Source organism: Apodemus sylvaticus, chromosome 6 (genome assembly GCF_947179515.1).
Source record: "Apodemus sylvaticus chromosome 6, mApoSyl1.1, whole genome shotgun sequence".
Taxonomy (NCBI): Eukaryota; Metazoa; Chordata; class Mammalia; order Rodentia; family Muridae; genus Apodemus; species Apodemus sylvaticus.
Window position 1 is genome coordinate 66,801,679 of NC_067477.1, and position 576,716 is coordinate 67,378,394.

At 40.6% G+C, this 576,716-nt stretch overlaps 4 protein-coding genes, 1 non-coding gene and 2 pseudogenes across 7 annotated transcripts; 2 read left to right on the forward strand and 5 right to left on the reverse strand.

Moving 5' to 3' along the window:
* Positions 1 to 184,644: 184,644 nt before the first annotated feature.
* On the reverse strand, positions 184,645 to 216,989 carry Brms1l (BRMS1 like transcriptional repressor). Its single transcript, XM_052185820.1, has 10 exons — positions 216,711 to 216,989; positions 212,349 to 212,439; positions 207,719 to 207,846; positions 206,699 to 206,778; positions 199,417 to 199,513; positions 198,417 to 198,500; positions 198,121 to 198,185; positions 197,062 to 197,101; positions 188,226 to 188,352; positions 184,645 to 186,246 (listed from the first exon to the last, which is right to left on the reverse strand). Exons 1-10 carry the CDS (start codon positions 216,850 to 216,852, stop codon positions 186,129 to 186,131), a joined length of 972 nt encoding a protein of 323 aa, XP_052041780.1. The 5' UTR covers positions 216,853 to 216,989; the 3' UTR covers positions 184,645 to 186,128.
* A 15,758-nt stretch (positions 216,990 to 232,747) lies between these two features.
* Positions 232,748 to 467,309, forward strand: Ralgapa1 (Ral GTPase activating protein catalytic subunit alpha 1). Of its 3 annotated transcripts, XM_052185823.1 has the most exons (41): positions 232,748 to 233,218; positions 257,645 to 257,755; positions 258,374 to 258,423; positions 260,999 to 261,056; positions 263,828 to 263,871; positions 264,906 to 265,083; positions 268,569 to 268,684; positions 274,912 to 275,050; positions 276,202 to 276,410; positions 281,488 to 281,727; positions 292,525 to 292,722; positions 304,060 to 304,194; positions 315,384 to 315,532; positions 321,856 to 321,985; positions 323,887 to 324,124; positions 325,063 to 325,224; positions 340,397 to 341,932; positions 343,642 to 343,766; positions 345,061 to 345,277; positions 346,237 to 346,413; positions 349,845 to 349,997; positions 353,047 to 353,240; positions 353,665 to 353,763; positions 354,425 to 354,580; positions 357,880 to 358,008; positions 362,006 to 362,131; positions 363,149 to 363,207; positions 370,327 to 370,435; positions 371,858 to 371,968; positions 374,845 to 374,913; positions 380,337 to 380,471; positions 380,853 to 381,036; positions 394,176 to 395,037; positions 397,959 to 398,030; positions 408,390 to 408,513; positions 413,602 to 413,757; positions 435,647 to 435,805; positions 437,103 to 437,230; positions 457,250 to 457,374; positions 457,906 to 457,936; positions 465,938 to 466,036. In XM_052185823.1, the coding sequence occupies exons 1-40, from the start codon at positions 233,113 to 233,115 to the stop codon at positions 457,911 to 457,913; spliced, it is 7,476 nt and encodes a 2,491-aa protein (XP_052041783.1). In that variant the 5' UTR covers positions 232,748 to 233,112; the 3' UTR covers positions 457,914 to 457,936; positions 465,938 to 466,036. The 3 variants fall into 3 exon arrangements, with proteins under 3 accessions (XP_052041783.1, XP_052041781.1, XP_052041784.1); XM_052185821.1 differs by lacking the exon at positions 457,906 to 457,936 and having other exon boundaries at positions 465,938 to 467,309; XM_052185824.1 differs by lacking the exon at positions 457,906 to 457,936 and having other exon boundaries at positions 340,397 to 340,564; positions 465,938 to 467,309.
* Positions 272,951 to 274,374, reverse strand: LOC127687735 (programmed cell death protein 5-like; annotated as a pseudogene).
* Positions 385,110 to 386,677, reverse strand: LOC127687318 (abl interactor 2-like; annotated as a pseudogene).
* Positions 467,310 to 469,218: 1,909 nt separating the features above from the next.
* Positions 469,219 to 470,700, reverse strand: Insm2 (INSM transcriptional repressor 2). The gene has a single exon (XM_052184729.1). It carries the CDS (start codon positions 470,698 to 470,700, stop codon positions 469,219 to 469,221), a length of 1,482 nt encoding a protein of 493 aa, XP_052040689.1.
* A 40,031-nt stretch (positions 470,701 to 510,731) lies between these two features.
* On the reverse strand, positions 510,732 to 511,844 carry LOC127686667 (fructose-bisphosphate aldolase A-like). Its single transcript, XM_052184714.1, has one exon. The coding sequence runs from the start codon at positions 511,824 to 511,826 to the stop codon at positions 510,732 to 510,734; it is 1,095 nt and encodes a 364-aa protein (XP_052040674.1). The 5' UTR covers positions 511,827 to 511,844.
* Positions 511,845 to 575,732: 63,888 nt separating this feature from the next.
* On the forward strand, positions 575,733 to 575,839 carry LOC127688074 (U6 spliceosomal RNA). The gene has a single exon (XR_007978539.1). It is a non-coding gene; the product is annotated as a U6 spliceosomal RNA (small nuclear RNA).
* The last annotated feature ends 877 nt before the right edge of the window (positions 575,840 to 576,716 follow it).

The window sequence follows — 576,716 nt, forward strand, 5'->3', positions numbered from 1 at the left end:
TCACGGGTGGGCAAAGGGATGTGGTGGGACTGTTGTCAGGTGAGCAAGAGGAACGTGGCAATCACAGGTTGGCAGGTAAAGCATTAAGACATTTTTCTTTTTTTTTTTATTGAATATCATCTTCATTTACATTGCCAATGGTAAAACCTTTCCCAATATCTTCCCTCCCCTAAGATCCCCTCCTCCTTCCCCTGCCTCTTCTACTTCCTCCCTGCCTCCACATATATACCTCTCCACCCAACACACTCCCTCCTCCCCCCTCAGTTTCCCTTTGTTGGGGCCTCTGTTGAGCCTTTACCTGACCGAGGACCACTCCTCCCACTGATGCTCAACAAGGCCTTCCTCTGCCACATTTTGGCTGGAACCATGTGTGCCCTTTGGTTGATGATTCAGTTCCTGGGAGTCCTGGGGCATCTGGGTGGCCAAAATTACTGTTCTTCCCATGGGACTGTAAGTCCCTCCAGCTCCTCCATTGGGGACCCCATGCCCAGTCCAACAGTTGGTTGCTAGCATCTGCCTCTGTATTTGTAAGGCTCTGGCAGGGCCCCTCCAGAGACAACCATGGCATGTTCCTTTTGGTATACACTTCTTGTCGTCCATAGTAGTGTCGGGGTTTGTTGACTGCTTATAGGATGAATCCCCAGGTAGGGCAGTCTCTGGGTGGCCTTTACTTCAGTCTCTGCTCCACACATTGCGTCTCTTATTGCTCCTGTGAGTATTTTGTTCCCTTTCTCAGAGGAACCGAAGCACACTCACTTAAGTCCTTCTTCTTGAGCTTCCTGTGCTTTTTCTTAAATGCATGCCATGGTTTTTAAGCACCAGAGTCTACATAAATTAAATCGTTAAGCTTTGAAATACTTAAAACAGCTAGCTGTCTATTTCAGCAAAGCTTTAGGGAATTAACTTTTTCATTTATTAATTTTTAATCAGCCTACAAACAGGTGGGGTTTGTCCACAATGCCCAGAGATCTCACCTAATAAAAAATGACAAAGGATTGCTCAATTTCTCGGCTTATAGTAGTTACTAAAAACAACTGAATTATTCACTCTTTAATTCAGTTATAGCACATAAAACATCCTCTGTGTTAGCAAACAGGAAAAAGATACCTGAAGAGATAGCAAAAGCAGAGGTGTCCCGAGGATGCTAGATAAAGATGTTTATATTTGAGTGAAGGTTTTTCTTGTCATAAAAACCATTTTAATATTTCTACATGAAATGTTTTGACTTTCTCTTCAGTGCCAAGCCATTTCCTCCTCAAATGACTTACCTAATAGACACGAGAAAGGGCTGAGGAGCGTTTTCTCTATGCAGTTACAGGAGCAAGAAAATTATTCTACATTGGCTCCTGACAACTAGTATTCCTCCCCGGGGTGCATAATGAGAGAACTGTCAGGCATGCTGAGTGTCCAGTGCAGAAGTATTTAATTAATGAGCTCTCGTCTTGCCTCGAGGTAATTCTTCACAGGCCTAAGGATACAGAAAGAGCACCCGCTGATCAATCTACGGAGTTTTTTTTTATAGAACCCAAACCACATTTGCTGCTGAATTTCAATTTTTATTCCTTTGAGTCTAAGTTACCTGAGTTAAGATAGATATTTAAATCTATCTTAATCTCTTTTTTTTAACATGTTTAATTTTTTTTAGGAGAATAACAGAATTTGTAGTACTTTATATTTTAGATATTATATCTATATTAAGAGCATGGGAGAAAGCTACCATGGGTTCATTTCACTCTAAAGAACTGTTATTTATTCATTAAAATAGCACATATATAGACTAGAACAGAGAAACACATATGTGTGGGCTAATTATTCACTTACAAGCCTTGAAATCCCTCAGAGACTCTTAGCATTATTTCCATAGTCCCAAAATTGAACCACCCAGTGTGTTCCTTTCTCACATCAAGATGATTTGCTCTTTCCTGAAGAATCTTTGTCTCAAAGGCTTTCTGGTGGTTTCTTTTAGAATGATAAACAGCGCCCTATCTAGGGAACTTAGCTGTGGTAAGTGCTACAAAATTCTATCCACACAAAATCTTAGGTCTTACGTGTTGGGGTTGAGGACGGAGTTCAGAGCTGAATGCAGGGAGGTGCTGAACTAAAGCCAGGTTCTCTGGACTTCCGGAGCAGTGCTTCTCTGTACGTTAGCTGAGTCACTGAAGGAAGCATGGAAACTGTACCTTTCCCACTGCCACTGTCCTCCTTTGCCTACCAATCCATAATCAATAGAAAATTCTCCAGTTCCTACAGAGGTTAACAGCGCATTTAAGTACAGGGTTCATGGTCATTCTAACTCCTAGAAACTGACTCTTCTTGGGCTTCCTTCAGATTCCTATGATATTTAACAAAACCAAATTGAAATGTTACTCTTGACTTCATCTACATTCTAAAGACTTTCATTTTTGAAATATCAATCAATTATCCACTTATACATTCAGAATAATGTGGGACAATTTTATTTAAATGAATTCTAGGTATAATAACATTAATATTAAAGGAGAAAGCTTTGATGGTTACTCTAAAATACATGAAGATTATCATCTGGCATGACAGTGTATATACCTTATATAAAAATATTGATGGAAAATAAGTCTGGACTTTATAAAACAATAAGAGACACTTTATATTTGTAAACATGAGTGTAAATGAATGCAACTGAGGATTATTGTGGTAAGTGAAAAGTTTAGATTCAAAAAGACAAATATCACAGTTCCTGTCATTTGTGGATCTTAGGCGATGTGTAAGTCCATAAACCCAGATGTATACAGAACCTAAGAGTAAAAGCAGGAGGTCACGGGGAAGGAATATAAGTAACAAAAGGGAGTAGGTTGACATGGTTAAAGTGTATGGAATACTTGTATGAAAATATCTTTATGAAGCCCATAACTACATACAATAAATATATACTAATAAAGTTTTATTTAAAAAGAACAAAGACATCAGTCCTCCTGATATCAGTTTCTTAGTGCCATCCCTTGCTCTTTTTCTCAAATTAAGTTCAATGCATTTAAATGAAAAAAATCTCTTTTGCAAACCTATAACTTAAAGAATTCCAGCTCCAGAATACACCATTCACCTCAGAAAGAGGGGCCAGAGGCCCACTCAGAGGCTTCTGGCCCAACTGCTTCCTCCATGGAATCTAGCTTTCATGAGACCAGAAGGCACCATGCAAGCTTCCAAGGGAGGGAAGCATCCAACAATCCTACCCAGTTATGAGACCTATTAACCATACCAGCTAGCAGCATGGCACAGTGACCATAAGGGTGCAGTAGTGGCACACACACCTTGGCAGTAACCAATGGCACTTAGTGAAGAAAGAAGAGATGAATTTGAAAGAAAGAAAGGGCTGTATGGGAAGGTTTGGAGAGAGAAAGGAGAAGGGAGAAATGCTACAAACATACTATTATAACATTATAAATGTTATAATAATTATTAAAACATTCAGCAGTAACATTTCAAATATTGCACATCTTACAATGACTGCAAAAGACATCCAAGTGATCAAAGCTTGTGTAGAACCACTGTCCAGACTGTCATGATGGCTGGTGTCTGTTGGAACTGGTCAGCAAGCAGTTCTTTGTTCTTGTAGATCTTCCCAGACATTATTCTGATAGCCTCAATCTCTCTTTCTAGTTTTGTTCTTCAAGGGTAGCAACCACCCTCTTGCTACACTCACCTTGAATCTAAATCACTCCTGTATCTGGTAGAGCCCTTTTGTATTAGTTAGTGACAAAAAGCACTGGGAACACAACCTAAAGAAGAAAAGATGTTTTGGGCTTCTGTCTTCAGAGGCCTTAATCCTCTTGTACTTGATCCTGTGCATCATGGTAATAGATTATTCACCTCATGGTAGACAGAAAGCAAAGAGGAAGAACCAGGGACCAGGCACAACCTTTGAAGGCCTACCCCAATCACCCAGGTCCTCCCAAAACACCACAGGCAGGGGTCATCTTTGTAACAAAATGAGCCTGTGGAGGACATCTCAGATTTGAACCAGAACCACTCCTGTTGTCCTAGGTATAAAAGGACCTCATTTGCTAAACTGAGATATTTTAGGAGACCCTTGCCTTCAGGACTCAATAAACACACCAACAGATTCTGTCTCTTCCTTCCTCCCACCCCACACCTGTGTGTGTGTGTGTGTGTGTGTGTGTGTGTGTGTGTGCGTGTGTATCTTTGTTCTTTCCTCTTCTTCTATGTATCTCAATAAAGTGTCTTCATTGCCTGTATGTAAATGTCAGGAAGTGGAAAAACTGATAATCTTGTCCAGCCAGGTCTGAGTCACACTGCCAACCACTGCTGTGCGGCGGCAGAATGGGGAAGGACGTGCAGAATGCAGGGGCCGCGGCAGCACTGGGTACTGGGAAGCACGGACTATTAAGCACCATTCCCAGACCTACGAAATCAGAATCCGGATTCCACAAGACCCAAGATGATTCACATACAAATTGAAATTGGAGTCTCTCTCCCAGGAACACGGCATGGACACACACAGTAGAATTATCAAAAGAGGAAGATAGTGTGTATTCACAAAAACATGGTGGCAATAGGCTGCAATTTCCATTTACTGTGGAAATGAAGTAATGATTTTTTTCCATATCTCTCCTCGGTGTCATTAACCTTAATGTGCATGTAAAGATGGGAGGGAATGTTGGGGAGAAGGCTCAGCTTGCAAAATGCTTGTAATCATGAAATCCTACTTTGATCCCAGGCAGAGACAGGCAGAGGCATAAGGCTTGCTGGCCCACCAGTTTAGTCTGCTTGGAGAGTTCTAGGCTAATGAGCGACCCTGTCGCAAAAGCCCAGCTGCACAATGCCTGAGGAATGACATGCAAGGTTGACCTCAGGCTTTTAGTGATCACACCTGCATGCACCCCTCACCCCCAGAGGCAAACATGCACACACGCATGCATCCAAAAAGTATTTTAGGAAAATTTACAACTAGCTGGGGCTCCTGGATACAACAGAGATGTCTGCATGCCTGTGATTACCCCAATGCTATTCCCAATCCAAAGATTCAGCCTAGGTACCAATGCATGGATAAAGAAAATATAAGATGGCTGAGAAGCACCTTAAAAAATGTTCAACTTCATTAGTCATTAGGGAAATGCAAATCAAAACAACCCTGAGATTTCACCTTACACCAGTTAGAATGGTTAAGATTAAAAACTCAGGAGACAGTAGGTGTTGGCGAGGATGCAGAGAAAGAGGAACACTCCTCCACTGCTGGTGGGAATGCAAGTTGGTACAACCACTCTGGAATCAGTCTGGTTGTTCCTCCAAACCCTGGGCATAACACTTCCGGACCCTTCTATACCACTCCTGGGCATATACCCAGAGGATTCCCCGGCATGCAATAAGGACACATGCTCCACTGTGTTCATAGCGTCCCTGTTTATAATAGCTAGAAGCTGGAAAGAACCCAGCTGTACCCTGAATGGATACAAAAAATTTGGTATATTTATACAATGGAATACTACTCAGCAATTAAAAACAATGAATTCCTGAAATTCTTAGGCAAATGGTTGGAATTGGAAGATATCATCCTAAGTGAGGTAACCCAATCACAAAAGAATACACGTGGAATACAGTCACTGATAAGTGGGTATTAGCCCAGAAGTTCTAAATACCCAAGACACAATTCACATATCAAAAGACTCCCAAGTGAAAAGGCTATCTTTTTTCCACTGGATGTTTTTGGCTCCTTTGTCGAAGATCAAGTGACCATAGGTGTGTGGATTCATTTCTGGATCTTCAATTCTATTCCATTGGTCCACTTGTCTGTCACTGTGCCAATACCATGCAGTTTTTAATCAAAGAATATAGAAAATAAAAATATTTTTAAAAAAGACTCCCAAGAAGAAGGAAGGAGAGATCTCTGATCCTGAAAAGGCTTGTTCCAGCATTGTAGGGGAGTACCAGGACAGAGAAATAGGAGGGGGTTGATAGGAGAATAGGCAGAGGGGAAAGGGCTTAGGAAACTTATGGGGAGGGGGAAACCGGGAAAGGGAAAATCACTTGGAATGTAAACATAGAATGTAGAAAATAAAAAATTATAATAAAAATTAAAAAATTATAAAAAAGAAAATATGAGATACATGTGGGATGTTATTTATTTATGCAGAAGAATAAGCTCATAAGAAATGGATGGAAGTAGGGGTCATCATGTTGAAGAGAAATACAAAATAAAGAAATAAACAGTAAAGAAATAAACAAACCAGACCCAAAATGGCAAAACTAGTACCACATCTTTTGTTTAGACAAAAGATGGAGAAGAGAAAAGCAAGGCGATAGGGTAGATGACTTTGATCAAGAAAAGAAAACATTTGAGGGTCACTGAAGTTTCTTGCTTTTTTTTAAAAAATAGTTTCTACCCTCCTTTATCAAGGTTAATATCTGATTTGAGCATTTTCTCTTTTTTAATTTTAGATATTATTTATATGTAAGCATTTCTGTTAGAAGTGAGTCAACATCTAATTTAGGTGTCTGAGTTGGTCTCTGACCTCGGTTAAGCGGCTTCTGCTCTGCCAGCATATCTACTGCCTAGGGTATGTGGAAAGCAGTGGTCAGGAGCATGGACCGGAAGTCAGACCGGAAGCCAGGCCAGAAGCCAGAGACTGGTCAAAAAGTCTGCCTGTTGCTTACTTTGCACTCATCTGTAAACAGTTCTCATCGCCATCTAAATAATGATGAAATGAACTTGCCATGCAGCATTCCCAATGTGTGCTTTTGAAATAAATATTTGTCAGAGCAAAACTCTCCATCACCCGCAACGTTCATTTATGGCTAACCTGCGCAGGAAGGTCTGAGAGGGTTTTGCATACATGAGTCTTGGATCTGACAACCTTCCTCCTTGCTGTCAAGGTGGTGGTGGTGCTGGTGGTGCTGATGCTGGTGCTGGTGGTGCTGGTTCTGGTGCTGGTGGTGCTGGTGCTGGTGGTGCTGGTGCTGGTGGTGGTGGTGAGGGGGGTGAGTGGGGGTGGTGATGGTGGTGGTGGTGGTGGTGGTGGTGGTGGTGCTGCTGCTGCTGCTGCTGCTGCTGCTGCTGCTACTGCTGCTGCTTTTGGTGGTAGTGGTGGTGGTGGCTGTCCCAATTTGTTTTCTCTTTTCCACCTCTGATGAACTTTTTCTTCAAAACATGAGATTTGTAGAAAGAATTCCTCAGAATTCCTCTAAGCCAACAAAAGTGACTCTGGCCAAGCTGACATGATAAAACAGAAGTTTCTAAGTTCCCACCATTTCAACGTTAAGACAAGACTTGGAATTCAAAGGAATGCTCAGTGGTTAAAGGCATTTGCTGCACTTTCAGAGGACCCAAGTTCCCTCCTCAATACTCACAAGTCACCATGGCTAAGACTGCCTGCATCTACAACTTCAGAAAATCTGACACCCACACAGGTGCACACGCGGGTGCACACACACACTCACACACACACACACACACACACACACGCAGAGGTCTCTAGTCAACACACCAATTAACGTACATTGTACACGTCACAGAGAGGTGGACGTTAGAAACTGGAAGAGCAAGGGGAGTAACAATGTTAAAAGACAATTGATACATCGGTCTAAATTATTTGATCTTTGCCAATTCACATTCTCTCTATTTCCTCCACCTGAAAACCTGATCTCATTTGTAAATAGCTTGTTGATGTCTAGTTGAAAGAGACAAGCACCAGAAAGTATTATAGATTCGTGATCGTTCTACTAATTTTATATATCAGTATATACCCAAGCTCACGGTGTGCCATAATTTCAGTAGCCTGGGAAATATTACAATTTGATCAAACCACCGTTGATGTTATTTCTGGATGGTAATAAATGCTGTTTGTCCTGGGAAGCCTGAAAAATATGTGGGCTGTGCAAGTGCGCCATCTGCTGGCCCCGGGACTCATGCGGCACGCTTAGCGTGCAGCTGAGACCTGAGCACCTCCAGGCACTAACCAACTAAAGGCTTGAATTAGTACACATTGCTTTCCAGGCTGAATGCTTCATTTCTCAGTGTGCCTGGACTTTACTACACTAGCATCTTTGATGAAAGGGCAACTTGAGTGTATTTTGGAAACCAAATCACTGTAAGATGTCATCTATTTTAAATGCTTCATTCATGCACAAGAGGAATACGATTCCCAGAGCCACACAGTTTTCCTGAACATTTAGCGACTCTGGAAAAAGTGAATAAAGGTGAGGTGTGTGCCACAACAAACAAAATGCCCCAGCCAGTTTGTTGGACCACCCTCGCGCATCCTATAGACCCAAGTCCACTAGTGAAGAACTTCGATTTCATACCTTATACCCATATAAAAACATCCTGCTTTTATTAAAAAGCAGAATTGCTGTGTGAGTTTTACATTTGTTTTGTTTTTCACTAAAGAAAAAGAAAACAAACTGGGACAGCCACCACCATGCCACCACCACCACCTTGGGGTTGTTTTTACTTCCCAAGAGGACAGCAATCTAGCGATTCAGTCACAGCTTGGTTCTGGCAGCCACTGGAAGAAGAGCAGGGACTTCTTAACCCAGAAATCATTTGTTCTACTTCTTTGACAAGTCTCTTTTAGTTTAATCCAGCCAACTAATCTTTTCAAAATTGGTATAAGTCCAATGCAGTCCTCTTCTTTTCTTTGGTCACATGACTGGCCCCCTAATGCTAGCACTCACTGACTTTGGGCAGTGGAAAGTGCTGTCCAACAGGGGGCGGGGATGGGCAGACACCTAACCACCTGGTTCTGTCCTGCTTTCTCCCTCAGACAATTGACTAAAGTTCATTCTAGCACTTCATAGCCATTCTGATACTCTCCGGAGAGGAGGGGCATCATTTTTAAATGCCAAAGTTAATCTGAAAAGTCAGTGATTTGTTAAGAACAAACACCATCCTTAATTCTTAATCCTAACTCAGGACTCCAGGATGTCTCCAAAGTAAAGTTCCTTCACCACATGAGAGACAAGTGTTGGATCTGTCTGTAAACAAGGCCGATACCTAGCAAAACAAAATGCACTAAACACAATTCAAAGAATCCCTAAGGGAAATAGCTTCAAGAATCTTGAAAAATCATACCTATTTTTGTTTGTAATGTGCGAAATTATTATAAGTATGTTCACCAAGAGGACTATTGATGGATGGCTCACGATTTAGCTAAATTCAATGAACCACACACTGAGCCTATCCCAGTAGGTGACTCATGCATTTTTTATTTCAAGTATCAAGTGTTTGCCAAAAACAGTATTTAAAAAAAAAAAAGTAATGGAAATTGTTCAGCAAGAGCTCGTGAATGCGGTAGGGCTACCCACCGCAGGTTCATTTGTGCTCTGACCACTTCGGTGGGATTTGGTGGGGCTGCTTTAGACAGTGCTACACAGACAATGCTCACCACAGCGACGCTGGCAGGGAGGGCACAGGCTCTGTCCCTCATCAAGTATGGCCATCTTGCTGGATACCCATATCTCAGCAAAGATCAGTGAACCCGCCTGGTGCCCCAGTAATGGGAGTCGGGGTGGGGCGGGTCATACAGGTCTTGCTTAAAACATGTTGGAAATAAATACATGCACTCAGTTCCTTGGGCTTAGCTTTTTTTTTCCCTTTTGCTCTTAAATTAATTTAAAAAAATTTTAAAAACCTGATAATCAGAGAAAATGGAGGGATGAAAACTTACCCAGAAGAAATAAGGAAAGTGATTGCTGGTATCTACAGCCATACCAGTCTGAAAATGTTGATCTCTGAATTCAGAAGCTAAGCAGGGTTGGGCCCATGTTAGCATTTGGATGGGAAAATGGCTGCTGGTAAGGAACAGTTAAAAGTAATGGAAATTGTTCTGAAAGAGCTCATGAATGGGGTAGGACTATCCACCGTAGGCTCGAGATGGCATCTCTTATTCTGACCAACCATTCGTGTTTACATACATTGGCTATTTACAGGGTGAGATTCCTGCTTCCTTGGGCCTTTTTATCAGTCAGCAAAGGTCCCCACTGCCCAGCTGAATTTCTCTTCAAGTAGAAAAAAAACAGATCCTGAATTCACTGATGACATAATATTCTTTTAAAGCTTAGATACTTGGCTCTTTTAATAAACACTTGTAGCTTTGAAATATTCCAAGGGGAATAATTTCAGCACTTACAAATGCCTTATTCAAAGGGCGTGGAGAATAAGAGAGACAAAGTCCTCAATATTTGAATTTATTTCTAATGATAACTATTCTTCTAAGTCACAAATAATGACTGTTTTTTATTATATTGACTGTTTCATCTATTTATTATTGCAGATGAGTGTGTGTTATCCCTTCATGATACACATACACACACCACACAAACACACACATACACCACACAAACATACACACACACACCACACAAACACACACCACACACACACACACACACACACACACACACATACCCTACCAACCATACTCACACTGTGGCTATTACTTCTTCAGATAGGTTTTTAAAGGGAATACAGCAGGAACTTAGTAGGACAACTTAACTCTCTGTATTCTATGGGCACTCCATATGGGTTTCTGATCTCTTGTTGCTTAGCAACATCACAAAGATATAATTTCCATCTAGTGGTGAAATCAAGTATTTCTGCCTTCTGTTTAATATCATGATAAGCTGATCTCTAGCTACCCCATACAGCAAAAGGTACTTGGTCACTATTTTTTCCTTAAAATGAGGACAGGCAGAGACCCGCAAGGCTTCCTCTTTCTCAGACACTTTCTCTGCTGTGCTTACCCATTGCGATATAGCACACTACTCTAAAACTCTAGTCTAAAACAGTTCCTTCCTCGGCCTCTGACAGGCCTGTTTGAGGCTCACCTGGACGGTTATGTCTTGTGAATGGAATGCTAGCCGAAGGCTGGAGGCAGGAGCAGTGACACCCTTCTGAAAGTCACCCCTAGTGAGGCTCACCTGGATGGTTATGTCTTGTGAATGTTAGCTGAAGGCTGGAGGCAGGAGCAGTGACACCCTTCTGAAAGCCACCCCTAGTGGCTTCCCTCATAAAGCTGCTCTTCGAGCTGGGAGTGTTGAGTCACTGGGGCTTGGACCGTCCATGGCAGCTGTCACTGTTTCCTTGTCACATGGTCAGCCGGGCATCATATCATTGACTTGTAGGAATGCTGGGGTCAACTGGGGTCAGAAAGGCAATGAGAGAGGCCTGTTCATGTTCTATCCCTGGCCCTCCTTTAGAGCTATTTGTACACGGCTTTAATGACTTTATAATTATCTGCAGGTTATACACTCCGCTCTTCTCTGTATTCTAAACTGACCTCCTTCCTTCACCTCCCTGACTGTGGCACACCATGCACAGGCCAGTCTCTGGAGAGCTAGGCTCAGAGTCGTGTTTGCCTTCCCCCAGATCTGGGCTTTCAGAGATGATGAGCTCTGAGGGTAAAAGCTCCCTAGATCGCACAGCATGTGTGGGTGAAAGAAAAGTTGGCTGGTCACGTTGGCATCACAAAAAGAAAGCAAATCAGACTGCACTGAGGCAGCTTTGATGACTAGGAACTCAGTGACTGTCACAGGGACCCTTCATGTCCTTTAGGACCACAGGACTTAGCCAAAGTTGGAACTTTTTCACATTTCAACTACTAAAATTTACTATAGTTTCAAGTGACTAAATTCAAGATTTTTTGGGAAACTTGGAATCTTCTGCTGAATTTCCTGCAGAAATAACAGAACTTCTAGTTAGTTCCAAATGTTGCCAAGACTGTTGACTCAATATGTCTACCCCTAAACCTTGAGCCAGAATCCTTCAAAGGGCTAGATTGATTATGGAACTCCGCTTCTCACACGTACTCGTCTGCCACTTGAGAACTTTCTAGAGTCGTATCTCTTGCAACATTCTATGATTCAAAATTTCTCACAGGGCTTTCAGGACAGGTATGAATGGAGTCTTCATGTTTTCTGAATCTGTTAGCCACAAACAGCCTGAATATCAAGATCTTAGAGGTTTAACTGCTTCTTAAAACAGCAATGGTAAGCTTTTCCTATGCATCAGACACTGTACCCTTTACTTTACACATAATAGCTTATTTAAAGGCTATAGGATGTAGTAACCATTACTATTTATATAGAAAGAATAAAGGCCAAAGAGGTTAGTGAATGTATTTCATCTACCAAAGCAAGCGAGTGGAAGGAACAATGTAGTCTGCTTGCAGAATCTAACCTCTGATGACCATTCTATGATGCTCCATAATCTGTACAATGGGTGTTACTGAGGAGAAAGGGCATTCCTGTGATTATGCACCCTGAATGGTTCCTTCAGTCTACAGTTAAATCACCAATTTGTTAGACATTGTCTTAGTCCACTTGGGATTATAAAGCACCACAAGCCAGGCAATTTATAAATGACACAAATAGTTAGTTTCTTATCATTCTAGAGGCTCAGCAAGTTAAAAAACAACAACAACAACAACAACAAAGGTTCCAGAAGATTTGGCAAACTGGTTCTTAAACAGCACCTTCTCTATGGACCTTCACACAGAGAAATAGATGAGTGAGTTCCCTTGAGCAATTGTATAGTGGCATCTGTGAAAGCACTACTCTCATGACATAACCTTGCTACAAAATGTCAGGGAGAAAGATCTAAACCTTGTAGGGGACTTCTGCAGGAACACCCACACTCAAGCTAGAGCAGATTTGTTGGGGATGCTAACAGTATCTTGCTGTCTTACTCATGGGTCGTTTAATACCTACCGAGGGAGACAATAACAGATGAACAGTGTCCAGTGGTATTAGATCAGATTGGATACAGTTCTGGGATGTGTGGTGAGTTCGTCTGTGTGTTTCCTATGATGCCAGAGAAGATGTTGTGATTCTGGATGGAAAGGTTTCCCAAAGGCAATGCCTTCTGTGTCTCATCCTACGTATAACTGCATGATTGGTAGAGTTCAGGGAACCCCAAAGAAGAGTCCCAACTGGACAGCCTTCAACGCAGCATGGTCCTAAAACTAAGGCTCAGAGAACACCACAGAAGGGAAACAGAAGGATTATAAGAGCCAGAAGGAGGACCTGGACATCTGCTGTGATATAGTGGCTTTAGATAGATAGATAGATAGATAGATAGATAGATAGATAGATAGATAGATAGATAGATATCATGGAAACCGTGTCCATAAATTCTCAGTAATATGGGTGCCTAAACAATGAAGGACACAACAATGAAAAATGGCAATGCCAACATGTAAACACAGATGGGGAATCTCATAAGATTTAAAGATCTATCAATGGATAAAGAGGCTTAGACAAGTAATGGCTGCTTAGAAGTGTCCCCAGGGAAAAGGCCCCTCACAGGTCAACCAATCAGAAATAGTCAACCCTAAACACATATACAAATGAATTATCACTAAATGAACTCAGAAGGCTGCATTTATATATAACAAATGTATGTGAATATATATGTGTATATGAATATGTATATGTGTGTAGATAAATATTAACCATAATTAAAGATGTCATTAATTTGAAAAGAAATTGGGTAAGACACAGGAGGAGTTGGAAGTAGGAGAGAAATGGATAGACATGAAGTAAATGCAGTACTCATGAAATTCTCAAAGATGTTTTAATTAAATTAAAAAACCTGGTTAACTTTACTGTTGTTAACATCACTATCTATTACTCTACAAAGTGTATACTCTGCAATTGAGTAATGTCTTTTTACACTAAAAATATCCAAATATCAAATTAATAATTAGCTAACTTTAAAATTAATCAGTTGTATTTAGTGGGACTCCCTTAGCAGCAGCAAATGTCATTGTTTTTCAATGACTTCATCAATATGGACATGTATAATCAAATTGTAAACTTCATCAACAGCATTTGATTCCATAGCTATCCTAAGAACTAATTTCATAATATAACTTTTAACCACCCTCATGGGATGGCTCAATAATAGGATTTCTCTTATTGAAAAATGGAGGCTAGTCTTCATTAGCAAATTAATTGAACTTAACACACTAAGAATTATCTCACAGAGAAGGACTCAGAGAAAAGTTACTACAAAAACGTCTTTAAAATGTTATTATACCATCCTAGGAAACATAATTATATGTTCTTCATTCATTATGCTGCCCCTGCTAATTAACAGTAGATGCAATAAAAGAGAAATAACTCACCCTAAACAAATCTTTTTTTGTGGCTGCAGTGAACTTTATTGCTGCTATTCAAGACAGTAGGTGTTCCTAGGCCCCTTCTATTATTATGGAGGTTTGGGCTGGAAACTGTGAGGGAGATACTTAGTGCTGGGGGCAGAGTTGGGATAGGGACTCTTCAACAACTGAGGGACCTCTCTCTTGCTCTCAGTGTCCTTGCTAGGGTGGGTGGTCCAGGCTTTCTTACTCCTTGGAGGCCATGTAGGCCCTGAGGTCCACCACTCTGTTGCTGCACAGTATTCGTTGTCATACCAGGAAATGAGCTTTACAAAGTTGTCATTGAGAGCAATGCTGGTGGAGTAGTGGGAAATACTGTGAAAGTCACAGGAGACAACCTGGTCCTCACTGTATCCCAGCATGCCCTTTAGTAGGCCCTCAGCTGTCTGCTTCACTACCTTGATGCCATCATTCTTAGCAGGTTTCTCCTGGAGGCATGTCAGATCCACGACAGATACACTGGGTTGTGGGGGCAGAAGGAGGGGGTAGAAACACAGAAGAGCGTGCCAGTAAGCTGCCCACTCAGCTCTGGGATGATGTTTCCTCAGAACAAGTTATTTTAAAAGGACTGGGTACTATCCACAGAATGTACACACACACACACACACACACAGACACACACACACAAAGAGAAAGAGACAGAGACAGAGACACAGAGACAGAGTCTTTCACTCCTCCTGTGGCCAATCTAATTCAGAAGCCTACAAAAAGAGGATTACAACAAACATAGTTCTAGCTTTACACAGGTGACTTAATAAAAGCTGTCATGATAATATTTCTTTGAAAAACTACTACAATTTGTCTGCTCCCATATTGATGAACATCCTGGGATTACTAAGCTTTTGAAATCACAATCATGCAATGGACAGCTCTGTCAAGCCCCCATGCACACAAGTACATGTGTGGACTAGAGACCGTGTGGCCATGAAGGTGACACTCCAAACTTGAACTCCAATCTGGGCCTTCAGGTGCTTGTCATTACAACAGGAGAGTAAGGACTGTGGCGTGCCATGTGTGCACTATAAATACTATGCAGCCTTGGATTCCTCCATCCCATGTTGTCCAGATAAAAGAAGATAGTTTCCAATAGAAGAGTTGAATATTTTCTTCAGCCCTGGCACTTCTGAAATATGGGGTTGATATTTATCTGTTTCTACAACAAAAATGTCCTTTGGAGAACAAAATTACTGCCCCTGCCCCCACAAGGAGGGGCACTGGGGAAACAACAGATTTCCAGCATAAAATGTGGAAAACTTGACTTGATCAGTTTAGAAACTGGAGCTGATTAGTCCTTCACAATAAGGGAAAGGAAGTCAGACACTCCATGAAGACATAAAGGTCTAAAGTGTGTCACACAGAGGATATGTCGTCCAGAGAATAGTCCAAATGAAAACAATCCACAGGAATCATAGCATCAGCGGTCGGATGTGCCCTAAGAGATTTACTTTAAACTTTCCGCATGTTTCCCTCCTGCTAGAAGAACCATCATTTTAAACATTGCACCAGAGCTGTAGAGCTGCCTCAGCGGCTAAGAGCACCTGATGACTTAGCACCCACATGGTGGCTCACAACGACTTGTAACTCTGATTCCGGAGGATCTGATGCCCTCTTCTGATCTCTGAGAACAACAGGCACACATGTGGTGCACATACAGACAAAACACTCATATATAATAAATAAAGTACAATATATGTACATGCATATATACATACATATATACATATAAATACATGCTATATATATATGCATGTATGTCAAATATTGGGGGCTGGTGAGGTGGCTCAGAGATTAGAAGCACTGGTTACTGTTCCAGAGGACCTGGGTTCGAGTGCAGAACCTAGCTCACAACCATCTGTAACTCCAGTTCCAGGAAAACCATTGGCCTCTTCTGACCTCTGTGGGCACCAGACAAGTTGGCAGTATACAGACATACATGCAAACACCCATACAATAAATATTGTCTTAAAAGCAAGCATTACACGCATTTATTTTCTAATTTATGATTCACACATCCCCAAATATTTTTTTTAAAAATTCTCCATACATGAGCACTTTATGTTAGTGATACTCAGGAGGAAAGGGAATAATGTCTCCAGAGGTAAGAATGCAGATAATGGGGCTGGAGAGATGGCTCAGAGGTTAAGAGCACTGACTGCTCTTCCAGAGGTCCTGAATTCAATTCCCAGCAACCACATGGTGGCTCACAACCATCTGTAACGGGATCCAATGTCCTCTTCGGTGTGTCTGAAGACAGCAACTGTGTACTCATATAGATTAAATGAATAAATAAAATCTAAGAAAAAACTTTAAAAGAAAAAGAATGCAGATAGCAGGTGCATGGACTAGTTACTGCAAAGGACAGATTTTCCAAAGAAGAGTGTCCCGAAAGACAACACCACTAGGAAAGTTCTAAATATCACGAGGCATCCAGGACTTCCCAACAGACCTGTGAGCCCAAGCTGAAGACAGAAGCAAGCCAGCTTGGAAGCATGCTGTATAAAGAGAAAGCTGAAAGAGTGCCTGGGTGCTGGAGCAATTAACAGCAAGGTGTCCGAAGTCAGACGGCCTATGTTTGAACCTCACCATTGCCACTAGAAATGTGAGTCTCTGCGCAACTGATGGACATTTTTGAGCGCTCCCCGCTCTGTGAATAGAGGAATAATAACACCTTCTCACACGGAGGTCATGAGTGCTGAATGAAGCACAATTGTTAAGTGTCTGGGGAAATGCTTAGTATATAGAACTGCTGTGCAAGTGCTTGTTAGATAAAATAAGCAAATCTGTGTCAAATAGTGAGCAGTATTCCTGAAGAATAGGATTGTGGGAATCTAGCCTTATTATTGAAATTTAACATTCACCTCTGGATTGTTTAAATGTTTTCCAGTGGGAATGTTACTATAAAACAGGAAAAGCTAATTAAAAGTTACCTACATATGAAAAATGAAAAGTGGTCCATGAGGATCTTCATGGTATCCACAAGAAGTAAAATCCTTTCTACAGCAAGTGATAGCATAATCTACATGTGATAAAGTTTTCTGGTACATTAATGTCTCTGTTTTAAAGAAGTTTGGATCTGGACATGTGTCCAGCCGAAGATTCAACTTATCTATCATCGGAAGACAAGTAAGACTAATGAATACATTTGTTCCAAATCTGCTTCTATTCCTAGCGCCCATTGCCTTCATAGGACTCATTAGTATCTGCTTGTAAAAGACAATGCGCTGGAATCATAAAAGCAGCATCTTAAGTGAGGGACAGGCTCATTTGTTGGTGGCATTTAATTAAAATTGCTGTAGATGTATAATAGTCTTCTCAAAGATACATTCTGTAGTGACAAATAGGACTCTTGGCTCTATTATTCTCACTTAGAAACAATAGCAACATGTGTAGTAGATGTAAAATGCTCTGATTTGAGGACATTTAAAATCGCAATTAGTCACAGTTACATCTCTGACATTTGTAATACACAGGTTAAACTTAGATCAAGTCTACAAGTATTTGCTATTCACTCTGTGTAAGAACTGTGTTCAGAAATTCCCCAGATGTAAGACACGCACGCTATTGTTCCCACCTCCTATGTGGTTTATGGTCTAGTTGTGTGTACCATACACGTTCCTTGGCTTCTGGGGGGACAGAGAGGAGAGAGAAGTGGGGTAGAGACATGTCTGAGGACACTCTCAGATCTTCTGCACATAGTCCTCACAGTATCTCTCAGCCTGTGCCTTCCCTTTCCTTCTGCAACTGGCTGGCCAATCAATTACAGAAGCAGACAGGCCACCTCTCAGGATGGGACAGCGTGGAGTCCAGGAGATACTGGCAAATTTATTGTCTAAGGAGCAGAGGGAGATAACTGGGACTAAAATACCCTGTACAGAGTTGTAACCAGTACTGGGAGTCAGGGAATATCAAAGCAAGGAGTCTACTCCAAACTCTCTGACCAACACATCAGTAGTTCTTGCCCAGCCATTCACCTTAACAAGCACACCTCACCCTTATTTGAGGATTCACTGCCCTCCTCTCAACTCCAAGCCCATTGGGAGCTGACATTTCTTTTATAATCAATCTTTTCTACCCATAGTTCACGGGCCTAAGGACAGCAACTACCTGTCACAGACAATCAGAATTCTTTCTCACTCGTTTTAGGAATGGTTCTGGAGTAGTCTATCTCTCTGGTTGAAGAAGTTAAAAGATGGGCAATCTCAACACATGACATCCACTGCCCTGTTGACTTCCAAAGGGAGTGGGTTGATCTGCAGTCAGAGAAGAGTCAGTGCCAGGAGAGTTAAAAACTCAAAAGAGAAACAAAACTCTGCCAAGCTAGAGTGTCTCACACACCCCTAGGTATGGGGCATGCCACGAAACAGAAGAACTGGTAAGGTGGCTCAAACCCCCAGGAATGTCAGAATCAAGAATAGCCACGGGGACAACTCCCTGTCAAACTACTTTATCTGGAACACTTAACCATGATACCCCATGGGGAGGACCATGACAATTAGGCATGTAGCAAAACAAAGACAAAAACAAAACAACAACAACAGAGTTCTCCATGCTAATGAGATATCTAGATAGTCCCTGAGTGCTTAGCCAATGAGCTTTCCTTCCTGGGCATTCCTTCCTGAAAAAGCAAAGGATACTTAATATCTAGTTCACCTGAGTAAGGTGTCTGCATTCGTATCCACCATCAAATAAAACAGTTTAGAAAAGCAAGGACATTGTCTTTCATCAAGGATGGTCCTAGGGGAGGAGGTTGGGGGAGTGTGTTTGACTTAAAGAGCTGTGCCTAAATCTCCAGGAGGAAGCCACCTTCTCTTTCCCTCCTCCATACCCGCTGCACTCACTGGGAACCAAGCCAGGTTCTGCCCCATTCAAGGCCATCCCATTCCAGCCTGGTGTGTGACTTGAAACCTGATCCCAGCTTCCAGCGGTACCCCAGCAGTGTCTTGGTACACAGAAGACTGGAAACCAAATGACCAGACTTCTATTTCAGACTGTGTTATGCCTCCCCTGAGCAGCTTGGGTGGCGGGAAGCGCTTGGGCACCCCAGCTGAGAAGCAGACAAGCAGCCAGACACCCACGGCTATACCTTATGTCCCTCCCTGTCTTTCTGAAGCCTCCTCCCAATCACTGCTGGCTACCCAAAGATCTACCAGAGACTCCTTTTGTCTAAACAAGTTAAATAAGGATTTACGGTAAGTCCATGAACTCTATTGCCGCCACTTTCCTAAACTAGTATAATCTTTAATTGCATTCTAAATATGTGTCCTTACACCCACAGACAAATGTAGCTATCCCTCCTCACCAAAGACACTTCTCTTTCAGCAGGCAGAAGCCATAGCTGATCAAGACGCAGAAAGCATAACCATGTCATTCCCACCCCCATTTGGAACATCAACAGCACACTATTTATACCCAAGGCTCAGGGAACTTCATGGAAGAGATGTCAGAAAGATTTTTAAGAGCAGGACTTCAGCTGTGTGGTAAAGTCTTTTATATACGGCAAGGAAACCACAATAAATCTTAGTAATATGGTTGCAGAAGAGAGACTGGGTCCTGGAGTTTGGGTCCTGGGCTTGGGATCTGAAGAGGACCACAAGGAGAGAGCGGGGATAGAAAAGGTGAAGACATCATGGGATCTTCCCCACAGAATCTTGAGAACATGGCTATGGAAGTTGGTCAAGTGGAGTTAAAGATGCCCAGATGTGGCAAGTTGTAACTCGGGGTTACTGATGGGGAAGTAGACTTAATAGCTTAAAATGCAGATACCTGCCCAACTCAGGTGCTGATTAAAACTTTCTTAATTGCATCACTAGGCCATTGATTTGTGCTTTATGATATTTAATGTAGACACAGTCCTCACCGTACTGCTTTCAATGTCCTGCAGGTTTTGTGTTATGTTTGCATTTCCATATTAGTTTCAGGAAAATTTTTTCTTTCTTTCTTGATTTCTTCTTTGACCCATTCATTCATTTAGTAATGGGTTGTTCAGTCTCGGTGAGTTTGCATATTTACTTGCATTTTTTGCTGTCAGTTTTAAGTTTTATTACATTATGATTAGATAGGATACAAGAAGGAATTTCAATCTCTTTGATTTTGTAAAGATTTCTATTGTGTTGTGGGATGTGGTCTATTTTTTTTTTATTCGATATATTTTTTATTTACATTTCAAATGATTTCCCCTTTTCTGCCCCCCCCACTCCATGAAAAGTCCCATAAGCCACCTTCCCTCCCCCTGTCCTCCCACCCACCCCTTCCCACTTCCCTGTTCTGGTTTTGTCTTATACTGCTGCACTGAGTCTTTCCAGAACCGGGGGCCACTCCTCCGTTCTTCTTGTACCTCATTTGATGTGTGGATTATGTTTTGGGTATTCCAGTTTTCCAGGCTAATATCCACTTATTAGTGAGTGCATACCATGATTGATCTTTTGAGACTGGGTTACCTTACTTAGTGTGATGTTCTCCAGCTCCATCCATTTGCCTAAGAATTTCATGAATTCATTGTTTCTAATGGCTGAATAGTACTCCATTGTGTAGAGATACCACATTTTTTTGCATCCATTCTTCTGTTGAGGGATACCTGGGTTCTTTCCAGTTTCTGGCTATTATAAATAGGGCTGCTATGAACATAGTGGAGCATATATCTTTAGCACATGGTGGGGAATCCTCTGGGTATATGCCCAGGAGTGGTATAGCAGGGTCTTTCGGGATGTGGTCTATTTTTTGAAAGCTCCCATAGGCTGCTGAGTAGAATGTGTATTCTTTGGCTTTTGGATAAAATAGTCTACAGCTATCTGTCAAGTCCATTTGATGGATGGTGTCAACTAATTCTAATGCTTTTACATTTTTTATCCATATGACCTGTCTATTGGAGAACATGGGGGACTGAAATTACCTGTAATTAATGGATTGATGTTAATCTGTGTCTTTAATTCCAATAGTAGATTTTCTTAATGATATTAGGTACCCCTGAGTTTGATGAATATTTGTTTAGGAAGGTAATGTCTTCTTGGTTAACTATTCCTTTGATTCAAATGAAGCACCTCTATTTACTTCTTTTAGTTTTAGTTAAAAGTCTGTTTTGTCAGATATTAGGATAGTGATGCCTGCCTGGTTCCTGGTCCCGTCTGATTGGATTTTTGTGTCCTTTACCCTAACGTGCTTGCCTGTCACTAAAATTAAGATGTGTTACTAGGCAGTAGGTAGATGGATTTTTGTTTCTTGTTCTATTCTGTCAGCATGTGTCATTTGATTAGAGAATTGATGTATTTAAAGTATTTAAAGCTATTCTTGAAATGTGCGTGTTAGTTGTGGTCATCCTGTTTTTGAGTTTTGGTAGTGGTGTGTTCTTAGTGGTATTTTATCTTAATGACTGTAGCTTTGTGTTTGAGTTCAACAGTCTCTCTGGTATGTTCATTTTTCTCTTCAATCTGAAATAATGTTTCCTGCATTTTTCCTTAGGTTTGTTTTTTTTTTTTTTTGGATATAATTTTAGATTGTTCATGTCATGGAAAAAAATTCTTTCTCCTTCAATCATAGCACATAGTTTTGGTGGCATATTATTTTAGGTAGCTTGGAATAATACATTGCTCCAGGCTCTTAGAGCTTTTCACATTTCTACCAAGAAATCAGCTGTTATTCTGGTGGGTTTCCATTTATATGTGGCTTGCATATTTTTCTCTTGTAGCATAGAATGAATCAAGCAGAAGACAGAATATCAGAGCTCAGTGATAAAATAGAGTGTCTACACCAAAAATACCTTCAGCATGCTTTGTTATATATACTTATGTTTTAACTATAATATACCATTGGAACTTTCTTTTCTGGTCCTGTCTATCTGGTGTTCCATGTGCTTCTTATATTTGGGGTTATTTAAAAAGATTTATTCATTTATTATATGTAAGTACACTGTAGTTGTCTTCAGACACTCAAGAAGAGGGAGTCAGATTTTATTACAAATGGTTTTGAGCCACCATGTCGTTGCTGGGAATTGAACTCAGGACCTTTGGAAGAGCAGTCAGTTCTCTTAACCACTGAGCCATCTCTCCAGCTGATGCTTCTTATATTTGTATGTGTGGTCTTTCCTTGGTTTGGAGACTTTTTCTTCTATGATCTTATTGAAGATCTGGGCTATGCCACTGATCACTAACTTGAGATTCTTCTTCCCTATGTATGACTATAATTCAAAGATTTGGTTTTTTTCATGGTGTCCTACATTTTCTGTGTTCCTTTACTGTGCGGTTGCTGTTGTTGTTTGGTGTTCCTCAAATTTTTGGTGTAGACACTCTATTTTATCACTGAGCTCTGATATTCTGACTTCTGCTTGACTCATTCTGTGTGTAAGGCTTTCCTTTTGAGTTTCCAGATGAGCTATTGGAGTTTTCAATTCCATCTTTACATCAGCTTGAATCTTCTTCAGTGTTTCTGTCTCTTTATTCAGTTTTTCCTAAGTCCTGGGTTGTCTTTGTCTATCAGCCATATGTTTGTATTTATTCTCCTTAAACTTTCTTCCTGAGATGATTTCAACGAGTTGTTTCTTTGTGTCTTCTCTAAACTCCTTGAGTTCTTTGAGAAGGTTCACGGTTTTTTGTTTGTTTGCTTTGTTTTGTTTTAGAGAGGAGATACTGGCTTGGCCTTTCATATCGTTGATATTCCTGTGCTGAGATCTGGACATGTGGACCATCTTTGTTAGTTTTAACTTTGTTATAGATGGAGCTGCTTTGGGGAGAAGAGAAAACATGGGGAAGTGTGTGGTCTAAAGGTTAGAATTTTGGGGGTGAAATGCAGTCATGTGGGCAGAAGGTATAGGGGTGGTATTTGTTTTTTTGTGCTAAGATTGGTAGGGGTAGACCAATCAGAGCAGAAGAGATGGATATGACATGAGAGAGTACTATAGTATAGTAGATTAGTAGGAAAGATACTCACCCAAACCTAGATCTCCTCTGTAGTGAAGTCAGGGAAGGCAAAACTAGTCCAGTTCACTTGCTATGGGACCCAGGCTAAATCTGGTAGACTATGGGAAAGGCATGGATGGAGAACTCAGGCGGACTCACGAGGCTAGACTCTAGAGGAGGAGGTGGGAAGTCTGGGTATAAAGTAGTACGGTGGAGGGAGCATAAAGGTTCCTGTGCATGTCAGATAGGTCTGGGCAGAAAATCTAGATGTTGTCACAGGATGAAGTGGTGACACTAGGCTGGGGCATAGGATTTACAACTCTGTAGAAGCCTAGAGGTCAACTACTGCAAGACAAAGGTGGCCTGCTAGGCTGTGGTACCAGCTATGGGGCCCAGGCTAGATGCAGCAAGAGATGAAAAGCAAGTATGGGGGTACTCACCAGGCTGTACCCTATAAACATGGGAAGTATAGGTGTGGGGTGGGGTGGTATAGGCAGCACCTCCCCTTAATCTTATAAACTAGAAAGAGAATAACTACAAGCAACTATGAAAAAGCACAAGTAAATAATTTATATAGTACTGCAAGGGAAGAGTTTATACCATCCAGCTATAGATATGTATGTAATCTAGCCCACCATATATATATATATATATATATATATATAAAACAATAAAAATAAAATATAAGAGGCAATGAATTTTAAGAGAAATGCAGGAAGAGTTGAATGGAAGAGAGTTTGGAAAGGGAGAGGGGGAATTATATAAATCCAGTATTCATATTAAAATTCACAAAAAATTAAAATGTATACTATATATATTAAAATATGTATGGATTTCAGACTTGGTTATGAACTTAGAAGATGGCTCAGTAGATAAGAATATTCACTGCATAACTGTTAAGATTTGAGTTTGAATTGCTGTATAATAAGAGGGCCTGGGTTCGAATTCCTAACATCTAGGTTAGTTCTTGCAGAACAGAGACAGCTGGATCCCAGCGAGCTAGCTAGGCAGCTAGCTCTCTCATATAGGCATTCCTTCAACACCAGAACACAATATGAGAGATCTAACAAAGTATGGTAAGGTTTGTCCTTGAGTCCTATTAGACTTGCTGAACCCGCATTACTAGTCCAGCCAAGTGAGAAATTTTGTCAAATACACTTGTTTAACGTCTAGTGACTCGAATAAGATTTTTACAATCTGAGTAAATTATTAAGTATTCCCTTAAATATAGCTTGGGCATGTCCTGCTCCTGTTTCGGGACAAAGCTGACATCGTTGTGATTCTTTATTCAAGCAATTGCTGGGATGAATCTCTCTAATTAGTAGATTTTTATACCAAATTTGTGAAAAGATTTTTTTATTCCTGGCCTGTTAAGATTATATTGATGGAAAGAACTTGGTACCTCTTTCCTCTTCTTTGTTCTAAACAAGTTCATCTTAAGTTAGCTGCAGATCACAAACCTCAAGTGCCATGTTTTCCAGTATAAATCATCTTGGATGCACATGGCGCTTGATCAGATCCTTGGGCATCACAGTGTTTTAGAGAGCATAAAATAAGTTGCATTCACATACAGTTTGGAGACCTCAAAATCTTCATCTGTGCTTTATCAGAAAATAAATGCTAACATTAAAGTACATTGGTAACAGGAGCAGTAAGCTCTCATCAGGCTCCGACAAGCAATGACTGTATTACTAGTTGCCTGCAGAGGTGAGTGCTGGCCTCACGGGGTTCCTCAGTATATTTTAAGACTTTAGAAAAACCTCCCTCCATCCACTAAGCACCTGGCAAGGAAGTCTAATTGTTTCCCCCTAAAGCAACACCATCACCATTTGAGCAGCCTTCAAAGCTGGAACATAAGATGAGAGGTCTAACAAAGTATGGTAAAGTTTGTCCTCGAGTCTTATGAGGCTTGCTGAACCTGAATTACATGCTTGAGACGTAAGAATGCACAATCAAACTGAGTATGTCTTTAGATGAAGCACACTAGTACCCAAAGGTGGAGGTTTGTGTAATGTCTTGATTCCCAATATAGGCTAAGCCCAGGGTCTGCCTCTCCTTAATCGTATAAACTAAAAAGCAAATGACTACAAACAACATAGAAAGGCATGAGTCAACTGTCCCTTTGTGTAGGGGTCGTGCTGTGGAAGGACCTACGCCATCAAACCACTTAAAACTCAAAGTAAGGTTTGCTGATAGCAACGCCAGGGCTGCTGGAAACTTCTCAGCAATCCAGAACCTCAAGCCCTGCCGCAGACACTGGGATTCAAAGCTGCATCTCAACGCTGCCCCATTTGCACATTGAAATTTAAGAAGCATGTTTTAACCAAACTCCCTTGGATTATAGTTGAGGAAAATAAGCCTTGGGAGATTAAGTGGGGCATCAGGAACAAACAGCTAGTTAGAAAACCAGCTAGGACTCCCAGGTCTCTTAGCTCACAAGCCAATAGTGCTCAGAATACTGCAGAATTTCAGAGAAGAGGGATTTAAGTGAGTGTGCCGTCCCTGAAATGGCCATTGATTGTTCCCATCATCTCTGTGAAAAGCGCACACCGAGATCCTGAGTGAGTCCAATCAGGGTGCCTCCACCAAACACCCGCCACAGACCAGCTTCCCAGCAGCCTCCCCTGCCAGGACCGACACTCCTGCTGCCTCACTGAAAGGACTTCCCCTTCGCCTGCCTGCCTCAGTCTGACCAATCTTTGAGGGCCTGTTAAAGAGCCAGCTACTGAATGGAACCGTTCAATCCTCTCCTATTTCTCTCTTCCTCAAATGTGTTCCTGCTGCCCGCTACGATATAAATGAAAGCAGCCTGAAATATTTTTTTGGCATCTTAAACAAAATATGAACATAAAGATATATTAATATTTTGATATTAACAAATTAGTATGCTTATTATGTTTAATTATCATGTTAATTATTGTGTTAATATTAATATGTTTAATGTCAATATGTTAATACTAAAATATTAACATGTCTTATTTGGTCAATAAATATATAAAATATGATTTATTTATATAATTATATTATGCAATCTATTGTGTTAAAATTAATATTTAAATAATTTATTTATATAAATACATTAAATATAGACAAATATATACAAATATTAACAAAATCATACATGGGAATCTTCTTTTTTTTTTTTTTTTTCCCCTTGGTAGGGTTTTCTTTTTTTTTTTTTTTTTTTTTTTTTTTTTTGTCTTTTTTTTTTATTTGATATAATTTATTTACATTTCAAATGATTTCCCCTTTTCTAGCCCCCCCCCACTCCCCGAAAGTCCCGTAAGCCCCCTTCTCTTCCCCTGTCCTCCCTCCCACCCCTTCCCAGTTCCCCGTTCTGGTTTTGCCAAATACTGTTTCACTGAGTCTTTCCAGAACCAGGGACCACTCCTGCTTTCTTCTTGTATCTCATTTGATGTGTGGATTATGTTTTGGGTATTCCAGTTTTCTAGGTTAATAACCACTTATTAGTGAGTGCATACCATGATTCACCTTTTGAGTCTGGGTTACCTCACTTAGTATGATGTTCTCTAGCTCCATCCATTTGCCTAAGAATTTCATGAATTCATTGTTTCTAATGGCTGAATAGTACTCCATTGTGTAGATATACCACATTTTTTGCATCCACTCTTCTGTTGAGGGATACCTGGGTTCTTTCCAGCATCTGGCAATTATAAATAGGGCTGCTATGAACATAGTAGAGCATGTATCCTTATTACATGGTGGGGAATCCTCTGGGTATATGCCCAGGAGTGGTATAGCAGGATCTTCTGGAAGTGAGGTGCCCAGTTTTCGGAGGAACCGCCAGACTGCTTTCCAGAGTGGTTGTACCAATTTGCAACCCCACCAGCAGTGGAGGAGTGTTCCTCTTTCTCCGCACCCTCTCCAACACCTGCTGTCTCCTGAATTTTTAATCTTAAATATTAAAATTAATATTTAAATAATTTATTTATATAAATACATTAAATATAGACAAATATATACAAATATTAACAAAATCATACATGGGAATCTTCTTATCTATTGTCCTCAATATTGTATCTATGTCTTCTTTCCTGGCTTGCTTGGGTTATGTTGCCTGTATTTTAAATTTTCCCTTGGAACAACACCGGAGATAATACTAAGCTCTGTAGTAGAAGGGACCAAACTCTTTCTCAATGGAAAATCCTTATGTAAGCATCCATGAGCTGTGGTTATTCCATTTTTATTCACATAATTCCCATATTATGAATCATATCTCTGTTTAAAAATACATATATATACATACATATATATTTGCCACTGAACAACTTTAGTCATCATAAAATTCTAAGCAAAATCAATTTTCCCTTAATCTCTACAGTGTGTCCTCAGTTCTGCCCTTTGGAATAATTATAACAAGTTGAATCCATCATCCATATGGAGAAAATCACTATGATGATTTGAACTAATCTGACAAAAAGGCTTTGGTAACCTGCAGCAGACCTAGCAATTAGAAGCAATGAACACACAGCCCCATCTCCCATGTTTCCTGCCCCTGTGCCTCCTACTGAATCCACACTATCAATAAATCCGTATTGAACACCGCTATGGAAGCCATGCCTTTCTAGGTGATTAGGAAAGAATAAGCTGACAAGTCCACACATCCCTGACTCAGGAGAATGGAAATCATTTCACCGAGAAAGCTTAAGGCCAATTTACACATTACATACAGATCTTCCCAAGTTGGTAAAACATAGCTCTCCTCTCTCATTCATTCCAATACAGCATCGTGCTTCTTCCTGGGATGTCATTTTCCATGACGGCTCTCCCAGAGAACGCTTCTTGAGTACTGCTAGAATTCTACCTCCAAAGTTAATAAACTCCCCCCCAAAGTCCCGGCTTTTTTTTTCATTAGTTCTCCATCTACATACTATGATCTCCCCCTGAGAGACCCTGTCCTCTCTTCCCACTTAATTGATGACAAATTATTTCCCCATTGCCAATACATGACAAAGCCAGAGAAGGAGGAATTTCTATTCTCTGAGCCTCTGAGTAGCCTTCCAGATTTCTCAATACACATTCATTTAACAAACATTGAGAATCTTCTATTTTCTAGTATATACTAGGGCAGTTCACCTAGTAGACAAATATCCCCTTTAAGAAAATATAACCCATTTACAAGAATAATCAGAAAGTCTTATGACGGCCCTCATAGCTATGAAGACAACTTGTATCAAAGATCTTAGAATATCAACTTTCTACTTAATAACTAGCCTCCCGGCAAAGCTGGCATCTCTGTATTTCCTCTTCATTAATGTGTGGCATGTGACACAAGACTAAGGGACAATATAGAGGAAAAGGACAATTTCTGTGGATTTTTCAGAGCTATAAGGATCAACAGCTATAGGACCTCCATGGCTGACACCCACAGTGTGTCAGTCACTGTCTCTAAGGAGTTCCACCACCACAAGGAGCTTCTAACCTAACTTCATGGACCACCTTGGCCTTCAAAGCCCTCAGTACATGAGCTCTGTTCAGTGAATCCTATTTCATAATCGGTTTCATCCACACCGTAGCTGCCGAAGAACAGGGTCTATTCTTCCTACATTTTTTGTTTATAAAAATCAATATGTATTGACTTGAGACCTCTTCTACAACCCTTACCAGAATATACAGTGTTTTAAGTGAAGCCTGCAAATTTATTAGTAAAGTGCTACATGTTGAGTAGGCTCCCTTTGGCTTACCTAAGATAAGGCAGCATAGAAACAAGCACCTGGGGACTGCCTTTTAGTGAGAATACACTAAAAGTCATTAGAGCACTTAATAGCAGCTTGCTACATATACAAACATATTATTTTAAAGGAGGAAGTACAAAGCAGAAAGGCTCTAAATTTTTACTTGGTTGATAACTAGCTTTTAAATAGCTGCAGCATGCCAGTTGGCCTGATATAAGTGCATTTTCACTTCAAAATAGGCAGTTCACAATTCTGAATATGTGAATAAATGAGTTGTTGCAAGGTATTCAACATACACACACACACTTGCACACACACTGATTCGTTCTCTCTCTCTCTCTCTCTCTCTCTCTCTCTCTCTCTCTCTCTCTCTCTCTCTCTCTCTCTCTCCCCCCCCCACCTCTTTGACCATTGGCAACTTTCTCTTGGCTTACTCTGGCTTGAGTCAAGTGGTTAGCCCACTTCGCCTTTCACCAGTGCCATCTCCTCATATACCCGTAACTATCTGGCACGGGGTGGAATCATGATTTAGCAAAAGGGCAAGTAGGAGGCAGGATGGAGTGCTATCTTCCCTAATTGCTATTTAAAGGAGACAATAAAAAGGATGAAACAAATTAAATTAGCAAAGAAGCAAGAGCCTCCCAATGAACTGGCCAAGATAATCAACTTGGAAAATTAGCTATTAAACCTCCACACATGCTCATTTTCATAATTCTGTGTGTGTGCTTATGAGATGCAACCCACCCCTATTGAAATGGCTGGGATGAAGGTGTTCTTCATTTCTGAGAGAGACGTCATTAGCAATTGGCCTTGATGAAGTTGGAACTGAGGGTTTGGTTTTTTTTTTTTATGTTCTTGTTCATTATTGCTCATTTCAGTCTTGGAGCATTTTGACTGGAGCTGGGGACTACGGGGAAAGTGGAGAAAATCACTCAGATCTGTCACTCCTCGCTTTATTCTCATTTCCTACCATGGACACCGGAGTACAGGTCTTTATCATTATGATCATCTTTATGAAAACTCATTTCAAATGCCTGAATTTTCCTAACATGCAGACTACGCTACACACACACAAAATGCATTCATTTATTGTGGATTGGTGCACATGCCATAGGCCATACACTGAGGTCAAAGATTAACTTTTGTAAGTCAGTTTTCTCCTCCTGTCGTGTGAGTTTGAGGGGAATCAAAGTCAGATCATGAGGAAGTGTCTTCACCCAGCCTGGGCCTCTCATTCTTCCAATCTTCTACCTCTTCTACAATGATTGTACCTGACCCTCGGGTACACGGTCACTTTATGTTGGCATACTGTGGGGGTTATTTTGTTGGGTTCTATTACCTACAACCCTTCCAACCTTTATTCCACCCCAATCCTTTCCAACCCCCTAGCACTAGGTAGGAGAGAAGGAAGGTTAGAGAGAAAGGGGAAATACCCTTCTTTGGGATACTTCCTGCTGATTAGGGGTGTCCAGTTCTTTTAGGGGCAAGTCTAATCTTTGTCATCAGAATATACAGGAATCCAGCAAATGCAAAAGCAGCAGCAGGGACAGCAGTAGGAAGAGCAGCAGTCACCACAGCCCTCTCAGGGCTCTCCCATTTATAACCTCTCCAGAGTCCCCCGAATTAAACTCTCTGCAGCTGGCAAGAATCACGCCCCTCCTAAAGCATGAAACAATCACAGTTAATGGCTGTGGACAAACGGAAGCAGCACCATATCCCACACCTGGGCTTAAAACAAAAACATAATCACATAACTGAGTTTTAAAGAAACCCATATTCTCACTACAGCTTTGCATATGTATCGGTTGGGTTTGCCACCCTCCAGGCCCTATTCTCTGCATTTTGACGAGTTATGGATCTCTGTAATAGTCTCCATATGTTACAAATATAAGCCTCTTTGATGGGGGAGCGAGGTGAGAGCTACCCTTATGTGGGTGTAAGAACAGGCATTTAGAAACAGTTACAACTTCATTTATTTTCTTTCTGTAAGCTCTCAGGTGTTTATTCCTCTTTTCAGTCTAGGGTATTTCTTCCAGTACTTTCCATAGGACTGTTTGGCTGGACATGAATCCTTTTAGCCTGTTTATATCATGGAAAGTCTTTCCTTCTATTTCTTTCTTTTCTTTTTTTTAAAAAATATTTTTATTTTCTATATTTTTTGATTACATTCCAAATGATTTCCCCTTACCCAGATCCGCCCTCCCCATATGTCCCATAAACCTTCTTCTCTCCATCCATTCAGTCAGTTATTACGGGGTAAAGAAATTTGGATCAGCATCCATGGTCTTTGAGAGCTGGGAAAACATGGCTCCGTGCTCTTCCGGCCGTTAAAGCTTCCGTTGAGAGGTCGTCTGTGACTGACGACTTCCTTTACATGGGACTCATGATTCTTCTCTTGCAGTTTTCAACATCCTCATTTGGCCCTGTGTCTTTAGTGATTTAGCTATAACTTGTCATGGGGAGTTTCTTTTCTCACCAGAATGTTGGGAGCTCTGTGTGCTTTTGTGTCTTTGTAGGTAGGTCCCCACGTTGTTTGGGGAAGTTTTCTATGGTCCTGTTGAAGATCTGGTCTACACCATTGCCCTGGGATTCTTCTCCTTCATCTGTACCATAGTTCATAGGTCTGGTCTTTTCATGGTGTCCCAAATTTCCTACATACACCTTTCAATGTGTTTTCTAGTTCATTTTATATTCTTTGCTTGAGTGGTTCAAGTCCTGATATTCTGTCTTCTCCTTGACCCACTCTACTTGTGAGGCTTTCTTTGGGTTTTCAATTTGAGTAATTGGTTTCTCCATCATCACTTCAGCTTTCTTACTTTCAGTATTCTATCTCTTTATTAAATACTATTTCAGATTCTAATTTTTGTCATTTCATTCTCTTGTATATTTGGTTGGTTTGTTTGTTTGTTTTCTTGGATTTGACTCAAGGGATTAATCCTAGCCTCTCTAAGTTCGGTGAGATATTTGCTGGTGTCTTCTCTAAACTTCTCAAAATCTTTGATCATTTTTGTGAGCATTCTTTTGAATTCTGTGTCCTGGGGGGGTGTTCATTTAGGAAATTCTCATTGGAGAACATTTCTATAAGACAGGTAGATTTTGTAAAGAAATATTGTCAAGATCGTTTATATTGTTTGTGGTTATTATGTGACCTGGGCTTGTAAACTTCTTTTGTTGGTAGTGTTTCTGATGTGAGACGCTAGGCCACCTCTCTCAAGTTCAAGTTTTGTTTTGCTTTGTTGTTTCCAAAGTTTGGTTGATCTCAGATTAGGTCTGAGGAATTGGTAGATAAATCTTTTAGATACTCAATGTTGGTTTTGGATTGGAGGAATGCAGGAGATTGCAGTTCTGTGGTGATCGTGAAAGCATGCAAGTGGGGCAAACAGCTGAGTCTGATTAGGCTGGTGTGGAAGCGATGCTCCCTGGTTTGGCACTCACCATACTAGGCTGGTGCACATACTGTACAGCCAAGGCTAGGTCTGAAAGTCGGCAACAGCATGAGTGGGTAAGGGTTCTAGAGTCTCACTAGGCTGCAGCATGTATAATCTGCAGCAGATTGTCCTGGTGATGGGGGACAGCAATGGATAGGCAGGTTTCCAGGATCTTCCTGGATTAACATCATGGAACGACTCTGTAAATCAAATATTTATATGGAAACTGCTAGATGTAAGCCCATAACACTCCCTTCTGTATGTCAAGCTATATTTCTGTATTTAGAGTCATATCAAATTATCTTAGAACTCTCAGACAAAAATTTCTGGCAAGCCAGACTTGTTACAGCTCAAATTAGGCAGCCACAGATCCCAGGCGGCAGTCACGGATCCCAGGCGGAAGCCCAGGCTTTTGCCTTGCTCTGAGAAGGTCAGTGTTGGAGTTAAATGGCTCTCTTTTGGTTTGTTTTCATTCACTTGTTTTTATCATTTCTAAGGAAGAAAAAAATAATGAGAGAAACCTCGGGTCAAATGAGTAGATAGTGCTTTAGGCCTAGTGTCTGGTATTAATATTAGTTTTAACTAGAGAACACCTAACAGCAGGAATTAAATTAAAACACATTCTCACCAGAAAAATAAAACAGTCTTTATTTTTTGAAATAGAAACAAATTGCCTTTGATACATATATCCTCACTATACTGTACATTAATGTCACATACTTTTAATTTCTTTGTAAGAATATAATGATACATGCTCCTGGTTTAGAAATGTTCTTAAGCATTTAAAATAGGAAACACGTATCAAAATGCTTACCCCAGTACTGATTTCTGCTTCATTAGGCACTGATACCTTTAGATTCTCAAGAGGCAAGCATCTACCAGTTAATTAGATTGCTTATATTATTTCAGATATGTTCACATCATTTTCTTATGTTTCACTCCCCCAAATATATCTGGAGTATGTCCTGGGGATGCATTTGAGGGTGTGCTGTAGACACAGCCTATGCTCCTTGAGCCCACAGACACAGAACTTAATAACAGACAAGCAAACACTGCTGTGTAACTGGGAGGTGAAGTGTTTATGCGTAAAAATAGAGTATTTGTACTGTCAAATCACTTACCTGCCCTATTCTTCTGTAGTCAATTCTTTATTGTTTGAGGGAATTTATGGTTGCCTTAGAACAAAAGTTAAAATGGAAATTGGCAAATGCTTAATGAATACTTACTCTGTTCTAGGTTTTCAGATTTAAAAATAGTAGATCCTCTCCGAGAGACTCCTAAACCAAGCTGGGCATGTAGACATACATCTTTAATCCCAGCACTTGGGGTCAGATCACTGAGTTCAAGGCCAGCCTTGTCCAAGGAAAAGCAGTTAAAGATCAGTCTAGGAAATGGAGGTCACGTATTAATCGGCTTGCCTGACTTATTCAGGAGGCGTGGGGTAGACTAAAGATGGCTGCGAGTTCCCGGCCACCCTTCCCACTGACTAGACCCCTTCTTCAGTCCAGGCAACCTCTACCATTCTGTTGGCAAATACAGTACATCAAGAATTAACTGTGCTACTTTTCTAAGCCCACACCCTAAGACTTCCTGTCACTTGGAACATTCATCCTTAAAACCAGCCATCGACCTTAATAATCCTGATGACACAGATCCTATGGAGAGCAACCACTACCCTGACCAATATTCCCAGATGAACGCTCAGATGACATCCCATTCCAATCTGCTAGCTATCTGAGCCAGGCAAGACATGAATCCTTCAACCCCATGTCCATCACTGTTGACAGCAAGTGCAACACCTCCAGACGAGCTATTCTTGAATTCCTGACACATAAGATGACGCCTAATTGTGAACTGTTTCCCAGGAGGAATAGATTGTAGCGCACTAGTAAATCTTCTAAACAGAACCCAATATTGGTTAATGCTAGCACCTCTCCTACAGGAATGGAGGGCACAAGTCCTGGAGCCACACTGCATGGGGCCCAGCTGAGAGCTTGGGAACATTTCTTTGCACCTCTGATTCTTCAAAATGGTGTTAATTATTTTCTCGTTGTTATTGAAAATATATTTTATATGATATATTCTAATTATGGTTTCCCTTACCCCCAGCTCCTCCAAATATCCACCTATCTCCCCTGCCATCCAATTCCACACCTTCTGTTTCTAGTTAGAAAATAAATAGGCATTTGAAGAATAATACTGCTGGGCCGTGGTGGCACACGCCTTTAATCCCTGTACTTGGGAGGCAGAGGCAGGTGGATTTCTGAGTCTGAGGCCAGCCTGGTCCACAGAGTGAGTTCCAGGACAGCCAGGGCTATACAGAGAAACGGGGAAAAGAGAGAGAGAGAGAGAGAGAGAGAGAGAGAGAGAGAGAGAGAGAGAGAGAGAGAGAGATGGTATGCTTATCAAACTCATGTACCTTAATTGTGTTAAGTATAATGGCTTGTCATATCAACAAAATAAAGACAAGGTTAGTTTAATATGAGATTTGAACTTTATTTTCTCTTTTTCTGGCTCTATTAATTTAAATGTTTCTCCCTCTTTGATTTTTTTCTTTTCAACAAGTTTATTTATAAGATGAATTTGCAGATCCCAGGTTCTAAACAGAAGCTATTCAACATGAGACAAAGTCCCAGCTCCCTGGGGATCCTGAACCCTGCTTATCCTGCTGGTAAATGTTAGCTGCTTCCACTAAAAGTCGCTCAGATAACCTGTGCTTTTGCTTTCAGTCTAAAATTAATTTTGAGCTGTGGTGCCAGACACAGTCTATGAGAGCTTGTACAGAGAAAATCAAAGGAAAGATAAAAGCAAAACAAAAACAGCACTCATGGGCTTCCCAGGCAAGGTCTCGATAATTAAACAGACCCATTAAATTAGTGTTTTAATCCAAAAACAATTAAGTTTCCTGTGATTGAGACATGAACAGATGAGCATATTCTGAGCATAGCAGATTATTGTCAGGAACCTAGATAGTATCACACATCATCCTATTAACAATCTCTCAGTAGATCATGAATATTGTTACTTGAAATAGCTTTATTAGCATACAAAGTTTTTCAGAATGGAAAATATCCTGAGTATTTGTGGGAAATGAAGGCAAAGAACACTGCAGATTGAAATGAAATAAAAGGAGCTTATTTCTAAGTCAAACTTAGAATCATCTATTTTGAATGTTGCTAGCAAAGAGTGTGTTCTTGATTAAGTTTTGTTAACAGGCAAAATGGGGAGAGGTATATTTCCAGTCCTCAAGACTCTAGAAGTCTAAAGGCCAAAATTTGAGTTATATAAAATAGATTAGCCGAATTTCCCTCCACATTACTCAAAAACTAACAACATACAGGAGAATTCATCATTTTTTAAGATGGTCTCAACACACACATACACGCACATGATGGGGAAGAGAGAGGGAAAGAGAGACAGAGACACAGAAAGACACAGTGGGACACAGAGGGACACAGAGAGAAAGACAGAACAGATCGTCTTGAGAATAGATGTGTAATAGTAAGTCATGTACAGGAGCAGAATCCTAAGACCATTATAAGGAAATCACCAAAGCCACTGATGTGGGAGAAAGAAGGAAATATAACCAGATGGAATGTGAACAGACCAAAACCAGCACAACTGAAGAGAGGAGCAGGAGGAACTCCAGGATAGAACTGAGTTCTGTGTGCACAGAATTGCTTCGAGAGACAGCAGTGCCCAAAGGCCCAGCCACCAAACTTGCAGATCATCTTATGTAAGTTACCAAACTTGCAGATCATCTTATGTAAGTTACCAAACTTGCAGATTATCTTATGTAAGTTAAAGCCAGAATGCCAAGAATCTGCCCCCTATTCTGCCACTGGACAATTGCGTGGCCTCGGCTATGAAATATTCTATATTTGTTTCCCTGGCTGTGGAGTAAGAGGTGCTTGTCATACCAAAACCAAGAACTAGAAATCTGTCACAGTCCTGCAACTCGTAACAGTGGTGCAGTTTAAGGGGCTCTCAAGGAAGACCCTCGCATCACTGAGACAATGCCCCCTTTAAGTGGCTGCAGCCCCTGCTTCTGCTCAGCTGTTCTGTACACTACTGGCAGGTGCCACACCTCCACACAGAGAGAGGGTCTTGCCCTCCTCATCTTATGGTTGGCCCTTACAGGTTTCAGCCCTGGGAAACCTCTGTCTCTGTGGCTCCCCATGTCTTAGAACTGTTTCTGTTATCAGATTACCTCCAAATGCTCGGTCCCCCAGCAAACATTATGTCTAATGAAAACATTACCAAAGGGTATTAAAAGCTAAGCCTGCATGTGTCACATTCCCTCCAGAGTCTTATTCTGGGTAATTTACATAACTGCTTCAGAATATTCAACATGCATTTTTAAATGTCACCGTTTGCAGGGATTATTTGTATATGCTCTTAATTAACTTTCACTTCAAAACCTGGTTGGCCAGAATACAGTTTTTTCTTTTCTTTATTTCTTTATTTTCTCTTTTCCTTTTTATTTTTTTTTTTTAGTACATCGCATCTTCTGGTCTCATTAGGCTCCCAGCTTGCTTTCCCCTAGATCAAAAGCAGGAAGAGGGGACTTGAAGAGGATTATCATACTAAATAAAATACACTTCTTCTTCGCCTCCTCATTCTGTGTGTGTGTGGAGGGGGAGGTTCTAGCTTGTGTTGTAGAAATAATGAATACAGAAAATGTCTATTCTACAAATGATAATACACTCAGAGTACTATAGTCGCTTAAATGTTAAACCAAAAACTGTGTTATTTTAAAAAAATGAACCCAGTGTTTACTAGTTTACTTATTTTTGTACCCAAAGAATACAAGCCAAGTAACTACATTTTTACTCTTTTGAAAACTCCATAACAAACAAGAAATGCTTTTCAAATATCTCCGCATAATTCATCTTGCTAATTTTAAAAATGACAGGGAATGTACAGGATACCATTTGTAGTACTGGGTAAAAGAGTTGTGAAATCTTACAGCCTCGGGAAAACAGAACATAGCTAGAATGTACTAACTAGAGGAAAACTCACTGAGTTTCTCTCTTATATTTTATTCTATATATGCTTGTTTTGCCTGTATGTATGTCTACGTAGTACATGTGTGCAGTGCCCAAGGAGGCCAGAGGAGGGCACTGCATCTCCTGAGACTGTAGTTACAGATAGTGGTAAGTCACGATGTAGGTGGTACTGGGAATCAAACGCAGGTCCTCTGGAAAAGCAACTAGTGCCCTTAACCACTGAGCCACCCCTCCAGTCCCTGGTAGCTCATATATATTTAAATGTATTTGAAAGTTTTTCAAACAAGACTAAAATATACAGCATAAAAAAATTGCCTTATTTCCTTCAACTAAGTCCCACTCCTTGCTTGGGGTTAGCTATTGCTCAAGGTGTGATATGCAAGCATTCTCAAAACACTTAACATCAGACAGGTACATCAATATGTATATAAGTGAACCCAACCAAATTATATCTGTGTGGGTACACACATTCATGGTTTCATTTCATGTTTTTCCTTTAAATTGATATATTTTTTAATTTCCCCTATACATCATTAGACACATAGTTAAATATTTCTAGAGTACATATACCAAGGAAAGAAAGCACTATTTCCAAGGATGGGCACATTCTTATTTTAGAATCTATGACCACATTTGCTTCTGAAAATTACTAAGAATGTTGAACTCTCACTGTACATTAAAACTGGGCAGTTCCATAAATATCCACACTGAACATCGTGTCACCTCTTACCATTATCCACCACAATTATGACTGTGGCCTTCAGTGTATTGCATTGATGGGACCCAGCACAGGGTAAATGCACGCTCCGCCCTCCGCCACTAATGCAAATACCTATTAAGTTAAATATCTACAACCAGGAACAACATTTTTATCAAAATAACATACACATGTGTGTTGCAAATATTTTTAAAGTGAATTTTAATTAAAATAACACTTAATTTTACAAGATCTTCATTTTGATAAAATGAGAGAGTATACAGAGATTTCTAGGCTTAACTATTGGCATACATAAATACCCTACAGTACGCATTACCATTTTTTATTCAATCTATTTTTATTTACATTTCAAATGATTTCCCCTTTTTCTGGCCCCCCACTCCCCGAAAGTCACATAAGCCCCCTTCCCTCCCCCTCTTCTCCCATCCACCCCTTCCCATTTCCCTGTTCTGGTTTTGCCCTATACTGCTACACAATGGAGTACTATTCAGCCATTAGAAACAATGAATTCATTAAATTCTTAGACAAATGGATGGAGCTGAAGAACATCATACTAAGTGAAGTAACCCAGTCTCAAATGATCAATCATGGTATGCACTCACTAATAAGTGGATATTAGCCTAGAAAATTGGAATACCGAAAACCTAATCCACGCAGCAAATGAGGTACAAAAAGAATGGAGGAGTGGCCCCTGGTTCTAGAAAGACTCAGTGTAGCAGTATAGGGCAAATATTCTTAAGTAGGCGGTAGAGAGATTAGTCTGTAATTCTTAGAAAATGCAAATGTGCCATTAATCTACAAGCACTGGCAAGCCACAGTTACTTGTGAAATTTTCTGTAATTTAAATTGTAGGCTATAGGCAAAGTTAGGAAGGTGAGTTAGGAGGCATTTAAGCATTTAAAAGAATCCAGCAGCACATACCTGCCATCATAGAATTTGAAACAGTATGCATCATAACAAGTTTAATTAATGGATCTGGTTCCAAATAAGAGTATGAATAATTGCATTATAATATGAATTTACCATAGTAGTCATTAGTGTAGCAAGTTCTATATCTTGATTTTCAGGCAGTAGGGAGGGAGAGAAAGACACTGGGCCTGGTTTGGGCCTTTGAAACCTCATAGCTGGGGCATCTGGGTGGCAGATTTCATTGTTCTTCCCATGGGGCTGTAAACCCCTTTACTCCTCCATTCTGCCCTTCAACTCCTCCATTGGGGACTGCACGCTTAGCCCAATGGTTGGCTGCTAGCATCTGCCTCTGTATGTGTAAGGCTCTGGCAGTGCCCTTCTGGAGGCAACCATAACAGGCTCCTTTTGGTATGCACTTCTTGTGTTACACAATAGTGTCAGGGTTTGGTGACTGTTTATAGGATGAATCCCCAAGTAAGGCAGTCTCTGGGTGGCCCTACCTTCAGTCTCTGCTCCACACTGTCTCCATAGTTGTTCCTGTGAGTATTTTGTTCCCTTCTCAGAGGCACCAAAGCATCCCCACTTCAGTCCTTCTTGAGCTTCCTGTGGTCTGTGAATTGTAACTTGTTTATTTTGAGCTTTTGAGCTAACATTCATATATTAATGAGTACATACCATGTGTGTTCTTTTGTGATTGTGTTACCTCTCTCAGGATGACACTTTCTAGTTCCATTTGCCTAAGAATTTCATGAATTCATTGTTTTTAATAGCTGAATGGTACTCCATTGTGTATATATACCACAATTTCTATATCGATTCCTCTGTTGAAGGACATCTGGGTTCTTTCCAGCTTCTAGCTATTATCAATCAAGGGGTACACATGGTTCTAGCCAAAAATGTGGCAGAGGAATGCCTTGTTGGGCATCAGTGGGAGAAGAGGTCCTTGGTCCTGTGAAGACTCAATAGATGCCCCAACAAAGGGAAATTGAAGGGGGGAGGTGGGAGTGGGTCGGGTGGAGGGGCATATACTTGGAGGCAGGGGGTGGGAGGAGGGGTTGAGGGTTTTCAGGGAGGGGGGGAACCGGGAAAGATTTTAGCATTTGAAATGTAAATGAAGAGTATATCCAATTTTAAAAAAGTAAAAAAAAAGAAAAGAAAAGAAACCTCATAGCTCACCTCCACCATGACACACTTTCTTTAACAAGGCCACACCTCCTGATCTTTCTTATCCTATCAGAGTCCCACTCCCTTGTGACTAAGCACTCAAATACAGGCGCCTGTAGGGGTGGGAGGGGCATTCCTACCCCAGTAATCAACAAGATTCAGCTTCTTTTCATGAGAAATCATTCTCACTAATTTGATTTTTTATATCCATCTCCCTAAACTACTGGAATTTATTTCTTTAAATGGAATAAACTAAAAAGTCCAGTTTTCAACTAATCATGGATTTGGCATGGTCATGTATGACCCCTTTCTTATATAAGCCCCTCTCACTTTTATGCAATGTTAGTTTTATATATTCATGTTTAACTGAGGGTTGGATATATATGTATGACTATATATGTTATAAGTATCTATCAGCTGCATGTGGGATATAGAAAGAAAGTGTTCATCCACGCACTTGACCAAGGGAAAAGATGACATAAGGGCCTACAGAGAGACTTTCTGATGATGGCTGTCGTCCCATCAGATTCTCCTGGGCTAATGCTGATTCTCTAAACATGCATACAGTGTCAATGTCCCTGACCTGATTGCTGAGCCATCAGGACACTCTCTGACTCTAAACCATTTGAAGTACTTCTACATAGGCAGTACTTATTTTGCCTTGTCTACCTCAGCAGTTCTCAAGAGCTCAGTTAACATGACTTTGTCCTCAAGAAACTAAACCATAGTCAGTATACTAACCAAGTCCCAGAATGAGTGAGACTCTAATACACATGCATACAATATTTGATTTTTATTGGGAATGAATTTGAACCTTCTTTTTTTTTTAACCATGAGAGTGTTTCTACGACTTATTAAGAATATAGTTAGTATTCTCTGAAGAGAGCATTCTAATCACTTTTCATTTTCCTGACTGTTTTGAACCTAATTACTTGCTTTGTTGAAGTTTTAGACACTGTCTTTTAGGGTTCTTAAAGGGAACATTTAAAAAAAATAGAAAATCATTCTTGTTTCAAAGAAGATTTAAAAGAGCATAGAGTCACTTATCTGGGATACAAACCAAAAATTGTAAGAAATAGGTAGTTGAAAAGATGCAAAACAAAAACAATTTTCAGAGTCTTCCAATGGAGGTCTCTTTAAAATGTCTTGAAGAGAATGTTAGAAAAGTATAATTACAAACACTTATTTCAAAGATAGTGTTTAATAATTTTCAAAACTTATGCCTATATTTCTACAATAGCAAGTAGGAAAGGCTGATTATAGCCAAAGCAATTATAAGCAAAAACAATCCAGAATTGATTTCACAAACCGCAGACCAGATGTTTCAGTTCAAACCATAGGACACATTTCTACATGTAGACAAATGCTGCCCAACTGCGGGGAACAGAGCTACATATTTAACAGCCAGGTACAGTGGCACATACTTTTGGTTCCAGCAGTGGGGAGGCAGAAGCAAGCAGATCTCTGTGAGTTCAAGACCAGCCTTGTCTAGAGTCATCTCCAGGACAGCTACGGAGTGAGACCTCATCTCAAAACAAACCAAGCAACCAACAAATAGATTGACATCAAGAAAGTAACCCCAGAAATTGTCAAATGAAAACGTACAAAATTAAAGAGCCTCTGAGTGGCAAAGAGAATCAGAGGAGTAGCGCAAGACAGAGGAAAGCTTTGTCGACTCTGCATCTGACAGGAAACCGATGGCCAGAATCTGTAAAGAACTAAAATATCTAAACACCAACAATCCAGCCAATCAATCAATATACAAATGAACTGAATATACAGTTTTCAAAAAAAGAAGTACAAATGACTAATAAAGTCTCAAAAAAAAATCCCTGTTAATTCTTAGCAAGGGAAGTCTAAATTAAAACTACATTAAAATTCCATGTAACCACAGTTAGAATATTTATCCTCGAGAAAAACCCCTGTCAACAAATGCTGCCAAGGATAAGCAAGAAATAGTCACTGCTGTTTAGAATATAAACTTGTGCAGTTGCTATGGAAATCAATATGGGACATCTTTATGAAAAATAAAACTAGAAGTACCATATAACACAACTACACCACTTCTCAATATGCACCAGAGTTCAGTCAGTATACCACAGAGATATTTGCACCCCCATGTTTATTGTCCACTGTTTGCAATGTCAAACTGCAGAACAAGTCTAGACATGAACAGATAAGTAGGTAAAGAAACCGTGGTACATATATACACTAGAATTTCATTCAGCAGTAAAGAAAAGGGAAATTATGCCATTCACAGGAACAAGAATGAAACTAGAAATCACTCTGTTGGCAAAAATAAGTTAGACTCTGAAAGACAAATGCTACGTGTTCAATCAAAGTGAAGGAAGGGTTCTGAAAGCAGGGAGGAGACCAGAGAAGGGAAGGTGTCACAAATGCAGAAGCGGAGCTATTTGGAAACAGGAAGGTGAACGTGAAAAAGAAGGGGGAAAAGCTGAGGAGGAAAAGAATGAACAAGAACAAAGTGTGTGTGTGTGTGTGTGTGTGTGTGTCTGTGTGTGTGTGTGTGTCTGTGTGTCTCTGTGTGTCTGTGTGTCTGTGTGTGTATGTCTGTGCATGTGTATTTGTATCTGTGTCTGTGTGTCTGTGTGTGTATATGTGTATGTGTGTGTGTGTGTGTCTGTGTGTGTCTGTGTGTGTGTCTGTGTCTGTGTGTGTGTCTGTGTATGTGTGTTTGCATATGTGTCTATTTGTTGTGTGTGTGTGTGTGTATGTGTGTCTGTGTCTGTGTGAAATATCCCTTTGCTTTCTATGCTAACTGGAAACTTAATAGTAACAAAAAGAAAGAAAAAACAAGGTTTAGCAAAGCCAATGCATTGTAATCACAATAAAACTGGAAGGATATCTTAGCAGCATTTTAGCCTAAATAATTTCTAGAAGATTCTCTCAAGAGAGTAACAGAACGAGGGTGTTGCTGAGGATGGCACAGAATGAGATGAGTGCAGAAGAGGAGGGAGACAGCCAGGACATCCCACTCTAGAGACAGCCGTCAAAACTGTCCACTCAGTTCTGTTCACGATTCTCATGAGGTTTAGCATGATAAAAATGCAATGAGAACAATGAAATATTTTTAAAGGATTAAGTTAAGGATGACAAGTAGAAAAAAAACAACCAAGAATACAGACAGTTAAGAAAGGCAAAAGGATAATTAAGTAAGAATAGAAAACGTTAAAAACAATTTAAAATATTTATAAACATTGACACTATAAATCAAGAATCCAAGAAAAGTGAAAAGATAAGGTTTGGTATCTGTAAATATATTTAATAACAATATTTTTTAAAGAAGGTAGGGACGACAAGATGGCTCAGTGGACGAAAGCGTTCAAAAAACTAACAAGCCAGAACCCACAGAAAACAGAAAGAAAGAACAAACGTCCAAAAGCGTGTCCTTTGCCCTCCACGTGCACACCCTGGCACATATGCGTCCACACACATGCAGCATACATACATACATCACACACAACACACCACCAACAACAATAATAGATAAATAAGAGGAGGTAGACATAAGAATGTCAAATGAGAAAAATTGTGACTCCTTAAAAATTAAACACAAAAATAAAACAGGAGTCAAATATACGTAAATGACAAAATACCATAAAGTTGTTTGAAAGACCTTTAATACTGACATTTGTAAATGTTTAGTCCGAGAGCTCACCAACACATACAGGGAGAGAGAACAGCCAGGGAGGCTCACACGCACCCCCAGCTCATCCGCCTAGAACAGCCTTCCTTTCCTGCTGTTTCTCTTCCCTCTTTTTTTTCCCCTCTTTCCTTCTGCTTTCCCACAACTGTGGGTTCCCTTATGAAACACTTTGTCAAGCACCTCCCTTCTTCGACTTGTTTAACATTTGCGCCCAATTCCCCGTGGTTTTCCTACTGGGTTATTAAAAGTTCTCAAGACCTTTAGTCATTATAAGGCTTCACTTTCTTGTTCTGACTTTCTTTCAGCTCTTCACCTCACTACCAACCCCCAACTTCTTCCCCAGTGTGAAACTTGGCTCTTAAGGCCTGGGTGGGGGAAATGGGGAGTTGTGGTCTACTACTCTTAGCTAATTTCCCAGACACTTATCCAGCTGTGTGGAAACAAAGAAAAAGGAGATTGCCAACCCCGCCTCATCTTTGTGTCAGAGGTGCACTTCTCTGCTTACTCCGTGGAGTCATGACTTGGTCCATGTGCTTAAAATCAAATACTAGCTCCCTGAGCAGAGGCGAGGGATAGTCCAGGTTCTTCAGAGTACTCTGCATATGTGCCTGGACACAGAAGGTCTGCCTCAGAGCCCACTGTCAGCAAGAAGAGGCGTGGCCTAAAATGCCACAGCCTTACCATTGACACACGTCCTGGAGAGAGAGCAGGAAAGCCCTGAGTGACAGGAAGCCAGCAAGATAGCTGCATCCCAGCGGTCCCCTGCAGCCATCTTCTGATCAAAAGATGCTCTTACATCCTGTTGCTACCTGGGTTGGAATGCATGCTGCTCCACTTCCAAGCCTTGGCATTCGCCATCTTAGCATAGACTTCCTTTCTTCTCATTTGTCCCAGGTGACTTGACAACGATGAAACAAAAACTGGCCCACCGCTCAATGTAGTGAGGCAGAGAACTACACTGCCAGCTATGTTGGGATAAAGAATAAATAGCTTAACCTATAGACCAAAGAAGCTGGCTTCGGTCCTGCCTCGTGGGGCACATTAGGCCGTTAGCAGAGCTACAGCATAGAGTCAGGTAAATGACACCATCAGGAAAGAGGGAAACGGGGAGGAACTCGGACTATAATTCTTCACCTTAGTGTTCTAACCCCTCAAGCTAAGCATTCCACATGAGGAACCTACCCTCTCACCTTAGTTCTCTTGGGAGAGACGTGGCTTGCTCTATCTATTGAATAGACGTTTCTCACCAGGTTTTAGGAGAAAAAAATCTACTTTTATTTCTCAACTGGACAAATTACCATCTTTTATGTTCAACTATGAGCAAAGCTAGTCATATAATTTGTAGATCCCAGTGAAAAACGAAAATGTAGGACCGTTTGTTCTCATTCAGAATGTCAAGGTAAAGTATATCAAAAAAAAAAAAAATGGCTGGATAAGAGGTTAAGAGGTTAGCCTCACGAAATTACCAACTAGAAACTATCCAGACAGAAAAGTGAGTTTGTGAAAAGGCCAGAAGCCAAAGACAAAACCAAGGCCAAAGCATACGTTTGTGTCACAGGGAAGAGAGCAGCCAGCTGCCTTGATTCCACCATTGCCACCATTGACACAGGTGTGCGGTGTCACAGTGACACAGGGAGGATTCCTCCAGGCCTAAAACTTCTTCACTGGGATGCAGAACCTGAAAAAAACATTCAGACAACTTTTGAGGTGCTTCCAAAGAAGCTGGCTTCGGTCCTGCCTCGTGGGGCACATTAGGCCGTTAGCAGAGCTACAGCATAGAGTCAGGTAAATGAGAAAAAGAACAGAGCTGCTGATGGCAAAGACTTTGGAATTATTCTCTGAGGTTCAGTGAACTATGAGAAAGCACAGACAGCAAAATAAAATCATAAAAATGTAAAAGTTAACAAAAATAGAACTATTTTTTAAAATACTTAAAATTGAATACCACCACAACTAAACAAAAATTTTATTATTGAACTTTAATAGCAAGAACCAGAGTGGCTATCCAGGTGATTCCAAATTTCAATGGCCTTACTCAAACAAAGTCTATCCAGCGACCACACTCAACTATGACTCAACCTAGAAACCCTAAGACACCACCCCATCCAACAGATAGCAATGCTAGCTGACAACACTGCAAAGATGGCAGCTCTGTCTAACCAAAGAGCCCACCAAACTGCAGGGCACAGCCTGAAGCCCTGCTCAGACTAGTAGTAACCTTGCCAACATGGAAACACAATCACATGGCCAAGGCATCTAATCAGCAACAATATGTGTATGTGTGTGTGTGTGTGTGTGTGTGTGTGTATGTATGTATGTATGTATTGTATGTTTAAATTAATATGTATACATATATTAATAATATAGTATATTATATACTAATTATATATATATGTATATATATATATACATATATATATAAAGCATTGTAGACTTTAGGTTTTTCAAAACCTACTTTATTTAGGGTTCTTCAATGCTTCAACCTCCCTTCTAGCCCACCGACCAGAAGTAGGGGGAAAAAGTTTAATGGCAAAAAGGTGTTGTGGACCAGGTTAGAAGTAGCTCCTTGGGGTGATACATTGTCAGTATACCAGCATTCCAGTTCAAAGCAAATACCAAACACAAATAAGCAGTTGGCAGCATGATCCAGCAAATACAGCAAGGCTCCACTGAACTGGCCAGAGCCAGCAGAAATAGCTAGAATCAGCCAGCATACCCAGCGAGGACCAGTGAAAACCAGCAAAGACCAGCAAAGACCAGCATGTCACAGGCATAGCAATGCAAAGGCGTCCTCTCACTGTGTGGGGTCCATTTATATTCTTTCTAAACATCAATGTCCTCTCAATTGTCTGTTTTCAACAAAAACATCATATACCCTCTCACAAGACAGCTTCCAGAAAAACATCACATGGCACAACTGAGTTGTTAAAGAAGCTAAAATTTTCTGCTTCACATCCCCCTTTCTGTTTAAAAGAGTCCTTTTCTCTGACATTAACAATATACACACAATAGAAATAGTTATGAGAACCATAAAACTAAAACTTTATATCACACTTTAAATAAACCACTAATGTATATACTATACATACTATATATACTATATATATTATATATACTATACATACTATATTTACTATATATGTTAGATATACTATATCTACTATACATACTGTATTTTATATATATAAACAAGAGAGGGCTTTAAAGTGGTATCCAAATAGCACCAGAGATGCTGAGTCCTAGAAGCTGGGTGTTGACTCAGTCAGATGAGTCCTACAACAGCTGTCACGGGGAGGAGTGACAACTGGTTATTACTCAACTCACAAAGCAGAATGCCTCAATGGTTCCAGTCTGGTGCTGGGAGCCCAGAAGCTTCCTGGAAAGCCCACAGCATCTCTTCCACAACAAAAACTTAGAAATGCTGGTTCTGTGATCAGTGAAGCAATCAGCAACAGCACCAACAGGGGGGGATCAGCTCTCTTGGCAAGGGGAAGCCAGGCAGGCAAAAGGTGAGGTAAACTTACCTGTGGAGCACACTTTTTTTCTGGATTGTTCCCTGAAGGTGTGTGCACAACTGAAGTGGGTCTTTCTATATCAATCCAGGTGATCAGGACATTCTTCAGGTGAGGATCCCTAGTCAGGTGATCCTAACTTGTGGTGCATTGTTGTTTAAACCAAGCATAATAAGAAATAGATGCAGGATTCGGTGGCTACCAAAATTCTTCCATCAAAGACTATGCCACTGGAATCTATCAACTCTGGAGTAAAGGGCTGAGATGGCTTGCTGAGCAAGTGTGAGGACAAGAGTTCAGATCCCCAAGTCCCACATGAATGCTGACTGGGCATGGTGGTCTGTCTGTAAATCCACACATGGAGAACAGAGGCAGGAGATTTCCCATAGTAAGTTGGCTAGCTAGAATAACCATATCCAACGACTCTGGGTTTGTTTAGGAGACCCTGCCTCAATGAATACAGAGTAAATAGTATCTGGGATGATTTCTGAATTCTCCTCCTTCTTCTTGCATCTGCACCACACACACACACACACACACACACACACACATACATACACACACTTCTCAGGAGGAAAACTAAAGGTGAAACTAAGCCCAGCAATTCCTCACCAGTACTCAAAAAGACAAAACAAAATAAAATAAAAAAAGCAATCATCTAAACATGACATGCTAACATTCGAAAGTATATAATTTAACTGAAAATTTACTTTAATAAATCTGTATTTTATTTAAAAGGCTATGTACATACACATACACACACACACCATTAACTTCCACAGGATTTTCTACAAATCCTGTAGTTGATGATACTCCATATATATTTACTTATATGACAAGATAAGGGGAGCTTTCATTAGATTCCCTAGTGTTTAGAGTAGTGATAAACTTGAACCAGTATAAACATGGAGGGGGAGAATAATCGAGGCCCGGAGAGGTTAAGGACATATGCTGACAAGGTATGGAAGCGTTTGAACAAGCAAAGCAATGTGATTTGTTGGGATAGCATGGCTACAAGTGACTGGAAGATTGACTTACTGGTTTATTTGTTCATTCTTCCATTGTGAAATAATACTCGTAGGTAAGTAAATATGGGGCAGTGGGTGAAGAGGGTATGTGGTGTTCAAGACTGTTAGCAGATACGACGTCCTTCCTTCTGGTTAAGTGGTAGACATCTGCTGCATGAACACAGGTTTCCTTGCTTTAATGCAGATGTCACCTGGAACAGTGAGACTTCAGAGGCAGTGTTGTTTAAAAGGCGGTGTGTCCTTTCTCTGGTTTTCTTTTCCCTCTTGGGTGGCATTGGAAACTTGGTTCTAGCCTTAGGATGTAGCTGCTTCCAACTGGTCTTGGTGAATATAAACTAGTGAGAAGTGATTGGTTTCCTCCTGAAGCACATATTTTACATGTCAAAGCAGACCTGGACCTAGGGTCTCCCAGCATTCCTCAGTCCCTACCTGGCACATCCTGCCTCCAACCCTGAACTTCCCCCAGAGGCTCTTCCCTATATAATCCAGACTATCTCCTCTCTCTTCCTCTCCTCTTCCTCTCCCTCCCTTCCCCTCTCTCCCTCTCCCTTTTTCCTTCCTTCCTTCCCTCCTCTCTCTCCCTCCATTCTTCCTCCTCTGCCTCTTTTCTTCCTTCTTCCCTCCCACACCTCCACACTGGCCACACCCCACTATACCCCCATGCACTTTCCCCATGGCTACTTCTTTCCCACCCAAGAGCAGTTTACCAATAAACCTTCTTTTAATATACTCTAATCCAGCTTGAATGGACTTATTTCAGTACAGGGGTGGGTGGGTTGAGGTGGGAAATAACCTATCAGAAAGCACATCTGCATTGTTTTATATACTAAGATTTGGGTTTGTCTGATACTACAGCATATCCTAGCATACTCTGATCAACCAGCATAACACAAGATAAAAACAAACCACCCGGATTGCAAGATGGTGCAACCACTTTGGAAATCAGTCTGGTGGTTCCTCAGAAAACTGGGCATGACACTTCCTGAGGACGCTGTTATACCACTCCTGGGCATATATCCAGAGGATTCTTCAGCATGCAATAAGGACACATGCTCCACTATGTTCATAGCAGTCCTATTTGTAGTAGCCAGAAGCTGGAAAGAACCTAGGTGTCCTTCAACAGAGGAATGGATACAAAAAATGTGGTATATTTACACAATGGAGTACTATTCAGCCATTAGAAACAATGAATTCATGAAATTCTTAGGCAAATGGATGGAGCTGGAGAACATCATACTAAGTGAGGTAACCCAGTCTCAAAAGATCAATCATGGTATGCACTCACTGATAAGTGGATATTAGCCTAGAAACTTTGAATACCCAGGACATAATCCACAAATTAAATGATGTCCAAAAAGAATGGAGGAATGGCCCCTGGTTCTGGAAAGACTCAATGCAACAGTATAGGGGAATACCAGAACAGGGAAGTGGGAAGGAGTTGATGGAGGAACAGGGGGAGGGAAGAGGGTTTATGGGACTTGCAAGGAGTGGGAACCCAGAAAATGGGAAATCATTTGAAATGTAAATAAAGAATATATCGAATAATAAAATAAATAAATAAATAAATAAATAGTAAAAATACTAAGGAAAAATACATTTTCTGTATCCATTCCTCCATTGAGGGACATCTGGGTTCTTTCCAGCTTCTGGATATTATAAATAAGGCTGCTATGAACATAGTGGAACATGTGTCCTTATTGCATGCCGGGGAATCCTCTGGGTATATGTCCAGGAGTGGTATAAAACAGGGTCCTCCGGAAGTGTCATGCCCAGTTTTCTGAGGAACCACCATACTGATTTCCAGAGTGGTTGTACCAGCTTGCAACCCCACCAGCAGTGGAGGAGTGTTCCTCTTTCTCCACATCCTCGCCAACACCTGCTGTCTCCTGAGTTTTTAATCTTAGCCATTCTGACTGGTGTCAGGTGAAATCTCAGGATTGTTTTGGCATTTCCCTAATGATTAATGATGTTGACCATTTCTTAAGGTGCTTCTCAGCCATTCAAAATTCTTCAGGTGAAAATTCTTTGTTGAGCTCTGTACCCCATTTTTAATAGGGTTATTTGGTTCCCTGGGGTCTAACTTCTTGAGCTCTTTGTATATAGTGGATATTAGCACTCTGTTGGATGTAGGGTTGGTGACAATCTTTTCCCAATTTATTGGTTGCCATTTTGTCCTTTTGATAGTGTCCTTTGCCTTACAGAAACTTTGTAATTTTATGAGGTCCCATTTGTCAATTCTTGATCTTAGAGCATAAGCTATTGATGATCTGTTCAGGAACTTTTCCCCTGTGCCCATGTCCTCAAGGGTTTCCCCCAGTTTCTTTTCTATTAGTTTCAATGTCTGGCTTTATGTGGAGGCCCTTGATCCACTTCATCCCACTTACTGCCCCCCGCTCCTGATTACCACCTCTCACACTCCATCCCCCATCCCTCCTAACCAAAGTAGATAGCAACCTTCCCTCCCACCAAATAAGTTTCTTGAGTATGCTTAGGAATAATGGTCATAATGTTTACTCTTCGGAGGGAAATTCCAGTCTGTCATATGATTGTTAATTCAGGCACAATTTCCTGAGGCTATTTAACAATAATAATAGAAAATGCTTCATATTTTGAAATGAAAATCCTTTCTGGGGAAAAATACTTCAATATCCTTTTAAATTTAAGAGAAAGAGCAATCTCTGTGTTTAAAAAAATGAAAATAAAAAAATGTATAGATTCTAGTTTACCGAAGAGTAATACCAAATCCATATTACAAGCCTGAGTTACAGCACAAAATATCAGTATTTAGAATAATTTGGGGCTAAGCATAGGTCTATAGAACACACTTCAATCTAAGAACAAGAGTACTTATTTATAAAAGTTAAAAATCCTTTATCCACTATACCATACCAGTTCAAATGAGGGAACATGCTTTGAGATTTCCTTAGTGATCAGAAGACATTTTCTCAAATTACACCTGGAATTGGCAGGGGAAAAGCATGCCAATGTGTCACACCAGTGTGCCAGATCAAGGGCTGGCGAGCAGAAAAGTGAACAGGATGGAAGAGGCTAATAGGTCTCCCATGCTGCAAGATTATCCATATTTAGGTCAAGAACAACCAAGCCCAATCACCAAAAGAAAAGTAAAGGCAGGAAGTTTAACAGGAATATAAAGTGTGGAGAAATTCTCGCTGGTTGCCTATGTTATCTCCTATATCATGTGTTAATCTCTATATTATTTGAATTAATTTTACAGCATATTATTTGAATTAATTTTACATTCTGTAATCTAACAAGGTTCTGGGACGACAAGTGTGAATACAACTGTTTATTATTCACAAAAGGTTTTAAGAGATAAAATTAGATTCAAGTCTAAGAGCCTTAGAGATAGGCAATATCATCTTAAATATCCACGGAAACACGCTGCATCAAGATGAGTCTCTGGAAAATATTTTCCAACTTGGTGCCCATGAACACTGAGGATACATAATTGGCCACCTTATGCATACACGCCATATATATATATGCTCTTTACACTGAATGCAGTTTGGGAGAGCAAGCATCCTGGGCAGATGTTTGTGCCATGGTTTATAAGAGCATGCGATAACATTCACGTTTGTCATAGCTAAACCATTAAAAGCAGAGTCAAAGAGACCCAAATTTGAAGAGTGTTCATTAAAGGATGTAAATAGCCAAGTTTTTGCTATCTTGTTTCAATCATCTTTGTAATTTTGAAAACAAGCAAGCCTCCTGTCACTCAAACTCCAGGATCCTTCCAGTCCAGAAAAGGTTCATGACATTTTTAAATTCAGGACTGTTTTCATTCCTCTAAACATGAACCCTGTGTTGGCCTCAGAAGCCAGCTGCGTATAATCCATAACCTCTTACAGGTAAAGCGTTGAAGTGCAGCTCATCCTGATATCTGTTTAATGAAACACAAAAGCAGAAGCACCCATAATCGGAAGAATGAAAACGAGGCAGGCAAATGAGAAAGTTGAGGTGCAACTTCTATTCTAATGGCCCAGGTGTCATCCATAAACACTAATAACCGTGGCCCAGATCGAGGGCAAATAAAGCAACCAAACTACTGTCCAAATAATCAAGAAGAAATTACCAAAATCTTCAACTAATACTCGTGGTACATTAAAACAAGCATGTACAACAGAAAACACTTATTATTGCACTTATATAAAACACTTATAAAACACATATTAGATTATCAATAATATAATTAATAATTAATATAATTGGTAAATAATTAAATATATTAATAAATTAATATAATTAATAAACAGTTATTATATTATTATTAAGTTGTATAAATGTCTCACTCCACCAGGTGATGGTGGTGGCACTCACTTTTAATCCCAGCATTCAGGAAGCAGAGGCAGATGGATCTATCTCTGTGACTTCAAGGCCAGCCTGGTCTACAGAGTGAGTTCCAAGACAGCCAGGGTTACACAGGATTATCTCAAACAACAACAATGTCTCACTCCTTGGGAGACTGAGCTGAGTGGGTAGATTTCTATACACACAGTTGTCGTAACTTCCATGATATACACACAGCTGCTCAGCCACACAACTAGCTTTCAGACTCAGATCTAATACTGCTCTTTTTTTTTTTTTTTTTGGATTTGCTTTTTTCAAGACAGGGTTTCTCTGTGTAGTCCTGGCTGTCCTGGAACTCACTCTGTAGACCAGGCTGGCCTCGAACTCAGAAATCCGCCTGCCTCTGCCTCCCAGAGTGCTGGGATTACAGGCGTGCGCCACCACTGCCCGGCTCCTAATACTGCTCTTAATTGTTTCATTGATGTCAATAATTTGCCATGCCAAAACTAGATCTTGGCACCATCTCCTGGGGAGTAGATTCCTGACCATATATCTAAAAGTGTTGCCATCCTGACTGTGACTCTTTGTATCAGAGTATTGAGTGTCATGAACATCCAAAGACTTAAAAACCACAAGGAAGTAACTAATGTGGAAAATCTGGTTAGGTTTTGCAAGAGAGGAACGTTCTCTAAGCACTCAATTATCCATGATAACAAGAAGACAGGAATCAATGTATACACCAAAGAGTGTTCATTTTCTACCTGAATGAAGGAAAAAAAAATAGCGTGCATTCTATGGGACAAGATGTGGTTTACTTATTAGAGAGAATGGTGTGATTACAAAGAGATGCAGCAGAGCCCGAGGGACCACTTAGAGTTGTGAGATCAAGAAGCTGCAGAGACCTGGAGTTCTTATTTCTGTGTTTCCCAGCACATGGTGAAAAGGTTCCAGTGGACACAGTTCAAAGTTTGGAGGACTTGGTAGACAGGCAGAGAGGGGCTGGGGGCCCTGTCTTTGTTAACATTTATTTCATTAGTGCTAATTGCCTCATTATTATAAACATTATTATATTCATATTTGTTTCATCTCAAACTAATTTAATTGATAGAATTCTGTGTCCTTGCTATTATATGGTACAATTAGCTCTCATTACTTCACATTTCACTCATTTTCCCCTGACTGATTGCACTCCACACTGATGCTCACTAATAGCAATACGTAATGTAATCAGTCAGAAGGAAAATGTTGCTCTGGTGACTCTAAACTATCATATTCATCATTCTGATTGTCTTCAAAGTACCAATATTCTTTCTATGATTTCTGTAAATTTCAATACTGTAAAATCTAGCATTAATAATAAAAATTTTACTACATTTATTGACACATTGATTAACCATCATTTAAGTCATTAGTAGAACAGATTATTAATATATTTTGAAAGACAAACTGTCATGTGCTCCTGTAGCCATTAAATCAGAAAGAAGAAAAACTCTGATTATTTATTCCTTTGGTCTTTATTTTCCTTTTCTCTCCCTGGGATTTTTTTCTGTGTTTTTCATTGTTAGGATCCTTCTATAACCGTGCAGAGAGATTCATGGAAGCAAGGACCCGCAGCTGATGCTTTCCCTGGGAGGTCAAGAGGTCCCTCGAATCATGCTACTGTTAATTTGCCGTTTGAGCATCTACAGCGGGGAGTCTCTAACGACAGAAGCGCAGCACAGAGCTCTGTCTGATTATTACGTCAGAAATGCTAAAGGCTGAAAGGGAAGAAAGGGGCAAAGGGGATTTTTTTGTAATCAATTTTATAAAATCCACTGGGCTTTCAGTGGGGCTCATCTGAGTATGCCCTGCTAGTTTACCAAGACAAAATACACACAGATTACCCACCATTCTCCGCCTGGACAGTTCAGTGCTGCTACTCAAAAGGTGAATTTGTCCATACGTTTCTAAATGAAACACTTGCTGTCTTTTTTCCCCTAAGAATTTTACCCTGTGGGTCCCACTAAACTGCAGATCATTCTGTGAACAATAATGGCACAACAAACTCCACTATATTATTCCCGTGAGCAGAGCTTCCCAACAATACATGTATTTAACAGTCTTTCAACTGGTCTTGAACAAGATCATAGGTATAAAACATACACAGACACAAAAACTGAATGCCAGGAAATTTAAAGCAGAAAATGGCTTAATGGGCTTGATTTTTGAAAAGTCCAAAACAAAAATCATTTTAAGTAAATAGAAAAGAGAAGACAAATTTCCATTACTTTTGCCAAGCTGAATCCTGCCTCAGATAATGGTAAAAGACATTTAAAAACCAGAGTTGCTATAATAATCCCTGTTTGAATCATGGTTTCCCTGAACTAGGTTAAGCCTTTAGACAGAAGCTAATTGCTACAAACACTAATTTCTAAGTCCCTTTTGTTTCCCTTTGCAGGCACCTCTGGACGCAGAAGGTACCCAATTAGCAGAATTCATGGTCCTGATTGTGTATTGTGGGGCTAGTGTGTGAGCTGTATAAACACTCTTGATTACCGTCCCTCTGTAACGGCTGATTTTTTGATTGCTTAATAAGGCCATCTATTCTGCATCAGGGCCTGGCAAAGCAGTTGGTGAAATCAGTTAGGGTCACTTTTTTTCTGGTCCGAGTAGCAGGAGGAGTCTGCGATGGTAGCAGTTGACTCAAAACATAATTACAGGCTATTTAATCGCATCTGTTTCCCCACTTAACATTGTTTGTTCAAGTTAGACATAGTTAAGTAAATCAAAAGGACAATAACGGCAAAAATGCTAAAAAATTACTGTTACATGGTTACAACTCTAGGGCTTGGTGTAATTACAGAAAACATAGCGTGCAGTGATTTTTTAAGGTACTAATTTTTATTAGCTTCTATACACACTTTTGCTTATTTGGTCGTTGCTAGGTTTCTTGTTTTTTTTTTTTTAAAGATTCCATGTTATGTAAATAACCATTTGTCTGACAGGACTGATTTCATGTGAAGGGTCCTACAGGGACAATATTGTTTATCATGATGATTTTTATGTCCTCATCCAGTGTTATAATTAGCGGTCAAGTAACGCCTATCCTGTTTTGTGATTAATGACTAATCCTCTAAAACACACCTTCCACTACATAGGATTGTCTCAATAGAGGAGTCCAAGGGAGCTGCATACCCAAGGGCACTGCCATTCACGCTGAGCTGCCCCTTCCTCCCTCTGAGTACCATACCTGTAATTTATCAATAACGCAAAACAGCTCAACAATCAAAGGGATAAAACTGAGTGGCACCCAGACAGCCATGGCTGCCAACAGGCACGGAGCCCACGTTCCGAGGCCACTAGGCGGGCCATTCAATCCTGCAAGGATGACAAATCGATACTGGGTCAGATGAAAAGAGAGGCAACTGCTCTTTCAGAAGCACACACTGCTCAGAATACCACACTCAGCATGTCTGTAAGATGAGTCACACCCACAGCAAGCAGGCATTTTATTAAATAGCCCAGTGCACATGTTTTAGGATAATTATCTGTTGTTGGTTGATGCTACAGAGAAAGTTGCCTTTCCCAACCACCCAACAAGACTGAGAAGGCACTGCCTAAGAGAAAAGAGTTTACAGGTGTCCAGTGTCCAGCTGTCTATGAGGGACCTGTCAGGATGGCTCTAAGTCTGGGGGCCCTTAGAATAGGAAGGTCATCGGATACAGGTGTCTTCCTCACAGTGTCTACGGGTGCTTGTAAGGATGAGCATGAAATCCCAATGTTCTTTCAACTGAGGCAAGTATGATCAATGTTATGAATATGATTTCATGAAACAGACCACCTGTTCTAAATATAGATAAGCCCAATACGGCAGAGACTCCACTAAGCACAATTTGAAAGCACCATATAGTTTTCAATTCTGTGAAAGCAACTTGAGGGCAACTGGCACACAACGGCCACTATCAATGAAAATCTTCCACACATTCGCCAGCTTCTGAGGCCATATAGCCCTTCCTAAGGCCTGGGAGCTTCAGCCGCCAGCCATTACTTGTTTAGTAGTAAAATAATTACAGTGGGCTCATCAGTGACAGTCAGTGTACAAGGATAGTCATCCATTGAGATTGTGAGAGTAGAAAATAAATCCTGAAGATTCAGTCCCTGATATCGGGGCGCTCACAGTTCAGTGAAAGACAAACAAACCATTGCCAACCAAAAATAGGTTTATAAAGGCAAGCAGAGCGCTTCATTCTGGAATGAAATGACCAGGAACACAATTCGGCTAACACCTCCAAGAAAAGCTGTTGTTTATTTTAGTTTTTCAAGACAGGGATTCTCTATGTAGTTTTGGAAGTCCTGCAACTCACTTTGTAGACCAGGCTGGCCTCGAACTCACAGATTCACCTGCTTCTGTCTCACAAGTGCTAGGATTAAAGGTGTGTGCCACCATGCCCAGCTGTTTGTATTAATCTGCACACACATGTTCATTACAGTTACATACTCAATAGTGAAGTAATAGAAGGATCCTTTGTACCCATCAGTGGACAAATGGATAAAAAGTTGTGTGTGTGTGTGTGTGAGAGAGAGAGAGAGAGAGAGAGAGAGAGAGAGAGAGAGACTCCTTTTTACCTGACTTCTGGAATGAGAAGATGAAGGCCTAGGAGACCACAGAAAACAGAATTTCTGGCAAGCCAGTGGCATGTGTATTGGTCAGGATGGAAAGAAATCATAGCTAGCATTTAGTGGGAAGAACATCAAGGGCTGAAAAGACCATAAGTCTTTTGTAACTGTACGATTGCTAATACAAGAAAAAGAAGAAAGGAAGAAAGGATCATAGATGCAGAAGGAAAGGAAGACATGGAAGACTCCAGGAAGCTACAGGGAAGGACTCAGCTGAACTCACCTCCCTCCATTGGGCAGCTGAACTCACCTCCCTCCATTGCCTCCATTGGGCAGCTGAACTCACCTCCCTCCATTGGGCAGCTGAACTCACCTACCTCCATTGGGCAGCTGAACTCACCTCCCTCCATTGGGCAGCTGAACTCACCTCCCTCCATTGGGCAGCTGAACTCACCTCCCTCCATTGGGCAGCTTCAGGCAGGAGAGCGCTGAGATCCAAGACTTTGAGAAGTCACTCTTCTGTAAAAGAATGGATGAGGATGGGCAAGGCTGGCAATAGGGAAGATGGGGGTGGGGTACAGCCACCAAGAGAGCTAGCATACAGACAAGGAGCAGTCAGGAGATGCTTGGGTGACAGGGGAAATCTGTACCTTTCCCCAAATCTGGTTTCTGAAAGCAAGATGGTCACCAGCAGCACATGACAGTATGACCAGTCTCACCCTTCAGTTTCCATTCAAACCACTATAGACTTATTCCCAAATACAAACAGAACATACACCAGCAGGGTTTCTGTCAGGTCCCAAAGGACATTGGTTCATGATGTTGGACAATGACTTATCTAAAGTAGATTATTGAAGATTGCCTGACAGGAAAAAAAGAGATCATATTGGCTTTATATATATGTATGTATGTATGTATGTGTGTATATATATATATATATATATATATATATATATATATATATATTAATCATATAAATATATGTATATATAGTAATCATATATATATATGATTATATATATATAATTAAGTCTTATATTGCTCATAAATTCCACATTCCAATCAAACTAAATGATCCTGGTCTGGCTTTGTTTTGTTCTCACAATATATTTTCTTTTTTGATCTGTTATTTACTTGGTTTAGTTTTCATTTCTTTTCCTCCCTAGACGATAGCTTCTTGGAAGCAGAGACTTTTTAGAAAGTATATATACTATGTGTGTGTGTGTGTGTATATATACATATATATAATCAAAATATATATATAGTAATCATATAAACCTTTAACAGTGGCAAGTTTCATGAATGTGTGTCTTGTCTTCCAGCTATATAGTCATCTCAAAGATAGCAGAAATCATTTATAGACTCTTAATGGAAATATCTGCCTCCTGTTCAATTTCTCTGTGGAACTAAAACTGTCTAAAGGGTAAATTCAGTTTTTTAAGAGAAGTATTTTCTGAAGGGACTTGTTTTATGACCCTTGATGTCAAAGATGCAGTTGGACCTAGAATCCTCACTTTCTGTTTCCCACCTCTTAGCTTTTCCACGCTAGGCCAGCTGAACTAACCTAAGGAGAACTAAACATTGTTGGGGTTGAGAGAGAGATAGGAACTAATGTGAGCAGCTTAATGAGGAAAAGGGAGAATGTTCTTTAGTGGAACACAAGCCCCAATCAAATGGTCAGCAGGCAAATCCCTGTTGTACACAGACACCCATGTCAAAGACAGTACCTTGTAGGCAAGGTTACTGACAAGACCAGATTCCAAGAAGATGAAAGCCTTATTCTAAAATGAAACACTTCCAATTTATCTCTTTATTTCCAATCTACTTCCTATCTCAGTTACACTGTCAGAAAATGGGATGACCCTAAAAGTATGTATATGGTTAGTAAGGCAAAGAATATGCTCAACAAAAGTTAATTGTGCATCCCCTATAGCCAAGCACTAGTCTAGAAACATGATACAGGAATGAACAGAATCCTCTGCCTTCACACAAGCAAGATAGCTCAACCACATAAGGTACTCACCAGGAAGTCTGACAGGCTGAGTTCAGTCCCTGGCACAAACATGTCGGAAGGAGAAAACTGACTAGCACAAGGTTGTACTCTGACCTCTGTGAACACACACACACACACAAACACATACACACACTCATACAAACATACACACCATGCATACATACACACACACATAGAAATTTAATTTTTCTAAAAGGTCTCTGCTTCCAAGAAGCTATAGTCTAGGGAGGAAAAGAAATGAAAACTAAACCAAGCAAATAACAGATCAAAAAAGAAAATATATTGTGAGAACAAAACAAAGCCAGACCAGGATCATTCAGTTTGATTGGAATGTGAAGTTTATGAGCAAATAAGACTTAAGAAATGGCTGATAGGAGGCCACACTGCAAAAGAAAAATAGTGAGCTGTGAACACGGGTGTGGTGGTTTGAATATACTTGGTCCTGGAAGTGGCACTATTAGGGGGTGTGGCCTTTTTGGAGGAAGTGTGTCACTGTCTGAGTAAGCTTAGAAGTCCTATGCTCAAGCTCCACCCAGTACAGAAAAGAACCTCCTTCTGGCTCCCTGAGGAATCCAGTTTCTTCCTGGCTGCCTACAGAAGACAGCCTTCCCCTGGCTGCCTTTAGATCAAGACACAGAACTCTTCAGTTCCTCTTGCTTGCAAGCTGCCCTGCTTCCCACCACGGTGATAATGGACTGAACCTCTGAACCTGTAAGCCAGTCCCAATTAAATGTTCTCCTTTATAAGAGTTGCCTCAGTCATGTGTCTCTTTTCAGCAATAAAACTCTTAAGACAATGGGCTAACTAAAAGTCATGATGACATCAATAAAGAGACTCAGAAGGAGCTAAAAAAATAACAACACAATTGAATACTGGATAACTGGGGCCTGCGAGCCTTAGATTACCTAAGCTAACTGTCTATTTTTACAATAGAACAACTAGCTCTCAGTGACTTAAGAACCCTTCCATTCTCTTCTCTCCCCAATTGCTCTGATTCTAGCATCCTCTTACCATCTTGGCATCCCGTTATATGTAGTAGCACTAGAGAAGAATTGGAGATTGCAGATTTTAATACCAAAGCAAATCTGAGTGATGAAAAATTCCTACCTCATGAGTGGCTGAAGTACTGGAAGGTTATTAAACACTACTATTCAATAATATTATGCTACATGATATGTGCCTTACATACATTCACTGAACCATATCCACAATCCTGCAATTGATTGGAAGTAACTTAAAACATGTATACCTCAACATAGTATCCTTTCTACTATTGTCACACAACCTCTATGCATAGGCTCATTTAAAAAAAGAAAAGTTGAGATACTAGGAGTGGGGAGGTCCTCAGACACAAGATTAGGGGCAGCCATATGAATGAAGTGCTGAGATGAAGAGGCTGGCAGAGTGAAATGTAATTTAGAGGTTGAAGTTCTAGAGACATTATAATAAGGTGATGATATCAGCCTAAATCCCTATGAAGTGTGTGTGTGTGTGTGTGTGTGTGTGTGTGTGTGTGTGTGTGTATAAATGAATGTGCACACATGTTTCCATGTATGTATTTATGTACATGTGTGCATTCAAATGATGGAGAAGAGAGCTAGACAGATCAGCATAACAAGGTATAAAAAGAAGCCTATACGTTCCTTGTGGTTGAAGAAGGAAAGATGAACATTAGAGGTTTACTGTTCCTTGAAAGTTATTCAAGAAACTCCACATGCCAAAGAGTCCAGTTAAATAATAAATGTTATAGATGAGAAAAGCAAGAATAGAACCTATTCGTTACCAAAGATTACAATGAACATTTGGGTTTTTAGGACTCCCAAATCAAAGGATACCTTCATAACAGGAAAATTAACTCTGTTCTTCAGTGTGAGAAGCTACTGGCCACAGACCCACACTGCAGGCCCTGGGAGTACAGGGCATCTCTGGGCAAAGTACTCTGGCAACAGAAGTCATCCCCTCTTGGTTCATTCTTTCAGTAACTATGGGGAAGGAAAAATTTCTCAGATAAAGTTCAGCCCTAAGTCCAGCACTAGCTGCCTTCCCTCTAACCCCTTAAAAGTGCAGCTCCTCAGGCCCCACTCCAGTCCTACTAAATCTGTAACTTCACAAGGCTCCAGGCAAATCATTGACATTTAAGAACCATTGACTAACTTCAAGACTTGTAGCGACAAGAGACAGTCGGGAGACAGGAGCTACAGAGGAAGGAACCAGGAGTGGTTGAGGTAACCCAGAGACCCTTATATGTGCCTCTTGATTTAAACAATTAAATCTTTCCACAGATTTCTATGGTGCAAATGCCAAGTTAATTTGTTTAAACTCATCAGGTAACATCTTCAAAGGATCCCCAAGATTATCATTTATCAATAATGTGTCATTTTATTGAACTTGGTTTTCAAGCAAACACAAAGGTAAAGTCCTTATCTGAATAATGGCTACAAAACTTTGTATTTTATTTGTAGGCAAAACTTCTAGTCACTTCAGCAAAATGGGCACCAGCAGCCTTGATGTCAACAGTGGTAAAAAGAAGGTGGTGAAATGACCCTAAGAATCACAGAAACAAGGAAAAAACTGGAATGGCTACTGAGTTGCACTAGTCTTCACCTCAATTACTCTAGAAGGCAACTGTGGATTTGATACAATCAGAATCAAATCACTAATCCCTATAATAACAACATCACTTCTCAAGGAAAAACAAAATTATATTCCACATACAGTGAACAACCACCAATTCCATTAAAAACCTTCAAAGGATGAGAAAAGTAAGCATCTATTAGCCGGAAAGACAACACCACAAAATTGTTTCTGAACATGTAAAATAAATTGTTTTGTGATTTTTCTTTTTTAATTCCTAGAGAAAGAAATGACAATGTTAAAAATGCTGGGTCAGAGGACTGGAGGTTAAGACACTGACTGCTCTTCCAGAGGTCCTGAGTTCAAACCCCAGCAACCATATGGTGGCTCACAACCATCTGTAATGGGATATGATGCCCTTTTCTGGTGTGTCTGAAGACAGCTACAGTGTACTCATATAAATATTTAAAAAGAAAAAAGAAATGGGATTTTAAACAAAAAGTACTGGGGCAGAACTTGACACCTGGCAACTGTGCCTCTATTAGCAAGAATCACCAAGTCAGATTTAACAGGGTAAGTTATCCATTTACCAAGGAGCAGGACTAAGTACTCTCTCACATCACTAATAGGCAACAGAATTCTAATCTACTTGAGGAATCTACATTTTGACGTAAACCTTAAATCAGAAATGTCTTCCTTAAAACCATCTCCCCCTTCAAAACTACAGACTCCCTTAGTAAGCCACCCCTCCCATATCTGCCCTCAAAAATTAAGGCATTTAACAATCCACCTTAAGTGGTTACAATTCTAAACTTTGCTATTCTTGGAAAAGAAACACCATTGCTACGTTGTATTTTTTTTTCCAAGAAACTGTTTGATCTATATAGTTATTTGACTCCCTCATTAACAATCTTTGTGCCAAGATGGCTCCTAATCAAATTCTGGCAGAATATAAGTACCATTGAAAAGAAAGCATACAGATCTTTCTTCTGAGAAGTACGTATTTTTCTTTCTGGTTGAGCAATGTTATGCAACAAATGTTTCCAACTGGCTTTCTATCAAGGAAAATCATTAAAGATGAAATGCTCTAAGGGACATGATCATGGGAGCCTAGTGCTTGTGAGTAATTACATTCATGCTGATAATTAGAAGAAATGTCTGTGCAGTGGAGACGGTACAATCACCTTTCACCATTGGTCTTGGATTTGATTTCTCCAAAGAATGCCCCAAAAAAGCCCCCCAAGAAAACCAAACAAACAAAAAAGGCCTTTATTTAGCTGCAGTTTAGGCTTTCCACAAATCCACTTCTTTTGTAATGTTAAAAAGAAAGGAGAAAGAAGGAGAGAGAGAGAGAGAGAGAGAGAGAATAGGCACCTTACATTTTAACTGCTTTACTTTTCATGACAATGTTCTTTGAAATGCTTGCGAAGCAGGCATGGGCAACAAGCCAGTAGGCACTTATTTATCACCAAATAGCATCACATGTCCTCGAATGCCTCGCTCTAGCCTTTAGATCGCCCCTTGCACTGCTCTGCTAGTGAGTATGCATGCACACACGACCGAAAGCCTCTCTTTCCAGCCTAAACAGCAGCGTTTATGTGCACAGAGGAGCAGCATGTGTTCACAACCTTGGGACCAGGTCCCAGTGCTCAGGACTGAAGAGCAAAATTTGCCTCCAAATGCATAATTGCTAGGTCAACCTACATAGACGGATGGTGCAACATATCACAATCAATGTTTCTCCCCAACAGCACATTGACTGTGGTGAGCTCAGAATAAAATTGACAGTAATTCACTTTTTTATTTTACAGTGAATCTGTTGCCTGTAATCACTTTGGATAAAAAAAAAAACTTGTTCTAATTTCACTTCTTAATCAAATGTACGTTCAAAGAGCAGAACAGGCACTGAACCAAAGAGACACTTCTAGGTCCTTAGCCATCTAAGATAATTAATACGGCGCTCTCCCTGCTTGTTTTAGCTTTTTTCCTACCTCTCCCTTCTCTCTTCTTTTCTGGCCATTTCATGGCTTCTTCCTGCCAGCTTCCGACCCATTCCAGTCCCTCTAAGGTTTTCTGCTCAACCTGTTCACGTTCCAGGTTCTCCCAAGGGGGAGGCTGCATCTTTAGTAAAATCAAATAAGCCTTTTAATACACACAGACTATAGACCATCTGTGTAATATGTGACCTTTGCATTCTGTCTCACTCTCAATTTCTCTTTTTAGGTCCCTGTGAGGATAAGTGAGAAATCAGTCATCTAAATACTAAGCAGAAACATAGAGATGGTTTAGGGTATCAGAGCACTGTTGGCTCTTCCAGAGGACCCAGGTTCAATTCCCATCACTCATGTGGCAGCCAGAGCAGCTCAAGCTACATAGCGTAAGACCCTGTCTACAAACAAACACTGAACTGAACAGCTTTCATAGCATCATGCAGGCTGCTAAGGAGAAGAAATATCAACGGTCTTACCTACTGTGAATTCTGAATGCCACAACTCCAACTTGCCAGGCAAGATATGACCCCTGGTACAATAGGGGCATGAACGTTGTAGGGATAACCAACCATGCAGCCTGATTGAATCCCAGCCTGCTTCACTGGAAAGAATGTACACCTGCACTGTCAACCTGGTCAAAAGCCCATCACTCTGGAGGTCACAGGCCCTAGAGGGTGAGGGACTGCTGTTCTACTAGATTGATATGTTGTCAAACTGCTTCATGAATATTTGCCTTTATACCCACAGAGTTGTGTTATCCTCAGCCTGGACCAGAAAAGCCTCTTTCTGCAGGGGCAGCAATGCAGAGACTCAGAACTGGGCAGAGTGCTGAGAAGTGACTGCTGAGTACTCAGACCTAAACGGGACATGGATATCCACCCCTGCAGGGCTCAGGGAATATCTCAGAAGTAGGAGCAGAATGAATACAAGAGTTGGCAGCTGGAGAGGGTGCTCAGTGGTTAGTTAGCATTAACTGTTCTATCAGAGAATCAGAGTTTAGATCCCAACACCCACATCAGATGGCTCACAAAATTGCCTGTAACTGTCTCCAAGGGACCTAGTGCCCCTCCTGGCATTCATGAGCAGACACACATGCACAAACACACACACACACACACACACATACACACTAACACATATACACACATAAACTGATATACACACATTAATACAGATACACTAATACATACATGCACATACTAATATGCACACATACACACACATTAATATGTGGATACACACAGACACATATACACACTAATACACACACATGTACCCACACATACACACATTAATACGTACACACTAATGCACACACACAGTAAATAAGTAACTAAGATGAATTCAATCTTGTTTTAAAGAATATGGGGCAGAAAATGGGAAGGAGTGCTGTGAAGTATGAAATACTGTTTACTGGACATGGCGTAGTCATTGTTCTGACAGAGTCAATGCAGCTGCAGTTACCTGTACAAGATCAATCCAACATCAGCAGCCAAAACCCCAGGAGAGAGCACCAGCTAGACTCAGTGAGTTACAAGTGGGTAAATGAGGACATGTCGAGGAATGCCCAGGGAGAGAGGGGAAGCTGAGAGGTATTATCAAAAAGTATGATATACCTATAGAGAACTGTCAAAACTAAGTTAACAGATAAACACAACAGAAAGCTTTACACATAAAGAGATTGTAGGGGAAATAAGAAATTTCCTTCCCATCTTAGGTTTGTGGCCAAGGTCTTGATGGTACCAGAAACTCTGACAAGAGAAAAGCATGCAAATGTATGTATTTATGGGTGTGTCCGTCAGTTTGTCTGTATATCACAGGAACCTTAAGAAAAGAGTAAACACATAAACAATTTGGCCAGGTTGGAGGAGGAGGTGAACACCTGTGGAGAGACTGCCCAGAGGAGGAGGATATGAACTCACAGAAAAAATGGAGCAAGACTTCTCAGATTCCACTTGCTGCTCTTTCAGGGGATCAGGGCTTGGTTCCCAGAACCCACACAATCTAGGCTCACAACTGCTTTTAATTTCAGTTCCAGGGGAACCTGAGATCCTTTTCTGTCCTATGAAGGAATCTTCATGCATGTATTTGTGTGTGTGTGTGTGTGTGTGTGTGTGTGTGTGTGTCTTTGACTCTTTTCTCCTCGGTGCATTTCTTCTTGATTTTTTTAAATCTTATTTTTATTATGAGTTTGTGTGCACACAAGTGCCCTTAACCACTGAGTCACCTCTCCAGCCCTAGTTGGTGCGTTTCTTTTTTTTTTTCTTTTTTTTTTTTTTGCAAGCATAAGCATTTAATCATATGCATAATATTCTTTTTTTAATTTTTTTATTCAGTATATTTTTTATTTACATTTCAAATGATTTCCCCTTTCCTAGCCCCCCCACTCCCAAAAAGTCCCGTAAGTCCCCTTCTCTCCCCCTGTCCTCCCACCCACCCCTTCCCACTTCCCCGTTCTGGTTTTGCCAAATACTGCTTCATTGAGTCTTTCCAGAACAAGGGGCCACTCTTCCTTTCTTCTTGTACCTCATTTGATGTGTAGATTATGTTTTGGGTAACCCAGGTTTCTAGGTTAATATCCACTTATTAGTGAGTGCATACCATGATTCATCTTTTGAGTCTGGGTTACCTCACTTAGTATGATGTTCTCTAGGTCCATCCATTTGCCTAAGAATTTCATGAATTCATTGTTTCTAATGGCTGAATAGTACTCCATTGTGTAGATATACCACATTTTTTGCATCCACTCTTCTGTTGAGGGATACCTGGGTTCTTTCCAGCATCTGGCAATTATAAATAGGGCTGCTATGAACATAGTAGAGCATGTATCCTTATTACATGGTGAGGAGTCCTCTGGGTGTATGCCCAGGAGTGGTATAGCAGGATCTTCTGGTGCGTTTCTTGAATGAGGCTCTTCATTCAACTTTCTTCAGGAAGAGACCAGAGGAAGATAAGAGGAACCTGTTTATTTGTGCTATCTGCTCACACCCCAAGACATCATATCTCAGGGTAGCATAGCATAGCCTGTACTGTATCAAAGTACTTGAGGACTGTATGTTCTTCCTCTTCCCCAGACCTCTACTCCTAAACTCAGAAGATAACATGTGGAAATTTCCTTAATACATAGGTGTCCCCATATGTTGACGGTCAGATTCCTGGGGTAAAAATACTCCTTCTGTTTGCATAGTTAGCATTAATAGCAAGCTACATGCTAATATTTCATTAACATGAGAACATAAATCCCCTCTTAAATTTCTTTCATTTCCCAAAAAACTCATTACATTTTTTAGATTTAATATTAATTCACATTTTGTCATTGTTACTAAATATCTGAGGCTGTGTACCCTAGAAATAAAACAGACTTGTGTAGCTCACTGTTTGGGAGGCTGAAAATCTACGCAGCATAGCTCTGACTCCTGTCAAGAGGACCTGCCTGGATGAGGCATGTCAAATGACATCTTATGGACAGAGGAGTCACTCAGTAGGCAGGAAGCCCAGGCATTTGAAGGCTTTGGGTTGGGTTGGGTTGGGTTGGGTTGGGTTGGGTTGGGTTTTGTGTGTTTTGTTTTGTTTTGTTTTGTTTTGTTTTGTTTTGTTTTGTTTTGTTTCCTTTGAGACAGGGTTTCTCTGTATAACCATGGCTGTCCTGGAATTCACTCTATAGACCAGGCTGGCCTCAAACTCAGAGATCAACATACCTCTGCCTCCAAAGTGCTAGGATTAAAGGTGTGTGCCACTACTGTTCTTTCATAATAACTTGCTATCAGAAGAATTAACTCAGGCTCTCATAAAAGCTGCCTTAAACCCCATCTGAGCACAGCAACCCAACAAACTAATCAACTCCCCACTTTTAGAGGCTCTACGAACTCCAAATGTCATCTCACCAGGGACCAACCGTCTAACATGTGAATCCTTCCAATCGACCAAAGTAGCTGTAATCTTCCTATTCATGATTTTTCCTTAAATGTTGTCAATTACAGGCTTTTAGCACATCCTTCTTGCCATTTCCCAAGCCACTTTCATTTCTTCTGTCAGGTCCTTCATCTCTCTCTTGAACTTAACAAAAAATATATAAACTAAATCTAAACTCTAGAGTAGGGCTAGAGAGATGTCTCGGTAGTTAAGATCACTAGCTACTCTTCCAGGGAACTTAAATTTCATTCCAGTACCCACATGGCTGATCACAACCATCTGGAACTCCAGTTCCTGAAGATACAATAACTTCATCTGGCCTCCATGGTACTGCACTCAAATGGTGCACAGACACACATGCAAACTAAATTCGCATACAAGTAAAATAATAACAAAATTTTAAAAATTAAATCTAGATTATACTACTAGTTTAAATCCAAATTAGTGCCAACACACACATTTGGACTTCTTCCTAAAGGTTTGACTAATACTTCACCATGGGATGGCTTGTGTCATTAGAGAAAAACTAATTGTAGGTGTGTAGACATGCAAATGTGTTCGTGTGTGAGTTACATAAACACCCCCAAAACATAGCTTGTGATCTACACTCCAAAAACATCTTGGCTGACCCCAGATTCAACCCTAAACCCTCCAAACAGAAACCACATCACCTTCTTACCTACAGAAATGAAACCATAATATACCCGTGCACACACACTTGGCTAACCGGCCCCTCCCCCAGCACGGGCACAGTGTGTGGCCTACACCGAGCCACTTCTGCATCCTCTTGCTTCCCACAGCACCCAGCACCAGTAATTTCCCTTAGCTACTCTGATGAGAAATGATAAGGTCTGAAAAACTATTTTCAAAAGTAATTTTTCAAAGTGGCGCAGCCCGAGTGGCAAAAGGTAACTATTTGTAATAATTATGGTAATAAAAAGCATTAGTACACTGTTGACCTTTGGGAAGCTTTCAGCCTCCAAACATGAACTAATGAACAATGAATTTTAAAACCATGTGCTCTGCTCACACCCGGCTCCTGGACCCCATGCCAACACTCGTTTTCCTCTTATTTGTTAAAGTTCAAGTGGGGGTAGCTCCGAAGGCTTAAATTTGGTGCAAAATAAAACATCCTATTAATTGCAAAATCAAAAACCCTTCATTGAAGAGCGATCCACTGTCTTCACAGCCTCCACCTTCCTTATTCTTCATAGTGTAGAGCCTGCTAACATGGCCCCATGCAGCCTTCCCCTGCCTGCCCCCTCTTACTGTATAATCACATAGTGACAGTCAGGAGGAGGGTCATGAATTCAATAGGTTTCCATCATTTCACTTCTTAACTCAAGCATCTTTACTTTTTACAAACTATACTCCCACTGATAGTTTCTAATACATCATCTTGGGATTTTCCCTAAGCATTGTATATAGCTTCTCTCAGACGTTTTAAACAAACAAGGTTTGCTAAATTATATGATCTCAGCTGATTTGCACACAGGCAATCACAGAGCCCCAAAGGTAAGCGTTTCCCTTCCTGTGAGGCAGTCCCAAGCACATCCCACCCATATGCCACACACATCTTACCAGCTTGTTTAGATGCCTCTGAATTTTTAAGACGTTATGCAACACTCCATAGGGTCCTAGTCTCTATGCCCAACGCTCGATTTTCTAGTGTTGAAGATAGAAATGCAAATATGAAAATATTTAAATTGCTAGAGTTTAAACATAAGCTTACGTCAGACCTCTTATTACCTCAATGGGCCTCTGTTGGTCTGTAAAGTTATTTCTCTTTCTCCATTTCTCTTCCTACCTGCTGATGGGTGGAAATTAAACACAAGTGCTCTGCTTAAAAAGACAACTATGCCATTGTGTTTGAAGTACCCAGAAATGGTTTATTCCTTTTACTTCAATATTTCTTTCAAATTTACTTTCTCTAGTGGGGCATGGCTCTTTATTTTCCTCTGCTCTAGACTGCGGGGACCTAAATTGCAAGAATTAGTTATAAGAGGGCGTTTAACAGTCCTGAAGTTTGCTTTCATACCACACTTTACATGAAAGCACCAGTCTTCAAGGGGTAACTGTATTCCTATGATATAAGTTGATGAATTGTTCTGCCTTTTGTTGTATCTTCAGTTTTAAATGCAATGATTTCCTCATATAAAACACCGAGTGTTCTGTGGAAACTGTGGAAACATTCAGAGATGGTGCTTCACTGCTAAGCACGAGGCTGGTGTGCGCTTAGAACCTGTCACTCTGCTGCAGGACATTCGTTTCCTTTCTATAAAATAAGTGCACTGGCCCCACATAAGCAGCAGGCAATAGTATGACCAAAACATGACTGAAAATGAGACAAACGGAAAAGGATAGAATTATTTACTATAAAACTTAAGCACTAAAAAATGATGCTACTGAAAAATAGCAGGATATATATTGTGACCTCCATTCCCTTGCACAAACTGAGTCTTGTATGACTAAGTGATTATTTTGTAGGGCCCTGTGGATAAGGAGCACACAGGGCCTCTCATAGTGAGAGTATAATTTCAACACCATGATAGCAGGGTACCAGGACCTGTGGCCATGGGAGAAACACATGACTAAGGAGATTTCTACCAGGAGGAGCTAAGGGATTCATATTCAAGCAACTAGAATCTGAATACATCACAGGCTGGCCTCAAACTTGAGATCCCTCTGCCTAATTTTTGGAGGTTGCAAATGTACATTACCACTTCCAGACAAAGTTCAGAACCCTCACTCTTAGCCATCAATAATAGCCACCACTTAATGAGTGTCTTCTGTGAACTAACCCTTTAATTCTCATCATAATCAGCCACATCTCCATTTTTCAGACAAGGCGACTGAGACTCCAGCGACAGTCTGAGGAACCCGCCTCCTGAAGTAGACAGCGGCTGTTTTATGTTGCATGAGTCCTCCCAACACCTCCATTCTAGCTTGAAGAAGTAACTTTTACATTCTGTAAACACCTAAGAGCAAAGGTGTTTTCTTAGCCTTCACGTCCCCAATGTCCAGAGCAAAGGCTGATGTTAAACATTAGTGTTTATGAGGTATGTGCCTACTTTCCCCACCACTGCATGAGGCTCCTCACCCTGGCTCTCAAATCCTTCCTGCTGCCCCAAGCACCTCACAGCAGTGTGCTTGCCCTAAACTCACTCTCCGGGAGCTTTGAATCTTAAGATTCCACAAACCCAGGAATAATCAAGCCTGATCAGTTCAATGGGCCTCACCTGACCAAAACTGTGGTTGGCCAATGTCCTGGTTTCATTCTCTTGCTGTGATAAAACTGACCAAAAGCAACTTAGAGAAGAAAGAATTTGACAGGGTCATCATCTAATAAAGACCCAGCTTGTTTTCAGGTTCATGTTCAGTAACATTTTTTAGAAAATTCTAGACCACCTGCCCAGGGTTGGCACTTCCCACCTTGGGCTAGTCCTTCACTCATCATTAAACTATAAAAAAAAAAAAGAATGCCCCTATGGACATGCCCACAGACCAATCTGCTGGGAACAATTCCCCAGTGGAGGGTCTCTTTTCTTGGGTGTGTCAAACTGATAGCCATCACATGAGTAGCCATCACAGCCCCAAGTCTGCAGCAGATTTTATCATGACTCAATGTTTCCTTTCTACCTGGCCTTCTGTCTTAGTTACCTTTCCTTCACTGTGAAGAAATACCATCACCAAGGCAACTATTAGTAGATAGGAAGAGTTTATTGGGACTTATAGTTCTAGATGGTTTGAGTCCATGACCATCACGGCAGGGAGAAAGGCAGGAGGCAGGCAGGTATGGCACTGGCACAGTAGCTGAGAACGTCCATCCTTATCCCCAAGGAGGAGGCAGAGAGAACATGCACAGGGTGTGGCATCGGCTTTTGAAAGCTCTATATTTAACCCCAGTGGCATACCTCCCCCAAAAGGCCACACCTACTAACGCCTCCCAAAACAGTTCCACCAACTAAGGACCAAGAATTCAATTGTATAAACCTATGGGCTCTAGTCTCACTCCAACCATCACAAAACTTTTCTTCTTCTTCTTCTTCTTCTTCTTCTTCTTCTTCTTCTTCTTCTTCTTCTTCTTCTCTCTCTCTCTCTCTCTCTCTCTCTCTCTCTTTCTCTCTCCCTCCCTCCCTTCCTTCCCCCTCCTATCCTCCCTCCTTCCCTCTCTCTCTCTCCCTTTCTTTTGATCTTGCTATCTCTATCCTACCTCTTCCCACCCTGTCTCTTCTTCCCTCCCTCCCTTCTTCCTTTGTTCTCCCATATGTAAGGAAAGACTGACAGGGATCCTTAGGACCATATAGCATTTTCTAGAACTCATAGAATTCAGATAAACTTTTACACTTACGGTGATAGTTTATTACAACATAAGGATGCAGATTAAAATCAGAGAGGGGAGAAGACACACAGGGTAGTGTAGACGAACTGGGTAACAGTTTTTGGCTCCCAGCAGACTTTCATGTATCTCACTTAATTCTCCTGTCAGCGATGTGTGGATGTATTTGTGCGACTGACAGACCTTAGCTAGTCTAGTTTCTAGACCCTAGAAGTCACAGTGATACACGATACACGTAGCCCAAAGTTTCTGGAATAGAATCCATCCCTATAAACAGGACAGGAGACAGTAGCTGAATATACCGGAAGAGTTTACAGCATATTTATTGCAGTATTATTGTGTGTGTGTGTGTGTGTACATGGATGTGCCACAGTATGTCAGAGGACAACTTTGGAGAGTTAATTTTTTCCTCCCGCAATTTAGGTTCCAGGGCTCAAACTCATTAGGCTTGGAGACAAGAGCATTAACCCACTGAGCCGTCTCACTGACCCTGCAGTATCGTTTCTACAGTATAAAAATTGGAGATAATCTTCACACCCAGCAAAATGATGGGTTAAGTCAAAAGTCAACCAACTTTTCTGTAAAGGGCAATATACCTTCATCTTTGCAAACAATACAAGTTGTTGCAGCTACTAAACTCCACCATTGTTGTGGTAAAACAGACAGACACAGTTGTATCCTAGGAAAACTTGGTTTACACAAGCAGGTGAGGGGAAGGGGCAGGGTTTGCACAATAGACCAGAGTTTTCCAATCTTTAAATTAAGCTGTAATAAATACTGTCCTTTCCCCCCTACCATACTGAGATCAAACTCTGACCTTCATTAGAATGATGCCCATATTTCTGTAAACAACTCGTTGAGCCACCAAAAAAAAAAAAAAAAAAAAAAAAAAAAAAAACAGACATGTGCAACAGCCCACAGTTACATCGAACAAGTTACCTGGAAAGAAAACTGGGGGTGAAATAGAACAGGCCTGCCTGCGAGAAGAAAACAAGACCAAGACAATAGCTGCTGTTCAAAGTCTCAAGGTTTAATGGAGGATTCAGAATTTAAAGTTTCAGGCCAGACGCCTACCCCACATTCCAGGACGTGTTCCAGGGAACTGGTCTGACTGTTCACTGGGCATTGGCGCCACTGCTCCGGCAGCTGGTGGGTCACCTGCTTAATTCAGGAAATTGTAGATCTGGAAGAGCAATGGACTTCACCTTGGTCTAAGCACTCCCTGCCCCCAGGTGGAGGGGATTATGGCTAACACAGGAGTTCCCACTCAAAGGCTGGGAGAGGAACTTCACCTTGGTGTCAATGTCAAGTTCCTGCCAGGTGGCATGGCACCCCAATAAGGCTCTCTACAGATGTGATTGTAGGAGAACTAGGTGGGAAAGGGTAAGATTCAGGGGGAGTGGAGGAAGACAAGACAGGGTAATGGGTGGATTAATTTGTCCAAAATACATTATATATGTATGTATGTCATAATGAAGCCTATTATTATGTATTGAAGCACATTAAATAATTAAGATTGATAATTTTAAAAAGATTTTCACATGTTAGATACATATGCCCCAATGTGCAATAAAGTGGTTATAAAAAAACAGGAATGTATGAGAACACTCACATGTATAAACCAAAAGATATTAAAGTGAAATTAATAAACCTATCAGTAGTATTTCTGGAAAGCTGGGATTATGGAGGGGTTACTTGCTATTTAAATGTTATATTACTTGAGCATTTGATATAAACACAGATCTTTAAATCCTGAGTGCAGGGTGGCATCTGAATTGCTCTCCCCATGTAGAAATTCATGACTCCTCAACTTTTCTTCCAAGTCAGGGTTCTAGAGAATTCTTTTAAAATCTTAAGTCCAATCATCTTTGTCTGCAACACTATAAGTATCCCTAAGTCTTCTTTCAAGTGAATAGATAGTTTTTGTTTGTTTAAGGTATTAATTTTTTTTTAGATAGGGTCTCATGTAGCCCAGGCTGGCCTCAAATTCACTATGTAGCTGAGGCTAGCCCTGAACCCACAATTCTTATACATTAATTCCCCCAGTCATGTTTCCAAGGAATAGATTTTAATAACCAAAAAAAAATTATAGGAGAGAGTTTTTGTGATCAGGGGAAGAAAATCGCTTCAGTCACAGCGCCAATTCTAGGGATTCCCATTAAGCATTCATAGGGTACTGCATTTCTAATATGTCACGCAAGGACCTGAAACCGACTTGTCAGAAAGAATTTACTGACGAGCAACTCATAAACACTCAAAGCTCTTGGAAGCTACAAATACAATACCTTCTTGAATTGAATTTATATACTTCATAAATGTAATTCTATACCACAATACACAAAAAACCCTCAACGCTACATCCCTTGGTATATACAAAACCAGATATAAACAGACTTCCCATTTGATCTCTTTATCACTTTTACTACCACTCATGTGCATGTGCGTGTGCGTGCGTGTGCGTGTATGTGTGTGTGTGTGTGTGTGGTGTGAGTCAACTTCTTCAATAGCAGCTTACAGAGAATAAAGTTTAACACACCACAAGCAGAGACTTTTGTGGGTCTTCTTTACTTCCCAAGAGCTATTTTCTCCCAGCAGTGGTTATGATTCCTAAGAGTGCCGTGCTGGCTACTGGTCACAAAAACCTGTGCCTGTTCCCCAAATATGGTGATAATATAACTTCATACTAATGAAGCATGTTCTAGAAGTACCTGAGTTTTATATTATATCAGAAAAGTTCTTATATTTAATTGCTTTAAATTTTTTTTCCTAATTTTATTATATGTCAAAAGATGACAGTGTAGTATCTCGAGCTATTAACATGAGAAAGCTTACTTGTGGACAGGTTGCTCAGACCTAATCAAAGAAAAACTGTCTTTCTGTTAATTGAACAATTAATGGCATTTTTAGAACTAGAGCTGATCCAAGTACCTTTTATGCTCACTGCAGACTGATTATCAAGGAGAAAGTTCTGCTATCTTTATTATCCTTTTGGATGGGAAGGAAAGCCTTGGGAAAGGACAAAAGGATTAGCTTTGCTTACTCTCCAGCCTGCTCCTTCACATTCAGCCCCCTTTGTGAGTTGGCTGTGATTTGAGTCTTAGGGAGACGGGATGAATCTTGACAAAAATCTTTAATAGAATTAAAATCTATTTCAGACATCAGAAAATAGAATTTTGATTATGCCTGCGCATTCACGGCTCATTCGGGGGTTGAAGGAAAGGAGGGCAAAAACCCCTTGCCTACTTGCCTGTATTTATCTGCCAAGTCTTTTTTCTGTACCTCTGTCTCCCTGCCTCCACCTCCGGAGCTCTCATATTTCCAGGACTAAAAGACAAAACCATGGGCCGGTCCCTGCAACAGTATCATTTATTTGTGTTCTTCAAGCAGCCTGCAACACTGCCAGAATATAATGGACACCTCATTTATTCAAGCTCTGAATGATCATATTTAATTCCCTGTGACAGCTGTCTTCCCCACATTAGCATTGCAAATGAGTTCGGTTTTGTAATGGCCTCCTATTGAACATGATTCAATTATGTGTGGTCCGTCCCGAGGCAGGCTTTGGTCTTAGTGTCTATAGCAATATTTCTGGAAGCGGCTGCTCTTTACACGGCTTTCGTTTAATCTGGCTGTCTCTACCACAATGCTTTCCTTGAACTCGACTGAACTCCCTATACTTGCAAATAGAATAAAGAGGAAGGAATGTCATTTGGAAAAGCAGTTACTGGGTATATAGATCTTACACAGCCCCTCCTCCTTGCATATGTAATCAACCTGGAAACACTTCGGGGGAGGGGGGACTGCCAATTGTCCCATTTTAATACCTAGATAATAAAATTATTACGGCCAATTAAGCGGTAGACAATGCCAGACACACTAGGGTTCGGTGCCTAGTTTTGCGTATCACTAACAACTCACTGTCAGGCATTAAGGCAAACCAGTATAAAATCGCAGTGGTTCTATGGAGGTGAGGAACCTATGACTGGAAGAAAAGCAACCTCTCCATTGATGGTTGATTCCTAGTAACTTGATCATTGCCAGGGGCAAAAGGCAACACTCTCCTCAGAAATGTCCAACTCACCAATTGGCTCCTTTTTCCATGGAGATGATGTTACCAACTGGGTTTCCCAAACTCAGCAGCTGTGGAATCTGCATGTTCTGAAAGGATGAAGCCGTCAGGTAGGGAGGACAGAGGGTCTGCCCTTGCTGAGTCCACAAGACCTCATCTGAGACCTTGAGTCCACCTGAGCTAGCGGTGGATAGTTTCATTCAGTGTAATTTAAAGATAAAAGTTCTGAGACTTAGGGCGTTTACTACTAGGGAGAAGCACAACTCTGAAACCTAAATGTCCAGGTGGAGCTGCCTGGGTAAACAACCTACAAGGGGTAGAAGGCAGGCACACAGTGGGACTAGAAGCAGAAATCTAGCAGCATAGCTCTGCCTTCTGCTCCTTTCAGTCTTCCTGCCTGCAGAAATGTCTAATATCCTGGCTGGAAGGCAGGCTAGCAGGGCAGACCTGCGAGGAAGCCCAGCACATCCGAGGTCCTAGTTTGTTCAGAGAAGGGTCAGTTCTTGACTCTACCTGCCATGGCCTCCAATTTTCCTCATTCAAAAATCAAACAAACAACAGACCTTGGTACACTGTTCTGTGTCCTGGTCTCAGTGACAAGTTTGGGGAGGAGAAGGAAATGTCGTGAAGTCCCTGTACCCCTGGCAGGTAATCCATTTGATGTTGGCTTAATTGCAGAAAGGTGTTCATAAGGCTCAGTGTGCAAACACATCTCATCCGTAGGTACCCTCGGTGGTCCTGGAACAGCACCTGAGAAGTGAGACCATTGTTGCTGGACCTTTGACTACACCCCAACCCCAGCCCTGGGATAGCTAACACTGGTCATCAACTTGATGGGCTTGAGAACGTCTCTAGGAGTGTCCATAATCTAGGAAAGCATATCTAGGTGTGTCTGAGAGAATATTTCTAGAAACAATCAGATCTTTTGGGCTCCGGCTTAATGGAATGTTTAAAGCATTCATTTCCTTCCAAATCCACAATGCATTTAGAATTTGGATAGGTTTGGAGGGGGTGGAAGGAATGGAAGGAGGGACCTGGTTGGAGGAAGTGGCTCATGGTGGTGCTCTGGCCCTGTCCTGACGTCATGATGCTTCCTGACCAGCAGGCCATTAGCCATCTCCTCTTCCATATGCTCCCTAGCGGTCTCCCTCACTACGAATCCAGAAACTTGAGATCACATGACAGTGAAACCACGGCTAACATAGAACCTTCTTCCATTGGGTTGTATCAGATATTCTGCCTCTGCAACACTGCAACCCTGTTCCTGCTGGCAGCAAGGACTGTGGATATGCTCTCCAGAACTGAGCGCACAAAGGAGATCCAGGGGTAGAGGGAGGAGCAGGTAGATGTGGCTATGTCTTCTCTTCCAAAGACAGAAACCTTGAGTTTTAACATGGATTAAATCGCCTGGGACTGAAGTGACTGTGTTTCTTTTCCAGATTGTTTTTCCACCATAGGTCAGAATGGAGACTGGGCATCTGTATTTTTAATTCTAATTTTTGGGACAGGGGCAGCAGGGATCGAACCTAGAATGGCATGTTTGAGAAGCAAGTGTTCCACCACGAAGCTTCAGCCTCCTCTAAGGGATCTGACTTTCAGCCATTCGTGCTCATACAAATCTGTAGTTCCAGTACTTGGGAGATGGAAGCAGGAGGTTTCGGCGTATAGTATATAATTTACCAGATTATGTTCATGCTGACGATCCTGGATTCATACTCTTATGCTGGCTAAGGAATCAGAGGATTTCTGTAGACCATTCATCATGTTGTTACCTTGCTTTTGGACGGCTCTTTATGTTGAATATTGCAGAATGTTTTCATATCAGCTATCTGACTGGATTTCTACAAGAACAAGGGTGTGTCTGATATACATAGGAGATGTGAAACATGTTTAAGGCCACATGCTAGGGTCAGTCAGCCCAACAGAAGGAGTGTCCAGCTTTGTCACTGTAGAGTCGCTTATCTTAGCCACCCCTTCCTCCCTCACAAATCAGGTCTGGTAGTAACGATATTATTATCCACAGATCTTGAAAGAAAAGATCTCAATCCAATACAGTAAACCAACCAATCATAAAACATCATAAGACACTCTCTGGCTTATTTGAAGAGAAATGGAATTTACTAGAACGTACTGGATAGTTCACAAAGCCATAGGGAAGAGGGATAGAGCCAGGGTCCAAAAATGAGCAGAAACGAGAGAGTCCAAGAAGCCAGTACTGCCACCACACAAAAATTATACCATGGGGGCTGGAGAGATGGCTCTGTAGTTAATAGAACTGGCTGCTATTGAAGAAGACTTGGGTTTAATTCCCAGTATCCCAGTGGTAGATTGCAACTATCTGTAACTCCACCTCCAAGAGATCCAATGTCCTCTTCTGACCTCCATAGGTACCAGTTGCTCTCATGGGGCGCGCGCTCGCGCGCGCGCGCGCACACACACACACACACACACATGCAGGCAAACATCCATACATGTTTTAATTCTCTACCTCACACATAACAGATGCACACACATGCATACACACATACATGCATGCATACACACACACACACACACACACACACACGAATTAACTGGAGCAACAGTGCTAAGCAGAAAATGCCTGGCTCACCCCACATGAGCAATGTTATCCCCACTGCTGTCATTGATCCTGATGGCCAAAGAACTCTTCCTTCTCTGATCTTCTTTGCTGCCATGTCCAGCTATAGAGACTAGTGCAGATACCCATGGCCAAACCTTTGGTGACATGTCTGTATTATAGCTACATAGACAACTGAGAAATTATCAACCATTTCCAACTTTGAGAAAACTCCTGTTAACACAGGAAATAATTAGCTAAATTAGTTAATGTAAGAAATAATTAGCTATATTAGTTAATATGGGAAAGTAGAAGCTAAAATAGACATAGAAGTGACATCAGCCCCAACAAAGCCTTTTCTCTTGTATTATGAAGTTTTCTATATAATAAGGGAAATAATACAACCTTTGGTTTTTCTCTTTAATAATGTGCACTTTATATAGCCAAAGGAACACATTACAGTATGTCAGAGGATATCTGTATTCTCACACCTACCACAGCATTGTTCCTAATAGCAAAGGTGTGAAGTCAACCTAAATGTCCATCAATAAAGGAAGAAGACGTTTTCAGAACACCTCACACAAAATGTTATTTATATTCCTCAAAGTTATTAGACAAAAATATAGCCCAAAGATTATTTTCTTTTTTACTGTGAGATGAGAAAGCTCATTAGTGAGGCAAGGAAACTAATATCTTAAATAAATATTTGTGAAGATAGATGATAGATAGATAGATAGATAGATAGATAGATAGATAGATAGAGAGAGAGAGAGAGAGAGATAAAACAGTCTATATTTCAACAGAATTGCAGAGAAAGATGTATCATAGAGAAGTAAGTGAGACTGTGGGGGCTTCTATCTAATCTATTTAATCACAGAGCTTAGTGGGTAAGAAAGTGAAAGATCATGAGCCCTCTGGCAAGGGATTGTGCCATGCTCAGGGATTTTCTATATAAAACACCAGATCTTTCATCATGGCTCTAAGCGTTCCCCTGGGGCCTCAGCAGACAGCTCCCTATTCTGTCACCTTGTAGTTCCCGTTACTGACTTCTCTCCAGCCACTTTCTGGAGAATATGAAGTCATTCTTGCTGCCTGCTTCCTCCAGGATGTGCTGGTAGATCCACCCAACTTCCTTGGGTTCTCAGAACCCCACCGCAGCCTCTAAAGGAATCTTTGAGTTTTTGTTTGTCCGTTTTTGTTTTTGTTTTTGTTTTGTTTTGTTTTCTGTGCTCTTAGGATTCCACCCCCCACTCTCCTCTCTGTTTCCACAGCATCCTGGTCTCAACCCAGCCTGTACCTTCATCTCTGGGTTCCTCATGTGCTAAGATGATCTCATTTGGATGCTAGTCCCTGTTTGAAGAGAAAAAGTTATTTAAAAGAATAATAAATGTAATTCCATGATGACCTGCTCTAGGATCAATCCAAAGTACTCTTTGGCTCTGCATGATTATACCATTGTAACAAAATAACTGACTCTGGATAATTTCTAAGCAGCAAAACTTTATTTTTAAATTTGGCAAAGAAAAAATATTCTAAGATCAAGAATTCAACAGATTCAGTATCTGGTAGAGGGAGGCCACCCTATATTTTTCTACTTTTGCTGTGTCTTCGAATGATGGAAGGAGGCAGGGCAAAAAGGCAAAAACATGGTTGGTCTCCTTCCCATGTGTCCTTTTTAATGGCCACTATCCTATCCATGATGGCTTAGCTCTCATGACCTAATCACTTACTGAAGGCTCCATCTCTTAGCCTTGGTGATACAGTTCAACCCAATGAATCTGGGGGAAAACACATTCAGACCACAGTACACAGGGACAGTGTGCTGTATGACACTATTTTCAGGAAACTTGACCAATGTCTGCTTGCTCCAAATAGGGTACTGACAACAGATCAAAGTACAGACAACACCAAAGTCAGATTTGGTGAACCATGAATTTTATTGGGTTACTTACTGGAATATGAATGAGTGGTTACTTATGGGTGCAGAAAGCATCTGTATCATGAAAAGCCACCTTAGCCTGGGTGACAGCTCACAACAGCTGGCAACCAGCAGCACACTGAACAGACTGCAGGAGCTCAGCAGGCGGGAAAGCATTCTTTCCACGTGGCCCAGTTGCTCTTAGCTGCTTCCAGGCAGCTCATCTGTCTTGTTTCTTCTAGACTGGAAGCACTAAACTTCTTTTAGGGGGCTGGGCTTGTCTGAAAGTCTTCTCTCAGTAGTCTTTAAAGCTTATATACTCTTAGGAAGGGAGGGATCTATTGAATCTTGTCAGTTTTAGGGACTTCCTGGAACTAGTTTGAGTGATTTACTTCCTGAGAGGAAGAGCTTCTCTGTAGTATTTCACCTTCCCTTAGAGCATTCTTTTGTTTCACCTCTTTGTAAATATCCTGTACTAAAAAGTTTGCCTCAAAAATGGAAGGTTTTAGTCTAGGAAGAAACAACACATCTGGATGAGATCGACACATCTTTATGGCTACCATATTCCCCAGTCTGACTGATATTCATTCAATCTCCCATAGCCCCTACCCTCTACCTCCTCTCACTGCATTTTTAGACAATCTAGAGATAAAATATATCATCCATTCATTGAGTGCCATTTAATAAAAAACATCCCTTTCATCCTTTGCATTAGCAAACAGCACAAGAGCAAGTGGGGATTTTTCTGTCGAGCATAAATGCACAAGTCATCACATACAATGTCATAGGGTCAGTGATGAGGGGACAGAGGCGCACCTCCATACTGTCACTCTCAGCAGCCTGAAGAATACCTTTAATCTTTTAAAGACCTTAATTCAAGCCAAACTTACTCTTTGTAACTTTGGAATAGAGAAGTTTTAGGCACTGAGTAGTTGCTTGGGTGGTTAAGATCTCTTTTGCTCTTGCAGAAGACTTGAGTGTGGTTACCAGCACCCGTGTCAGGAAGCTCACAGTTCAACTACAGTTCCAGGAGGTACTGGAACTGGACCCTTTGGCTCCCTGGGCATTTGCATACATGCACACCCATACATGCCTATGTCTACGCTCATGAATTAACATAAAATAAAAAAATTCAAAGATGTCAAGACTAGCCAGTATAAGGAAGGATTGGTGGGTTTATTAAAGATATATTAATATAAACCTCAAGCACAAAAGTTAGAAGAAAAAGAACCACTCTAAAAGAAAGTAAGACATACCCAAGTGTGTGTATGGGCTCCTCAAAGGCAGGCTAATTAGCATTAGCTACGCACATCCTCTCCATGGCTCTCAAGATACATCTCAAAAGGTTGCTAGGAAACCTTTTCTTTCCTTCTCTTTATCTTTTCTGATAAGTGAGATTATAGGGTAGTTCCAGGGGGTGCCTTGGACAGGATTATAATCTGATACAGTAAAACCAGGAGCCACTGGGGTTGCTCAGGTGACAGGGACGTGTCTTTCCTTGTAAAGGAGGTTGCCTTGAGATGCTCAGAAAGCTGCAGCTTTATAGCTGGAAGGGAGAAGGGCTCTCTGCAGTTGTTACTTGCGCTGCAATTCACACCACTCTGCAGATGAGAGGCTAAAAGCAGACCCCAGGGTGAAGGGCTGCTTCGTTCTTTATGCCCCATAGTTCTCTATATTTCTAGCCTGCCTCAATAAGGGCAAACTCACACTGTAAATCTGCCACACCCTACCCCAACTTTGCTGCAGCAAACCACGTGGAGCTACTTTTTCTCTGCATAGCCCCCACCCCTGTCCAGTGTTGTCTTACTTTCTCCCAGGAACCAACCCTCCGAGAAAGCTGTACTCTACCATGCAGTTATCTTTGACTGTATCTTCTGTCCTGAAAGCAGTCTGCTTCCAGAATCATCTCCCATTTTCACAATACTAATACATTACTACCTCTTGTTCCTCTGCCTCTCCTTGCCCGTTCTTTCCCAGCCCTGAGGGGGTTGGTCTGCAGAGCTGAACCCCTTCTTCCCCAACACAAAAGCTGTCAGCAGCAATAGGGCCTGGCCAGAGCACCAAGTCTCACCACAGAACCCTCAGACTCTTCCATTGAGGATAAAGGTGACTCTGACCATGACCCTTCATCCTTAGGGACCCCCAAGCCACTTCAGAGTGTTCCTCCAATCTAGTTCAACCAAGCCTCCTGCACTGGAAGACAGATTTTCCGTTTGTAACTAACTCGGGGTAATGAGGATGCTCAGCGCACTGGCAGTACAGAAATCAAGCAGAATTTAATCCTGCCAATGAGCTTTATAGTGGGCTTGACCATGCAGCATGTAGCTGTGGGCCTGCTTCAGATGGCAGGTGTGGTTTTTAAGTTTTGGAAATCAGACTGCACCAGCACTTGGGCTTTGATAAAACATCTTTATTATAATAAAACTGAATGTGTTCAGCACCTGGTATCTCTTCCTTAGCAATTTAACACACCCCAAAGCGTGCACATTATTGATGTTTGAAAGGTGAGCCCAGAAGCACACCATAGAAGTGCATGTTGCATGTTCATTTCTTTCTTGTTCAATCCATTTTTATTTCCCAAACCACCATCCCAGAGGGTCCCGATGAAGCAGTGGACAGGATTCAGTGTTTTGTTTGGCTTTGTTTTCTGAGATTTGGTTTTATCACTATTGTTACTGTTTATTCAATTGGCTGGGTTATCTGTTGTAATTGGTTGATTGATTGATTGAATATTGGTTGAGATGGAGTCTCCTTATATAGTCCAAACTGGCCTAGAACTCTTGCAATATAGCCCAGGATGGCCTCAAATTTACAATCTTCCTGCTTTTGTGTCTAGCACTGAGATTACAAGAACGTGCCAGCATGGCTGGCAATAGATATGGTCTGTTAGTCTTACAGGCTGTTTGTATTTATTACCTGGGAATTTCCTCCTGGTGTGTTGTTTGGTTGTGTAGGTTTTTTTTTTATAGTAGAATTTGTTCTTTCACAACTCCACACATGTACCCCCCCCATATTCTGCTCCTTCTTCCCCTGACCCTCTCCTACTTCACTCCCTCCTCTAGCAGACTTCATTCTTTACTACAAATCTGTTTCCCCTATTACTGATTTCAATTTTGTAGAGTGTCCTACAGAGTTTAACCAGGGCCAGCTGTGTGGTCTTGAATTCAGTGGGCTCCCTAGCAGGTAAATAGGTAGGTATTAAGCTTTACTGTCTCCCGGGGTCTGTTGGCTACCAGTAGATCAGCAGTAAGTGGTAAAATTCCCTTTGTAGCTGGTTGCTAGGAGAATATAACACCTGTGAACCCAGTGAGAGTATGCACAGTTTCTGCCAGTTCCCGCTTGCCATACTACTTCATGCCCAGAAGACGGTATTTCAAAACTCCTCTCCCTACCTCTCGTACATTCGTTATGCCTGCTCTTCCCTGAGCCTTAAGAGAATTGTATAAGGGCCTGTATAGGGCTGGACCCACAACTGTCTTTTCTTCTCAGCATCTTGAACAGCCATGGGATTTTTTCATTTATCTCTGTGCCCTGCGTGGCGTAGTTTTTCCATTTACAGAAAAGAATAGCCTTTGTCTATGTATGTAAACATAAATATTTAGGAAATAGTTTGATGCTGTGTCAACTCATCTAAGCAGCCACCTTAGGTCCCTACCCCTCATGGCCTAAAACCTTTTTAGTCATGGATTTTTTTTTTTTTTTTTTGCCAGATTGTATTAGTTAGGGTTTAACTGGTGTGAATAGATACCATGATCAAGGTCTTATAAGAACAACATTTAATTGGGGCTGGCTTACAGATTCAGAGGTTCATTCCATTATCGTCAACGTGGGAGCATGGCAGTGCCCAGGCAGGCATGGCTTGGGAGGAGCTGAGAGTTCTATATCTTGTTCTGAAGGCAAACAGAAGAAAAGTGACTTCTAGGTAGCTAGGAGGAGGGTCTTAAAGCCCGTGCCTATAGTGACACACTTCTTGTCCACTCCCTGGGCCAAGTATATTCAAACACCACACAGATTAACATTAGGCAGGAATTCCTTCTTTTAATCAAAGCCCTAAGTCCAAGCAAAGGGCAGGTGGTTTCTCCCACAACAGTTGCACCACCACTGCACTAATGGGCACAGTTCACCTGGCAGGCAGGTACCATATTAAACGCTGGATTCTTGTATCCCTTAAGAGTCTGAATTGCACCATACAACACCTTGAGAGCCAACCTACAGTGGGAATCTTTCAACCCAGGTCTAGCTTGACTTCCCTATACTTTGCATCCAAAGTGCAAAATGTGCATTGCCTATAGCAGTAGCGTCTCTTATCAGCTAGTTCTAGTAGGTAATCAACAGGCAAGAGCCGTGCTGTTTTGAGGGTCTCCCTGACAAACAGCTCTTACAGAGGTGTCTCATACTTTGCCCTGGGGCTTCTGTTTACTAACCACTGCTTCTGGGGCCTGCATTATCTAGTCTCACAGGGCCTATGCCTTCAAACTGGTTGTCATGCTTTTTATTGGGTCTACCAAGTGATTTTTCTCCAACCTCCTTTGATTTATACCCTTCCCCTTGTGTCTCCCCACGTGAACCTTTCTACCCTTCACTACCTCTCTCCCCATTTATTTAACCTATATGTCACTCCCTGTGTCTTCTGCCTTAAGGCAACCACCCACCTCTCTTCCCTTTTAGTATCCTGGGTTCCCAAAATCCTCGAAGGTAAACACAGAACTGAAGAGTCAAGACCGGCACCCACAATAAGAGAAAACACGTGGGCCTTTGACTTTCTAGGCTTGGGTTACTTGGCTCAGTAGAATCTTTTCCAGATGCACCCATTTTCCTGCAAATTTCAAATTTTTATTTTTCTCTATGGCTGCATAAAATTCCACTGTGTACATGCACCGCAGTCTCAGTACCCACTCACCAGCCATGCACATCATCAGGTTGTTCTATTTCATCACTCTTAGGAATAGAGCAGAAAGGACTGGCGTGGGACTCTGTGACAGAGTTCTGCCTAGTGAGTGCAAGGATGTAGATTTTATTCCCAGCACTACAGCAGGAGAGAAGGAGAGATAGAGAAGGAAGGGGGAGGGTGACATTAAAAGGGAAAGACAAACATTCAGAGCAAGGCAATTAATTATCCCAAGGAGGGCCAATTATTTTACTCCTGGAATTAAGAAGGGAACAACAGAGCAAGAACTTACATTGAATTATTTGATTAATTCATATCCAAAACCCCACACGCCAAATGTATTAAAATGAAATTTATGCTGATAGAAATATTATTGAAACTGGTAAACAATGTTTCCCAAATCATCTTCTGCTCATATATTCTAACAAAAAACAAAAAATAAAAAACAAAAACAAAAACAAAGCCAAGGACTAGAAAGATGGGACCGCAGTTAAGAACCTTCTCGGCTCTTGCAGAAAGCCTGGCTTTGGTTCCCAGAATCAGGCAGCTCACAAATGCCTGCAAATCCAGCTCCAAGAAAAAGGGTGCCATCTTCTGGACTCCACCTGCACCTGCACTCACCTCTGCACAGATATAACAGGCAGATGTACACATGAAATTTTTTATCTTTTTTAAAACATCTGAAATGTATATAATACAGCATATATGAACTGCAGCTAATTTATCTTACAGAGCTGCATAAAAAACAAGAAATTTACATCCTGGTTTCATTTTTTTTCATAATTCAGCACTGGACAAGAGATTCCAATTCAAATACGGATAGAGAAAACCATTGTCTCTATAAAAGTAATCTTGTTGTTAAAACAGCTGTCGAAGAGAAGCCAGCATGGCCCAATGGTTTGGCCAGCAAAAGCGTGGAGATGATATGATGTGGCAGCATCTCAGGGATCCGAGCAGGCAGCCAGCCCCATGTTCCCAGACTGAGTGGCAACACAGTACACAGGATGTGTTGGCGCCAGCTCTGCTCACAGCACTTTTCCACATAGGTGAGTTCCCAGCAGTTTCAATGAGTGAGCTGGCCAAGAGAATCCCCACGATACCTGTGCTTATAAGATGTTCCGTCTCTAAGACCATGGGTTGATATGTGCGGCAGCATCTGCTTCACACAGCAGGTGAGTGACTTAAAAAGAAAGCCACAGGGAGTCAGGAGTCAGAGCTGGAATCACTCTACACAAATATGAAGAGCTAAGTTCGGAACCCCGGGACAGGTGCAGCTGAGCATGCCTGTATCCCAGTGCTGAGGAAACAGAGACTCGAAGATCCCCAGGGTTTGCTGGTCAGCCTGTTCTACATGAATCAGTAAGAGACCGACCCTGTCTTAAAACAAAAGGCAGCAAACTACTGAGGAAGTTGATATTGATCTCTGGCTTGCACACGCACACGCACATGCACACGCACGCACGCGCGCGCGCGCGCGCGCGCGCACACACACACACACACACACACGCATGCACGCACACAGACAGACAGACAGACAGACTGCTTCTGACATCACAAAAGCTTTGGCACAGAGAAGTCAAAAATTCCAGTTATTATTCTGCCCTACGGTTGTTATTATTCTGCCCAATGGTTGTGATTGGTCCTTATATTTTGTGAACCCTCCCTGACAGACAGACAGACAGACAAAAATACTGCAAGCCAATTTTTAAAGAATTTAGGCGAAGAGAAAGGGTAAAGTAGGAGGAAAGGAGGTAAGGTAAATGCCATCAGGATGTAAATTTTAAAATTATTAATCTGAAAAAAGATGTATGCATATGTATGAGATACACATGTTTATGTATAAACTATATAATGTATATATGTACATGGGTATATATGTTATACACAGATATAGTATGACTTTAGATAAATATAAAATAATGATTCTTTAAGGGTTTTCAAAATAAAAGGAATTGAGCTGGATCTTCTTTCTCCGGGGAGCAGTTAAGCACGTGAGCAGCTAGCAGAAGCAGGAGGGCCATCTGCAACGCTCCGTGCCAGGGTTTGTCTACACCTGTGCGCTGTCTACACCATCCCGTTGAAGCTTCACTCTCCCTCTGAGAGGGCAATTACTATTATCTTCATATGATGAAGAAACAGAAATGGAAAGACGCTGAACAAAGCCCCGTGTCCAAGACCTCCCAGCTAGTGAGTGGTGGATCCGGGCTTAAACTCGGCATTGCCCAACAATTCAGACTGCTCTCCACAGCCCTCCTGCACTGCAGCTTAGTGAAAATAAACGGATTGTGTGCTGCTTCTGACATCACAAAAGCTTTGGCACAGAGAAGTCAAAAATTCCAGTTATTATTCTGCCCTACGGTTGTTATTATTCTGCCCAATGGTTGTGATTGGTCCTTATATTTTGTGAACCCTCCCTGGTCATGGCCACTGGATGGCTTTTTCTGGGGTGATTTGCAAAATAAGAGACAAAGGTGACAAGGGTTTTAATCGAACAGGATCTGTTGATTATGCTGTGCCTGTATTGTCATGTGACTCTGAAGAGGGCCCCACTAATTCACAGCCACCTCACACACCAGCTTTTCTGTAAAATGTAGGAACCATGTCTGAATCATGTTAGGCATGGCAGCATAATAGAAAACCCTACCACAGGGGGATTTCCTGTGTGTCTATAATGTTCCACTAATTAAGTCTTGGAAGCATTTAAAACCATCTTCAATATGTATACCCGCCGTGCAGCCTTAAAGAAAAACTCCACTTCAAGTCATGCACCAACAACAGGGAGCAAATAGATTTTAATTGTTAGAGATGATAATGATGTAAAATACAATGTTCTCCCCAAGAAAAAGATTACTTGTTCAGACATGCAGCTTATAGAAAGAAGCCAACTTTGATTGTTTTTTTAAGGTAAAATCCCCCCTTGTAGTGCATCAGATAATTGTGTATAGATAACCAATTAGTTATGGGGCGTGTTGGGAGTGTGGAGGGTGGTATAATATATTTGTGTGCACACGTGTATATCGGTATGCAAATGCATGTTGGGGGCAGTGGTATGTGTGTGTGTGTGTATGTGTGTGTGTGTGTGTGTGTGTGTGTGTGTAAAGTCCATAAAAAGGGGTCAAAGTTCTTGGCAATAAAATAAAGAGAGACTAGAAACTATTTATATTCCAGTAGTAAAATGATAAAATTTAATTTAATACAAAAAGCACATTGTAATTTTTGTCTTTTCATATCGGATTTACCTTCAAGCAAATCTAACTAACAAATGGTCTGTAAGAAATTAAAGCAAGTCACTAACTTATAACCACTCAATTCCAATCAAAGATGCATAAAGCACTTTTAAAACATAGACCTACCTATGTATGCCTTAATGCATAAAACTAACTGCATATTTACTTAATGTATATGTAGTAAATCCAATACAGGCCCAATTTTATACTTATTCATTAAATAAAGACCTAATTCTGTAATCAAAACAATCCTATAACATAACATGAAAAACTAGGATGTGATTTAAGAAAAATTAAAGAATCACAGAGTCTGATATTCTGTTTAATTTCCAAATAATAATAATAGTTTGTTCATTAGTGTAAATAATAGTTTGTTCGTTAGATAAACAAGATTATGGAATTCCACATACAAGAGGCTTGTAAAGCAAATAAATGAAATGTTGAAAAAATACTTTTAATTGCGGGGTGAAACCATCCTATTTAACACGGTTCCACCACCAAGGTACCCAAGCCTCGGGGCATCATCCCTAGAACGTGGTCTACTGGAGGCTGTTAGAATGGCTGGGCAGGCGAAGGCACCTTGTGCAGGATGGCTCAGCAGCACACACAGCGTCTGACTGTCAGTCTGGTCCCTGGGATCCACAAGGTGGCAAGAGATTCCACAAGTTGGCCGCTCCATTGCACAGATACTTCAACCTACAGCTTTCTCACCTCTTCCTTGATTCTACAGTGTTCAATATTGAGCCAACTCCCTGTCATCCCAGTGACAAAGTGATGACCACAAAGATGAGGAACTAAGACCAGAACTAGAACCCAAAAAAGACCAGGACTAGGCCCTCATGGGATAGAAACAGCAATGGCAGAATTTCCAGAGGTTCCCCGAGTCTTGGAGAGGGGCATGGGAATCTTGCTCCCTTGTCTTGCCCAGCTATGAGAACATTCTGTTCCCCAGCATCCCACCCTTCAGCCTGTGACTTCCTTCTCGCCCATTCCATTTGGTTTGAGTTTCTTGACTCCTGTGTTGTGTTTTAGTGACTACATTGCTTTTTCTTCATTGAGTGAGATAGAAATGTCTTCTGCCTCCCTGCCTACTTTCAAGTCCACCAACCTGATACCTTACATTTGATTACATAATCAGACATAAATGGGAGTCTATTTCAAAGGCCCTGCTACTATGAAACAGAATTAACACCACCCAAAACATGCATCTTCTTTTTTTATTTTTGAAAAAGGTTTTATTACATTTATTTATTTAATGGTGTGTGTGTGAGTGTGTGTGTGTGTGTGTGTGTGTATGAGTGTGTGTGTGTGTGTGTGTGTGTGTGTGTATGTGTGTACTTGCCACAGTGTGTATGTAGACGTTAGGGAACAATGTATGTGGATCTTAAAGATTGAGTTCACATCATTAGTCTCGGCAGCAAACACCATTACCTGTTGAGTCATCTCACTGGTCCAAAATCTAAGACACATTAAAAGCAAGTTAATAACCATCTAAAGAGCCAAGACACGAAAAGACATACACACATGAATGAATACACAGCCAAAGTAATACATCAGCATGACGAATATTGTGATTAAAAGATGCTTGTGAGCTTGTGAGTAGAAAATAGTTACTACTTTCTGGAGATAGTGGTGTCAACGCAAAACATGCATCTTAAATGGGCTAAATAAACCACAGTTTCATAAATAATTGTCTTTTGAGTGTGATCATTTTTTTCTCCTTGGGAAGTAGACCTTTATCCCTTAGTGGCATCCTAAGAGGTGAATCCTTTGCTTAGGCTGCTTAGTGTCTGGGGACCTTGTCCACAGAGCCATGGGTCTCTCCATGTGTGCTCTTTGGCCATTTTCTCTACCTCAGCTGCATATCTCACCATCCCTCCATCCCAGCTAGACTAGAACTTTCATTTCTACAGGTGTACAAAGTTTCTCTCTGTCTTCTTTGAGTGCTCTGTCCACTGGCTTCCATCTGGTCTTCCTTCACCTCCTTCCCTTCTGTTCCTAAGGTCTACTTAGTTTTCAGACCCCAGCTGAAGGATCCCCACTTTCCAAAATCCCTTTGCCTCCCTAGTCTCTCCCAACATCACGTTAGGAGTTCCCCTGCACCATACCTCTACTCTGTTATAGACCTACCAGACTAAGTGACCACCAACACCTATGCATGTCCACACACCTAAATACTGGCTGCTCTGTCAACATAGTTGAATGAATCTGTGCATTTATGTTAGGTGTGACAGAGGTGACAGACTAGTCCTTTTCCCCTAAGAGTTTGTATTTTATTTCAAGGTCACCCACATGAATCAGAAAAACCACTTGCCATGATATCAGATTCCACGAAAATAAAGCCTCAAGTGTTGTCTCCATTTGAAGAGCCTTTGTACCAACTTTCCATAACAAAGCTAGGAAGATTCTAGAAAGATTTCCTCCACAATCATAGTCAGCATCCAATAACTGTTGCTTTGCAAAGCTAAATTTTAGTATATTTCTACTGATATTTCACCACATACAGCCATGTCACATGATTAAGGGAAACTGTATAAGAAGCCTTTAATTCCACAGTTATAATGTAAAGTTAGTGTCTTTTTTAAACTCTTGAATCTTTTATAGTCAGTAAATGGTTAATGATGACATTGACAGTTGTGATAGTAACAGTGATAGACATAAATAACATAAAAGAATAACACGCAGCTGAGAGTTCCCCAGCGGCCCTCAAACCTCTTTCAACATGTTTTATGTGAGGCTTGTTTTTATAGCTGGACGGCATCATGAAAGAAATTCCCAGTTTAAAAAGAAAACCAATTCTGAAAGATGCTGTTGACATCTGCGACCCTATGGAAATTATTTCAATCTGTGGGCAATTTGTTTTCAGTCTCTGTATCCTCCACAGAAAATTCAGCCGGCTCGCTGTCATGCACCACCTATTCCTGAAGTCACCCTCGTTTCTTGGCTCATGAAAATAAAAATAATCTAAACAAGATGGTCACACCAGCATCTTCTTCAAATGCCATAATCATTACTAAGCTGTCCTGACCAGAGATGAAAGAAAATTTTATTTTCTGTTGATCACGGGCATTTTTCATACATGAAAACCCAGACCACGCTGCTTCTCCCAACAACTGTGACTGATTGGAATTCATGGAAATCCCTCAGCCTTGGGTGAACACAAGAGTCAAATTAGGAGGCTGGGAACAAAGGAGCAGTAGAAATAGGAGAGTCTCATCGTCAGCATTTGGACAGAGCTCCTTCCTGCCAAGGTACAGGCTGCCTCATTAGATGATGTAAAGAGGTCAGAGGTTAATCAATTTCAATTTGGCATGCCCACTGAGTACTTTCTAGTCATTTCTATATTTCCAAATGAAAAGAAACAAGAAACACTTCAAACTAGTGGAGCATTTCCTAATGACAACTTTAACTCTCCAGAGATACAATTTCTCATTTAACCTTGGGTTTGTTTGGTCTTTTTCCTTAAAACCACTAACCTATATTTAATATATAAATGTCTAAGTTAGCTGGTTTTCTCTTTTAATTTCACTGATGTTTAGCTGACATTGAATGAATTTCATTTTCTTAAAGTGGTAAGTGCTAATGCGTGGAAACTCATGGATAAAAATAACATGCCTGTACTTAAAATAATGACCACAACCATCATTCCCACCAGCCTTCCCACCACCATTATAACCCCTTCTTATTCTGGATCCAGTTCTTCCCTAGGACACCACTAGTGTGCTTTTATTCACTATAGATTAGTTTATATTTTCTGGAGTTTTATATGAATGGGCTTATACAGTCTATATTCTTTTTAGTCGGATTCTTCCCTTGGCATAATTATTTTCCAAAAATAATTATTTTGGAAAAAATTTATTCCTTTTTATTGGTTATTTTACTTATGTACATTTCAAATGTTATCTCCATTCCCAGTTTCCCCTCCACATACCCCTATCCCACCCCACCTTGTACTGATTCTATGACGATGCTCACCCACCCACTCCCACCTCACTGCCCTAGAATTCCCATACTCTGGGGGCACTGAGCCTTCACAGGTCCAAAGGCCTCCCCTCCCATCGATACCACATAAGGCCATCCTCTGCTGCATATGCAGCTGGAGCCATGGGTCTCTCCATGTGTGCTCTTTGGTTGCTGCTGGTTTAGTCCTTGGGAGCTCTGGGGGATCTGGTTGGTTGGTATCGTTGTTCTTCCTATTATTCTTGTTGCTCAGTTATTCATAGTTTATATCTGCTGGTTGCTTATTACTACCCCATTGTTCAGTCAAACAACAATTGGATTGCTCATCAAATGCTGATGGGCATTTGAATTATAAATGCTTCATGCTATCATCACCAAAAAAGCTGCTAAGAGGCTAAAGAGATGGTACAGTAGCTCAGAGCACTTATTGCAAAGGACTTGGGTTCAGTTTTCAACACTCACATAGTGGCTCACAACCATCCATAACTGCAGTTCCAAGGGGACTGACACCCTCTGCTGACCAGCCGAAAGCACCAGGCTCACACATGATGCACCTACACACATGAAAGCAGAACACTCATACACATACTATAAAATGAGTTTAAAAGTCTTTAATTAAATGAATTTGTGATTAATATGTGTATATAAATCTTTGTATGGAGCATGTTTTATAAGTAAACACCTAGGAGTATGATGCTTATTTCATAGGCTAAATATATCTGTTTTCTAGTGTTTGTGCCATTTCACCCATCTGCTAGCATACAGGACAGCTCCAGTTGCTTTACCTCCTTACCATTAGTTGATATGGTCAGGTTGTTTTAATGTACCTGATCACAGCATCTTTGGAAGAATAGAAGTTTGTAATTTTGATTAAGATCAATATTAAATTTTGAAACAGTGCTATATCTAAATTTTTTGTCATTTTTGTTTTGATCATTCACTTTATAGTTTTAGGCTTTGTATTTAAATACATGATCCATTTTGAGTTTATCTCATAATTTCAAGTAGAATGAGTTTTTAATGGAAGGTTTTTGTTGGTTCTAAAATTTAGTTAATTGTTATGTTCAGAAAACTCAAAGTTTACATAAGGTCAAGAAGAAAACAAAATTATAGAATACATTCTAGAAAGGAAAAGCTGCCTAACTTTTCAGATAACTGTAGTGAGGGCAGGATCTATCTCTGTCCTGTTCCTAACACAATTGAACAGAATACAAGGAATAAAAAGACAAATGAAAGATCAACACCATCTAGATGTGGTGGCACATGCCTATAATTCCAGAATTTAGAGGACAGGGACAAAAAGATAGCTGGAAGTTGGAGGCCACTCTAGTCTGCTTAGCAAATTATAAGCCAACAAGGACAATATAGCTATACAGCTAAACCCTATGTCAAAAGAAGATAGATAGATATATTCTTCACAATGGCTGGGTGTGAACATAGCCAAAAGCATGAGCTCCAGGTTCGAGGAGACCACCTGCCTCAGTGGAATAAGGCAGAGTGTGATAAAAAAAAAGAATGCTCAGTGCCCCACTCTGGCTTCTGCATTTGTACCAACACACATACTCGTGTACATACAGCACACACATATACCACAAATGCACACAAAGAAGTTGTATGGCGGTGCACACCATTCTGTAACCCCAGTACTTGGAAAGTGGAGAAAAGAGGAACAGGAGTTCAAGGCCACCTTCCAGACATGAAGAGTTTGAGACCAGCCTTGACCCTATCGGAAAGAGCGAGCATGAGAGCAAGAACCTGTAATAGCAACGTTTTCTGTCTCTGTGATAAGTGACCTGAAAAGAGCAATCTAAGGAATGCTGGGTTTGTTTTGCTTCTGCTCAGTATTGTAGCCCCGACCGTCACACTGGGAACCACAGTGCAGGCTAGTCATATTGCATCCACAGCCAAGAAGCAAAGAATGGCAACCTCTTGTTCTCAGCTACCATGCTTTCTCTTTTCATACAAAACAGGCCCAACCCAGAAAAATGATGCCACCCAGTGGGCCAGTCTTCCCATGTTGAGTAACATCGTCAAAATAATCTTCCCCAAGGCAAGACCAGAGGTCCCTCTCCAAGTGATTCTAGATCTAATCAAGTTGATAATTGATATCAATTTCAGAGAGAGAGAGAGAGACAGAGACAGAGAGACAGAGAGACTCAACCAGAGCATGAGGGAAGAAATGAAAGCTACATAAGAGTGAACAAATGTGCAGAACACATCGACGTGTGTACGGCCAGGGTTTCAGAACAGAAGTGCTGACAAGGACGGGGCAGACCTGGATGAGAGTCTTTACAAGCTGGCAGAAGGTCTCACACTACATGTTTCAGAAGCTCCTTGAACTCAAGCAAATTAAATACCAAAAAAAAAAAAAAAACACACACACACTTAACTGCATTGTGTAAGACCGCTTAAAACTAACAAAGGCAGCTCAAAAGCACAGAGAAAAGACACATCGGCTTTAAAGAAACAACACTAAGGCAGCTATTGGCTTATCAATAGAAAACAATAAAACCAAACAAAATGGATTGATTTCTGTAATGCACAGAAAGAAAATCACTGCCAACTTGACACACACTTAGCAAAAATAGCTTGCAAATGGGAAAGAAAACAAGGCGCATTCAGGAAAACAGAATCCTGGAGACTGTACTACCAAAGACCCTGTCTAAGATAAGATTCCGCTAGGTACAGTGATGTGTTCTACAGTCCTGCCACTGGGGAGCAGAGTCGGACCCAGGAGCTCAGGGGCCAACCTGGAAAACACAGCAAGACACCATCTCTTCATACAAATTTTTAAACTTTTTAAAAGTTTTTGGTCAAAATGAAATGATTCCAGACGCATGTAGAGAAATCCATGACAGAGTGAAAGGCGCATGGTTAGTTATGTGAAGTAACTGTATAGTCACGATAGGATCAAATGGCTGGTGACATCATAAAGCAATGATAATAAAATACTATAGGTTTTGAATATATTTGGAAATGAAATGAATAACACTCTGTCAGCTCTGTTTAACTCTTCCTAGCCCAGGAAAGCTCTTCTTACACATTTTTGCAATACTGCAAATGACCAAACTTTTAAAGCACTGATCAATTCAATAACCTGGAAGGAGTGCCTTGAATAATCTCACTCTTTCTAGCTATTTCTGAATTCTGAATGACTGGTTCAACTCAGCTGTTCTGGCTCCAACTCTTCTCCAAGCTGACAGATTCAAACTGGCGTCTCTCGGCTTCTCGCTGAATTGTTCTGCTTAGCCGTGAACTGACTCTAGCAATCTGTTCTAATCTTCTGGCCCCTTCTCATTCTCTGGCTCATTCTGTCTTCGCCTACAACCTGTCTCTGTAAAACTGTCCTAGTGAAACTGCCTCTGAACTCTACAAACTGAACTGTCACCAACTCACCAACTCAACTCCCCTGCACACCTCTCAACTGACTCCAGAGTGCTGAGACTGGGATTAAAGGTGTGCACCACCACGCCTGGGCCAAAGCTCTTCTATACCTGGAACTTGTTCTGTACCAGGTTGGCCTTGAGATCTGCTGGCCTCTGTATCCTGGGATTAAAGGCATGCCTGAATTCCAGCCAGAGTAGCCATGTCACTGGATTAAAATTCCTCTACACCTCACAAAAACTATTCTTTGATTATTTGGCTTTTCCTGGTGCTTTATTATTTCACGTGGATTTGAATTTCAGCTTGTCAAGTTTCAAGAGAAAAGCTATTAGAATAAATCAAGTTTATGAATTAGTTTTGGTAGAGTGACATCAACAGTTATTTGTACACTTCATGTCTATAAATTTACTCTACACCTTCCATAAAACCTTACAATTAACTATTTTAACATCTTAAGTTGTATTATGTATAAACAGTAGGCACATGCTCTAGCCATAAGTTCTACTTTCCAAAATATGATTAGAAACTCTTTTAAAAGAATTGCACAACAACTTTTAGACATCCCCAGCAATGCTTCTGTTTCTGAGTGGCCCCTGGACTGGCGCTGGACCTGAGGGAAGCTCATCTATCAGGAAGTGCAGAAATTGTTAGCAAGACAACAGAGTGTTCTGTAAGGCAGAAATAAGACAGTTGCCATTTCAGACGAAGACTATTTCCCACATCTACAACTGTCCAACAAAACAGTTAAATGAGTCCAGAACGGGCGCTCGTGCTAAATACGGCACAGTGCTCTCCTCTGATAAGCTAACAAATGAAACTAGAAAACACTGAAAGCAGACGATGCTGAAGTCGCCATTCAAACTGTTAGCTCAAGTGCTGTCTCTTCAAACCACTGGTAGGAAAACATTTTACTACAAAAGAACTACATTTTGATATTATTAACTATGAATTTTAGTGTCATCCACTTTGTAAGTAATGGCTATTGTCTAGATTCGTGACCATTTTGTGTCCAGAATTTACAAAATGGAATCTTGTTTGTTTCCTTGTTTGTTTTGGGGACAGGGTCTTACTCTCTTGCCTTGCTATGCAGCTCATCATGTAGACCAGGCTCTCCTCAAACTCACAGAAGTCCACTTGTCTCTACTTCCTTACTTCAGGGACTAAAGGCATACACAACCATACCAAATCCACAACCAGAATTCCCATGGTTTACATAAGCACATGGATCAACAGAACACAAGATTCTGTTTAGCTTCCACAAGCTATGATGAGAAGGGATTTCTAGTCATCTTCCTTTTCTGTTACCTTCTATAAGAAATCAGTAACTCTATGTCTTCAAAAGATATGTTCAAATGTAAATACAAAAATGATTCCAGTGCACGTGCCCCTTTGTGTGTGTGTGTGTGTGTGTGTGTGTGTGTGTGTGTGTTTAGGCCAGAGAACAACCTTTGGTGTCACTCCTTAGGCAGTATTCATCTATGGGGTGTCTCTCTGTCCTGAAGTTCACTGGATAAACTATGCTACCTGGCCAGTGAATCCAAGGAAACCACCTGACTTCACCTCTCCAGCACTAGGGTTACAAGCACATGCCACCGCACCCAGCTTCTTACGTGGGTCCTAGGGATCAAAACCACATCACCACTTTACCAGCTAAGCTGTCTCCCAAGCTCCAAAGGTGAGATTTTTAAGGAAACAAAAGGGTCTGTGGCGAAGAAGGTGTTCTGTTTGACATCAGGGCATCTTTCCTTTAGCTCTCTGTCTACCACCAATTAGACTTGGCATTTCTGTTTGGTCCTGTGTACTATCCCACTGTATCAATAACATTCTTCATAGCTTTCATTGGTAATTCACAGATTCCGTTCTGGTTTTCAAATGTAAATAAGCTGTCCATTGCAAGTTCTTTCCTGGCTGCTCTCATGCGTGCTTTAGCCCACCTGAACTTGCAGATTGTACTTATTTAAAAAATTTGTAACATTAGAACATTCTACCGAAACCAAATACCTTGCCATCCTTGTGGACAGACATCACACTGCGGCTGAGACAGATGGGACCTGAACAGAAATGGCACTTCTCCATCCACACAATGAACCTAGGTGGGGCCCACTTACCAACTGCCGAGTTTGAAAGAGAGTGGCCACCTTAAGTGCCACATCATTTGTCAAATACATTCTCAATATCTTAACATTGCTTCTATTGTAAATGAGATTGTTTCTCATGTTCTCTAACCTTTTTCATAATATATTGAATTTATATCCAGTAATACTGTGTGGTGGTTTTAATATGCTTGGTCCAGGGAGTGGTGCTATTAGGTGGTGTGGCCTTGTTGGAGGAAGTGTGTCACTGTGGGGCTGGGCAATGAAACTCTCCTCTACCCATGTGGGAGCCAGTCTTCTAGCAGCCTTCACATGAAGATGTAGATCTCTCAGCACCTCCTGCATCATGCCTGCCTGGATGCTGCCATGTTCCTGCCTTGATGAAAATGGACTGAACCTCTGAAACTGTAAGCCAGCTCAATTATGTGTTGTCCTTATAAGAGTTGCCTTGGTCATGGTATCTGTTTAGAGCAGTAAAACCCTAACTAAGGCACACTGCTAAGTCTCTGTAAGTCTCCACACATCACAGCAACCTAAATACCCAACAGGAACAACTTAGGACAGAAAAGAGTTATTTTGGCTCAGTGTTCCAGAGGGTCTCAGTCAGTCCATCGTTGTGGAGGCAGTGTGGGAGAGCAGTTCAGTCCTTAGCAGCAGGAGTGTGTGGTATGGATTTCACCTGGCTTCAGTAGAGGACTAGGATTGGGCATAACCTTAAAGGGCTGCTTCTAGAAAGGTTCCACACCTTCCCAAACAGCCCAGAAACAAGCGCTCAAGATGGGCCTATGGAGGCCACTGCAGACTCCCACCATAAGAAGCCTGTTCATTTAATTTTCTCTTACTTTTCAAAAGGCATTTTACAAAAGATCACAATTCCAAAACAAGTAACAGAATTCCCTATTTTCTGAGCCAGGGAACAAATTGTAAAAACTTGAAACAGAACACAGAGAAAGTTTTTTCATATCCTTTTATGCAGACTATCAAGTGAATTTACCTGTGAGATCTGTCATCAGTGAGACTCCATCTCAGTGGTAAATTTGGAGGCTAGTTCCCTCTTGTGCTAGTACAGAGGAAAATGAAGCTAATGCATGCAAAAACCCAATCATGAGTGTGAGGTCTGTGTTTTATCCCCAAAGCAATAATTTAAATCTAAGTTATATTTTGGATTTTCACTTTCAAAAAACCTTAGTAACTGAGAAAGAAGCAACAGAAGCAAATTTCATTTGAAACGCTATAATGAAACTCAATGTTTTATATGTCAATCGCAAAATACACATATGTATGTATATGGATAGATAGATAGATAGATAGATAGATAGATAGATAGATAGATAGATAGATAGATAGGCAGGCAGGCAGATATATATGCTGTAAAGTATTTATTGAGTTGTTGATTATTGTCAGAAAACTGACTCTTCCTCAACCAGCATCTACCAATTGCCAAGAGCTTCTCATTTAGGGGCTGGACTTCATGACCACCTCTCTCTCCATGTTAGGAGTTGGTCCAGCACAGGTGTGCATGTTTTCAAAACTGCTGTGAGTACATATATGTAGTTGAGCTGCCGTGTCCAAAGCCAGGCTGATCTCTTGTACTCACACAATGTGACCTCTGGCTCCTACATTCTTTCTTCCCCCTCTTCCACAATGATCCCTGCACATTGTGAAGAGGAGGTATAATATAGATGTCCTGTTTAGGGCTGAACATTCTGAAAGCCTTTATTCTCTGCACCTTGACCAGTTGTGAGTCTCTGTGTTAATCCTCGTCCACAATGGGTAAATAGAAGCTTCTCTGATGATGGTCAGAGGCTAATTTAAGGGAATAATGGATAAGTCACTGGGAGTTGATTGAATTTACTATGTGCAATAGCAGAATAATATTAGTAGGTTCTTACCTTGAGTCTATGATGTGTCTAGCTATAGGTCACACCACCAGGTATATGTTACATCTTGTGAATCAGGCCTTAAATTCAGAGACTGATTGGTTCCTTTCATGACATTTGGGCTACCGTTTTACCAGTGTACATTTTTTGCCAGATGGGTCATAATTCTAGGTCACAGGATTCACATCTGGGTAAGATCGGCATCTTCCAGCTCTATGAAAACTAGGGATGGAGCTTCCTGGTCAATTCCAGGTTGATATTTCCATGTTCTGTGACTTGGTTATTTTGAGTCATGGTCTATGACTTAGTTGAGTCTTCTGCAATAGGGTCTTACCATAATCTTCTGGAAAGTAACCAAGAACATTGGCAATAGCCTGCAATGTTTAGGGGTCTATGAGAACTCACTTGAAAATAACTCCAAAAGTAGTAATCCACTCCTGTCACCAGACTTTCTGTTTGTTAGCTGTGGTTTCTAGTAGGGGCATTGATAGCTCATTATAAGACAACTCCATTTCGAATCTCTTCGTGTTTGTGTGTGTGTGTGTGTGTGTGTGTGTGTGCGCGCGCGCGCGCGTGTGCATGTGCGTGTGTGTGTGTGTGTGTGTGTGTGTATGTGTGTGTGTGTGCACCTGCATATGTATCTATATATTTGTAGACATAATATGTATTTTTAGAGAGCTTTGACAGACAGTAGTAAGTTTCCATGTAACTTATTCAAAAAGCATTTAGTGTTATTTCTCCTAGTATCCCATCCTCATTCACATTCATCCATCCCCAACATCAACTTAACCCTTCCTATTCCTTTTATAGAGATACCTACTCATCTGTTCATTGCGACTCTATCCATGATAGCCAGGAAACAGCCTAGATGTCTATCAACCAATGAGCAGATATTAAAAGTGTGGTATATTCACACAATGGAATAGTATTCAGCCATTAATAAAAACAAAATGATGAAGTTCAGAGGTAAATTGATATAGCTAGACAAAAATCATTCTGAGTGAAGTAACTCAGACTCAGAAAGACAAACATCAAATGTTTTCTGTCATTTGTAGATGTCACCCTTGAATCTTTAGGTTTGTACATTTCATTTAGAATACCCATAGAAGTCAGGAAATTGGCCATGAGAGAGGGTAAGAGTTTCAAGGTTGGTATAGGGGCTTAAAGGAGAATAAATGAATTAAATTTTAAATACTAAGAAAGAACTCAAGTAGTGCCATAAACGGTGAACTACACACATGTTCTAGAAACAGCAAGATCAGCTAAAATACATGTCAGTACCTCTAGACTCTGAGCTTCCTGATAGCTGGCAAAGTTGATTCTTCTTATTACTGAGACCTCAGTGGCTAGTACAGTATTCGATATATAAGTCACTCAATAAATACTTGATAATTCATTAATTACATAATTTATGAGAAGTAACCAAGTGCAGATATTGTAGAGATGGAAAACACAAAGCACATAAGTGTGTAAACAAGGGGTGACTATAGTTTAGAAATAAAGGAAAGGGAAAAACCCAGGACGGCCCCTAGGGTCGTGGCCTGGGAGACTAGTTAGATAAATACAACCAGAGAGGAAATGAAGAGCTACAGACATGTTTCTGGGACTGCATAATGAATTCCATTTCAGACACATTGAGTTTGAGACTCTTCTAAAGAGACTTGTCTAAAAAGCAGCTGGTTCTGTGGATATATAACTCCCTGACAAGTCGTGGAGGTTACAGGTATCAGAACATCACACAGAAAAATGTAGAGTTCAAGTCTTTTTCTCCTATGATGTGCTGTATCCATTTTAAGCTACCCTAGGGTCTCAGAAAAATACTTTAAAAGACTTGAGCAGATCTGAAGAAGCCTCTTGAATAAAACTTGAGCCCCACTTGTGGGGAACTCAGTGACCCACCTCCATTACAAGCCAGACACTCCTTCATTCAGGAATAAGCACAATCAAGTATACCTACTCTCATAAAATAATATCATTTTGAAGTACAATGAAGTGTAATGATGCACGCGTGCGCGAGTGAGTGTGTGTGTGTGTGTGTGTGTGTGCGCGCGCGCGCACACACACATGCACACACACATACACACTCATACACACACACACACAATGAAACCCATACCGTGTATGCTAACTTAAACATTATTTTTATTTAATGTTTAATATCTGTCTATACACACCAAAACATACGTACCAACCCCTGCCATAACATAGCTTAATCTTGAAAAAATGCTAAGCGAATGAAGTCAAACACAAAAGCCACATATATTTATTGCATTCATATACAGATCCATACAGACAGATCATGGTTACCAAAGGATGGGGAAGCAAGAAGAGGGTTGTGACTGTTACCAGTGTGAGGTTCCAAGAAGTGAAAGGTTTTCGCTATAAAAATTTTATGTCATTGGAGAAATAAAAGAACACCAAAAGACAGAACGATCTCTCATGATCATTGGCAAATTAATATTAGAAAAAAATGACTACATTTTTAATCTCTGTAAATTTAATGCAATCGCCATCAAAATCCCATTGGCATTCTTCACAGAACTACAAAAATAATCTGAAATTCATATTGAAGCCCAAACTCATTAAAAAATAATATGCAAAGCAACTCTTAGCAGAATGAGTAATGCTGAGGCATTGTGATATCACAATACCAGATCTCAAACTATATGATAGAGCCATAGTAACAAATTGTGGTGCTGGCCCAAAAATAGACACATAGGCTCACGGACAAGGTCAAAGGTCCCCAAACAAACCAGGCAGTTACAGTCACCTAATTTTTAGCAAAAGGAAAAGCATACATTGAAAAAGAGACAGCTGTCTTCCTGCTCAGATGGAAAGGTGTCCTATGGCACGGGGGCCAAGACACCACACAGCTCAGAGGTAAGACAGTGTCCCAATGGAAGAGCATCCTGAAACATGGGAGACCAGGAACCTCAGAGCTCTGAAAGGAAGCCTCCTTAGCCGAGGGGAGGGGATCCCCAGCTGAGCTTAGACGCGCAGGAGCCTCAGCCCAGTTCATTCCTGCTTCCCTTCTTTGATTCATTGCTACTTGTCTTCTGATGAATCACACCAGGCAGCAAATCTGGAAGGGTCCAGGGTGTGGGAGGATGAATCCAGGAGTAGCTGTCTCTACTCTCAGGAGGTGACAACAGGGAAGTGAGCAGATACAGCCTCTGTATAGAGTGTCTTAGGGTAGAGGAGCTTCTAGGGTGAGTATTGGTGGTATTTCAAGTCCTGAGCTTGGGGATTGGTGAGTTGTCTTGTTCAGGGATTGGTGGTTTTTCCTATTCAAACGTTTTACCTAAAATTAGCATAATTTGAAAAGGGTCTTAATTGAGGGACTGCAAACACCTTTATGACAGTTAGGGAGGCCCGAGGGGAGGGGCCTGGCTGATGGAGCTCCTAAGGCTGGGCCTGGCCATTTTTCTGCCTTGAACTTTCACAAAATGTACAGAGTCTACAAAGTTTACAAAGAGATTCTGCAGCACAGAGTCTGTGTGACTAGCCAGCACCAGCCTCATTAATAGATGATGCTAAGAAAAACTGCATCTTCGCATGGAGAATAAATGTGGTCTATATCACTTCACCATGCGCAAAATTCTACTCGAACTGAACTGATGACTTTATATAAGGCTTGTGACTTTGAAACTGCCAAAGGGAAACATAGATAAACACCTCAAAATCTAGGTGCAGACAGGAATTTTCTGAAAAGGGAACCAGTAACATAGGAAAAATAAGTCAACATTTGATCAATGGGGTTACATGACATTAAAAAAAAAACCTGCAGAGCATTGGGATCATCAGCAGGGCTAAGAGGCAACTACAGGATGGGTTAAAAAACCTTTGCCAACTTTACATCAGACAGAGGATTAGTATCTGTGATATATATTATATGCATAAGATAGGATGTATGATTATCTGGTTATGTGCACATATTCACATTTTTAGGGCTGGGTAGATGGCTCAGTGCTTGCTTCACAGTCTGAGAATTCGCTCTCAGATCCCCAGCACTCAAGTACAAGCCGGACACACAATGACTCTCACCTGCAGCTCTGGCACTGAGAGGGCAGAAGCCGTCAGATCCCAGGAGGAGCCAGAGCTGGCATGTAATCTCCAAGGTCCGTGGGAGATGGCCTCAAAAATAAACTGGAGAGAAATAGAAGAAGATGCCCAACATCAGCCTGTGTTATTCTAGCTTGAATGCACACACACACACACACACACACACCACATAAAAGTATAACAACAACAACAACAATAAAAACCTGCAAAACTCCATAAAGCCAAATCATCTCATCAGCCATGAAATGAGTTCATGAAATGAGTAGACAGGTCTCAAAAGAAGAAATAGCCGGTAAGTACTTGGAGGAAGGCCTCCAAGGGTGGGCACACAGCTCAGTAAGAGTGCTCGATGCACAAGCTGAAGCTCCTGGGTTCAAATCTTCAGAGCCTTCATTAAAAAGCCAGTCATTGTTGTGTGTGTGCCGTTCACCCGGTGAGCTGCAGGTGAGTGTCATTGTGTGTGTGGCTTGTACTTGAGTGCTGGGGATCTGAGAGCGAATCCTCAGACTGTGAAGCAAGCACTGAGCCATCTACCCAGCAATAACACAGACTGATCGAAGAGGACACCAAGTGTCTTCCTTTGACATCTGCATGCATGTACAAGCACAAACCTACACACACACACACACACACACAATGTTCAGCATCCATAGACATCAGAGAAATGAAAATTAAAAGTGCTTTCTGACTCTAGCTCGCCCCAGTCAGAACAGCTATCATCAAGAAGACAAAAGACGACAGATGCTGGCAGATATGTAGGAAGAGAGGAACATGGAAAGTGTCCACAAAACTGAAACTAGATATACCATGTGATTTCACTGTACCACTCTTGGATACGTACCCGAAAAAGGCCAAGTGAACACACTGCAGAGATCCTTGTGCATTCAGGCTTCTTGCTGCCCTGGTCACAACTGCAAGGAAACAAAACCAACCTAGGTAAGTGGATAAAGAACGCGTGGTACACAGTGGAATTGAATTCAACTCTAAAGAACAATGAAAAAATCATGATATTTGCAAGGAAATGGATACAACTGGAAGTCAAGAAGCAAAATATACTAGACTCAGAAGGCAGGTGTGATGTGCATCCACTCATGTAAGCCTAGACTATATAAGATGTGTGTGTCCATTAAACTAGAAAAGGAGATCATGAAAGAAGGGGAAGAGATCTCAGGCAGTGGGAAGAGTCAGTAATGGAACACTGGTGACATTAGATTAGGAAGGAGTGCTATCCAGATGGCAGGGGACATAGGAGAGTAGGGAAAATAAATGAGAACAAAATCTAATAATACACACGTAAGACGCAGTCATAATAAAACTCTTGGTACACTAGTCTAAAAGATATTAAAAATTAAAATGTGGGCTGTCTTCTTTGAATTATGAAGCACGTTTTGGAGTTAGTGGTGGTGGCTGGGCACTATGAATATTCTAATGAAACACATATATTTACAGTTTGTGCTATGTGGATTATATGTTGCAAGAAATAAAACAAGTTTAAATTCTTTTTTACTGGTTATTTTATTTATTTACATTTCAAATGTTATCCCCTTTCCCAGTTTCCCCTCTGTAAACCCCTATCCCATCCCCATCCCCCTCCCCCTACGTCTAGGAGGGTGCTCCTCCACCTGCCCACCCACTCCCACTGCACCTCCTTAGCATTCCCCTATGCTTGAGCATCAAGCCTTCACAGGACCAAGGGCCTCCTCTCCCACTGATGCCAGACAAGGCCATCCTCTGCTACATGTGCAGCTGGAGCCATGGGTCCCTCTATGTGTACTCTTTGGTAGTTGGTTTAGACCCTGGGAGCTCTGAGGGGGGTCTGGCTGATTGATGTTGTTCTTCCTATGGGGTTGCAGTCCTCTTCAGCTCCTTCCGTTCTTCCTCTAACTCCTTCATTAGGGTCCCCATACTCAGTCCATTGGTTGGCTGTGAGCATCCGCATCTGTATTGGTCAGGTTCTGGCACAGCCTCTCAGGAGACAGTTATATCAGGTTCCTGTCTGCAAGCACTTTTTCACATCAGCAATAGTGTCTTGGGTTTGTTGTCTGCATGTGGAATGGGTCCCCGGGTGAGGCAGTCTCTGGGTGGCCTTTCCTTCAATCTCTGCTCCACTCTTTGTCCCTGTAATGCCTTTAGACAGGAGCAATTCCGGGAAAAAAATTTGGAGATGGGTGGGTGGTCCCATCTCCCAACTAGGGGGCCATGCCTAACCTCTGGATGTGCTCTCTACTGGTTCTCTTTATCTCTCTCCTTTGTTGGGTATTTCAGCTATTGTCATCCATGCCACTGGGTCCTGGGAGCCTTTTGCTTTCTTGGCATCTGGGACTTTCTGGTGGCTACCCCCAGTTCCCCATCCCCCATTGCTACACACACACCTCTGTTTAGTTTTTTTGACCCTCTGTAAATGTCACTTGTCTCCTCCCACACCTGATCCTGCCCCCTTTTCCCTCCCCCTCCTCTCTTCCCCCAAGTCCTCCCCACCCTCTATCTCCCATGGTTATTTTGTTCCCCCTTCTAAGAAAGACCAGAGCATCCACACTTTGGTCTTTCTTCTTCTTGAGCTTCATGTGGTTTGTGGATTGTATCTTGGCTATTCTGAGTTCCCGGGCTAATATGCACTTATCAGTGAGTACATACCATGTGTGTTCTTTTGTCTCTGGGTTACCTCACTCAGGATGATATTTTCTAGTTCCATCCATTTGCCTAAGAATTTCACGAAGTCATTGTTTTCAATAGTTGAGGAGTACTCCATTGTGTCAACACATGACATATGGGGGACCTCATAAAATCAAAAAGCTTCTGTAAGGCAAAGGACACTATCAATAAGACAAAACGGCAACAGATATGGGGAAAGATCTATTCAGCTGTTAAAGTTTAAATTCTTTAAAAATTGATAATAATGTCACTTTTGTTGTCATCCAACTACAGCCCAGAGCATGTGCCCATAGGATGTGTCTATCAGAAAAGCTCACGTGTGTTTGCCTGTCAACCGAAGGCCCTGAAGCCCAAAAGCTAATATCTGAGGTTAATTCTCCTGTCTACACTGGTACTCTGCCTCCTGAGCTCCCTGAGTTTCCTTCAGCAATCGTCTCAAACTTTAGCAACGCCCGAAACATAGACAGAGTGACACACAAATACCAGTCTGGCCTGGTTATGCTCATTCTTTCTGGTGATCTTGCCCTCTTGAAGAAAATTTTTTTCTTAGAGTAAATGCCAGCTGGCATTTTTGATGTGTAATTTTAGTTGTCAATGTGACACAATCTAGACTCACCTGGATACAGGATTGGCTAGATCATGTTGACCTGAGGCATGAGGGGAGGGCATGTCCCCTGCAGAAACCATGACAACAGTGACTCTCAACCTTCCTAATGCTGTTACCTTTTAGTATACTTCCTTGTGTTGTGGTGACCCCCAGCCATAAAATTATTGTCATTGCTACCTCATAACTGTAATTTTGCAGCTGCTATAAATCATAATGTGGTTTTCCATGGTCTTAGGCGACCCCTGTGAAAGGTCATTTGATCCCCAACAAGGTCACAACCCACAGGTTGAGAGCCACTGCCAGAGCAGTTCCCACTGACCCAAGAGGAATGAACACCTTGTCTAGTCACTATTTCTGCACGCGTGTTTAAGCTTCTCTCTTGTTTTTTTCGAGCCCTACAGAATGAGGGTTTCCATTGGCTGAGATAATAATGTTCTGATATTACCATTGTCCAATAGAAATATGGACTTTCCCCCTTGGAAAACCTCAGGTCTATCTTTTGATTGACTTGGCTTTAGTCAAAGATGCACTTGGCCCATAAATTCCGTACTAAATTAGAAGATAACCAATTCCATTAAGGAAGGTGGGTGGTTAACAAAGAGAAACAAGCTACGCAAGACAAGTGACCAATGGCCTGTGTCACTGTCAACAGTTTCTGAGACCCAGACATTTTCTCTGTAGCAGAAGCATATAAAATACTCTTTTATGTGTTACACAAGTGAGCTGTGACACATCACTCTAGGGCATCTGTGGAGGAAAACCATCCTCTCAGAAAGCGCTGCAGTCTGCTCTTTTGATCAGATAATGAGATCTCTAATCCACAATTCCTTTTCTTGACTGTCTGGAAGCTCAGCACTAAATTTACTGTTCAGTTACCTAACTACATTAGGTCTCATCAGTAGAGCATCTAATTCCTTCTTCTTTTGATACTTTCACAGTTCTAATTCCTGGCCTGCCTAGCTTTATGGTACAAATATATTGTATTCAAACCACCTCAAACTCTCCTTGAAAGATAGGATTTTTTTAAATAAGTTTCTCTAATACCTAGTATTTCTTAACTTTATTATTTTCCATTATTAAAGTGATGAGTGCTTATTATATAAAATTTAGAAGAGAAAAATTACCCATGTCCCTACTAGTGTTCTTACCAGTCATTATTAGCATAGTTTTAAAAGAAGACAGAGGCCTGCCATTTTGTCACAAAATGGCTCAACAGATATGTGCATTTGCTATGATAGTGAACTGAACTTAATCCCTGGGCCCCAGGTAAAGGCAGAAGGAGAGAACTAACCCAACAAAACTGTCCTCTGACCTGCACCGGCACTCAGACACCCAATAATAATAGTTATCTTCATCATCTTCATCATCATCACCATCATTATCACCACCAGGATCATGATCAATTAAGTTTTTTTAGAAAAAGGAGAGGAAAGTCATATTACAATCTAGATTAAATGTATTTCTCACAAGAAAAATCCCTGGGGCCCTTAAATTGTGGAAATAGTTCAACGAGAATAAAATTCTTTTTTTCCTTTTCGTTTTTGGTTTTTCTAGATGGGATTTCTCTGTATAGCCCCAGCTGCCTCTGTAGAACAGGATGACTAAAAACTCAACGAGACTCCCCTACCTCTGCCTTCCAAGTGCTGGGATTAAACGTGTGTGTGGGTCACTACCTCCTGGCAAGAATAAAGCTCTTAGCAAAAACAAAAAACATTCACTTCTAAGAGATGTAGTTCAGTGATTGAACACTTGACCTACATGCTTGAGGTCCTTAGTTTAATTCCCAAAAGCAAAACCAAAAAGAATTAAAATGATCATTTAAATATTGGCAATGATTATCCAAAATTTGTCCTTTAAAACATTTATTGGTCGTGGAGCTGAAGAGGTTTACAGCTCCATAGGAGGAACAACAAAATGAATCAACCAATACCCCCAGAGCTCCCAGGGACTAAACCACCAACCAAAAAGTACACATGGAGGGACCCATGGCTCCAGCTGCACATGTAGCAGAGAATGGCCTTGTGGGACATCAAAGAGAGGAGAGGCCCTTGGTCCTGAGAAGGCACGATGCTCCAGTGTAAGGGAATGCCAAGTCAGGGAAGTGGGAGTGGGTGGGTTAGTAAGCAGTGGGATGGAATGGGGGGGGGGGGTTGGAGGGGAAAAAAGAAAAGGGGGTAACATTTGAAATGTAAATAAAGAAAATATCTAATTAAAAAAAATTTATTGGGCCAGAGAGATGGTTCCGTGGTTAAGAGAGGTTGTTGCTCTTCCAGAGGACGTGAGTTTGATTGGCAGCAAGCATGCGATAGCACTCAACCACCTGTAACTCAAGTTCCAAGAGATCTGACACACTCCTCTGACCTCCACACATGGTACACAGACATACAGGCAGGAAAAACAACCAAGGTTTACACATAATGTGAAAAATATTTTAAATTAACTAATTAATTTTACATTTAAGTGAGTTTGCCTGCATGTCTGTATGTTCCCTATGTGTGTGCTCTCAGAAGCCAGATGTTTCCAGATTCCCTAGAACTGGAGTTACGAGTGGTTGTGAGTCACCATGTAGGTGCCGGGAATTGAACCCCAATCATCTGCCAGTGCAGCAAACACTCTGAAGTGCCAAACCATCCCTCTATCCTCAAAACGTATTCTTACATTACTACGAGACAGTCTATTAAGCTTTTATTCCCAAGAGATGTTTATTTGATTGAAGCTCAAAAACAAACTACTACATTTTAAGTTCTTTTATAGCAAATACCTTTAGTAAACACAACTTTCAGGAGCCTTTAGAGCCTCAATTCTGCCAAGTTGCTTAGGTGACAAAAGAAAAGGTCATGAAGGAGTTTGGAGGGTCATGAGTACCTGTCCACCTGAAAAGAGAACTATATTTGACTCCAAAAGAAAACCAAGAGAACAATTACACTAAATATTTCCAGTCATACCTGAGTCAGCTCAGGCCACGGTAAAAACAATGCAAATACATTTCCTCAGGAAGTCTAAGAAGAGGAACCATCTTGGTCAATCTCTTTCAAGGGTCCACTCTCTAGTGTGTGGGTGGTTGCCGCCTCCTCCATGCACTCTCAGACAGTGCAGGGGAGGGGCACTCACTGGTTCAGGGACAGTTCTTCCCAGAATTTTGGGATGCTTGTGATCTGATGGAAGGCTGACCACTCACACCACGCCTAAACTCTGCTGGTTTCCTGTTTCTATCCTTTACATGTGACCCTTACCCCTGGTGGCTGGGCATCTCCTCTCAGCTAACACACCAACGGAAACAAACACCCCTCTTCTAAGGATGTGAATCTTCTTGGATCATGATGTTTAACTACAGTATGTCGTGCGGACCTTATGTCCGAGTACAGTAACACTGGAGGTTAGAGCTCTGACACAAGAATTCTGAGCAAGCACTGCTCAGCCCATAACAGTCTACTTGCTCTGAGAGTTAAAGAATCTGGCAATAATTTAATTTAGCTCTAAATATTTAGAAAATAAACATTTTTTAAAAGGTGAGTGGTTTTTTTGGTTTGATTTGGTTTGGTTTTTGGTTTTTGGTTTTTGGTTTGGGGGGGTTATTTGTTTTCGGTTTTTTTTTTCTTTTTTGCTTCTTCCTAGAAAGGCAGTTTACCATGAAGCCAGCAGGATGAGAACTCAGAACCAAACTGGTTAATGCGTAATATAAATAGATTCGTGGAAGACAAAGCCAGCCAAAATCAGGATGCTTTGTTTAGTCTGACCTTTTATGTACATAGTAGGTACTTCTCTCTAAATATGGAATGAGAAATCTATTTTGGATAAGAATAAAAGTACCATCCTTTGTATTCCAGATTCACATATTTTTGTCTTTAGTCCTCTTATTTGAAAAATAACATTAAACAGAAAAACATATTTGAATCAAATACCGTGGCCCATCTCTGGACTTGCTCACATGTGCTAACTCTATTCAGAAAGTGTGTGATTTCCCCCTGCGACATGTGAAGTACAATACAGAAATTCATCTTCTTAGTGAACTGTGCCTTTCCCCCCAAGATTTTTATTTTGCATTTAACAAAATAACAGCAAATTTCAGGTATTAGAAGGATCGAAACAACCTCTTCTATTCTGTTGTCCGCAGAGCACCATCTTTTATTCATGGCTTCTCTTGTGGTGCTGGGAGGCAGATTCTGTTGCTATAGCAACGCCCTGCATATCCTTGGGGATAGCTTACAGTTTCACTTTTTTCAAAAAAAAAAAAAACAACAACAACAAAGAGCCATTGATACTACACATTGCCAAAGGTTATAAAAGTTGAATTCTAAAATGAAAATATTTCCTCTATAAAAGTGGCAGACCATATGCATCCCACAAATTCAAAGAGATCTGTAAGGATGCAACCTCTGTGTGAACACTGATGAATCTGCTGTGGTACTGCCTGGCTTCAGTGGGTTATTCACAGCAAAAGTAGTCAAAGTGTATACCTTGTTTTCTAAGACCACTGTGGCAGATAAAGGGTTGCTGCCAGTGTCCCTAAGAATCCAAAAGCAAGAATATAAAACAAAATTTTTTTTAAAAACCAGAGGTCCTATCACATACATTTTGTTTGTTACTTTGAAATCACTTTCCTATCCCCACCCCCAACCAAAATGAACTGCTATATAAAATCCAATTACACTCTGACAGTAAATAGATCCTCAGTGAGTGGCTGTGACTGAATCCTTGTTCCTCAGAATAGATATTAAGTGTACGACACTCTCGAGAGCTCTGAATCTGTATTCCTTGTTTCTCTTAAACTGGATTCTCCTCCCCTCTGTAAGGAAAAAGAATTCCTTAGCTGTAACCGTAGGAAAAGGAACATATTTTCGAGCATTCCCTTTGAAATCAGTTGTCTTAGCCCTCCAGAAGTCCGAAGGGCAGCACTGAGATAGGATGAGAAGTTGGGGAATTGCTTCCTAGAAATAATAGCCATAAGCACTTATAGTGGGGTCAGGAGTGGAAATCTGAATTTCTACAACAATAGGAGCTGCTAACTAAAAATATAGATAAAATGGAAAGGCTAATCCAAGTCACTCCACCAACTAGAGCCAGAGCAAACTCATTCGGGTTAAGGAGATGTTTTTAACGGACCAAGGAAACATCACAATTCAAGGCTTTCACTCATTCATCAATATTTACTAAGTATGTGTTATATTTCTAAGCCACTCAAATGCTTTCTAAACTCAAAATTGTACTCTCAAAGGGCTAGGCTCTAATTTTAAAAAGATTTCATGAGTTCCATAGCTGTAGCCCAAAGGATGCTCTTTAAAAACTAGGTCCAAAAGTTCTCACAGCTATTAACAAGTATTGTATTATAAATAAAACTGCTCACTAAGAAGCAAAATTTCTCAGCAAATATGTTTTCATCAACCACACCTTAGATAGCTTTGTTATTAAAATGAATAATAGCATAAGTAGGTTATAACACATATGCCATTATTCATTTACTTAAAGTAGGTTATAACACATTAAGTAAAAAACAAATATATGAAAGACCCACACTCCGGATTGCTGTGTGCTCATGGCTGACCTGAGCTATGTGATGATTGCCAGGCCAACCCTGGGCAACCATGTGAGATTTTGTATCAAAATGGGAGCAGGAGGTGGAGAAATGGCTCAGCCATTCGAAGCATTTGCTGTTCCTGCAGAGGACTCGAGTTTCTAATCCCAGCATCTACATGGTGGTTCACAACCATGTAGCACTCCAGTTCCAGGGGTCCAGCCCTCTTTTCTGACCTCCACAGACATCAAGAACACATGATGCAGAAACATGTGAAGGCAAAACATTCACAGATATAAAGCAAAGTAAGTTTTAAAAGTGTCAGGACTGCAGAGACGGCTCCGTAGTAAGAACATTTGCTGGGCAAATAGAAGGCCTGGTGTTCAGATCCCAGCATCCATATGACAAGCTAGCTGTGGTCCCCCACATGTCTGTGGAGTGGGGGCACTGATGTGAGTTCCAGGCTCTAGGAGACACCTTGCCTTGAATGGAATAAAGCAGAAATAACAGAGGACATCCAATACGTTCTTCAGCATCCATGCTCTGGCACACATATGTGCACATACATATATACTATACACACACACACACACACACAAAGAAATAATGGCATGAGTACACACTGATGTTCAAAAGGAGAAGTGAGGAAGGGAAGGAAAAGGAAAAGGGGAAATCAAGGCAGAAAACTCTTCTTTAATGAGACACCAACTGTTATGAACTGAATTCTGTGCCCACCAAAATTCACATACTGAGGCCCTTGCCCACAACCATGACTGCATTTGGAAATGAGGCCTTCAGGAAGGCAACTACAGATAAATGAAGTCACAGGGTTGGGATGTAACTAGATAGGCCGAATATTCTTATAAGAGGAAAAGACATCAGAACCTTCTCTTCTCGCCCTCTCCCCTCTCCCTTCCCTGTCCCTTTCCTTCCCTCTTCCCCTCCCCCTCACTTTCCTCACCCTTTCTTCACAGAGATAAGGCTGTGTAAGGACAAAATGAGTGACTTTATACAGATAGAATTCACCAGAAACCCTCTAGAACTGTAAGAACTCCAGTTTGTAGTTTAGCGCCCAGTCTGTTGTGTCTTGTGTCTTGTTGTGACAGCCCACATAGCCTATTGCACTCCGTCACTATTTTTCCACCTCCAATATAAAAATTGTTAGTGGGGAAAAAAAAGAATTGTCAGTGGTAACCTACACCCACACATACACTGACAGTACTAACTGGACCAAGTGTATTTTTTTTTGAAAAATAAATAAATAAATTTAATTTAAAAAGAGGACAGGAAGTTAGAATGGAGAGTCCAGAGAAGGAAGTTGGAGAAGGGATTTTGGTGGATATGGTCAAGATATATTATATACATGTATATAATTCTTTAAAAATAAAAGAAAACTACCTTTAACAAGAATCAGCAGTAAATTCAGCAATCACTAGGTAAAGGGTTGATTTTTTACATGTAATTTTTGTTTATTGAGAGCTTTTTTCCATTTCTCGTGGAGCTGGAGGTTGTGTCTAGTGCTCCACACACACTGTTAAGCATGCAATCAGCCACAGAACTACATCCTCAGCTCAAGAACAATGGTTTTAAAAACACTCCACACAGACCAGCTTTGCAGGGGCAGTGCTGGCCATGGACATCACCATCTTAACCAACTGACTAAACTCAATATTACCATCAGTGAGATAAGATGACATATACCCCCAAACAGATCTGCTTAGAAAGATCATCCCTGGGCTGGAGAGATGGCTTAGCGGTTAAGAGCACTGACTGCTCTTCCAAAGGTCCTAAGTTCAAATCCCAGCAACCACATGGTGTCTAACAACCATCTGTAATGAGATCAGATGCCCTCCTCTGGGGTGTCTGAAGAAAGCTACAGTGTACTTGCATATAATAAATAAATAAATCTTAAAAAAAAAAAAAAGAAAGAAAGAAAGAATGATCATCCCCTATCCCATACCCCAGCCTGAATGTTTAGCCTGAGACAAATCATGAGAAAACACAAATTTTTACAAGGAATATTTTTTTTGGCAAGGCAACTGATTTAGACCCTCAAGACAGAGTTAATGTTATAAAAAACAATAGGAGATACTTCTAGAATAAAAGCTCTAAAATAGCCCTAATTGCAGTTAGAAGTTTATTTATTTGTTTCAGTTACAGTTAGTTTGATTGGATCTTGGGTCAGCAAAGACAACTGAATAGATTAGGTATAACTTTGAAATTTTTCAAGCCGTTCTACATCTTGAATGACAGTATTAAATTAATACCAATTTTCTTACGTATGGATAGTATTGTGTTTCTACAGGAAAACGTATATACTTAGAAAAATGTATACACTAAAGTACTCATGGATAAGCTGTTGCCCTATCTGGAGCTTCCTTTCAAATGGTTCAGTAGCAGCAAGATCCATACATGTGCATATAAATAGAGGACAAGATGAAGAAGTGGAACATTGGTAATTGGTTGCTGTAGGCAAAAAAAGTGACTGGTGGTCAACGTCCGGTCCTAAAGTTTCTATGAGTTGAATTATTTTTAATTTGAAGTTTGAAAACATTTAAGAAGCATAAATATGCTAAAGGACTCAGAGGAGATGAGTGGTGAGGGTCCTCTTACAGAAGACCCAGGTTCAATTCCCAGCACTCACGATGGTGGCTCACAACCATCCCTAATTCCAGGAACCTATGCCCCTAGTCTGACCTTTGTGGACACCAGGCACACCACATACAAGGTATGGGACACTTCCCAGGACCCCGTATGTCTGAGTTTTCATGCTCTACAATTTGGATACATCACATATTTAAACACTAAGGAACCAGGGTGACTCACCAGCAAGAATGGTCTGCTGGGACGAGGCGACAAGGAGCACTTTGTGATTGGCTGTGATAGATCCATGGGATTCGGGGTGGTTCTCCAGTAATTCCTTCTCTTTTTCTTTTCCATAATGTTTTTATTGGAATTTTAGATCATGAACCCTCAGCACCCTCACTTGCCAGTCCTCCCAGGTGTACCCCCTTCCCTTAGGATCTCCCCCCAAAAAGAAGGGGGAAAAGCCAGTTTGTGTTGCCCATTTAATCACTGGAGCACAGTCAAGATCCAGGTGGCCAGCCCCTTAAAGAAGACAGAGTCCTTCCCCACCCACAAGCCCTGCCAGAAGCCATCTGTGGTGGAGAGCTACCACAATTGTTAAGAGTTCTCTTTGATGGTTTTCTCTCTAGGCTGTTACTTTAACATTTTAGGTAAACTTTCAGATATGTGTGTGTTTTAATCATATTCTTTCGAGTTCATTTTCAAAATTATGCTGATGTGTTAAAACTGTAGCCGTAAACACATAAAAGAAGTTCTTCTCAAAGCCCATTTTGCAGCAGCTCGGAGCTTGTAAACACCCAGAATACCTCCAGTGTGGGCACTGCTCCACGGCCCTCCCTAGCTGCTTCCTCAGCCTCTCTTGTCAGTCTAGTTAGCCAGGCCTTTCTCTAAGTACTGCCAAATAAGAAATCACCACGAAGACAAGTGGAAAGAGAAAACGTTTTTTAAAATAACTCCACACACCACCTGCGATTGTGGTAAATGCCTTCTCTCAGACCCGGCTTCTGAGCTTCCTGCAAATCAGTAGCGCTGCCCCCCACAGGGGTCAGTGTTCCCTTTTCAGCTCAGAAATCAAATACCGCTGACTGGGCCATGTCTGCTTTTGTCCACTTCTGACCTACATGGTCCTGTGAGGGACATCTTTGTCTCACTTTTCTTTGGTCACCGAGTTCACGTCCTTCAATAGGCTGGGTCTTGCAGTCCATTAACGAGAATTCTCAGCTTAGCTCTGGGCCACCCAGAAACCCCGGATACAGGTCTCTGCTGAAAGGCTACACTGGTGGCCCATTCAAATGTGCTAATGTCAGAAAAAAAGGATTGAATGGGGCGCCAATGTACACCATTGCTGAGGCAAAGTGACCACGGCTTCCGACAAAGCTTCCCCTGTGGTAATGTTAAGCAGTTATCAATGGTGCCGGGACTGAGCAGGAACTAATGTGCCAATCATGCCATCAACAGGTGGCACAGATGCAGCCACTTCAATATGAAATCACAGTGCAAAGTTCACTGCAGGTCAATCCTCTGTTCGGCTTTCAACCTCCAGATAAACGCGTAGATATGCCTGTTTCCGTGGGTCTCACCCCCCTGATGCTGCGACCCTTTAATACAGTTCCTCGTGTTGCCGTGCGCCCCATCCATAACATCATTTCGTTGCTACTTCATAACTGTAATCTTGCAAATATCTGATATGCAGGGTATCTGGTTTGCGACCCGTGTGAAAGGATCGTTCGACCCCGCCCCCCAAAGGGATCACTATCCACTGGCTGAGAACCACCTCCTTGTTTGGTTCTATAGCTCCCTGTGGGTCTCTTCACATCAGCCCGCTGAAGACATTCTAAGTGGAAGAAGTGGGTAGTATTTGTTTCCAAATTATCCTAGATTTATATCTTAGTCCTTTTATTTCTCAAGGATGCACAGAAGCAGACAGAACTAGGGACTCACCCTAAGGACCTAAAGGGGCTTTATAGCTCAGCAAAAACTACTTTGACCATGCAAAATAAATGTCATAGTATGGTCCCTGTAGCTAGTTCTTAGAAAAGAATGCCTTGTATTTTAACTAAATTATAAACGTATGTGACTAAATCCATTCCTCCCTTTCCTAAGCAGAGGAAACAAAGGAGAAAAGGAGACTGTCACAGCTGCCTTTTCCCCCTTCTGAATAGCTATTTCTAGAAAGATATAAAATGAGCCAACACGTCAAGATGTTCATGAGTATCTTTAGATTCACTGTAAGGCCTTGGACTTCCGAATAATTCATAAACACAGAGAGTTGTCACATATTAACCTAGAAGAATAGCCCAAGATGATAGTTTCAGTCATGGTCTGCTTTCTGTTATCACTGTTGAGTACTATAGACTGGATAAATTATAAAGTATTGAGGTCTAGCTGGGTGTGGTGACACAGGCGTGGTAGAGATGGGAAAACCAAGAATTCAAGGTCATCCTTGGCTACATAGCAAGTTCAAGGTCAGGCTGGGCTACATGAAACAACCATAAATAGACACATGACCATAATACATACGTACACATTCATAAAACAGATTTTATTCCATTTATTCAGTTCACAGTTCCAAGGCCTAGGATGTCTAAGAGCATTAGCACTGGCTTCTGCAAAAGTTATTACGTGGAGAAACAGCAAGCGTGCCAATACAAGCCTCTTTTGTTATTGCAAAGCCATTGATGCTGCTGAGGTCTAAGAAATGCCCAGCTATAAATTCCTAAAATGAAAAAATTGTTAATTTTTCTTTTAGGAGAAGCCCTCTAGAACCCACTCGGGGATTCTCTAGAACAGACTTTACAAGAGTGAAGATGAGCAGAAGTGGACAGCTCTTTTGATCAATGACTTTGAATTCACAAGATGAAGATTCCCAATAGGGAACATGGTCATTCTCCCTGAGAAGAAACATGCTGTCCAGGAACACAGGCCTGAAAGAACCAGCCTGCCATTCTATCAGCAAGCACCTTCTCCTTCTGTCTTTCTCTAAAGGGGCAAAACCAACTCGTTCCAGCTCCTGGGTTTCATGCCATAGAACACCGTAAGATTTCTACAAAATCCTAGTGCCAATACCTAGTGACCTCAGCACCAGTGGAAGTCCCCAATTTTATGACCACATTTAACCCTGATTACCTTCCAAAGCCTACTAATATGTGACTTTGAGAATTAAGCTATCATCTCATGACTTCTGAAAAAATGCACAAAATGTAACATGCACTGTTTCTTAAACTTGACAGCAAGAGGAACCAAGGCAATGGCACTGCCTCTTTAAATGAGGTGGCAGTCTACAGACCCGGGTCACGTTAGTAATAAACTTCTGCTTCACTGCTCCCTGCAAGTCAACGTATATGAAAACCTGTTCCTCCCATTTTCCCACACCTGAATGAAAAATTACAAAAGAAAGTAGAACACCTCTGTGTTTCAGCTGATTTTGAAAGCTGACATTTTATTGGGGGATAGAATCCAGAATTCACAGTGAGCATGCTCACACAGCAAAACTCTACCCACAAGGAATCATTTGTAAGTATTCCAGAATGCTGAAAGTGGAGAACTCTCAATTAAACTACAGACCCATAAACTTGTTTTGATCTGATTTTTTAAAAGGATGATTTGTAGGAGGGAATTTTCAAGGACTTGGGCTCTGGTCCCAGTAGAAGGGCCTGCTAGAGCCTTCTTGTATCTGGTCACCCAAACACTAGTGGCCCTGGGACGCTCTCCAAGGGCCTTCTTGAGACCTTCAGCTCCATGGTGACCCTACTTACATGTGTCAAAGGCTAACAGTGACTAGTATCTAAAACCAGCAGCTATCAGGCTGGGAGTGTGGGGGGCCGTGTCCCAGAAACTCTGACTTATGCTCATTCTGCTCTGAGGGTATTAAAAGGCTTCTCTTTCCCTGTCCCTCTCTGTCCGGTTTCAGTACGGCTTTTGCTGCTTTTTGTGTGAGGCCCCACTAATTGTAAAACAAATAAAGGAGGCCTGGTGCTCACAGAAGTCAGAAGAGGAGCTCAGATCTCCTGGCACTGGAGTTACAGACAGTTGTAGACAACCATGTGCAGGCTGAGAACCAAAGCCAGGTTCTCTAGAAGGTTGCCAAGTGCTCTTCACTGCCAAGTCAGCTCTCCAGCTCCTTTAAATGGCTTTTTAAAATAATGATTCTCCGGTCATTGTTTTCTTCAGTAGCCCCTGAAAATAAACAAGAACTCTACAAAATTCCCAAGAAGTGGCTACCCCACAGCTGCCCCTCTGTGTGCAGCTCTTCTCTCCTCCCTGTCACCTCCTCTGCAGTCCTTCCCCGGGCTGCCCAGACTCTGCTTTTGAAGACGTACTTGACTTCAGAAGAGTCAGACCAGGTCATCACAGATCTTTGCTTTCTCTGAAGCAGGCTAATAGAAGTAATGGGTCCTGTATGAGAAAAGAAACCAGAGAAAAAGTGAGATTCATTTAGATACTTGAAAGAACTATTAACAAAGCTGATCAAACTGTAGCTAGCAAGAAAGGACAGGACAGGACAGAACAGGAAGAGAGAGAGAGAGAGAGAGAGAGAGAGAGAGAGAGAGAGAGAGATTGCAAGCCACAGAGGTCATTTACCAGATGCTTTGTGCAATCAATGAGCTAAGGGAGCCTGGTTGCAGGACTTTGTGGGCAGGGGTCGGAGGAGGAGGTAATTTTAGAGTCTTCCTTAGAACACTTACTGAAGACTCTACATAAATTCCTCAGGTACTTGAAACTATTAATGGAGACTACACCCATGGAAAGCTGTTAGCATTTGCTCACAGGACAGAAATGGAACAATGAATGAATTACAGCTAAGTGAGGGAAAGTCGATATCAATCATTTCGTCTGGGTTAGAAAGCTAAGTCTGTAAATGCCACTATGTAAGAAATCAGAGAGGACTTAGCAGAAATCCCTTGTTCTCATCAGACTCTGTGCCTTATTACAAAAGACAAAAGACAAGTTGCTCTCGCCATTTCCCTAATTTCAGCAGACAATTCTGTACAGAGTGGTGGTGATGGTTTTCAGACCTTTCTGTGTGTAACTTATCATACGCAGGATTTTAGGATGGGAGGACATCCTAAAATATAGGCTAGGATATCAACCTATTGACTTAGAGCAAAATCTTCTCCATTGACCTTAAGACTAAGACTAAATGGTCGTTGTTTCAAAATTGATTCAAGAACAGTGGCACGTGCCTGCAGTCCCAATAGTCAGGAGCCTGAAGCAGGAGTTCAAGACCAGCCTAGGCCACACAGTGAAACTCCAGCATTTAAAAAAAAAAATCACCCGAACTAAAATCCACCTTCATTTTTTAAAAACTGTTATTTTGTGTGTGTGTGTGTGTGTGTGTGTGTGTGTGTGTGTGTGTACATACAGGTGTGTATGTACAGATATGTATGTACAGGTGTGTGTATAGGTATGTGTACAGGCGTGTGTACGGGTGTGTGTGTACACATGTGTATGTACAGGTATGTGTGTATAGGCGTGTGTATGGGTGTGTGTGTACAGGTGTGTGTGTACAGGTGTGTGTGTATGTATGTGTACAGTGTGTGTGTGCAGGTATGCTTGTCCATGTGGGTCCCTGTTAAAGCCAGAGGCCAGCATCCAGATGTCTTCCTCAATCGCTTCCCCACCTTACTCATTGATTTGCTAGACTGACCGGTCAGCAAACCACAGGGATCAGCCTGTCCATGCCTCCTCACACCCCCACATACTAGGATTACAAACACTTGGCCCCCTATTTTTACCCTGGATGGAAGGAAGAACTCTGGCCATCATGTTTGAACAAGTTCGCCCACTTAAACAGCTTCACTTCCACCTGTCCCCTAGACTCTCTTTTCTAAAGAGTAACCAGCCCGGATGGAAGGAAGGCAGACAAGCCCCACATAGGAGTTAACTGTGGCCTTGGCTCTAAGTCTTCCTCTGCCGCCTGGAGAAGGAGATGCTGCCGGTGCTGGTGGAGGCTCCTCTACTCTGCACCTGGCTGCCCAGTTCAGAAAGTGAATAATCATATTCATCCCAAAATACAAAACCAACACAGATCACACTTAAGGCATCAATACAAACACATAATGAACATTCTCCCATGTATTCTGACATTGTTATAGTTGTTGTTGTTGTTGTTGTTGTTACAAATAAGTGCTCTTTACATGGTAAGAATTATATATATATATATATTTTAACCTTTCTTCCTTTTGGCTCTAAACCCGAATTAGTTGGGCTTTGTGTAAATTCTAGTCTTAAGAGGCAAATCCTTTCATTGAAAGAAAATCTTGCTCTGAGTATCCCACGCTCAGCTGCTGGATAAAAAGAACTAGCTGGGAAATGTATGCAAAGACAGTATTTTAGTTCAATGCGACTGATTCCAGATACGCACGTGGGTGGATTGATCTCGCCAAGCTGTCGTAGTCTGTGGGTCTAGTGGGTAGATTGATCTTGCCGAGCAGCCATAGGTCGTGGGTCTATTCTGTCATGAGATAATTTCCCTCCTGCTTCCTAAGCTTCCAAATAAACATCTAGTTTTATTTTCTCCCCTCAACAAATGACATTTACATAGGGGAATCACTTTTTAGCAAGGTATTCAGACAGTATGATTTTTAAAAGCCAAATGTCAGGAGAAGCCTTTGTATACAGATCTTTGTCTTTAACAAAGAAAGAGCCAACTATGCCAAGATTCCTAGCAAAGCCACCACCTGGTGACACACTGAAGGTTTGCCTGTACCCCCAGAGCTTGCCACAAGCTGGAGTTGTCATCTTCCTGGAAGACTTTGAAGTTGTAATGTGTTTGCACTTCAAAGCGGCACCAAGACAATACTAGGAATATAGAGAGTGGTCCTGTTGCCCAACCCAGGAAAAGTTAGGCATATGTTATGAGTCTAAATGGTTTTCTGTTTCACCATCAAAATCTTCTATGACCAAAAGATTAAAACTAGGCAGAGTGCATCGTATTCATTAATGTGGTCAATAGTGAGTGTCCTGTAGCAAGTATCAGTGACATCTCTGTGCTTCCTGGAGAACACGGCAGAAGCCAACAGCAGCCCCTTAATGCAATGGCTTCAAGGCTGCTCTCCCCTCCCCACAGTGTGTCTTCCTTAGGACACTTTGCCATGTCAAATGAGCCTCCCGTCTCCCCAGGTTCCACAAACAGGAGTTGAATAGTCTTTGGGCAATGTGCTAAATCAACATTTCTAATTTAAATGTATAATGTCCCCAAGAAACAATAAATTGACTTCATACTTTAGTACAATTTTCTATATCAAAAGGTCTGATAAAGTCTTCAACTTAAAAAGTAATCTGTAACCAAGACCCAAATCTAGAAGAAAGCCTGAAATAGCACTTAAGGACACCGTGCAGAGCCCACCAGACATAAGTAAATACTTTGCTTCTGTTTTCCACTCCCTCTTTGTTTGGTTACCATGGCGACCTGATTGTGTGGGGTAACTTGGAATGTATAAGAATTTGCTGCAGTTGAATGCCTTGTCCTGTTGACCAATATGATAGGCAATAGTGAAACTAGATAGAAAAAAAAAGAGGGGGAGGGCACTGATGGTGTAGACAAAACCAACATGTTATTTGGGAACCATGAATTAATAACTAATAATAATAACAACAATGAAGTTCGTTATCTTTCCCAAGTATTTTCAGAGTTGCCGTGAAGAAGGCTTCCAAGTCTTCCAGGCAGTGAGTGATTATTGCCCATGTCCCATGGCCTGTGGTTTCTCACTTTCTTAACCTTCTGAACGACTCTTTAGCTCTGAAACATAGCTGGCACTTCATTTTGCTTTCCTTGTTCTGTTTCTGATGAGTCATGTGCCTTTATGAACCTGCCAGAATCCTCCACAGCAGAAACAGCATCCTGATACCAGGCAGTGTGCGGTAGAGCAGACAAATGTGGAAGGGGAGTTAGGTGCAGTTGATTGTAGTCTTGATTCAAGAACCAATCAGTTGTGCAGCATTCCAAGAAGTCTTGTTATCAACACACTAAGATTTGGTTGTCATATTATAAGATTAATGCCCTTTTAAAGGTTTTATAATTAAGCAGAAAATGATAGCACACAACTGTGATTCCAATATTCAAGAGTCTGAGACAGGAGGATTACAAATTTAAGGCTAGTCTGGACTATGTAGTGAGTCCCTGTCCCCAAACAAGTACACACACACACAGAGAGAGAGACAGACAGACAGACAGACAGACAGAGACAGAATATTATAATTAATGTGTGTTATCTATAGTATTTAACATACATGTGTTTATTATTAATCCTGAGCTCACCTGTTTATTTTAAATTCTGTCTCAGGCAATATTAATAAATGGATGGTTAAGATGACTCTGATACTCGGGGGACATTATCATTTTAATGTAGGCTATCAAACTGTACATTTTAAAACCCTGGTTGGACAGGCTGACAGTAGATGACTTCTAATATAAACAGAGGAGGCAAGGTAGCTGCTTGTACTTACACTGACAACGAGGAGAAATAAGAGCATCAGTATACGCTTAAGGCCCTGCTTTAGCCATGTCACATGAGAGTACGCAGGCGCAAACTCAGGAGTACATAGAAGCTGTTGGCTTGACATATCCTCGCTGCTTTTCTTTCAAGTGACATCTATTAAAGTTTAGTTCTATTGCTAGACATACCCAATGGGTTCAAATCTCTGTTTACAATTCAGAGATAATCTAACTTCTCCACTCACAGTAATCAAGTGTTTTAAGCCTGGCATCGGCCTGCTGGAGGTGCCTGGCCAAGGGGACTATTTCAACACCTCCAGGAATAGGAAGCACCACGCTCCAAGACCGCGCATCCATGACCATACATCTTTAATTGTTACGTGATTCTTCCATACACTAACACCAAATTCTTCTTGTGGGTGATAGCCCCAGGCTAGAGGTCTTCAAAATTCACCCAAACTAAACACTGTTCTTTTCTCTAACTGACTAATATAGTATTCTCTTCATAATTAATTCCACCAGCATGTTCACCTCCTGATTAAGTTATATGCTGGAGAGGCACTGATTAGACATTTGTGATTTTTTTTTAACTTTTTATTGATTATTTGTGAATGTCACATCCTGCACTATGATCCCACTCATCTCTCTGTCCCTCCATTTCTGCCCTCCACACTTGCAACCATCCCCAAAAGAAATACAAAAGCTAAAATAAAAACAACAAAAATGTGGGGGAAGTAACATTTAAAAACGACAACATCTATCTACCCCATCTGTGAACTGCTAGGACCCATGAAGGACCTGGTCCTACAGAACTAAAGTTACAGGATCTCCATGACACAGGACAAAAAAAAATATAGGCTATCTGAGAGTCGCTGTTGAGGATCCAGTATTGATAGTGTAGGCATTTGTGATTTTTTTTTAAGAAGCCAATGGTCTACAGAAGGAGCCAAGAACATCCACAAATATGTTCAAAACAAAGACAGGTAGTTTATTAGTCTCCAAACTGAGGTGTACAAATCACAGATAATTCACAATCCATTTGGACAAACTATTAGAACTGATACTTTGTGTTTTATTTAAAATATTGATTCCGGAAGACTATCGTGTTTCACTAACGTTTCATTTGCATTGTCACTGGCAACTTCAACAGATGTGAATGCCAAGCTGTTACATATGCAGTAACCAAAGCATCCTACCAGAAAAGCATAGGCCCAGTCAGTTCCCCATCCACCCCATCCTTCCTTATTACCATCACAACAGGCTGCTTTTATAGTGCCCAATTAAATGGGTTATATTACTTAAAACGTGTTTCTAAAATGGGCAAGCAACTGTGAATGATCTCTTCAGAGAAAGGCCAAGCTGATGATAATGCAGCGGTGAGTCTAACAGAAAAGAGGAGGAGAGCACGGGCCATCTTCTTACTTCACTGCACATCTCTACCTCGTGAGAGTGAGAACAACTGAGATCTGTCCCAAGTGACCACAATTAGAGCCATGAAGGGGACTGCTTCAAATATGTGTCTACATGTCAGCAATGAAGACCATACAGACCTTAACTGAATTTGACAAACATTCAGAAATTTCTTTCACAAGATTTTTTTTTTTCTTAAGAGTGAAAGAATACTATAGCTTTGACCAAAGGCGACTTGGAAAGGATGTTTTTGGCTTCTACTTCCAAGTCATAATTCGTCACTGAACAGCGTCCTCAGATAGACCCATACTGAGATGTGTAGCATAGGCTATGGGTAAGACGTGTATGAAAACACATGGTAAAGCGTGTGCATTCACAGGTGAATTGTGGGACTGGCTTTTAAAAAGAAATCTCCTTAGTGAAGTAGGAAGTTACCTTAAATCGTATAGTCACTCAAAGGTTGTGGTTGGAGCCCAGTGGAAAAGCACTTGCCTAGGGTGAGGCCCTGCATTTGATTTTCAACAATGACACAAGCAAAAAAAAAAATGTATGTATTACTCAAAATTTGCTGCTCCTCTCCCAACAAGGAACTTTAAAGGTATTTTTAAATTTTAAAAGGAGTTGTATTTTTTTACATATAAATGGTCAAAAATTGCTTACATATTTTAGGATTACAATAAGTTATCAGATATCTCTACCCCTCACCGTGTGTGCATGTACGTGTGTGCGTGTGTGTGTGTGTGTGTGTGTGTGTGGTGTGATGTACATGTAGGTAGATTAATGTGCACATGTACAGCATATATGAGAGTGTCTTTAGGTGTCCTCCTCAGTCTTTCTCCTTAGTTTTTGGGTCAGGGTTTCTCCCTGAACCAGAACTCATGGACTCAGCTAAGCTAACTGGCCAATAAGCACCAGGCTCCACCCCTCTTCACCTTTCCTGTGCTAGGATTACAGGTGCACACAAATATGTGTGTGCGCTGGGGATTCAAACTCAGGCTCTCAGGCTTATGTGGCAAACACTCTACTGACTGAGCCGTCTCCCCAGGGCATCCAGGAAAGAAAGCACAAACATATCTGATCTGTTTGGCTTTTTCTTTCTTTTCAGAATAAAGATACAGTGTGACAGAATGAGAAAGCAATTACTTTTGTTCATTTCAATTGACATACAAAATAATGAGCTGTATCATGACCTTTTCACACATACCTTGTTTGTGTTGGTTCTCCACTCCCACCCTGCCCCCGTCCCCCCATTCTTCTGCCCTTCCCTGCTGGTCCCAATCTCTCTCCAGTGGCCCTTATTCTGATTTCAAGTCACACACACAACATTTCCACTTAGACCCTTCTTTTCCTTCTCATAGTGCCCTTTCATGATCTATACCTCCATGAGAGAGAGAGAGAGAGAGAGAGAGAGAGAGAGATGACAGAGATAGGAATCAGAGAGGAGAGAACATATATTATGAAAAGTAAATATACTTATAAAAATTACAATCTAGAATCAACATAGAAGCAAGCATGTGGAATTTGTTCTCCCGGGTCTGGATTTCTTCATTTATAACACTTCCAACAGTTCTGTTGGAAGACAGTCTATGCATGGAGCCATGGGAGAATTCTAAGTGTTTGCAAAAGAACTACAAGAAAACAAGACAAGATTCTTGTGCCCTTGGTTTCCTCAAAAACACAGACTCTTTTGGACTGAGTCTCTGTGCTCCTCCCAGGAGAATGGAGAGGAGCGAGTTCACTTTATTCACAACAGATGACTATTAGTTGTTTATACACCTCTATGGAAAAAAATGTGTTTTCACCACATGTAGCTTGTCTTGTGATTGACACTTTCCTCAAGTGACTCTTCTTAACCCTCAGAGAATAAACTGATGCTCTGAATAAAGCTGACTGTTGCATGAGACTTTGGTCCATCTCATTTTTAGGGTCCCACTCTCCCAAGTTCAGGACTCTAACTAGAGCAGTAAACAAGTGGTACCAGGAAGCAGGGGCCCAAAGCCAACTGTGCCATAAGAGAGTGGGGGCTGGGCATCACGGGCCACAAACCAGGGAAGGCTGGTTTCCAGGCAATCTAGGGCACACTGGGGAAAGGGGAATTGTTTGCCTGTTCTTCCCCAGCCTCAAGAGCTGCACTTGGGATTTCCAGTGCAATTTCAGCAAAATCAAAATGTTTACCTAATTAGGTACTAACCAATCTATGTAAAACTCTAGAAGGAAAGACATTGGACAGTCCTTGTATATTATCTCAAGAGGCAAAGGAAGAACTATTTGAATCCAGACTAAAAGAAACATCTGTGTATCCCTGTGATCTGTCACAGCCTTTAAACTTATTTTCCCACTAAGTTGTCTCCCATAGACATTACAGAACAAGAAGGTAGAGCTTTATTTTATTATTATTTATCTTTATCTATTTACACCATAACCTTACTCTTCTTGCTCAACTAGTAAACCAGGGGAGGGCCTGAAGTCAACAGTTACATAGGTTTGGTCCTTGCTGTGTTATATTAACCCTAACTGACAATCCCTTTTTCAAGAGTGCTACAGAACTCTGGATTTTTGTTTTCAAGTGAAGGCTCCAGGTGCCAAGAAAGAAGTTCCTTCACTAGTGACTCTGTTATGGATGGTCCTTAGGACCATAATAGACTCACTCATTCATCTGAAGAAGGGTGTGCATTTAGTTTTTCCTTGAGATTTACATTACTTCCCGTTTGCATAGCATGTCATAACATTTGTATTCCTATTAAAGGCAAATATGGATTTATATCCTATAAGATACCAGAACTACTAATCATATGGACTTTTTTTTACAAACTATTCTCTAGATTTTTCTGATAGATACAATAATGAACGGAAGCAGACACTGTGGAAGAATTCCATTTCCTGACATGCTCTGCATATCTCATATTATTCTTCTATACCACCCAGAACTACGACCCGCAGTGGCTGGGTCCTCCTACATCAGTCATTCTAGAAAGTGTCCTACAGATGCTCAGATGAAAGCATTTTCTCAGTTGAGGTTCCCTCTTCTCAGATAACCTAAGTTGTATCAAATTCACAAAGAAATTAACCAGCACAGTTGGTGAAAGTCTTGATATTTTTGTTTTTGTCTTTATATTGGATTCAATTTAACAATGTATTTGATTCTATTTTTAATTTCATTAGCCTGATTGTTGTCTTAAGATTTCTGTAAAAATAAAATTCCTGATTGTCCTCAAACCTACAAAAATAAAAGGAGGAAAAGAGTAAGAAAAAAGGAGAGAAGAAAGGGAAGGAAGAAAGGAAGAAAAGAAGGCAGGAAAAGGAGGAAAGGAAGGAGGGAGGGAAGCAGTGAGGGAGGGAAGAAGGAAAGTAGTCAAGGAACAAAGGAAGGAGAAAGGAAAGGAAGGAGGGAGAGAAAGAAGGAAGGAACGGAGGAAGGAAAGAAGGAAGGAAGGAAGGAAGGAAGGAAGGATAGGGACTAGGAACGCATCTTACTGATCGAGGGTTTATCTAGCATGCACCTGCTCCTGGAGTCTATCCCTAGCTGTAGGCTTGGATTTTTTTGAACTTACTTTTAATAAGGGTTTCTAAATGCTTTAACATCCCTTCTAGCCCACCACCCACCAGACGGAGTGAAAAGGAAAGGTTAATAGAGCAAATCTAATCTGTGTTACCAGGATATCCACTTCACCTAGCACTGAAAAAAAGATAAAGAAGGCGGGGGGGGGGGGGGGGGAAGGAGGGAGGAAGGAAGGAAGGGAGGAAGGGAGGGAGGAAGGAAGGGAGGAAGGGAGGAAGGGAGGAAGGGAGGGAGGGAGGAAGGGAGGGAGGGAGGAAGGGAGGAAGGGAGGAAGGGAGGAAGGGAGGAAGGGAGGAAGGGAGAAAGGGAGGAAGGGAGGAAGGGAGGAAGGGAGGAAGGGAGGGAGGGAGGGAGGAAGGAAGGGAGGAAGGGAGGAAGGGAGGAAGGGAGGAAGGGAGGAAGGGAGGGAGGAAGGAAGGCAACAAGCAAGCTAGGCAAGCAGCTAGGTGGGAAGGAAGGAAGGACAGCAGAGAAAGGGTTTCTGAGAATAATGACAATGTTCTCTTCTCCCTCCCAGGCCATGTGAGTTCTGCGTTGCCTTACTGGATTCGCAAGCACAATACTTTTGCAAGGGTTCATGAGCCACCCCCTCACTAATTTGGCCTCTGTTGATAATGAGACCACAAGTTACAGCTGGCAAATCAGCATCTTTTCTCTTTTTAGAAAAGCATTTATTTAATTTTTCTAGAACCTCTCATTTTTCTCAATATCATTTTAAAAATTCTTTGCCCAAACATTTTCAGAATTTTCTTTTTTTCACTTTTTTTTATTAGATATATTCTTTGTTTACATTTCAGTGTTGTCTTCTTTCCTGGTTTCCCCCTCCCCCGAAAACCCCATAAGCCATCTCTCCTTCCCCAATCAACCCTCCTCTGCTTCCCTGTCCTGGTATTCCTCTACACTACAGCATCAAGCCTTTCCAGGACCAAGGGCCTCTCTTTCCTTTGGTGTCTAACAAAACTATCCTCTGCTGCCTATGTGTCTGTAGCCATGAGTAACTCCATGTGTACTCTCTGGTTGATGGTTTAGTCCCTGGGAGCTCTGGGAGTACTGGGTGGTTCATATCGTTGTTCCTCCTATGGTGCTGCAAACCTCTTCAGCTCCTTGAGTCCTTTCTCTAGCTCCTCCATTGGGGACCCTGTGCTCAGTTCAATGGCTGGCTGAGAGTGTCCCCCTCTGTATTTCTCATGCACTAGCAGAGCCTCCCAGGTGACCGCTATATCTGGCTCCAGTCAGCAAGTACCTGTGGGCATCATAATAGTGTCTGGTTTTTGTAACGGTATATGGGATGTATCCCTGGGTAGGGTAGTCTCTCAATGGTCTTTCCCTCAGACTCTGCTCCACCCTTTATCTCTATCTCCTTCTGTGGGTATTTTGTTCCCCCTTCTATGAAGTACCAGAGTTTCTGAATGAGATCATGCACATATCCCGAGGCAATGTTAAGTGGTAAGTGGCACACTTTGAATCGTGTTATAGGAAGATTCGGGTGAAGCCATTGATAATGCTGCAGAAAGGTAATCAATGAAGCCGTATTTGAATCTAATAGCTGTGTGTAAGCTAAATATATGTATTCCCATTCTAATATGGACTTGTTCCCACCAGCAATGACAATAATGCTTAGTTACCCCTCAGATACCGCAGGTGAGAAGAATGCAGAACTGCAGAGGAAACAATAGCTCTGGTAAGATGCCAAGTAACATGTGGGGAGGAAAAGCCCTGACACTCAAGTTCATCCAACATGGTTATGGTTTATTCAAAGTGAAATCAACAGATGGTGTCTGGTCTGTACCTGCCGCATGAAGAAAGGAGCACCCTAAAAAAGTTCCTGTGCGATCATCCTGTCACTTTTCAAAAGTATTCAATAACTGACCAATTAAAAATGCTTCCAGAACAAGCCTACTTGGCCATTCTGTGGACAGTACACATTTGTTTACTAGTCAATTATAGTAAATTACCTGTATGTACTCTTCTTCATTATGTTAATTGCATATATCATTACTTTTTTTTTTGCTTTGCTTGGCTGTATTTTAGTGTCTATCCAGTTAGAGACACTGACACCAAAACAAAAAAAAAAAAAATTGGCACATGGTTGGAATGGACTATTACTCAGAATCAAATTTAAATATTTTGTTGTGAAGACAAGTAAATTATATCCTGGCATGTTGTCACATGCCTGTAATTCCAACTCTCTGGAGTCTGAAACTAGAAGACTGTAAGTTCAGAGACAGTCTGGGACTCACAGTGAAACCCTTCCATAAGGACAAAAGAACAAGAGAAAGAAAGGAGAAAGGAAAATTGTAATTCTAAACACAAAAATTATAAGCTGGGCAGTGGTGGCGCATGCCTTTAATCCCAGCACTTGGGAGGCAGAAGCAGGCGTATTTCTGAGTTTGAGGCCAGCCTGATCTACAAAGTGAGTTCCAGGACAGCCAGGGCTACACAGAGAAACCCTGTCTCGAAAAATACCAAAAATAAATAAATAAATAAATAAATAAATAAATAAATAAATAAATTATATATATATATATATATATATTTGAACACATAATGTGTATTAAACTCACTGCTTAGATAAATGAATTTAATTATAAATTTACATGTTATATGTAAGCATGTTTGAATATATGATCATGAGATATTGGGCAGAGGTGAAGGCGATGATTATCGAAAGCTGCTGTGTTCTTAGGAATAATCAGCTTATCTCTGTCCACCTTTATGCAGAACACTCAAAGGAGTAAGGACAGGTGGAGAAAGGAAGGCATGGAAGACATGACGGAGGGGCCTCCGAGCTCCCACTCTGTTTTTAAGCTATAATGTCCACCTTTCCTCCTCCACAGCTTGCCTACCTACTCACTTCTTGCAATGACCCTTATCTGGCAACCTCAACTGCCACCTTCATAATTGCTTAAAAAATCATAATCACAACAAGAAAAGAGCAAACACTACTGATTATTTTACTCCATCCGTCCTGGAATGTGTAAACCATTAATCAGTTTAAGGATTTTTTCCCTGTTGGTTGAGGTTAATTAATAATTTGAGCCATTAAATAATTTTTCAGCAAAAAACCAAAGAAGGAAAAGAACTGCCACTGAGATGAAAATGGTAAAGTAAGCACGCAGTGGTGAGGTAAGCACGCAGAGATGACGTAAGCACGCAGTGGTGAGGTAAGCACGCAGTGGTGAGGTAAGCACGCAGTGGCAAGGTAAGCACGCAGAGATGACATAAGCACGCAGTGGTGAGGTAAGCACGCAGAGATGAGGTAGGCACGCAGAGGCGAGGTAAGCACACAGAGGTGAGGCTTGCTCAGGTTTAAAGAAGAAAGTTCAACACAAGGTGGTGAGGGTAACGGCAGCTTTAAAGCACAAACCGCTGAGATGTTCACAAGCCTCGTTTCCTGCCTTTTCTAGAACATGGATCCCAGCCATGCTACGTTGTTCTCTTTCATATTGCACGCACTGAAAACTTCCATTCTGAGTTTCTATTTCCTAGAAGAGGGGTGAGGGGCGAAGCTGGTTATTATTCCTAAACCCATTGAAATTGCATTTGTGGCATCAAAATGGATTTTTTTTTTTTTAAAGCAGGATGTTGGATTGATGGCAAAGCAGCTGCTCCACAACAAACGAAAGCAAAAATTAATAAGAGACCTTAGCAAAGAAAGACCATTGGTTCTGCACACCCAGAGCAAATCGGCTGGATTCAGAAGAGCACACTTTGATCTTTTCCAGACTAATTACCGCTCTGGGGCTTGGCTGTTTTGTGCATTAGTTGCCCTTCATACAGAACTGAAACTGCCCTGGTACACAGCTGTAATACGAATGAAAATTTGACGTTCAGTAAACAAAGCGTGGCAAGGGTCATTCTCTCAACACAATAACTGCATAATACAATTTTAGAATGCCTTTTGTATACCAAAAATATGACACATTTTAAGGCCGTTTTGAACTCAGAGTAGGCAGTCAAGGCTGTTTGTAAAGGAGAGAGAAATTGTTCCCAACTCTGATCTATAAATATAGATTGAAATAGTTTATCTCAGCATTGTAGAAATGCCGAGGAATTTACATATTTAGAGAAATAAATGTGTTCATTTTTAGAGGATGATTTTTCATTTGTCTATAAGGTTAATTGGGAGCAAATTCCCTAAGTAGCTGTTTGCAGTGGTGATAATGGTGTTTATTCATCTTTCTGGATCCTGGATTTTCTCCTACAAAGAATTCAGATTATTCTATGCATAGACTTTCTAAATAATTATTTAATTTTCTATTTGTTGAAAATACTGTTTAAGCAGTATATTTTCTGAAACAGTAACATAGCATTTTAATATAAAATAATGTATTTAGAACTGAGGTTGTAGCTTGCTGGCAGAAAACTCCTTGAATTATGCACAGTCCAGGGTTTCGTCTCCAGCATGGCAAACATGTATTTTAAATTTGTATATATTTAGAAAACATCATAACTGTCAACGCATAAACCCACTTCTCCACTAGGAATGTGTCTGGCCCATAACTGGTTTGCCATTTTCAAAGCATACTTGTAAATAGCTTATACCACGGTGCTTCCTGTCTGTGGCTTACACGTTCCTTGTTTCAAACAGCATGGTCAATTATGGTCCTAAATATTAAGTGGAAAAATCCAGAAGTAAACAGTAAGTTTTCAGTTGGAGAATACTCTGAATAGTGTGGTGAACTCTCACACTGTCCCTCTCTGTCCTCTTCCTGTGAGTTGACTTGGTAGCCATCTTGGTTTTAGATCATCAGTCATGATTGGCAATGTTTGTGTCCCAGTAACCTTTAGTTCACTTAGTAATGCAAGAGTAATTCAAAGGAGGCACTAGGGCATAAAACACAGGACAAATTTACACTGTGCTCCGCAGCAATGCTGTAGGACATATGGGGAACACTGTAATGGTATAGGATTCTGTTTCTGCATCCTTTGGTGGCCTGGAACATACTCCTGCTGTGTTTGTAACATAGTTCTGATTATGCCTTAACAAGTTGTCTAACAAGATGTCACCACATGACTAAGAACGGATCATGTAACCCAGTACATTGAGAGGGTTTTATATTATAACATTTGATTTGGGTTGTGTTTAACTTTAGATCTAGAGAACCTTTACTCTAGTATTTCCAACATATACATTTATGCAACTTCAAAAATATACTCTAAAAGCCAAAGTGATCACAATAAGTCTACCATTTAATGATGAAATATTTTGAATTAGAGAACCATTTGAACAGAGAAGGGGTTCTATGAAAAACATTCCCAGCAGGACTTAACAAAAAAAGAAAAAGCTACACTTTTGTGTTTTACTGTATCTCAAACTTTTGATAGGAAGTGGTTCATCTAATTTACCATTCACTAGAAATGGGGATGGGAGGTTAGTCAAGATTAATTGATGGCAAACAACTATAACCCAATCAATAAACCATTACTAGCCAGAAATATCAAGAGCTTCAGTCATTTAAGAAACCACACACATTAGCATGGCATATGTACGTGACTCCACAACATGATTTCTCAATTGCTATATGAATCATATACATTTTCTGTCCTTTTTGGTTTTAAAACTTAGCCAGATGCATTTGGCGGCTTTCTAAATGCCTCAATATCTCCAATTCATTTACCTACACCTACACCTGACAGAACCCGCTCTCCTGAGGAGGAAGTTCCCTCCTCAGAACAAGAGATGTAAGAGTTCCACACAATAGATTTTCAATGTGCTCAGGGGAGGCCGGAAGCCACAGTCTGAGCACCATGTGGAAAGACAGAGAAATGCACAGAGACAGAACCCAGCCAAGCAGATTGGAGTTTCAGGGGATCTGTAATGCTTTTTCTCTTGGACACTATCAAAGCCAACCTCTGTGAACAAATTAGCCCACAGACCAGCAAGAATGAAGAGAAGGGGACAGGGATTTCTCTGGAAGTCACCTAGGTTTATTTTCTTAGTAAAAGTAACCATAGAATGCTATTTGGGCATCTGAATGTTTACTCTCATGAAGTGTATAACAGACCAGTTCTTTTTTTCATTAATTCTTCTAAGAGTATCTTAGAATGACTCTCAGGAGTATGTTTGTTTAAATTTCCAGCTAATTCTAGCTGCTAGAGAGAGGTTGTTAAATAAGCCCTTAACGCATTATGTTCCAAGCAGGTTTTGTTGTTGTTGTTGTTGTTGCTGCTGCTGCTGCTGCTGCTGCTGCTGTTGCTGTTACTGTTATTGCCCCGAAGGTATCCATGATTTGGGGTTACAATTTACTGATGCCTTGGCTAAATTTGCCTTCTTTCTTGGGATCATTAATTAGTTTATTTCTTTTTCCATTTGGTTCTTGTCTCCAGATCTGCCTCCAGATTTACATAGGACATGTTCAGCAACAAAGCATTCCAAGATATTTTATATTTCCTTTTTAGAGTATGTGTTTTGCTTAAACACCCAAATTAAAGACTCTCTTTACCGTACCTTACTCAAAAGTTACAAAGAAATATGTTCCTTGAGATAGAAACATTTTTACAACAACAACAAAGCAATCACGATTTTGGAAATCAGACATTAGAATTTATTTGCAAAAGACACTCCATACTTTCTTAATGCTCCCATAAAATCCGTTCTGTACAATCAATTTCACCTTTTGATTATTGACCCCCAGGTCCCCTAAATGGTTAATGTTTTAAGCCTGTGCCTTGGGGTTATCGCAGTCACAGGTTCTGTTTTAAATTAAACACCTAATTATAAGGAAGCCATTCATAAAGAGCAATGTATATAAATCAGAATGGAATAACAGGGTCTCTACATATGTTCCCCTTTTACGCAGTTTTTGGAACACTGGGTCGGGGATAGGGTGCGGCCTAAGATCTGTCAATGACCTCAACCGTAGGCAGGTATTTTTGCTGAGTTTGAAAATCGGTCGCCACTCTGAGCTGCGTGGTTTGGTGCGAGAGAACATAGCAGTTGGCATCTGCTTCCCAGAAATGCCCCATGGAGCACCGCACCTTCATGGGCGGGTTGCAGCACTCACTAACATCACTTCCTTCTGGCAAGGACCTAACTCCGTCCAGACTAGAAGAAAAAAGTCTCAACCTGTGGGTGAAAAGTGAGTGCTTTCAGAAAATCCCATAAAAAAAAAAAAAAAAAAAAAAAAAAAGACTCAACCTATAATGGAGCTTTTAACTGCTCCCGAAGCCATTTTTCTTCTTCTTCAGGTTGGAGGTTACAGGGTACTTTTAAAAATGGTTTTAACACTTGCCGGTCACTGAGAAGATTAAAGGCATAAACTGCTGAGGCTGGGTGGCAAGGCTGCTACCAAAGGCTTCGCACCACCACCGCACCAATGCCTTCTTTGCATTTCGCTGCATTCAGAAGCATACAAACAAGATTTGAAATGGTCATGATTCATCCAGACCCAATGCAGAGCCTTCTGGGCTGCGTTCCTTCAGAGTGAGGGGGAGGGCTCAGTGCCCTCTGGTCTTACAAAAGTTATTGCACATTTCCCTTTCCCATCTGTAAAGTGGGGATAAAAGATAGCTTTGGAGAATAAGGCTTGTCAAGGGTGAATGAATAAAATTGTAGCTTCAAATGGTTTGAAGTTACACCAAATTTTAGTGAAGGAAAAAAAAAAAGTACCTTTAACCCACTGAGAGCTTCCCATAGATGCAGAAGAATGAAATCCTTCCAGTCTTTTGCTTTGAACAAATTGAGCAATGATCGTTTGTATTTAAAATATGTACACAATTCTATCATAAAAACTGCGGTGTGAGCCGGAGTTTAGTGCAAATGAAAGACTGTGCGTGGAAGTACTTGGTAACACAGAAAGCACTACCCTTGAAATGATGCTAGTCCTAGCACTAAGTACTTACCTAATACTCAACAGTGTAAAGCAAACCTTGGGCTATAGAAGCTTTTGCCTCCATTTTATAAATAATTAACTAGTGACGGAGGCACTAAGTCACTGGACCACACCACCCAGCAAGGGAGGGAAAGCACAGACAAGCACAGAGATCCTCTGACGTCCAAGCCCGTGCACATTGTCCACAGCAAGCAAGGGCTGACAATGATCTGCTTCGCCCCAGGGCCCGCTCTGTCTGGCAGTGTATACCTCCCAAAACATCATAACATTATCATGAATTAGAAAGCTGAAGAGTAGGCTTGTTTCATTCAAAAGGAGATTCTTTTTCTAAGTTGCTTTTCTTGTGCATTACTTTTTTAATTTTTTATTTACTTTTTTAATTTTATATTTACTTATTCATTATTAACATTATTTTGTTTTGTCTTATTTTTTAAGGGTTTTATGTAGCCCAGACTTCCCTTGAACTCACTACATAGCTAATACTAGTCTTGAACATCCAATCCTCCTGTCTCTGCCTTCCAGATGCTAAATTTACAGTTGCATGAAGTAAATATCATACCCTAAAAGAAAATTTTCATATTCATATTTTGTTGCTCATGTGAAGGTAATAAGTATTATACACTCCACATGAAAAAAACTCACTAATAGTTCTATCTTGAAGGTTTAGTAATTATCAGCTAACAATAATTACATGTAGGGGTAATGATGTCATAGGAAAAGTGAAGGTACTTGCTACTAAGTCCAAAGACCCAAGATCAACCCCAGTTCCCAGGAAAAAGAGAAACAACTCACACAAGTTTTCCTCTGTTCTCCATTTGTGTGACATGGCTTGAACACACACACACACACATACACACACACACACACACTTAATAAAAAAATAATTTAATTTAAATGAAAAGAGATTTGCGGGCTGGAGAGATGGCTCAACAGTTGGGAGCACTGACTGCTCTTCCAGAGGTCCTGAGTTCAATTCCCAGCAAACACATGGTGGGTTCACAACCATCTGTAATGAGATCTGACACCCTCTTCTGATATAAGACTCATATACATAACATAAATAAGCATTTAAAAAAAGAAAGAAAAGGGATTTGCACTTACATCTATGACACCAGAAAATATTAGTGCTGTCTGCGTTTTATATTAAAATCAATAGGTACTTGTCAGTTCTACACAAAATCTTTTTCTAATCCAAAGTGTTGCTGGTGTGAAAATGACAGGCATATGAGATATCAAATATTTTCCTGGATGATTCTAGTTAAGAACTTCCAGAACCCAGGGTTACAGGTGTGACTAAGTGCTCGAGTCCTTGACTTTAATCTCCAGATTTGAGCAAAGGAATGCAACTTATAAAACTCATATTTTCAAACATGCTTTTCTGTTCTGTTTGGTTTTGTTTATTCGAAATGGGGTCCTGCCTAGGTTATGCTGAGCTGGAACTCTGCGTAGTCCTGCCTCAGTGTCAGAAGTAGTGAATTACAGGTGTTGCTGACATACCCGGCTCCAAAGAAGCATCTCAAAATTCTTATGCTAGTGACTCAGTTCACTCCAGAACCTCCAAAATGATAACCAGAAAGGGGGTTAAAGCGATGTTGATTTCTTTTAAAATTTAAGTAGACAAATACACTCCTCTGGCAGCACATACTCTAAAACTGGAGCAGTGCAGAGATTAGCATGGACGGTGTGCAAGGATGACATGAAATTCATGAAGTGTCCCATATTTTTCTTTTAAATGGGGGGAGGGGGATTTAAACAGATGAAAGACCTCCCCAACCATTTAAGTCTACTCCTAAAACAATTTTTGAGAAAACCTAATGTGTAAATATCCACCACTACAGTCTATGCTTCAGAGGCTTGTAATTAATTTCATGGCAGAAGATTTTTAAGAAGGACTAAAACATCGCTACAGCAACCCGAGTCTTACTGGGATGATGAGCTGTGATCACCCGGCCTTGCATGACAGTGCCAGAGAAATACTGTCTGATATCAAAATATTTTCCTCATTCTGCCATTACACTTAGTCTGAAGTCATTTTTTAAAAGATTCAGAGCTGTGTTTTGAAGAAACTTGGTGTGAACTTTGCTAACAATGATCCAAATACGATTTTGGATTACTCTCCAGAGAAATTGCAGCATTTCACGCGCACGGTCCCCACTTTACTCTGGTGAAATGAAAATCTCTATTCTGCTCTTTGCATGTCTCTTTAAAACCGAAACCAGAAGACTGGGCCGGTGCGTGGGGACGTTTTCTTTTTTAATCTTCTTGGGTCTTCTACTCTGCTTCTAAAGCGATACTTAGTGTTAACTAGGTTGCAATTTCATTTGAAAGGAATTGAACAGGCTTTCCAGGATGAGGTAAAGATTGCTCACTGAGAGTATTTTGGCAGCTGCCTTTAAACATGCAAGGATCTGTGAAGGCAGCATACCTAGATTTAATACAGATAACGTTTGGTTTAAGCTAGAGATGATGTAATTCTGATATTGGCAAAAAAAATGCATAAGAAGAACTTTCCTCTCTTTGGAGGACAGTTTTCTCTATAGCATTTTATTATACTGAAAATATGGAAGACATTAGTGAATTTCTCACATGATGACAACAAAAACATCTGGTTCCATTTTAAATTCAGATGGTTAACTGTGCACAATAGCATTTTGTGCAGCCTATAATTGGAGTGTGAAAATCAAGGCATGTGGTAAAATTTATTAGCACATCATTTCTATGAAACAAGAAGAACATACTAGGCTCCTAGTTTTATAAATGGAAATTAAAATGTGGATCAATCAAGCTAAGAAATGTCGATATTTTAAAAAAATAAGAAATAAAATGAATGGTTTCCATGTGCCAAGCACTGTCCTATTTCACAAAGAGTGTTTCAGTAATTCTTTATAACACACAGATGAGGACACGCATATACAGAAAAAGAAGCTTTATAATGTACTCAATGTCGCAAACAGAAGTCTATAAATATGTACAATACTGACATCTAAGTGTTCCTTGTTCAACAGCTAAGGAAATAATGAAAAGCATGAGTTTCTATTACACTCTAACTACCAAAATTTAGGGGTTTCCATTATATGCTAAATATATATTTGTTTGTGTATATTTATCAAGTCTCGTCTATGAGCTAGACACTGGATCAAGGGTATTAGACAGTCTGTCCTCCAGCGATTACCCCTTAAAGACAAACACTAAATGCTCAACAAGGGAATGGCTACAGACTAACAATGTAGCTAGCTCTTTCTGAGCTCATACATAACTTGTAACCAAGCACTTAATGTATCTACTAAGTAACCTTCCTGCATCCTATAAGATAGATATTCTAAAGAAGTGGTTCTCAAACTTTTCTAATACTGAAACACTTTAATACAGTTTCTCCTGTTGTGATGACCCCCCAACCATAAAATTACTTTCCTTGCTACTTCAAAACTGTAATTTTGTTGCTGTCATGAATTGTAAGGTTTCATGAATCTGTTTACATGGTCTTAGGCTACCCTTGTGAAAGGATTGTTCAATACCTACCCCTCCCGAAGGAGTCATGGCCCACAGATGGAGAACTGCTGCTAAAGAGTCGTGTTGAACAGTCTAGAGGAAGGAAATGGTTCGCTTTGTTCAACAAGGTCCCTTGTTTGCGTGGAGTCAACTAACTGATAACTAACTCAATCTGCAGGAGAGGAGAAAACATATTCTTCCCAGCTAACTCTCAGTCTCTTGTAACCACAGAGGTTTATGTTTTGCTCAAAAACCTGGTTAGGTTGGCTCAGGAGACTGCGTCTTTGCATCTAAGGTCCAGGCTTGCAGAGCTTCCTCACGGTGGGGACAGCCCTAGGGTAAAAGAGAGGATTCTCCTTCAGCTGTGGGATTGAAAAGGTCAGTTTCTTGTTGAAAGCCTCCCTTAGCCCCTAAAACGTCACTCACAGTACTTTGCAATTTGAGGTGCTTCAATATGGTCACTTAATTCATGATAGATAATTTATTGAAAACCAGAAAGACAGAGTATCTCTCACCTTGTGGAGAACACAGTTCCTCTTTAAAGGCTTTTCACCTGTAAAATCATGCCCATCCTGATTTTCTTTGGATTGACTTAAAACCAATTGATTTGGGGTATCAGCTACATCTAAACAATATAGTCACAGGCCCACCCACATTTAAGGAAAAGAAATTACATGTCATGGCCACCAAGGGGTAGGAAACCAAGCCTCCCAACAGTCCCCTCAACAGAATTCATAAAAAGACTCAGATTAAGAGAAACTTGGACACGTTTTCATGGTAGCGCGCACACACACACACACATGCACACACACACACACAAATTAATTACAAAGTGGCTTTTATAAAACCAAAAAATTATCATTATGGTCCTACACTTTTGTATGTTTAGAACAAAATATTTGTAAATGGTTTGTTTGGCCCGGTTTGGTTTAAACTTGGTTTTTTGAGACAGGGTCTCACTCTATAAAACAGGCTGTCCTGGAACTCATGCTATAGCCGGACTGAACTCTAACACTTGAAAATCCTCTTGCCTCAGCTTTGGGTACAAGCATGAGCCAATACACCCAGCCATTTTGACTTTAAAATGAAAATTGCCACAAATATGGCAAGTGCCAGCCTCATTACATCCAAGATCATATTAAGATAAAAAAATATGAAAATCAAATTATCATGTAGTAAGTCCTATAACCAAATGAATTGCTTGATTTTAAAACCAATAAGATATACATAAGCACATGTTATGTCTTGAATAGTGGGATAGAGAATATTATTATTGATGAAATTTATGTTGTATTTTATAGCTTACTATCAAAATAAGTGTTTAACTGTATAATATACATATATGTAGGCTAGCTTGTTACGTGTACTTGTATTATTTTCAAGGACACAGACATTTAACAAATCTCATGCAAGATCTTTACATGGTCTGAATGCTAATTCTAGGGAAAAAACAAAAACCACATAAATACAGGGGTGTCAACAGAGCCCAGAACACTGCAGACCAGGTTGAAATACAGAAGCAACTCACCAGCCATTCTGAACAACTCTCTGCCTACAGTGGCTCTAACTAGAGGTAACAGTCGCTTGTCTCACCACATGCCACAAATGTGCCTAACCACAGGTAAGAGAGTGATGCCCACCGACTTCTTCGCATCTGCCTCCCTGCTGCACCTTGAGAAGCATCCTTTAATTCTCAAAATGTCACCAAAACAGCCAGTACTATTATTGCAGATTCTCTACCAGCCACCATGTGGTTTAGCTAAAATCAGAGGCTCCCACAATCGAGGGCGTTGGAAAGAGACCGGAGGCAGAGCACACTGCCAAAGAGGCAACTTCTCTCCTTTAGGATCAAAATGCACTCACATAAAAAGTCCCAGAGTAATTTTTGGAAAGGGAACTCAATCTCTGGAGTCAGTTTCTTTAATTCATGGGTAGAAACTTGGAGGAAAAAAAAAAAGAACATTCCCAAATTTCCAATATCCCTTAAAGACAAATTTCCTTGACAACCTCTGCAATCCAGAGCTCCCAGAGCACCAGTGGCTCCCCCAGAAACCCTGGGGTCCTGTGTAATGTTATTTGCAACAAGGGAAATCCAGCAGTGATTCCACAGGGAGAAAACTTGAGCTGCTTTCTTCCTTGTGCATGCACCTGGAGTTCATGGGGTCGAGAAATCCACACAGTGTAGGATCACCTACACGGGCTTTCTTTTCAGAACTCTGTGACATGCACGTTGCCTGCCAAGCATCTGAAAGGAGACGCATAATGAGTCAACGCATAATGAGCCAATTCGGGTGTCTACACCTTCTGTCGAAGTGAGCACTGCGAAGAGTTTGACTCTGTTATTTCTATAACACTGAAAGAAAAAAGATTTTGAAATCTGTGTTTGGTTTAGAACCCTTGACTGCGACTTTTTGCATAATAATCCAAGACCTTTGCATAGCAACACTGCCCTGTATCATTTGAAGGGAGTCATTGAAACATGGCTTAGGGACCTTGACCTTTTATGGCTTTGAAATTAATATTTTACATTAAAAAAAAAACTGTCTGAAGATCTCCACCTCAATCGCTAGCCATTACTAGCTGACGAATGAAGACTACACTGATAATGTGTGCAGTAGTTTGAATGAAAGTGGTTCCCTAGAGGAACATATATTTTCTTGCTTAGTCCAAAGCTGATAAACTGTTTGGAGAGGATTAGGAGGTGTGCCCTTGTTGGAGGAGTTGTGACACTGAGATTGGGCTTTGAGGTTTCAAAAGCCCATGTCAGGCCCAGTGTCACTGTCTGGAAGAAGACTCTTAATCAGTTCTCTTAGCCACTGGACGCCAGACTCTGTTACTTATTTTCTGTCTGGTTGCTTTCTTTATCATAGACAGGAGAGTGTTTGAATCTCTGCCTGAAACTGTAGATTTGTCTACACAGGCTCCTGTGTCAGTTTATATTCCATTTATTTTGAACCATGTAGGACATAGTTTTGATGACTACACCACCCTGTCACCCCACCACCTGCCACCCCACTGTCTCGCCAACCCATTGCCCCACTATCCCGCCTCCCTGCCGCCGCCCCACCACCCCACCACCTCTTAACTGAGCTGATTCCTTTTTATCACTAATCAAATATCATTCTTTAGCCCTAAATAAAATAATTGTTCTGAAGTCTACTTTGCTGTTGTCAGCACTCCAGCTTTTATTTATTAGCATGGAAAATATTTTGCATTCTGTACTTTTTACCTAAATGTGTATATAAAATGAGCTTCTTCAACTGACCGGATGCTATGGTTTAAATATGGACGAGTGCTCCTCAAAGCTGGTGTGTTGCCAGCTTACTCCACAGATGGCTGAAGGGCTCTAGTAGGCCCACGCATGGCAAACACAGCGGGTCTTGCCCTTTCTCCTTCCCTCTCCCCTGCTAAACCTTTAGATTACATTCCTAAAGCTAGCCACCAAAGTCTATTCCTCTCTTTGGCCATTTTGTCATGCCTAACTCGCTACTGAGGATGATCTTCAAGGTCCAACTATGAAAACATCAAGGTCCAGCCGTCAAACTTCATTATTTTGACTAACCTTATTGTAATAGCCAGTCAGAACTTGCCATTTCACCCTAGCTTGTTCTAACACAGACCTCCCCTTTGTCTTGCAAAGCTCTTTGCTGCTGTTTCTGCCCAATTCAGATTCAGCCACCTGGTCTTTTTGCCTTGTTTAAACAAGGATTTCTTTGTGCTTGGAAATTGGTGTTTGGGTGTAGTCTATGCCTAGTCTGGGGTCCAGAGAGGAGGAGCACCCACAATATGTGGGTCCCTTCAATAGTAGTGAGTCACAGAGATGTGGGGCTCATGGGAGGACCTTAGGTTATCGTGTGGGTGCCCAGAACCGTGTACTATGGGGGTGTAATGTCTTCCCCTTTCTCTCGCTCTCCACCTCTCCATCTCCTCCTATGCCCCTCCCCCTCCTTCCTGGATCTGATATGCACAATTAGCTTCTCTCACTTCTAGAATCCCAAAGTCATGAGGTCACCCCATCTAAGACTAGAGCCTCCAGCACCACAAGTTAAGCAACCCTTCTTTTTATGAGTTAACTGCCTTGGGCAAGTTGTTGTAGCAAAGGGAAGCTGAGTGATGAATTGTGCTTGCCCTGGTAGCTACAGAAAATAGCAGTTGTACTCCAGAAGAGTTTGAGAAAATACTGGGGGGGGGGAGGGGGGAGGAGGGCGGCTGCAGGCACCAAGAGTAGATCAAGGAAAAGCAAAGGGCTAACATGCTTAAAACAAAAAAAAGTTAAGATCACAGTGCAGCTCATGACTTAGACTAAAACCTCAAATGGGATGTCAGAGCCCTGTTACATGTTCACAGGAAGATAATGTCCTCCCTGCTCACCAACAATCTGTGGCCAAACTGTAATGTCTTCTTCACAGTGGTCCACAAGGGCAACAAGGTCAAAGCGCTTCAGGGACCCTGCAAGGCCATGGAATGAACAGGGAGTCCAGTTCCACAGAAACACATCATCTACATAGATGCATGAGAAAGCTACATCTCACGAATGGTCCATCACCTGAGAAAGGTGGGTTCAGGCTAACCTTGAACAAAGTTTGGGGAAAAAAAATCCCAAATGGAAAACCAACCATCCACAATGTGGAACTCACTCTGTAGACCAGGCTGGCCTAAAACTCAGAAATCTGCTTGCCTCTGCCTCCCAGAGTGCTGGGATTATAGGCGTGCGCCACCACCGCCAGGCGAAATTAGATATACTGATGGTGAAGATCAAACTTGCCCCAAGGAAATTGATGCCCCTAATCAACAGGAAGTAGTCTAACAATATCGATGCCCCCTCTCCCCCCCCCCCATCATTTTTTTTCTCTCCTACCTAGTGTTAGGGAGTTGAAAGACTAGAATAAAAATGGAAGAAAGTAGCCAAAAACTGTTTACAGTGTGTCACTAGGGGGTGGGATTTGGGGTATCAAATGCTTAGCTCCACCCAGTGTCTTTCTCTCTCTTTCTGCTGCCTGTAAATTCAAATGAAGAACACTCAACCTACTTCTCCAGCCCATTATTTGTCTGCAAGCCACCATGCTTCCTGCTGTACTGACAACGGACTAAACTTTCTAAACTGTTAGCAAGTTCCAATTAAATGTTTTCCTTTATATGAGTTGCCTGGAATAGAGAAGAGTTTGAAACTTTGGGTTGTAAAAACCTTTGAGTGCTGTAAACAGAGGGTAATGGACCGTTTTGGTAATATCTTGAGAGAGAAATTTGAGAAACCTGAACTGTGAAGCTCTAGCTGATGAAGTTTCATTGGAAACAAGAAGTCTATTAAGAACAGGACTTGGGGCCATTTATGTAGTGTTTTGCCCCATAATCTGGCTCAGAAAATGGGCTAACTTATTTGGCAGGGGAAAGGCGTGAGAGAAGGTTTAACATGTCAGCTGAGAAGCGTACTGACAACAAAGCCGATGTACCTGTGGCAAGATGGACTCTATCGAAGAGAAGCCTGGTGCTCTGCACTGGGACAATGCATCTTGAGGACAAGACTCCACCCACAAAAGGCCCTAATTTAATGAAGGTTCAAATTTAAGTGACAGGAGAAAGCTTGAACTGAGAATGCAGATGAGAGGGTTCCCTGGCTCCCAGAATCAACAGCATAGGAAAGTGTTTCCCCAGGGTCAATACTCAGAGACTCATATGACTACAGTCCAAGAGGGCGAGGCTCCATCCTGAACTGGCAGTGGAACTTGGCAGTGTTGCCCACATGGCAGTTCAGATGTTGCAGTTCAGTAAAGACGTTACAGATGCCAGGACCATGGGATGCCCACCAATGGGAGCTGCAGGCATGGAGGACCGAGCTGGCCCAAGGGGGGCTATCTATAATGAAAGTAGATAAGCTGAAGGGCCACCGGAGGCTACTTAAGCCTTAGCTACACCCTGATTCTGCCCTTGTAGAATAAGAATGTTTACTCTGACATTATATGGTGGAAGCAAATTACTTATTATTTTATCTTTTAGGAGCTCGAAGTTAAAAGACTGGATTTTTATTTATTTTGTGAGTGGATGGGCATGCATATACCTCGATGTACATGAAGAGATCAAAGGACAATTTGAAGTTGATTTTCTTCTTCTACCATGTGGGTCGCAGGGACCAAGTCCAGGTCATTGGGCTTGGCATCAGGTACCATTATGCACTGAGCCACTTTACTGGTCCAACTTTGGAGACTTTTAAATTTGGACTGAATGCATTTTCTTTTATAACATAGTCATGTATTTTGGAGACAAGATGAGGCCAGATTTTTGCTACTTTGTGAGTTCTTTCTCTCACCCTTCTCCACCCCTTTTCACCCACCCTTTCAACCTAACATTAGATAGGAGAGAAAAAAGGGTAGAGAGGAAAGGAGAGAGATCCCTGAATAAAGTCAGGGGTCAGAAAGGGGGTGATGTTATCATTAGACTGCATCCTGCTGATTCAGATTCTTTGGGGTCAGTTTGATCTTCATCCTCAGGATACCTAATTTGTTCTTCTCATTTCTTCTTTGCTCATAACCACTTAACAAAGCACGACCAACAGCAATCAACTCTCAGGACCCTAAGTTTTACATACCCTCTGGAAAGTCCCCAGAATTCCAAATATCATTCACTTGCAGGAACTATCTGCAGCTGGCAAACCACGCCCCTGCTGGAGCACGAGGCAAATCATAGTCAGCTGCTGTGGACAGTGTGAAGCAGCCCCACATCCACACCTGGTATTAAAATGAAAACCTATTCTTATAATATTTCTATGTTTTTTAAAGAACCCAAAGTTCCCACTACACAGGAGGTAAAAGGTTATGGTTTAAAGTGGTATGTTTAAGCATCAAGTTGACAAGGAGTAGAATTGTGATAGTGTTAATTGTGCACTTGACAGAATCTGAAATCACCTAAGAGCCAGGCTAGTGCAGAAGCTTGTGGAGGATTACTTTGCTTATATTAACTGAAGTGGGAAGATCTACCCTTTATGGACGGCACTGTCCCCTCAGTAGGATCCTGGGCAAGAAAGGAAACTGAGCATAGGTATAATTTGCTGTTGTTTCCTGACTATGAATACAATGTAGCTATCTCAAACTCCTGCTGCCATGACTTGTCCACCATGATGGAGTATACTCTTAAACTGTGTATGAGCTAAAAAAAAGTCCTTCCTACCTTAAAGATACATCTAACCTTTTCAATTTGTAACATGATGCTGCCATCTGCAAGTTCGTATTCTGAAAAACTGAATAACCAAATTACAAAAAAAAACTCAGTATTTTAAGAAAGTTTATGATTTTGTTTTGGACCATATTTATAACTATGTTTGACTTCTTATAACCATATGCAACCTCAGGTTATCTATCCACAGGTTAGATACACTTGGATGCAACAAATATACATGTGTGTGCATATACCTTTCCCTCTTGTCTATATTTTTGCATTGGTTAAATTCCTAGCGGCAGTATTTTTTTAAACAAAGGCACATATTTAAGACATTCATTGTTGCAGAAAGAAAATTAGCTTCTTCAGATCTGCTGTATTCACACTGCTCAACACTGTGAAATAAAACCATACCCAATGTCACCAAATTGCTATCTAGAAAACAACTAAACAATTATTTCTTAATTTCAATTTCAGAAATTATACAGTAGCTTGTTTTCTGATATCTCCTTTGTCTCAGTTTTTTTCTATTTCTGTGACAAACAACTTTGACAAAAGCAACTTAGCTGGCAAGATGGCTTAGCAGGTAGAGGTACTTGTTATACAGGCTTGGTTTATTAATTACTTTTCTGTTACTGTGATAAAAGTATCTTTTCTTCTTCTGAGGTAATTTTTGGCTCAGAGACTAAGTGCCTCATCTGGTAACCTAGGCCTAGTCCAAGAAGCTTCTAGCCTCTGTACAATCTACTGTAGGCCTGAAATAGTTTCAGCCTCTGAGATTTACTGCTGAATAAGCTCACTCCTCCCTAGTCTTTCTGATCTCTGCCCAGCTGATTCAATCTGGTTTCTCTCTCGGCCTCTTCTGAATTATTCTGCTTGACCTCAAACTAACATCTGGCTCCTTCTCTTTCTCTGACTCATTCTGTCTTCACCTGTGTGTAACTTGTTCTCTCTTCAACCTGTCTCTGTAAAACTCTCCCAGTGAAACTGTCTCCTTCTTTCTTAAACTGCCTCCTTCTTTCTTTCTTTTTCTCTGCTCTGCTCTCTCTTAAATGGTTTCCCTTTTCTCGCTCTTCTTGTGAGAGTTGGGCAGATCCCATTCTGTCAAGTCTTGCTCTGACTCATCATTTTGTCTGCCACTCAATTAGACAGCACTTTCAAACATGGGTGCTTCCTTCTACAAATTGACTTTACCTTCATTGGGATTAAAGGTGTGTGCTAAAGGGCTGAGCCACAACACAACTAGAAACAGGTTGGTTTTTTTCAGCAAATGACACAATCTTGGGGTTCACAATCAACCAAAATCCCTGTCTTTTGATTTTACCAAATGAAGACTCAGAAGCCAGATGCTGTGGCAGAAGCCTACTAGCTCAGAGAAGCAAAGAACACACCCAGCTGACCTTCCTCTTCCACGGATGCCCCAGATGGAAAAAGCTCCTTCTTCCTCACCATTAAATATCCTTCAACTCAAAGACTCTCCTTCCTCTTTCCTGGGTTTTCTTATGATCTCTCTTAAATGGTTTCCCTGACTCCCAGTCAACCGGTTGCTTGCTCCACCTCTTGACCTAGGGTTGACTTTATTTAGATCTTGTCTACAGAAAACTTTTGCATTAAGGGTGTTTGCTAGGCTGAGCCACACAACTACAAACAGATTTTTCCAGTTCACAATCTCGAAGTGTCACAATGTGATCAAATATTCTGCAACAAAACACCATAACCAAGGCAAGTTACAGAAGAAAAAGTTTATTTTGGCTTATGCTCTAACCTGAGGGTTAGAGAGTGTGTTGGCCCGGATAGCATGGCAGTGTTATGCCCACTCAGGAAACATTTGTGAACCCCAAAGAACCACCAAGGAGCCGATTCTGATGCAATCATAAGAGGGTCTTTATTCAAGCTCAAGCTTAGGCTCACCACTGTCACTGACGCAGCAGGACGGGAGGGTGAAGGCCCAGCCCAGTTTCAAGCAAGCATTTATAGAGGCAAGCAAACAAGCAAGGGGGTTTCCAGTTTGGCACACATCTGATTGGGGGGGCTACTATGGAATTTGTTGTCCTTTAAAATGATTGGCTGGTACTGGGAGCCAAACCATGAACTATTGTGGAGTGGGTCTGATCTCTCAGCAGCAGGCAGTAAGTAGAAAGGCAGGAACAGGAAGCTATGAGCTCACATCATAAGCTACAGGTACAAATCAGATAGAGCATCTGAAAATGGCACAAGTCTCAAAGCCTGCTTCCAGTGACATACTTCCTCCAACAAGGTTACACCTCCTAAATATGTCTCCAACAAGACCATAAACTGGGTACCAAGTGCTCAAATACATGAGCTTATGGGGCACATTCTCATTCAAACCACCACACTTGGCAAACTCGGTTCATTTTCTAGAACCCACATAAAGGTGAAAGTAAAGAACTATCTTCCCAAAGTTGTTCTCTGACCTCTATGTATACACCAAGGAATTGTGTGTGTGTGTGTGTGTGTGTGTGTGTGTGTGTGTGTGTGTGCGTGTGTGTGTGTGTGTGTGTGTGTGTGTGTGTGTGTCTGTGTGTGTGTGTGTGCATACATGTTCAGAAACACAATAAATAAATAAAAATTTACATTTATATGTTTTTGTGTGTACATATGTACATGGTGCATATAGAGGCCAGAGAACAACTTTTAGAAGTTGGCTCTTTTTTCCACTATGTTAGTTCCAGGGATCAAACTCCAATCATTAGTCTTAACCCAAGCTTTTGTTTTGGTTTTTGTTTTTAAAATAAAGCAACATAAGAGATAAATGGTTTATTTTAGCTCACACTTTGAGGTAAATTTCAACATGGTTCGGAATTCAAGGCAGCAGGAGGTTGAGGAAGCTGGATACACTGTGTCTATTGTCAATAGAAGAGCGGGATGGCTGCAAACTGCTCAAGTTCTTACTTTGGTCTATAGTCTACAGTCACCTACCCACAAATAATACAAGGCTTTCCATATCAACTAATGTAATAAGGATAACCCCCACCAGCCTGTCCACCAACCTGTGTCCCTGATGATTCCAGATCTGTCAACTTGAAAATTAACACTATCACACCCTTCCTATCCAACACATCCCCCAAAGCACAGCATTTTAACCAGTGAAATACAAAGTACAAACAGAGGAGATAGCTGCACAGTTACAGCACCTGCCTTGCAAACAAGAGTGCTAGAGTTTAGATCCCCAGAATCCATGTAAATGCAGGTAGTAATGCACGCTCTAAGGACAGATGATCCATGGAGCAAAACCTGTACACTGGCACAGGGCGATGATTTGATCAAGTGGGGTAAAAGGAACATGACCAAGGGAACAGCCACAAAGGATTGCCTTTGAAAGACAGTTGGTTCTTTGGGTTCTTTTATAATTACTTGGAGGGAAAGCAGCACACAAAGGACTGCATAAGAAGCAGTTGTCATTAGTGTTAAGTGTCCGATACAATCAATCTCATTAAGGCTAGGATGAGGGTCAGAAAACTAGATACATTAAGGTGTTCTTATTTTAAAAGATGAGAAGAATTAAAAGCATAAGAAGATCAAAGAACATTATTACAAGAAAAGATCGTTCACATTCTAAAAACTAAAGATTAAGCAGGGAGGAAATGCTGACAATCAAGTGAGTGCAGGCAAAAGACCAAGATGCAGGAAAACATTGATGGCGTCCTTTTGAAAAGGACAAAGACGATTCGGTTAAAACGCTGACTGAAGGGCTAGGTGTGTGGAGGTCTAAAGTGAACCACAGGGCCTTCTGATCCTGTAGTGATGCACAGCACACTTGAGGTACTGTTTTCCCACACCCTGTGTAAAGCATGAATGGCTGGGTTTTTTTTTGTTTTGTTTTGTTTTTTGTTTGTTTGTTTGGTTTTGGTTTTGTTTTTTTTTTTTTTTTTTTTTTGGCTCTGTGCTGAGTCAAACATCTCTTTTGTCTCTACACAACTCATGGAACTGAAAACTCCATTGAAATTTAAGAAAAAGCTGTCTTTACTATATTGCTGAGATCCCTTCCTATTACACACACACACACACACACACACACACACACTCATACACAGATATATGTGGGGTGGAGAATTAAGAAAACACATTTTATCGAACTTTGGGAGCTATGATTCTATGGTGGAAGACTTTGCTAGGTATAATGCTGGGAGCCAGACTAAGATGGGTCTATGGCCCTCATTCTCTTCCCTCTTCTCCTCTCAACCCTCCCAAATAATCTTTAAAACATAGAACAACAGACTTGCAGGAAGTTAGTTGGCCCTCGTCTTAGGAACAAGTGCTTATTGTTGTTGTAACTAGGCAGTACAAGGTGAACAAATGAAGTTCCAAGTGCTCTCTTGTGAAATTAAATATTCTAACTGAAGGACAAAGCAACTTAAAGATACATCATAAAACCTGGTTTTCCCTTTAGGTAGTCAAGAGGCAGCCTTCTAGACTCCCATTTCCAGGAAGACAAAATAGATGTCTAAACTGAAAACCTTAGACAGACAGGGAGGCCTGAGAACAAAAAAATAGATGAATAAAAATAAAAAACAAGTTCTAGTTTGCATCTCTGTAACCAAAGCTACTTAGGGGAAGGAAGGGATTATTCCATCCTACACTTGTAGGTCAGATGCTCTCAGCCAACCACTGGACTGAGCACAGGGTCCCCAATGAAGAAGCCAGAGAAAGCACCCAAGGAGCTGAAGGGGTTTGCAGCCCCATAAGAGGAACAACAATATGGACCAACCAGAACCCCCCACAGCTCCCAGGGACTAAACCACCAACCAAAGAGCACACATGGAGGGACCTATGGCTCCAGCTGCACATGTAGCAGAGGATGGCCTTGTCAGACATCAATGAGAGGAGAGGCCCTTCATCCTGTGAAGGCTCGATGTCCCAGGGTAGGGGAATGCCAGGACAGGGAAGCAGGAGTGGGTGGGTTGGTGAGAATGGAGAGAGGGGATAGATGGGGGTTTGGGGAGGGCAAATGAGGAAAGGGGATGTAAATAAAGAAAATTTCTAATAAAAATAAGTAAGGCGGGGAAGGACTGTGAGGCAGAAAGCATGGAAGAGTGCTGCCTGCTGGCCCATCCTCTGCCTCACTTTCAGGATCATGCTTACCTAGCTTTTTTTAGAGCCTGGGAAATGATGCCACCCACAGTGGCATCATTTCAGTTTAGAAAATCAAGACAATCCCTGCAGATAAGTCCACAGACCAACTACTCAATTAAGGCTTTTTCCCCCTAAGGTAATTCTAGACAATGTCAAATTAACACCTAGGACAGGACACCTTGACAGACAGGCTCTCTGAATGCAGTAAGGCAAGGCTGAAAGAAAAGATGACCTTGAGCACTGGTTCCCACAGTGATGTGGCCACTCCCACCTGGGGCTAATGCCAAGCAAGAAGTCAGAACTCCCACCCTGACCCTGTAATGACACAAGGGCCAACAGAGGCCAGATGGGGAACCTGGTAAAATCAAGTAGTGTCCTTCAATTGCCATTCCAGTGACACAAGAAAAACATACTGGGGTGGGGGGTGGTGTCAGCTAAAATAGAAGATTAAAATAAGATCCAGAGTGTCATAGCATAATATGAAAATACCTGGGATTCAGTAGAAAATCATACTTCATCCCAGTAAGCAGGAAGAGCTCAGACTGACAGAAGAGGACAGAAAGACACAAACTCGGAGACGACAAGGTTAAAGCTGCTGAGATCGAACAGACCAAGAGCGATGATGAGCACACTTGAAACAAGAAGAAAAATGTGGCTCAGCAGTTAAGAGCACTTGCTGCTCTTCCAGAGGACCCAGGTTCAATTCCCAGCTCCTACATGGCAGCTCCCAATGGTCTGTAACTCTAGTTCTAGGGCATCTAAACCTTCTTCTGGCCTCTACTGGCACCGTATGCACCTGGCACATATACATAATGCAGACAAACAGATAGAGATAGAATTAAAATAAGTACTTATGTCAATGATTTAGAGAACCAAATATAAATGGTAGGCTAATATTTGAAAAAATGACCAAAATAGGAAGCTAGTGGATGGATCCTGTTTTGTAATCACTCTGCTAAGTCTACTTTGTGAACAAATCTATATTTTAATTGGTATATTTTAATTCATTTAGTTAGCATACAAAATAATGGGGTGCATTATGACATGATTTGCAGTGAAGAACTTGCTGTTGTTCTAATTGGTGTCTTGCTGTCCCCATATGTGAAAGATATAAGGGATATTTTTATCTGGACATGCTCAAGATTTGATATTTTTCTTAGCTTTAAGAGTGTAATTATAATGGCTTAGCACTGATTTATATTGCAGTACATGGGATTGAACTTAGGACACTGAAATACTAGGTAACAGGCTATTACTGTGCTATATCCATACTATTTCCAGAAAAGAAAATTATATGAAGGCCACTGAGACAGCTCAGAGGGTAAGGTGCCTGCTACCAAGCCTGACGAGCTGAGTTTAATCCCTGGGACCTATGTAGCGGATAAAGAGATCCGACTCATGTGACTGATTTTCTGTCCTCCCTGGGCTCACAATATGCATGAATATATATGCAGAAAGATTGAAAGAGACAAATATATGCATGTGTGTGTGCGTGTGTGTGTGTGTGTGTGTGTGTGTGTGTGTGTGTGTGTGTGTAATTTTAAAATGTCAAGATAGGGGTTCTTGCTAAGTTACCCAAGTCAGTCTCAAACGACCTTCCTATCTTAGCCCCTCCCCCACTGGATGGGCTTGGGGGTGCTGATACCCTGAGTCCTTTGTTCCTCAAATTTCCAGTTCATGTAGAGTTGCATCTCTTGCTAGTTTGAAGAACTTTTCAGACATTACTTATCCTAGTCCTTGTTCAATCAAGCCTCTTTCTTCTCTCCTTCTAGGAGTCTATTTAAACTCTGTTAGGGTATGAAAGGCAAGCTACACAGCAAGAATAAATATTTGTATGTTTTGGCAGTAACTAACAATTGGGTTTAAGGCCTGCTCAACAGAGGAGAAATCACGCCTGATACTGGAAAACTAGCCACCTACCCACTGTTCTTTTCTAGGAAGGTGTTTTGGGGTTGGTAATGTAAGTTATGAAGGTTGGAAGATATGAAAAACCTTGGATGGTGAAAGAGGAGTGAGTCAAGGTATACAAGAGGAATTAAAAATGCTTCCAACACAATGTTCAGGGTTGGGGCAGGGTATGCCAGGGAGACCCTGGCAGCCAGGTCTGCTTCGGTATGTAAAATGTGTACCTCAGCCCCTTGTCCTGCAGTCTCAAACACCATCACTAGTAAGGTCATGGGCCCTAGAAAATATCTACATTGTGAAATGTCAAAATTCAAAAGAAAAAAGATTAGATGAGCAATAACTGAAAAAAAGAGAAACTTTACAAAACATAGGTAAATTAATGAAAATAATTTTCCAGCTTCATCACACACTAGGGAAATGCAAGCTAAAGTGATATGTGGGGATCTATCTGAGTAGTTCAAGTTAAAGCCAAATGGCACATGCTTGTTACCCAGCACTTGGAAGCTGAGGCAGGAGGATAATAAGTTTGAGACCAGCCTGAGCTACATAGTGAGACCCATGTGCCTCAAAGAAACACTGGCAAAAAAAAAAAAAAAAAAAAAGAGGAGGTGACATCAGGGAAATGTTCAGTGCCTGGGCCACACGTACATTAGAAGTGAGTGTGTAAAGTGGAGCCTCTATGAAGAACTGTTTGGCAATTACATAAGAAGCTAACCACTCCACTACTAAGTAGCCTACACACTGCAGTATTATTCCTTTGTACAGAGACAAAATGACTTATATTTATTAGAAAAAAACCTGGACATGAATATTTATAGCAGTTTCACTTAAAATGGCTAACAAAAGTTGGCTTTTAAAAAGACTGGGCTAAAAAAAGTTTTAATGGTGAATTATCTGTCTCAGCAGTAAAAATGAAGCCAACTGTCAGTACAGACAGCAATTGGGGTGGACATCCAGAGAGCTAGGCTGAGTGGGGAAAAAAAGCTAACTTCCAAAGGTTATACACTGAAAATTGTCATTTACAAAATAATCTTTAAATGAAAAAGTTATGGAAAACAGATCGGTATTTATAAAAGGAAGAGGTGGTAGTAAGATTGGGGTGTGGGGAGAGGAGAGCTGTTTAGAGGCAATCGAATGTGGGGAGGAAGAGGGGAGCGCACTGGCCTATAATCCCAGCATTTAGGAGGCAGAGGCAGCTGGAACTCTGAGTTCCAGGCCAGCTTGGTCTGAGTTCCAGGCCAGCCTGGGCTACACTGAGAAAGGTAGTGGGGGTGGGGTAGGCGCTCTGCAGGCTCCTGTGCTGATGGCAAATCAGTATCCTTCATGTGATCCCATAGTGATAGTGCCTGACTGACAAGAGCATGTTATCCCACTGAGCCTTCTCAAGACTGAAAACTGCATTCAGGACACTAGCGTACTGAGCACTGTGGCGTGGCCCGGTCGGCCTTAAACATGTAGAGAGCATATTCCCACTGTCCCCAGAAATCACTAACACGAGAGGGGTAAAGTGCTGAGTGTGACACCTACAGAGATGTAATAGAAAAACACAAGAAAGGACGCGCTGAACACACTGGCGGCTCAGCAGACTACAGGATACTGCCACCTGTCCTGGGGACTGCGTGGCTGACGAGAACTGAAGCGGTGGCTTGCTGCTGCTGCCCAACCTCAGAGAGAGGGGTTACCACCCCACATAGCCATCTCAGGAAACATAACACACGAAATTCAGCTTTTGGAAGAGCAGTTGCTAAGACCTGTGAGCTGGCTGAACTCTCCAGTAGCAATATTAACATTCTCCCTGTTTCGGCTACTTGTACTGTTGGCCTGTCAACGCCACTAAGACCATACGCTCTACTCTCTCTTCACCAATGGTGTGCAGGAACTGCCTCATGTCATCACAGCAGAGTAAAATTTCAGGAAGTTTGCAAGCTGCTTGTTAGATTACTTGTTATTAAAGTTGTAAAGACTTAGAATTAAATAAACTATATTAACAGCAAAAAAAAAAAACACAGCCTAACTTACCATTGTTTAATTATTTTTACTACATACTATTATCTACACTTCAAGTACATATTAAATATTTATATGTGTGTGGTTTTTATATATTATATACTGTACAAACACACACACAATGCTGTTTAGCAGAACACTACATTACTCCATAATAGTATAATAATGTGCATCTCTTCTTTTGCTGCTGTTGAGTTCAGGGTCTTGGTCTTGTTGTGTCGATCAGGTAGACCTTGAACCTAAACTCCTGAATGTTGGCTTTATGTGTATCCTAGCTTACATTTATTTCTCTTATCAACACCATATTCAGTGGTTTCCTGTCAGTAGCTTCAAATCATCCACAGTGGAACTGTCTACAGCAAGTAAGTCAGTGGAAGCTAGAAATCAAGATGAAGGTCTTTGTTTTCCATGACAGTCTTAGCTTAAAGAGTAGCCATTACAAGTAGCGCCCTTCCCCAATGAGGAAATATTTTAAAGCTATTACTTAAGTCATTGAAGTTCCTACATCATTGACAAATGAGTGAACTGCTCATCTTTTTAAGGCTTATTCTATTTTTGAAATTATGTGTAAACTTGGGGTAAAGGTGGCCGTGTGTGACTAACATGCCCAAAGAATCCAGGAGAGGTGTTGGATGCCCTAGAGCCAGAGTTACAGGAAATTAGGGGCTAACATCGTAGGTACAGGGAACTGAACTGGGGACCTCTGGAAGAGGAGAAAGCCTGTCTAAGCAGTAATGACTCATCCTACCGATGAGACAGACATCTCTCCAGCACCCACGGCCTGCTTATCTTGTTTCATCTTTCATTAACAACAACAAAAAATATCAATCAACATCTGTGTCAGAAAGCTCATTCGTCAATAACATGAGCAGTTCTTGACCCACCCTGATGATGTTAGAATAGACCACAGTGGGGTTTGCTTTACACTGTTGTTACAAAGATAAATCTAAAGAACCGCTGAACTTTAGCAAGAAATAGCACCTCACACTGAGGTTATACTTATAGCCTACAAAACAAAGTATTATAAATTAAAATTGCTCTTCTTTCTAAAATAGCACAGGGCAGCTACCATCTGTTGGTCTCAGACATACAATATGGTTAAAAAATTAGTTTTTACCTGTCCTGATCTGAAAGTCTTTCTTCATCATTTTAGTCACTCGAAGCATAGCCTCTTGTAGGGAGCAAAAATTAAAATACAATTCTTTTTTTAAAATATTATATAAGATTAATTATATAAGATTAAATATCTTTTTTTTTTTTTTGGATTTGGTTTTTTCGAGACAGGGTTTCTCTGTGTAGCCCTGGCTGTCCTGGAACTCACTCTGTAGACCAGGCTGGCCTCAAACTCAGAAATACACCTGCCTCTGCCTCCCAGAGTGCTGGGATTACAGGTGTGTGCCACCACCACCCGGCTAAGATTAAATATCTTATAACTTAAATATTTTATAATTAAATTAATTTTCTTTTTACCTTTTTATTCCTATTTGTTTGTTAGATGGGTTTTTATATTACAGCACAGGCTGGTCTTGAACTTTTGTTGCTCCTGCCTCAGCCTCCCAAGGGCCAGGATTATAGGTGTGAACCACTACATTCACCTGGACATGGAAGAAGGAAACTGCATTCTTGCCTGCAAAAGCAAAAATTCATTCTATAACTTCTGATCCTTTAGAGAACCAACAAATACGATAAGGGTAAATAGGCCATGTGAGGATTTGTTTAATATGTGTGTATGGTGCACGTATGCATGCATAAAGGTGTACTTACAAGGATATAGGAACCAATCCAAGGGATTGAAAAGCTCTGCCCTGGTCCACCCAAAAGGCTTCCTTAGCACTGACGCTCCAGCTTCATCTCGGGGTTTGCTCCCTAGTCACTAATTCAGACCTCCGTAAGAGCAAACGCTTTTATCCCTGGACCCCATTACCGATGCCTAGGGAGAGCATCTGGCACTGGGACGGATGGAAAGGTTGAGAAAAATCCAGCATCTTTCCAGCCCTCCCGTTCACTTGTCCAGGAACGTCTCTCATTCATTCTCAAGACTGAGCTGACAAGTGCTCCGGGTTTTTCAGGTGACCAATCCCTCCTCAGTCCCAGGGTTCATAAACCGATCCAGGAAACGACAGGAAATTTAGAGATATCAGGTCTGTCCTTTAACAGTCTGTCCTTTTACAGGCTGTTCAACTACCTGGCATTGTAACATAAGAGCCCAAAGTGCCCTCTGCTGGTGGCCACTGTTAGCCACTGCAGTTAAAACATAAAATAAAAATAAAAATAAATACAAATACTGCAGAATTCACTGCATACGGTTTATGTAGTTCACACATGGTAATACTACATTTACCACTATGTGCTCCAACTGGCAAAATGGAATTCAAGCCCCATAAGTTAAGGGAACTCTAACTTTTAAAAATCTAAAGTTTAAAAAGTTCTCTTTTAAGCTTGTGTTTAAATATTACAAACAAATCTACACAATGTGAAAGTGACCAGAGAAGTCATGTCTAACTACCGAGAAAGTTGTTGGAGGAGAATAGCTGTCTTCAAGTTTTGCATTACGTACAGTTGTAGTTCCAAAATAACATATAGGTGTCCACGTGAACAAGCACACAGCCCCGAGGTACACCTGCAGCCCATCAGCAGTTCTCCTCGGTCAGACTGAGCAGGCGCAGGGCCGCCCTCTTGGCTAGACTGAGCAGGCGCAGGACCGCCCTCTTTCAGGTGCTGTCTACTACCTACGAATCTTGAAATCTTGACTACAAGAGAACATAGAAATTATATCCTGAAATCTTTTACAAGATTTATTTGTACAGTTATGCAGGTGCTTTGCCTGCAAAGATATTTGTGCACCAAGAGTGCACAGTGATTCCAGAGACCAGAAGAGGGTACTGGATTCCCCAGTACGAGAGACAGAGAGACACTCATGAGCAGCAGTGTGAGGGTTGAGAACTGTACTTAGGTCTTCTAACAGAGCGGCAGGTACCCTTAACAGAGCCATCTCTACAGTGCCAATTCCTGAAATTATTAAAATTAAGTTTGTATATTGCTAAAAAAATGCCATTGACTGTTATTCTATGAACTTGGATTTAAAAGAGAAGTAAGGGGTTAGTGGACTACTTTTGTGAGTGAAGGTACGGTACTTGCTACCGGGCCTGACGCTCTAAGTTGGCTCTCTGGAACCACAGAGTGGAAGAAAATAACTGACTGCCATGAATTATCCTCTAACCTCCACACATAGATACATGAATACACTCTTACTATACACACACATAAAAAATAAGCAAATTATATGAAATCGAGTGGAGTAGTACAATGGGATCATAAAAAAATCAGACCATTTGAATGAATTATTGCTAAACTGTTTATTTCTATGTAAGCATAATCATAAAAAAGATAATCTTAAAATACCACCATCATATCTTTCTTTCAAAGCTACTTTGAGGGGCTGGCAAGATGGCTTAGCAAGTCAAAGCCCTTGCCACCACGCCCAGGGACTTGAGTTCAATCCTTGGGACCCATATGGCAGAAGGAGGGAACACACTCCCACAAGTTATCCTGTGACCTCCCTATGTGTGTATGCACACACATGAATAACGTAATGCAAAATGTAAAGCTACTTTGCCCACATAAATTTACAGTACATATTTAGCCTTATCTAGAAACTGTCTAGAAAACCTGTATTTCCTACATTTTAAAACTAATAATATTACGACTATATACTGAGATCATTAAAAGCTTTGCATAACTTTGGGCCTAACTAAATAGGTCGATGATAATGTTTCTTCCATAAGAATTTTAAGAAGAAATCTAGTGTGGATCTTTATGTAGAAGCTGAGTGGAGCTTGGGATGTAGCTCCGCGAGGGAGCGCTCCCCTAACATTCCAAGACCTGCATTGTATTCCAGCACTGAGAGATTTGTTTTAACCCATGAAAAAAAAAAATCCTTTTTGCAATATATATTAATACTTATTACTTTGCTATGTGTAAAATGTCTATATTGTCAGTTAGGACTGGGTGTGATAGCACACATTTTTAGGGCCCTCAGGAGGCTGAGGCAGGAGGATTGGTTGCTCAAGGCCAGATGGGGCAACAGGGTAAAATATTGTCTTAAAGAAGAAAGCAAAACTAATGATGCCCCTGCCTAACAATACCCTAGAGGATCTACCGGTGCTGAGCAGATGATTGGGTTTTACAAAGCAGATGTATTTTATTAAAAGGTTGTTTTTAAAAGCATTTCACAGATGGTAGTGTGGAGCAAAAGCCCTTAAGGTGGCTATTGAATCAATAGACAAATATGAACTGTATTCCTTCCACATCCCTCAGAGCACTTCCATCTGTATGAAAGTTCTACTGTTTCTTTGTTTAGCTGAATACTTTGTTTCTATAGTAACTCTAAAGCAATAATTGGCTGCAACTTCCCTAAGCCTTTAACATGGTGGATTCTTTTCAGTTAGTAAACAGTAATAAAATATAATCCTTGTTTAGAACTTCATCCTCTTCCTGAATATCCCTTAATTAGTATGCAATGGGATTAAATTCAACTGTAGCCTCATTACAAGATTTTGAATAATTAGGAGGAAAAGTCCAAGTTCTACGCCAAGCACATGTATCTTGTAGGAGTTGGCTGCCCCCTTCAGGTTTTAACCAAATGTGTGGAAATGAATGCTTTTATTAAATGTCCTGGAGACAGCCCTTAGGGAGTGTAGCTGAAATATTATTATTGTCTTTAAAAGTAAAATACTATTTAAGTTAACCTGTGGCACAAATGTCTTGGGAAGGGCTCTTCTGTCTTGTCTTTATGTCTAGTATGACTCATTTGATAACATGTAATTGGAAATGAAAACCAACGTTTATCTGATCAGTCCCTCTAACTGCAATTTTATAGTGGAAGTTCCCATAACACTGCCCCAAATACAAGTGTTTTTAAAGGCTGAATCTATGAAAATTTATTAGAATTAGTTTAAGGCCAAGAATCATGACACATCCTGTAATCTCAAAACTTTGGAAACAGACAGACGAGGATTGGGAGGTCTACATTATCCACTACATAAACAAACTCAAAGAAAAAAACCACATGGTCATTTCATTGGATGCTGAAAAAGCATTTGACAAAATTCAGCATCCTTTCATGCTTAAAGTCTTGGAGAGAACAGGAATTCAAGGCCCATACCTAAACATAGTAAAAGCAATATACAGCAAACCGGTAGCCAGCATCAAACTAAATGGAGAGAAACTTGAAGCAATTCCACTGAAATCAGGGACCGGACAAGGCTGCCCTCTTTCTCCTTATCTTTTCAATATTGTACTTGAGGTACTAGCTCGGGCAATTCGACAACATAAGGAGGTCAAAGGGATACAAATTGGAAAGGAGGAAGTCAAACTATCATTATTTGCAGACGACATGATAGTCTACCTAAGTGACCCAAAAAACTACATTATCCAACTACAGAAAATCACATCTCAGAAGAACCAAAACGGGCCAGTAGGATGACTCAGTGGGAACAGGCACTTGTCGCACAAGCCTGGTGACCTGAGTTCTATCCCCAGAACCCACAGAGCAGAAAGGGAGACGCAACTCCACAAATCTGTCCTCTGACCTCACATGGGTGCTAGAGCATGCAGGCACACCCACACAAGAATAGATATTTAAATTAAAATGTGCTAAAAGAACAAAAGGCAATCACTTAACAGTCTTAAATGTTTCATGTAGCAAGGGCTGGAGAGATGCCTCAGAGATTAAGAACACTTCTGGTTTGTTTCCCAGCACCCACATTGGGTGGATCATGGCCATTTTTAATTCCAGTTGCAGGAGTTTTTATGTTTTCTTCTAGTCTCCACAGACACTCATATACACCATCACACATGTACACATAAATAAAAACAAAACCTTTTTTTAAAAAATAGTCAGTGTTTTATAGACAGATGGTCCCCAAGCAAAGGTCAGAAGGAACTCACTTACATTGGCCAAGCTGAGCTTCTCATACACCACCAGCCATGAGCACACTACGAGTAACGGCAAGCTTCTGAGAAGGCAGCCTGTGAAAGACTCATGGGGCTTGTAGTAGGGTTATTAGTAATATTAGACTTAAGTAGGGTTCCAGGAGCGGGCTTTGCCCTGGATAACATGCTCACAGGAGAGCATGGAGCAGTGATTTGGAATGTTATTCCTCTTAGTAGGTCCAGACGAAAGGGATAAAGGCAAAACCCACTCAGCAAAGCAGCACTCACGCAGCTCCAAGGGGGTGCTTGCCCTTCCTACACTCTACACAAGACATTTATAACATAATGGTTCTTTAGGATGTCCACATCATGCGCCCCAATCACTCACTTCCCAGTCCTTCCATATCCACCTCCGCCCTTGTGAACTGCCCCCTGTGAAAAATGAATAAAAAATAATTTTTTAAAAGACAAGCCCAATTTGTGTTGTCTATATATTCACTGGAGCATGGTAATACTCAGTGGCCTGCACCTTACATAGAACTGAGTCCTTTCCCTCCTGCACCTCCACCAGAAGCCATCAGTTGTGGAGAGCTACACTTCAGCATCCTTATCCCACTTTTGAAGAGTTCTCTTCAATGGTTTCCTGTTTAGACTGTTACTTATTCTTGGGGTGAGTGCGGGAAGCTCACAGAAGCCTTCCATGCCCCTCTTTCTCAACTGTACAGCTGCAGTTATAGATATCTCTGAAAAAGTTTCCTTGCTCTTTAAAGTCACTGGGAGCACAGATTGTGGGCTTCTACATGGTGTCTGGCAACAGCACAGGCCATAATCACCGCCCAGCTCCAGTAGGACCATGGACCCAGACAAGGCCCGCAGAGACAGCCTGGACCATGGACAGCTACATGGTCTCAGGTGGCAATCACAGGCCATTCATATCAATATGGTTCCCAGCAACAGCACAACCCTCAGACATCAACATGACTTCAAGCTACAGCACAGACCATGGCAGTTCACAAGACCTTTGGCGGTAGTACAGGCTATGAACACTAACACAGAGCCTGGCTTCAGTAGGACCATGGATCCAGACATGATCCTTGGTGGCAGCACAGGTCACCCAGATGAGCATGTCCCCAGAAGCAGCACAGCCCAGGGACCTAGAAACAGCTTCAGGCAGCAGCAGCACAGACCACAGTCCTCTGCCTGGCCTTTGGTGGTAATTCAGACCACAGACATCAACACAGACCCCAGCTGCAGTAGGACCATAGACCCTGATATGGCGCCCTTTATAAAAGTTTTCCTTTCCTTTATAATGCTTTCCTTTATAAAAGTTGCTATTGTCATGGTATCTCTTCACTGCAATAGAACACTGACTAAGATAGTTTCCTCCAAAGGAGTCTCTGTGGGTATATAAACCACACTAATGTCAGGCCACATGTCCAGCAATAGATGGCCAACACAAAACAAACTCAGTGGGATTTTTGTAGATTTTTCTGTCTTATCTTTATTTGCTTGGGCTTTTTGTTTTTAAAAGTTTACTGGTCTTTTGTTTGCATGATATGGTTTTTAATTCTGTGTTTTGTTTGTATGTGTATGTGTGTTTGGTTTTGTTGGGTAAGGATATGGGAAGATATGGGAGAAAATGGGGAAGGGGAATCAAAATACTTTGTATGAAAAATATTATCGGGAAGCACACAGCTTGCTCTGGTGGGTCAGCACCACAGAGCTTAGGTTCCAGTCCTGAGTCCTCTGGTGGGAGCCTTCAGATCTCCGCTTCGGGATCCAGAACAACCTGGGCTACAACACCACATCTCCAGGCTCTGCAAGAGGCCAGAGGGGCACTGGGGAGGCCTGTTGGGAGAAGTCAGTGTGCTCTGGTGAGTCCAGCAGGCCCCAGGTGGGAGCCTTCAGGTGTCTGCTTTAGGATCTGAACAGCCTGGGCCACAGCACCCTGTCTCCAGACAGTGCAGGAGGTCAGCTGTGCACCAAAGGCCAGCTGGGAAGAGGCAGCTTGCACTGGTGAGTCCAGCATTGACAAGACCAACTAACACCAGTGAGAACTAGATGGCAAAAGGCAAACGCAGAAACGTCACTAACAGAAATCAAGGCAATATGGCAGCATCTGAACCCAATTCTTCTTTAACAGCATGTCCTGGATACCCCATCACACCAGAAAAACAAGATTTGGATTTAAAATCACTTCACCCTGGAAAAACCAAGATAGTAACCTTTCATCAAACCCAAAAGAAGTTAACCAATCAAATTTAAAAAATAACATCAAAAATGACAGGAAGTAACAATCACTATTCCTTAATATCTCTTAACATCGGGTTCCAGTCCTGAGGCCTCTAGCCCTAGTCCTCAGACCTCTCCGCTTCTGGTTCCAGATCAGCCTGGGCAGCAACACCACATCTCAAGGTCCTGCAAGAGGCAAGAGGGGCTTCCGGGTGGCCAGCAGGGAGAAGTCGGTGTGCTCTGGTGAATCCAGCAGGCCCCAGCGGGAGCCTTCAGGTGTCTGCTTCAGGATCTGAACAGCCTGGGCAACAGCACCCTGTCTCCAGGCAGTGCAGGAGGTAAGCTGTGCACCAGAGGCCACCTGGGAAGGGGCAGCTTGCACTGGTGAGTCCAGCATTAACAAGACCAACTAACACCAGTGAGAACTAGATGGCAAAAGGCAAATGCAGGAACATCACTAACAGAAATCAAGGCAATATGGCAACATCTGAACCCAATTCTCCATTACCAGCATGTCATGGATACCCCATCACACCAGTAAAACAAGATTTGGATTTAAAATCACTGGTCATGATGCTGGTACAGGAACACATGAAGGACATACTTAAAGAAATTCAGGAGAAAATGGATCAAAGTTAGAAGCCCTTGCAAGGGAAACACAAAAATCATTGAAAGAAATCCAGGAGAATACAAAAGCCAATAATGAGGAAACGCAAAAACACTTAAAGAAATACAGGAGAACTTTGGTCAACAGGCTGAGGTCATGAAAGAGGAAACACAAAAATCTCTTAAAGAATTACAGGAAAGCACAAACAAGCAAGTGAAGGAGCTAAGCAAAACCATCCAGGATCTAAAATCCTGGAAGTAGATTTTAGAAGTAGAAACAACTAAGAAAACTCAAAGGGAGACAACTTTGGAGACAGAAAGCCTTGGGAAGAAATCAGGGGACATAGATGCAAATATCAACAACAGAATACAAGAGATAGAAGAAAGAATCTCAGATACTGAAGACACCATAGAAACCATGCACTCAACAGTTAAAGAAAATGCAAAATGCAAAAAGCTTGTAACCCAAAATATCCAGGAAATCCAGGACACAATGAGAAGATGAAACCTAAGGATTACAGGCATAGATGAGAGTGAAGATTTACAACTTAAAGGGCCAGCAAATATCTTCAATAAAATTATGGAAGAAAACTTCCCTAACCTAAAGAGAGAGATGCCCATGAATATACAAGAAGCCTACAGAACTCCAAACAGACTGGACCAGAACAGAAATACTTCCCGTCACATAATAATCAAAACACCAAATGTACTAAACAAAGAAAGAATATTAAAGGCAGTAAGAGAAAAAGGCCAAGTAACATATAAAGGAAGACCTATCAGAATCACAGCAGACTTTTCACCTGAGACTATGAAGGCTAGAAGATCCTGGGCAGATCTCATGCAGACTCTAAGAGAACACAAATGCCAGCCAAAACTACTATATCCAACAAAACTCTCAATCACCGTAGATGGAGAAACTAAGATATTCCATGACAAAACCAAGTTTACCCAATATCTATCCACAAACCCAGCCCCACAAAGGATAATAGGAGGAAAACACCAATACAAGGAGGGAAACTTCACCCTGGAAAAACCAAGATAGTAACCTTTCATCAAACCCAAAAGAAGTTAACCAATCAAATTTTAAAAATAATCTCAAAAATGACAGGAAATAACAATCACTATTCCTTAATATCTCTTAACATCAATGGACTCAATGCCCCAACAAAAAGACATAGACTAACTGACTGGATATGTAAACAGGACCCTACATTTTGCTGCTTACAGGAAACACACCTAAGGGTCAAAGACAAACACTACCTTAGAGTAAAAGGCTAGAAGACAATTTTACAAGCAAATGGTCTCAGGAAACAAGCTGGAGTAGCCATTTTAATATCGGATAAAATTGACTTTCAACCCAAAGTCATCAAAAGAGACTCTGAGGGACACTTCTTGCTGGTCAAAGGAAAAATACAACAAGAAGAACTCTCAATCCTGAACATCTATGCTCCAAATGCAAGGGCACCCTCTTTCGTAAAAGACACTTTATTAAAGCTCAAAGCACACATTGCACCTAACACAATAATTGTGGGTGACTTCAACACTGCACTTTCCTCAATAGGCCGATCAGGAAAACAGAAACTAAACAGGGACACAATGAAACTAATTGAAGCGTTGGACCAATTAGATTTAACAGATATATATAGAACATTCTATCCTAAAGCAAAAGAATATACCTTTTTCTCAGCACCTCATGGTACCTTCTCCAAAATCGACCATATAATTGGTCACAAGACAGACCTCAAAAAATATAAGATGATCAAACTAATCCCATGCCTCCTATCAGATCACTATGGAGTAAAAGTGGTCTTCAATAGCAACAAAAACAACAGAAAACCCACATACACGGGGAAACTGAACAATATTCTACTCAATGATACCTTGGTCAAGGAAGAAATAAAGAAAGAAATTAAAGACTTTTTAGAACACAATGAAAATGAAGACACAACATACCCAAATCTATGGGACACAATGAAAGCAGTGCTAAGAGGAAAACTCATAGCCCTGAGTGCCTCCAAAAAGAAAATGGAGAGAGCATACATTACCAGCTTAATGATACACCTGAAAGCCCTGGAACAAAAAGAAGCTATTTCACCCAGGAGGAGTAGAAGGCAGGAAATCATCAAACTCAGGGCCGAAATCAATCAAGTAGAAACAAAGAGAACCATACAAAGAATCAACAAAACCAGGAGCTGGTTCTTTGAGAAAATCAACAAGATAGATAAACCCTTAGCCAGACTGACCAAAGGGCACAGAGAAAGTATCCAAATTAACAAACTTAGAAATGAAAAGGGAGATATAACAACAGAAACTGAGGAAATCCAAAAAATCATCAGATCCTACTACAAGAGCCTGTACTCAACACAACTGGAGAATCTGGAGGAAATGGACAATTTCCTTGACAGATACCAAATACCAAAATTAAATCAGGACCAAATAGATCATCTAAACAGTCCAATAATGCCTAAAGAAATAGAAGGAGTCATAGAAAGTCTTCCAACCAAAAAAAGCACAGGACCAGATAGTTTCAGTGCAGAATTCTATCAGACCTTCAAAGAAGAGTTAACACCAATACTCTTCAAACTATTACACAAAATAGAAACAGAAGGAACACTACCCAATTCCTTCTATGAAGCCACAATTATGCTGATACCAAAACCACATAAAGATCCAACAAAGAAAGAGAACTTCAGACCAATTTCCCTTATGAACATCGATGCAAAAATACTCGATAAAATTCTTGCCAACCGAATCCAAGAACACATCAAAACAATCATCCACCATGATCAAGTAGGCTTTATCCCGGGAATGCAGGGTTGGTTCAATATACGGAAATCCATCAATGCAATCCACTACATAAACAAACTCAAAGAAAAAACCACATGGTCATTTTATTGGATGCTGAAAAAGCATTTGACAAAATTCAGCATCCTTTCATGCTTAAAGTATTGGAAAGAACAGGAATTCAAGGCCCATACCTAAACATAGTAAAAGCAATATACAGCAAACCGGTAGCCAGCATCAAACTAAATGGAGAGAAACTTAAAGCAATACCACTAAAATCAGGGACTAGACAGGGCTGCCCCCTTTCTCCTTATCTTTTGAATATTGTACTTGAGGTACTAGCTCAGGCAATTCGAAAACATAAGGAAGTCAAAGGGATACAAATTGGAAAGGAAGAAGTCAAACTATCATTATTTGCAGATGACATGATAGTCTACCGAAGTAACCCAAAAAACTCCACTAGAGAACTCCTACAGCTCATAAACAACTTCAGCAAAGTGGCAGGTTATAAAATCAACTCAAGCAAATCAGTGGCCTTCCTATACTCAAAGGATAAGCAGACTGAGAAAGAAATTAGGGAAATGACCCCCTTCAAAATAGCCACAAACAGTGTAAAGTATCTTGGAGTGACTCTTACCAAACATGTGAAAGATCTGTATGACAAGAACTTCAAGACTCTGAAGAAGGAAATGGAAGAAGACCTCAAAAAATGGGAAAACCTCCCATGCTCATGGATCGGTAGAATCAATATAGTTAAAATGGCCATTTTACCAAAAGCAATATACAGATTCAATGCAATGTCCATCAAAATCCCAACTCAATTCTTCACAGAGTTAGAAAGAGCAATTATCATATTCATCTGGAATAACAAAAAACCCAGGATAGCTAAAACTATTCTCAGCAACAAAAGAAAGTCTCGGGGAATCAGTATCCCTGACCTCAAGCAATACTACAGAGCAATAGTGTTAAAAACTGCATGGTATTGGTACAGTGACAGGCAGGAGGATCAATGGAACAGGATTGAAGATCCAGAAATGAACTCACACACCTATGGCCACTTGATCCTTGACAAAGAGGCTGAAAACATCCAATGGAAAAAAGATAGCCTTTTCAACAAATGGTGCTGGTTCAACTGGAGGTCAGCATGCAGAAGAATGCGAATTGATCCATCCTTGTCTCCTTGCACTAAGCTCAAATCCAAATGGATCAAGGACCTCCACATAAAGCCAGATACTCTGAAGCTAATAGAAAAGAAACTGGGGAAGACCCTTGAGGACATCGGTACAGGGAGAAAGTTTCTGAACAGAACACCAATAGCATATGCTCTAAGATCAAGAACTGACAAATGGGACCTCATAAAATTACAAAGTTTCTGTAAGGCAAAGGACACCATCAAAAGGACAGATCGGCAACCAACAAATTGGGAAAAGATCTTCACCAACCCTACATCAGATAGAGGGCTAATATCCAATATATATAAAGAACTCAAGAAGTTAGACTCCAGAAAACCAAACAATCCTATTAAAAAATGGGGTACAGAGTTAAACAAAGAATTCTCACCTGAAGAACTTCAGATGGCGAAGAAGCATCTTAAAAAATGCTCAACTTTATTAGTCATTAGGGAAATGCAAATCAAAACAACCCTGAGATTTCACCTTACACCAGTCAGAATGGCTAAGATTAAAAATTCAGGAGACAGCAGGTGTTGGAGAGGGTGTGGAGAAAGAGGAACACTCCTCCACTGCTGGTGGGGTTGCAAATTGGTACAACCACTCTGGAAATCAGTCTGGCGGTTCCTCCGAAAACTGGGCACCTCACTTCCAGAGGATCCTGCTATACCCAGGGCATATACCCAGAGGATTCCCCACCATGTAATAAGGATACATGCTCTACTATGTTCATAGCAGCCCTATTTATAATTGCCAGATGCTGGAAAGAACCCAGGTATCCCTCAACAGAAGAGTGGATGCAAAAAATGTGGTATATCTACACAATGGAGTACTATTCAGCCATTAGAAACAATGAATTCATGAAATTCTCAGGCAAATGGATAGAGCTAGAGAACATCATACTAAGTGAGGTAACCCTGACTCAAAAGGTGAATCATGGTATGCACTCACTAATAAGTGGATATTAACCTAGAAAACTGGAATACCCAAAACATAATCCACACATCAAATGAGGTACAAGAAGAAAGGAAGAGTGGCCCCTTGTTCTGGAAAGACTCAGTGAAGCAGTATTTGGCAAAACCAGAACAGGGAAGTGGGAAGGGGTGGGTGGGAGGACAGGGGGAGAGAAGGGGGCTTACGGGACTTTCGGAGAGTGGGGGGCTAGAAAGGGGAAATCATTTGAAATGTAAATAAAAAATATATCGAATAAAAAAATGGGATACAGATCTAAACAAAGAATTTTTACCTGAAGAAATCTGGATGTCTGAGAGGCACCTTAAGAAGTGCTCAACATCATTAGTCATTAGGGAAATGCAAATCAAAACAACCCTGAGATTTCACTTTACACCAGTCAGAATGGCTAAAGTCAAAAACTCAGGAGACAGCAGGTGTTGGCGAGGATGTGAAAAAAGAGGAACACTCCTCCACTGCTGGTGGGTCTGTAAGATGGTACAACCACTTTGGAAATCAGTCTGGCGGTCCTCAGTAAACTGGTCATGACCCTGCTATACCTCTCCTGGGCATATACCCAAAGGATTCCCCGGCATGCAATAAAGACACATGCTCCATTATGTTCATAGCAGCCTTATTTATAATAGCCAGAAGCTGGAAAGAACCCAGATGTCCCTCAAAGGAGGAATGGATACAGAAAATGTGGTATATTTACACAATGGAATACTACTCAGCAATTAGAAACAATGAATTCACAAAATTTTTAGGCAAATAGTTTGATCTGGAAAATATCATCCTAAGTGAGGTAACCCAATCGCAAAAGAATACACATGGAATGCAATATCTGATAAGTGGATATTAATTAGCCCAGAAGCCCTGAATACCCAAGGCACAAATCGCATAACAAATAACTCCCATGAAGAAGTATGGAGGGGTCCTGATCCTGGAAAGGATTGATCTAGCATTGGAGGGAGATATAAGGACAGAGAAAAAGGAGGGAGGTGATTAGAGAATGGATGGAGAGAAGAATGTTTATGGGACATATGGGGAGGGGAGATCTGGAAAAGGGGAAATCATTTGGAATGTAAACAAAGAATATAGAAAATAAAAATATTAAAAAAAAGAAAATTGAGACTCACCGCCATCTTGATCCCGGGCTCCGGAGATCGGTCAGACTGAGGTACACAAACATAATCCTAGGCCCAACACCGCAGGGGTCTGAGCCAGACGGGCGTTGGCCTGCACCCAGGCCCTGGGCTGTTCGAGTGGCCATCGGGGCGCCAACCCAGCCAGGAGTTTTTTTTTTTGCCCCGGCCGGTGCACGCGCCGCCATTTTGCCTACAGGAGCCAGAGTGCTCGGGAGGGCAGAGACTGCTAACAAGCGTAGCCTGAGGCTAACAAAACGGGGGTCTAGGCCCCAAAAGGCACAGGACTGACCCCAAGAACTGGGCGGCTTGGTGGGCCATCTGTGTGTCAACCAGCCCAGGAGGTTATTAGCACAACAGACTCTCCCGGTGCTTTCGCGGAGCGCGGACGCGCACGCCCGCCATCCGGGTCACCTGGCGGACCCAAATAACAGACATAGCCCTAGGGGAACTTTGCTCGGACCTTGGCCTCCCAGGCGTTTGCCTGGACTCAGGGCCCAGGCGACAAGGCTAACCTAGTGTGCGCCAGCCCGGTTGGGGAAATCGGCTGCCCAGCGGAGTGAGCGGAGCACAGGGGAGGTCACAGCAACATTCACCTTCGGAGCTCCCTGGGGGTGCACACGGGTTCCACCTGGTCCACAGACACAATCTGGGGCAAGGCCTCAGGCAGAAGCCCCCAGCTCAAATCTCTCCGCTTCAGATCAGCCTGGGTGGCCGCCACATCTCCAGGTCCCTCAAGAGGCTAGTGGGGGCTTCCGGGCGGCCAGCTGGGAAAAGTCGGTGTGCTCCAATAAATCCTGCGGGCCCCAGCGGGAGCCTTCAGGTGCCTGCTTTGGGATCTGAACAGCCTGGACAACAGCACCCTGTCTATAGGCAGTGCAGAGTGTAAGCTGTGCACCAGAGGCCAACGGGGAAGGGGCAGCTTGCACTGGTGAGTCCAGCACTGACAAGACCAAGTAACACCAGTGAGAGCTAGATGGCAAAAGGCAAACGCAGAAACGTCACTAACAGAAATCAAGGCAATATGGCAACATCTGAACCAAATTCTCCTCTACCAGCAAGTCCTGGATACCCCATCACACCAGTAAAACAAGATTTGGATTTAAAATCACTGGTCATGATGCTGGTACAGGAACACATGAAGGTCATTGAGGAGAAAATGGATCAAAAGTTAGAAGCCCTTGCAAGGGAAACACAAAAATCATTGAAAGAAATCCAGGAGAATACAAAAGCCAACAAGGAGGAAATGCAAAAAACACTTAAAGAAATACAGGAGAACTTTGCTCAACAGGCTGAGGTCATGAAAGACGAAACACAAAAATCTCTTAAAGAAATACAGGAGAACTTTGGTCAACAGGCTGAGCTCATGAAAGAGGAAACACAAAAATCTCTTAAAGAATTACAGGAAAACACAAACATGCAAGGGAAGGAGCTAAGCAAAACCATCCAGGATCTAAAATCAGAAGTAGAAACAACTAAGAAAACTCAAAGGGAGACAACTTTGGAGATAGAAAGCCTTGGGAAGAAATCAGGGGACAGAGATGCAAATATCAACAACAGAATACAAGAGATAGAAGAAAGAATCTCAGATGCTGAAGATTCCATAGAAACCATGGACTCAACAGTTAAAGAAAATGCAAAGTGCAAAAAGCTTGTAACCCAAAATATCCAGGAAATCCAGGACACAATGAGAAGACCAAACCTAAGGATTATAGGCATAGATGAGAGTGAAGATTTACAACTTAAAGGGCCAGCAAATATCTTCAATAAAATTATGGAAGAAAACTTCCCTAACCTAAAGAGAGAGATGCCCATGAATATACAAGAAGCCTACAGAACTCCAAACAGACTGGACCAGAACAGAAATACTTCCCGTCACATAATAATCAAAACACCAAATGTTCTAAACAAAGAAAGAATACTAAAGGCAGTAAGAGAAAAAGGCCAAGTAACATATAAAGGAAGACCTATCAGAATCACAGCAGACTTTTCACCTGAGACTATGAAGGCTAGAAGGTCCTGGGCAGATCTCATGCAGACTCTAAGAGAACACAAATGCCAACCAAAACTACTATATCCAGCAAAACTCTCAATCACCATAGATGGAGAAACTAAGATATTTCACGACAAAACCAAGTTCACCCAATATCTATCCACAAACCCAGCCCTAAAAAGGATAATAGGAGGACAACACCAATACAAGGAGGGAAACTCCACCCTGAAAAAAGCAAGATAGTAACCTTTCATCAAACCCAAATAAGTTAAGCAATCAAATTTAAAAAATAACGTCAAAAATGATAGGAAGTAACAATCACTATTCCTTAATATCTCTTAACATCAATGGACTCAATGCCCCAATAAAAAGACACAGACTAACTGACTGGATACGTAAACAGGACCCTACATTTTGCTGCTTACAGGAAACACACCTAAGGGTCAAAGACAAACACTACCTTAGAGTAAAAGGCTGGAAGACAATTTTACAAGCAAATGGTCTCAGGAAACAAGCTGGAGTAGCCATTTTAATATCAGATAAAATTGACTTTCAACCCAAAGTCATCAAAAGAGACTCTGAGGGACACTTCTTGCTGGTCAAAGGAAAAATACAACAAGAAGAACTCTCAATCCTGAACATCTATGCTCCAAATGCAAGGGCACCCTCTTTCATAAAAGAAACTTTATTAAAACTCAAAGCACACATTGCACCTAACACAATAATTGTTGGTGACTTCAACACTGCACTTTCCTCAATGGACCGATCAGGAAAACAGAAACTAAACAAGGACACAATGAAACTAATTGAAGCTTTGGACCAATTAGATTTAACTGATATATATAGAACATTCTATCCTAAAACAAAAGAATATACCTTTTTTTCAGCACCTCATGGTACCTTCTCCAAAATCGACCATATAATTGGTCACAAGACAGACCTCAACAAATATAAAAAGATAGAACTAATCCCATGCCTCCTATCTGATCACTATGGAATAAAAGTGGTCTTCAATAGCAACAGAAACAACAGAAAACCCACAAACACGTGGAGATTGAACAATACTCTACTCAATGACACCTTGGTCAAGGAAGAAATAAAGAAAGAAATTAAAGACTTTTTAGAACACAATGAAAATGAAAACACAACATACCCAAATCTATGGGACACAATGAAAGCAGTGCTAAGAGGAAAACTCATAGCCCTGAGTGCCTCCAAAAAGAAAATGGAGAGAGCATACATTACCAACTTAATGACACACCTGAAAGCCCTAGAACAAAAAGAAGCTATTTCACCCAGGAGGAGTAGAAGGCAGGAAATCATCAAACTCAGGGCCGAAATCAATCAAGTAGAAACAAAGAGAACCATACAAAAAATCAACAAAACTAGGAGCTGGTTCTTTGAGAAAATCAACAAGATAGATAAACCCTTAGCCAGACTGACCAAAGGGCACAGAGAAAGTATCCAAATTAACAAACTTAGAAATGAAAAGGGAGACATAACAACGGAAACTGAGGAAATCCAAAAAATCATCAGATCCTACTACAAGAGCCTGTACTCAACACAACTGGAGAATCTGGAGGAAATGGACAATTTCCTTGACAGATACCAAATACCAAAATTAAATCAGGACCAACTAGACCATCTAAACAGTCCCATAAAGCCTAAAGAAATAGAAGGAGTCATAGAAAGTCTTCCAACCAAAAAAAGCACAGGACCAGATGGTTTCAGTGCAGAATTCTACCAGACCTTCAAAGAAGAGTTAACACCAATACTCTTCAAACTATTCCACAAAATAGAAACAGAAGGAACACTACCCAATTCCTTCTACGAAGCCACAATTACGCTGATACCAAAGCCACACAAAGATCCAACAAAGAAAGAGAACTTCAGACCAATTTCCCTTATGAACATCGATGCAAAAATACTCAACAAAATTCTTGCCAACCGAATCCAAGAACACATCAAAACGATCATCCACCATGATCAAGTAGGCTTTATCCCGGGAATGCAGGGTTGGTTCAATATACGGAAATCCATCAATACAATCCACTACATAAACAAACTCAAAGAACAAAATCATATGGTCATTTCATTGGATGCTGAAAAAGCATTTGACAAAATTCAGCATCCTTTCATGCTTAAAGTCTTGGAGAGAACAGGAATTCAAGGCCCATACCTAAACATAGTAAAAGCAATATACAGCAAACCGGTAGCCAGCATCAAACTAAACGGAGAGAAACTTGAAGCAATCCCACTGAAATCAGGGACCAGACAAGGCTGCCCCCTTTCTCCTTATCTTTTCAATATTGTACTTGAGGTACTAGCTCGGGCAATTCGACAACATAAGGAGGTCAAAGGGATACAAATTGGAAAGGAGGAAGTCAAACTATCATTATTTGCAGACGACATGATCGTCTACCTAAGTGACCCAAAGAACTCCACTAGAGAGCTCCTACAGCTGATAAACAACTTCAGCAAAGTGGCAGGTTACAAAATCAACTCAAGCAAATCAGTGGCCTTCCTATACTCAAAGGATAAGCAGGCTGAGAAAGAAATTAGGGAAATGACCCCCTTCACAATAGCCACAAACAGTATAAAGTATCTTGGGGTGACTCTTACCAAACATGCGAAAGATCTGTATGGCAAGAACTTCAAGACTCTGAAGAAGGAAATGGAAGAAGACCTCAAAAAATGGGAAAACCTCCCATGCTCATGGATCGGTAGAATCAATATAGTTAAAATGGCCATTTTGCCTAAAGCACTATACAGATTCAATGCAATACCCATCAAAATCCCAACTCAATTCTTCACAGAGTTAGAAAGAGCAATTATCAAATTCATCTGGAACAACAAAAAACCCAGGATAGCTAAAACTATTCTCAGCAACAAAAGAAAATCTGGGGGAATCAGTATCCCTGACCTCAAGCAATACTACAGAGCAATAGTGTTAAAAACTGCATGGTATTGGTACAGTGACAGGCAGGAGGATCAATGGAACAGGATTGAAGATCCAGAAATGAACCCACACACCTATGGCCACTTGATCCTCGACAAAGAGGCTGAAAACATCCAATGGAAAAAAGATAGCCTTTTCAACAAATGGTGCTGGTTCAACTGGAGGTCAGCATGCAGAAGAATGCGAATTGATCCATCCTTGTCTCCTTGTACTAAGCTCAAATCCAAATGGATCAAGGACCTCCACATAAAGCCAGACACTCTGAAGCTAATAGAAAAGAAACTGGGGAAGACCCTTGAGGACATCGGTACAGGGAGAAAGTTTCTGAACAGAACACCAATAGCGTATGCTCTAAGAGCAAGAATTGACAAATGGGACCTCATAAGGTTACAGAGTTTCTGTAAGGCAAAGGACACCGTCAAGAGGACAGATCGGCAACCAACAAATTGGGAAAAGATCTTCACCAATCCTACATCAGATAGAGGGCTAATATCCAATATATATAAAGAACTCAAGAAGTTAGACTCCAGAAAACCGAACAACCCTATTAAAAAATGGGGTACAGAGTTAAACAAAGAATTCTCACCTGAAGAACTTCGGATGGCGGAGAAGCATCTTAAAAAATGCTCCACTTCATTAGTCATTAGGGAAATGCAAATCAAAACAACCCTAAGATTTCATCTTACACCAGTCAGAATGGCTAAGATTAAAAATTCAGGAGACAGCAGGTGTTGGAGAGGGTGCGGAGAAAGAGGAACACTCCTCCACTGCTGGTGGGGTTGCAAATTGGTACAACCACTCTGGAAAGCAGTCTGGCGGTTCCTCCGAAAACTGGGCACCTCACTTCCAGAAGATCCTGCTATACCACTCCTGGGCATATACCCAGAGGATTCCCCACCATGTAATAAGGATACATGCTCTACTATGTTCATAGCAGCCCTATTTATAATTGCCAGATGCTGGAAAGAACCCAGGTATCCCTCAACAGAAGAGTGGATACAAAAAATGTGGTATATCTACACAATGGAGCACTATTCAGCCATTAGAAACAATGAATTCATGAAATTCTTAGGCAAATGGATGGAGCTAGAGAACATCATACTAAGTGAGGTAACCCAGACTCAAAAGGTGAATCATGGTATGCACTCACTAATAAGTGGTTATTAACCTAGAAAACTGGAATACCCAAAACATAATCCACACATCAAATGAGATACAAGAAGAAAGCAGGAGTGGTCCCTGGTTCTGGAAAGACTCAGTGAAACAGTATTTGGCAAAACCAGAACGGGGAACTGGGAAGGGGTGGGAGGGAGGACAGGGGAAGAGAAGGGGGCTTACGGGACTTTCGGGGAGTGGGGGGGGGCTAGAAAAGGGGAAATCATTTGAAATGTAAATAAATTATATCAAATAAAAAAAAAGACAAAAAAAAAAAAAAAAAAAAAAAAAAAAGAAAATTATTTTCAATAAAAATTAAAATAAACACATATGTAATAACATTTCCATGTTATGTCATGTTACAAGCATTTCCCTATTCCCTTGTTGTATATTAACTTATTAAATTCTCACTACAAGCTTACAGTCTTAAATTCTCAAATGGGGGAAACTAAGACCTGAGAGGTTAAGTTTCCAAGCATATAGTCAGTAAGGTTCAGAACTCACAACCAGAAATAGTGTAGTTCCAAAATCTAGGAGTCAAGTCACCTACCACAGCCTTCACAAGAGTGTAAATGTGGGTGGTAGATTGAATAGAGAATCAAAACAAAAAATGGAAGTTGGGGGGGAATCCTTGGTTTTCTGTATGTTCGCAGTTCCAAGAACATGAGCTATGGGGTCGCCCAGTTGGCAGTATAAAATGTGAAACCGTGGTGAAGACAGTGAGCAGCTGGAAATTTGTCAGGATACTACTACTGAAGCAGAGGCATGAGGGCCGTCGTCATTCAAGGAGAGCAGAAGGAAGGTCTAGCCGCTGACTGAAGCAAAGGAACTCAAGCCAACCCAGGAAAAGGTCAGAGATGGAAGACAATGAAAATCAACCCAGTGTTCCTGTGATAAGAAGAAATAGGCATCCCTATATATTGTAGGTAGAATTATAAACTGAGTACTGTTTATTTATAGAGAAGTTTGACAATATCTAGTAAAATATAAATCAAAATAAATATCCCCAACCATCCAATTCAGCAATCTCCAAGATAGGAAATATATCTATGTTATCTTTACAGACTGTCGTAAGGTTTTATTGCTGTGAAGAGACACCATGGCCAAGGCAACTCATAAAAGACAACATTTAATTGGGACTGGCTTACAGTTTTAGAGGTTCAGTCCATTATCATCATGGCAAAAAGCATAGCAACGTCCAGGCAGGCATGGTGCTGGAGAAGGCAATGAGAGTTCTGCATCTTGATCTAAAGGCAGCCAGAAGAAGACTGACTCTTCCACACTGGGCGGAGCTTGAGCACTATGAGCTCTCAAAGCCTGCCTAGAGAGTGACACACTTCCTCCAACAAGGCCAAACCTCCTAATAGTAGCACCTCCTGTGGGCCAAGCATATTCAAACCACCACACAAACTAAAAAGGTTGTGTACAAGAGTGTTCACTTCAGTCTTGTTTTAGTAAGAAAGGGGAGGGAAGGAGTAGTATAGATGAAATCCAAGCTGACCTCCATGTGCAGCCCTTCATTCAGAATAGACTTGGCAGACACACAAATACAAGCAATTACCAAGACATATTATGCTTGAAAAAGGATGCAGAAGAGTAAACTACAATCTTCCTTTAGTACAAAAAAAAAAAAAAAAAAAAAAAAAAAAGGCCTTCTGGATCCCTTCCTCATTAACTAGAAGACAAATGTAGAGCAGACTCTTAGAAAATCTTCTAAGCCTTGAGATGGAGGTAGAAAAGCTAGAGAGAATCAAAAGGACAAGAAGGTGGTGACCAGCAAAGCAACCTCCCTCCTCAGGAGTTCAAACATAGGCCATGACCTAAATTGAATGTTCCTTTGGATGGTGCATAGCAAAAGAAACAAAATAAAAGCTCTCAAGGATGGAAGGATGAGTGATGTAATCCTGGGCTCCCTCTCTCTAGAAGGCAAAGACTCAGCAGAAGCTTGGAACCAGAGCAAGCTTATAGTGCACTCTCTATATATACATATATAGTGTACATATATAGTGTACACTAATATATACATATATATTTACAAGATATCATTTAACCCCACAGAGTATATGATTCAAATGAAAAACTTGGGAGGCAGAAGCAGATGAGTCTCTGTGAGTTCAAGGCCAGATTGCTCTCCATAAATGTTGTAGTCCAGTCTAGGACTAGATGGTAGGACCCTGTCTCAAAACAAACAAAACTGCTAAGGTTCATGGCTAAAACAATTTCAAGTGCTCAATGTGGTTAAGTATAATGACCCGCTGACACACTACTGAAATCCAAACTGACCTCCACATGCAAGTACTTCACTCCCTCCACTGTAGAGATGCCAGTTGCAGAGCCTTTCAGTAGCAAGTGAAATAGAATAGTTTTTTCAATATCCCTGTAAAGAAGGTACGGTTGAGTCTCTGCCTAATGATCTTCTTCATCACCGTGGAACATAATTTATAATCTTAGAAGCAGTGGTGAAAGGGTACCATATGGCCTGCTTCTAAAACCAGATGACTACAGCAATCTCCCCTCAAGGTCACTCACCCCCACCCTCTTTAGCAACAAATAAATGGAAAAGCAGAGGACCCGAAAGGTGTGTTGTCTAACTGTTCTGCCTCTTTTTAATAAAATATGTCTTGAAAGAGAACACAAGCTTCAACTTTTGATTACAAATTTTGGCTTTCTATAGCAACACACATACTTTTTCCCCTGAAAGATAAGGTATTTGCTGGGTAGTGGTTGTGCATGCCTTTGGTACCAGCACTTGGGAGGCAGAGGCAGGTGGATTTCTGAGTCCGAGGCCGGCCTGGTCTACAGAGTGAGTTCCAGGTCAGCCAGGGCTACACAGAGAGAACCTGTCTCGGGAAAAAAAAAAAAAGATAAGGTATTTGATACTGTTTCAAATGTTCATGATATTTTACCTTTCATAGCTGGAGAAAAATATTAAGCTCCTCTCCCCCCCCCCCCAAAAAAAAAAACAGTGTAGGACAAATACAGTCAGGATTCTTACATCTTTATTCATTTTGTTTTGAACATGCAAAAACTAATGACTTTCAGCTTACATATTAAACACAAATGTGGGACATGACAGGCCACAAAAGTTGTAACTTTTTTTTTATACACAAGGCATTATGTCTGCCTGGACACGGCCATGCTCTCTGCCATGATGACAATAGACTGAGCCTCTGAAACTGTAAGACAGCCCCAATTAAATGCTGTCCTTTTTAAGAGTTGCTTTGATGAAACTAGAAAGTGTCATCCTGAGTGAAGTAACCCAATCAAAAAAGAACACACATGATATGCACTCACCGATAAGTGGACATTAGCCCAAAAGCTCAAAATAAACAAGTTACAATTCACAGACCACAGGAAGCTCAAGAAGGAAGACTGAAGTGGGGCTGCTTTGGTTCCTCTGAGAAAGGGAACAAAATATAGGAGCAATTATGGAAACAAAGTGTGGAGCAGAGACTGAAGGAAAGGCCACCCAGAGACTGTCCCACCTGGGGATTCATCCTGTAAACTGTCACCAAACCCCGACACTATTATGGATGACAAGAAGTGCATACCGAAAGGAGCCTGTTATGGTTGTCTCCAGAGGGGCCCTACCAGAGCCTTACAGATACTGAGGCAGATGCTAGCAGCCAATGATTGGATTGAGAGTGGGGTCTCCAGTGGAGGAGTTGGAGGGCAGACTGGAGGAACTGAAGGGGTTTACAGCCCCATGGGAAGAACAACGATGTCGGCCACCCAGATGCCCCAGGACTCCCAGGGACTAAACCATCAACCAAGGGGCACACATGGTTCCAGCCAAAAGTGTGGCAGAGGATTGCCTTGCAGGCATCAGTGGGAGGAGAGGTCCTTGGTCCTGTGAAGGCTCTATAGATGGCCCAGCATAGGGAAATTGAGCAGGGGTAGGTGGGAATGGGTTGGGTGGAGGGGCATATACTTGGAGGCAGGGAGTAGGAGGAGGGGTTGGGGGTTTTCAGAGAGGGAAACACAGGGAAAGGTTATAGCATTTGAAATGTAAATAAATATATTGAATAAAAAATTATTTTAAAAAAAGTCGCCTTGGCCATGGTGTCTCTTCACAGCAATAAAACCCTAATTATAACTTTTTTAAAAAAAACCATTGGCTACCCATCAGTCAGGGGCCACTCTGTCCTAATATGTTAGTCAGAGAGGCAGAACACATGGTCTAGAAAGAATTTAGAAGCAGGCTGGAAGAGAAGACTTGGTGTTTAAGAACATTTGCTACTTTTCCAAAGGACCCAAGTGGTTCCCAGCACTCTTATCTGATGACTTACAAATGCCTGTAACTCCAGCTCTAAAGGATCCAGTGTGCTCATGGCTAGCACCCACCCTACACACACACACACACACACACACACACACACACACACACACACACACACAAACATTAATGAGCATTAAAAAAAAAAAAACCTTAAAGCAAAAATGTGGGAGGCGTTGGGCAAGCAGGAGGCTGACCCACAGTGAGCAATGGGACACAAATGACACACAGTGCATAGCCTTGTCCCTGCGGCTCATCCGTACAGAGGACACGCCTCCTCTCCACCTGGAGTCTGAACCTTCCTGTGCTTTTTAGTATCTGACATCTCTTCATCTTCCAAAATGCAACAGCTTACATTCCAATTTAGTGATTCTACAGAGACCTTAGCTCATGTACACACGTCTACCCCTTCTCACTCACTCCCATTCCTTGTCAATCAATCTTACAGCAGATTTACTAAGTACAAAGGTAGACTCTTAGAAACATCAACCAGTTCCCCTAGTCTGTTAAAATAATTACCAAATAGGGATAAGGCACACGGGACAGCTCTGTAAATAAAATCCTAGGTAGCAATGTATACACCAGGACATAAGGTTCATTTCATTTCTTTTTTTCAGTTTGTTGGTTTAAAACAACCCTAGGCCAGCCTCAAACACTGTAGCCAATTCTGACCCTAAAGTTCCAATCTTCTGCTCTGCCCCCGCCCCCACCCATGCTAAGGTTACAGGCATGTACCTCCACTCCCAGCAAGAACAATTTTTATTAAAGACAGAATGAAATCCCTCAGTGCTCAGTCCTGAGATAGGAGCCAGGACAAAGGGGTCAAATCAAGTGCATTCCACTAGTGTCTGCTCGTGATGTGCACTAGATGACGGTTGGGACTGTCTTAACTGTGAGACGACAGGCAAAGTGAGCTGACTGTGAACAAGCAGCTGTGGTAGAAAAGGCCCAGCATCTGACAGGAGAAAGTAACCAGAAACACGGCAGTGGCAGCAGCAGTACAGCAGACCACTTTCCAATGAGTCTCTGGAATAAATGTCATGACTAAAAGACTAATGGGTATTAGCCCTCTACCAGATGTAGGGCTAGTGAAGAATTCCCCACCCCCCATCTGTAGGTTGCTGATTTGTCCTATCGACTGTCTTTTGCCTTATAGAAGCTTTTCAGTTTCATGAGGTCCCATTTATCAATTATTGATCTTAGGACCTGAGCCACTGGTGTTCTGTTCAGGAACTTTCCCCCTGTGCCAATGAGTTAGAGGCTCTTCCCCACTTTGTCTTCTATTAGATTCAGCATATCTGGTTGTACATTGAGGTCCTTAATCCACTTGGACTTGAGCTTTGTGCAAGGTGACAAATATGGATCTATTTTCATTCTTCTACATACAGACCACCAGTTAGACCAGCCAGCGCCGTTTACTGAAGATGCTTTCTTTTTAGCCACTGTATGTTTTTGCCTTCTTTGTCAAAGATTAATGTCCATAGGTGTGTGGATTTACTTCTGGGTCCTCAATTCTATTCCATTGATCAATTTGTCTGTCTCTGTACCAATACCATGCAATCTTTATCACAATTACTTTGTAGTACAGCTAGAAGCCAGGAATGGTGATTCCTCTGGAAGTTCTTTTATTGTTGAAAACTGTTTTGGCTATCTGGGTTTTTTGTTTTTTCATATGAGGTTGAGAATTGCTCTTTTCATGTCTGAAGAATTGTGTTGGAATTTTGATGGGGACTGCATTGAATCTGTAGATTGCTTTTGGTTAAGATAGACATTTTCACCATATTAATCCTACCTATCCATGAGCATGGGAAATCTTTCCATCTTCTGAGGTCTCCGCCAAAATGTCTAACAATGGGGAGAGGGAACTCAACAAATCCACCTCCAATAGATAGGGACAGGGTTACTAACCCAGTCAAAATTTCTAACCCAGAAATGTGCCTGTCTAAAAGAACTGCAGAGACAAAAATGGAGAAGAGACTGAAGGAAAAGTGGTCCAATGACCAGCCCAGCCTGATCTCCATCTCATGGGAGTGGTGGGGAAGCACCAAGGCCTGACACTATTACTGATGCTATGCTATGCTTACAGACAGGAGCCTGACATGGCTGTCCTCTGAGGGGCCCTACCTGCAGCTGACTGAAACAGATGCAGACATTTACAGCCAACTATTTGAACTGAAGTTGGAGACCCCTATGATTGAATTAGGGGAAGGATTAAAGAAGCTGAAGAGCGACCCCATAGAAGACCAGCAGTCTCAACTAAACCAGACTCCAGGGAGCTCCCACCAACCAGGGGCACACATAGGCCAGTTTAAGGACCCTGGCACACACAGAGCAGAGGTCTGCCTGGGCAGGCCTCAGAGGGAGAAGATGTGCTTATAATCCCTGAGAGACTTGAGGCACCAGGAATTAGGGAGGCCTGGTGGGTGTTGGGGAGAGAGAACCCTCCTGGAGACAAGGGGGAGGAGGAATGGGATGAGGAACTGTGGGATGGGGGACGGATGGGGGGCAATAACTGGAATGTAAATAAATAAAAAAAAAGACTAATGGGAAACTATCTGTAGTAAAATACTTCATGTCATTGGCAAGAGATATGAAATAGTATTCATATCGTTGACAAGTGTATGCTTACCTTGATCTTAACAAGAGAGTGGAATAGTAAGTCAGAATATAGAATTATTTTTCATGGTAAGTGTGAGAAGTAAATCACTAAATTTTTTTCTGGTTAAAATTTCAAAGCAGAGTACACTTATTAAACTATAACACAACTGCATGTGTATTTTTAATTAATACTTCTGGAACAGCTACATATTCTCATAGAGGAGTATAAGAAGCCCAGCAGAAGCATAGTGGGCCTGCTGATGTCAACGCAAGAGGACCGGGTATACATAAGAGGACCGGGAATACACAAGAGGACCGGGCATACACAAGAGGACCGGGCATTCGCAAGAGGACCGGGTATACACAAGAGGACCAGGCATACACAAGAGGACCGGGTATACATAAGAGGACCGGGTATACACAAGAGGACCAGGCATACGCAAGAGGACTGGGTATATGCATACACAAGAGGACTAGGCATACACAAGAGGACTGGGCATACACAAGAGGATCAGGTATACACAAGAGGACCGGGTATACACAAGAAGACCGGGCATACACAAGAGGACCGGGCATACACAAGAGGACTGGGCATAAACAACTGAACTTGAGTATGAATAAGTAACACACAACACTATAAATGACGTTCAAACACTTCTTTTTATTACATACTAAATTTAAAAATACAAATCTCATTAAAAATGCTTATCAAACATCATATATATATATATATCTATATATATAAGCACTGCCAAATGCTACTGGGTCGGGACAGTCTGCAGAGCCGCTAAGAGTCATCAGAAACAGGGCAGAGCAGCACAATGTTGCTGAGACTGAACTTCAAAAGTCAGACGGTTACAATTTGGCAACTGTGGAGCAGTAACCTGCATAGGAGATCTGCAGAGGTAAAATCATAAGGAACTAACGGAATCATGCAGAGACTCCTTTGAGGAGTGTTAAGTGAGTCGTCCTCATCCTCTTAAATACATTGTAACAGAAATTAAAGTGCATGAGACCAGCAGAGTGCTTTATTTGGTTGTACACTAGTACACACTGTAGCCAACTGCGCTGCCAGGCTGAGGGCTCCAGTTTTCTGCCCAGTTCCAGAGGCTTTCCAAGTTAATTTTGAATGTGGCTAAGGGAAGGGAGGCCAACGTTTTCTAAATTGCACCAATGGCCTTAAAGTGTTAAAAACAGCAGTTTGGTTTGGTTTGGTTTGGTTTTAAAAGCTAATCTGAGGGCTGGTAGAGTTAAGGGAAGTGTCTATTATGTACTTCACTCTAGCAGTAAAATTAGGATAAGGATCTCGTTTTGCCTCTGGAAAATGCTTACTAAATTCTTCAAAAGTTCAGATGTGCAGAAAGCATGACAATACTGCCAGCCACTTGTCACTCTGACACTGTGCATCATAAACACCAGGCAGGATACCTGCCCGTCTAAAAGCTCACAATAAACACAGGCAGCAACACGTTCACACTTGACACAATGCTACTAATAAACACCAAATATGATCTGCAAAAGAGGTCACCGCCATCAAGGAAGAAGAGAAGGAAAACCAGTCTAGAAAAGTGCTCCCTTTTCTTCTCAAACCCAACAATTTAATTTGGGGTAAAGCAAGATTGTACAGGCAGGCCACCAGTCCTAAGTATGCTGGGGACGCTGTATACACACACTCACACACTTATGTATAAATTTCAGTTCTGATTGAAACTAATGCACTAATACAAATCATTCCTAGGAAACATGTCATCAGTCTTAGGTACAACACAACAAGTGGCAATGTGGGGATTTAAAACTGTAGATGTCAGCACTGTGGTTCACTAAAGGTGAGACACACTCACATGAGTAAGACACAGAATGAAACAACACTGAAAAGGAAATACATACCAAACAGACCTGTTGGCACGGGACCTACGAGGCAAATAAACGTGATGGTCATGATTAGAGTTTATCACTATTTCTCTTAATGACGTACTAATACGGGGTCTACTTAGAGCACTACCTAGCAGTCACACTCTCTCATGACTGGATGGAGATATTAAGCTGCTGAATGCACTCTTGGCTCCCATGGCACATCACACTGGTAACACTAATAAGGTAGATGTGGGTAACACTTAAACCATGATTACGAATGTTTAATTGAATATTTTCCTTTCTGTAGCTGTGAAATGTAAAGCTTAGATTTGCTTCCATCAGGCCTCTTAAACCAAACTTCATCGTGGTTAATTGTTGTAATTACAGCACTGAAAAGAAAAGGAGAGAATGAATTACAATGTAGCTCATTTCATTTCGATTTATCTTATTATTACTTGGAGGTTATTTCTCTTTTCTTTTTCCTTGTATTTTTAAAGACATGCCTTTATAGCTCAGGTTAGCCCTGAGCTTGCATTCCCTCTGCCTCCACCTGATTTATACTAATCTCTACATTACTAACTTAAGAACAAGGTTTCATACCAGCTATAATAGGCTCAGCAGGCTCACTTACCAGACACTGTACTACCAACTCAAATGTTATCTAGAAAAAAAGGTGTTTCTTACTATAGAAAGCTAATACTCTGATAATTTACCATAAAGGATGAAGGCAATAATTCATCAATATTTCCAAAAGATCACACAGCAAGATACTTTTTAGGCTACATGAGGAATTATATAAACCCTAAGTCTAGATTACCACTTAAAAAGACAATTTCTAGTTTTATAGTTATATTTTAATTACAAAGTACTCCTTTTCTAAGATTTATTTTTGGCCTCTGGTTTATGTGTATGAATGCTTTATCTGCTTTATCTGCATAGTGTACAAACTGATGCAGTGTCCACAGAGACCAGGAGAGTCAGATCCCACGGAGCAGAAGCTAAGCGACAGCTGATGTGCTGAGAACCAACCCAGTCTTCTCAGAGAGCCGCTCTTAGCAGCTGAATCGTCTCTCCAGCTTCACTAAATACTCAAGTTTTTCCTTTCCTCTCCTGCCTTAATTATATACTTCCTGTCTTAAATACAGTCTCCTGTATCCCAGGTTGCCCTCCAACTCTACTTGTAGCTATTAGTGTTTGGAGCACAGAAGTCCTTGTGCTCACAGATAACCTACAGGGAAACCAGGAATGTTAAACACACAGGGTTCTCTACCCAGAAGTCTGGGATTAGGGGTTGCTAACTGCCTAGGTGACCCTTGTGCTACCTGAATGACCAGGAGCTCTCCCAGGCTCCCACACACAGGACTGGAGATGGCTAACAGTCTAGGTGATCTCTGCACTGTCTGTATGATTGGGACAACACCAGATTTTCCCCTAGCCCCTTAAGATAGCACAGGAGAGTCAGATCCCATGGAGCAGGAGCCAAGTGACAGCTGATGTGCTGGGAACCAACCCAGTCTTCTCGGAGAGCCACTCTTAGCAGCTGAACCATCTCTCCAGCTTCTAGATCCCATCTCTAGAGCCCATCTTCAAGGAAGAAGTGACATGTACTTTTTGGGAAGAGTTTGATGTAATTATGCCTCATTGTGCACACAGGATTTGTGTTACACTAGAAAAAAAATTTTCACAAATGGTACTAAAATACGCCTAAAATAACCAGCCTAGAATCAGATGCTAGAAGTCTGAAACAACATTGGTTACTAAGTCACATGGAACCGGACTCTGTCATTATTCTGGTGGCCTATGGCACTTGCAGAGATCTCCACAGCTAAGTCTGGCCTTGAACTCCTGATCTTCCTGTTTCCACTTCCCTAGTTCTGGGATTATAGGCTCTCCACCCTACCTAGTTCATGTGGTGTTGAGGACTGAAAATGGGGTTATGTATATGCTAAAAGAGCATTCGGACCACTGAGATGCACTGCCAGCTGATAGTTTTCTTTATCTAGAAAACTGAAATGGGACCAGAAGATTTAAGAATTAATAGGCCCACCAAAAATTCTTAATAGTCTGGTTTGAAAGTCATTATATTAGGATCATAATAATTAATTACACTATAAGAATTAATAAACAGGATCACTTATGGATAAATAATCCCAAGCATATCCACTATGTTAATGCTGTGATCAACTCTAATGTGACGTCTACTACATAAATACTAATGATTGTACACACGATTGGATCTTACTCAAGTGAAAAGGATCCAGAGAAACTAATGATATCTGACAAGCATCCCCCAGAGGCTGCAAATACTGACTGACAACGGGTGGAGCAGCAGGGCTCAGCAACAATGCAGTGCCAGGAGGCTTCTTACCTTGTGGGACACTCATCTTTTTTATCAATACATATCGTTTGTCCACGTATATACCATTCACCATCGTAATACAGTCTTCCCTCTTCAGATCTAGCACTGTGCAGATGTTTTTCCAGTTTCACAGGCGCTAAAGGGATCAGTTAAATAACTGTCATGTTAGTAAGACAGAACTGTAAAAGACAACAATAATACATGCACATATATGTGTGTAAAAACATTTGAAATATTCTCACGGAGAAACCTAAAATTTAATAAAAACAAGAGCATCTCTTACTTTTATAGTTCACTATCTAATGCGAACAAAGGTCAGCAATGCTCAGTGAAGCCTGGTGAGCAAGCGCAGGAATGATTGAGTACCACGCCATCTCACACAGCCCCGAAAAATAGGAACTGCCACACAGCCAGTGAAAATTACTCGTCAAATCTCCTCCTATAGAAGGCATCTCATTCTCAGAAAGAAGAGCATTTCGGATTCTCAGAACAGTTTGGCATTGGTGGATAAACTACTGCAGGGAAACCATGTTCCTCTTATGGAAACACACACATGACTGTTACAATCTCACCATGAACTAGAGGCACCTTCACATTCATACTGCCATTTCTCAGAAAAGCGCTAACACAACTTCCCACGGACTTCATAATCATCATCATCTGCTACTAACTTACTTAGTCACAAACATAGGACTCCACCTCCTGAAAGGAGGCTCCCAGCTTATCTCCTTCCCCACTGTCTCTCCAAGAACCTAAAATAGTCTCTGGTAAGTAGGAAGTAGTGATTAGTACATATGTACTTGTTTTATAGCCATTCATTCCTTCATTATGTATCTGAGTCCATCCTATGCACAAGGAGCTGTGCTGGGTGCTTAGGAAAGAATACATAGAGACAGAAGCCAGCCTCTCTAAAGCTTATAATCTAGTCAGGAGGCAGACAAAACAAGTAGAGAATTAGTTTAAAAGTACCGAGCTTCCGGTTTCTGTCTCCAGATTGGGACAATCCTCGGCCACAGCACACCACATCCAAGTGACACAGAGAGGTAACTGCCCACCCAGGAGTGTTGAAAGGCCAGTCAGGACGGGTCAGACCTCCCCTGCTGCTCAGAGGAAACAGCCTGAAACACTGAGGACACAAGAACCTAGGAGCAGCCTGGAACAGGAGTCTTCTGATTTTCACACGCACACAGAACTGATCGGGGCCACAGAGCTACATACCCAAATACAACCACAAGAGAGCTGGTCAGTCGGGAGTACCTACATACCAGTGTACACAGAGAGAACGGGTCTCACAGGAGCACAGATACAGAGGCTTGCATGACAGATATGCTACAGTCAGAGACAGCAACACTAGCTAACACCAGAGATAACCAGATGGCAAAAGACAAACGCAAGAACATTACCAACAGAAACCAAGGCAACATGGCTCCATCTGAACCAAGTTCTCCAAAAAGAGCAAGTCCTGGATACCCCAACACACCAGAAAAACAAGATCTGGATTTAAAATCATATCTCATGATGCCGATAGAGGATGTTAAGAAGGATATAAATAATTCCCTTAACGAAATACAGGAGAACATGGGTCAACAGGTAGAAGCCCTTAAAGAACAAACACAAAAATCCCTTAAAGAATTGCAGGAAAACATAAACAAGTGAAGGAACTGAACAAAACCATCCAGGATCTAAAAACAGAAGTAGAAACAACTAAGAAATCACAACGGGAGACAACTCTGGAGATAGAAAACCTTGGAAAGAAATCAGGAGTCACAGATGCAAACATCAACAACAGAATACAAGAGATAAAAGAAAGAATCTCAAGTGTTGAAGATACCATAGGAAGCATTGACTCAACAGTCAAAGAAAATGCAAAATGCAAAAAGCTTGTAGCCCAAAACATCCAGGAAATCCAGGACAAAATGAAAAGACCAAACCTAAGGTGATAGGTATAGAAGATAGCGAAGATTTATAACTTAAAGGGGGAATAAACATCTTCAACAAAATTATAGAAGAAAACTTCCCTAACCTAAAGAAAGAGATATCCATGAACATACAAGAAGCCTATAGACTGGACTAGAAAAGAAATTCCTCCTGTCACATAATAATTAAAACACCAAATGTACTAAACAAAGAAAGAATATTAAAAGCAATAAGGGGAAAAGGCCAAGTAACATATAAAGGAAAACCTATCAGAATTACACCAGACTTCTCACCAGAGAACATGAAAGCAAGAAGATCCTGGGCAGATCTCATATAGACACTAAGAGAACACAAATACCAGCCCAGACTACTATACCCGGCAAAACTCTCAATCACCAAAGAAGGAGAAACCAAGATATTCTATGATAAAACCAAATTTACACAATATCTTTCCACAAATCCAGCCCTACAAAGGATAATAGATGGATAACGCCAACATAAGGAGGGCAACTACATCCTAGAAAAAGCAAGATAGTAATAATCTTTCAACAGACACAAAAGAAGATAACCACGCAAACATAAAAATAACATCAAAAATAACAGGAAGCAACAATCACTATTCCTTAATATCTCTTAGCATCAATGGCCTCAATTCTACAATAAAAAGACAGACTAACAGAATGGATACATAAACAGGACCCAGCATTTTGCTGCTGAAACGCACCTAGGTGTCAAAGACAAACACTACCTCGGAGTAAAAGGCTGGAAAACAATTTTCCAGGCAAAGGGTTCCAAGAAACAAGCTGGGGTAGCCATTCCAATATCAGATAAAATTGACTTTCAATCAAAAAATCATCGAAAAAGACATGGAAGGACATTTCATACACATCAAAGGAAAAATCTACCAAGAAGAACTCTCAATTCTGAACATCTATGCTCCAAATACAAGGGCACTTACATTTGTAAAAGAAACTTTACTAAGCCTCAAAGCACACATTGTACCTCACACAATAATTATGGGTCACTTCAACCCCCCACTCTTATCAATGGACAGATCAGGTAAACACAAACTAAACAGAGACACAGTAAAACTAACAGAAGTTTTGGACCAAATGGATTTAAGAAGGTAAAAGAATATACCTTCTTAGTACTTCGTGGTACCTTCTCCAAAACTGACCATATAATTGGTCACAAAACAGACCTCAACAGATATAAGAAGATTGGCTGGGCAGTGGTGGTGCACGCCTTTAATCCCAGCACTTGGGAGGCAGAGGCAGGTGGATTTCTGGGTTCGAAGCCAGCCTGGTCTACAGAGTGAGCTCCAGGACAGCCAGGGCTATACAGAGAAACCCTGTCTCGAAAAAACCAAATCCAAAAAACAACAACAACAACAAAAACCATATATAAGAAGATTGAACTAATTCCATGCCTCCTATCAGATCACTATGGAGTCAGGGTGGTTTTCAATAGCAACAAAAACAACAGAAAGCCTACATACACATGGAACCTGAACAATGCTCTACTCAATGATACCTTGGTCGAGGAAGAAATAAGGAAAAAAAAAAATCAAAGACTTTTTATAATTTAATGAAAATGAAGGCACAACATACCCAAATTTATAGGACACAATGAAAGCGGTGCTAAGAGGAAAACTTAGCTCTGAGTGCCTCCAAAAAGAAGCTGGAGAGACCATACACTAGCAGCTTAACAGCACACTTGAAAGCACTAGAACAGAAAGAAGCTAATACACCCAAGAGGAGTAGACGGCAGGAAATCCTCAAACTCAGGGCTGAAATCAACCAAGTAAAAACAAAAAGAACTATACAAAGAATCAACAAAACCAGGAGCTGGTTCTTTGAGAAAAATCAACACGATAAACCCTTAGCCAGACTAACCATAGAACGCAGAGACAGTATCCAAATTAACAAGATCAGAAATGAAAGGAAAATATAACAATAGAAACTGAGGAAATTCAAAAAATCATCAGATCCTACATCAAAAGCCTATATTCAACACAACTGGAAAATCTGGATGAAATGGACAATTTCCTAGACAGATACCAAATACCAAAGTTAAATGAAGATCAGATAGATCATCTAAACAGCCCAATAATCCCTAAAGAAATAGAAGCAGTCACTGAAAGTCTCCCAACCAAAGAAAGCACAGGACCAGGTGGTTTTAGTGCAGAATTCTATCAGAACTTCAAAGAAGACCTAACACCAATACTTTTCAAACTATTCCACAAAATAGAAACAGAAGGAACACTACTCAATTCTTTCTACGAAGCCACAATTACACTGATACCAAAAGCACACAAAGATCCAACAAAGAAAGAGAACTTCAGACCATTTTCCCTAATGAATATCGATGCAAAAATACTCAATAAAATTCTTTCCAACCGAATCTAAGAACACATCAAAACGATCATTCACCACGATCAAGTAGGCTTCATCACAGGGATGCAGGGATGGTTCAATATACAGATATCCATCAATGTAACCCACTACATAAACAAACTCAAAGAAAAAAATCACATGGTCATTTCATTAGATGCTGAAAAAGCATTTGACAAAATTCAGCATCCTTTCTTGTTAAAAGTCTAGGAAAAATCACAAATTCAAGGCCCATACCTAAACATAATAAAAGCAACACACAGCAAACCAGTAGCCAACATCAAATTAAATGGAGAGAAACTTGAAGCAATCCCATTAAAATCGGGGACTAGACAAGGCTGCCCTCACTATATATATATATATATTCAACATAGTACTTGAAGTTTTAGCTAGAGCAATTAGACAACAAAAGGAAGTCAAAGGGGTACACATTGGAAAGGAAGAAGTCAAACTATCACTATTTCCAGATGATATGATATTACATTTAAGCGACCCAAAAAACTCTACCAGAGAACTCTTAGAGCTGATAAACAACTTTAGCAAAGTGGCCAGATATAAAATTAACTCAAGCAAATCTGTAGCCTTCCTATACTCAAAGGATAAATAGGCTGAGAAAAAAATTAGGGAAGTGACACCCTTCACAACAGTCACAAACAATATAAAGTATTTTATATTTTAAGGTGTGACTTAACCAAACAAGTGAAAGATCTGTATGACAAGGACTTCAAGTCTCTGTAGAAAGAAATCAAAGATCTCAGAAGATAGAAAGATCTCCCATGCTCATGGATAGGCAGAATTAATATAGTAAAAATGGCCATCTTGCAAAAAGCAATCTACAGATTCAATACAATTCCCATCAAGATTCCAACTCAGTTCTTCATAGAGTTTAGAAAGAACACTTCTCCAATTCATCTGGAATAACAAAAAACCAGGGATAGCTAAAACTATTCTCAACAGTAAAAGAACTTCTGGGGGAATTAGTACCCCGGACCTCAAGGAGTACTACAGAGCAACAGTGTTAAAAACTGCATGGTATTGGTCCAGTGACAGACAGGTGGATCAATGGAATAGAACTGAAGACTCAGAAATGAACCCACACACCTATGGTCAGGTGATCTTTGACAAAGGAACTAAAGCCATCCAGAGGAAAAAAGATAGCCTTTTCAACAAATGGTGCTAGTTTAACTGGAGGTCAGCATGGAGAAGAATGCAAATCGATCCTTTCTTATCCCCTTGTACTAAGCTCAAGTCTAATTGGATGAAGGACAGACACACTGAAACTAATAGAAAAGAAACTGGAGAAGAGCCTTGAGCACATTGGCACAAGGGAAAATTTCCTGAACAGAACACCAATAGCTTATGCTCTAAGATCAAGAATTGACAAATGGGATCTCATAAATTTGCAGAGCTTTTGTAAAGCAAAGGACACCGTCAACAGGATAAAACGGCAACCACAAATTTGGAAAAGATCTTTACCAACCCTACATCTGACAGAGGGCTCATATCCAATATACACAAAGAACTCAAGAAGTTAGATTCCAGAGATCCAAATAACCCTATTTAAAAATGGGGTACAAAGCTAAACAAAGAATTTTCAACTGAGGAATACTGAATGGCAGAGAAGCACCTAAAGAAATGTTCAACATCCTTAGTCATCAGGGAAATGCAAATCAAAACAACCCTGAGATTTCACCTCAGACCAGTCAGAATGGCTAAGATCAAAAACTCAGGAGACAGCAGGTGCTGGCGAGGATGTGGAGAAAGAGGAACACTCTTCCACTGCTGGTGGGATTGCAAGCTGGTTCAACCACTCTGGAAATCAGTTTGGCGGTTCTTCAGAAAATTGGGCATAATACTACCGGAGGACCCTGCTATATACCACTCCTGGGCATATACCCAGAGGATTCCCCAGCATGTAATAAGGACATGCTCCACTGTGTTCATATCAGCCCTATTTATAATAGCCAGAAGCTGGATAGAACCCAGATGTCCCTCAACAGAGGAAAGGATACAGAAAATGTGGTATATTTATACAATGGAATACTATTCAGCTTTTAAAAACAATGAATTCATAAAATCCTTAGGCAAATCCTTAGTTGGAACTGGAAAATATCATCCTGTATGAGGTAACCCAATCACAAAACACCCATGGTATGCACTCACTGATAAGTAGATATTAGCCCAGAAGCTTGGAATACCCAAGACACAATTCAGAAATCAAATGATGCCCAAGAAGGAGGAAGGACAAAGTATGGATGCTCTGGTCCTTCTTAGAAGGGGGAACAAAATACCTACAGAAGGAGATACAGAGACAAAGTGTGGAGCAGAGTCTGAGGAAAAGACCATCCAGAGACTGCCCCACCTAGGGATCCATCCCATATAAGTTACAAAACCCAGACACTATTTGTGGATGCCCACGGGTGCTTGCTGACTAGAATTGGATATAACTGTCACCCAGGAGGCTCTGTAGCGCATGACAAATACACAGTGGGGGGGAACGACACTCTAAGCCAGCCATTGAACTGAGCACAGGGTCCCCAATGGAGGAGCCAGAGAAAGGACCCAAGGAGCTGAAGGGGTTTGCAGCACCATAGGAGGAACAACAATATGAGTCACCCAGTACTTAGAGGTCCCAGAGACTAAACCATCAACCAAAGAGTACACATGGAGGGATCCATGGCTCCAAATGCATATGCAGCAGAGGATGGCCTTGCTGGACATCAAAGGGAGGAGAGGCCCCTGATCTTGGGAAGACTCAGTGCTGCAGTGTAGGGGAATACCAGGACAGGAAAGCAGGAGAGGGTTGATTGTAGAACAGGGGGAGACGAGATGGCTTATGGGATTTTCGTGGCGTGTGGGAACCAGGAAAGGGGACAACATTTGAAATGTAAATAAAGAATATGTCTAATAAAAAAAAGCGTTGAGAGCCAGTGAGATGGCTCAGCAGGTAGACACGCATGCCATAGAAGCCTCATAACCTGAGTTTGATGTTTGATTCCCAAAACCCCAAGTGAACAGAAAGAACCAACTCTCAAAAGTTGTCCTCTGCTCTTTACAAGTATGCCATGGCATGCATGTGATCATGCTCACACACACACACACACACACACACACACACTCACCTCCCAAAAAAATCCCACATGCACAGCACAATAATTTTCCTTTAAAAAGAATTGTGGAATTTATCATTCCTAAAAATAAAATATAAAACGTACAAACGGAGGTGAGTGTCATAAAGAAAAGCAGTAGAACATTAAGCTAAACACAGGCGAGAAACGAGAGCCATTCCCCTGGGAAGTGGGAATCTAGCCAATGGTGGCTAATCAACTGTGAGGACCAGATGCCACATAAAAGCCAGGCAGGCATAGCAGCAGCCTGTAATCCCAGCACAGGGGAGCAGAAACTAGGGCTCCCCGGAACATCCCCAGGAGCTAGACTTACCAGAATCAACACTCTATTCAATAAGGAACCTTACGTCAAATAAATAAGGTAGAGAGCCATCAAGAAAAAATCTCTAGTGCCACATGCACACTCATGTACCTACACATATGACTATATGTATAAACACACACATGCATGTTTCACACACACATACATATACACACCTCCCCCCAAATTAATAATCCAAATCCATTCTAGAGACTTAGGTATCTGACCCTCCTGTCAAGGGCAGTATATAGGTGCTATTTCTTGATAAGAAATAAAGTGTAAAGGAATCATTGAAAGAAAAAAAGTGGAACATTCTTAAGATAAATATCTCTTAAATATACTTTTGAAATGGAACAAGAAATTATTTTCCTTAATATTTAAAAGATTTTTTTTAATCTAACCCCATTACAACCCCATTATAATCCACTAAGGAATTACAAAAAAAAATCTATAAACAAAAACAACAAAATAAAACCCCACAGAGACCAATCTTCATCACAACTTGGGCAGTTGTCTTAGAGTTGTAAAAAAAATAAAAAGGTTAAAAAAACAGATATAATCTTAGCACTCAGGAGTCAAAGGCAAACAGGTCATAATTTTAGAAAGACCTATTTCAAAGCAAAGCATGTGGCAGATAAATCACTCAGTATTCCAGGGACAGAAATCTCATCTCTGTTCAGAAAAAAAAAGGTTAAAAAAAAATAGAAAAAGGAAAAGATAAGAAAGAAAAAATACTCCTAAGAAATGTATTATACAACTCCAGAGATTCTGACTCCTTATAACCAATTTGTGAGTTCCCAACCCCTAAAGACATAAGGAGCCAATTAAAAAAACAAAAACAAAAAAACCAAAACCTGGGTAAATGCATCTTGAATTACAGATCTAATATCAGTAAGAACTATAAAGCTTAACAATGAAAGAAGGAAGACATACACAGCACAAGAAACTTTCAAACTTTTACAGGAAGCAGGAGACTCCTGATTCCTCATGCCAGTTAGAGTTCTCTGGCTAATGGAACCACTATTGTGCTCCTCCTCGATATGCAGGTGGTTTAACCACCTTTATTCAACAGTTCTCCACAGAATATGTCACAACTCATAACTTACGTTCTGTTTTAACTCGGTGTGGGCCCAATGTAGCCATTGCCTAAAGGAAAAAGACAGGGAGAGGAGAGAAATCTGAATTCAGACTGAAAATATATTTTGCTATCTATAATACATACAGTGTTCTCTATTGGTTCAATAACAGAATAAGATATAAACATTAGCTGTTGTAGTTTTCTTCGGGTGCTGGGGGTTGAACCCAAGGCCTCACACCTGCTAGGCAAGCAGGTTAGGCAAGCAGGCCAGAACTGTCATCCTCAGTCTGCAGCTAAAGTCAGAGAACAACTTTCAAGGCCACTAATAACAGCTGAAATAAGTTCTCTGGGCAATTTATAAAAATGGGAATTTTTTTTTTATTTTAAAGATATTTAGTTTATGTATGTGAAAACACTGTCACTCTCTTCAGACACTCCAGAAGAGGGCATCGGATCCCATTACAGATGGTTGTGAGTTACCATATGGTTGCTGGGAATTGAACTCAGAACTTCTAGAAGAGCAATGAGTGCTCTTAACCAATGAGCCATCTCTCCAGCCCCAAAACTGGAATTTTTAACATGGAAAGCGAGCCTCAAAACTTGCACCCACCTCCCCAGAAGGCCTAGGAAGGAGGCTTTCAAGTTCACAGGCTATGAGGGCTACAAAGAGACTCCTAGGGCAGTCTGAGCAAAATAAAAAATAAAAATGGTAATAGAAATAAATAAAAAGTAACAAGATGACAAGATACATAGTTCCATTCTTAAACAAGCATCAAAGAGTCACACCTGGATAGTTATTAATAGAATATAAAACACATAGGCTCAATGTATTCATTCAAAAAATATTTACTGAGTGCCTTCTATACACCAGAAACAGACAAAGCTCTGAACCCTAACACTCTAGGCAAACTAAACATATGCTATTCCATACTCTTGTATAAATTATTACATTATTACAGGAAAAAATACAAATTACTGACATGTCTCTACAGCCCATGTTAAGCAAAGCATATTTTCATATACTGATGAACAAACTCTTACAAGGCAGAGTACAATGTACTTCTGCTGCACCATCCGATACTCATACCTTCCTAATTGTTGTCCAGTCCTCAAGAATATCGAGATCCTGCAGCATATAAACTATATAAGGACGTTGAGGCGTCAAGGTCAATTCAGCAGCGAGAACATCACACACCCGGTAAACAGATGCAGGAAGACTATGGGTTCAAGGCCAGCCTGGGCTACATGCAAGACCTTGTCTCAAAAGCACCTGTCCAAACTGACCACACTGCATTGTGAGCAGCTGCGTCCCCTCCGCCCTGTACACTGACACAGCAGTTTCAAAGCCGAGCAGTGTGAACCCAGACAGTGTGGAAAGGATATCTGAGACAACGACCGGCTTCTTTTTGTCGGGGCTGAAAGGATCCTTCCTCTTTTTCCTTGACTGAAGCTCGTCATTCCACAGTTCTGCAAGGGAATCAAGGCATGAGCTCATTTCCAGTGGCCACAGGAGGAAAGGGCAGCACAGAATTTCACTTTTACTTCTTATTTACATACAACTCTCCAGAGAAACTACACACAGAAGTAGTTTGTTTTCTTCTTTTTCATTTATTCATTTACACACAGTGTGTGTTGTGTGCATGCTTGCATACCACAACATACACATGGAGGTCAGAGGGCAACTCTGAGAGTGTGTCCTCTCCTTCTCACACAGGTGCTGGTGAGTCAGGTCACGGCCTTGGAGGCAAGCGCCTTTACTGCTGGGCCGTCTTGCCAGTGTCGCCCTGAGGTAGCTATTAGCTATGCTTTTCACTTCAGTTTTCCAGACAAGGCATCTCTTTGGAAAAACGAGTCAACTACCCACAGACACCTAACTCATGAGCAAAGCCCCACTGATCTCATCACACCTGCCCCTACTATAGCAAAGAAGCGAAATCAAAACACAAGAACTAGTGATACCTACTCAAGAACTGTGGGCCAATCTAGTAAACCAATGAGTCTATTGGTGCTCAAGAGAAAACGTCCTACAGTCATCCTGAAATGGCCACACTTCAAATGACCTGGTCTAAGCAGTGTTTCCTTTCTCCAAGGCAAAAACCTGCCACCCTGTAACATTTGCCCACTCGCCTGGGAACACAGGAGGCTGGCTTCCAGCACAGCCCCATGGCTAGCTCCTGTCACACTGTTGGTCTGTTTCCTATGCCGTCCCTTTTATTTACATCTTTCTACAGTGGGACTCTGAATCCAAGGAACAACCTGGCCTTGATCTCGTTCTCCAGAAGTCTCCTCCCTGTTCCCTCCAGGTAGGACGTTGCTGCATTTGCATAGCATCCATGGAGAAGACTGAGGCTTTGGGGACACCACATCCCATGGCAGCCCTGACCTGAGGTAATGTCGATGCTGTGCCTGTCCTCCTCAAGCCTTCTTATCTTCTCCTCAAGCTCACTCTGGACTGTATCATATAACAAAAGCTTTTCACTCTGGAAAGAAACATGATACTTACGTGAAAAGAAAGAAATACCAGTTTATCTTAACTAGCAATACCAAATGACTTAGAGTACTTTAATATAAGGTGGCTTTGGTTTGTTTTTGGTTTGGTTTGGTTGGGTTGGGTTGGGTTGGGTTGGGTTGGGTTGGGTTTAATAAATGGTGGTGATATTTGCTTTTTTTCATTTGCTGCTCCCTCCCCATGCTGAGGACGGAAGCAGGGTGTGCATGCCAGGGAAGGGCTTGCCCGCCCCTGAGCTACTGCATCTTAGCCCCCAACTTTAAAATTGTGAAGAAGTGTTCAGTACATAAAGAAATAAAACTAGGGTCAGTTACAAAACCAGATTTAACTAAGTAAAATAACATTCTGTTTAAGAATATCTAAATTGGCCCGGCGGTGGTGGCAGCACTCTGGGAGGTAGAGGCAGGTGGATTTCTGAGTTCGAGGCCAGCCTGGTCTACAGAGTGAGTTCCAGGACAGCCAGGACTATACAGAGAAACCCTGTCTCGAAAAAACCAAAATCCGAAAAGCCAAAATAATAAAAAAATAAAAAAAATAAAGTAACTCAATAAATATATTTCAGTTAGAATACACTAAAGCAATAGATTGACTTACAAAAAGGTAGTATGATAATTCAATTATAAAAGTATAGATTAATCACATCAGACTCACTTGCTAAAACAGACAGGAAAGGGGAGGATACAGCCTAACGGGAGAGCACTTACCTAGCATATTAAAGGCTCTCATTTAATCCTAAGACCACAAAAATATAAAACCATGAATAAAAGAGACATCGAGTAAATAACTAAGTAGATAGATAAACAAACAAACCAATGGGGGATACATACAGTATAACCTTCAAGTATGTGCAGATTAAATTTGAAATCTGTATCAGAATTCAGTCGACAGACCTGCTACCTATGAGTGTGACCTTCCCCAACTTTCCCCACAAGAAGTCTTGTCTATTCCAGTAGATTTCATAAGACTCGTATCTACAGTATTCCAGTATTGACTTGAAGTAATCTTGTGGTAGGTGGCTTGTCCCTCTCTAGGGCCTTGTACACGCTGGGCAAGAGCCTACCACAGACCTATACCAGCCAGCTGTTACTTTCGGTTTGTGACAGAATCTTACTAAGTTGTTCATGCTGCTCCTGAGTTCAGTCTGGAGTCTAGGTAGCCCATTAACTTGGGATCGTACTGCCTCAACCATCCATGAAACTGGAATTACGTACCTTCTCTACCATGCGTAGCCTTAAACACTTTTATGAAAGGCCCTCTGTGTTATAATTATATATATTTTATGGCTTTTTTGTAAAAAGAGCTACAGTGGTATATAATCAAAAACAACTAGACCTTGTAGCCCTGGGTTTTAATCTGATCTGGTAAGACAGTGATTTTATTTATTTTACTATCATTATTTAAAACTGCATATTTTTATGTATGAGTGTCTTGCCTGCATGTGCACCATCTGCATGTCTGGTGCCTGAGGAGGCCAGAAGAGGGTGATGGATCCCTTGAAAGGGAGTTACAAACAAATGGTTGTGAGCTGCAATATGGGCGCTAGGAGTAGAACTTGGGCCCCCTGAAAGAACAGTTAATGCTCTTAATTGCTGAGCCACCTCTCTGGGTTTTTATCTATCTATCTATCTATCTATCTATCTATCTATCTATCTATCTATCTATCCATCCATCCATCCATCCATCCATCTATCTATCTATCTATCTATCTACCTACCTACCTATTTATTTATTGTCTATTTTATTCATGGTTTTATATTTTTGTGGTGCTTAGGATTAAACAGGAGCCTTTAACATGCTAAGTGCATGCTCTCCCGTTAGGCTTTATCCTCAGCCCATCCTGTCTGTATGGTAGAGAAAAGACAGGAGTTAAAGAGACAGCAAAGTTTGTCTCTGTCAGACTATGCTGAACTTGCCATATCTAATCTGAACTCAGGCTCAGACGTGGTGAAAGCTTTAGGGGAACAAATGTCATGTGAAACGCTGCACCAGCAGATGCAGCACAGGCAACAAAGGGTAGTGGGATGGATGACGGAAAAGCGCACAATACAAACCTATGAAAATATCCTAACAAACCCTATTGTTTTGTACACTGAAATGTTTAATAAAACACTAAATATAAGGACTGGGGATATGGCATAGTCGGTTAAGTGCTTGTCAGCCAAGCACCAGGACTCCAAATAAATAGCATTCCCAGTACTCACTAAAAAGGCCATGTTTAGTAGAACACTCCTGTAATCCCAGTGCTCGGGATAGTGACAGGATGATTCCTAGAGCTTGGCAGTCAGGCAGTCTAGCCAGCTCAACAAACTCCAGGCTCCGTAAGAAACCCTATCTCTAAAACCAATGTGGAGGGTAACTGAGGAAGACTGCAGATGTCAACCTCTGGCTTCCACATCTGCATGAACACATATACACCATGTAGTCATAATGCACATAAACATGTACAAACATATGTATACAAAAATAAACATGTATGGAGTGAAAATAATTATCTTATTACATGCTGCTCTCAATACTCCCTTTTGCTTGTTCCTCTGACTTATGAAAAGTCTTTTGAAATATTCCTACTTTATAGGGGGCAGGTAAAATAAGATCAACAGGGGGAAGAGGTGGTCCTAGGGGCCCTACAAAATACCTAAGCCAGCTCCACTTAGCAGATCCCCAGCCTTAGGGCCCCTCCATCCAAAAAGAATGAAGCAGACGCTTTTTTATGCTCCTTGTGGCTTGGTCCTTCCCAGATGTCCAATTCTTTATCCAAGAGAATAAGCTCAGCGAACCCCTAGACAACTCTCAGCCCCCATTACAGGAGCATGGGGGAGGGGTGTCAATGAAACTGTAATGTTCGGTTTTATTTTTAAAAGCAACAACTTCAGAGACTCACAGATCTATGGGAAGCCCTGAGAAGAATAGAAAGCAAGCAGGTTAGGCCTGATAACACAACTTACTCAAAGTCAAGGCCGGCCTGGACCACCAGGTGAGTTCAAGGCCAGCCTGGCCAAATAAGTGTCCTAAAACCAGGAGGTAAGCAGCAGGTTAGGGACACAGCTCAGGGTGGAGCACCTGATGACCATGACAGAGGCCCGTGTTCAGTCTCAGTCTGGAAGCACAGCCAGCGTACAGGAGAGAAGGCATGATTAGTTCCCACAGTGGAAACTAATGTACAAGAGAAGCTGAAGTAGACTATAACTCTTTTTTTATATCAGATATAAAATTGTTTTGGTTTTTTTTTGGGGGGGTTGGGTTTTTTTGGGGGGGGGTTCGAGACAGGGTCTGTGTAACTCTGACTGTCCCAGATCTTGATCTGTAGACCAGGCTGACCTTGAACTCAGAGAGATCCACCTGCCTCTGCCACCACCAATGCCGCTGCCACCACCACCATCACCTGGCTGGTTAAATGTAAATTTTAATTGCAAAAACGGTTTTCTTTAAATATACTTATCACCCTCAGTACATATAGCCATGGTAGAGACAGGTATTATTTGTACCATAGAATCAATACGAGACTGTAACTCTGACTCAGGAAAAACATTTATAATTCAGGCAAAACCCCAAAACTGTGAAACAAGGATATAAGAAGACTGGAATGGGGGCTGGAGAGATAGCTCAGTGGTTAAGAGCACCGACTGCTCTTCTGAAGGGTCCTGAGTTCAAATCCCAGCAACCACATGGTGGCTGACAACCATCTGTAACAAGATCTGACACCCTCTTCTGGTGTATGTAAAGACAGCTACAGTGTACTTACATATAATAAATAAATAAAAAAAAAAAAAAAAAGAAGACTGGAATGAAGAAGCTCCTGGAATTCTTGGCTTCTGTTACCAAGCTAAGCATGTCTAAGATAGAGATGTGGGGCTAACTCCAGGGGCAACATCTAGCCATCACACAAAGTTGTCACTGAGAATCAGAGTTTAGAAATAGAACAGTACACCGCCTGTTTTCACTCTAAGCCTACGCCTTCAGAGGGGGTGTGTGTGTACACGGAAGCTGCTGGAAACACGTTCTAAGAGTACGTAGAGCCACAGCATGCACAGAAAGTACTCAGAGCATGCACAGGAAGCCTGAAGACCGGACACTGAGGAGCTGCTCGGAAGCATACCCGCCATGTTGTAAAATATGGTTATTAACGGTGATCATCTCTGCATGGTAAATTATGATTTCAGTTCCTTCTTTAGACTTACTTTTCAAATTTTATTAGTACACATTTACTACGCTTATAAATCAAAAACAAACTGTCTTTGGCTTATCTAAGTCTTTATGTGTTCCTGTGTGTACGTGAGAGTGTGCATATGGAGGCTAGAGGCCCAAGTCAGGGGTCTTCAATCTCCTTCCACCTTAGTTTTTGAGATTAGGTCTCTCACTGAACCTGGAGCTCACCAATGGGCTGTACTACCTGGTCAGCAAGTTCCAGGGATCTGTCTTTATCACCTTTGCCCAATACTGAGGCCACAGCTACCCACTGACAGCTACATGTGGCTTGTACATGGGTTCTAGGGATACACACCAAGGTTCTTGATGGCCAAAAAAGTCAGAACACTGAAGATGAACTCTCACAAATCTGAAGAACCAGAAGCCAGACTGACTGGCTCTAAAGGCCTCTGACTCCTGGTTCCCACCTGCTATGAAACCAATCTGTTTGTCTCTCTCTCTCACCCCCATTTCTCCTTCCCCTTCCCCCCATGTGTGTATGCACACGCATGCACACACATGTACTCACATGTTTTCAGGTTTTTAAGTGTGGATTGCAGGCAAATGCTACCCATGCCCACGTTTTGTGGGGTACACAGGGCTCTGTGCATACTAGGCAATGTTCCACTAACTGAGCCTCGTCCCCAGCCCTGCTGTCAGATCTTAATAGTCACTGCCGGCCCTGTAGTGAGACCCAAAGAGCTGGCCCGAGAAGCAGTGCGGCCTTTCCAGGTGTGGCATGAGTACTCTACACATGCATTGCCGTCTTTAACCAGCCCGGCCCATCTGCTGCCTCCATCCTCAGTAAGACGGTGTACTTTATCTGTGCGTACCCAGATGCACATGTCTAGCCTCAAATCTCTATCTGCTGCTACTCAAGCAGACAGAGACAAACAGTTGTTAAGAGAAATAAGATGCTTGCACAGTTTCAAAGTAATTCTCCTCAAATTATAAATCTATCAGGACAGGAAAAAATAAGTTTACTTAGCAAAAGCTACAATTCCAATCAAGTGATTCAAGTAACATCATCAGTAATGGGACTTATCAAAAGTGTACACTCCCCAGCAATAAAAATTAAAAATACAGCAGCAGTAATATTTCTTCTAAATTTACAAAACCTTACTTTTAAATATTGGCAAGCAAGGCCTCTGACTCAGTCTGCAGCATCACAAAAAATAAAAATCATGAAGTAAAGAAAAGCCCAAGGAAGCACTCCATCCACTAAAGAAAACTAACAGAGTGCACCCACCCAGCACCAACATGTAGTGAACACTAACCACCATCTGTAACTCCAGGACAAGAGATTCCAACGCCCTCTTCTGGCCTCCTCAGGCACTGCACATACTTGGTACATAACAAGCAAACACCCACACAAATAAAACAAAAATAAATAAACATTTTTTTAAATCATAAACACAAACATAATTGACATAACTGACAGATCAAGTCTTAAATATCTATTTCTATGGCACTGGAACTATCAATTATTCCTAATTTGTCTTAAACATTCTAAATTCAAATCAAAGATAGTCCTAAAATTTTAAAACAAATTTCACTTATAAAAAAGGAATGAAACATCTAAATAAAATAAACAAAAATTAGCAATGTGCTCGGCATGGTGGCACACCTTTGGAGAACAGAGGCAGGAGGATGGAGAGTTCAAGGCCAGCCTGCATTACATCATTGCCCTGCGTACGATGGTGTGAGGAATGGGGGTGATGGGGAGCAATCATTTTAACCCCATACTCCAGACAGAGGCAGAAGGCTCCGAGAGTTCTAGCCAGTCTACATATCAGTTCCAGACCAGGTATGGCTATATATTGAGATCTTGTCTTTAAAAAAAAATCCAGCCAGGCGGTGATGGCGCACGCCTGTAATCCCAGCACTCTGGGAGGCAGAGGCAGGTGGATTTCTGAGTTCGAGGCCAGCCTGGTCTACAGAGTGAGTTCCAGGACAGCCAAGGCTATACAGAGAAACAGTGTCTCGAAAAAAAACAAATAAAAAAAAATGCATTGCTTTTATATCTATTCAGATATGGGATATTAAAATAAGGAGGGTTTGAGGCTGGGTCGGTAGTTAAAATCACATGCTTGTCTTGCGGAAGACACAGGCTAGCTCCCCAGCACCCACATGGTAGATCATAACCATCTATAACATCAGTTCACAAGGATCCAATGCCCTCTACCAGCTTCTGAGGTTACCAGGCACACATACGTACACAAACACACATACATACATTCAGGCAAAACACACATACACATAAAACAATAAAATATTTTTTAATTAAAATAATGGGTGATTCTAGAATTTGTCCCCTTAGCCCTGTCTCAGCCTTTTAAGATATCTAAGCCTTACAAAAGGTTATTTGCACAATTAGAATGATGTTCTTAAACAATATTCAAGATAAACACAACTTAAAGAAAATGTACTTATATTTCCTTCACATAGAAAATACTGCCTTAAAATGTAGAAACCAGTCTAGACAGTAAGAACTTAACTCTACAGCCCAATGTTCTAGCTGCACCATGTCATATACATTTTTAGCCTAAAGTTCTACGCTATGTGACTGCACTATAATATCAGTTGTCTGATGGCATGATCACTATCTAGCTCTCTAAGGTAACAGTCACAGACTATGGCTGTAGCTCGGTGGGGTACGGCACTTGCCTGTTGCCAATTATACACAGGACTCCAGGATCAGTTCCTAGCACCATAAATGTAAATAAATTTTTTAAAAAGTAACAGTTGCAAATTTCACAAGAATGCGAAATTATCACATTCTTGTGTTCCTTTGAGTCCTGTTTCCTGTACAGCTTCCAGTAAAACTGCACTTTTTAAATTCACCCAAGTGATGAGCTAAAGTATTACTGAATTTTGTTTCACCTATTTTATTTACTTTTTAAGCCTAACTACATTCAGAAAGGACTTGAAGAGATCCAATTGGCTTGGACATTAAGCAGAATGACGGTACCTCACAATGCTGGCGAGAAGCCTGGATTTCACATTCGTACTTGTTCTTCACAGACTCTAAGCAGAGTTCTCTATAGATTCCTGAAACCAAGCACAGTAATTCTATGGTTATATTAGCAATAAAGAGTCAGTCATCACAACTTCCCTACAGTCTGCCTACACCACAATTTATAAGAAGGCTCAATAAGAAAGGCACAAGGGATTCTAACTTTACCCCCTCCAAAAGAATCAAAACACATATCAAAGGAGAAAAAAATTAAGAGTTCATAAGCTAAGAAGAAGCAGTACATGGCTACTTTTTGTTCAACCTCATACTCAAAAGAATACTCCAAATGTTCACTCAAGAACGAGCAATATAGCCGGGCAGTGGTGGCGCACGCCTTTGATCCCAGCACTTGGGTGGCAGAGGTAGGCGGGTTTCTGAGTTTGAGGCCAGCCTGGTCTACAGAGTGAGTTCCAGAACAGCCAGGACTACACTGAGAAACCCTGTCTTGAAAAACAAACAAACAAACAAACACCAAAAAAACAAACAAAAAGAACGAGCAAAATCAACAGCACAATCCTTTCTCGGATTTCTAACAGAAGGGAGACAGACAATAAACTCTTGGTTTCCTAACAGAAGGGAGTCAGACAATAAACTCTTGGTTTTGTCATTCACACATCATCAAAGCAAGGAATGGATACTTTCCTCAGTCAAAACCACTGGATCCAAACTATTCTTTTCAAGGAAGACTCAGTGTGTAAACTCCCAGAACCAGGTGGAGCACACTGAGTGCTCCCAACAGGCAGGTACCCAGCACATCTTACAGGGAACAAGGTAACATAAAAGAGGGAGCGTGACCATGCACATGCACCCCACAGTCACCTCAATGCCAAGCCACGGGCAGCCTAGGGATACAAGCCTTTGTTATGTCAAGGCAGGTGGCAGCTACCCAGACCTGTGCCATCTGCAACATATTCATCCACACAATGCCACAAAATCAAAGTGTCACAAAGTACACAAAATGTCATACATGCCTACCTGCTACCTTTGTGCGAATCTGCATGTTTTCTTGTAAAGTTGCCAATGGTTCCAAATACTCCGGTGCTTTTCCAGCTATGACTTCTTGGAGTTTTGCATCCACCTGACTCAACCGCTCTTTATAAAGTCTTAACAAAGCAATAAGAAAGACATTAATTAAAACTTTCCAACAAAGGCAAGCAACTTGTAGCTCCCATGCATTCTCGTGTCCTAACAGAGCTCATGTTCCAATAAGCTAGCAGATACATTCTTGCCCTGACTGCAATCAGAAAACTCACTTATATACATCATAATATTAAATGGTTACCAGTCCAGGGTTTGTTTGTTTGTTTTTTAATCAGTATCACTCTTTACAACAAAAAGTGCAATTAAAATTCAGGCCCAGTGGCCTTTGTCTCCTATCTAAAGCTACTTGGGCAGAGGAGAGTGAGGCAAGAAGATGGACTGGACACAGCAAGAACCATCTCCAAAAAATAAAAGTGAAAGAAAAAACCTTGAAATGACTACTTTGGCACTCCCAACTTTTGTTTAATTGAACAATAATAAATGAATTCTAAAAGAAAATGTTATTTAAATATTAGCTAAAAAGAAACAAGGAAATCACTTCTAGTACTTTGGTTGTTCTCCATCTTAACCTGAAAAGACACAGTACCATGTTTAACCTGTTTAATTTTTACTTGCTTCTTGCTTCCGGTATTTTGAGACAGGTCTCACTATATTATCCAATATAGTCTAAAACTCACTATGTAGCCCAGGTTAGTCTCCTGAGTGCTAAGATTACAAGTGAGAGTAACTATGCACAGATCCTGGTAGTGTCTACAAAACAAAGACGCACTGATGCTGGGGGAAATGATTACAGCCCATACATAACCTGGTACTTGCAACTCTACTAGAAATCAACACAATGAAATAAAATGAGTTATTGGATGGAGATGAAAACGGAAGCTAAGCACAGCAATGCACAAGCCTGCTGTAAACCCAGACTTGACCAAGAGAGGCAGACAAAGACTACGTTTGAGGCCAGCCTGGGCCATACAGGGAGCTCCTCACAGACCGGACTACCAGGTAATCAGAATACAGAAAAAGAAAAAAGAAGCCAGCTGTAGTGGCCCCTTCTGCTAAGATACTCTGAAAAGACAGAAGCAGGAAGATCATAAGTTGGAGAGCAGCCTGAGCTACACCTTAGGACCAGTAAGACAGCTCAGTGGGTAAAGGCATTTGCTACTAAAACTGATGACCTGCGCGTTTGATCCCCAAAACCAACAGGGTAGAAAGACAGAACTGACTCCTCACAGGTACCAGGGCACAAGTGCAATCACATATACATACACATTCACGCATATAAATAAACACACACATAAATACCAGAGGTCTCAGAGTCAAGTCCCAGCACCTACATGGTGGCTAACAGGCATCCATAACACTCGTCTAAGTGGATCTGATGCCCTTGAATGGCCATCACAGGCACTACACTGTGCACCATGGAACACAAACAAGCACAGACGTGGGTAAAACACACACACACACACACACACACACACACACACACACACCGTAGGTTATGTGTAAATAATTATATATATTTTAATTAAAATCTAAAAAAACAAATGCTTTTAAAGAGGATGAAATGAAAAGTGAGAAGAGGTCTTTACTGTCTCTATGTATTTGCTTACAGATGCTGTAGGAAAGACGGTGGGGGTTGGGGGAGGGGTGTACATCTTACTTTGGAGCCAGGAACGTAGCTCAGCAGTGTAACACCCAGAATGTACAAGGCATGATGTCACCAGCAATACCAGGTGGAAATAAACTTCTTACCAGATGATGTAACAGCTAGATTATCAAAAATACTGAGTATGTGAAACACTGGGGGGGGGGGGGGGGAAGGGTTTGTTTTGTTTTGGAGTTTTGGTTTTTTTTTTAAACAATCCTAAAGTACAGGGTATAGGGTATTCTTTAACAAGAAAACCAACTATTTGTTTTTAGAAAGAAACTGTTTACATAAACTGTTTATATATGTTGTATTTCAGAAAAAGTATTCTGGTTTTGTGGTACTTTAAGTCTGTTCTAAAAAAAAATTCAAAGTATATTGACAACTTATTATTTTGCAAGTTCTTTTTATTCCATTCATTACATTTATCATAGGCAATATATATACATACACATTTGTGTGAACGTGATGGCTGTATATATATGCTCAGCCCAGAGAGTGGCCCTATTAGAGGGTGTGGCTTTATTGGGGTTTGTGTGTCACTGTGGCTATAGGACCCTCATTCTAGCTGCCTGGAAGTCAGTATTCTGCTAGCAGCCTTCAGATGAAGATGCAGACCTCTCAGCTCCTCCTGAACAGTGTCTGCCTGACGCTGCCATGCTCCCACCTTGATGATGATGGACTGAACCTTTGAACCTGTAAGCCAGTCCCGATTAAATGTTGTTCTTATAAGATTTGCCTTGGTCATGGTGTCTGTTCATAGCAGAAAAACCCTAGCTAAGACAACATACATACGTATATACATATATACATATTCTACATACCCCATGCTATGTTGGAAGGATGGCTTGCTTATGCTGACTTCGGAACGGCTCATGATGGGTGGCACTGATCTTTTAGAGGTCCTGAGTTTGGTTCCCAGCATTCGTCAGGTAGCTCACAACCACCTTTAACTCCAGCTCCATGGAATCCAACTTCTGACCTCTATAAGCAACTGCACTCTCATGTGTGCATACCCATCCCAGAGTCAAACACCCGATCACATATATACATAATTAAAAATAATTATTTAAAAACATAAAAAACACAAATTTGCTACCTGTTTGACAGAATGATACTGGATAAACTCTATGTTGTCCAAATGAACTCAAACTAATTTTAATTTAAAATTGGCAATAGAAATCTTTTTTTCTTTTTCTTTTTTTTTTTTTAAGAGTGTTGCTGTGTAGTCTAGGTTGACCTGGAATAGCCAACTCTCCTGCTTCTGCCTCTCAAGGGGTGAAATTACAAACATGGCACCAAACATCCTACAATAATGTAAACCTCTAGAATTAAAAAAAAAAAATACGATGTGTTTCAAAGCCAAAATTTAAACTTTATATTTTTTTTAATTTGTTATACTAGCAGAAATAATACTTATCTCTAACACCAATGAAAGTTAAGAGAAGAAATAGCATAAACAGGATTAATATGGTAAACAAATCTGCCTCCTCTTGCCTGCTAATTCTACTAAATCTATCTCCTCTCAAACCTTGGAGGCCTTCAATGATCATGATGGTGGACACTCGCAATCCCAGAGCTCAGGAGGCGGAGGCAGCAGAATATCAACTTTGAGACATAGCAAGATCCAGCCTCGAGGGATTTTGGTCAGGAATTCTACTGTGATAAAACCATGACCAAAAGCAACTTGGGGAGGAAAAGGCCTAATTCATCTTACAGCTTGTAGTACACTATCCAGAGAGGTCAGGGCAGGAACTCAAAGACTCAACCTGGAGACAGAAACCAATGCAGAGACCAGAGAGATGGCTCATCCATTAAGAGCACTGGCTGCTCGTGATTCCCAGCACTCACACGGCAGCTGGCAAGATGTGCAGTTCCAGTCCCAGGGAATCCAGTGCTCTCTTTTGGCCTCCACATGTATGTGATGTAGATATATACATGCATACAACGCGCACACACACACACACACACACACACACACACACGCTTTTAAAAATATATTCAAAAGGAAAAGCTGATTGAGAGCCTGCCTCTCCCACATTCTAACAATCTCTCCAGAGAAAAGCGCCTTTAGTGGAGTGCACACATAACACCAGGGCACAGGCCTGACTTCATTCACCAGTTTTCAATAAAATATAGGAATGAATGAACTTCTCTGAGCATCGGTCTCTTCACACGTAAAATGGAAGTAAGACTACCTTCCAACCTAACAGGGCTGTTACAAGGAATCAATTAACACACAAGAAAGAGGCAACATATATACAATGTTAAAACATAAAACCAAATTACCAGATAGGAAATTGGAGGACAATACTTTTATTTTATTCTCAAATTTTAAAAAACAGTATCTGGGCAACTTAGCAAGATCCTGTCTCAAAATACAAAGTGCAAAGAGGGATCTGAGGACTGTTGAGTGTCAGGCACTTTCTTACCATGTACAATGCCCTAGAGGGATCTGAGGACTGTTGAGTGTCAGGCACTTTCTTACTGTGTACAATGCCCTAGAGGGATCTGAGGATTGTTGAGTGTCTGGCACTTTCTTACTGTGTACAATGCCCTAGGTTCCATCTCGTTTCCCCATCTAGTACCACAGGGGGAAATCTTCAGCCAATCACTTAACAAGGGAATGAATAACACAGACAGAAGCAAGGGCCTTGGAATGGACTGGAATGAAACACTTGACTCACCAGCATCCACATGCAGTCATCTCCTCCATCCACCCCCAAAACCTCACTTGCCTCAAAACCCTGTTGAGCTAATGAGGTCTCTAGCGGGTAAACAATAACTGAACCCTCCTTCAGACCAGATCAGCCAGTTCCCATAAAACACAAAAGGGAACACAGCAGAAACAATTACTCTTGTGCTAGTAAAACTGATGCCACTGAGAGCCAGTGACAAGGGCCTTTTGAAGTTAGTACTTACTGATCTTTGAGATCTGTAAACTGCTTCTCCAGGTTGGACATCTCATCTAAACATTCCATCCTTCTCCTTTCACAGTCTTCATCATCCATTTCTGGTAATACAAAAACACAAAAAGGGAAATATCAAAGATAAAACTTCAGGGCATGCCTGGAGGCGCACACTCGGGATCCCAGTGCTTGGGAAGTACAGGCAGGAGGATTTAGAGTTTAGCCTATAGTTTAGGCTATGACTATATGCCACTTGGCATGTTTGAGGCCAGTCTGGGATGTATGAGACCCTATCTCAAAAAATAAAACCAAACAAAGAAGATAAAACTGTTTCAAATAAACCTGAAGTTACTCCAAACAGGAAAAAAATGTTGTAATATGAAACTAGACTTCCAAGGTTTGTATTAAACCTTAAAGGAAAATAAACAATTTATCCAAAATAATTACCAATAATAAAATTAATGTCAGATTAGTTAAAATTGCCACAATCTTGGGCTGCAAAGATGGCTCAGTGGTTAAGAGCACTGACTGTTCTTCCAGAGGTCCTGAGTTCAATTCCCAGCAACCACATGGTGGCTTACAACTATCTGTAATGAGATCTGATGCCCTCTTCTGGTGTGTCTGAAGACAGCTACAGTATACTTATATATAATAAATAAAAATAAAAAACCTCCCACAGTCTCTAGAGCATCTAGCGTTTATCCATTTTCAATCTTCTTAAAAGCTATAAATGGCTGGGCAGTGGTGGCACACGCCTTTAATCCCAGCACTTGGGAGGCAGAGGCAGGCAGATTTCTGAGTTCAAGGCCAGCCTGGTCTACAGAGTGAGTTCCAGGACAGCCAGGGCTACACCGAGAAACCCTGTCTGGGGAGGGGGGTGGGGCACGGAGCAACTAATAGCTAGGCAGCATGGCGCACCTTTAGTTGCAGCACTGGAGAGACAGGGACAGGCAGATCTGAGTTGGAGGCCAGGTTTGTCTACACAGGGAGTTCCAGGTCAGCCAAGGCCACAGTGAAACCTTGTCTCAACAACACAATGCCAACCAGTCCCAACACGCTTATCTTAAGGAATGTTGGACTGCCACTCACCCTGCTACAGTCCGCTAACCAGATTACTGTCAATGAGAAAGAGCAAATGAGGAAGCGAATAAGCGAACTCTAAAGACAGCAAGTACTAATTACCAGGTCTGTCCTACCTTCACATCTTCCGTTTTTTATCACATACATGGAACACACCAAAATAACAGAGGCATGAACTGAGCTGCATCTTAGTCTTCAGTAAGGTCAAACAAGGGGGGGGGGGCCTCGGGGAGATGGGCAGGGGCAGAGGTAGCATATGCCTTTAATCCCAGCAGGCTCTCAAATTCAAGGCCATCCTGGTCTACAGATCAAGGCCAACCAGGACAGCCATGGCTACACAGAAACACAGTCTTAAGAAAGAAAAACAAACAACCAGCTAAACTATGAGAAAGAGTTGTAGCATGCATAGTTATTTTCAGATAGCAATAAAGTAGATGATGATAATTTTCTTAAAAAAGTAAAAAAAAAACTTAAAATATTTATGCCTCTTCACAGCTCACTCTGTAGCTCTTTAAAACTCAGTCCCTCAACTGGAGATACAACCCAGGGCTGGAGCACGAGCCCAAGCTGTTTATGGCCCAGGACTGGACAGGGAGTGGGAGAGACAAGACGGGAAAGGACATATTCACGGGTACACACACACACACACACACTCTTAGAAACACTGGGTTCTTCAAATGTTTTTATCTTCCCAAATCTGTATTAAGTTTCTGTGCCAAAGGATCTGTCAGTACCAAGGTTTGAGGAAAAAAAAATGGGTCATGCAATATGCAAGCTGTGATAGAATAAAAATAATCATAGGAAAAGTAAAACTGAGAAATGCATTTAAATGATTTACTTGCACTTTAAAAATTGACTTTTAGTTCAAATTACTATTATGATTTATGTAAATTATGTTATTTTCTAGGCTGAGTTTTTTTAACATGTTAAAAATCACAACATAAATACTAGAAAGGGAGACTCACAACACATGCAATTTGATGAGAACCTAGCTCCCAAGAACACAGGCTGGCCAGATAGCTCGGGGCTTCTGAGCAAGAACTGCTCCTGCAGAGGGAAAGCTGGGACACAGGCAGCTCACCACCACTTGCAACTCCAGCTCCAGGACATCCAGTACCCTCTTCTGTACTCCATGGGCACCCTCACCCACATATCCACACCCACACACAGACATATACATATACACAGAAGTAAAAAGAAAATCCTTAAAAAAAAAAAATAAAAACACAAAAGACGCCAAGAATGCTTGAATATAAAAAATGCTGGGCTACACAGGTAGACCCTGTTCTCTATATCCCACCAACAAAATAAAACAACTGAACACTTTTCAGATCTAAGAACTGTATATACAGTATACATGTGTTTCTTAATCCCTACTGCATGTTAAACTGGCTAATTTTGAAGTCCCACCCATGTCCCCGGCCAGGCAGATGACCTCAGAATTATTTTTCCCACCCCAGATGGGTTCTAACACTACATTTCCTTCTGTCAATTTGGACATTCTTGCATAAATAGAGCACTTACTCAACAGCAACATGCTCAAAATACTTTACCTTCTATCTTCATTTCCATATTTTATTTTTCCCATCAGCGTTAAAGCTCCCCACACCTCTCCCTATATCTGAGCTTCCTCTTACCTTACTCCTGAACTGGCTTCGATCGATCAATCGAATCTGGTTTCTACCTTCTTTGAAATCTCTCAGAGTTACAGCATTCTTTGCCTTTTCAAGCGTCTAGGTCTCCCAACCAGACTGGTTTTCTCATTCTTCAATAAGCCTTGAACTCTGGCCTTTGCACTTTTTCTTACATTCCTTCTCCTATATGAACTTTCCACCTTAGCTATCCCAACCCAAACACTTCAAAACAAGGCAGTGGCTCTTTCCTCCACTAAATGTGCTGACCACGAAGACCTGGAGTCTTTGCTCAGCTCCTAACTCCAACAGCATTATTTACTTTCAATTGTTTATTTGGCAACTTAATTAAATGGTAACTTACAACAGGTTTGGGGTTTTTTTTAGATATTTTTATTAGTTCTTTGACAATGTTATACAATGTATTTGAACATACTCACTTCCCCTCCCCCAACTCCTCCAGATCCACCCCCATGTCCCTGCCCCGGTGTGTGAGTGCCTACAGCGGTCACGACGCTAACAAAGCTCATAGTTCCTCTGCTAGTGGTGGAACTTCATGCCCACCTCTACCCCTCCATACTGGGATCTTTGTTTGGATTGAGTCTGCCCAGGTCTTGTGCACACTATCACAACTACCATGAATTCATGTGTTCAATGGTCCTGTTGAGTAAGCAGAATGCGGTTGGTCAACGAAGATAAGATAACTACATATCTATACCTCACCCTGAGTAAAAACTCTCCCTCATAAATATTTACTTTTGGATGGCTGACTTATTGACATAACATTCTTTCACGAAGAAGTATACTCTGACAGACAAACCTGGGGAAAAAAAGGTGTGAAGTGACACCACATTGTCATTAACCTGTTATCAATGCTTCCATTTACAGGGCCAAAACCAGGGCTAGACAAAGAAGCCATTCTCAGTCTGTCATACGGTTAGACAGAGAAAGATCCAGGAAATCAGTCCCATTCATTCTGGAATGACATGTACTAAAGACTTAACAATGGGTCAGAAACAGCCCAAAGTTACAAAATAACCAATACTCAAAGATTCTGGGAATGTCAACACTGCCCACATCATCCAGATTAAAAACAAAGATTCGGAATCATCTCTCAGGCTGGTCCCTTCTACTTGAAAACTTTTGGGACCTACTATGAAGTTGGAGCATTCCCAAGTCCCCTGATGACAGTACTGGTGAGAGGCTGACCTGCAAGCAAAGGTTAATGAGTTGCAAGCCCGCCAAGGACCAATGTAAATCTATCCTCAGCCCCCACATAACGCAGACAAGGGCTACGGAGACTACTAGTAAAGAGTCGGTGGTGTGAGTTAAGCGACACTTCCAGGCTTCCAGACCAGCCAGCCGGACATTCCACTCCTGAGTCGGTAGCCCCAGGGTACTGCCAGATGACCCTAGGGCAGGCCCTACGAAGGACAGAATCGCCTCGGGTCTTTAAAGCCTGCGGGCGCCCAGCCCACTCCAGCCAGAGCTAGAGCCCGCGGCGCCCCGCAGCTCTGGGTGCCAGAGGCCGAGCCAGTCCCCGCCCCTTCCCCATCTCCCCGCCCCGCGCTCGCAGCAGGACGCACCGCCCGGCGTGAGCACCGCGGCCTGTCGCGCGCGCGGCGCAAAGGGACCCGGTATCCCCGCCCAGCTGGGTAGCGCACCTGAGCTGTCCCCATCCTCCGACACCGACGAGCTCTCGGTGTCCTCGTCTTCGGAACTGCTCCCCTCGTTCTCCGCGTAGTCCACCTCCATCTCATCGTGATGATTCGTCTCCTTCTTATCCCCTCGGGAATGGACCGGCATTTTCCAGCCGCGCCGTCGTTTCCCACTCCCTGCTCCCAGCCCGGCCACTGCCGCTCCAGTGAAGGGCGCGCCGAATGCCCCGACCCACCCGGCCGCCGAGCTCGCACCGAAACCTTCGACTCCTCCCCACCCCCGGCCTGAGCCTCACAACCTAACCCCCAGGCTGTACGCTGCGAGCTCTACCATTGGTCAAGGCTGTCCCGGAGTTGGAGGCGTGGCTTGCCTTGCAAGCGAACGATTGGTTACCAGTGATTACGGCGCGGCCTTCCGCTGTGTGTCGGGAATTGTAGTCCTTAGGCCTCAGAGCTTCAGGGGTTGTGGGTTTCTAAGGTTCAGCTGCCTTAATCACGTCTCACGTCGGACTTCAAGTCCCACAAGGCAGGAAAGCTGACATACTGGGACGCAGTTTACAAACTAAACAGAAACAGATTGTGTCTGTACTTATCCTTTTCCCGCCAATTAGTTATCTGATCTGCCTAGCTACTCAAATGTGAAAAGAATGTGAAAAGGTCCTTTACCTGAAAGGGTCTGTGCATACTCAGTGAGCCTGGAGGGTTACAGAATCGTCTCTTCCACGCTAGTAGTACCTTTATTACGGCTAATAAACTATTAAATTAAACTGTATGTGTAAGAAATAATTTTCACAAAAATTTTAATTGTTCTTGAAATTTTTTCAACCAAAACTACAGAGGGGAAGTTTTATCTTAGTATTTCAATCTTGATTTCTTTTTTTTTTTTTTAATGGAAGAAGCTACCCTTTGATTTAATTTCAGGTTCCTATGAAAAATGAATGATTGACTAAAAAGATGTCATTTTTTTTCAAAGACAGGATTACACAGACAAGGACGATGCCGTAACTACCATAATAATCGTAACTTAAAACTTACCACTTTTCACTCTTTATCAAGTTATCTTGGTAAATTCACTGCATGGGCTAGATGAGTTGAATTTTTAGTTTAGTATCCCTGAGGTAGGAGTCAGTGTGTCCATTTTGTGAACAAAATATATGGTTTAAGTATTAAAGGGACACCAGGAAGTAGAATGAAGCTTAGCTGACCTGGAACTTGCTCTATAGATTGACCTGAGCTCAATCTGCAAGGCTCCGTCTCCGGGGATTAAAGGTGAGTTCCACCACACCTAGACTTAAATTTAACTGGGTAGGACCCATTATCTCCTAGAACAACAACAACAAACGGCTCCATTCTACTTCCCGGTACCCCTTTAAATATTTTTCCTTCCTCAGCTTGCTCCTTTTCTTACAGGTTCAGAGGTTATGTCCATAACCATCAAGGCGGGAGCATGGCAGCATCCACGAGGAGCTGAGGGTCCTACATCTTCATCTGAAGGCTGCTAGAAGACTGGCATTCAGGGAGCTAGGATGAGGATCTTAAAGACCACACCCACAATGACACTTCCAACAAGGCCACACCTCCTAAGAGGGCAGATCCCTGGACCAAGTATATTCAAACCACCACCATCACCAGCATCTCCCCCATTTCAGATGCTCTGATGTTCCACCAGACAATGGCTGTGCTCCGTCCTTTTTTTCTTCTTTTCCTACCAGGCTATATTCAGCCAGTGTGGGTTACCTATAGGGTTGTGAGTTCCTTGAGAACAAGGGTTGTTTTAATCAAGCATGAAAAATATAAGGCAAAGCAAAGTTTCTGTGGGGGCAGCTACTGTTGCAACCAGCCACTCTGAGAATTTTAGCCTAACGTTATCAGGCCTTCCAATTTGCAAGAGAAACTAAAACCAGGACTTCTGTTCAGAATGTCAAGAAACAAACACTGCCTCAGATAGTTTGTTGTTGTTGTTGTTGTTGTTGTTGCTGCTGCTGCTGCTGCTGCTGCTGCTGCTGTGAGCATATTTATTGAGACAGAGTCTTGCTGGCCTTTAGTTCATAGCATGGCCTCTTCTTCCTGAGAGCTGGGATACTGGTATGCGCTACCACTCCTGGCCTTGGGTTCTGCTTCTTAAATGCAGATCAAATCAAAACAGCTATTAGCAAAAGTCCTTGGCTCCAGCTAATCTTTGTTATAGCAGTAGCCAGAGAAAGTGTTCTAAATAGTACTGAGATTTCTGGTTGCTGCTTATGCCTTGTATTGTTAGGTACATTAAGTAAGTCAGTCCATTTAATCTGCACCACAAATCTGAGAGTTAATTGTACAGAGGAGGAAACTGAGGTGCAGATCAGTTAAACTAGCTCACCGAGGTCATACAGGCAGTAAATAACAGGTCTCAGATTCGAACGTTAGTGTGGCATCAAAGCTTGCATGCACTCTTGGCAGACAGTGGTCTTCAAGTGGTGCTTTCTGCTTCTGCTGTTCAAAGGTAAGCAGAAGGACCCAGGCGTGGTGGCTTATACCTATAATCGTAGCAACTCCAGAGGCCGAAGCAAGAGATTTGTCACAAATTCAAGGCCAGCCTCAGGAAATGAGAGCAGGAGGCACGGGTTCAAGCCACGCTTCTCTGGATAACCCAGCAGCAAAACATAGAATCTCTGCTCAGTCATAAAATAACAAGTTTCTATGATCTTAACTTTAAAATCCGTTCAGAGTCTCAGATTCTTGTCACAGGCTGGAAAGATAACTCAGTGGGTAAAGTGCTTGCTGCAAAAGTGTGAGTCCCCATACCAGAAGCCAAGTAAAGACCAGGCCATCACAGCAGCCTACATGGGATCACAATGCTAAGGAAACTGCGACAGACAATTCTGGGGTATCCAGCCAGCTGAACCAGTGAGTTCTGGGTACAATGTCCTTGTAGACATTGGTCTACAGAGGAGAGCAAGAGAGAAAAACATCCAACATCAACCTCTGTTCTCCATATATACCTACAGACTCATGTGAACACACACACCTATACTAGCTGGTCTTATGTCAAGTTGACACACAAACTAAAGGTATCTGAAAGGAGAGAACCTTAACTGAGAAACCACCTCCATGAGATCCAGTTGTAGGTTTTCTTAATTAGCTGTCAATGGGGGAGGGCCCAGCCCATCGTGAGTGGTTTCATCCCTGGGCTGGTGGTCCTGGTAGGTATAAGAAAGCAGGCTGCCAGACGGTGGTGGCGCATGCCTTTAATCCCAGGCAGATTTCTGAGTTTAAGGCCAGCCTGGTCTACAGAGTGAGTTCTAGGACAGCCAGGGCTACACAGAGAAACCTTGTCTCGAAAAACCAAAAAAAAAAAAAAAAGAAAAAAGAAAAAAAGAAAAGAAAAGAAAGAAAGAAAGAAAGAAAGAAAGAAAGAAAGAAAGAAAGAAAGAAAGAAAGAAAGAAAGAAAGAAAGAAAGAAAGAAAAGGAAGCCAGTGAGCTGCACCCCTCCATGGCCTTTGGATCAGTTCCTGTCTCCAGGTTCCTGCCCTGTTTGAGTCCCTGTCCTGAATTGATATAGAAGTGTAAACCAAATAAACCCTTTCCTCCTCAACTTGCTTTTTTGTCATGGTGTTTTGTTGTAGCCATAGAAAGTCTAAGACAATATCATGCATACTACCCCAAAAATGTTTTAAATTGTTCATATTTTTGAAGATTTTATTTTTAATTATGTCTTCAAGTTTATCCCTGATTTTACCTTTCTTGTGGTTTCCCTCCAGAACCTACAGTGGTTGGTTTTGTTGTTGTTGCTATTTGATCTATTAATTTATTTATTTTGTGAGGGTTGCTATTTATTTATTTATTCATTTATTTATTTTGTGAGTCTCAATGTATAACTGTGACTGGGTGGGAACTCATGGAACTCACGACGCAGACCAGGCTGGCCTCACACGCACAGAGATCGCCTGACATTATTTCCTGTACCCTGAGTGCTGAGATGAAAGGGCCAGCCACTGGGCTCCAGGTACAATGTCCTTTAACTAGTATATTATATATATAATAACTTACATATAAGTTATAATATATATATATATATATATAAGTTTATATATGTGTAAATTGGGTACATAAGTGATTCCCCATTTCCCTAAAGGAACACAATGAATGCAACATATAACTTTTATAATCCTCAAAAGACAAAAGTTAGTTACCTGAATGAACACTGTTTCCCGAATCTCCTAGCTCAGGGGTAATGTTAATGCAGAGACTGTCATAGGAAGGGGAAGGAAACATCAAAATTTTTATTTGCTAGCCAATAAAAAACTGTTCAACTTCCTTTGGGGGGTGTTGTTTTTTTTTTTTTTTTTTTTTTTTTCCCCCCGAGACAGGGTTTCTCTGTGTAGCCCTGGCTGTCCTGGAAACTGTTCAACTTCCTTAACATCAAGGAAACACAAATCAAAACCACACTGAAATTTTACCTCCTGCCAGCCAGAACGGCTATCATCAATAAAACAGACAACTGATGTCAGTGAAGATGTAGGGGCCGAGGAATTCTTCCGCAATGCTGGTGGGAATGCAAAGTGATGCAGCCACTGTGGAAGGTGCTTGGAGGCTTCAAAGACAAACAGGCAAAACCAAAGCAAAAGAGGAGTTATAGGATGAGCTGGGCGTGGCGGTACATGCCTATATCCCAGCACTCAGGAAGCAGCTCCTGTGTCTGACGGAAAGCAAACAATTCTCAAATCTGCCACGTGGTGGAGCTGAGACACTAGTCACACAATCTCCAAATTTGTCACTGCTGACGGACCAAAGTCGGGGTCTGAAACTAAACAGACGTTGTGACTAATAACTAGTACCAAAATTTTATCCTCTCAACTGTAAGACAGAGCTTCGGAGAACTACATTAAGACCAGATAAGACTAATTTTCCTGCCAGGCTACCACTGAATTTACTATGTAACCCAACCTGGCCTCAAACTTAAGATCTGCCAGCCTCGACTCCCATGCACTGGGTTTACAACTGTGAGCTATATGCTCAACATTGCATATATTTTTAAAATGGAAGTCGTGAAAGATACATTAAAATATCCCAAGATAACTTACTAATTTTGTTTAAAACTTTCTTCTCTGGGGACAGGTTGAGTCCATATATGGTTTAATGCTAGGTTGCTAAGACAGGAGGATCCTGGTGGCCTGATGTCCAATCAGTCTAGCCAATTGGTGAATTCCAGATTTCGTAAGAGACCCTGCCTAAACTAGTAAGGTGGAGAGCAACAGAGGCAGATGCTCAGCTCCGTCTCTGGCCTCCATACATGCATATATGGGTATCTACACACACACACACACACACACACACACACACACACACACACACACGCACACCCACACAAAGAATGGGGAGGGGAGAAGGAGAGTGTGAGGGAAAGGAAAGTGTGGTGGCTCATGCCTATAATCTCAGAATTTGGGAGGTTGAGGCAGGAGGATTACCTAGAGTTTAGGGTTATCCTGGGCTACACAGTGAATTCTAGGCCAGCCTGAGCTAGAGAAAGATCCTGTCCCCCGAAATTCCTTTTTGTGGTCATTAGCATATCTTTTACTGAATGCATATCACGTGGAAAGTGTGAGAATTTTAGGAGATGACCTAAACAAAATAGGCACTGCTTCTCTTTAGAGACCTTCAAGGATGGAGTGGAAAGAGGAATTAGAGAGCCCAGCAAGCCCAGCAAACCCAGGGGAGCTTTCCGACATGTTATAAGAACAGGTTTTTGTTTCCAATAATAAAACTCAGTCTTCGCAGGGCTGGGGATCTAGCTCAGCAGTAGGGCAATGGGCAGACAGTTTTACATGTCTCCCATGTGCAAAGTCATTAGGTTCAGTCCCTACCTTAGACAAAGAAATAAAACAATAACGATTCCCCGTGAAAACTAGAAATTCAGAAAACATTAAGGAACATGATACCATGATAGGCTTCTGGTACTTAAAAGATTTTTCTGTAATCTATGATTGTAATATGTATGTAATATGTAACATATGTATGTATGATATTGTAAGAAATCTAACATCAGATATCCTAATGTGTAGTTCTTTACCCAATGAAGAATGTGCAGTGTTAGAAAGCTTTACATACATACAAGATATATTTAAGGGTTTTTAAGGGATTTTTATTGGAAAGAGCAGAGAATGTTTGCCCATGTGCTTTTATACCCCTATTACAACTCATCTTTACAAAACTTCCACTTTTGGACTTTTAGTGAGATGGTCACAATTATGAACAGAAATTATCAAAATAGCTTCCCTTTCTGATTGCATAGAACATGGGACCAGGAGTTTTTCTCCTCACACGCTTTAAGCAATGGATGGTATCACATGATTAAGAATCTAGCTGACTTCTATTAGGACATAAAAGAATTTGGGGGTAAATCCAACAATAGTACTTTCCTAACTAATTACTTTTCTTTAGAAATGGTTTTCAGAGGGGCTGGGGCTGTAGGCCAGTTGTAGAGCGTTTGGCTAACATACATGTGGGGCTGGGGTCAATCCCAGCAGTACAGCAAAACAGTGTGGTGTGAGTGCTTGGAATTCTGTTTCCCTTGAGGTGAGAGCAGGAAGGTCAGATATTCGAGGCCATCCTTGACTACATATGCTTTTGAAGCTGGTCTGGGGTACAGAATATTCTGTCTCAAAAAAAAAAAAAAAAAGGTTTAGCATTCTGCCATCTCAGGTAAACAGCACAATTTGCATCTTAGTATTTAAAAGATATAGACTCCTTCTTGTCTTTTTCTTTTATCCTCTGAACTTAATTCTTCAACTAAATGTCATATTCTGATATTTTAAGACTTTAAAAGTAACTTAATTCCCACAGTTGTTACTATATCTGGTCTTAGTCAAAGGCATATAAGTGGTCTTACAGATGACACAGATGAAAATAAGACATCAAAAAAATATGAAGCGTGTAATTTAGTGTTAGAAGATCAGGGTCTGGGGTTGCTTTTCCCCATATACTTTAAGCAAAATGGTATTAGATGGTAAGAATCTAGCTTTTGTGTAATCAGTGCAACTTACATATTATAAGAATAGATCTTTGTTTCCAATGGTAAAATTCAGTCGGCATTTGTCAGGCTGTGGCCTTAGAGGGTACCTGAATTCATGTGCACACACCAACATATAGATACACAGTCATGCATATGATTAAAAATGATAAATGTAAGCTGGGCGGTGGTGGAGCACACCTGTAATCCCACTATGGGAGGCAGAGGCAGGTGGATTTTTGAGTTCCAGGCCAGCCAGGGCTACACAGAGAAACCCTGTCTCAAAAAAAAAAAAATCCAAAAAACCAAAAAAAAAAAAAAATTATAAAAGTAAATACAAAAAAAAAAAAAAAAAAAAAAAGCAGAAGCCAGGTGTAGTGATGAGTAACTTTTCATCCATCCCAGCAGTTGGAGACAGAGGCAGAGGCATCTCTGGGAGTTCAAGGCCAGCCAGGGCTAATAATGAGACCCTGCCTGAAGATGAATGAATGAATGAATGAATGAAAGAATGCAGAGAATAATTGAGGAAGGCACTCAAGGGTCCACCTTCTGTCTTCATAGTAGCGTGCGAACAGAGCGATACACACAAAAGACAGCTTTTGGTGATCAATATTTTTTTTTTTTTTGTAAAAGGAGAGTGTGCTTTTTGTAAAGAAAACAGAAACTAAGGAAATTTTACTTTGTAAATACAATCACTATTTGGGAGTAGTTTTTCTACCCTTTTTTCTAATTATTTTACAAATATAATTTCTCTCAAAATTGATAATGTACATATATTTTCACTTTGTATCCACTTTTTTTTTTCAGTGCTAGGAACTGAACTGTGTATTCATCATTTTCTGTCTAACATTGCCAAGTATCTTCCATGCCAGGAAACGTCTTAGGGGTCAACAAGCTGGCTCTGAAGGTAAGCCAGTCAGGGAGTCAAGCCCGAAGTTAATCCCTGGAATCCACACGGTGGAAGGAGAGTTCTGACTCCCATAAATTGTGCTTTGACCTCCACACATTCGTAAAAATGTGCATGCACATACACGTAACCATACACACAGAAATACATGTAAAATAAACAAAAGTTTTCATAGCTGAGTACAATGCTGTGCATCTACAGTTACAGCACTGGGGAGGCTGAGACAGGGTGATTGAGAGTTCAAGGCTAGCCTGGGCTACATTGTGAAACTTTGCCTCAAAAGCCAGACCCTAAAGCTATACAGGCAATTGCTGCTGCTATCCGCTGCTCATCAGGAGTAGGTGGGAAGGCCCAGTTGCTGAAGACAGCCACACGGATTCGATGCAGGTATCCAGCTGGCACTGGTTTGGAAGCCGGTCCCACTCTTAGGCTGGCCTAGCTCTTATAGTGCTGGGAGTTGTTATGCAGGCTTCTGGGGAAGAACTGCTTGGGGGCATTAATAATTATTTATTTACACCTCAAATGCTACCCTCCCAGTCCCCCCACCCTGCTACCCCACCCCCTTCTCCTCTGAGAGGTGAGGCCCCACTCGGTATCCCCCCACCCTGGTGTATCAAGTCTCCGCCAGATTAGGCACATCTTCTCCCACTGAGGACAAAGACAAAGCAGCCCCAGTAAGACTACAGCTTTAGGGAGAGCCTCCAGTCCTGTTGTTGGGGGACCTACATGGAGACTGAGCTGCATATCTGCTACATATGTCCCAGGGCCCTCGTTCAGCCTGTCTGTGTTCTTTAGTTGGTGCCTCAGTCTCTCAGAGCTTCCAGAGGTCCGGGTTAGTTGACCCTGCTGGTCCTCCTGTGGGGTTCCCATCCCCTTCGTGCCTTCAGTCAGTCCTTCCTCTGGGGGAGAACTGTAATCAAGAGCCTTATTCAGTTTTGGACACTGCAACAAAACCAACTGGACAGGCAAGCTAAGGCCACTGATGCCACAGTGGGAAGCTCATTATGAGAGTAACCACTAGCTTTCTGATTGTATTTGATGTCTTCTCCACAGGAATTCACATCAGAAACCCACCCAAAAGTCTGTGGCTCAGGAGGCAGTGGCCCTTATTGAGAAAAGGGTTGTTTTGCTAAAGGGATGTGGCTGCCACATTTCCTTCCCCTCACGCCCCCACACCCCCATTTTTTAAAGGATGGATTTGTTTGTTTATTTATTTATTTATTTTAAGCATATGAGTACACTATCGCTGTTTTCAGACACACCAGAAGAGGGCATCAGATCTCTTTACAGATGGTTGTGAGCCACCATGTAGTTGTTGGGAATTGAACTCAGGACCTCTGGAAGAGCAGTCATTGCTCTTAACCACTGAGCCATCTCTCCAGCCCTTCACATTTCCTTCTTAATAACTACATCTATGCACAGTGACCATGCTGCTGTCAACTTTAGTCAGAGAAGCTTCTTCTGCAGTAGCCAGCAGTTCTTGCAGAGATTCCTGATTTATCAAAGTACTGAGAATACGAAGTGACTGTTGAATACCCAACCGTTATGGGACACCTATATTGCTCCCTAAAGGGAGACAAGGAGCACTGCTGAAGAAGGGATGGAAAGACCATAAGAGACAAGGAGGGAGAGTTGTGGAATGCTGGCAAGGCTATGACATGCTCTTGAGCCCGTAGCACCCATGGTCACCTGCTTAAAATTGGCACATGACTGGGCCTGTCAACACACAGCCACAGTGGAGGAAGTAGCCTGTGGGGCCCCAACCCTCCCTGAGAAGTTATATGCAGCCATTGGTTGATAAGGGAGAGAGAGACATTTTCTTCACTTCACTTGTAAATTGCCCCATGCTCCTTCAAGCAAACTCTTAACCATACTCCTGTAGATAGCCCTAGTGGAACCCAGCAACTGGGTCATGGGCAAAATAAATGGCGTGGTCCATCTTCAGCATGTGCTGCTCCTGGAGGCCATCAGCCTCACAAGGAAGCAGCAGGGGCTATGTCCTCCCCCTCCCCGGCCCCTGCTAGCCGGAGGCTGGCACCTACTACTGTGGGAGACCAAACTGTGGAAAATCAGGTCTCCCATATACTACCTTGTGGGAGTCTAAGATGTGCAAAGTAACAGGAAGTTTTCTGAATCAATAAGGTGGTGACTTTGGGACGAGGGCTATGCCAGAGGAACATGAAGATTATATCTTTCTGGAGTACCAGCCGATGGAAAAAGAGAGCAAGACTTTCTTCCCTTCGAGGAGTTTTTAAATCCACTGTTTTGTGCCAAATCAGCATGCCTGGCACGTGACCTCCCTTCTGTGCCAGCTTCCTGTTCAGTAGAATCACACATTAAAGACTGCTTTGCTGGGACTGGAGAGATGGCTCAGAAATCAAGAGTACTTATAGGTTCAGTTCCCAGCACCCTATAACACCTTTTAGGTGGCTTACATGGTGGCTCACAATGGCTTACTACTCCAGTTCCAGGGACCTGATGTCCTCTTCTGGCCTCTAAGAGTACTACATGGACTAGGTATACTTAGATACATCCTGGAAAAATGCTCATGCTCATAATGTGAAAATAAATGCATGAATAAATAATACTAAATGGATTTGCTTTCACTAGTCTCTAGGCAAAAAGATTTATTTTCATAAAACTGCAAAGTTTCTGTAAGGCAAAGGACACTGTCAACAGGACATAATGGCAACCAACAAATTGGGAAAAGATCTTTACCAACCCTACATCCGATAGAGGACTAATATTCAATATGTACAAAGAACTCAAGAAGTTAGACTCCAGAGAGTCAAATAGCCCTATTAAAAAATGGGGTACAGAGCTAAGTAGGGAATTCTCAACTGAGGAAACTTGAATGTCTCTGAAGCACCTAAAGACATGTTCAGCATCCTTAATTATCAGGGAAATGCAAATCAAAACAACACTGAGATTCCACCTCACACCGGTCAGAATGGCTAAGATGAAACACTCAGCGGACAGCAGATGCTAGAGAGGATGTGGGGAAAGAGGAACACTTCTTCATTGTTGGTGGAATTGCAAGCTGGGAAAAAGCACTCTGGAAATCAGTTTGGAGGTTCCTCAGAAAATTAGACATAATACTACCTGAGGACCCAGCTATACCACTCTTGGGCATATAGCCACAAGATGCTCCTACATGTAATAAGGCCACATGCTCCACTATGTTCATAGCAGCCTCACTTATAATAGCCAGAAGCTAGAAAGAACCCAGATGTCCCTCAATGGAGGAATGGATACAGAAAATGTGGTATATATACAAAATGGAGTACTATTCAGCTTTTAAAAACAATGAATTAATGAAATTCTTAGGCAAATGGATAGAACTAGAAAGTGTCAACCTGAGTGAAGTAACCCAATCACAAAAGAACACACATGAATATACTGATAAATGGGTGTTAGCCCAAAATCTCAAAACAAACAAGTTAAAATTCTCAGACCTCTGGAGGCTCAAGAAGAAGGAGGACTGAAGTAGGGGTGCTGAGAAATGGAACAAAGGACTCACAGGAACAATAACGGAGACAAAGTGTGGAGCAGAGACTGAAGGAAAGGCCACCCAGAGACTGTCCTACCTGGGGATTCATCCTATAAACAGTCACTAAACCCCCGACACTATTATGGATGATAAGAAGTGCATACCAAAAGGAGCCTGTCATAGTTGTCTCTGGAGAGGCCCTGCCAGAGCCTTACAGAAGCAGATGTTAGCAGCCAACCATAGGACTGGGTGTGGGGTCCCCAATGGAGGAATTGGAGGGCAGACTGGAGGAGCTGAAGGGGTTTGCAGCCTCATGGGAAGAACAACAATGTCGGCCACCCGGATGCCCCAGGACTCCCAGGGACTAAACCATCAACCAAGGGGTATGTACACATGGTTCTAGCCAAAAATGTGGCAGAGGAATGCCTTGGGAGGGAATCAGTGGGAGGAATGGTTCTTGGTCAGGTAAAGGCTCAATAGATGCCCCCAACAAAGGGAAATCGAGAGGGGGAGGTAGGGGTGGGTCGGGTGGAGGGGCATATACTTGGAGGCAGGAGGTGGGAGGACGGGACGGGTTGGGGGCTTTGGGGGAGGGAACCGGGAAAGGTTTTAGCATTTGAAATGTAAATGAAGATTATATTTGATAAAAAAGAACAAAAAGATTTTTTTTACAGTGTAAGAGTCTTTCTTACAACCATACATATTAAAAAAGCCATGAAAGTCAAAGTGGGACTAGATGGTGAGAGGAAAGGGAGGAGAGGGAGGCAGGAAGGAGTGGAAGGTGAACTTGATGGAGATACCTGATGTCTATGTCTGGAATGTCATGATGCGATGCCGTTACATATCATGAATACATATTAATACAAAACATTCTAGAACGTGTTCACAGTAATCAATTTTCATAGTTGTATGGCTGTCTTAGTTAAGTTTCTAGTAATAAGCACCATGACCAAAAGCAACTAGGGTAGGAACGCAAGGCAGGGACTGAAGCAGGAACCCTGACAGACTGCAACTTTCTTGCTTGTTCCTCAACTTGCCTTTTTAAAACAACTCAGGCTCACTTACCGAGGAGTGGTACCAGCCACGGAGGACTAAGCCCTCTCTCATCAAACGTTAATCAAAAAAAAAAAAAAAAAAATGCCCCTAGAGCAGTGGTTCTCAACCTTACTGCTGGCACCCTTCAATACAGTTCCTCATGTTGTGGTGACACCCCAACTATAAAATTATTTTTGTTGCTACTTCATAACTAATTGTTCTACTGTTATGAATCATAATGTAAATGTCTGTTCTCCAATGGAGACCCCTGAGCGAAGGTCATTCAGGGCCCCAAGGCCCCATGGGGTGAGAACTGCTGCTATCAGGCTGTAGGTAAGCTTGCACAGCCTTTTCTAACTAGTGCTTGATGTAGCCTCCTCTACTGTGTGCATGGTGCCGTAGCCTCCTCTACTATGTGCATGGTGTCGTTCCCTCCTCTACTGTGCGTGGTGCCAGTCCTGGACTGGTTGTCCTGGGAGCTATATCAAAGCAGGCTGAGCAAAAGCAAGCAGCTCTCCATCACAGCCTCTGCGTCAGGTCCTGCCATCAGGTTCCTTCCCTAAATTCCTTTGATGAACAGTGATGTGGACCTGAAAGCAAAATAAAGCCTTATTTCTCCAGGTTGCTTTTGGTCACGGTGCTTCATCATTCCAAACCCTAAGACAGAGAGGCATTCCCTCAGCTGAGGTTCTCTCCTAGACAATGTCAAGGTGACACCAGCACATGTGACATTAAACCCCCTGGCCATTCTTCTTATTTATTTATTTGTTTATTTATTTATACTTATTTACTTTGGTTTCTCAAAACAAAGATTCTCAAGTGTATCCCTGGCCGTCCTAGAACTTACTCTGTAGACCAGGCTGGCCTTGAACTCAGGAGATGTCTGCCGCTGCCTCCTGAGTGCTGCTGGGATTAAAGGCGTGTACCACCACAGCCTGGCCATGTGGTAAGAATTTTTTGATGTTTTTGTCAGGGCATAGGAAATTCCATTTCTCTCATATTCCAAAAGGCAGAGGGAACAAATGGTTGTCTGTGGTGCCTGTGCTGGCATCCTGGTTCCCTCAGTACCACAAGTACTCAGTACACATCTCAAAGTCCGTGCTGGGCTCCTGGCTCTTCTCTCCCCCCTGCCCCCCAAACTGCCTCCAGCTCACAGGCTGCTCTCCCCCTCCTACTCATTCTCCTCAGAACCCCGCTCTTTCTCTGATCTTCCCTCTCTCTTTCTTTCTCTCTCCATGCTCCTTCCCATCTCTCTCTGCTCTGCCCCTGCTTCGCTCCTAGCCAGGTCCAGTCTGCCTTCCACGTACAGTCTGTTACTTTTTCTCTCTGCTCTGGCTGCCAGAATCCTCTGGCTACACTCTCAAATCTACAATAAAACCATACCATGGAGAGAGTGGTCATGTCAATTTGTACAGTTATGAACAATGCCTTAATATTTTACAAAACCTTTTTTTCTGACACACTTTCTTTAAAAAAAAAAAGAGTTCTAAAAGTGGAACTTTTGAATAAGATTTGTCTTAGGGGTTCATTGCTGTGAAGAGATACCATGACCAAAGCAACTCTTCTGAAGCCAAACATTTGATTGGGGCTGGCTTACAGGTTCATCAGAGGTTTAGTCCGTTATCATTGTGGTGGGAAGCATGACAGCATGGAGGAAGACACAGTGCTGGAGGGGCTGAGAGCTCTACATCTTGATACAAAGGCAGCAAGGAGACTGGATTCCTCACTGGGCAGAGCCTGAGCAGAAGAGTCCTCACAGCTACCTCCACAGCAACACAAGTCCTCCAACAAGGCCACACCTACTCCAACAAAGCCACACCTACTCCAACAAGGCCACACCTACTCCAACAAGGCCACACCTACTCCAACAAGGCCATATTTCCTAATAGAGCTGCTCCCTATGGGCCAAGCATCCAAGCACATGAATCTATGGGCGCCATACCTAATAAAACCTCCACGAGATTATGTAAACATTTTAAAGTACCTTGTTATTTTTCAGAAGCCTCCTACTAATCACTGCTATTCTTAATAGGTTGTGGGAGTTCCTATTATACTCACTGGAGAATTACTATTTGAAGACAAATGTTACTGATAAAAGAACTCATCACTGTTTTGAATGTATATTTTATATATTCTGTAGATTTTATGTGAACCTCTAAAAGAAGGGAGCTGGAGAGGTTGCTCAGTGGTTAGGGGCATATGCTCTAGCAGAGAATCCGAGTCTGATTTGCAGTATCGAGGCCGTGGCTCACAATTGCCTGTAAGTACAGCCTCAAAGGGCACCTACACTAATGTCTGGGTGGATGAACGCACTCTCTCACACACACACACACTTACACACATACACACCCAGATTTAAAATAAAAATAAATCAGTTCAGCAGTTAAGAGGACCTACCTAAGTTCAATTCCCAGCTCCCATATGGCAACTCACAGCTGTCTATAACCCGAGTTTCAGGGGACCGGATACCATCTCACAGACATACACGTAGGCGAATACCAAAACAAACAACAAGCATGCTGGACAGTGGTGGTACATGCTTTAACCTCAGCACTCTGGGAGCACAAGGAGGTGGATCTCTGTGAGTTCTAGGCCAGCTTGGTCTACAGAGTGACTTCACAGGCAGGGCTACACAGAGAAACCCTGTCTTGGAAAACCAAAACTAAACAAACAAATGAATAAATAAACAAATAAAATAAATCATTTAAAGTCTCTAAAGAAAAAATACAAACAAAACTGTCTAACAGATATTGAGAGTGACAGAGGGCAGATCAGCAGGGGACCGAACACTAGGGATAGGCAATGACAACAAAGACAGAGCCTGTGATTATTTCTTGTGTTTATCATTTTTGTCTTGTTTTGTGTATGAGACATGGTCTAATGTAACTGACCTTGACCTTGAATTATGTCATCCCAAATCCTGGTTCGACAGTAGAGCACTTAATTGTTTTACTTGGACCTCACACAGTTTTCTTTGAATTTGTGTGAATACTTCACATGCAAAGACAGCTATCCTTTGAAATCATCCAGATTTAAATTTTCTCTCTGATACATGATAGGACTCATTTACTTGTACAATATTTTATTTATTGATGTCTTTTTTTGGTGCTGGAGGTCACCAGCTGACTGCAGCTCTAGCCATGTGCATGTTAATTTAAAGGAAAAGGATGTAACACTCCTACACATCTCTAAAGTACAGTACATTTTTAATCATTATTTTCAAAACACAGGAAGAATCCAAATTAGAAAGTGAATGGTTTGCAAAACACAGGAAAAATTCAAATTAGAAAGTGAAATGACGTCATAGCCGAGGCTTCAGAGCTGGTATCAAGCTGGCCTTGCACCTCTGTTCTGATGTTTACGTTACTAGGAGCGATTTGAGGAGTAGAGATTTCTGAAAGACCTTTTAACAAAAACTCTAGAAACTGTTGTTTACAAGGAGCACACAGTAGACAACACCCTCCTTAACTTTCTTGCCCTTCTTCATTACTACATACACAGGAAACCAAGAGGTTATAGAGGCAGGAATGAGCTCACGCTAACATGACGTCACGAGCACTTGACGTCAGAAGGCGGTTGCCACGGGGACCGTTCGCCACCGACGGCAGAGTCGTGAAACTCCATCACCACACGGCTCGGTTTTGGCCTCCGCGGGGTTGAAGCTGCTAGAGAAGCTTCAACCTTAAGGGGGCCTCAGGGAGAGAGGAGTGGCGCCGCGGCGGAGCGCTCCATCTCCGCGGCTGTGGGGTCCTTGCCGCGGCCTGGGCGGCGGCGGCCGCTCCGCGTCTCCTCATCGCTGCAGCGCGCCGGGCGGATCCGCCATATTGGAGCCGGGGCTGCAGGTTCCGTGCAGCGGCGGCGCGAGGCGGGCCTGGCAGCGGGGCCCGCGCGGCGGGGGAACGCATGAGCCGCCGCGGCTAGCCTCTTCCCCGCCCACCGCCTGCGCGGGGTCGTCGCGACCCGGCCGGGAGGAGCCGCGGCGGCCGCAGGATGTTCTCTAAGAAGCCGCACGGGGACGTGAAGAAGTCCACCCAGAAGGTGCTGGACACCAAGAAGGACGCGCTGACCCGCCTCAAGCACCTGCGCATCGTCATCGGTGAGGAGGGCAGCGACCCGGGGCGCCGCCGCGGCCTTGCTGCCCCGGCCTGTCACCCCGCGAGCTCCGGGGTTCGCCCTCGCGACCTGGCGCGGTCGGGAGTGAGGGCCGGCGGCGCCTCTGCCCACGCGCGGGAGGGCGGACGGCGAGGGGAGGGGGCAGCTTGGCAGTTGGTACGGACCAGTCAGCACCAGCACCGGGAGACCCACGTAGGAGGTCGTGGTCTGATTCTTAAAAAAAAATGTCAGGCCACAAACTTAAGTCCTTGATGAGACTTCAGGGACACTTGGTGTTGTGGGTAATGGTGTTTGGAGGGTGTGTTTGCGTAGGACTGACTCCTGCCATCCCCACCCGAGTGGAAAGGAAAGCGCGAAGTGCTGGCTCGCCCAGTGTAAGCCGCAGTCTTTCAAGTTTTTTTGGCAGGTGAGGGCCTGGAGGAAGCAGTTACACCTCTTTGGGAAGTGGGTGGTTCCCGAATCTTGTGGAAAGAACCCCGCCCTACACCCTGTGCTTCATTTGCTGTCCCATAGCAAGAAAACTAATTATAGAGAACGAGATGCTCGAGAACTGTACAGAATTAAGTTTCCATTAAAAATTTCTTACTCTCTGCCGTCCTCAACTTCAGTTTCCCAGAAGACCGAAGCAAGCAAAATATAATATTTTTGGGATAAAGTATTAAATGAGGATTTTTGGATACTTGACCATAGACAACTTGGATTTTGTTTGTTTGTTTGTTTCTTTCTTTCTTTCTTTCCCTCTCTCCCTCTCTCCCTCTCTCCTTCTCTCCCTCTCTCCCTCTCTCCCTCTCTCTCTCCTTCTTATGTATGGAATAATAGGATAACTTGAGGTTAGAGCCCAGATGCCTGGATTCTAATTCAAAGTTTATCATCTCAAGCTGTTTTTCTAATTTATGCCTATTTTAGAAAGTGACTTATGTGTTTAGTGGTGTGCCCTCTGTTTCATGGATGGATTCTCTACTGTGTTGTGTCTAATACCACTAATGATACCCAACATTTGTGCGGGGGGTTTTGCTGTCTACAAAGGGTTTTACATGAATTAGTATGAGAGTCTGTTTAGAAATAGAGATATTATTGAAATTTAAAAAAAATATATAAATGAGGAAGTTGGAGGTAAGCCGTGGATGGAGCTGGTGAAGACTAAATCACAAACGAAGCCTAAATTTTGTGTGTCTAATTTTTCAGCCTTACTACAAGTCTGACAGCTAATCTTTATCACAAGTACTTATTCCTGTGATATAATGAGAAAGCAATTAAATCCATCTTATGTAAACCATTTAAATAGGGTAGAGGTTTTTAACATTTTCATTTTGGAGTTAAGTTATTGAAGATTTGTATGAAAAGATATGCTGAGACATCAGGCACATAGATGTATTACAAAATAATGGCAGTTTGAAACTGGACACTTGGTGCAATCAGATTCTCACTTGAGACAATCTATAGACTGCATAAATGCAGAACTATAAAGCTGAGTTACAACAGGATATTGAGATTTTCGAAATTAACTGCCATAGTTGATTGAGAATTGGTTTCTTTATATTTCTTTGGCATAGAGGTTTGTGTGTGTGTTTCTTAACTTGGGAAACATGAGATGTATTACTACCACACATGTTGGATATTTTATAGGACCAGACTTCCTCAGTTTGAAAATGGAATGCTTAAAAAAATTTTTGCTTTTATAATTTAAGGAGTCTTTTTAAAAAATGAAACCACCAAGGATGTCTTATCTTTCACAGCTTCCATATGCTGAACTTTCTTACATACCTGTACCCTGTGAAGTCCATGCTAAAGCAGTTGTAGAACCACGGTGCTTAACCAAACACATTGTGCCGAAAGCAGCTGTCATGTCTAGAAACACATTTTCTGTGGAGAGTTGCTACTACATATAGTATGGTCAATGCTGCTGAACAGAAACATCCCTCACAACAATATTCACGCCCTAAGTGTCAGAATAGCAGGTTCTGAGACCCTGTCATAATACATACTAAAAGGTGAACCCCCAAATGCTAGGGTCAGTTTTAGTTGTCTCCCTCTGCCTCAGGGCTAGGAACTGAACTGGAGACTCAAGTGTGCTAGTGTAGTTTGCCACTGAGCAGCATTTCACCTTCATATTTAATGGTTACAATGATTTCATTTAAAATAAGATTAGTATGGTCTCTAAGAAAATGAGTGGGAGAAACAGACAAAATTGAACCCTTAGAGGCTTACCGGCTGGTATCCTATTTTGTAGTTAGAAGAGCCATTTTAAATCCCTTTTGGAAATAAATAGGGTTTTAAGGAAATACAATGAAGAAACTACTTATTCTGCTAATAATACAGAACCATATTGGACCAAACAAAAGTGCTATTCACTAGGGGTATTTATAGAAGTCTGTACATGCAGATAATAAAATACCAGCTCCCTTATGTCCAGACGTGATGTGTATTCTGTTGTTGCTGATGCACAACTGCTTTAGTGCGGTCTTCTCAATAGGTCCTTACTCGTTGGGCAGAGGTCTATAGGAATATTCAACATTTGAAAGCCTTTAAAGATATCTTCCTCAGTGCTTTTCATTTAAAGAAATGTATATATTTTACTTTTCATGTTTGTATGTATGTATGTGCATTACCTATGTGCTTTGGTACCCATGGAAGCCAGAAGAGAGTGTTTGATCCCCTAGAACTGGAGTCATGTCAGCACCAAGGCAGGAGAATTACAAGTTAAGATACTCTGGGCTACAGCTATAGAGGGAGTATAGAGGGCTACATAATGACACTCCGTCTCAAAATCCATCTCCTCTGATGGATTTAGATTTCAAATCTGCTGGCTGCTTATTGATCATCAATTATGTATTTGGTTTGTAGGAACTAAAGGTTAAGCCCCCCCCCCCCCCAAAAAAAAGGCCTTGTCTGGTTTCTAGAGTTTTATGGTATCTTTTTACTTCCCACTTCTGTTTTATAACTAGCAGTTTTAAGATATAATAATAATAATGGTAGTAAAGTTAGCACATGTAAAGTGACTAAATTAGTTCTGGGCATTGCATGTTCTATAAATGTTAGTTTGTTTCTACTTGATTTAAAAACACAAGGACTTATTTAGCTAAGAATGGGTTATTGCTAGATCATTCTAACAGCTTTATTAATATATAGTTGTTATCCAGTAAAATTGCACGGATTTAAAGTTTTTTGTTTGTTTGTTTGTTTATTTGTTTGTTTTTCCAGATAGGGTTTCTCTGTCTAGTTGTGGCTATCCTGGAACTCACTCTGTAGTGCAGGCTGGCCTAGAACTCAGAAATCCACCTGCCTCTGCCTTCCAAGTGCTGGGATTACAGGCGTGAGCCACCACCGCCAGCGGATTTAAAGTTTTTAAAGTAATTTTAACAAAGGGGTTCCTTACGAAATCAACATTAGACTTACCCAAACAAGATAGCTAGGGCTTGGGCATGAAGCTCAGTAATAAAGTGTGCACTGTTTGTACAAGGCCCAGGAGCTATCTTTTCCACAACACAAGTAACACAAAAAGAAGAGCTGGGTTTGTAGCTCAGTGGTAGAGTGCTTGCCTAGCATGCTTAAGGGTCCTAGATTCAATCCCTAGTATTGCCAGCACAGCTAAGCAATGAAAACCTACAGCCAGATACATAAGACAATGGATGCTATGTCCCAAAGTTTCTTCATTCTCCCCTTTCTCCTTTCCTTTCTCCTCAGATTGTGCCTTCCTGTCCAACCCTACACAAATTCTAATCTGCTCTTTAAATTTGTATTTTGTAGAGTTTTATTTAAATGGGATTACATAGCACATAACTTTATAGTGTTTTTCATTTTCTTTTACTCACCCTCATTATTTTGAAACCCATTTTGTGTTGGCCTCTGGTGTCAGTGGTTTGTATTTTTATTCCTGACTAGCAGTCTGCTAGACCACAATTTTTCCACTGGTGTGTTGATTAACACATGGGTTGTTTGGGACTGTTACAAGTGAAACTGCTACAAAGTGAGCTCAAATACATTTCATTTTGAGTGGTTAGATACCTAGGAATGGAATGGCTAGATACATTGTAGTAGTATATTTAACATTTGAGACACTGCCAGGCCAGGTGCAGTAGCTGATGCCTATAATCTCAGCAATTGGAAGACTGAGTCAGGAGGATTGCCTCAAGTTTGAATCTACATAAATGAGTTAGTCCGACCTAGGCTATAGAATGAGAGAGACTTTGTCTCAACAACAAAACAACAAAGAAACTGCCAATCTCTTTTTTTATTGTTTAACATTTCACTAGTAACATGAGAGTCCCAGTTTCTCCATATATGCATTGGCACTGCTCTGTGTGACCAGAGCACTTTGTTTTCAGCCTCTGTAGTGAATGTGCTGGTCATGTCTGACAATCTACTTAATTCCATTATGTAACTTTTTGGGTAAACTTTCTCTTGAAATCTCATAGTTTTTTTTTTAGTATGCTCGTGTGTGTGTGTGTGTGTGTGTGTGTGTGTGTGTGTATACATGACATGTGGAGGATGGAATGTTGAGGTTATGAGTATATCTGGATTATTCTCATCTTATTTGTTGGGACAGGGTCTCTAAATTGAATCCAGAGCTTCTTGATACCAGTTAGTGGAGCAAGCCAGCTTGCTCCAGGAATCACCTGTCCCTACCTTCCAAGCTCTGGGCTTGGGATCTGAATGCTCAGGTTTGTATGACAAGTGCTTTATTTGCTGGGCCATCTCCTCAGCCATCGTCAGAATTTTTAAATTGTTTTGTTTTCTACCTTAGTTTTGAAAGTTCTTTATATATTTGGTATACACATTTTTGAGGGCTTGTTTTGTTATTGTTTTGTTTTCTCAGTGTTCAGGATCAAAATCAGGACTTCAAGCTTAGGCAGGTGCTCTGCTTCCAGCGGCCCCCTAACCACTCAAAACAAGTATTTTTACCAAATAAATGACTTGCCAAGAACTCTAAACCCCAGTTCTGGCCAATTGTGGGTCATTTGTCCATTCTCTTTAAAAAATTTTATTTAATGTTTATGGGTGTTTTGTCAGCATGTGTGTGTTTGTGTACCATGTGCATGCGGTGTTCACACTGGCCAGGAGAAGGTGGCAGGTCAATAGTCACTGCACTTACTGCAGAGCCAACTCTTTATCCCTTGGGAGTCTTTTTTTTTTTTTTTTTTTTTTTTTTTTTTTTAAGATTTACATAATGTATGTATGAGTACACTGTAGCTGTTTCCAGACACACCAGAAGAGGGCATCAGATCCCATTACAGATGGTTGTGAGCCACCACGTGGGTGCTGGGAATTGAACTCAGGGCCTCTGGAAGAGTAGCACATCCTCTAGGATTCTTAATTTTGATTAAATATTTATGTGTTGGGGGTGTGGCTCAGGAAAGAGTGTTTGCCTGCCTTGTGCAAATTCTTGGGTTTCATCCAGCAGGACCACCAAAACCAAAACTTTACCTTATTTAAAAGTTTCTATAAACTTTTTCTTTTATGCTAATCTTTTTTTAGACAGTGTCATCTAAAATCATTGCCTGTTTCATGGGTACAGTGTTCTAAAAGTGATACCAGTTTAGGTTTTATCTGGGGCTGTGATTCATCTTGAATTTATTTTGCTTTGTAATGTGTTAAAAGGTGTGCTGTGGAGTGCTTCTCTCCCCATCTTTATATGTAGATATCCAGTTTTCAGACTTCTGTTTAAGTCCTGCTTTATTGAACTGCCTGCCCTTGTGCTTTTGTTAAAACCTGGCTGTCTAAATATATGTGGGCCTATTTCTAGACTCTGTTTTGTTTCAGTGATCTGTTTTATCTGTGCTGGTGCCAGTACCACAATGTTTTGATAATTGTAACTAAAATAAGTCCTGAAACTTAGTTGGTGTTTCTTCCAATTTTCTCATTTTCAGAGAGGTGTTCTTCGTTGTTGCTTTTGCTTTTGAAGTGCCAGACCATTTCTGTTTCCATGTGAGTTTAAGATTAACTTGTTAAGCCAACCAAGTGCATCATGGTTGCTTATGCCTGTTGTCCCATCTATCTTATTGTCCAGCAATTTAGGAGGCTGAAGCCAAAGGATCATTTCAGGCAACTACTTCAAGCCTTGCCTGGGCAACATAGTGTTGAGACACTCTAAAAAGCAAAAAGTGCTGGAGAGATGGCTCAGTGGTTAAGAGCACTGACGGTTCTTCCAGAGAACCTGGATTCAGTTCTCAGTACACACATGGTAACTGCTGATAATCATCTGTAAATCTGCTTCCAGGAATCTAATTTGCTGTTATAAGACACCAGGCATACAAATGGTACACAGAATTATGCAGGCAAAACATCTATATAAAATAACACTTAAAATAACATATAAAATAACATTTAAAAGAATAAAAAGTTTCTCAATTTCTAAACAAAACAGCAACCCCTTGGGATTTTGACTGGGACAGTTTTGAGTCTGGAGAGCAGTGTGGGAAAGTCTGAAGATAATTTGATATTTAGCATCAGGAGCCAGGATGTCTCTGCTTACTAACATAGGGCTTCTTTATGTTTCTCAGCAGTGTTGTGCTGTGAAACTGATCAGAGTTAACCCCAAAATATTTTCTACTTTTGCAGCTCTTATAAAATGATTTCTTAGGCAGGCATGATAGCATACACCTTTGATCTTAATACTCAGTAGACAGAAGCAGGCAGATTTCTGAGTTGCAAGCCAGCCAGGACTAGATGATAAGACTCCATCTCAAAAACCAAACACACAAACAAACTACCAAAAATAAAACTCCAAACAAACAGAAATACATACCCCAACACACACACACACACACTCTCTCTCTCTCTCTCTCTCTCTCCCCCTCTCTCTCTCTCTCTCTCTCTCTCTTTCCTAAATGTCTTGGTATTTATTTCTGGTTGTAGTTTTTATTTTGTGTGTATGAATGTTTGCCTGCATGTGTGTTTGTGTACCATTTGTGTTCCTGGTGCCTGAGAGGTCAGAAAAGCTCTTTGGAGCCCCTAGAACTGAATTTATAGATGGTGTAAGCCACCACATGGGGGCTGGGAATCAAACTCTGGTCCTCTGGGAAAACAGCCAGTTTTGAGTCTGGAGAGCCACTTTTATTCACTGAGCTGTCTCTCCATCTCATGCCCTTCTTGTCCCTTGGGTGAATGCCACTGGTTTTCTTTATTTTTTTCCCCACTTTCCAATGTGGGTGCTTTATCAAACCAAAGCTTTATGCATTCTCAACTACACAGGAAATTTGAGACCAGGATTCATGAGACCATATCCTGCCATGTCTTTGCACAGCATGAGTCCTGAAACTCTGACGAGGAGTAACAAGTGAGTAAAGAAATGACAGACACTGGGCTGGAGAGACGGCTCAGCGGTTAAGAGCACCGACTGCTCTTCTGAAGGTCCTGAGTTCAAATACTAGCACTTGCCTGCAAATAGCATCATTACCTGAATGCAAAGCTTTTTAAATGTAAAAGATTCAAACCATAACTCTGATTAATGCACTTACTAGAACAAGCTGTTTTAAATACAGAACGCCATCTTTGCACTCCTCTGTCATTTATTGAGGATTGTATTGTAGTCAAGTAAGCAGTGACTAAAGTGTAGAGTGAATAATTAGAGAAGGAAACAGTATCAGGTTAGAGATGAGCCCATTGCAGTGCTAAGTTGATGAATTTGGTTCTTAAATTTCCTTGTAGCTCAGGTAAACAGAGAAAGGTCATGTTACAGGTTTTTGGTGTCTTTAGAAAAGAAAGAATTCTTTGTTTTTGGTTAAAAGATTTTTTTTTTCCATTTCTCTGTCTCTGTCCCTTTCACTCACTTAAGTTTAAATGTTCTTGCCTTGTCTTCCCAGGTCCTAGCATTGCACCATGCCTGGCTTTGAAACTTTTTTATTTAATTTGAAATTTATGTATGTCATGTGGATTCACTCATATTTATTATATAGTACCTTTTGTTGAAGTATTCATACTATAGAAATAGATCTTGGAGAAATGAAACAAGGTCTCTATGTATTCCTGGCTGTCTTGGAACTCGCTGTGTAGACCATGGTGGTCTTAAACTCGCAGAGATCCTTTTGCCTCTGCTTCTGAAATTAAAGGAATGTTTAACCATGCCCAGTCTATGTGGGACACCTTTATTCTGTCTTCTGCTAAGTACTGCTCTTTTTGTTTGTGTGTGTGAGGGTGGGGGTGTACATGTATGCATGTGGAGGTCAGAGGCCAATGAGAGATTGCTCAAATGCTCTCTTTTTTTCTTTTCTTTCTTTCTGTTTTTCCTTTTTGAGTCGGGTTTTCCTTTGGCTTGAAGCTCTCTGATCGACTGGACTGGCTGACTGAAAAGCCCTAGGGATGCTTCTGTCTCTGTCTTTTCAGCTTTTGCCTATAAAACCTGTACATAGGTTTTGGGGATCCATACTCAATCCTCTCTCATTCTGTGTGACAAGCACTTTACCAACTAAACCATCTCCCCAGCCCTGTCCTGTTCATTCTTGTCTGTTCTTACTGTCATTTTTTTTTAAAAAATTAAACTGTTTATTCATTGTTGCTTCATAATTTGTATGAGTTTACTGGTTGGTTTCCTTATGAGGGTCTTTCTCCCTTTCTGAATTTTCACAAGGTGCTGTCAACAGTCTTTCTATAGCATATTTCTCTGAGCATGTCACAACTGTTTTCTGGTCTTGTATGGATTCCCATTGTCAGGAAGATGAACTTCAAAAAAGGTTTTTGTTTTTGTTTTTTTAGCATAGAATAGAGTTTATTTAGGGCATGGGGATGGGGTTAAGAGGGTAGTAGAGACAGAGGAAAGCACAGAGAAGGAGAGAGTAGAGAAGTAGAGGCCGGCCATGGCCACGTGGAGAGACGGGAGTGGGGTGGGGTGGGGGAAGAAGGGGGACAGAGAGGAGCCCAGGAGGGCAAGAGAGAGAGAAGCAAGTGGGAAGCAGGAGTAGCAGAGGCAAGAGTAGAGAGTAAGGGAAAAGTCCTTCAGACTTCCTCAGTGCTCCAACTTCTCCACTTTCTGGTTGTGTGTGTGTGTATGTGTGTGTGTGTATTTGAGACAGGGTTCCTCTGTTACCCTTTGTTTGTCCTGGAACTCTCTATGTAGACCAAGCTGGCCTCAAACTCACAGGATCCCCTTGCCTCTGCCTCCTTGGTACTAGGGAGACACAACCAGGACCAGTCCAGTCCATTCCATTGATTATACTTTTACAGACTTTTCTTTTGTAGCCAGATCCTCCCCTCAGTGTTAGTGTTTTTCAGTGTTCTGTTTGTAAGTCTCTTTTCTTCTACCTATATATAATCCTTGAATAAGTTGTCCTTGGCTTCAAATGCCAATATATTTACTGTCAATGATCCCATTCAGATTCCAGGTTTTAACTCTGACTAGTTTTCTAATCACAAAAGCTGTATCTTCACTTAAAAGACTTGCCACCATACCTTAAAGTCCTTCAAGTATCCTAAGATCTTTTTTTTTTTTACCACATTGCCTTCCTATTTTACCCCTAGTTAAAATTCTGTTGCATGTCACACTGTAGTATCCAACCACAATCACTGTGCTGTCCCTTGCTAATACATGCTGTACCAGTCTGACTTCCTATCACTCTTACTACCTGAAAGCTTCAACTTTTGCAACTTTGAGGGGAAATGTACACACAGATTCTGTCAAGCCTCTCTGGGTCAGTCAGTATAGGAACTGACATGACACTTGCATGTGTAGGAGCTGACATGACACTTGCATGTGTAGGAGCTGACATGACACTTGCATGTGTAGGAGCTGACATGACACTTCTATGTACTGTGCTTATTCACTTCTAGTCATTTGATTCTTTGGTGCCAATATTATTTGCATGCCTAAGGAATGCCTCAAGGTTTTCCTGAGCACAGAAATATCTTTTTATATCCCTAATTCAGTGTGGTAGCTTGCACTATAATAGGTGTTCAGTAAATACTGTCCAGTTCTGAGCGGATATATTAAATGAGGAGAGCAAAACTGTTTTGTGTATGTTTTATTGGCAGTGGTAGAAAATCATGGAGGTCAATATTCTGATCAGAAAGAAAGTTGAGTAGTTTTAAATACCCACGTAAAAGATTTTGATTCAGAATCTAAAGTCTGAGCTGTATAACATAGAAGAACAGGCAAACATGGGTGTTCACACCCAGGACATTAACTGAAAAATGAGCAGGCACACACACACACACACACACCCCGAGGACACTAACTGAAAAATGTTTATGGCATTATGGTATGGGAAACAGATCATTTCTGCTGTTAAAAGACATTTTTCTTTTCTTTTTTCTTTCTTTTTTTAAAATTAGATTTTATTTATTTTATGTATGTGAGTATACTGTAGCTGTCTTCAGACACATCAGAAGAGGGCATCAGACCATATTACAGATGGTTGTGAGCCACCATGTGGTTGCTGGGAATTGAACTCAGGACCTCTGGAAGAGCAGTCAGTGCTCTTAACTGCTGAGCCACCTCTCCAGCCCGACATTTTTATTTTCTTGTTTATAGTATTCAGTTTTTATAAAGCTCATCTATGTTAGCCTTAAGGTACATCAGTCCCTTACTTTTATCCCCACCATGTAATAAAAGTTAACAGACCCAGAGAGAAGACTTGATACAAAGACAGAGCAAATGGAAATTTGAAGATTGAAGATTGGAGCTATATGGCCAGTGGATACATGGCAAATGCTTTAGAAGATGGAAGAGACAGGATGGATTCTTCTCTGCAGTTTCTGCAGGAAGACAGTGGGACTGCTAGTGCCTTGATTTTAGCCCATTGATTTCAGACTCTGGGCATTCAATGTTTGAGAGAATAACCTTGTATGTTTTGGGCTGTAATTTCTTGAAGAGAGTCACAAAAAGCTAGGAGAAGTTGCTTGGTAGTTTTGGCCTTTACCTTTCTACTATATGTATTTGAGAATCTGCTGGCTAACTTTCATGAAAAGCTTGACTGGATGTTTTGCTTTTTGAAACAATCTACCTTACTATAGCTCTGGCTGATTTTGAACTGGAAATCCTCTTGCTTTACCTGCTAGCCCTACAAGTTTATGCCACTGTTTCTCAGCTGTGGTTGTTTGTTTGTTTTAGTTACATTGAATATGCAGTCATAATTTAGAGAAAATACATTAGTAGTATGTCCTCTTTGTTCTAAGGAGTTTTCCATTTACTTAAGTTTCTTTTTTAATTTGAGAATTAAAGCTATAATATTTTTTTCCAGGAAAAATTTTTGCACACCTTTTAAAAATATAGCTGGAAACAGTTACATTTCAGAAGAAAGTTACTATTTAAAAGGACATCTGGGAGGTAGAGGTAGGACTACTCCTATGGTAGAAGGCACACCTGCCCTACCATATCAGATTCTACCTCCAAGGGATGAGTATTCCATTTCCTGTAGAAGCTGCTTATAGATAAAATGAGTGTTTAGATGAAGAAGAAAGTATTTCTGAAATTTTGGGCTTGGGATGTAGAGTGCTAGTATCTCACGAGGCTTGGCCCAGTGTACCAAGCCTTGGGTTCAGAACTCAGTGCCACAGACACAAACAAAACACCCTGAAATGTTTGAGCAAGCTCAGCAAATAGCACTAATTTGCAGATTGATTTTAGAATAGATCTTTGTTCCTATATTGGAATATAGGAACACAAGATTTGTTGGAATTTTTTTATGAGAAGCATGCTGAGACTTCATGCATGTTAACACATGTTATATCCCTGAATTATATGTCCGATCATTAATGATTACTAAATAACTAAGTTTTTCATGTAAAGAATTTGTCTAGTAATTCTATCTATATTCTTGGTAAATTTTTAGACTGAATATTTTTATAGAAAAGCAGCTATCATATATTGGTAATTGTATTTTTGATTACTTAGTGTCTGACAGGCTCTTGATCATGCATTTTACATGTATTACTTAATCCCTGCAGTAGCTTCATGTGGTAGATAGTAGTTAACTGCTGAGGAGAAGTGAAAACTAGATAGACAGAGAAATTCAGGACTGGATTCTGATTTTCATTGTTTATTACCTAATACTTTTACTCTTTAGTTTATCGGTCCACAAAATTATTGTAACAATACCTCAAACACAGAGACTGCACAAAAAATACAGCACCACAAAGCTTATTGGGAGGGGGGGTGTCGAAGCATTTTTCAGAGTTTAATTGGACTCTTAAATATGATAAATTAAATCACTTGTACCTCAAGGTAGAACACTTACATAGCACTTTCAAGACCTGTGTTCTGGCCAAACAAACACAAGTAGATGCTATATCCTACGCAGTTTAGTAATGGATTTGTTTTTAAGAATGAATGAGCCCTACATGTCTGGTAAAAATTAGCAACTTAGGAAATAATGAGTTTCTGCTAGAAAACAAAGGACATAAAGTTGACTGTTGGTGTTTTATTTTAGATAATGATAAGGAAAACATACAACTGTTACCTTCCCTCCACCCAAACTTAAAATAGAATAGCCAGGCTAACATGGAATGTTTGTTTGATGGGAATTTGTTGGTTTTGTCTGAATTCTTTTAAGGTAATAGGGTCAAGGTTCCTGCTCATCTTTCTATCAAGTATTCTTAGGGTTTTCTAGAAGCAACTAGGTTGTTACTGTAAGCTTTTAAAAAATAATACACGTGCAGTTTCACATTAAACATGTTTTAAGAAACAGCCTTCTAGCTGGGCAGTGGTGGCACACGCCTTTAATCCCAGCACTTGGGAGGCAGAGGCAGGCAAGTTCGAGGCCAGCCTGGTCTACAGAGTGAGTTCCAGGACAGCCAGGGCTACACAGAGAAACCCTGTCTTAAAAAAACCAAATCAAAAAACAAAACAAAACAGCCTTCTATGTTTATACCTATGTCTTTGAAATTTTAAAAACAATCTAAGCAGTCATGCTCTAGGCTCTAGAAAAGGGGGTGGGATGGTAATATAGAGTCATAGGCCAGATGTGAAATATGCTATGCATATAAACGAGAAGAGGACAGGAGCTAAGCCTTGAAAGGTAAGTAGAATTCAGTATGTATACCTTAAGACAGCAGTGTGGGTAGCAGAACACAGATGCGAGTGCAGCAAAGCAGCTGGCCAGGTCTTCTTGAAGATTTTAAAACAAAACATCAGGCTTCAGCTTCAGATATTCAGTTTAATTGCAAAGAAAATAGAAGAATTAGTATAGTGGGCAATAATGTGTAGATATACTTTGTGGAAAATTGATAAAAGGAGTTCATGAAGATTTAAGTGGAGATGATGTTGTTTCTTTGGTGCCATTGGTTTTTTTTTTTTTTTTTGGATTTTTTTTTTTTTTTTTGGATTTTTTTTTTTTTTGGATTTTTTTTTTCTTTTTTTTTTTTTTGATTTTCAAGACAGGGTTTTTCTGTGTAGCCCTGGCTGTCCTGGAACTCACTTTGTAGACCAGGCTGGCCTCGAACTCAGAAATTTTCCTGCCTCTGCCTTCCAAGTGCTGGGATTAAAGGAGCGCACCACCACCGCCTGGCCTCTTTGGTGCCATTGTTGGTGAATTTATATCAGAAATTCTCTGCTCAGCCTACACACTGAACCTGTACCATTCATTCCTTCTGTAGTGAATGCTGCTGGGACACCAAATATAGTCTGTGAACTGGTCCACGTGTGCTCATGGTTCATTACAGATCTGCAACAGGGCAAGTAGCCTGACTATGTTGAGAGCTTCATCTCACTTTGGCAGTGCCATAGAATCCACCTGTGCAGTTATTGGACTGTCTTGTTAACCAGGGTATAGAGCACAGACAGTCCATGTGCAAACACACACAGAATATCACATATACAGACACTCTGATCTAAAGTATTTGCATTGTGAAAACAGCGTTGATTAAGTATGTTGGCTATATATTGTTGCCTGTTTTGGACTTTAAATCTCCTAAAAGGCATATATTTAATCTCTTCAGTATCTAAAAGAATACTTTCACTGCTAGAGGAATGATTTTATGAACTGAGATAGCTATTGTAGATGGGTACTACTAGTTATAAAATACTAATATTACTTTATTTTGAGTACTCTGACAACATGCCATTATTTTATAATATAAAAATAGTATACTGAGTTAGGTATTCTTCAAAAAAGTGAAAATCATGTATTTAGAGCAAACATCAGTCACATGGTGATACTGTAGTTTGAAATTTCTAATTTTAGGAACGTTTTTGCATTTTCAATTCTTCATTAGATTCATTTCTTTTTATAGTAGTTGTTTTCAATTGCTTAGGAAATTTAGCACTCATTCATTTAGTCAGGTTGGATGTCACAGCTTTCACAGATTAGGATGCTAAGGAATTGAATATTAGAGCTAGAAAAAAGAAGAAAGAGACAGAGGAAATGAGCACCTATTAGCAGTCCTTCCTATACTGGGTTCTCCTGGTAGCTGTTAATTACTTTCCATCTCTGTGGTTCTGGATGGGTCATATAAACAATAGACCATGTATTTGTCCTCTGTCTGACTTCTTTTACTTAGCACAATTCTAAACAGGACTTCATTCTTTTTCATGAGTATGTGATACTTGGATGAATATACTACATTTTGTACATCTGTTCATCAATTCACAGATATTTAAATTGTTTGCCATGTTTGGCAATTATGAGTGATGATGAATATTTATATCCTAGTAATGAGCTTTTTGGGTCATGTGGTATTCTCTTACCTTTTTTTTTTTGTTTTGTTTTGTTTTGTTGTTGTTGTTTTTTTTTCAAGACAGGGTTTCTCTGTTTAGCCCTGGCTGTCCTGAAACTCACTCTGTAGACCAGGCTGGCCTCGAACTCAGAAATCCACCTGCCTCTGCCTCCCAAGTGCTGGGATTAAAGGCGTGCGCCACACCACTGCCCGGCTTCTCTTAACATTTTAAAAAATCTTTCCAAATCACTTTAAAAAACAGCTGTATCATTTATAGTCATAGTATCAGTGCACAGTTCAAATTTCCCACATTTTTTTGAACTCTTGTTTCATGTCCAGTCAGATTATAGCTTCATAGCGGTGCCTTGATCTCACAGTGTTCTTTTTGTCAGTTTGCAGCATATAGTTAGTTCAGGGCTACTTGGTATGAGTGTTCTAGAGTGTAATTTAGAGGGTTCTGGCTGCTGATCTGCAGCAGCAGCAGCAGCAACAACAACAACATTCTTTGAGATGGCATCTTGCATCTGCCTTGTTGGTTTCCAGGGCTGAGCACCCTGTGCTGGGGAAAGGGGTTCTCCAAGCTTCCCTGCTATTGCTGCTCTGGGCATGGCTTTCCCCGGCTGTTTATAGTTTCTGTTGTTTTTCTGATGGCTGTTTATCAATTTTGCTGAGATAATTTTCTGGGGATGGTGGCCATCCATCCATGCCACAGTATAGTCTGCCATTTTTCAGTCCAACATTATTGATTTTAAAGATTTATTTTTATTTTATACATATGTCTGACTTTCTGTATATATGTATACTACATGTATGCTTGGTACCTGTGGAGACCAGAAGTGGGTGTTAGATCTCCTGAAACTGTTACAGATGTTTGTGAGCTGCCATGTGGGTGCTAGGAATCAAACCTGAATCCTCTGCAAGAGCAGTATGTGCCTTGAATGTCTGTGTTATCTTTTTGGTACTTTATCTAACTTCCGTCTTTACTTAGATTTTTAAAGTATCTTTTGCATGACTATTGCCTAATGGCTGAATTTTGAGTTTAAGTGTAAAAGGACTGTTTCTGTTGTTCTAGTTTTCTGTATATTTGCCAGTCTTTCCCTTGTTGGGTTTCAAACTGGGCTGGAACCTTAGCTTTTAGATCCAAGAGTTGAAAACCCACCACACTAGTATAATTTGTTTCCTCCTTAAAATTCTTTTGTTTGGGGTTTGTTATTTTGAAATAGTTGTACAAAATGGAAAGCTTCTTAGTTACAAACAATAACAACAACAACAGACTTTTTTCAAATATATTTGTTGTGGGACTCTTTCTGGACTAAGAACTCCAACATCAATAAAAGCAGCCAAGAGATGTCACCAGAAGCCAGGACAGCTCCTAAAAGGCTGCTAGGCTGGGTCTAGTTTGTATTCTCATTTTATACTCTAAAAACACAATGTGGGGAGTTAGGCAAGCAAGACTACAGAAATGTACCTGGCAGTCAGTAAGTTGTTAAGGGCAATGACCCCATTGTTGGCTATTTCTCCAGGTCATTCTGTTCTAGGTAGCAAGAGAAGTCATACTTAGCAAATCTGCAGTACAATTAGTGCTTGAAGTAAATCACTAAATAAAATGATAAAGCAGTATCTAATAATTGCTCCTTTCTACCTTACTTTTCATCAGCCTTATTCAACTTGTAATTCTAGTCATTGCCTTTAATTGATGAGTCAGTATGATTGTCTGGGTTAGGATATATATAAATCATTTTAATAGTTTTACATTGTGTACGTGTTTTAGGAAATATTTTGTAGAGTGATTTTTTTTTTAATGACATGGCTAATGTATGGCAGACTGACCTTTAACTGTCTGTATAGTAAAGAAAGTCCTTAAGCTTCTTATCCTCCAGTCCTATTATGCTAGACAATCACTCTACCAACTGAATTGTATCTGCAGCTGGGTATTTGTGGTAAAGTCTCACTGTGTAGCCCTGGCTGACCTAGAATTTCCCATGTAAACTTGACTAGCCTTGAACTTACACCAAGTGCTGGGAACAAAGGTGTGTACTACTATGCCTGGGCTTATTTTATTTAAAAAAATGGGTACATGTGTATGTCCATGCCCATCCATTCCTTGGTGCACTTTGGAGGTTGAAGGACAACTTGCAGAAGCTGGTTCTGTCCAATTAACTGTCTTAACTGGAGAGGTAGCATAGTAACTTTTCCTTTATGTGCTCTTTTCATGTTTAGTTATTTACTGTCTTATTTATTCATCTGATGCTTTACTCATTGCTGTTAAATTCAAAGCTTTCCTGTATCCTCCTCCCCACTAATGTTGGAAGTTATACATCTGTTACTTTTGTGATTACTGGTTTGTCCTTGTCTCTACTCATCCAGCCTGCTTCCTCTGTTCCTGTTTTTCTCTTTTCTTCTCCACTTTCATTTTTGAACTTAAGTTACTTGTATAATTTTTATTCCACATTTTAAAGTTTCTTTTTATTACTGTCATGTGTACACATGTGTGGGTACCCTTAGACAACAGAAGAGAGTATTGGATCCCCTGGTGCATGAGTTACAGTTGGTTGTTAGCTACCCAACATGAGTGTTCACAGCTGTATTAGTTAGGGTTCTCCAGAGGAACAGAACTGATAGAATGAATGGGTTTTATTAGAGTGGCTTATAGGCTGTGGTCTGAGTAGTTCAACAGTGGATGTCTACCAACATAAAGGCCAAGGATTGGGTAATTGTTCAGTTTACCAGGCTGGATGTCTCAGCAGTCTCAATCTGGGCTGGAGTCCTGGAGGATTCCTAGAGAGCTGCTAGATGTCAATCTGTGTTGGAAACCTGAAGAAGAGCACTCTAATACCAGTATAGGAACGCCTCAGTGTCAGGATAGATGAACCTGCCATTGAGAGTGAGGGCAAGCAGGCAAAAAATAAATTAATTAATTAAAAAAAAAGCTTCTTTCTTCCATATCCTTTTATATGAACTGCCATCAGAAGGTGTGGGTGTGTCTTCCCAACTCTAAATGAGGCAATCAAGAAAATCCTTCATAGACTCCACCTCACACCGATCAGAATGGCTAAGATAAAAAACTCAGGGGACAGCAGATGCTGGCGAGGGTGTGGAGAAAGAGGAACACTCCACCATTGCCGGTGGGATTTCAAGTTAGTAAAAACACTCTGGAAATCAGTTTGGCAGCTCCTCAGAAAATTGGGCATAGTATTACCAGAGGACCCAGCTACACCATTCCTGGGCATACACCCAAAAGATTCTCCAATATATAACAAGGTCATATGCTCCACTATGTTCATAGTAGCCTTATTTATAATAGCCAGGAGCTGGAAAGAATCCAGATGTCCCTCAACAGAGGAATGGATACAGAAAATGTGGTACATTTACAGAGTGGATCACTAGTCAGCTATTAAAAAAAATAAATTCATGAAATTCTTAGGCAAATGGATGGAACTAGAAAATATCATCCTGAGTGAGGTAACACAATCACAAAAGAACACACACGCTATGTACTCACTGATACGTGGATATTAGCCCAAAAGCTCAGAATACCCAAGATATAATTCACATGAAGCTCAAGAAGAAAGAAGACCAAAGTGTGGATACTTTGGTCCTTCTTATATGGGGTGCAAAATACTCATAGGAGAAAATACAGAGACAAAGTGTGGAACAGAGACTGAAGGAAAGACCAACCAGAGACTGCCCCACCTGGGGATCTATCCCATATACAGTTACCAAACCCAGACACTGTCTTAGATTCCAAGAAGTGCATGCTGACAGAGCCTGATATGACTGTCTCCTGAGAGGCTCTGCTAGAGCCTTACACATACAGATGCAGATGCCAACCATTAGACTGAGCACAGGGTCCCCAATGGAGGAATTAGAGAAAGGACTGAAGGAGCTAAAGGGGATTGCAACTCCATAGGAAGGACAACAATAGCAACCAACCAGACCCCCCTAGAGCTCCCAGGTACTAAACCACCAACCAAGGAATACACATGGAAGGACCCATGGCTTCAGCCACATATGTACCAGAGGATGGCCTTGTCAGGCATCAATGGGAGGAGAGGCCCTTGGTCCTGTGAAGGCTCGATGCCCTAGTGTAGGGGAATGCAAGGGTGGGGAGGCGGGAGTGGGCGGGTGAGTGGGGAACACCCTCATAGAAGCAGTTGAAGCAGGGAAAGGATAGAGGAATGGGGGAGTGGGGGGAAGGAGTAGTGGGAAGGGTGGGGGGGGATACCGGGAAAGGGGGTAACATTTGAAATGTAACTAAAGAAAATATCCAATTAAAAAAAAGAGAGAGAAAAGAAAGAAAGAAAAAAAAAAAAAAACAAATGAAAATCCCTCATATGTGGGCCCAGATGCTTGGGTTTTAGTTGATCCCAGATATAGTCAAGAAATTAGGGAAATGACACCCTTCACAATAGTCAGACACAATATAAAGTATCTTGGAGGGACTCTAACCAAACAAGATCTGTATGACAAGGACTTCAAGTCTCTGAAGAAAGAACCAAAGAAGACCTCAGAGGATGGAAAGATCTCCCATGCTCGTGGATTGGCAGGATTAATATAGTAAAAATGGCCATCTTTCCAAATGCAGTCTATAGACTCAATGCAATCCCCACCAAAATTCCAACTCAATTCTTTATAGAGTTAGAAAGAGCATTTCTCCAATTCATCTGGAATAACAAAAAACCCAGGATAGCTAAAACTATTCTCAACAGTAAAAAAAAAACTTCTGCGGGAATCAGTATCCCTGACCTCAAGCAATACTACAGAGCAATAGTGTTAAAAACTGCATGATATTGGTACAGTGACAGGCAGGTAGATCAATGGAATAGAATCGAAGACCCAGAAATGAACCCACACAACTATGGCCACTTGATCTTTGACAAAGGAGCTAGAACCGTCCAGAGGGGAAAAAAAGATAGCATTTTCAACAAATGGTGCTGGTTCAGCTGGCGGCTAGCATACAGAAGAATGCAAATTGATCCATTCTTATCTCCTTGTACTAAGCTCAAGTTCAAGTGGATCAAGGACCTCCACATAAAACCAGACACACTGAAACTAATAGAAAAGAAACTGGAGAGCCTTGAGCACATGGGCACAAGGGAAAATTTCCTGAACAGAACACCAATAGCTTATGCTCTAAGATCAAGAATTGACAAATGGGATCTCATAAAATTGCAGAGCTTTTGTAAGGCAAAGGACACCGCCAATAGGATAAAACGGCAACCAACAAATTTGGAAAAGATCTTTACCAACCCTACATCTGACAGAGGGCTCATATCCAATATATACAAAGAACTCAAGAAGTTAGATTCCAGAGATCCAAATAACCCTATTTAAAAATGGGGTACAAAGCTAAACAAAGAATTTTCAATTGAGGAATGCTGAATGGCAGAGAAGCACCTAAAGAAATGTTCAACATCCTTAGTCATCAGGGAAATGCAAATCAAAACAACCCTGAGATTTCACCTCACACCAGTCAGAATGGCTAAGATAAAAATCTCAGGAGACAGCAGGTGCTGGCGAGGATGTGGAGAAAGAGGAACACTTCTCCACTGCTGGTGGGATTGCAAGCTGGTTCAGCCACTCTAGAAATCAGTTTGGCGGTTCTTCAGAAAATTGGGCATAATACTACCAGAGGACCCTGCTATATACCACTCCTGGGCATATACCCAGAGGATTCCCCAGCATGTAACAAGGACACATGCTCCACTGTGTTCATATCAGCCCTATTTATAATAGCCAGAAGCTGGAATGAACCCAGATGTCCCTCAATAGAGGAATGGATACAGAAAATGTGGTGTATTTACACAATGGAACATATTGTGGTATATTTACTCATTGTGGCATAAGTACTCTTTGTATTTATTACACAATGTGTTATATTTACTCAGCTATTAAAAACAATGAATTCAGCCAGGAGGTGGTGGTGCACGCCTGTAATCCCAGCACTCTGGGAGGCAGAGGTAGGCAGATTTCTGAGTTCGAGGCCAGCCTGGTCTACAGAGTGAGTTCCAGGACATCCCGGGCTATACAGAGAAACCCTGTCTTGTAAAAACCAAAACCAAAAAACCAAACCAAAACAAAACAAAACAAAACAAAAACAATGAATTCATGAAATTCTTTGGCAAATGGGTGGAACTGCAAAATATCATCCTAAGTGAGGTAGCCCAATCACAGAAGAACACTCATGGTATGCACTCACTGATAAGTGGATATTAGCCCAGAAGCTTGGAATACCCAAGACACAATTCACACATCAAATGATGTCCAAGAAGGAGGAAGAACAAAGTATGGATGGTCTTTCCCTCAGACTCTGCTCCATACTTTGTCTCTGTATCTCCTTCTGTGGGTATTTTGTTCCCCCTTCTAAGAAGGACCAAAGACCATCCAGAGACTGCCCCACCTAGTGATCCATCCCTTATACAGTTACAAAACCCAGACATTATTATTGATGCCCACAAGTGCTTGCTGACTGGAGCAGGATATAGCTGTCACCTGGGAGGCTCTGCTAGTACATGACAAATACAGCAGGGGACACTCTCAGCCAGCCATTGAACTGAGCACAAGGTCCCCAATGGGGGAGCTAGAGAAAGGACCCCAGGAGCTGAAGCAGTTTGCAGTGCCATAGGAGGAACAATGATATGAGCCACCCAGGACTCCCAGAGCTCCCAGGGATAAAACCATCAACCAAATAGTACACATTGGATGGCCTTGTTGGACATCAAAGGAAGGAGAGGCCCCTGGCCTAGAAAGGCTCTATGCAGCAGTGTAGGGGAATACCAGGACAGGGAAGCAGGAGGGGGCTGATTGGGGGAACAGGGAGAGGGGAAATGGCTTATGGGACTTTTGGGCAGGGGGAGGGGGAGCCAAGAAAGGGGAAATCATTTGAACTGTAAATAAAGAATATATCTAATAAAAAAATAAAATTTTTTGTTTACATACATGCTATAGTACTTAAATATTTAAAAAATGTATGAAAGAGAATAAATGTATCATAATCAGGTTCTCTAAAAAGTATCCATTTTTCTTAAAGCCCAAAAGAAACATCTGAGAAATTTAACTGATGGATACTAAAGTCTAGAATTATCTTGCTATTTTAAAATTCCCAAAGTTCTACAAAGTCTGAATCATTTTTAAAATTCAGAAACCTTAACCTGGAGTTCAGGTGAAATGTGTATTTAGTTTCTTTAGGAAAATACTAGTTCACAAGCATTTCCAAACAAAAGTGTTTATGAAGACAGGTAATATTTTTATTACTTTTTTTTTTTTTTTTTTTGGTGTGCGGGTGGGTGGGTTTATCACCTGCAAAACACTTTGTTAGATGAAAATGGTAAAGGTTTGCTGCAGAAAGTTAGGCACTGGCCACTGTGCCATGACTAATACTCAGTGTGCTAAAGCAGTGAGCCTTTAAATAAGGAGCAAGAAAGTAGTGGGGCCTTTGGAAAGGGTGAAATTTGGTATTGTGGCTCACAGTTGATGGAGTGTTTCTGTATCCTCTCAATAACTGTAGTCCCTTTCTGTTCCTTTTCTCTTGGATTATTCTAGAGTTATTATTCCAGAGTAATTCTCTTGAATTATTCTTTTTTTAAAGATTTATTTATTTATCATTATATGTAAGTTCACTGTAGCTGTCTTCAGATTCCAGAAGAGACATTGGATCCCATTACAGAGGGTTGTGAACCACCATGTGATTACTGGGATTTGAACTCAGGACCTTTGGAAGAGCAGTTAGTACTCTTAACCACTGAGCCATCTCTCCAGCCCTCTTGAATTATTCTTACCATTTTTTTTTTTTAGATTTATATGTTTTACATGTATGGATGATTTGCCTGCACACCTGTCTGTGTATCCTGTGTATGCCTAGCGCTTGTGGAGGCTAGAAGAGGGTATTGGCTCTCCTAGACCTGGAGTTAGAGATCTTTGTAAGACATCATGTGGGAACTAGGAACATGGGTTATCTGCATTTGTACCATGTGCCCTTAATGCTGAACTATCGTTAGGATCTAAATAAGTGAAGGCCTTACCTAGATTGATTGTCCTTGTTTTTTACTCTGCCATGTAAACCTCATGAATTTACTATCAAAGATCTTATCAAAGTTTTTGTTTACTTTTGTGTTTTTAAAAATAAATATAGAGGGGCTGGAGAGATAGTTCAGTGGTTATGAGAAAGTTGTACTCTTGCAGAGGACCAGAGTTCTGTTCCCAGCTCCATATCAGGTAACTCACAATCACCTGTCACTCCAGTACCAAAGTCCACTGCCCTCTTCTGGCCTCCGCAGTCAGCAGCACTTATATGCACATTCCCTCACATAGATACACAGGCATGTACATTATTTAAGGGACAAATAAATCCTAAAGTAAAAGAACAAATTAGCTTACTTTTGATAGGCCCACCTCCCCTGCTTAGTCAAGGTCTAGCTCTATAGCCCCAAGCACTTGAATTCTAATCTTCCATCTTAAGTTCCACCAAAATGCCAGGAATATGTCACTGTCCCTGGCTTCTAGTACTTGTTTACTGGCATTAGCCAAGTGTGCAGCTTCCCGGCTTTGTTAGTAGCCATATGGGAAGGAAACTGAGGGACAATATCTTGGCTCCTAATATGTTGGGAATTCTTGGGTTGAGTCATGTTTGCTTTTGTTTTGTTTTGTCAGTCTCATTTTCTTGTCTCTCTTGGGACATTACTTGTATTTTTAGCATTACAGAAAATATAGATGTAACTGTAACCTGTTTCCTTCTCATTTTAAAGTTCTTCAGTGTTTTCAAAAGGAAAATGTTTTTCTTATCCATCACAGTAGTTTAAAATTTTTATTTTTATATTCCATAACATATATTTTTATTCTGTGACTACTGTTCTTCTGCTGCACTCGGGTAATAGGTAGTTTTTATCATGCATGCTATGCAGTATAGTTATTCAGAACATGGACAGAGATGGCATTCACTAAACTTTCTGTGTTCAGAATTCCTGTATGTGATGGGTGTCATTTCACTTTCATAATCTAACTTTCTATTGTGCATATAATTATATGTTTTGTGTGCTTGCTATACTGAGAAATTCTTGAGAGCATTCTCAAGAATTTATAATCCTCAAATGCTCATTTATAAAGCTTAACTTTTATCTATTTACTGAGTTACCAGAATTATTCTTACAAATAGTTCTTAAAACTGTTTGTGGAGATATTAGAAAAGCTGAAGCTACAATTTGAAAATAGATCTTTTTAAAAAAGATTTATTTATAAATATTTTATTTATAAGGGTGTTTTGTTTACATATATATCTGCACAGCAAAAAAGGCATTACAGGTGATTGTGAACTGCCTTATAGATGCTGGGAATTGAACTCAGGACTTTTAGAAGAGCAGCTAGTGCTCGCTGAACCATCTCTCCAGCCATGAAAAAATAATCTTTGAGATACTGATTTTGAGTCTATCTCTGTCTCTGTCTCTGTCTTACACAACAGGGTCTCACTATACCTCTTAGGCTAGCCTTGATCTCCTGATCCTTCTGCTTCAGCCTTTGGAATAGCTAGGTTTACAGCTGTGTACTACTGCACCCAGTTTTGACATTGATTGTTTAAAAAAAAAACAGACAAATAAACAAACACTATGGTAACTAGACAAATTTTTAAAAACTAAAATTGAAATATGTAAAGGTTAAAAATGTAAAAAACAATGAAACAAATATATAAATATTTGTCCCATATATTTGAATACAATAGAATTTCAGGTGCAGATATTTGACCTTGAAGGAAATTTGGTACTATAAATGTTTGCTAATCACGATTTAACCTTGATAGACTAGTTGCTAAGAACTGTTTGCTGTTTTTTTTCAGAGAATGCAGAATCTATTGACCTTAAACAGTTTTTTGACCAACATTTTTCACATATATACTATGTGTTTTTTGAAAATTTTGTGACTATTGAAGCTAGTCTTAAACAGAAAGGTAAGATATTAACATGTATTCTGGCTTATGTTTGTGTTTCTAATAGTCATAAGCATTAACTTAAAAAGAGGATCTGGGCATTAGAATTTTAGTATTGTTTTATTTTGATACCTTTCAGATGTATTTGAAAGGAAACTAACAGACTCATATGGCTATTGTTTTGTGAAGGCTTAGAACATTTGCATTTTCTTAATCAGATTTTCTCAACCTACCTTCTTTGTTCTGCCCTAGGAATGTTTGAATAGCAATAGGAATAGTGTTTTTCATAATCAAAGCTTATTTAAAATTTACAATGTATGATGACTTGTTATTAGATATAAGTATAAGCCAAGTTTTTCTTTTTATGTTGGGGATTGAATCCAAGGCCTTATACATGCTAAGTGTGGATTTTATCATTACGCTCCTCCCCACTCCCAGACCTGGAACCTAAAATTAGAACAATTATGCTAAAGAGTGGTGAGAGGGATTATAATATTGTCTCTATGCTAAATAGACCATGCTTTAGCATTTTGCTAAAGGATCAATGAAGAAAAACCCAGCAGTTGAAATATTTAAGTTCATAAGGTAGATGTTAACAATGAGTATATTTAAAGTATTTTTCTGTTCAAAATATTTCAGGTCACAAGTCTCAAAGAGAGGAATTAGATGCTATACTTTTTATTTTTGAGGTAAGTGCTATGAGCCATACCGCTTAAACTTTTTTCAAAAAATAATTCTGGGAATATAAAGAAATATATTAAAATTATTAAACATATAGTAAAGTATAGTTAATCTGCCAGTGTTTTAAAGAACTTAATTAACTTAAAAATGTATCTGGCTGAACATGTCTAATTTTGAAGTATAATGTATTTTTAACAACAAAATTATGCATATGACAGTATAAAATTAATTTGATATCAGTTTTATAAAGTGAAAATTTTAATTTGTATAGTTTACACAATTTTTCTTAATCCCTGGAATTGTGGCTATTATATATGCCTATGGGATATATCGTTGTTTTATTTATATATTTTGCTTTTGTTCTTTTCAAGACAGGGTCTCACTATGTTGCCCTGAATGGTGTGAAACTAGCTATGTTGACCAAGCTGGTCTTGAACTTACACAGATCTTCCTGCCTCTGCATCTCAAATGCTGAGATTAGAGGTGTGTGTTGTCATGCCAGACTTTACCATTTAGTTTTGGAACAGGGTCTTAAAGTGTTATGTGATACTATCTCTGTGGAGATGTGAACACCACTCTCTACGCACCTAAGAGAGAGAACTGAGGAAAGAGCAAGGTAATGATACCACACCAAAGTCCAACTTTGTGAGCCAGTGAATTTATTGGGCTAACAAGAATATGGACGAAGTGTTTCTTACAAAGCATGAATGACTCAGCGGCAGCTACAACACTGACAACACAGCACAGCATGGGTGATGACTCCAGACAGTTGGAACCCTGGGCTTTGTGCAAAGCATGTAGGCAGCTTGACCTGTGGAGATCTCTCCTTAGCAGTCTTACTGTTTGTGTACCCTTAGGCTGCTGGAGGGGGTGCAAATGTAATCTTTTCAGGGATTTTTCTAAGCCTTGTGATTTGTTTACTTCCTGAGTCTTAAGGGGCTTCCTTCTAGAATGGAATTCCTTTGAATTGGGAGAAAGTTGCTATACAACACCTGTAGTCCAGACTTGCCTTGAACTTCTGGTCGGTCTTCCTGCACTGAGTGTTGGGATTAAAGGCTTATATCACCACGGCTCATCATATCTACTCCATTGACTTTTCATTATAAATTTGAACAATATAGTTTTGTTTTTAAAATTCTTATTTTCATATCACTTCTAATTAGACTGGGGCAAATATTTGTAAACAAATAAAGCATAGCTTAGAGGTTGATAAGCTATGCTAAAAATTGTTTTTTTTAGCACATTCAAAAATTAAACCCCTCTTACGCCTATTTTAAAATTACTTATTATCATTGGAAATAATCATAGGGATATTATTATCTTTATTGATAATTTAGAGACTAGTAGAAATCCAAGAGTAGAGCTGATGACTTGAGAGACCAAGAGAGCACATGAAACCTGTTTCTGGTAGTTGAGATGGTTGCACCTGTAGTCCTGATACTCAGGAGGGGGACTACTTAGTGAGAGAGGGGGAGGGCTGGCCTGAGCCTGGGAGCTCATGAGCAGACGGACTACCTAACAGAGGAAGACTCTAGCTCTAAAATTAAAATACTGGGACATGATGGTACATGCTCACAGTTCAAACCTATGGGAGGCTCAGGCAGGAGAGTTGCAAATTTTAGGCCAGATTGGGCTACATAGTGAGAACCTGACTCAAAAACAAAAGCAAAACAAGGTGCCAGACAATAATAGTACCTGATATTCTGAACTTAATTTTCATTGATCTTGAATCTTTTGAAACCTGATTGGATATTTGGCAAAGAAACTACCTTTTAAGTGGAATAGTGAACACAGATGTTTTGGGGGAAAATAAGTGTCCCTGAAGAATGCAAGATAATGGTTGCTCTGTATTCAGGAAACAAGGTAACTGATGAATTAAGAAAATTTTCTTTTCTGAAAATTAAAATTATAGAAAAGATGTTAAAAATAATACTTCCCATGTGTAACAGGACATCTGGGTTATGGATCACTAAATTTAATTAGAAAAAAGATGTGAGATCAAAGTTGCTGTTTCCCTCAGGGGCTGGTGGTGTGTGTGTAGCCTTTATTTTCCTTTAGATTGAATCCAGGGCTTTGCACTTGCTAAGTACAGATTCTACCACTAGGAAAAAGGAAAACCTCCAGCCCTGAGATTTTCGTCTTTAAAAGAATATTTAACCTTTGTACTGATTTTGTTGTTCTTCTTTTTTTTGGTTTTTCGAGACAGGGTTTCTCTGTATAGCCCTGGCTGACCTGGAACTTACTCTGTAGACCAGGCTGGCCTCGAACTCAGAAATCTGCCTGCCTCTGCCTCCCAAATGCTGGGATTAAAGGTGTGCACTTTATTGGACTTATAAATGGACTTATTTTTTATAACACTATTAAAGATAAATTTAATTAATTTTCTCTTCCAAAATTTCTTTAGTATTGGTTATTACTTTTTCAGAGGGAAACTTTAAATATTTTACTAGTTTGTATTTGATATACTTTATCATAAGAGGTTCTTATGTTGACATAAGAGGTTCTTCTGTCTAATATTTCATATTTCATAATATATTAGGTCATTATTTGATTTTTAACTCTTTATTTTATGTTGATGTTTAGAAAATTTTACAACTTCTTCCAGAAAGAATTCATCAGCGATGGCAATTCCATAGTATTGGTAAGTGATATGTCTTACACATCTAAAGTAAAATCTGCAATGTCTTAGCAGTTACTTTTAATGTGTTCATAGTTCATTTTACTGAAAATGGAGATTATAAGAGGCTAGGGAGATGGCACAGTAGATGAAGTGTTTGCTTTGATTCAACATCCTGAGTGCTGATTCCCAGCACCCCGGCAACAGCCAAGGGGGCAGCATTCATACCAGTAACCCCAGTACAGTGGTAGCATGGGGTTTGGAGACAGACACTGAGACTCACTAGCAAAACCCATAATTCCAGCCTCAATAAGTTATCCTGTCTCAGAAAATAAGGTGGAAAGCACCAATATTAACCTTTGGCTTCCACTTTTCACACACATATGGTTGTGCAAATGATTTTTGCATAACATATAACCACATACTATATTCAAAAGACAAGCTTTTAAAGGTGGCAACATATTTTAATAAGCATAACATAAAAGTAGAGATTAATTGCTAATGAGCACATAATAAAGTGCTCAAAAGAATTATGAACTTATTTGAACTTCATGATCATGAAAATGGTCTTGAAGATTGTCTTTGTAAAACTTTTTGAGACATATGAACTTAAAAGATATATTTCTTTTTTTTTTTTAAAGATTTATTTATTTATTATATGTAAGTACGCTGTAGCTGTCTTCAGACACACCAGAAGAGGGCATCAGATCTCATTACAGATGGTTGTGAGCCACCATGTGGTTGCTGGGATTTGAACTCAGGACCTCTGGAAGAGCAGTCAGTGCTCCTAACTGCTGAGCCATCTCTCCAGCTGTTTTTTATTTATTTATTTATTTTTTATTTTTTTATTTTATTTTTTGGTATTTTTTGGTTTTTTGGTTTTTTCGAGACAGGGTTTCTCTGTGTAGCCCTGGCTGTCCTGGAATTCACTCTGTAGACAAGGCTGGCCTTGAACTCAGAAATCTGCCTGCCTCTGCCTCCCAGAGTGCTAGGATTACAGGCATGTGCCACCACCACCCAGCTTTTTTTTGGTTTTTTGAGCCAGGGTTTCTCTGTGTAGCCCCTGCTGTCCTGGAGCTCACTCTAGACCAGGCTGGCCTCAAACTTAGAAATCCACTTGCCTCTCTGCCTCCCAAGTGCTAGGATTAAAGCCGTGTGCCACCACTGCCCAGTTTATGTTATATTTCTTGATGATACAGCCTTTACTCCCCAGAAGACCTTTATAATAAATACCTAGTTGTCATGATTAATAGTATTCCCAGATTATTTATAACATATGAAAATTCAAAAATGTTGATATTTCTTTGTCAGTTGGATAATTCCTGCAACTTTTTGGCTTTTGTGAATTGTTAATGAAGGAAAAGGTGACTGTAGTTGATGTAAAAAATAACTTCATTGATAAAATTTGCATAGATAATTTTATTTTTTTGAAGTAAAATTAAATGTATTTGAGAAAAAAGTCCTCACTGTCCAGTTTTACGATACTTCTATCTTCCTTACATAGTCTTTGAAGCCATTTGTTGTAATGACAGCATTGACTATGTTGTGAATTTCATGCCAGCCTGGCTAAAAATCCAAAATTTTAAAAGGAAGGAAGGAAGGGAGGGAGGGAGGGAGGGAGGGAGGGAGGGAGGGAGGAAGAAAGGAAGCCGCACGCAGTGTTGGGATTAGATATCACATCTGATCTAATTTTGTTTTTGTTTTTATTTTTTCGAGGCAGGGTTTCTCTGTGTAGCCCTGGCTGACCTGGAACTCTATATATAAACCAGGCTGACCTCAAACTCTGAAATCTGCCTGCCTCTGCCTCCCAAGTGCTGGGATTACAGGCGTGCGCCACCATGCCCGGCTATGATTTTAGATTTTATTAATATCTGATAAAGCTGAAAGTGAGTGATATCATTGTAATTATATAACCTAAGAAATGTCATATGTGTAATAGGCAGTCATGAATAATAACATTTATTACGCTATTCTTGGTTGTGACAAAAATTTGGAAATAGACCAAAAGAAGGTATATTTAGTTATATTCATAAAATAGTTAAAAATGAAGTATCTACATAGACCAGTGTATATAAATTTAAAATGCTAATATTATATATGAAAAGCAGCAACTTATAAATGAGTTCCTGTGAATGATACCATTTATGTAAGGTTTTAAACAATTCATTCTAAGTAATTTATGGATTTATAAGTAAGCAATAATATAAAAATGGTTTTATAAGTGATAGCTCCAAAATGTGTATGATGTTTTTCTCTAGAGAAGAAAGGAAGAAAATGATTTGTCTCAACATACCATTGTATGATTAATTAAAAGTAAAACAATAGCTTTAAGTCATAGCAAATATAATGTTGTGTTTAGATTTGTTCAACAGTGAATGATGTGCCTCTTGGATGTTATAGTAATGAAAATAATTATTAGGAAATATTAGGCTTAATGAATGTTCTTTTGGTTGATGCAAACCTTTTACAATAGTCATTTTGTATTTGTGGTAAAATATTTTATTTATATTTTCATAATATAATGTAAATAACAGATGTAATAAATTGTTGTATTAAACATAATTTTTGGACCAAGTTTTATCAGTAAAGCAAATAATACTTAACTGTGTTGAAAGGTGGCTTTTTCATATGTCCCTCTGACCTCAGTCTTGATCAAAGGGTTATCAAGGTCACCAAGAACAATTTAGAGATTGCCAAGGACTTGTTCAAAAGTGTTTTCAAGTCTGACCGAGAACTCTGACATTTATACACAGATAAGAAGATGGGGATATTTACAATCATGTTTTTCTTTTCAGGGTTGATTTTAAAGAAACTACTGCACACGGGAAACTCCTTAAAGGTATATAATTCTATTTATTTCTATGACTTAAAAGCAAACTGAGTATAGGGGTAGGGTGATCCAGAGTGCTCATTAAATATGTTCAGAGTTGTGGATTCAGCCCCCAGACTGTATGAGCTGGGGTGATGACATACAACTGGAATCCCAGCACTGAGGAGATGGAAGCAGGAGGGTCATCTTCAAGGTCATCTTCAGCTGCGTAGCTGAAGCCACCCCAGTCTTCCCTGAGACCCTGTCTCAAGACAAATCCACAAACAAAAGCAGTAAAACTATGTACCTACCACTTACACTTCTCCCACCTTGATTCCCCCCCCCCTAAGTTTGTTGAATTAATTGTCTTCAATTCATTTGAGAAAAGTTACTGAGAACTCAGGTCTTGTCAGTGAACTTTCTCTTTTCTGTTCTCTTTCTGAGACAGCATTCATTCATTGAATCACGTGTTTTTCGTTTTTTTTTTTTTTTTTTTTTTTTTTTTTTTTTTTTTTTTGTATATGGGAATTGTTTTAGGTCATTGGGAGCAGAAGTTATGCCAGAGTTCCTTCCAGAACTGTAGCTAGGACACAAAAAAATGTAGTAGATGAGATAATTTCAGAGAGCTCTTAAATAATTTTTCAATAGTTGTTTAAATAAATTACTTTTTATAATTTGAATAAATGCATAACTTTTAAGGGACAGGCAGTTGCTCAGCAGTGTCTCTGTGACAAACGTCCCTGCTCATTAAACCTCAGGCAGGCACTGTCACTGTCCTGTCACTGCTCTCTATGGGTTAGATTGGTGGGGATGGGTCCTAGGAAAGCAGTGGGAGAAGAAACTGCTTTTGATTTTTTTCAAATAGAAATTATTATATTAAGTAGTTTATTCTTAGGATTTTATCAGGCATGGCTGAGTTTACTCCCCAGTGCTGTGGACTGAACTCAGGGCCTTGCATGTGCTACCACTAACCTGTCTGTCTTCACTCTCCATCTTGTCTTTCTCTTTCTTCTACAAAATATCATTCTGTCCATGAAGAAATACTGCGTCTTATTTTATTTTAGATCAGACGGGAAGGTGTTCGTCTCTTCTTGTTATGGTTGCAAGCTCTTCAGGATAACTGTAGCAAAGAACAGCTCTGGATGTTCTCATGCTTGATCCCTGGATTTTCAGCACCACAATCCGAATATGGACCTCGAACTTTAGATAATCTTATTAATCCTCCACTCAACCTTCAAGAAAGTAAGATTGATGAGATGTTGTGTATTAGTATGTTTTTTTTCTATAGGGTTGCTTTGTAAAAATGTGTTTGTTTACATATACACTTTGTGTGTACACAAACACGTTTGTAGTGTGTGCTTGTGTGTCCAGGTGTACTTGCCCATACTCACCATATAGAGGCCAGACATTGACACCAGGGCATCTTCCTCAGTTGTTTCTCCATATTACTGTTATTTTTGAGTTAGAGCCCCTAAAGTTCACTGTTCTAACTGCACTAGATAGCAAGCAACCCCCCACCCCCAAAACTCTACTTGTTATTGCCCCATAGTGCTGGGGTTACAGGCATTCAGGGCCACACCCATCTTTTTATATGGGTGCTGGTGGTTGATCTCAGGCTTTCATATCTGTTTTGTAGGCACTTTACCTACTCTCTGTAGCCTTCTGTGAAGTTTGTTTGCTTGCTTGTCTTTACTGTTAGCTCTTTATACAGTTATTTCATGATTCTGAGGTAGTGTTTATAAAGGTAGAGTTTAGTATTACTTTGGTTTGGTGAGGCCAACAGTTTAAGATAACTGTTGGAAATGGTACTTTACTACTTACATTCCAAGAGGAAGCATACCCCATGCTATAGGCCTGTGTAGACAATGTGTATATCTTGTCTTCGTGCGAGTGATCAGGGTTAGTCAGAAGACAGAGGGAAGGGAAGTGTGTGAATTATTGTAGGCAGGAGCCTTATTGTGGTTTCATGGGAAGGAAGTGGCAACTCAGTGAGAGCAAGTAAAAATCAGCTAGTATAGTTCAGTTGACAACAGCACAAAAAGATTGTCCCTACTTGTCTAGTTGTCCTTGAACTTGAAGTGATCAGAACAGGGAAATAGTAGCCTTGAATTTGAGTATAAGAGACTCCCTGGGGATGTGGACTCTAGATGTGGTGGTTTGTGTATGAGTGTCAGTGTTAGCAGGTTATCAATTATTACCTCTAGGAACTGGACAACCCTGGTAAGGACATTATCTCTGGCTAGCCAAGTCCCAAATGTCAGAGCATCTAAATCATATTGGAGTTGCTATAGACCACTTCACTCCAGGTTTTGTTTTGTTCTTTCCACTTTTGTGTGTGTGTGTGTGTGTTTATGTGTGTGTGTGTTTGAGACAGTGTCTCATATATCTAAGGCTGACGTTAAATTTATTATTGTGTAGAAAAGGATGACCTTGAACATGAGATCCTCTTGCTGGGAGGTATTGGACACTACTCCTGGTTTTAATTTATCTTTAATTTCTATTTCATTTTATGCTTGAATTAGTTTAAATGTACATAGAGATAGAAGTGTTTTTCTTTGTTTCCAGGTGTGCTTGTCCATGCTCACCATATAAAATGAACTATAACTATATAAAATGAATATTAAAATTTATACATCTAAAATTGTATTTTCATTTTAAATATAATTTGTAATTTTTGAAATGTTAAACTTTTTTTTAACCAGTGAATCTGTGCTTTTTAGTCCTCCAATTTTCTAATGTTATTTTTTTCCTTCTATTATTCTGTTTAAATAACAATGTGATTTTTCTTTTGGTTAAATATATTCTTTTCCTAGTAAGCATTTGTGAGCTATAGTGCTTTATTAGTTGACTAGGGCTTCTTCTGTAACAAAATACCACAGACGTGCATGGCTCCATGGCAGACGTGCATTTCTTACAGTGCACAGTGCCTTCTTCAGAGTACATAATCAGATAATGTCAGGTCCAGTTTCTGAGGAGCCTTTCTCAGCTTGTAGACAGCACCTTCTCATTGTGTGCTCGTGTGATCTTTTTCCTTTGTGTACTTGTATGCATGTGCACATAGGCCCTCTGTTGTTTCTTCTCTGTTTATATACAATTCTGTACACTTAGAGCTGAACCCTAATGACATCATTGTAACCTCATATGCTCTCTGTTTAGATCCAGTCGCATTGAGGATTTGTGTTCCAGTAGATGAATTTTAGGAGTCCGTATTCAGTCCATAGCCTGTACTCTAGTGACTGCTTCATCTTGATTGTAATACACATTTCTAGAAATTACAGATTTTTGTAGCAAAAGCATACTATACTTGTAGCATAAAACTTTAAAATACAAAACAAACTCACAAAATCTTTAAATGTGCCAGGTTAAGCCCTCATGTCTGCTTATTTACATGTTGCCTGGAAGAGTTACTAGTGTTTCAAGTACACATTTTCTCTTGCATCCCTGACATCCTCTTTCTGTAGGTTTCCTTTTGTCTCCATTTTTAGAATTAGCTTTCATTTTTGATTAGTTTCAAATGCCATTTGACCAACTTTTATTCTCTTTCTGAGAACATAATTTTAGGGAGCTGGAGAGATGGCTCAGTGGTTAAGAGCACTGACTGCTTTTCCTAAGGTCCTGAGATCAAATCCCAGCAACCACATGGTGGCTCACAACCATCCGTAATGAGATCTGATGCCCTCTTCTGAGGTGTCTGAAGACAGCTACAGTGTACAGTGTATATGAATAAATAAATCTTTAAAAAAAGGATAGAAAACAAAATTTAAATTTTCCTTTAAATTTTTTATGTGTGTATTTGTGTGCCTACTTGTCCATCTGTGTAAACATGCATGCATATTTTCAGAGTCTAGAAAAAGGTTTCAAATCTCTTAGAATTGGAGTTTCCATTAGTTTATGAGCCACATGGTGTGGATACAGGGACCTAAACCTGGGACAGACCAGAGCAGTACTTACTGTAAAGTGCTTAGTCCTCTCTCCAGCCCCAAGAATAGAAGTTTTGCTATTTACTTTATAGGGTATAGAAAATACAAACTTGTCTGTGGTACTCTATAGCTACTAAGAAATCTTTGGGTCTTAAATGGAAATTAAATGCAAAATAAAACACTGGCACTATTCTGTGAGGGCAGGATGCAAATGATAAGGGTTGGCTTTTATATATTAAGTTTATAAAGTGGGTGTTAGAAATAACATACTGAATATTATTTTAGAATTGAAAAATACCCTTATTGTGGGCTTACTTGTCTGAGAGTATAACCAGTTTATACTCTCAGACAAGGTTGTGCTGCTAACTATGGGTTGATCTTTTTTTTGCATCACCATTTGTTACAGTGAATTATTATCTGAAAAGTAAAAAACATTTCTCAGGTACAGTCAGAATGCTAATTTGGTGATAAGTACCTTGCACTAATGTGTCTCATCCTATTTTGGCATCTTGTAATTTGACACTCTGAATGTTAATCACTCGAGCGAGGTCCATGCCTCCCTAGTCACTGCATACCTACTCATCCTTCTTCCATTTCCTCTCAATCAGGGATTCACAAAACAGCCAATTTTCAAGTTTATGATAATTATGGACTGCCAGGATGATCTCAGATTTATTTCAACATGTAATTCCTAGAAAAATTTAAAAGCAGTTTTTATTGTGTATCTGTTTTGCTAAATTTTATTTAGTCATATTTTGTATAATAGAATTTGTCTTTTGATTATATAATTCTCTTGTCTTTGGCTAGCTCAAGTAACTATAGAGGAAGTCACCCCTCTTGTTCCCCCGCAGTCAGGAGATAAAGGACAAGAAGACCTCACAAGCTATTTTCTTGAAGCACTTTTAAAATACATAGTAATTCAGGTATGTTACCATCTCCCACTTTGTGGGCACGTGGCTTGTTCTTTTTCACTGTGCGCATGCCTAGAACCTTCTGGTGTCTGTTCTTTTTTCTTCTAATGAAAAAATACTCCCCCTTGCTGTCCTGTCTGGATAATTTTCCTGTCTCTTGCCATTACTTTGTTATAGTAGATAATTGCTTATTTTCTAGAACAGCAACAAAGTTTACTTGAAAATGTTACTATTATTTTGTTAAAAATCACTAGAAGGTTATGAGGCTCTCAGAGAACTTGTATTTGTTACCTTTCTGTTGCTGTGATAAAACATCATGACCAAGACAACTTAAAAAAGAATTGAAGTGGGCAAGCATGGCCGCAGGAGCAGGAAGTCCAGGGCTCACATAAGTTACCTTGAACATGAAGCAGAGAGAATGAATTGGAAATGACAAGTCTTTAAATTCTCAATGTCTGTCTCCAGTGACACTCTTCCTTCAACAAGGCTACATCTAAACTTCCCCCAAACACCATCAGCAAGTAGGGACTACATGTCAAATACATAAGTCTAATGGGGTCATTCTTATAAACTGGTATAGAGCTGAAATGCATATGAAGTAGACTCGTGTGTGTGTGTGTGTGTGTGTGTGTGTGTGTGTGTGTGTGTGCATACACATGCAAATCTGCAAATCTGTATGGAGTCCAGAGATTGCCATCAGTTGTATCCTTCAATTTCTTCACCTTGTGTTTTTGAGATAGGGTCTGTTGATCCGTCACTGAACCTCATCAGATCAGCCAAACTGGCTGGTCACTGAGCTTTGGGGATGTCCTTACTTGTTTCTCTCTATGCTTTCATAGGTGCAAGCCATGGTTTTCATAGGTGCATGGTTTTTACTTGGGTACCTAGGATCCAAATTCTGGTCCTCTTGCTTATACAGCAGGCACTTTACCTCCTGAGCCATCTTTCCAGACCCATGAAGTAGATCTTTTTGTATTCTGTTTTGACACACAGTCTTACTGTGTATCTCTGCCTGAATTGGAACTTGCTATTTAGCTCTGGCAGACCTAGCACTCAGAGAAATCTGCTTGCCTCTGCCTCCCAGTGCTGGGATTACAGGTTTGTACCATCCCCCTGTTGCGAAGTAGACTCTTGATGTGTATAACCTTATATGAACCACTTGGACTTATTTTCTAATCCTTTCATTATAACCAGCAGCTCTGGTACTTAGTAAAACATGAATAGTTGATTGATTTAGGGTCATTCTCTCAAGATTATCAAGAGGGTGACTGACCCTCCTGAGAGTAGGAATCAGGAAATGTAGTTTACAGGTAAACACTTAAATAATAAGGCAAGCTGTTCATTTCTATATGTAAAATATGGGTGTTTTGGTTGATGAAACACTTTTTTATATACTTAATGCTATTTATAGTTATTCCAAATACAAAAGTTCTTTTACTTTTGGGAACAACACTATCCTATCAGTGTGGATCCTGAGCCAGATTAGCAGTATTTAAAATAATGATTCTACTTTTGACTAGTAGTTTACCCTTTGGCAAATTATCTAACCATTCTTTATTTAAAAATACTGTGTATTCCACTTGAGCCTTAAAGAGTGCAAAATGCTAGGAATACCAGGTGGCTAAGAAACACCTTAAGAAATGTTCAACATCCTTATTCATCAGGGAAATGCAAATCAAAACAACCTTGAGATTCCACCTCACACTGTTTTTAATGACAGGGATTAAAAACTCAGGGGACTGAGAGATGGAGTCTCTCCAATGCTGGAGAGGATGTGGAGAAAGAGGAACACTCCTCTATTGCTGGTGGGATTGCAAGCTGGTAAAACCACTCTAGAAATCAGAAATTTGGACATAGAAAATTGGACACAGCACTACCTGAGGACCCAGCTATACCACTCCTGGGCATATACCCAGAATATGCTCCAACATGTAATAAGGACACATGCTCTACTATGTTCATAGCAGATATATTTATAATAGCCAGAAGCTGGAAAGAACCCAGATGTCCCTCCACAGAGGAATGGATACAGAAAATTTGGCACATTTACACAATGGAGTACTACTCAGCTATTAAAAACAATGAATTCATGAAATTCTTAGGCAAATGGATGGAGCTAGAAAATATCATCCTGAGTGAGGTAATCCAGTCACAAAAGAATACACATGGTATGCAATTGCTGATAAGTGGATATTAGCCCCAAAGCTTGTAATACCCATGATACAACTCACAGATCACATGAAGCTCAAAATGAAGGAAGACCAAAGTGTGGATACTTTGATCCTTACTGGAAAGTGGATCAAAACACCTGTGACTCACAGCCAACCAATAAAATGAGAATAGGGTTCCCACTGGAGCAGCTGGAGAGAGGACCCAAGGAGCTGAAGAGTTTTGCAGCTCCATAGGAGCAACAATAATATATACCACCCAGTACATCCAGAGCTCCCAGGGACTAAATCATGAACCGAAGAGTACACGTGGAAGGTCCCATGGCTCCAGCTGCATATGTAGCAGGAGATGACCATTTCAGACATCAGTGAGAGGAGAGGCCATTGGTCTTGTGAAGGCTCGATCCCCGTCAGGAAATTGGGGGGAGGGGCGGTGAGCAGGGGAAAGGAGAATGGGATAGGGGGTTTTCAGTGGGGTAATGTGCAAAGGGGTTAACACTTGAAATGTAAATAAAGCAAATATCTAATAAAAAAGAAAAAGGGGAAAATATATAAATATAAATAAAGGTGGACCTATTAGAATTATACCCAACTTCTCAGTGGAGACTCTAAAAGCCAAAAGGGCCAGGGTAGATGTCTTGACACACTAAGAGACGGAAGACTACAGCCAAGACTACTGTACCCACCAACCTCTTAATCACTATAGCTGAAGAAAACCAGATATTCCCTGACAAAGACAAATTTAAATAATATCTATCCACAATTCCAGCCCCAAAGAAAGTACTAGAATAAAGTCCCACACAAAATGGTTAACTACACCCATAAAAGCACAAAAAAAAAAAAAAACAGAAAAGAAAAGAAAAGGCCCAGCACACTGTGAGTGTTAGATCGTGGACACTGTTACTGCCATCATTATTTTGCTTTTCAAAAGCTTAAGCTTCATATACATTTTTAAAATTCTTGTAGGTTAATTGAGATGTAATTATTTATAGAATTTTGACATTAGGTTTTATCACTTGCTGGATCTTTCTTTTTGTCCATTCTTTTTCACCCTCCCTCCCTTCCTTTTATAGCCTTGTGCTAGCTTAGAATTAGCCCAACCCAGGCTGGCATCAAATCATAATCCTGCCAACCGAGCCTCTGAAATGCTGAGATTGCAGCTTAGTCACGATTCAATATCCATTACAGTTTATGGAATCTTGTTACATGGCACCGTAATTCAGCCTTTGAAGATTTATTTAATTGTTGATCTCTTTACAATGCATCCTTTGCAACCCCTCCCAAGCAACTATTAATGTGATTTTCATCATATTTCTTATATGTTGAGTCATTTTTTATTCTGGCATCTTAGCATAATTATTTCGGAAATCATTTCAGGAATCATCCATACTCCTCTTTAGACCAATATTTTGCTTTAATTTTTTAGAAATTTGTTCTTTGAAAATTTTCATGTATGCATACATTGTATTTTTATTATTACCACCTCCTTCCAGCTCTCCTCAGAAGAGCCTGCCTGTCCCCATTCTGATTTTTCTTCTCCTCCTCTTCTTCATCATCATCCCCCTGAATCCAGTTGAGTGTTGAGCTGGGTACCATGCATGGGTATGGGGCCCTCTGCTGGGGCAGACAACCTACTAGAAGCCATATTCCCAGAGAAAAGTGACTAAACTTTCCTCAACAGCTCAGCCGCCTATAGCTCATTTTCCAGGACTAGTCCTTGACAGCCCTCCCATCTAGCCTAGACTTTTGACTGGCTTGATCTTATACAAGCAGCCACAGCTACTGTGAGTTGATTTGTGCAGCAGCCCATGTGATGTCTTGAAAATAGTATTTCTCGGGGGCTGGAGAGATGGCTGAATGGTTAAGAGCACTGACTGCTCTTCCTAAGGTCCTGAGTTCAAATCCCAGCAACCACATGGTGGCTCACTGGCTCACAACCATCTGTAATGAGACCGGGTACCCTCTTCTGGTGTGTCTGAAGACAACTACAGTATACTTAGATATAACAATAAATAAATCTTAAAAAAAAAAAAAAAGAAAATAGCATTTTACAACTTTCCTTCCCCATCTTTGGCTTTTACATTCTTTCTTTCTTTCTTTTTTTTTTGAGTTTGAGGTACAAGTTTATTTTTTCAAAAGGCATATATAGACAGGGAACAAAGGAAACATTTACAAGGTGGTAACTGTCCTAGACACTGCTCCGTAAGTCTGTCAGTGTGCACATCCTCTTAGTAATCATCCTCTTCATTAGAGTCCATTACTTTTCTTCTGTTGAATTTCACTGTTGTTTTCTGTCTGCTGGCTGACTTTCTCAAGTATTTCTATTAAACCTTGTTCTGACACCTTCCCGCTTAGTTGTCCGTATCGGGCATCTGTATAAGGTAGTTCTCCACTGCTTTAGTTTTTTCAGGCTTTACAAGTGCTAAGTTACTTAATCTGGCCCGGGCTGATTGATCCAGAACTTGGGCTAAGATACTGTTTCTCATTTCTCCTTCCCTTTGTTTTGCTTCCTGTTGGGCTGCATCACCAGGATCTCCATGCTTGGCCTGCAGCTCGGCCAGCCTCTGCTTCCTCAGCGCCTCGAGTTCTTTATTAGGGAGATATTTGAATTTTTCCTCTTTTAATCCAGAATTGAAAAATAATCCTATTGTGGCAACGTAGGCCTGGAATTATCTGCAAAAGTTTTCACGCCTTCCTATTTATTTATTCATATACTTACTTATCTCAGCATAGGTTGTTGGAATTTTGTGACTTCAAGATTATTTATATTCATTTTGAATTGTCTCCAATAAAGTTCTTTTAAAATTTTATTACATGTTTTCATTTAATTAGAGAAGGGGCAAGGTATGTTTGGTGCGAACAGGGAAGTCAGAGAACAGCTTGTGGGGTTGATTCTTTCCTTCCACCATGTGTGTCCTGGAGGATTGATCTTAGTTTGTCAGGGTCGATGGGCGTGCCTTTACCCACTGAGCCATCTTGCACTTCCTCAGTATTATTCTTCTATTGTTGAATTTTTTTTTTTAATTTTGTTTGAGTCAGGGTCTTTCTACCTAGTCCTGCCTTTCTTGGAACTCATATGTAGACCTGGCTGTTCTCAAACTCTCAGTGTTCCACCTGTTTTTGCCTGAGCACTGGGATTAAAAGTGTGCACCACTACAGCCTTCTCCAATGCATTTTTTATTGTTGCAGTTTTATCTTGTACTTTCTTTGACCCTTTCTGGAGAATTGTGTTTAGAATCCAGTATCTAGGCACTTGGGAAGTTCATTACTATCAATACTGAGTGTTGCTATTCCTGGTTCCTCTGAGTGACTAAAACTGAAGAATAAATTTGTATACACACATCTGTCCCCCTTGCTCCTTCTTCTTTGTGACAAACTTGTCTCACATTCTCAACATTTTATTTATTTAGCCTTCTTGAAAGTGATCATATTTACCCAAATCACCATTCCCATGCTCTGCAGACATTCTCCTTGACTGGGTTCTGATAACTCACCTGGGCCTTTGCAAATCTCTTTCTTAGGTATCCTTCTCATTTTGCTGTAATTCCACAATAGAGTAGTATTAGTATTCTGTGTCCTCCTGTTCCTTTACTCCATACTCCATGCACATTCTCTGTACACGTCTCAAGCTCAAAGTTTGTACTGTTTGGCTCTCTTTAATGTTGGACTTTGGTATCTGCACTTGCCTATTTAACCACTGTGAGTGCTTTTGATCATAATTATTCAGGTAGGGATAGGAAAAAATAGTGTATTTGTCATTAATACAGCCAAATGAATCATTTTCATAATTTTGCAATTTAGTGTAAGATTTTAAAAAATATATGTAATATGTTTGTATATTAGGCCAATTTTAAAGAATGGACTATATAATCAACGTACGTTATATGTGTATGTATCAAAGTGCGTAATGAAATCCATTTGTACATTTTATATGCTAATAAAGTACAGAAGAACTTTTGCTATTTATCATGATCTTCATAGATAGTCTAAAAAGCTTGTTTATAGCAGCTGAACTATATTTAAGAGATTCTGCTTTCCTGGGGTGATTGTAATAACACTGTTTATTTTTAGGTAAAAAGTTTAGAATGGAAGAACAAAGAAAACCAAGAAAGGGGATTTTCGTTTCTGTTTTCACATTTTAAGAAGTTTTACTTGCCTTATATTTTCCCAAACATCTGCAAGGAGAATAGTTTGTATCATCCTGTACTTGGTAGGTATAATTTAGAATTTTGTAATTTACACTTAAGAGTAAAATGTCGATGGCATTTGTTACCTACAGAACACTGACCACATCTACTGTTTGTACTGATGATGCACCCAGATTTAGAACGAAAATGCATTTATAGTAATACATTTTTACTGAGAATGGAAAGATTTCACTAAAAAGTTGTTCTTTGGGTCTCATTCAGTAGTTAGTAGTAGTTTAACTTGAATTCTAATGTTTCTATGATCTGTATATATTCATTTTGTATTATGTGTGTATATTCATTTTTTTTTTGTTTTTTTAAATTTTGAGACAGAAAGTTGATAAATCTTCTAGGTTGGCTTGGATCTTGGTACATAGCCCAAATGGTTTCGAACTTGTGAATTTTCTGTCTCAGCCTCCTAAATGCTGGGGTTATAGGTATATACCACATGTCTGGCTTTAAACTATATATTTCCCCCTATGATTTCTCAAAGGTTCAATTAATTGTTAGTCAAATTGTATGAATAGTTAAATTGTTTTATCTTTTCTGTCATTTCTTGTCCAATTTTTAGTGTTTTGGCAAAATGACCTTGACAGATCCTTTTGTACAAATCTGGTTTAGAGACAGACCTGGGTCATAGACAAAAGGAAGAAATAAATCTGTATGTAAAAAACCTATTTTGAAGAAAGATGTTCCTCATGGGACACCTTCAGGCAACTAGCAGGCTCGGGTATAGCTATCATGCCCGTCTTACTGAATATTTTTGTTTGCTTGTTTGTTTTTGTTTTTGCTTTTGTTTCAAGACAGGGTTTCTCTGGGTAGCCCTGGCTGTCCTAGAATTCACTCTGTGGACCAGGCTAGCCTCAAACTCAGAGATCCTCCTGCCTCTGCCTCCCTAATGCTAGATTGATTAGATTTTGGAAAAGACACATTGGTTTGGGTTTTGTTTTTTGTTTTTTGTATTTTGTTTTTGCTGGTTTTGTTTTGTTTTGTTTTATATTAACCTAATATATGGTTCATCTAGATTCTTAGATAGCATCTATCATTATAGAATTATTTTTTTTATTAACACTTCTAAAAACAGTGTAGTGTCACAATATATTCTGAAGACTTTTAAAATGCAGGCTTAGGAATAATTGTGGTTTTCGTATTTTTGCTTTCTATTTTTATATAGATATCCCACAGATCAGACCAAAGCCTCATTATGTGATGATAAAGAAGGATGCTGAAACCAATGAAACAATATATTGTACAAAAGAGCCTTTCATCCAGGCTCGGGTTATTGTCATTCGTTGGCTGGTTTCTTTCTGGCTGGAGCCAAAACCACATTCAGGACCTAATATTCCTGGGATGGAAGGTGAAGTCTTGCCAAAGAATATTCAGGTAATGTATAAATTAAGCAAGGTTAAGTAGCTTCCTGAAGTTACCCGCCTTAGGTGTACTGCATATTTAGAATGGATGCTAGTGATGCTTTATTTGAATAAATCTATCTCAAAACTCAAACTTTAGCTTTTATTGTAGAAGTAGCATGTATTTTCTTGACAGAAAATAAAATTTGTATAATAATACTTTTTTTTTTAAAGAAAGCTTAAGAGATGCAGAAGATGATTTTAGCCATATATTAGTCTCAGGTTCCAGTTTATCTCAGTATTAATAGAATGAGAGTCTCCTTTATTCTCTGAGAATACATTGGAGCTTACTGGAACTACAGATAGGATGGACCTTTGTACGTGGCTTCCCCCACTTAGTGCATGACAACTTTTAGTGTCCTTCAGGTTCTCATGCTTGCACGGCAGTCAGTTCATTCCCTACTGTGTTATCCTCTGACCTCATCCTTTTTAGTTTCTAAACATTCACAGAATACATATGTGAAGTCTGGCCAAAATCCCTCCAATTATCAATAGATACTGAGTCTAAAAATAAGATAGGATGTTACATAACTATAAAGTAGAGAAACGGTTTTTAAATGATATGTTTGCTTGTTTTAAATTGAACAGTTTATCTCATCTTCATACTTTTTTTTCTGGGTCTCTTTATCCCTAATATTGTGTTTTCCCTACATACACGTGTGTGTGTGTGTGTGTGTTACTTAGTAATGCCATTTATCTGAGTTGACGCATACTTAAAATATCAAATCCTTATTTTCTATGAATTTAAAATACTTTTTTATGGAAAATATATTTTGATTTTTCCTTCAGAACCTTCCCACTCTATCCACCTAATTTTATGTTCCTTTCCTTTCTCTTTAAAACAAACAAACTCCCAACAAGAAACATAAACATCTATACAAAGGAAAATAAAAAACAAGTAAGAAAAAAATAATAATAAAAAGAAAATGTCAATTTCCCTTATGAACATTGATGCAAAAATACTCAATAAAATTCTTGCCAACCGAATCCAAGAACACATCAAAACGATCATCCACCATGATCAAGTAGGCTTTATCCCGGGAATGCAGGGTTGGTTCAATATACGGAAATCCATCAATGCAATCCACTACATAAACAAACTCAAAGAAAAAAACCACATGGTCATTTCATTGGATGCTGAAAAAGCATTTGACAAAATTCAGCATCCTTTCATGCTTAAAGTCTTGGAGAGAACAGGAATTCAAGGCCCATACCTAAACATAGTAAAAGCAATATACAGCAAACCGGTAGCCAGCATCAAACTAAATGGAGAGAAACTTGAAGCAATCCCACTAAAATCAGGGACTAGACAGGGCTGCCCCCTTTCTCCTTATCTTTTCAATATTGTACTTGAGGTACCAGCTCGGGCAATTAAACAACATAAGGAGGTCAAAGGGATACAAATTGGAAAGGAAGAAGTCAAACTATCATTATTTGCAGATGACATGATAGTCTACCTAAGTGACCCAAAAAACTCCACTAGAGAACTCCTACAGCTGATAAACAACTTCAGCAAAGTGGCAGGTTATAAAATTAACTCAAGCAAATCAGTGGCCTTCCTATACTGAAAGGATAAGCAAGCTGAGAAAGAAATTAGGGAAATGACCCCTTCACAATAGCTACAAACAGTATAAAGTATCTTGGGGTGACTCTTACCAAAGATGTGAAAGATCTGTATGACAAGAACTTCAAGACTCTGAAGAAGGAAATGGAAGAAGACCTCAAAAAATGGGAAAACCTCCCATGCTCATGGATCGGTAGAATCAATATAGTTAAAGTGGCCATTTTGCCAAAAGTAATCTACAGATTCAATGCAATACCCATCAAAATCCCAACTCAATTCTTCACAGAGTTAGAAAGAGCAATTATCAAATTCATCTGGAATAACAAAAATCCCAGGATAGCTAAAACTGTTCTCAGCAACAAAAAAAGTCTGGGGGAATCAGTATCCCTGACCTCAAGCAATACTACAGAGCAATAGTGTTAAAAACTGCATGGTATTGGTACAGTGACAGGCAGGAGGATCAATGGAACAGGATTGAAGATCCAGAAATGAACCCACACATGTATGGCCACTTGATCCTCGACAAAGAGGCTGAAAACATCCAATGGAAAAAAGATAGCCTTTTCAACAAATGGTGCTGTTTCAACTGGAGGTCAGCATGCAGAAGAATGCGAATTGATCCATCCTTTTCTCCTTGTACTAAGCTCAAATCCAAATGGATCAAGGACCTCCACATAAAGTCAGACACTCTGAAGCTAATAGAAAAGAAACTGGGGAGGACCCTTGAGGACATCGGTACAGGGAGAAAGTTTCTTAGAGCATGTGCTCTAAGAGCAAGAATTGATGAATGGGACCTGATAAAATTACAAAGTTTCTGTAAGGCAAAGGACACCATCAAGAGGACAAATCGGCAACCAACAAATTGGGAAAAGATCTTCATCAATCCTACATCAGATAGAGGGCTAATATCCAATATATATAAAGAACTCAAGAAGTTAGACTCCAGAAAACCAAACAACCCTATTAAAAAATGGGGTACAGAGTTAAACAAAGAATTCTCACCTGAAGAACATTGGATGGCGGAGAAGCATCTTAAACAATGCTCAACTTCATTAGTCATTAGGGAAATGCAAATCAAAACAACCCTGAGATTTCACCTTACACCAGTCAGAATGGCTAAGATTAAAAAATTCAGGAGATAGCAGGTGTTGGAGAGGGTGTGGAGAAAGAGGAACACTCCTCCACTGCTGGTGGGGTTGCAAATTGGTACAACAACTCTGGAAATCAGTCTGGCGGTTCCTCCGAAAACTGGGCACCTCACTTCCAGAAGATCCTGCTATACCACTCCTGGGCATATACCCAGAGGATTCCCCACCATGTAATAAGGATACATGCTCTACTATGTTCATAGCAGCCCTATTTATAATTGCCAGATGCTGGAAAGAACCCAGGTATCCCTCAACAGAAGAGTGGATGGAAAAAATGTGGTACATCTACACAATGGAGTACTATTCAGCCATTAGAAACAATGAATTCATGAAATTCTTAGGCAAATGGATGGAGCTAGAAAACATCATACTAAGTGAGGTAACCCAGACTCAAAAGGTGAATCATGGTATACACTCACTAATAAGCGGTTATTAACCTAGAAACCTGGAAAACCCAAAACATAATTTACACATCAAATGAGGTACAAGAAGAAAGGAAGAGTGGCCCCTCATCCTCAGATGTTTCCCCATTCTCTAGGCTGCCATTTTTGCTGAAATGATTGTTTTGCCATCCACGAGCTTTTTATCTTCCTTGCGGTCCTGTTGTTTACCTGTTGATCTTAATGCTATCAGTGTCTTGTTGAGAAAGCCCTTTCTTGTGCCAGTGAGCTTGAACATATTCCACACTTTGTCTCTGTCAGATTCAGGGTATCTGGTCTTATGCTGATAACCTTGATCTGTCTGGAGTTGAGTTTTGTGCAGGTTGATAAATAGGGATCTATTTGAAATCGATTTGGCATTTGGCTCTCCAGTGTGTATTTTTGGCTTTGTGAAAATGAGGTGTCCATAGGTATGTTGGTTTGTCTGGGCCTTCAGTTTGATTCCTTTGATCAATGTGAATGTTTTTATGCCACCACCTTGCTGGGTCTATTACTAAAGCTCTGCAGTACAACTTGAAATTTGGGATACTTGGACTTCTACCAGTTCTTTTGTTTGCATGATTGTTTTAGCCATCCTGGATTTTTTTGTGTTTCCATGTGCAGTTTTAATTTCTGTGAAGAACTGTGTTGAATTTTGATGAAGATTCCAATGCATCTATAAATTGTTTTTGGTAGGATTGCCATTTTCAATCCCATGGCTCCATGAACATGGGATGCCTTTCCATCTTCAATGTCTTAACATTTTTAGTATAGAAGTCTTTCACTTTCTTGGTTAAAGTTATTCCAATGTATATTTTTGAGACTGCTGTAAAAGATACTATTTCCCTTATTTCTTGTCTAGTATATTTCTAATTTATGTATGGGAAGACTAATTGTGTATGTGTGTGTGTGTGTGTGTGTGTAATTTTGTATCCTACTAAGTGTTTAGCAGCTGTAGAAGTTTTTTGGTAAATTTCTTAGGGTCTTTTCTTAGGGTTTCATATTATCTACAAATAGTTGGTCTTTTCCCTTTTCTATTAGTATCCCCTTGGTCTCCTTCAGTTGTTTGATTGCTCTAGCTATTGAATAGGCATGAAGAGAGTAAACTCCTTGTCTTGTTTCTGATTTTAGTGGAAATGCTTTGGGTTTCTTCCATTTAGTTTGATGTTGGCTGTGAGTTTGCTATAAATTGCCTTTTTTATTTTGCGGTATGTCCCTTATATCCCTTAGCAACTCCAAGACTTTAATTATGAAGTAATAATGGATCTTGTAACAGGCCTTTTTTTGATAGGACAATCACATGCTCTTGGTTTTTAGTCTATTTTTGTATTGAATTATGTTTGTTTACTTACATATATAGAACTGTCTTTATATCCCTGGAAAGAGGCCAATTTGATCACATAGGCTTGGTCTTCAGTCTTGACAAATATTCCTCAAAGATCCTAAGATTTTTCTCTTAGTTTTATCTTGTTTGCTGTCTTAAATTTTGTTTCCTTCTTTTCCTCCTTTCTCTGCTCCTCCTCTTGTTCTGCTTCTGCTTCAGAAAGTTTTAAATCTTTAGCATTGTGAAGTAAATAATTTGCTGCTATTTCCTTGTGTTATTACTCATTGTTGACGACCGGAGCTGACTTCGTGCCTATGTGTTGGAGGTTTTTCATATAGGCTTAATTGATAACTATTAACTTGCTTCAGTTAAATTACAGGTGAGTAGATGAAGTGCTACTACACATTTGAGGTTTTCTGTATCACTCAGATGTTATTTGCTTTATGCTTAATTATTCAGAATGGCTTCTAAATGTAGTTAGGTATCTGGCTTTTAAGCAGTGTTGGATGTGGCCTTGGGGTCTGCTAATATACGATAAAACCAAAACATTAATATGAGTGATAAATGATATTCTTTGACTTTTGTTTTCATTTTAGAGAGCAGCTGCTAGTTTGGTATCCAGAGAAGAAAGCAAGAATGATACTGTTGATAAAGCAGACAAAACTGCAGAGCCTGAGCAGTCTCATTCCAATACAAGCACTCTCACAGAGCGAGAGCCTAGCTCTTCCAGTCTCTGTAGCATCGACGAAGAACACCTCACAGACATTGAAATTGTTCGCAGAGTGTTTTCATCTAAGAGAAGCAATGTAAACTTTGTCACAGAGATATTTCGTCAGGTAAAATACTATCAACATTTTTAGATTATAATGAAATTATTGCTCATATTAGTTTTTAGCCCTTTAAAATAGATTCCTTATGAAGTTTTCTAAGTTAACTTTAAGTTTCTCAAACTTATATAAAAACCCTTTAACATTTTCCATGCATCCTCCTGTTTCCTGGTTGTTTTTTTTTTTTTCTCCAAATGAAGCACAGAGCTTTGTGCATGCTAAACACATGCTCTACTGAACTTATACCCTCTTTCTTTCTTTTTCCTCCCTTCATATTCCTTATGCTATCCAAACAGTTTATACTTATTCACTGTGTTTCTTAGTTAGGGCTTCTGTTGCTATGATAAAACACCATGACACCAAAATTAACCTGGGTAGGAAAGGATTTGTTTACAGCTTGTTGGACTAATCATCCAGTTAAGTCAGGGCTGAAACTCAAAACAGGATTCTAAATGCAGAGGCTCTGGAGGGGTGCTGCTTACTGGCTTGTTCAATCTGCGCTCAACCTGCTTGTTTAGAGCACCCAGGACTGGCACTGCTACTTGAGCTGTGCCCTCCCACATCAGTTATCAATCAGAAACTACAACACAGTCTTTATTCACAGGCTGGTTTTGTACAGATATTTTCTCAATTGAGGGTCATTCTTTCCGAATGACTTCGATGTGTATCAGCACAAAACTGGTCAGTACACTATGACAGTTAAAGTGTCAATATGACACAACTTGGACTTGTCTGGAAGAGAAACTGAGGAACAGTCAATATCAGTCCTGTGGGCATGGGGAACTGTTTTGATTATAATTAAATGATATGGGAATAACCAGCCAACATAGACAACATGATTCTCTGGCTTGGTGTACTGAGCCATATACGAGTGCAGAACGGGAACTAAGTCTTAGAAGGGTGCATGCTTTCTGTTCTCTCTGCTCCACGACTGTGGATGTGACTTAAGTCCTCTTGTGACTTCCCTAACAATAATGGATTATAACCTGGAGTGGTGAGCTAAAATAAAAGCTATGACATTTTCATATATGGCATTTTCATACATGTACATAGATATTTCAGTCATATTCACTTCTGCTAACCCCTTTAACTCTTCCCAACTAGCTCTTCTTCTTCCCATGGGTTATTTGTTTAAAGAAGTATGGGTTCCTTACCAGTGGCTAGACCACTGAGAAGAATGTCTCTTCCCTCCCCCATTAATCCTTTATTATGTATAAATCTTCAGAGTGTGATTGGGGCCAGTGTACCTTTCCCTGTTCCATGGCATGATTTTGACCAGCCCAATCTTGTTTAGATCTTGAACAGGTAATCAGAGCTGCTGAGAGTTCAGGAGTCAGGCAATCATGGCAAGTCATTGTTCCACAGCTCTCTGCCTCCTGCTTCCCTTTTACATGTCTGCCCTCTTCCTGTGTGTTTTTGGAAGGGGTGCTATGGATTCCCATTGTACCCTGTCAGTCTGATTATTCTCTGTACTAGTTATGAATCTTTGCTGTCATTGCTGATGTCTGCACAAAGAAGTGTTTCTGACTATCCCTCACAATAGCATTAATCTGTGGGTATAAGCATAATTATTTAAAGAAGAATTTGAGGACCAGGTGTGGTGGTTTATGCCTTAATCACAGAACTCAAAAGGCAGAGGCTAGCTGGAAATCCAGCAGCTGGTGGATCCCTCTGAGTTTGACACCAGCCTGGTCTAGTGAGACCCTGTCTCGAAACTGGAGGTCCAGGGGTGACGAAACAAAAGATAGTTTGATAGACACATCTACTTAGTAAAATAACAGTCATAGCTTCCCCACTGGTGTCTGTGCTTTTCCTAACCTAGGCATTTGAACGGATTACAATGCTAGGCATAAATTTTCTCTGTTGGAGCCACCATCAGCTTCAGTTAGAAAGCAGTGTTTACCCACAACAGATTCTCCACTTCAGCATCAATGGGTTTACTTTGCATGTCTGGCTGGTTTTTGTTTTTTGTTTTTTCCTTTTAGTTTTTTGAGACAAGTTCTCAACTTTTGTTCCTGGATGGAACTATTTTATTAGCCTATTAAGTATCAGATTTCCTCAAGTCTTTTCTGTACAATGTTAGTATACACCTCTTCTTGGCCCCCCATCTCCTTACCCAGTTCTCAGTATTCTTCCTTTCTTTTTGACATCACAAGAATTCTACTACCCCAGGCCCCTCACCACCCCTTTACAATTCTTTTCTCTATCTCATGAGCTCCTTTCTACTTTCCTAGAATCTACACATGCCTACATAAATGCCCACATATGAAAGTGCAAGCTAGCACTGTATGTGAGAGAGAATATATAGTTTTTGCCTTAGCCTGAGTTACTCTACTTATTTCTCATTTTTCTTTATGGCCAGATAAAATCCATTGTGTATATGCCATGTTTGTATTATCTTTTCATCATCTGATGGACATGAGGCTGATTTAATTTCCTTGTTCTTGTGAATAGAGCAGCCATGACTATGGATGTGCAGTTATCTCTTGGTATATATAGAATTCTCTGGGAAAATGGCTAGATGTGGTATAGCTATGTCAATTTGAGAAACTACTGATTTCCATAGTAGCTGGACCAGTTTACATGCCCACTGCAATGAATGAAGTTTTCTTTTTCCTTCACATTCTTACAGTACTGTTGTTTTTGGTTTTTTCTTTGTTTTAAGATTTATTTTATTGTATGTATATGAGGTTTTTTTTGCATGTATTTCTGTGTACCATATGCATTCCAGGTACCCACAGAGGTCAGAAGAAGGGTGTCAGATACTCTGGAACTGGAGTTATGGACAGTTTGAGCCATCATATGGGTGCTGGGAATTGAACCCATTCCTCTGCAAGAACAAATGTTCTTAAGTACTGAGCCATCTCTAGCACATCTTATGTTTTCTTGACAATAGCTAACTGGGATAAGCTGTAACCTCAAAGGACTTTTAATTTGTGTTTCCTTGGTGACCAAGGATGTTGAGCACTATTAAAATATTTATTGGACATTTTTGGTTGGTTTGTTTCTTTCCTTATAGTTTAGGTTTTTAATTAGTTTAGTTCATTAAAGCACTTTCTATATTCATTATATTAATCCTCTATCAGATATATAGCTGGCAGTAATTTTCTTTCATATTGTAAGCTGTCTCTTCACTTAATATTTCCATATTAACTTTGCAATACAGAAGTGCTTTTTTAAAAAAACTTTCGCCGAGCGTGGTGGTGCATGCCTATTATCCCAGCACTTGGAAGGCAGAGGCAGGCGGGTTTCTGAGTTCGAGGCCAGCCTGGTCTACAGAGTGAGTTCCAGGACAGCCAGGACCACACAGAGAAACCCTGTCTTTAAAAAAAACAAAACAAAACAAAAAAAAAAAAAACACTTTCATGAGGATCGCTCTTGAGTTGATTTTTGTGCACGATGACATATAATGTTTTACTTTCACTCAGATGTGAACATCCTAACACCACTTGTAGAAGAAAGATGTCTTCAATGTTTCTTTTTGACATCTTCCTCAGAAGCAACATGCCGGCCTGCCGCTGTGTGCGCTGATATCCAAGTGCCACTGTTTCCTCCCACTCCGGCTGCTTGCTTGTTTTCCCGCCAGATCCAAACTGTATTTATGACTGTCGTATGCACTAGCAATTAGTGTGATGATTCCTTTAACAGTATTCTTACCTCAGGGTTGCTTTATCTATCCTGGATCTTCTGTGCTTCTATATGAATTTTAAAGTTTTCTGTTTCTGTAAAAGATGATTATAGAATGTTGATGGGGAATACATGAATATATAGATTGCTTTTGGTAGGATGATCATTTTCACAATATAATTCTTTTAATCTGTGATCATGGAAGATCTTTCCATCTTAGTGCCTTCCTCAGATTCCTTCTTCAGTATTTTAATTTTTTCATTGAAAAGATTCCATGCTCTGGTGAGATGGCTCAGTGGATGAAGGCTCTTGTCACCAAGCCTGATGATTTGAGTTTGATCTCTGGGATCCCACATGGTGGAAAGAGAGAACTGACTCCCAAGAGTTAGCTTCTGATCGTTATATGTACACATGGTGCACATATACTAAACATGTAATAAAAATTAATTATAAAAGGCCTATCCTTTTCTTGGTTAGATTTATTCGAGTGTGTGTGTGTGTGTGTGTGTGTGTGTGTGAGAGAGAGAGAGAGAGAGAGAGAGAGAGAGAGAGAGAGAGTGTTTGTCTGTGTTTGGAGGCTATTGTGAATGTGGTTGTTTTTTTGACTCATCAGTGTGTTTATCCTTGGTATATAGGAAAAGTACTGAATTTTTTGTGTGTTAAATTTGAGTCTTTGCATGTTGTTTAAAATGTTGATTAGCTCTTAAGAATTTTGTAGTGGAGTCTTTCAAGTCTTATGTGTAGTGAGGTGTTCACCAGAAAAGACTTCTCGGACATGGTTTTAAGTGACTAGGGAGTCTTTATTAGCTGGTTAGCAACAACATTGAGTGTTCAAGACCCAGAGTATCACTCAGCCTTTCTCAGGGTCAGCCTTTCAGCACAAAAAGCATGTTCGGGATTGACAAAAAGTAAGATTAGTATATTTAGAGACTTTCCCAGAACTGTGGATTTTGATGGATCAGTCTGTATTTTCATTTTGGCTGGAGGGGCTGTGATGAGTTTCACAGCCTGAATGATATCTCCACCGTGGAGTCAGTTGTGCTAAAGTCTAGGGGCCTACTAAGGTCTGGGGCCCTGTTATATATAGAATCATGCCAAATACAAATAAGGATACAGTGACTTTACTTCATCCTTTTCTATTAATATCGCTTTTATTTTTTTTTGTCTTAATAATCTAATCTTCAAACATTTTATTGATTTGGAATGTCTAGAGAGCATCAGACATTCTTATTTCTTGGCTTAGAGATGCATCTAAGCGTTCCACAATTTAGCATTTTGTATTATTTTGTATAGGTTTGTATTATATAGTCCTTATTATGTTGAGATATGTTCCTTCCACTCCTAGTTTTTTCTGTACTTCTTTCATAAATAGATATTAAATTTTGTCAAAAGTATATCTATCAAGAGGATCATGTGATTTCTACCCACTTTTGAAATTTATAGCATTTATTGACTTAGATATATAGCATATTTAAGAATGAAGACAACTTGATCATGGTTATTGACCTTTCTGATATGATTTTAAATTTGTTTTTTAAAGCATTTAAAATGCTTGAGAATTTTTAAATAGAAAATATTTCAAAAAATAGAAATTTCTTGAGAATTTCTGCATATATATTTATCAGAATGGTTAGTGTGTACTTTTATTTTTTATGTCTTTCTAGTTTTAATCTAACATATAGCTCTCTTTTAATTGTTTATCACATCTTGGTTTAATTTTGGTAAACTATAAGCACTTAGAAATTCATCCATTTCTTTTAGCTTTTCCAACTAAGTAGGATATGATTGTAAGGTAAAAACCTAATTACTTTCTGAATCTCAGTGGTGTCTGTTGTTATGACTCCCTTTTCATCTCAAATTTTATTAATTGGAGTCTTTTTCTTTGGCTAAAGTTTTGCCAATTTTGTTTATCTTTTCAAAGAAACAGCTCCTTGTTTCATAATTGTTACTGTTTTCATTGCACTAATTTCTGTTGTGCTTAGTGAGTTCTTTGTCTAGTAGCTTTGGAGTTGGCTTGTTCCTTACTCAGAACCCTAACTTATTTACTTAGATCTCTCTGATTTTTCAATGTAGGAAGTTAGAGCTCTAAACTTTCCTTTATGACAGCTTTTTTTGTCTCTCAATAGATCTGTATGTGTTTTTGCTTTCATTCAATTCTGGAAATTTCTTAATTTCATCCAGGTCCCATTCATCATTTAATAGTGTTGCTTAGTCTCCGTTGAGTGTATGTTCTGGGGTTGTTTTATTGTTGATTATAGCTTTACTCCATTGTGATCAGATAGTATCCAAGAAAATAGTCCAGTTTTCCTGTGTGTGTTGAGACTTGCTTTGTGTGCTAATGAATGACCTCTTTAGAACATTCCAGGGGTTTCTGAGAAAAATTTATATTTTTCAGTGTTTGGATAGAAGTCTGTAGATGTCTGTTAAATTCATTTTATATATGCTATTATTTAATGGAGATTAAATTAATAACTCATTAATTAATTTTGATTGTTTTTATCTAGATGATTTGTCAGTAGGTAAAAGTAGGGTATTGAAGTCACCTACTGTTGTGTTTCTGGGGTTACTGGGTGGTTTTTTTAGTATTTGTTTTATGAAACAGGTGTGCCTGTATTTGGCATATATCTTAAAACTCATGCTATTCTCTTGATGGTTCGTTTCCTCAGCTCCTGATAATTTATCCTAAGGTAGTGTGTGTTTTCTTGTGGTAAAGTATGTTCCTTAGAACAAAAAGGTGGTTTCTATTTTTATTCCACTCTACTTGTCTATGTCTTTGCTTGGGAAATTGAAGCCATTACTATTCAGAATGTTTATTGAATGCTGTGTACTGATTCCTGTCATTTTGTTGATTGTTATAGGGTTTTGTTTTTTGTTTTTTTTTTTTCCTTTCCTGGTTAACTATTATTCTGGTATGATTTATTTCCTGTGGACTGTGGATGGAATTTTTTTCTTTTTAGTTTAGAACAGTCCTTTAAAGTTTCTTCTATAGAGACTTAGTGGTTATAAATTCTGTGAGCCTGTTTTAAGCATGGGATTTTTACTTTTCCACCTCCTGTAACAGGACAGTGCGGCTGGTCATGGCTACATTTGTGGGTCAGCAGATGGCTTTGAGAACTTGAAATGTATCTTTATGGGATTTTCTACTACTTAAAGTTTCAGTTGGCAAATCTGCTTTTATTATGATAGGCCTGCATTTATGTGTAACTTGATGTTGCTCTCTGCCATTATTAGTATGTGTTCTTTGTTCTATATATTTAATGTTTTAATTAAATTTCAAGGGGATATTATTTCTCGCCTTAAGTTTGATGTTCTGAACCAAACAGTCCTCCTTTATGTAGACTGGCATCTCTTTCGTAACTCTAGGAAATTTTCTGTTATGATTCTTTTGAAATGTATTCTGTGTCTTTAAAAATAAAATATGTTTCCTCCTTTTTTTGTGACCTTTAGACTTACTCTTTTCATAATGTCACATGTATTTTGAATTCTCTGCCTTAATTTTTGCGTTTGCTGGGTTGTTCCAGTTCCATTTTGTCTTCAATCATATATATATATATATATATATATATATATATATATATATATATTGTCCTTCATCCATTCTGTTTGTGAGACTTTCTACAGAACTTTTAATGTGACATAGTGTTTTTTGTTTCTGGAGTTTGTACTGACTTCTCTTGAGTGCCATCTTTTTAAATTCTTCTCTCATGCCCCACATCACCATTCTTGTTTAGTCAGCTGTCTCTATTCTGTTATGAAAGCATTTTAATGGCAGTAATTCTCAAAACAATAATGTAAGTTATAAATGTGGCTTATTATACTTATATTGAATTTTCTTTTTTTTTTTTATCCCTACCACCCTCTCCTTGTCAGATATCAATAAACAAAGTTGCTGTTGTTTTTAAATTCTTCATTTGGAGGAAGGGTACATTTAATATTCTGAGTCAGTCAAGGAAAGTCTGTAATCACAGGGACAGCTGGGGAGTCAGGGCCATAGAGGGTGCCCAGGGCAGGTGAGAAGGCGCCTCCCTGTCTGCTAACAGCAGCTGGGTACTAGCCCTGCCCTCCCCAAAGACAGTCAGTTGAAACCAGTGCACTATGGGATTCTTCCCAGCTGACTGAAGCAGATGCCTGTGGGCAGCGGAGAATCTGCCTGTGGCACCAGTGGCAGAGATGCCATTTATGACTCAGGAAACAGGAGATAGTTGAGGGGCTGGTCAGCTGCCGTGTTTTCTTCCTCAGCCCGCACAATTCACTGTGCTCTAGCTTTGTTCTGATCTGCCTTGTGCTCTGGGAGAATTTCCTTTGCTTATGCTCCAAGGGCAAAACTGGGCCAGAGGTGCTTAAAGCTCTGCATCTTCCATTAAAGCATTGAGACAATTCATAGTTCCCTGCCTTTACCTGTCACAGAGGGAGCCTGCCAGGAATCCATCACAAGCAATCTGCTAAGTGAAGCATCTCCTTTGTGCAGTTCGAGGAGGGAAAGCCATCACAGTACCTTGCGTGGCTTTGCTAGGGTGCATGGGCCGTTGAGTGAATGGTGGAAATAACAGTGGAGGCTGTTTCTGTTCCTGGGCTGGAATGGTTACTTTGTATATGAGTTCCTCCGTGAGTCACTTAATTAGCTTCAGAGGCTTTTGGCTTGCTCATCTCTAACAAGGGATGCTGGCTATGGACAGGGAACAGCAGATAAATTAGTCAGTTCTTGTAAATTGTGAGTTGTTATCTGGAGCACAATGGAGGGATGGGGAAATTCAGTCTTTGCTAAGAGAGAAACAGCAGTCAACTATTGATGTTTGCTCTGTGTGGATGGGGGTGGGGTTCACACTTGCCAAATGTAATTGGTTTGGATGGCAACTCCTGCCTCAGTTATGTGTCCATCTGTTGTGAGGTGACTCTAGAGCAGCTGTATAATGTTTCCCAAGTATAATAATTTCTCAGGACTCCGTTATGATGGTGAGGAACATACACTTTGCCATTATTATATTTAAGATTCTGTTGTTAAAAACTGGGGATTGGGAGATGGCTCAGTCAGTAAACTGCTTGCTGAGCAAACATGAGGATCTACCTTCAGGTCCTTCAAATTTGTATAAAACCTGGGCATGGCGTTGCATACCCTTAATTCCAGCACTGGGGGTAGTGTGGAGCAGAGACACGGGGACCTTTGGAGCTCTCTGGCCAGCTAGTTTAGCCAAGTCAGTGATCTTTAGGTTCAGTGAGACCACCTGTCTCAGAAAATAATGTGCAGAGCAACTGATGTAGACTCTTAATATCAACTTCTGGCTTGCATACCTTCATACGCGTCAGTGTCATGCCACATTTATTTAAGCATTCTCTCTCTCTCTCTCTCTCTCTCTCTCTCTCTCTCTCTCTCTCTCTCTCTCATACACACACACACACACAGATTTAAGGTTCATGCGATTACAGAAATCTTCAAAGAACTAGAGTATTGTTTTATAGTTTACTAGTTTACCAGCTTGTTTTCCCTTGGAAACATTACTGTTTCTCTCTTCAGTCCAGTTCACTTGATGCTATTGACTTTATGAAAACATATTCGGGAAGTGTGATCAAAACAGATCTGAAAAGACAACCTTCAAAATGTGATTAGCAGGGACTATGGAACTTGCTTTTTCGGGGCCTAAGTCATTAGCTGGCAACCTGCTGTCTTGTGTGCTCCGCTCCCCACCCTCACCCCAGCCGCCCTCTGAGTCTCGTTTCCTTCTCATTCTTGTTCAGGGTTATTTTCAGCATACATACATGTAGACCCATGCATACGCAGGTGTGCACACAAGCACACTCGGACATTTCTGCATACATACATGTAGACCCATGCATACGCAGGTGTGCACACAAGCACACTTGGACATTTTGCATACATACATGTAGACCCATGCATACGCAGGTGTGCACACAAGCACACTCGGACATTTCTGATTGAGCTAATGAGTAAGTCAGCATCAGTTCTCTGGGCCTCGGGACTCTGGCATGAATGCTTGAGAGATCCAGGGTTGTGCGCAGGTACAGACTGCTGTCCTTGTCACTTCTTTTTTTTTTTTATTCGATATATTTTTTATTTACATTTCAAATGATTTCCCCCTTTCTAGACCCCCACTCCCTGAAAGTCCCATAAGCCCCCTTCTCTCCCCCTGTCCTCCCACCCACCCCTTCCCACTTCCCCGTTCTGGTTTTGCCCTATACTGCCTCACTGAGTCTTTCCAGAACAAGGGGCCACTCCTCCTTTCTTCTTGTACCTCATTTGATGTATGGATTATGTTTGGGGTATTCCAGTTTTCTAGGTTAATATCCACTTATTAGTGAGTGCATACCATGAGTCACCTTTTGAGTCTGGGTTACCTCACTTAGTATGATGTTTTCTAGCTCCATCCATTTGCCTAAGAATTTCATGAATTCATTGTTTCTAATGGCTGAATAGTACTCCATTGTGTAGATATACCACATTTTTTGTACCCACTCTTCTGTTGAGGGATACCTGGGTTCTTTCCAGCATCTGGCAATTATAAATAGGGCTGCTATGAACATAGTAGAGCATGTATCCTTATTACATGGTGGGTAATCCTCTGGGTATATGCCTAGGAGTGGTATAGCAGGATCTTCTGGAAGTGAGGTGCCCAGTTTTCGGAGGAACCGCCAGACTGATTTCCAGAGTGGTTGTACCAATTTGCAACCCCACCAGCAGTGGAGGAGTGTTCCTCTTTCTCCACACCCTCTCCAACACCTGCTGTCTCCTGAATTTTTAATCTTAGCCATTCTGACTGGTATAAGGTGAAATCTCAGGGTTGTTTTAATTTGCATTTCCCTAATGACTAATGAAGTTGAGCATTTTTTAAGATGCTTCTCCGCCATCCGAAGTTCTTCAGGTGAGAATTCTTATTTGAATTCTTATATTGAATTTTCTAAGAGTAAAGTTTCATGAAACAAAGAATATCACCATTCAGAGTAATATAATAAAACAAATCTGTTTCTTTTGCTTCAATATCTATCTACTGTATTTCTCTTTTAAAGTATTTACAAAATATTTGGTAATAAAAGGCTTTCTCTGAGTTGATGAATAGTTAATGAGTTGATTAAGTTTGTGAAATTGTTTTTATCTCCCGTTGTATGAAATAAAAATATATTAATATATTTGTGGCAAAAGAAAATATTTTTTCTTTTATTTACTAGGCATTTTTATTACCAATTTGTGAAGCAGCAGCTATGAGAAAAGTGGTAAAAGTATATCAAGAATGGATTCAACAAGAGGAAAAACCTTTGTTTATGCAAGAGCCTGAAGAAATTGTGATCACTTCTTCAGATATACCCTGCAGTGAAAATGTCACAGAGCATGATATTTCAGTAGAAGATGGAGAAAAAAGAGAAGAGGTGAAGTTATGAGATATGTGTTCTTTTTTTATCTGTCTTTAAAGATTTTTATTTTATTTCGTGTTTTGTTTGTGTGTGTGTTTTGTATGTGAAAGAAAGAAAGAAACTATGTTCACATTTGCAAGAGAGAGAATGTACATGTGGTATTGTCGCTCACAAAAAGGGACCTAGCATGGCAGCACTCCAGATGACCCAACAAACAGCTGAAAGAGTCAGATGTAGATATTTGCACCCAATCAGTGGACAGAAGCAGCTGACCCCTGCTGTTGAATTAGGGAAGGCTGAATGAAGCTGAGGGCAACCCTGTAGGAGGACCAGCAGTCTCAGTTAATCTGGACCCCCGGGATCTCTCAAACACTGGACCACCAAACAGGCAGCACACACCAGCTGACATCAGGCCCCCAACACACATACAGTAGAGAACTGCTGGGTCTGTGTTCATTCAGAGATGATGCACCTAACCCACAAGAGTCTAGAGGCCCCAGGGAGTTTAGAGGTCAGATGGGGTGGGGGATAGGGACATCCAGGTGGAGATGGGGGAGGGGAAGAGGTATGGAATATGGAACAGTTGGAGGGTGGACAGTGGTTAGTGGGGGTGGGGAATAAAATGTGGAGTATATAAAAATAATTAAAAATATGTATAATAGTACTATAAATAAAAAAGGCAAACTAAAATTCTTTTTATAAAAAAAATGCCATTCAAGTCAGAAGCTTAATAATAATTTAAAAAAAATCAAATATTCTGACAGTCCAATCCAAAGAAATACTAATTTGATACTTGCATGCTGCAGAAAGGCAGTATGAAAATACTGTCTTTGTATTCCATAACTATGCTATTATACTTTCTAAGATCAGGAATCTTTCCCTGTATAGTAAAAGCAGCTCAATTTTTAAATACTGCAGTCCTGAATCTGATCATCATTCATTGATGTCTTGTGGTATGAAGACATGCTCAGTACAGATTGTGTATATTGTGTATTCAGCCAAGACTAGTATGAAATGTAGCACATCAAATGTAGCACAGGCCAGAGTGCCAGAAACCGCTTGGATTCCTTATGCATTTGATTGTAATTTTCTGATGTACATTCAGAACCTTTTCAGTATTGCTAAATTGTTCACTTATTCCATAGTCATTTGTGCAATTCATGCTTAAAAAAATGGGGTGTATATCAGAGAGAGATGCTATCATATTTTAAAGGTATTTTAAATCAAAGTTGATTTTAGAGGACATATTTTGTGTGTGATGATTATCAAATTATTGTTCCTTCTTTTCTTGAAATATTGACTGCTTCTGCTATGAATGGCTGCCTGCTACAAACCAGAATGTTTGGAATTCTTCCCTAGACTCCTTTACATTAAAGCTAGACTGCAGAATTCAAACTTTCCAGACATGAAAAAAATGTGTTGCTGGTGATAAGAATGCCTGAAATTTGTTCTCAGAGCAGAAAGAAAAGGGTACAGAGGCAGCACTGGGTGACTGACCTATCCGCCTAATTCTTCGATCTGAGCGAGCTTTCATCCTTTTATTGTTCAACTCCTGTCATATGTCAGGCTCCACAGGAACTAGAAACTGAGATGAGATTAGGAGTATAAAAGATTGTATTTATCTGATTTGCTTTTATAATAACCATACAATGTCCTTTGAATCAGGAGAGGAACATTTGGGTAGTATTTTCTTTTTATTTGATATATTTTTTATTTACATTTCAAATGATTTCCCCTTTTCTGGTCAGGGTAGTATTTTTTTATTTTAGTGGTTAATATAACCTCATCAAGAGGAGTTCAGTCAGGATAGACTCACATACTGTTCCTGTATACACTCACCCTACCCTGCATCATTTATATAGAAATTGAATAATTACATATACAGAATTACAAACGGGCCTAATATGGTGGTGCATGCCTTTATTTTTTTTTTTTTTTTTTTTTTTTTTTTTTTTTTTTTTTTTTTTCTTTTTTTTTTTTTTTATTATTCGATATAATTTATTTACATTTCAAATGATTTCCCCTTTTCTAGCCCCCCCACTCCCCGAAAGTCCCGCAAGCCCCCTTCTCTTCCCCTGTCCTCCCACCCACCCCTTCCCACTTCCCCGTTCTGGTTTTGCTGAATACTGTTTCACTGAGTCTTTCCAGAACCAGGGGCCACTCCTCCTTTCTTCTTCTACCTCATTTGATGTGTGGATTATGTTTTGGGTATTCCAGTTTTCTAGGTTAATATCCACTTATTAGTGAGTGCATACCATGATTCACCTTTTGAGTCTGGGTTACCTCACTTAGTATGATATTCTCTAGCTCCATCCATTTGCCTAAGAATTTCATGAATTCATTGTTTCTAATGGCTGAATAGTACTCCATTGTGTAGATATACCACATTTTTTGCATCCACTCTTCTGTTGAGGGATACCTGGGTTCTTTCCAGCATCTGGCAATTACAAATAGGGCTGCTATGAACATAGTAGAACATGTATCCTTATTACATGGTGGGGAGTCTTCTGGGTATATGCCCAGGAGTGGTATAGCAGGATCTTCTGGAAGTAAGGTGCCCAGTTTTCGGAGGAACCGCCAGACTGATTTCCAGAGTGGTTGTACCAATTTGCAACCCCACCAGCAGTGGAGGAGTGTTCCTCTTTCTCCACACCCTCTCCAACACCTGCTGTCTCCTGAATTTTTAATCTTAGCCATTCTGACTGGTGTAAGATGAAATCTTAGGGTTGTTTTGATTTGCATTTCCCTAATGACTAATGAAGTTGAGCATTTTTTAAGATGCTTCTCCGCCATCCGAAGTTCTTCAGGTGAGAATTCTTTGTTTAACTCTGTACCCCATTTTTTAATAGGGTTGTTTGGTTTTCTGGAGTCTAGCTTCTTGAGTTCTTTATATATATTGGATATTAGCCCTCTATCTGATGTAGGATTGGTGAAGATCTTTTCCCAATTTGTTGGTTGCCGATTTGTCCTCTTGATGGTGTCCTTTGCCTTACAGAAACTTTGTAATTTTATGAGGTCCCATTTGTCAATTCTTGCTCTTAGAGCATACGCTATTGGTGTTCTGTTCAGAAACTTTCTCCCTGTACCGATGTCCTCAAGGGTCTTCCCCAGTTTTTTTTCTATTAGCTTCAGAGTGTCTGGCTTTATGTGGAGGTCCTTGATCCATTTGGATTTGAGCTTAGTACAAGGAGACAAGGATGGATCAATTCGCATTCTTCTGCATGCTGACCTCCAGTTGAACCAGCACCATTTGTTGAAAAGGCTATCTTTTTTCCATTGGATGTTTTCAGCCTCTTTGTCGAGGATCAAGTGGCCATAGGTGTGTGGGTTCATTTCTGGATCTTCAATCCTGTTCCATTGATCCTCCTGTCTGTCACTGTACCAATACCATGCAGTTTTTAACACTATTGCTCTGTAGTATTGCTTGAGGTCAGGGATACTGATTCCCCCAGATTTCCTTTTGTTGCTGAGAATAGTTTTAGCTATCCTGGGTTTTTTGTTGTTCCAGATGAATTTGATAATTGCTCTTTCTAGCTCTGTGAAGAATTGAGTTGGGATTTTGATGGGTATTGCATTGAATCTGTATAGTGCTTTAGGCAAAATGGCCATTTTAACTATATTGATTCTGCCGATCCATGAGCATGGGAGGTTTTCCCATTTTTTGAGGTCTTCTTCCATTTCCTTCTTCAGAGTCTTGAAGTTCTTGTCATACAGATCTTTCACATGTTTGGTAAGAGTCACCCCAAGATACTTTATACTGTTTGTGGCTATTGTGAAGGGGGTCATTTCCCTAATTTCTTTCTCAGCCTGCTTATCCTTTGAGTATAGGAAGGCCACTGATTTGCTTGAGTTGACTTTATAACCTGCCACTTTGCTGAAGTTGTTTATCAGCTGTAGGAGCTCTCTAGTGGAGTTCTTTGGGTCACTTAGGTAGACGATCATGTCGTCTGCAAATAATGATAGTTTGACTTCTTCCTTTCCAATTTGTATCCCTTTGACCTCCTTATGTTGTCGAATTGCCCGAGCTAGTACCTCAAGTACAATATTGAAAAGATAAGGAGAAAGGGGGCAGCCTTGTCTGGTCCCTGATTTCAGTGGGATTGCTTCAAGTTTCTCTCCATTTAGTTTGATGCTGGCTACCGGTTTGCTGTATATTGCTTTTACTATGTTTAGGTATGGGCCTTGAATTCCTGTTCTCTCCAAGACTTTAAGCATGAAGGGATGCTGAATTTTGTCAAATGCTTTTTCAGCATCCAATGAAATGACCATGTGGTTTTGTTCTTTGAGTTTGTTTATGTAGTGGATTGTATTGATGGATTTCCGTATATTGAACCAACCCTGCATTCCTGGGATAAAGCCTACTTGATCATGGTGGATGATCGTTTTGATGTGTTCTTGGATTCGGTTGGCAAGAATTTTATTGAGTATTTTTGCATCGATGTTCATAAGGGAAATTGGTCTGAAGTTCTCTTTCTTTGTTGGATCTTTGTGTGGCTTTGGTATCAGCGTAATTGTGGCTTCGTAGAAGGAATTGGGTAGTGTTCCTTCTGTTTCTATTTTGTGGAATAGTTTGAAGAGTATTGGTGTTAACTCTTCTTTGAAGGTCTGATAGAATTCTGCACTGAAGCCATCTGGTCCTGTGCTTTTTTTGGTTGGAAGACTTTCTATGACTCCTTCTATTTCTTTAGGCATTATGGGACTGTTTAGATGGTCTAGTTGGTCCTGATTTAATTTTGGTATTTGGTATCTGTCAAGGAAATTGTCCATTTCCTCCAGATTCTCCAGTTGTGTTGAGTATAGGCTCTTGTAGTAGGATCTGATGATTTTTTGGATTTCCTCAGTTTCCGTTGTTATATCTCCCTTTTCATTTCTAAGTTTGTTAATTTGGATACTTTCTCTGTGCCCTTTGGTCATTCTGGCTAAGGGTTTATCTATCTTGTTGATTTTCTCAAAGAACCAGCTCCTGGTATTGTTGATTTTTTGTATGGTTCTCTTTGTTTCTACTTGATTGATTTCGGCCCTGAGTTTGATGATTTCCTGCCTTCTACTCCTCCTGGGCGAAATAGCTTCTTTTTGTTCCAGGGCTTTCAGGTGTGTCATTAAGCTGGTAATGTATGCTCTCTCCATTTTCTTTTTGGAGGCACTCAGGGCTATGAGTTTTCCTCTTAGCACTGCTTTCATTGTGTCCCATAGATTTGGGTATGTTGTGTTTTCATTTTCATTGTGTTCTAAAAAGTCTTTAATTTCTTTCTTTATTTCTTCCTTGACCAAGGTATCATTGAGTAGAGTATTGTTCAGTTTCCACGTGTATGTGGGCTTTCTGTTGTTTCTGTTGCTATTGAAGACCACTTTTACTCCATAGTGATCGGATAGGAGGCATGGGATTAGTTCGATCTTCTTATATTTGTTGAGGTCTGTCTTGTGGCCAATTATATGGTCGATTTTGGAGAAGGTACCATGAGGTGCTGAGAAAAAGGTATATTCTTTTGTTTTAGGATAGAATGTTCTATATATATCTGTTAAATCTAATTGGTCCAAAGCTTCAATTAGTTTCATTGTGTCCCTGTTTAGTTTCTGTTTTCCTGATCGGTCCATTGAGGAAAGTGCAGTGTTGAAGTCACCCACAATTATTGTGTTAGGTGCAATGTGTGCTTTTAGTTTTAATAAAGTTTCTTTTACAAAAGAGGGTGCCCTTACATTTGGGGCATAGATGTTCAGGATTGTCAGTTCTTCTTTTTGTATTTTTCCTTTGACCAGCAAGAAGTGTCCCTCAGGGTCTCTTTTGATGACTTTGGGTTGAAAGTCAATTTTATCTGATATTAAAATGGCTACTCCAGCTTGTTTCCTGAGACCATTTGCTTGTAAAATTGTCTCCAGCCTTTTACTCTAAGGTAGTGTTTGTCTTTGACCCTGAGGTGTGTTTCCTGTAAGCAGCAAAATGTAGGGTCCTGTTTACGTATCCATTCAGTTAGTCTGTGTCTTTTTATTGGGGCATTAAGTCCATTGATGTTAAGAGATATTAAGGAATAGTGATTGCTACTTCCTATCATTTTTGACGTTATTTTTTAAATTTGAATGCTTAACTTCTTTTGGGTTTGATGAAAGGTTACTATCTTGCTTTTTCCAGGGGTGAAGTTTCCCTCCTTGTATTGGTGTTGTCCTCCTATTATCCTTTTTAGGGCCGGGTTTGTGGATAGATATTGGGTAAACTTGGTTTTGTCATGAAATATCTTAGTTTCTCCATCTATGGTGATTGAGAGTTTTGCTGGATATAGTAGTTTTGGTTGGCATTTGTGTTCTCTTAGAGTCTGCATGAGATCTGCCCAGGACCTTCTAGCCTTCATAGTCTCAGGTGAAAAGTCTGCTGTGATTCTGATAGGTCTTCCTTTATATGTTACTTGGCCTTTTTCTCTTACTGCCTTTAGTATTCTTTCTTTGTTTAGAACATTTGGTGTTTTGATTATTATGTGACGGGAAGTATTTCTGTTCTGGTCCAGTCTGTTTGGAGTTCTGTAGGCTTCTTGTATATTCATGGGCATCTCTCTCTTTAGGTTAGGGAAGTTTTCTTCCATAATTTTATTGAAGATATTTGCTGGCCCTTTAAGTTGTAAATCTTCACTCTCCTCTATGCCTATAATCCTTAGGTTTGGTCTTCTCATTGTGTCCTGGATTTCCTGGATATTTTGGGTTACAAGCTTTTTGCATTTTGCATTTTCTTTAACTGTTGAGTCCATGGTTTCTATGGAATCTTCAGCATCTGAGATTCTTTCTTCTATCTCTTGTATTCTGTTGTTGATATTTGTATCTCTGTCCCCTGATTTCTTCCCAAGGCTTTCTATCTCCAAAGTTGTCTCCCTTTGAGTTTTCTTAGTTGTTTCTACTTCTGATTTTAGATCCTGGATGGTTTTGCTTAGCTCCTTCACTTGCATGTTTGTGTTTTCCTGTAATTCTTTAAGAGATTTTTGTGTTTTCTCATTCATGAGCTCAGCCTGTTGACCAAAGTTCTCCTGTATTTCTTTAAGAGATTTTTGTGTTTCGTCTTTCATGACCTCAGCCTGTTGAGCAAAGTTCTCCTGTATTTCTTTAAGTGTTTTTTGCATTTCCTCCTTGTTGGCTTTTGTATTCTCCTGGATTTCTTTCAATGATTTTTGTGTTTCCCTTGCAAGGGCTTCTACCTTTTGATCCATTGTCTCCTGAATTTCTTTACGTATGACCTTCATGTGTTCCTGTACCAGCATCATGACCAGTGATTTTAAATCCAGATCTTGTTTTACTGGTGTGATGGGGTATCCAGGACATGTTGGTAGAGGAGAATTGGGTTCAGATGTTGCCATATTGCCTTGATTTCTGTTAGTGACGTTCCTGCGTTTGCCTTTTGCCATCTAGATCTCACTGGTGTTAGCTTATCTTGTCAGTGCTGGACTCACCAGTGCAAGCTGCCCCTTCCCAGTTGGCCTCTGGTGCACAGCTTACCTCCTGCACTGCTTGTAGACAGTGTGCTGCTGCCCAGGCTGTTCAGATCCCAAAGCAGGCACCCGAAGGCTCCCGCTGGGGCCCGCTGGATTCACTGGAGCACACTGACTTCTCCCAGCTGGCCGCCCGGAAGCCCAGCTAGCCACTTGCAGGACTTGGAGATGTAATGCTGCCGCCCAGACTGATCTGGATCCGGAAGAGGAGAGAGTAGAGCTAAGGCCTTCTGTCTGAGGCCTTGCCCCAGATTGTGTCTGTGGAGCAGATGGAGCCCGTGTGCACTCCCAGGGAGTGCCGACGGTGTATGCTACTGTGACCTCCCCTGAGTTCCGCTCACTCCGCTGGGCAGCCGATCTGCCAACCGGGCTATCGCACACAAGGTTAGCCTGGCCGCCCAGTCCCTGAGTCCAGGCAAAAGCCTGGGAGGCCAAGGTCCGAGCAAAGTTCCCCTAAGGCTTTGACTGTTAATTGGGTTTGCCAGGTGACTAGGATGGCGGGCGTGTGCGCCCGCGCTCCCTGAAAGCGCCGGGAGAGTCTGCTTTGCTAACAATCACCTGGGCGGGTTGACTCACAGATGGCCCACCAAGCCGCCCAGTTCTTGGGGTCAGTCCTGTGCCTTTTGGGGCCTGGACCCCCGCTTTGTTAGCCTTAGGCTATGCCTGTTACAGGTCTGCCCGCCTGAGCTCCCTGTCGTCCTGCAGGCAAAATGGCGGCGGCGCGCTCGCAGGCCTGGGCAAAAAACCTCCTGGTTGGGTTGGCACCCCGATGGCCCCCCGACCCGCCCAGGGCCTGGGTGCAGGCCAACGCCCGTCGGGCTCAGACCACCGCGGTGTTGGCCTCGGATTATGTTTGTGTACCTCAGTCTGTCCGATTCCTGGAGTACGGAACCAAGATGGATCCTCCTCTCCTGACTGGTGGGAGGCCGAGTTCTGAAGTGGCCTCCGTGCAGGAAAGGCGCCGCACAACTGCAGCTGCTTGCTGTCCGGCTGGTCAGCGAAGGTCAGTGGTCGTGGGCGCAGGGCCTAACTGGACCCTGTGACGCCTTGGTTCCACTGCTGATGGCCCTTCAGCTGGAGCAGCCACTGCTGCCGCTGCTGCCGCCGCCGCCGCCGCCCGGTGCATGCCTTTAATTCCAGCACAAAGGAGGCAGAGGCAGATGGATCTCTGAGATTGAGGCCAGTGTGGTCTACGTAGTTCCAGGGGAGTTGGGCTACATAGTAAGACTCTGTCTCAACAACAACAAAACAACCAAGCAAAACCGCAAATAAAACTTAACACACAAACAAAAACAAATATTAGAAAGAATCAATGACTGGGATGGGAAAGATGAGTTGCTAATACAGATGTCTCAATGGGTTCATCTTATGTCGGTTGCTCACATCAGTATTGGTCATTAGCAGTGTGAATTTTCAAAATTCCAGCAGCTTTTGGAAGGTTATTAACTCAAACAGTATAATCATTCATTGATTGACCTCTGATAAGTTCAGTATATATTACAGTTGTTTAAAATTCTGGTGTTACACTTAAAAATAGGATTAGGTTTGTAATTACGAGTGGGTGTTTATTTCACATAGAATTTAACATGTTTGGAAGATACTAGACTGTTTTTCTGTGAGTATTCAGTACTGTCATGCACTTGTAGGACGATAGGCATTTTCTAGCTCATCTCATTAAATCCCAGTGGCGTTTTCCAATAAAGTACCCCCAAATGTTCAGAATGTCCTCTAAAACAAAGTACATATTATAAAACCATGTTACTGCTATGATCCTACAGCATGAAAGACAGTACTTTATACTCTGCCTGGAGCTATAATACAGTATGAAAATCAGATAGCTTAATGGGAAAGGAGCTATAGGGTATAAATAACACCTACAAGGGTGTAAAGGGACTTTGAAAGTATTCTTCTGGTGGTCCTGTCAAGTGGAGCAGAGAAGGAGGCGCAGAGATCCAGATGACTTCAGATGTGTTTCTGGTGTTCTGGAGAGGTTAGATAATTGGGATAAGACTTTCTCATTGTAAATTGGTATTATGTAATTGGGAGTGTTATATACATAAAGATATTTGGTTAACTATTCAAAAAAAAGAAAGTATTCTTTTCTGGCTTTAGGTAAGAGTACTTAGGAGAGAGTGATGTATGTGATAGGCAGGGGTTAGGCTCTGTTCAATAACTTGTCATATGTTCTGTGCACTTTGAGTATTTTCCAGACTTTGGAAAACCTGAAATATTTAGCATCAGTAGTTAAATATTTTAGAAAGATTGTACAAGAGCAACTAGAGTAGACTAGAAGCCAGTCTGGGTCAAGCAGACAATTAGGAAGTGTTAGCAAAGTCCAGAGTGAGGTGGGGACTACTTGTGAGATAGATTAGTGGCACTTGCAAGTGACTATTAGAGAGCACATACTTATGTTAGTCTCTTTGTTTGTAAACCCTACACATCTTGATGATCACTTGGTGGAGAGAGATGGGAAATGGAGAGAGGTCCTAAGTTGCCTTCTTTTACAAGTGTAATTGTCACTCATGGAAAGATGGAAACTGAAAAGTGCATATTTGTTGATGGTGGCTAATGTGGCTGCAGGAGGGAGAAAGGGGAATTTGTGGATAAGAATCTTATCTTTATAGTTTATATATCATTTAGGAAAACTTTAGAAGACATTGTAGAGATAGCCGAAGAGAAAGGATGGGCTAGAGAATAGAGTATTGTATTGGCTCTTCACAGAGCTCAGTTCCTGGTCCAGTTTCTAGTTACGACAGAGTATTGGACCAGACTACCTGTATGTTACAGGTATAACTCTGTATAAGCTGTAAAAAGGCAGCTCTTTGAAAATATTGCCGACAAAGGGCTGTGAATGTCACTGTGTTAGACTGCTTGCATAGGATATGGAAGGCCCTGTGATCCTTAGAATCACAGAGGGGCAGGAGCAGGTATAATGGCTCACACCTATAACTCTAGCCCTTGGGAGACTGAAGCAGAGAGATTGTTGATAGTTCAAGGCCAAACTGGGCTATAGAATGAGAACCTGTCAGGGAGGGAGGGAGAAATGGAAGATATTCTTAATGTTCAAAAGCAGCAGTGGCTAGGGTGTGGCTCAGTGGATTGAGTAGTACAACCACACAGGGTAGAAGTACACATATGTGACATGCACACATAGCCTACAACACAACAGGCTTTTAAGTGAGGTAACTTGTAGTCTGTAACCAGATAGCATCAAAACTCAGTCACAAACCTTCAGTAGTATTGTTTGAAGCACTGTTTTTGTTATTTTTAAATTATAATTGTAAGAATTTTACTGTTAAGAATCTGTCTTCAAGTTATATAAATTCTGACATTTAATATAGAACAGAATTCATCTTTTACAAAGCTGTGAATAGTACACAATGATTGTAGAATATATGAGAATATACACAGAAAATGACTATATGAATTGTTTTTTAATTAGCTAGTCATAATTTTTTACTTTGCTTTTGTTAGTAAGAATTTTTACAGTGAATAATATTACTTATGTAATGAGTTAAATCTTTATCTCTTGATTTATTTTTTAAGATTTATTTTTATTATTTTTAGTTATACTTGGGTCTTTGTGTCTGCAGGTAGTTATGTGCATGCAAGCATAGGTACTCGGAAGCATTGGCGTCCTGTGGAACTGGAGTTACAGACAGTTGTAAGCTAGCCAGTGTGGGTGCCAGGGACTAAACTCAGGTCCTCTGGAAGAGCAGCAAGCGCTCTTAACCGCTGAGTCATCTTTCCAGGCTCCTAAAATAATCTTTTGAGGAAAAAAAACAGTTTAGTAGTGTGGTCTAGTAATCTTAAAGACCCTTATGTGTACTGACTCATTGCAGCATTCTCACTGATGACATAGTAAAAGCTTGATATTTTGCTTCAGGAAAATGGGACCAATATTTCTGAACATGTTCGAAATTCTAGCTGGACAAAAAATGGTTCTTATCAAGAAGCTTTTCATGTCTCTGAAGAAGCCACAGAACAAAATATTCAAGCTGGTACTCAGGCCGTTTTGCAGGTTAGTAGCTTTATACTTACTTGTTTGTGTGAGTGTTTATAGTTCTTAGGATTGAACCCGGAACCCTGTAGCAGGTTAGGCAAGTTCTCAACCACAGTGTGCTGCATATCTAGATCTTTAGCTTTCAAAAAACCAAAATAGTCATCAAATATTTCAAATGTTCATACTTTGCAATTCCATATATACTAAATTCGTGTGTGTGTGTGTGTGTGTGTGTGTGTTTACTATTCACATCTATAAGTTGTCACCATACCACATTTATTTTTCATAAAATACAACTGCAATGACAAACATTGCAGTTATATATACATAATGTTTTCAACATCTGTGAATTGCAATTATACCATTATTTGTTATCATAAAATATGTACTGATACATTTTAGTTAGTTCAGATGAGAAAAGTTGCTCAAATTTAAGACTGATAAAGGAAAATAAAATTGAATTTGGAAAATATACTTGACTTTATTTTTACATTTAGTGTGTATATGGGGGAGTGGGTATGTGCTTGTCATGTGGAGGTTAGAAGAAAACTTGTCAGAGTGTATTCTCTTCTACTTGAGTTTTCAGGCTTGATGTTGAGGGCCTTTACTATCTAAACCATGGCACTGGCCTCAAAAGTTTTAAAAACATTTCCCATCCCTTATAGACAGTGAAAAATTACAATCTGATAACTCATGTACTGGCGGCGGGGGGGGGGGGAATGGAATGTACAGAAGAAGGAATTCATGAACACTTCTGAGTCTTCATCTGTATGTCTCATGTGAATTGCTGTATTCTGCAGTATGCCTTTCTACCACTCTATGACTGCCTGTCCTTTGAAAGGATTTGCAGGAGTTAGGTTTCTTTTCTTCTTTTCCTTCCCCTTCCTTCTCTGCTTTTCTGTTTATCGTGCTTGAGACAGAACCCAGGGCCCTTTCAGCATCCTGCCATTGAGCTGTGCTCTTTTGTATTCTGTTTCCTTGTCAAAGTTACTTTTAACCTCTATCTTGTCAAATCTAAAATCTTTGTTTGGTTTTGGTTTTTGGAAGCAGAGTCTTTGTATATAGATTAGGATTCTTTGTATCATTTCATGTCTTCTCTGTTTTCTAAATACCTAGGTATATTGTTTCTTCTCTTTCATGTATATTGTGAATTCTTCTACTCTATGTTGAGAATCTGTAGACTCTCCTACAGCTTAGTACTCAAAGCCTTCATACTAAACCTTCTCAGCAAACTCTAGGCTGCTGCTTCTCTTAACTTGTAGCTTTGCACCTTGCTCTCCAGAGTGTATCCCACCCTGGCCCACAGGGTGAATGCAAAAATAGGGAGGTTAAAGGTAAGCCATTTAACATCTCTTAATGCTCTTAAAATTTGGATTTGTTGTATATCTTCATCCTTCTTTCCTATTCTTTTTTTAAAAACTGTGCTTTATGGTGGGATTGATCTATAAAAGGTCAAGGAGCACCTGTTCTCTCTCTATTGATGATGGGAAGAATTCTGTTCTTTTTTTTTTTTTATTCGATATAATTTATTTACATTTCAAATGATTTCCCCTTTTCTAGCCCCCCCACTCCCCGAAAGTCCCGCAAGCCCCCTTCTCTTCCCCTGTCCTCCCACCCACCCCTTCCCACTTCCCCGTTCTGGTTTTGCTGAATACTGTTTCACTGAGTCTTTCCAGAACCAGGGGCCACTCCTCCTTTCTTCTTGTACCTCATTTGATGTGTGGATTAAAGAATTCTGTTCTTAATGCCTTGACTTTTCTTTTTCTTTCTTTCTCTTCTTCTTATTAAAAAAAAATCTTCCATTGCTTCCCCTCTCACTCATTTCATTCTATACTTGTTAGTATTCCTCAAATATACAAGGCAAGCTCTCACGCTCTCACCTTATGACCTTTGCACTTGCTTTTACTTGACTGAATATTTTTCTCAGATTACTACATAACTCGTTTTTGTTTTTGTTTTTGTTTGGTTTGGTTTTTTTTTTTTTTTTTGGTTTTTTTTTTTTTTTTTTGGTTTTTTGAGACAGGGTTTCTCTGTGTAGCCCTGGCTGTCCTGAACTCACCACTTGTAGACCAGGCTGGCCTCAAACTCAGAAATCCACCTGCGTCTGCCTCCCAAGTGCTGGGATTAAAGGCGTGCGTCACCACCTCCCGGCTCATAACTTGGTTTTTATTCGCCCTTTTTTTGTGCTTATTGAAGATTCCCAGGACATTGAGGTGACATGAAGCACCTTTGTTCTTATCTTTTTTTTAAAAAAGTATTCTTTTGTTTGTTTGTTTGAAATTATATAGTTACATCATTTCCCATTTCTCTTTTCTCCCTCCAAACCTTCCTATATGATTTCCTCTTTCCTGGTTCCCCCTCCCCATAAGTCCCATAAGCCCTCTTCCTTCCACCCATTCCCCAATCACCCCCCCTCCCACTTCCCTGTCCTGGTAATCCCCTACAATGCTGCATCAAGCTTTTCCAGGACCAGGGCCCTCTCCTTGCTTCTTCTTTGTTTACGTAGTGGATTGCATTGATGGATTTCCATATATTGAACCAACCCTGCATCCCTGGGATAAAGCCTACTTGATCATGGTGGATGATCGTTTTTTTGATGTGTTCTTGGATTCGGTTGGCAAGAATTTTATTGAGTATTTTTGCATCGATGTTCATAAGGGAAATTGGTCTGAAGTTCTCTTTCTTTGTTGGATCTTTGTGTGGTGGAAAATGACTTTCCCTAATTTCTTTCTCAGCCTGCTTATCCTTTGAGTATAGGAAGGGTACTGATTTGCTTGAGTTGATTTTATAACCTGCCACTTTGCTGAAGCTGTTTATCAGCTGTAGCAGTTCTCTAGTGGAGTTTTTTGGGTCGCTTAAGTAGACTATCATATCATCTGCAAATAATGATAGTTTGACTTCTTCCTTTCCAATTTGCATCCCTTTGACCTCATGTTGTCTAATTGCCTGAGCTAGTACCTCAAGTACAATAATGAAAAGATAAGGAGAAAGGGGGCAGCCCTGTCTAGTCCCTGATTTTAGTGGGATTACTTCAAGTTTCTCTCCCCTTAGTTTGATGCTGGCTACTGGTTTGCTGTATATTACTTTTACTATGTTTAGGTATGGGCCTGGAATTCCTGTTCTTTCTAAGACTTTAAGCATGAAAGAATGCTGAATTTTGTCAATGCTTTTTCAGCATCCAATGAAATGACCATGTAATTTTTTTCTTTGAGTTTGTTTATGTAGTGTATTGCATTGATGGATTTCCATATATTGAATCAACCCTGCATCCCTGGGATAAAGCCTACTTGATCATGGTGGATGATCGTTTTTTATGTGTTCTTGGAATCAGTTGGCAAGAATTTTATTGAGTATTTTTGCATCGATGTTCATAAGGGAAATTGGTCTGAAGTTCTCTTTCTTTGTTGGATCTTTGTGTGGTTTTGGTATCAGCGTAATTGTGGCTTCGTAGAAGGAATTGGGTAGTGTTCCTTCTGTTTCTATTTTGTGGAATAGTTTGAAGAGTATTGGTGTTAGGTCTTCTTTGAAGGTCTGATAGAATTCTGCACTGAAACCATCTGCTCCTGTGCTTTTTTAGGTTGGAAGACTTTCTATGGCCCCTTTAATTTCTTTAGGGGTTATGGGACTGTTTAGATGATCTATTTGGTCCTGATTTAATTTTGGTATTTGGTATCTGTCTAGGAAATTGTCCATTTCCTCCAGATTCTCCAGTTGTGTTGAGTATAGGCTTTTGTAGTAGGATCTGATGATTTTTTTGGATTTCCTCAATTTCTGTTGTTATATCCCCCTTTTCATTTCTAATTTTGTTAATTTGGATACTTTGTATGTGCCTAAGGGCTTATCTATCTTGTTGATTTTCTCCAAGAACCAGCTCCTGGATTGGATGATTCTTTATATCTTAGCACTGCTTTCATTGTGTCCCAAAGATTTTGGGTATGTTGTGCCTTCATTTTCATTAAATTCTAAAAAGTCTCTGATTTCTTTCTTTATTTCTTCTTTGGCCAAGGTGTCATTGAGTAGAGTATTGTTCAGCCTCCATGTGTACGTGGGCTTTCTGTTGTTTTTGTTGCTATTGAAAACCACTCTTACTCCATAGTGATCTGATATTTGTTGAGGTCTGTCTTGTGACCAATTATATGGTCAATTTTGGAGAAGGTACCATGAGGTGCTGAGAAAAAGGTATATTCTTTTGCTTTAGGGTGAAATGTTCTATAAATATCAGTCAAATCCAATTGGTCCAAAGCTTCAATTAGTTTTACTGTGTCCCTGTTTAGTTTCTGTTTTCCTGATCGGTCCATTGAGGAGAGTGGAGTGTTGAAGTCCCCCACAATTATTGTGTTAGGTGCAATGTGTGCTTTGAGCTTTAGTAAAGTTTCTTTTACGAATGAGGGTGCCCTTGCATTTGGCACGTAGATGTTCAGAATTGAAAGTTCTTGGTGGATTTTTCCTTTGACCAGCAAGAAGTGTCCTTCTGTGTCTCTTTTGAAGACTTTAGGTTGAAAGTCAATTTTATCTGATATTAGAATGGCTACTCCGGCTCATTTCGCGAGACCATTGGCTTGTAAAATTGTCTTCTAGCCTTTTATTCTAAGGTAGTTTTTGTCTTTGACACTGAGGTGTGTCTCTTGTATGCAGCAAAATGTAGGGTCCTGTTTCCTTATCCTGTCTGTTAGTCTATGTCTTTTTATTGGGGAATTGAGTCCATTGATGTTAAGCGATATTAAGGAATAGTGATTTTTACTTCCTGTCATTTTTGATGTTATTTTTATATTTGCGTGGTTATCTTCTTTTGGGTTTGATGAAGGAAGGTAACTATCTTGCTTTTTCCAGGGTGTAGTTTCCCTCCTTGTATTGGAGTTTTCCTCCTATTATTCTTGGCAGGGCTGGGTTTGTGGAAAGATAATGTGTAAATTTGGTTTTATCATGGAATATCTTGGTTTCTCCATCTATGGTGAATGAGAGTTTTGCTGTGTATAGTCTTGGCTGACATTTATGTTCTGTTAGAGTCTGCCTGAGATCTGCCCAGGATCTTCTAGCTTTCATGGTCTCTGGTGAGAAGTCTGGTGTGATTCTGATAGGGCTTCCTTTATATGTTACTTGGCCTTTTTCTCTTACTGGCTTTAATATTCCTTCTTTTTTTAGTGCATTTGTGGTTTTGATTATTATGTAACTAGAGGTATTTCTGCTCAGGTCCAGTCTGTTTGGAGTTCTGTAGGCTTCTTGTATATTCATGGGCATCTCTCTCTTTAAGTTGGGAAAGTTTTCTTCCATAATTTTGTTGAAGATATTTGCTGGCCCTTTCAGCTGTAAATCTTCACTCTCATCTATACCTATAATCCTTAGGTTTGGTCTTCTCATTGTGTCCTGGATTTCCTGGATGTTCTGGGATACAAGCTTTTTGCATTTTGCATTTTCTTTGACTGTTGAGTCAATGGTTTCTGTGGTATCTTCGGCATCTGAGATTCTTTCTTCCATCTCTTGTATTCTGTTGTTGATATTTGCATCTATGGCCCCTGATTTCTTCTCAAGGTTTTCTATCTCCAAAGTTGTCCCCCTTTGTGTTTTCTTAGTTGTTTCTACTTCTGTTTTTAGATCCAGGATGGTTTTGCTCAGTTCCATCATTTGTTTGTTTGTGTTTTCCTTTAATTCTTTAATAGATTTTTGTGTTTCCTTTTCATGACTTCTGCCTGTTGACTCAAGTTCTCCTGCATTTCTTTAATTTTTTTTTCCATTTCTTCTTTATTGGATTCTATCTCTTGAGTCTTACTCTGCTGAATTTCTTTAAGTGATTTTTGTGTTTCCTTTATACAGGTTTCTAGCTTATTCATTTCCTTCTGTATTTCTTTAAGAGATTCATTTATGTCCTTTTTGTATTCTTCTAGCAGCATCATGACCAGTGATTTTAAATCCAAATCTTGTTTCTCTGGTATATTGGCCTAACCAGGACTTGCTGATGTTGGAGAGTTTGGTTCAGATGGTGCCATATTGTGTAGATTTCTGTTAGTAGCATTCCTGTGTTTGCCCTTTGCCATCTTGTTCTCTGGCGTTAGTTGGTCTTGTCTCTGGCTGGTATTTGTGCCTCCTGTGAGGCTCTAGGGCTATTTCCGCAACACTGGATGGCTGGGTTTCCCCTGTTGCACATTGCTGATGTGTTGTCCTCCTCTTGGGTGACCTTGGAGCCATAGTGTGCCTTGCCCCAGATTGTCTGTGTGAACCTGGCGGTGCCTGTTTGCTCCTTCAGGGAGTGCTGAGGGTGTATGCTGCAGGACCTTTTCTGATTGCTGATCACTCTGCTGGGCAGCTGAACTCCCAACCGGGTTGGTGCAAACAAGGCTAGCCTAGCTGCTCAGGCCCTGAGTCTAGGCAAAAGCCTGGCAGGCCAAGTTCCGAGCAAAGTTCCCCTTGGGCTATGAGTATTAATTGGGTCTGTCAGGTGGCCAGGATGGTGCATGCTCCCTGAAAGTGCCGGAGAGTCTGCTGGGCTAACAGCCTCCTAGCCGGGTTGGCACATAGATGGCCCACGGAGCAGCCCAGGTCTTGGGGGCAGTCCAGGGCCTGTAGGGGCCTAGACCCCTGCTGTGTTAGCCACAGGCTATGCCTGTTAGCTGGCTTTGCCTGCTAGAACTCTCTGGCATCCTGTAGGCAAAATGGCGGAGCGCGTGCGCTGGGCCTAGCAAACAACCTCCTGGCTGGGTTGGCACCCCGATGCCCCCCCCAACAGCCCAGCCAGGGCCTGGGTGCAGGCCAACGCCCTTCGGGCTTAGACCCCCACGATGTTGGCCTCGGGTCATGTTTGGGTACCTCAGGCTGTCTGATCTCTCTGGTGTCTGAGAACCAAGATGGAGGCGAGTCTCTTGTAACTGACTGGCAGGAGGCAGAGTTCTGAAGTTGATGGATTTCCTTATATTGAACCATCCCTGCATCCCTGGATTGAAGCTTACTTGATCATGGTGAAGATCATTTTGACGTGTTCTTGGATTCCGTTGGCAAGAATTTTGAGTATTTTTACATCAATATTCATTAGGGAAATTGGTCTGAACTTGTCTTTCTTTGTTGGATCTTTTTGTGGCTTTGGTATCAGCATAACTGTGATTTCATAGAATGAGTTGGGTAGTGTTCCTTCTGTTTCTATTTTGTGGAATAGTTTCAAGAGTATTGATGTTAGGTCTTCTTTGATGTTCTGATAGAGTTCTGCACTAAAAGCATCTGGTCCTGTGTGTTTTGTTTTGTTTTTTTTTTGGTTGTTTGTTTTGTTTGTTTTGTTTTTTTTGGTTTTTTTTTTTTTTTTTTTGGTTGGAAGACTTTCAATGACCACTTCTATTTCTTTAGGGGTTATGGGACTGTTTAGATGTTCTACACTTGATCTTAGCCAAAAGGCCAAGAAGCGATGTGTTTAGATGTTCTATTTGATCCTGATTTAATTTCGGTATTTGGTATCTGTCTAGGAAATTGTCCATTTCCTCCAGATTCTCCAGTTGTGTTGAATATAGGTTTTTGTAGTACGACCTGATGTTTTTTAAATTTCCTCAGTTTCTTTTGTTATATCTCCCTTTTCCCTTCTAATTTTGTTAATTTGGATACTGTCTCTGTGCCCTCTGATTAGTCTGGCTAAGGGATAATCTCTCTTGTTGATTTTCTCAAAGAACCAGCTCCTGGTTTTGTTGATTCTTTGTATGGTTCTCTTTGTTTCTACTTGATTGATTTCAGTCCTGAGTTTGATAATTTCCTGTCGTCTTCTCCTCCTGGGTGAATTAGCTTCTTTTTGTTCCAGGGCTTTAAGGTGTGCCGTTACAATGCTAGTATATGCTCTCTCTAGTTTCTTTTTGGAGGCACTCAGGTATATGAGTTTTCCTCTTAGCACTGCTTTCATTGTGTCCCATAAATTTGGGTATGTTGTGCCTTCATTTTCATTAAATTCTAGAAAATCTTTGATTTCTTTATTTATTCCTTGACCAAGGTATAATTGAGTATTGTTTAGCTTCCATGTGTATGTGGGTTTTCTGTTGTTTTTGTTGCTATTGAAGACCACTTTTACTCCATAGTGATCTGATAGGAGGAATGGGATTAGTTCGATCTTCTTATATCTGTTGAGGTCTAACTCGTGACAGACGTCAACAGATAAAGAAGATCGATTTTGGAGAAGATACCATAAGGTGCTGAGCAAAAGGTATATTCTTTTGCTTTGGAATGAAATGATATATATATAAAATCTGTTAAATCTGATTGGTCCAAAGCTTCAATTAGTTTCACTATGTTCCAATTTAGTTTCTTTTTTCCTAATCCGTCCATTGAGGAGAGTGGAGTGTTGAAGTCCCCCACAATTATTGTGTTAGGTGCAATGTGTGCTTTGAACTTTAGTAAAGTTTCTTTTACAAATGAGGGTGCCCTTGCATCTGGAGCATAGATGTTCAGTATAGAGAGTTCTTCTTGGTGGATTTTTCCTTTGTCCAGCAAGAAGTGTCCGTCCGTGTCCCTTTTGATGACTTTAGGTTGAAAGTCAATTTTATCTGATATTAGTGTGGCTACTCTGGCTTGTTTCCTGAGACCATTTGCTTATAAAATTGTTTTCCAGCCTTATACTCTGAGGTAGTGTTTGTCTTTGACACTGAGGTGTGTTTCCTGTATGCAGCAAAATGTAGGGTCCTGTTTATGTATCCAGTCTGTTAGTCTATGTCTTTTTATTGGGGAATTGAGTCCATTGATGTTAAGAGATATTATGGAATAGTGATTATTACTTCCCGTTATTTTTGATGTTATTTTTATGTTTGAGTGGTTATCTTCTTTTGGGTTTGATGAAAGAAGGTTACTATCTTGCTTTTTCCAGGGTGTAGTTTCCCTCCTTGTACTGGAGTTTTCCACCTATTATCCTTTGTAGGGCTGGGTTTGTGGAAAGATATTGTATAAATTTGGTTTTATCATGGAATATCTTGGTTTCTTCATCTATGGTGACTGAGAGTTTTGCTGGGTATAGTAGTCTTGGCTGGCATTTGTGTTCTCTTAGAATCTGCTTGAGATCCGCCCAGATTATTCTAGCTTTCATGGTCTCTGGTGAAAAGTCTGATGTAATTCTGATAGGTCTTCCTTTATATGTTACTTGGCCTTTTTATCTTACTGCCTTTAATATTCTTTCTTTGCTTAGTACATTTGGGGTTTTGATTATTATGTGAGGGGAGATATTTATGTTCTGGTCCAGTCTGTTTGGAGTTCTGTAGGCTTCTTGTATGTTCATGGGCAATTCTCTCTTTAGGTTAGTGAAGTTTTCTTCCATAATTTTGTTGAAGATATTTGCTGGCCCTTTAAGTTATAAATCTTTACTCTCATCTATACCTATAATCCTTAGGTTTTGTCTTCTCATTGTGTCCTGGATTTCCTGGATGTTTTAGGTTACAAGTTTTTTGCATTTTGCATTTTGTATTTTTTTTTTTTGACTGTTGAGTCAATGCTTTCTATGGTATCTTCAGCATCTGAGATTCTTTCTTCTATGTCTTGTATTCTGTTGTTGATATTTGCATCTATGGCCCCTGATTTCTTCCCAAGGTTTTCTATCTCCAAAGTTGTCTCCCTTTGTGATTTCTTAGTTGTTTCTACTTCTGTTTTTAGATCCTGGATGGCTTTGCTCAGTTCCTTCACTTGTTTGTTTGTGTTTTCCTGTATTTCTTTAATAGATTTTTGTGTTTCCTCTTTCATGACTTCTGTCTGTTGACTCAATTTCTCCTGCATTTCTTTAAGTGATTTTTGCATTTCTTCTTTATTGACTTCTGTTTACCCATATTCTCCTGAATTTCTTCAAATGATTTTTGTGTTTCCCTTGTGAGGGCTTCTACCTTTTGATTCATGTTTTCCTGTATTTCTTTAAGAGATTTATTTATGTCCTTCTTGTGTTCCTCTAACAGCATCATGACCAGGCATTTTATGTCCAAATCTTGTTTTTCTGGTATGTTGGGGTATCCAGGACTTTCTGTTGTTGAATTGGGTTCGGATGCTGCCATATTGCTTTGATTCCTGTTAGTAATGTTCCTATGTTTGCCTTTTGCCATCTGGTTATCTCTGGTGCTACTTTGTCCTGTTGTCACTGGTGCTTGAACCTCCTATAATCGTATAAGGTTATTTCTGCTCCACTGTGTATAACTCTTGCCTTAGATTTGTCTTTATAGCATCATTCAGAAGGGAATCACAGCTTACACTGAGTGATAAAGTTTAATGATATACACTAATGGATTCTTATAAATTACATTTATGTAAGCTGTTATTATAAGAACAGATGGACACAGATGAAAATAAATAAGATCTTTAACTTACAGAAATGTTTCCTGATTTAGTTGTTATCTTTTACTATAAGCTTTTTGTAATTTCTTTTGTCCATGGTTATGCTTAGAAAGTTCTTACCGTAGAAATGCTGTTTTCATATATGGAACAATATACAAAAGTGTTTGAGTGTTAATGAGCCTAAATAGCAGATGCTAAAATAGTAGTAGAAATATGAGTATTAACTAATCCATGGTGATTTCAAATTTACACTTGATCACCCAGTGATCAATGTTTATTTCTTTTTCTGTCTCTGTCTCATTCTCTGTGTATGTGTGTGTGTGTGTGTGCATGTTTGTGTGTGTGTGTGTGTGTGTGTGAGAGAGAGAGAGAGAGACAGACACAGAGACAGAGACAGAGAGAGACAGATAGACAGACAGACAGACAAGAGTCTCAGTCTGTATTTTAGGGCAGCCTTCTGAGTTCCGAGATTGCAGGCATGAACATGGCAGACTTTTTTTTCATTAAATAAGAAATTTACCATTGTGCCTAATATAGTGGCTCATGCTTATAGTCCTAGCACTTGAGAGGCAACAACAACAGAATTTCAACAGAATCCAGCTTATTCTCCTGGTCTACATAGTGGATTTCAGGCCAGCCAGGGCTACAGAGTGAGATCCTGTCTCAAAGGGAAAACAAACTAGGGGCTGGAGAGATGGGTCAGAAGTTAAGAGCACTGACTGTTCTTCCAGAGATCCTGAGTTCAAATCCTAGCAGCCTCATGGTGGCTCACAACCATACGTAATGGGATCTGATGCCCTCTTCCAGTGTGTCTGAAGAGATCAATAATGTACTCATATACATAAAATCAATAAATAAATCTTTAAAAAAAGGAAAAAAGAGAAAAATGAATTTACCATTGAAATTTTTCCATGAATAATTAATGATTTCTCCTATTATAGGTGTTCATTATAAACTCATCGAACATATTTCTTCTTGAACCTGCAAATGAAATAAAAAATCTTCTGGATGAGCACACAGATATGTGTAAACGTATTCTTAACATTTATCGATACATGGTTGTACAAGTATCAATGGACAAAAAGACCTGGTAACAATTTTTTATCTTTTTGGTTATTGTTCTCTACTAAAGTATAGTCATTTTCAAGAATACTATCTATGAATAGGGTGTGTTGCAGTATTAGAGTCCTGTTATTATTGAATGAATCCAAATATTTTATATAGTAATCATGCTTATAGTAGACTGTCCCATTTTATTTCAGATATCCTTGATCAAGCTTCTGTAGCACCCCTCAGACTGTCTAAAGGTGCATAATTGTCACCTTTTCCCCAGTGATTAATACATACACAGAAATTAATTTCTGCTTGTGTGGATGATTGAAGATGTTGCTAGATGATTGACTGAACTTTTAAAGCCTATTTCTTCCCTTTGACCACCAAAGCTCTTGCTATCAGGCCCATTCCTACTTCTCTGTCCATTTTGGCCTCTTAAATCTAACCTCTACCTTGTGTGCTTCCCAGCATTGTCAGCTTGCTTTTTCCTGAGCATATTCTGAGTTTTGTTTTAGAATATCTTCTATCTTTTCTGTGGTCACCAAAGCCATTGCATGTGTGATTTAATAGGTTAGATGTTTACAAAAGGATAAATACCTCAAGAGAATGGGCAATACTTACAACATATAATTTTTTGTTTTTTTAATTTGATTATAACCATGTATTATTCTAACACAAGCTACTAGTAAACCTTTGAGAAGATTAAGCTTCCACCTTACTCTTTCTATATTTCCCTTCTATATATTTTTTATTTCCTTTTATACTAAATGGGTACTCCTGCATAGTTCTTCTCAATCATCTCTATTTCTAAATTATTTGTATTAATGGCTGTTGAATTGGAGCCTGATCAGTTATTATTAATCATAATAACTGATTAACTGAACCACTAAGAATAATAAAAGTTGTATTAATTTTGTATTGCTTACTTACTTGGTATAATACATTATATACTTTATATACTTAGTAAATTAAATTGAAAAGTAGACCTTTGAAGGAAGAGCAGTTCTATAGCTTGTGTTAGAATTATACATGGTTATAACCAAATTAAAAAACAAAAGAGAAATTATAAGTATAGACCCTTCTCTTGAGATGTTTCTCCTTTTGTAAATATTTGACTGATTAAATCACACATGTGATTGCATAATATATAGCATGTGAGGAATAATTTTATTGTATTTTTTCAGTATTAAGTATTTAATCAGGACCTTTCACATAGTAAGAAGTTCTCTGACACAAAATTAATAAATAACTATTGTAGAAATGTTTAATATTGTAGAAATGTTAATCCAGGGTTTCTACCCCACCTTTGATCATTCAGTTCCCAGATAAAAGACATACAACTTTTATTATTTACAATAAGCATTAATCAGCACAAAAGCTGGGCAGATCTATCCTTTATGCTATTCTGTGTGCGTCTCAGCCAATAATCCCATCATATGATTTGCCATGTTTCATCTGGGCTGCTCTTAACTCCAGCTTGCCAACCCACATGGCCGTTACTCCATGACTACCTATCCCATGGCGCTGCATCCTCCAGTCACTTTCTTTTCTTCCTGTGATCCTTCCCATGTTAAGCCCTGGAACACTAAACCCCCGCCTATGTCTTTTCTGCCTGGCTATTGGCTATCGGCCTTATTCATCGATCAGAAATAACTTGGAGGCAAGATCACATACATCACTTGGTTTTTTTGAGGACTCTGGTCTCTGGGCCAACCAGGTCTTGGGGGCCCACACTTAGCATTACAATACATAGTAAAAGACCAAACCTCAACAATAGCTATATGCTCCTTTAGTCCTTTTAGTTTTTATTTTTTTGTTCACTTTAATGTTATTTCTTGGTTTTTTATTTGTTTGTTTTTCAGAAATGATCTTGCTATCTATCTTTGTAGCCCAAACTGGCCTGGAACATTTTTTGAAGACTTATCTATTTATACAGTGTTTTGTACCATATCTCTGTGTGTGTGTGTGTGTGTGTGTGTGTGTGTGTGTGTGTGTGTGTATACCACATGCATGCCTACAGGCCAGAGGAGGGCACCACCAGATCTCATTATAAATAGACTTGAGCCACCATGCAGCTGCTAGAACCTCTGTAAACCATCTCTCCAGGCTGTGGCCTGGAACTCTTAACTCTCCTACTATAGCCTTCTGAGTGCTGGGATTGAAATTTTAAGCTACCACAACTTACTGATTTTGAGACAAGGTCTCTTTAACTTGTCCATCTTGGCCTTGACTTCGCTCTGTAGCTCAAAGGGGCCTTAAATTTATTGTTTTCCTGCCTCAGCCTCCTTAGTTGCTGAGAATTCAAGCCTAGAACTAACCTAAGCTATATATATATATATATATACACACACACACACACACACATACATACATACACATATATATCTAATGTATATTATATATTTATATATATAAATTTATAAAATATATATTATATTTTATATGTAATATAAATAATATATTTAATATATAATATATTATATATAAACATATAAAATATATATCTATAAATACATAAAATATATATAATTTTATATATATTTAATTTTAGGGTAGAGGGAGTAGAGGACAATGAGCATCCTTACATGTATTATTTTTTTTCTTTTGAGTTATTTTAAAAAGTGGGAACAAGGATGAGCAGTGGTGGTGCATGCCTTTTATCCCAGCTCTCAAGACGCAAAGGCAGATGGATCTCTGAGTTTGAGGCCAGCCTGGTCTACAGAGTGAGTTTCAGTTTCAGGACAGCCAGAGCTCCACAGAAAAACCCTCATAAAAAAGGAAAAAAAGAAAAAAAAAAGGAAAAAAAAAACCCCAAAACAACAATAGCAAAATATAAACAAAAAGCCCAAAAATCAAAAAGAACAACAAAAGTGGAAATACTTGTTAAAGGATGTGCTTAATTTATGTTTGAAGATTTATATGTGTATGAGTGTTTTACCTCTATGTATATAACTATACTATATGCATGCCTAGTTTCTTTGGAGGCCAGAAAAGGACCTCAAGATTCCTGGATTGGAGTTGCAGTGGGTTATGAGCTTCTATGTGGGTACTGGGAATTGACCCTGGCTTCTCTGCAAGAGCAGTAAGTGCTCTTAAACCACTGAACCATCTCTTAGCCCTCTAGCTTTTTTTTTTAATCATCCTTTACTAGAAGTGCATATAAATTATAGAGAGAAACATTTATTAAAATATTTGGGATATAATGATGCTGAGGATGTTTCTAAGATTTCACATGCATACTAATCACATTCATTAATAATGTGTGTTTATTTGAGTTAATCACAAGCATATTAAATGACTGGTCTTTGTTTATACAACCTGTGATAAATGGTAAGCAGATTTTGAATTATGGTCTTCCTCATTTTAAAAAGGTATACATTGGCAATGCAGCCTTTGGGAAGCAAAGGCAAGATGATTGAAACTTTGAGGCTTACCTGGGCTACATCTAGACTCTCTCAGAAAGCACCCAGAAAATCATATCAAACTCAAGTAGTCTCTCTTTTTTCTTTTTTTCTTTCTTTCTTTCTTTGGTTTTTTTTTTTTTTTTTTGGTTCTTTATTTTTCTTTCTATGAGGTTTGTATCAATGATGAGCCAGTAATCTTGCCGTGAAACATATTTTTAGATTGAATAAACATATTTAGTTTATTCCATATTTTTAATTGAAAGATATAAATTTTATTCTTATGTATATGAATATTTTACCTGCATGTATGTCTGTATACCACATGCATGCCTGGTGTTGGCAGAGGCCAGAAGAAGATATTGGATCTCCTTGGACTGGAGTTAACAGGCAGATGTGAGTTTGCCCTGTGGATACTGGGTATTGAAGCTGGGTCCTCTAGAAGAACAGCCCATGTTCTCAACTGCTGAGTTATCTCTTTGGCCCTCATAATTCTTTTAAGTTCCTTTAGAGCTGAAATCATAATTCCCAAGGCAATCACCCACATATTTATAGTGACTTTATGAGATTTTTTTCTGTATTGATTAAAGTTACTCTTTTTGTATTATAACTTATAAGTCACCTGATATATAAGTGAGTTAAAGTTAGACTGTAATAAGATGATGTTTATTTATAAACTATGTCATATAGTTTTCAATTCATACAGCTAAGCTAGAAGCCCAAGGTCAGAAGTATGATACTTAAGGTTTTTATCCTGTGAATAATGATTATGTTTGTGGTGTGCTGGGAAATTAACTCAGATCCTCTTGAAGAGCATAAAATGCTCTTAACTGCTTAACTGCTAAGCCATCTCTCTCTAGCCCCATTTGACAATTATTAAATCTTTTGTTCTATATGTGGGGGTGTTTTGTTTTGTTTTTAAATTGTATTGGAGATTACCTCACCTACTTTAGGCAAGTACTCTGCTACTGAACTATACCTCTAGCCTCAGGATATATTTTTAAATGATTTATTTATTTTATTACACCTACATTGGTGTTTTGCCTACCATTATATGCATGAGGGTGTCAGATCATTTGGAACTGGAGTTATAGACAGTTGTGAGCTGTCATTTGGGTGCTGGGAATTGAACCCACATCCTCTAGAAGAGCAGCCAGTGCTCTTAACTGCTGAGCTTTTTTTTTTACCCCTCAAGATATCTTTTTTATCTGTGTGTGATAATCTTTATTTGAGTCTGTGATCACTTCTTCACCCAAGTGGCATCTAGATTTGGGACATATTACTGCTTTATCCTTATTTCTTATAGTGACCATCCTTAAAGCTGTGTCTAGATAGGGCCTTTAAGGAGAAGACTGATAGGAACTTGGGCTCTAGCTTGCCTATATACTAACTAAAATTCTCGTCAGGTTCCTTTCCCCCTTTTCTTTTCTTGTTTCTTTTTTTTTTTTCTTTCTTTTTTTGGGGGGTGGAGGTGAGGGGAGAGACAAGGCCTTACTAGGTATCCCAGGCTGGTCACAAATGTACCACCCTCCTTTCTTAGTCACCCAGAGACTGCAGGTACATTCAGTATGTCCAGCTATTAGTCTCATTTGTTGGTATGTTGGTAAATTGGCTCTTCAAATATGAAGTGTGATTTTGTTCTGTGAGTAGGAAGCTCCTAGGAGAAATTCTAACATTCTAATAATGTTAGAATTGGTTCTGTTTCTGATATGCATATAGAAGATTTTAAAATTGTCAAATGGGGCTAGAGAGATGGCTCAGCAGTTAAGAGCTCTTTATGCCCTTTCATAGGATCTGAGTTCATTTCTCAGCACCCATTTTGGGCAGCCTACAACTGCTGGTAACTCCAGCTCCAGGGGATCTGATGCCCTATTCTGACTTCTTCAGGTACCTGCACACATATGGAATATACTCACATAGATATACAATATGCATACACATAAATTTCTATATAAATGCATATTTACATATTGCCTTTAATTAATTTTATTAGATATTTGCTTTATTTCCATTTCAAGTGTTAACCCTTTTCCACATTACCCCACTGAAAACCCCCATCCCATCCCCTTCTCTCTCTGCTTAACTCCCCCCCCCCAATTTCCTGACTTGCATTCCCCTATTCTGGGGAATTGAGCCTTCACAAGACCAATGGCCTCTCCTCTCTCTGATGTCTGAAATAGTCATCTTTTGCTACATATGCAGCTGGAGCTGTGTGACCCTCCATGTGTACTCTTTGGTTCGTGGTTACTAAAGCTTTCCCTGGAAGCTCTAGGGGTACTGGTTGGTCCATATTATTGTTCCTCCTTTGGAGCTGCAAACCTCTTCAGCTCCTTGGGTCCTCTCTCTAGCTGCTCCATTGGGGGCCCTATTCTCATTCTGTTGGTTGGCTGTGGGTATTTTGATCCACTTTCCAATAAGGATCAAAGTATCCACAGTTTGGTCTTCCTTAATCTTGAGCTTCATGTGGTCTGTGAGTTGTATCATGGGTATTCTGAACTTTTGGGCTAATATCCATATAAGTAGTTTCTTAATCACTGAAACTAAAAGAGAGGAAAGGACATGGTGGCAGGCTTCTGTAATCTTAGTACTACAGAGATGGAATTGGGGATCAGGAGTTGAGGGTCATTCTTGGCTATGTGGGAAGGCCAGCCTAGCTTCATGACACCCTGTCTCAAGAAACAAATAGGAAGGTGGGAAGAAGAGAAGTAGTATCTACCTTTTCTCTTTTCCTGAATGTCCATTATTAAAAACATAAAACAATTTGTTCCTGAAGGTATTGTTTTTACAAACTTCTGTTATTAATTTTAATAATTAAAGAATTCTAAACACTTAATAGTCTTTCAAAGATTGAATATTCGAGTTAACCTGACAATAATGTTATTTTTACAACAAATTAATATGAAAATTGATCATTAACCCAAAGCAAGAAGGAAACATTAACAGATCTTCTTCCTTTAAGGGAACAGATGCTACTCGTGTTGCTCAGAGTCACGGAGTCTGTACTGAAGATGTCGTCACAAGCTTTTCTGCAGTTCCAGGGGAAAAAAAACATGACCCTGGCAGGTCGACTTGCAGGACCACTTTTCCAGGCAATAAACATTAATAGATGGATAGAATTGGTTGATAGTTAAAGATTCACTAAAGCTGAGCATGTTAAAGTAGGAGAAAATGCTTTAAATCACAAGCCAGTTCATGTTAAAGGATCTTTTATAGAGCTAAATTAATCCCAGTCACTCTAAATACCCTTACACACAGCTTCACAAGCTAACAGAAGAAAACTGTTGTAATGAGTCACAAGGGTGCTTATTTTACCTCTAGTGTGGCATGCATATGGTTCAGAAAGCTGGCAGAGGGCTCTAGGAACGATGCCTGGGTGTTTTAACAGTCAGCTTATTAGGAACAGCATTTCAGCTTGTTCTATAACAATTAAAATGTAGTACATAATCAAGCTGTCCCACGGACTTTATTGTTCTTTGTTCTAGAATTTAAGTGTTAATGATATTTTTGATCATACAGAAATAACATTTTTCAACATAAAGTTATGTGCTGACTTTAAATGTACTATAAACTCTGAAGTAGGAAATATTCTTATGATGACACATTAAATGAAATTACGTAGTTAGGATGATTCTCTTTTTTAATGTTTTTTTTTAATTTATTATTTATTTTATGTATATGGGTACACTGTAGCTGTCTTCAGACACACCAGAAGAGGGCATTGGATCCCATTACAGATAGTTGTGAGCTACCTAAGTAGTTGCTGGGATTTGAACTCAGGACCTCTGGAAGAGCAGTCAGTGCTCATAACCACTGAGATATCTCTCCAGCCCCCAATTAGGATGATTCTTAATGTCAGAGGTAAAGGCCATTTCATATCCTTGGCCATAACTGTAACTGTTTACATTGCCTTTTGCAGTTCTTAATCTCTCACCTAAAATTCTCTGTTGTTCAATTAACTTTTAAAACAGAAACATGTATTATCTTAACTTTCAGAAAATTCCCAGTTTTCATAGCTAACCCAATGATTGGATCTACAGAAAGATAAAATTTAGCTTGTTGTGCAAAATAATTTTTTTGTAGTTTGAACATTTAGAGAGAGGATGAAAGATTACTAGTCACTTCAATTTTATCTTTATATTTCATTTGTGAATATATAATAATTCATTATCAAAATTTATGAAGTTAAAAGTTTTGAAAACTTATTTTTGACTATTTCTTCAACAATGGTATATTTTTAGTAGCAGTCCACAAAATCTCAGAGAGGTAATCAGTATTTTCTGCCCTCTTACAAGTAAGCTTTTGATATTGCTATTGGATTTATTACAAAATGCTCATGCCGGGTGGTGGTGGTGCATGCCTGTAATCCCAGCACTCTGGGAGGCAGAGGCAGGTGGATTTCTGAGTTTGAGGCCAGCCTGGTCTACAGAGTGAGTTCCAGGACAGCCAGGGCTATGTCTCGAAAAAACCAAATCCAAAAAACCAAAAAAAAAAAAAAAAAAAAAAATGCTCTTAATTGCTCTGGTATCTTTAAAATAATTTATTTATTTTACTTATATGAGTACACTATAGTTAAGTTCCTTTCTAGGACTGCCTCCTCCCTTTGTAATGGTGATACAAACTTCCAAAGTGTATAGTCATTTTCGTCTTTCATTTGGCAATATATTCTGAAGTTTTAATTTAAGGACTCAATTTCAACATGAAATAATATGGAAACATCTCTTTTATATAGCTTTTCTTAGCAATAATTCAATGTAGTATGAAAGTTATGCATTAGGGTACCTGTTCAGTCTGTATTCCTTGAGTACTAGGAATTTAGCTGAAATTCTTATCAGGTAGCAGTAATTGCATGTATTACTTTTACAACATGTAGTAATGGATATTATATGACTTAAACTTTTTCTGCTTTTGAGATAAAAATAATTGAACAATTGATTTTGAAGTCACACACCAAATAAATCTAATTATTATTTCTGAATATTTGTCTTTGTAGACGCTCATTGTTGCCTGGATCAAAGCAAATCTAAATGTATACATTTCTCGGGAACTTTGGGATGACTTACTTTCAGTATTGTCTTCGTTGACCTATTGGGAAGAATTGGCTACTGAGTGGTCACTGACCATGGAGACACTAACTAAAGTCTTAGCTAGAAATTTATATAGTTTGGACCTGAGTGATTTGCCATTGGATAAGCTCAGTGAACAGAAACAAAAAAAGCACAAAGGGAAAGGTAAGAATTGTTCAAAGATTTTCTATAGGAATTTGTTTAAATAATTGAGTTGGAGAAACTAGGCCAGGAAGAGTGCTGGGGACAAGACATCTTTTCTAATCTTCTTTCATTTATCCTGGAGGTTTAAAATTCCCAACCATGAAATGTGGAAATACACTATTATTTTTAAGACCAATAATAATTTTGGTAAGATAAAGAATGGTCTCTGTATATATTATGGTCAGTCAAATATTTAATTTAACAATATAGAATCTTTTATTTTAAATGATTAACCCAAGTCAGAGTTTATAAAATTTATTTACTTTTTGTATAAATAATTTTTAAATGTAATTGAAAGGATGATTTAATTTTATTCTATTTTTAAATATATGAAAATTACTTGGAAAATTCTCTTGAAAGCATTTTATTAGTTTAAACTACAAGTAAACATTCTCTAAGTATGAAGTAATATTTGCATAATATTAAATTGAGGTGAAGCAGTAGCATGATTATTATATAATTATCATGTGCTTTGTATAGTATTTTGCATGAATAAGTTGCTAGCTAGGAATTATACTTAAATCCTATTTCATATTTACCTGTTTATCCATGATACTTAAGTTTATGCCTATACTATTTTTTCTGCATCATTTATTTCTCAAGTGGCTATTATTGGTGGTTAGAAATTAGAAACTGTCACTGCCAAATGACTTCTATTCACCTCGTTTCTTACCTTTAGATAGTAGAGAATTATAATGGGTTAGTGTTAGTGATATAGTGTAATTTTAAGTCTTCCTAAGTTTTGAATATAATTTTTACATAAAATGAAATTCAAACAATCCTTGTAGTTACTTTATAATGTACTGTGCGGGAGCCTTAGAACCCACAATGGCATTCCTGATAATTTAAAGGTAACCATCAGGTTATCAATATAGTCTATACTAATATTGCATTTCTAGGAGTTGGACATGAATTTCAGAAAGTTTCAGTTGACAAGTCATTCTCTAGAGGATGGAGTCGTGATCAGCCTGGCCAGGCGCCCATGAGACAGAGGAGTGCGACGACCACCGGCTCCCCAGGGACTGAGAAGGCCAGGAGTATAGTGCGGCAAAAAACTGTTGGTATGTAGTTTAAGACCATGGGGGTTAGATAGATGCTGCCAGTGTGCATTTTGCTTTTGGGAGATGAGAATCTTGTATAGAAAACTTCTTCTCCTCCATCAGTAATCCTTATACCCCAATAATATGCCTTTGTGCCTTTAATATATGCACTCTGTGTTTATGTAGTTTATTATAGATTTCTTTTGTTTCCAAATTGACATCTTATAGAATTCAAAATTTTATAGAACTTGGATTCAAACTGCAGAACTCAAGCATGAGCTGGAATATATTTTATTAAGTAAATATATTCACAAACATGGAGATGATAGCAAACTTTCAGTATTACAATTGCATAGTCTTATTGGCCCTAGTAACTTTCAATAGGACAACAGGGAATTAATTCATATCCTCTACTGGCAGGCAACAGAGGTCAAGAAGAAATCTATGCTTTTTTTCAGCAACAACAACAACAAAAGACAAAGCAATTTCTGTAATGTAATAAGGGGTGTAGGAACACTTGGGAAGCACGTGTAGGCTTAAGCCAACACAACATAATAAGGAACTGAAAACTGTCCTGTTTTCCACTCAGAGCCATGTAATTTGGCCAAACTATAGTAGAGAATATAGTACTGGAAAGAAATATGAGGACTTATGCCCTAAGTTCTTTCTTACTCTTTTTTTTTTCCTCATTAAAAATGTAGGTAACCTTGGACAGTTTACTAAAACTTTCTAGGCTTTAATTTTTTAATTAGGGTGTATGTACACATGCATGTTCCCACCTTATGCATATAGAGGTCTGAGGACAACTGGTTTGAGCTGGTCCCCTCTTGCACCAGGTAGGGCCCAGGACTGAATTCAGGCTGTGATGCTTGAGCACCTCACTGTCTCTGCTCTCTAGGTTTTAAGTGCTTCGTTTGTTTAGTGGCAGTGTTAATACTTCTCCTGCCTGAAAGAGTTGCTTGATATCATTTCAGGTTTCCTGTCCACCAAACAAAAGCTAAAGCTTTAAAAGTTTTGCTAAGAAAGATACATGTGTAAAGTTGGAAAAGTCTTTGAAAATTTAAATTGAAATCCTGTTTGATGTTGCTTGTTAGGTTGGGCCTTGTTCTCTGAGGCCTGGTCTTAGAGTGAACCCTGGGCTGCCTGCAAACTCACTGACTTTGAACTTGAAAGTATTTTGTCATAGCTTCTTGAGTACTAGGATTACTGATGTGAACTACCATGACTGGTTAATTTCTTAATTTTTAAAATTACTTTTGTATAACCAAGGTGAATGAATATGCCTAAAATTTGAGTCTGGAAAAGAACATGCATTCTGTTAAGCCTCCTGTCCTTCTCCTCATCCTCTCTGTTTACTCCCTAGAGGCAGGCAGACCCTCTTGGCAGTTTCTTCTACATCTTCTGAAGACCCTTTATACACAGAGAGGCTTAGAGCATGCTGCCTATGTACTGTGCTTAACTGAATGTGGACTAGCCACTGCTGACTTTACATATTTGAATGGAAAAAAGTTAAATATTCAGTATTGAAGCACTGTTCAAAACATTAAAGATATAGTTAAGAATGAGTACTTGATCTTGGTTAAAAGATTGGGAAGACCCAACAAACAGCTGAAAGAGTCAGATGCAGATATTTTCACCCAACCAATGGACAGAAGCAGGTGACCCCTGCTGTTGAATTAGGGAAGGCTGAATGAAGCTGAGGGCAACCCTGTAGGAGGACCAGCAGTCTCAGTTAATCTGGACCTCCGGGATCTCTCAAACACTGGACCACCAAACAGGCAGCATACACCAGCTGACATCAGGCCCCCAACACACATACAGTAGAGAACTGCTGGGTCTGTGTTCATTCAGAGATGATGCACCTAACCCTCAAGAGTCTGGAGGCCACAGAGGCTTTAGAGGTCAGGTGGGGTGGAGGGTGGGGACATCCATGTAGAGAGAAGGGGTGGGGAGGAGGTGTGGGATGTGGAACAGTCAGAGGGCAAAAATTAATTTAAAAAAAAAAAAAACAGAAAGGAAACAGGCAAGTTAACAAACCTCCAAAAAAATTTTTTTTAAAGCAAGATAATGGCTTAGTAAATAGCAGAAGTGGAGAATAAGGCTTTGAGATCAAGAAGGCTTCTTTATTAAATGATTTAAGAACATCTATTTGAGTAAGCGAGAGAATATGGCAAGGATCTGTAGGAAGTACATTCTGGTTCCAGGAAAGTGTGAAAGCTCTGAAGCTAAGAGGGAGGGAAGGAGGGGGGAAGGGAGGGAGGGAGGACTTCCTGTTCTTTCTTTCTTTTGCTTCTTTTATTTACATAGAGTACTATGCAATATAGTTTAAGCATTGTGCTCTTATATAGCAGTACCTATAAGGTCATTTCATCAGTAGTCTCTGAACTGAAGCTGAAATTATTAGGAAAATTAAGTTACTAATTATTACTACATAAACTACAAAAATTTCTATCTTTGTGATCTAGTAACTCTTTTATGAAATTATAAAATGTAACAATATACTAATTTTGGAAAGAAGCCCACAGTGTTTGTTTTTCAAAAGATACTTTGAAATTTATATATGTTTATGATTTGAATGAACTCAGTTATATATTTTTTCTTAAGAACCTGATTTTGTGTTTGTTGTTGTTGTTAGTGTTGTATACTTGTTTTTGTTTTTAAAGACATGATGTCGTGTAGACCAGGCTGGCCTAGAACTCATTGTGCAGTTGAAAATGACCTTGAACTTGTCTCCTGTGTTGCTCATCCTAGTGCTGAGATTGCAGGAGTGTCACCATGCCTGGCTCACGAACATGATTCTTAATGCCTGGTCCCTGTCAGCTCTGTTTTCTATAAGTGTTTCTAATTAAAACTTTAAAATTGCACTACTTACTGTACTTGTATAAATGTGAGATACTTGTTTGATTAAATATTCTCTCACCTGTAACAACTACTAAACACAAGAGTAAATTATGACAAAGTTTCATAAAAGGACATGTTAGTAATTAGGAAGTTTTATTTGTGTAAAAATATGAAAATAGAAATGATTTATTAGTCAAATTTAGCTTCCTTAAGAAGAATTGCTCAGAGAAATGACCAAATATGGTACTGGAATTGCTTTGGATTAATGATACTGAGTATTTCTCAAGGTTTCCACTTGACAAATTTCTCATTTCTTGTTTTTGTTTGTTTGTTTGTTTGTTTGTTTTTGTTTTTGAAAATGTGCTAAAGGGTCTGCTGTTTTTTTTAATGCTGTTCCATTGTAATTGCTAATAATAGGCATTTTCCTGCTTTACACCAAAAGAATTACATTCAAAATGTGTGTTATGGTTTCTTTTCCTACAGCTTGCCAGTATTTGCTGTGCTGAAATGTTTTAATTTAAAGTTTCCTTCCTTTGAGTCTTTTAGTTTTCTCTGTTGCTGCTTTTTCTGTGACACAGCCTTTCATTATAGTCACTCTTCTTTTTTCCTTCCCCACTTCTTTCTTTTCCTTTAAAGCCATGAGAAGCCGATCCATTGGTGAATGTGCTCTGCCCTCGGCCTATATTCGCAGTGCTAAGAGCGCTCCTGTTCTGATCCATACTTGCAAACCCTTCTTGCCTGATACTGTTCTCACTCCCCTTTCTGATGAGCTTTCAGGTAGTGCCCCTCTGCTAATTTCTGCACCACCCTTGTCACTTTTTAATCCTCTGCTTTCAAAATTGCTAAATCAAATAAACTCTTCAAAGTTAATTTCTTTTGGGAGGAGGGTGGGAAATTGGAAAATATTTGAGAAATCAACATTTTGAGTTATTTGAACTCTTATGCTATTCTTGCAGTTCATTCTGGAAGTGCTAAGTTAGTGCTGTGCCAATGTCTTATAGTTTTTATGGTAAATGACCAAGTTGTTATGTTTCTTTTTTTTCCTTTCATGTAATTAAAAATATTTTTTATCACAAATGTCTCATAAAGACATGTTGACTTTTGATGTTTAAATGGTTTGATTAAGAATATGGTAAATCTTAGTCGGCAGTGGTGGCGCACGCCTTTAATCCCAGCACTTGGTAGGTAGAGGCAGGCGGATTTCTGAGTTCGAGGCCAGCATGATCTACAGAGTGAGTTCCAGGATGGCCAGGGCTATACAGAGAAGCCCTGTCTCGAAAAAAAAAACAAACAAACAAACAAAAAAACCCCAAACAAACAAAAAAAAAGAATATGGTAAATCATAAATATCATTTCCTCCCCATCTTCTATATTTATGGAACTAAGTAAGGGTGTATAGTCATTGGAGAAAATATATAACCTAATAATTACTTTGGGATTTATATTAGATGAAACTATGTATAATTCAAAGGATGAACTCCTTTTAAAGTGATTCCATGTAACCCCAATTCCCAAAGAACTTGAAAACCTGCTCAACTTTTTGACTTGATTAGATCCAGTGCAAGTTGGCTTGCATGGACTCAGTGTAGTGAGTTTTTAAAATTATACATACAACATCACTCATATAAAATATAGAGCATTTCCATGGCCCTAAAATTTCCCGTTACTATTTATTCATCCAACACAGTATTGCCTCTCAGTAATTTTGTGTATCTATAACATTAAACAATATCTTGTCTTTATCACAAAAACAAGCTTTAGTTGAGTTTAGTTATTGTGCAAACTGTGATAGTTTGGTTTATGTGGACATTATTAGGAATCTTCCCAGCACTTTGCTTGGGTGTATCTGTGACATTACTGGGTTTGAAGAGGTTGTGAATGGTTCTGAAACATTACTAGTATTTTTTGGTTTTGCCTTTTTTTAAAGCATATCTGTAGTTTCTAGTGGACTGAAAGATCTGTGAAAGAAGGTGTATTTGTGTTAATGTTATTTTCATTGAATATCCCTCTGTCATCTCATTAAGACCAGATTTCTAAATTAGCAGCAGGGTAACAATAATTGAGAATTACTTATATGTATGTATAAAAATATATTTAAATTTATTTTATGTTTGATAGTCTTTTAAGAATTATAAATGACAGAACATACTTCTGTTTCTCAAAATGGAACAACAAAGCATTCAGTTATTGGATATGTGCATTTTCTAGGTGGAATGAGATGGAATTACTTCTGAATAGTATTCTGATATTGTTGTTCTTGTTTTGAGTCAGTGTCTTAGTTTATAGCTCAGACTAATCTAAATCTACATAGTTTAGGCTGGCCTGAAATTCACAATGACCCTCTAACCTCAGCCTTGAAAATACTAGGAGAGCAGGCAAGCCACCATGCCTACCCTCATATCTGATATATTTGGGAGATAATCAAGTATTATTATTTTGAAACTATAATATTATAAATTAGAAATAGTTTATAATTAAATTAGTGTTTGATTTTGCAGTTAAATGCCAAAAGTAAATTAGGAAATTTGGCCTTAATGCAAATCTTGGCTGATCCATGAGATGTTTTCTTTTATCTTGATTTGTTTTGTTTTGTTTTTGAGTCAGGGTTTACTCACTCTGTAGATCAGGTTGGTCTTGAACTCAGAGATTATCTGTTTTTGCCCTGGGGAGTGCTGGGATTAAAGGTATGTGCCACCACATCCATCTGACCCTAAGTATTTGATGAATAATAAATGAGTAAATTTTAAGGCTACCAATGCAAAACTGTTGGACAATTAGATGACATAGAGATGGAATAATACACAGTTTAATGGATGAGAAAAAAATGGTACATAAATTTCTTAAATATCGCCCTTTATTCTAAATAAATCAACGAATGAATATTTTGTCCTTAGCTATAAATAAATATTTTGTATTTTCATTGCTCCATTCTAACATTGTTCCTTCTTAGGCAAATAGCACCGATTTTCTCTGCTTATGTCTAACTATAATTTTTAATTAAATTAGCAAACAAGCAAAGCCTGATTGATAACTGAGTTAGGAACAAGTGAAAAACTAGGTTATTGTAACCAGATAAATTCTTTTGATTCAGGATTTCAAAAGCATACATACTTAACTCATGTAATATAAACTATTTTTACTTATTTAGAAAAATTGAAAAGAATTTGGCCATTAATTCTCAAATTTTGGATTGAATCAGATAATTATCTTGTTTTTTTTTTTTTTTTTTTTTTTTAAAAAAACTGTCAGAAAGATTTTTTTTTTTTTGGATTTTTTTTTTAAAGACCCTTTGGGACTTCTAAAATTTCTTGTCTGAAACCTGAAAATTTTGACAATTATCTTATGCTAATTAAAAAGATAAAAGAATTTTATTTAAATAAGAAGATGCTTGACTTAAAGGAAAAACTCTCTAGTATTCACACCAGTTATTTTTGTACAGTAAAGAAGTGGTATGGGGAAACAAAAGAACAAAGACATCTGTACTGTAGTAGGCAGGATGTGTTGGGACCAAATCTCTGCTAATTTAGAGTCTAGTTTTGGTCTGTAACATAACTCATGAGTAAAGTAGTGGGCCCTGTTTGTAGACACCTTCTGTCTGCTGCTAGAACACACCAGTTATAGCTTTCCCTCCACTTCCACCTGTGCAGGTGTGTTCATTTCACTAGTGTCCTATCAAACGACAAGTTGTTCTACTTGAACATCAAACCCTGCCATTTGCAATTGAATCTCGTTGGCTCACTAAGGAGTGTTTGCTTCTTAAACTGCACCATTTGCTGCCACGTTCATACTACTATGATTGTTGTTCTCAGTCTGGACTGCTTCGTTGGGTTGGGTGTCTTGTGGGCCATAATAAGTGCTGTTGTTCCACAGAAGAGGCACCAGACCCTACTGAAGGAGCACAGCCAGCCCAGAAGCATCTGAGAAGTATGTCTGTAAAAGCTAAAGGAAAAGCGGAGTGTTCCTCATTGTTCTCTATGCCCACCTGTTGTTTGAGACAGTCTCATGTAGCCCAGACTGGTCTTGAACTAAGTATGCAATGAAGGATGATGACCTTGATCCTCCTGCCTCTGCCTGCCAAGTACTGGGCCCAGGCTAGGTTTTTTCTTTCAAAAAATTCCAAGTATTGCCTTAAGCTTCTATGTCACAATTCTTGCTTTGTTATAAATAAGTCATAAAGATTATCTTTTTAAAAGACCTTTTAAATATTTATAGATAATATTTAAAAGATTTATCAAGTGCCATGGTTTTTGCCTTCATTTTCCTCATTTAAGATAAAATACCCTCTATAGCAATTTAAATATTCAGAAAATATTGACATAGTAGAACATATTAGAACAAACATTTTATATCTTACTATCAGAATTATGTTTATTTATATTTATTGTTTTGGGTCATGGTCTTAGTCTGTAGCTCAGGCTGGCCTCAAACTCATGAAAATCCTCCTGCTTTAGCCTCCCAAGTATTAAAATTATAGATATGAGTTCCCTGTGGCCAGTGTCATTTTAGACAGTGTGGACCATCTCAGAAAGTGCATTTAAAAACACACACATAATTCTCTAAAACCAATTTATTCATATGTTAAGATAACTTTGGCAACAATGTTTTATGCAGCTGCACATATACAATGTCAAAGCATAATTAAAGTAACTTTCAATTAGAAATTATTTTTCTCATAGCACTCATACGATAGGCAAGCAAACCCTCATTTCCCTGAAAACTGACTTAAGATGAAGTCCCCATTTGCAAGCTGATGCATTCAAGGTTTAGAATACTTTCTAAGATATAAAAAGGAAAGAATTAAAGACTCTGTATTTGGTGACATTTTGAAGGACTCTAGAAGTCTCTTCACTAATAAAAACTTCAAAATCCAATACTTTTCACATTTACTTCAGCATAAACACTTTGTCTAACTTGTGATACTTTAATATATAATAGAATTAAGGTTCTAAATGTGTGCTTTGACACACATTTAGAAGATACTGAATTAACCTTTAAATGGAAAAAACCATTACCCTATGAAATGAGATTATCAGCTTATATTTGTAGGAATCTCAGTTATTGTTTGATTTTGCATTTGCGACTCATGGAAGCAGATTGAAGGTGTGGAGGTAGGTGGAGAAGAAAAAAGAGATAGACATGGGGTAGAGTTATATAAAATTAATGCCAAACAAATAAGTGGAAATCATGGATTGAATCTTCAACCAGTACACTTGGTTAATTATTTTTGTTTCTTCTAAAGTTTGAGTAAATTTTAAAGTAGTTTGATGTATTAAAAACAAAAAACAAAAAACCTTGATGGGCAGTCAAGCTATAACCAAGCCAGCAGTAGTGATGCAGGCCCGTAATTCCGGTGCCAGCGAAGCCACACTCTCCCTATTTATTCAATATAGCACTCTAAGTTCTAGCTAGAGCAATTAGACAACAAAAAGAGATTAAGGGGATACAAATAATCAGAAAGGAAGAAGTCAAGGTATCACTATTTCCAGATGATACAATAGTATACATAAGTGACCCCAAAAATTCTACCAGAGAACTCCTACACCTGATAAACAATTTCAGCAAAGAGGCTGGATATAAAATTAACTCAAAGAAATCAGTAGCCTTTCTCTACACAAAGAATGAATGGACTGAAAAAGAAATTGAGTAAGTAACACCCTTCATAATAGTCACAAATAATATAAGGTATCTTGGCATAACTCTAACCAAGCAAGTGAAAGATCTGTATGACAAGAACTTCAAGTCTCTGAAGAAAGAAATCAAAGAGCTCAGAAGATGGAACAATCTCCTATGCTCATTGATTGGTAGAATTAATACAGTAAAAATGGTCATCCTACAAAATGCAATCTACAGATTTAATGCAATTCACATCAAAATTCCAAATCAATTTTTCACAAAGATAGAGCAATTCTCAACTTCATCTGGAATGACAAAAAACAAAGGATAGCAAAGACAATTCTCAGCAATAAAGAACTTCTGAGGCAATCACCATCCCTGACCTCAAGCTCTATTACAGAGAAACAGTGACAAAAAACATATGGTATAGGTACAGAGACAGACAGATTGATAGAATAATATTGAAGACCTAGAAATAAACCCATACACCTGTGGTTACCTGATTTTTGACAGAGAAGCCAAAATTATCGAGTGGGAAAAAGGGACAACATTTTCAACTAATGGTGCTGGTCTAACTGGTGGTCTGTATGTTGAAGAATGCAAGTTGATCCATTTTGTCTCCTTGTACAAAGTTCAAGTCCAAATGGATAAAGGATCCACCACATAAAAGTGGACATACTGAATCTAATAGAAGAGAAACTAGGAAAGAGCCTTGAACACATAGACAAAGGGGAATTTCCTAATAGAACACAGATGGCTCAGGCTCCAAGATCAACCATTGACAAATGGGACCTCATGAAACTGAAAAGCTTCTGTAAAGCAGATGACACTGTCAATAGAACAAATCCACAACCTACAGATTAGAAAAAGATGTTTACCAACCCTACATCTGGTAGAGGGCTAATATCCAAAATATACAAAAAATTCAAGAAGTTAGACTCCAGGGAACCAAATAACCCAATTAAAACATGGGGTACAGAGCTAAACATTTCTCAACTGAGGAATCTTGAATGGCTAAGAAACACCCAAAGAAATGTTCAACAAACATCCTTAGTCATCAGGGAAATGCAAATCAAAACAACTCTGATATGCCACCTTACACCAATCAAAATGGTTAAGATAAAAGACTCAGGCAACAGCAGATGGTGGCAAGGATGTAGAGAAAGAATACTTCATTACTGGTGGGATTGCAAGCTGGTACAACCACTTTGGAAATCAATCTGGTGGTTCCTCAGAAAATTGGGAATAGCTCTACATAAAGACCCAGCTATACCACTCCTGGACAAATACCCAAAAGATGCTCCAACACATAACAAGGACGTGTGTTCCACTCTGTTCATAGCAGCTTTATTTGTAATAGCCAGAAATCAGAAACAACCCAGATGTCCCTCAATGGAAGAATGGATATAGAAAATGTGGTACATTTACACAATGGAATACTACTTAGCTATTAAAAACAATGACTTCAGAAACTTTGTAGGCAAATGGATGGAACTAGACCGTATCATCCTCAAATGACTTGCATGGCATATACTCACTAATACGTGACTATTAGTCCAAAAGCTCAGAATACCCATGATACAACTCAAAGACCATATGAGGCTTAACAAGAAGGAAGGCTAAAGTATGGCTTCTTCAAACCTTCTTAGAAGGGGAACAAAATAATCACAGGAAGCAGAGGGAGACAGGGATCTAGATGGGAGAAGATAGGGGAAGGAGAACAGGGGAGCAGGACCAGGTATGGGAAGAGACAGAAGAGAAGTCCAGAGGGCCAGGAGAACAAATAGAATTAAGGAGCAGTGGGGAGGGGACGGAAGACTTGGGGAAGCACTAGAAATTCCCAGACGCTAGGAATGGGAGAGGCTCCCAGGACCCATTGGAGTTGACATTAGCCAAAATACCCAACAGCATGGAAACAGAACCCGAAGAGACTACCTCCAGTAGATAGACATAGCCCCCAGTTGAGGAATGGGGCCACCAACTTCATCTAAAAATTTTTAATCCAGAATTGTCCCTGTCTAAGGGAAATGCCAGGACAGAAATGGAGCAGAGACTGAAGGAAAGGCCATCTAGAGATTGCCCTACCATATGATCTGTTCCATCTGCAGACACCAAACCCTGATACTGTTGTGTTAAGGTGTGCTTACAGACAGTAGTCTGGTATGGCTGCCCTCTGAGAGGCTCTGCCAAGCACCTGACTAAGGCAGATTCAAATACTCACAGCTAACCATTGGACTGAACCCTGGGACCCCAATGGAAGTTAAGGGAAGGACTTAAGGAGCTGAAGGGGATTGCAACCCCATAGGAAGAACAGCAATATCAATTAACTGGATCCCTCAAGCTCCCAAGGAATAAACCACCAACCAAAGAAATACATGGACCAGTCCATGGATCCCACTACATATGTAGCAGAGGATTGCCTTATATGGCGTCAGTGGGAGGGGAAGTCCTTGGTACTGTGGGGGCTTGATGCCCCATAGAAGGGGGATGCTCGGGCAAGAGAGTGGGTGGGTAAGGGAGCACCCTCTTAGAAGCTGGGGGGAGGTGGTGGATAGGTGGATGAGAGACCAGGAAGAGGGATAATGATTAAAATGTAAACAAATACAATGATTAATTTTTTTTAAAAGTGAACTGCATAAACTGGGCATAGTGGCCACATAGTCTTAAAGCATTTGGGAAACTGAGATAGGGAATTGTATAAGGCTAACCTGAGCTACATGCCAAGCTCTATTTAAAAAAAAAACCAAAAAAATCTAAAAACTAAAAAACCTTACAAACCCACAAAAGAATAAATGAGTACTTGATAAAGAAAAGCAAAACCATGTTTTTCATGGTTTCCTGTGCCTCTGCCTCCCAATTGCTGATGTTGTAGATGTGTGCTGCTATGACTAGCTATGCTTATTTTCCTGTGAAGTAATTTCTTAATGAAATCTGTTGCCAAAAATAGTACCCTTATGAAAGAAGGGATATAAAATCTTTTAACAGTAGAGGCAATTTATTATTTATAATTTTGTTTTCTGTCAGAAGAAAGATGGTCTCTCCCCTCCTCTTTCTCCTCTTGTTGAAACTTTGTCAAATAAGAATGAAAGTTTTCTAATTAAACATGTTGGTCCCTCTTTGGCAATGAAAAACTTCCTTTTTTTCTGTCATCAGTATGTAAGAGCATATCCATCTTTGATAGCTCTTTGCACCTATAATATGATGGTTAGCATAATTCCGAATTCTGTCGGCAGGTCTTGGCCCTGCACTTACTTGTAGAGCAGAGGATGACTTTGGATTCCTCATCTTCCTGCTTCTGCTTATAGTCTACTGGGATTATAGGCATGTGCCTAAGTCTCGGCCTCCAAAATCTCTTAATTCATTTATCAATAATTTCAAAATAAAATTTGATGACAATTTAAAAGGGCACTTGGTAGATGTGGGAATAGTAGCTTATGCCTCTAATCCCAACAACTAGGAGCCTAGGCAAGAAGGTCATCTCAACCTTGTGAGTTTGAAGACCATTTGGACAATGTAGTAAGTTAGCCTTGGCTTAAAAGTGAGAGCCTGTTTCCAAAAAGGAAAAAAAATAGAAGAAGCAATCCATATCTAGCCTGCTTGTAAACAAAACTGTAGTCTTATATAAATCTAAACAAACATGTACATATACCTGCACACACAAATATAAACATGCATACCTGAGAATGAACACACATAAACATAAAACATGTATACGTGACTATTAGAGTCTTTAAAAAAGCAAAAAAGTCTTCCTACGATTCTATACTGTCACACTACTTTGCTCACTGAGACGCCTCATCTTTTATAACATACAGCGGTTTTGCTGAAATAGGTGTACTACATCTATATAGAACATCTTACCATGAAGGTATATTGATATTGTTGCAAAATAGGCAAATGTTATCAAACTATCTAGTAATTATCAGGAAAAAAAACTTGAGTTTCATAATGATTTCTGTATAAATTAGCATCAATCATTTTGAAATTCAAGAGCCATAAAATGCTACTGTTTGTGCTTGACTAGGAAAATAATTTAACTTCATTAAAAGAGAATTTGGAGATTTAGCTTTTTAGAAATTAATTGGATATTAGTATTCTAATTTAAGAGTTCCTGTTCTTGATGAATTATTTTTAACCAATAAGCAGTAGTTGGTGGGTTTTGTTTTTTTAACTTTTGTTTACTTGTGTGCATTTGTATGTGGGCTTGTTCAAAGAAGCCTGAAGAAGGAATCAGATCTCCTGGAGCTAGAGCTACACACAGCTCCTGTGGGCTGCCGTGGACCCAGATTCGGGTCCTTTAGAGGAGCAGTGTTGCATGCTCTTCAGCATTTAGTCACCTGCCATTCCTAGTGAGCACCATTTTTATGTAATTGATGCTTTCCTTCTACTGTATTAAATACATTCCATATGATAAAGCTCTTAAAACAATGGGAATAATTATATGAACATCATTCAGATCTTCAAGAAACCTAAATTTTATGGAAGGGTTTTTTCTTTATATGCTACAAGCTAACAGTAATACATCAATGCACAATTTACCTTCCAATAACCTTTCTTTGAGGCATAATATCCAGAAAAATTTACCTTTTAATATAGAAAATAATTTGCAATGCTTCAATTCTAAACATTATCATGGAAATCCAGAAAAATAAGACTTGAATAAAATTGTAGACTTCCATGAAATGTTGACTCAGTGATTAGGATTTTTTTTCTTGTTTATTTAAGATAGCAGAAAGACCAGTGTTTTAACTGTGTCATGAATTCTGGAATTATACTGGATAACAATTTAACTTTTGCAAACAAGGAAACTTCCCTCATCTTCTAGAGAATTTAAGTCTAAATCCTCTAGAAGGATTTACATTGTGTTCTTGGATAAATGGTAACTTTACTCCTATCTAAATGTTTAGGTACAATGTCCCAGTGATGATTCTGTTACTTTTGTTTTAGAGGCTAGATTTGAATTCAGATCCTCATCCCTCTGCCTCTCGAGTGCTAAAATTGCATCTCTGTGTCGCCCACCATGCCAGGCTTAATTCTATTACTTCTGGCATTTGCATTACAAGTGTAATATTTAGCAATGATAATCTCATAAAATTCTACTTTTATTTATTGGTATTGTGTTAACTTCCACAATTACACCTTGAGAATTATATATTTATGTGTATACATATATATACATTAAAATATATACATATAAACACATATATAAGCAGTATTTACTTTGTGATTTATGGTTTCATAAATATTTTTGAGGATTTACATACTAAGAACTTTATAAACTTCTTCTGAAACTTGAAAAATAAACTTGGTTCCTCTGGGTTTCAACTTTCCCATCTGTAAGAGAATTAAATTAGGTAATCTCTAAATCTATTTTGACTTCAGAATCTGTAGTTCTTAAAAAGACACATAAGAGGTCATAGTTCTAGAATCTAGTGGTTGTCTTAGTCAGGGTTTCTATTGCTGTGATAAAACACCATGAGCAAAGGCAGCATGTGGAAGAAATGGGTAACTTCAGTTTATAGGTTGTAGTCCATCATCCAGGGAAATCAGGACAATAAACTAAGGACAGGAACTTTGCAGAGGTTGTGGAGGAATGACACTTAGCTTGTTCCCCTTGGCTTGTTCAGACTGCCCTCTGAGGGCACCCAGAACCACCTGCTCAGCAGGGGCACTGCCAACACAGCTGGGCTCTCCCCGTCAGCCATTAATCAAGAAAATACACCACCGGACTTGCCCACTGGCCAGTCTGGTGAGGGCATTTTCTCAGTTAAGGTTCCCTCTTCCCAAGTGACTCTAGCTTGTGTCAAGTTGACATAAAACTAGTCAGCACAGTGGTTGTTTATGAGAAAGGGCCCCTTGTAAGTACATAAGATTTCTCTATGTACTTATAAGATTTAAATATTTTTACCAAAACCAAATATTTTTATTGCATACTGATTTTGCTTTATTTTGCTTATTATACTTGATGGTGAAAAATAAAATGTAAGATTTTAGCAAAGGGCTGGAGAAATGGCTCAGCTGTTAGGTCTTCCAGAGGTCCTGAGTTTAATTCCCAGCAACCCTCTGTAATGGGATCTGATGCCCTCTTCTGGTGTGTCTGAAGATAGCTACAGTGTACTCCTATAAATAATATAAATCAATCTTAAAACAACAGCAACGAGATTATAATAAATAAAACAGAAGAGAACATACAGTGTCCGATGAGAATTTTAAGGAAGAGAGAGGCAATTTCCATTCTAATATGTGATTAGCCTGATAGCAGTGGTTGAAGAACAGGTTGTGTCTTGTTCCTGCCTAGTAGAGGAGGGTTTCTAAGATATCTGCAGTAGAATTCTTAGGTCAGCTTTATGTGTTAAGATCTATTTCTCTTCCCTCCTTATAACCTTTTTGAATAGGAAAAACTAACAAGTTTGAATTGCTTGATTTATTGGCACAGCTCTATCTTAAACTGCACTTCCAAATGTTTCATCACCTCACTGTTTGTATGCATGTTAACATCTTAAATGTATTTTGGTCATTTTCTAATTCATTGACACCACATGCCTTGGTTCCATCATGTCTGTTTGTTTTGGTTTTTTTTTAATAACCTCAGTTACATATTTTTAATTGGTTTTCTTTAATTGAACTTGCAAAAACTTTCAGAATTTTTTATTGGAAAGCATATGCTTAGGCTGTGGGTGAAACAATTTTTTGTATTTATATAGTTTCCACTCTGTATAATTTTTGTTTTTTTTTACAGATATTGATGATGCTCAAATCCTTCCCCGCTCAACCAGAGTCAGACATTTTTCACAGAGTGAAGATACTGGAAATGAAGTTTTTGGTGCTTTGAGTGAGGAACAGCCACTGCCTCGAAGTAGCAGCACTTCTGACATCTTGGAACCATTCACTGTTGAGCGAGCCAAAGGTGCAGTTCCTGTCGTTGACAGTTCATCCCGTCATGCTCCAAGCTTGCAGAGTTCCACAGAGGCTTCGTCAATAACTAGATCCACTGAAAGCTACATCACTGATACTCATAGTAGAGAGTCTTCTCTGGAAGTTGGTGATAGCATATATGACCATCTTTGCCATTTAATAGGTCCAGTAGAACTTGCAGATGCAGCTTTCGATCAAATCCAGTACATTGACCTTGAAGGAGATGATGATCTTCTTTCTTCTCTGAAAGAATACTTTAAGGAAAACCAGGAAAATTATAGTAAAAATGAGCTAGGTAAAGATACAGCTTCTCAGGAAGTGATTATTGAAGTAACTAGAGATGAAATACCATCTTTAAATAAATTAGAGTACATAGGTCAGGAAATAAAATCAGAAAATCTTATGTCTTTTGTTGGGACTCCTGAAAATACACCATTTCAAAAAGAACCAAGCTCAGCTGTCTTCACAAGTACTCTTGCACCTAACCATTCAGATAGCTATCCAAGATCACAAACTGCTGAAAAGGCTAAGCAACTAAGTCTTGATGAACAGTCATCGGATCCTAGCTCAGATAGTCCATGTGATAAAGAAAAAAAGAGACATCTGTATAGACAAACAGCCACAGAAGTAGATGCTGGTGTAGATATGGTACTATCTGAAAAGCTTAAGAGTGTCCAGGTTAATGAGAAAATCACGCCATATTTAATGCATGCCAAGAAAACTGCATTAAAGGCACCGGTCAGCCGCAGAATGCCTCATGTTTCAAATACTAGCAAGCTTTCTCCAACTAAGAGGAGCTTGTCTGAAACAGTAACTCATAGGGCCAAAATCATGAAAATTGCTGCTAAGAAACGAAATAGTGTTCATGTTACTTTTAGACCATCTACTGAGTCTGTCCAATTTTATAATCCTCTGGAAAACAAAGAGGCTCCATGGAAGACGAGACTCCGGAAGCTCAGTGGCTTTAGCAGTAGTAGCAATAGCACTACCAGCAACACACAGACCAGCTCAACTAGTGGTACAGACCTTGTAAGACCTGGTGTGTACAGACCTCTAGATACAATTGGTGCAGCATCAGTTAGCAAAGCAGTAAAGGAATCCTCAGAGATTCCCACAACCACATCACAGAAAGAAGGAATGGCAAGTAACCAGTCAGGTAGTCGCAGTACTGTCAGGCCATCAAGTCATGAGGCAGGACTACAGCAGGGCTCCCTGGGTGGCGTTTATAAAACTGTTGTACATGCTCTTTCGAAGCCGAAGGCAAATGTTTCCCCACAGAGGCAGAACAGAATGCCACCAGAGGCTCCACTGAGGGATCTGTACAGTCATGTAATGGGCTATTTTGGAAGGAAAGCTGCAGGTGAGCACTAACAGTGTGCAGAGCGCAAAAGGAGAAAGGCAGCACCAGTTTGGCTTACTGCAGCTGAAGCAAGCTCTAAGCAATCAGAAGCTTTGGGGTGGTCACTGCTTTCTCTCTGGTTGGTCATGCATGCGCCTTTCCCCAGCTGTATTTTCCCCAGCTGTATTACATATTTATTTCAATTACTAATTTTCCTTTTGAGGCATTTAGTTAAACCTCTTTGCTGCTGAACAACAAAATAGAGAGGGGAAATTAAGAGGGAAAAATGTAATGACCTTTCAAAGGTCAGGCATTTTTCTGAGTGTGTACCATGAGTCTTGAAGTTCACTGAGGAGTTGGCAGTACTTTTTCTGGCCCTACTGCTTTATGTCTAAAAGGGCATCATCTTTATCTAATTGTATTTGCGAATTGTTACTGCTAATTTTGTTGGTTTTCTTGGTAGATAGTTACTTTGAAATCAAATGTTAACAGAAATCAGACTCCTACAACCAGCACCAACATTATACTTAACTATATTGTAGAGGAAATTCTTTCTTTAATCTCAAAGATGATTTAGCCACTTTCCATTCAAGGCATTTCTGAAAAAAAATGCTGTAGGCTTTTAGTTTTTAATTCTTATGTATACAGTATAAGTTGAATCATTGAAAGATTTAAAAATTTATTGTGAGGTTTTAAATGTGCATTAAGATTTCATGATTAACTTATTTCAGTATGAAACCTAAATGTACAGATTAGCGAAAGGAAGCAAGATTGTAGTAACCATTTTATCTTGTTCCAAAATTAAAACAACTTTACTGATATAGAAACATAACTTTCAGCAGTAAGGTAGGTTTTGATTTCATTTGTTTTAACATGGTTTTGTTAGCATGATTAACAACGCTGTATAATGCATCTTGCATTGAGCCATTAATGCCACTTGAGGGCAGTATATTACAGCTTAGCAAAGCCTGGCCAGTAATATAAAGATAATGGTATTTTAACAGTCTGAAGTTCTTGGGGATTTGGTATAAATGTAAATAATGCTAGTTTTATTCTACAGATAAGCAAACTTTGTCAGTAGTATGATAGTGACATAAATGTCTATGTTCCACGAGTTAGTTTACCAAATGAAAGTAATTTTGTTACTATAAAATTATATTATAGTGGGAATGTTAAGCAAATCAAACAACTATTTTGGTTTTATTTGTTCTTAATTCTTGTGAAAATTAAACTTTTTTAAAATTCAAGCATTGAGGTTAGATTTTAGAATAACCCTAAAAAATTATATCAAATCATGAGATTTTTATTTATATCCATACTTAAGTGTGTTTGTGTCTTACTGAGATTTGCATGAATTGGAAGGATATATTCCTTGCAGTTATTCTCTGGGAAGAGGGGGAACTGTGAATTCTCTAAAGCAGCATAGAGTAGGAAGGAAATATACCAGTTTCTTTATAGGCAATGTTAACCTGACTTCAGCTAGTGCTTACCTCTAGCTTTCCTGCTGTTTACGGTCATACTGAAGATTGACTAACACCTGCTTAGTTCAATAAAGTAAATACAATTTACTAATTCTTAAAAATTAAATTTAAAAGGAGGGAAATTATTAGTGCATGTTTGGCAAATACTTGATATGGCAGAGGTACTTTATTTTGGATTACTTTTGTTTCAGATTTAGAAAATACAGTTAAGTTGTTGCCCACTATATGTAGTTCTTTATTTGCTTCTAGTAAATAAAGAGGATACGAGCCCCAAACTGCCTCCTCTTAATAGTGAGACTGGTGGCAACAGTGCTAATGTTCCTGACCTGATGGATGAGTTTATCGCAGAGCGACTTCGAAGTGGCAATGCCTCGGTGAGCTCAAACTTAATTTATTGGTTTTTGAGACAAAAGTAGAAAACTAAAGGATGAGTATGATGTATATATGGAGATTTTTATTCAAAACTTCATTTTTCCCTGAAACTGAACTCTAATTTGTAAAGTACTTAAAAAATTTAACATCATCTATTTTGTATGTGAAGGTGCATGTGCACCATAGCATGCATGTGAAGGCCCGGCTAAGGGAGCCAGTTCTCTGCTTTACCCCGTCCATTAGCCTTTACAGTAAGCACCTTTACCCTAACAATCTTGCTAGCCCTTAAAACTTTTTAAAGTTGAGTTTAGTGGAACAAACTTCTACCTAGCTGCTCAGGAGGCTAGGGCAGGAGGATAGCTAGTTCAAGTCCTTACCTGAGGTGCAATGTAATTTCAAGCCAACCTGTACAACTTAGTGTGGTGCAGTCTTATAAAAAGTAGAAAGCAAGCTAACTGTATCTCAGTGATAGAGTGCTTGCCTGTCTACAATTCTTTAGATCAAATCCTGTGTGTGTGTGTGTGTGTGTGTGTGTGTGTGTGTGTGAATTTAAAAACATATTTTTTTTATTAAAATATATAAAACATTGCGAATTGTAGCTTTAACTGAAGAGATACTGGAATATCTATCAGAAGCTGTAAGCCCCCCCCCCCTTCGTTGTCCAGTCCCCTTCCTCTCTTTCCTAGGTTGGTCCTACTTGCTAACTGTCAGTAGGAAAGAACAATGGAAGGCACTTGGCCCATCTCCCGTAGTTTGATAGTTTAAACAATTTAGATAACTCTGAAATCGGTGTTAGAATGTGCCTTTTACCTTAAATAGTAAATATGAGATGAAAATAGAAGCTAATGTATCTCTAATTCTTAGGTGCAGAATTGCTTTTTAAAACCTGTCATACCCCATTTGGGTTTTAACGTGTCTATCACTATTTCCCTTTTATTTCCCTTTCTTTAAGTAACAATTATTTTAGAATCATAAAATGACGACTTTGCGGTCTTGTTACTTATTGTCTCTTCTGTTTGCTTTGTTGTTCCACTGTAAACTTTATTTTTCTTCTGATTAAGAGCTTTAGACCCAGCACTATCTCACTTGATATTTGGGTCTTTGCTTTAAAAAGAACTACAGTAGCTTAGGCATCACCATGTCATTACATGCTGTTTAGATACTTCAATAAGCATGTTTTTCCTTTCCAACTGAGGTCCTAAATATCAGAATTTATTCTGAGGATTATCTTGAAAACTAACACTTTTAGGTGCTTAATTAAAAAATATTTTAAATGTGAAATGTTTCTTGTTTTAGACTATGACAAGAAGGGGAAGTAGTCCAGGCAGCCTTGAAATTCCAAAAGACCTCCCTGATATCCTAAACAAGCAGAACCAGATGCGTCCTGTTGATGACCCTGGTGTGCCCTCAGAATGGACATCTCCGGCCAGTGCAGGGAGCAGTGATCTCATGAGTTCAGATAGTCACTCGGATTCCTTCAGTGCCTTCCAGTGTGAGGGACGAAAATTTGACAGCAAGTATCTCTTCCTGTTTGAGTATGAGTTTTCTGTTGATTACTTTCTGACTTTGTGGACGGCATAGCTTTCACTTTGTTCTCCTGTGGTAGGGAGTTGTTACTGTATATTTTAATTTCACTTTTTAGTAAAATACTGAAGAAAGTTTTAGGGAATCATCTTAATCATATTAAGACCATTTTATTTTGCTAAACAAAGGGCATTTAAAGAAACCAAAACTACTGTCAATCATAAGATTAATTACATTTTTAAGACAAAAAAGTGTGAAAATAAAAATGATTTATAATAGTCTTAATATTAAAGGGCCAGCATGAGTATGAGACGCTGTTATTTAATGGACTTGGATTTGACATCCACTGTCTACCCAGATTGTTCCTTCATGTTCAGTTGTCAGCAATTATTACTTTGTACCATATGTCACTATATCATTATGCTGCTAAAATTTTCTCTACACCTAATATTCAGAGAATAAACTAGAAACAAAAATTTGGAAATCAAGTGTGTGAAGAGCGAGGAGGAGGTACATTGGAACATTGTATGTTTCCTTCCTTTCTGAGTTAGTGTACGCTAACCCAAAGCGCAGGCAGATAAGATTTTAGGAGAAGAGGAGGAAGAGGAAGAGGGTGGAAGAAGAGGAGGATGACGATGAGGAGGAGAAAGAGAAGTGTGTGTGTGTGTGTGTGTGTGAAGACAGACAGATTTATAAAATACTTTAAAAGTAGTAAGTGTTTTACCAGCTATCAGAAACTACGTAAGAGTGGTGATGGACTATCATATGCCATTTTATAATAATAATTATTAATAATTAGCTGTGACAATCTTAGAAACGTTTGTAGTTGAGATCTTCAAAGTTTTATTGCTTCTTACACTTGTAAGAACATAATGCAAAGAGTAGGCTGGGGAGAATGTGAATGTGTGGTTAGTGTTGCTATAGAACTAGCATTTCTTCTTTCTACAGACTTTGGCTTCGGGACTGACATTGGGATCCCATCTGCTGCTGATGTGGATTCAGGTTCTGGCCATCATCAAAACACAGAGGAGCAGGAAGTGGTTAGCCTAACAACACTTCATTTAGATTCAGAAACAAGCAGCCTTAATCAGCAAGCCTTCTCTGCTGAAGTTGCAACCATTACTGGTAAAGTAATTCAAAGGAATATTACTAAAGTTTGGCATCTAAACTTCAAAAGAATCCGGCTAAGTTTCTGTAGCTTGTGTGGCCTACTGCTGTTTTGGTGGTTTTGTTTGTTTGTATTGTTGTTTTTGTTTTTATTTGAACAGTGAACAAAACAGAACAAGTTAGTTTCTTGACAGTACGAAGTACATATAGGTAATCATTGGTGCATCCTATGCATATGCTCCAGACCAGAAGCAGTTATTAAATAGATAATCTAAAGGAAGAAAAAAATTACCTCACTATATTTTTTCATTGTCATTCATAAGGTAGCCGTTTTGCATTTATTACAGGAAATATAAAGCATTCTGCCAATCAGACATATTTGTTAATATACTGGAATTTTATAGTTAAACAGAAAATTATCCTTTTCAGATTCTTTCCATTTTTTTATTTTTTATGATGCATATACCATAGTTCATTATGTATCTTTTTAGGCATTTATTGTGCTACTTTAAAAATTAATCAAATGATATGTGAAATCCCACTTTTTGAAAATAAGTACAAATATGTAACTTGAATCGGTTTTTGCTTTACTATATAGAAAGAAGTAAAAGGGGAGATTTACAAAGATTAGGTATAGAACATTGTTATTTCTGAGCTAGAAAGAAGGTAAACATGAGAAGATGAAATACTATTATATAACTTGTATTTAGTGCCAGAGGATACTGTTCTGTAGCTCCCACCAACCATCCTGTATGGTAATGTATGCAGCACTTAGCTCAGACTAGCAGGACCGTGTGCTGTGTGTCACTCACAGTAGTAGGCACTAGCAGTCCAGCAGTGTACAAGGAGTGGCAAGCCTATGCTTAGAAGGATGTTTGTACTCTACAGAGGGGTATTTCAAACTGATCAGGTTTGTTGAAGTCAGTATGATAGTGGTATAATGTGAAGAAATGAAAGTCAACCAAGCCATATAATGGGGACTTACAGTTAGTAAGGTCAGAATTAGGTTTCAGTAGAAAACAGTGTCTAAGCCAGTGGTTCTCGACCTTCCTAATGCTGCGACCCTTTACTAAAGTTCCTCATGTTGAGGTGGCTCTTGATCATAAAATTATTTTGTTGCTGTTTTATAACTGTAATTTTTCTATTATTATGAGTCATAATGTAAATATCTGATATGCAGGATATCTGATATGTGACCCTTGTGAAAAGCTAGTTTAGCCAACAAAAGGGTCATGACTCCTAAATTAAGAACCAACAACTAAGACAAAAATTTAATCAGAATTCTGTGCAAAGTGGAGAAAAACATGAAAAAGGCCTTGGTTATTATGATTTACATATAAATCGTAATTTATATATAAATATAATTATTTGGCTAGATTACAAAAATTGTATGCAGATTGTAGAATTATAATAGAATAACAAGGACACCTGAACACTAAGAAATTAGAAGTTTGATAAGATCAATGGGAAGACTTGGATGATGTTAGTTTGAAGGACAGAATCTTAGGCTGTATGTAGACCAAGATAACCTTGAATTTGTGCTCATCCTGTCTTAGCTATCCATATCCAGGATTACAGCATGTGCCCTCCGTGCCTAGCAATTTACAAGAGTTTTTCTTGTTTGCTCATTCTCTTTGGTAGTTTTTCTTGAATATATTTTTTCAAATTGTTTATGCTGTAAATGTCGGTGCATATGTGAGCCACGGTGCATATCAAGGTCAGAGGATGATTTACCAGAATCACTTACCTCCTTCCTACCATGTAGCTTCTAGGGATCTCGGGTAGTTAGTCTTGGTAAGCAAGCGGGTGTAACTGACTGAGCCATTTCGCTGCCCTGTTTGTGTGTTTTAAAGACAAGGTTTCATTGAGACCAGCTTAGCCTCAAACTGATTATGTAGGTAAGGATGACAATCTTGAACTCCTGGTCTTCATGACATCTCTCAGTGCTCAGGTTATAGGCATATGTATTGCCTTTAAAGGATTTTAACTGAGGAGATAATCAGACTGCATTTTTATAAGTTTTTGTTATTTTATGAGAATGCATTGGTAGGAAAGAATAGAGATGAATATTCCCTTCGCTCCTGACTTTTTCCCATATTAACATTATGACTCATAACAAGAGAAAAAGTACAGTTATAAAACAGCAACAAAATAATTTTATGGTTGAGAGCCACCTCAACATGAGGAACTTTAGTAAAGGATCACAGCATTAGGAAGGTCGAGAACCACTGGCTTAGATACTGATTTCTACTGAAACCTACTTCTGACCTTACTAACTGTAAGTCCCCATTATATAGCTTGGTTGACTTTCATTTCTTCACATTATATCACTATCATACTGACTTCAACATACCTGTGAGAGTAAAAGAACAGCAGTGGATATGAGAGTTTCTATAGCAAGGCCAAGAATACCAGTTGTCAGTGTCACTGATGGTTCCTGGTCCTGTGTTAGTCCAATGCTAGACAAATATTATGATTTTTGTTGACACGTTTGGACAGTATGTAACCTGTTTTATCTGTTGATGGTTTAAAATTATGTGTTATTAGTATTTGAAATGTCTTAGGTAGGTGTCTTAGTCAGGGTTTCTATTCCTGCACAAACATCATGACCAAGAAGCAAGTCGAAAGTTCCATAAGCCCTCTTCCCTCCCCCTGTTTCCCCATCCCCCCCTTCCCACTTCCCTGTTCTGGTATTGCCCTATACTACTGCGCTGAGCCTTTCCAGAACCAGGGGCCACTCCTCCGTTCTTCTTGGACATCTTTTGATATGTGGATTATGACTTGGGTAATCCAAGTTTCTAGGCTAATATCCGCTTATCAGTGAGTGCATACCATGATTGATCTTTTGAGACTGGGTTACCTCACTTAATATGATGTTCTCCAGCTCCATCCATTTTATGAATTCATTGTTTCTAATGGCTGAATAGTACTCCATTGTGTATATATATCACATTTTTTGTATCCATTCCTCCATTGAGGGACACCTGGGTTCTTTCCAGCTTCTGGCTATTATAAATAGGGCTGCTGTGAACATAGTGGAGCATGTATCCTTATTACATGCTGGAGAATGAGGAAAGGGTTTATTCAGCTTACATCTTCCACATTGCTGTTGATTACCAAAGGAAGTCAGGACTGAAATTCAAGCAGGTCAGGAAGCAGGAGCTGATGCAGAAGCCATGAAGGGATGTTCCTTACTGACTTGCTCAGCCTGCCCTCTTGTAGAACCTAAGAATACCAGCCCAGGGGTGGTACCACCCACAAGGGGCCTTCCCCCTTAATCACTAATAGAGAAAATGCCCCACAGCTGGATCTCATGGAGGCACTTCCCCAACTGAAGCTCCTTTCTCTGTGGTATCTGCAGCCTGTGCCAAGTTGACACACAAAACCAGCCAGTACAGTAGGATTTTGAATACATTCTTCACCGTGATTGTATGAAATTATCTTTACAGGTTCAGAAAGTGCTTCCCCCGTTCATTCAGCTCTGGGATCCAGGTCACAGACACCTTCCCCTTCTACACTGAATATAGATCACATGGAACAGAAGGACCTACAGCTTGATGAGAAACTCCACCATTCTGTTCTTCAGACGCCAGATGATCTAGGCAATGTTTGATATTTCTATTTTTGAGAGTACTAGTGTCAGAAGAACTTAAATAATTAAAATGTTTACTGTTATTATGTATACTTATTTTGTCTTTGACTTTTCTAAGTCTTCTGTTGTTTTTACTGCCCTTAAAAAGGCTATTACTAAAATAACTGTTTTAATATTTTATCCACAATTTTTTTTAAAGATTTATTTATTGTTATATCTAAACACACTGTAGCTGCCTTCAGATGCACCAGAAGAGGGTGTCAGATCTCATTACAGATGGTTGTGAGCCACCATGTGGCTTCTGAGATTTGAACTCAGGACCTTCAGAAGAGCAGTCAGTGCTCTTAACCACTGAGCCATCTCTCCAGCCCAATAATTTTTTATAGTTGTATACTTAGTGATTGCACTATTTTGTATTTTATTTTTATTGATATGGTATTTATTCTCTTCCTTTCCCTCCCCTTCTCCCTCTCCTTTTCTCCCCCCACCCTTTTTTCTTTTTTTGAGGCAGGGGCTCACTATGTAACCCTGGCTGGCCTGGCTGGGAACTCAGAGATCTGCTGCCTCTACCTCACAGTTGCTGGGAGTAAAGGACAGGGTGTTTGACTGTAGTCAGATTGGCCTCTACCTCCTACTTCTTTTGCCTCAGTTTCCTCAGTTCTGGGATTCTATGTGTGCTCACCATACTTCAGGCCTCTCACTCACAGGAGGACATAGCATCATTACTGTTTCTCAGTCAAGCTTTCAGTAAAACAATTTTGTCACATTAGTAATTTTACCTATTCTTTTTTTTTTCAGTGCATGTAACAGAAATCCTGCATGTATATAACTACTTGGCACAGTTTCTAAAACTTGTCAAGGTCATAGTTGACAAGATATTTATAAGTTGTATTAAAGGTCCACTTTTATTATTCATATCACATTTACCCTTACCAAAAAAGAAATGAAAACTGTTTAACTCCTGGGGTACTTTAAAGGGCTTATTCCTTTTTATCCCTCTCTATGTATCTGAAATTATTTTGTTTTTCCATATTTTGTTGGTATTATTTTCACTGTTGTTGAAAATAGATTGTTCTCTCATAAAATACACCCAAACTACAGTTTCCCTCCTTGCATCCTCCTCTCCCCCTCTCCCCCAAACCTACTTCCCCTTCAGAAAAGTCAGACCTCCAAGAGACAATCAAACAGGACAAAACAAGATACAAGACAAAAGCCCTCATAGCAAGGCTGTCCAAGGCAACCTAATAGGAGGAAAAGAGTTCCAGGAGCAGGCAAAAGAGTCAGAGATACACCTGCACCCACTGTTGGAATTCCCACAAGAACACCAAAACACAGCCATAATATACACACAAAGGACCTAGTGTAAATCAATTCAGGCCCATGCTTGGTGCTTCAGTTCTGAGAGCCCATATGATCCCTGATTAGTTGACTCGGTGGACCATGTTATTCTGCTGTCCTCTGTCTTTTCTGACCTCTACAATCTTTTCTCCTCGTCTCTAAGGGGAGGAACTCATTGGAGACCTCCAATTTAGACTATATAAGGTCTGGCTATGGGTCTTTGCACCTGTTCCCTTCTGTTGTCAGAGGAAGCCTCTTTGATGACAGCTAGTCAGGGTACCACTAGCAAAATATCATTAGGAATCATTTCATTGATCCTTTTTTCAGGTGTGTTTGGTTCTACTATAAGTCTGAGCAATCCAGTTTCCTGTTCCTGGGCATCTAGGCAGTATAGGGCATGGGCTCCTTTCATGGAGTAGCCTTCACGTCAACACAAACATTGGTTGGCCATTCCTATAAGCTGTGTGCCACCATTGCTCCAGTACATTTTGTAGGCAGGACAGATGGCAGGTTGAGGGTTTTGTGGCTAGGTTGGTGTCAAGATTTCTTTTTATGTAGCCTGCAGAGTACCTTCTCATGCCAAAGCAACTAGAACATACTAGAGACCCAAGCCCCTTCCAGTTCAACCTCTCTATATTCAATGAGCTATATGGATGCTATCCTCATTTGTGGGGTCCTGTTGTCAGTTTTCAGTGACTTTCTGTCCTTGCATCAGCCTAAGTCATTTAGGGATATCCACAGGACCTCCCTCAGCCAGTAATTCAACTGAGTGTATCCCAGCCCCACCATTGGAAGAAAGCCTTGCCTGGCTACAAAAGATGGCCTGTTCTGAATCCATATTCTTCATTTCTAGAAGTCTTCACTAGATTTACCCTCAAAAGTTTCCACTGTGCTAGGTTTGCACACAGCCCCCCATATCCCCTAATTTCAGCTGTCTCTCCCCACATCTCCTTCTACCCACCCCCATTCCACCACCAGCACCACCACCCAATCCCCAGTCCATCTGCAAAATCTATTTTAAGTCTCCTTCTCAGGGAGTTGCATGCATACCCCCTACAGTAAAGGGCTCATTCCTTAATGTGCAGCTGTATAACGCTTAAGTTTCTGCTTTGTGAACTGTTGGGACCTTTAAGATTTTTTTGTATTCAGTTTCCCTCAATTTGGAAGAAAAAATTTAAATTACAAAGCAGTTAACAGAACTAGTTTTTAAAAAACCCACATACAAGTTTTATCAGGCTGTTAACATTTTACTGGTTTATATATCTGTGCTTATAAATATTTATGTCAAACATACATTCTTCTATCACAGGCCAGCAAGATGGCCCAGCTGATAAAAGTACTTGTAGCACAAGCCCCAGCACCTGCATTCAATCCTGAGGACCCACAGTATAAGGAAAAAGCCAGGCTGTGCGCATGCATGCACGCACGCACGCACGCACGCACGCACGCACGCACGCACGCACATGTACTAATTAATTTCTGGTTTTTGACAGCTTCATAATAAGTAGTAGTTCCATAATAAGTTTTCTTCAGTAAATCTTAATAAAAACCCTATCAATAAGAAATCATTACCAGCATAGGAAATTATGAGTTGGTAAGTTATTGGATATTATCAAAAATACCTACATTTACATTTCTTATAATTCATTTTTGTAAATATTAAAGATGATTCACTTACATTGGCTCTTTTAGGTGCTGACACTATTGTTATTTTCCTATAGAACTCAGTGAGTTTCCGTCTGAATGCTGCAGCGTGATGGCAGGAGGTACTCTGACTGGGTGGCACGCCGATGTCGCCACTGTTATGTGGCGAAGAATGCTGGGTATTTTGGGAGACGTCAATGCTATTATGGATCCTGAAATACATGCTCAAGTTTTTGATTACCTCTGTGAGCTTTGGCAGAATCTAGCCAAGGTAAGGAAGAAAATAAAAGCACTAAAAGGGAAAAAATAAAGTATTAGTAAGTAGGAGGCCAGAAGTAGTGGTTTGACACCTATAATTGCAGCACTTGGAACATTGGGGCAGGGGAATCATGAGGTAGAAGTCATGTTGGGTTACATAGCAGGTTTTAGGCCAGCCTGGTCTATCCTGTCTCAAGAAACAACAATAAACACCTCCCCAGAACCCCATCCCACCATCCAAAAGAGAAGAAAAGGCCTTTGAGAACATTGTTATCACTTGGTCATACTTTGAATTAAGAGTGTTCAACATTTGTCCATAATTAGCCATAATGGAATATGTCATTATGGTAGAGACAGGATTCAACTTCTGTTTAAGGTAAAACAACTGGAAGAGGAAATAGTTTTAATATATGTTACCTTTTATTTGAAAATTGTAGATCAGAGATAATCTTGGCATTTCAGCCGATAACCTGACTTCACCTTCTCCACCTGTTTTGATTCCTCCATTAAGAATTCTTACACCTTGGCTTTTTAAGGTAAGCTTGATATATAAAACATTAATGTACTTTTCTTTAATAGGTTAGTTTTGAACATTAATAGAAATTTAACAATTTATTTGGTCTTCAAGAACACTTAGTTTCTATCTATTATCTTTAAGAAATGGTTAGGTATTACATAAAGAGGAGAGTTAGGCATAGCAGAATTATCTTATTTAATTAATTAAGCAAAACTAAATGTCTTAAAATGTTTTCGAATATATTATCTTTATTAATTTTCCCCCTGTTAAGGAGCTAACCTTTCCTATGCTGAACAAGTGCTATAGCACTGAACTACACCCACAGCTCTAGAAAAGTCTGTCTTCATTCATAAATATATTCATATATAACATTCATATAACAACAAACATACATAATTGTTTTAAATAAAAAATAAAGTGAAAACTATACTTCTAGAGATTTCTTTTTAACTACTATTTGATGTTTGGTCTATTTTTAAAGTGAAACATCTGTGATTATTCATATGTACATTGAATCATTTCAGATACTATTAGCTTCCCTAGTTCTGACTTCAAGTTCAGTAATGAAATTGGACCAACATAGAAATATATGAGAACAGCTATTGCTTATTATATTCAGTTGTTTGAATATTTACAAACATTATTTGGCTTTAGTATTAAAATTGATTTCTTAATTTTAGGCAACCATGTTGACTGATAAGTATAAACAAGGTAAATTACATGCATATAAACTTATCTGTAATACAATGAAGAGAAGACAAGATGTATCTCCAAATAGAGATTTTTTAACACATTTCTACAATATTATGCATTGTGGATTGCTTCATATTGACCAGGTAAATATATGTGCCTTCTAAAACATTTTATCAGTTGTGACAGTGTCAGTTTTCAACTTTACAAAAATTAGAGTCACCTAGGAGATTGGCCTTTGAGCATGTCTGAAAAATTGTCTTGATTGAGGTAGGAGGACCTGCCCAATGTGAGTGGGCTCCATTTCCTACACAGAGGGTCCTGGACTGGCAGGAGTAGAAAGAGCAAGCTGAGAACTCCCTGAGTATGTTCATTGCTCTCTTCTGTCTGTGCATATGTGTGACCAATGGCTTTGAGTTCTTCTCATTATGACTTCCCTGCAGTGATAGACTGTAACCTGGAGCTGATTCCCTGCAGTGATAGACTGTAACCTGGAGCTGATTCCCTGCAGTAATAGACTATAACCTGGAGCTGATTCCCTGCAGTGATAGACTATAACCTGGAGCTGATTCCCTGCAGTGATAGACTGTAACCTGGAGCTGATTCCCTGCAGTGATAGATTGTAACCTGGAGCTGATTCCCTGCAGTGATAGATTGTAACCTGGAGCTGATTCCCTGCAGTGATAGACTGTAACCTGGAGCTGATTCCCTGCAGTGATAGACTATAACCTGGAGCTGATTCCCTGCAGTGATAGACTGTAACCTGGAGCAGTGAGTTAAAATTGTTTTGGTCAAAGTATTTTTTTTTGTTTTTGTTTATGGCATTATTTATTTTTTTATTTATTTTTTAATTTTTTTTTATTCGGTATATTTTTTATTTACATTTCAAATGATTTCCCCTTTCCTAGCCCCCCCACTCCCAAAAAGTCCCGTAAGCCCCCTTCTCTCCCTCTGTCCTCCCACCCACCCCTTCCCACTTCCCCATTCTGGTTTTGCTGAATACTGCTTCATTGAGTCCAGAACAAGGGGCCATTCTTCCTTTCTTCTTGTACCTCATTTGATGTGTAGATTATGTTTTGGGTAATCCAGGTTTCTAGGTTAATATCCACTTATTAGTGAGTGCATACCATGATTCATCTTTTGAGTCTGGGTTACCTCACTTAGTATGATGTTCTCTAGGTCCATCCATTTGCCTAAGAATTTCATGAATTCATTGTTTCTAATGGCTGAATAGTACTCCATTGTGTAGATATACCACATTTTTTGCATCCACTCTTCTGTTGAGGGATACCTGGGTTTCTTCCAGCACCTGGCAATTATAAATAGGGCTGCTATGAACATAGTAGAGCATGTATCCTTATTACATGGTGGGGAATCTTCTGGGTATATGCCCAGGAGTGGTATAGCAGGATCTTCTGGAAGTGAGGTGCCCAGTTTTCTGAGGAACCGCCAGACTGATTTCCAGAGTGGTTGTACCAATTTGCAACCCCACCAGCAGTGGAGGAGTGTTCCTCTTTCTCCACACCCTCTCCAACACCTGCTATCTCCTGAATTTTTAATCTTAGCCATTCTGACTGGTGTAAGGTGAAATCTCAGGGTTGTTTTGATTTGCATTTCCCTAATGACCAATGAAGTTGAGCATTTTTTAAGATGCTTCTCTGCCATCCGAAGTTCTTCAGGTGAGAATTCTTTGTTTAACTCTGTACCCCATTTTTTAATAGGGTTGTTTGGTTTTCTGGAGTCCAACTTCTTGAGTTCTTTATATATATTGGATATTAGCCCTCTATCTGATGTAGGATTGGTGAAGATCTTCTCCCAATTTGTTGGTTGCCGATTTGTCCTCTTGATGGTGTCCTTTGCCTTACAGAAACTTTGTAATTTTATGAAGTCCCATTTGTCAATTCTTGCTCTTAGAGCATACACTATTGGTGTTCTGTTCAGGAACTTTCTCCCTGTACCGATGTCCTCAAGGGTCTTCCCCAGTTTCTTTTCTATTAACTTCAGAGTGTTTGGCTTTATGTGGAGGTCCTTGATCCATTTGGATTTGAGCTTAGTACAAGGAGACAAGGATGGATCAATTTGCATTCTTCTGCATGCTGACCTCCAGTTGAACCAGCACCATTTGTTGAAAAGGCTATCTTTTTTCCATTGGATGCTTTCAGCCTCTTTGTCGAGGATCAAGTGGCCATAGGTGTGTGGGTTCATTTCTGGATCTTCAATCCTGTTCCATTGATCCTCCTGCCTGTCACTGTACCAATACCATGCAGTTTTTAACACTATTGCTCTGTAGTATTGCTTGAGGTCAGGGATACTGATTACCCCAGAATTTCTTTTGTTGCTGAGAATAGTTTTAGCTATCCTGGGTTTTTTGTTATTCCAGATGAATTTGATAATTGCTCTTTCTAACTCTGTGAAGAATTGAGTTGGGATTTTGATGGGTATTGCATTGAATCTGTATATTGATTTTGGCAAAATGGTATTTTATCGTAACAACAGGAAAGGAAACTAAGATATCAGCTTTCAATTCTGTTTAATTCATACTTTTTAAGATCTAGAATTAAAACTATTCTTCATATGTAGTGATTTATATATTATTCACTTCTACTTCATGACTTTATTTATTCTTGAAAGGTGATTGAAAACATGCTACTAAAGGGACTTAAGTACTTAAGGGACAGATTTCAGTGTTCTTTTAAATGCACAGAACAAGAAAGAATATTAAAAGCAGTAAAGGAAAAAGGTCAAGTAACATCTGAAATTTCATAAGCCAGGCCTCTGCACTGTTCTCAACATTATTTTCCAAGCTCCTACACAACATCCCGCAGAGCTCTTAACACCAAATGGATCTTCTAGCCCAAAGTTCCAAAGTCCTTCTACAGTCCTCCCCAAAACATGGTCAGGTTGTCACAGGAATACCCTACCATGCTGATACCAATTTGTCTTAGTCAGGGTTTCTATTCCTGCATAAATCATCATGGCCAAGAAGCAAGTTGGGGAGGAAACAGTTTATTCAGTTTACACTTCCAATTTGCTGTTCATCACCAAAGGAAGTCAGGACTGGAACTCAAGCAGTTCAGGAAGCAGGAGCTGATGCAGAGGTCATGGAGGGATGTTCCTTACTGGCTTGCTTCTCCTGGCTTGCCCAGCTTGCTTTCTTATAGAACAAACCTAAGACCACCAGCCCAGAGGTGGCACCACCCACAATGCCCCACCCCTGCTTGATCACTAATTGCAAAAATTCCTTGTAGCTGGATCCTGTGGAGGTATTTCCTCACCTGAAGCTCCTTTCTCTGTGGTAACTCCAGCCTGTGTCAAACTGACACACAAAATCAGCCAGTACAGCTAGTATATTTTTTCTTTCACACTTGACCTGTGTTAATGATATTGGTTAGCTGGTACCCACAATTACATACGTGTCCTCTTTCTTCCCCTCCCTTCCTCTCAGGACATTGTCAATACGATCATCAAGCACTGCTCACCTCAGTTTTTTTCACTTGGTTTGCCTGGGGCCACGATGCTTATTATGGATTTTATTATAGCAGCTGGGAGAGTGGCTTCTTCAGCTTTTCTTAATGTAAGTCTTTATTTCTAGTTCTTATAAATTAATAAACAATTATCTAGATTCCAAAGAGAAGGAGAGAACTATTGATCTAAAATATATCAAACTCGTGTCCAGAAAGTCTACCGCATAATTGAACTTGACAGCTTCCCTACAGTAAAAAGACTGACATTCTGATGTGTTAAGAAATCAGTAAAATCAGTTGATGAACTGGCTCAATGTTGTAAATAAAATGGCAAAAAAGATTTTAAAATTGGGAAACGTAAGAAAACAGGGCAGGGAGTGAAGGGTTGCAAGTTATTGCTAAAGTAAGAAACAATGGACAGTAACTGGTCTTTGCTCTGTGTGTGCATGAATTCACCAAGAATTCTTATTTGGCAATTAATATTTGAATGGAATAAAGAACCAACATTTATGGCACAACCCAAAACTATACCTTTAGGTAAACCTTACATGTTACAAAAGAAGGAATAAAATGTCTACAGTGCCACAGAAACCAGGGTAGCTGCAGTCCTTCTGTAGGAAGCAGAGGTGAGCTAGCTAGGAAGGCAGTAGCTATGGACACAGTGCTAGAAGGAGGAAAACCAAGTAATCATTTAAGGAAACAAAGTGGGAACATGACCAGTGTATATTTTAGAACAACCACTTTCTCAGTGCCCTGTTAGAAAACGGTTTAGAGCATATGGAAGAGAAAGGAACTGGGTACCATTTTCAAACACGTACACCTTTGAACAGACTATTTCATTTCTATGTCGCAAAAGACCAAAAGAGAAGGAGAAAAGAACTGTTTGTGGCATTGCTTAAGGTGTGTGTAGGGTACTGATGAGAGGGCAATCAAATTATTAAACATATAAGTCAGGAGGTCAAGAGAAATGTTTTAGTTGTATTTTTAAAGATCTGAAATTAGATACAGTTGTATACCTGGAGGAGATGTACAAATGAAAAAGAAAAGACGAGCTGGGTGGTGGTGGCTCACGCCTGTAATCCCAGCACTCTGGGAGGCAGAGGCAGGCGGATTTCTGAGTTCGAGGCCAGCCTGGTCTACAGAGTGAGTTCCAGGACAGCCAGGGCTACACAGAGAAACCCTGTCTCGAAAAAAAACCAAATTCAAAAAATTGGAAAAAGAAAAGACCACTTCTAGCCAGTTTTGTTTCTATAGTTCCTGGAGAACAGGTAGCATGCATCTTGGTATCTCTGGACTCTAGCACAGGGCAGTATGTAATAGATACTGACTGACTGAAATAATAGTTCCTAGTCTATGCTCAACATGGCACCTAGCCCTTTGCTACTTTTAAAATGTTTTTTTCCTTGTTTTCAAGTGCTCATTTATTCATTTTTTCTACTGTTTGTATAATAAATACCCAAGGCAATGTGCCTTGTATAATTTTGGAGGTAGAAAGTCCAAACTAAATAGTTCTGGCTCTGATAAAGGTCCCTTGGCTATATCACACCACTTTTTCAAAAGAAAAGTTATTACCTTTATTGGGGGGGGTACACATGTTATAGTGTTCTTTTAGAGGTCATATATGTTTGTGTTTAAGGAACAGATTTCAAGATTTCAAGGAACAGCTTTCAGGAACTGGTTCTCTACTTCCACTGTGTATGTCCCAGGGATCAAACTCAGGTTGTCAGCAGCAAAGGCCTTTACCTTCTGAGCTGTCTGGGAGACCCATACTTCATCATTTTTTGATAGATGGTATCGTGTGAGAATGCATGCAGGATGGGATGCTTCTGGTATCCTAACTAACCTCCTAAAGGTCCCTCTGTATTTCTTCATTGTCACACAGATATCGGCCTTCTGTCCAGTTAAACTTCCAGGGGAAGAGAGGGAGAAGGCAAACCACATGCAAACCATAGTGTTCCTTTGGAGTAGAACACAAATTAGATATGTATGTGCTTGAGGGGCTTAATGTGTGCTGTTGAAGAGATGGTGTATTAACGAATAATGAATGAAAGAATGTAGTTACAGGCTTTAATAGGAGGAGCAAAAAGAAATGGAATCTAGAGTCAACCTACCTGAGTTGAAATCTGAGCTTTGCCATTCATTAGTTATATAAGTTCATAGGTATATCTTTACCTATGAGTATTATTTTATAAGGATTAGTCACGTGGAACATTTTATGCCGTATTGTTGGTTTAATATAAGAGTTGTTAAATAACTGGTAATATAACTCAGTGGGAAAGTAGTTAGCTTGCATAAAACCCTGGGGTGGTTTAATCAGAAAAAATTAAAAACATTTGAGTCAGAAATGATTGTAATGCGAGTTGTTCAGAACTCTGGTAGAAGCAGGAGGATGAGTTCATACCAAGTTTGTGCCACCTTCTGTTAATGGATCTATCTCACAATCAACAAACTCAGCGATCACAAATGGATCACCAGGTAAAATGCACCTGCAGGGCAAGCCTGAAGACCTGAGTTCACTCACCGGAACCCTCAGTGGAAGGAGAGGGACCAGCTACCCAAGAGCACTCAAGACATGTGGATACATACCCACACGTCAGATACATACACAAATAAAAGTTGAACACCTAAATAAATGTACATTTGTTGGATAGCTGAAGATATCCCATTATTAACAGTAACACACTTGGAAGCTCTAGAAAAACAAGAAGAAATAATACCCCAAAGGAGTACATGAGAAGAAATAATCAAACTCAGAACTAAAAGCAATGAAATATAAATAAACAAATAGTAAAAAGAATCAATGAAATGAACTGAATCTTTGAAAAAAATCAACAAAATTGACAAATCCATGACCAGCTAATCAAAAGACACAGTGAGGAGATTTAAATTAATAAAATGATATAATGGGGTGTTATATGAAAGATAATACAGAATTTTACTTTGTTATAGAATTGATGTTATCATAGAAAAAGGCCTATAAATCCATCTCTTAAAGGTCAGTAATACGGCCGGAGAGATAGCTCAGAGGTTAAGAGCACTGACGGCTCTTCCAGAGGTCCTGAGTTCAATTCCCAGCAATCACATGGTGGCTCCCAATTTGTATGGAGAGGATTTTAGGTATACTCTAACAGGTCCAACAAAAATGACTGTTCTGTCCTGCTGAGAGTAGTATAATTACTTAGATATTACTGAGCTGCCAGTCTGTTTAAAGATCGAGTCTTGATTTATGTGAGTGGAAGTATTGTGTTGTTAATATACTGGTGTTTCCTATGTTTCATTACATATTCTTAAACCTATAAGCCAATTTGTAAGTATTATAAGTAAATAAAATAATGCCTTGGTTCCTGTTTAATGGGCAGAAGAGGAATGCTTAGTGTATAAAGAATTGACTTAATAAAATGAAAGACAACATTTTACTGTAGGATGTATATTAACATAAATATGTTAATATAAATAATAATAATACCAACATAAATAATGTTGGTAAATATCCATTAAAAGGTAAAAGCCATCTAGCCTGGTACTTGTTTCTTGGAGACAGAACTAAACATTTTAATTCCTTTTTACTTATCCTAAAGTAGTGACACTAAGTCATCATCTAGTGAACAATAGTGAACATTGAACGTGATAATTGATAATGAATTATGAATTGCATTTAAAATAATTTAGCTAGGCATGGTTGCACATGCCTCTAAATCCAGCACTTGGGAGGCTGGGCTACAAAGTTAGTTTGGGACCAGCCTGGCCTATATAGCAATAAGTCACTGTCTTTCAATAAGTAAACAAAGTATTCATTTTCCTTTATTTAGCTTGCAGGTATGCTGGTACCAACTTATATTCCTATTTAAAATTCATTACCTGCAGATAATTTTTCTTTATTGGTCACTTTGCAAGAAAGTTTTGCTATTTGTCCAATATTTACTGAAATTAACCATACTTTCTTTAGAAATTCCAGATGGAAACCTAACTGTGGCATTCTTCTTCCTTTTTGAGTCTCTTCATGCTCTCACTGCCCTGAGGAGTGTAATTATATCACAGAATATTCTAATGGTAGTTTAAAGACAAAATTAAACAGCATTTTAAAGATTGCTTAAATCCGATACATAGGCACCAAGAGTGGAAGCACAAGTTCTTCTGGGATCTTTAGTTTGCTTTCCCAACTTGTATTGTGAACTGCCTGCTCTCCATCCCAACATTCCTGGTATTGCTGTGTCTCAATTCACAGATGTTAAGGTAAGAAATAAGATAAAGTACAGTAAGATGTAATCAGTCTTCTCCCTTTTCTGTTTGACACCTAGTTATTAAAGAATGTTAATGCTTCAGGCATCAAACTAGAGTATCTACTATAAGCAAAAGCCTTTTCAGGTTTAAAGCCTTGAAACCTTTTCTCATTTGGAACCTCCTCACATGTCTGTCCCTTAGGGGTCATTCTTTCACTCACTGAACATGTGTTCAGATAGCCTGGGGCCCAAGACCTGTGCTGCTAATACAAGCTTCTAAGATTGAGATGCCAAACTAAAGCTAAATGTTTTGACTTCCACTTTTTTTTTTTTTTGATAAATTCTGTCAAAGAAATAGAACTTTTCTGCTATTTGAATTGGCAGTCTCCTATACCTGCAGCATTAAAGGACCTGCACAGTCATCAGGAGCAGGCATGACAGCAAACCCTGGTTAGAAAGTGGTGGTGGTGCACACCTTTAATCTCAGCACTTGGGAGGCAGAGGCAGGCAGATTTCTGAGTTCAAGGCCATCCTGGTCTACAGAGTGAGTTCTAGGACAGCCAGGGCTACACAGAGAAACCCTGTCTTGAAAAAACCAAAAAAAGAAAAAAGAAAACTAGTAAAAGGTTGTTTGGAGCCTCTGCAGAAGTCAGCCTCTGTTTAAAGAGAAAATATGACATGATCGTGTGTTTAGTCCTATGGACTCAATACCTCTTGGAGCAAGAGAGGGGAGTGCAGGGAAAATTGCTGTTGTCAAGGCTCTGGGCCCGCAGTGTGACCCATAGTGACTAACTCTGTGACTGAGTCATTTAGTTACAAAGTTCATGATTTGTTAGTTTCTTTTTAGGATAATGCTAAGATCAGACTGTCTACGTAACCACTCTGTTTCTACTTCCCAGAGCACTAGCTGGCCTAGAATGGCCAGCTATTATTTGTTGAATTAGAACATGAAATCTTATTCATTTCTTGTGTTTCTTTTTCTCTTTTTCCCTTTTTTTCCTTCCATTAATTCTTTTGTTTTTTGTTTTAGGAACTTATAATTAAAACTGTATTAAGCTCGGCAAGAGATGAGCCCTCTGGTCCTGCACGGTAAGTCAGTTATTCTTAAACCTAACAATTAATATAACTACCATTCTTGGTATTTTGTAAAAATTGATTACTACATTTCAAATTATTCCAGACTTCTGAAAGTTTTCATCCTGCATAACTAAAATAACTTGTTTTAATCTTACTTAAGTACATTTACTTAATCATCATATTTCATTCCTTATGAAGTACTTTGAATTACAGCAGTAGATATCAGTGTTCATTAAAATATTTATATTATGGAAATTGTATATAAGAGATATATACAATTACAAGAGATATATAGTAGTATATTTTAATAGTCACCTATTGATCTTTATTTTAATAGACTATCAGAAGATTCCTAATTCCCCTTTTCATGTGTGTATGTGTGCATGAATATGTACACATGGCTATGCAGGTGCTCCTACATGCATGTGCATAGGTCAAAGGAAGACATTGGGTACCCTCTATTTCTCTCCACTTTATTTCATGGGTCTCTCACTGGTCCCTTAGCCAAAGGGCACAGAGACAGTATCCAAATTAACAAGATCAAAAATGAAAAGGGAGACATAACAACAGAAACTGAGGAAATTCAAAAGATCATCAGTTCCTATTACAAAAGCCTATACTCAACAAAACTGGGAAATCTAGATGAAATGGATGATTTTCTAGACAGATACCTCGTACTAAAGTTAAATCAAGAGCAGGTAAACTAAACAGTCCCATATTCTCTAAGGAAATAAAAGTCATTAAAAAACTTCCAACTGGGGAGCTCACAGCACAGCTTGCTCCTGTGACACCGAAGTTAGGCTCCAGTCCAGAGGCCTCTGGCGGTAGCCCTCAAACCTCTCTGCTTCCGGATACAGATTAGCCTGGGCAGCAACATCACATCTCCAGGTCCTGCAAGAGGCAAGAGGGGCTTCCGGGCGGCCATCGGGGAGAAGTCTGTGTGCTCCTGTGAATCCAGCGGGCCCCAGCAGGAGCCTTCAGGTGCCTGCTTTGGGATCTGAATGGCCTGGGCCACAGCACTGGGTCTCCAGGAAGTGCAGGAGACCTGGTGTGCGCCCAGAGGCAGTCTGGGAGCTCACAGCACAGCTTGCTCCTGTGGCACTGAGCTTAGGCTCCAGTCCTGAGGCCTCTGGCAGGAGCCCTCAGATCTCTCCGCTTCAGGATCCAGATCAGCCTGGGCGGCAACACCATATCTCCAGGTCCTACAAGAGGCAAGAGGGGCTTCTGGGCAGCCAGCGGGGAGAAGTTGGTGTGCTCCTGTGAATCCAGCAGGCCCCAGCGGGAGCCTTCAGGTGTCTGCTTCGGGATCTGAACAGCCTGGGCAACAGCACCCTGTCTCCAGGCAGTGCAGGAGGTAAGCTGTGCACCAGAGGCCACCTGGGAAGGGGCAGCTTGCACTGGTGAGTCCAGCATTGACAAGACCAAATAACACCAGTGAGAACTAGATGGCAAAAGGCAAACGCAGGAACGTCACTAACAGAAATCAAGGCAATATGGCAATATCTGAACCCAATTCTCCTTTACCAGCATGTTCTGGATACCCCATCACACCAGTAAAACAAAATTTGGATTTAAAATCACTGGTCATGATGCTGGTACAGGAACACATGAAGGACATACTTAAAGAAATTCAGGAGAAAATGGATCAAAAGTTAGAAGCCCTTGCAAGGGAAACACAAAAATCATTGAAAGAAATCCAGGAGAATACAAAAGCCAATAATGAGGAAACACAAAAAACACTTAAAGAAATACGGAGAACTTTGGTCAACAGGCTGAGGTCATGAAAGAGGAAACACAAAAATCTCTTAAAGAATTACAGGAAAGCACAAACAAGCAAGTGAAGGAGCTAAGCAAAACCATCCAGGATCTAAAATCAGAAGTAGAAACAACTAAGAAATCACAAAGGGAGACAACTTTGGAGATAGAAAGCCTTGGGAAGAAATCAGGGGACATAGATGCAAATATCAACAACAGAATACAAGAGATAGAAGAAAGAATCTCAGATGCTGAAGATACCATAGAAACCATGGATTCAACAGTTAAAGAAAATGCAAAATGCAAAAAGCTTGTAACCCAAAATATCCAGGAAATCCAGGACACAATGAGAAGACCAAACCTAAGGATTATAGGCATAGATGAGAGTGAAGATTTACAACTTAAAGGGCCAGCAAATATCTTCAATAAAATTATGGAAGAAAACTTCCCTAACCTAAAGAGAGAGATGCCCATGAATATACAAGAAGCCTACAGAACTCCAAACAGACTGGACCAGAACAGAAATACTTCCCGTCACATAATAATCAAAACACAAAATGTACTAAACACAGAAATAATATTAAAGGCAATAAGAGAAAAAGGCCAAGTAACATATAAAGGAAGACCTATCAGAATCACAGCAGACTTTTCACCTGAGACTATGAAGGCTAGAAGATCCTGGGCAGATCTCATGCAGACTCTAAGAGAACACAAATGCCAACCAAAACTACTATATCCAGCAAAACTCTCAATCACCGTAGATGGAGAAACTAAGATATTCCATGACAAAACCAAGTTTACCCAATATCTATCCACAAACCTAGCCATACAAAGGATAATAGGAGGAAAACACCAATACAAGGAAGGAAACTTCACCCTGGAAAAACCAAGATAGTAACCTTTCATCAAACCCAAAAGAAGTTAACCAATCAAATTTTAAAAATAACGTCAAAAATGACAGGAAATAACAATCACTATTCCTTAATATCTCTTAACATCAATGGACTGAATGCCCCAATAAAAAGACATAGACTGACTGGATGCATAAACAGGACCCTACATTTTGCTGCTTACAGGAAACACACCTAAGGGTCAAAGACAAACACTACCTTAGAGTAAAAGGCTGGAAGACAATTTTACAAGCAAATGGTATCAGGAAACAAGCTGGAGTAGCCATTTTAATATCAGATAAAATTGACTTTCAACCCAAAGTCATCAAAAGAGACTCTAAGAGACACTTCTTGCTGGTCAAAGGAAAAATACAAGAAGAACTCTCAATCCTGAACATCTATGCTCCAAATGCAAGGGCACCCTCTTTCGTAAAAGAAACTTTATTAAAGCTCAAAGCACACATTGCACCTAACACAATAATTGTGGGTGACTTCAACACTGCACTTTCCTCAATAGACCGATCAGGAAAACAGAAACTAAACAGAGACACAATGAAACTAATTGAAGCTTTGGACCAATTAGATTTAACAGATATATAGAGAACATTCTATCCTAAAGCAAAAGAATATACCTTTTTCTCAGCACCTCATGGTACCTTCTCCAAAATCAACCATATAATTGGTCACAAGACAAACCTCAACAAATATAAGAAGATCGAACTGATCCCATGCCTCCTATCAGATCACTATGGAGTAAAAGTGGTCTTCAATAGCAACAAAAACAACAGAAAACCCACATACACGTGGAAACTGAACAATATTCTACTCAATGATACCTTGGTCAAGGAAGAAATAAAGAAAGAAATTAAAGACTTTTTAGAACACAATGAAAATGAAGACACAACATACCCAAATCTATGGGACACAATGAAAGCAGTGCTAAGAGGAAAACTCATAGCCCTGAGTGCCTCCAAAAAGAAAATGGATAGAGCATACATTACCAGCTTAATGACACACCTGAAAGCCTTGGAACAAAAAGAAGTTATTTCACCCAGGAGGAGTAGAAGGCAGGCAATCATCAAACTCAGGGCCGAAATCATCAAACTCAGGACCGAAATCAATCAAGTAGAAACAAAGAGAACCATACAAAGAATCAACAAAACCAGGATCTGGTTCTTTGAGAAAATCAACAAGCTAGATAAACCCTTAGCCATACTGACCAAAGGGCACAGAGAAAGTATCTAAATTAACAAACTTAGAAATGAAAAGGGAGATATAACAACGGAAACTGATGAAATCCAAAAAATCATCAGATCCTACTACAAGAGCCTGTACTCAACACAACTGGAGAATCTGGAGGAAATGGACAATTTCCTTGACAGATACCAAATACCAAAATTAAATCAGGACCAAATAGATCATCTAAACAGTCCCATAATGCCTAAAGAAATAAAAGGAGTCATGGAAAGTCTTCTAACCAAAAAAAAGCACAGGACCAGATGGTTTCAGTGCAGAGTTCTATCAGACCTTCAAAGAAGAGTTAGCACCAATACTCTTCAAATTATTCCACAAAATAGAAACAGAATGAACACTACCCAATTCCTTCTACGAAGCCAAATTACGCTGATACCAAAAACCACACAAAGATCCAACAAAGAAAGAGAACTTCAGACCAATTTCCCTTATGAACATCAATGCAAAAATACTCAATAAAAGTCTTGCCAACCAAATCCAAGAACACATCAAAACGATCATCCACCATGATCAAGTAGGCTTTATCCCGGGAATGCAGGGTTGGTTCAATATACGGAAATCCATCAATGCAATCCACTATATAAACAAACTCAAAGAAAAAAAACCACATGGTCATTTCATTGGATGCTGAAAAAGCATTTGACAAAATTCAGCATCCTTTCATGCTTAAAGTCTTGGAAAGAACAGGAATTCAAGGCTCATACCTAAACATAGTAAAAGCAATATACAGCAAACCGGTAGCCAGCATCAAACTAAATGGAGAGAAACTTGAAGCAATCCCACTAAAATCAGGGACTAGACAGGGCTGCCCCCTTTCTCCTTATCTTTTCAATATTGTACTTGAGGTACCAGCTCGGGCAATTAAACAACATAAGGAGGTCAAAGGGATACAAATTGGAAAGGAAGAAGTCAAACTATCATTATTTGCAGATGACATGATAGTCTACCTAAGTGACCCAAAAAAACTCCACTAGAGAACTCCTACAGCTGATAAAACAGCTTCAGCAAAGTGGCAGGTTATAAAATCAACTCAAGCAAATCAGTGGCCTTCCTATACTGAAAGGATAAGCAGGCTGGGAAAGAAATTAGGGAAATGACCCCTTTCACAATAGCCACAAACAGTATAAAGTATCTTGGGGTGACTCTTACCAAACATGTGAAAGATCTGTATGACAAGAACTTCAAGACTCTGAAGAAGGAAATGGAAGAAGACCTCAAAAATGGGAAAACCTCCCATGCTCATGGATCAGTAGAATCAATATAGTTACAATGGCCATTTTGCCAAAAGCAATATACAGATTCAATGCAATACCCATCAAAATCCCAACTCAATTCTTCACAGAGTTAGAAAGAGCAATTATCAAATTCATCTGGAATAACAAAAAACCCAGGATAGCTAAAACTATTCTCAGCAACAAAAGAAATTCTGGGGTAATCAGTATCCCTGACCTCAAGCAATACTACAGAGCAATAGTGTTAAAAACTGCATGGTATTGGTACAGTGACAGGCAGGAGGATCAATGGAACAGGATTGAAGATCCAGAAATGAACCCACACACCTATGGCCACTTGATCCTCGACAAAGAGGCTGAAAGCATCCAATGGAAAAAAGATAGCCTTTTCAACAAATGGTGCTGGTTCAACTGGAGGTCAGCATGCAGAAGAATGCAAATTGATCCATCCTTGTCTCCTTGTACTAAGCTCAAATCCAAATGGATCAAGGACCTCCACATAAAGCCAGACACTCTGAAGTTAATAGAAAAGAAACTGGGGAAGACCCTTGAGGACATCGGTACAGGGAGAAAGTTCCTGAACAGAACACCAATAGCGTATGCTCTAAGAGCAAGAATTGACAAATGGGACCTCATAAAATTACAAAGTTTCTGTAAGGCAAAGGACACCATCAAGAGGACAAATCGGCAACCAACAAATTGGGAAAAGATCTTCACCAATTCTACATCAGATAGAGGGCTAATATCCAATATATATAAAGAACTCAAGAAGTTAGACTCCAGAAAACCAAACAACCCTATTAAAAAATGGGGTACAGAGTTAAACAAAGAATTCTCACCTGAAGAACTTCGGATGGCGGAGAAGCATCTTTAAAAAAATGCTCAACTTCATTAGTCATTAGGGAAATGCAAATCAAAACAACCCTGAGATTTCACCTTACACCAGTCAGAATGGCTAAGATTAAAAATTCAGGAGACAGCAGGTGTTGGAGAGGGTGTGGAGAAAGAGGAACACTCCTCCACTGCTGGTGGGGTTTCAAATTGGTACAACCACTCTGGAAATCAGTCTGGCGGTTCCTCAGAAAACTGGGCACCTCACTTCCAGAAGATCCTGCTATACCACTCCTGGGCATATAGCCAGAGGATTCCCCACCATGTAATAAGGATACATGCTCTACTATGTTCATAGCAGCCCTATTTATAATTGCCAGATGCTGGAAAAAACCCAGGTATCCCTCAACAGAAGAGTGGATGCAAAAAATGTGGTATATCTACACAATGGAGTACTATTCAGCCATTAGAAACAATGAACTCATGAAATTCTTAGACAAATGGATGGAGCTAGAGAACATCATACTAAGTGAGGTAACCCTGACTCAAAAGGTGAATCATGGTATGCACTCACTAATAAGTGGATATTAACCTAGAAAACTGGAATACCCAAAACATAATCCACACATCAAATGAGGTACAAGAAGAAAGAAAGAGTGGCCCCTTGTTCTGGAAAGACTCAATGAAGCAGTATTCGGCAAAACCAGAACGGGGAAGTGGGAAGAGGTGGGTGGGAGGATAGGGGAGAGAAGGGGGCTTGCGGGACTTTCGGGGAGTGGGGGGCTAGAAAAGGGGAAATCATTTGAAATGTAAATAAAAAATATATCGAATAAAAAAATTAAAAAACAAAACAACAACAACAAAAAAAAAACCTCCCATCCAAAAGAAGCCCAGGGCCAGATGGCTTTAGTGTAGATTTCTACCAGACCTTCAAAGAAGACGTAATACCAATATTCCTCCAACTATTTAATAAAATAGAAACAGAAGGAACACTACCTTATTTTTTCTATGAGTCCACTTTCTTTTCTTCAGCTATCTTATAGAGTAACTTCATCACCATCAACTAACTTATAGAGTAACAAAGTCTTTGATTCTCTTAAACAGTGAATATACTGTTTTGTTTTATTTAATTGTTTGTCCCCTGTGTCATTGCTGTCTTTCCCCCCCAGATGTGTAGCACTTTGCAGCTTAGGTATTTGGATTTGTGAAGAATTAGTCCACGAATCTCATCATCCTCAAATTAAAGAAGCACTGAATGTAATTTGTGTTTCATTAAAGGTAAGAAAACTATAATGAAATATATTGAGATCATTTAGAACACATGGTTTTTCTCAGACACTGAATGATTGTTTTCATCATTTATTAGTACATTAACCTTTTGATTCTAACTCACCTTAAGAATGGTCCCACTCTTAAGTCTAAGGTATTTTGTAATGAGCTCATTCTGAACGTTTCTGTGTTTGATTTCTTCCCTAAAAAAACACGTAAATGACATTTTAAAAAGAAACCAGCCATTTAAGAAAAAGAAAGCAGCATATATAGGAGGATTGTGATTTTGTGTGTGTGGGGCGGGGAGTGGGGGAGAAGGAGAGGGAGGGAGGGAGGAAAAGAGGGAGGGAGGGAGGGAGGGAGGGAGGGAGGAGAAAAAGAGTGATAGGGTAGAGAGGAGACGGGAGAAGTATGGAGGGAGAGAGTGGCTATGTCTCTGTGTATGTTGAGGGCAGCATCACAGTCACAGGCTGTAGACACAGGCAGAACTACCTTCCCAGAGCTCTTGGGTTTTTAACTAAATTTTTGTGACTTACTCTCTTATCTTCCTAAATTATTGAGATTTTTGGCTTTTGGTTTTACTATTAATAATATCCTCTTTATAGCAAGAATAGAATTAGTTCAGAAGTAGTAATCTGGGGGCAGAAACTATGGCACAGTGGTTATGAGCACTTACTACTATTTCAGAGTACCCTGAGTTCAGTTCCACAGCATCTGCATGACAACTCAGAACACCCTAGTTCCAAGATACCCAGTGTCATCTTCTGGCCTCCTTGGGTACGAGGCACACATGGTGCATGTGCAGGCAGAATACCTCCACTCATGAAAAAAAAATAGTCATAATCTAGTCATTTGGAAAGTCTGAATTAAATTTAATATTTTTATTCTATTTTGGTATTATTTGGGGTTTTTTGATTGGTTGGTTTTGGTTTTATTTGTTTGGTTGTTTGTTTGTTTTTCTTTATTGCTTAAGACAAAGTTTCACTATTTAGCCTAGGCTAAACCTAATTCAGTAGAACACTCAGACTGTCAGTGAACTTATTTTCCTACTTTAGCATTATAAGTGCCAGAATTAATATGCCCCATCATGCCTTGCTTATATGAATATATTTTTCGTTCTGAAAGCATGTCTATTATTTTTGTCTTCAAACTTTTAATCCCATCTGTTTAAGACTAAATATATAATTTACATAGTAAGCACATTAGAATAGTACTGGTTAATTGACAGATTTCTGATTGTATGCTATGTTTGAGGCACTTTGCTTAGCAAAGTGAAGAGCAGAATAAAAACTGCAAATACAAGTTTTGAGGGATGTATGGTATAATAGCTGAAATTTATGATAAAAGGAAACAAGCATTTAAATGATCAGAAACTAATATTGATGACTATACATGAGTAAGTTTTTATAACAATGGTTTTTGTTGTTGCAGTTTACTAATAAAACAGTTGCCCATGTAGCCTGTAACATGCTCCATATGCTGGCTCACTATGTGCCTCGGCTTCAGACCTACCAGCCAGAGTCTCCCGTGAAAATTATTCAGGTAAATACGTTTTCATTATTTTTTGTTATAAGCTTGTAAAATTTCTCCTTAAATATGGATACCTTGAAATATGAGGTTATTTTAATAGGTACTGATTTTCTCATAGGTAAATACTTGTTGTTTATTTTACCTGATAATTTCTTTGTATTTTTTTATTTTGTTAACATTCCAGTTGTTGCCCCCCCCCCCATCTTCCCACAGTTCCTCATCCCATTCCTCCTCCCCTTTGCCTCCAAGAGTGTGCTCTGCCCCACTAGGCCTCCCCTTCGCTGGGGCCTCAAGTCTCTCAAGGAATAAGCACATCTTCTACTGAGGCCTGGCCAGGCAGACCTCTGCTATATTTGTGCCAAGGGCCTCAGACTGTCGTGTATGTTCCTGGTTAGTTTTTAAGATACATTTATTTTATGTGTGAAAGTGTTTTTGCCTGCATGTATGTATGTGCACCACTTGTGTGCTTAGGCCTACAAGAACCCAAAAGTCTGTAACAGATCTTTGAAGTTGGAGTTTCAGAAGGTTCTGCACTACCTGGTGCTAAGAATTGAATGTCCTATAGAAAAGCAGCCAGTCTCTTCACTGCAGAGCCATTTCTGCAGTTCCCTAACGTATTTTAATATAAGAAATTAGTCCCTCCACCCCTTTACCTTATTTAAGAGAGAACTAAATAAAGCCGTTTTCTGAATACATTATTTATTTATGTAAATTTTCGGTTTGGGTTGAAACAGTGTGATTCTTATGTGTACATTGTATCTTAATTAAATCGTAGCTCACTTTGTTTTGTAGGATTTATATTGACATAAATATATCTTTAGCCTCCACACACATGCACATGCACTGTCACAGGCACACACAGAGTTTGTACTAGTATCTTTACTACATTTGCACCATGCAAACAAAACTGAAAAGGCTGAGTTATGGAAACTGGTATCTGTAATATCAGCTACTCGGGATGCTGAGGTAGAGAATAACATATTCTGAGACACCCTGAACTACTTACTTAGTGAGACCTGTTTCAAAATAGTGATTTTTAATGAGTTGGAGATGTAGCATGATGGTAGAATACTTGTGTAGCAAACAAGGCTTAGGTTCAATCCAAATGTCTACAAAAGAAATTGAATAAAAGCTAAGAATAGGGGTGGAGGGCATCAAGAACTGCCTTAGCAGTTAATAGCTTCTAGTGTTCTTGCAAGGACTAGAGGTCAGACCCAAGCTAAGTGGCTTATAGCTGCCTAAGTCTCCAGCTAAAGGACGATCCAATGGCTCTGACTTCCACACAGCCTGCACCAATGTGTACAGACCCACACATAGACAAACATATATGCACATAAATTTCAAAAAAATGCTGGGAATGGGGCTGGTGAGTTGACTTAACAATTACACTAGTCTTCCGGAGAACCTGAGCTCAATCCAGGTACTCACATCAGGTAGCCCCCAACTTCTGTAGCCCCAGCTCCATGGGTACCACCATCCGGCTTCCTTGGACACTCATAAACACAGACAGCATGCAAACCTACAAATATTCATATGGACATACAAGTAAAAAAGAAGAAGATGAGGAAGATGAAGAGGAGGAGGAGAAGGAAGAAGAGGAGAAGAAATTAAGGGATAGGGTGGAGAGATGGCTTAGTGGCTAACAATGTTTGCTGCTCTTCCAGAAACGCCAAATTTGATGCCACATTGTAGCTCGAAACCATCTGCACCTTCTGATTTCCTGGCCAGTGATGAACATGGTGCACATACAAACATGCAGACAGAATACTCACATAGATTATTAAATATCCCTTTAAAACAAAAAGCCTGGGAATGGTGCACATTCTTGTAACCCTGGCTACACAGGAGGCCTAGATAGGCAGGCAACTTGAACCCAGAAGTGTTTGTCATGTTCTTTATTTAATATGTTTATGAAACTTTTGGTGCTTTTAATATGTGTTAATTTAAAGCACTCTTTTACCAAAGACTATATTTACATATGTTACAGATACATATCTTAAATATTCCTTTTCTAAAATTCTTGTTTACCAGAAATATTATCAAAGTTTAGGGGATTTTGTTTTGTTTTTTCCTGTCTTGGAATCTTTTCATAGACTCTGTCAGGTAAACATTGCTAACCCAAAAATCTGAAATTCTCTAAAACCCAAACCTTTAAGTGTAGAGACAGAATCTCATATTGCCCAGGCTGGACTGAAACCTAACTGTACAGCTGAGGATACCTTAACCTCCTGGTCCTCCTGCTCCTCCCACTTGTCCCTTCCAGTTGCTGGGATTACTGGCCTGCTCCATCGAGCTCATTTTCATGTGATTCTATGAGTGCAACTCGGAGATTCCTATGTTCTAGGGAAGTACTCTGCCAATTGAGGAATATCCTCAGACACAAAAACTTTTGGAATACACTCTCAAAGTTTTGGATTTTGAAGCATTTGGATACAGGCTTCTCAGTCCACATAGATAGTGATATCTGGAAAGGCAGTGGAATATGGCTCTTGAGGTGGTACGATTATAATGATTTTTATAAATCCTTTACCTCTGTCTTTAATTTTCCCTAATTGAAATAAATATCTGTGTTTATACACATCAATTGACCTTTATAAACTGAAATAGTATAAAATAATTTATCATTAGCAAGGACATATGTATGCAATTTTGGTTCTCTGCATAAGTATTATAAATGATTTATAGTTAAATAAACTTTAAAAGCTTACGTGGTATAAATTAAAGTAACAGTGTATTGGTTAGATGCTGTGTTTAGATATTATATTGACATTAAGCTTGCAACAAAAGATTTTATATTACTTAAGCATGTAATAATTAAAATTTAAGGAAAACAGTGAACTTAATGTATTTTAAACTCATTTACTTGTTCATTCATCTTTTGCCTACAGATCCTAATAGCAACTATCACTCACCTTTTGCCAAGTACAGAAGCTTCTTCATATGAAATGGACAAGAGGGTAAATTTTAAATTTTTGACATTTAATATGTATTTATCTTGAATATTTAAATTTAAGATTTTAAAGGTATAAATATATGAGAACTCATCTATATTTAAAATAAAGTATAATATACTATAACTTTTCAATACTTAGGTATAAAAAGTTTATTTTACAGTTACTTAGGTATAAAAAGTTTATATTACTGGAGAGATGGTCCAGCAGTTAAGAGCATTTGTTGCTATTCCAGAGGACCCAGGTTCAGTTCTCAGAACTACATAGAAGCTCACTGGAGTCCCAGGGCATCCAATTCCTTCTGGCCTCATGGCACAGGCACACATGGTGAACAGACTTACATGTAGTCAAATATTTATGCATATTAAATAAATAAAGTTTTAAACAAAATTCATTCTAGTTTTCATTTCATGGACCATTTGACTGTCTTAAAATATCAAAGTAAGGAATCTTAGCAAACATTTTGTTTACTTATCATGATTTTACTATAATTTGCCAGATTATGAAGTTGTTTGAGATTCTGAGAAATTTGCCACTTCTGAAGGTAATCACTATAGCTGTGGAAGATTATTCAGTGGAAGATTAAGATATTTATAATAAATGGAGTACAAAATATACTAGAAGCATACATCTTGTTTGTTGGTGGTGTTTTGGGTTTTTTTATTTCTTTTTTAAAAAATTATTTTCTTTACTACATTTCAGATTTCCCTTTCCTTGTTTCCTCAAAACACCTTGTATCCCATCTCCCCTCCCTGCTCACCAACCTACCCACTCCTGCTTCCCTGTCCTGGCATTCTCCTATACTGGGGCATCGAGCCTTCACAGGACCAAGGGCCTCCCCTCCCATTGATGTCCGACCAGGCCATCCTCTGCTGCACATGCAGCTTGGGCCATGATCCCTCCATGTGTACTCTTTAGTTGGTGGTTTAGTCTCTGGGAGCTCTGGGGGTACTGATTGGTTCACATTGTTGTTCCTCCTATGGGGCTGCAAAACCCTTCAGCTCCTTGTATCCTTTCTCTAGCTCTTCCTTTAAGGACCCTGTGCTCAATCCAGTGGTTGGCTGTGAGCATCTACCTCTGTATTTGTCAGGCTCTGGCAGTGCCTCTCAGGAGACAGCTATATCAGGCTCCTGTCAGCAAGCACGTGTTGGCATCCACAATAATGTCTGGGTTCGGTAACCATATATGGGATGGATCCCCAGGTAGGGCAGTCTCTGGATGGTCTTTCCTTCAGTCTCTGCTCCACACTTTGTCTCTGTATCTCCTCCCATGGGTACTTTGTTCCCCCTTCTAAGAAAGACCAAAGTATCCACACCTCGGTCTTCCTTCTTCTTGAGCTTCATGTGGTCTGTGAATTATATCTTGGGTATTCTGAACTTCTGGGCTAATAATAATATCTACTTATCAGTGAGTGCATACCATGTGTGTTCTTTTGAGATGGGGTTTCTCTGTGTTGTCCCGGCTGTCCTGGAACCCACTCTGTAGACCAGGCTGGCCTCAAACTCTGATAGCCACCTGCTTCTGCCTTTTGAATAGAAAGGATAAGAAGTTTGAGGATCATATAAGTGTTTTAGACTTCATACTTTTTAAAGATTTGCATATATATTTGTCTTAATCAGGGTTTCTATTCCTGGACAAAAGATCATGACCAAGAAGCTAGTTGGGGAGGAAAGGGTTTATTCAGCTTACACTTCTGCATTGCTGTTCATCACAAAAGGAAGTCAGGACTGGAACTCAAGCAGGTTAGCAGGAGCTGATGCAGAGGTCATGGAGAGATGTTCCTTACTGGCTTGCTTCCCCTGGCTTGCTCAGCCTGCTCTCCTATAGAACCCAAGAACACCAGCCCAGGGATGATACCACCGATAAGAGGCCCTCCTTGATCACTAATTGAGAAAATGCCTCACAGTTGGATCTCATGGAGGCACTTCCCCAAATGAAACAAACTCCTTTCTCTGTGATAACTCCAGCCTGTGTCAAGTTGACACACAAAACCAGCCAGTACAATATTGTTGGCTGTCTTGGGGTTGGGACTCAAGTCTAAACAAATTCTTTATATTTTCTGAACATCTTATGTCTGAGGATAATTTATACAGTAATTTAGTACACCTACATTTGGTCTATACCCTGTAATATGAGATGAAGTTTGACTTTTCTACTTGTAACAGTAAGTAGAAAATACACAAAGTTTTGAATTTTTGAGGATTTTAGATTAGAGATTTTGTATTAAGGATGTTCTACTTTTAGTCAAGTCTTTCATTTTCGTATGTATGGCTACAGTATAAATTCCAAGTCCAGTTTGTAAATAATTTGTGAATAACTAATTTTCCTTTTATATCACCTTTTTTATTGAGTTACTATGAAAAATCTATACTACCAAATTTTCCTTTGATTGCTTAATACTTTTATTAATCACAGAATATATGAATAGTGTTCTGTTGACACTAGTTAAAGTTAAAAATGACATTTTTTACTCTAGTGGAATTTAAAGATTAGAGGCACAAGTGAGTTAAATGTTTAAAAGAGTACGAGAGAGCCAACAAAATGGGTCACCAATTAAAGATGCTGCTACTGGTCCTGATGCATTCAGTCCCTAGAACCTGTGTTTTGGAAGGAAAGGACTGATTGGTTCCTGCAAGTTGTCTCTTGACCTGCTAACACTCACGTCCAGTCACACACACACACACACACACACACACACACACACACAAGTCTCTAAATAAAAGTTTCTGCAATACAAGATAGCATAGCTTATAGGAAGAAGTAATTATTAATGGAGGAGAAGGGATTTTCTCAATGAAGAGCAGGATTGTCTACATAAGACAAGACTTAGAGTTATTCCAGATAAAAGGAATAACATGTAGTTATGGAGATGGAAAACAGAATAATGTATTTTGGGGAAATATGAAGCACTTCCATATCATAGAATGTGCTATATATGGTTGATAACTGAGAACATGAAGTTGCAGAAATGGGAAATGGCTGGGTTTTAAAGCCTTTGAATACTATAAGAAGAACCTTGAACTTTTGTGGAAAAGTCTTTCTTTGAAATCGCTTTTCTTGAATCATTTACTCTATAATGAAATAGGATGAATTTTGTGAAAAGTTACTTTAGAAAAAATGAGTTAGTTAAATGGAGTAGAAGTTGATACAAACCAATAAAAGGTTTCTGCAATGATGATGACCTAAAACCAAAGCTAAAGGAATGTAAATAGGTATTCAGAAAATGGAATCTGCAATCAAGAAGAAATTCAGGGAACCGATGAGAAATACTGAAGAAAATAAGTTTCTGTTTTCTGTGCTGTACCCTAAGAGTAAGGCCAGGCAGACACCACCAGCAAAGCTATTCTGATTTGCCTGTTTAGAGACCTCAAGGCTGAAAATAAAGCTGCTGCCATTGTCAGCACAAGAGTAGTATTAGAATTATAGGAATGCCTGTGTTCACTTACAGAGAGACAGTTAAGTTTGAGTACAGAGAATAATGAGCAGGCAAAGGGGAAGTCAAGTAGGAGTGACAAGATGGAAGAGACAGGGAGGCCAATTCAGAAGAAACAGAATCCCCTGAATGCTTTTCTGATCTTAAATGTTATCATTCACTCTTCCACTAATCAGAAATAACAAGAGCAGGTTTAAGCTAGTATGGGCACTGTCATAATCCAGTCACTTGCCTGAGGAAAAATGTTTTTTCCAAAGTTTATCCAGATTACCCTTTTCACCTGGATGCACTTATCAACTGGTCATTCAACCGGACTTACTTCATCATTCTCAAACCAGTAGCAACTTTCTCTGTAGTTTGCAAATTCCTCTTGCTATCCTAGGCAACTTTAGAATGTCTGGCTTGCTCTCGGGAGAATTATCATCAGAGTATTACCCAAATTCACTGGTTTTTCCCCACTGTTTTACATTCTTATACCTTTCGGGTTTTTCCCATTCAAACTGTGTGTCAAGCTCAGACTGTAAGGTGCTTAATGTGCAAGCATGAAGACCTCACTTCAGGCCCCCAGCACAACATAAGAAGCCAGACTGCATGTACACACCAGTAATCCCAGTGCTGGGGAAACACTGGGAGGATGTTAAGAGCTTGCTCTCCAGCCAGTGTAGCTGAGTCTGTGAACACTAGGTGCAGTGAGAGATTCTGGGTCAAATAAGAAGATGGAGAGCAACTGAGAAAGACACCAAACATGCACACACATACACACACACAGGAAAGTTGGAGATATGAGATGGATCCATGAGTATAAGTATTGTTACCAAGACTAACAACCTAAGCTGAATCTCTGGAATCTACTTGGTGGAAGGAGACAACAGACTCCCACAAGTTGTCCCCCGACCTCCACAAGCTTCATGGTTCATCCACTCCCCACATACATATACAAAAATAATAAATGAATAGAAAAAATGGAAAGAGGTGTAGGTATGATGCTAATATGTGAGCTAAAACCCTGTGTTATATCTTTGTATAGGTACTTGAATGCAGTTACGTTACTTTTTTCTTTTTTTTTCTTTTCTTTTTTTTTTTTTTTTTGTCTAATGCTTAGGGTACCAAGCTTTGTATGCACTTTCTCTGAGCTGTACTTTCAACCTCAATGTATATTGCTTTTATAAGTAATGAACTGTGTACCTATGATGTTAGGGTTGATAGTTGAAGTTAGGATTTATGGTTTCTATAATAAATTCTAGAACCCAAGAGTAAGAAATTGATTTATTGATTATTAAGAATCCCTTATTGGAGGTCTGAAGATGGCTGAGTGGATAACATGCTTGCTTATCATTGACAAAGCCCTTGGCCTCAATCCAGCACTGCAGAAGCCTGGCATGTTGGTACAGGTTTGTAGTCTCCATGCTTGGGAAGTGAAAGCAGGAAGATCAGGAATTCGAGGTTATCTGTGGCTAATGTATCAGTTATTTTTCTGTTGTCTTTAATAAAATACTTGATAAATGTAATTTAAGGAAAGTGTGAGAGAGCTAGTCATACTGTGTGTAGTTGGGGAGCGGAGAGTGAGGACTGCTGTCTCCCTTCTTGCTTTCATCTTTTTATTCAGTTTCGTGTCCCAGTGCATGGAAAAGTACTACCTACATTTAAGGTAGCACCCATCTATCTCATCTCCTCAACTTTCCTGCATGTATGAGTGTGTACATGCATGCATACATGTGTGCATGATTATATAGAGGCCAGGGGTTCATTTTTGGTGTCTTTCTCAATTGCGTTCTACCTTATTATTTTGAATTTCCAATCCAATTTAGAAACTCACAGACATATAGCGGTTAGTCTCCTAGGTGATTCTAGGTCCTATCAAGTTGATAATATTAGACCATCATAACTGCTACATCCTTGGCTATATGAGAGAGAGCCTTTCTCAAAAAAAGTGGGTGGGGGAAACCCTTCTCTTATAAATTTACATTGATCATCGTTTTGTTGGGTTTTGTTACAGTTGGTTGTCTCATTACTTCTTTGCCTTCTGGACTGGATCATGGCCTTACCTTTAAAGACACTACTCCAACCAGTCCATGCTACAGGAGCAGAAAATGATAAGACAGAAAAATCCGTCCTCAACTGCATTTATAAGGTCTATCTTCTTGCTTACTTTATTATTTATTTCATAACCAAGTGTTTTTAAAAACTACTGAAATCCGTTTCTGATAACATTTCTGAGTATAACATTTTCATTATTTAGAGCTAGATATTTTCAGAAATACATAGACTTTGCTTAAAGAACCTAGAAGTAATTTATAAGTACTTCTTACAAGACAAACTTTTTTGTTCCATTACAGAAGTTTGAATGGAGTTAGATTTGGGTGAAATGAAAACTATTGGTTACATTTCACTCATCTTTTTATGAGATAATATTACCTTCATTGAAGAGCTAAGTTTTAAAATATTTAAGGTTTTATCAAGTTTTTATGTTAACAGTGACTTTGTATTATTTTCACATTTCCTTTTCCCCTAGGTATTGCATGGGTGTGTATATGGAGCGCAAAGTTTTAGCAATCCAAAGTACTTTCCAATAAGCCTTTCTGATTTGGCATCTGTAGATTATGATCCTTTTATGCATTTGGAAAGTCTGAAAGAACCTGAGCCTCTGCACTCTCCTGATTCAGAACGGTCTTCCAAACTGCAGCCTGTGGCAGAAGGTACTGTGAGTTTCCCTCACAACAGTGCTGTTGTCTGGATTCTGGCGAGCTGTGATGGAAGGCCGTGTATGGAAACAGGCCTCTGCCTATAGTTGTTTACCTAACTGTGTACTTACCTATCACAAGTTAGTTTTCAGCCTAAGAAATTGCTTCATATATACAAACACTAATTTTGTATATTGCAATATTCCCTTTATGCTTTGGCCAAATTACTTTTAAGATCATTTTAATGTAGATTTCATATATTCTTGTAGATTTAGAGAATTTTGAAGTCTGACAGACTTGGTAGTGACTTTCTCTTTCCCCATTTATAAAATACAGATAATATCAGTTCCAGCATGGATTATTTTGAATTCTAACATTATATATGTAAATCCCTTAGCACAACTCTTAGTACATAGTGAGTTCAGTCTTCAACCGTGTATAAATGTTTTGTGTTTGTATGTGTGTATGCACAGAGGACAACTATAGGAGTTAGAACTGTCCTCCTGTCCAGGGAAAACTCAAGTATTACGGCTTGCAGCAAGCACCCTTCCTGTCTGAGTCATCTCACTGTTCCCTTCTGAAAGTATTCTTAAAGAAAGAAAAAAGAAAGGAAGGAAAAAGAAAATGTAATGTCTCTTTCTTTTTTAAAAAGTATTTATTCATTTTATTTATGTATGAGTACACTGTTGCTCTCTTCAGACACACCAAAAGAGGGCATCGGATCCTATTACAAATGGTTGTGAGCCACCATGTGGTAGCAGGGAATTGAACTCAGGACCTCTGGAGGAGCAGTTAGTGCTCTTAACCCTGAGCCAGATCTCCATAATGTTTCTTAAAGTAGGTAAACTGAAGACTCATTCAGGTTTAAAGGGATTATAAGTGTGAGCTGAGTTGAATTTACTTAAAATCTGAGAAGGAAATAAGCGAGTTAAATTTAAAGAATTTAAGTCCCTGAAGGAATATACTAGAACTCATTAGTGCTAGGATTCCCCCTTCATTTGGGACTAGGAAGGAAAGGAAAATGAAAGTGAAAAATAAACTGTCAAAAACTTTTGGTTATACCAATCATCATTTAGTAAGGTGAGTTTGACAAATATTCAAAGGAACTATGAATATCTGAATATTGTCTTGTGGTTCACATCTGGAACCCAACTTTGGTAAAGAACTTATCCCAGGAATGACTAATTAGGGAGAAAATAGAGAGTTCTTAAGAGGTAGGAAGTAGATGTGGGTGGAAATAAAGTGGAGCAGTAGTTCACAGTTTAGCTCCCATTAGAATATGCATACTCCTATGGGCCTGCAAACCCCTTCACCTCCTTCAGTCCTTCCCCTAACTCCTCCATTGTGGACCCTGTGCCCAACCCGATGGTTGGCTGCAAGCATCTGCATCTTTGCAGAGCCTCTCAGAAGACAGCTGAAGTCAGGGCTCCAGTCAGCAAGCACTTGTTGGCATCAGCAATAGTGACTGGGTTTGGTGACTGTATATGGGATGGATCCCCAGGGGGGGCAGTCTCTGGATGGCCTTTCCTTCAGTCTGTGCTCCACTCTTTGTCCCTGTATTTCCTCAGTCAACCAGACTCCCCAAAGCTCCCAGGGGCTAATCCACCAACCAAAGAGTACACATGGAGCGACCCATGGCTCCAGCCACATATGTAACAGAGGATGGCCTTATCTGACATCAGTGGGAGAGGAGACCCGTGGTCCTGTGAAAGTTTGACGCCCCAGCGTAGGGGAATGCTAAGGCAGTGAGGTGGGACTGGGGTGGGGGAGCACCCTCGTAGAAGCAGAGGGAGGGAGTGGGATAGGGGTTAGCAGAGGGGAAACAGGGAAGGGATATAACATTTGAAATGTAAATAAATAAAATAACCAATAAAAAAAGTATATAGATACTGGAGTTTTAGCAAAAGATTTCGATGGACTGTCTTCTAAGTTTGCTGGAATTTCCAAGGCTCTGCATGTAAACAGTCAGCAGCCATGGTTGAGAGCTGAGAGTTGGTATACTATGCCAGCGGCTCTTAGAGGCATGTTTTAAGGAATAAAATTTCTTCAAATAAGTTTTTACAAGGAAGCCCAATATGTAAACATTTAAAATAAAGCTGCAGTAGAGTTGATTCTAGAGATCTCCACTTTCCAGAGGTTTCTCCAGGGACCCCTAAAAGCACAATTGGAGAACCATCAGGACTAGGAGGTTAAAGAGTAGGCTATGAAGAAAGAGCTTGATTTTCCAACATAGGAAGAATAGTTAAAATGATTAAAAGAGTTAAGACTTAACACTAATAATGGATTGATAACATACATAAAAGTGAAGTTAAAAGTCAAGGAAATTGATTGGCTAGAGAGATCAGTGTTTATTTTACTTAACGTTATATAAGAAGCTGGTTGTTCTTTTCATTCAAATGTAACATTCTAAGACAGTATATTTTTAAATGAATAATAAAGTTTACTTATATATAAAATGTATTATTACTGTTTAAAATATGTAGACAAAAGAAAGTATGGACACATGTGTTTAGAAGTTACAGAACGACTCACGGGAGTCAGCTTTGCACTTTTTTTTTTTTGAGGTCTGTACTATTTAAAACCATATTAGTTATATTTTAACAATATCCAAATTCTTTGTATAGGAGCATAGTTTATTATAAAAGACTATAAATATAATTTAGACAACAGGTTATTTACAAACGAAGAAAACATTCTGATTCAAAAAGAAAAAGCATAAGCTATGTGATCACTAATGACATAGTACTTCAAAAATAACAAAGGTAAAATATATATGGGATAGTTGGTTTGGTAGGAACAGTGGTCTTTAATTTTCAGAAATATTTCACACTGCTCTCATCACTTACTATGCTGCCATAAATCTGTAACCCTCAGTACATAGAAACACACATTTGTGTGATCTTTTTTAATATCCTAAGCAGTACAGTCTGATATACAAGAAAGAGAAGTGTCCCACAGTGCATGTGTTTACATCTAGTTACAATACAAACCTGCTTATCACCTGTTTACAGATTAATGCATGGCCTAGTTTCTTTCTCAATTATAGTAAAATTTTGTGTTTCTAGTGCCAGGCAATGAATTAAATATGCCTATCCATAAATGAACTGCATCCATCTTTACAATATGTAAAAGATTTTCCTTTCACTGAATCAGTGTAAATTCAGTTTCATTAAAATCCAAAGGATAAGTGTAGCACTCCTTCAGATGTTACCCCCAGAATATCATCTGCAAAATTCTGTCACATTGCTGTTTGGACACATTAAGATTAAGATAAAAATATTTCCAGGCTGATGCATTGAGAAAATAGAACCATGATTCTGCAATTAATCTTTTTTACGGGTAGGGTGTGTGTGTGTATGCATATGCACGAGCACATGATTAAAGCAAACCAGTAAAGGAGAGGACAAAATCCTTTGGGTCACTTATGTATTTATGAATGGAAAAATTTATAATGAAAATTTCACTTATTAAAAAACTTAGATACAAAAAGTAAAAAATAAAAAACTTAGATACAAATTACATTATAGATAGTCTTTCATTTCACATGGAGAACTTGGAGACTCAAGTATGAGTACTCCAGATAATTTTTACACAAATTGGAAGCATCTTGAATTGTTAAGTATATTTCAATACATAAAATTTATGCATGCTTTAAATACAGTATTTGTTTAAAAATGAGAATTGAAGCCAAAAGTATGATCAGCACCACATTGAAGTGTTCTGGTTTTCTCCTATTAGTCTGATGCAATGTTAGTGACCATGCTGCACTGAAACATGTAAATGGTGCATTCTGAATCATGGTTTGTTAAACATAATAACCCACATCCCCAGAATTTTTAGGCTGGTCATAAACTTAGCAAGGTGTGAGTACATATGCATAATCAATTGTAGGCATTCTGATATAAATTGCTGTTCAGCAATGTTTGAACTGCCTCCAAAATTTATGCTTACAGGTAGACATCCAAATATACCAATAAAACATGTCCTGAAAATATAGGCACATCTAAACATTAAAATAATTCTATTAACCATATAGTCCCACGGTATGATGGAGTAATAACCTACATGAAAAGAAAACAAAAGAAAAACTAATCAGTACAGTGCATGATTGATTCAACATAGTTTCCATGGAAGAGTCCAGTCACTCCATTGCAAACTCCTTCAATCCAGCCATCGTCATTCTTCTTTATGACATAGATGATCGCACCCTCTTTAAAGGACAGCTCATCATCCTTGTCTTTTATATAATCATGTACTCCAACAACTTTCTCAGTATAGTTCTTGGGAGCCCATGCAGGATCCCCATCTGCATATGGCTCACTATACTGAACTATGGCAGCTTGTCTTCGTAGTCCACGGAGGAGGAGGAGGAGGAGGAGGAGGAGGAGGAGGAGGAGGAGGAGGAGGAGGAAGAGGAGAGTCATCAAATATGGGAATGTCATCTGGTAGGGGACAGTGGAGTTGGGCGATCAGCAATATTTTCCTGGCCACGAAGCCTGTGAGAGGTATTTGTGAAGTCAACTGAGGTATGGGGGGAGGAGGAGGGGCAATAGAAATTGAATTTTGAGAATAAAGTAGACCTCCATTAACATGAGGCTGGGCAGAGAATTTGGGTAGTCACAGAGGGAGTTCGTCTATATCCACCAGAAGATGTCAAAGAAGTGGTAGAGTTGTGTCAAGAAATCTGTCTGGTCATTGTGCCATACTGGGAACCAGGAGCTGCGCTGGGGGCTGCTGGGTCCGTAGTGGGCGGTGAGGGCGTGGGCACAGCAATAGGAATGCCAATGCTGCTGCTCCCTCTGTTCTCTTGGCTTCCCCTACCTCCACTATTTCCACTATGTGTCCTTGGTCTCTGATTTAATGAAGCTGTCCTGCCTGGACTATACTGACTTCCAAGCCTCGCAGGACTTCACGTAGTCATTGGGAACTGTTGGAGTCTTAACAGGCTCTGGGGTTTTGTAAGAGGTATTCCATCCTAAAGTCCTCAGCCTGACACAGGAGGACTTGGTGGTTTCTGCATGAGAGGATTTGTTCCCGATAATGTGCCAATTCTTGCAGGCTGGTTATTTCCAGGCTTAACTCCATGGCCCACATCATCCAGAACTGTGTAGTCAATAGGTTTCTGAATATACCTGACAGGACGCTCCGTATTTGCAGGTGCGATTATTTTGTGTGTTCTTGATGTATTCTTATTTGTTGTCAAAATAGCAATCTCTCTTCGAACCACTTTTTCTTTATGAATATCCACAGTCTGTGAGATTGATTGATGGACGACTCCATCCTCTGCAGTTGAGATGCTTGGATATCCAGCAGCTGGAGCACATTGGTGGCCAATGCATTTATTTGAGCAACACTAGCTAGAGATTGAGTTGTATATGCTTTGGTCTCTTCTAGAGCTTTTCTCTTGTCTGTAGCCTGTATGTAGTTGTTTTCACAGTAGTCCGCCACCCGGGTCAGGTTCTGGTAACTATCAGCGCCCTCTTGCCAGACGGGATCTCCTCCTCTAGTAACGTTTGCAGCTCTGCCATTTTCCAGCCCTCTGCATCGCTTCCTCTCGCGCTAGAGACAGAGGCAGGGAACCGAAGCTCTGCACTGGCCAGACGCTAACCGCCCACCCACCCTCCAATGGGTATTGTGGGATTGCCAGCTTTGTACTTTCACTGTGTGGGTTCTTAGTGTAGAACGCAAGTCACCAGCAATTGGTATCAATTGTCTTTAACTGCTGAACCCACCACACCAAGTTTCAATGTATTTTATATAAACTTTTCTGTAGAGTCCAATAAGTAAAGGAAAAGATGTTTAAAAGATAAGCTTTTAAATACCAAATACTCTGTACTGTCTGTTCCCTGTGTTCCTTTTGGGCACCCTCAAAGATAGTGAGGACCACATAAATTTAGAATTGGGTAGGAACAGCATGAAATTTCAACAGGTAATATTACTTTACTGTGGTCTATAATGACTACTTACTGTGAGATTTGCTTGGATTTCGGGGGAGGGGTGTTTCATAGAGGGATTTATTGAGGTTTTTTTCTTTTTTCTTTTTTTTTTTTTTTAGGCAGAAATGACTGATCATTGTGTCCTTGTTTAAGACATGCTTCATTGTCTTCAAATACTTTTTTTTCCAGTGAATTCTAAACATAAAGTACCCATAATCAACTCAGTATTGGATTAAAAAGTGAATTGAAAACTATTGGCAGGAATGGCTATAATTATTAAATTTACTTCAGAACAAGGGAAGGTAGTGAAGTTGGCTTTTTGACAAACAGCAGTAGTTTTATTAGCAAAAAAAAAAAAAAAAAATTCTTCATTTTCTGGGCAAGAGTGAAAAGAGGTACCAAAGCTCCATTCTGGAGTAATCATAGTCTCACCTATACATGTCATGCAAAGCTAATATTTAAAGCATTTGCCAAAATTAACTTCCTCTGCATGTCTTTTACAGCACAATGAGTTGTGGCAGCTCCTTATGGCCTGCTGCTTTTGTATGCCATAATAATCTGTAATTATGGGTTTGCCGCAAATGATGTAGGATTTGTTTAGTATGACAATCTGAAAAGCTAACTCTGGCCAGCTAGATCTGTTTAATGAATGCTAGTTATAAACACCTTAGAAGCATTGGCGTCTTCACTTTGCATTTTGTCACCAGACTCATTATTTTAGGATTTCATTTTAATTTTTAAATTAGAGAATCTTTGTCTTTTTCTTAGGAGGTAAGTGTGAAAGAAATATTTTCTTTAGTTTACTACTCAAAAACCAAAATAAATCTAATCACCCAGTGAGCAAGTTAAAAAATTTTTGATCCTTTCAAATATATTCATATATCTTGAATTTAGAGAAGCAACTAAGGAAAAATGATTTTGTTCATATCTAAATTTATAATTTATCCTTTCAGTGTTTTCAGTGTTAATAATTATATCAGATTGCAGCAGCTGTTTATGGTTTGCTATTCTTGTGTGCTGCTTAAGGCGGGTGGCAGATGTTTAAGTAGGTAAGACTCTTTGGACCTTGTGGTTCTGGGTTCTGAGCTGGGCCTTACTGTGTATTCAGGCCAGCCTTGAGCTCCTACTGATGCTCCTGCCTCAGCCTACCCAAGTACAGAATTACGTAAGTGCATGTCCATGTCCAAGCTCTTTTAAACTGAAATCCCACTGTTCTATCCTTTGGGAAAAGCATGTGTAGGATAGACTAATGCCTGGACTTGGGGGCTTACATTGAACAGAATGAGCTGGCCATTCTTAGGGTTTCTTCAAGAAAGTTCAAAGGGGAGTTTCTAAAAGATTATTCCTTATAATGCTATTAAGATTGAATAGTTTATTATTCTGAGCTTTATACAAAAGAGCTTTTAATTCATTTCTGCATGCAAGTCTAGGCTGTTCTTACAGAATAATGGGATTTAAGGAGGGTTTTTTTTTTTTTTTTTTTGAGCAAGTCAAACCCATAGTGTTTCTATGAATCTCTTTTTGTGATTACATCTGTTAAACTATGCTCTCTTCTTTCTTCATATTGTAAACTTTTATGTTCTATATAGAAGATTCATTGTTATGCTAGGTCCCTTTTTATGAGCACCCCATAGCCTCAGTAATAGTGTCAGGCCTTCGGACCTCCCCTTGCGCTGGCTGGATCCCACTTTGGGCCTGTCACTGGACCTTCTATCCCTCAGGCCCCTCTCCATTTCCATTCCTGTAATACTCAGACAGGAACAATTATGGGACAGAGTTGTGACTGTGGGATGGCCCCTTTCGCCCTCATTTGATGCCCTGTCTTCCTGCTAGAGATGGTCTCTATAAGTTCCCTCTCCCTACTGTCAGGCATTTCATCTAAGGTTCCTCCCTTTGAATCCTGAGAGTCTTTCACCTTCCAGGTCTCAGGTGCATTCTGGAGGGTTCCCCCACCCCCCACAACTCCCCACCTCCCACCCACCCCTACCCCCGCCAACCTCCTATCTCCCGAAGTTGCCTATTTTCATTCTTTCTGCTGGCCCTCATGGCTTCAATCCTTTTCCCTCCCCCAATGTCAGATCAGGTTCTCCTCTTTTTCCCTGCTCTGCCCTCTCCCCTATCCTGTCCACTTTCCCTCCCAGGTCCCTCCCACCTCCCCACTTGTGATTGCTTTCTTCTCCCTCCCAAGTGGGACTGAGGCGTCCTTACTTGGACACTTAAGTGTGTTGACCTTTTTGAGTTCTGTGGACTGTATTCTGTTTTTTAGGGGTTTGGCGGGGCAGTGGTGGTGGCTAATATCCACTTCTTAGTGAGTACATACCATGGTGCAGATATTTTCACTCAACCAATGGACAGAAGCAGCTGACCCCTGCTGTTGAATTAGGGAAGGCTGAATGAAGCTGAGGGCAACCCTGTAGGAGGACCAGCAGTCTCAGTTAATCTGGACCTCCGGGATCTCTCAAACACTGGACCACCAAACAGGCAGCATACACCAGCTGACATCAGGCCCCCAACACACATACAGTAGAGAACTACTGGGTCTGTATTCATTCAGAGATGATGCACCTAACCCACAAGAGTCTGGAGTTTAGAGGTCAGGTGGGATTGGTAGGGGTCAGGGGGTGGGGAGGAGGTATGGGATGTGGTTGGAGGGTAGACAGGGGTTGGCAGGGTGGGGAATAAAATATGAAATATATAAAAATAATAAAAAAAATTTTAAAAAGGAGATTCATTGTTTAGAAATGAGTCACCCTTTTAAACATATCACTCACCAGGAAAAAGTAAAGGAAAATAATAGAAATTTTTTTACTGCATCAAAAAAAAAAAATGTCAGTTTCACTGGACATGATGGTACATGGTTAAATACCAGAACTCAGGAGTCAGAGACAGGTGGATCTCCTAAGTTCTGAGTTAAAGACTAGCCTGGTCTACAGAGTTCCAGGGCCACCAAGACTACACAAAGAAACCTTGTCTCAAACAAACAAAGGTAGTTTTAATTTTTCATTGCCATTTAAAACATAACTTACTCATATTTAGGTGAATTTTTCCTGTGTGCCCTAGATGGTTATTCAGTAAGATGCCCTAAATTATACCCATTGTGAAGATCCTGTGCATAGAAAATTTAAGTTTTAAACTCATTGCTTTCATTTGTTGCAAAGAAAAGGGTACTTTAAGAAAAAGTAAGTGTAGAAAAGAAATACTGATATGTAAGGCAAAAGCCAGCTGGTAAATCACTTAGCTTTCTGAGCCATTTGTCCTCATGTATAAGATGAACTTCCATACCTGCTCAGTAACCATTAGAGAATGGACTGCAGACATTAAATTGAGGCCAGTCCCATTTCTAATCATCTGACTACACAGTTTTAAAAATGAAATGAACTATGAAATGAAATGAACTATGAAATGAAATGAAAATGAACTATTTAATGTTATAATCTGGTAGTAAATGTCTGGTTTTCAGAACTAGCATAAACACACTTAAGAACAGCTCAATATGCTAAAAAATCTTCCTGTTTATTTATATATGCATACATAAAACTGACCAATTATTGAAGATTAACTTTTTATATTAACATTTTAAAAATCAAATGAATACTATTAACAACTGCCCATGTTAAGATTTAGTGATCATATGGTGAGCAGAGAACCTGACTGCATGTTCTTCATCTTTCTAGCCATGGCCATGGTGTGGAGGGCTGAGACTTAACATTGTAGCACAGCAGACTCCTTCCTCCTTAACATTGTAGTACAGCAGACTCCTTCCTCCTTACATTGTAACACAGCAGACTCTTTCCTCCTTAACATTGTAGCACAGCAGACTCCTTCCTCCTTAACATTGTAGTACAGCAGACTCCTTCCTCCTTACATTGTAACACAGCAGACTCTTTCCTCCTTAACATTGTAGCACAGCAGACTCCTTCCTCCTTAACATTGTAGTACAGCAGACTCCTTCCTCCTTACATTGTAACACAGCAGACTCTTTCCTCCTTAACATTGTAGCACAGCAGACTCTTTCCTCCTTAACACTGTAACACAGCAGACTCCTTCCTCCTTAACATTGTAGCACAGCAGACTCTTTCCTCTTTAACATTGTAACACAGCAGACTCTTTCCTCCTTAACACTGTAACACAGCAGACTATTTCCTCCTTAACATTGTAGCACAGCAGACGCTTTCCTCCTTAACATTGTAACACAGCAGACTCCTTCCTCCTTAACATTGTAGCACAGCAGACTCTTTCCTCCTTAACATTGTAACACAGCAGACTCTTTCCTCCTTAACATTGTAGCACAGCAGACTCTTTCCTCCTTAACATTGTAGCACAGAAGACTCTTTCCTCCTTAAAAAATTATGGCAGCAGTTCACAAGACAGTTTTTTTTAAGTTTGTTGAAATACAATTTACATAAAATAAGTGCCTTTTACACAAAATAAGGCAGTTTTTCTATATATTCAGTGTTTTGATAGTAATAAAATTATATACATTTTACCAAAAATCATCAGGCTAAACACTAAAAATTGGAGACTTTGCTGAAGCTATGTCAGTAGTGAAATACTTGTCTAGTGTGTGTGAGGCCTTGTGTTCTGAAGCCCTGAGTTCAATCCCAGTACCATTCCCTATGGCCAAAAAGAAAGTTTAATAGTACATAAATCAGAACTTTTAAAAATCTCTCTTCTGAAAATTTCACATCTGAAATTTGATAGGTAGGTCCTAGTTTTCCCAACTGGTTAGCTTCCAGAAAAAAAATATATAATGTAATAAGATATAATTGTGTTATATATGTTTTATATATATGTGTGTGTGTGTGTGTATGTGTGTGTGTATAATATATAGAATATATTGTATAGTATATTATATAATGTATAATAATAAACAATGTGTACAATGTATTTATATATGTATACATACATAAATACATATATTTGTATATATATCTCAAGGACAAGATTATTTCCTGACAATAGAGGAATAATAGGGAAATGTGGTCATTCTGTAACTGTCTAAATCTAAGTAGAGGCAAGAACTGACTCCTCCCCACCCTCCTTATAATAAAGCCTTCTCTTCTTGCATGAATTACATCCTTACTAGTGACTGCTCTCTTATTCTTTAAATTGAAAATATCGAGGAAACAATCAGATATCTTCCAAGCACCATTCAATCCAAAACTGACCTCCACATTAGTTCTCCTCAGAACTGCAGCCACAGTTATTAAGCTTTCATCATTGATTGATTGATTGCTTTGTATTGTTTTTCTATAGTTGCCCCAGTATCACATTGATTACTCCATTGGCACTCACACAGCTGGAAGTGGTGACTACACAAGGCCACCTGCCTTTTAGGAGCTACCCATCCCACTCCTGGTCTGGGGAGCTTCACCTGATAATGGACCCAGATAAATCTGTGATGCATTTACTTAGACACATGTCCATGTTTCCTGCTGAAAATGATAAAGCACATGCCTGTGCACCCCACAGCCCAGCATTTTAGCAGTTGTCTTGGCCAAGTGATAGTCTAGCTTTCCTCCTTCCCTCTTTCTGTTGCTCTTCTCTTCTTCTTCTCTCTTAGTTACCTTTCTGTGGCTGTGATAAAATGTCATGTCCAATGTGACTTATAAAAGGAAGGGTTTATTTGAACTTACAGTTTCAGGATTGGACCCCATGATGGTCATGGCAGGGAACATGGAGGCAGACAGCAGACTGCTAGAGTAGAGCTAAGGGCTAACTTCAAATGGCTTTTGGAAGCCCATCTCCAGTGACAGTTCCTCTAGCAAGGCCACACCTCCTAATCCTACCCAAATAGCCTCCAACTGGGGACCAAGTATTCAGATGTCAAAGTCTTATGGGGAACATTTCCCCTTTTTCAGATCCTAATGTAAGATGGCTTGCCTTTCTAGACCTCTCAAACTACTACGTTGTTTCAGTTTTCTTATTTTACTTTCATATTGATACTCATATGAATATGATTACCTTATATTAATATGATGGACAAGGAAATAAAATGTTTTTTATATACTTTCAGACTAGACCATATTGATCCACAAAATCTACTTAGAAAATTATAATACCTAAATGAGTGAACCCAGCAGTAACTTTTAATTTTTTATTTTGTTTTTATTTGTTTGATTTTTTTTTTTTTTTTTTTTTTTTTTTTTTTTTGTTAAGCGCTGGAGATCAATCTTAGGGACTTGGTATTGCTAGGCAAATGTTCTACAATTGAACTACATCTTCAGCCTATATTTTAGGTTTATTTTTATTTTTAAATTGTGTGTGTGTGTGTGTGTGTGTGTGTGTCTGTCTGTCTGTCTGTCTGTGTGGGTATATGCACATGCATACAATGCCCAAGGAAGCAAGAGGCATTTCTGTCACTTTGAGATGGAATATAGCAGTTGTGAGCTTCCTGATTGGGGAGCTGGGAACCAAACCTGGGTCCTCTGGAAGAGCAGCAAATGCTTCTAACCAATGAGTCATTTCTCCAGCTCCCTTAGCTCATATTTGGAGCTTGGCCTTTAAAGTTTCCTTTTATATAAAGGTACACTGATTCACTAGTTAAATTTATTTTCATTCTTGAAATTTAATTCAGCTGTCATTTTTTTCTCTGACATACTTTATCAGTAATAAAAGTCAGAATGAAATGACATTTAAAGATGTTGCAAACTATGCCTCTAAATCTGGAGTATCTTCATGAGATAAACATATCAGTTGGATAGAGTTTATTGGCTTTTTAATCTGTGTGCTTAGTGTATTTCAGGGAATTGATTTCTGAATCTTCAAAGGTGATCTACATTTAAAAGCTTCTGTTTAAATTGTAGATCACTAGCAACAGTTTCAAAAGGTCTTTCTTACTAAATAAGCAAAGCTACTTCATTAAAAATGTTTTTCCTACTATTTGCCAGTATTCCTATAATAAGAAAACTAGCTGGGCATTGGTGCCAGCCTTTGATTCCAGTACTCAGGAGACAGAGCAGATCTCTGTGAGTTCAAGGCAGTAAGGTCTACAGAGGGAGTTCTAGAATAGCCAGGGCTACAGAGAGAAACCTCTGTCTCAAAAGAAAAAAAAAGCAGAAGCTAAACTGCATGTGTTAATATTTATCCAAATACTTGATTGTGGCATTAGCAATGCATTTAAGTTCTCATCTCCTTACTAATAGGTTTTATGCCTCCTGGAAAGCAGTATTATTCCCACTCATTTATGATTTTTGTTTTTGTTTTATTTTGTTTTAGTGAAAACTCAGATGCAACAAGGATTAATCTCAATAGCAGCACGTACTGTTATTACCCATCTGGTGAATCACTTGGGCCATTACCCAATGAGTGGTGGTCCTGCAATGCTAACAAGTCAGGTGTGTGAAAATCATGACAATCATTACAGTGAAAGTACTGAACTTTCTCCTGAGCTCTTTGAAAGTCCAAATATTCAGTTCTTTGTACTGAATAATACAACCTTAGTGTCTTGTATCCAGATAAGATCAGAAGAGAGTATGCCTGGAGGAGGCTTAGCCGCTGGCCTTGTGTCAGCCAACTCAAATGTTAGAATCATAGTACGTGATCTCTCTGGAAAGTACTCATGGGACTCTGCCATACTGTATGGACCACCCATTGTGAGTGGTTTGCCTGAGCCTACATCTTTCATACTTTCAACGTCTTACCAAGAGAAACCAGAAGAGCCTCCTACATCTAACGAATGCTTAGAAGACCTAACAGTAAAAGATGGACTTTCTCTCCAGCTTAGAAGATTTAGAGAAACTGTACCCACTTGGTCTACAATAAGAGAGGAGGAAGATGTACTTGATGAGCTCCTGCAGTATTTAGGCACTACAAGCCCTGAATGTTTACAGAGAACTGGAATCTCCCTCAATGTTCCTGCTCCACAACCTGTGTGCATTTCTGAAAAACAGGAGAATGATGTCATTAATGCGATCCTTAAGCAATACACAGAAGAAAAAGAGTTTGTAGAGAAGCACTTTAACGACTTAAACATGAAAGCCTCGGAGCAAGATGAACCAACACCTCAGAAACCCCAGTCAGCATTTTATTACTGCAGATTGCTTCTTAGTATATTGGGAATGAATTCCTGGGACAAACGGTAAGAAGGGAAGAAAGGGTTTCCCTTTCTTTTTTTAAAAAAAAAATTAGTCCTATCTTCTGATCAGGAATTGTAGTATCTATTCTTTTTCTTATTAAATTCTTTTTTTTTTTTTGATAAAATTGAAGATTTATTCAGAAAAACACTCAGATACAATTCTAGGCATACAAATGCATTTAGAATATAATTGAAAAATAAGTATACATATTTTTGAATATAATGAAAATTTTCATCTATACTGTGTGTGAAAATCGAGGATTACATAGAATAGTTGATAATATTGAAGTTATTTTTTGAAAAAAACTCAGATAAAACAATAGGCATACAAATACTTTTAGGATATAATTGATAAATGAGGTAGTAACATTTTCTGATAAAACTGATTAAATTCTATCCACAATGCTGGAGAGATGGCTCAGCAGGTAAGAGTGTATGCTGGTCTTTCAGAGGACCCAAGTTTAGTTCCTAGCGAGCCTAGTGAGGACCTCATTACTGTAACCCCAGCTCCAGTGAATCTTATGGCCTCCTATGGCCTCCTTGGACATTGTACTCACCTGTGCACACCTACACACAAAAACACACATAATTAAGAATTCAAAAAGATAGGAGCTAAAAAAAAGTTGATAGAGTGGTTAGAGCACTTGCCCCACGTGGTAGCTAACAACTAACTATAACTCCATTTCTAGAGCAGCCACCATCCTCTTCTAAGCTCTACACTGGGCATTCAGGCACCACATGTATGTATAATACAAGACAGCAAAACATTCATACGCATAAAATAGAATAAGTCTTTAAAAAGAATCTTTGAAAGGAAAATAAAACCTATAAATTCTATCTACCAATTAGTTTTGTGGCCAATAGGCAAATTGTTTGGGTTTGGTTGATTGGTTGATTGATTTTTTTTTTAACCATTGATTTTATATTAAAATTCAGAGGAATAAAAAGATAATTTAATTCAGCACATTACTAACATTTTCATAGTAACTATTAAAATTATATAACTTAGAAGTTATAATCATATAATTGAAAATAAAATCAAAATTTTAAACCTTCATTTAAGCCTATCAGTGTTAAGTCACAATATTTTTGTGTCAACTTTGAATTAAGGAAGTAACTCAAAATTCAGTATCAAATGAAAAAATAATGGATTTTTTTCCTTCTATTTTGTTTTCTTATACATGTTATAAAATCTTCTTAAAAGCTTAAAGTAGAATACAGGGTATAATGGTATACCTGTAACCATAGCATTTGAAGTTGGAGAGAGGGCCAGCCTGGGATACAAGAGACTTTGTCTCTAAAATAAATAAATAAATAAATAATAATAATAATAATCTTAAGATATGCTAGGAATATAGTACAGTAATAGGGTACAGTTATCATTTGCAAGGCCTTGCCTTTAACCTCCAGTACAGAAGACACTAGAACCGAATATCTTACAATAATCAAGTTAGAAGTTAAATGAAAAAAACATTGGACTTAAATCAGAACTAGGTTAAGAATAATTTTTCCTCCATAGAAAGAAATAATATACAAAACACTGAAGATTTACGTTATATGTGATATTACTCAGATATTTAGGTCTTTTATTTTTTCTGGGTCTTGAGATAGGCTCCCATGTAATCCAAGCTGGTTCTGAAGTGGCTTTGTAGCTACAAAACCTTGAACCTTTTGATTCTTTTGCCTCCACCTTTCAAGTGCTAAGATATAGATATGTGCCTACATGCTTGGTACATTTAGATTTGTTGTTGTTTTAAATAGGAATTAAACATGTTACATGGTTTTTAATTTTTGTACCATCAAAAGATATAGGAAAGTAGAAGATGACACATTTTATCATTAAATAATAGAAATATGTCATGTTCATCCAGCTTGTTGTAACAGGGAGGGGAAGCTCAGAAACTACTGGATTAGTAAATATGCAGCGCCCAGGCACCTGTGAGGCACTGAGAGGACCTGGGCTCTGTCTTGTTTAGATGTGTATTTTCTCTGATTTAAAACCTTGTCTAAGCCATTTTACATGGCTTTTTCATTTATTTTCTGAGGTATGAGGGTACATACATGTTATAGCACATATGTGGAAGTCAAAGAGCAATCGACAGGAATCATTTGTGTCTTTCTACCATGAGAGTTGGAGGGAGTATACTCAGGTTGTCAGCCTTACTCTACAAAAGGCACTATTACCTGCCAAGCGACCTCTTAGTCCCCTATGCCATTCTGTGTAGAGCTTAGTTTGCCTTATGTTTGTGTCTGACCACATATAATTAATTGTCACTTAGTTATAGAAGTGTAGTTTCTTGTTATGGAATGGTCTACATACCATATCCTAAGAAAAGTTAAAGATGGAAAGCTGTATTTCATGATAGTAAGTTTTTGTACTTTCTATCATAAGTACATTTTGTACTTTGTATTGATTTTTCTCTATATGCTTAGCACACATAAAATTTATGTTTATTAATATTTTTTAAAATTTATAGGACTGAAGATATTTATGTATACACACATATATATGTAATAATAGGACTAAGGGTCCTATTATTACACACACACACACATATCCACACACACACACATATATATATCCACACACACCAACAGCAAAATGTATTTTAATAAATTTTATATAAAATGAAGAAAAAAGTTGATTTTTACAAGTACTTGTATACATTTCTCTGGATATAAGTTTGGGTGCTCACAACATCCACAACGAGAGATGAATATGGGCTTGATAAGGTGTGCTATCAGATCTGAATGAAGGCCTGGTAGAAAGAAATGCTGGCACATATTCTTTACATGTTTTTAGGATCTGGTTCTCCTTTGTGTTAAAAGTGTAAATATTTGCATGAGTAAAATAGGAAGTATTTCCAGACTGTCAAGTCCTTCGCTGCAAAGGTGATGGAATGTTTTTAAATCTCCCTATTTAGGAGGAGTTTTCATCTCCTGAAGAAAAACGAAAAGCTGCTCAGAGAACTGAGGAACTTGGATTCAAGGCAGTGGTGAGTTGTTGGAAATCTTCATATTTACAATTGGAAACTCTTAGCTATTTCTGTTGATAGTAATAATGTGAATGGCAATGTAAACTGCAATGATGACTGTTAAGTTACAACTTTTGAGTAAAGAACATGTCATTATACCAGATAAATTGTCTTATTTATTTATTTAACACTCCAGATTTTATTCCTCTCCCCGTCCCCACGAGGATGTCTCCACCCCCAACCCCTACCCCCACCAAACCTCTAAACTCCCTGGAGCCTCCATTCTCTTGAGGGTTAGGTACATTTTCTCTCACTAAACCCAGACCTGGCAGTCCTCTGCTGTATGTGTGCTGGGGGCCTCATATCAGCTAGTGTATGCTGCCTGGTTGGTGGCTCAGTGTCTGAGAGATCTCAGGGGTCCAGGTTAGTTGAGACTTCTGGTCCTCCTACAGGGTTGCCCTCCTCCTCCTCAGGTTCTTCTAGCTTTTCCCTAATTCAACCACAGGAATCAGCAGCTTCTGTCCTTTGGATGGGTGCAAATATCTGCATCTGACTCTTTGAGCTCTTTGTTGGGTCTTTCGGAGGGCAGTCATGATAGGTCTCTTTTTATGAGTGCTCAATAGCCTCAATAATAGTGTCAGGCCTTGGGACCTCCCCTTGAGCTGGATCCCATTTTGGGCCTGTCACTGGACCTTCAGATTGATGGAGTTTATTCATTTTTGCATAGTTTTCTTTCTCAGTAGTTTTCCTTGCATCTCCTCAATTTCTTCTTGTGCTTACAGACTTCATGTTGAACCTTTCATTCTGGATTTTTTTTTTAATCTTTACTTGAATAAGATAGTTATATTTTATAGTTAGTTCTTTATTCTTTTTAAAATACATTTTGAGTTATAAAGGAATCTTCCACCAAACCTGAGGACCTGTGTTCTCCCTGTGACCCACATGATGGAAGAAGAGAACCAACTCCCAAAATATGTCCTCTGACCAACCCACATGCATATGTACATGCATACATACACATACAATAATAAAAATACCAACCCACATAAATATGTACATGCATATATACACATACAATAATAAAAATATCAACAATAATAATAGTGGTAAATAAAATTAAAACTGGAGAGCTGGAGAGCTGACTCAGTGATTAAAAGCATGCACTGTGCTTGCAGAGGAACTGAGTTCAGTTTCAAGCACCCATGTCAGGTGACTCACTGTTGCCTTGTAACTTTGACTCCAGGAAACCTGGCACCCACTTTTTGTTTGCATGGGCGCTGATATACACATACCTATATACATATATTCACATGCACATAAATAACAATAATAAAAATAAATAAATTTTAAAAAGAGAATTAGAACTAAGTTGGATGTTGGAAAATGATCTACTTTTATAATTTGTTAAATTAACTCCAGTCTTTCCTATTGATTTAGTATTGCCTTTATCAAACACTAAGCTTTGTGCTTCAAAGCTATGTGTATTTCTGTTGATTTATCTGTTGTTTTGTATATATGTTCAATATATTAAAGCTATGTAATACATTTTCCATGAATAATTATGCTGTCTTTTCACTTATTCAGAGACCCAAACCTTACTAATATGGGTAATTCTTGGATATTTTATTTATTAAACTTATTACATTTATAATTTATTGTTAATTATAAAGAGGATACTCAATGTTATATTTTTGACAATTTGCTTTTGAGCCTAGCCTTTAATGGATGAGTCATCTCTCTAGTCCCTCATATTATATTTTTTGTTTTTTCCATTATTAATATTTATCTTGGACCCAACACTTTAGTGAACTTTTATACTGCTTTTAAGCATCTTATAGTTGGTTCTTTATCTTAAGATTCGTTTAGGTATAAAACCGTTATCTTCAAACAATCTCTTTTTATTTTACACTGACCAGAACTTTCAGCTCAGTGGTAAGTAATGTAGTATAAATGGATAGACATCATTGCCTTTTCTGATTGTAATGAGAGTAACTCTTCTTTTTCCTCATTCAGGAAAAGTTCATTTAAAATGGATGATTTTGCATAGCAAGCATACAAGCATATCTTATAGGATTTTTATCAATAAAAAATTAAATGGTTGTATATGTTATCAAAATTATTACTTTTGAATATTATAATTGCAACATTTCTCCTTTTCCTTTTCTGTTCAGAATTCTTTTTAACACCCATTCAGGTACTCCTATAGTTTCAATTTCTTAACTAATTGGTGTATTTTAGTATAAAAACTGTATAGACTTGGAGAGTTGGCTCAGCAACTTCAAGCACACTTGTTGCTCTTGTAGAGGACCACCCGGGTTTGATTCCTAGCATTCACACGGTAGCTTACAACTGTCTATAACTCCTGCCCTGGGGAGTCTAAAGCTCTCTTCTGACTTTTGTGGGCAACAAACATACACTTGGTACACATATATACATACAGGATTCTGGCAAAATACCCTTACACATAAAATAATAATAAATAAATCTAAAAAAAAATCTCTGCTTGGTTGTTCAGCTTACTAAAATTTTATTTTGTAAATTCAAGTGGTAAGTCCATTTATTACCAGGTTCTATGGACATTTTTATTGTGTTCACTGTAGGCTTGTAGAATGAAGGTTGTAGTGAGCTTCATAAAATTAATATTATCTGTTACTTGAAATTTCAGATTTCATTTGATTTGTCTTTTTCAGGGTTTTTCAGATTTTGGGTCAACTTTACTACTGTTTGTCTGATTTATAAAAATTTATTTCATTGAGATTTGTTGAGATACCTATTACCAAAAGGATAAGAATGGAGTTTTTGCCTATTTCACATGAATTACATTGACCAAAAGTTCGAACATGTCATAATTCTCTACCCTATTCCCTTTCTCATCTTAGTTTTTTGAAATAAACAAACTTTCCTATTGCAGGTGTGTGTGTGTGTGTGTGTGTGTGTGTGTGTGTGTGTGTGTGTGTGTGTTCATTTGTGTATATACAGGTGCACATATGAAATGCATGTGAAGATAAGTGACAACTTTGTATATCATTTCTCTAGTATCATCTACCTTATTTCTTAAACAGGGTTTCTAACTGGACTTAATGTTGCATTAGTCATTTAAAGCTACTCAAATTGCCCCTGCAGCGGCACACATTCCTCATTACCCACCCCAATGTTCTGAGTTTCCAATTAAAAGAAACACACACACACACACACACCCTTCTATTTTAATATTTTAAACAGCTCAATGACTGGGCCACTTCCAAACTTCCATGTTGCTAACACTTCCCTCCAGATACTCCTTAGTTATTAGTTTCTAAAATCTGTATTTCTATCTTTGCTACCCTAGATCCAGTGGGGGGGGGGGGGGGGCGCTGGTGCTTCTCTTCCCTGGCTCTTATGTGATTGATGTGCTTTCTCTTCTGCAACAATCAAGCCTGGATCTTATTCCTTTCCCTGAAAGGCAATTCTCCTTCCTTGATCCCCTTGCCCATGAATCCTAAAGTCCTGCCTCTTTCTCCCTGCCCAGCCATTGGCCTCTGGCAACTTTATTTAGCAATCAAAGCAAACTGTGGGTAGGGACCCTCAGTGTCTTACATATAGATTCTCTTACAATTTTGGAAACTCAAATAATGTAATGCAAGCATTAAAAATCCACAACACCTTAAGCTTGTTCAGCTTGGCTACTTGGTCAGTGAACACAAGGTTCTACCTGTTTTTCCCTCCCAAGCACTGATATCCTAAGTATACACCACAACACCTTTTTTTTTCTTTTAAGTAGGTTTTGGAGAATCAAACTCAGATCCTGTGCCTACATAGCAAGAGTTTCACCAAATGAGCTTTCTTCAGTTCCTGTGTTGTTTCTATTTCATTAATTTCAGTTCTGTTTTTATCACTTCCAAACACATTTTATCCTTTTTCTGCATAACAGAATCTTCTATCTGTAGTCAGACATGTTATCCATCACATCACTGGCTCACAGCTCTTTCTTAGACCTAGACCTGAATGTTATATTTCTTTTTAGGGGGCATTGTTTGGGGGGTCTGTTTTATTAACAATGAAATGATCCCAGGTTGTAAGTTCTAGCTAAATATATATATATATGTCTACCCTTCAAGTCCCAATTTCCCAATTTAAGCATCAGTTCTGGAAAACCTTGCCATAAACCACTGCTGACCTCCTTAATTTATCTAATTAATTAAATGTAATTCTGATTTAAGCATATTTAAAATCCAAGCAGTATTATGTTTAAAACTAAAATCGATAAGAAAGTAGAAAGTGTTTCCATATGTCATCTAGCCTTAGCAGGTTCTCTTGTTATTGACATTTTATCTTTAGTGTGCAGCTTTAAGATTGATAAACCAATATTGAAATATAGTTATTATCTAATATGTTAGCTAATAGTATGTTTACTAAATAAGCATCAATACAATCCAATTTTAGAGCTGCTTTTCATTTATTATGTTGAGAAACTGCCAACCTGATTTGTATGTAGTATTTCTGATCCTTCCCAGCAATGTGTGCAGACTCTGCCCTCTCTGTCCTGGCATGCTTAGTGCCGCCTGCCTTTTAAATTCATCCTAGTAGATGAATTTAACTTAGGGTGTTGGCAATCACAAAAGAACACACATGGTATGCTCTCACTAATAAGCAGATGTTAGCCCAAAAGCTCAAAATAAACAAGTTACAATTTACCCTGCACAGGAAGCTCAAGAAGAAGGAGGACTTAAGTGAGGGTGCTTTGGTTCCTCCAAGAAAGGGAACAAAATACTCACAGGAGCAATAAGGGAGACAATGTGTGGAGCAGAGACTGAAGTAAAGGCCACCCAGAGACTGCCCTACTTGGGGATTCATCCTATAATCAGTCATAAACTCCAGCACTACTATGGATGACAATAAGTGTATACCAAAAGGAGCATGCCATGGTTGTCTCTGGAGAGGCCCTGTCAGAGCCTTACAAATACAGAGGCAGATGCTAGCAGCCAACTATTGGACTGGTCATGGGGTCCCCAATGGAGGATCTGGAGGATGGTCCAGAGGAGCTGAAGGAATTTACAGCACCATGGGAAGAACAATGAGGTCGGCCACCCAGATGCCCCAGGACTCCCAAGGACTGAACCATCAACCAAGGGGCACACATGGTTCCAGCCAAAAATGTGGCAGAGGAATGCCTTGTTAGGCATCAGTGGGAGGAGTGGTCCTTGGTCAGGTGAAGGCTCAACAGAGGCCCCAACAAAGGGAAACCAAGGGCGGGAGGTGGGAGTATGCCAGGTGGAAGGGCATATCCATGGAAGCAGGGGGAAGGAGGAGGGGTTAGGGGTCTTTGGGAAGGGGGTAAATAGGAAAGGTTTTACCATCGGCAATGTAAATGAAGACAATATTCAATAAAGAAAAAAGTTTCTATGTTTAAAAAATAAATAAATAACTTAGAGTGTTGGGTCTTGTGATTTTGATTTGCAATATATTATTTGGGCATTTTTAAGTGATTAAAATGGCCATTTGTATATCTTTTGGAGGAAAGTACTCAAATTTATACTGTATTAAATAATGCCTCTAAAATATTCATGTCTACCCAGAACCTCAAATTATAATTTGGAAATTAGGGCACAGATACAACAGAACCTCAGATTGTAATTTAGAAATCAGGACACAGATACAATTAAAGATAAGGTCATACTCAATTAAATGTGCTTCTAAGAAACACACATGCACATAGAAAGAAAGCGAGTGACAAGGCAGAAATCAGCTACAGCTAGGTGAGGAATACAGAGGATTGCTAACTAGATGGGAAAGGCTTGCTCCATCACCTTAGAGACATGACACTGCAAAACCACTGAGTTTGTATAGTTTTATGGAAGTTCTAGGAAATGAAATTCTTTGACAGTCTTTTTAAAGATATTTTTACTTCATGTGTATAAGTGCATTATGTATATGCAACATATGTATTCCTGGTGCCTGCAGGAGGATGTTAGATGCACTGGAACTGGGTTTAGAGATGGTTGTAAGCCTCGGTGTGGGTGCTGAAACAGCCTGGGTCCTCTGTAGGAAAAGCAGTTTCCTTTAACTGCTGAGCCATCTCTCCAACCTCATCTTTGCTAGCCTTTTGTGTTGTCATTTTAGTATTGAGTTATAAGTTCTTTATATAGTTCTAGATGCAAATTCCTTATTAGATATGATTTACAGCTATTTTTCTCATAATGTAGGTTCTCATTTTACTATTTTTGATATCATCTATAGCACAAAATTTTAGGGATTGATAATGGCTTTTTTTACACCATGTGAACACTAGTAAGGGTTCTTCTCTAGTAATAAAATTAAGGCCTGACCCGATTCAAAATCTGATAATTCTTTCTGAGACTTTTAATAGATTCAGCTCTTTTATTTGGGCCTGTGACTCAGTTTGATTTAACTTTATGTAGATGATATAAGATCTAACTTCATTCTTTTCCATAATTATCTGAGTATTCCCGTACTACTTGTTAATGGGATTTTTTTTCTCACTGAATTTCCATGTTACCATTATAAAAAACAAAAGCAACTGGTCAACTAGACTTGGCACATGTAAAATGCAAGCACTAGGGAACCTGAGACAAGAGAATCATAAGTTTAAAGCTAACCTGTGCTGTCCAGTAAGTCTGAGGCAAGACTCATCTACATAGTGAGAACTTGTCTCAAGAAAAAAGACAGAAAAAAAAGCAATTACCATATTTCTAGGCATTTGATTGTTGCCATATAGTACTGTGGTGCCTTGATTTTTTTTTTTTTTTTTTTTTTTTTTTTTTTTGCCACAAGTCTTAAGACTATGATGTGTGAGTTCTTCAGTGGGGTGTGGTACACATATCATTAATCCCAGCACTTGGGCGGCAGAGGCAGTAAGGTCTCTTGAGTCCAAGGCCAGCCTGGTCTACAGAGTGAGTTCCAGGACAGCCAGGGCTACACAGAGAAACCCCATCTCAAAAGAAAAAAAACCAAAGTATGAGTCGTCCAGCTCTATTCTGTCTCCAGCTCTTGAGTTGGTTGCATTTTCCCTGTGAATTTTAGGGCCAGTTTGACAAGCATAAGGTGGAAAGCTCAGACTCTGGTGGTGACTGCTGTGCACTGCGCCTGTGGATTGGGGAGCTCTGCCATCTTAACAATATGGAGTCTTTTAGCCTGTGAACTAAAGGGGTCTTCAGTGTAGGGTTTTCGTTTCCTTCAGCAAGGTTTTACAGATTTTTATACCTAAGTATTTGATACTTCTGGCACCAGTGTAGATTTTCTTTATTTTGACTCTTCCTTGCTAACATGTATAGGAATACATTGAAGTTTATGTATGAAATTAGGTAGCCTTCAACCTTGTGTATTCATGAAGTAGTTCTAATAGCTGTCTACTGGATTCTCAAGGATTTTTTAGCTTAATTTTATTATGTGTGTGTGTGTGTGTGTGTGTGTGTGTGTACAGCATGTGTGCAGCAGTTTTACTCACTGAGCTGTCTCACTGTCTCCATACCTTCTATGTATAAATCTATGTCATCTACAAGTAGAAGTGATATGACATTTTCCTTTCTGATAAAATTACTGTATAGTTAGCATTTTTTCAGATATTCAGTCTCTTCTTCAGTTTAGTTTTAGCAGTTTATAGTTTTTATTGTGCTTTTAATTTATCTAATTTATGTATTTGTTGACATGCATTTGTTAATACTACTTATCTTAGTTAGGGTTTCTATTCCTACACAAACATCATGACCAAGAACCAAGTTGGGCAGGAAAGGGTTTATTGAGCTTACACTTCCACATTGTTGTTCATCACCAAAGGAAGTCAGGACTGAAACTCAAGCAGGCCAGGAAGCAGGAGCTGATGCGGAGGCCATGGAGGGATGTTTCTTACTGGCTTGCTTCCCCTGGCTTGCGCAGCCTGCTTTCTTATAGAACCCAGGACTACCAGCCAAGGGATGGTATCCCCCACAATAGGCCCTCCCCCCTTGATCACTAATTGAGAAATGCCTTACAGCTGGATCTCATGGAGGCATTTCCTCAAGGGAGGCTCCTTTCTGTGATAACTCCAGCTTATGCCAAGTTGACACACAAAACCAGCCATTATAGTATTCTCATTTTTTTGTGTAAAGTATGAGTTTAGTAGCAGGATTCCTTTTTCTTGCTTTAATTTTTTATTGTGTAAAGAGGAGGGAGAGGGAGAGATGGGGGCACGAAATAAAAGGACAAATTTGTGGGAGTCACCACTTCTTCTCTCCTTTTGTGTAGTTTCCAAGGATTATACTCAGGGTCTGACTTGCATGGCTGGTACCTTATCTACCAAGCCATCCTGCTTGCTTATATTCTTTTTTTCTTGATCTAGTTAACAATGATTAAATTGCTTGGCTATCTTACAGAAACAGCCTTTGTTTCACAGATGTTTTATTATTTGAAGTTAACATGGTAATGTGGCCTTGGTAGAATTGTGTTATCTCTCTTGATCACAGTTTACATGGCGTCCTCCCATTTTGTTTCAAGGATTTCAGTGATATGAATCAAAAGCACATTAGTGGAAGCTGGAGAGGTGATTTAGTCGTTAAGAACACTTGTTGGTCCTGCAGAAAGCCCAGGTTTGGTTCCCAGCACTCATGTGGCATCTGTAACTCTAGTTCCAGGAATCTAGCGCCCTCAAGCACTAGATGCATGTAGTTTACACACAACCAGGCAAAACAGCCACACACATAAACATAAATATATTTAAAGTATGTTAGTAGTGGACCTTGGCCATTTAATTCCTTTTTTCTTTTTTTTTAATTAGGTATTTGCTTTATTTACATTTCAAATGGTATCCCCTTTCCTCATTAACCCTTTGAAAACTCCCTGTCCCATCCCCTCTACCCCTGCTCACCAACACCCCCCCCCCACTTTCCTAACTGGCATTCCCCTACTCTGGGGCATCAAGCCTTCACAGGACCAATGGCCTCTCCTCTCATTGATGTCAGAAATGGTCATCTTCTGCTATCTATGCTGGAGCCATGGGTCCCTCCATATGTACTCTTTGGTTGGTGGTTTAGTCCCTGGGAGCTCTGGGGTTACTGGTTGGTACTTATTGTCCCTCCTGTGGGGCTGAAACCTCTTCAGCTCCTTGGGTCCTTTCTCTAGCTGCTCCAGTGGGGACCCTATGCTCATTCTATTGGTTGGCTGTGAGCCATGGTATTTTGATCCACCTTCCAATAAGGATCAAAGTATCCATTCTTTGGTCTTCCTTCTTCTTGCATTTCATGTGGTCTATGAGTTATATCTTGGGTATTCTAAGCTTTTGGGCTAATATCCATTTATCAGCGAGTATATACCATGTGTGTTCTTTTGTGACTGCGTTACCTCACTTAGGATGATATTTTCTAGCTTCATCCATGTACCTAAGAATTTCATGAATTCATTGTTTTTAATAGCTAAGTAGTACTCCATTGAGTAAATATACCACATTTTCTGTATCCATTCCTCTGTTGAGGGACATCTGGGTTCTTACATTGGGTTTTACTTGCAAAAGAAGCCATCCAGATCGATACTCTGTAATTCTGGAACTCCACCCCCTTCAGCAAGTGACAGAAACTTGCTGAAGCTTCTTTGTTGCTGACATGGAAACCCATAGTCATGACTTAACTTCAAAATACTTAGAAAAATCTGGCTGTCAGACTCCAGTTTTAAATACTATAGTTTCTATCTGTTTGTTGTTAGCTATGGTCCTTGTTGTTGTTGTTGTTGTTGTACTTCTTCTTCTTCTTCTTCTTCTTCTTCTGCTGCTGCTGCTGCTGCTGCTGCTGCTTCAGTAATTTGACAACAACAAGAAAATAATTTTATATCTGGTCAAATTTTGAAATCAGGAAATATGTATAAGATTCTCCTTTTTGTTTTTATGATTCTAAAGTTTGCCAATATTCACCAAACACAGATGGACTAGTTAGCTTGGGTTGCTAGACTTCTTATAAGTTTGTGATTATAAACACTTTTTAATTTAGAAAGAACTAAAAGTTAATTGTTCAAGAATTTGGCAATTAACCCTTGCAGTTTTTTGTGTTTCTTCTGTTGGGGAAACAGTTTGGGGAAATACACTTCTTACTGATGGTTACTTAGTTCTAAAACAGTTGCTTTAACCCTGAGATTCAGGCACACTGCATAGTGGCAACTCCTTAGTGATTTGTCCTCCTTTATCTGTCCCACCCACACCGCAGAACTTTACCAAATTCAGTATTAGATGTTCTTTAATTCTCTCATCATCAGTAACCATGCAATTTTGTCACTTTTATGACTTTTATTTCTCTTGTAATTATGTGTCTCCTTTTGTAGACTGTCGCATCTGAGTCTTTTTCATATTCTTACTCCTGTATACTCTGTACATAAAATTTAAAGAGCAAACAAAAATGAATGTAATTTTTTTTTGTTTTGTAGCCGAGAGACCCACAAGATTGCAGTATTTTATGTTGCTGAAGGACAAGAAGATAAATACTCCATTCTCACCAATATAGGAGGAAGCCAAGCATATGAAGATTTTGTAGCTGGCCTTGGTTGGGAGGTATTGTTACACCAGCCATTGTTTTGTATATAGCCCTCAACTGCAATATCAATCTGCAGATATCAGAAACCACTCAATCTCTCATATAAAATATTGGAATGCTTATATAAAATAACATATAGCCTCCTATATAATTTAAACTAATTTAAAGTTACTTATGCCTAGTAGACTAAATACTGTGTACTCACTGCTGTGCTGTGCTGTTTAAGAGGCAGTTACAGAGGGGCTGGAGAGATGAATCAGTTCAGACCGGCCTGCTCACTAGGTAAGCACCCGTGTAAAAGCCAGGCAGTGGCAGGGATTCCCCAGCACTGGGGGAGTAGAGACAAACAAATTCTGAGAGCTTGCTGACTAGCCCACTGGCCAAATCCACAACTCCAGATTCAGCAAGTCACTTTGATTTTGATGAATGTATATTTAATTCAGTATAGTTTAAATAATATCCTCTGTAGCCATTTAAACTTACAATGATTTTTTTTTCTTATACTTGACAGTTATTTCACAGAATTTGAACTGAGAGTATCTGGTAAAGTTATTGAAGACCATTGCACTAGACTATAAAGTTACAGAGCACTGGCACTTCTTACCTACTTATACATTTAATGCTAGTGTTTTTCCAGTGTCTTAACATATAAGCTTTTCCCACTTGGAATATATTCTGTGGGTTACTGGCTAGTTTACCTGTGTGAATTATGGAAGTTCTCATAGAAGATATACTTTGTTACCCAGCAAAGATGACAAAAATTTCAGTTACAAGGGTGTAATTAAAAATGCCTTAAAGAAATTTTTAAAACAAAACATGGATTTTCTGTATTGAAGAACCATAGAGTCAAAGTAAGGGCTACATAAGAAGAAGAGCAAATTGGAAGGACTCACATGTGCCTTCTGATTTCAGATTTGCCTACTAAACAGTACTAATCAAAATAATGTAGGACAGACCTACAAACCAGTGGAATACAATAGAGTATAGAAATAAGCTCACAAGTCTATAGTTAACTAAAGTTTGACCTATACCATATACTAGAGAAGGGATAATCTTTTCAACAGATGCTGCTGGCATAACCTAATAGCCATATGCCTACCAGAGATGAAGGAAAGGGAGAAGGAACAAGGTAGATAAAGGAGGGGGGCAGGAGAAGAAGAGGAAGAGGAGGAAGAGGAGGAGGAGGAGGAAGAGGTGGCAGCAGTAGTAGTAGAGTAGTAGTCAAGGGTCTGGGGAAAAGTTTCAGCAGTTGAGAGTTTCCCAGCACCCATGTTGGGAGCCTCACAACTGCCTATAACAAAAGTTCCAGGGTATCCAACAACCCTCTTCTACTTTCATATACATATAACACTCCCTCCCCCAGGCACACACACTCTCACTCCCCCTCTCCCTCTACCCCCTCCCTCTACCCTTTATTCTCCCTCTGTCTCCCTCTCATTTCCCCTCTCCCCCTCTCCCTCTACCCTTCTCCCTCCCCTGCCCTCCCCTTTCCCCCCTCTCTCTTTCTCCCCCACCAGGCATACACATATCATATATGCAAGTTTGGATTACTGTTGCTATGATGAAACACCATGACCAAAGCAACTTGGGGAAGAAAGAGTTTATTTGGTTTATACTGCTATATCACTGTTCATCAATGAAGAAAATCATGACAGAAACTCAACAGGGCAGGAACAATGGAGGCAGGGGCTGACGCATAGGCGGGATAGGGGTTACATTCCTTACTAGTTTGCTTTCCTATAGAACCAAGAACCATCAGTCCAAGGATGGTACCACCCAAAATGGACTGAGCTCTCCCCCATTAATCACTAATCAAGAAAAATACCCTGCAGTCAGATCTTGCGGTGGCATTTTGTCAATTAAGATTCCCTCCTTTCAGATTACTTTAGCTTGTGTTTAGTTGACATAAAACTTGACACCATGTAACAAAATATTTCTGCTATGTGCTTACCAAGGAAAAGTAAAAGCTTAAGCTCTCTTACATAGCTGTGTTCATTGCTGCATAATAACAAAAGGCGTATGTATGTCCATATGTGAATAACTGAGTAAATATAATATATTTCATACAAGCAAATATTAGCCATAAAAATTACTGTAGTGCTTAATTTTGTTCGACATCATGATGGGATTTAGAATCACGATGGGGGAGGGGGGCAGAAATCTCTGGACATGAGGAACCTTTTAAATGAGATTAATTGAGGTGGGAAACTCCACTCTAAATTTGGGTGGTATCATTCCATGGGTTGGGGGTCTCAGACTAAGTAAAGAGAAAGCAACTGAATGCAGCATTCGTTGCTTTCTGCAGAAGATTGCAGTCTTCCTGATTGCAGATGCAAGTCTTCCTCCGCTGAAGAAGCCGGTAACCTAAAACTATATAGGTAAAAACAACTTATAAGACCAAAGAACCAGGAGGTGAGCTCCTAAAAATCTGCACATCTATGTCAAAGCTCTAATAGGAAACCTAGATTTCCATCATCACTCCCAAGGCAGTAATGAGACACTCCCCACACTGAAGTGTGATAGTGTGAGAAGTCAGATAGTGTGAGAGGCCAAGAAAGCCAATGCTTTTCAGCTCTTCCTAGAACATTACCTTAGCTTCTGTGCATCAGATAGATACAGGGAATCATCCAGTCCTACAATCCTGATACTAATATATATTGTGTATTGTATCATGACCTTAACTGTTTCCACATCTTCATATAGATCAATTGATATTTTTTAAATGTACTTAAGTACAGTTAAATCTTATGGATTTTGTTCACATTTTTTATTCTAGGCCATAATGGGTTCTTGACTAGGAAGCTACAGAGTCGTGAAGTGGCTCTGGCCCAGCTGCCTTGCGAGGCATGTATCATAGGTTTCTCAGGTTACAGTCCATGGCCCCTGGGACACTGTATGCCTTCATTTGCTGAGAAACCTAGGCACTCCCTCAGGCAGTGAAGTGTTCAGGCTGCATTGTATTTCTCTGTGTTTCCTTAGAAGTCAAGGGAGCATAGAAGCTTCACAGGACAATTGATCTCAAACATTAGTTTTGTGTGCCCTGCATAAGTTGCAAGCATCATTGTATCCTGGCAACTGCAGTTGTATTGATCCCGGCAATTGCCAATATATTGTTTCTGATAAAGGTATAAAAAGTCTGATTGCGCCAGGCGGTGGTGGCACACACCTGTAATCCCAGCACTCTAGGAGGCAGAGGCAGGCAGATTTCTGAGTTCGAGGCCAGCCTGGTCTACAGAGTGAGTTCCAGGACAGCCAGGGCTACACAGAGAAACCTGTCTCGAAAAAACCAAATCCAAAAAACCAATAAATAAATAAATAAATAAATAAAAGTCTGATTGCTCTCAGTGAATATTGTCACAGCCTCAGTCTCACTATGGCCCCTCTCTAACTGTGGCCTGCTTTAATTCTCCAACAGGCCACACATCAGGTAACCTTGGCCTGGTGAGTAAGTGCAGATTCTCACAGGAAGACAGTTTTGAAACTAAATACGAGATATCTAATTGTGAGTTGACATTGTTTATACTTTACCACAAGTCCTATCAGATTTGATTTTTCCTCTGAGTTCAGTGTCCCAAAGCTTATATAATTCACTGTTAATACCTAACACAAGGTTCACAGTAAACAGTAGTTAATTTCTTTCTTAATTAATTAGCTCCTAATTAATTAGGAAGATAGTTAATTTCCTAATTAATTAGAGACCCTTAAATACTATTTTAAAAATACACTGGGGTGAACAAATCATCCTAATAAAGTTATCTCTTTATAATACCCAATAAAATATAAATAGTTTCATATCTTGGATGGTGGCACATGCCTCTGATCCTAGCACTTGGAAGGTAGAGGCAGAAGATCAGGAATTCAAGTTCAGCCTAGGCTAGGTAAGACCCAATATCAAACAAAATAAAATAGTTGTCGTGCTCTATTATTTAAAAAATATTAATAGCAAGAGATAAAAATTTGTACCTGTTTAGAAAAGCATATTTTTTGTGTGTGAATACTTTCAATTTAAAGTTGGTTGAATCTATACATGTGTGTCCCAGAGATACAGAGAGCCAGCTGTAATGCTAGGTTTATAATTGGCTGATAGCATATAAAAGACTCACTCCTTTTCTCAGCTTTACTGAAAATTGATTTTTTCCCCCATAATCTATTCTGCTGTGGTTTCCCTTCCCTCTACTTCCTTCCCACATCCCCTCCCATTCAGATCACCCCTTTCCATCTTTCATTAAAAAACAGGTGTCTAGAGGATAATAACAAAATGTAATATAATAAAACAAAACTACCACTTCAGAATAAGACTAAGCAGGAGGAAAAGAGCCTAAGAGAAGGCACAAGAAACAGACCCACTACCATAAAAACATGGAACTGGAGGCTATAATATATATGCAAAGGACCTTTAGGGTAAAACAGGAGAAAAGCAATAAATTTTTTTAAAAAAAATTTAAACATAAAGAATGAAAATGTCCTGACGTGACATTATTAGGCAAGGAATCACCACAGATGTCTTCAAGTTTGTTTTCTCGTGACCATCTACTTCTGGGCTTGCAGTCTACCCTTAAGAGTAGTTTGTTTCCCAATGAGACTTTCTTGGAGAAAACTAAATTTTAATTTGCAAGTGGTTATCAACTGGAGATTGATTCTGAGTTAGGGATGGGGTACGTGTCTGTTTCTTTTAGCTCAAGGACCCCCTCAGTGCAGGCCCACGTGTGCTGCTGAGTCTCTGTGAGCTCCTGTGTGGATCAATCTTACTGATTTACAAGGCCTTGTTTTCTTGGTGTCCACTGGCTCTTCGACCCTTTCTGTCCTCTCTTCTGTGTGATTCGCTGAGGCTTGAGGGAAGAGACATGATGGAGACAAACCTGCTTAGGGCTGAGTGTTCAGCTCTCACTTTCTGCACATAGTCCAGCAGTGGGTCTCTGTGTTTGTCCCGTGTGCTGCAGGAGGAAGTGCCTCTGATGGTACCTGAGCAAGGCACTGACTGACCTAGGAGTAGAACAGAGTGAAAAACTTTACTCCTGATGTTTTTGTAAAGTGAATTCTTTTCTTTTTCAACAATGTTTCTAAGTTTTTCTGCTAAGGTTTATGTAATTCTTCACTGATTCTAGGTAAACCTTACAAATCATTGTGGCTTCATGGGAGGACTGCAAAAGAACAAAAGCACTGGACTGACCACTCCGTATTTTGCTACCTCTACCGTAGAAGTAATGTTTCATGTATCTACAAGAATGCCTTCTGATTCTGATGACTCTCTGACCAAAAAAGTAAGTGCTGAGGGAAAAAAAAAATTAAATTAAATCATACTAGTTTAAACCTGCTATTTTGAATCCTTAGGCCTTTATCTCCATATTTTTCACCCTGACTTGATCAACTGAATTGTTATTTTTGGTATGGTTTGTTGTTGTTGTTCATTTGTTACATGTCACTTGTTTTTCTGTTTATTTGTAGATATAGTTTTGCCATATAGCCTAAACTGTTCCCAAATTCATGTTCCTATTGCCCAATCTCCTGAGTGGTGGGATTATAGGTATATATCAAAACAAACTTGGGCTTTATTATATTTTATGTATTTGATTTTTTTAATTCTGCATATAAATGAATCTGTATGTTTTCTCTGCTTGCATTATTTTACCTAGTATAATTTCCTTAAGGTTTGTCTATGTTGTAGCAAATGGCAGAACTTTCTTTTTTAAAGCTAATCAATATTTCATCACATACACATATATCACATTTCCTTTATCCATTGTCATTAGTGGATATTACTCTGGTTTCATTTCTGTTGTGATAAAACTTATGGAAGAGTCTATTTTAGTTCACAATTCCAAGCTGCAACCTATCGTTGTGGGGATGTCAAGGCAGGAACTTCAAATATTATCCACAGTAAAGAACAGAGAGCAGTGACTACAACATATGCTCACCTACTTGCTTGCTTCTGCTTAGCTTAATTTCTCCAAACTTACATAGTTCAGGAACCCCTGTCTAGGGAATGGTGCCTCCCACAGTAGACTAGACCTTCCCACTTAAGTTTATTGAATTAAGAAAACTTTTACACAGACATGCTCACAGGCTAACCCAATTCAGAAAATCCTTCACTAAGACTCTTTTCCCAGATAATTATAGATTGTGTCAAGTTGATAAAGCTAGTTATCACAGATTATAGAATGTTTCTTCCTATGAGGTCACCCTCCCCTTCATCTTCTTCAATCCTTTTCCTAATTCAACCATAGGAGTCCCTGACTTAAATCCAGTAGCTGGGTCTAAGTATATACACTTGTCTCAGTCAGCTACCGGTTCTTTCAGAGAACAGCCATGCTAGGCTCCTGTCTGTAAGCACATCATAGAATCAGTGTCAGGCCTTTGTGCCTTTGCCCATTTTGATCATCTGTTTGTTTTTCTGCTAATTCAGTTGTAAATGTAAATACTGTTCCTATTGACCCTTTATTAGACATGTGGTTTGCAGATTTTTTTTTTGCAAGTTGGAAGGTTGCCTTTTTGCTTTGTTCATTTTGGTTTTGTAGTACAGATATTTAATGTGACAAACAAAAATTATTGCTAAAGCCATTGTCAAGTAACTATCCTTATTTATCTTTTTAAGACTTAGGTCTTTTACCCATTTTGAGTTGATTTTTGTGAGTGGTAAAAAATACATCTCATGTATTAGTTTGCATATGGAAATCTAGGTTTCCCATTCCCTTTATTGAATATGTTCTTTCCTCACATATATTATTGTGATCAATGTTGAGACATTTGTACTTATTTACACATTTTCTATTTTGTTACCTTGGTATCAGATCTATTTTTATGACAGTACCATCTTGATTATTGTACTATATGTGTGTGTGTCTTAATTTTTATCCATGAATTCTGACTTAAAATACCTTTGTTATTTCCTGAATCATTATAGTGTTAATAAGGCAATAGATATCAGAAACAGGCCTCAGAAGGAAGAAGAGAGAGGCGGAAAAAACCTTTCTCTTGACTTTCACCTATCCCATTCTTACCCACGGCAAGCCATAGATACTCATCGGCGCTTGCCTTCTGTCTTGGAACTAGCTGTAAGTCAATAGTCCAGACTGCAAGTAAATCGTAAGACCCCCATTTCAGAATAGCTCTCACCCCACACTCCTGGGAAAGGGATGTTCAGACAGAGAGCAAGAAGAATCTACAGACAGGCTTCAGGCTGTGTCCCCCCCCCCCCCACTTCACCCATTAACATTAGTCATATTCTTAGTCTAGTGACATTTCTGCGGTGCTCCATGGCTGTTCCATGAAGCCTCCATATGAACCCAAAGGACAATGTTCACAGAGTGTGTGGATAGCCAAATACACATGTATTCCCAGAGAACCGCATTGCCAGAAACAGCACGGAGGCTCCACAACCCTTCTTCCTGTCTTACCCTGTACATTTGTAGTGCCGAATCTCGATTGTAGCTTCATGGGATTTAGAGAGAGTTGTGAGGCATTTAACTAAGGAAAGAAGGCTTTACCCCTCCCCAAAGGCAGATCATTCTCTGGGCTGCAGTTTCTGACTGGAAAAAACACGAAGCCAATTAAGTGCTGGTGGTTCTTTTTCTCTGCTTTCTGATCAGCACTGTGGATCAAATCTCTCCCACCACTGTTTCTTTCCTGATGTAACAGACTGTATTTTTCTGAACTAGAAACCAAACGAAACCTTCCCATAAGCTGCTCTCTATCAGGTATTTGGTCAAAATGTGAGTAACTAGTACAGCAGTGGTTCTCTACCTCCCTAATGCTAGGGTCCTTTCATACAATTCCTCACATTGTGGTGACCCCCAACAATTGCTACTTCACAACTGTAATTTTGCTACTATTATGAATCATAATGTAAATATCTGATAGATAGGACCCCAAATGAATCAACCCCACAGGTTGAGAACCACTGTAATACAGTATTTCTTATTCTGTATTCTTTATCATAAGCCAGTGAATATATTCTGAATTTTGTGGTCAGTTAAGCACAGTTGTTGACCCCCAAAGAAAAAGGTTTTGAGAACTTCCATTTATAGTTAGTGTCAGAAGCACAAATAAAGCAATAGGCTTGTGGTTGGCTTTTGAAGACTAGCAGTGTTTAGAACTTGGTTATTTAATACTACCTCCAGGTAGACCTGACCGGAGGACACCCAGCTGTTCTCTGTCGTTTAAGCATTGCTTGCACAGGCACCACTTACACCTCATGTCAGAAGCCTGTTACTGAATGAGAGTATAGGAAAACCTCATCCAGGATTAAATTTTCAGACACACTTTTAGTTGTGTAATATAATTTGAAGTCAGAGAGTATAACAAAACTGTTTTTCGTTCTCTGCTTTGGATATTAAGGATGTTTGTAGTTCTGTATGAATTACAGGATTAGTTTTGATATTTCTCAAAAAGCTACTGTCATTTTGGTTAGGATTAGCAAAATCAGTATTCTTTTGAGTAATATTGATATTTTAATAGTATCAGTTCTATGGCTCCTTGACCTCAAGGTATCTTTCTAATATACCTCAAGGTATCTTTCTACTATACCCCTTGGTTTCTTCCTAAGTGCTGGGTGTTCCTGAACATACAGCTTTCTCCAGTCTGCAGATGGACTTATTCCCCAACTCATCATTTTCTCTCAGGCATTTCGTCATATCTCCCTCCACTCCCACCCACCCCCCAACTTACTTTCTGCCTCTAAAATTTGCCAATTCTAGAATAAGTACAGGCATATAATATTTGTCCTTTTGTACTGTCTTATTTAGCCAGATATTTTTAAGATTTTATGCATGCCATAGCACATAATAGAATTTTATTCTTTTATATGGCCAGATATCTATCTATAAATAAACATTTGAATTACTTCCACCTCTTGTTATTTGAATAATACTGCAGTGAGCATTGGCATACTGTTTGGATGCTGGTTTTTTAATTCATCTGGCTATATACCTACATTGTTGTGTTCTGTACATGCTGTATGTAGATCCATCTGAAGATGTGCAGTATCAGCTGTACCATTTTACATCCGTGTTGAGCATGCACAATGGTCTCAGCCTTTCCACACCACCATCAACACTTGTTAGAAAAAAAACTGTAAACATCCTGATAACTTCAAAGTAATTATTTTGCTTGGATTTTTTGAGGCATAATTTATCTGTCTATTCCAGACGTTTTCTTGAACTCACTGTGCAGCACACACTCCTAGTCCCCCTGTCTCTCCCCTTCTCACCATCATGCCTGTCCCGAAGGAAGTGGCTGTTTCTATAATGGTGGGTAATAGTGAGCGTCTTCTCTTGTGTACACTGACCACTTGTTTATCCACTTTGGAGAAATGTTTATCCAAGTCCTTTACTCATATGTTTGTTATTTTCTTATGTTGTTATAGAAGTTCTTTTACATTGTAGATATTTAATCCCTTGTCTAGTATATGATTGATCAATATGGACTCTAATTTTTTTTCTGCCTCTGCTTTTAATATCAATCCAAGAGCCCATTGTCAAATCCACTATCATGGAGATATATGTCTCCATTTTGTTGAGAGCTTTAGCTCTTGGCATTTAAGTTTTCACACTGGGTACTTCTAGTGTATGGAGTGTGATAACAGAGTTGCAAGTGAGCCGGGCAGTGGTGGCACAAGCCTGTAATCCCAGCACTCTGGAGGCAGAGGCAGGTGGGTTTCTGAGTTCAAGAACAGCTAGATCTACAGAGTGAGTTCCAGGACAGCCAGGGCTACACAGAGAAACCCTGTCTTGAAAAAAAACCAAATCCAAAAACAAAGCAAAACAGAGTTGCAAATAAATGCCCAGTCTTTCCATCACTATTTGTAAGAACACTGCTGTCTTCTAATTTACTAGTCTAAATGTCTGTCCTTACACCAGTTGCATACTATTTGATGGTTATTGCATTAAGTTTTGACTCAGGAAGTATAAATTCTCCAGCTTTTGTTTAAAATTGTTTTGCCTTTGAACATCTCTTAAAGACTCCATATAAAAGCTTTCGAATAAGTTTTCTGTTTTTGCCAAATCTACTGGAATTGTTCTTTTATCTTGTTAACTTAACAAATGCAAAGTAAGAGCTTACTTATGTTACTTATATATGTTTATACATATATAATGTATTTTGTCATCTTCCCTCCTTCTGTTACATTGTTGGGATTTTGATGGAAGGAAAAAACTGACTCCCACAAGTTGTCCTGCGGCACTCACATGTACTGTGGCACACATGCAAGAATGTGCACATTCCCCATTCTTCTACCAAACAAACAAACAAACATCACTTTTAATCTGTACAGAGTATCAGGTAGAATTAATACTGTGCCTTTGGGGTATTGCATTTTAGAATGTGTTTTGCATGTGGGGTGCACTTGACATGGCACATGTGTGGGGCATTGAGAACCAGCTCGTACCTTCCATCACAGGCTTCCAATGGTGTAACTCAGGCTGTCAGGTTCAACCACAGGGCTCTCACTGCTGAGCTGACTTTCTGGCCTGGTCTGGTTTTTATTAAAGTGATGTTTTATGGTTGGTTGGTTGGTTGGTTGGTTGGTTGGTTGGTTAGTGGGTGGGTGGGGTGGGGAATGTGCACATGCTTGCATGTGTGCCACAGTACATGTGGAGGTCAGAGGACAATTTGCAGAAGTCAGTTTTTTCCTTCCACCATATGGATTCTTAATGTTGAACTCAGGTTGTCAAGTGGCCAGTCTTGGTAACAGGTTATAGTTCTTAAAACGTTTAAAATACATGCACATGCCTTGTGGTTAAAATAAATGTTATTGAAGAAATACCCGGCCTAAATTTTAGTTATAGCTTTTTTAGTTATAGCAATTTTAGTTTGTTTGTCTGTCTTAAAATCTAACAGAAAGAAGATATAACTATGATCTCATGGTTCAGTATTGCTGCTTTAAACCTTCTTTTCATGGAAATCAAAAACAAAACGTGCTCTTCTTTTCGTCTACTCTTTCTCCCTTGGCAGCCTTACGTGTTGGTTTCATTGTAATATCTCTTTCTTTCTAAGGGGCTGAATGTTTAAACTTAATCATAGGAGTTGTCTTACACCAGTTCTTCTTAATAAAAAATCACTTTCTGTATTGGTATTTTTTCTCCTGAATTTAATAAATTCCACATTAGTGGTAATAAGTTGAGGCCTAGAACATGTCCTATTACAAATGAACAATTGGATTTCATTAGGTTGTCCCCCCTGTCCTTTGTACATATATCTTCAGGTGTGTTAATCCATTCAGTAGACACATTAATGAGCACTGGCCACAGTGTAATATTGGAGAAAGTAAAGCTTGTTGACCTCAACACAGAGTGTAATACCTCTAATTAAATCAGGTAGTCGACAGTCAGTGTAAAGAAATAGCCATGCCTCTGGCAAGCTAGAATTATTTATGATCCTGGTTCTATGCTTTAAACTTGGTAGGGGACAAGTCATTTATATCCATTTTATAAAAACAAAAACATTCTGGCTTTTATTTTAAATATGTGTTGGTTTTTTTTTAATTATTTTTAAACATTTTATTTGCTCAGAATGAAAAGTTAATGTTCCTGGACCTATTTAAGTATAGCATTGTTTTATGTAGTGAAAGTTTCTCAAAGCTCAATATAATAGCAGCAGAATTTTTGTAACATAGACTATACTTTTTGAACAAATTAGCCATTCAGTCTAGTAAAGTCTCTCTTAGAAATATGCCACTGTACCAAAAATCCTGATATAACCTAGTTGAAGCCTTCTGTTCTATAAATTATTTCTACCTGAGAAAGATTGATGAAAAATGGTTAAAAATAATTTCCACTTAACTGACTGTATTCACCCCTAAAAATCAAAAGTGCTGCAAGCATTGGTGTAAAGTGTTGAGAGGAGCCTCTCTTATCTTCTCTGTCTCCTTGTTGCAGCCACTTGCAGATACTCTGCTTCCAAGGTAGCTGAATCATCCTTTTAGAAGTTTGATAAAGATCAAGTTGAGATAATTGTAAAATACTTAGTTGGACTCTCTAGGCTATCTTTCATTTCCTGAACCCCCAAAAGAGGAAGAAGAAGTACTCTGTTTAAGTCTGTTTCCTTTGAAATACTATTAGTGTAATGGACAGCAGGTCATGTCTTGAAACTTGATCACAATAGTTTCTGAAATAAATGGGTTGTAAAGACTCTACTTGGTCCAATTTTTATTTCAAATCTATTTTTATCTTAATTTAAAAATAAAATTAGCATGTGAAAGATTTCCCAAAGAACTATAAGCTAAATATAATCTGAAAAATTAATTTTGAAAGTATATGGAATAATAACAAAAAGTGTTCATTATTTTAATAAAAGTGGGCTTTCTAATATAATTAATGGATTCTATGGAATTGCGATAGTTTGCTTTCTGTCACTGTAATAAACTCCATTATTAGAAGCAATATGGAGGATAGGATTTATTTGGCTTATATGACCCAATTACAGCCCATCATTGAGAGAAGCCAGGCCAAGAACTCAAGCAGAAGCAGGGGCAGGAACCATGGAGGAATTCTACTTAGTGACTTGCTCCTCATGGCTTCCTTGGCTTGAGGAATATATATATTATATATACTGTCCCGACCCACGGGACCTAGTTATTCAGGGAGCCTAGGGGAACCCAAGCCTGAAAGAGAGAAACGGGCGAGGGAAAAAGGGAGCAAGGCCAAGCAAAAGGGGGTTCTTGTCAAAGCCTCTTTAATGAAAAGCAAAACACCTGGTTTTGAACACTCCTTAAGAGGAAGTAGGGAGGGGCTGAGGGGAATGCTAAAAGCACAGAAGAAGGAAAGGTCATCCGGGAGGATGTTGGCTGTGGCATCCAGCAGTGTTTCTGGAATGCTGGTTCTGCCTAGACAACCCCAGGTGTTCGGCCAGGTTGAGAACCAGTTGATCAGCTTTGTGTGAAGAAGGGGGTGGTTCAGCTGTAAACATAAAGGTCAGTGAAATCTCAAGGTGAGAGCTGTTGAGGGTCTGATTTTCCACAGTTTGGTCTCTGACAATATACACACAAACACACACACACACACAACCTAAGACCAGCCTACCCAAAAGTGACAGTATCCATAGTGGACTGGGCCCTCCCATGTCAATTATTACTCAAGAAAGTGCCCCACAGATATGCCTACAGGCCAGTCTGATGGCTGCATTTTCTTAGCTGCTATTCCCTCTTCCCAGATGACCCAGGCTTATATCAAGTTGACAAAACTAACACAGAAATTTTACTTGTAGTTTCAGATCATAATATAATAATGTTACAATTTCTATTTAATATCATAATCTACCCACAACCCCAACTTTTTAAAGTATATTCCTGGTGACAAAAATAGAGGATGAAAATTATATCAGTGGTTGCATGCCAATTGTCTCACCACATGAGCAACTTGATCTAGACAGGAGAGCTATAGCTTCTCTTTGCGCACAGAGTAAGACTTAACCCAGTGTTCCCATGTGCTGTGCCCACCTTTCTACTTACCCTCTGATCACTGTTCCTGTCATTTCTTAGTGATTTACCAACCTGCTTTCACTATCTTTACCTTCCACCAGATCAAGGTTAGTCTCTATATCTGAGACTCTGGATACTGAAGTGTTTAATTAGGCTGCATTTTTTCCCCTTCAAGTTTCTTTATTCTCATTATTCTCACACTTCTGTGACAGTTTCACAGTAAAATCTTTGCAAATCATTATAGCTAAAGAACCCCCTATACTCAAGAACATTATCACTTTGCCCTATATTGCCTTTTTAAATCTGTGTGGTGTATGCAGACATTTGTGTGCACACTGGCAGTGCCTAACACATGCACATAGAAGTCAGAAAACAAACTCAGATTATCAGTCCTCACCTCCTTCCTTGTACAGCAGAGGACTGCCAGGTTTGGGTACAGTCAGAGAAGATGCACCTAACCATCAAAAGACTGGAGGTCCCAGGGAGTTTATAGGTCATGGGGGGGACATCCTCCTGGAGATGGGGGAGGGGGACAGGGAGGAGATATGGGATGTGAAACAGTCAGAGGGTGGACAGGAATAATATCTGGAAAATAAATAAATAAATAAATAAATAAATAAATAAATAAATAGTTTTTTTTTTAAAAGACAGGATCTCTCAGTTTGCTGCCATGTCCACATGTGTGGAGTATAAATAAATAATAATAAATAAAATAAATAAATATATAAAATAAATAAATAAATAAATGTTTTTAAAAGACAGGGCCTCTCAGTTTGCTGTATGGCCGTGCAAGCACCTGCCATCCCTGGGTTCTGGGGTTCTAGACACATGTCCTCTTGTTTATCTGTCAAGCACTACTCACTAAGTCATCTCCTTACTCCAGTATTATTTTCTTGATAGCACTTATCACTGTGCAAAGTTATCATATTTGCTTATTTTTATTATTTAAAATTTTTCATACGATATATGTGAATACTTTTCTCCCTCCCCTAACTCCTCAGAGCCTCCCCACCTCCCTATCTACCTAGCTTCATGTTCTTTCAGTCTCATAAAAAAAAAACCAAGAATTAAAAAACAAAACAAAAACAAACAAAACAACAAACACATAAACAGACAAACCATGTGGTTCATTCTATGTAACCAGTTTTCCCTCACAATGGAATCTATCCTGAAATGTGGTTGATAAGCCTAGTATCACTCCATTGGGGAAAATTGGTTCTCCCTTTCTCAGAAGGATCAATGCCACTATTTCTTTACTCTTTATATATTTGGCTCCCTACCAGTGGCTATGGCTGTGCCACCTTCCCACATACACACATTAGAATATCAAGGTCGTGAGGACAAAGACCTTTTTTACTATTATATTTCTAGAACCAAAACTAAGCCTATGTGCATTTAATGAATGAAAAAGTTACTAAAGCTGTCATAGCCTCAAACTGAAAGAACTACCTAAATATATTATTATAATGATTGCTATAGCATAATGCCATAATTAGATACTTATGCTTCTATAGTATGTATTTGTGTAATGTTAGAATATAATTTCCATGATATTTATTTTGTCAGTTTTGTAATAGCCAACAGTATTACTGGATACCACCTTATACGAAAGCATAGAACTAGGTATACTGTGCTCATTCCTTTTAAGATATTTTTTAGTTCTTGGGGCTGGAGAGATGGATAAGAGCACTTGATGCTCTTCCTAAGAACTGGAGTTTGGTTTCGAGTACCCATGTCCGGTGGCTCACTACTCTTCCAGCTCTAGTGCCTCTGGCTTCTGCGGGCACTCATACACATATCCATACATGAACTCACACACATAATTTAAAATATTAAAAAATTAATCTTTAGAAAAAGAAGCTTTATTTGTTGGTTATTTTGTTTTGTTTTGTTTTGAGATAGGGTTTCTCTGTGTAGCCCTTGCTGTCCTGGAACTAGCTATGTAGACCAGGCTGGCCTTGAACTCTGCCTCCCAAGTTCTGGGATTAAAGACATGTGGGATAGAAGAAACTTCTTAAAATTTTTTAATTCGATATATTTTTTATTTACATTTCAAATGATTTTGCCCCCTTCTGACGCCCCACTCCCCGAAAGTCACATAAGCCCCCTTCCCTCCCCCTGTCCTCCCACCCACCCCTTCCCACTTCCCTGTTCTGGTTTTGCCTTATATTGCTACACTGAGTCTTTCCAGAACCAGGGGCCACTCCTCCGTTCTTGTACCTCATTTGATGTGTGGATTATGTTTTGGGTAATCCAGTTTTCCAGGCTAATATCCACTTATTAGTGAGTGCATACCATGATTGATCTTTTGAGACTGGGTTACCTCACTTAGTATGATGTTCTCCAGCTCCATCCATTTGCCTAAGAATTTCATGAATTCATTGTTTCTAATGGCTGAATAGTACTCCATTGTGTATATATACCACATTTTTTGCATCCATTCTTCTGTTGAGGGATACCTGGGTTCTTTCCAGCCTCTGGCTATTATAAATAGGGCTGCTATGAACATAGTGGAGCATATATCCTTATTACATGCTGGGGAATCCTCTAGGTATATGCCCAGGAGTGGTATAGCAGGATCTTCTGGAAGTGAGGTGCCCAGTTTTCTGAGGAACCGCCAGACTGATTTCCAGAGTGGTTGTACCAATTTGCAACCCCACCAGCAGTGGAGGAGTGTTCCTCTTTCTCCACATCCTCGCCAACACCTGCTGTCTCCTGAGTTTTTAATCTTAGCCATTCTGACTGGTGTAAGGTGAAATCTCAGGGTTGTTTTGATTTGCATTTCCCTGATGACTAATGAAGTTGAGCATTTTTTTAAGATGTTTCTCCGCCATCCAAAGTTCTTCAGGTAAGAATTCTTTGTTTAACTCTGTACCCCATTTTTTAATAGGGTTGTTTGGTTTTCTGGGGTCTAACTTCTTGAGTTCTTTGTATATATTGGATATTAGCCCTCTATCTGATGTAGGGTTGGTGAAGATCTTTTCCCAATTTGTTGGTTGCCGATTTGTCCTTTTGATGGTGTCCTTTGCTTTACAGAAACTTTGTAATTTTATGAGGTCCCATTTGTCAATTCTTGATCTTAGAGCATACACTCTTGGTGTTCTGTTCAGGAACTTTCCCCCTGTACCAATCTCCTCAAGGGTCTTCCCCAATTTCTTTTCTATTAGCTTCAGAGTGTCTGGCTTTATGTGGAGGTCCTTGATCCATCTGGAGTTGAGCTTAGTACAAGGAGACAAGGATGGATCAATTTGCATTCTTCTGCATGCTGACCTCCAGTTGAACCAGCACCATTTGTTGACAAGGCTATCTTTTTTCCATTGGATGTTTTCAGCCCCTTTGTTGAGGATCAAGTAGCCATAAGTGTGTGGGTTCGTTTCTGGATCTTCAATCCTATTCCATTGATCCGCCTGCCTGTCACTGTACCAATACCATGCAGTTTTTAACACTATTGCTCTGTATTATTACTTGAGGTCAGGGATACTGATTCCCCCAGAATTTCTTCTGTTGTTGAGAATAGTTTTAGCTATCCTAGGTTTTTTTTTTATTCCAGATGAATTTGAGAATTGCTCTTTCTAACTCTATGAAGAATTGAGTTGGGATTTTGATGGGTATTGCATTGACTCTGTATATTGCTTTTGGCAAAATGGCCATTTTAACTATATTAATCTGTTATACTGTTTGTGGCTATTGTGAAGGGTGTCATTTCCCTAATTTCTTTCTCAGCCTGCTTATCCTTTGAGTATAGGAAGACCACTGATTTGCTTGAGTTGATTTTATAACCTGCCACTTTTCTGAAGTTGTTTATCAGCTGTAGGAGTTCTCTATTGGCGTTTTTTGGGTCACTTAGGTAGACTATCATATCATCTGCAAATAATGATAGTTTGACTTCTTCCTTTCCAATTTGTATCCCTTTGACCTCCTTATGTTGTCTAATTGCCCGAGCTACTACCTCAAGTACAATATTAAAAAGATTAGGAGAAAGGGGGCAGCCCTGTCTAGTCCCTGATTTTAGTGGGATTGCTTCAAGTTTCTCTCCATTTACTTTGATGCTGGCTACTGGTTTGCTGTATATTGCTTTTACTATGTTTAGATATGGGCCTTGAATTCCTGTTCTTTCCAAGACTTTAAGCATGAAAGGATGCTGAATTTTGTCAAATGCTTTTTCAGCATCCAATGAAATGACCATGTGATTTTTTTCTTTGAGTTTGTTTATGTAGTGGATTGTATTGATGGATTTCTGTATATTGAACCAACCCTGCATCCCTGGAAAAAAGCCTACCTGATCATAGTGGATGATAGTTTTTATATGTTCTTGGATTCGGTTGGCAAGAATTTTATTGAGTATTTTTGCATCGATGTTCATAAGGGAAATTGGTCTGAAGTTTTCTTTCTTTGTTGGATCTTTGTGTGGTTTGGGTATCAGCGTAATTGTGGCTTTGTAGAAGGAATTGGGTAGTGTTCCTTCTGTTTCTATTTTGTGGAATAGTTTGAAGAGTATTGGTGTTAGGTCTTCTTTGAAGGTCTGATAGAATTCTGCACTGAAACCATCTGCTCCTGTGCTTTTTTTGGTTAGAAGGCTTTCTATGGACCCTTCTATTTCTTTAGGGGTTATGGGACTGTTTAGATGATCTATTTGGTCCTGATTTAATTTTGGTATTTGGTATCTGTCTAGGAAATTGTCCATTTCCTCCAGATTCTCCAGTTGTGTTGAATATAGGCTTTTGTAGCAGAATCTGATGATTTTTTGAATTTCCTCAGTTTCTGTTGTTATATCCCCCTTTTCATTTCTAATTTTGTTAATTTGGATACTTTCTATGTGCCCTTTGGTCAGTCTGGCTAAGGGTTTATCTACCTTGTTGATTTTCTCAAAGAACCAGCTACTGGATTCGTTGATTCTTTGTATGGTTCTCTTTGTTTCCACTTGATTGATTTCAGCCCGGAGTTTGATGATTTCCTGTCTTCTACTCCTCCTGGGTAAATTGGCTTCTTTTTGTTCCAGGGCTTTCAGGTGTGTCGTTAAGCTGCTAGTGTATGCTCTCTCCATTTTCTTTTTGGAGGCACTCAGGGCTATGAGTTTTCCTCTTAGCACTGCTTTCATTGTGTCCCTAAGATTTGGGTATGTTGGGCCTTTATTTTCATTAAATTCTAAAATGTCTCTGATTTCTTTCTTTATTTCTTCTTGGCCAAGGTGTCATTGAGTAGAGTATTGTTCAGCCTCCATGTGTATGTGGGCTTTCTGTTGTTTTTGTTGCTATTGATTACCACTTTTACTCCATAGTGATCCGATAGGAGGCATGGGATTAGTTCAATCTTTTTATATTTGTTGAGATCTGTCTTATGACCAATTATATGGTCAATTTTGGAGAAGGTATCATGAGGTGCTGAGAAAAAGGTATATTCTTTTGTTTTAGGGTGAAATGTTCTGTAAATATCAGTCAAGTCCAATTGGTCCAAAGCTTCAATTAGTTTTATTGTGTCCCTGTTTATTTTCTGTTTTCCTGATCGGTCCATTGAGGAGAGTGCAGTGTTGAAGTCACCCACAATTATCGTGTTAGGTGCAATGTGTGCTTTGAGCTTTAGTAAAGTTTCTTTTATGAATGAGGGTGCCCTTGCATTTGACGCATAGATGTTCAGAATTGAAAGTTCTTCTTGGTGGATTTTTCCTTTGACCAGCAAGAAGTGTCCTTCTGTATCTCTTTTGATAATTTTAGGTTGAAAGTCAATTTTATCTGATATTAGAATGGCTACTCGGCTACTCCAAGACCATTGGCTTGTAAAATTGTCTTCCAGCCTTTTACTCTAAGGTAGTTTTTGTCTTTGACATTGAGGTGTGTTTCCTGTATGCAGCAAAATGTAGGGTCCTGTTTCCTTATCCAGTCTGTTAGTCTATGTCTTTTTATTGGGGAGTTGAGTCCATTGATGTTAAGATATTAAGGAATATTGATTATTACTTCCTGTCATTTTTGATGTTAATTTTATATTTGAGTGGTTATCTTCTTTTTGGTTTGATGAAAGAAGGTAACTATCTTGCTTTTTCCAGGGTGTCATTTCCCTCCTTGTATTGGAGTTTTCCTCTTATTATTCTTTGTAGGGCTGGGTTTGTGGAAAGATAGTGTGTAAATTTGGTTTTGTCATGGAATATCTTGGTTTCTCCATCTATGGTGAATGAGAGTTTTGCTGGGTATAGTAGTCTTGGCTGACATTTGTGTTCTCTTAGAGTCTGCATGAGATCTGCAAACAACCTCCTGGCTGGGTTGGCACACCGATGCCCTCTCCCACCCCCGCCCTGAACAGCCCAGGGCCTGGTGCAGGCCAATGCCCGTCGGGCTTAGACCCCCACGATGTTGGCCTCGGATTATTTTTACATACCTCAGTCTGTCTGATTTCTCTGGCGCCCAAGATCCAAGATGGCGGAGAGTCTCTTGTAACTGACTGGCTGGAGGCAGAGTTCTGATGTGATGTGCTCAGTTCTTGGGTACAGGCAGACCCCTGGCGGTTTGTACCCCCAGAGATCTAAAGCTTGGGGTGATACAGAACCTAGTGATGCTCTTCTGCTCCAGCAGGCAGCGAATATGGCTGCGGGAATTCTCTCCTTCTGCTGGTCTCCAGGCAGGACACAGGCCCCACGCCCAGAGGTCTGGCAGACAAACCACATATGTGCTCAGATCCTGAGTGCAGGCAGCCCCCTGGTGGTTTGCACCCCCAGAGATAGGCTCTTCTGCTCTGGCAGGCAGCGAATATCTTTTCTTAAATTTTTTAAAGCATATTTTTATTCAACATATTCTTTATTTACATTTCAAATGATTTCCCCTTTCCTGCATTCCCCCTCCCCAAAAGTCCTATAAGCCCTCTTCCCTCCCCCCTGTTTCCCCAATCCACCCCTTCCCACTTCCCTGTCCTGTTATTCCCCTATACCGCTGCACTGAACCTTTCCAAGACCAGGGACTACTCCTTCCTTCTTCTTGGGCATCATTTGATATGTGAATTGTGTCTTGGGTATCCCAAGCTTCTAGGCTAATATCCACTTATCAGTGAGTGCATACCATCAGTGTTCTTTTGTGATTGGGTTACCTCACTCAGAATGATATCCTCCAGTTTCATCCATTTGTCTAAGAATTTCATGAATTCATTGTTTTTAATGGCTGAATAGTACTCCATTGTGTAAATATACCACATTTTCTGTATCCATTCCTCCGTTGAGGGACATCTGGATTCTTTCCAGCTTCTGGCTATTATAAATAGGGCTGCTATGAACATAGTAGAGCATGTGTCCTTGTTACATGCTGGGGAATTCTCTGGGTATATGCCCAGGAGTGGTATAACGGGGTCCTCCCATAGTGTCATGCACAGTTTTCTGCTGTCACTGTCTGGTGCTTGCCCCTCCTGTGTGCCTGCAGGCCTATCTCAGCAACCCTGGGTGACCTGCTTTCCCCTGGCACAAATTGCTGTGGTGCTGCCAAGTTCCTGGGTGCAGGTGGAGTCCTGGTGGGTTGTGTCCCAAGAGATCCTCTACTCTGGTGATCCCTGCCTACCAATCTCTTACACAGTCACAGGAGCAAAGATGGCAGCCAAGACCCACTCTCTTGTAGTCATATTTGGGTATGTAGCTCTGTGGTCCTGATCATCTCTGGATGCTGGCTGTGCTGAAACTTTTCTTAATTGATAATAATGACCCAGATTGCAAATGAGGGTATTAAAATATGTGGGCTATACAATTATGTATGATACTCAGGATTCTGAGACAGGAAGATTGCCTTGTGTGACAGGAAGATCACTTTGAGTCTAGCCTGGGCTATATAGCCTTGGGTTCTGTGAGGGGAAAAAAAAAAAAACACAATAAAATAACCAAGCAAGCAGTAAGTTACAGACAATATTCCAAACACTTCTCTGAATAGGTTGTGTCCTTTGCTATTTGTATTCAGTTACATTGTCTGTAACTTATTTACTGTTTGCTTGGTTATTTTACTGTGTCTTTTTCACAGAATGCAAGGTTTTGAGGTCAGAGATCATATCTATCAGTCTTCCTAGGAGCATCTGCAAAAGCTAGTGCAGTGCATCCAGACAGCTTTCAGTGCATATCTAGTAATGAATGAAAGAAGGTAGATTGAAAAGAGGGATTAATAAAGGATCTTTTAAGAATTCATGAAGTAGTTCAAGTATGCAATGTAATATCTAACCTAGTGCAGCTGTGAGATAGGAAAAGTACAACAAAAGTAATACCTTTCTAAAATGAATAGTTTGTTAGACGTGTAGTGCCAGAACCAATAGAATCAGAGAATACTCAAAATTTGATTCAGAGTGTATAATCAGTGGATACCTGCTTTTTAAGTCACAGACAGCTAACTTTTTTCTTTTTTTTTTTTATTGGTTATTTTACTTATTTTTTTAAAGATTTATTTATTATATGTAAGTACACTGTAGCTGTCTTCAGACACGCCAGAAGAGGGCATCAGATCTCATTAAGGATGGTTGTGAGCCATCATGTGGTTGCTGGAATTTGAACTCGGGACCTTTGGAAGAGCAGTCAGTGCTCTTAACCACTGAGCCATCTCTCCAGCCCTATTTATGTACATCTCAAATGTTATCTCCTTTCCTGGTTTCCCGAAAACCCCCTATCTCACCCTCCTCCCCTGCTTCTATGAGGGTGCTCCCCTACCTACCCACCCCACTCCCACCTCACTGGGGCATCAAGCCTTCACAGGACCAAGGGCCTCCCCTCCCACTGATGCCAGAGATGTAGATCCTCTATTACATATGCAACTGGAGCCAAGGGTCCCTCCATGTGTACTCTTTGGTTGGTGGTTTAGTCCCTGGGAGCTCTGGGGCGGTCTGGTTGGTTGATATTGTTGTTCTTCCTATGGAACTGCAAACCCCTTCAGCTCCTACAGTCCTTCCCCTAACTCCTTCATTAGGGACCCTGTGCTCAGTCCAATGGTTGTCTGTGAGCATCCACATCTGTATTGGTCAGGTTCTGGCAGAGCCTCTTAGGAGACAGCTATATCAGGCTCCAGTTAGCAAGCACTTGTTGGCATCCACAATAGTGTCTGGGTTTGGTATATGCATATGGGATGAATCCCAGGTGGGGCAGTCTCTGGATGGCCTTACTTTCAGTCTGCTCCACTCAAGCTAGCTTATGAGACAAAAATAGTTACTTTAGATGATTTTTACATTTTATGACACTAAGGAAGTAAAGATTCCTTATTGATAAGATGAATGTGTTGTGCTACTATAGAGTGAGTATCTTCATTCTTTTAAACTCCTATAACAAATGCCTGAGACTAGAAATGTATAGTGGCTGGTGAGATCAAGAGACTGGCAGATCCAGTGTCTGTTGGGGAGCCACTAACCTGTTCACAGATGATTGAGCTTCTCACAATAACCCCATTTGTTAAAAGTGACAAGCAAGCACTCTGGAGTCTTATAGATAGAGGATAGATAGATAGATAGATAGATAGATACTACCCCCCTTAAAAATGACCTAATCACCTCCCAAAGTCCCTACCTAGTAGGACTTAAATTCTTAATATCATCTCAGCCAGGGCTAGCATCTCAGCAAAGCTTTAGGAGGATGCATCTGGTCTGTAACAGCAGCAAATACTTGATTTTACAAAGGGGTACAGAGCAAGCCATCCCTCTGAAAATACCAACATTCATGAACTTCAGCAAAATAGGATTGTTAAGCAGATGGCTATGAGCACTTAGATAATGAGGCAGTGGTCACTAGAAGCCACTGTAGTAAGTTCAGCACAACTAATCACATCAGAATGAATTTGTGTTAATAGCATTAGGAGATGAGGGCCAACCATAGACGGTGTGAAATTTGTGTGTGTGTTTGTGTGTGTGTGTGTGTGTGTGTGTGTGTGTGTGTGTGTGTGTGTGTAACTTGAAGCAGTGTGGTCTTATTAGTCTGGTATGTATGATGATGACTAATTGCATAATCAGATTCAGAACACAAACACATATAGCAAGAAGCAGTATTGCCAAGTGGGGTTCTGGGACCCGATTGCCTGGATTTGAATAGTTTGTTTTGTCTTAGCCAAACTACTTCATCCTTTTAAGTTTCAGTTGTTTATTTAGAAAATTAGTAATACTAATTGCACTTGTCTTATAATTAAGTGAATTATCACAGAACGTATAGAATAGTATGCCCCCAATAAGTAGTATGCAGTAAATAACCTTAATAAATGAAAGGTATCTTTTTTAAGCAGAATGAAAATCTATAATTACTCTCTTACGTAAACCATTTGACATTTTTGTTCAGAACTTTATTGAAGATGTAAGAATTTTAATTTAATGATAGCCCTAATCTGGAAAAGAATGAGCCGGAAAACTGAATAGCAGAATCTGGCTAACAATAAACCTTAACAAGCTTAAAGAAAACCTAGACTTGGTCATATAAAATTTAATAAGGATAAGTGTGAAATCCTCTCTTTAAATTGAGCAATTGATTATTACCTGATTAAAAGAACTTTGCAAGTGGCTAAGTGGGTATAAAAACTTTCTGCCAAGCCTACACACACACACAGACACACACACACACACACACACATACACACCCCACAACCATACACATACACACAATACAAACTAAATATTTTTTTTAATCTGGAAATTTTAAAGGTTGTTAAAAAGAACTTAGCAAGGAAAGTTTGAATTGACTAGCTGTTTATGATACCATAAAGTTTCAGAAAATAATTTAGTAACAAAGGAAGAAATAGTCCCATTAATGAGTTTGCCATATTAGAGCATATATTGATGTTCTGTTCCAGACATTGTGGTTTAATAAAAGCATCAGTAAACTGAGAATATAATCCAGGAAAATGATACTTTGACCTGAAAAAAAGAAAAGTAAAGATATTAAACTGATCTTCAAATACCTGAAGATAACTTATAGAATATATGTTGGATTCTTTTGGTAAGACTGATTTGCAAGAACTAGTGTCCAGAAGGTAGGGTTTGCTTCATCTAAATAATGTTATGATGATTTGTGTTCATTAAAGGTAGATGGGCTATTGTGAGCACTTACACTCCATAACTTTTGAAAGAATTTGAGCAGAGACCTGGTATCTACCCCTTTGGCTAGCACAGTGGGTGTGAAATTCCTCCTTTAGGATATCTTTCAATATTAACGTTCTATAATGGATGAAGAACTAGAGTTTATACATGCTAAATTACATTTTATTTTCTTCACAAACTAATACTAGTCATCTGTATCCTAAATTACACAGTTTAGATTCCAGAGTGACGTCAGTAACAGCTGAAGTGACATTAGAAGAGTACTTTGGTTACCAGTCTTTGTATAGACCATATACACAGCAGCCTCAAGTGCTCGTTCAAAAACTGGCTTGCACATGTGTTCAAAAACATATATGCTTCAGTACAAGCACTTAGGCAGCAAAGGCAGAATCTCTGTGTTTGAGGCCACCCTAGTCTACATTAAGTTTCAGGATAGTCAAAGCTATACAGAAAAACCCTGTCTCAAAATACCAAACAAACAAAAAGGAAAGGAAGGAAAAGAAAAGGAGGGAGGAAGACAGACAGGCAGACAGAAGAAAAGAAAGGCACTCCTTTGAGAAATTTAGAGTACAGGAAAACTTACTGGGTATGCATAAAACTTATCTTTTAAGTCCTTAAGAGGTAAGAAATAAATAAATATAAAATAGTATATAAAGTATCTGTACCAAATTTAGATACAGCAAATCTGTTTGCTGATTTGCTTTTATTACTGGCATTATGACTTCTGTTACCTTTTGATCACTAGAAAGTCATCTTTCACTGGTCTTTCAAAATTTTCCAAAATACACAGAAATGATTAACAACATCTCAATTTCTGTTTAATCATAATACTTCAGGTTTTAAAATTATAAAAATGTCATATGATAGCCTAAACAACTATATTTTTAGCATTGGAATCTAAATAATAAAGGATTTTCATGGAAGTTTTTTCTTCAAATATCAAACACATGTAGAATGATTTGTTGATGCACATGGTTCTATACAAAAAAAAAATTATATTTTGACCAAAAAATGTGTTCTTTTAAACTTCTCACAGACCTTAAATACTATGTGGAAGATATTTGAAGACAACTTTGGATAAAAGATAATAATATAGTTGCCTTGTTCTGATTTCTTTAGATAAGTGGCACTAGAAATTATAGATAATTTTGGCAGGAGTTCAAGGGTTAATGTAGCAGATAAATAAAAGGAATTTTCTGTAAATTGAGACCTGCATTATTTCAGTTGTCTTGTCTTTCCTAACCTAACTCATTTAATTTTAAAAAGTAAATACTTAAATTCTTCCTGACAGTGTGCTCAGCTTTTACTATCATTTATTACTTCAATTATACTTGATATCACTTAGAACAATCTGCCATTTAGAAATCTCAGTATAGCCTGGAGCTTAGTATTAGATCTGGCTGCTATTGTAACATGTACAGCATATGACATTAATGTATCAAAATTAGATTGGATCATCCCTCCTGGTTAAATTTATTTCACATTTCTTTTGTATTCAGTTAACATAAACCTATTAGGGAAGCTGACACATGGGGACGGCTGTATAGGAAGGATATTTTTAAAGTATTTTGATTAAAAAATGAAATTATAGGGCCATGGCTTTTCTAGGATGTGTAATCTCTTTTTTGCTTTTTAAAAATGGCATGAAGTGAAGTCTGCATTTATTTCATTCCTATATGTTATACACAGGTGTAAGAAGTTAATTCCAGGGCTGAGGAGTAAGTAAAAAGATCCTTTAAAAAAAATTGAACTTAATGCCTCTTTTTGTTTTAGTCAGACATTAAGTTTTTTAATCTACCATATAGATTTAACCCAGAAATTGCATCTATAATAACTAGAAATTGTTCATACCCAAGCTCAGAACAACCTTATCCTTCTTTCATTGTCTAAGCATTCACAGCCAGCCAGTGTGTGCAGTTACCTGGGAGTGCTGCCGAGCAAGTGTAAAGTGTCCACCAGACATGCACTCACGTGTTCCACGTACAGAGTCTATAGATACGCTAGATAATGAAGCTGTATAATAAAATTGAGGTTTATACCATAATTTACATGAAGAAAAATCAATAATATACAGTAAATTCATTTTTAAACAAGTTATTAAAACAACTTTTAAATCCTTCCTTTCTTACAGTTTTAATTATCATAACAGAACTCTCTCAAGATCGCCAGAAACACCTTTGTAAATAGCACAAATATCTAAGTAACATTCTTTAGGTCCCAATAAATATCAAGACATCTATTTGGAGGATTTTATGTTTCATTGTGGAAGGGGTACTAAAACTTGTTAGACCAAAAACAACCATCTCTCTCTTGCTCAATAAGTGATTATAATCTTTACAAGTTGCCTGTCTGTCTGTCTGTCTGTCTGTTTTCTGACTGCCTTCTCTGGGCCACCTTACTACTCATTGGTGCTACAGAAGGAATATCAAATCAGGAGAATCTCAAATCAGCTCCTCTTAAACTAACCTTTGGGAATGGAATTGTGTTGGTACAGTTGCCAGTTTAAAAGAGTTGTGCTGTGACTCTTCTAAGTTCTTCCTGTCTTTCTGTGGGCGTTAAAAATGCCTAGTTGTCTTGTGTTGTTCCTTGATGGTGTTAAGTGTTGTTATTTTATGTGTCACTAAAATGATCAGCCATTTCCCTTCTGGTTTGATGTCACTATTGTATAACTGTGCTCACATGGTTTTTATAAAGTGCTATAATCTGTTTCCTTGATTTTCCAGTTGAGACATCTAGGAAATGATGAAGTACATATTGTTTGGTCAGAACATACTAGAGACTACAGAAGAGGAATTATTCCTACAGAGTTTGGTGATGTCCTCATTGTAATATATCCAATGAAAAACCACATGTTCAGTATCCAGATCATGAAAAAACCAGAGGTGAGAACTTCTTAGCTTCTGTCTTAAGTAATAGATTTGCAGTTGTGGGAAAGGGAGGGAAATGCAACCAACTGTAGCTGTGTAGATTCTTAAACATAGTGTAGAAGGAACTAACCCACTACCTAAGGAGACAGCTAGGCAGTGCCTGAGTGAAAGTTCCTTGTACTTCGCTCCGCTTTTATTAAAGTAGACAACAATTACAGTTTTCTGAAAGACCCAGTAAGAAGCAGGCAGGTATTAGCAAGGCACAGTTGTAATCTCAGCAGGGCTGTGGCAAGATGATTGCCACAGGTACAAGACCAGTCTGATCTATTTAGCAAATCCCAAGCCAGCCAGTGCTACTTAATGAGATCCTATCTTAGAACACTGAAAATATTTTTTAAATAATTTTAAATTTTTCATTTTTTAAATGAAATACCTACAAACAAATTTTGACTGTTAAGATGTGACCTCTCCTACGGTTGGATAGCTTAGACATACCACAGGATTTCAACAACTATTTCAAAAATAATGTTGGGGGTTTGTTTGTTTGTTTGTTTGTTTAGTAAACCAGAAGTCAACTTAATAGAAGTTAACAGGGTACAGCATAATTTTCTGCAGCCTACACACTAAGTACTTTCTTACCTTTTTATATTTTTAAAACTTTTTAAAAACAAAAAACAAAATTGAAGTTTAATCTAACCACAACGCCTAAAATACTATCATCCTTGGGTAATTATCTTGACTTGAACCACCATTTGTGTCTGCCATTTTTAAGCAGGTCTGTTTTGTTGGGGGTTTTTTTGCTTGGTTTTTTTGTTTTGTTTTGTTTTGTTTTGCAAGTATTGGTGCTTACACATAGCTGGGTTAGCACTCTACCACTAACCTATATATATTCACAGCTCTGCTGTCAACTGATAGGGTGACAGTTAATTATCAAAGCATAGATTTTGTTTTATAATTAGCTTACCCAAACCCATTTTAGGTTCTGTGCTTGTGTTAAGTTTGCTTTTTGTCACTGTGACAAAATCCTAGGAAAAACATAGAAAAACTTTGGAAATTGGCAAAGTATATAAATTACTTAGTTATACAAAGCATATAGTCCTTTTGAATGGACATCTTATTGACCTGGGGCGTTTTTGTCTGTTGTCCTAGTATGAGTGATTCATCACGTCAAGAATTGAACTTGAATAATATTTTTACTTGAAGTAAACCAAAGGGGAAGCAAGAACACATTTGTGTGTAGAAGATCGTGATTGTTTTCATTATAGTCTTTCTATAGTTTAACTGTAAAATTATGTTCTGATCTCTCCATCAGGTTCCCTTCTTTGGTCCACTTTTTGATGGTGCTATTGTAAATGGAAAAGTTCTGCCCATTATGGTTCGATCCACAGCAATAAATGCTAGCCGAGCTCTAAAATCACTGATTCCATTGTATCAAAACTTGTATCCTTTTTAGCTGTGTGGTTAGTATACTAGCATACATCTACTTTACACAAGGGTGAATGTTTCTTCTGTATTAAGACTAGAGCTTCTGTTTGTTGATAAGTGGATGGCAGAGTCCCTCACTAGTGATTGAGTAATTGTGATACTTGAGTGGTATGTTTCCGTATATATTTTTAATAAATATTAATCTTTGGCTTAGTTAATTAGAATGCCATTATATGTCAAGCTCTGTGCTATTCTGGCTGTGTAGAAATAATCCAAACAATCATTGAAAATAATTCAATCTCCATGGAAAAACATAGTGTTTTTACTACATTGTTTTAAAAGAGGAGTGTGCAGTATATACTAATAAGGGGCCGACCAGTCAGCTGGAAGTTAGTGTCCAAAAGCATTCATGAGAAAAATGAAAATTGAACCAGTCTTAAAATGGTAAATAATGAGATGGATGAGATTAAAAACTTTCTAACCATGGAGCAGTATAAGGTGAGTCATGAAGGTATGTGAAGATGTGAAGTGCTCAGGAACATGGCTTCTGGAGCTAGCCTGGCTGGCTGGTGCTGCTTCTCCTCTGGAGCCGCATTGCCCTCAGCATATCCCTGAAGCTCCCTGAACTTGGTATGCTTCCCTAGGAAATGAACTTAGTGATGATGGCTACCCAGTGGTCATGCTACAGAACCAGGTTTGGTTTTTTTCCTTCTCTTCAGTCTCTGGAGTTAAACCCAGGCCTTGCTCATGCTAGACAGTCACTCTACCACCAAGTCGTAATCTTAGCCCAAGTCAGAGAATCCTTGAATCTCATGTTTTTTCTGTAAAAAGATTCTGGTATTGTCTAGGCATTAATGGGAGTGCTAAATGAGATTTTATGTAATTACTTAGAAATGTTACAATTGATATAAAACATCTCTACCCAAGACTAAGAAATTGCTTAATTGAGTTTTTATATTGGGCTGATTAGCTGCTTGAGATGAATTCTCAGGCCTACTTTATGCTTTTTTTAAATATTTAATCATATTGAGATAATGGTTGCCACATTAGAGAATATTGTAGGATGAAAAGAAATATTTTCAATGAAAATAGTAGAAATGAACACTGTTTTTAAAATAGCAAATCTGAACAGTTCTTACCAACAAAATTGCTTGTAGAATATTTAGACTAGGGCTGGAGAGATGGCTCAGCAGTTAGGATCACGTACTGCTGTGTAGACTACATCAGCTGGACTCCATGTCATACAGCTCACAAGCATCTGTAATTTGAACTCCATGGTGCTTCTAGCCTCTTCTCATACTCATGCACATGGACTGACACATGTACACACACAGACACACTTGACATTTTAATGTAAAAAAGAAGAGTGAAAATATGACACAGGCCAGACAAACCTCTCTACAGTGTAGGAAATTGTTTTTCATACCATTTAAGAGTACTCAGCCCTCCATATCCAAGGCTCCACATTTGAAAAGTTCAGCTAGCTGTGTGGGTTAGGGTTAGGTGTTTGAAAAATACTTAGGAAATCAAGAGACTTTTTTTCCTTGTCCCTGTAACAATTACTAATATGGTACTTATATTTGTATATTTATTACTATAAGTAATATAGAGATTGATTATATATAAATACTTTACCATTATACAAAGGGGACTTGAGTGTCCACAGATTTTTATTATCCATGGGGGTTCCTGAAAAATTCTCCATATATATCAAGAGAAGTAATAATAGATATTCCTATTTTTCATTAATCTGAAGAATATATTATCTTTTGCAAAATGCACAACATAATCTATATTCTATAGAATATTCTATATTGGTGCTCCTACATCCAAAGCTATAAAGGCAAAGAGAGTGGATCACTTCAGATCAAGAATTCAAGAAAAACCGCAGCATAGCATGACCAGATCTCAAATGTATAAATGAGTGACGAGAGGCAAGAAGGAATGTTATGGGGAAATGACTTGTTTACTTGATTTTAACAAGGCTTATATAATAAATTACAACTGGATACTTATATTTAAAGGTATTAAAGAATAGGAATATATGTTTTAATTTTAAGTAACATACTGATTTCAGAAATGTGTCAAATTTTACAATGTATGTTTTTGACTTTAGATTTTCAGTGAGGAGAAAATTGTATATTCTAAAATAAATCAATATGCTTAACATGAATTATACTAGGAATTGAAATAGAAGTTGGTTTTGAAAACCACCAGAGTTAGTGTTTTAATCCTTATCAAAGAAATAAAAAAGTGAATATAATAAACTCAATTGTATTTATATAATTATACTGCTCGTTCAGTTATCTTATGCACCAGTTCTCTTATGCCTAAGATTCCATAGCATAAATTGTGCTATTTATGATCATTAAATGGAGTTTAAATTTTATCCTAGGAACATCTTCTGTAACTATGAATCTAATGTTGTTCAGAAAATGAGGACAGTATTGATTGTCATATGCTGCCCAAATCGATCGTGCTAGCAACCAGAATTACAGTAATCTGTCAGTATTGATGACTGTCTTTCAAGCTTTGAAACCTCTCCCTCACTTCACTTGTTGTTTCTTACATTACTTGAACTTGAAAAGCATTTTCATGCAACCTCTGATTTTGTCAGCTATGGACTTTTGTCTCCTAAGCTCTATTTGTTGGTTTGATCCTGCAATTAGAATTGAACTGCCACACTCGGGAGGCCAACCAGGCAGCCTGGGTAGCTGTGGGGCCAAAGCAGTGTTTCAGGTTTGATCTTAGGCCATCATTTTATTAGCAACCTAGAAAGAGTTTCAGTTTATTTGGTTGCTTAGTTTAGGATTTTACAATGGTAATAAACACTTTTATTTTATGGTCTTCTAAAGCTTTTATGCCATGGTCTTGCCAGTTTTAACTCTATTCTTTAAGTAAAAGTGTTTGACCCTTAAGGAAGTTTCACTATGCCTTGAAAGGCACATATGTTTAGTATAATGCTGCCATTGTTTGTGATCTTTCTGTTTCAGTCTGAGATTTACATGTAGGAATTTTCAGAATTTATAGTATATAATCATATTAATAAATCCAGAGAAACAAAACTTGTAAGATGAAATAAGTCATCCTCTCTGTACCCATGGGGGATTAGTTCCTGAGGATACAAAATCTACAAATGGTTCAGTCCTTTTCACTAACTCACACATTTTCATGTAACCCACATAAAATTCCTTCATATGTTAAGCATCCTTAAATTGCTTATGATTACTAGTACAATGTAAATGTTGCATAAATAATAAGAAAACTGTACTTTAAGAAACTGGCTTCCCCATCTGTGGGGACTGGTAAGTACCAAGTCTGTAGTCCTAGGAAGAGCTGATGTTGCTGTCAGTCTTAAGACAACTAGCAGTAGAATCCTTTCTTTCTCAAGTGACCTTCAGGTTTTTCTCAAAAGCCTTTGACTGGATGCATCCCCCTGTGGAATGTGGGTAACGGACTTTACTCAGGTATACTGATTTCATTAAATAATCACATCTAGATAAAAATAAGAACCAAACACCAGTTTGTGCCCTTGACCCAGCTAAGTTGGCACATCATATCATGGACGTATTCTGATTTGTTTTACATCTTAATTGTTTCTCTTATATAATTTGATAAAAGAACACAAACCATAAATGTTGATATATGATGAAGTATACTTATTAAGAAGTCAAAAATACATCTGTAGGTTTTTTTCTTCTTTAAGATACATTTACTAGGATGTCAAGATGGCCAGGTCTGTGGTGCCAGACTCAAGTCTCTTTATTGAAAGCCAGGGCTAGTGGCACATGCCTATAAGTTCTAGCATGAGGGTAACTGAGACAGGAGGAGTGTGAGTGTGAGGCCGCCTGGGCAGTAATAGCAAGACTATCGCAAAAGGAAATGGTATATGTGAATGTGTGTATGTTTGTGTATATTATATATACACATACATCAAGCTGTGCCCATATATATGTATATACACACATCATTTATACTGCATTAGCAAAGATTTTGAATTGATGCAAGCATTCAGGTGGTACTTATAAAGGTAACATTTAATAAGGAAGAATACAGATAGTAATGATTATAATGCAAGTAAGGTTCCAAACAAATTGGTATATGAGTTCCATGGAGGAAGAAATTAGTATGGAATAAAATCAGGAAAGAATATGTAGAAAATCTGGATCTCGATGAATAGGATTTGAGTAGATGGAATGTGACGTGCGTGCTCTAATTCCTTTTTGTTATTGTTGTTTTTGGTTTTTGAGACAGGGTCTCTCTGTGTAGCCCTGACTTCCCTGGAACTCACTGTATAGACAAGATCTAGTCTTGAACTCACAGAAATTCATCTGCCTCAGTCTCTCAAGTGCTAAGATTAAAGGCATGTGCCACCGGGCCCAGCCAGTACTACAATTCTTGTGATTTGTAACCAGGGCTTTATATGTATCTATATATAATATATGTGATATTCTGAGATACACAGTATAAGAAATACTATATAGTTAAATGACATATTTAAAGAATACTTTACACCTAAGCTTAATACACTTTCCTATCACAACCAATATTATTTGGTTTTTCTCAATCTGTTTAGATTGACTTTTTCTTAAATGCCAGAATTGGCTTTGTTCATCTTTATCAGACAGATTACTAAATTCAATGACAATTCTTCAATTAGTCGCAGTTTGTTAGCCTGCACTTCTACAGCTCAGATGTAAAGGACCTGTTGCACAAGTGTGAGAGCCAAAGCTAAATGAATGGTAATTGATTGGCTCCACTAATGCAGCTCCCTTCATTATGATAGGACATTGTAAAGCTCCTTAGGGGGGTCCCATCAATAGTGCTGCCATTTCCTGTTAAAAGAAAATGAGTTTCTTGAAAAACTACCTAATTTTATGTATTTACTGTCCTTTGTAAAGCATTTTCTTAGAAGATAACATCAATAAATATGGACTATCCTTAATTTAATCTCTAAGAAAGAGATAATTATAGTACCAAACTCAAGATTAATGTAAGGATTAAATAAAACTATCCAATGAGGCACTAAGCAGCCTGCCTGTCATCTCTAGTAGCAGCTCAGAAAGCCGTAGCTGGGTGGGAGCTAACAACGCCATTACTGTCCACAGCACAGTAGGCGTGCTGAAGGCTACAGTGCTTCTCTGCCTGCTGTGGCTGATGTACATTTGGATGATCACCTTTAAACTGTCCTTTTTACCCTGCTCTCCCAGCCTCATAGTTCTAACTATAGCTTTGTCAAAATGCCTCATACTTCAACCCTGTATTTGTTCAGCTAAGCCAAATTCATCCTCTATAAGTGCTCATTTTCTAAAGCTCCTAGAATATGTACCGCTGCTATTTTCTACCTAATATACTTTTTCATTATGACTTAAATGATCTTGGGGGGGCAAAAAATAAAAATTAAAATAATTTCTCCATTAAGCAAACTTCCTGCTCACACTGCCTGAAAACATTTTGCTATAGTACTTATGTATCTGTACACATATGTGTAAGTCTTACTTTCCTCATGATTTCAGCTGACTTAGCACAATTTCTGACCTATGGTAAATGGGCAGTAACACACCAGAATATAACAAAGGCTATCAATAGTGGGTGTATTCCTATTTTTTTCAGCAGAACAATTTTACTCATTATAAACTAAAAGTTCACGTGTTCTTTTGCCTATGTTTTTAAAGGTTTATTTATATTTTTAAGAGAATGTGTGTGCATGCATGTGTGTGTGTGCATCTTGTATACCGTGTGTGTGTGTGTGTGTGTGTGTGTGTGTGTGTGTGTGTGTGTGAATGTGGAGGCATCAGGTCTCCCTAGAACTGAAGTACAGGAGGTTGTGTGCCTTCCACCATGGGTCCTGGGAAGATGCTCTACAAGAGGATCACTATTCTTAACTACTAAGCCATCTCTCCAGCCTATTATCTGTGTTTTTGAGATTATTATTAGCTTTTTTTTTTGAAAGTTTATAAAAACTTCTTATTGTAACTTATGGTTTTAAAATTATATTAAAATAGATTGCAAGGGGCTAGGAAACAAGGCTCAGAGGTTAAGCACTTGAAAAGAAACTGAGTTCAGTTTCCAGCACCCATGAGGAAGATCATAATAACTATCTATCTGTAACACCAGTTTCACAGGATCCAGTACCTTCTTCTAAACTCTACTGACCACGAGGCACATGCATGGTATATATACCATGTATACAAGAAAATACTCACACATATAAAATAAAATAAATCTTTTAAAATGTCTTAACTTGGCTGCCACTTTGTAGAGTATACTGGATGGGTGAAATGAGGAAGAAATTGCTTTGGCACAGGAATAAAACAACAGCATACACATGGAAAAGGTCGATTTTGTTTGGTTGGCTTTTGTTTTTTGAGAATGAGACCCATGTAGCCCTGGCTGGCCTAATATTTACTGTGTAGACCAGGTAGGCCTTGCATTTACAGAGATCTTGCCTCTGCCTCCTGAATACTAGAATTAAAGCTGTGCACCACCATGTCCCAGAAATTCGTATTTTAACTGTTAATGTATTTTTATTAATGAACATTATATTTAGTGAGGATCATGTATTTTCACAGATGAATGATAAAAGATAAGGGGCAAATAGTATCTTTTAGAGAGAAGTGAGCCAAGACATGTCTGACTTGATGACAATGGCAGGTGTTAGTGTCCCCTCCAGATGACTTTATGCAGTTAGTTCCGAATCCTCACACATCCTTACTAAAGGCAAGAAAGGTAGAGCCACAGGTGAGCAGTAGAGGGAGCTGCGGTGCTCTGGGTGCTGGGGAGCTAGGCCTTCAGCTCCCTGCTGGAGCATTGTAAGGGTATAGTCACACCATGAGCAATTCCACAGGAAGCCTCCCCATCTGATGGCACACTTCACACTTTCTAAATCACTGTTTTGAACTTAATGGACAAATTGGTTAGCTGGTAAATATTCAGAAATATGAAAAGAAAGTCTTTTGTGTCCTTGCAGCCATTGTTTGATAGTAATTGCTGTATTAGAACTTCTCCAAGAGTTAAAATATTCTTATTGGCCTGCCTGTACCAAATTAGAGTATTTACATCTTCTTCTGCATTAAAGACATGGGTATTGCTTTCAAGAATTTTTCTGTATTCTTACGTGTCCCATTGACCTAGATTTTGTTGACAACCCTAATAGTGTCTATGCAAAGAAAGCAATTCTTTAAACAGGGTCCCTGGATGTGCATTGCACTTCTATAGTGATGCTAATATATTCCCTACCCTACTGTATGGCTGGTTTGGTTGGTTGGTTTTGTTTTTTCTTTTTTAGCTCTTTCTTTCATTAGGTGGAAGGAAACCTTGTTGATGATACCATAGTAGATTCTTTTCAGTCATTGAAGTAATCTCTTATCAGACTTTTTTAAAGTTATTGGTTCAGAAATAATATGCTTTCAACAAGAAAAAATAAAGCAATCAGATATGGTGGCAATCACCTATAGAAGCAACTACTTGAAAAGCTGAGGCAAGAGGATCTTAAGTTTTAGACCAGAGTACATAGTAAGTTCACTATGTCTTCAAGTTTAAAAACCAAAGGTTTTCTTCAAGGGGTCTGTAACTTGATGGAAGAACACTTGCATAGCATATATAATTCTCTAATAATGAAAAGAGGTTGAGGGAGGAAGAAGAGGAAAGGGGAGCTGAAAAATAAAAAGCAAGGAAATAAATGTGAAACTCTCTGGTGTATAATAAATACATGATAAGAATAGAGAACGTTCTGGGGAACCAGGAAAGGGGACAACATTTGAAATGTAAATAAAGAATATATCTAATTTAAAAAAAAGAAGTTTGCCGTAGGAAATAAAAATTCTCAAATGCTCTTTAAAAATGACCAGTATGTATAAATGGGACACCAAGCATTACCAAACATTTACAGATACCTTTGCAGTCTCACTGAGACACAAGTTATGACTGTTACTAGTCTGACAATAGTTGCTTGATAAACTATACAGGAATTGAAATTTATGAAAATGATAGTTAATAAAAAATGCATTGGAAAGGTTTTTCCAAGAAATGAAAAATAATTAACTTAAAGTATAATTCCTCAACTAATCATCAGACAAAAGGCATGCAGCAACGGAAGGGATTGTCACTGACTGCCACATTGTCAGTAACACCAAGAAAAAGAATCAAGTTCACTTTTTTCATTTCTAAACACTGTCTGGTGCATCTGACAGGGTCAAAGAGAAGCCAGGATTGCTATTTGCTTCAGAAACAACCCATAATAATTTCCCAAGAGGTGATGTCTAGCAATACACATCACCTACTGCACATATAGCCTGCCTCTGCCTCCAGAACCTTGGGATTAAGGGCATGTAGTATTATGCCAGTGGTGACAGTTCCTATAATTTCATTTTTTTTATCATTTTATTTTATTTTTTTATTGGATATATTCTTTATTTACATTTCAAATGATTTCCTCCTTCCTGGTTCCGCCCCCCCAGAAAGTCCCATAAGCCATCTCCCCTCCCCCTGCTCCCCAGTCAACCCACTCCTGCTTCCCTGTCCTGGTATTCCTCTACACTGCTACATGAGCTTTCCAGGACCAGGGGCCTCCCCTCCCTTTGATGTCCAACAAGGCCATCCTCTGCAACCTATGCATCTGGAGCCATGGGTAACACCATGTGTGCTATCTGGTTGATGTCTTTGTCCCTGGGAGCTCTGGGAGTCCTGAGTGGCTCATATCCTTGTTCCTCCTATGGCGCTGCAAACCCCTTCAGCTCCTTGGGTCCTTTCTCTAACTCCTCCACTGAGGACCCTGTGCTCAGTTCAGTGCCTGACTGAGAGTGTCCCCTCTGTATTAGCAGAGCCTCCCAGGTGATAGCTATATCCGGCTCCAGTCAGCAAGCACTTATGGGCATCCACAATAGTGTCTGGGTTTTGTAACTGTTCTTATAAGGCTGAGAATCACACTTAATGTGTGTGCACTATGCAAACACTCCACTTCTGAGCAAGCTGTACCTTGGCACTTCTGGTTTTGAGACAGGTTTGGTTTTTTTTAATATATTCTTCATTTACATTTCAAATGTTATACCCTTTCCAGGTTTCCCACCCTCCCCGAAAACCCCCAACCATCCTTCCACACCCTGCCGCCAAGAATATGCTCCTCCACCCAACCCACTCCCACCCACCCACCCTCGATTTCCCCACTCTGGGACATCTATTGAGCCTTCGCTGGACCAAGGACCTCTTCTCCCACTGATGCCCGACAAGGCATTCCTCTGCCCCTCTTTTAGCTGGAACCAAGTGTACCCCTTGGTTGATGGCTTACTCCCTGGGAGCCCTAGGATATCTGGTTGGCCGACATCATCGGTCTTCCTATGGGGCTACAAACCCCTTCAGCTCCTCCATTCCTCCCTCCAACTCCTCCATTGGGAATCCTGCACTCAGTCCAATGGTTGGCTGCTAACATCTGCCTCAAGACAGGGTTTTTAATTACAGGTTTACTGTGTACCATAGGCTGGCCTTGAACTCAAAGTCTGCTTCTCTCTCCCAAGAATTGGGATCACACTTGGTGTCCCAACACCTATTTTAGACTGCATTCTTACATAACAATCTTGCTGTTTTTATATATTATGCCTTTATACATTACTGGCAAGTTAAGTGTTTGTAGCCTACTTTTTGTGGGGAGTTCCTATTCTTATCATATGTTGGCTTCGTGACAAAAAGAAATACTCCCAATATCTTACATGTTTTTGTCAAATCTAGTGTGATAGTATGGTCCACAAATGCCAATCTAGACAGTTGGGACATATCGCAATGTGCCAGAGGGAAGATAGAAAACTCCGATAGGATCTGGACATACTGTTCCTAAAACACCCAAACGTGATGTTGGTCTGCTTTCGTCCTCCCCTTCCCACTAGTGCTGACTGAAACGGTTTTCTTCCCCATGTTAAAAACCTGTGTCTGGGGGTAATAAGGATAAACTGATGCATTCATATTGTTATCACATTTATGTTCAAGTTGCATTCTAGTCTTCATCTAAATATAAAAACAACTGTAGATTCAGATGGCATTTAGGAGATTCAACGAGCAAATAGACTATAAAACAGAAATCAACCTAACTCGTTAGCCTGTTTGACATAGAAACTAAAGTGCTTTTAATCCTTCTCGTTTTACTAAAGAGCTTTTAATACTGAATTTTTAATAACTCTACAATGAAATAAAAATTGAAAACATGGGTCAGAACGCTCCCCCATTTTCTGCTAAATCCGTTCTCTCAAACACTACGCTATAGCCTATTTAGATGGTAACTTTTGCTTGCCAAACCACTGTTGCCATCCATCTGTCCATGCCAGTTGCAAAGAAGGGTCAGCTTGTAGTGAAGCCTTGCATTTCACATAAGGTATGTGAAGTGAAATTTCACAAGGGACATGATGGATCCTGATTCTTGGTGATAAACCTTTGGGGCCATCAGGGTTGGCATATGGTCCAGGATGATATGAAGGCTTGGGTTCCCTGGCTTCACTTGTCTGGCGTGAAGCTGATAAAACCTGGCTCTTGAGTATTATTTCACTGGACACCAATCATGGGCAGCAGGAACTGCCCATTTAACTCTCTGTGGGAAGGAAGCCCAGAGAGCATTCACAATGGTACTATTGTCAAGTTGCAAACTGCTCTGAACAGCTTGACAGCTAGGGAGGAGGGGAAGGGGTTGCTTTACTAATTGCTGCTCAGAAAAGAGAAAGAACAAAAATAGCTGTTGTGGAACTGATGTTTCCACATTTACTTACTCTCTTGATAAGAGTGTTGACTTTCTTTAGCACATAGCTACTTTCAAAAATAAAGCAAATGAATATATTTAAGCCGCCACCTGTAGTACTCCCTTGTTACCATGCCATATCTGTTCTCGGCCCACCAGCTTACACTAGAGCAATGACAGTTTTATTTCATATTTCTATGTTTACATGAAAATAATGTACTCTTATATCCATAAAAATTTTTAATGAGAAGTGGCTTTAAACCACTACAATTCACATATCAGATAAAATAATAAATCTGGCTTTGTTTACTTTACACTTTTCCTTTTTGGAATTTCCAGATATCTGAGAGTATAACATATATATGGTATATTATTATAAAAATGTAAATCAACTGTGTTACAGTTACAGGTGCTAAAATAAGTGATATAGTACATCTTAAGGTTAATTCCTACATTTACAATTTGATAAATAGCTAATGAGTGTTTTATTCCTGTGCCTTTGCTGCATGAGTTCTGTCTAGTGTGAGTGTCTAACAGTGGGAAGGTTGTTTACTCTTTGTGAAGTACACCCTGTTGTTTGTATAAGCACTCCTTGAGCTTGTCTGTTTTCCTATGCAACTCTCTCCACAAGCCATTGATCACTGTGAAACAAACAGTGATTTACTTTTTTTTTCTTTTTTTAAGTTAAAGCTTATTTTAAGCTCCAGGGATTCTGACCCCATAGATGATTATTTTTCCAACTGAAATTAAATTGACCAAGTTATATTTGATGTTACAATTTATGTAGCTGTCCTTGTATAAGAGCAGGAAGAGATATTTTAGGACAACTTTTTACTGTAATTTCTTATGTAATTGAGATGTTCCTGCTAAAGTTGGAGAAAGTCAAGTGCATGTTTTATAAAATTAGTAAATCTGCAAAATTTACTAGAATTCCCTCTTCTTGCATCCCCTTAAGTGATTTTGTAAATGGCATTAGTGCAGTATTTCAAAAACAGTAAGTCATTGAATACCCATTCTTCCTTCTACTGCAGAATAGATTATATTTAAAGTCAAGATTAATGGGCAGATTTGGATGTTAAAGCCCAGTGTCCCAGGCTGCCACTCCCTGGGGGCACATAGTGCATTAGTTTAAGCCAATATACTGCTTATCATAGATTCTATGACCATATTTGAAATGGCAATTTGCTGTGCTTTGTTAATACTTGCTATGATAATAAAATCACTTTAGTGTATGCCCAATAATTACAGCATTTAAAATCTTAATTATATTAGTACACATTTAAGTAAAGATAAAACTTAAGTAATTGTATACTGTAAAATCTCGCTTTAGAGTTAGGGAGATTTTTGGTTTGGGAGTGCTTTTCACTTTTGTTTTCTTTGTGTGTCTGTGTATATGTGTCTGTGATTGTGTGTTAGTTATTTTTTCCTTTTTGCAATGATCTGACAATTTCCTCTATTTTGATATACTGAAAATTTTGTTCCCAAAAGAAACAACACAAAGAGACTGTTTCTAGTGCTTCCCAGTAGTTTTAAGCTTACTCTAATACTAGTAATTTTGGAGAAGTTCTTTACTCAATAGGAAATTTTTATTATTAAAATTTAATGATAAATACTCTTAAGTAGATGTTAACAAGAATAGGTACAAATTTTTTTATTTCATTAAAACTGAAATTCAGGTGGCTTAGTTTTTCTTTTAGCTATTTTGTTTCATGCACCTTTTGTGAAGGTAAGAGAGTATATAAGTATTTGATAGTCGTGCTAATGACTTTGGAAACCACCAATGATTATTAGATTATTAAATCAGAAGGTATTTTCAGAGACTTTGATGAGTTTGAATTTTTTAAGCCTGTTTTGAGTCTAATCTTAATGTATTTATGTGAACATTGGTAAAAATGGGCTTATCAACTCTTCTGATGTTTTCATTTAATAGTTGACTGATTTATGAGCAATTATATATGGTAAACATTTGTTCCACTTCAGCTTTCAGTAATAGGGCTATCCTCACACTGCCTTAGCACCTGCTATGGATTGTGAGTCATCTGGCAGCCATGGGACTCCGATAAAGAAGGACCAGGTGTCCTGCCTATCTCTAATTGAGATGCAGTGAAAACAATACAGACTTGGCAATATGGTTAAAAGGATGGATTAAAGCCCAGCTTTGTCTGCTCTGACAAATCACAGCTTTTCCTAAATGGTGTAGATAGTGTCAGCTACTAAAGAATTTCATTAATTTAAGACATCATAAATACAGACAGTTGATCATAACCTGTTGCAGACTTTTTGAGAAGGCCTTCTGCTAGACAGATACAATTTAAAAAAAATGATCTTTAGGAGAATTTGTCTTTGCTGCAAATGAACTAGCCTGCGAGTTTCTTGAAGGATTTAGCTACAGTAGAAGAGAAATAGAATAGACCTTCCCCTGCAAAAAGCATTAGTTTTCCAGACACTGCTTTGTAAACAACAATTTACATTCATTTCATAAAGTTCATAGGATACTTTAGTTTCCCTATATATTTCAGTCTCACATGATACTTTACTACTAATAGTAGCTTGAGATCCTTGAAATGTATTTGTAAAGTATGCATATCTCAATAAAATTCATCAATGCTACTCAATTATTTTGCTTTGCAGTATATAAAGGTATTCCATGGCCTTCTAAAACTAAATGTTAAATATCATTTGAATTCTTTTCTCATTTTTTAGGATAAATAAGGACTTTTCTTACTATAGCATATATATTAAAACTACAATAATTATGGTGTACTGATATAAGCGTATTTTTCAAAACTTAGAATTTGGGCTAATGTTCATTGTCTTGAGCAGCTTTGAGATAACATGCCTCATTGCCTTCTTTTTTTTTTTTTTTAATCCTCCGCAAAGCATGCAGGTCAATAAAATTAGATATAAAAAATACTGAGGTATTAACTAAAAGACCAAGTTTCTAGTCCCAGTTTGACTCAACAGCAACTTTGTTTTTATACAAATTGCAGGACTCCTCCTCCAGCCAAGACTTGTTGCTGAATAAACGTTATTCCTGCTGGGCTTGGAGAGGGGGACATAATCAGGCCTGTGACACATGCCTAAATCTCAAGCACTTGAAGGCTGAGACAGGATGATGGTGAGTTTCAGGCTAGCCTGAGCTCCAAAGCAATATTCTGTCTCCAAAAACATTAAAGAAAAAAACAGAAAAACAAAAGCAACAACAAAAACAGGTAGCTCCTGAGTTTATTTTGGTTCACCTTCCTGTTGTTTCCTTGTGTAGGAACCAGCATGTCTGATGAGAGCTGCATTTGAGTTTCTGATCATCTGAACCATCACCTTTCTTGCTGTATTAGTGCTGTAGTTTACTCCTCCTCTCCATCTACATAATAATGGGGGTGGACAGCCATGTTCTAACTGGGACAGTCAGTACTCTTGGTGTATTAAATAATATTTTATACTTATTATTACATGCAGTCATTTTATTGGGAGGTTGAAGATCATCTTTATCTAAATGGTTCTCAAGGGTTTTTTTCCCTCAAGAGACAGAAGAGAAGAGGGAGAGAGAGAGAGGGAGGAGGGAAGAGAGGGAGACAGGGAGGAGAGAGAGAAGACTATTAAAATTGGTATTGGTACTTTCCACATCCCTGTCTCTATAGAATCTCTTTGCTGGTGCTTATTCTATTAAACTGTGCTCTCTTAAATAGTTTCTAGCAGGGTTAGTCACTCTCATGACCACCCCAGCATTGGAAGACAGAGTCAGGAAAATGCGGACTTCAAGATCATCTCTGGCTACACAAGGAGTTTTTGGCCCCTCTGGGCTAAAGTCCTGTTTCAAGAAACAAAGGCAAGGAGAGAAGAAATCCTGTCTGTCCCCAACTCTGATGGCACCTCAGTGTTTGCTGCACTTTATAGACTAGAGGCTCTGTGGATATTTATGCTGTGCTTTAGTTGTTCATTTGGTGATTAGACAGGTGGAAAGACTGATGTCATAGGAGCAGAGGCAGAGGCCATGCATTTTTATCATTGTAGTTTCGTTACCTCGCATAACTTGCAAAGCTAATTACAAATAGCATTGACCAGAATAGCACTCAGTTACAGCCACTTAAATTACAACTCAAAATACAATTTAAATAACACTTTCCAGTACAAATGTTCATTCAGTAGTCAAAATTTCAAACTAATGGTTTCTGTCAGAATTCTCCCTGTGACAGTATTCTTGGAATCTTGAATATAAAGAAGAGACAAGAAACTTCAAATTCCCAAAGCTATAGAAAAATCACAGGCTGAATGGAGAATATCTACTTCCTAAGAGAGTCAGCATTTCCTGATAAGTTTATTAACTTATCTCCTAAATACATTAAACTTAAGAGAAAAAATAAGTAATAGTAAGCATCCTTAATACTTATTTACAGTTATAATTTTCATAACACTTATTAATTATGCTTTATTCTAATGTGTTGTATACTTAAAGTATATATGCATGAAAACTTTCCATTTCTTTTAGTCTAATCATAAATTACATGCTAGCTAAATGTACAACCTACTGAACCATGCCTTGGAATCAGTGATCTCAAAACTGAAAATGAGGCTGGGCATGGTGGTACACACCTTTAATCCAGGCACTTGAGAGATAGAAACAGGTAGATCTCTGGGGGTTAGGGGCCAGGCTGACCTACACAGCAAGTTCTAGGACAGCCAGAGATATATAATAGAGAAGTCATGTCTCAAAAAAAAATGAAAGTATTTTTGTCTCTCATGGTAAAGGCAGTTTATAGGCTTAAGAAATGTGTAGAGACTTAGGCTGTAACTTCGTTAAGACCAATCTCCCTTTCAGTCTAGTCTCCTTTCAGTTTAAGGAAATGAAAATATTTACTGCTTAACCTTCTTCATGTTCAATTTTCTTATGTCAGAATAAATCAAAAAGCCCTCTGTACAGACTGTAGTGAGAAGGGCTATTACAGAGTCCCAACACGTGATCATAGGTATATTTTTGGTGGGTGGATGCTTGCTTTGTCACCCAAACTAGTTTAAGACTCTCTCGCCTCAGCTTTCTACATGCTAAGCTTTCTGCATGCAAACATATCTAGCAACAAAGGTATATTTCCTACCTCAGCGTTGAAAACTCACCTTAGAGCAGGGCATGGAGAAGTGCACCTGTCGCTCCAGAGGATCAGTTCCTGGGCTCAATGTCAGCTTGGACTGGACAGAAACAGAGAGGAAAAAATAGCACCTACCACTTACAAAGAAGTGCACAAACCTGAAACTAGTAAAAAATAATAGATTGGCTATAATGGTTATGTTGGCTACATTGCTGACAGGGGAGCATAATTTGTCCAGAAGAGTAGATGAAGAGTTACTTTAAGATTTACAACTTCTAAAAACTCATTAAAGCTATTTGTGCAGATATAGTCTTTATATTTGAATATATTGCAAAGGTCATTGTCCTTCATAAAAGTATTGGGCATACTTTTAAATAAAGTTTAAGTTCAAGAAATGTGTGACAGCATTTGTACCTCTGTAGCAAATGAAAATAGATAATTCTCTGCACATATATAGGGGGACCTTTGGACTACAGTGTGTTTATATTCTTTAAAGCCCTAATAAAATGAATAGGAGCAGATGGTGTTATCTCTATAAACTGTAGAAAGGAGAATTCATACTTACCTTTCTAGGGCCATGGTAAAACTGGGCTCATTTTCTTAACAGCCTGTCTTGAAATTTAAAATTAAAAGCAATTACTCAAAAGGTCTACTAATGTAAACCTAATGAAGTTCAGCTTAGCTTTAAACTGACAGAGCATATGTAGTGCCCTTCATTATTTTCAGAATTGTAATATCCCTTCCCCTTTTCTGCTTTGCAGAAAATACAAGGACAGAGGATTAGTGGATAATTATATTGCTATGATTACAGCACCTGTGTGGGTGGGGAAAGTAGAGGTGTGTGTGTGTGTGTGTGAGTGGGGTTGGGGAATGTGTGAATGTGAGGGGTGGAAGTAAGTATATGTTTGACAGGCCATTTATATATTAAAGATTCCTACCAGCTAAAATTTTTAAGCTAATTTTACTTTGAAATGTTTTAAAATTTACAACAAACACTTCTATGAATTCAACTGAGATCTGCCTTTAAATTAAATTTTAGTTCTGAATATTTGTGTTAGCTCTCCTTTTATCATCTTACCCAATTCAGCATTTTAATCTATTGACAGCACTCACTCATAGTAGGAATGTAGCTTGAATTGTTCTCTGTTTGCTATCCATTGAGTTTGTGTATGCCGCTCAATTTTAAGGTACCAATAACTCTTCCCTAGAGAGCTGACCTTTGTGAAGAGGTACAGGCTTTAGCTGCTTTAGATTCCAGCTACAACTGTAGATGCTAAGGCTACTCTTTAGAACTCTAAAATCACCTTTGCTGTGGATCTGGGACTAGAGGAAGTTTATCACATCTCCTAATTACGTTTTCTGAACCAAAAATTGTGAAGGTGTATTGTATGTGCTATAGAGTGAGTTGGTTCATCTTTATATTATTTAATTTGTCTACAATCAACTTGAAACTATAAAGAACATTTTCTTTTAGAAGGTGGGTTATTTTAGGCTGTAAGTATTCACCAAGCTAACAGTACTTTCTGAAGCTAACCCACAAAAAAGAAAATTCGAGGTGTTAGCCTGTGCTAATGTAGCTGCAGCTTCCCATTTCAGAACTCACTCTTTCATGTAGGCTTACACATCCCAAAATTAAGAGGCCTGTTTTCATTAATGAAGTTATGGACATTTTATTAGATGCATTGCATATTTTATATAAAAATGTTACATGTCTGGAAAACCTTCCTTTTACAGGACTGGGTGCTATGGATTAGAGTTTCTTCAGTTTATAAACCTTTTATATAGCACAGTAGGTTACCCTTCAACATCATTTACCTAATTTTTTTTTTTTGCTTTGATGAATTTGGCATATTGGAACTATCCTCCTTGTTTTAAAAATATTAACATTTTGCTTTTTTCTGCCTAGTTTTTTAATGTAAACTCTAAATATAATAAGATAAAGTAAAATATTTCATTTATAGGCCCTCTGAAAGTAGAGCATTTTCAAAGCAGGTAGGTGTCTCCACCCTACTTTTCATGAAGCATTTTACCCATTCAAGCAGACTTTTAAAAACAGCTTGTTTTGATAGCAGACTGTTCTCCTGTGGGCCTGCAGCCTTGGCTTCCTGGCAGCACCTTTGGTGCGAAAAGAGAGTGATCAATTGGGAGACTATCAGTGCCAGCATGCATAGAGCGATAAGTTAACACACCACTGGGAATTTCTAGGGCCCACCAAGATACTTCACTTCTAATGTGCTAACAAGCTCACTTTTCTACCTCTTGCCTCTTCAGCTATTTTTTTTCTCAGAAGAGCTTAGAAGTTGAGTGCATCAGGCATAATGAAAAGCTCTGTAGGAGGGAGAAGCAATAACCCCATTTTTCCCTTTTCAGCCAAATAGAAAATTAGTTTCTGGTAATACACAAAGGCCAGTATTTTTTGTACAAGGGGCACTGCTGTGAATCAAAGGACTCTATTAACTGCAGAAAATTCGGCAGCTGTGAATCTCCCCCAATGAAAAAAGTACTTTCCAACAAGTTGTGAGATATGTGGTATTATTTAGATTGAGCCGTCAGTTTCCTCCTCTTCCCTGTGGAACCATAGATCTTCTTTTTAAATGTACAATGTTAGTTCTTTATGTTAAATTTGCCTCAGAAATGTCTGCCACCCTTCTATAAAATTCTTCTTTACCACCAATCATTTTAATATAACATCTTAAACCCTGTTGCTGTGTATTTCAGAAGTAAAATTCTTTTGGAATTCAACTACAGTGTACAGAATTGAAAATAATAAATTATAAAGAAGTAGAACCCAGGTTATTTCAATATTTGATGCAAAAACATAAATTGTAATCCAAGAAAATAGTATCTGAACCATCAAGAAGGCAAATGACCTTCAGTGTCAGGTCAGTGGTGCTCCACCCTGCCTCTTGACTAGCAGGCTTTTTTTGCCACCTCTTAATAAACTTTTGTGAATATAACTGACCATGATATCGCCCATTGAATTACCAGTTTAAATTATCTCCCACATGATTTTTCCTAGTTTGAGTTGTAATTCTTAGAATTATAGAACTGAAATACTGAATTGTAATTTTTAAAAGAGAATAACAAATTTTAAGATGTAAAGACTAAAATGGCTCTTGGGGCGGGGATCAATGGAAAAAGCGAAACCAGTGGGTGAATTTTTGCTGTCTTATTTAAATGTCTTTTCATTGTCTTTGTTTAAATGTCAACATTGCACACCAAGTACAGCTGGAAAACTTAAAAACTCACGAAGAAACGTTAGGTGATTTCTCAGTTCAGGAACTATACGACACAAAGTCGGCATGTGCTTTTTCCTGATAATTGTCTGCTGCTACCTGCTGCTCTACATTTTGACAGCCATTTCCATAGTTGCTTTCATGAACAACAGAAATATTCTCTCCCTTTCTTGCCCTTTCTATGCTAACAGCACAATCAGACCTGCAGAAACAGGAAGCCTGGAGTGGGTTGTTCAAAAGCAACAACACTTCAAGGTACCGGTTGCTTGTCAATAGTATCAGGGAATAATATGTGCTGAGAGGGAAGTACAGTCTCTCTCTGTCAGTGTCAGGGCCCTGTAGATGCTTTGTTGGACAGTACTGAGGAGTCCCGTGGACTCTTTGCAAATATTCCTGCTCGTTTCAGTGTTGTAATTGATGGGGTATTTTTTTTTCCTGACACACAGATTCAACTATGCATTTATCTTAACTGCATGGAGTTATTTGAGGATTATAGCAACAGTAGTCTTCCATTCAAAATGAGAACAATTGTTGAGAAAATACAGGGATTTTAAAAAATGAAGAAGATATGCAGGAATTTCACAGTAAGCCTTTACAAATACAAAACAGGGAAATTTGGGACATAGTATTTTAGGCAGCAGTGTAATTTTATTGAGTGGCTTTTGAGAGTTAGATCTACAGATGAAAATTGATTAACAAGATAAAATGGGCTAGACTGACTAACCAGCTAATATTTTAACCTTTTCTCAAATTATCCTAATAATAAATCAGAATTATAATTATTCTCTAGTAAACTTTCTGTTAAACTCTCATTTGTCATGGAATCACAAGAAATAAACTTCCATTAAGAAATAAATCTTTATACTTTAAAAGGTGGCACTTATAGTCATGCATAAGCACAGAGAACAGTTCACTAGCGATGCACTTACTATGGTCCTCTCAGACGTGCTTGTTCACAATGTCCAGCTCATCCCAGCCCATCCTTAACAGAAGGAATCAGCTATGAGGAGAGAGCACGGTACCTGCAAACAATTGTCCAGCACCACCTAGAGCCAACAACATTTGAAGACTTTGCAGCACAGGTTTTCTCTCCAGCTCCCTACCATCATTTCCCTGCTGATGCAGGTAAGAATGAAAGAAAGTGTTGGTCACTTGTCACAAATCCAAAATGCAATACCCTTTTCTTCTCAATTTTGGTTGAATACAATTCTGATCATTGACATATATTATTCATGACTGTTTGAGTTTGGCCTGTAAATTTAATTTGTTTTCTTTTATAGAAATGTGTTTCCTTAAATATCCAGTAATATTCATCAAAGTACATGATCCATAGCTTACCATAGTCACTGGCTCTTGCTTTTCATGAGAATCTGAAGTATCTGCAGAGGGAACTCTCAACTGCAGAGGATCAAATTTTATGGCCAAGAATACAGTGTTATTATCTCTAACTTTACAAGTAAAGCTAAACCAGTTTAGATTAAAAGCATTTAGTACAGCAAATTATGTTACAATATTTGAAGATTTTAAGAGGGTACTGCATTAATACATTTAACTAATTTTAAAGAAATCAGCAATTACAAATGACTCATGGCCTTCCTTTCTATAATGTCGTGCACTTCTTATGATTGTTTCATTTATTTTATTTTCCCTCTTTAGATCATTAAGTGTCAGTTCTGTTTATCTGAAGGTAAGACAAAGTGTCAACCAAAACTTCTGTCCTTCTCCATCTCCTGTTCCAGAGTTAGCGAGCTCTGCGCTTGTAACTCAGTAGTAAGAAAACTTAACATTGCCCTGGCTCATACTAAACATTTCAAAAATTATCACTAAATTTTTTCCCCAGAATTGTACTAACTAACCCAGGTCTGCATGAAACACTAACATGGGTTGGGATAAAGTAACTAATGATAGGACTCCTTGACATAAGTGAGTTACACCTTGCTGTATTGACTTGTTTTGTTTGTTTGTTTCTCAGCATAAAAAAGTAGTTCTATGGAACTGACATCATGTGTCTGTACTTTTGCAATGCATTCTATTGTTACCAGAAACCCAAAGCATCTGTTGGGCTTCGTCTGTGTGCCTTGCACTGCACTAAGTGCCTAAAATCCAGCGCTCAGTGTTGTGGTGCCCAAAGGCAGCATCAAGAGCACACTAGGAATTTGACCACAGTAAACTGTTTCTGTTTCTCCATACATCAAACACATTTTTATATCAGATAAATTTAAATTCATAACACACTTTAACCTATTAAATATTAAATATTATATTAAATTATATTAAATAAATTTTTAAATAAAAATACAATTCTCAGCTGAGGTTTCATTAATTAAATTAAAACTTTCCTTCCAATAATAATTAATTTTTCATCAGAAAAATAATTTTACAAAAGAACGTAGAAACCTTCCAAACAATATAAAAGACCTAGCAAAGAGAAAATATGTCATGCTGGGTTAAATCTTTTGAAAATATGATAAAAAGTGTAAGATTCGCTTTCATATATGGACACTATATAAAGGTATTAAATCAGTTTTGCATTAAGGTAAAAAAGTGAAAGAAGGGTATCAAAGGTAGATCAGTGAGCAGCACAATGAAATACTCATGTCTCCTGGGCTCTGTTATTGTCCGTCCCAAGAGGACCTCCCTAAGATGTAAGGCTATATTAAAGACATAGGAAAGATACATTTGTAGCCACAGGTTTCATGACCAGAAAATACTGATAGGCCACACTGGGCTTGCTCTGCTTCTGTGTACAAATCCTGTTCCATTTCTGTTGTTATTCACCAGCAAAAGCCCTTAGTACTTGTCATCGTAAAGTCTTCTTCCCCTCCCGTGCATGTTCCTGCCCGTGTCACACAGACACACAAAGAAAGTGAGCAGTATTTTAAGCTTCGGAGACATCAGCACAGGATGTTGTTACCGCAGCCATCCACAGCTCTACTGATCTCATCTTTAATGTATCAATGTTCTTACAAATTTATTCAACAAGATACTTGATGTGACTATTATCTAAACAGAAATAAAAATGTGAATTTAAACATGGACCTAACAATGGGTTACAATTTTTTAGTTAACTTTTAAAATTGTCTCTGTCTTTAGGACCATCAGAAACATGCACTCTTGTTTTTATCTCTAAATGACATATAGCTGTATTTCTGAGTAGATTTTTGGAGACTTTAATAGTTATAACAAATGTTTATCAGAATGATGTTCAGTTTAACACAATAATAAAATATAGTCACAAAAAATAGTATCTGAAGAATAAGTTTTTCTTCCATTTATTTCACTTAATTTTCCTGTCTTATTTCTCCTCTTACATAGAAAACTATCTTTTAAACTTTTAGTCAAAATGAGAAACTATGAAACAAGCCACATAACGATTTGGACATGACTGCTACTTTGCAGAACCAGCGTAGTATAATGTTTGTTCTTGTTGTTGTTGCTACTTTTGTTGTGGAAAGTCTTACTGTATAGCCCAGGTTAGCTTTGAACCCTTCTGAGCACTGAGATAATAGATGTGCACCAGCCAGCACCCATGGCTAAATTCATTTTTTAATAATAATGTTTGTCCCATTCAGGAAATGTATTGTTGCAATTGAGAATCAACTTTAGACACCCTTTGTATATAAAACAATACTAGTCAGTAGTAAGAACCTTGAAATTACATTTTTAAAAAAATGATAGTCTGCAGATTATATTCCTTGTACCCAGCCCTGTAATATGCTTTATCTTGCTCAGTGGAGTAATACTGAAAAGTGTATTCATCAGGAACTACAAAAACAGCCCAGTGGTAGAACGTATATTTACCAGGCTCAGAGCCCTGGCTGAGCTCATGCCCTAAATGGGGAAGAGTGTGTGTGTGTGTGTGTGTGTGTGTGTGTTTACAAAATTCTGATCATTTAAAATTTCCTGGTTAACAGTATCTGCTAATAGTGATGACATTTAAATATAGAAAGACTTTTCATGTAACTTTATTTAAATAGATATGAAAGATTTCAGTGCACAGTAATTGATCCATAAATTTTATAACTGTATTTTCTCAAAATGTACTGTCTGTGGCACTAGACTGATAACTTAAGGGAAATTATTTTCATCCCTAAGGTCATTGAAGGAAATACTGTGATGTCACACTGAGTTGATCTTCCATAACTACATTAAAACATTATTAAATTTTTCTTAACCTTTTATTTTTTTAAAAAGTTGCAGGAAAAATTGTTTTATCTTTGTCAGGCATGAATGTGAAAAATATCAAAGTTTTATATATATATATATATATATATATATATATATATATATATATATATATATATATATATATATTTCCCTAATGTTACCTTCTTTTTTCACTACTGTCCTGGGATTTTTTTTGAATAAAATTATAAAGTGCTATCAAGGAACATAATTCTAGTTTTCTCTGTATACAATAAATACTTAGTTTGTCTTTCTCAATTTCTGCATTAAAAACACATCCATAATTATTCTAGTACTATGTATTTTTAATATATCAACCATAAATATTGGATAGTATATCTGAACTTTCTTGTAAGCCTCTATTACTACCTTCTTTTGGGATGTTTTATAACAGCTTAGCTATTGAATTCTTTAACAGTTAAGAAGTTGACTGATAACTTTATTATCTACATGTGCAATGTGTACATATAGATACATTTATACATATAGGCCACTTTTATAATTACTTTTAGAAAATCTATGATTCAGATTTTTATCTAGAGAAAAATTATAAAAATTACTTAATTATAAAAAATAAATAAATTCTAAAATATAATTATTCAAATAAATTATGTCATCAAAATCAGACAAACCTTAGGGCGACTAAGAAGAAAAGACACAGAGTGGTACCAGCTTCCCTTGTGCCAGCTCCAGTCTTGCTGTTGTTTGTACTCATGCTAGGAGTCACATGCGCAGATAGGTTAGGGTGTGTGGCTGTCCATCAGTCTTTCTGACTCTTTAGGGAGGACATGTCATCAGAATTCAACAATAGTTTAAGTACTTTGAGGTCAGTGTCCTTTTAATGCTACTTTAAACTTTCCTCCAAGACATTGAAATAATGTAAAATATTTTAGCTCCTTCAGAAGATACTTATATAAAAAAACCTAAACATTTCACATTGGCATAAGTGCCAATGTGAAAATCAGTTTTCTTGAGTATATTAGCATAATCTATAAATTTGTTTGATACTTTTAAAATCAGATTTCTGCTCAAATTTATGTGTCAATAGACTAGTCTGAACTTGTAGACAGGCAAATATATTCTGTTCAGTATCTTGAACTTGGAAGTTTGGCTTTTATGTTATTGACCAGTAGATAAATCTGATTTAAGTAACATAATTGTGGAAAAGATTACTAGGTTCAATTTTCATAGAGAGCATTCATTTGGATGTAAAATTTTGTAACAAAAACAATAAAGTAATGATTGAGTGTGGGACACTGCCTACTGCAGTGTGTGGGCTCTGCCACTCAGTCTTAACAGCATGTCTGTGCAATTTTAAAAAGAGAAAGGAATGATACCTGGACCCCCAACAGGTGGGGAGGTCAGCACCCTCCTGAGCGGCCTGCCCTCAGTGCGTGCTCTCAGCATCAGGCTGGCCAGACAGTCTGCTTTCAGCCCCTTGCTGTTGCCATGGGGAGGGAGAGAGGGAGGGAGGGAGGGAGGGAGGGAGGGAGGGAGGGAGGGAGAGAGAGAGAGAGAGAGAGAGAGAGAGAGAGAGAGAGAGAGAGAGAGAGAGAGAGAGAGAGAGAAGGGAGATTACGCAATACCCACCATATTTACAGCTCAGAAACTGTTTGTGAGGCTCTACTTTTTCTCTTAAATCCTTTAAAAAGAGTTTTAGGGTTGCCAAGGAAAATGTCTGTTTGTGAAAACAGATTGATCTGGATTTAAATTGTAGTCCTAACATTTATACCACATGAAGGCAAATCAGTCTGTGCTCTACCAGTTTTCTTATTTGTCAAGAGGTAAAATGCAAGACAGCTGGCCTGGGTTATTCAGATCTACAGTAATAGTTTTTGAATGGCTTAAAATGAAACCACTTGTTTGTTTGTATTTCTGTATAGTTTGTTTTGAATACTGTGTTGCATCCTTTATGACAGTTTGGGGCATATGACAGTCTATATAATCGTAATCATTGACTCTGTAAACAACATTTAAAAACAGTAGGATTATTGGGATAATCTGACCTTTAAAGTTGTATTTTATAGCACTGTCAACATAAGAGAAGATAAACACTTTGATTTCTAGAAGTTAAACCTAAATGTATGTTACAGATATTCTCCACATTGGGATGATTATATTTCATAGGTGATCATTTTCTCCAAAAAATATTTCTAGTTTCTACCCTTCCTTCCAAACCCTCGTCTGTTCTAATTCTAAGTCTCAAATTTACTCCTTGAGCTTTTTATATAGACATACTTACTTTGTCCCTGTTACAAACCGGGCTCTTTGCTACACACTCATTAATCTCCACAGCTTAACAAAGTAATTATTGTTGTCTCCACTTCACAAATAAGAAAATTACTCCAGTCAGCTTACTCAAGTAAATAACTAATAAAGCAAGAGATGGTCCAGCAAAATGGCTCAACAGATAAGGTGCTTGCCACCAAGCCAGACAACCTGAGTTTGATTCCCCAGGAAGCACATGGTAGAAGTAAAGAACTGACTCTCACAAGCTATCTTCTGACTTCCACACATGCATCATGACATCAGCATGTGCAGAGACAGACGGTGGGTGGGTGGATGGATGGATGGATGGATGGATAGATAGATAGATAGATAGATAGATAGATAGATAGATAGATAGATAGATAGAATTATTATTATAATAAATCTAACACATTCCCATTATGGTTTGTCTAATTGAAGATACTTTCAAAGTTACAAAATTTAAAGACTTTACTAGCCAATAACTTTAGGAAGTTTTAAAGTGGTCATGTTTGTCAGCAGATAATACAGACCAAACAAAATTAAATTTAAAAAAAAATTAAGTTTCCATTTGAAATGTCTGTGGTGACTCCCAAAGTCATATCCATGATATCACCTATGATAGTTTATTATAATCAGCATGCAGTATATACCAACTTGTACAATCAAATGTAGACACAGTCTGTGGAGTCAGAGGCTTGATACATGGAAGCAGGAGCCCTGGATACCTTTTAAGCTACCCTGGAAGATGCAGAGTGATAGAAATAACTCAGTAATATCTTCATGACTCATATGGTATAAATCAATAATTAGGAAGAATAGAATAGAATAGGAAATGGGCAAGTGTAACTATATTCTTTACAAATCCAAAACTGAGGCCCGCCTCCTGTGAGCTGGAGTGTGGCTGTGCTAAGTATATTCCACACATGTCGTTGTAGGAGTGTAAGCATGAGACCTGTTCCGGGCCTGCCTCAGCTTGTTTCATTTTAATTACGTGAAATTTAGTCATTTTAATGTGGCTATGGCTACCTCGTTACACAGTGCCTATCTAGAGGTCTTATGACCAAATGGTGAAGCAATAAGAAAGACATGGGGAAATTGCTGCTTTTGAAGACAGTATTTTCTACCTAGAGAAGCAGGGTGTGCAACCACTGCCCAAAGATCAGCTTTTTCTGTTGTTTAAAAGTAATGAAAGAACAGTGCTTCTCACTGTCAAATTGCCTTCCAGACTTAAGGAGTTTCAACCAGTGAAAACAGTTCCAAAGATTCTTTATTCTTGTACTGGCTTTGAGGAGTAAGAATTAAGTGGATGAAGATTCTTTACTGGGAGGCTTGAAAGCAGTGCTCCTCAGCAGACTCCTGTGGAGATAGAAATGGCACAGGTCTGCTCTAGCCAAGATGGGAGCGCCTAAGTAGGCATGACTCAGCACTTGAAGATGGCTAGTGTAACAAGGCATTTAAATTCTTAATTTTATTCTTAATTCTTAATTACATGAAGTTTAAGCATTTTAATATGGCTATTATACTGTTACACTGTCTAAAGACCTTAGGGCTGAATGTAAGAATCTCAGTGCAGTGAGCACGTTAGACAGCAGGTGTTTCTCGGCTCTCTCACAGACTTTTTTCCTGTTCTCTTTCCTATTTGAACTTGTTTTGTTAGTTGGTAAGTATGGCGTCTGAACTTGCGGGCACTGGCTATTGTACAGCATCACCACCCTAACTCATTGCATGCCGGTTGTGTTTATAATAGAAACCTGGTTGTTCTCTGTTGCTCGGGTAACTAGCGCCTGCAGTCTCCCTCACATCTGTCTCTGTCTGCTCTTTTGTTCTCCACTGCTCGCTGCTGCATTTCTTCCTTCACAGCAGAAAGGCATGCACTGCTAGTTCTGTTCTTCCAAAGCTCCGCTAGAGACACTGCCCTCAAAGGAACATGCTCCTTGGAGGGAAGGTCTCTCCTCACACAGCAGCACCATTCAGAACCAGGAAGCTCAGCTGCTGCTCCTCATTGGCTTTTCCATCCCTTGGGCCAGGTGTCCCTAAAGGAATTGTGGACTTATAGTCTCTGATTAGTCTAGTCTACATTACTGTGACCCAACTCAGATCATTGGAAAGAGTAAACCTAAACAAAAATATTTCCTGCTTTATTTAATAGGCCAGCTTCACCTCGGTTAGAGAGATGTTAGAGAAGATACTTTAGGCAGGCCATACTGCCGTCTGAGTGACAAGTTAGAAATGTGTATTTGGCTGGGCGGTGGTGGTGGCAGCAGCACACACCTGTAATCCCAGCACTCTGGGAGGCAGAGGCAGGCAGGTCTCTAAGTTCGGGGCCAGCCTGGTCTACAGAGTGAGTTCCAGGACAGCCAGGGCTATACAGAGAAACCCTGTCTCGAGAACAAAAAAAAAAAAAAAAAAAAACAAATCCAAAAACCAAAAAAAAAAAAAAAAGAAGAAGAAAAAGAAGAAAATAATGTGTATTTGTCCCTAAGTATAATTGTACCACTTAGTCTTTAAAAGTACTTTGAAGAATTCTATCTTAAGATACCTCAGTAGAATCTGTACAAAGAGTACTTTTTTTTCTTTTAGAAATATGTATACCTTCAGTTTACACTCAAATATTTCTTTACGTAGAAACACTAGCATAATTATTACTAAGCCCAAAGTTTCCATGATGCTCTGGAAGAACCGCTCTGTAAGCGAAGCCGGATTTTCCTATTTTGAATGTGTTTTGCCTATTTTAAAATTCTGTATCTACTAATTCTACTACTAGCTATAAATGTCGAAGCTCATGGACACAAAAGTAGATGTCTAAAGACATTTTCTGAAGTCGGTTTGTTTCTTTCTAGCTTTCAAATGAAAATTCCTGTATTTTTTCCCTCTCCCAAGAATTTGTCTCCTCCTTCTGTAACCTACTTAAGGACCTTCCTATTTGGAGTCTGTGTAGTAGTGTCAGTGATAAGGCTGCTCTTCCTCTCACTTCTTTGCCCTTCCCTGCATGCCAGTGGTACTCTGGAGTCCTGTTCTTTTCAGGTCCAGTTGCTTTTCCGGGACACTGCGTGGGTGCTTTCTTTAATATGATGGCATGAGTCACCAGATCACAGGGTTTTAGTAAGCTTTGGGGACCAGCAAGTCTGGGACTTAATTTTTCTTATCTTTAAAGTTCTTACAATGGGTTGGGATCCTGCTTCAGATTAGCAGCAGAAAGGTGGCTATGGTATGAGAAGCTGAAGGACACTCATGTTCTCACTCTTTCCTGCAGGGTCCTACCCAGAGGTTCCGCCCAGTGACGCTCCCACAGCAGCACAGGTAGATGGGGCTGACCTGGCCTCTCCCATGTCTCCTCGAACTAGCAAAAGCCGCATGTCCATGAAACTGCGTCGGTCCTCTGGCTCAGCCAATAAATCCTAAGGAGACAAATGGCCTGCCAGTGCTGAGCAGTGGCCAACCTGACCAGCAGGAGCATTAACTCTTTCAGGCCTCGCGCGTTTGCCGTAACACTCACGTTCCTTCTGTGCATCTATTTGAGAAAACACTGGACTTAAAAGTAATTTTCAACTTACTATTTTAAATTTGGACTATTTATTTTATTCGGTTTTTTTCCACACTCCAAGCTGCCATATTTCGAGGGTTGAGTTTATTCCATACTTCATGTTCCTAGATAATCATGTGTAAGTGGTGTTACCTTCAAATTCATGATGAATGTTGAGCCAGAATATAATCGGACAGATAGTCTGTGTTTGTTATTTATTGTGCCTCATTACAACTTTATGATTCAATAAATACATAGTTTTTGCTAATTTTTTGGCGGTGCTGGAAGTGGAAGCCAGTGTCCCAAGCATGCCAGGCAAGCACCCGACCCTCCACAGCCGGGCCTGCAGATGTGAGTAACGGAAGCGTTATAGAGCTAGAGCAAGGCCGTACATCTGTGTGTTCCATAGGCTGCGTGCAGCATGCTGTGCTACAACAGAGACTCTTAACGGCAGTATAGCAGCTCAGGTTCCAAGTGACATTACCTGTGGTAACAGTTTCCTCCCAAGTCAGTATCTCATTTCTCAGCAGTGCAAATGATGAGACAACATACTCAATAACCAGGAAAATCACCACTGAACTTTGATTTCTGTTTAGCTTCCCAACAACTTTGTTCTGCTTTTTTAGGTGGCATCACTGTTAAATGCTGTTCTGTTTTGAGGCTGTGGTCCTTTATCATTGACCAGTTTATCCTGGTGTGTCTGTGTACTTTCTTAAGTACCAAAAAAGAAGGTGATGGAGAAAAGGGTGGAAAACTTTTTTTGCTCAAATTATGTGTATTGTTAAAAAGCAATGGAACATGACCCACAAGTCTAAGTTAAATATAATATTTTAGTACTAAACTTGTCTGCAGGTGCAGGTTGGTATGCGCCCCACCTCCAGAAGTATTTCCTCTAGTAAATAAGCAGCCTCCTTTTGTTTAACATGGGCATCTCCTAAGGAAATGTAGCATGATTGATCGATACCAACTGCATGTGTAAATATATCATCCCAACAAACCACAGAATATAAATTATGTATCATTCATGTAGTGTCTACAGATTTGTAATGGGACAAAAAGATGACATGGTATTTAATAAAGCAAAATAAAAATATTCTTCACATTTCCTGTCCATGATCATATTCTCTTGTGTGTATTTTCAGAGACTGGGAGCTATAACATATCCCTGTGGTATCTTAGCTATTCATGAAAAGTAAAGAAATGTGTTCTCAGCATGGGAGCATGTTTCTCAGGGCCCCTGCCATCAGTGCGAGTGCTAAGGACCAAAATCAATGTGGCCTTTGACTTTTTACATCTTCAGTGTTTTAAAATATATTTTCAGGAATAGAAGTTTCTACCAAATTTTTCTAAGCAAGTATTTAGAGTTTCTGTGCACTTTTTATGAAAATTAATGCTTATAAATAAAAATATCAAATGAGTAAAGACAGCCTGTGGGAATATGATGAAGCACTGTAGAATTTCCCTGCAGCCAACAGGAAGAATTTTTCAAAGGAAAAATCAAATTTAACTCCTTACATTTTTCTGTTGGATTGATAACTAACTGGTAACAAGATGGAGAGAAAATGCTGACTTGAAACAATGAAACTAATTAGCACCACTTATTTAATTTCTGTCCTCTCCAGGTAACACTGTTGAGTAGACTTAAAAAAAAAAAAAAAAAAACCTGTTCTCTGTTGCATTCATTGTGGGGTATTCTGAAGAGTTAAAAAAAAAAAAAGTTCATATTCTCTCTTGCATGGAGCCACTGTAGTCTGCAGCTAGACTTCAAAGGAGGAATTCCCATTTCAGCACTATTATATTCATTTGCAAGATATAATATCTCCTGCCTTTGTATTCTGTCAAAATAGGACCCTCGAAATCTAAAGGAAAATACTGGGGAAGTAAGAAATGTGTCTTTAAAAATACACTGTATTCAACCATTTCTTAAGACAGAATAAAACAAGCCTAGTCTGCATACATTTATTTGGCGGAATCATTCTTACAAATCTATTTGTCAAAGAACACTCTGCCAGTGTCCCAGAATCTGACTATTGAGGCAGTAGTTATAGAATACACACTGAGTATGATTTACAAAAAGAAATTCAAAAGTTAATCCTGAAAAGAAAATACAAAATATTGAGTAAATTGCCATTCAGTTCATGGTGGATTGCAGTAACATCTCCCCTAGGTCGAACAGTTTATGATGCAGTATGCAGCAGATTTACTGCATAACCATCACATAATCTAAGTGAAACCTTGCTGTAAAAATGTTCACACTTTAGGAATGAGTATTGTATTTTTTAAAGTTATGTAAAGAAAATTTTTAAGTAGCTTCTCCTAATGCAGCACATAAAATAGTAAACTTGAGAGGGCACACCAATGCCTTCTCATTAAGCAACACTGTCCCTGCCTCCGAAGCCTAATTTAAAAGAAGGGACTAATACATTCAATTAAGGAAAGAAAGTTCCAGGGACATTATCACACCAGACAGCAACATTCTCATATTTCCTGTCCATTTACATGAGTCTGAGTCTTCCTTCCCTTCAGGTTTGACGTCAGTCACAAAGCTTGATTCACAGAATATACCAGGAGAAAAAAAATCTGACCCTATTGAGACAGAACCGACATAAGTGCCTGTGGTGGCAAAAGGAAAAAACGTTGGTGACTACCACTTTAGGTAGAACCTTGTGTAGACAGACTTGCAGGCGTTCACTGCGATTTTCCATAGGAACTACAAACCCAAGAGGAATCCAGTGGGGTCTCCAGCGTTTTAAGGAAGGGGAAATCCTATTTTAGTGTAAATGAGGACTTGAACTGTCAGTGTTGACCGCGAATTTTTATGCCAAATACATACCTGCTCTAGAGAGGGGGTTTTACATCTTGTTGCCCTCTCCTGGGGCAGATCATAACTGAAAGTTTTAAGAGGGAAGGCATGGGAAGGAAACTGGAAATTGCAAGATGAAGAAAGCCCCACAGGAGTTCCCGAATTGTTTTCTCCATGCCATTCTCGAAATCTCGACAGGCCTTGGTCCTCAACAGCCAGGCCTCAGTGGCATCTGCAGTAGCAGTACTTGACGGCTTTCGGAGGGGTGGCACTTATTGATGTGCCGCGTCAAGCCCGGGGAGCTAAAAAAAGTGGACGGGCAGTACTTGCAGGAGAAAATCTGCTGAGCGCTACCATCGGATGGCCCCCCGGGGCCCGCTTCCGAGGGAGCTCCGACCAAGGCGGGCAGTAGCAGCTCCTCGCGGACAGCGTGCCATAGCCGGTGCTTCTCTCGGATATCTGCGGACGGAAAGTGCGCCCCGCAAAGCGGGCACGCAAAGGTGAGTGAGGCCGTGCGTTCCGAGCCAAAACCCGGGGTTGGTGCACAGGCTGAGCCCGTCTCATGGGTGCCCAGGTGCTTGCGCAGATAGGCTTGGCGACGGAACTTTTTGTGACAATATGGGCACACGAAGACCTCGGATGTCGCTCCCGAGCTGGTACCGCTCGGCCCGGGCCCGTGGCGCCCTAGAATCACCTCGGGGTAGGGAGCCTGGGGTCGCGCGGCCTCCGGGTGCACTAGAGCCTGTAGGCCGGAGCGCGCGGCGCTGTCCCGGTGCTGACCGTCCCCGGAGCTGTCCGGAACCTGCGGGTGCTGATCATCGGCCCGCTGCACACGGCCGTTCTCCTTGCCCGCCGCCAGGGAAGGGTCTGGAGGGGTCAGAGGCGCGTGGAGAGGTTTACTCGCGGCGCAGGTAGGCGTGGAACGTGGCTTGTGCCAGCGGCGGTGGGAGGCGAGGTTCGCGGGGCAGCTGAAGACCTTGTCGCACTCGGGACAGCGGTACTCGACGCGCACGATGCGGGAGCAGCGGTGCTGAGCCAGAGCGAAGGGGTCCGCATACTGCTGCTTGCACAGCTGGCAGATGAACTCCCCCAGCGGTGTGCGGACGCCGCCCAGAGCCCGTGCCGGCGCCCCGGGCTCCTCCTCTTTGATCTTCAGACCCAGCACCGGGGATGTGGTCACCTCATCTGCGAAGCTCAGCCTCCTCACCGCCTTAGGTTTCCTGACGGCTGCGGGCGCTGAGGCGCAGCCTGGGACACCCTTACCGCGGCGCTGGAGGCCTTGCGGGGCGGGCACGGGGACGGGGACCGGGACAGATACAGGGACCCGCGGCGGCACCAACTGCTCCCCCGAGGTCGCGGCCGCGGGCGCCGCGGAGCAGAAGGCGGTGGCGCTGGGGAAGGACTCTGCGGAGACCGGCGAGCGCAGGCAGCGCTCCAGAAACGCGCGGCGCAGCTCGGGGCCCGCCGGCCTCGCGGGGCTGGGATCGGGGCCGTCGCCGCCACCCGCGCCCCACTCGGAGCCGTCCTGCGTGGGTGCTAGGCAGGAGGATCCCAACAGCCCTCGACCGGGCTCCCCCGGCGAGGGTTGCGCCACGAGGGGACCCGGAGGAAGGAAAAGCGGTTCGACCGGGCGCGCGCGGTAGGAGCTGCCCGAGCGCTTGGTTCGCTTCACCAGGAAGCCCCTCGGCATGGTGGCTCCGGTGTCCGGGCGAGCCCCGGAGCTAGGAGGGCTGGACCCAGCCTGGCATGCGGCCGCCGGCTTTATAGCTGAGACGCCGGGCAGGGTCGGGCCGGGCCCCTCGGGCTGCGCCGGCCAATCAGGAGTAGGAGCGGGTCCCGGGGCGGGGCCTCCGCGGCACCAGGCTGAGACCCGGGAAGACGAGCGGGCACGAAGGGGCTTGGGGCGCCCAGTTCAGCCTTCGAGGACCTCGGGCTGGGGAGCCAGGAGCCACCAGCCCGCCACGCGCCGGGAGCCAACCGGGTCTGCGCCTGGGCGTCGCGCTGAAAGGCTCGGCCACCTCGGGAGGACAGTGGAGGGACGACCGCCGCGACAGGGCGGGAATCCGCGCGGGAACGGGTTAACGTCCCTCTGCCAGTACTGAGCTGATGAGAAGCTGCGAGCGAACTGCAGGGTGGCTAAATCCACCGCCCTGTGCCTACACTTGACGGCGGGAGCACGTCTGCCATCCAGTATCGATCGGGGCTGCGCGCTTCTGTGATACTATGAGAATTCATCTGGGGAGAAGAGCTCTCGGCGCCGCAGATCGTGCGTGCTGGCAAACCTCTGGAGCTCAGGACGCCGCACGGTTCGGGCGCCGAGCTCTTGGCTGATAAGTGCCCCCTCCCCTGGGGAAGAGGAGCGGGGAGGGGAAGGGATCTAATTTTCGACTGTCCTCACATAAAGTGGTTTCTCTGTTCACACTTTCCACTTAAGCTACCCAGAGACATGACTTAATGCCTAACTGGCCTGTTTAGCATGGAGGAGATTGAGTGAGAGATGCTGGTGGAAGCGGCATTACATCTGCTTCCCTGTACATGACAAGAGACACGCTACAAAAGATGTGCAGTACACCAACTCAACAGATTGCCCCTTGCCACCAGCCGGGCACTTCGTTGTTGTAGTTAAGAACCTGAAAAGATTTGCAAGTTTGTAGTGATAACTGAACGGTGAAATAATTAGCCGTGTTCGACAGAGGTGCCATATCAGCCTTTATAACAAAACCCATGCAACGTGAGAAGAGGAAAGGGAAAGAACCGTCCTCAGGGCTCCTGGAAAACCAGAACTGAAAGAAGACTCAGGTGAAGTGGAATGCAGGCTGAGTCCCATCGTCAGTGACACAATTTTACATGGAGGGCAGTATTTAAGGAAAGGAACATGAAGGCCTATTTATCTCTGGTTATGCATCAGGTTATGCTTAAGCACGCATGCACACACACACACATACACACATACACACATACACACACACACAAACACATACACATACACATACACACCTGAAAACAAGTTTCACAAAATAATAACCAAATACACTAGTTTCTCTGGTTTTCTGTTCAGTCCTGCTGTACTTTAAGGATTGGATTAAGCCCAGCAATTATGATGTTTTTCATTAAACAGTGAGATTTTACAATCAAAATCCCTATCCAGAATCATTAAAACGCTAAGGTGCTAAGTAGGTTGTTAAACTTGTTTTCCCAAGCTGGTCATTTCTGACTTGTCAGTTACCTGTGGCCAGACTTCTCACTCAAATTCTCATGCTGCCCCTTGCCCAGGAGGCTTTTTCTTTGAAGCAAAGACTATTGGATCGTGTTTTCCACCAGATCCAGTACTGCTCCCCGACCCTCTTCAATAACAACCTTTCTGGAAAACAATACGACAAAGTACATCTGGTTTTTTTTTTTTTTTTCAATTCTTAATCTGCAACTTTCTAGAAAATATTGATAAAGAAAACTCTTTGCCACCATAGTATTGGTAATTGTAAGTAAGCTGAGATTACGTCAAGGAAATCATCTCAACTAAAGATGGTGAGTTAGCCATCAGCATCAGACATAACTCGGAGTACATCAGGGACAAAGGGATGAAGTGAGTGCAGCACCAGAAGGAAGTGGTGTGGGAACATTGGGAAGTTCATCTACTTCATAAGAATTTTCATTGTTTTTGCTGGTTGGAGTTTTTAGGTCTTTTAAGTATCCTGCAAAAAGTATACATGGCTCTGGTGATCAGAAAAGAATAAATAAAAAGAACATATCACACACAAAAGGCTAAAGTTAAAAGTGGCCACTTTTGGAGACTTGTATGGTTACAGACATTCTCCAGATCTCTGCCAGGGAGACCTGACTCTGCCAGCTCGAAGTCACTCCTTCAGTTGGAAAACAGGAAGACTTTAAAATGCTGGTAACAGCTAGGACTTGGTGCTCACCTTCTATGGATTATCCTAGAAGATTCTTCAGAGTGTCAGCAATCCTTTCTTTCTCTCTCTGTGTCTCTCACTAAGACACAAGGATGAAGAGGACAAGGCCCAGAGCGTGTGTAAGATCTTGGTGTCACCCACCCCGTTTCTCTTGACAGTGGGGACATGTTCCCTCTCTGCTCTGTTATACTTTGGCAAAAAAAAAAAAAATCAGGAATGCTGAATCATCTCTCAAGATTTAATTCTCTAGTTGTGGGATGAAATTGATTTAAATTTGGAAAATTTGAACGAAAGGGGCGGGGCATGACAAGAGAAAGGAGGCCACTGGGGATGACAGGAGGAACAGGAGAGGGTGTGAGACAAACACCTGCTCTCTGCACGGGATAGTGTTCATCAGTCTGACACAAACTAGAGTCACCTGGTGTCTTAGTTAAGTCACTTAGTTAGTGTTGCTGTGAAGAGACACCACAGCCAAGGCAACTCTTATAAAGGAAAACATTTAATAGGGCTGGCGTACGATTTCAGAGGTTCAGTCTGTTAACACCAAGGCAGGAAGCATGGCGGTGTCCAGGCAGACATGGTGCTGGAGAAGGAGCTGGGGGCTCTATATCTTAATCTGCGAGCTGGGGGCTCTATATCTTAATCTGCAGGCAGCAGAGAGGGACTGTCTTCTATACTGGACAAAGTGTGAGCATAGAAGACCTCAAAGCCTACCCCCAGAGTTACATACTTCCTCCCAGACCACACCTACTCCAACTAAGCCACGTCTCCCAATAGTGCCACTCCCCATGGGCCGAGCATTCCAACACATTACTCTATAGGGGCCATCCCTATCCAAACCACCACATGTGGAAAAAAGGAAACTTTTTCCATGTAGGCCTATGGGCATCTCTACGAGGCATTTTCCTGTGTCCTCTGCTTTAGTTTCTGCCTTTAGTTTAGTTTCAGCAGGTCCCTGCTTCCCTCCATGGTGTTCTGTAACTTGTAAGATTAAATAATCCACTTTCTCCCTAGGTTTCATTTGGCCGTGGTATTTATCAAAGCAATGGAAAGCAAGTTAGGACACACTGTATATGTACTATATATGAAGTTAGGACATACTGTATATGTACTGTATATGAAGTTAGGACACACTGTATATGTACTATATATGAAGTTAGGGCACACTGTATATGTACTATATATGAAGTTAGGGCACACTGTATATGTACTATATATGAAGTTAGGACACACTGTATATGTACTATATATGAAGTTAGGACACACTGTATATGTACATGAAAATGTCATCGTGAGACTCAATTGTTGTACAAATAATATACCATGATCATGGGAAAATGACTTCTAAAATTTGGTGAAAATATTTTGGAAGAAAGAAAATCCTTCTTGTCCCCAAATCATAGTATATATGAGAAAGGCTAAGTAGCTGGTTTACTTTTTTTTTTTAATTTTTATTTAATCTTTTTTTTTTTTTTTACGCTCCAGATTTTATTCCCTTCCTGGTCCACCCTCCGACTGTTCCCCATCCTATACCTCCTCCTCTCCCCACCATCTTCACAAGGATGTCCCCACCCACACTCCACCAGACCTCTCCACTCCCTGGACCTCCAGTCTCTTGAGGGTTAGGTACATCTTCGAACCCAGCCCCACCAGCCCTCTACTGTATATGTTGGGGGCCTCATATCAGCTGGTGTATGCTGCATGGCTGGTGGTCCAATGTCTGAGAGATCTCAGGGGTCCAAGTTAATTGAGACTGCTGGTTCTCCTACAGGGTCGCCCTCCTCCTCAGCTTCTTCCAGTGTTTCCCTAATTCAACCACAGGGGTCACCAGTTTCTGTCCATTGGTTGGATGAAAACATCTGCATCTGACTTTTTCAGCTCTTTGTTGGGTCTTTCAGAGGGCAGCTATACTAGGTCCCTTTTTGTGAGCGCTCCATAGCCTCAGTAATAGTGCCAGGTGTTGGGGCCTCCCCTTGAGCTGGATCCTACTTTGGGCCTGTCACTGGTCTACTTTTTAATCCCTTGACTATCTGGGGGATTTTGTCTTTGGATTTTTGTCAGGAACAGCTTTATTTCTTCTGTTCTCTGCCCCATCACTTCTGCCTATAAACATTCCTGTAAAATCTAACATCATTTGTCACTGTTAGAATCCATGGATCTCAAGACCTTGGAAGTCAGCCATGCCTCCAGAGTCTGAAAGCAAGCTACTAATATCTTCCCTGAACTTAATCCTGTCTAGGTTTCCTCATTTTAACAAATGGTACCTACACCAAACCCCAAAATCCTTTGGCTCAAGCTACCCCCATACTCAGTCCATTAACAATTCTTGTTTCTACTTTCAAACTGCCTCCTAACTCTGAATCCTTCTCAAATCTCCATCATTACTTCTTCCTCCACCTCTCTCCCATTCGCTCCACTTAGCAGCGAAAAGAACCTGACTGTTTTGCTCTTTTGCTCAGAAACATCAGACGACTCCCTCACTTAGAGTAAAATCCAAAGACATCAATTCACTTACAAATGTGTCTGGCTTATATGTAACTAGTTGTCAGGTTCCTGGTTGGTTCCTGGTTGGTTGGTTGGTCCCTGGTTGGTTGGTTGGTTGGTTGGTTCCTGGTTGGTTCGTTGGTTGGTTGGGTCCTGGTTGGTTGGTTGGTTGGTTGGTTGATTCCTGGTTGGTTGGTTCCTGGTTGGTTGGTTCCTGGTTGGTTGGTTGGTTGGTTGGTTGGTTCCTGGTTGGTTGGTTGGTTGGTTGGTTGATTCCTGGTTGGTTGGTTCCTGGTTGGTTGGTTCCTGGTTGGTTGGTTGGTTGGTTGGTTCCTGGTTGGTTGGTTGGTCCCTGGTTGGTTGATTGGCTGGTTGGTTCCTGGTTGGTTGGTTGGTTGGTTCCTGGTTGGTTGGTTGGTTGGTTGGTTCCTGGTTGGTTGGTTGGTCCCTGGTTGGTTGGTTGGTTGGTTGGTTCCTGGTTGGTTGGTTGGTTGGTTGGTTCCTGGTTGGTTGTTTGGTTGGTTGGTTCCTGGTTGGTTGGTTGGTTCCTGGTTGGTTGGTTGGTTCCTGGTTGGTTAGCTAGTTGGTTTCCCTCAAGGCTGGAGATTTAACAGGGACTATCACATGCTATGCAAATACTTTACCCCGCATTTCCCACCCCGCTACTCCTCTTTCCTCTGTTCCATCCACACTTCTTAGTTTCCTCAGATGTGACAAGCACTCTCCCACCTTAAGGTTGTTTTCTTCTGCTAGATTTGTGGTTCTTAAGCTTCCTAATGCTTCAAGTTGTGGTAACCCCCAACCATAAAGTTACTTTAGTTGCTACTTCATAACTGAAGTTTTGCTAGTTATCAATCATGATGTACATATTTTTGTTTTATGATGGCCTTAGACAAACTCCATAAACCCTTAAGACTCCCTCCCAAAGAGTCACAACCCACCAGGTGAGAACTGCCGCGCTTGCTGCTCATGGCTTGTTCCATTACTTGGCTCAGGTTCAGGGCTAGAATCAAAGGATGCCACCTCATGCCTTTCCTGACAGTCCTAGGAAAGTCAGTGATTCTCTGCGCTGGAGAGATGGTGTGCATGTGTGCGCATGCGGATGGGGGCTGTACACGCAGATGGAGGTCAGAGGTTGTCTTCTAGAAAAGCAAAAGAGGTTGTTTTTCACCTTATTCCTGAAGCAGTCTCTGACTGGGGCCAGAGCTCCCCCAGCTTGTCTAGTCTGGTTAGCCATCTTGCTCCTGAGATCCTGTCCCTGCTTCCAGAGAGCTGGGATTACAGGCAAGCCACCACCCACCCACCCAGTCACCCACACACCCAGCCACCCAGCCAGCTTTTATGTGGGTGCTGGTGATCCCAGCTCTGCTCCTCACGCTTCCACGGCAAGTGTGTGATGCTCTGGGCAATCTCCCACCCCCCCCCCCCAGTAGCTTTTCTTTTAATTTGGTATACTGAGAATGGGTTTTCTAGCCACATTTTCATGCAGGTATATCATTACACTTCATTTTTATCCTGTCACGCCCTCCTCATCCCCGTAACTCCTCTGGCTGCCCTGCTCCTGTTCCATAAATCTTCGTTTGAGAAGGTGAGTCTGATGGCTGTGTCGGCGCAAAGCTGTGGGCTAGGGAGACGATGTGGAGACATGGAAAGGAAGAGAAACTGTGCAGCAAGTAGCCAAGCCAGAAAATATTACTGTACATGATAAAGGTAACGTGAGTTTAATCATTGAAATGCTAGACAAAGTTTAAATAATTGATTGGCAACTATGTAATTAGGCTTATCTACGTGTTCTCCCTGTGTTAAGCAGTAAAATAGATGCACACGTTCCAAAACCTTGAGAGTGGAGAGAATGTACCACTTGACGTCCCTTGACCATGAGCGACTGGCTGCCTCTTGAAATCAGGATTCATTTAGAGAGCTACACATTGTAAGAACAGTGAGCCTGGACTCAGAGGAAGGGGTTTCCAGCAGCACGTCATGTGGGAGAGGCTTTTTAGTTGCCAGTGGGCAGGGTGCATGCTGGGTCAATTCCTCCGCCATCCTCACACTCCAGAACACAGTCCTCCCTCCCAAGACAGCTCACACACTTACGGTGCCCAGTATGTAGCACTCCTACATCACAGATACTTAAGCCTTTGTCCGCTGTAGAAAGACAGCTCCCAAATATCATTACAGAGTCTCCTGTAAGCACACTTCCCTCCGTCCTTCCAGTCTCAAAGGGATAAGTACTTTCTGAAATGGATTCACTGCACAGAGGAAAAAAATACAAATGCAGGTTTGAATCCTTCACTGACATTTACTGGAAAACTTAAAAGTGTGCTTCTCCTTGGCTCTCAATTAGGTGGAGCAATACACAGAGTATGGAGTGTGAATTTAATAAGATGAACTAGGATCCTCGGCAGGGCCGGCTCGCATACTCACACTTGTCTTAAAAATGTAAGTCTCCATCCATAAGTTCACTGGGTGGAAACAATCCAGCCCACTCTTTGTTATACAAATAATATGTATGCACTTGTTCCAAACAAGTGTCTTGGACCCCTATGAAAGCATTGCCTGGCTGGGGAATAGTTAGTCTTTAAATATATATTACATATTAGACTTAATATCCAATACATGTGCTTAAAAAGAATATGCACTTGGTAACTGAACATGCCAAGACCACATATGCGGACCTATAAGCTCTCCTGACATGGCAAGTTATAGATTTTTCTCTTTGTTCCCTCAACTTCTACTGCATACAATCTTGAGACTCACAGTTTCATGATTCACATCAATTAAAGCCACATCTGTTTAGCTAACTGGACCTTTCCCCACCGTCAAGTTTCATTAGCTGCAGGAAGGAGTTCTGCAGTAAAGTAAATCATTGGTTGGTTGGTTGGTCCATTTGGGAGCCATCTTTTGGGGGTAGTCTCCAACATATATATCTTCATTTTTCATCTTTTTCATTATGTCTTCAATAAGTCCTACTAATAGCAGTCTCTATTCAGTAGCTAGTGATGGTTTTAGCATAGCTAAATGTTCAGCCCCTTTCCTGTGCTTAATTGCTATTATATTTGAAATGAAATCTGCCATCTCCCTTAAAGTCTTTGCATTTGATCAATTACATCTCTTTTTCTCTCCTCTTTGTTCCTTGTTAAGAGCGGTGTCTGGTTCAAATTCATCAGTGCCTCTTAACTAGTTTAAACCCTACACTTAAGTTCCTTTCTTGCTCTTAGAACTATATAACATTGTATATCAAGCAAAATTCTTCTTTGATAATAAAAGGACATCAGACACCTGAATTCTACTCACTCTTGCTTGACTCACGCTTCTGTAGCTGTGTGCTTTAACATTGTATTTTAAAAGTCTACAACATGAGCTGAGGACATGGTTCAAGGGATACGAGCTGGCTGTCCTTGCAGAGGACCTGGGTTCAGTTCCCAGCACCCACATCAGGTGGCGCACGGCCTAGAACCAACTCCAAGACAGTCAATACCCCGTCTTCCCATGGGCACCTGTGCTCACGTGCACACAGACACATAATTAAAAATAATAAAAATTGTTGGGGGCTGGCTTTGTGCACTGTGTATTCAGATGCTGATGGCTGTGCCTGGACGTTTGGTTGCAGATGGGACAGAGGCATTGTCAAGCACCTCCTGTCTCTGATGTGAAAAGATTGTTTTCCATCACCTCTGACTGGTTAATAAAGTGCTAATCAACCAGTAGCTGGGCAGGAGAGACTAGGATAAGACTTTGGATCCCAGTGAGGGGTTCTGGTGGAGACCAGAGAGAGGGGTATTCACCATGAGGTCTCCCTGAGGAGAGGATTCGCCATGAGGTCTCTGTGAGGAGAAGACAGATGGAACAGGAACAACCAGGGCAAAACCAAGATGGTGGCAATGCCACATGACTAGAAGTGGCTAGGAAGTAGGCCAGGCCAGCACCATCAGGTTAGCCCAGCACAGGATCTGCCCAGCTATCAGTGCTAGCAGCTTGCTAATAAAAGCACGGGGTCTCCATGTCTTTCCTGGGTAACAAAGAGGGCAGAGAAAAGCCCCCATAATTACATTTACAAAAAAATGAATCTTTAAAACAAAAAAAGCACAAGGCCCTTCTCAGCTATACATCAAGTTCAAGGCAGGCTGTGGACTCTCTCCAAAGCAAAACAGGTTTAATTTATTTATATATGTTTACATATGTGTACACCAACTGTAGTAAATCTGAAATGTGTTCTTTTTAACAATCAGCCCTTACACTATTTGCTTGGTTTGTGAATGTGTGCTGTCCAAAAGACAATTTATGAGAGTCAGTTCCCTCCACCATGTAGGTCCCGGGAACAACCGACCCACTGAGTCAGCTCACGGCCCCTGAAATGTCTTATTTTCCCTATTAAAACTTTTGTCTTGTTTTTTATTTATTAATCATTTTATTTGTTTACATTTCAAATGTTATCCCCCTTCCCAGTCTCCCCTCTACAATCCCCCCACTCCATGCCCCTCCCCTTTGCCTCTAAGAGGGTGTTCCTTCACCCACCCTCCTCACCCCTCTAGCATCCCCTTTCTCTTGGGCATCAAGGCTCCATAGGGCCAAGCACCTCCCCACCCACTATTGCCAGACAAGGCAGTCCTCTGCTACATATGCAACAGGAGCCATGGTCTGCCCATGTGTACTCTTGGGTTGGTTGGTTTAGTCCCAGGGGCTCTTTAGATACTGTTGTTGTTCCTATGGGTTTGCAATCTCCTTCAGTTCCTTCAGTCATTCCCCTAACTCTTTCATTGAGGGTCCCTGGGCTCAGTGGTTGGCTGTGATTATCTAACTTAAGATTTATTTTGTTTTTAATTATAGGTATGTGCGTATATCTGGGGTAGGAGGTATGTATGTAGGAGGGCAGATACCCACAGAGACCAGAAGAGGATTTCTGATCCCTTGAAGCGAGAATTACAGTCATTTCCTGGGTGCCGGAAATAAAAATGGAGCATCTACAAGAGCAGCATGTGCGCTTGCCCACCGAGCACGTCTTCTGGGGGGTTTCTTTAGCATAATGCTATCAGCACTGTGCTGCTTATATCAGAGAAAAGGTGAGCGCGGCAGCCACTGCTCTTCTGAAAGTAGTGCGCCTTTATCCTAGCTGTTTTTAATATTGGGCTGTGAGGGAAATCAGGGTTCTTCTGTGACCTTTAAAGTCCTGCTAAAACACTTTAAATGGGATTCCAACTGTCAGTTATAAACACATAGGAAAATGAAAGCGCATATACTGAGAACTGGGGTTTTTATTTTACTGTCAAAATCAAGAGCAGTTTGAGAGGCTAAGCAGGTAGCTCGTGGTATAAGCAAGCTCTGGGGTTGATAGCGAGAACCAGATTCAATAAGTGCTACAGGGTGATTAGTGGCATCTACCTCAGGCCTACACAAGCCCATGCACGTGTGCACACACACACACACACACACACACACACTTGCAAACCACATACACACTGAAAATGAAAACAGTGGCGTGTGTGAGTAGCACTTTGCCCTTTAAGTAGTATTTGTCCCCACACATCTTTGCTGTGTCAAGGTGACTGGTTCCAGTCCTTTTAAATTTAGATCCATTTCTATTGTTTGATAGGTTGGGCTTTTTCTTTTTTTTTTCAGTGTTGTAAAATATTTCTGTATTCATGGCATATTCTTTAATGTGGAGTTTTCCCTCTTTGGGGACAGATTCGCACTTTTTGTCACAACCCTTTCCTCTTTGGTGGCCACTTGCCTTCACCAAGTACCTCTGAAGCAGCAGCAGTGACATCGCCCACAGTCAGCCCTCTGTGGCACTGCACATGTTCCAGGCAGAGCCCACTGTGGTAGGCCTTTTCGTTGCTTTGCTGCCCTGCGTCTCTGCTGGCCGCTTCCTTCTGTTCAATTCTATCTACTTTTGTAAAATGTCACGTGGGTGACAGGGAAAGATCCGCAACGATAAGCCTTGCTGTGAGCATACAACAGAGGCACAGGGACTGAGCTCTGCGACCAGGCACCGATCACGAGGCACACACACACACACCCTCCGCCCCCCTCCCCCTGCATCTGCCTGGGGTGAATTAGCACTGCGTGCAGTTGACGGCTGACCCACTGTGTGACCAAGAGTTGAATTGAGCTGTTGTAAGATGTGTTATTTAACCAAATAATAGGTAGTGAGATTTGAGTCCATAGAAATCATGCAAAAAAAAAAAATCCCACTTGGTACATTGACTCAGACAGGCTTAAATCTGACTGTTAAATAATCCCTCTAATTTTACATCAGATAATGAATCTCACAGCACTTCATCACCATTAGTACGTGTTGAAGTACTTCTTAAATCTTTGTTATTTGACAATGTCAATCTTAAAATGCATCCTAGAGTGACAGTTTTAGCAATCACAGCGGGTTCTCTGAAGACTGAATCTTTTAAAGTCAGGCGTGGTGACACACCTGACATACACCCTGGCACTGAGCAGGTGGAAGTCACCCCTGTCTATATATCAACTCTGAGGCCAGCTTGGGGTACACAAGATCTGACTCCTAACAACCAAGAGCCCCGCAGTCTGATGCTGTGACTTGTCTGGCACGTTTTGTATTGTTTGCGCATGTGGAATTCCACTTGCTCATCCAACCACTTGCTGTCACAGTGTGGCTCAGCTCAGCCCTCAGTACGACAGGACAGGGCTGTCTTCAAGATCGTCACTGAGGTCAGTGACGGCAATCGGAGAGATGCCGGCTATTCTGTGCCTTCCTTTGGCTTGTGTGATCTGTCTGAACCAACAATTGTGTTCTCTCTCTCTCTCTCTTGCTCTCTCTCTCTCTCTCTCTCTCTCTCTCTCCCTCCCTCCCTCCTTCCCTCCTTCCCTTCCCCTTCCTTTCTTTCTTTCAAAACCTTCATGTTTATGTAGGTGTAACCAAAGCTGGTCTTTCATGTATTTTCAATTTTTTCATTTTATGACTCTCTCTCGTGTGTGTGTGTGTGTGTGTGTGTGTGTGTGTGTGTGTGTGCATGTGTATTCACACTATATCACACATGCCACAGTACGCATGAGAGGTCAGAGGACAACCTGGGGAGTCAGTTCCCTCCTATCATGTGGCCTCTGGGGATGGAGCTCAGACCTTCGGGCTTGGTGGCAGGGGTTTTTACCCACCGAGTCCTTGCACCGGCCCTGGTCTGTTATGTCTTTAAACAAACTCAAGCTGGATCTGGAGTTCAGTGGTAGAGCACGTGCTTTGGATGCATGATACCTTGGGTTCAAGCCCCGGTTCTGCCTAAAAATAGAAAGGCAAACATAATGTTCATTGCTATTTCCTTATCTTTTAAATGTTTAAAACTGTATTATCTCTTTGTGCGGGAGCACAGACACCACAGCATGTGCGTAGAAGACAGAAGACTTTGTAGGGTCTGCTCCGTCCCTCCATCTTTACATGGGATCCAGGACAGAGTTCAGATGGCCAGGCTTGAATGGCAAGCCCCTCCTTCTGCAGCGGAGCAACCTTGCTTCCAATTTTATTATCTTAGTCTTAAGCTGCAGAGCCCAGTGTCCGGAGCTCTGCCTCACGGCTCTATCTGTCCTGTCCTTTGGGGTCATTGTTTGATGGAGTTGGTTTCCTTGTTTATGTTATCAACTTTGTAGGGGAACTTCATTTCTACAATGATTTTAGGCCCAGGGCAGTATCTCACGTCACAGAGTATCTGAACTTGCTTCTGCTGGACTCTGCCAGCCAGAATACTTTCACCTGAGTTCAAGGCTTGAGACTCAGTGAAAGGCAATTTGAATAGGCCAATAAATACGGAAAGGCTTGGCTCCCAGCATCTTGTGAGGGGAAATCTTGTGCCCCTTTTACCTGGGTCCTACTTTCTGCTTCGTCTCTCTCGTCCTGCACATCGATCGAGACAGGTCTTCTAATATCACGAGTGGGGAGAGTCCACCAGGGCAGAGCAGCGCCTTACTCCACCTGCTGTTATCTCTTCACTTTGGCCCAGAAGCTTCATACAACAACAACAACAACAACAACAACAAAATCAGGAAACATACCAAAAATAAAATAAACAAGCAAAACATCAATGACAAAATGCCCCAACAAAGCAAAATGAGACCAAAAAAAAATTACAAAAAATATTATTGAGTTCATTTTGCATTGAGCAACTAACTACTCCTGGGCACTTGGGCCTGTCCTGAGGTGTGGTTAATTTACCCAGTGACACTCCACTGGAGAAAACTCGCTTTCCCCTGCTAGTGGGTGTCAGCTCTTTGGGTGGGAATGTCATCCTGTAGCTGCTTGCCCCTCTCAGTGCTGAGACCCCCTCTGGCTTGAGCCTACGCAGATCCGATGTGTGCTGCCACAGTCTCTGGGAGTTCACGTGAGCACCAGTCCTGTTGTTTCCTTAGAACTGTCCATCACCTCTGACTCTCATAATCTTCCCACCTCCTCTTCTGCGTTCATCCCTCCCCTACTGCCTTCCAGGTACCTAACCTCTGAGCTTATTCAGATTGTAGCACACATATTGAAGGCCTGAGAACTAACATCCACATTGAGAAAACAAACAATATTTGTCTTTTGGGGTCTGGCTTAACTCATTTGGGATGATTTTTTTTCTAGCTATATCCATTTACCATAAATTTCATGATTTCACTTTTTCTAGGAGCTGAAAAAGTGAAAGGGATTCAATTGAGAAAGTATACCACATTTTCCCTGTTCGTTCAGCAATTGATGGGCATCTAGGGTGTTTCCAGTTTCCGGCTATTATGAATAGAAAAGCAATGACCCTGGCTGAGCTAGTGTCTCTGTAGTGGGACATAGAGACCTTTAGGTATATGCCCATGAGTGCTATAGCTGGGTCTTGAGGTCCATCAATCTCCAGGTCCCTAAGGAACAGAGAGGTTGATTTCGATAGTGAGTGTGCAAATCTGCACTCCCCTAATAATGAATAAGCGTTCCCTTTTTCCACATCTTCACAAGATGTACTGTCATTTGTGTTATTGATCTTGGTTATTCTTCGTGGTGTAAGATTAAATCTTAGAGTAGTATTAATTTGCAATTCCCTGACAGCAAAGGATATTCAACATTTCTTTAAGTGTTTCTTGGCTGCTTGTGTTACATCTTTTGAGAACTCTCTGCTTAGACCTGTACCCCCTCTTTTAATTGGATTATTTGTTTCTTTGATGTTTAGCTTTTTAGTTCTTTACATACTATATATACTAACCCTCTATTGGTTGTATAAGGATAAAGCTCTTTTCGCAGCCTGTAGACAATCGTACCTGAACAGTGGTTCAGAAGCTTTTCAGTTTCATGAGGTCCCTGAGTGCCTGTGCTATCAGTGTCCTGTTCAGAAAGTCGTTTCCTGTGCTAGTAAGTTCAAACTTATCTCTCCTCCCCTTTTTCTTCTATCAGATTCAGTGTATCTGGTCTTCTGTTGAAGTTCCTGATCAATTTGTAGTTCAGTTTTGTGCAGGATGATAAATGTGGATCTATTTGGATTCTTCTACATCCAGCCATCCAGTTTGACCAGCACCATTTATTGAAGATATTGTCTTCTTCTCCAGTGTATATTTTTGGGATTCACTATTAAAATTCAGGTGTTCACAGGTATGTGGACTCATGTCTGGGCCTTCAGTCTCATTCCATTGATCAATGTGTTTGTTCTTAAGCCCAGACTGTGTTGTTTGTATTACTGTAACTCTGTAGTACAATCTGAGATCTGGTGCTGATTCCTCCAGCAATTCAGGGTTGTTTTAGCTATCTTATTGTTTAAAGTGGGTTTTTTAAAAGTGTTTCTATATAAAGCTGAAAATAGTCCTTTAAAAAATGTAATAAATTGTGTTGGAATTTTAATGGAGATTGCATTGGATCTGTACACTGGTTTTGGCAGGATGGCCATTTTTTACTATTTTAATCCTTCTGATCCATGAGCGTGGGAAATCTTTCCATCTTCTGAGGTCTTCTTCAGTTTCTTTCTTCATTGTCTAAATGGTTTTTTTGTTTTGTTTTGTTTTGCTTTGCTTTGTTTTCTTTTCTTTTTTGTGAGACAGGGTTTCTCTGTATAGCTCTGGCTGTCCTGGAACTCACTCTGTAGATCAGGCCGGCCTCGAACTCAGAAATCTGCCTGCCTCTGACTCCCAGAGTGCTGGGATTACAGATGTGTGCCACTACCGCTCGGCGTCTAAATGTTTTTAATCATACAAATATTTCACTTTCTTGGTTAGAGTTACCTCAAAACATCTTAACTTTTAAGTCTATGGTGAAAGGTGTTGTTTCCCTGATTTCTTCCTCAGTCTGCCTGTCATTTATAGATAGAAAAACAACTGATTTTTGTGTGTTAATTTTGCATTCCGTTACTTTGCTGAAAGTGTTTATCACATGTAGAAGTTTCCTGGGGAGTTTTTAGGGTCTTTTATGTATAAAATCTTATGTGCATACAGATACTTTGATTTGTCTTTCCTGTCTGTATTCCTTAATCTCCCTCAGTTGCTCACTGCTGCAGCTCGACTTGCGGTGCTATGTTGAACAGGTGTACATAGAGCAGACACCCTTGTCATGTTCCTGAATTTAGTATAAATGCTTTGACTGTCTCTCCATCTAGGCTGATGCTGGCTGGGTTACTGTAAATTGTCTTTAATATATTAAAGTATGTCCTTTGTGTCTCTAGTCTCTCTAGGGTGTTATTATGAAGAGGTGTGGGGTTGTGTCAAAGGCCTTTTCTGCATCCTTTTTTATTTACATCCCAAATGCTGTCCCCCTCACAGTCCCCCTCACAGAGCTCCTCCCCCCATTAACCCCTTTGCCTCTGAGAAAGCAGACACCAGGGGGATCCTCCAACCCTGATGCCTCAATTCTCCACAAAATTAGGCACATCCTCTCCCACTGAGGCCAGACAAGGCAGGCCTTTGCTACATGTGTGTCTGTGTATGCTTTTTGGTGGGTGGTCAGTCTCTGCCTTCAGCAAAGTGGCTGGATAAAAAAATTAACTCAAAAGAATCAGTAGCCTTTCTCTACACAAGCAATAAATGGGCTGAGAAAGAAGTTATGGGAAAAAAACCTTTCACGATAGCTGCAGATAATATAATATACCTTGGCGTAGCTCTAAGCAAGCGAGTGAAAGACTTGTATGACAAGAACTTCAAGTCCCTGAAGAAAGAAATTGAAAAAGATATCAAAAGATGAGATGGTTTCCCTTGCTCATGGATTAACATAGTGAAAATGACCATCTTACCAAAAGCAATCTACTGATTCAATGCAATCCCCATCAAAATTCCAATACAATTCTTCACAGATCTTGAAAGAATAATCCTCAACTTCTTTTGATAAACAAAAACCCAGGTGTCTTAGTCAGGGTTTCTATTCCTGCACAAAACATCATGACCAAGAAGCAAGTTGGGGAGGAAAGGGTCTATTCAGCTTACACTTCCACACAGCTGTTCATCACCAAAGGAAGTCAGAACAGGAACTCGCACAGGGCAGGAACTTGGAGGCAGGAGCTGATGCAGAAGCCATGGAGGAATGCTGCTTACTGGCTTGCTCAGCTTACTTTCTTGTAGAACCCAGGACCACCAGCCCAGGGATGGCACCACCCACAATGGGCCCTCCCACCTTGGTCACTAATTGAGAAAATGCCTTACAGCTGGATCTCTTGGAGGCTTTTCCTCAAGAGAGGCTCTTTTCTCTGCGATAACCCCAGCTTGTGTCAAGTTGACTCAAAACCAGCCAGTACACCAGAATAGCCAAAACAATCCTGGACAGTCAAAGAACTTCTGGAGGTATCACCATCCCTGATGTGTTCTGCATCTTAAGGAGCTGATTATGTGTCTTTGTCTTTCAACCTTTCTGTGGTGGGCTATATTTACTGATTTAGTATGTTAAACAACTTCTGTGCCTCTGGGATGAAGCTTACTTGACCACAGTGGATGATCTTTTTGATATTTTTTTGTATTCAATTTACAAGTATATTTTATTAAGAATTTTTTTGCACCTATAACCATGAAGGATATTGGTCTGTAATTTCCTTTTTGGCTTGGTCTTTGTGGTTTTGGAATTAGGGTAAGAGTGATTTTGTAAAAAAAGAATTAGAAAATGTTCCTTCAGTGTCTATTTTTCAGAATAATTTGAGGTATATCAGCATTAATTCTCCTTTGAAGATCTCGTAGAGCTCTTCATTGAATCAATCTGGCCTTTGGTTTTGTTGGGTTGGAGACTTTTAATTACTATTTCTATTTAACCAGAGGTTACAGGTCTGTTTAAATTGCTTTTTAACTTGACTGATGTTGACAGGCCATCTATATGAAGACATCCATCCACTTCCTTTTGGTGTTGAAGTCTGGTGGAATGCAGATTTTTAAAGAATGTCCTCATGGTTCGCTGGATTTCCTTGGTGCATCTTGTAGTATTTCCATTTTCATCTATAATCTTATTAATTTTGTTCTTCTATCTTCTTCTTTTAGTTAATTTGTCTAGGCCTAGCCGGGCGGTGGTGGTGCACGCCTGTAATCCCAGGACTCTGGGAGGCAGAAGCAGGCGGATTTCTGAGTTCGAGGCCAGCCTGGTCTACAGAGTGAGTTCCAGGACAGCCAGGGCTACACAGAGAAACCCTGTCTCGAAAAAACCAAATCCAAAAAAAAAAAAAAAAATTTGTCTAGGCCTTTATTAATCTTACTGATTTTTTCAACGAATCAACTCTTTATCAATTCTTTGTATTGCTTTTGCTGTTGTTGTTTCTATTTCACTGATTTCAGCCCCAAGTTTGATTATTTCTTGCCATCTACTCTTTGGGGATATGGTCTTGTGTTGTTGTTCTAAAACTTTCAGGTATGTTGGTAAAGATATTGAATCTCTCCGATTCTTTAATGCAAGCACTTAGTGATGTGCCTCTTGGCTTGCCTCTTGGGACTGCTTTCATTGTGTCACATCGCTTTGGATGTATTGTGTTTGCATTATCATTCAATTCTAAACAGTTTTTAATTTTCTTCTACATTTCTATCTCGTTCCATTTTTCATTCAGCTGTGAGTTGTTCAAGTCCCAAGAGTTTGTATACTTTCTGTTGTTTCTATTGTTGTCCAGCCTTAATCTGTGGTGATCAGCTGTATTCAGGATAAAAGTTATTTTTAATTTCCTTGTATCTGTTGAGACTTGCTTTGTGTCCAATTTTGGAGAAAGTTCCATGAACTTCTGAGAAGAAAGTATATTCTCATGTTTGGGAAGAATGTTCTGTAGATGTCTGCTAGGTCCACTTGGCTTGTGATGTTATTTAACTTCAGCATTGTTCTGTTTAGTTTTTGTTTGGATGACCTGTCTATGATAAGAGTTGGGTATTGAAGTCAATATGTGAACTAAGCTGTAGTGGTGTTTCTTTTATGAACTTAAGTACCCTTATGTATAATGCATAGATGTTTAAAATTGCAATATCCTCTTGGTGAATTTTCCCTTTGATATTATGTAGTGTCCTTCTCTGTCTCTTCTGATTAGTTTTGGTTTAAAGTCTAAAATTGTCAGATATTAAAAACAGCTACACTGGCTTGCTTCCTGTGTCCATCTGCTTGGAATATTTTTTTTCTTATGAGGTGATGTCTACCCTTGATGTTAAGCTGTGTTTTTTGGATGCAGCAGAGGATGGATCCTGATTGCTTTTCCATTCTGTTAGTCTGTGTCTTTTTATTGGGGAATGAAGGCCATTGATATTGAGAGTGGGCCATGAGCAGTGTTGACTATTGAGAGTTTGTTGTGTTGGCGTAAGTTGTTTTTTTTTTTTTTCCCTCTCTTTTGGTGTGTTACTGTGAGATTATTTAGTCTTTGAGTTATCTTGGGTGTGGTTCACCTCTTCAGACTGGAGTTTTCCTGCTAGTGGCTTTTGTAGTTATGGATTTATATCTACAGTGCTTAAAATGGCTTTATTGTAGAATGTCTTTCTCTCTTCATTTATTGTGACTGAAAGATTTTCTGGGTATAGTAATCTGGACTGGCATCTGAGGTCTGTCAGAGTATATAGAACATCTAAACAGTTCCTTCTGTTTTTCAGATTCTTCTGAGAAGTCAGACATTAGTCTAATGGGTCTGCCTTTATATATCTTGATCTTTTTCCGTTGTAGCTGTTAATATCCATTCTTTGTTTTATCCGTTAAGTGTTTTGATTACTATGTGTCATAAGGAGTGTTTTTTCTTTTTATTAATTGAAAAACAAGGTAGAAACATTTTATGATAGAATTGAAGATTTACATGGAAAATATTTTTGATAAAATTGTAGAAAAATATAGAATAACATTAAAATAGAAGATTATCATGGAAAATTACACAGATAAAATTGTAGGCATAAAAATATTTATAAGTTGATTGAAAGTGGAAATAGGATTTTCTGGTAAAATTAATAATTTACATGAAAAATATTTCTGATAAAATTGAAAATATATATAGAAAAACATGTTAAAATCGAAGATTATCATGGAAAATAATACAGATAAAATGGTAGACATAAAAACATTACTAAATTAATTGGAAGAGGAATTACATTTTTTTGATAAAATTGAAGATTTACATGAAAACTACTTCTGTTAGTCTATGCCTTTTTATTGGGGAATTGAGTCCATTGATGTTAAGAGATATTAAGGAATAGTTATTGTTGCTTCCTGTTACTTTTGGTGTTATTTTTATGTTTGTGTGGTTACTTTCTTTTGGGTTTTTTGGAAGAAGATTACTTTCTTGCTTTTTCTAGGGTGTAGTTTCCTTCTTTGTGTTGGCCTTTTCCATCTATTATCCTTTGTAGGGCTGAGTTTGTGGAAAGATATTGTGTAAATTTGGTTTTGTCATGGAATATCTTGGTTTCTCCATCTATGGTAATTGAGAGTTTTGCTAGGTATAGTAGTCTGGGCTGGCATTTGTGTTCTCTTAGGGTCTGTATGAGATCTGCCCAGGATCATCTAGCTTTCATCATCTCCAGTGAGAAGTCTGGTGTAATTCTGATAGTAACCTTTATAAGTTACTTGGCCTTTTCCCCTTACTGCTTTTAATAGTCTTTCTTTGTTTGTGCATTTGTTGTTTCAGTTATTATGTGATGGGAGGACTTTCTGTTCTGGTTGAGTCTGTTTGGAGTTTCTTTGTAGAGTCAATGCTTTCTATGGTAACTTCAGCACCTGGGATTCTTTCTTCTATCTCTTGTATTCTGTTGTTGATGCTTGCGTCTATGTCTCCCGAATTCTTTCCAAGGTTTTCTATCTCCAGAGTTGTCTCCTGTTGAGATTTCTTCATTGTTTCTACTTCCTTTTTTTTTTTTTTAATCCTGGGTGGTTTTGTTCAGTTCCTTCACTTGTTTGTGTTTTCCTGTAATTCTTAAAGGGAGTTTTGTGTTTCCTCTTTAAGGGCTTTTACCTGTTGACCCATGTTCTCCTGTATTTCTTTAAGGGACCTATTTATGTCCTTCTTGACGTCCTCTATCAGCATCATGAGATAACGATTTTAAATCCAACTCTTGCTTTTCCAGTGTGTTGGGGTATCTAGAACTTGCTGTGGTTGGAGAACTGGGTTCTGATGTTACCAAGTAGCCTTGGTCTCTGTTGTTAGGGTTCTTGCACTTGTCTTTCTCCATCTGGTTATCTCTGGTGTTAGTTGGTGTTACTGTCTCTGGCTGGAGCTTGTCTCCTGTAGGCCTGTAAGCCTGTGTCCATACTCCTGGGAGATCCTTCTCTCCTGGCAGACTGTGCACTGAAGGCTGTGGAGTCACCTGGCTCCCTGGTGCAAATGGCAGTCAAAAGTATGCCCTGTGCGCTCCTAGCTGTTCCCCTCCAGAGAGAAGGTGGAGATCTCACCTCTGTGCTCAGAAGTGAAAGCACTGCTGGGAGATCCCTCTCTCCTGGCGGGCTGTGCACTAAAGGCTGCAGAGGAGGAGCCAGGAGTGTTTGTTTCTAGTCCTGTTGGTTTTTAGTTTTGTATGCTTCCTGTACCTTGATAGGAGCATCCTTTTTAGATTGGGAAAATTGTCTTCTATGATTCCATTAAAAATATTTTCTGTGCCTTTTACCTGGGTTTCTCCTTCTTCTGTCTTTATCATTCATAGATTTGGTCTTTCCATGGTGTTGCAGATTTCCTGGACATTTTGTGTCTGGAATGTTTTGAATTTGACATTTTCTTTGACTAAAGTATCTACTTCTACATTGTCTTCAATGCCTGAGATTCTCTCTTGCATGTTTTATACTCTGTTGGTGAGGCTTACCTCTCTGAAGATTTTGTGTGCCATTCTACATTTTTCATTTGCAGTTTTATTTCAGTATGGATTTTCCTTACTAAGACTAATTTTTTTTGTTAAAATCTACTTTCATTATTTCATTCAACTCTGGGTTTTTTTGTATTTTCAGATTTTTCACAGATAGATAATGAATTTGTTCATCTACTCTTTAAGATCCTCAAATGTATCTATAATTGATATTTCAAAGTCTTTGTCTTGTGTTGCAACCGTGTTTCTCAGGGCCTACTGCACTACGGTTGCTGGCTTCTGGAGGAAACATATTGTCTTGAATGGTCATGTTCATGTTTTTGCTCTGAGATCTAGGCATCTGGATGATGTTTGAGGTGTATCTTGATGTCAGTGTCTGGTCTTGTCTGTGTTGGGTGGGTGTTCCATTATTTGTTTGTTATTGCCCTCTCTGGATCTTTAGCAAATGAGGTAGCTGTGGGATTCTGGTAGAGCCTGCTTCTGTGGGGCATCAGTGACAGAAAGGAATGAGGATGAGTTAGGAGGAAAGGCTGAGAGGGGCCACCAGAAAGAGCTAGGGGTACCAAGGTCGTCCCTCAGAGGCAGAGTCCCACGGGAATGGGGTTAGTGTGCGAGGAGGGGCTTCTGAAAGGTGGCTGCTACAGGACTAAGAGTAAAGTCTGGAGAGATCATAATGGAGAACAGGAAAGACAGTGACAATTATCTACCTGAGTCCCAGTCGATCTGGCCTGGGCACTGGGAAGAAGTGGGTGTGTCTGGTAAAAAGTATTTCTGAGGATCTGTGGCTGACACAAAGGGGTGAAGAAGGGCTTGAAAGGAAAGGAAGCTAAGAGGGTAGACAAGAAGAGCTAAGCCGGGTCTGCACCAAGAGCTACAGTAGATTAACAAGAAAAAAAGACACTTTAAAATCCAGACTCGGGCTGGAGAGATGCTCCGTGGTTAAGAGAACTGTCTACTCCTCCAGAGGTCCTGAGTTCAATTCCTAACAACCACGTGGTGGCTCATAACCATCTATAATAGGATCTGATGCCCTCTTCTGGCCTGCATCATATATGTACACAGAACAATCATACATGCATATAAATAAATAAACAAATATATATATATATAAATTCCAGGGCCATCAATATGGTTTAGATTTAGTGGGTTAAAGTGCTTACCACCAAACCTGATGACATGAATAACGTGAATTCAATCCCTCGGGGCCCGTAATGGAAGAAGAGAAATGACTTGCACAATCCACACCCCACCTCTGACCTCCACGCTGGTACAGGCATAACTTCTCAAGTGCATGCGTGTGTGCACGCGCGCGTGCATGTGTGTGTGCACGCGCACGTGTGCACACACGCACACACACACACACACACACAAGGTATGACAATTAGTATGGTTATTTTCTTATAAATTATCTTTTAGCTCTTAAAAATCTACTAGGGAATTTATGTAAATAAGATTTTCACTCAGCTTTACCCTATTTTAAGAAACCCATCTAGACTTACGATGCTCCATCATAATGCCTTTTCAGACAACCACAGATTCCAAATTCTGTGACTCTTAGCGGAGGATGAAGTCATAGCTCGTGTGAGTTGGGCTGTGAGGCATTCTAGACAAACCTGTCACATGTGCACCTCCAGAAGAGAGAATGAGCTGATGTGGGCGGACTAAATCATTTTCATACCTCCTTACAATGTTGATCTGCAAAGATACGGGCCCTTTTTATTGTCTGTATCAAATATATTAGTTAGACATTATGATCCATTTTATGATTGTTCTGGCTTAAATCTGATGGGCACCCAGTTGCATCATTATCTGGGCAGCATCTTCCCAGCACTCAATTACACTCATCCCAAGCAGACCCACATCAAAGGCTTTTACAAACATTTAGATATATGTTTGTCCATGGAGTTTTCTGCACCCACCAACTTGTTGAGTAATTTTATAAGACCAAATAAATCGGATTTGCCTGACATTATCTGTCTTCATGAACAAATGCTGCCTGCCGCCCATCACGTTGTTATATCTAAATGATTTCAGATCAATTTGGCTAGCTCTAACTTGGGCAATTGCATTCTCCCAGCCCCAAACTCCCTCTATCTTTCAATTGGAGACATTATTCTTCCTTTCACTTAACAAAGTGTTCTGTGCAACAAGCAGGCAAGCATCTAAGCCAATCAGCCTAGTTTCCAGAAGGTTTGCATCTGAATGGCTAACTGAAGCTATGTGCTACATCCATGCCACAGTTTCTTCTGGAAACATTCTTACATAAACCATGGTACTAGACAGCAGAAAGTAGTGTTTTACTGCACTGACAGAAAACGTAGAAAAAAATATCTTCCTTTATATATGCTTTTAATGTATAATTCTAGATTTCTTGATAAATGATAACATTTACTTGAAATTGAATTTTATATTGGAAACTAATAATGAGATATGTTAGACATTATCTTATGGAGAAATGTTATTATAGCTTGAGCTACAGAAGAGTGATCATTGTACTTCATCCAATAAAAAATTATGGTTGTGTCCAGTGTGGTGGATTGCATGCCTACAATCCTAGAACTTGGGAGGCTAAAGTAGGATGGTTGAGTTTAAGTATAGCCAGAACACAGTAAATTCAAGGCCAGTCCAGCTTAAATAGCAAGTCTCTGTCTTAAACACACACATGCGCTCTTGCGCGCACGCACACCCTCACACAAGGATAGGCTCTTTTTATTTTAAGATAACCAACTATTCTAGACTCGGTGATGCACACCTCTAATTCAGCATCCAGGGGGCAGAAGCAATCGGGTCTCTGAGAATTCAAGGCCAAGCTGGTCTGCATAATGAGTTCCAAGACAGCCAAAATACACAGTGAAATCTTATCTCAAAAAACAAAGAAAATCAAAGTAAACAAGCAAACACTGTTCATCATCTGGCATAAGACCACACCAAAAAATGTGATAAGATTGTTGACATGATTTCACTTACAGATGATGGCCTTTGAAGCCTATAGCTGATCGTCACAGGTGGAATTTGTCTAAAATGTGCAATCAAGAGAGGTAGTAGCTGACTACGTCGGTGCATGTGCAAAGTGTGTTTCCGGAAAAGGAGAGGACTTCCGCTTCCCTTCAGTGTTGCCATCTTTTTTGTTGTTGTTTTTAAGATTTTATTTATTATGATTACAGCTTGTATGTATGCCTGCAAGCCATAAGAGCTCACCAGCTCTCATTATAGATGGTTGTGAGCCACCATGTGGTTGCTGGAATTGAACTCAGGACCTCTGGAGCAGTCAGTCAGTGCTCTAAACCACTGAGCCATCTCTCCAGCCCCCGGGGTTGCTATCTTAACGTCATCCTTGAGCTGCTGTGGTAGCTCCATGGTGCTCTCTAGGGTTGTTGCTGGAAATGCTTACAACATTTAAAATCCAGCCAAGGGACAATGTACCCACTAAGTGTGTGTGAAGCTGTGTGGGACCCACTGCAGTCAGCCCAGGAGACGGCTACATGTGAGAAGATGCAAACAAGTCAGGAGAGACAGAATAAATACAAAATTAGTCATTATTTATGAAAACTATCTCCTTTACCAGAAGTGTGTAGCTGAAGTTTCCATATCAATAGTAATATTCCATAACAAAAATAAGGTGACCAAAACCCAGGAGAAACAGACAAAACGGGAATTCAGAAGCCCGGAGCACCATGGCTCTCACTGGGGAGTTGTCTATTTACTTATTTTATTTGTTTATTTATGAAAGACATGATAACTCATGGTATCAATTATAATATTTTTTTGCTTCCTGATATTCTATTATTAGATATCAACCCAAGATTCTTTCAGTGCAAGACATTAAATACTCTGTTGGGAAGTATTAGTGGGACAGGGAAGGATAAATAGTATGTGTTGGTTACATTTCCTTTATCCTGTCTACCTTTCTAGGGACTTTACATAGGGGCAATTAGACTATTGGCCTGAATATCATTGTATATCAGAGTTGTCAATCATTAAGATAGCTTTTGCCTGCCCAGGGGTATATAGTTCCTGGAGTGCTTTTAGGTAAGGACAGCCGCGCTTGCCAATAAGGCAGATTTGCCTGAAGGCATGATTGTTGCCATTTTGTGGAGTAGGAGAGATTGTTAGCATAGCAGATAGGCTGGGCAGGGTGGTGCCAGCCTTTAGTGCCAGCATTCAGGGGACAGAGGCAAACAGATCTCTGTGAGATGGGAGCCAGCCTGGCCTACATAAAGAGTTCCAAGAGAGCCAGGCTTATGTAGTGAGACTTCATCTCGAAAACTCAACAATAACACTAATTGTATGTAAATATTAAATTGAGCATAAATGCATTATAATTACTGATCTTTCCAGCTGGAGAGATAGTTCAGCAGTTTAGAATGCTTTCTGCTCGTTTAGAGGACGGTTCCCAACATCTGTGTCAGGCACAACTGCCTGCGGCTCAAGCCCCAGAGGCTCCAATAAGCTCTGCTGATCTCTGTGGGTACTGAACTCACATGCACAATCACACAGAGACACATACATACATACATACATACATACTACATACATACACAATTAAAAATAAGATCTGAAACAATAACAAAACAGAATGGCAGCATATGCCTGTAAGACAGGCAAACCTCTGGAGCTGGCTGGCCAGGTGCTCTCGCTGAACCAGTGAGCTCCTGTTTCAGTGACAGACAGAGCCCGTCTCCAAAAATAAGGTGGATTTTCTGGAGTCTAACTTCTCGGGTTCCTTGTATATTTTAGATATCAGCCCTCTAGCACATGTGGGGTTAGTGAAGATTTTTTTCCCATTCGGTAGGTTGTTGTTTTGTCCTGTTGCCTTACAGAAGCTTTTCAGTTTCATGAGGTCCCATTTATCAGTTGTTGATCTTAGAGCTTGAGCCATTAGTGTTCAGGAAATTTTCCCCTGTGCCAATGCATTCAAGGCTCTTTCCCACTTTCTCTTCTATTAGAGTCGGTGTATCTGATTTTATGTGGAGGTCCTTAATCCACTTAGATTTGAGCCTTGTACAAGGTAATAAATATGGATCAATTTGCATTCTTCTACAAGCAGACTGCAAGTTAAACCATTTATTGAAGATGCTTTTTTTTTCCCACTGTATGGTTTTGGTTTCTTTGTCAAAGATCAAGTGTCTATAGGTGTGTCGAATTATTTCTGGGTCTTCAATTCTATTCCATTGATCAACCTGTCTGTCTCTGTACCAATACCATGGGTTTTTTTTTTTATCACTATTACTCTGTAGTACAGAGTGAAGTGAGGGATGGTGATTCACCTGGAAGTTCTTGTATTGTTATGAATTGTTTTTGCTATCCTGGGACTCCAAAAAAACAAATAACCCCATTAAAAATGGGGTACAGAGCTAAACAGAAAATTCTCAACAAAGGAATCTCAAATGGCTGAGAAGAACTTAAAGAAATGGTCAACATCCTTAGTCATCAGAGAAATGCAAATCAAAATGACCCTGAGATTCTACTTTACACCAGTCAGAATGGCTAAGATCAAAAACTCAAGTGATAGCTTATGCTGGTGAAGATGTAGACAAAGAGGAACACTCCTCCATTGTTGATGGGATTGCAAGCTGGTAAAACCACTCTGGAAATCAATCTGGTGGTTCAGCAGAAAATTGGAAATAGTTCTACCTTGAGACCCAACTATATACCCAAAAGATGGTCTACCATCCCACAAGGACACAGGCTCCACTATGTTCACAGCAGCCTTATTCATAATAGCCAGAAACTGGAAACAACCCAGATGTCCCTCAACTGAAGAATGGTACAGAAAATGTATTTCAATTACACAATAGAATACTATTCACCTATCAAAAATGAGGACATCATGAATTTTGCAAGCAAATAGATGGAACTAGAAAATATCAACCTGAGCAAGGTAACCCAGACCCAAAAGGACAAGCATGGTATATACTCCCCATAGGTGGATATAAGCCAAAAAGCATAGAATCCCCATGGTACAACTCACAGAGCAGATGAAGCTTAACAGGAAGGAAGGTCCAAGTGTGATACTTCCATCCCACCTAGAAGGGGGAACAAAATAGTCTCAGAGGCAGAGGAAAGGAGGGACCTGGGTGGAACGGGAAGGAGGAGGGGAAAGGGGGTAGAATCAGGTCAGGGAGAGACAGGGGAGAAGCCCAGAGGGCCAGGAGAATAAATGGAAATATGCAGAGCAGGGGGTGGGAGAGCTGGAGTGGGGGAGGAACCTTTAGAAAAATCCCAGAGTTTTTATGGGGATAGCATTGAATCTGTAGATTGCCTTTGGCAAGATGGTCATTTTAACTATATTAATCCTGCCAATCCACGAGCATGGAAGATTTTTCCATTTTCTGAGATCTTCTTCGATTTCTTTCTTCAGAGACCTGAAGTTCTTGTCATATAGGTCTTTCACTTGTTTGGTTAGAGTCACCCCAAGATACTTTATGCTGTATGTGGCTATTGTGAAGGGTGTCATTTCCCTAATTTCTTTCTCAGTCTGCTTATCCTTTGAGTATATAAAGGCTACTGATTTGCTTGCATTGATTTTGTAGCCAGCCACTTTGCTGAAGTTGTTTATCAGCTGTAGGAGTTCTCTAGTAGAGTTTTTGGGGTCACTTAAGTATACTATCATATCATCTGCAAATAGTGATAGTTTGACTTCTTCCTTTCCAATTTGTATCCCTTTGACCTCCTTATGTTCTCTAATTGCTCTAGCTAGGACTTCAAGAACTATATTGAAAAGATATGGAGAGGGGGGCAGCCTTGTCTAGTCCCTGATTTTAGTGAGATTGCTTCAAGTTTCTCTCCATTTAGTTTAATGTTGGCTACCGGTTTGCTGTATATTTGTCTTTTCCAAGACTTTTAGCATGAAAGGATGCTGAATTTTGTCAAATGTTTTTTCAGCATCTAATGAAATGATCATGTGTTTTTTTTCTTTGAGTTTGTTTATGTATAGAGCTAGAAAGAGCAATTCTCAAATTCATCTGGAATAACAAAAAAACCAGGATAGCTAAAACTATTCTCAACAGTAAAAGAACTTCAGGGGGATTCAGTATCCCAGACCTCAAACTTTACTACAGAGCAATAGTGATAAAAACTGCATGGTGTTGGTACAATGTCAGGCAAGCAGATCAATGGAATAGGATTGAAGACCCAGAAATAAACCAACACACCTATGGTCACTTGATCTTCAACAAAGGAGCTGAAAGCTTCCAATGGAAAAAAGATAGTCTTTTCAACAAATGGTGCTGGTTCAATTGGAGGTCAGCATGCCGATGAATGCGAATCGATCCATTTTTATCTCCTTGTACTAAGCTCAACTCCAAATGGATCAAGGACTTCCACATAAAACCTGACACACTGAAACTAATAGAAAAGAAACTGGGGAAGACCCTTGAGGACATGGGCACAGGGGAAAAGTTCCTGAATAGAACACCAATAGCTTATGCTCTAAGATCAAGAATTGACAAATGGGACCTCATAAAACTACAAAGTTTTCCAGAACCAGGGACCACTCCTCCATTCTTTTTGGACATCATTTAATTTGTGGATTATGTCTTGGGTATTCAAAGTTTCTAGGTTCTGGAAAGACTCAGTGCAAGAGTATAGGGGAATTCCAGAACAGGGAAGTGAGAAGGGGTAGATGGAGGAACGGGAAGGGAAGAGGGCTTATGGGACTTGCGGGGAGTGGAGACCCAGAAAAGGGGAAATCATTTGAAATGTAAATAAAAAATATATCAATAAAAAAAGAAAAAATAAATAAAAACATTATGTTAAAAAAATAAAAAAAAAACTACAAAGTTTCTGTAAGACAAAGGACACTGTCAAAAGGACAAAACGTCAACCAACAGATTGGGAAAGGATCTTCACCAACCCTAAATCCGACAGAGGGCTAATATCTAATATATACAAAGAACTCAAGAAGGTAGAACCCAGAGAACCAAATAACCCCATTAAAAAGTAGGGTATGGAGCTAAACAAAGAATTTTCACATGAAGAACTTCGGAGGGCTGAGAAACACCTTAAGAAATGTTCAACATCATTAATCATTAGGGAAATGCAAATCAAAACAACCCTGAGATTTCACCTCACACCAGTCAGAATGGCTAAGGTCAAAAACTCAGGAGACAGTAGGTGTTGGCAAGGATGTGGAGAAAGACGAACACTCCTCCACTGCTGGTGGGATTGCAAGATGGTGCAACCACTTTGGAAATCAGTCTGGTGGTTCCTCAGAAAACTGGGCATGACACTTCCTGAGGACCCAGCTATACCACTCCTGGGCATATACCCAGAGGATTCTTCAGCATGCAATAAGGACACATGCTCCAGTATGTTCATAGCAGCCCTATTTGTAGTAGCCAGAAGCTGGAAAGAACCCAGGTGTCCTTCAATGGAGGAACGGATACAAAAAAAATGTGGTATATTTACACAATGGAGTACTATTCAGCCATTAGAAACAATGAATTCATGAAATTCTTAGGCAAATGTATGGAGCTGGAGAACATCATACTAAGTGAGGTAACCCAGTCTCAAAAGATCAATCATGGTATGCACTAACTGATAAGTGGATATTAGCCTAGAAACTTTGAATACCCAAGACATAATCCATACATCAAAGGAGGTACAAGAAGAGCGGAGGAGTGGCCCCTGGTTCTGGAAAGAGTCAATGCAACAGTATAGGGGAATACCAGAACAGGGAAGTGGGAAGGGGTGGATGGAGGAACAGGGGGGGAGGGAAGAGGGCTTATGGGACTTGCGGGAAGTGGGGACCCAGAAAAGGGGAAATCATTTGAAATGTAAATAAAAAATATATCAATAAAGAAAAAAAAGAAAGAAAAAGAAAAGCCCAGAGACGTGGGATGTGAGAAGCTCCCAGGACCCAATGGGGATGACCTTAGCTGAAATGCCCAACGGTGGGGAGATGGAGCCTGAACAGACCCTTTCATGGCATGGCCCCAGTGAAGGCATGGGGCCACCCATCCATCTTCAAAATTTCTGACCCAGAATTATTTCTGTTTGAAAGAAATTCAGGGACAAAAATGGAGCAGAGACTGAAGGTAAGGCCATCCAGTGACTATTGGATCACTTGGAGTCCATCCCACGCTCAGGCACCAATCCCTGACACTGTTATGGATGCCTTGGTGTGTTTGCAGACAGGAGCTGACTCTGAGGGGCCCTACCAGCCCATGACTGAGAGAGATACAAATACTTAATGACTAACCATTGGACTGAGGCCGGAGACCCCTATAGAAGAGTTAGGGGAAGGATTGAAGGAACTGAAGGGAATTGCAGTCCCATAGGAAGAACAACAGTATCAACTAATCCGGACTCCTCAGAGCTCCCAAAGATGAAACCACCAACCAGCAAGAGAGGATGTGCCTAATCCTGTAGAGACTTGATGCCCCAAGGAAGGGGGATGTTGGGGGGGGGGATGTGGGGATGGGAGGAGCACCCTCTCAGAAGCAAAGGGGAAGGGAGGTTGGTTGAAGAACTTGGGGAGGGGGGACCAAGAAAAGGGACAACATTTGGAATGTAAATAAATAAAATAATTTAATTTAAAAATGTCAAAAAATAAGGTGGAAAATAACTGAGGAAAACCTCTAGCCTCCATGCACACCTGCATATGGAACATGGATACATATCTCCAATGTGTGCACAAACACACACACACTTCCAGTACTCCGTTAAAATTATGTAAAAAAGTATTATTAAACCCCCTTCGACATATCCGTGTGTATACCTACAGCTTAGCGTGCTGTCAACCTTAGCGAAGGGAACTTATTGCAGTGGGTAGTAGTTACTGCAGGGACTCAAACGTAGTCGAAAATAAGTAACTACTTACTTTGTAACTAGAGAAACCAGGGCACAGGGGGATGCCTGGTCAGGCCTGAAAATATGTAAGTACTGGGTGCTCAGCCCTAGGTAAGACATCTATGTCTACCAATCCCTCAAGGCTCAGAGAACATTTCAGAAAAGGAGCAGAAAGACTGTAAACCCAGGGGAGCCCTCACTACACACTGCACTCAGCACCACACTGCAGCCATGGCTACTCGGTTCAGCTTAGGGGAGGAGTCACCTCGTGGGCTGGGGTGGCAAGCAGAGGTGGCCCATGCTCTAATGGATGGCACCACACTCCTGTACATAGGTCTAATTGAACCTGTTACGGAGAGTACAGGAGGTGGGAGGGAGGATTAGGTTGCATACGATCAAGACACCTTGTATAAATGTGTGGAATATATTTATAAATGTCAAATAATAGATTGAAAACAATCTAAAACAAAAGACAGAGCATGGGTGAGAGAGGCCTGGCACAGGAGGGCACGTGCCCAGAGGCCGAGACTGGGAGGAACCAGATGCAAGCCAATGAGTGCCAGCAGCCAGGAGGGGTCAGGGGTGGCCATCGCAGAACTGTCCTCTGCTTACCTGGGGACGCTTCAGCATGGACGTCTGCTCCCCAGAAACTCCAAAGAGTGAACGTGCCTACAGCAGTATAGAAGGTTCTCTCAAGTGATGGCCTGTGGGTTCCACACAGCCAAACCTGAGGAGGAAGCAGTGTTCCTTTCTCTGGATGCCCGAGAGAGGACCAGCTAATGGACTCCAGCATCTGGGCCCGGTCAAGGCACAGAGCCCACCAGGCTTTCCTCTAAGCTCACCCCAGGGGGTGGGGGAGGGGAGTGCACACATTGCCTAGCAACCTCAGGCCTGAGCAGGCTTCCCACTGTGCCCTGGTTTCCCTAGAATGGAGCAAGCGTGCAGTATTGTTTGAGTGTGAAGACCATTTTAAAAGAAAGAAATGAAATGAAAATAGCCTAGGACTGGGGTTCAGTGTTGGAGCGCTGGCTGTGCACTGAAGAGCAACTAGGTTCAACCCAATACTGCCCCTCACAGTGCATATAAACATACAGGTACAAACATATATAGATGTGGATACACAGATGTATAGTGTGTGTATATCCATATCAGATGCTCACAAGGGTCATCCACTCAGAGGGCTGAGGCAGGAGGATCATTAGAACACGGCCAGCCACCCTGGATAACAGAGTGAGACCATCATCTTTTAAAAAATATATTTGGCAGCTAAGTATTGGTGGTGCATGCCTTTAATCCCAGAGGTAGTCTGATCTCTGTGAGTTAGAGGAGAGCCTGGTCTACAGTGCATGTTCTAGGACAGTCAAAGATACACAGAGAAACTCCGGGGAGTGGGTGTGGGAGGGGGGAATGGAGATAATGTGCATTTCCAACCCAGACTGGAGATGTCTCAACATTTAAGAGGACTTGCCACTTTCCCAGAGGACCCAAGTTCAGTTCTCAGCACCCTCATTCGGCAGTTCACAACTGCCTGCAACTCAGGTTCCAGAGGGTTCAACACCCCCTTCTGGCCAATGTGGGCAACTGCATACACGTGGTGTATAAACATGAAGACAGGTACACACACACACACACACACACACACACATAAAAATAAATATGTATACAAATAAGCACCAGTGCCATGTTTCTCAACAGCAGTGTTGGGACTGAGAATCTTCAAAAGAAGTTGCTATGTAACTAGATTTTATAGACTTTCTTAATAAATAGAAATACAATGTTTTTCTTATTAAGCTATCGCATCTATTTTTTTCATGTATACAATTCATTCATAGAAGTTCCATGAAACAAATCACAGAAAAAAATGGTATCTTAACAAACAAGGAGAACGGGGGATGAAAGGACCAGGCCGGACTCAGGCCATGGCAGGTTTCACATGCATGAATGTGTGCACAGGAATCTGCACTGTGCCCTGCAAATATTTAATATCCTACCCAAGAAAGCCTGTGTGCATAGAGGAACAACACGGACACATTTTGGACAGTTTTGTGAGACTCCTCATCAGGGCAGTTTTCCTGAAGGACTTTGTAGCAAGTGGAGGGTCTTCCGAGGCTGGATTGCTCTGTGCAGGACAGGCAGGCAGAGGCGGTGAAGCAGCCCAAAGCTTTCACTGCACCTCACCGGGAACAGAGATCGCCGGGGTTAGCGGTCTCTCCACACTTAGCTGCAGTGAAATTATGCCCCATCAATTACAAATTCTTCCAGCCTCCTCGCCCGCGCCTCTAGCTTCAAGCCTCATTTCAAATACTCCACAAAATAGTTGGCACAAAAGAAGTAAACCTCTGTCCCTCCTTCCCTTCACCTTTCTCCGAGATAATAATGCTCTCCTCTCACAGAGGGTGAGGCACAATGTTTTGTAAAGTACTTTAAAAGCCTTTGAGGAGGGAGCTAATGGAAACAAAACAGCCTCATCACCTGCCCTTCCGGCTCCACTCAAGTGGGGCCTTTGCCTTTTTTTTCTTTTTTCTTTTTTGTTTTGTTTATTTATTTATTTTGTTTGGCTCTTGAGAAGAAATATTGTGCTATTAAATGTTGAAGCTTAGTTCTTGGTTTCTTCAGCTTCTTTATGACCCCATGTAGTTTAAGTGCCACAGAATCAGAGATCGTTCCTTGGACTGACTGTTTTGTGACTAAACCCCTAAAGATGATTTAATCTCAGGCCTAAAGAGCATCCCCAGGACCAGCTCCCAGCACAGTTTTACGTGAGGACCTCGCTGGGGTACCACTTCAAGCCTGGGACCTCACATTCTCTAGTCACCAGCTCTAGGCTTGCATTGATTAAACGTGTGACCTCACTGAGTGAAAGAACTGAGTGCGCCTTCCACAAAGTGCCCCAGCACGATGTTTTACTCATACTAAGTCTTCCATAGATGATTCCAGGCAATTAAGTACAACAAAACCATAGACTTCCTTAGATCATGCACTGCAGAAGTCTCTGAGCCAAACAGAACCCATCTAATGGTCTCTCCGCCCACCGATTCTGAACTCAAAGGAGCCAATGTCTTAAGAGCCACCTGGCAAAGCCCTGGTTGCTGACGTGAGTAGTTTTTATGGATATTCATGTAAAAATCTGCCTGAGATCTTCTCTCTGTGATTGTTAATAAGCGATTATACTACACAACTTATAGATTAGTCAGATGTGGTTTATGCCTATAATCCCAGCATTTGAAAGTCCGAGGCAGGAGGATCACAGAGATCAAGGCTGGGACCCCTGTCTCAAACACTGAGAAACTTGAGACAATTCAAAAAGTCCACTGAGAAGCACCTGCAGGCAAAAGATAATGGTGACAGCGAAAGAAATGCAGCGTGCAAGGAAGGCTTAGTACACCGAAGCTGACCAGAAGCCATACACGTGACTTCTCATCCTGACTGGGAAACCTTGCTTAACCTCCGAATCTGCTTCCTCCATCCCTCTCTAGGGAGCTGTGGAGATGTGTTAGCTCGTCTAGCTCAGCAAGGTAGCTCAACAAAAGGCTTTTGGCTGGTGACCAATAGAAACGTGCCAGGGACGTGAACTTAACAGAAATTAAAATGAAACACTGTATAGGCATACATGTTTTGCAATCCACTTTTAATAAGGGTTCAACCTCTCCTCTAGCCCACCACCCAGCAGAGGTAGTGGAAGAGAAAAGTTATTAGGATATGGGGGAAGTGGACCTGTTCAGCAATAGTTCTTTGGGAGTGAGGTTGATCTTCTTGAGCAGTCTTGTAGCAAACACCAAATACGATTCAGCAGCTATAGACTGGTCCTCTAGGCAGGCAGACACCAAGCACGAATCGGCAGCTACAGTCCAGTCCTCTCAGCAAGCAGACACCAGGCAGCTGTAGTTCAGTCCTGAAGAAACTCCCAGGCTTGCCAACAGGCCTGAGGTGAGGCTGCAGAAGTGACAACTCCCACAGGAACCTCACAAGCAGCTCTTGGGCGAATTTCTCTCCATTTCTGAGTTATCACAAGCTGAGCTCAACAACACTATGTAAGGCCAACCAATACATGTGTGTCGTTAGGGAAGAATGGGGGCGAGGTGGAGCAAGCCAAACCAAAGCTCAGTGCTCATCCTTCTGTGGGATCATATTTATATACCTTCATCCTGGGGCTTTTCATGTGTCTGCTATACCAGGTCATCTTTTCACTCGTGTCTGCTTGGAAAACAGTCTTTCACATGTTTGCTTTAGCAAGACATCCTTTCACCTGTGTGCCCCAGCAAAACATCATTTGGCATAACTAACTTTCAAGCTTCCACTTCAACACTGCTCAAGCATCTGTAGAGAAAACCTAGTAGACTGAAGGCAGGAAGTCAGGATGGGGTGGTAAATGCCGCATTTCTCCCTATCCTATCTCATGCCCAATATAGTTTGGAGGGTGAACGACCTTTGACGGGAGAATAATAACACCAGGTACAGTGAAGGGGACCTACAAATAAACCAGTACGCAGGAAGCAGAGGCAGGAGGGTCACCATAACTTCAAGACCAGTCTGGGCTACATAGCAAGGTCCCATCTTCAAACCACAAACTAAGAGGCTCAGAGATGGCTTACTGAGCAAACTCAGGCAATCGTGGGCATCCAAGCTCAGATCCCCAGACCTCACTTGGAGCTGGGAGTGGGAGAATGCATCTGCAATGCCAGAGAAGTGTGTGAAGCAAAACATGAGACTCTCTCTCATGGCAGAAAGGTAAAGACTGATGCCTAACATTGTCCTCTAACCTCTGCTTCCACACCTCAGCACATACATGCACACCTCAGCACATGCATGCACACCTCAGCACATGCATGCAAAACACAGCACATGCATGCACAACACAGCACATGCATGCACACCTCAGCACATGCATGCACACCTCATCACATGCATGCACAACACAGCACATGCATGCACACCTCAGCACATGCATGCACACCTCAGCACATACATGCACACCTCAGCACATGCATGCACACCTCAGCACATGCATGCACACCTCAACATATGCATGTCTACACTCACATTATACACACAGAGTTTATTCTTAAAGGAAAGAAAGCAAACCCTGAAATGCTAAATAAATAAAACCATGGAATCTGAGTAGAATTACTTCCCACTTTTCACAGGACAGCTGTCTGGGAAAGAGGAAGACATCTCAAGTCCTTTGGTCACCAGCCAAGTTCAACAAAGTGGTCAAGAAAGTAGAGAAATGAGCAGAGCCTAGATCTGATTATAAACAGCTGCGCTCTCTTCCTGTGGCTGATTCCTGCGGGTAGATGGGAAGACCGGAAGCTGATAGGGATTATTGGAGTTGTATCATAGGAGGGGTCTCCAGAGTGAATGGTGTTAAAATTAAAGCTGCAAGGGCTGGAGAGATGGCTCAGAGTTTAAAAGCACTGGCTGCTTTTCCAGAGGTCCTGGGTTCAATTTCCAGCAACCACATGGTTGCTCACAACCATCTGTAATGGGATCTGATGCCCCCTTCTGATGTGTCTGAAGACAGTTACAGTGCTCATAAATAAAATAAACCTTTTTTTAAAAAATTAATGCTGCAAAGAGATTCAGTTTGTCAGCTTCTTGTCATCTAGTCCAAGAGATGGAGGGAGGGCTTGCTCAAGGAGAAGAGTGTGGACTTTAGAGTGACTCACCTGAGTGAATTAAAATAATTATTGTATTAATAATTTGACATTCTAAAATTATAATATGCCACTGTATTTCACAATAAGAAACTGCACAAATAATTGGGGCAAAGCAAATGATTTAAGATAATCCTGGGTTGTGGGTTTTTCTCTATAAGTCAGTGAAATGATCGACAACACGGACATCTTGAAGTTACTTAACTAAATGTCTGAGGAAGGCTCAAGCAAGCAATATTACATGAGCCGTGTGGTTATCTACCCATAAGCCCCTAGGGATTGAGGGATCCTAGATACACCAGGTTGTGTCAGTATATACCTGTAATTCCAGTGATCAGAGGCTGAGACAAGAGGATCAAGAATTTAAAGCCAGAATTGCTATAAAGCAAGTTCAGGGCGGCCTGAGATATACAAGACCTTATCTCAGATAAAATCTGGGGGTTAGATTAATTAATTGATAGCACGTACAAACCCTTAGGTTTAATTCCCCATTCTGGATAAAACAGGCATGGTGGTGCATGGCTGTAATCCCAGCATTCGGGAGGTAGAGACCAGAGAATCAGAATTTAAAGTCATTCTTGGTTGCATATGTTGTATGCTGAGGCCAACTTGAGAACATAACTGAGTTCCTGTCTCAAAGGAGAGAAAGAGAGAAAGACCATAGAAGAAGAACCATTATGTGGGTAGATAAACAATGGCTACCTCTGATCCAGCTAACTTTTCTTTCCCTTTCTGAAAATGCATACGCAATTCAGAAAAACACGCATGTTTCTGCAATGTTTTTCAATGGTCTTAATACAAGTGACTCCAAAATTCATACACTGACACAGAACACTGAGGGGGTGGGTGGCTTTAGGAAGCAAAGCCTTTGGCAGGTGGTGAGGTCATAGGGCAAACCCCAGGGAACCCCGACCCTTCTCCAGTGAAGACACAAAAGGGAGGCACAATCTGAGGCTCAGAATACAAACCCTCACCAGATTACAGTGAGAAAAGCCCGTGGGAGCGTTATCTTGGCTTTCTCCCCTTCCAGCACAATGAGAAATAGCCGTCCGTTCTGCATAAGCTACCTGGGCCATGATACTTTGTGGCAGCTGACAGAATAGGCCCAAGAAGGCTTCCTTCTAGAACAGTGACTTTCCAAGTATACTGTCTTATTTCTTATCAAGTGAACCACATGGCTTAAATACAAATTTTCTCATGTTCTAGCTTCTCCGTGCTTTTCTTTAGAAATTCCTAAGTCTCTGTCTCCTGCTGCTTGCCTGTGTTCTGGACTGGGGTGGTCTGCTGTTTGGGACTGTTGCTGCTTCCGTTTTCCTCTGTGATAGTTTACTGGATAGAGCACCATAATCGCCTGTAGCTACAACTCCCATCTTCCTGTCTTGGTGTCTCCCCTGGTATCAAAGCAATGGAATCCTTGCTTCAATGTAGGTCAGTATGAATTGGAGACAGCGCCTAAGGAGGCTCTGCCAGGTGCAGTGCCATTTCTGTCCTCAGAATTCCACTGCTATCAAACTAAAGCCATAAAAGCCAACTCCACTCCTGTGCTCGCTCCCAGGGAGAGAGTGGTTTTCACCATCCCTAATGGTAGTCCTCTCTGATATTAGTACTCACTGCAGAAGAAAGTCATATATAGTTGTTGTAATGGCTGGTTTTGTGTGTCAACTTGACACAGGCTGGAGTTATCACAGAGAAAGGGGCTTCAGTTGAGAAAGTGCCTCTGTGAGATCCAGCTGTGGGGCATTTTCTCAATTACTGATGGGGGGGGGATGGCTCCTTGTGGGTGGTCCCATCTTTGGGCTGGTGCTCTTGGGTTTTATAAGAGAACAGGCTGAGCAAGCCAGGGAAGCAAACCAGTAAGGAACATCCCTCCATGGCCTCTGTATCAGCTCCTGCTTCCTGACCTGCTTGAGTTCCAGTCCTGACTTTCTTTAGTGATGAACAGCAATGTTGATATAAACCCTTTCCTCTCCAACTTGCTTCTTGGTCATGATGTTTGTGCAGGAATAGAAACCCTGACTAAGACAGTTTTCATTGTTTTATAGTTTTATTAATTACAAAATTAATTCTAAATGTATTAGCTGGGCATACCAGTACACACTTATCCTAGTACTTGGAAGGCAAAGAAGAGAAAACTTTTAATCCAGGGCCACCCTGGGCTATATAATTAAGACCCTGCTCCAAAAACCACTTATATTAGATGTAATTCATTAAAATATTATATATCCTTTATATTATATATCTTTTACCCTTATTTTCTACTAAAAAAGCTACAAATGGCATTTTATTGTAGCCTAGAATTTACAAATCCACTATTATTATTACACTTTGTAAATTTTCTTTTCTAGAATGTTAGTGGGATGTGTCTGAGAAAATGCAAAGACAGTCAAAGTTATTCACGAGTCTAGAGGCCAGCCGTAACTATGAGCACTAAGATTTTGACTCCTGCCAAGAGATTTTGAAGGCCGCTGTCAGAGGTGAGTCCTCTTTTAAGTTGGGGTGTTCCCTGCGCTGGTGCTACCTCTTCACCAAAGATCCTTAGAACAAATGAAATTGGGGTTCATGGAGATTTCAAGTCGCAGCGTGAAAGAGGCGGTCTCTAAATGACTGAACTCCCATCTCTTCCTGACACCCGACTAAAGTTCTATCGTGTATTAACCACTGCTCTGCACCCTGGCTCTACATTTCCCAGAGTTCAGCAGCTCTAGACGCCCACAAATATGTTTTGCTATAAATTACTGGCACCGTTTCTGTTGATATTCGGCATAATCAAACATTTGTAAGCATGCTGTCTTTTCAATCTGCTCGGCCGACGCACTTTACCTGATCTTTCATTAAAGTAATCAAAACACTTGCTGTGCCGCATCTAATGAATGTTGCATGTATGATTAAGTGCTTTCATTCATATTGCAAGTTTGATTTAATGTAATCTGCCTTTCAGACAGCCATTAGCCTCGCTCCTATGTGAATTCGATTAATTGGCTGAATTCTTCCAGATGTCCATTAAGCATTACAGGAATTTGTGGAAACAGCAGGGACTGTCTAGCACAGGACCAAACAATGAAATGTTATATTGCCGCCATGACTTACCAAAAGCTGGATTCATTTTCATTAATAAAACATCTGTACTCCTGCGCAGCTATGCATTGAGATGCGTTTATTTTATATGTTTATTTCTCTTATGACTGTAAAAAGATAGTTAAACAGAAGCACATTTGCTGATATGTAGACTCGAGGTTTGGCAAGTGCTCACTGACCAAACAGTTCAAATTTTCAAGGTTATAGTAGCTCCCAGACAGAAAGAAAGAAACTAACAAACACCTGTTTGAAGCAGACTTTAAAAACCACATGGGATTGCTGGAGCAGGGATACTTGAAGCTGTATTACAGACATACCCTGAAAATGTGATACCTGCCACCTCCACGCCCAGCAAATCTTTAAGAGAAAGGGGCAGATGCGCCCCCACCCCACCCCCTTTAAATAGTTGTTGATTAGCAGCGGGCTGGAAGGGGTGACAGAGTCAGCATTCACAGACAATACCACGCCAAAGTCATAAGGGACAGCAAGGACTGATGAAAGAGAGCCTCTCCTCAAGAGCAAATGGGTGGGCGGGACCCGGGGTGCTGGAGGGACAGCCTAGGACGCTCTGCTCAGTAGGCGTGGTTAGAGGGCGGGGACCCGGGGTGCTGGAGGGACAGCCTAGGACGCTCTGCTCAGTAGGCGTGGTTAGAGATGAAGAGGGATTCGCTGGCTGCCGCCCCCGACTCATCACTTGGGGTGTACTTTCCTTGACAAGCGAGGCTGTTGGCCAGGGCACGCTTGATGTACTCCTCCTGGGCAGCCTTCATGTTCTCCTTCTTCCCACCCCAGGCCTTGAGGGCAGAAGCCTGCAGGGCTCGGCCATAGGAGAAGGTCAATGCCCAAGGCTTCAGTAGGGGACACTTGTTGATGGCATTGAGGTTGATGGATGCCTCTTCCTCACTCTGCCCTCCAGACAGGAAAGTGACTCCAGGGACCGCAGGGGGCACTGTGCGTCGAAGTGCTGTGACAGTTGCCATGGCAATCTCTTCACTGGAAAATTTCTGAGTGCAGGTATGGCCTGGGGTGACCATGTTGGGCTTCAGCAAGGTTCCTTCCAGGTAGATATGGTGGTCGCTCAGAGCCTTGTAGACAGCGGCCAATACCTTCTCGGTTACATACTGACAGCGCTTCAAGTCATGGTCCCCATCAGGGAGGATTTCAGGCTCCACTATGGGTACAATGCCATTCTGCTGGCAGATGCTAGCATAACGGGCCAGAACATTGGCATTCTCCATAATGGCAAGGGCTGAGGGGGTGTGTTTCCCAATCTTCAGCACACAGCGCCATTTGGCAAAATCGGCTCCATCCTTCTTGTACTGAGCGCAGCGTCCAGCCAAATCATCCAGGCCTTGGGTGGTGGTCTCGCCGTCAGTTCCTGCCAGGGGCACCACGCCCTTGTCCACCTTAATGCCCACAACACCACCCTTGGACTTGATGATCTGGGGGAAAGGAAGTCCATCATCCGTCTTCTGGTACAGTGTCTCGTGGAAAAGGATCACGCCCCCAATGCAGGAATTCAAGCGGTTGTCAGCAGTCAGCAGCAGCTGACGGTAGAAGCGCCTGTTCTCCTCGGTGTTCTCGGTACCAATGGATTGCAGCCGCTTGGCGATGCTTCCAGTGGACTCATCTGCCGCCAGGATGCCCTTGCCCGGAGCCACAATTCGGCAAGCGATGTCAGACAGCTCCTTCTTCTGCTCCGGGGTCAGTGCTGGGTATGGGTAGGGCATGGTGCAGGTGGTAGCACCGTCCTGGCACAGGAGGTGGAGGATTGGCGGAGTGCTGTGGCAGGTGGCCGAGAGGACTGTGGAGCGAATGCTGCTAGGGTTACCGGAACCTGTTTCTGTGGCGTGTTCGAGAGAACGCACCCTATTCAGCGTGCGGGGTGAGGGGTGGGGGTGGGGTAGATGAGGCTCTGGACCTCCTTTCGTAGATCAGGTTAGTCGCACAGGATCCACCTGCCTCTGGGATTAAAGATGTGCACCGCCGTGCCCATCTCAGAAGTTAATATTCGCAACTGAATAATCATCTGAAATTAAGAGACTAATACAAAAATTAGTTTTTGAATTTCTTTTTACAAGGATTGACGAATTAATTTTACTAATGGAGGCTAAAATTCGTGGTCTGGAGAGAGAGTTCAGCAGTTGGGAGAACTTACCACTGTTGCAGAGAACCGGAGTTTGATTGTCAGCACCCACACGGGGTGGCTCACAAGTTTCTGTAACTCCAGCTCCGGGGCACCCAGTGCCCTCTTCTGGCCACCTTGGACACTGCACACATGGTATGCATATATAGAAATAGTCATACTCATAAAATAAAAATAAGCCTCTTTTAAGCTAAAAATTCTTTCTAATTACATAACTATGAAATAATGTTTTCATAATTGAATATACTCTCTGCTGTAAACATAATATAGAAATTTAAGAAGAAAATAGCCTTGAATCCCTTCTGTTTAAAAACTTTTATTATAGTGTGTGTGAGAGTTGAAAGACAACTTGAAAGAGTTCTTTTTCCATCAAGTGGGTGCCAAGGACTAAACTCAGAATCATCAGGTTTGAAGGCAAGAGCTGAAGTAATAACTTTATTGGAGCGTTCTTTTTTTTTTTTTCTTTTTAAGATTTATTTATTTGTTTTATGTGAGTACACTACACTGTAGCTGTCTTCAGACACACCAGAAGAGGGCATCAGATCCCATTACAGATGGTTGTGAGCCACCATGTGGTTGCTGGGATTTGAACTCATGACCTCTAGAAGAGCAGGCAGTGCTCTTAACCACTGAGCCATCTCTCCAGCCCTTCACTGGAGCTTTTCAGAGTGACTCCCTGTTGCCTACCAGTTTATCCTAGGTGGGGAAAGTTACAATGACAAGAACATGGCACCCTTCAGAGGCTGATCATCAGTCACCACGTCCTGTGAAGAGACTGTGCCAGTGAGCTTTCTGTGGTGGGTTTTAAATCTGCAGACACAGTGACGTTTGCTAGCCGACTTTGAGGGCACAGGATTTCTACCAAGAGGAATTCTTGTTGCTTGCTGGTCTTCTTGTTGGCCTTGCTACCAAAATGAAGCTTTAAAAATAACCAAATTTACCGTGTTTTTAGTCATTCAGGAAGACTCTACGGAACAACTGCTATGGGCATATAAGGACATGTAAGGCATAAATAGTCCCTATACGCACAAGACAAAGCACACATAATATGTTCATAAATGCCACTTAACGTCCTAGGGCAGGGGCTGCCTCTCTCCAGTCCCCTCCAGCTTCACAGGGCAATGAACAGTCTGAACTGCAAATTGGAAGATGAGCAGGAGGAAAGTGGTCCCCATAGGGGAAGGGAGGGACAGGTGCATCTCAGACACCAAGGAGAAGCAGCACCACTCCCCATCACCGGTGTCTTCCTGTCACAGGCAGGCAGGCGGGCAGCACCTGAATAATGGTCTCGGGCCTTCCCAAGACCATTACTGTCGGTCTACTGTTCAGTCTTCTGTTGCTCCCCTGTTAGGGGAGTGGCTTGTGTGGAGTCTTGAGTTAGAAACCCAGAACAATGTGGTAAGCTCCGTTCTGTTCTTCCTTCCCTACCCCTTCCTTCTGATTGGCTCAGCCTGCTCTTGGCATGTCCTTGAAACTGTTTTTCTCTGAGAGAAGCCACTAGTTACAGAAGTCTTCCAGAGACAAGGTGTAACGGTGTAATCTAGAGTTCAGAATGAAGCAGCCTTCCAATTCCACATCCAAACCATTCCCTCTGATCTAGCCACCTATGACAGAGGTGATGCTTCACCCCCATACTGCCTGAGTTCAGGAAACAGGAGCTCAGAGGGAAGGTGGACACCACTTATGGTCCCCAATGAGCAGAGAGAAAAATGCTCAAGAAATGTGTAAGTGGGGCTGAGGAGATGACTCAGTTTGTAAAGTGTCAGTCACACAAGCATGAGGACCTGAGTGCGGGCCTCCAGCACCTACCTAAGAGGCCAGGTTTGTCAGTGTGCTCATTTCCCCAATTCCAGAGTTGGGGAAGCAGATGTGGGGAAAATCCCTGAAGCTCACTGGCGGGACAGCCTAGCTGAACTGTTAGGTTCCATGTTCAGAGAGACTGCCTCAAAAGCCAGAACGTGAAGAGAAATGAAAGACATCTGATATTGACCTCTGGCCTATGTGCGCAGACACACACACACACACACACACACACACGCCAATGCACATCTATATGATCACATGTGCATGCAGGCATGCACACACATTGACAATTTCACAGACATACAGAGATTAAGTATAATAGTCAGCATTCTCTAAAAGAACAGAATTGATATGATAGAATGTGTGTGTGTGTGTGTGATATTTATTAGACTGAATTCCATGCTATGGTCCAGGTAGTTCACACAAGAGGCTGAAAATCTAGTAGTTGCTCAGTCCAGGAGACTGGATGTCTCAGCAGTCTCTGTCTGGTGCTGAAGATGGAGATTCCTGGAGAGCTGGTCCTCAGTCTAAGAAGCTGATTCTAAAAGTTCCATAGCGATGGGGTAGATGAACTTGCCAGCAAGTGTGAGGACAAGCAGGCAAAAGGCAAAACCTTCTTTCTTCTATGTGCCTTTATCTGACCTGCCCCAGAAAGTGCTGTTCACATTTAGGGCTCCTCCTGCTCCAGATGATCCAGTCAAGAAAATCCCTCACAGGAATGCCCAAAGTTTCTGAAATTGCAGTCAAGTTGATCAAGATTAGCCACCATACAAACAAAGATAGTCATGTTTTTAGAAGATATATTCTTCTTACTTTAATAGCATGAACTATTATTCTAATAGCCTGAACTATCTACTTACAGAATACAGTTCAGAACTAAATATTTCCATTAATGAATATACATTTCCTGACATTAGAGACTTGATTTATTTATTGCTTTATCCTAAGGGCTTGAAATACTGCTAGATACAACAGCTCCAGACATGGTAGTGTGGCCTGAGATGTCAGAAATCAGGAGGCTTATGCGGGAAGATCAGGAGTTTGTGACCAGTCGGGGATACTGAATTTGGGGGGAAATGGGGGGGGGAGGAATTCAAGACAGGGTTTCACTTTGAGATGTCAGAAATCAGGAGGCTGATGCGGGAAGATCAGGAGTTTGTGACCAGTCAGGGATACTGAATTTGGGGGGAAATGGGGGGGGGGAGGAATTCAAGACAGGGTTTCACTTTATAGCCCTGACTATCCTGGGGCTGTCTCTGTGAGCAGAGAGAAAAATGGTTAGCCTCAGAGGTCTGCCTGCCTCTGCCTCCCAAGTGCTGAGATTAAAGGCATGTGTCCCCGCCAACTGGCTGACACTGATTCTTTAAAAAATGTAGTCAAGAAAATATTTTTGTTTGTTGGAGGTTATTTTTCTTATTATTAATTAAATTATTTATTTATATTTTAAATGTTGTCCCCCTTCCCAGTCTCCCCTCCTCTTGGAGTTTTTGATGATTTGTTTTTTTAAACTTGGAATCTTACTTTGCTGTCTGAGCTAGCCTTCTACTCCTGGGTTCAAATGATGCTGTGTACCTAGATAAGCTCACAGCACCGCACCTGGCTGGCATGTTGAGTGAATGAGTAATTAGCCAAATGTGTGACCTGACCTCTGCTTCAGATTTATTCTCAGAGGAAAACTTAATTTCAAAGTCATGGACAACACTAGCGCAGCCTCCTGTAGCTTCACCACCAGAAGCAAACTCTGCTTTACAATCTGGATGTTTCTTTGTTAGAGACTGTTTTCATTTTTAGGATCAGTCTTTGACAAGAAAATGTCTGGTGAGTTCCCAACAAAAGAATGAGACTCTTCTGCTGAGTCCCGAATCATCTGGACGAGGAATGGGGATGGCTGAACAGCACATTTTGTAAAGGTTGGGATGGGCAACTAGATCCAAAGCTTTGCCATTGGTAAGTGAATGTGGCCAGATTCTCCTGCAGCCACAAGGGGCAAGTTCTTTAGCTTCTGTGGAAAAAAAAAATGTTCCAAAGTTTCCTGAAACTTCTACTAATTAAAAATGAAATGCAGCCAGCAAAGCCCTGGTCATTTCTAATTTACAATATTGCTTTGCTTCCAAGGTAAATGTGGACAAGTCACAACTTCTTTTGATGCCTGAGGGATTGAAAAAATTAAATCAGCAGGATTGGCTATTGATGTTTTCTAGCAAACGTTTTGAAATCTCTCCCTTTCATCCATCTTGTAGGAAAGCAGGATTGCTTTCTGAGCCTTCAAAGATATTAATTCCTTTAATAAATCCTTACTCCGACATTGGGAACTTCCAAGGGTCAGGTTTCTGTAGCAATCTTTCCATCAGGGGTGAATGTTGCCCGCAGGCAGGCTCCCAATTTTTTCCCAAGTATCATCACTCTTGGTCTGAAACTGGGGTGAACCAGCATTACAAGAGATTAAGCACACCTTCTGTCCAGCCTTTTTAGATTTCCTTATTATATTCCTTGCAAAGGAAATTTCGAGACAGGCTGCTCGCCTTCCTGGGGATTAGCTTTTAATAAGATAACACAGAGACGCCTGCAATCATGGTCCCATCTCTGCTCTTGGACCCCTGTCCAACCAGAGCCAAGAACATGGAGGGGGCTGGGCGGGGCTCGGGCGGAGGCTGGGAGGAGTCAGGTGAAAGAACTGGATAGATGTTATCAAAACACATTGTGTACATGAATGCGAGTCACAAAGAGTTAATGCAAATATCATATTTTTAAAAACAAATCGTGGAGAGTGAGAGATTCCTAAACTACACTGGCTATGTGTCAAGAAAAAGTACAGAAAACGGAAACAAGAAAGTTCCGCCATTGTAGTGAGTGTGTGCGCTTGACAGGGAGGGAGGGTAACCGGGGACTCTGAGTCAGCGCTCACGCTTCCTCAATAGGTTTAACCTAAGGCTTATACAAAGGTCGTAGGAATATAAGAGGGTGCCACCTCACTCTGGAGGACAACATTATGTCAGTGTCTCTCATTAAAAGGGAACATCGGGGACATCAGTCTAACATGTTTTCCTAAAGCATCACCTATAAATTCCCATTTAGTAAGTAAATATGAATGTCTCTGCTGAAAGAGTAGATTCCATTTCCCTTCTTGTCCTAGCCATTAAAAAGTGAAAAAGGAAGGATATACAGACCGTCTCTGGGGGGGTTGGGGGGGGGGACAGTGCTTGGTGACCCATCGCCAAACTGGCCTAGCTCTCCTGGACACTAAAAAGGGGGTGTCCATGTGGAGAGAAGATGGGGCAGTGAGCAGTTCAGAGGTCAGTATTAGAAGTATTCTGAGGGACAGGTAGAAAGCCTGCACCCCACTGGGGTTCTGGTCTCTCTTCCATGATGAATCTTTAGCTATTGTTCCTTATGATTTACTTTAGATTGATATGTCCAAATATCAAATATGCTAAGCAAATTAACCCTTCGAAAATAATCAATATTGCCATGTTACTAACGACCGCTGTATTCAGAGATCTATTTTACTATGCCAATTTTTTTTTCTTTTAAGATACAATGATGCAAATTTCAAGTTGAGGCTGTGACGCATGGCAGACTGCTTACTGAGCATGCGCAAACCTCTAGCTACGCTCCCCACTTCTGTGAAGGCATGGCGGGCAATTGCCTGTGTGGAGATGAGAAGACGGCCTTCAGAACGCAGCTCCCCTCTGTCAGCTCGTTGAAGCAGGCTGCGCACCTTACCAGGCGAGGTAGCCAGTGAGCCTGTGTGCCTCTCCTGCCTTTACTTTCCCTCTTACTCCGGAAGTGCTGAAATCACAGATGCAAACCTGCTCTTCATCTGACTTCTGCTTGTACATGGGGTCCGGGATCAAACTCATGACGTCAGTCCTGTGCAGCTGGTGCTCCTAAACCATCTTCTTGGGTTTTTAAAATGCCTGATAAGCTGATGAGCCCCCCCCCCCCGAACCCCCGCTTTTTTTTTTTTTTTTTTTTTTGAGATAGGATCTCACTGTGTCGATTGGTCTGGCCTGGGACTCTCTATGTAGACCAGGGTAGTATTGAACTCACAGAGATTGACTGCCTCTGCCCCTCCCTCCCACCCCCAGTGCTGGATTTAAAGGTGTATACCGCCACATCTGGCTTTTTTTTTTTCATTACAGTTTAGTTCACTTAGTGTGACTGTGTGTGTGCATGTGCATATGTGCATGTGCATATACATATGTGTGTGTGTATGTATGCATGAAGCACGACATTACACACCAGCTCATGACAGTTGAGTTCTTTCCTTCCTCTATCAGGGACTGAACACAGGTCCTAACAGTGGGTGGCTTCCCCACTGAACCATCTAACTAGCCTAGGAGCCCAGATTTTTATAAGTTCTACAAGTAAATTTCAATTTCATTATCAAGAACAATTTTTACCATAATGAGGCCTATAATTGACTTAATATTTAAAAACATACCATCTTCACTATAGACCACTGGGCAAACTCCTAGTTTCACGCATTTCTTCACTATTTGACCTGAGAGTTTCTGATTCCCCAAAGGTGGAGAGAATTCAAAGCATCTTTTTTTTTTTTTTAAACTCCATAGATGAGTCTAACATGCAGCCAAGGTCGAGGCCTCAGGGAATATAAACGCAATCTGCGGCGTTTTGGGACAGCCTCTGTCTCTACTAGGAGACGTGAGCTAGGAGCAGTAAGTTCTCCCACTACTCCACAAACAGGAAGTCACTGCAGAAGTGAGAGATAGTTCATAAACCAATGTCAGCCCACTAGGAGCCCGGAAGCCTTCTGGGAGAGCAGGGAGGGGTGGGGAGCTCCAAGCTTTCCCGCCTTGTTCTCTCCCAACAGAAATCCTGAAGAACACACAGATAACAAAAAACCCAGAGTACGAACTGAAAAACAGCCAAAGGGTTACACATCTGAGTTGAATGCTCAGCTGAGAAAAGGACATCTGGAGACCGGCGGGAAGCTGGGGACATCCCCCCTGGCTAGCCTGTGCTCACTCTGGGTAATGGCTGGGTTGAGGTGGCAACCACTTGCTTTCCTAGTGTAGACCCTGGGTTCATCTCGGAGGAGAGCTGAACTCATCTGAAAATTACTATGCGTGTTGATTCCATTCCTCTGAGGCTCCCCTGGGAACTGACTCAAGACACACCCCAGTCTTATCTAACTCAGGACTCACTCAAGCCAACACAGTAGCACATAGCTCAGGGCTGCACAACTGTGTACTGGCTACTGCAGAGGCTGAGCCCAGAAAGCACTCATCAGTCTCAGGAAGGGAACAAATGAAAGCCCACAAGGCAAACTAGCAACCTTCACACACCGAGGACAAAGATGAAGAATACGACAGTCTGCCTAAGACCCAGGAGGAGAAACGGAGGGTGATTCTTGGGAAACCATCCATGGGAGCCAATGAGATCACTCATGCAGTAAAGAGGCGCTTGCGGCCAAGCGTCGTTTAATCCCCTACGTGCATCCCCTACACACACACACACACACCAAATAAATAGTTTTATTATTTCAAACATCTATGTTCACAAAGAATCCCCAGGGGAACTTAGAAAGCCATTCGTATGATGAGGACAGGACAGGGGCTCAGAAAAGATCCAAAAAGAATCACTCAACTTAAATATAGACTTCACTTGGTTTTGGATGGGTTTCACGTGGCCCAGGCTGACCCCAAATCCCCTCTGTAGCAAGGATGGATGGTATTGAACTTCTGATCCCCATAATTTTGTTTCCCTAGTGCTGAGACTTCAAGCATATATCCCACACTTGACTTTTTTAAGTCAGCATCTCATGGTATTGTAGGTTAACCTCCAACTTACCCAGTAGCCTAAGCTAGCCCTGAGCAAGCACCTGATCTTCCCGCCAGCGTGCTGGGTGATAGGCGTGCCACATGTCCAGCTAGAATCAGAGATTTAAAGATCGAATAATTCACAGTATGAAACAAAGCTTAAGAATGAAGAAGAGACTGAATAAAGACTGAGGGGTTTGTGGGTACCATCGAGTAGATGAAAGATCATTTCTAAGAGAGGTCACGACCCAAAACTTCCTGTATGAAAGTCCAGAACTATGACTCTGGTGGAAAATTCTATGAAATGGTCAATGAGGAATTAACAGCTGCAGTGTAAATGGGGCTCAGTAGCACAGCGACTGTTTAGCTGCACAAGCCATCAATTGAATTCCCGCAAATAAATAAATAAAATTAGATTACAAAATTCTATGTTGGACCTTAATTGCATATATATATATATATATACATATATATATATACATATATATATATATACATACATATACTCTAGTACCAGACAACACAGAACACTGAATTAGAACTACTGATTTGATGTTAAAAACATAAGACAATATTAAAATTGAAATATTTTACTATAGTTATTTATGTAAGAAATAAAAACTTTAGGCAATTGGTTTGATCTGGAAAATATCATCCTAAGTGAGGTAACCCAATCACAAAAGAATACACATGGAATGCAATCTCTGATAAGTGGATATTAATTAGCCCAGAAGCCCTGAATACCCAAGGCACAAATCGCATAACAAATGACTCCCATGAAGAAGTATGGAGAGGGTCCTGATCCTGGAAAGGATTGATCTAGCATTGGAGGGGAATATAAGGACAGAGAAAAAGGAGGGAGGTGATTGGAGAATGGATGGAGAGAAGAAGGTTTATGGGACATATGGGGAGGGGGGATCCGGGAAAGGGGAAATCATTTGGAATGTAAACAAAGAATATAGAAAATAAAAATATTTTTTAAAAAAGAAATAAAAACTAACTTAAACATCATAGTTGTCAGCTGAGCTTGGTGGTACATCCCGGTGAGCTCAGTGCTCAGAAAACTGAAGTAGTAGCATCACAAGTTGAGGGACAGCCTGGGCTACGCATCAAACCTATGCCTCAGCAAAACAAAACAGGGGCCGGGAAGGTGGTTCAATGGTTAAAGCATCTGCTGCCCAAGGGTAAGCACCAGAACCTGTGTGAAGCTGGATGCAGACGTGTGCGCCTGTAGCTCCGACACCCCTGCAGCAGGAGGAGATAGGGGATCCACGGGGGCTAGCCTGGTGTGTGCCCTGGTAAACAAAAGACTCTGCCTCAAATCGTGTGGAAGGAGTGAACTGACCCCCACAGTTGTCCTCTGACCTCCACACGTGAGCACCCTGGAGTGCATGTGCCTACACTCCTGCAAACATGCACCAGATGTCTACACACACATACACACACACACACACACACACACAAACTTTTTCAAGCCATAATTACTGCAAGACTTAGAACAGAATAACATGATTGTAAGTTTTAAAGGGAGTCACAACTAGCAGTGGGGTCTAAGACAGTGGTTTTCAACTTTCCTAATGCTAAGACCCTTTAATGCAGTTCCTCACATTGGGGTGATGCCCCTCCAGCCATAAAATTATTTTTATTGCTACTTTATAACTGTAATTTTGCTACTGCTGTGAATCATAATGTACATATTTGATATGCAGAATATCTGATATGGGAATCCCCAAGGGAGTCATGACCCACAGGTTGAGAACCACTGGTCTAAGATAACCATTTTACTTAATTATAATTTAAGTTTTGCATTTATCATAGAAATATTACAAAGTAATTTTAAAATACATTTAAAGCAGGTGTGGTCGCACGTCTGCAATGGCAGCACTTGGGAGACAGAGGAAAGGGGCATCTGGAGTTCAAAGCCAGCTTTAGATATAGATCAGCTTCAAAGCCAGCCTGGGTAACAGGCGAAGGCCAGCAAGATGGCTCAGCAGGAAAAGGAGCTCGCGAAGCAGACCTGGTAGACAGCCTGACTTTGATCTCCAGAGCCTATGTGAAGATGGGAGGGAAGAGCACACCCCACAAACTTGTCCTCTGCCCTCCACAGGTCATACACATGCATTCAAGTGCACACACACACACACACACACAGGCACACACACATCAAGTTTTAATTTAAAAGAGAAAGGAATCTGTACTCACATAACTATATACATAGTAGTAGTGTATCGGTGTCTTAAAATTTAATAAATAAATAAATAAATGCCAAGTGGTAATGGCACAGACCTTTAATCCCAGCACTCAGGAGGCAGAGGAAGGTGAATTTCCTGAATTTTGAGTTCAAGGCAAGCCTGGTCTACAGAGTGAGTTCCAGGACAGCTAAGGCTACACAGAGAAACCCTGTCTTGAAAACAACAACAACAACAAAGGTAAAGTCGGGCATGGTGGTGTATGCCTGGATGTCCACCATTTAGGGAAAGAGACAGGAGGATACTGAGTTCAAGACCTTGGTGGGCTATATGACAACCACTGTAAATGTCAGACCACTACAGGCCACATAGTAAGACCGTGTGTCAAAACGCCAGTGGCTCTGCTTGGAGCCTAGGGGGACACAGAAGTCCAGGCTGTTGCCATTCCCACGCGATCAGAACTCACGATCTTATTAACGTGGCAGGATTTTATTAAACCCTAGTAGAGTCCTAGGGACGGAAGGCAAAGTGCCGTTGCTTTCCTAGTCCTCATCACCAACTCGGCACAGTAACTATTTCTGCTGGTGTGGGCGGGGGTCCACAGAGGCGCCTGCAAACGCTGATCATCCTGTCCAGAACGAAGCAGAGTGTGGGCGTGGGTCAGCAAGGAAGGATGGACCTTGGGTTCCCTGGCTGAGCTCAAGCAGCAGGCGCTGCAGCCCAGAGAGCATTCGACAACTGCCTAAGTCATTTCTTAAGCATTATTTCACCCGATCTTCAAAACGTTTCTCTTCTGTACACCTATTCCTGGGTGATGTCGCCGCCTTTCAGGCGTGCCCCATTCCACTGCCTGTCAAATAAGAAGTCGGTCCATTTTCTTAATAGACTTAGTTCACGGATTGAAAAGAATGTAGCGCGAGAGACCAGACCAATAAAAATGCACCCCCACCCCTTCCTTCTTTTTCTCTTAAAAAAAAGAAGAAGAAAAGGTTTATAACATTTATTTGTAGGTAGTTGGGGCAGATGTGCTGCTGCTGCTGCTGCTGCTGCTGCTGCTGCTGCTGCTGCTGCTGTGTGTGTGTGTGTGTGTGTGTGTGTGTGTGTGTGTGTAGGGTAGGGTACAGTGTGTGGGAGTTGGTTCATCAAACTCAGGTCAGTCTCAGGCTCATCTGCAAGCAACTTTGAGCTATCTCACCACCACATGTTTCTTTTTTGTTTTTTTCTTTTTTCTTTTTAAACAGGATCTCACTCTCTCTGTAGCCCAGGCTGTCCTGGAACTTATACGTCCCAAAGAAGCCTTAACATTGTAGCTTTCCTCTTGCTTCAGCCTTGCAGTTGCTGGCGTGTAGACCTCAGCCACCACAGTTCTGCCCTTCAGTACCTAGACAGCAAGTCTGAGCAGGCAGCCTGGGCCTGGGAAGGAGACAAGGAAGACATGGGGACAGGGAAGTGACCACCACGCCTGCCGTGCTCTAGGACGTGGGTTCATCCCCATGCCTTGGCAGAAGGAGCTGTTCACACAACAGCAAAGGCCTGCACAGTTTAAAAGAGGCTCATTCCACCCCGATGGTCTTTCTCCAAATGCTAGAAATCTAACTTGGGGCCTCAAGCATGCTAGGAAAATGCTCCCCCAGGGTCCTACAGCCTTCAGCCCTGGACTGGGGTACATCTCCCTCTCTGCTCCCAGTCAGACCAGTCAGTGTCTTTAAGTTTTCTTCTGGTTTTCTTTGCAAAACATTATATGGAGCTAAAAATAGTTCCACGTTAAACTCTTGTGTGGAGAGAGATTATCTATAAAGCGTTCACATAAACAGCCAAACCTCACATTGAAATTAGAACAAGTCACAGTAAAAAAAAAAAAAAAAAAAATGATTGTTATTGATTGGGTTTTATTCTTAGCACCGGCTAAGTAACTGTGTGCAAAGTGTAAAATCTTCACTTGTTGATTTCTAAGATTAAAATCAATACAACTGTCCATAATCCATAGCGCTCAGTCCGCCTCCCCAGAGCAGATCAGACAAGAGCAATTAGATTTCTGCCTGACTAGCAGGAAGAGAAAATGGTTTCATTTGGGATCAAAACGGTCCTCTTAGGCTGAATTCCACTTTCTTTTGCTGGTTAGCACTTAGTGATTGCTTCTCTCTCGCATTTGGTCCAGATGATCAAAGTGCCCCCCCCCCCCAGAGTCTTCAGTAGAAAGGGGGCCAGAGTTTAAAGAGTCTGAATGTTAAGGATTATGCTTCCAACTTTACCTCCTTTCCAAGTTCTCATCTTGACGGGATTTTAAAGGTGCTTCTGCCCCCTCACCCCACAAGAGAAAGTCTGTCTGGATGCAGAAGTCTTGGTTCACTGCATTTACAGTTCTTGACTTGGAAGACGGAATTAACTCCAGACAAAGACCAGTTTGACCTGGCCTTGTCTGCACGCAGGTGAAAAGAACACCATTGAAAATATTCTTCCGTGACCACAAGAGTTTCATCAAACTCTTGTATGGCTGGATGGTAGGTTTTTTCTTCTTGATGTTTGAGGATTTTTAGGTTTGTTTGTTTAGGAGTTGGCTCTTTATTAGAGAGGTTGGTTTTGGCTTGTTTAGATTTGAGCTGGGTTTTGGGGGGGGGGGGGTTGTTTTGTATTTGTTTATTTGTTTTGTTTTTAAGACAAGGTGTCACAGTGTAGCCTTGGCTTATTTGAAACTCACTAGGTAACTCAGGATGGCCTTGAACCCCTAGAAATCCTCCTGCTTCAGACTCCTAAATTCTGGGATTGTAGCCATGAGCCACAATACCTTGTTTGCTTTAATCTGAGGTTTTTTGAGACAAAGTTTCACCATGTAGCCCAGGTTGGTCTTGAACATGTGAGCCTTCTGCCTCAGTTTCGTAGTGCTTAGATTAAAGGTATGCATACCTAACTTGGTTTACCAATCTGAAACAAGATTACACTGGGGGGGGGGGGCGGTGAATGAGAAATGTCTACCGTGGTGTCAGTATTTGAATATCTAGTTCCCAGTTGGTGAACTGTTTAAGAAGGATTAGAAGGTTCGTGATCTTGCTGAAGAAGTCACTGGGGGTGGGCTTTGTGGTTTCAAAAACTCGTACTAGAACCAGTTTTATTGCTTTCTCTCTGCACAGCATCTGGTCTGAGAGTTTTCACTGAAGAATCTAGAAATAACTAAAACAGTTTGTGCTACAGTCACACTGAACACCCACTAAGAGAAAGCTCTTGCCTCTTAGCCAAAAGAGTGGACTCTATCTCTGGGTGGAGACATGCCATTGTCTCCTCTCTTAAGAGTTAATGTAGGGGCTGGAGAGATGGCTCAGCAGTTAAGAGCACTGACTGCTCTTCTAGAGGTCCTGAGTTCAATTCCCAGCAACCACAGGTGGTTCACAACCATCTGTAACGGGGATCCGATGCTGTCTTCTGGTGTGTCTCAAGACAGTGACAGTGTACTCACACACATGAAATAAATAAATAAATCTTTAAAAAAAAAAAGAGTTAATGTGGATATTCAGAATCAAGACTTCATCTTGGGGGATTTTTCCTTTGATGAGTGTGAAATATCCTTATCCATCTCTTTTGATTACTTTTGTTGAAACTATATTTTATTAGATATTAGAACTGCTACTCTAGCTTGTTTCTTGGGTCCATTTGCTTGGAAAACCTTTTCCAGACCTTATTTCTGAGGTAGAGTCTGTCTTTGTTGCTGAAGTGTGTTTCTTGTATGCAGCAGAGTGATGGATCCTGTTTATGTGTCTAGTCTGTTAGCCTGTTGTTTTATTGGGAGTTGAGTCTATTGACATGAGAGATATTAATGACCAATGGTTGTTCGTTACTGTTGTTTTGTTGTTGAAAGTGGTACTTTGTGTGTGTTGGAGTTTTGCTTCTAGTATCTTCTGTATAGCTGGATTAGTAGAAAGATATTGTTTAAGTTTGTTTCTGTCATATAATATCTTGGTTTCTCCATCTATGGTGGTTGGGTATAGCAGTCTTGGCAGACATCTGTGATATTTTAAGGTCTGCAAGACATCTGTCCAGGATCCTCTGGCTCTTATAGTCTCTGTGGAGAAGCCTGGTGTAGTTCTGATGTTACTTGGCCCCTTTCCTTTGCAGCTTTTAATATTCTTTCTTTATTTCTATACATTTAGTGCTTTGATTATCATATGTCAGGAGGATTTTCTTTTCTGGTCCGATCTATTTGGTGTTTTGTAGGCTTCTTGTATGTGTGTAACTAACTCTTTCTTCAGGTTAGGGAAGTGTTCTTCTATGATGTTGTTGATATTTTCTGGTCCTTTGAACTGGGAATCTTCACCTTCTTCTATTCCTATAAGAGAGAGAGAAGAGTGTCCCAGAGGGCCAGGAAAATGAATGGAAATATGGAGGTGGGATGGGATGGAAGGAATCTCTAGGAACTCCCAGACCTGGGATGGGGAGGCTCCCAGGAGTCAGTGAGGCTGACCTTAGCAGAAATGCCCACCAGGGGAATATGGAACCTGAAGAGACCACCTCCAGTAACCAGAGAGGACCCCCAGTGGAAGAACAGGGATATCAACCCACCTATAAAACTTTCCACCCAAAATTTGTCCTGTCTAAAAGAAATGCAGGGGCACAAATGGAGCAGAGATTGAAGGAATGGCTGACCAGTGACCTATCCAACTTGAGTCTCATCTCATGAACAGGCACCAATCCCTGACACTATTAGTGATACTATGTTGTGCTTGCAAACAGGAACCTAGCATAGCTGTCCTCTAAGAGGACCTACCTAGCAGCTGACTGAGACAGAAGCAGATACTTACAGTCAATCATTGGACTGAGGTTGGGGACCCTGTGGAATAGTTTGGGAAGGATTGAAGGCCCTGAAGGTGATGGCAAGGCCACAGAAGACCAACAGTGTCAACTAACCTGGACCCCTGGGATGAGTCCCCCCTCACACACACACACATTTGCAGCAGGGGGGCTGCCTTGTCTGGCCTCAGTGGTAGAGTATGCAAATAATCCTGCAGAGACTTGATGCATGGGAGTGGGGATACAGGGTGGGGATAAGGGTGTCACCTTCTTACAGGCAAAAAGGAGGGAGGATGTGGGGAGGAATCCTGGGAGGAGGGACAGGAACAGGGAAGCATTTGGGATGTAAACACCTTTTAAAAAATAAAAATAAATTTAAAAGAGTTAATGTAGGGGGCTGGAGATGTGGCTCAGTGGTTAAGAGCAACTACTATTCTTCCAGAGGACCTCAATTAAACTCCCAGCACGCACATCAGGTAGCTAAAATCACCTGTCACTCCAGCTCCAGGGAATCCAACACCTGACCTACACACACACACACACACACACACACACACACACACACACACACACACGCGCGCGCGCGCGCGCGCTGGAGAGACGGCTCAGTCAGGTCTGTTCCACGGCCACACCTGCTGCTCACAACTGCCCGTCACTCAAGTTCCAGGGGACCCACACCATCACCTGGCCTCCACATGTATGTCCCCGTATGTGAAACACATACAGACAACTAGGTGCACATAATACATACAAATAAAAGCAAAAGATGGTGGGGGGAGAGTTAGTCCAGATGATCTGGCCAGTCACCTGGGCAAGGACGTCCTCCTCAGGAGTATAGGTTTGCCTTAGGCCAAGCTAAATTTGTCTGAAGGAATAATTAGTCCTTTCGTACGATAATGTACATTTCTTTTTCCTTTTTTGGGGGGGTGGGTGGGTGAGGGAGGGGAAGGAAGGTGGGCTTCTTTGTGTATCCCTGGCTGTCCTAGAACTTCTTTGTAGACCAGGCTGGCCTGGAACTCACAGAGATCTACTTGCTTCTGCCTCCCAAATGCTGGGATTAAAGGCATGCGCAGTACTATACATTTCCATCCCAGAATTCCCACCCCTGACTCACTCAGGAAAGTGAGGCTTTTCCTTTTCTTCCATCTCTTTCCTGGTCGTGCTTTCCCCAGCACTTCAACCTCAGACCTCACTCTTTTTCCTAAGCTCCCCTCCCTGCCGTCTCCGTCTCTCTGTCTCTGTCTCTGTCTCTGTCTCTGTCTCTGTCTCTGTCTCTCTCTCTCTCTCATCCATCTTCCTCCTCCAAGATTTACAGCTTTCTTTTATATAAGACTTCATTTCATTACACATGGGTACACTGGTTTTTTACAACTGCTTTTTACAACTTCCTGAGATTTATTAATTTCAAAGTAAAAGGAAGGGGAAAAAACAATTCACTTGAGACTATTTTCCTATAGCATGATACGGACAACTGCCAGGAAATAGAAAGAAAATCGGCAGTAAGTAGTCTATTCTTCCAACTACGCATGCGTACCCCACCCCACCCCCAGATCGCGTTACAAGCCATTCCAACTAACGGAGGCTTGAGAAGTGGGGCTGGGAGTGTGCCTCAGTGGTTAGAGCACCTGCTTCTTGTGCCTGAGCCTCTGCAGAACAGCAAAATACAAGATGCATAAAGGAAGGATTCTTTTCCATGTGAGAGCACACGAAAGCAGAGAGCTTGAGAAGTCTGTGGAAATACTCTATCTTAATCTCCGATCTGTTGAATCCTAACGTGAGGGCGATGTGATGTGCCTCTGCCTGACTCTGTCCTTTCAAACACATCTCTGTCTGAACCAAGAATCAGCATCCGGAGCGCCAGGCGGGCAGGCTATTCAGGACCGACTTCCATCCTTATCACTCAGCGGAGATGAATAACTTTCCTCTACTATGTCTTTCAGAATAACTTAAGCGATAAGTCGGTAGGGGGGATATTTGCAGCTCAGCATGTGGAACCAAAGAAATCTGACTCATTGCCTGGTCGGAAAAGAACCGCCCCCATCCCCCACCCTCCACCACCCACCCCCCATCCCCAGTGCAGACTCCTGTTCTGTTCAAAAATTTAATAAACAAGGCAAAATGTTTTACATATTGTACAGGAAGTTCCTTTATAAGTAACCTGTATTGGCAGATGCTATTGTCTAAAAGACTGATGGGCCTCTCTCTAGCTCTCTTGTCCCATGCTCCTTAAAGGAGGAGTCCATGCCTTCTCCAAATCTACGTCTGACCTGCTCAGCAATGGTTTCCATACCACATCGCATGAGTGAATGACTATGGGTTATGAGTAACTTAGGGACAAATCTTAGAAAATCTTTTTTTATCTAGTTTTGTTTCATATAAATAGGTGTTTTCAGAGAACACACAAAGCAGAGTTAGGGTCAGGGTGTGGGATTTTCCTAGTGTACAAGAAGCTGTGAGTTCAGTCCCTGGCACCGAGGAAACCAGGTGTGGAGGTGCATGCCAGTAATCTCAGAAAGTAGAAGACAGAAGCAGGAAGAATACAAGTTCAAGATCATCTTCAGTCACAGAGCAGATTTGACACTGCCCTGAGGACAGGAGACTTGATCTAAAAAATAAACATCTGGAATACATTGGCAAAGGACTTTAACATTTCTCTAGGTCTGGAGAGGTGGCTTTAGCAGTTAAGAGCACGTGCTGCTCCTGCAAGGGGTTAAGTTCCTAACAGCCTCAGGGTGGCTCACAACCAGTCATCGCATCCGTCCAGTTGCAGGGCTCCTAAGGCTCTCCTCCGAACTCAGGCACCAGACACACATAGTGAACAGACACGCACGAACCCAGAACTCATATACATAAAATCCAATTTTACTTTAGAAACTATTAATACTCTAATTTGGGGAGGCAGTGGCAGGAAGACTGAGTTCAAGGCTAGCCTGCACTACTTAAAACAATGTTATCTCAGAGAGAGAGAGAGAGAGAGGTAATGACACATACCTTTAATCCTGGTACTCAAGAGCCAGATGTAGGTGGATCTCTGTGAGTTCAAGGCCAGCTGATCCACATAGTGAGTTCCACAGCAGCCAGGACTACACAGAGAAATCCTGTCTCAAAAAAAAAAATTATAACTTTCCATCTCATTTTATAACAGATAAAGAAACTAAAGCCCAAAACACCAAAGTTTCTCAAATTACACAAGCAATAAATTCAAACAGGCTTGAAGTCTAATGTTTTTAGGGCTGTTCTTACAACCTACTCTGTCTTTTTGAAAATAAAAATTAAACAAATGGAAAACTGCCACCTTCACCTCTCTAACCCAGAGGATGTTTAGTCAACTACGAAGAAGGAAGAGTGGGGAGCCCAGAGACAGCTCAGGGAGCAGAGGCCACCCTGACTCTCAGGAGGGAAAGAGAGAATAGATTCCTGTAAGTCGTCCTTTGGCCTTCATATGCTTGCTGTGGTGAGCAAGTACACAGACACACACACACACACAAAAGCTTAGAAATATATATATATATATATATATATATATATATATATATATATATATATATATGGCTAGAGAGATGGTCAGTGGTTAAGAACATTGGCTACTCTTGGAGGAGACCTGGGTCCAGTTCCCAGCACCATTAAGGTGGCTCACAGCCATCTGTGACTTCAGTTTCAGACACCCAGTGCCTCATCTGATCTCAACAGCCTCTTGCACACATGTGGCTACATGTATACCCTCAGGCACACAGGCACACAAACATGAACATAATAAATAAATAAATAAAACTCTTTTCATTGTACAAATCAGTTACAGTTTTCAGCCCACTTAATATTAAAAGACTCTGGTCACACATCTAAGAGAAAGTGTATGCCAGCCCATGCCTACTTCTATCCGCACAGGGCGCTCTGTGGTCACGTCATCCACTCTGTCGATCTGGAATAGCTACATGGACCTTGCCACAGCACACGTACCTGAAAACTAAAAGCCAACTGTTATTTTTTCATCAAGTACATTTATTTTTTGTCTTTTAAAATTACAAACTACTTCACACCGAGTGTCAGAACACACACCTTTAATCCCAGCACTCGGGAGGCAGAGGCAGGCTGATCTTTTTGAATCTGAGACCAGACTGGTCTACATGTTGAGAGCTCATCTTAAAAACAAATTATCGCCGGGCGGTGGTGGCACACGCCTTTAATCCCAGCACTTCAGAGGCAGAGGCAGATGGATTTCTGAGTTTGAGGCCAGCCTGGTCTACAAAGTGAGTTCCAGGACAACCAGGGCTATACAGAGAAACCCTGTCTCAAAAAAAAAAAACAAAAAACAAAAAAAAAATTATCAACTACTTAGAATATTCTGGAAAAATACAGAATATAGGAAACTCGAATCACTAAGTACTATCTAATCTCCAATTGTGTTATATATTTTCTGTTTCTTCCACATTTTCCACTTTTTTGCCTGTTTCCCTGGCAGAGTCTTGTCCGGGAGTTGGCCTCAAGTTTAGCTCTAAAGATCCTCCCAACACAGCCTCCTAAGAAGTCAAGAAGTCTGATGCTATTGCTGCTGTTTTCAAAAGTACTAGAAAGGCTGTAGAAACCTTACCTCTCTCCAAGCTACTAGCTGGGATTCCCTGCTGTGCGTGTGGTTCCCACCCCGTTTATAGTCTTACCCCAGAGTTAACAACATCAGCGCTTGATATCGTTTTTTAACAGATGTTTTAATGATAGCACCTAAATCACCTTCTTTGCTTTATTTTTCCACTCACACTAAAGATTTTAAGTCTTATCCGAGTTGAAAATATTCTGGCAAGAGCTTAGGGGAAGGAGCCTGTAGGCTCCACAGTGTTTGTCTGCCAGGCCTGAGGCCCTGATTTGGAGCCAGGCACCACAGGAAAAATGTTTCCTTGATCAGACACGGTAGCCCGGGGCTGTAATCACAGTGTTTAAGATGAGGTCAGCCTGAGCTATTAAGTGAAACCACAGACTCGGGGTTAAAGATGGCTCCGCCGCTGTTATGAGCATTGGCTGCTCTTCCAGAGGACCCCGGTTAGGTTCCCAGCACTCACAAGGGAGTTCACAGCTGTCTGTGACCCCAGTTCCAAGGGCTCCGGTGCTCCCTGCAGCCTCCACAGGCGTCAATCAAGCTCGCAAGTGGCACCCAGATATATAGCCAAGCAAAGCACCACATATACAAAATAAAAACTTAAAAGTCAAATTGAGAGAGAGAGAGAGAGAGAGAGAGAGAGAGAGAGAGAGAGAGAGAAGGTGAAGGAAGAGGGAGGCTGTTTATCTGCTACAGAGGAGTAAGGCAAACCCTTGGACTCTGCTGGTGAGTTGCACAATTAAAAAACATTACTAAATGTAGAATTTCCATATGGTCCTGCTTTACCTTCCTGGGTAGGTAACTCAAAACAGTCAGGGTGAGCACAGAATAAAGACAGTTGCACCCCCAGAACAGACAAGTTACGGGGTCAGCCTACCTGCCCATCAGCGTGTAAGCAGATAAAGAAGGCCGCGTAAATGCCACATAGGTATTTACACACCATGCAGTGTAAAAACTCCTGATCTCCTGCCTCGGCCACCAGGTCCTGGGAGTTTTATTTAGCCATAAAGAATGAAATGGAAGGAAGTAGAGATTTCTGCAATGGGGAAAATAAAACAGACAGACCTGGAAAGACAAAAGTTATTTTGTTGTTTTGTTTTTTGTTTTGTTTTTTTGTTTTGTTTTGTTTTGTTTTGTGGGGCCAAAATGCCTGGGGGAGTCAGTCCAGAGCAAGAGTGGGGTAGAGAGGTCTCCAAACCCAGAAAAATCTCATCCTGACACTGGCAGGAGTTACAGCTGTTCCCTTCTTGGTCTGGATTGGGATGTCCCAGCATTCACAGCCTGTATGACCCCCACCTCTGCCCCCCTGAGGTAGTCACATAGCCTGGTGGCCAGATTACAGGTTTAACGTCCTCTCCCTATAAGGATGTGTCCAGCACGCACCTGGAATTCCTCTTCATGTCAATGAAGCTTTCCACGTACCTAGGTACCAACCAGTAATGTACATTCGTCCTGAAAACCCCTAGCCACTGCCCGAGGTTTATATAGACCTGTTACCTCCAATAAAAGAGCTGTTTCACTGGACAAGGTCTCGGAGAAGGCTATTCCCCACGCTAGCTGAGATCCTGAGAATCCACCGCCCAGATAAACTTCGTTTCTGCCATTCCGGCTAGTGCACAGTGGTGCCGGAATATCCCGAGGGCAGAAGCAATATTTCATATGCAAATCCAGGTGATTGATTGATTGATTGATTGATGATTGTCTCAGCAGCTCAGGTCAGCCTCTGACTCACTAAGCTGTAGCTAAGAACGACTGAATTTCTGATCTTCCTGTGTCTACCTCCCAGGTCCGTGGCTGCTTCACAAGGTGCTGCTCTAGGACCCAGGGCTGCTGTCCTGAGCACCCTTGCTCCTGGCCCACGGCAATGTCCCTCTTCTGCCAGGTGCTCTCTCCCGAGGGAGATTAGCTGTTCTCCACCTGCTCTGTGGGAGGAAATTACTCCTGGCTTCCCAGTGAGGCCCTGTCCTAGTCATTTCCAGCAAATGGAACAGAGACAACAGAGATAACATAAATGAGGAAAGAGGAAGATTTTAAAGTTAGAGAGACCGCAGCGAGCGTAAGCACACATCATCTGCCGGCTCAAAGGAGCTGCTGTGACCGACCATTGATTGCCATTTTTATCAACACAGCATTTCTGTGTTTCTGGAAGTGATGATGGTGATGGCTTGTGTATGGTGTATAGGGTATGCGTGTATGTGGTGTGTGTGTGTGTGTGGTGTGTGCTGTGTGTGGTGGTATATATAGTGTGTGATGTGTGTGAGTGTATGCGGTGTGTGATGTGTGGTGTGTGTGTATGTGGTGTGTGCTATATTCTGTGGGTGGTGGTGTGTAATGTGTGGTGTGTGTGAGTGTATGTAGTGTATATGTGTATGTGGTATGTACTGTGTGTGTATGGTATGTAGTGTGTGTGATATGTGTGTGTATGTGGTGTGGTATGTGTGGTGTGTGTATGTGGTATGTAGTGTGTATGTGTGTGTGCTGTGTATATGGTATATGTGGTGTATGTGCTGTGTGTATGTGTGTGTGATGTGTGGTGTGTGTATGGTGTGTGTGTGTGGTGTGTGTGTATTTTGTGGGGGAAGGGTCTATCTGGGCAACTTTTTTTTAACCAAAAGTAGTTTCTTTCTTCAGCCCCTTTCTTAGCAAGTCATTACCACTGACAAAGCTCATAACTAGGCTAATAGCTGTCGCCGTGTGATCTCTAAGGATTGTTTTATTGCTGTGTTTTCTTTCTCACCAGCCCCATCTTTTTCCCTCTTCAAGGCACCGTGGCATAAAGGATACATACACCCCACATTTGCTTCTCGGGCATAGGAATTACACCAGGCTGTTTCTAAACAGACAGTATTCTAGTTCTTCTCTTTAGATGCCAATTAGAAGATTAGCGTCTTTTCTCTCTCCCTCTTTGCTATTAAATAGTCACACAAAAGCCAGGCTGACAAATTACTCCCTCCACGGTGCTCTGCAAAGACAGACAATAGATCATCATCATTTACTATACTCAAATCCTATTAATCACAGATTAATGAGAACATGTCTAGTGGGCAAGAAATTACCAGAATGTGGGCCTCCTGGCTTGTTACCCACGTAGCATCTGCCGGCCTACCTTCAGTGTCATGTCATCTTTTATCACATTGAGATAATGTTTGCTCCAGAAACATAATTAAGATAATGGAGCGGATTCAGAACCTCCCTTAATAATTAAAGAGCCGGGGTTATGCTTCTTAGTCTAGTGGCTTTTAAAAAACTAATTTCCCTCTGTTTTTGATTATTTCCTTTTTCTTTTGTTCATAATGAACTATCGAATATTGGGACTTGGGCTTTCCTGGTTTTTCTTCTCTGTAAACTGAAAGATTAATCTTCACGCCCAAAACTAGGACAGAGTCAGGAATTCATTTTTCTACTGAAATAAAATCTATAGAGCACAGGATATACTGTTAGATTCACATAACTGACCAGTCATTTTTGCAATCTGAAGTATTCTAATTAAAATTCACACTTAGATTCCATCTGAGCTTATAAGAAATATTAAATGACAAATTGCCTTTCTCTGACTCTCAACCATAATGTCCTGTTTTATCTTTTTAAAAGCCTCAAATACTTAACATTTTTTAAACTCAGGGTTTTGCCAGAGACTTTGTCTTTAGTCCTAAGCTAAGTCTCTGTTGCTCCAAAGCACAGAAATTGAAATTAGGGTCCAAACACTTGTATTTTTGGTAGGTGCCCCTGTCCTCTTGTCCCACAGGACACACAGGAAGAAATGAATGGACGGGATATAACGTTAAAGGCAGGCGTGGGGACAATGGCATCTTAATCGGCTGATAAAGAGGGGTAAAGAATCATAACTCATGAGCATAAATTTAAGGAAAATAATAACCTGTGTTCTAAAAATGTGGACTATGTGTCTGCCCTCTTAGAAGGGAGCAGTGATTAGCCCGGGCTAAGCTGTGATCCGCGGCCTCTGAATAAGCCGTGATTCAGCACCACAGGAATAAAAAACAGCTCCTCCGCCGAGAACGGGCCAGCGCCAGCCAGGTGGGGGAGGAGGCGGGTTGTGAAGAGCTTCTTAATTAAATTTTAATTATTGCTAATTAGAACTACTGTTTTTTTATGTCCCCAACAAGCAAGACAAGAGTTGGTCTTGCCTTTTTATTATTCTGCTAATTAGTTTCCCAAGGAGAGATTTGAAAGGGCATACACACCGCTTTTACAGTATTCAAGTTGTGAGCTGAACTCAACCTGTAGTTTGTAAGGCCAGTCCTAGAGACTTGGCAGCTCTGGTCTGCTTCTGAGATGCCAAATGGAATGGTATCTCCTTGTCTTCTGTTGGAGATTTTTTTCCTTTTTTTTTATTTTTTTTAACGTAAATACATTTTCCTGTTGTTTATCCTATTTACCTTAGCTCCACATGAATTTCAAAAGGCTTTGCTTAAACTCTCAAAATATAAAGCAAGCCCTGTACACGTTAGTGTGCTCATGAAAACTGTGCTTTGGAAAACTGCTAAATGTCAAAGATCATCATGGTCAGGTTTACACAACCAGGTGTGCCCATGCAAAGCAACTGCTGAGTCTCTCTGGTTCTGAAGTCAGGGCTTCGCAGTGGGTGAGAGTGTAGGGTCCCTGCACTGCCTGGCTCCCACAGTTCCACCAAATACCACATTATGTGCTCCAGGTAGCCGTGCTTGTGTGGGCAATGCAGAAATTCTAGCTGGAAGTATGCAGACATAATCCCAGAAGATTCCCAGGACCTATTAGCATTATAAGCCCTCAGCAGGATATGAATCCTATCTTGTAAGTACATGAATTTCATAACTTCTCCCAAGACACCATGCTAAGAGTTCTGAGTTGATGCAACTCCCTGTGTTAATTACAATGAAATCCATCAAATGAAATTACATTTTTGGAATCAACAGCGTTTGGCCATACCAGCCCACATGCCTTGACAGCATCCCTTTGCAGTGGGAGTCAAATTAACACATATATTTGTTTCCTCACCTCTTACACGCACAAGAGCCCTGTGATATGTTAATTCACACCAAATTCCAATCCTTTTCCTGTCTTTATCTACCCAACTCAACGATGTGTCAACACCTTTCATACTAGGGAGAAGGAAAAAAATTGCTTAGACAAGATTTTTACTCACTTTAATTAAAATTACAAAACTAGAAAACAAAGAGTAAATAAATTAAATCTGTCTTTCTGTGCCCTATCAACATCAACTCTGATCTGAATTCATCTAAAAGTCAACTGGGTCTGTTTTGGTCTGATTAGTCAATTAGCCGGAGCACACACTGGTTTGAAATGTGTGTTTTCAGGTCAGTAAGTTGCCCTCACGATGTGTGGCTGACATACCAATAAAGACAGACTTCTGACGGTCCCCATCAGTACGCTAAGATTCCTGTGGTGCCTTTAGCTTATGCAATATTTGAAAGCTGTCCAATGGTTCACCTCCCATCTCTTCACAGTCATTACATCATAATCTCCCTCTTTGTATAGTGCGATGCTGGATACACAGAGAGAGCTGTGGAGTTGATTTCACAGGGCAAGAGAGTCTTCTAGATTAACCCAGCTGCCCTCCTGTTAGACTCTTGTCTATGTGAAAACTGGATGCTTTGTTTTTGTGGAGTTGTTTTACTCAGAGGTTTTGTAGGGTTGGCTTTTCTAAACACTCAAGATAAAATCTAGGACCTCACCTCTACCACTCTCAAGATAAAATCTAGGACCTCCAACACTCTACCACTGAGCCAGACTTCCAGCACAGAAACAGAAGCACACCATTTCAACTAGTGCCAGAGGGCTCCTAGAAGCAGCCTGTTTCTGCCCCACCCCCACCCAGTGCTGGGGTTACAGGCACACACAGCCATACCGGCCTTAAACCCGGATCTTCTTGCACAGGAAGTGCCCTTACCCACTGTGCTGTTTACTCAACCCCCCTTGCTTTGGCTCTTTTGAGCCACGGTCTTGTTCCATAGTTAACCCAAGCAGGACTTAAACCCACTGTGTAACCCAGAGATTTTTTATTTTTTTACAAGATATTCAGACTGTTGCCAACCTCTCTGGATTGCCCTGGGGAAATCCTGTAGAGTTCCTTTGAAGGTAGATAGGAAATAAAACGTGTGATGGCTTGGATCTAAGTGTCTCCTAAAAGCCACAGGCTAAAGGCTTGGTAGCCAGCCCACTGAGTCTTTAAGAGGGAGAGATTTGTAGGAGTCTGGTGGTTAGGGACATACTGTCGGAGAGCGTGTAGAATACTGGCCACTCGCAGGCTGCCACAGGTGCCTGCCACATGCTCCACACTGTGGAAGCACATTCTAACTATCACCTGAGACGCCAGAAGCCAGGAGCCCAAACGAACCCTTCTCTTCTTTAAGTTGATCCTCTCAGGAATTTTATCACATTGATGGACAGCTGGTTACAGGAAGGAAAAGTAACAATAATACAGGAGGAGACTCACAGATGCGGGTGCATGCTAAGAACTGGAGCTTCCGGTTCAGTTCTCTCCTCCATCTACCCAGCTGCCTCCTCTCCTCCAGCAAAACCCTTTGGCCCAGTATCATTCCCAGCCATGGGCACAGGATCTTTATGGCTGGAACTGGAGTTACAGACCATGATGAGCTGTCATGTGAGTGCTCGAAATTGAACCTGGGTCCTCTGGAAGAGCATCCAGTACTCTTAACCACTGAGCTCTCTCTCCAGTCTCCACATTGAGATCTTTACCTCCAAGTGATGGTATTTGGAGGTGAGGCCTTTGGAAAGTGATTTGATCATGAGGGCAGAACCCTCAAGAATAAGATTGGTGGTCTGGTAAGGATGAAAGTGCAGAATTCTTCTTTATACCATTTGAGAACAAGGAAAGAGAAGATTCCATCTATAAACCAGAAAGCAGGTCTCACCAAAACTGTCTGAAAAAGCCCCCCCCCCCCCAAGATTCACCTGAAGGATTATATATATATATATATATATATATATATATATATATATATATATATATATATATATATATATATATAATCACCTAAATGGAAGAAGAGAAATACCACTTTACATAAACAATTAACTACTCACTCTAGTCCCACTACTTGTCTTGGATAGCAGAAATTTTTAGATCAGTGTTTGTGTGTCTACTTGTCTATTTTGAGAAAGTGTCTTTCTTGTGCAGCCCAGACTACCAACTTGAATTCCTGGTCTTCCTACCTGTGACTTCTAGATGCTGGGATTGCAGACATGTGCTGCCATGGCTGGTTTACACTGGTTCTGTTTTGTTTTGTTTTGTTTTGTTTTGTTTTGTTTTGAGCACATCACCTCCCTCTTCTGAGTGAAGACCATTGTTCTCCACACTTGTAAGGCTGAGAGGCCGGATCCAGCAATCATCACTCCTGTTCAGGTTTCCATGGAGTCCTCTGCAGCCTTATCTCCATGTCCCCCGTCAGTGCCCGTCTCATTTTTATCTTCATTTCTCCAGGACACATGTCTTAGTTAGAGTAACTATTGCTGTGATGAAACACCATGCCCAAAAGCAAGTTGGGGAGGAAAGGGTTTGTCTGCCTTACACTTCTATATTGTCCATCATGGAAGACAGTCAGGACAGGAACTCAGACAGGGCAGGAACCTGGAGGCAGGAACTGATGCAGAGGCAATGGAGGGGTGCTGCTTACTGGCTTGTTCAGCCTGCTTTCTTAAAGAGCCCAAAACCACCAGGGATGTCACAATCCATAGTGGGCTGGGCCCTCCCTATTAACCACTAATTTTAAAATGTCCTACAGCCAGACCTTGTGGAGGCATTTTCTCAATTGGGGTTCCCTTCTTTCAGATGACTCTGACTTGTGTCAAGTTGACATAAAACTAGGAAGGTCAAAATATTTATCTGAAAATTTCTTCTCTATACACTCTAAACTTTCCAAAGATTTAAGTTTTGAGAAATGGTAACTTTTGTCCAAGCTCCTTAGTTCGATGAATTTTTCATTTTAATACAATTTAAATTTAAATACATGAGTAATTTAAAAAGACTTTTAAGATAGTATTCATTTGTCACGCCAACATTAGTGTGCTGAGAAGATGGAAGGGAAGCAGGGAAGGAGGAAAGAGAGGGAAGGAAAGAAAGAAGGATTGATTGTGCCTGGACATGGCACATACTGCGTCCCAGCACTCAGGAGCCAGAGGTATAAGAACCAGAGATTCAAGGACATTCTCTCTTCCACAGTGAATTTGAGGCTAGCCTGCACTACATGAGAGAAACCTTCCCAGGAGCCCTCTGCACTGCATGAGACATGTGAAAAGCCCTGCTCACTCTGACTTGAAAGCCATAGTCCTTAAAGAAAACACTGACAAATTCAACTATGTAAAAACAATTTTTAAATTCTACTTGGCAAATAAAATGCTATATGAGTTAACAAGAGGCAGTTATTGCTCGGATGTGGTAATACATATCCCAAGACCTGAGAGATGGGGGAAGGTGGTGTTAGGTTTGAGGTGAGATTCTGTCCCAAGAAGACAGAAGATGGAACAGGGAGAGAAGGAAGTGGAGGCAGGAGGATAAGAAAAAGAACTGGGGGAGAAGGAGCAAGATCATGTCATTCATCACTAAGGAGACAGAGTTAGGAGGAGGCCAGCCTGGGCTACCAGAGGACACACTGTGAAATCTCCCTCATCCAGGAGAGCCTGTAAATAGCAATAGGAAGAAACTCCCGACAGTAAAATGAACTGAAGATAGGAACAGCTCTCTAGAAAGAAAATAAGAATGCTTCGTAGACACAGGAAAAGAAATTTAGCCTCACTTATAATAAGAGAAATAGAAATAAGGTTGTACTGAGATATCATTTCTCAGCTACTAAAACATTAAAACCCCAGATGTTTGAAATATATTTTACTGTTGACAAAGCTGTGAGAAAACAGGCAATCTCATTGTATGAAGAGACATCATAACGAAGACAACTCTTAGAAAGGAAAACATTTAATTGGGGCTGGCTTACAGTTTCAGAGATTTGCTCTGTTAGTATCATGGTGGGAAGAGTGGCAGCGTCCAGGCAGACATGATGCTGCAGCAGGAGCTGAGAGCTTTACTTCTTGTTCTGAAGGCAACAGAATGAGACTGTGTTCCACACTAGGTGGGGCCTGAGCATAGGAGACCTCAAAGCCTGGCCCCACTGTGACACACTTTCTCCAACAAGGCCACACCGCTAATAGTGCCACTTCCCAAGAGCCAAGCATTTGTACACAAGTCTATGTGGGCCATCCCTACTCAAACCACTACGCTCATGTATTGTGTGTTGTAAATATCAATGAATACAACCCCTGTAGAGGGTGATTGGTAATATCTAACCATATAACTAGTCTAGGTCCTGGGGCTGGGCATAGCTCAGTGGACAGCACTTGCATGGGCTCCATCCCTAGCAATGAGTGTGGGAAAGGGTGAACCCATGCTCAAGGTTATTCACTGAAACACTGTATCAAGACCAGAAAACAGCTGGTTCTGATGCTGTACTTAAAATCTCCGCACATGGGGGGGCTGGGGTAGGGAGCTTGGGTATTCGAGACCAGCCTGGAATACATAGCGAGAATCTACCTTTAAAAAAAAAAATAAATGAAAGCAAAACACAAAGCAACAACAACTCGCTAGAAAAGAGTCCTCGTGTGTATTAAGAATCAATTACAAGAATCTAGGAAAATGCCAGAATGTATGAAACCCAGAACATTGCGCGATAACTTAAGGAGTTTACAGCTGGGCATAGTGGGTCCTGCCTGTAATCCCAGCGCTTGAAGAGTGGGGATGGAGAATCAGTTCAGGGTCATTCTTGTCAGCAGAGCAACTTGATGCCAGCCTGAGCTGCATGAGACCGTCCTGCAAGAGAGTGAGAACGTGCATCTAAGTTGGGGGTTGGGGTGGGTGCTGGCTAATAAAGCCATCTTTACCCAGGCTCATCAGTACCCCGGGGAGAGTAAGCTGAGAACTAGCTCTCATCACATCACTGTCCGCTTTGTGACTGCAGATCCAGCGTGACCAGATGCCTCCAGTTTGTCACCATGAACGCTCCACCATGGTGGACAATGCCTCTGAACTATGAACAAGAGCAAGCCGCCATTCGCCCTGAGTTACTGCTGTTGAAGCGTTTTTATCACAGCAACAAAAAGTAAGCAAGGTAAGAGAGATGAGAAACCATGCCATCAAATTTCACTGTAAGACATTCTACTGGGGCGTGGTAGTGCACACCTTTAATCCCAGCGCTTGGGAGGCAGAGCCAGGTGCATCTCCATGAGTTTGAGGCCAGCCTGGTCTACAGAGCAAGTTCTGGGGAAACTAGGACTACAGAGAGAGGCCCTATTTCAATGTAAAAAGATAAGAAGAAGAAGAAGAAGAAGAAGAAGAAGAAGAAGAAGAAGAAGAAGAAGAAGAAGAAGAAGAAGAAGAAGAAGAAGAAGAAGAAGAAGAAACTCTAGCTTGCCTGAGCTCTGGACTCAACCCGCAGAGCCCTGGTTAGAAAGCCAAGCATGCAGTGCACCCTTGCAATCCCAGCTTTGAGATGGCGGAGAACCATGAGGTTCCAGCTTAACCAGCAAGCCCAGGCCAGTGAGAGAGAGCCTGTCTCTAGAAAGCAAGGTAGACACTCCTGAAGAAGGATGATATCAGAGATCATTCTCTGGCTTCCACAGGCACACACACAGACACACAGACACACACACACACACACACACTGTGGTAGCTTAAGTTAGAGTGGCCCCAGGTGCTCATATATTTAAATGCTTGGTCCCTAGTGGGGAGGAGAGGTGTCACTAGGGTAGGCTTTGAAGTTTCAAAAGCCCTCACCACTCCCAGTCTCTCTGCCACCACCACCACCACCACCACCACCACCGCCGCCGCCCCACATCTCGGATCTGCAACGTTTGGAGAAGATGTGAGCTCTCAGTACTGCTCCAGTGCCATGCCTGCCTGCCTGCTACCATGGCCCCAGCAACGATAGTCATGAACTCACCTCTGAACTGTAGACAAGTCCCTGTCCCTTCATAGCAAGACACATATACACAAGAAAGAGGGAGATGACTAAGAAATGCTATGTGGGTAAATAGTCTTCCCGGGGACCAGCATAGCAATTGGTTATCCAGTCCCAAACGGTTAACCCCGAAAGTGTGTACATACAAGAAATATTGTATAGTCTGAGAAGGTTATATTTATATAGTTTAATATATGTATATGCATGTGTATATATATATATATATATACACATATATACATATATATTTAACAACAATGATGGAAAAAGAGGCAATGAATTTCAGAGTAGGGGTGGTACTTGGAAGGGTTGGAGGGAAAAAAAGGAATGGGGGAAATGACATAATTATATTGTAACCTAAAACATTATTTTTTAAAAGAATATGTAGATAATAATGTTCCTAGTAGCAGGAAATTATAAGTAATAAAAATATCCATTGAAATATAAAAGAGAGAAAGGGGAGGAAGAAGGGAGGGAGAAGGAAGAAAGGGAGGGAAAGACAGAGGGGGGAGGGAAAGAGAGGGAAGGGTGAATCAGCCCAAGAGCTGGGCACTGCAATGCACGCCTGGGACGTAAACACTCGGGCGCAGGCCCTCCCATTCGGGGCCAGGCTGCTCTATCTAATGCTTTAGCAGCAGCCTAGCTTATACAGTGAAATTCTCTCTCAAACTAAATAAGTAAGTAAATAAATAAATAAATAAAATCCCTGAAACCCCTAATTATACTTTCTGTACAAGAAACTGAGTACTACTTGAAACACTTGAGCCAATAACTAAGTTCAAAATAATTGTCTAGAATTTTTTTAGTTCGAAAGTTATTGACACTACTTAACCTGATCCAAATACTTAGTGTCATGACAATGTGGCTTTCCCTGGTCCTGAACAATACAGCCTGTGAAAGAGGTCATTTTGAGACTGAGTCCCATGACCAGGTGACCGGAGTCATGTCCTGACTACTACTTACTGGTCCTGTGACTTTGGCCTGTTTTCTTCTTCATAAAATGGGTCATTAGCAGCTACATGTAAAATAATTCTGAAAATTAAGTAGGTTGGTTTTAGCTAGGCATGGTGGCATACGCGTGCACCCGTAAGCTCAGCACATGGGAGGTAGGGGCAGGAAGGTCAGTTCAAAGCCAGCCTAGACTGTAAGGCCCTGTCTCAAGCCAGGGTGGTGGTGGCAGCAACAGTGTAGAAGCCTTTAATCCCACCAATCAGGAGACAGATGGTTGGATCTCTGAGTTCAAAACCAGCCTGGTCTACAGAGTGAGTTCCAGTATAGCCAGGGCTACACAGAGAAAACTTGTCCTGAAAAAACAAAAGACCCTGTCTTAAAAAATAAAAAGAGGGAACTGTTTTTACACAAATTACCCAAAACACTTTAAGAACTTTCATTTTACACGCATGCAGAGAGAGAGAGAGAGAGAGAGAGAGAGACAGAGACACACAGAGACAGACAGACAAAGACAGACAGACAAAGACATAAAGACACATACAGAAGGGGGGAGAGATCTGCACAGATTCCAAGGAAAAATATAAAAACAGAAATTCGTGGGCAGGGCCTGGTGGCATATGAGTAATTCCATCAATAAGGCAGGAGGACAGGTGTTAGGGCCAGCCCGGGCTACAGAAAGACACAGGAAAAGACAAAGAAAAGAAAGAAGGAAAGAAAAATAGAAACGTGATAAGCCCTGCACATACAGACATGCTCAAAAGCAAAGGGTTCTTCAGGACAATATTGCCCTCAGAGAAGCGGCTCCGATGATATTATAATCACCTGAGAGGGTGGAGAGCACAGAAAGAAGCAGCTGTCTCTTGGAAGGCACTTAATCAACAGTGTCATTTCCTAACGGGAGGAAACCTGCTTTTGTTCACTTAATGCAAAGGCAGGGAAGCGCGGGTACTTGTTCTGGCTCCTGAAGACACACAGGAGAGGGAGAGTGCTCTTCCACCCAAGGAATGCTACCCTAAAGAGTCCTCCACGGGTGCGGTGCGGGAGACGTAGCACCCTTAGGACAGGAGCCATCTTTCCCGAGGGCTTGCACCAGACCAGGGAGTAGGAAATCGCTGCTTTCAACACAGCCAAACCAGACAGGCACGGTGGCCATACCTTTAATCCCAGCACTCGGGAGGCAGAGGCAGATGCAGGTGGATCTCTGTGAGTTCAAGGCCAGCCTGGTCTACATAACAAGTTCCAGGCCAACCAGAACTACATAGTAAGACCCTGTCTCAAAATAAATAAATAATCTGAGCTGGAAAGATGGCTCTGTGGTTTAGAGCACTGGTGTTCTTCCAGAGAATCTGGATTCAATTCCCAGTACCCAAAAGGTGGCTCACGATTGGCTGTAACTTTAGTTCTAGGAAATTCTGAGCCCTCTTCTGGCCTCTGTGGGCACTAAGCACCCACGCGGTACACACATACACAGGCAGGGCAAACACCCATACGCATTTTTAGAAATTAAAAATAAAACAAGTTAAGCTATCCACACTGTCCACGGAAGATGGCCTAGCCAAAAGAAAGTTTCAGCTTAAAAAAATCCCTGTGTCTTCACCCCACCCGACCTGCATACATATGGATTTTCTTTTATTGTTTCGTGGGTGGGAAATTATAATTAATCAAGGCAGTGCATATATATCTTCCATTCCTCTGGGACAACCCGAGGCCCAGTACTCTATCACCCAGGCTTCCTACTCTAATAATGAAATTCTGTTACAAGGAAAGGGCCACGATTCCTGTGCTCAGGCGTGCACATGGCGGCGGCGGCAGGAAGCCTGCGAAGAACAGCGTTTGGATTTGTTTCTCTTTGCTTGACTTAAATCGTACAATGTCCACTAGAAATACGTTTCCGTGATGAGATAATAATAATAATAATAATAATAATAATAATAATAATGAAAGCTAAATCGCCAAAGCAGCTTCAGGAGGCAGCACGCTCCGAACAGCGACCAGGGACTTTCATCCTTCCCGGCACCTCCTCCCCCACCAGCACCGCTGATCAATTCTCATTATTAGCTCTCAGAAAAGCACACAGTCTCTGGGCCCAGCCTGGCCTCGGATCAGAGAGTCAATATTCTACTGTAACAATCTGCCAAAAACCTCAATTCAAGCGCATTTAACGTGTGTCTCCCCAGAGGACAGCAAGAAACAGGCCACCAGAGGAGCGTTGCTGTTTAGTGGGACTCTCGGCCACAGCTGCCTCTGACATTTCTGAGCCAGCAAGCAAATGCAGAGCGACAGCGACACAGCACAAAGGCTGGGGGCGTTGATCCAGCTTCCGCAGTTGATCCAGCTTCCGCTCAGGCAGCGCAGCCCTGCAGCGAGAGGCTGAGTTCTGGGGTGGGGGGGGGGGGATGAGCAGGGCAGGGGGGACCACAGTGGAAACGATGTAAAAGAAACAGGGAGAAACAAGGAAGGATGCTTCTGAGAGGCAGAACACACAGGTCACAGGGCACAGGGCACAGCATTAAACATCCCCCTCCTCGTGCCCTGTGTGTAGGGGGGAGGGGTTTGTGTGTGTGTGTGTGTGTGTGTGTGTGTGTAATGGCCATTTTTAATCACCAAATGGTAATTTTATGTCACTCTACTATACATACTTAATTTGACAAACAAAACACATACATAATCAAAACCAAAGTGGGACAGTGACCCTGGAGACTCAACTGATAAGAAACCAGAAGCCCATAGGGAACAAGTGACTTCATATACCGCTAAATCTCTCACTATCCCTTTTTGTTTAATACGATTTAAGTATATTTAGCTCTTATTTCAAATGATGAAATATACATAGAGCGGGAGAAGGAGAGAGAAAAGGGGGGGTGATATCTAGAGAGATGGTTCAGTGGTTAAGGGCACTTGCTGCAGCGGGGCATGGTGGCACGTGCCTTTAATCCCAGCCCTGGAGGAATGGATGGATGGATGGATGGATGGATGGATGGATGGATGGAGGGATGGATGGATGGATGGATGGAGGGAGGGATGGATGGATGGAGGGATGGGTGGAGGGATGGATAGATGGATGGATGGATGGATGGATGGATTGAGGCAGAGACAGACAGACAGACAGACAGACAGACAGAAGACAAAAGAGCACTTGCTGCTCTTGCAGAAGACCTGGATTCCATTCCCAGAACCCATGTTGACTCCAGCCTCCGTTCCAGCCTCTGAGGGCACCCGCACATGTGGCATTCACTTATACAGACGCAAACATTCAAATAGGTAAAAATAAAATAAATAAGTAAAATGATAAAGAAGAGGGGCCTAGAGAGATGGCTCAGTGCTTTAGAGCACTGCCTGCTCTTACAAAGGACCTGAGTTCGATTCCTAGCACCCGCATGGTGTCTCACAACCACCTGTAACTCCAGTTCCAAGAGATCTGATGCCCTCTTCTGGCCTCCATGAGCGCTGGGCACAAGTATGGCACACACACAGACAGACAGACAAAAGACTTGTGTACATAAACCAAAAAAAATTAAAAATAATAAAGAATACTTAAGTTTCATTATTTAATAGTAAAAAAGAAATTTATAGACTAAGAAAATTCTAACTCTACTTTTAAACTTTATATAAAATTTTGTAAGCTATGTGCAAAAAATTAATAGCAGTTCTGGATCCTTAGATTGGCTACAATTTAAACTAATTTTTATGTGTATGAGTGTTTTGCTTGCATGTACGTCTTTTGCATCACGTGTGTGCCTGTGTCCTTGAAAGTCTGAAGAGAAAGAAAGTCAGATTTCCTGGAACTGGAGTGTGGACAGTCGGTCCCCATGCAGGTCAGCTGCCAGAATTAAACCAGGATCCTCTAAGAGCAACAAGTGCCCTTAATCACCGAGCAATCTCGTCAGCCCCAATTTTTCCCTACATTTTAAAACTTTGAGCCAATATACAGAATTTCCCTTTTCTTTTTGCCTCAACAGCAAAACACTGACAATTCTCCATGATGAAATACAATTATTATATAATCAAAAATTCAAAAACTACGTATGCAAACTGTGTCGTGATCAGTGTGATCGCAGCTCGCACAATGCTCATGGGCTTGAGGCCTGCCAGAGCTACACTTTGAGGCCATCTCAAAAAATGTGTAATATATAAATTATATATCTATTATATGTGTCTTACTTTATTTTTTCTAAGATTTGTTTTTGTTTTACATGCATTGGTGTTTTGCCTGCATATACATCTGGAAATGCCAGGCCCCCAGAGCAGCTGCGTGCTTAACTGCTGAGCCATCTTTCCATCCCTGGACCTTACTTTCCATCCCTGGACCTTACTTTCTTGTGTGTACTTTTGTTAACAGATAAAATTAAGACCTAGCACCATACTTTAAAAATCAAGTTGTCAGCCAGGCAGTGGTGACACACACCTTTAATCCCAGAACTTGGGAAGCAGAGGCAAAAGGATCTCCAAGTTTGAAGTTAGCCTGGTCTATAGAGCAAGTTCCAGGACAGCCAGGGCTGCACAGAGGAAACTCTGACTCAAACGGAAAAAAAAAAAATCAAATTGTCATTAAAATGTTTTTAAAAGAGGATACTCTTCACAAGACTTGGTAAGGCATGTGTTGTTCTGAAGGGGAAGAAGAGAAAAATCACCAACTAGAAAGTGGAATATAAATGAATTTACTTACATTTTTAATAAGTTGATATCACACATATATTTGTAGACATAGAAAAGGAAGGGGAAGGTTAAATTTTTCCTTCCACAACTCACCAAGTCTTTCATATTATCTGCACGTTCATTTACTAGCATACACTCACACACACAGTGGTCTAGATAAATTTTGAGAAGGAGAGGGGCCATTCGTAGCACAAGGAGTGTAGTGAGCAGACCTGTGGAGGAGACGGTGGGCAGTCGCGGTCTGTGTGCGTGCCCAAGCGGTGCTCCTGATGCGAGGGTGCTCCTGAAAGAAGAAACTGAGAGAGAGGCATATTTTAGGGCCCATTAATACTTTTAATGCTGGTTTAACTTTCTAAGACCAGGCTTTCTAGGGCTGGAAATAGGAGAAGGAAAAGTCAAGAACCTTAAATCGCTCCAGCTAATTCTGAGACCAAATCCTAGGAGGATTTCTAGGGCCAGTCAAAGTAATGGAATACTGAAATGGCCAGGAAAGCCATGCGGATGAAGTGAGAAGGGAGGGACCCAGAGCCCGGAGGCAGGCTGTGGAAGTATTAGGGAAGCGGCACAGAAAACACAGAGAATTAGCAAGAGGCACCCAGGTAAGGATGAACCTCGAGCTGAGGCCATAGGGTCTGCTAAAGCAAGAATTCTTAACCAGGACGTGAGAATCCATGATAAACCTCACACAGTCTGGGCCTGTACTGCCCCACCAAGCCTCCTGGCCCCACAACACAGGCCAGGAATTCCAAAGATGCAACCGTAATCTCTCCAGTAACATCATCCAGATGTTCCTTCTAGGAATACGTACTGTACTGGCACAGTCATTATAGTTCCTGGTTGCGACCAAATTCTTAGTACAAATGGAAGCTTTCTCTGGACAGTCCTGGAGTCTACCTCCCACCCCTATCGCCACCCCATCCCCACTGCATCAAACTCAAGGCTGCAGCCTCACCTGGAGGTAGACAATAGAATGCAGTATCAGGGACCCTGAGCCTGCACCTGCAGGAATGTGTGACCCCGTGGTGCCTTGCTGTGATCGCACTGCCCATTACTCTCAATGCTTCATCCAACCCAGCATAAAATCTCGGGCTCTTCCGTTTCCTCTACTCCTAACATCCTTAGGGTGACTCACATAAAACGTGCTCTTCTCTTGCCAGCCTGTCTTTGTCAGCTGTGTTTTCAAGCCCAGCAGGGACCCTCTCTTTCTGCATTCAGCCACTTTTACTGGGACCTGGGATACTGAGGTCACCAAAGAGCAGCAATGTCCCAGCCATTATAGTCCAGGCTGAGGGCTCTGAGGGTGCACTGGCCCATTGGTGACCCTGCAATAGTCTACCACAGGTAACCCGTTGCGGGGTCCATTGAAACATACATGGGACAAGTCAGCCCTGAGCCTGGGAGACCTGCAGCCTGCTTTACACGTATTCCTTTGGCAAATTTGAAAGAACATGGGACAAACCAGAATATCACTCCAATTCACAGTGAAGACTAGGAGTCCAGATCAGGGCTGAAGCCTCAGGCAGGAAAGGTGCTTGTGAGACAGTCGACAGCTGACTCATTAGCAGTGGCCCTGTTAGCCGGGTGGTGGTGGCGCACGCCTGTACTCCCAGCACTCTGGGAGGCAGAGGCAGGCGGATTTCTGAGTTCAAGGCCAGCCTGGTCTACAGAGTGAGTTCCAGGACAGCCATGGCTATACAGAGAAACCGTGTCTCGAAAAAACCAAATCCAAAAAACAAAAACAAAAACAAAAAAACAAAAAACAAAAAGTGGCCCTGTCACCACAGGCAACTCTTCTCTGCCTTCTTCAAGCTTCCCTACCAGCAAAGAGCTAACCAAACTTTCAAAGCACCTAGCCAAACTAGCCTTTGTCACGTCCCAGCCTTTAACCTCGGAGGTCATAACTATCTCTTCTGTCTCAGCACATCCAGGCTGACCACACAAGCCACTCCTGTTTCCACATCTTCATCCTTCAACTCCATGAGCGAGCCAACGGACTCCAAACCTGGTCCCATGTCACAAGGTGCTCAGGTTTAATAAAACGGAAGGAAAACCTTGGAGGATTTTGATCAAGAATATGATGTAACAGAAATCAGAGCTTTCTGCCAGTTAATCTGGCATCTGTAAAGTGGACTTATGAGTAGAAGTTCCTGGATTGGGGGATCAGTAACAGCAATCAAATGTGACCCAATTTTGCAAAGTGGTCATATCAAGGAAAGTACATATAATTAAGGAAAGAAAAGTCAACTAAACTCAACCAACATTTACCTATGGGGGGAGCTGTGTGTGTGTGTGTGTGTGTGTGTGTGTGTGTGAGAGAGAGAGAGAGAGAGAGAGAGAGAGAGAGAGAGAGAATCAGTCTGACGTGACTTAAAAATTTAAAAATAGAGGCATGACCTAGGGAAAGTACGTGTTAGAGAAAGCTGGTATTCCTGAGGGGTGAGCAATTTGAGGGATTATTCAGACAAAGCAAACCACTGACATACAGAAAGCTCCAAGCTCCAAGGAGCAACGGAGAGTAAACATTTGGCTTCCTTTGTGCATATGTGAATGGGCTTCGTGTTTTCCGCAGGCAAGAACAGCTTAGTGAAGAAAGGAGGCAGAATGGACAAACCACAGAGGAAGAAATCCAAATGGCCACTAAGCCTTTAAAAAGATGTTCAGTAGTAGACTTGGAGCTGGTAAGGATTGACTGCTAAAAATAGAATGTAATGCCCAAGTCCGGGGTGGTAGAGCCAGTCACCTTTTTGAACCTCTTAAATCCACAATAAAATATCATGTGTGTGTGTGTGTGTGTACATACATACATATGTATGTATATACACATATATATACACAGACACATACATATACACATACATATACATATCACGCATATAATGAGCACATAGAGTCCTTTAGGTGTGTTTAAACTGGGGGTTCTCCAGATCATCCTCACATCCATTCACTAGTCGGACTCAGATCAAACTGTTAGAATCAAGGTTACACTTTACTACAACAAAGGTGTGGGTACGAACTGTAGAACAGAGCAGAGAGAAAGTAAGCACGTGTTTCAAGTGCCCCTCCCAGTTTAACCCATAGCTCACACTGACAAAACTTAACTGTGTGTGAAGTACTGACCAACAAAGGCTGGTGCCTGAGCCGGGACAGCCTAGGTCCCCACTGGAGAAGGTAGAGCCACAGAGAGCAGCATTTATGAGTCTAGCCAGTCTCCAGCTCCACATGTGTGTAGCTGACGCAGTGAGAGCCAGGATACCAGGTTACAAGAACACGCTCCGTCCTCTGAGTGGCTGAGAAAGCAGGAGCCCAAATACGAGGCCAATCTGGTTGATGTAGCGAGGTCCAGATCTACCAGGCTACATAGCCAGACACTGTCTTAAAATCAAACAAGCAAACAAAACAGAGAGAAAGGAGGAGGAGGAAGAGGGCGGGAGAGAAAAAAAATTAAATTTAAAAAAATATTAAGCACCCAGATGTTGTGGGCCCCAGATCCAGAGGGGCAGGCCGGTATAGTCCTGGAGAGACCGAGACTAGAGAGTCACAAGTTCAAACCAGCATGGGAAACTCGGTCAGAACCTGTCTCAAATTTTAAAACTTAAACAAGCCATAGTACATTTATATCTTGAGTTACTATATAGCTATGAAAATGCATATGTTGGGCCAGGAGTGGGGGCTGGCACACACCTTTAATTCCAGTATTTGGGAGGTAGAGGCAGGAGGATCTCTATAAGTCTGAGGATGACATGATCTTCATAACAAGTTCCAGGCCTGCCAGAATTTCCTGATGACGTCCTCTGAGACAAGCAAGCAGCTCTTGGGACTTGACTATTCCTGGTTGACATTGAAAAAACAGTGATCTGCCTTCTTATCCCTTCCCCGCTTGCAAAAGCCGCCCCCCCCCAGCGGGCCTGTTGGCTGTTTACACCCTCTCGGAGGGGTGGGGGTTATAAGACCTTCACCGGAGAATCCAGCCTCTCCCCACCACCTTCTTATGTGGTGATGGCTCTGAGTTTTCATCTTTAGACTCCTGTGTGGTTGACTACACCAGCTGATCTTCAGATGTTGGACTAGCTCCACACACCTTAATCACATGCACATGGGGGGGGGCAGGGCAGGGGCTCAAGCATACTGCAGAGGAGACTGGGGCAGAGGTTCCATCTGTGTGACTGATGGACAGGTAAGGCCTTTTGGGGGCAGTTTATTGGCACATTCCTTAAGTAACCCTTCACCCAGGCCCAATAAAGAAGCCCAGTAAACTCATTGGTTCCCAAGAGTGTACTGTGACAGAATAGTGACTCAGTTTATCTGTTGTGATCTTTGAAGAACGGATAAGGAATTACATTCCCCCCACCCCCGCTGAGGTGGAATTTCAGCAATAACCTGTCAAAAAAAACAAAAAGAAAGAAAGAAAGAAAGAAAGAAAGAAAGAAAGAAAGAAAGAAAGAAAGAAGGAAGGAAGGAAGGAAGGAAGGAAGGAAGGAAGGAAGGAAGGAAGGAAGGAAAGAAAGAAAGAAAGAAAGAAAGAAAGAAAGAAAGAAAGAAAGAAAGAAAGAAAGAAAGAAAGAAAGAAAGAGATATGTTGAGAGACTAAGGAACTGACACAGTGTGTAAGAGAACTTCCTGTGCAAACATGAAGACTTGAGTTCAAATCCTCAGTGCCCAAGCAAAAGCCATACCAGGTCTTGCCTAAAGCACCTGAAACCCCTTTACTGCTGTGGGGAAGGACCAGAGGATGATGGGGTTTGCTGGCCAGCAGCCTAGCTCCAGGTTCAGTGAGAGACTCAGGCAGAGGGTGAGAGAGCAAGGACACCCTCTGGCTTCCACATGTATGCACACACACCCCACCATCACATACATGTCAACACACACACACATACACACAAATAGTAAAGTGCATGTGGTGGTAAAAAAAAAAAAGAGTTAAGATATAATTGAGTCACATTATTCCCAGATTCTGTAATTTATATTTGCAAATATTATATCATTCTAATTAAAACTTATTTGGGGGAGTTAAAAAAATGAACTATTTACCATGACTTTTGACTCTGGGGCCATCCCAGCTGAAGTTAGGAAGATGTGGCGTGGCGTGGCTTCCTGCTCAGGCTCTTGTACAATGAGTGGGTGTCTTTTTGTGGTTCGTTTACTGCCATGTAATTCACACTTCTCTGCTTTCTTGGTGACGTCAATAATGACGTCGCCCCCGTTTGATGCTGACGTGTCACCTGGCACACCTATCCACAAAGGCCTGGCATGCTTTTCTGAGGACACGCCTGCACGGTTTCCCTCGGTCATGAGTGGTTATACCAATGTTGGTCAGGTTCAACATGAACAAATTATGGTGTTTATTGGCGACTTTCAACAGAAATATGCATAAATGAAGGTTATCTGTTGGTCAGTTTATAAAAATGCTGTGATCAGCAGCTCAGTGTTGTTTTTTAAAACACTTGATTTATCAAATGAGGACTCGAAAGCCAGATGCTGCGGTGGACGCCTGCTGGCCAGACAGGCAGAGGAAGGCCCCAGCCGGCCTTCCCACTCCACAGACAGCCCTGAAGGAATTCCTTCTCTGTGCGTTCTGAACTGCCCTTCAACTCCATGCCCCTCCTCTCTATGTCCTGGGCTTCCTTCTGTTCACTCCCAGTCACCTGGCTGCTGGCTTCACCTCTTGCCCAAGGGTTGACTTTATTTAATCCTGTTTACAGAAAACTCTTGGATTAAAGGTATGTGCTAGGGCTAAGCCACACTGCAACAATAACCAGGTTTCCCAGTTCACAGTCTTTGGGTTCACAATGTGATCAAATATCCCGAAACATGATGGGAACCCATTCACCCCGTGCTTTCCCAGGAGCAATGGTTGTATTCATGAAGTCGTTGTTCTCCATAATGCCGACAGAAACTCTGAGAGTAATGAGATATAAATACACCTGTCAGGCAAGTGTGCTGACTCAGACAACATGCTATGTGTAGACAACATACAAGGATAGCTATCATATTAATAGCAGTCATCTTTGATAAGAATGAGGCTGGCTTTAATCCTTTTACACTTTTTCAGACTTTCAGTAGCAAGGACAACAAATGTAATTTATAGAATGGTTTTATGTAAAACCCTGAGAATACGGCATGCCAATTCAAGGCCTTAGCATCATTCAAGATGTCATAAACGGCAGTGAACGAATCAGAGCTGAAGCTTTTTTTTTTAATTGAATATCATCTTCATTTACATTGCCATGGTAAAACCTTTCCCAATTTCCCCCCTCCCCAAAGACCTCCAACCCCTCCTCCATCCCCCTGCCTCCACATATATGCCCCTCCACCTGACACTCCCACCTCTCCCCCCCCCCCCCGTTTCCCTTTGTTGGGGCCTCTGTTGAGCTTTTACCTGACCAAGGACCATTCCTCCCACTGATGCCCAACAAGGCCTTCCTCTGCCACATTTTTGACTGAAACCATGTGTGCCCCTTGGTTGATAGTTTAGTCCCTGGGAGTCTTGGGGCGTCTGGGTGGCCGAAATCATTGTTCTTCACGGGGGCTGTAAACCCCTTCAGTTCTTTTGGACCACCCTCCAGATCCTCCATTGGGGACCCCAAGCCCAGTCCAATAGTTGGTTGCTAGCATCTGCCTCTGTATTTGTAAGTCACTGGCAGGGCCTCTCTGGAGACAACCATAGCATGCTCCTTTTGGTATACACTTCTTGTCATCCTTAGTAGTGTCAGGGCTTGTTGACTGTTTATAGGATGAATCCCCAGGTAGGGCAGTCTCTGGGTGGCCTTTACTTCAGCCCCTGCTCCACACATTGTCTCCCTTATTGTTCCTGGGGTTATTTTGTTCCCTTTCTTGGAAGAACCAAAGCACCCTCACTTAAGTCCTCCTTCTTCTTGAGCTTCCTGTGCTGGGTGAATTGTAACTTGTTTATTTTGAGCTTTTGGGCTAACAGCCGCTTATTAGTGAGTGCATACCATGTGTGATCTTCTGTGACTGGGTTACCTCACTCAGGATGACCATTTGCCTAAGGATTTCATAAATTCATTGTTTTTAATAGCTGAATAGTATTCCATTATGTAAATATACCACAATTTCTGTATCCCTTCCTCTGTTGAGGGACATCTGGGTTCTTTCCAGATTCTGGCTATTATAAATAAGGAAGCAATGAAAACAGTGGAGCATGTGTCCTTATTACATGTAGGAGCATCTTCTGTGTATAAGCCCAGGAGTGGTACAGCTGGGTCTGAGGAATCGCCAAACTGATTTCCAGAGTGGTTTTATCAGCCTGCAATCCCACCAACAATGGAGAAGTGTTCCTTTTTCCCCACATCCTCTCCAGCATCTGCTGTCCCCTGAGTTTTTCATCTTAGCCATTCTGGCTGGTGTAAAGTAGAATCTCAATGTTGTTTTGATTTGCATTTCCCAAATAACTAAGGATGCTGAACATTTCTCTAGGTGCTTTAGGGCCATTCGAGGTTCCTCAGTTGAGAATTCCCTGTTTAACTCTGTATCCCATTTTTTAATAGGGTTATTTGACTCTCTGGAGACTAACTTCTTGAGTTCTTTGTATACATTGGATATTAGCCCTCTATCGGATGTAGAGTTAGTAAAGATCTTTTCCCAATGTATTGGTTGTCGTTTTGTCCTATTGGCCATGTCCTTTGCCTTACAAAAGCTTTGCAGTTTTATGAGGTCCCATTTGTCGATTCTTGTTCTTAGAGTATAAACCATTTGTGTTCTGTTCAGGAACTTTCCCCCTGTGCCCATGTGTTCAAGATTTGTCCCCACTTTCTCCTCTATAAGCCTCAGTGTGTCTGGTTTTATGTGTAGATCCTTGATCCACTTGGATTTGAGCTTTGTACAAGGAGATAAGATTGGGTCAATTTGCATTTTTCTGCATGCAGATCTCCAGTTGATCCAGCACCATTTGTTAAAAATGCTGTCCTTTTTCTACTGGATGTTTTTAGCTCCTTTGTCAAATATCAAGTGACTGTATGTGTGTGGGTTCTTTTCTGGGTCTTCAATTCTATTCCATTGATCTTCCTGCCTGTCTGCATACCAGTACCAAACAGTCTTTATCACGATTGTTGTGTAGTAGAGCTTGAGGTCAGGGATGGTGATTCCCCCAGAAGATCTTTTGTTGTGGAGAATAGTTTTTGCTATCCTGGGTTTTTTGTTATTCCAGATAAATTTGAGAATTGGAGCTGAAGTCTTTGATGACCCAGTGGCACCACTGACCAGAAGCCAAACTCCTGCGCATGAAGACAGGCATTTGAAATTCGGAAGGATGAGTGGGAGCCAGTGCAGAAAATGCTAAGCACTACTGCACTCACTCTTAGAAAAGAAACGGTGCCAAGGCATGGGGCTCACGCTGTGGGCCCAGAGCTGGGAGTGGAGGGGTGAGGCAGGAAGATTGCCCTGACTTTGAGGTCCCCCTGGGCTACAGAAGACCCAGGGAATCTGACCCCTATTTCTAACCTCCAAGAGCACCAGGCATGAACACGATAGACATATGAACATGCAGGCAAAACACTCATAAACAAAAAATACATCTAAAAGAAAATAATTTAAAAACAAAACAATAACAACAAAACCCTTCAGCTTCTTCATTATCAAGGGCACAGAAGAGGAAATTCTCATTGGCTGGGCTCCTTTTCAGGCATAAAGAACCATTACTTCAACTATTTTTTTAAAGATTTATTTATTTAATTTATGTATCTGAGTACACTATAGCTGTCTTCAGACACACCAGATGAGGTCATCGGATCCCATTACAGGTCATTATAAGCCACCACGTGGTTGCTGGGACTTGAACTCAGGACCTCTGGAAGAGCAGACAGTGCTCTTAACCACTGAGCCATCTCTCCAGCCCCTACTTTAACTATTATCTTAATCAAAGAGCTGTGATTTCCCACAAAGGACACTTGCATCAAGACCAGGCCTCATGATGTTCCTTCCTGGAGGAAGGGCGTGGGACGGTCATCTAAGATTCCCAGCCAGCCTATCCCCACTTCCAGATACACGTAATTCTGCCCCAGCTGCACTGAGTGGACTCAGAAGGTGCTAAAATATGTAGAAACAAGGTTAACTGAAGGGGTACACAGTGATGAAAAGATCACCACCCACCACCCACCCTGTCTTCAGTGGTGTAACTTTTGGGGTCACCATGTACCCATAAGCACATAAACTGCTTGGTTCACCAACTTAGACGTGGGGCAGACCATTGCTTTGCTTGGTCACCAGTGCCTTATCTAGGTTAAGGACACACAGGAAAGTTAGCACAAGCCGGCTCATCGCCAAACGAAGCTTGCTGACCATCTGGGAGCTGAGAGGGATCAAGAATGCCTGGTTTGTTCCCACACTGGTAATGAAGCTGCCATGGGCCACACCACCACCCCACCCCTCAACTCCATGCAGTTGGTGAGGCTCTAAGTAAGTGCATTGTTTGAAAAATCGATACGAAGAGCAGTTTCGTTTTGTTTGGGACAGGGGTGGGGGTGGGGGCGGACGCCTGCAGTCCTGGGACAATCTCACCACAATCTCCCTTTGAGGCATCTGTGTTGTCAACACCCCACCTCACATTACACACAGGCTCACAGGCTGCAGCAGCTGGGACAGCATTTTTTCATCCTTGGTTGGTTTTCTACCTCCCCCTCCCCCAGCCTCCTATTTACGCCAATTCTTCTTTGTGAGGGATCCCTTGGGGCTTCATTAATTACTCAATCGAGCCCACGGGTCACCGCGGCTGCTTCTGGGGCAGAGCGCGATCCTACAGCAGAGACAGAGTTAGGCCATTGGAATGTGGCGCGGAAGAGGGCGCCCACTACCGGCAGCTCGGGCAAACTGCACAGGACCTGCTAAGAAGCAGGTAAAGAACCCATGGCTGTCATTGGCTTTGCCGCGGTCCTTATCTCGAGTGTCAAAAACACTTAGCGCCGGTGGACTCCAGAACATGAAGGCTAATCCAAAGGAAATCCTTAAAAAAAATCAGACAAATCTTGAGGTCAGATGCAACGGAGTTACCTTATACAGTGACTACTCCAAAAACCAAAGGAATTAATTTTCTGAGAGAATGCCGCTGGATTTTAGTAAGAAAGAGCTCCAGGAAAAACCTAAGATCAAATGCATCACTCGGGAGAACACAAAGCAATTAAGGCTAGAGAAAAAGAGGATGGCGGCTCCAGAGGAAATGGAAGCAGGGCGCTCTTAGGCTCTGGATGATCGCAGGCCAGGCCCTCTTCAGAGGAAACGGTTTCATTAACTAAATGGCTTGGAAGCTCTTAACACGGAAGAATCAGGCAGAACGTGTTTCTGGGACAGAGAAGGAAAGAGGTTGATTTTTAAAATGGGAACCAAAAGTAATTCTTCCAAGACAGAATTTTCTTATCTAAAAACCAGTGGAAAAAAATTAAAGTCACTCAATAAACAGGCCCATGGGCAAAGAGTATGCACATGCATACACACACACTTACATACACACTCACTCACACACATTCATACACACACACATACACACTCACACGCATCAAATTACCAAGAGATACTCAACTTCCCTTATAATTAAGTAAATAAAAATTAAGACATGCCGGGGTGGTGGCGCACGCCTGGAATCGCAGCACTCTGGCAGGCAGAGGCAGGCGGTTTTCTGAGTTCGAGGCCAGCCTGGTATGCAGAGTGAGTTCCAGGACAGCCAGGGCTACACGGAGAAACCCTGTCTTGAAAAAACCAAATCCAAAAAACAAAAAAAGAAAAAAATTAAAAATTAGAAATTAAGACAATAGTATGATTTTATTAGATTGGTGAAGACTTAACAAACTGTGTTCAATGTTGACCAAAGAGCTCAGCGATGGCCAGACTGGATAAGAGGATAAGAGAACACAAATTTAAAAAATTGTAGACCAAGTAGTAGTGGTGCACACCTTTAATCCCTGTACTGGGGAAGCAGAGGCAGGCAGGTCTCTGAGTTCAAGGCCAGCCTGGTCTACAGAGTGAGTTCCAGAACAGCCAGGGCTACACAGAGAAGCGCCTTCTTGAAATAAACAAATGGATGAATAATGAAACCTTTTGTTTAGATTGCTAATTAATACAACTTTGGTTTTAAGGAAATGTAACAATTTACATTGCACTTTTTGTTCCTCTCCTTTAATTCAACATTTCTGTTTCTAACATGTTTAGTAAGCGTGTATATGTGTGTGTGTGTGTGTGTGTGTGTGTGTGTGTGTGTGTGTGTGTGTGTGTGAACATGTACTTGTGTGCCTAATTGCGGGTACTTGCATGCCACGGTGCACCGTGGAGCTCAGAGCAGCCTGACTTGTCTACCTGGAGACCAGTTCTCCACTGTGTACTCCAGGCTACGTGGCCAGTGAGTTCCCAGGAACTCTAATGTCTCCTCTTCCAATCTTCCCACAGGAACGCTAGGGTTAGAGATGCTCATTAATCCAGATTTTACATGGATTCTAGGGACGTCATTTCAAGGCCTCATAATTGCATAGTCTTAGCTACTTCTCTATTTCTGCAAAGAGACACCATGACCAAGGCAACTTATAAAGTTTTATAAGTTTCTGGGGCTTGTTTAGTTTCAGAGAGTTAGCCTAGGACCATCATGGTGGGAGCAGAAGGCAGGCAGGCAGGCACGGTGCTGGAGCGGCAGCAAGAGTTTACGGTTTATCCACAAACACACAGAAAAAGAGAGGCTGGGCCAAGCTAGGGCATTTGAAACCTCAAAGACCACACCAAGTGACACACCCGCTCGGGCACCTCCTAATCCTTCCTTAACAGCCCACCAACTAGGAAGCAAACATTCAAATACGTGCGCCTATAGGAACCATTCTCAATCAAACACCACACATGGAAAATGCTTTTATCAATAAATCATCCACCCAGCCCTACTTCTAATAATTTTATCTCATAAAAGTATATGAGCATTCAATATAACATTATCTATGATACTGAAAAAAAAATGGCTCAGTAAGTGAAGTCACCTGCCGGCAAACCTGATGACTCAAGTTCAATTCCACGTGGTGGAAGGCAGGACCGACTCCCCCGAGTTACCCTTTACACCCACACTACGGCAAGCACACCACACACACACACACATGAGCACCACGCAGAAGAAACGGACCGGTGGCTGGGGTGGGGGATAGGTAGATGAGAGGTTGTACAATGGTTAAAAACACCTGCTACTCATACAGAAGACCCTGGTTTGATTCCCAGAACTCTTGTAGTGCCAGGAAAATGCTAGTGATCCCCCCAAAACAGACGGGAGCCAATCTAATGCAACTCATAGCAGGGTTTTTATATTCTATTCATTCTATCTTGCCATCCCCACCCCAAGTACACCACCATCACACAGGATTTTTTTTTGGGGGGGGGAGCCCCGAATATCTATGTGGACAAGGCTTTACAGTAAGCAGCAAGCAGGAGGTAAGTGTGTGAGCATCTAATTGGAGAGCTACTGTGTCTGGTGCTGGGTTAGACTTGATTTCTGCTCCTCTGCACTGGTGGTTGTTAGGCTTGTAACCTGGGGGAGCAGGTTTGTTGGGGGTATAACCTGGAGATGCTGGTCTTGTTGGGAGTTAGCCTAGAGACTGGAGCTAGGCTCAGGTTTTGTTGGGGGGCAACTTGGAAACTAATGCTAGGTACCAGCCCGTTAGTTTACCTGAATTCAAACTTAGGTCATGTTCTCAAAAATGGAGTCTGAATGTAAAAGATTTGGTGTCTCACTTTAAAATATTTAAAATTATTTTTTAAGACTTATTTTAGCCAGGCGGCAGTGGTGCATGCCTTTAATCCCAGCACTTGGGTGGCAGAGGCAGGCGGATCTCTGAGTTCAAGGCCAGCCTGGTCTGCAGAGTGAGTTCCAGGACAGCCAGGGCTATACAGAGAAACCCTGTGGGGAGGGGGGAGACTTATTTTATTTTAAGTGAGTACACTGTGGCTGTCTTTAGGCACATCAGAAGAAAGCATCAGATCCCATTACAGATGGTCCCACCATGTGGTTGCTGGGAATTGAACTCAGGACCTCTGGAAGAGCAGTCAGTGCTCTTAACCCACTGAGCTATCTCTCCAGTCCCTAAAATGATTTTTATACAATATGAATTTTATATGTTTTATATTATGTGAATTTTGCCTCAATTAAAAGTTCAGCCAGGGGGCTGGAGAGATGGTTCAGTGGGAGAGACTGCCTTAAAATATAAGGTGGAGAGTGATCGAAGAACAAACTATCTGGTCTCTCTCTACATGCATGCACCCCTATGGAGGGCGGGTGGGAGGGAGACAGAAACAGAGAGGGAAGGAGGGAGGGAAGGAGGGAAAGAGGGAGGAAGGGAAGAGGGAGGGAGCCCTATGGTAATGAATCGCAGATCTATGGTTTAAAATAAGAAAGAAAAAAATTACATATTTTGAGACCGGCCCAGGCCATCCACTTATATCACACTTTGAAACCCAGAACAGCGAGTAACTAAGCCGTGAAGGCCATGAGGCCATCCTGAGACTCAGATCTTCCTCATCACTTCCTCACGAAAGGTTGATCTGTGGTACTCACAGCCTCAGCCACTTCTCTTCAAGACCTACACATAAATCTTGTTCAATAAAAACAATTAGCAGAAGAGAGAACATTCACCGGTTGTAATTACCTAAATGTCTTGCCATTAACCATTTGAACGACTCAATCCTCCGCATTGATTGTTTCGGTGAATGATCATTAAAACCAAATAACCTCTAGACTCGTTTGATCTCCGCGGTGACAAAACTAACCCTGCAGGCATTTTATCACGAGGCTCTGATCAAGCCAGGCAAAGCAGAGGAACAGCACGGAGAGACAGGGCGGCCATGCCAGGGAGGGAGAGAAGAGGCGGTGGTGGGAGCCGCAGACCACAGCAGCCGGTCAGTTACCAGCAGGTGGGGCCCTGGGTAGCGCCACTCTGAAGGCAGGGAAACTCTTGGCTGGGCCTTTTAATGAGTCTGGCATAGCTAGAATAATGGTGTCTGCTGTGTCCTGCAGGTCCCATACACCAGCATGCCCTCCCACGTGACCTCTCCTGGTGGCACTATATATATATATATGTATATGTATATATATATATATATATATATATATGTATATATATATATATATATAGCCTAGGAATACCACGTGCCTACAGCTTAGACATGACTGGGGATGAACATCGTGTTCATCTTATCTAAGGTAAGAATTTGGGGGCTGGAGAGATGGCTCAGTGGTTAAGAGCACTGACTGTTCTTCCGAAGGTCCTGAGTTCAAATGCCAGCAACCACATGGTGGCTCACAACCATCTGGTAACAATATCTGATGCCCTCTTCTGAAGTGTCTGAGGACAGCTATTTAGTTAGTTAGTTTATAATAAATAAATAAATAAATAAATAAATAAATAAATAAATAAATAAATCTTTTTTAAAAGAATTTTGCAGCTGGGCGCTAGTGCCGCCGCGGGCGTTTATTTGATATGGGTACTGGGGATAGAACTCAGATCTTCATGTTGGCACAGAAAGCCCTTTGCCTACCAACCCTTGCCACATCTGCACATTTTTTGCTGTTGGTGGTGGGCTTTTGTTTGTTTTTTTGAGACAGGATCTGGCTCTGTAGTCCTGGCTGGCCTGGGACTCACTGCATAGTTCTCCATCTCAGAGATGTCCCTGCCTCTGCTGGGATGAAGCCACACACCACCACACCCACCTCCCACGGTGTTTTTGGGTTTGTTTTTTTTTTAATTTAACCCAAAGTAAATTAAATAAAAACCTAGGCCTAAAACATTGTGGCATTTGAAGGGTAGAGGCAGGAGGGTCGATCATTCAAGGCCAGCCTGGGCTACAAGTTACAGAGCATAGACCTGTCTCAGGGAGGGAGGGAAGGAGGGAGACAGGACGGGGGGTGTGAGAAGGGTGAAGAAAGGGAGGGGGAAAGATCTGTGATTAACATTAATGTACAAATTATATGATAATGAAAATGTAGAAACACCACATTGTAGAGTGTTTCAATTTGTGTTATTAAAAAAAAGTATATAAACTAAACTGGCATAAAATTTGCTATGTAGCCCAGGCTGGCCATGAGTACAAGACCATCCCATCTCAGCCTACTAACTGCTGCCTTTGGTGGGAATGTGGAGGTGCAAGTCCGAACAGAGCCTGTAGGAGTCAGCTCCTCCCTGCACCATGTGGAGCCTGGCAGTGAACTCCGGTGTCAGGCCCAGCACTGGGTGCCTTTACCCACTGAGCCATCCTGCCTGTCCCCAAACTTTTAGCATTTAAAACAGCAGGAGAGAGGACTTAGCAAACTGCTCCTTCTGCCCTGTGTGGATACCGGGGAGTCTCAGCTTTTCCTGTGTGGGACGCCTTCTTCAGCTGAGCCTGTACTAGGGTGGGCGCTGCCCAGAGCCACAGCGATTCCCAGAAGCACCCAGACAGAACTGCAAGGTTCTTTCCTGATGAGATACAGATCCCACCCCAAACCTGCTTTCTTGTAATTTCTACTAAAGCTCTCATATCTCCAAGTAATACATTTTAAAATAGTACAGTTACATGGCAGCTTATTAAAAATGACTCATGTACAACAGCTTCTATCACGCACCAAAATAATAATTTTATAAAATCCACAGTACTACAAAGAACCACAAGGAACAATATGTGTACTCTTGCTAATCTTTAACTGAAACAAATCTCATGTGTGTGTGTGTGTGTGTGTGTGTGTGTGTGTGTATGCCACATCTATGTGTTCAAAGTTCCTGTGTCTGTACATGCTCATACATGTGTGGTCATGTGTGTATGTGCATGGAGACCAAAGGCCAACTTTGGGTGTCATTCTCTGGGTTCCATTCAAGAGCCTGGGACCCAGAAAGTAGGTTGGCCAACCAGTGAGCCAGCCTGCTCTCTGTCACTGGAATCCATCACTGCATCTGGGTATTTTTTAAAAAATGGGTTCCAAGGCTAAACACTAGCGGAGCCATCTCCCCAGCCCGTATCCAAAATTAAAACTCTAGGGGCTGGACAGATGGCTCAGCCAACATAAGACGCAGGTTCAGTTCCCAGCACCCATACAGAACAGTTTGCAATTGCCAGCGCCTCCCGGTCCAGGGTATCCGATGCCCTCTTCTGGCTTCCGTAGGCACCTATTTGGTGCACACACATACACATAAGATATAATGAAACAAAATTGTTAAAAGAAAAAGCCCACCGCTAGCTCTGGCAAGGAGCAGAGAGAACGGATGTCGATGCTCAACCTCCTTGCCACCTTCTTATGCAATCTGGGACTGTAACGTCCATGAACTTAATCCAGAAAACCCCTAACAGACATGCTGAGCTTTCTTTTCTTAGTGATTCGGAATCCTGTCACATCACAGTGCAGTAGTGGTGGTGATGACAATCACCGATTGATGCTGCTGCTGCTGCTGCTGCTGATGATGATGGTGATGATGATGGTGATGCTGCTGCTGCTGATGGTGATGATGATGATGATGGTGATGATGATGATGGTGATGCTGCTGCTGATGATGATGATGATGGTGATGCTGCTGCTGCTGCTGATGATGGTGATGATGTGATGATGATGATGGTGATGCTGCTGCTGCTGCTGCTGATGGTGATGATGATGATGATGGTGATGGTGATGATGATGATGATAATGGTGATGGTGGTGGTGATGATGGCGGTGACAGCATTGACGATGACAATGACAGCTTTGATAAAATGCATTTCACCAGCCTGGTGTCTGAGTGGCATGGTGGGAACCACAGACCCATCAGCAATTCCACCGACTCACTTCACACAGCACCTTTCCGTTTGCAAGCTGCTTCTCTGGGAGGCCACAGAAGGACACCAGCACACACAAAACTATCTTGGTGTCCATTGGTTTTTAAAAAGGCTCCCTTCTTAGGGACGTACAGTGTTTCCAACAACTTCCTCTGAACCAAACCTCGGCTCAGCCTCACTTTCTTAGATCACAGTACCCCACAAACGCCCAAGTCCTCCCCTCCTAGACAGGCCTTCCTGACCGTTCATTCTAAAACAACTAACCGTTCAAAAGTTCTTTCCCTGTTTTCTGTTGGTTCCTGGTATGAAGCACTACCTGGCAGTATTTATCTATTGACTTGTTTATTATCTCTCACTCTCTCTAGCTTAGAAGCTTCTGGATGCAGGGACTCTGTGGCCAAGGTCTATAACACAGAACACAGAACAAGGCCCAGTCAGCTGGAATAAGCCAGGAGGCGGTGACACACACCTTTAAACTCAGCACTTGGGAGGCAGAGGCAGGAAGATCTCTGTGAGTTCAAGGCTAGCCTGGTCTACAGAGTGAGTTCCAGGACAGCCTGGGCTACACAGAGAAACCCTGTCTCAAAACAAACCGAATAAAAACAACAAAAACAAACGAAAGGAAAGGATAGGGAAGGGAAGGGAAGGGAAGGGAAGGGAAGGGAAGGGAAGGGAAGGGAAGGGAAGGGAAGGGAGGGAAGGCCCCAATAAGTATTTGTTGGCTAAATGAATCTGCCTTTCTTTCTGGCGTGTTTTTTTTTTCTTCTTGTTCAAGCCCAAAGATTTATTTGTTGTTATATGTAAGTACACTGTAGCTGTCATCAGACACACCAGAAAAGGGCGTCAGATCTCATTATAGATGGTTGTGAGCCACCATGTGGTTGCTGGGATTTGAACTCAGGACCCCTGGAAGAGCAGTCAGTGCTCTTAGCCACTGAATCATCTCTCCAGCCCTGTCCACATGGCTTCTAACATTTCTCTCCTCCAGAAGCTGGTGCGCACTGCCAATGTCCCAGACATTTCCATTTGTAGTCTTAATTCAACCCCACGTTTCCCTATACACAAGGCTGCTTCCAAGCCCGGCCTCACACACCCTGTTGCCTAGCAAACTACATGATATTTTCCCCAAACAGAACACTCAAAATTGGGACGGCTCTGTCACCAAGTCCTGTCAATCATTTTCCTCCAGTGATCTTATTAGGAATTTATCACCCATTTGTGTTTATAACACAGAGTAATCCATTTTAACTTTGAACTGAGCATTGCCCCTGACAACATCTCTTAATCCTTTGAAAACTGTAAAACCAGATATTTTTCTGAGAGAAATGAAGCATTGTGTTTGCATAAAAACATGTACTAGAATGTTAGCAACAGTTTTCTTGTAAGATATGAAAAAAAGAAAAGGAAATACTTCAAACATCTCCCAACAGGTTGAAAGGACAGACGTCGGAATGTCCGTACAATGGGATACCACCTGTGCTGTCTAGTTTTAGGTCAATTTGACACAAGCTAAGCTAGAGTTAACTGAGGGGAGGAGCCCTCTGTTGAGAAAATACCTCCATTGCCTGTAGAGCATTTTCTTAATTAGCGATTGGTATGGGAGGGCCCACTGCATTGTGGGTGGGACCATCCTGTGCTGGTGGTCCTGGGATCTATAAAAAAGCAGGCCGAACAAGCCAGGAAAGCAAACTAGTAAGCAGCACCCCTCTGTGGCCTCTGAATCAGCTCCTGCCTCACATCACTGCCCTGTTTGAGTTCCTGTCTTGCCTTCCTTCAGTGATGAACAGCCTAGGGTTTGAAGGAGAACGTCCCCATAGACTCACATATTGCATGCTTGTCCTCAGTTGGTTTGACAAGTATTAGTTAGACGTGGTCTTGCCTGAGTAGGTGCACCACCAAGGGTGGGCTTTTAGGTTTCAGAAGCCCGTGCCAGGCCCAGTGGCTTCTCTGCCTGAGGATAACGAGGTCAAGTTCTCAGCTCCCTCTCTAGCAAGCGTGTCTGCTGTGTGCCGCCATGTTTCCTGCCACGATAATGCTCTAAGCCTCTGAAACTGTAAGCCAGCTCCCAGTTAATTAGTTTTCTTTATAACAGTTACCTTGGGGTTGGAGAGATGGCTCAGCAGTTAAGAGCACTGACTGCCCTTCCAGAGGTCCTCAGTTCAATTCCCAGCATCCACATAGTCGCTAAGAACCATCTGTAGTGGGGTCTGGTGCCCTCTTCTGGTGTGTCTGAAGAGAGCAATGGTGGTGTACTCATATGCATAAAATAAATAAATCTTTTTCTAAAATAGAAAGAAGAAAAGAGTCTTTCTTTTAAGAAGAGGAGGAGGAGGAGAAAGAGGAGGAGGAGGAGGAAGAGGAGGAGGAGGAAGCAGTCACAAGACCTTAAGTGAATTTCAAGCACATTGCACTGTGCAGGAAGAAAGCTGATCTTGAAAGTTTACATACCATTTAAATCCATTCACAGAACAGCTTCAAAATGGCAAAATGATAGTGGTAGAAGACAGACCCATCCTTGCTGGGAGTTAGGGACCGGGAGGAACCAATCCAAAAGACAGGACAAGCGTGAGGGCACAATTTTATACCTGCTCTCAGTCTGCAAATCTACATGCTTGGAAAATGTCGTAGGACTGTGTCACAAAAAACCTAGGACATGTAAGAGCTGTAAATTCTGACCAGCTCTGTGGCTATTGCTAACCTTGAATCAGAGAAGGCTGCAGTCTTGAACATGAAGCCTCAGAGGATCTGGAGACTGGAATGCTGTGTGGTATCTACCTAGTTCATTATTTCATTCCTGAGATCAAACCCAGGACCTCGTGCACCCAAGGCAAGCAACCAACCCTGCTGACCCACGCCGCTGCATTGGTGCTACCATTGAAAGAAGCTGTGTGAAGGGTGCAGGGGAGGTCTCCAAACTGCAAAAAAAACATTCTGGTGAGCATAAAGTTATTTTAAAATTAAGGTTCAGGTGATGTGTAAGGTCGGCCCTACTGATCCTGCTGCTCCCACCTCCCGAGTGCCGGGTGGAACCACAGGTTTGCACCTCGGCTTCAGGGCTCTAAAACCAATGACATCCAATTGGAAACAAGAGCGTACAGAGGATACCCACAGAGAAAATCCCAACTGCAGACACGAGAGCTGTAGCTTATCCTCTGGGGGCTCTAGATATAAATAATCCCAGAAACTTAATAAACCAATAACTGGCAACTGATAATAATGATTAATAAGCAGATTTAACATTACTAACCTATAGCTACAGCTGCTGACCAGTACTTGAAGAATAATCCCACTAACCTGGTCTGTTTTCTCTCTCTGGGGGGTGGGGGGACTGTCACCTGTGAGGCAGGACTCACCTCACCTGATGTGAGTAGAGTGGTGGGTTTTGCTGAAGAGCCCCCGAAGCTCTGCTGGTGTGGGGTGTCCACCAGAAAAGACATGGGTTTAACCCAATAGAAAGTCTTTATTAGCCAGCCGACTACTGTGCTGCAGCAGCAAGCCTTTATCAGGGTTAGCTTTTAAGTACAAAAACCATGTTCTAGGTTCACATACTTCAGTTAACAAGAACAGTTAGCCAGAGCAGAAAGCCAAAAAGCAAAAAGGTTATTACAGTTAGAGACTTTCCAAGAACTGCAGACTTTGGTGGATTAGGCCTTTGTTTTGGTTTTGGCAGGTGGGACTTTCCATGTGCTGAGTTTCACAGCCCGAATGGGACTTCCATCATGGAGTCAGTTGTGCTAAGGCCCGGGGACCTACTAAGGTCTGGGGCCCTGTTACATTGTATGCATAATTCTAATATAATTTTCATCCATACAGCTTCATGTATAGGTTTTGGTTGCCTATGCACATGCTGTAAACAAACACCTAGTCAGTACCAATAACACAGAACACAGCTGGGGCTCAGCCAAGGCACTGATTGGGCAAAGGATTTATATGGATTTTCCTCCAGTCTTCTATGTGTACGGCTTTCCTCCAGTATGCAGTCCCATGCCTTCTCGTCTTCCTTCCCCTCCCATCACTTTCCAACTGCTACCGTGGCAAACATTTACCATCTTCATAACACACAGCCCACTGGTCAATAGAGCAAAAGAGTCTCGCTAAGTTAGAGCCATGGCGTCAGCAAAGTTGTGTGCACGTGCGTGTGTGTGCATGTGCGTGCGTACATGTTCTGGGAACCTCACCCAGGTGACCCTAACTTTCTCCCTTCAGCTTCAAACAGCAAGGCCACACACACACTTCCCTCTCCTGCTCCCTCTTTCTTCTATAAGGACCCTATTGATTATATCTGGCCCGTCTGGATCATTCAGGATAATTGATCCAAATCAAAGTCACTAGGTCAGAAGATTGAATTCCACCTTCAGCCCACATACGTGATCTAACACACATAGAATTTCTTAGTATTAGAACTCAGACACCGGTGTGGGGATGTAGGGTAGAGCTGGGGTAGGGGTAAGGGTAGGGGTGACGTAGGAGTTGGGGTAAGGGTGAGAGTAGGGGTGAAGGTAGAGGGGAGGGTGGAGCTGAGGGTAGGAGTGGGGTAGGGATGGGGTGGAGGTGGGGTAGGGTGTTGTTCTGCCTAGCACATGCCAGAATCCTTGCATTGAAATTATCACTTCGGGTGTTATAGACCTTGTTCAATATTTCTCATGGTCTTTGCTTTTCTTGTTAGCCCCAGTGAAATGGTTTTATTTTATTCTTACCAGGTTCATTATTGTTCAGTGTAACTTACGAACCCGCCATCCAAGCCGAGCACAGTGCGATGCACCTGTAACCACAATCCTTCTAGGAAGCTTGGGGTTCTGGAACATTCTAGAGCAACACAGTGAGTTCCAGACCGCAGAGGAAGATCCTGGTTTGGGTGGCGGTGGTTTGGGGTTTTGTTGTTTTGGTCTGGAGAGACGTCTCAGTGGTTAAAAGCACTGGTTGCTCTTGCAGAGGATTCCCAGAACCCACACGGTAGCTCACAACTGTCTTAACTCCAGTCCCAAGGATTCAGACACCCTCTTCTGACCTCCATGGGCACCAGACACGGTACACAGGCATAAGCTCAGGTACACACACATTCACACACTCACACACATATACACATACATGTGAAATAAATGTTTTTGAAATGTAAAATAAGAAAATTACAATAATGAAAAAAACTATAGGGTTAATTCAAGGCATATTCAGCAGGCAGACATATTAACTCTATGTCTGTGTAGTTGGTAAAATTAGGTAATGTATTTAAGTCACCACACCCACGATCCTTCCACATTCCAGGACCATAGATTTCACACATTCAACAAGACAGAGAAAGTTACATTCTATTTAGCCAAACTCTCCTAAGCATGAGGAGAGACTAAAGGCAGAATCTGAGAAAAGTTACACTGTGAGCACTGTCCCCAAGAGCATGTGTAGCAAAGGGAGTCCTTCATGGCTAGCAGGGGATTCTTGCATTTTCCTCTAATCTCAGCATGCAACTGACGGTCTGAAGAGATGTAACACACACACAGGTGCACATGTGCATACACATATACACTTAAAAATAAAAGACTTAAAGCTGACCATGGTGATGTAATCCCAGCACTGGACAGGCAAAGGCAGGTGGATCTCTGAGTTCCAGGACAGCCAGAGCTACAAAAAGAAACCATGCCTGTCTCAAAAAACAAAAACATAGGAAGGAAGGAAGGAAGGAGGGAAGGAAGGAAGGAAGGAAGGAAGGAAGGAAGGAAGGAAGGAAGGAAGGAAGGCCCCAAGAAACTCCCATCAGTCTGGCGGTTCCTCCGAAAACTGGGCACCTCACTTCCAGAAGATCCTGCTATACCACTCCTGGGCATATACCCAGAGGATTCCCCACCATGTAATAAGGATACATGCTCCACTATGTTCATAACAGCCCTATTTATAATTGCCAGATGCTGGAAAGAACCCAGGTATCCCTCAACAGAAGAGTGGATGCAAAAAATGTGGAATATCTACACAATGGAGTACTATTCAGCCATTAGAAACAATGAATTCATGAAATTCTTAGGCAAATGGATGGAGCTAGAGAACGTCATACTAAGTGAGGTAACCCAGACTCAAAAGGTGACTCATGGTATGCACTCACTAATAAGTGGATATTAACCTAGAAAACTGGAATACCCCAAACATAATCCATACATCAAATGAGGTACAAGAAGAAAGGAGGAGTGGCCCCTTGTTCTAGAAAGACTCAGTGAAGAAGTATAGGGCAAAACCAGAACCGGGAAGTGGGAAGGGGTGGGTGGGAGGACAGGGGGAGAAAAGAGGGCTTATGGGACTTTCAGGGAGTGGGGGGCTAGAAAAGGGGAAATCATTTGAAATGTAAATAAAAAATATATCGAATAAAAAAAGACAAAAAAAAAAGAAAAATAAATTGGCACGCAAGAAAGATTGTCTCAGCAGTCCCAAGAAGTGCCAGTAGGTGGCAGTAGCATGATACCAACGCGTTCCTGGATTGATCTCTTTATTGAACGCATCCATCTATTTATTTATTTATTTATTTATTTATTTATTTATTTATTTATTTATTTATTTATTTTGGCTATTGAAGTTCCAATGTTTATTTTTACTGCTGCTTGATGGGATCCACATGTATGTAATTTAACAATATCGAAATCAGATTCTGATACCTACTCAGGCGGATGTAAGCCCTATTAGATTTCAATTAGCAATCACTCTGATCTGATTACAAGGCCTTAGCCAATCCAATGGCTAATAGGGAGACATTTAGATAATTGCAGCTGTCTGCAGTTATTATGCATGCTATCATTTTCACAGAGGGTAAAGACTGGGCCATAAAATTCATTGTGTCGGTAGAGACAGGGGGTGAGGGCTGACTGGCACCAGAGCGCCACTAACGAGTTGTTACTGTGGTCTGACATTTAGGGGTGCTTTTCATTAGGGCGGAAGATAGGAGTGTAGGGTGTTGGCCCATTTAGCCCTGCTCCAGATACTCCGGAGTCTCCACCCTCAGTATTGTTCCACTTGGCAAAAGACGAGAGACATCAGCCAAGACTCCTTTTCTTCTCAGTTAATTTAGATTGAATACAACCACACCCAAACGCACCTTCTACAAAGGGCTCATTCTGGGATGAAGCTAGGGTCTTGTGGCTCACTAGATACTAATTTCAATCCTTAGGAGTGCTGTTAGGCACAGCCGCACACCTGCCAGGGTGCTGATAGCAGGTGGCTTCAATATAAAAGGGACACCTGGGGGAAATCACCCTGCCAATCAGGCTCCTGGTCGAAGGTACCAGGCAACAACAACAGAAAACTATCCCTGCCCCTAAAGAGCTTCAGACTGAGGAAGTAACCTGCAGGTGACATCATCTTACGAGTGGGACAGAGATGAGGCACGCATACACCAAGATGGGGGATAGAAAGTCGTCCTCTGAGTTGGTCCACCAGGAGCCAGTTCAAATCTAGGGAGAAAAAATTCATTGAGTAGTGACACACGTCATTAATCCAAGCATTCAGGAGGCAGAGGCAGGTGGCTTTCTGTGAGTTCGAGGCCAGCCTGGTCTACAGAACTAATTCCGGGGACAGCCTGGGCTACACAGAGAAACCCTGTCTCTCTAAGGGAAAAGAAAGTAAAGGGTGGAGAAAAAAAACAAGGGTTTTAAAATCCACAATTTAATATTTTGCCTGACCATGGTCACCATTAGAACTATCTCAGTGGCCTTCTGTGACCCCTCCCCTCCAGGGTGCAGCCTTAGTACCTCCATTTGGTCCCAGGAATGTTCACCATGTCTCTCCTGCCTAATACTGTCACACACTCCTTCCACCAAGCCCTGGAGAAGCCCCTGTGCACACCTGTGTACCCCACAGGAGGCGCGGTCTTTGCCCCCTGTCTTCACACGCTGCCTTCACACGCTGGCTTTCTCCTGACTGCTGACTGAGCAACCCAAGACTTCCCACGCTAATTCCTCTTTCTTCTCCTCAGTCCTTTCAGCCTGGCAGTTAGGGACAGACTTGTGCTTGAACTAAAAAGCAGAAGTGATAAAGTCGGAGACGTGTGCTCTTCCGGGGAGGGCTGGAAGGCAGAGCTCCCTACTAGGTGCTGCTTCTGTGGTGCCTGTGGTTAGGCAGGAGCTGCACCAGGAATCTCGATGCATAATTTTAGCACTAATTCAGCACCCTCGAGACAGCAGCCCTGGCACATCTCTCTCTATGCTAATTGACACTTTTGCTGAAACATGTCACCTAGGGAAGCCCCCTCAATCTGCTGGACCTGAAGCTGAGAAGGTAAAGAAAGGGAGGAGAAGACCTGGCTGGGACAGAGGGACGCTGCCTCGCTAGGCACTTATAACACCTTTCCGGGAGTGCCTGCCAGAAATCCGATTGGAACGGTTGTCAGCAAACCGAGCCTGCACTGCCTCTGCTTTTCTCTAGAATTTCCTGTCAGGAAAGCTATCTAGGAAACAAATTGCTGTAGATGTTATCTAATCAGAAAGCAAAAACCATTCTTCATATACCAATAGGCTTCTCACTTGGAATCTAATTGCATTTATCTGTGTGTACTTTTAAACTAGGTCAAATGTTAAGGCCTGATCGTTTGTTAGACGTGCCCCTGCTTCTAAACACATCGATAAGCTCCTGGAAGGCTAGCTGGTCGACCTCACTAGCTGGATATATATGGCCTGTACCAAGACCTGCCTGGTGGCCTCTCGCCAACCAACCTAATCCCAGTCCCGCCCCCTCCTTCCCAGTGTGCGGTCCTCAAAACATTTCTACCACAGACAACCTGCTGAAGTAGAACCTCTGCCAAATGGAGTTGGTGGTGCACACCTGTAACTCCAACATGAGGAACACTGAAAGAAAAGAATATTGAGTTTGGGGCCAGTCCGGGCTAATGAGAATCTGTCTAAAATACAACTTATTTTTTACTTTTTTAAAGATTTATTTATTATTATATAAGAACACTGTAGCTGTCTTTAAACACACCAGAAAAGGGTGTCATATCTCATTATAGATGGTTGTGAACCACCATGTGGTTGCTGGGATTTGAACTCAGGACCTTCGGAAGAGTAGACAATGCTCTTAACCACTGAGCCATCTCTCCCACCCCCAAAATACAATTTATAATGTATGCAAATATCTTTGCTATTTTAAAAAAAATATTTAAAGGACATTGTACCTGGAGCCCAGTGGCTGACCCTTTCATCTCAGCACTCAGGGTACAGGAAATAATGGCAGGCGATCTCTGTGCGTGTGAGGCCAGCCTGATCTGCGTCGTGAGTTCCATGAGTTCCCACCCAGTCACAGTTATACAGCAAGACTCACAAAATAAATAAAATAGCCACAAACAACAACAAAACCAACTACTATAGGTTCTGGAGGGAAACCACAGGAAGGGTAAAATCAGGCTGGACTTGAACACTGGACCTGAGATCTCTTAGCTATGCCTGTGTTCTCAACTTTCTGAGCCTCAATTTCCTTTAAAACAGAGAAAATGAGCTGGTCATGTGATTCACACTTTAATCCAAACACTTACAAAACTGAGACAGGAGGATTGTTGTGAGTCTAGGGCCAGCCTAAGGTAGGTACATAGTAGGTTGCAGACCAACCTGGTCTACAGAAATAGACCCTGACTCAACAAAACTGAAAACAACCAACAAGCCGGCAGTGGGGGCGCACACCTGTAATCCCAGCACTTGGGAGGCAGAGGCAGGTGGATTTCTGAGTTCGAGGCTGGCCTGCTCTACAGAGTGAGTTCCAGGACAGCCAGGGCTACACAGAGAAACCCTGTCTCGAAAAACCAAAAAACAACAACAATGAAAACAACCAACAACAAATTTCAAAACACATACGCACAGATAGGCACAGTAGCCCGTTCCTGTCACCCAAATGCTGATGCTGACCGGTGATGTAATGCTAGCACTCAGGAGGCTGTGGCAAGAGGAACCTAAGTTCGAGGGCAGCCTAGGCTACTATCGACAGCCCTGTCATGCAGATAAGTGACATAGATACCCATGGTGTTTGAGTAGTCAGTGGGCTGAGGTGACCGGCTACGGGCTTCAGGGGGAGTTCCGCCAGGCAGAACGAGGGCTTCCTTGGGCTTTCTATAAATACCGGAACTCCCCTCTCACCTAGCTACAGCCTCGGGACACACCCTCCACCCAGCTTTTGCCTATCCCTTCCTTGTGGGATTAATGCGGTTCCTCGAAGAAAAGTTATTCAAACGTGGCCAGAAGATGTCGCTGCAGACAGTACGGTGTGTACTGTGCGCCTCTTGGCGGCTGAATTTCATCTTGTGGTCCAAGGAAAAGTTCCAACCTGTCTCTCTGCTTCCCTGGTAAGCCATGACCTGCTCGTATGCACACCCCTGCCGGGGCCCCCACGTTTCTGTTCCTCAAGTCCAGCTTGATGCTCTCGAGGGGTCCCGGAAACCTGGGGGTGGGTGGACCTGAGCCCTTCAGGAACGTGGAAATCGGATTCTTCAGGTCTTCCTTGCAATCTCTCCACCATCAAATTCATGAAGATTTTTCGTCAAGATTCACGCCCTCATTGCCACCCCACCCAGCTTCCTCATGACCCTTTGAAGTTTCTTCAGTCGTTGTATCCTGTTTCTCCCAGTCTGGCAATTTGGCTCCGTTTTCAAAATTTATCTTCAAATGACTTAGTGACACCTCAATTCTAAAAATATCAATGTTCTTAACAAAAGTATTCCCTGAACTTTAGCCTGGGAACAGCACTGTCTATAGGAAATAGTGAACATCCCTGAGCCAAGATGAGTGACTTATCCTGAGGGAATACGACAGTCATGGGACTGGACTCCAACAGCTGAGGCCTAGCAACAAAGAGAAAAACATTCCAGGCCAATCTTCCTCGTTCATACCTTCCAGCCTGACCCTTCCTAGTCTGTTCCCAACTTGCTCTCCATGTGTGAAATCTAGCTAAGCGTTGCCGTCAGACTCTGGCTTAACAGGTCTCCCAACCCACAGGAGCCTCAGAGTCCTGTCTCTACTCCTCACCCAAGTGATGGGAACTCAGACACAGTCTGTAAGAGTGCTCGCTTCGGCAGCACATAGACTAAAATTGGAAAGATACAGAGAAGATTAGCATGGCCCCTGCGCAAGGATGACACGCAAATTCGTGAAGAATTCCTTAAAACAAAACAAATGCTGAGGTCAAGCTTCCCTTCCTCTGTTAACCTAAAGCAATCTTTCAGTGACCTCCATTCTGTATCTCTTTATCCAAACCATTTCTCAAACTTAAACCATCAGGGGGAGGGGGAGGGGCTTACACCCTCCAGGTAGTTTCTGGAAGTAGACTGGGTTTATTCTGCTTCTGGGGCTGAGAAGGATCAATGACCCCTTTCCTAAGTATGCTGCCCATAGACAGAGGGACCTTGGTCTACATAAGACTTGGCAGAACCCAGATTTTATGTACAGTCTAGCTTACTTCTAAGCCACTGCTGCTGCTTCCTCCCCCTCCTCCCCTCTCCCTCCTCCTCCTCTACACCTCCTCCTCTATACCTCCTCCTCTCCCACCTCCTCTCCCTTCTCCTCTCCCTCCTCTTCTCCCTCCTCCCCCTCCTCCTCCCTTTACTCCCCCTCCTCCTCCCCCTCCCCCTCTCCCTTCTCTTCTTCCCTCCTCCCCTCCTCCCTCCTCCTTCTCTCCCTCCTCCTCCTGACTAAACTCAGGATGAATTTACACCTGAGAGCAGCAGAGGCCCCTGCACGTGCTGAAGCCATGTGCTGTCAAACCTCCACCGCATTCCTGACCAAGTTCTCCTCCCAGAACTCCACAGAGATGAACAAACCTACGCACCTGAACCTGTTGCCTGGTTACTGTCAACAAGCAGAGAGGAGTGAGCCAGTTCTGGCCAGGGCTGACACTGGGCCTCCTCCTCCCCCTGCAGCAACTTCCCCAGGGAGCCGAAGCCTTGTGCGAGTGTTTATTGAAAATATTGAGACTTCAAAGTGGATACAAGCAGTCCTCCTGTGAGAAATCAGAACAATGTCGGACTTGTTACATTTCACAATGCAG

What these genes read in the sequence shown, in the direction of transcription:
- Brms1l (XM_052185820.1), bottom strand. Translation starts at nt 216,852, where the DNA reads ATGCCGGTCCATTCCCGAGGGGATAAGAAGGAGACGAATCATCACGAT. An exon ending in ACACCGAGTTAAAACAGAAC is followed by an intron (nt 188,353 to 197,061) that starts GTAAGTTATGAG and finishes TGATCCCTTTAG; the next exon opens with CGCCTGTGAAACTGGAAAAA. An exon ending in AAAGATGAGTGTCCCACAAG is followed by an intron (nt 186,247 to 188,225) that starts GTAAGAAGCCTC and finishes TTTTCTTTTCAG; the next exon opens with TGCTGTAATTACAACAATTA.
- Ralgapa1 (XM_052185821.1), top strand. Translation starts at nt 233,113, where the DNA reads ATGTTCTCTAAGAAGCCGCACGGGGACGTGAAGAAGTCCACCCAGAAG. An exon ending in GCACCTGCGCATCGTCATCG is followed by an intron (nt 233,219 to 257,644) that starts GTGAGGAGGGCA and finishes GTTTTTTTTCAG; the next exon opens with AGAATGCAGAATCTATTGAC. An exon ending in ATGGCAATTCCATAGTATTG is followed by an intron (nt 261,057 to 263,827) that starts GTAAGTGATATG and finishes TTTTCTTTTCAG; the next exon opens with GGTTGATTTTAAAGAAACTA.
- Insm2 (XM_052184729.1), bottom strand. Translation starts at nt 470,700, where the DNA reads ATGCCGAGGGGCTTCCTGGTGAAGCGAACCAAGCGCTCGGGCAGCTCC.
- LOC127686667 (XM_052184714.1), bottom strand. Translation starts at nt 511,826, where the DNA reads ATGCCCTACCCATACCCAGCACTGACCCCGGAGCAGAAGAAGGAGCTG.